General features: G+C 42.4%; 1 protein-coding gene across 1 annotated transcript; it reads left to right on the forward strand.

Moving 5' to 3' along the window:
* Positions 1–85,125: 85,125 nt before the first annotated feature.
* HMCN1 (hemicentin 1) lies at positions 85,126–409,520 on the forward strand. The gene is made up of 107 exons (XM_039483793.1): positions 85,126–85,800; positions 138,596–138,666; positions 149,390–149,548; positions 150,320–150,442; positions 174,584–174,755; positions 178,362–178,468; positions 192,935–193,055; positions 193,631–193,894; positions 202,370–202,514; positions 207,148–207,269; positions 210,823–211,098; positions 226,864–227,005; positions 227,435–227,562; positions 234,571–234,684; positions 235,734–235,892; positions 236,816–237,010; positions 237,866–237,964; positions 240,326–240,453; positions 246,799–246,943; positions 248,452–248,564; positions 250,925–251,084; positions 251,681–251,855; positions 255,224–255,351; positions 258,214–258,486; positions 259,793–259,888; positions 260,368–260,562; positions 262,824–262,954; positions 264,104–264,251; positions 265,147–265,273; positions 266,263–266,417; positions 270,939–271,217; positions 274,396–274,677; positions 275,910–276,018; positions 276,667–276,836; positions 277,087–277,241; positions 278,151–278,274; positions 279,690–279,791; positions 282,495–282,671; positions 286,194–286,345; positions 287,670–287,793; positions 291,487–291,662; positions 292,007–292,103; positions 295,121–295,243; positions 296,338–296,499; positions 303,094–303,375; positions 305,206–305,373; positions 308,554–308,667; positions 313,614–313,700; positions 315,089–315,280; positions 316,141–316,314; positions 320,629–320,742; positions 321,806–321,951; positions 323,196–323,346; positions 328,126–328,329; positions 329,816–329,929; positions 330,713–330,900; positions 331,275–331,371; positions 335,982–336,143; positions 338,122–338,235; positions 338,366–338,568; positions 338,842–338,923; positions 339,026–339,157; positions 339,480–339,629; positions 340,584–340,743; positions 342,000–342,124; positions 343,248–343,431; positions 343,624–343,721; positions 344,227–344,505; positions 345,168–345,364; positions 346,510–346,591; positions 349,051–349,187; positions 353,356–353,497; positions 354,571–354,715; positions 355,209–355,336; positions 355,899–356,055; positions 357,523–357,644; positions 357,846–358,010; positions 358,195–358,302; positions 364,619–364,756; positions 364,886–365,020; positions 366,038–366,307; positions 366,702–366,892; positions 368,331–368,544; positions 370,493–370,627; positions 370,836–371,026; positions 372,353–372,434; positions 373,125–373,394; positions 374,375–374,545; positions 374,705–374,875; positions 376,031–376,201; positions 377,182–377,352; positions 378,086–378,256; positions 380,284–380,454; positions 381,648–381,797; positions 382,031–382,168; positions 382,492–382,613; positions 384,279–384,516; positions 386,255–386,317; positions 387,080–387,199; positions 387,374–387,508; positions 388,028–388,141; positions 388,519–388,644; positions 389,588–389,716; positions 396,949–397,299; positions 402,352–402,471; positions 407,011–407,137; positions 408,142–409,520. Exons 1-107 carry the CDS (start codon positions 85,512–85,514, stop codon positions 408,506–408,508), a joined length of 16,947 nt encoding a protein of 5,648 aa, XP_039339727.1. The 5' UTR covers positions 85,126–85,511; the 3' UTR covers positions 408,509–409,520.
* Positions 409,521–447,478: the final 37,958 nt, after the last annotated feature.

The following is a 447,478-nucleotide window of genomic DNA, read 5'->3' on the forward strand; positions in this document are numbered from 1 at the left end:
AGTACAAAAAAAATTACATGCACAACCTTTTGTGTTTTGGCTTCGGGCACTCTAGCAGTGTCTGGTCCAGTGCACATTATGTGGTTGTTGTTTTTTCCCCTTTGATACATAAATAACTTTTGGTTAATGGTGGTGGTGGAGAGGGTGGGAGCCTGAAATGACATTGGTATTGTCTAAACACAGTGAGAAAACAATCCAGAGGTTGTGCTGCATTAAGAAGGATCTGTTTGAATTATCAAGTGCTTTAGACTAGTGGCTCTCAACCTTTCCAGACTGCCGTTTCAGGAGTCTGATTTGTCTTGTGTATCCCAAATTTCACCTCCCTTATAAACTACTTGCTTAGAAAATCAGACATAAAAATACAAAAGTGTCACAGCACACTATTACTGAAACATTGCTGAGTTTCTCATATTTACCATATAATTATAAAATAAATCAATTGGAATATAAATATTGTACTTACATTTCAGTGCGTATATAGTGTATACAGCAGTATAAACAAGTCATTGTATGAAATTTTAGTTTGTACTTAGTTTTCTAGAGAAACTATTTTTATGTAGCCCGTTGTAAAACTAGGCAAAAATCTAGATGAGTTGATGTGCCTCCTGGAAGACTTGGGTCTGTAGACCCGTGGCTGAGAAACAATGCTTTAGACATGAGGGAAGGTCCTTGATTCTCTGTCTCTTGTTGCTCTGAAACTACAGGAAAAGGATATAGAATATGTTGAAAACTTACTGGGGAATCCTGAACACGGTGTACAAGTCTCTAGGACTCTTTTTAAGCACGTCTTGGAGTCACGGGTTCAGGTCCATGCAGGGTCCAAGCCCTTTAACCTTCCAAGGTAAAATGAGTTCAGTACAATTTACTGTATGGGGATAATCTTGATACAACACTGAGATAAAAAAAAAAGGCCCTGCCTCTTCTCCATGGATACTAAAGATTCTGTGATACTTTTTTAAAGGAGTAGGGGTTTGCTCAGTATCCCTTGCCAAATGGGAACTCTCTATCAACTACTATGAAACATACTGTGGACAGTTTGACTTTTTCCACACCATGTGGCAGCATTTTGTGGTGCTATACTAATGTGTGAACTGCTTTAGAATGGAAGGTGCTATATAGCTATAAAATAATATCATTGAGATGGTGTTAGTTTTGATTCACACTTTCTCTGATCTGTTAGATTTGATATTGTCTCATGTTAATGTTTTGAAACTCACTTTTTTGGTGGTGGTGGTAGGGTTATATGGACACTTTAAATTATAGAATGGAAGAGACGCTAAAGCCTTTAGAACCCTGTCCTTCTTCATCCAGTCAGTGGCAGTTTGCCACTTGCTCAAATGGGAGCAGGCTCAGGCCTGTATTTTAAATACCAGACTCTCAGTACATATTCTCTTGCAGCTTATGAAACCCAGAGCAATCTAAAAACTAATGGTATTTACTTGGGCTGTCGATTAATTGCAGTTAACTCGTGTGATTAACTAAAAAAATTGATCATGATTAAAAAAATTAATCGCAGTTTTAATCGCACTGTTAAACAGTAAAATGCCAATTGAAATTCATTAAATATTTTTGGATTTTTTCTACATTTTAAAATGTATTCAATTACAACACAGAATACAAAGTGTACAGTGCTCACTTTAGACAGTACAATATTTGCACTGTAAAAATGATAAACAAAAGAAATAGTATTTTTCAGTTCCCCTCACACAAGTACTGTGGTGTGATCTCTTTATCGTGAAAGTACAATTTACAAATGTCGATTATTTTTTTTGTTCCATAACTGAACTCAAAAACAAAACAATGTAAAACTTTAGAGCCTACAAGTCCACTCAGTCCTACTTCTTGTTCATATATTTCATGTTCTAGCCATCTCGGATGATAATCCAGCACACGTTCGCTTTAAGAACACTTTCAATGCAGATTTGACAAAATGCAAAGAAGGTACCAATGGGAGATTGTTGAAGTTCGCTAAAGCGCTTGAGCCAAGGTTTAAGAGTTTGAAGTGCCATCCAAAATCTGAGAGGGATGAGATGTGGAGCATGCTTTCAAAAGTCTTAAAAGAGCAGCACTCTGATGCAGAAACTACAGAACCCAAACCATCAAAAAAGAAAATCAACTTTCTGCAGGTGACATCTGACTCAGATGATGAAAATTAACATGTGTCAGTCTGCACTGCTTTGGATCATTATCAAGCAGAACCTGTCATCAGCATAGATGCATGTCCTCTGGAATGGTGGTTGAAGCATGAAGGGACACGTGAATCTTTAGTGCATATGGCATGTAAATATCTTTCGACGCCAGCTACAACGGTGCCATGTGAGTGCCTGTTCTCATGTTCAGGTGACATTATAAACAAGAAGAGGGCAGCATTATCTCCTGCAAATATAAACAAACTTGTTTGAGCGATTGGCTGAATAAGAAGAAGGACTGAGTGGACTTGTAGACTCTAAAGTTTTACTTTGTTTTGAATGCAGTTTTTTTTGTACATAATTCTGCATTTGTACGTTCAACTTTCATGATAAAGAGATTGTACCACAGTACTTGTACTAGGTGAATTGACAAATAAGATTTCTTTTATATTTTTACAGTGCAAATACTTGTAATAAAAAATATAAAGTGAGCACTGTACACTTTGTATTCTGTGCTGTAACTGAAATCAATATATTTGAAAATGTAGAAAAAAATCCACAAATATTGAAATAAATGGTATTCTTTTGTTGTTTAACCGTGCGATTGTGTGATTAATCACGATTAATTTTTTTAATCGCTTGACAGCCCTAGTATTTACTGCTTCCTAACTGCTGAGATATGTGATCATTTACTTTACTTCCAGTTGCTCCAGAAAAGTTGGATATTTAGTACCTGATTCTTTGATCTCTCTTGCAATATCTAAACAGCTTTGAGCGGAAAAACAAAATCCCACCTCTGGGAAGAAGGAAAAGCTCAGACTATTTGTGCATGGCTGTGGCTTCAGCTTCTTTGTTTTCTCCTGTGATGCATTAGCCTGTTTTTTAAAGTTGCAGAAAAGAGACCTTGCAGTACGAGGGAAAATGTGTATTAAATGTACTGGAGGGAGGGAGGGGGGGATTGTTTTTGAGGAGGTGGGTACTCAGTTCTTTCTGAAAATTAGGCCTCTTTAAGGTGTCCCAGATCGGGCACCCAAAACGTTAAATTTATGGATGGTTTTAATAAAACATTTTCTTTGAGTACTAGCTTGTTGTTAAAGCCAGTTAGAATACAGGGATCTTCTCATAACAAAGAAGAGATGGCCTCAAACAAAGTCAGTATGGCCAATCCCAAGCATTCAAAAATGAGTCAGGCCCTTAAAAAGGACTGGTTACAAATCATGACTCTTAAATTAATTTTTTAGGATCTTTGTTTTTGATTTCCAGTGTTTGAGCACTTAGGGTTCACATTCTCAAGCTTTCCTTCTGCATCTGTGAGGGAAATTTTTTTTCCAAATGAAAGCAGAGATTGTCATGTAATCATATCACTCCTGGAGCTGAGCCTTTAAGGCGGGGGTGGGCAAACTTTTTTGCTCGAGGGCCACATCTGGGTATGGAAATTGTATGGCGGGCCATGAATGTTCACAAAATTAGAGGTTAGGGTACGGGAGGGGTGAGGGCTCCGGCTGGGGGTGCAGGCTCTGGGGTGGGGCTCGGACCGAGGGATTTGGAGGGCAGGAGAGGGATCAGGGCTGGGGCAGGGGGGTTGGGGCACAGGAGGAGGTCCAGGGTGCAGGCTCTGGGGGGCGCTTACCTCAAGCAGCTCCCAGAACCAGCAGCATGTCCCCCCTCTGGCTCCTATGCAGAGGCACAGCCAGGCAGTGCACACTGCCCCGTCCCTTGCTCCTGCTCCGGCAGGTGCTCCAGGGCCGGATTAAAACATCTGGAGGGCCGGATGTGGCCTCCAGGCTGTAGTTTGCCCACCCCTGATTTAAGGAAAACACTAAATATTGTAAGGTTTGTGATGGCCCCAAGAGATGGCAACACTACAATGTATTGATGCAACTGTAAGCTGTGGGACTAAACTGGCAAGTACTTTGAGTGTTAGAGGGAGTAGGGACACAAGGAGACCCTTCCCCCTGTGACACACCAGTGCAGGAGGCAGCCGTAAGTTGGCTGAAAGCACAAGAGAGTAGGGGTGGCAAAGATTTGTGGCCAACACTCACTGCTCTAGAGAGGACATGTCAGGGTGGTGTAAGGCATGGTCGTGCCCCTGCACATTTGGCAGGGCTGCAATGGAAGAAGCACAGGTCACAGCTTTGTAAAGATACAGAAGGAGCTGCTACTCATCCTGCTCCCTCTAGCAACCCAGAGGCATTTTTAGCTTTCCCTCCACCCATGCATGTGGTATATGTACTTCCATAGCATAAGTGATTCACTGGCTCATAGACCATAACAAGGCACAAAATATGATGGAGCATTACGGGACTGTAGTACTCTTCAAAACAGGCTGCCCAGAGGATTCAGGAGGCCTGGGGCAACCTTCCATAAAAAAAGTTGCAATACTATATTCTTGCGAGGGTTCCTGCAGGGTCTGGGGCATATTGCCCCACTTGCCCACCCCCTTCCCCCCGGGGCAGCGCTGCTTCAAAATGGGTTTTCATGCTCTGAATAAAAGATTGAGACACACAAATTCCTCCAGGACTCATTATCATCACATGACTTATACACTCCCAAAAAACAGCAAACACACTCAAATCTTGAAACTATATCACAATCTCTTACCATTTATAGTGGTGAGTAAACTGCACCCAGAGGAGTATATACTTGTACTGTCTTCAGTACAATGGCACTGATGAAAATTCAGTCAGAATGAAAGCTGTATCTTTTCAAGTTCTGTTACAGCCAACCCATTATTTCTCTGGGAGGAGAGCTTGTAAGAAAACAAAGGTATTTGTTTTGAGACATACGGGGAGCTCAAGTCCACATCCAATTTTAATTGCCGAATTATCAACATCCTAAAAACGTATGCCAGAACAGAAATACTGATGTTATGATGCAACTAAGGGTAGGTCTACACTTACTGCGCGGGTCGACGCAGAGAGTTCGACTTCTCGGAGTTCGAACTATCGCGTCTAATCTAGACGCGATAGTTCGAACTCCCCGCGTGCTCCGGTTGACTCCGGAACTCCACCACTGCAAATGGCGGTGGCGGAGCCGACCTTGGAGCCGCGTACTTCGATCCCGGTGAGTAGTTCGAACTAGGGTACTTCGAATTCAGCTATGCTATTCACGTAGCTGAATTTGCATACCCTAGTTCGACCCCCCTTCTTAGTGTAGACCAGGCCATAGAGTTAAAACCACTTGCACTTCTGTAGTGGCTTTTCATCCAAGGATTTCAAAAGTGCTTTACAAACTTCAGTGAAACCCCATGACAGCCCTGTGATCTAGGTCAGTGTTTTACCTGTTTGCATCTGGGAAAAGGGGGTCCTATTTAAAATTGGAGAATAGTGAATAATATTTTTATTATAAAAAATACTTCTCATGGGCTCTCATAAGAAGAACAGCCATTCCCCAAACATTTATGCCACATCCAATCAGTTAGCCTGAATATTCCCAAACAGTGAATAAAAAGGTGGAGGGGGTGGAGTATGTATTTAGTTGAAATGAACAGCAGTTAGGAGTGTGACGAAATATTCATAAATGCTGGGTTTGCAGCATTTGACCTGCATAATTCCTGCTTAACTAATAATCTTTTTATTACATTTTTAATGTATGACTGAAGCCAAAACAATAGATTCACAGAGCCCTAACTGAGTGGCTCCTTTCAGCCACCACCCAGAACAAAAATGACATGGAGTAGGACTCAGAGTGGTAGCCATGTTAGTCTAACCTGCTATGGCAGGAGAGGAGTGAGATGGTGGAAGAGAACACTTTAGCACTGACAGCAGGGCTAGAAAACACATTATTCACTCCTCACAAACCCTGCACCCTAGTAAAGGGGACAGCAGGTGCCTCCACTATGTGCGTGCTTCCAGTGCTCCTCGAGGTACCACGTTGTGCCAGCATGATATACAATACTACTTGGGCTGTTCCTCCGCATGCTGCATACCATGTCAGTGACTTCAAGCCATAATCTAATCTGTAAGCATTGCAAATCTTCATTCTGTATATTGTGTCTAGGAGTTCATATAGCAGAGTTGGCTCAGTCTCTTGTATTTATAATATTTGTTTAATAGTATTAAGTCTGTCTTTCAGGGGAAAGAAGAAACAATCAATATATTAAATGCTGCTTATTAATCAGAAAATGATGTAAATTCTAGAACAAAAGGATTTTCACTGTTTTCATACTTTTCATTCGTTATCAAGGGAGTCCTCTGCTGAAAAACACACTAATCTTCAACGGAAGTTCATGGCTCCCTAAGCTTAAAGCAAGCAGACATTGCAGGATTGAATTCATGTGAACTGTTACCAAAGAGTGGGCTGTGTTAGAGATGAGGTGGGGGAGGAACTGGAGAGGTGAGGGAGAAGAAGGTAGGGAAATAGCAAACGTTACAATCTCCACTTCTGCATTAAATGAGTCATAGCTGACAGGAGCGAAGGCATGACACTTCTGGGGCCTGATTTTCTTTCTCTTTTTCTTTTCCCCCAATGATGCTGAGGAGCCACAAATTCAGTTGAAGGCAATGGGATATGAAAAGCAGGCTCTTATTAACTGGGCACAAGCACTTAACTCTCTTTAAATCTGCTCTGGATTCTGGAAACATCTAGTTTCCACTGAGCGTATTCAGAGACTTAACAGTGGTATTCAAATAACCACTTCTGTACTAACTTTACATCATTGTATGTACATTATCATGGCCATAGTAGTGATAGATTGAGAGAGAAGGGCTGAATATAGATGAAAGAAGGAGAGTTCTTTGGGCATATGAGGGATGAACTGGTGGTTAAATCAGAACTAATGTGAGAGAGGGGCACAATAGATGAGGGCAAGTGTTTAAAGACGAGAGTGAATAAGTAGGATAGTGGAAGGGGTATGTGAAGAAGGGGGAAGTGTGACTATTTGGGAATGGGGTAGAGGCATAACTTCTTAATTTAAACCTATATTTTATTAACTGCTCTTTTCCCATTTCTCTTACTGTCTGAGATGAACTGAAATGCCCCTCCTTTTCTCTGTTCAAAACTACAGACTATTAGACAGAAGAGAGAGGCTCTGTCACAGTAGATAAGTCCTGCTTTCAGATACTGTAGTCCCTGAAAACTGATCCCTTAAACACAGTCAGCACCTTAAGTAATAATAGCCACGTCACTTCACTCCATCCTAACCAAATGGGGACAGGTAATGTCTGGAGAAAAGGGGAATCAGTCTGCTTGCCAGTTATGGATTGGTGTAAAGAATCAGAATTTAAATACTAATAGCCATGCTGAATAGTGGTCTCTGAACTCAGGTTCCTTTCCTGCTCTTTACTATGGGTACATGGAAATCAGTGGTGCCTATTGTCCACAAACAGCCTATGTAAAAGGTATGTATATTTCAAGGTCAGCTTACTAATGTACACAAAGAACTACTGACTGCTTTCATTCTGAAGGACTTCCATTTTAAATGAAAGGAGACAGCATAACAAGAGAGCAAAAGTAAGTGTCCGTGAGAGACTGCAGTGTGCATCTCCTCTGTAACATGCTGCATCAACTCTGCATTATAAAATGCTGCAAGTGAAAGTCTTAAAAAAAATTAAAGGTGCAGTGTACAGAAAACAAAGTGCACCACATAGGATGAAAGATGGTCCTGCAAGTAACCTATTGTCCTGCTAAGGCAATGGAGATGATTTGGGTTGGTTCAGCTTAACCTTTGAAACTCACGTTAGATTGGGCTAAGAGCAAGGACTCTTCACTGGCAGGGAGGGACCCCATTTAGGCTGCTCTTTCCCTGAAAGTGTCACTCAGAGACCCTCTGTCATTGTTCTCAGAACTGCTAAGTTTGTCTGAGTTATTTTTATTCATGATCATTTAGCTTTCCCTCATTCTATTTAGTTTTCTCAAGAGGTGCTTGGGGGCATCAGTAGAGGAGGCAGATGTGAAATAAAATGGTGTAAAAGCTCTGTGGTTGTAGTGGTGCTGCAGGTTGGGAGGCAGAGGCAGATAAACATGGGTATACAGCAGGAAAATATATTTGCTTTTCGTTAACTAAGCTGTGCAATATATTGGAGAAGGAGAAAGTTTGTCTCCCACCTCAAGTGATGTACTCAGAACCTTATATGATCAGATTTCATACTTCCTGATGTGCTAGAAACACATTTTTACTTTTATTCTACTTCATTGATATGAAAGTAGTAAATCACCATAATCTTTCCTCTTAGTTCAAGTGACCAAGTTTGTGTCCATCTTCGTTTTAGCACACAGTAGAGAAGGTTGAAAAATAAAGCTCATTAAGGGGAGTGGGGGGAAGAGAAGCTGCTGGGTCTTTGAGACAAGCCGTCACAGTGCTTCCTGCATGTCCTGAAGTGATCCAGACACGCACACATTGTAAAGCGTGCTTCACTACAGACTAAAGGTCAAACTTTTAGCTGAGCTGAATTTGCATATTTGCAGTGTTTACTTTTTTAATTTCATTAACTACAGCTAGTCTCCTAATCTAGTGCTTAACGTGTCTTAAAGGCAGATTTTATTAGCGATAAGCAAATGTTGCACCTTAGTGCATTAAACCTGTTTTTTACTGATATATACAAACAAGTATTTTCAGAAATGGCTGCTATTTGTGGGTGTCATGGGATAAGAGGGAAGGTCCTTTCATGGATTGACAACTGGTTAAAAGACAGGGAACAAAGGGTAGGAATTAATGGTAAATTCTCAGAATGGAGAGGGGTAACTAGTGATGTTCCCCAAGGGTCAGTCCTCGGACCAATCCTATTCAATTTATTCATAAATGATCTGGAGAAAGGGGTAAACAGTGAGGTGGCAAAGTTTGCAGGTGATACTAAACTGCTCAGGATAGTTAAGACCAAAGCAGACTGCGAATAACTTCAAAAAGATCTCACAAAACTAAGTGACTGGGCAACAAAATGGCAAATGAAATGTAATGTGGATAAATGTAAAGTAATGCACATTGGAAAAAATAACCCCAACTATACATACGATATGATGGGGGCTAATTTAGCTACAATGAGTCAGGAAAAAGATCTTGGAGTCATCGTGGATAGTTCTCTGAAGATGTCCACGCAGTGTGCAGAGGCGGTCAAAAAAGCAAACGGGATGTTAGGAATCATTAAAAAGGGGATAGAGAATAAGACTGAGAATATATTATTGCCCTTACATAAATCAATGGTACGACCACATCTCGAATACTGCGTACAGATGTGGTCTCGTAATCTCAAAAAAAGATATTCTAGCACTAGAAAAGGTTCAGAAAAGGGCAACTAAAATGATTAGGGGTTTGGAGAGGGTCCCATGTAAGGAAAGATTAAAGAGGCTAGGACTCTTCAGCTTGGAAAAGAGGAGACTAAGGGAGGATATGATAGAAGTATATAAAATCATGAGTGATGTGGAGAAAGTGGATAAGGAAAAGTTATTTACTTATTCCCATAATACAAGAACTAGGGGTCATCAAATGAAATTAATAGGCAGCAGGTTTAAAACAAATAAAAGGAAGTTCTTCTTCACGCAGCACACAGTCAACTTGTCGAACTCCTTATCTGAAGAGGTTGTGAAGGCTAGGACTATAACAGCGTTTAAAAGAGAACTGGATACATTCATGGTGGTTAAGTTCATAAATGGCTATTAGCCAGGATGGGTAAGGAATGGTGTCCCTAGCCTCTGTTTGTCAGAGGATGGAGATGGACGGCCGGAGATGCTCATTGCCTGTTAGGTTCACTCCCTCTGGGGCACCTGGCATTGGCCACTGTCGGTAGACAGGATACTGGGCTAGATGGACCTTTGGTTTGACCCGGTACGGCAGTTCTTATGTTCTTATGGTGTAGTTTTTCATCTGTAGTCAATTGTAGGTGAAGATATTAGTAGCAAGACATCTAGTTACCTGATTAATAGGGCAAACAAGTAGCTCAATGTGTGTCTACCAGCAAATACAAACAGAGTTACTGTGTGTGCAAAATTGTCCTTGCTAAAAAGGAGACCAAGTTGAGACCTGAATCATTATAGAAGGTGCAGAGCTTATGAGATGCTGATACCCTCAACTGCTTTGTACTTTTCAGGATCAGGGACATAGCTTGCAAACAGCAAGCAAACAAACAGATAAGCAATGAAAGCTCTGAAATGACTCAAGAGATTGTTAAAATACAGCAGAATATTTATCTGTTGTCTCTGGCAGAACACTACATCAACATTCTCCTATCAGCAAAAGCTATGTATGTGTCTTGATAAAAATAGTTGAAGAAAGATAGAAGAAACATTTACCAAACATGGGCAGTCAGTGGAGCTGGAAACTCATTTTCAACTTAACTGCTCCTCCCTACCATAAAGAGATAAAAGATGATGTCAGCAATTAAGAATTATTTTTAAACTTGCCTTCTGTGTTGTTTGGAATCTCGGCTAGAAGAGTTAAGTTTTAATCAGTTGTGTTTTGAAATGGAAATATATCTACACTTCATTCACTTATGTTAATATTTTCAGATTTGTATCCCTATTGGGAAACTTGGACAGGTTCTAGTATTATATTTCGATACTAAAGAGGCAGTACTGGACTTTTGACAGGGATACGAGACACAGGTTCTAAGATTTTTCAGCTCTAACTTGTGTGCCTTTAGTTCATGTCTTTAATCTGCTGCAATATATGTTCTCTGACATTTAATCTTTGAAAAAAAGAATGAGGCATACTTGTGGCACCTTAGAGACTAACAAATTTATTTGAGCTTAAGCTTTCATGGGCTAAAACCCACTTCATTGGATGCATGCAGTGGAAAATACAGTAGGAAGATATGTATGCGCGCACGCGCACACACACACACAAACATGAAAAAATGGGTGTTGCCGTACTAACTATAACGAGAGTAATCAATTAAGGTTGGCTATTATTATCAGGAGAAAAAAAAGCTTTTGTAGTGGTATGCAGGATGGCCCATTTCCAACAGTTGACAAGAAGGTGTGAGTAACAGTAGGGGAAAAATTAGCATGGGGAAATAGTTTTTACTTTGTGTAATGACCCATGAGATACAGAGTTCAAGGATCATGTATGGAATATGTAAGAGACCCCTTAACTAAACAGAATTATTGAAAAATTAATCCTTGCATCATCGATATGTGTGTGGTTTTCTTGTTTTTTGCATTATTGCCTGAACGGGTATCTGTGGGGGTAGATTTTCAAGGGGTTTCTACGAGGCAAGCAGTATAAGGGTGTATTTCTAAATCATCAGTTTCTTTTTTGAAAACAAGGTAAGTGTGATGGGGTCTATTAGATGTTCCCTTTCCCTGCTGGAGGTGGTGGGACCCTGATGCCGTCCTGCTTACAGAAAACATGCTCAGACCAGGGCAACAATAACACGTAGTCCTCTAGAGGCCTAGGAAAGACCAGGAGGAAATACTGACCAATTGGGAGTCAGCAAGACAGTGAAGAAGACTTGCCTGCTTTCTCTGAGTGATGTGTTGGGTGAGGCTGGGACAGAACTGCAGCAGAACACCTCAGTACTAGCCCAGAACCTCAGGGCCTGCTCAGGGCTTTTGCTTAAAGGACTAAGCAGTGACTACACTACCACTTACTTTGGTATAACTTATGTTGCTCAGAGGTATGAATAAGCCACCCCACTAAGTGACTTAAGTTACACAGACCTAAGAGCCGGTGTGGACAGTGCTATGTTGGCAGTCCGGTTTGTGTACAAAGAATATACAAAGTCCTGATTCCCTGCACCCAGGAGGAATCAAACTGGACACAATTTTTCTGCACATACTTCCAAGCTCCTTTCAGCCAGCGCTCAGTCAGTCCCAAAAGTTCATCTCTAGGCTTTTTCTGTGGGCCGTGCTCTCAGTGCTCGTTCAGGTTGTGTCCTTGGCTTTCTGCTCATTTTCTGAATTGGTTTCTATGGTGTGTTCTCACTGCTTCTCTACCTCCTACAGACCTCTACTAAACAGTACCCAGCAAACCCTTCCACTGATGTGTCTTGCATGTGCCTTTGTTTTGGGTGAGGCTGCTATTGTTTCATCTCATTGTGCAATGGTTTTGCAGAGCTGTATTCAATGAATGGTGGGGATTGCGCCCATTGGTTTCAATGAAATTTAACCCATAACAATAACCCACCCCATAACAATAGCAATCAAATTTCAGTCTTCAAACTGGTGGCCTTTTGGGGTCATGCGATGGCTAAATTCATTAATAAGGGGATTTCACTTTCCTCTGGAGAATTAGTGTATTCAATGACAATGGAGTACAGAACCAGGCCAGATAAACCAAATCATCTGGTATGGCAACTCCTGTGTGTTGGTGTAAGCAGGCTCCAGGGGATTGAGTTGACAAAACAATTTTTTCTTCCCTTATCTTGATAGATCAGCAAATTAGAGAAATGGATGTGGTGCTAAAACAAATGAAATTAAATGGGGGATGGGGCAGTTCTGAAACATGTCCTCCTATATTCCTCTTAATTCAAAAGGTGTCATTAGTTCTGTTAGTACATATTGCTGCAACTGGCTTATCATTGTAAGCCATTTAATCAGTTGTCTTTTTTCCAAAGCAAGCCATTTCTCTTGAATAATGACCTTAACTTGTCTATTACATCCACTAATGCTTTTTTCAGCACTGATGTTAGCAGTACGGTTTAATCAGATCTTGCTCAGCTGCCTCAGTTACATTAAAGACTGTATGGAAATTATTATTGTGATGTTCTCTTCATTTACACCAGATGGATTTTATGGATGAGAATGAAGAGGACATTTTCTCATCTAAATGTGGCTGTGTAGCAGGCCGGTGTGGCTTCCCTCCTCCCCAGGAAGGGTTGAGCCGCGCTGGACACCGGAAGGGGCGGGGCTACAGAGCAGTGAGCCCGCCCCTCAGAGGGTCAGGCGGCGACCCGGAAGCATAAAAGCCGGCCATCAGAGCTCAGTTGGAGCCCAGCCACCGTCGGGAGCAGACCTGCCAGAGAGGGCTCGGGACTGGGAAGCCGCTGGAGCCCAGGGCAGTTGCCCTGACTGGCCGGAGCTTCCCCTCGCCTGCTACTGGAAGGACCCGCCGGAGTTTCCCCATGCCAGCTATGAGGAGGAGCCACTGGAGACTCCCCCTCTCCCTTGCTGTTACCCCGAGGATCCCCCGAAGCAAACCTGGCTGGACTTCCCAGAGGAGCTGCCGGATCTACCCCCCAGCCCGGGCTGCAAGGAGCCCATGCTGTTGGACTTCCCGGGAGCGGACGCCACGGACCAGGTAGGCCCAGAGGGGGAAATTGGAAGTGGCCCGGGGGCAGCCGACCCCAGCCAGGCTGCAGATCAACCAGTGCCTATGTCAGTGTGTTGCGGTCAGGATCCTCACTGACCGTCAGCGGTAGTAACCGCTGCTAGGGCCCCGGGCCGGGATGCAGTGGAGTGGGTGGGCCTGTGTCCCCTCCCCCCGCCACCCCCACTCGCGGGTGGCAGTCTGCCCCCTCACCCCAGTGCTCAGTCCCTGCACCAGAGGGCCTGAGCCCTGACTGTTGTTGCCCCACCCTAATCTAGGGCCTGGGCCTCTATACTAACTGTTTGTTGCTCAGCCCCTGCACCAGAGGGCCTGGGCCTTCCTGAACTGTTTGTATTGTTGCCCAGCCCCCTGCACCAAAGGGCCTGGGCTCCCTAAACTGTTTGTGTTGTGGCTCAGCCTTATAGCCGAAGGACTGAGCCCTAACTAACTTTGTGCCTTGTTACCCAGCCTTGAAGACACAAGGCAGGACACGCCAAAAGAGCAGCAGGCCGGTGTGGCTCCCCTCCTCCCCAGGAAGGGTTGAGCCCCGGCCACCCAACTTTACAAGCTGTTATCCTTTGACCAGAATCTTCCAGTGTGCATTGAAAAAGGACATACAAATCTTTTTGCAATGTATAAAGTGCTATATTGTAGATGGTATGGCTAAGCAAACATTACAGTTAGAAGAACAGTCACAGGAGTAAAAAAAACAGGAGTACTTGTGGCACCTTAAAGACTAACAAATTTATTTTAGCATGAGCTTTCGTGAGCTGCAGCTCACTTCTTCGGATGCATAGAATGGAACACACAGACAGGGGATATTTATACATACAGAGAACATGAAAAGGTGGAAGTATGCATAACAACAGGCAGAGTCTAATCAATTGAGATGAGCTATTGTTAGCAGGAGGAAAAAATTTTGTTGAAGTGATAATTAAGATGGCCCATAGAAGGTGTGAGGAGAACTTAACATAGGGAAATAGATTCAATTGGTGTAATGACCCAACCATTCCCAGTCTTTGTTTAGGCCACAGTTAATAGTATCTAGTTTGCATATTAATTCAAGTTCAGCAGTTTCTCTTTGGAGTCTGTTTTTGAAGTTTTTTTGTTGCAAAATTGCCACCTTCAAGTCTGTCACTGAGTGGTTAGAGAGGTTGAAGTGTTCTCCCACTGGTTTTTGAATGTTATGATTCCTGATGTCAGATTTGTGTCCATTTATTCTTTTGCGTAGAGACTGTCCGGTTTGGCCAATGTACATGGCAGAGGGGCATTGCTGGCACATGATGGCATATATCACGTTGGTAGATGTGCAGGTGTACGAGCCCCTGATGGCGTGTCTGATGTGATTAGGTCCTATGATGGTGTCACTTGAATGGATATGTGGACAGAGCTGGCATCGGGCTTTGTTGCAAGGATAGGTTCCTGGGTTAGTGTTTATGTTGTATGGTGTGCGGTTGCTGGTGAGTATTTGCTTCAGGTTGGGAGGCTGTCTATAAGCGAGGACTGGCCTGTCTCCCAAGATCTGTGAGAGTGAGGGATCATCTTTAAGGATAGGTTGTAAATCTTTGATGATGCGCTGGAGAGGTTTTAGTTGGGGGCTGTAGGTGATGGCTAGTGGTGTTCTGTTATTTTCTTTTTTAGGCCTGTCCTGTAGTAGGTGGCTTCTGGGTACTCTTCTGGCTCTGTTAATCTGTTTTTTAACTTCAGCAGGTGGGTATTGTAGGTTTAAGAATGCTTGATAGAGATCTTGTAGGTGTTTATCTCTGTCTGAGGGATTGGAGCAAATACGGTTGTATCTTAGAGCTTGGATGTAGACAATGGATCGTGTGGTGTGTCTGGGATGGAAGCTGGAGGCATGTAAGTAAGTATAGCGATCAGTGGGTTGCTGGTATAGGGTGGTATTTATGTGACCATCGTTTATTAGCACAGTAGTGTCTAGGAAATGGACCGCTTGTGTGGATTGGTCTAGGCTGAGGTTGATGGTGGGATGGAAATTGTTAAAATCTCGGTGGAATTCCTCGAGGGCTTCTTTTCCATGAGTCCAGATGATGAAGATGTCATCAATGTAGCGCAAGTAGAGTAGGGGCGTTAGGGAACGAGAGTTAAGGAAGCGTTGTTCTAAGTCAGCCATAAAGATGTTGGCATACTGAGGGGCCATGCGGGTACCCATAGCAGTGCCACTGACTTGAAGATATATATTGTCCCCAAATGTGAAATAGTTGTGGGTGAGGACAAAATCACAAAGTTCAGCCACCAGGTTAGCCGTGATATTATCGGGGATACTGTTCCTGATGGCTTGTAGTCCATCTTTGTGTGGAATGTTAGTGTAGAGGGCTTCCACATCCATAGTGGCCAGAATGGTGTTTTCTGGAAGATCACTGATGGATTGTAGTTTCCTCAGGAAGTCAGTGGTGTCTCGAAGATAGCTGGGAGTGCTGGTAGCATAGGGCCTGAGGAGAGAGTCACAGGAGTGTGACGCATACTTAACATTATTAGTTGGACTAACAGAGAATTTTGTGTTTGGTGTTGAGTTACTGGTGCTGAGCTGGAAGCCTGGATTATTTCTTTTTTAAATATATCCTTATTTCTGTTGGTGTCTCTCATATGTTCTCTTATTCTTGTCTTTCATTCTCATTCTGTTTTTCTCATCTCAGTGCTTAAGTAAACTTATTTTCCCTGTGGATTCTTGGTGGAACTTCACCAGTCTCATCAACTGTTACCTTATTCCATGGAGACAACTTGATTTTTCTAGAGGTGTCGGGGTGCTACTTCTCATGAGTACTACATTCATTAAATTAAAAAATATATATATTGCCCACTTCAAGTCCCTTTAAAACAGTGATCACTAACCCGTCGATCGCGATCAACTGGTTGATCCTGGAGACTCTCCCAGTCAGTTGCTATCTCCGGCTGCAGAGGCACAGTGGGGCTGCCCGCTGCGGTGCCTCATGCCACTCCTGGAAGCGGCCAGCATGCCTCTGCGGCCCCGTGGCGCGTGCGTGTGTGTGTGTCTCCGCGTGCTGCCCCTCTCTGCAGGCACCGCCCCCACAGCTCCCATTGGCTGGGAATGGAGAGCTGTGGCCAATGGGAGCTGCAGGGGCAGTGCCTGCAGAGAGGGGCAGCACATGGACCCATGTGCCTTCCCCCAGGGGCTGCAGAGGCACTTTGGCCCCTTCCGGGAGTGGCATGGTCATGTGGTGCACTGCTGACTGGCAGGGTGTGGGGGTGGCCCGGCTTGTGATGGGGAGGAGGTGCCGATGTGCCTGAGTGAGGCCGGGTTAGGTAGGGAGCCTGTCTTAGCCCCACTGTGCTGCTGACTGGGAGCTGCCCAAGGTAAGTGCCCCCTGGTGGGAGCCCAAACCCCAGCCCTGAGCCCCCCATAGCCAGCACCCCAAACCCCCTCCTGCACCCCAAACCCCTGCTCCAGCCCTGACCCCTCTCCCAGAGCCTGCACCCCAAACCCCTGCTCCAGCCATGACCCCCCTCCCATAGCCAGCACCCCAACCCCCCTCCTGCACCCCAAACCCCTGCTCCAGCCCTGACCCCCCTCCCAGAGCATCCTGTACCCCCTCCTGCACCCCAACACTCTTCCCCAGCCCAGAGACCCCTCCTGCACCCATACTTCCTCCCCGATCCTCACCCTCTCCTGCACCCCAACTCCCTGCCCCAGGCTCAGCCCGGAGTCCCCTTCCACACTGTGAACCCCTCGGCCCCAGCCCAGAGTCCGCACCTCCTCCCAAATCCATTCTCCCCCCATATGATGGGTCCTGTGTCCACTCCCATTCTTTCTTACTACTCCTCCCATTCTTATTTATTTTCTTTTTGCCTCTGGAGAAGCCACTCAGGATGTCAGCATTTTAAAATTGAATTGGGAGGATGGGCAGAGGTGAGATGGGAGGTGGTACTGTGCTGGAAGGTGTAAATGGCTGCCATCAGCTGGTTCTTTGAGCTATAGAAAGTTACAGAGAGGGCTGAGGCAGCTTCATGTGTCCCCAGATATACCCTCTTCTTTTTTCAATTTTCACCATAATCAATAGGGTTCTGTCTATTGCTGCTATTTGAATTGATCAGATGTGGTGTACCAAAGTTATTGTGTGACAGACGGACAAACTCCATCACATCACATTACATTGAGGGTAATATCTCACTTTTCTTGTCCAATTTATAGAATTGTTTAACTGCAAGGGAGCTTGAGAGATCTTCTAGTTCAGTTCCATACACTCAAGGCAGGGCTAAGTATTATCTAGACCATCCCTGACAGGTGTTTGTCTAACCTGCTCTTTCTCAAATGACAGAGATTCCACAATCTCCCTAGGCAATTTTATTCCAGTGCGTAACTACCCTGACATTTAGGATTTTTTTCCTAATGTCCAACCTAAACCACCTTTGCTCCAATTTAAGCCCAAAACAACCCCCTTGAATCCACAATGGAGGGGAAGGTGGCAAAATTTCCCCTCCTCCTCCTCTGGGCACACTCCAAGGGTGTTGACCCATGGGTCCCAGAGGCGGTTTCATCATGAGACACCATGGTGGACATAGAAAATACGTACCAGAAATATTGTGAGTTTTATCATCCGGATTCAAAGACTAAGGATCGGGCGGCGGCATGGTTGTTGTGGCAAACTTGTTGTGCTTGGCAAACTGCTAAAGCTGATTATAATTCTGAAACTATGCAAGTGAAGCAGGAGTTGGAGCGTGTAAGGGCAGAAAGGGATATGTGGAAGGCACAAGCGCAAGCGGCAGGGGCAAGTTGTCAGCAGCTAGCAATCTCTGCACTCAAGGCGACGGAGAGAGTTGAACAGGCTGAAGAAGAGAGGGAACAATCTAAGGAATTGGAGGTCCAGGTGGAATGTTTGCGGGGATTGGTATTAGAGCAGGGCACCCATCCGGGCAGGAGAGCAGCAGGACCCCCAGGATCAGGGACAAAGGCGCCGCTCTGAAATGACCACGGAGACTGGGATGGGGACACATGGTATGGCCGGGAGCTTGGCCAGCCCTGGTGGCAGCTGTGCAATGGTTAACTTTCCAGCATGGCCTCCCAGCCCAGGGAGGGAGCCTTGACCCCTGAAGCGAGAACTTCTCTGGCTCAGGGTTAGGGGCAGCCAAGGCGAGCACATTCTCGGAATGGGCATATCAGTTTCTGATGGTGAGAGAGGATCAGGGGTTAAACCCAGAGGAGGTTAGGAAGCTGTTGAGGACAGCATCCACTGTACCGGGGTGCGATATGGAAATTGCACTGTGGATGCAGACGGTGGCAGTCCCTGTTTACGCTGGTTCGCAATTTGGCTCAAGGAGAGGCACTGCAGGAGGTGAGCCGCCAGTATACAGCAGGCTCCCTCGCTCCAGAGGAGGCCCCTGACGTCTTTGTGGAGAGAATGGTATTAGCAGGATTGTTAACTGGGTGGTATCCGGCCCATGCCCAGAGGGGAGTGATTCCCAGGACCCTGTCCGAGATTGAGGCTTATTGCAGCAATGTTGCCCAAAGATGTTCAGATGGCTGTGGGAGTGTGGAGGCAGGGAGAGCCCCTAGACATATCACACCTTAAGGAAGCGGCATGCCAGGCCACCAGAGTGGTTGGGCAGCCCGGAGCTGGGGCTCCTGCTCCTGCCGCTGCAGCTGCAGCCCCAGCGCCTCGACACAGGTGACCCCGATTGGACACCAGTCAGCTCCACACACATTTGTGGATGGCCTTAAAGGACCATGGGGACTGGAAACCCATGGAGTCCCTAGCACTCCACTGTATTCAGCTGGGGTTGAAGCTCCCGGAGCCAGGGGGCGATATTGGGGCCAAGAAAGCAACTTCATATTAGGAGGACCCCGACTCCCCGAGTCCACTGGGAGAGGAAAGTACCCAGGGATGGACCTGGGTGGGACCTCTCCAGGTGGATTTGGGAGGAAGGTTGTGGATGCACCTTTGGATGGGGGGGCCACATGAGCGCCCTGAGACATCTGAATTGGATTTTGTGGTGCTGGTGGACACCAGTGTGGCTGTCTCACTGCTTCCCTGCCCCATGCCGGGAGTGCCAATCCAGGGAACCACGGAGCTCCAGGGGTTTGATGGCACCTCAGTGCAGGGGCAAGTGTTGGGGCAACTGGTCACCCAGCTGTGGAATCTTACCTGGAGATGGCCCTGGATTTATAGCCCCACAACTACAGAACCAATTTTGGGCATAGATTGCTTGCGGGAGGGAGGAATAGTTGATTGTGCTAACAAAGGTTTATGGAGGACCCCAAAGAAAGACTGGACCCCCGAAGTAACGGAGGGAGATACCGGATTGCTGATGCATAGTATGTTGGGAGTGGTGGCAGTGACCAGGGACAGCAAGGAGGAAGGGGGGAAGCGTTTTCTCCAGGCATGGGCAGCCCACAAGTTGGACTGCAATAAATGGACTGGGGAACCAGTGAAAATAGAAGGACCAGTGGTCCCCTCACAGAAACAATATCCTATCCCCACTGCGGCATGCTGGGCTGTAGTGGAGATAGTCAAAGAGCTGGAAGGGCAGGGAGTAGTGAAAAGAATGACTTCCCTCTTTAACTCCCCCATATGGCCTGTGAGGAGAGCTGATGGTGTCTCATGGAGACTGTCGACTATCGGAGAGTCAATGTGATGACCCCCCAGTGGGCTCCAATAGTTGTGGACATGACCCAGGTGTTGCAAGACATACCAAGGGAAGCTAAAAGATTTTCTGTATTGGATTTGTCTAACTGTTTCTTTGCTATCCCACTTGAGGAAGGATCGCAGGACCGATTCGCATTTCACATGGACGGGGTACAGTATTGCTTTACCCATGTCCCCCAGGGATTTCATAGCACCCCCACTATTGCACATGAGGTGGTGACCCAAATGTTAGAGCATCTCTCTCCAGGGGATAAGGGGTGGGTGTTATCCTGATAATGGGAATGGACAATGCGGGTGTCCGAGAGAGGACTGAATGAGTACTGGAGTTGATTCAACAGTACGATATGAAGGCGTCCCTGGAAAAGGCAAATTAATACAACCACAGGTGGAATATCTGGGGGTTACCCTATCGGAAATGGGAAGTGGGTCCATCGGGGACAACTCAAGCATGTAGGGGGAACTACTCCGACCCTATGTTCCTCTCTATGATAGCCTACGGTTTACAATGTTTGTCTTTTTTTTTTTTTTTTTTTTTTGCAGCTTCTGTTTTTCAAAGCACCATAAAGAGCTGGTACCAGCTAAAGAACAATTGAAACATACCATGGTGCATCGTCGCGACAAACTTCTATGTTGTCTTATGTGTTTCGTGTTTTATGTTTTGTGCCTCGTGTCTCATGTTTATCTTGTAGTACTTGTCTTGTTGCTAGCATTATTGTGTATGGTGTTTGGGAAAAGGGAAGATACTGCATTAGGCAGGGAACAGCAATAAACCATACTCACAGCCCTTTTTAACTCTAACCGGACCTCTCCCTCTCCCTACCCCTCCGTCTCCTGCCAAATTGTCAATCACACACCTATCCCTGTGGTGACCACCTCTGTCCAAAGCCTGTGATACTTGATACATCAAGCTTATAACTACCTCTTTACCGAATGTTTACCTCCCCACCAAATGCTTTGATTTTCATCTAAACGTAGTGCATGAGGATGGCCGTTTGGCACTCAGTTACATTTTCCAGTCAATATTTTGATATGTATTTTTGTTACTGTGGATATGCTACAAATTGCTCCGGCAATTAGGGTGACCAGATGCCCTGATTTTGTAGGAACAGTCCTGATATTTGCGGCTTTTTTTTATATGGGCTTTTATTACCCCCCATCCTCTGTCCTGATTTTTCACACTTACTATCTGGTCACCCTACCAGCAATCGAAGCACTGGCATGGATGAGCAGAGGTACGCCATCCCCTTTTGGATGGTCACCACAATTTGGGGTGGGAAATATTGTGTAAAGCCTCCACTCAATCCAATAGAATGCGATTGTAAGATTTATAACTTTTCAGTCATTGCTAGTATGATCATTAAGTTCTGTAACCTTTTGCAAACTTTGTAACTTTTAGTCATTGTTAGCATAGCCTTTTACAATATTGTAACTCTTGCAAGCTTTGTAACCTTTTCAGTTACCACTTCTATAACCTCCAAGCTTTGCAATATTCTATCACGCAATCAGGGAGAGTGTGAACAAGGGAGTGTGTGTGGGAGATAAGTGTGTGTGAACATGTGGGACTGGGCGGAGAGGAACTGCAAGGAGAAAAGAGCTAGGAGCCAGGTGTATCTGATGTAATCTGCCCTGAGAAGGCAATCAAGGGGTGCTGTAAAGAAAAGAAGAACCTGGTATGTATGAAAGGAATGAGGTCTGGGAATGCTTCTCGGTGATGGACACAGAAGGAAAATTCAGTGTACGTGACAGGAGCCGCCCAGTTCCAATAAAAAGAAGAGCTTGTGAGCAAGCTTTCTTTTCTTCTGGATCTGCTCGCTGGCCTGGATCCGTGACCGCAGGCGGACACACCAGATCTACTATGCTTTGGCTTCTCGGCTTCCTATGCTGTCTCCGGTAACTCTCGGGCTGCATGAGTGTGTGGGTGCATGAGGGTATGAATGCACTGAATGTGTGCGTACATGACTAAGCTTCATCCCTTTTCTGTTTGATACAATAGCGGCATTTAATAAAACTAATATAAGTGTAACCCTGGGTTGGTTTCTAGGGAAACTGAGGTAACAGTGTTCCCTCTAATTTTTTACGTTTATGTGCAGAATGAATTTTGTTATGTGCACCAATATGGATGTGATGTGTGACACATCACCTTCATATTGGTGCACATACCAAAATCAATGTGGTGGGGGTGGGACCGAGGGGTTCGGAGTGTGGGAGGGGACTCAGGGCTGAGGCAGAGAGTTGGGGTGCAGGTGGGGGGATGAGGGCTCTGGCTGGGAGTGCAGAGATGAAGGGTTCGGGGTACGGAAGGGGGCTCAGGGCTGGGGCAGAGGGTTGGGATTATCCTCTGATCCTACCTCATTTTCACTGGCATTCACTATGTTAGATGTCCAATCGCTACTAACCTTTTTTTGGTGAAAACTGAAACAAAAAGGTCATTTAGCACTTCTGCCATTTCCACATTTCCTGTTATTCTTTTTCTCCCCTCATTGAGTAACAGGCCTACACAGTCCTTGCTCTTCCTCTTGCTTTTAATGTATCTGTAGCAGGGCTGGCTTTAGGACGTGTGGGGCCCGATTTGAAAGAGCCGCCGATGAAATGCTGCTGAAGACAGCGGCAGCGATTGAGCTGCTGCCGAAGATAGCGGCGGCAATTCGGTGGCAGCTCAATCGGTTCCTGCTGTTTCCGGCAGCACTTCGGTGGGAGGTGCGGGGCCCCTCTACCAGGTGCTGTGGGCCCTCTTAGGTGCGGGGCCCGATTCCCAGGAATTGGGGGAATCGCCCTGAAGCCGGCCCTGATCTGTAGAATGTTTTCTGGTTACCCTTTATGTCTCTAGCTAGTTTAATCTCATTTTGTGCCTTGACCTTTCTAATTTTGTCACTACATACTTATGTTATTTGTTTATATTCATCCTTTGTCATTTTACCTAGTTTCCCCTTTTTGTAGAACTCTTTTTTGAGTTTCAGATCATTGAGGATCTCCTGGTTAAGAAGATAAGAACGGCTGTACTGGGTCAGACCAAAGGTCCATCCAGCCCTGTATCCTGTCTACTGACAGTGGCCAATGCCAGGTGCCCCAGAGGGAGTGAACCTAACAGGAAATGATCAAGTGATCTCTCTCCTGCCATCCATCTTCACCGTCTGACAAACAGAGGCTAAGGACACCATTCCTTACCCGTCCTGGCTAATAGCCATTAATGGACTTATCTTCCATGAATTTATCTAGTTCTCTTTAAAACCCGGTTATAGTCCTAGCCTTCACAACCTCCTCAGGCAAGGAGTTCCACAGGTTGACTGTGCGCTGTGTGAAGAAGAACTTCCTTTTATTTGTTTTAAACCTGCTGCCCATTAATTTCGTTTGGTGGCCCCTAGTTCTTATATTATGGGAACAAATAAATAACTTTTCCTTATTCACTTCCTCCACACCACTCATGATTTTATATACTTCTATCATATCCCCACTTAGTCTCCTCTTTTCCAAGCTGAAAAGTCCTAGCCTCTTTAATCTCTCCTCATATGGGACCCTTCCAAACCCCATATCATTTTAGTTGCCCTTCTCTGAACCTTTTCTAATGCTGGTATTTTTTTTTAGATGAGACCACATCTGTACACAGTATTCAAGATGTGGATGTACCATGGATTTATATAAGGGCAATAAGATATTCTCCATCTTATTCTCTATCCTTTTTTTAATGATTCCTAATATCCCGTTTGCTTTTTTGACTGCCGCTGCACACTGCATGGACATCTTCAGAGAACTATCCACAATGACTCCAAGATATTTTTCCTGACTCGTTGTAGCTAAATTAGCCCCCATCATATTGTATGTATAGTTGGGGTTATTTTTTCCAATGTGCATTACTTTACATTTATCCACATTAAATTTCATTTGCCATTTTGTTGCCCGATCACTTAGTTTTGTGAGTTCTTCAGTCTGCTTTGGTCTTAACTATCCTGAGCAGTTTAGTATCACCTGCAAACTTTGCCACCTCACTGTTTACCCCTTTCTCCAGATCATTTATGAATAAATTGAATAGGATTGGTCCGAGGACTGACCCTTGGGGAACACCACTAGTTACCCCTCTCCATTCTGAAAATTTACCATTTATTACTATCCTTTGTTCCCTGTCTTTTAACCAGTTCTCAATCCATGAAAGGACCTTCCCTCTTATCCCATGACATCTCTTGCCATACTTCCTATTTTTCCTACGCAGTGGGATAGTTTGCTCTTGTGTCCTTAATAATGTGTCTTTGAAAAACTACCAGCTGTCTTGAACTGTTTTTCCCCTTAGACTTCCTTCCTATGGGATCTTATCTACCAACTCTGAGTTTGCTAAAGTCTGCCTTCTTGAAATCCATTATCTTTATTGTGCTGTTTTTCCCTCCTACCATTCCTTAGAATCATGAGCTCCATCATTTCATGATCACTTTCACCCAAGCTGCCTTCCACTTTCAAATTCTCAACCAGTTCCTCCCTATTTGTTAAAATCAAATCTAGAACAGCCTCTCCCCTAGTAGCTGTCTCCACCTTCTGAAATAAAAATGGTCAACAAAACATTCCAGGAAGTTGTTATATAATCTGTACCCTGCTGTGTTGTTTTCCCAGTAGATGTGTGGGTAGGTGGTGATGGGAGACTTCAAGTGCTTTGGATGATTTTGTTAGTTTAAAAAAAACCCTCATCCACCTCTTCTTTCTGGTTAGCTGGTCTGTAGTAGACCCTTACCATGACATCACCCTTGCTTTTTACAACTTTTATCCTTACCCAGAGACTTTCAACAAATCTGTCTCCTATTGCTATCTCAACCTCCTCCCTTTTCCCCCCTGCCTGTCCTTCCTGAGGAAGCTGTACCCTTCTATATGGTTTTGTTTCTCTACTATAATGTTTTGTGAGACATAATGAGTAATGGGGCTATATGGGAGGGAAGCTGGAGAGAGCTTCATTTTTCCTGGTTGAGGTCTGAGACCTTTTAAAGTTGATTTCCAGAATCTTTAGGTTTGCCCAACTCCTTGCAAAATGCAACAGCTGAGAATTTCGCAGAACTTGAGTTGCAGCCACCTCCTTCCAACCGTAGCTTATGCTGGGTACTAGCCCAGAAGCCAGATGACATGGCTCAGCTGCACCAAAGAAGCAGGGCCTTGATCTTTTGTTTGCCCAGGTTCCTGATGATTTTTCTTGAGTAAGGAAGGGCAATGGTATTGTCAAGTTTCCTTCCCCACTCTGAACTTTAGGGTACAGATGTGGGGACCTGCATGAGAACCCCTAAGCTTAATTACCAGCTTAGATCTGGTTGCTGCCACCACCCAAATTGTTAGAGTCATTTGGGAAACTCTGTCTACCTCCCCCGCCAGAATATCTCCCTCCCAAGTACTATAACCCTTCCCGGGGTAGCCGTGAGAGAGACTTCCACCAATTCCCTGGTGAACACCGATCCAAGCCCTTGGCTCTTAAAACAAGGAGAAATTAACCATTCCCCCTCCTTTCCCCCCGACCAGTTCCTGGTGAGTCCAGATCCAGCCACCTTGGATCTTAAAACAAGGAAAAATCAATCAGGTTCTTAAAAAGAAGGTTTTTAATTAAAGAAAGAAAGGTAAAAATCATCTCTGTAAAATCAGGATGGAAAATAACATTACAGGGTAATCAGATTCATAGCGCCCAGAGGAACCCCCTCTAGCCTTAGGTTCAAAGTTACAGCAAACAAAGGTAAACCCTTTTAGCAAAAGGAACATTTACAAGTTGGAAAAACAAAGATAAAACTAACACGCCTTGCCTGGCTGTTACTTACAAGTTTGAAATATGAGAAACTGGTTCAGAAAGATTTGGAGAGCCTGGATTGATGTCTGGTCCCTCTTAGTCCCAAGAGCGAACAACCCCCAAAACAAAAAGCACACAAACAAAGCCTCCCCCCCCACCAAGATTTGAAAGTATCTTGTCCCTTTATTGGTCCTTTGGGTCAGGTATCAGCCAGGTTACCTGAGCTTCTTAACCCTTTATAGGTAAAAGGATTTTGGTGTCTCTGGCCAGGAGGGATTTTATAGTATTGTACACAGGAGGGCTGTTACCTTTCCCTTTATAGTTATGAGGGGTATACTTGTCCTTTGCTATTTGCTTTGCCTTATGTGTGATTGGAAAATAAATTTTGTATGTTTTGGTAATTCACTACTGTTTTTATTGGCTTATAAAATTTCTTCATTACAGTTTTCAAGAGCAACGAAGCAAAATAATCACAGAAGACTGCAAAGCCAGAAAAGCTCACCTGCTTTATCCATTCTGACTCGGGGGCCCTGCAGTGCAGTGGGAGTTGCATGTATCCTGAAGTGGGGGAATCAAGGCATTGTTGCAGGATTCCTGATTACTTACTATCCCATTCCTGCTATTGCTTTACCTGACCTGATCTCCAATATACAATCACGGTGCTTCAGCTATTTCCTTTGGAAATTTAACTGCTAAATTTGTCCACTGCTAAGACATTTTTCCTAATATCTATTCTAAACCTTTTCTTCCTTAGCTTCAAGTCATTGCATTTTCAGAGACTGTGAATAATAATTTTGTTCCTTCATTGATAGTGTTATCTTGATGGTATTTATAACTGATCATATTCCTCCTGAGTCACTCTCTGGTTCTTGTTGCATCTGTTGTGTCATAACACCATATGTACTTGATCAAATTGATGAATTTCTGTCTGGCTTCATGCAGGCATAGCACTATTATCGATCTCTGAAAGGATGGCCATAATCTTACTGCAGGTGAGTTCAAGGGTATGTTCTATGAGGTGATGAGCAAACCTCAAAGTTTCAGGAGTTCAGTACAGTTTGGATAATCATCAAAAAGTCTGGATGTTTACCAGAACCATGTTTAATCTTTCCAAACCTCTTGGGTCTGCAAAATTACACTGGAAATCTTGTGGAAGAGGCTTTAATGTAAGATTTCTGATGGGGCCAGAAATACTGCAAGAGCCTCTGAGGGTATTTCTGTCCCTTGCTTGTATTACTACTGCAAGTTTATCAAATCACCCATAGCTGGAGAGCACTTAAACATGTCCTTAACTTCAAAACAAATAGCTTTAAAAGCAAAACAGCTAAGACTAGAAAATGGCTTAGGGGGGATAAAGAGCTTTTACAAAAGTACTAGAAAGAGCAAAGAGGAAAATGAACCAGAGAGAGAGAAAGAGAGAGAGAGAGAGAGGTATGTATGCCCTGTCATCATGCCAACTGGTCACCAGTTGAATGATTCAAAACACTTGGCAGGGAGATAAACTTTTACTTCAAAAAGATAAATTACATGCAATGAGAAACTATTTTGATTTTCCAGTTTATAATGGAAATTGTGTAATAGTTAATATTTAAGCTTTATCAACTAGGGGAATACAGCTCATGTGAATATAGAAACTGATATACAAGGTCACCCTGATTAAATAAAATGTAATAATGTCTAAAATGCAATAAAAATAAACAAACAATATAAATAAGTATGTGTGTGTGGGTTTTTTTAGTTTTTGGTTTTATATAGGCTTCTATGTTAAGCTGACTTTTACTTTCAATAAGTTGGTCTCTGGAGTCAAATCTCTGGCCTTGAAGACCTTGTGGAGACTCTAAATATTTTTCTTCTGGAAAGAACACTAAATAGCATGTTTAGGTTTTAAAATCACCATCCTATCATGGAGAAATTACACAATAAAAACACCTCAAACAATAGTGAGTTTATATAGGACCTACACTGTTGTGTTGAACTACTACAGAGTCAGCAGAGGGAGCACAGGATTATCTCAGAGTTGTGTAAAATCACTTCTGCAAGATGTGCATGAATCCAAAATGCAGCCATGCTGGCTGGTACTCTGTGTAGGAAAGACATGGAGATGGATGGAAAAAATACTTACGTTAGCCAAATTGAAAAGGACAGATTTAAGGAAGGAAACTTCCTCTTCGTGCTTTTAATCAAAGAAGAAAAACCAGTTAACTTTTTTGGGAAAAAGTACTTGACAATCTGTCTTTTGAACTAAAATAATACACATAAACCAATCTTCAGTCTCCTATTCTGTTTGGCAAATCTCTCTCTCTCTCTGGCCGAAAAGTTAACAAATTGACTTTTCTCTGTGACTTCCACACGCGGGACAGCCTCTGGCTGTGTTTTTATTGTCCTAACAGCTTCTGGCAGACTACAAGTCTCTCATATTCACTACAAAGTAAACAGGAATTCAGTCCAAGGGTAACTGACTTGGATCTGGTGGAAGAATGCAGGTTATTCATAAAGACTGGTAGACTCCTTTCTGTATTAATATAGTCTGTGTTTATTGTGGATTTTATGAACAAGAAAAGTTGTGACACTCATTGAGCCTCTAGAAATTACTTCTTTGAAGCATGTGGGGAATCAACATTTCCCCTCGCCCCCAGCACTAGTTATGTTACCATTTATCCTGTGTGTATTCAGCTGTTTTCCACCTTCTGATGCAAAAGGCAGAGCAGACAGAAGTTTACTCAGATGCTGCTGGGAAGAGTCCTATTATTTTGACAACATAAAAGGTTCTGCAGATATACACAGCAATATATGATTGTTCTGATGAATATCTCTGTTGGTTAAGGCTGAAGGGTCAACAGCTTTAGAAATTAAATCTGCAGGCCAGACAAAGTGTAGGCAGCAATAATATGAGTTACTCTATATCTGCCCTATTAATATTTCAGTCCTGACACAGAAAGGAAAAGAATATTCTTGGATCATAGGGGGTCGGGGCAATAGTCCTCTTGAAAAAAAAAACAAAAAAACAAAACACGCAAACCCAAAAGAACAAAACAACACATGAGGCAACCTGGTGCTTGTGAAAGTTAGGCTTTAATAGCACAGACCAGAGTCAAATATAGTGTGGATCAGTTCTGTGCCATTCCACTTATGACCTGTTAACACTATTAGGTATTCTGATTTTGGGCCTATCCTGAGTAAGAGTTTCCAACCAGGCTGAATCGCTTTCAGATTTTCTGATGTGGACAAACGGGGACTAGAGAGAGATGTCCTTCAAACTTGCTTCCACTTGCAACCTAAGTGAAACATTTGAACTGCTCTTCAAATGAGAGAGGCTAGCTTGCTAAGGCTTGATCCAACTCCCATTTGATGTCACTGGGAGGCTTTTTGTTGAATTCAGTGGGCTTTGGATTGAGACCTAAGGATGTTCCTTCACTGCAGAGTTAACTCAGTTGATGGGCACTCGGGTCTGACTGGCTGCACTACAAAGCCACCCTTGAATTACTGTGTTCTCTGGTGCTGCAGCATGTGGACAGGTTTTCTTTAATTTGGGAGGGCTACAGTTAAATAAAATAATAGCTGCTGAAAATCACTTCCATGAGTAGTTTTGTACCATGACTAAATTTGTCCACTTTTAAGAAAGTGTGATAAATGGGCTTCTGTTCCACTTTTATTAATGCAATCCCTACATTTTTGGGGGGCTAACTGCCTGTCCCACCAAGCCTCCAATTGTTGGTGCCCACGTGCTGTACTCTCTGTTTGTTGCTGGAACTCCTGAAGGCATGGCACATGGTTCTTTGTATTGCAATAAGATGAGTTGCTGTGTGATTCTTTCCCAGTGAATTATTGGAGAACTTGTCTGCCCTTCAATTGTGAGGAGGTATAGGAGAACCATAAACACATGAGTGGTTTTGCCTGCATTTTCACTGCAAAATAGGTGAGTTACCAGCCTGAGTGAAAGCAGTACCTGGACTTGAGCCTATAGTCACAGGTGGGCCAGCTAGTCCAGGTAGAAAGCAACACTAAACTTGGAGCAGAGCTTTTTGTGTGTGCGAGGGAGTTGACAGGCATCAGGTTTGTCCATCAGCTTCTTGCAAGTCCACTTGGTGGTGATCAGCACATACTATCCACCTTCTCAAGGCTACTTGGTCTTTGCACATCCACTGACCAATAGATTCTGGAAAGGTCTAATAACCTTCCCAACTTTTCAGAAGCCTATTCCCCAGTGGGCCCTAAACCTTGTTCTCTCATACTCACAAGATCCCGCTTTGAGCCTTTAGTTACTTGCTCCTTTCCATAAAAATCACTTTTCTTATAGCCATCATTTCCATGAGAAGGGTTGGTGAACTTGGAGTGATGATGGCAGATCCTCCGTATCCTATTGCCATGAAGATAGGGGAAATAACCTAGGGGAAATAACCTAGTTGGCACCTGACCAGAAGGGCTAATGAGGAAAGAAGATACTTTCAAATCTGGGGGGGAGGGGAGGGGAGAAAGGATTTGTTTGTTGTTTGTTCGTTCCCCGGACAGAGGGAGAAGCCAAGCAGGCACAATATCTCCTGAAAATATACCTGGAATAATCCATCTCAAACCACAGAAATTGTAAGTAGGGCAAGGAAATGCATTAGGTTATCTTTTTTTGGGCTTGTGAATTTTCCTATGCTACAAAGGTAGTTTTATTCCTCTTTTTGTAACGGTGAAGCTGAGGCCAGAGGGGAATCCTCTGGGTTTAAATATTTTTATTACCCTGTAAAGTTGCCTTCCATTCTGATTTTGCAGGTGTGATTCTTTTATTTTTTTTCTTTATAAATAAAGTTATTTTTTAAGAACCTGAATGATTTCAGTGTCCTAAAGACAAAGGGTCTGGTCTGTGCTCACATTGCTAAGGCAATTGTTTGGTAGTTTATTCTCAAGTCTCCCAGAAAAGGGCTGAAGGGGCTTGGGGGGATATTTTGGGGGGATAGGGATTCCAAGTGACCCTTTCCTGAATTTGTGTGTAAAACACTTGATGGTGACATCAATACTGTCCAAGGACAAGGAAAGAAATTTGTGCCTTGGGCAAGTTTTAACCTAAGCTGGCAGAATATAAACTTAGGGGGTCTTTCATGCAGGTCTACACATCCGCCCCCCTGCAGAGTTCAGAGTGGGCAGGGGGGAACCCTGACAGCTATATTCCAGGGAGCGGCAACCTTTGGCACACGGCCTATCAGGGAAATCTGCTGTTGGGCCGGGACAGTTTGTTTACCTGCAGCATCCACAGGTTCGGCTGATTGCAGCTCCCAATGGCCGCAGTTCACTGTTCCAGGCCAATGGGGGCTGCGGGAAGTGGCATGGGCCGAGGGATGTGTGGTCCCTCTCTGGATTCCCTTTCCATACTCCTTCCCCTTTGTGGTAGAGAAGGAACTGGAGAGGTGGTTGGTCCATCCACCCCACCCTTTATCTTCTCAGTTGGAGGCATGAGGTAAGACAGGGCGCACGTGTGGACAAACGGATCCTGCTTTCAAACTCTCTGGTTCCGGGCCCATGATGTGCATGCATGACCCACTGTAGAATACAGATAGGGACCACACATCTCAAAGAATTTCTAGTTACAGGTAAGTAACCTCCCCATATTTCCTCAAACACACTCAGCACTTCCAAATATGCTCTCCTGATTGTAATTTGTTCTCTTTAATTATTACAATAAACATCCATTACATGGTCAGATGCTTTTACACAGTTGAAAAATTCACAAATGACTTCTAGTGTAAGTATTAGCCTAATTTTCTGTTCCCTAAGCATTAAATGGGAGCAGAAAAACTACTGAGACCCAAGTTCAGGTTTCTGAATTTCATACGAAACAGTTAATGACACACATAAAACAGCATGTTCATGCATCCACTTGTCTGCTTTAGGTGTTACTTATGTCATCAACTCTTTCATGTGAAACCAGAACCCTGGACTAAAATTTTGGCAGGCGTGAACCTTTACAGCAAAAAGGCTTTTGACGGGAGGGATATGTAATGCCCTAATAAAAGATGAAGTAATGTTTAGTTCTTAACTTGGAACGAATTAACTATAGTTATAAAACTTCATACTTTCTCCTTCTCAGCTTATGCTACAGAATAACAAGGCAAAATTTCTTTCCCAGTGAGCAAATGGCTGCGCCACATTATTTGTTAATAACAACCAAAATTCCCCAGGGAAATTTTACCGTTCTGTAGTTCCATGGCTAGCTGGCCAAATATCCTTCCATTGATTTACACAGAGCGAACACTTTACTCTTCCCACTCAACTGGATTAGACAACTAAAGAAGACACAACAAAATATTGGTTAATCTGTTTTTTACTATTGACTTAACATTGTAATGAAAATCTATTGTGGCGGTGCCATAGCATCACCATAGTTAGTTAAGAATTACACTTAAGCAGGGATTAAGGCAAAGATTTAAAAAACTAACTAGTTCTGGGGCCAAAATTGAGACACCTAAAAAGAGACCTTATTTTCAGCAAGTGCTGAATATCCATCCTTGGGAAAAACAGCCCCCCTTTAAGAGGTGTCAGGTTAGGCACCCTAAAACTGAGGCACCCAAATTGCTAGTGACTTTTAGAAAACGTAGGCCTATCTTTTATTCAAACTTGCTCAATATATATGAATAGTGTATTACAACTGCCTCAAATTTACAGCACCTGCCCTTTGAGTACAGAATGAATTTTCTGAGCATTCGCAATTAAATCAGTTAATTAATTTTATTCATCATTATTTTTTAAATAGCCCCTTTTAAGAAATGTTTTTGATAAGTGCCTTTTGTTTAATCCTCTAGTAAATCAATTACTTTTTTTTTCTTCTTTTAAGATTTGGGTCCTTCTGGGTTGTAAACACTGTCTGTGTGTTTAGTGTTTAGTGTTCAGTGACAGAACAGGTTGCTGGAGGTGCTTGGACAAATGGTGAAGAATGAAGATATGGGGGCGGGTAGTCAGAGTGCAGAAAGGGAAGAAAAAGACATACTCCAAACATCTCAAGTATCTTGCTTGTATGTTGTTTGTCTTGTTTATTTAGACTATAAGCACTTTGGGAGAGGAACAGTGTCTTCCTATAAGTCTGCACAATGCATAGCAACTTGTGGTTGCTTCTGTACTATGAATAATAACAAAGCAAAGTCTTGCATTGTGCAGTCTGAGACTTACCAGTTCAATGAATGCTTGAGTGAGTTTGGTGGTAGAGACTGCAGATTGGTTTCTTGGTTCTTGGTGAAGATAGAACAGATGATGGTGGGGTGGGATGTTTCTGGCTTTGTATATAAAATTGCTTTTATGATTACATTATATTAATTTCTAAATAAATACATCTGTAATGTATACATTTCTATTTAACTAATGAATCTTAATGTTCATTTTAGATGAACTTTCTATTCTCTCAAGGATTCTATCTCTAACTACAGGCAAAGTAGGGCTACTACTTGGGTTTTAAGCTCTTTAGAGCAGTGACTGGCTTTTTGGGGGAGTGGGATGGGGATGATGGTGTATATAGTATTTCTGATCTCTGATTGGGCCCTTTAGGTGCTATTTTCATGCAAATACTCTAAATAGTAACAATATCTAACCCAGACCTTTCTTGTTGCAGAGAAGTTTATTTGAATGACTTGGAAGTCCTTGTTTGTTCCAAAACACCAGGGTTGAAGTGCTTTGTGAAAGTCTCCCAGTTAAGATGTAGTTTTTATCTGGTACATTTGTGTGTGGTCTCCCTTAAAGTTATGTAATGTATATGATGCTTTGGTTAGACCAGAGGAATGGGTCTTATTCCTGACTCTGCTAATGACTTGTTTTTTGATCTCAGATGAGTCACTTATCCTCTCTGACTCAGTGTGCACATCTGTAAAATGGACATAATACTTACTAGGTCACAGGGCTGCTGTGATAACTATTATATAGCACTTAAATCTCATTGGCTGAAAGGCACTATAGAAATGCCAAGTATTTTAGGACAAATAACCAGTATTCCTTTATCTGTAAAAGGCTATGGTCCAAATCCTCAGCTGGTATAATAGGCCTAGCTCCATAGAATTCAGTTGGAGCTAGGCTGATTTACATAAGCTGAGGATTTTGGGGACATTTGAATTGGCCAATTTTAAATCCAAAGTTCCTGAGATATCAGGAGTGTTTTGGTTCTGGAATTTTGGTTTGGGTCTATCCCTGTTTCTAAAAAAATAGATGCTGCCATACCCCCCCCCCCCCAAACCCAGCAGGTGTAGTTTTTAAACATGGTAGGCCAGATTTACTCTGGTGTAAGTCCACGAACTAGTAACCCCAAGTATGGTTTTGACCTAATATCTTATTGGGGCAGTGGTGATGGTGGGAAGACATGAGCACTTTATTCTTATAAAGTATAAGAGGAAGGATAACCTGGTTTGCACTGCTTAAAATCTATGCTTTTAGAGCCCAAGGGGTCTCAAATGCAAATAATAAATATTCTATTCCAAATATAAATAAGAATGAAAAGGTCTTTAAAATGGTGAGACATTCTGTTGTTCTGGTTCGTGGCCCAGCAGAACAAATGACTGTTTTTTCTGCAAATATTCATTATTATTTACTGGCTATTTTCTTAAGAAAATCATGAGCAGACTGCACATTCTTGATGAGTTATAAGTAAGTTATCATTTTATTTTGTTTGGTGTCTCGCATATATCCTCAAATACTTGAAATAGTAGGAGAGAAATTAATGAGATCTAGGGAAGGAAGAGAACTTAAATTACCGTATTTCCCCGAATCTCCTGGATATCATCAGGCAAATCTATTATGTAACTTTGTTTTAAGGAAAACAATATTTTGTGTTTTTATTTTAAAAAAAAGTTAAGTCAAAAACATTTAAATAACCCAAACACACTTGTTTAATTTCTCAAGGGTTCTTTTACTCACAAATTAGACACAATAAAAGATAGCCATGTTGATTGTTTTTTCAATAGCTCTCACACACTTGCTTCATTTTACTACATGTTTCCCAGGGTATGAAACATGAGAGCCATTCCCAGAGAGGGTTCAGTTCCTGTTTGGCCATCATTTTATTAATATTTATGTACACAGATACAATGACATGCAAAACAATAGATCATCACACAAGTCTTTAACACATAGAGACATACATGCTGCTAGAGCATTGACTCTGCATTGCAGGAATGATTCCTAACCTTTCTTTGCAGTTAGCTAGGAAGAAATGATAAAGGCTACCTATCTTCATGCTTCAGGTTGATCAGCAGGTGGAATCAGAAAGAATTGGCTAGGTTAATTATGTGAGGAATATGTGTGGTAGTGGAGGGTTCTTGCTTTCACAGGATCTAGCATTAGTGATTGTGAGAGAGAGAATTCCTGGTTAGATGGATAATAGACCTGTTCTAGTTTTCTGGGTGAATATATTCCTTCTCCTTAACACCTCTCTATATTAAAAACAGTGTTCTCTGCACAGTGGGCACTGTTATTCATTTTCTAGTTAACAGTCAAACCAGAGGAAGGCTCTGTTGTAATGGTGCTGGACCAAATTCATCTCTGGTTTCAGCCCACTGAAGTCAATGTAGGTCTACCAGGGATGAATTCGGCCCAACTTGCATTAAAGAAAGAATTTGGAGCTGGTTTTCGATAGGATGATACGCTCAGCTTTGATGCAGAAGTTAACCCTGTCTTTGGTCCCTGCAGAAGCATTAAACCTCCAGGTAATGATGTGGTTAGGCTTTGTGTAGTAAAGCTCCTTTGCTGCCTTCTGCCCTTCTCTATCTCTTGGCCTCTGTAAATGGCGCACCATGTTGCATTCTGAGCTCAGGCTCCTCATTACTTTTACAGAAAAGTTTTGGGGCCCAGCTGAGTCTCTGGTAAACCCTGGTGCCTCTACTAAATTGCCACATGCTCTGGTATTTGTTGCACACCAAAGGAAGGGAAAATTCAAAGCAGAGTTGGAGATGCCTTACACAGGCTCAATTTCAAGTCATACATAGAAGAGTGAGTGTGTGTGTGTGTGTGCATGCACACTCGCATGCATGTGTGCCAAAAAGGGTGATGGTTTTGGGATTTGGGGTGGAGGGTAGGCCTGCCAATAAGACTCCAGCTGTTGGAAGAGAGCTCTCTACTTCCTGTTGTAGAGGAAGGATCCGAGATTCACCCTAAAGATTCTTCCTGTTGTCAGGGTAGTGGGGAGGAGCACCCTACAGCCTCCCCCTTCAATAAATTCTTGCCAGCAAGTAGGCTACCATATTATTTAGCATCCTATAATGTTGTATACTAGCATCCTCATTTCCCACAGACACCACCAAGAGTTGAGGGTACCTTGCTGGGTCTGCCTCTGAGTGCATTAGAGTTAGCATGACAGGGCTAATCTATTGTGTCAAAAGGTAATTATAAACTTACACTAATGTGTAATGCTTTATTAACACTCCATGGTGATGTGTATTAAGGGTTCTCTTTTTACAAGGCTGTTCACTATATGACTAGATCTAGTAAAAAGCAATAGTCCTTAACCACACACACACACACACACACACACACACTCTCACACACAAAACTGACCAAGAAAATGTTTCCATCAAAATAGAAATTTACAGATAGGCAAAGAAAGAAAAGTACTGCTTGAGAACTTGTTTGATGTAAGCATATTTTGTATATTTTGACATGTAATGTTGACAATTTGCGTTTTAACATTTGTAAAGCTTTATTTTTTTAAATCTCACCATATACTGTCATTATATACCGTAATTATCTGACTCCTGTCCCCATAATTTTTCACAACTGTGAAATTTGAACTGATAAAAGAGAACAAAATGCTTAAAACCCATAATTTCCCACAACTATGATTATTTAAAATTGATAAAAATCAAAATATTGCTTAAAATAAACATTGATATTTATTTAATTTTAAAAAAAATTGGATTCTGCCAAGCCTGTTTAAAATACAAAAAGTTTGACTTTAAAGGACAACTCTTTTGGGAGGAATCACTTTGTTCTTGACTGTAAGATCTACTTCCTCTAAGATGTTATGAATTATTAAACATGGTAATAAACAGTTGAGGCACTATGCATAACGGAGGATGTGCTTGTTCTCGGAAAGGGGTTAATATCCAATTGTTGGACTCCTAAAACATCAATGCGTGTTTTAAAGATTTCACTGCATCTCCACACATCACTATCTAATTCATTTTTAAAGCTCTGATTGATTATTTATAAATAACTGCTTTTGGAGACAGTACAGTCTACCATTTCAAACATATGGTGATATCTTAGTCACTGACAGTGTTGGATTGGGCTCAGTTATGGGAGCTATACAGCTAAAACTTGGGTTCATCTCTAATATTGACATTACAGTGAAATGTTATAGGGTGGGGTTAGTTGTTTTATCCTTCAATATGAATGCACTGTCAATACCTGTTACTGTAATGTGCTTTGGAATCTTGAGTTTGAAAAGTGTTATAGAAAATTAGGTTTGGATGGACTCTGAAGAAGCTGCATAGTCAATTGGATCAATGTAGGCATGTGTGAAGAAGTACTTCAGGGAAATGGATTGTTTAGGAGATTGCTAGCAGGATATAGTCTTTCATCTCTTGGTCAACAATTCAAATCAAGTTCAGGTCAGTGGTGCCTGAAAGCTATAATCTTATATCAAGTTTGTGATGGTGATCAAGTTCAAGCTGAGCAGTGTCAGCTTTACAGAACCCAACCCTAGAACAGACACCCTAATTGGCAATCTCAGAAGAGAGTCCAAATGTTGAATAGTTATGGAGGCTGAACTTCCCGCCCTTTGTCCCCAGAAGTGGTTCCTCCACATCAGGGTTGATGTGCGCTGGTGGCATAGTATGGGGAAAGTTTGCACTACAGCTGTATCTGCTTTGTGTATAACCAAAGGACATCATTATCCAGGACAGCCAATCAAGCACTTTTCATGTGAGCGCCAAATTAATTCAAGAAAATGGATGATAAAAATATGTCCTTGAATTTTTCTGAACCAATCTTCATATTAACCTTAGCTAAAATATGTAAATATCCTCTCACCTGAGGCAAAGAAATTCTAATTACAGAACAAATTTAAAGTGGAAGAAGAGGCACTAACAGAAAGCAGGGAGATATAGGCTCCCTGTCAAGTCCCTGGCATTTGTCCTCAGTATCTCTTGGCTTGTGTTTAAATCACCTGATGCAAACAGGCAGAAATAAAAAGACATTAGGCAATCAGAAAATTATGCACACCAGAAATATGACCTTTCTGTCTGCTGAGCTCATGATCTAGGACACACTTGAGAAACCTATCTGCATTTGGAATGAAAGGAGTCTAGTGTATTTTTTCGTACAGTTCCACTCCTTGCCCTTCCTAAATAATCTTAATGTGTATGGAATATGTAAATTCTGAGTGTCCCGGCTGCTTTAATTAGCTGCTATTTATGGGTTCAGTATTTTCACCTCCCTATAATGTCATCAGGCGTCTAATCCGCAGTTTGAGAGAGAATTGTTTATTATTGTACAGTACTTTCAGACTTACATATTTTTCAGTGTGCAGTGCTCTAATATCATAAGTTTTAAGGCTAAATTGGGGCTTTATTAGCTACTTTTGCATATGCAGACTGTGAAGGGGCACCACCAGGGCAGGATTTCCAATTAGGCATAGTAGGCATGTGCCTAGGGGCGCCGATGTTCTAGGGGTGCTGTTTGTGTGTGGGGGGAAGAAAGGGTGTGCTGAAGATGCTGTGCCTAGGGTCTTGTCTACATTACCTGCTGGATCAACAGGCAGCAATCGATCCAGCAGGGGTCGATGATCGTCTCTAGTCTAGTCGCGATAAATCAACCGCTGAGCACTCTCCCGTTGACTCCGGTACTCCACCAAGGTGAGAGGCGCAGGCGGAATTGACGGGAGAGTGTCAGCCGTTGACTTACTGCAGTGAAGACACTGTGGTAAGTATATCTAAGTACGTTGACTTCAGCTACGTTATTCATGTAGCTGAAGTTCATAGAATCATAGAACTTAAGATCAGAAGGGACCATTATGATCATCTAGTCTGACCTCCTGCAAAATGCAGGCCACAAAAGCTGACCCACCCACTCTTGAAATAATTCTCTCCTTTGACTCAGCTGTTGAAGTCCCCAAATCCTGGTTTAAAGACTTCAAGTAGCAGGTAATCCTCCAGCAAGCGACCCCTGCCCCATGCTGCGGAGGAAGGCGAAAAACCTCCAGGGCCACTGCCAATCTACCCTGGAGGAAAATTCCTTCCCGACCCCAAATATGGCGATCAGCTGAACCCCGAGCATGCGGGCAAGACTCTCCAGCCAGACACTCAGGAAAAAGACTTTCAATATCCCAACATTGACTCTTGGTACTAATTACCAGTGGCAGCACGTTATTGACCTATTGAGTAAATAGTGTTATCCTATCAAACCATTCCTCCATAAACTTATCAAGCTTAATCTTAAAGCCAGAGAGGACCTTCGCCCCCACTGTTTCCCTCGGTGGCTGTTCCAGAATTTCACTCCCCTGATGGTTAGAAACCTTCGACTAATTTCAAGCCTAAACTTCCCGACTCCCAATTTATATCCATTTGTTCTCGTGTCCACATTAGTACTGAGCTGAAATAATTCCTCTCCCTCCCTGGTTATTTATCCCTCTGATATATTTAAAGAGAGCAATCATATCTCCTCTCAACCTTCTTTTGGTTAAGGAAAACAAACCGAGCTCCTCAAGTCTCTTTTCATACGACAGGCTTTCCATTCCTCGGATCATTCTAGTGGCCCTTTTTTGTACCCGTTCCAGTTTGAATTCATCCTTCTTAAACATAGGAGACCAAAACTGCACACAGTACTCCAAATGAGGTCTCACCAACGCCTTGTATAATGGGACTAGCACCTCCTTATCTCTACTAGAAATACCTCGCCTAATGCATCCCAAGACTGCATTAGCTTTTTTAACGGCCACATCACATTGCCGACTCATAGTCATCCTGCGATCAACCAGGACTCCGAGGTCCTTCTCCTCTTCCGTTACTTCCAACTGGTGCGTTCCCAGCTTATAACTAAAATTCCTGTTAGTCATCCCTAAATGCATAACCTTACACTTCTCACTATTGAATTTCATCCTGTTACTAATACTCCAGTTTACAAGGTCATCCAAATCTCCCTGGAGGATATCCCGATCCTTCTCCGAATTGGCAATACCTTCCAACTTCGTGTCATCTGCAAACTTTATCAGCCCACTCCTACTTTTGGTTCCGAGGTCAGTGATAAATAGATTGAATAAGATCGGACCCAAGTTGTGTAACTTAGATCGATTTCCGCCCCCCCCCCCCCAGTGTAGACCAGGCCTAGGAGCGCATAAGGTATAAATCCAGCCCTGGGCACCATACTGATGACAGTGGCCAGAGGCAGGCAGAATGCATCTGGAGTAGTGCATACAGTAGCAACCAGTGCTGCAGCCTTTAAAACGATGCAGCATTGCACTCATGGTTGCAGCAGCCATCTAGTGCAGAATGGGGTAGCTTTATAGTTTCCTCACATGTTGGGCTTGGAGATTGCTGGCAAACCTCTGCACAGGTAAACATGAAATGAGAATAGACTCTCTGCCTCCTTTCCGTAGCCCTCTGGCATAACTGTGTAAGAGCAGCCAGAACCTTTCCCATGTTGTTGTGGTGGAAGACATTATGGCCAAGTGAGAAGACACTGGAATGGGAGTCAGGAATACTAGGTTCTGTTCCTGACTCTGCTACTTACCTGCCATGGGACCTCAGCAAGTCACTGTGATTTCTGTGACTTATTTTCCCTATCTATAAAATGGGCTTTGAGAGCTATAGAAGAACAACATTATATAATAGTTATGCATTTTATAAATAGGTTTCCAGATTCAGAGCCAGGGTTAGGGTTGACTTGTTCCATTCAAGAGAATGATAGCTTGAAACTCATTGCTGAATTGCTTAATTGACACTTGCCTGAAAATGTGTAGTGATACCATACACAGTGACTTTGAGGCAACTTCTTTTGTATGGAAATAGCAACATTGACAAGTTAGTCGAAAGGTTTGAACATCGTGTTTGATGGTCTGGAGGTCTCCTCATTTGTGCTGCAGTGAATCCTCGATTCTCCATTTGTGCATCATGTCTGAACCTCTTCCATGTAAGCTAATACAGCTGGCCATCCACTGTATTCAATGGAGTAAGAAAACAGATTTTTCAATGGTGGGAATGTCTATGAGCTGTTTATCAGAGCCTGCCTGTTGTATCCGCCAAGTGTCTTCCGGGTTGAAGTTTGATTACAGGAGAACTTTTCTAGCCACCCAAAATGCTCAACGGGGCTTAAGACAAGTGTGAGGTGGGTGAACCATGGAGTGGGAGCTTTTGGTTAGCAAGAGCTTTATTGTACTTGCACAACATAGCCTTCTCTCGCTGGATGGTTGGAGAAGGGACATTTGCGAGGACTGGAAGCCCAGGCAGTGGAGTAGACTCCAGGGTGCCAGTTACAAGTCTCATAGCTGCATTTAGCTGGATATCAATGAGGTCCATGTGCAAGCTTCTTCCCCAGACAGGTGCACAGCTGTAGAATAAACTAAAGCCAGCATCACCATTTGTAGTGTTCAAGCATCACAATCCCACCTAGAATCTGCTCGCTTTTGGATGATATTGATGCGACTCTTCATTTTATAGCTCACCTGCTTCAGATGTTGATAGGTAAGGCTGCGATTAAAAGTGACTCCTAGGTAGCATGTTAGGATTGTGGATGATTGCTGCAGAAGTTCACCTTCAGCATTCTCTTAGCTTCGGAATTGCTGAGATGGAAGCTGACAATACTGTTTTTGATGGCTTGGTTTTGAGCCATCAATACTGAAAATGCCTTTTCATCCACTTCAGATCAGCATTAAAGGTGTCTTGTCAGTGCTGGCTCCAGGCACCAGCAGAGGAAGCATGTGCCTGGGGCGGAACATGCTAAGGGGCAGCATTCTGTCTATTTTTTACTTCAGCTGTTCGGCGGCAGTCTGAACGGCCTTTTTTTTTTTTTTTGCTTGGGGCGGCAAAAATGGTAGAGCTGGCCCTGTGTCTTGTGCTCCTTTGAGTGTTGTAGCCTGTGTCATTTAGTGCCAGGTTGTTGGCATAAATCAGGGGTAGGCAACCTATGGCGAGTTGATTTTCAGTGGCACTCACACTGCCCTGGTCTGGGGGTCTCTGCATTTTAATTTAATTTTAAATGAAGCTTCTTAAACATTTTAAAAATCTTATTTACTTTACATACAACAATAGTTTAGTTCAGGGGTCGGCAACCTTTCGGAAGTGGTGTGCTGATTTTTCATTTATTCACTCTAATTTAAGGTTTTGCGTGCCAGTAATACATTTTAACGTTTTTAGACGGTCTCTTTCTATAAGTCTATAATATATAACTGAACTATTGTTGTATGTAAAGTAAATAAGGTTTTAAAAATGTTTAAGAAGCTTCATTTAAAATTAAATTAAAATGCAGAGCCCCCTGGATTGGTGGTCAGGACCTGGGCAGTGTGGGTGCCACTGAAAATCAGCTCTTGTGCCGCCTTCGGTACCTGTGCCATAGGTTGCCTACCCCTGGTTTAGTTATATATTATAGACTTATAGAAAGAGACCTTTTAAAAATGTTAACATTTATTACTGGCATGAGAAACCTTAAATTAGAGTGAATAAATGAAGACTTGGCACACCACTTCTGAAAGGTTGCCGACCCCTGGCATAAATGAACTTGTGGCATGCCATTTCAGGCATATCTCTTATATATGTTTAAAAAGCTAGCACTGATCTCGGTGGAAGGCTATTGTGCAGACCCTGCTTTTTGCTAATCTGACTTCTGAAATGGACATGGAATGTTCTGTCTGAAAGCATTGACCTAATGAGTCAAATGTCTGGTCACATTGAAGCAGGTTGGATAGCTTCAGCAGTTGGTCCTTGTGCCAGATGGTGTCATAGGCTAAGCTGATAAAAGCTGCAGCCGTTAGCTTCTGCTGGAAATTTGCCTCAATATGTATAGTTTGTGCAAGCACTTTATCACAGCAGTTTCACTCTTCCCTGAAACCTGCCTGTTCCAGGGGAGTTGCAGTCTCCAGGATAGGGGTCAGCTTTGGCAGGATTGTCCGCTCCAGTAATTTGTATATTGTACAGACAGGGCCGGCTCCAGACCCCAGCGCACCAAGCACGCGCTTGGGGCGGCGTGCCGTGGGAGGGTGGCAGGCGGCTTCAGTGGACCTCCCGCAGGCGTGTCTGCGGAGGGTCCGCTGGTCCTGCGGCTTCAGTGGAGCATCCGCAGGCATGCCTGCAGGATGTCCACCGGAGCCGTGGGACCAGCGGACCCTCCACAGGCACATCTGCAGGAGGTCCACCGGAGCCGCGGGACCGGCAACCGCCAGAGCGCCCCCCGCGGCGTGCCGCCCTACTTGGGGCGGCGCAATTCCTAGAGCCGCCCCTGTGTACAGAACGGGGAGAGAGAGGGCAGTAGGTTTTGGGGTCACAGGGCTCTTTCCAGGTTTTAAAATGGCAATGATCGTTGATCATTTCCAAGTGGTTGGGAGTTTGCTGGTGGCAATGACTTCCATGAATCATGTTGCCATCCTCTCGGCCCAAGATATTTAAGGAAGTCTGGAAGAATGTCATCAATGCCAGCTGCTTTTCCTGCTTTGGTAGTGGGGAGGGCAGCGTCAATCTTGGCTCTTGTGAAGGACTGACAGAGCCTTGACAAAGGGGCACTTCATACTCAGGATTTCTTAAGAGCTGTTCTCACCTCTCTTTTCTTTGGGGCGACTTAAAGCCTTTGAAAACATTCATTATTCAACGTCACACCCCGCTTCTGAGGTAGGAAAATATCATTCCTGTCCCTGTTGTAGAGATAGGAAAACTGGAGCACAAAGACTTAAAGTGAGTTGCCTAAGGATCAGTGAGTCTGTGGTAAAGCTGAGACTAGAGCTCTGAATTCTACTCCTTGCTCTAACTATTAAACAACACTGTTTCCAGTGCACATTTTTCACTTATCATAAAACTAGTGAACACTTCTGATACTGAAATGGATTTTCACAAGGATCTTCTTTAGGTGTTTTCCCTTACCCTGGTTGGAAAGAGCCATATTGAATCTTATGATTGTTCTATTTTGTAGATTCAAAGATTCCAAGGCCAGAAGGGATAACTGTGATTGTCTAGTCTGCCCTTCTATACAAAATTGGCCATACAACTTCCCTGAAATAATTCCTGTTTGAACTACAGCATATCTTTTAGATAAATGCAAACAAATTAATCAGCTAAACTACTGAACTTACAGAAATACATGATGTGTGGTGGCTAACTGGAGTGGAATACCAAGCAATCAACTGTGGCTAATTAGTGTTTGCGTTGGTAACTTGGAGTTGTTTTCTTGGCTTTAGAGGTTTGTTGCACTCTTTGAAAGAGCAGCAACGTATCCATTCCTAATCAACGTGTACCATGAAAAGAACTGCTATGTTGTGTAGTAAGCTTTTGTAATAAGATGAGCTGTGTGGAATGCAGAAGCTTTATGGATTTAGCAGATACTGTGGGTATTAAAGTGGTTTTACTGACAAAGCAGAAGATAAAAGATAGATCTGAATGGAATTATTAACGTTTGAACAATGGGGTTGTATACCACTGGATTTAGCATGAAGCAGATGGGTATGAGTCACTTTTTTCAGATCTACTTATTTTTGTGTTACATAAGAAGATCTTTTGGTACTCTACTGAAAGGTAATATAACAAACTAGTTATTCATACATAATATGTAATCCCAGTGATGCTTGTAGATATGTCAGCCAATGCTAGTTTTGGGGTTATTTAATTCATATAGTAAAAATCTTTCAAGGCAGCAACTTTGAATATTTTTTTTTCACAGAAACTTCTTTGGGAATAAAAAATTGTCCTTCTCCCTGTAAATGTGAGTATTACTCAACATATCCAGCCCTGCACTGCATACTCTCTGCTTAGTGAGGCAAAACTCGCACTTAGGTATAGAATTGGGCCCAAGTGTTTTCTTTCCTTTCAAAAGTGGAAAGTGCCTTGAATTTGCTGATTAGTGGTAAATCAGAACCTAGGAAGTGGGAAGATATGTGGAGAACAAACAGTAAAAGCTTTTTGCTTTTACTTGTCATTTTGGGGTCAAATCTTGCAGTCTTCACGCAAGTGAAATTCCCAGTCTTCAAAGTGTGGTGCGCTGGCATTGTGTATGAGTGAACTAGGATGTATTTTTCTGAGACTAGCATATACAGTAGATGGGACCTAAGCCATGGGAGTACTCCTTTAGCACAAGTAGAAGAGGTCTGTGGTTTTGGAGTTGGAGGCTCCTACTGTTAGGCTTCTACTCCAACTTTGTGTGTAAGATTCATGTCGTGCTTCTTGTTTTGAGGCGCCAGCGGCAAGCGGCCGCGAGGGGGGCGCCATTTGCGCCGGTCGGTGCCGGCCCATGCCGGGCGGCAGGTCCACGCCACGCCCCCCGGAGCGGACCCTGCGGACCTGCCCCGCGCCGGGTCCGCGCTCCGGCGCTCCTGAGCTCCCGCAGGCGCGGGTCCGGGCCCGGGGCTCCGGTCCGTGGCCGCAGGGACTCCACCGAGACAAATGCCGCCTCGCCGGATGCCGGGCCCGCGGAAGAGGGGGGACCCCGCCGCGACTGGGGCGGCGCAGCGCTCCGCGCTGCTTGGGGCAGCGTGATTTGTAGAGCCGCCCCTGTTTGCAACACATTGATTTGTTTAGAAAGGAACTTTAATGAAGTTACACCAGGGACAAATTTAGCCCATGGAATTCATCTGAATTGTTTGTCTGATCAGGCAGAAGTAAAATTTTTCCTTTTTGTTCTCTTTTTTAAGACACAAGCTTTGCATGCTTCCCACAAGGAAAGAAATGTTGATGGCAATATATTCTGCTCAAAGATTATCCCATTTAGTAACTATGGTTTGACTGCTGCATGGGATAGGGCTGATGAGAAACTTCAATGCAGATTTCATATAGGCAGTTATGGATGCATTATTTTTATTTTGTTGTACAGCACACATTTTAATGAACATTCTGGTAAACTGACCATCTACAGTGCCACTTTCTACGTGTCTCTGTCTCATTATCTTTTTTTTCCCCAGAGGAAAAGCCCCTATCCTCTTACCCCCACCCCTGGACTCCTCTGGAATCACTAACAAGCTGCAAGTTCCCCTGGCTGTGGTACGACCCCCAACATGTGTGGGCAGGGAGGAACTACCTCCCAAGTGGGCACATGTGTATCAGTCTCTGGAGAGATGGGTGAGCTGGAATGCTCCCCCCTCACCTCCTGAGCAGGTAGAGGCCTACTACCCCTTTGCTCATCATCCCTTTCTCCTCCATGATCTTCCAGCCTGGCTGCAGTGGCAGGAGCTGGAGCAGGAGACTCAGCTAGCGAGATCATAGTCAGGTCTTTGGGCCCCCTCAGTTAACCTTGTCATGCCCCTGCACCCCAGAGTTTGGAAAGCAGTGCAATAGATGGCCTGTTGATCTGTTGGCTACTTCTGTTTTTTTGTATTCTTGTGTGATGCCACAGTTTGCAGTGATCACTGAACTCAGAATAGCAGTGCCTGTTGCTCCCAAGTTTTTTGTCAAAGGTAAAACATTCTCATTGCAGTCTTTAATTTCATAATGTTTATACAGAATCTGATATGGTAAATGGCTGTGATATGTATTTTCTACAGGCATCGTGATTTGCATATTTCATAATCCTGAAAAAACACCATCTGCCTCATATCCATCTTTTACAGACTCGTAAAAGTTTTGTAAGTAGAGAAATATAGAGTTGATTTGGAATTAGTGTGCATGCCTTCCTTGCTTTTAAAAGAACACAACATAAATCCAATACAGCCTCTGGCAAGAGCTGAGTAATTGCCTTTTGCAATTATTCTTATCATTTTCAGTATGTGCCTTTCAATAACACCTCACAAGTGACTTTCCCCATTAGTCAGGCGTGTCATTATATTTATGTAAAAGCAGCAAAGAGTCCTGTGGCACCTTATAGACTAACAGACACATGAGCTTTTGTGGGTGAATACCCACTTCGTCGGATGCATGTAGTGGAAATTTCCAGGGGCAGGTATATATATGCAAGCAAGAAGCAGGCTAGAGATAACGAGGTTAGTTCAATCAGGGAGGATGAGGCCCTCTTCTAGCAGTTGAGGTGTGAACACCAAGGGAGGAGAAACTGCTTTTGTAGTGGGCAAGCCATTCACAGTCTTTGTTTAATCCTGAGCTGAGGGTGTCAAATTTGCAGATGAACTGGAGCTCAGCAGTTTCTCTTTGAAGTCTGGTCCTGAAGTTTTTTTGCTGCAGGATGGCCACCTTTAAATCTGCTATTGTGTGTCCAGGGTGGTTGAAGTGTTCTCCTACAGGTTTTTGTATATCGCCATTCCTAATATCTGATTTGTGTCCATTTATCCTTCTCCGTAGGGACTGTCTGGTTTGGCCGATGTACATAGCAGAGGGGCATTGCTGGCATATGATGGCATATATTACATTGGTGGATGTGCAGGTGAATGAACCGGTGATGGTGTGGCTGATCTGGTTAGGTCCTGTGACGGTGTCACTGGTGTAGATATGTGGGCAGAGTTGGCATCGAGGTTTGTTGCATGGATTGGTTCCTGAGTTAGAGTTACTATGGTGCAGTGTGCAGTTACTGGTGAGAATATGCTTCAGGTTGGCAGGTTGTCTGTGGGTGAGGACTGGCCTGCCACCCAAGGCCTGTGAAAGTGAGGGATCATTGTCCAGGATGGGTTGTAGATCCCTGATGATGCGTTGGAGAGGTTTTAGCTGGGGACTGTATGTGATGGCCAGTGGAGTTCTGTTGGTTTCTTTCTTGGGTTTGTCCTGTAGTAGGAGGCTTCTGGGTACACGTCTGGCTCTATTGATCTGTTTCCTTATTTCCTCATGCGGGTATTGTAGTTTTGAGAATGCTTGGTGAAGATTTTGTAGGTGTTGGTCTCTGTCTGAGGGGTTGGAGCAGATGCGGTTGTACCTAAGTGCTTGGCTGTAGAAAATTGATTGTGTGGTGTGCCCGGGATGGAAGCTGGAGGCATGAAGGTAGGCATGCAAGATTGTGAATTTCAATTCTGGATTTTTTAAGTGAATTTAATCCTGGTGAAAGGTACAGGATTGACAACACAGGAGATAGTTGTCTGCTTATCCTACAGTACAATAAGCAGAAGTGCATATTTCCCCACTCTACCTTGCCCTACTGTGCTTCAAACTAGATTGGGAGGAATCATTTCTAGGGAGGAGAGTTAGTTCAATAAAAATGTAGTATTACCAACTCCAAGTGCTCAAAAATCATGAGTCGGGGCCCTCCAAAATCACAGGATTTGTTTTAAAATTATTTTTAAAAATAATACACTTTGAGTGTCTTTAGCCTTCTGTTTTTTGAGCCAGTTGGGTGCACTCATTTTCAAGCTTTTCTCATAACCCTGAAAGGGTAGGAACTTTTTATTTTTTTAAATGAAAGTGTTGATTCTTACATGAACAGCTGGTTCCAAGAACTGGGACTTGAAGAAAAACACCAAATATCATGAGACTTGTGACTAAAATAGTGTAAGATGGCACCACTATAAATGCTTGGTCTGAGACTGCCAGGGGTGTGAATTAATGCCAGATAGTGGTAGTTTCTGACCATGAGGAACTATATTCCACTGTTCAAAGAGTGCTCTGTAAAAGAGAGATGTTCTCTATAAAGGTGAATATTTTAAGTAGAATAAATAAAAATTCTTGTTGTACAAATAGTTCCTTCTATGAAGCTCTGTACATACAACTACTAATAGCCACAGAGACCACTGAACATTGGATGAGATTAACTTTTAGTCACTACCATCCTGGGTATGATCAAACACAGATATCTAGCCCTTTACTAATCCTCTGAAGCTGTTCAGTTCCATTTCCTTAAAATTCTTAAGCCTAACGTTTGGTCTCAGATATATTAATTACTAATGCCTGCTTATTTTACAGGCTTCTTTGATCCTACAGTATATTAACTCTTGTTAAAAAATATAATACAACTGGCACAATAATCCTATCTGCTTATATATAGGGACAAAAAAGTCTAAAAAGATTTCTACAAAAAGTTGTCAATTCTACTTTTCATGTGTTGATCTTACATTCTAAGCAAAGAAAATGTCAAGTCAAATATGTAGGCAAAAAGGATCAACACAATTAATTCAGAGTGCAGATCAACTCCTGGTTCTTAAACTAGATTCTAGAAAGACACTCTGAAGCAAATGCTAACTATTAACAAATCTTGAAAAACTGGAGCGACTCCAGAGGATTGGAAGACTGCCAATATAATTCCAGTATTTAAAAAAGGTAAAAAGGATGACCAGCTATAACCTAGTTAGCCTGATGTCGATTCTGAGCAAAACAACAGAATTTGGGATTATATTAATAAAGAATTAGAGGTTAAAGATATATTTAATGCCAGTTATTATCTTTTTATTGAAAACAGGCCTTGTCAAACAAATCTGATTTTTTTTCCCTCCCACAATTACAGGTCTGGTTGTTAAAGGTAACTGTGCTGATATGATATGTACTTGAATTTCTACAAGGGATTTGACTTAGTACCATGTGAAACTTGATTTAAAAACTTGCATTATATGGAACTAACAGGGCATGCATTAGATGGATTATAAATATAATTGACAGATCTCAAAATGTAGTTGTGAAAGGGGAGACCATCAATGAGCAAGATTATTTCTAGTGGGATCCATAAGGCTTGGTTCTTGGTCCAACGCTATTCAATATTTTTATAAATGGTCTATCTAGATGATGATATAAAATCTTTGCTGGCACAGCTTGCAGATGACACAAAGATTAGCTGGGTAGTAAATAATGAAGAGAACAGGTTACTGTTACGGAGTGACCTGAATTGCTTTGTTATATGGCCAGACTCCAACAAAATGTATTTTAGTAAAGCCAAATAGCTGGGTTCACAGAATTCAGGCAATATCTACAGGATGGGTGACTCTTGAACACCAGTGACTCAGCAAAGGACTTAGGGTCATCAAAGATAATTGCTTGAACAAGAGTTTTCGGTGCAGTGCTGTGGCAAAAAGGGCTAATGCAATCTTTGGATGTATACAAGGAGGAATATTAAAAAGAAATAGGAAAGTGATCTTGCCTCTGTATGCACCATTGGTAAAACCACTATTAGAATACGGTGTCCAGTTCTTGTGTCCATACTTCAGGAAGTATGTAGAAATACTGAAGAGAGTTCAAATGTTGGCCACTAAGTTATCCAGGTGCTGGAAACAAGCCTCATGGGCTGTGGCTTGAAGAGCTCAACCTTGTTCAGCTTATCAAAGAGAAGGTTGAGAAACAACTTTACCACTGTGTATACAGAGGCCTCTCCAGGCAAACTAGGCAGCTGCCTAGTGTGGTAGAATGCTGAAGTTTGCCAGATGTCCGTTTTTTGGACCAGAAGGCCCAGTTGCAAAGGGAACATGGTGGCTCCTGTCAGCACTGCTGACCGGGCCATTAAAAGTCCAGTTGGCGGTGTTGTGGATCTAAGCCAGACTAGTCCCTACCTGTCCTGGCACTGCACTGTGCCTGGAAGCTGGCAGCTGGTTGGGCTAGGAGGCTCTGTGCACTGCTCTCACTCACAGACACCGTCCCCCCAGCTCTCATTGGCCACGGTTCCAAGCCAATGGGACTGTGGAGCCAGTGCTCGGGACAGGGACGGTGCGCAGAGCTTTCTGCCCCACCCCCACCTCAGAGATGGACCAGCTACCCCCTTCCGGGGCACAGCACAGAGTTGGGACAGGCAAGGAGCCTGCCTCAGCACCGCTGTGCTGCTAACGGGGAGCCACCCAAGATAAGCCTGCACCCCAACCCCAAGTCTCAACCTCTGTCCAGCCCTGAGCCCCCCCAGACCCAGAACCCCCTCCGGCACCCCAAACCCCTCAGCCCTGGGCCCACCCCAGAGCCTGCACCCCCAGCCAGAGCCCTCACCCTCCCGCCCCAGCCCAGAGCTCTCTCCCACACCCTGAACCCCTCATCCCTGGCACCAGCACGGAGCCTGTACCCCCTCCTGCACTCTGACCCCCTGCCTCAACCCGCAGCCCCCTCCTGCATGCCAAATCCCTCATCCCCTAGCCCCACCCCAGAGCCAACACCTCCAGCTGGAGCCCTCACCCCTCCGCACCCCAACTCCTTGCCTCAGCCTGGAACCCCCTCCCACAGCCTGAACCCCTCATTTCTGGCTGCACCCTCAGTTAGAGCCCTCCTTCCCTCCCGCACTGCAGGCCCCTGCCCCAGAGCAGTGCAAGTGAGTGAGGGTGGGGGAGAGTGAGCCACTGAGGGAGGGGGAATGTAGTGAGCAGAGGCAGGGAAGGGGCAGAGCTAGGGGGTTTGGTTTTGTGTGATTAGAAAGTTGGCAATGCTATTCTGAAGGCAGGAGATTACAGAACCTCCCCTGGTTCCTTCCATGGGTAGCAGTGGGGGGCGAAGCTGGTGGGGCTGCCAGCCGGGATTCTGAGAAGCAGGAAGCAGCCCCTTGCTGGGCTTCCTGTGAAGTGCTCCCGGCCCCTCCCCAGGGGCTCTGAGAAGCAGCAAATGGTCTCTAGATAGGCTGTTAGGAGTGTGCCTCAGCACGGGTAAGATTGCAACTGTGATTCAGGTACTGAGCGTTGCTGCGGTTTTGGCCACAAGCAGAGCAATTTGCATGCTCCGTGTGGGCCCCAAGCCCACACCTGCTGCTCAGCAACTGGCCTTTGTGGGCTCTGTTGCCTAGACCTCACTGTGGTTATTCCTTGCTACGGAGCCTGACAGCAAGAAGCTAAACTGGAAAGGTGAGGGGGTTGTTGGGGGTCAGGCGGGGTTGCAGGCTGAAATGGGAGGAGGGTGCCTAAGTCCCATTGTGGTTGAGCTGAGTGGTTCCAGGGAAAGATTGCAGGGGGTCCCTGGTCCCAGGGAAATGGAGAATGAGGAGGCCTGGTGAGGGTTGTGAGGGCAGATAGGGAGTGGGTCCCGGGTTCCAGGGGGTGGAGGAGGCTGCAGAAGGATTGCAGGGGTGGATGGGGATTGAGTCCCTCCCACAAATTTATAAGAGGGGGTGGCATACTGAAGTTTTGCTATGGGAGCAGTTTGGCTTGAGCAGCCTCTGGGGGTATAAATAATTACATATTATTAAGACATTAGTATGATCAAGGGCTTTTCGGTCTTGCTGACAAATGCATAGCAAGATCCAATGGCTGGAAATTGAAGTAAGACAAATTCAATTTTGAAATAAGATGCCATTTCGTAGTGGTGAGGGGCAGTACACTTTAGAACAGTTTATCCGGGGATTAGTGGACTCCCCTTTGCTTGGAGTCTTTAAAGTGAGATTAGATATTTGTAAAAGATATGCATCAATCCAGCTTCTGGGAGAAGTTCTGTGGCTTGTGGAGGGTTGCTTCTGGCCTTGAAGCCCATAGCTGTGAATCTACAAATTCCAATCCATTCCCTTTTGTGACGAAGTGGGAATGTTCTTGATGTGTTCTTTGAATGCTGAGTGGGGAGTATTGACCTGGGAAGGTTGCAGGGGAGTTTTGCTGGGACTGTCTGCATTGGGGAAGGGAGGATACCTGAGCATGTAACATGAGAACCCCGGGGGGGGGGGGGGTTGGAGGCCAGGTGATATCTCTGCCCAGGACAGGGGACAAAGGGTGGGGGAGGAGCCGGGGGGAGGCTGAGTGAGACAGCTGGAGGGAGTTTCAGTTTGGAGCTGGCTGGGAAATGGAGAGGGGTGCCCCGATGGGGCTTGGGCTTCCTAACGGGGCTGTGGCCTCCCTGGGGCCCCCAGATGGACCTAACTAAAGGGGATCCTGTGGTCTGTACCGGCAAGACCAGTTTTGGACTGTGTTCCTGTCATGTAAATAAACCTTCTGTTTTACTGTCTGGCTGAGAGTCATGGTGAATTGCAGGAAGCCAGGGGTGCAGGGCCTTGTCTCCCCCACACTCCGTGACACCTTTGTTCATGTGTGTGCTGCCTTGTGACTAGGTACAGCATTGCCAGGTTTTTTTACTCTGTGTTCCTGCTGACTTGGTGGTCTTGTGATTGCCTTTTACCTTTAGTGTCACCCCTTTCAGGCTAAACCAGGGTTTTCACCCAATAATCCCAGGATCTCAGACCAGGTTGATGACCCTAGTCCAGGCCTAATACTCTTTCTGGTCCCTTGTGTCTGGGGTCTTCCTGATGAGGTTGTAGGGGAACCCATTCCTTCGACTCTACCCAGAGACCCTTGTAGCAAATGGTTAAGGTCTGTCTGGTCAGACCTCTTAATTTTGCTGCTTCTCTGGGATGTTACCTATATTATCCACCTTCTCTTCAGGGGGGGCTCGTATTCTCAGTGGGGTTCTACCCCAGGGTAAAGCTCCTACTTCCAGTTTTTAAGGCAACAAAGGAAAGGAAGCTAACAAAAATAAAGAGCAGCATCAGCTGCTCACAAGCAATTGAAAATAGCTTGTCTCTTTGCTGTGCTCCTTTCTGGGTACTGCGGGTAAGAATTCTATCCCTCTCCCCAGGCTGGGCCACTGTGAACTGAGCTTCTCTATTTTTAAGGCATCTTCTCCAAGACTGGTGTGCCTTGCAGGTATGGTGGGATGGGCTATCTGTTCCCAAAGCAATATTTTAGCCCTTTCTTGACTGGTCTTGAGTTTGTACGTCCTGTCACAGTGGGCTGTGGAGAGAACAGAAACCTCTGTGTTGCCCTCAGCGTCGTCCTAACTCTTGCAGCTCTGCATTAAGACAAGGATGATAATTAAATCTCATGCTTCAGGCCTTCAGCTGGTCACCTGCAGCAGCCAGGAAGGAATTGTGTCCCTGTTGCAAAATTGGCCGGATATATTCTGGGATTGATTTTTTTTTTTCATCTTTCTTGGAAGCATCAGGATGGCCACAGCTGGAGACAAGGCACTGGTTGAGGTGGACCGGTGCTGTAAGCTGGTGCAGAGAATCCTCTTTCTCAGGTGCTTGATTGGTGTGTTTTGCTCCAGTGGTTAGATTCAGACTGATTGTAGGAGCTGAATTCTATAATGTACTATGAGAATTAATAATGTACTATGCGAATTAATGTATGATTTAATTTCATCCTGTCAGCCACCCTTTTTGAATAGCAGAAAGGAATGACAGACCAGAACAATCCTTCTGACTGATTATGGTCACCTTTTGTTTTAGGATGTGTTATAATGTCTACTATGGTTTTCTATATGTATTACAAATTAGGCACTCTAGTTAAATATACATTTCTTTGTTTTAAGGTTTAGTAAGTAAAAGACAGGATTCTCTATTGTGTCTGTTAAGTAGATTAAAGAAACATTGAAGGCAGGGTTTAATTTGCAATGCCTTTTTGCTCGATATAAAATACTACTGTTTGTATTCTCAATCTGTTTGTGTGAATGAGGATGTATGCATCAGGAAAAGATAAGGTGTAAAGGCCATTGTTATAGCCAGAGTCAAGGAAGAAAAAGTAAAAAGACTTAAAGGACATCAAACGCACATCCATAATGAAGGGCAGACCATGAGGTAAAGGCTGGCACCCCTGAGGACAATTGATTAAATCAAAACAAAGGACAGGATAACCCTCTCGGAGGTGTATTGGAATGTTTACACCAATTAAGAAGTAACCAATCACAAACTGACACAGCAAAATCCATTGACTTCAACAAAAGAAAAAATCTATAAGAACTAGGGTGCTTGGCCATGGAACTTGGGTTCATCTTGCCGCACTCCAAGACCATCGGATCGCGACCGACAAGAGCCCAGCTCCACACTCGTGCTCAGTCTAACTGGCCATTAGATTGACTCGAGGTACAACAGACTGGTAACTATAAACATCACTGGCAGGCCTGTGTGTGTGTGTGTGTGTGAGTGACTGAAAAGCATATGCTAACTGTTGTATTCTCAATAAATGCTGTGTATTTACCTTCCTCTATAAAGATCCCGTGTGCTTTGTATGAGCATAACATGATCACCAGACTTGGGGTTGGGAAGGATTTTCCCCCCTTGTCAGGTTGGCAGGGACCCTTTTTTGTCATCCTCTACAGCATGAGGCATGGATCACCATATAGAATCATCGAGTCATCTCTCACCTAATCAATTCCCTGCAATTGCAGGGGCCTTGGGAATTGGTTGGCAACTCATTCTTTTCTGTTCCCTGCCTGTGGCACCCAGCTCAGGCTCCTGAGGTATGAAATGCTGTAATATAATCAAAGTTAGTGGGCTCAATATTGGGGTGAAATTTAATGGCCTGTGATATACAGGAGGTCAAGCTAGAAGATGATTGAATGTCCTGTCTGGCCTTAAACTCCTTTAAACTTCTTTAAACAATGCTTATGGATGAACCAGAATTTGAAGGACTCCATCTTTGGCCATCCTACACCCTACCACCTCCTAATCAGGTCTTTTGTCAAGCAGTTTGGGTAAATCCAAGAACTGATCAGTCTTAAAGTTGATTCCTCTGGATCAAGATTTAGACATATTAACAGAGCAATGCTGGGAATTTTGCATTTCTGCTGGTGGTGTATGTATTTTGTGGTTAAATAGAGGCTGCCAATCCACCAGCTTCCATAAACAGTAAGTTCATACCATTATTCTGGTGTACATGTATACATGACTTGGCTTGTTCTGTTCCCCTTTGAGAAGAAAGGAACTGGATTGATTTAACAGAGCAGTTAACATTCAAAACAAAACCTCTTGTGTAAACTTTGCTTTCATATTTTGCAGTTCCGGTGTCATACTTTTAAGTTTCCTCTATAGTGGATAATCAAGATTTTGTGTAACATTGCCATTACGCTTACTGACTTTGTAAAACATGGAAAACGAATCTCACAGAGATATTACGATCTTCATTCCCTTCATCAATCTCTCTTCCAGCCTAAAGTATCTTGATGCTTAATTGATTATAAAATACCCACATCATAGTAACCAGAGGAGGAAGCAAAGAAGGGGTGGGGAAAGAGATATGACATTTTGCTGAGATGTGGGACCAGACTCTCCTGGTATAGAGTTCTGTATGATCTCTTAATTCAGAAACAAGAATGGCATTAATAACCATATTTTCGATGAAGGACTTTACAAATGTTAACTCACTACTTCTTGAAAGACTCCATGAGGTAGCTAAATACAGTATCCCTCCATTTTAAAAATGGAGAAACTGAGGTATGGAGGTGTAAATCACTTGCTCTAGTCCCCAGAAGCAGTTAGTCTCAGAGCTAGAATTAGGAATCAGGAGTTTCTGGCCTTTAGTCCTGCATTCAGACCACATTGTGGAAAAGAGCAGAAACAAATTTCCCATTCTGCAGGTGGTTTTCAATCCCTTTCTAAAGCAGAGGGAGTAGCAGTGAGAGCTTATAACATGCTTTGAAAACATATCTGGATATATCAAGTTATTCTTTAAAAACAAAAGTCAGCATGAGCAAGCCTCAGATTAAGCATCTTTATCAGAAGGAAGCATATACGCCTGATCCAAGCAATACAAATATACTGCAGAGCAGAAATAAAATCAAATGGGCATTGTAGCATGTTTTTTACCAGTATGATGATGATCTGTAGTGGTCAGATTTCAAAGGACATTCTGTACATGTAGTTGGCAGGAAAGTGCACAATTAGTATACCAGACATGATTGTAATTTGGAAAAACAGCACCTGATACAGATTTGCACTGTGTTCACCTCTAAAGCTAGCATTATAACAAAAGTTATTTGTAGGTATGCATGTTATCTAAATGCTAACAATACTAACATTTGATAAACAGGTTTGCATGTTGATAGCATCCATTTTTTTTCTTTTTTTTTAAAACTAATATGTGATGTAGATCTCCACCTTGTGGTTGGAAGTGTTAAGGGTGCTTAAATTCTAAGGAGTGTACACTTTTTGTCCCCTAAGCTTACATCTCTAGCTAGTTATTAGTATAGAGATTATTTCTTTATGATTCATATTTTTCAGCTAGAAGTGTGTATTATTTTGACATATGTTCTCGCTAAGAATTTTTTCCAAATCTACAGAACCATATAGCAATATGAAAAATACCATAAAGTGCCATCTTTCCTTAAAGAGTAAATCTTAGGGACTTTTCATCAGTTCATCAGTTGCACGTTGACACTCACAGGACTTGCTTAAAAGACAAAAATACATTTTTACTACTATTTATCTTGTTATCCTGCAGAGCCAATGCAGCTAAAAGGAAATTCCAGCTTGTGTATCATTAGCAAAATTGTATACTGAATTATAGTTACAGGCCCAATCTAGTTACACATCTGCAAATCACCTTAAGGCAATGGGAACTGAGGGCATAATTTGGCCTACAGAAACTTCATTGCTGGGATGATGTGCAATAAGGAAAGATCTCAGCTTGATTTTCAGATTCCAAGTGGAGTTTTCAGGACTGGCTACTGGAAATACCATCTTGTTGAAAACAGACTTGGAAACCATTGAAAAATAAAAACATGGAACTCATAATGCCATTGGAATAGATTTTTTTTTCAGGGCAGAGATACAGTTCCAGAGAACTGCTGAAAATTTCATTTAAAAGTGAGGGCTTGTTCACACACACAGAGTTACCAAAATAATTCAATCTGAGTTCACATCACTTGTTTTGGGGCAGGGCTGTGTGTATGGATGCTGTAATTGAGTCATCGCCCACCCCACCCCCACCCCCCACCGACTTGCACTGAAATAACAAAGGGTGGAAATTTAAAACCGATTTAGTTGTTTTGGTAACAGTTTGCGTGCAGACAAGCCCTATGAGACAGCTGGGGAAAGTGGATCGTTCAGAGCAATGGAAAGAGTACTCCTGGGGGGATTCTGTGCCAGAATTCATGTGCCAGTCTGCTGGAAAGATGCTGCAGTTACTCATTTTCCACACCGGGGGATGCTGTGGTGCCAGAAGAGAGAGCAGCTGCTCCTGAGTGTGAGCAGGCTAGGCTACAGATAGGGAAGAGAAACAAGCTGACTTCTTCACAGAGCCCTGTCCAAAGGGCAAGGGTAGGAGGCACAGGATATGGGGGGACAGACAGCATGGGGCACATGAGGCTGCTGGGGTGTGTGTTACAGTTTGGGATTCAGAAGGGCTAGTGGGATGACAGACTGGGGCAGGGGCTGAATGGGAGTTGGGGTGCAGCCAGGGCCACATGAGGACAGAGGAGGGGTGGTTGAGTGAGGGGTGCAGGGACTCATGGGGGTGGCTGAGTGGGGTTGCAGGGCCACATGGGGGGATGAGGGTGCAGGGGCACATGAGATGGGAGGAGGAGGGGTGGTTGAGTGGGGATGCAAGGACATATGGAGAGGGAAGGTGGAGGAATACAAGGGAGAGGGGCAGATGTGCCTGACTGAATGAGAGAGGCTAGGGATCAGCCAGGGTCTGCATGGTGGAGGCTCCCTAACTATCCCCCCCATGCCCTCCCCCAAACAACCTGTTCTATACTTCTCCCATCCACACCCAACAATCCTTCAAGTTCACACCCAGGTACCTCCCAGCAATTACTTCCCTCTCCCTCAGTCCTCTGTTACCCCTGACTCTCCCAAGCCTTTGCACTGTTTCTAAGGTGTGCAGGAAATAAATTTCTGTATTGTCTGTATAAATCAGAGTCTGTACCAAATGACTGGAGGATACCTAATGTGATGCCAATTTTTAAAAAGGGCTCCAGAGGTGACCCTGGCAACTACAGGCCAGTAAGCCTCACTTCAGTACTGGGCAAATTGGTTGAAACTATCGTAAAGAACAAAATTGTCAAACACATAGATGAACATAATTTGTTGGGAAATAGTCAACATGGTTTTTGTAAAGGGAACTCATGCCTCACCAATCTACTAGAATTCTTTGAGGGGGGTCAACAAGCATGCGGACAAAGGAGATCCAGTGGATTTAGTGTATTTAGATTTTCAGAAAGTCTTTGACAAGGTCCCTCACCAAAGGCTCTTAAGCAAAATAAGCAGTCATGGGCTAAGAGGGAAGGTTCTCTTATGGATTGGTTACTGGTTAGACGATAGGAAAGAAAGGGTAGGAATAAATGGTCAGTTTTCAGAATGGAGAGAGGTAAATAGTGGTGTCCCCCAGGAATCTGTACTGGGCCTAGTCCTATTTAACATATTCATAAATGATGTGGAAAAAGGGGTAAAACAGTGAGATAGCAAAATGTACAGATGATACAAAACTACTCAAGATAGTTAAGTCCCAGGCAGACTGTGAAGAGCTACAAAAGGATCTCACAAAACAGGTGACTGGGCAACAAAATGTCAGATGAAATTCAATGTTGACAAATGCAAAGTAATGCACATTGGAAAACATAATCCTAACTATACATATACAATGATGGGGTCTAAATTAGCTGTTACCACTCAAGAAAGAGATCTTGGGGTCATTGTGGATAGTTCTCTGAAATCATTCACTCAATGTGCAGCGGCAGTCAAAAAAGTGAACAGAATGTTGGGATAGATAATAAGACAGAAAATATCATATTGCCTCTATATAAATCCATGGTATGCCCTAGGGTGACCAGATGTCCCAATTTTATAGGGACAGTCCCAATTTTTGGGTCCTTTTCTTATATAGGCTCCTATTATTCCCCCCCCCCCCATTCTGATTTTTCACATTTGCTGTCTGGTCACCATAGGTACGCCCACACCTTGAATACTGCGTGCAGATGTGATTGCCCCATCTCAAAAAAGGTTTATTGGAATTGGAAAAGGTTCAGAAAAGGGCAACAAAAATGATTTGGGGTATAGAATGGCTTCCATATGAGAGGAGGTTAACAAGACTGGGACTTTTCAGCTTGGAAAAGAGATGACTAGAGGGTTATGATAGAAGTCTATAAAATCATGAGTGGTATAGAGAAAGTAAATAAGGAAGTGTTATTTACTCCTTCTCATAATACAAGAACAAGGGGTCGCCAAATGAAATTAATAGGCAGCAGGTTTAAAACAAACACAATAAAGTATTTTTTCACGCAACATACTGTCAACCTCTGGAACTCCTTGCCAGAGGGTGTTGTGGGGTTCAAAAGGGAGCTAGATAGATTCATGGAAGATAGGCTATTGGGCCTATTGGCTATTGGGCAGGAATGGTGTCCCTAGCCTCTGTTTACCAGAAGCTGGGATTGGGTGACAGGGCATGGATCACTTGATGATCACCTGTTCTGTTTATTCCTTTTGGGGCACCTACCATTGGCCACTGTCAGAAGACAGGATACTGGGCTTGATGGACCTTTGGTCTGACCCAGTATGGCCGTTCTTATGTTCTTCTTGTAGTTTAAATGAATTATTACTCAGAGTTCTGCATTAATATGCCTAGTAAGGAATCTCTTTGTTAAAAAACATTTCCTGAATCTTTTTTCTTGCCTGTATTGTTACAGACATACTTACTGGCTAGTATTTTGAAATAAATTATTACATGATTGAAACTGGCATGATTATATTGTGTTATTTTGACAAATAAAATAGGCAGAATTTTGCAGAATTTTAAAATATTGCGCACAGAATTTTTCATTTTTTTGGTGCAGAACCTCCCCAGGAGTAAAAGAGGATACTGTATCCATGTGACCTCTGATGTTGGTGACCAAAGGCTATTATCGTATCCTTGATGTTCAGTAGTCAAGAATGAGCTGGTGATAGTTGTCCTCCTAATGGCAGGACAGATCCTTGGGCAAGCCAGATTTGTGACACTCCTTCTTCCCAAATAAGTAAATGAAGATGCTTATTCACTTATAAGTCCAACCCTTTTTTGGCTCCCTAGTTGGTCACCTCAATCACTCACCATTAATGCTCACCCTGGTTTTTGTTGTTTTGTTTTTTTAACAACTGTCACAACTGCCTTTCAGTATAGTACAAAAGACCATCTTCTATTAGTCAACTTAAGATGTTATCCCAAAGTATCTGCTCCACCCCTACTAGAAAACCAACCCTCTTGAAGAACCAGTTTTTGTCAGTCACCTGAGTAGTTAGTTACAGTGATGATTTTTATTTATTTATTTATTGGTAATTGGTACCCTACCTGGCAATTTCAGCAGAGATGCCAAGGACTGATTCTTCACAAAGACTGAAGTAACTTTCACCACTAGGAGTAGCTATTTGAGGGTTAATTTATATTGGGTAAAGCATAATGTACTATATTAGCACTGCCTATTGTTGTACCTGTTCTGTGAATAAAGAGAAGACATCACTTAGCAATTAAAATGACAACTTGGCACCTTTCATGAGCACTGTATTATCAGATTACCATACATCAGCCTGCTGAGGTGCTTTTATACCTTCCTCTGAAGCATCTGGTGTGGGCCTTGGACCACTGTCAGAGACAGGATATTGGACTAGATGGACCTCAAGCCTGATCCAGTTTGGTAATTCCTAAGTTCTTATATTTGCTGTTAAGATGCAATGAAATGCCACTACTCCAGAGCTCAGTTTAGCTTTTTGCTGCAAAGGAAGTAGATGCCACTAGGATATATCATTTAGCTTGACATGTAGGTTCAAGAGACAGCTATGTATCGTGCATCTGTGTAGCAGGCTCACTTCTCTTTTGTGCTTCTAACGGAGATTGAAGTGAGGAGAAAGAGGATGCCATTTGTGTTACTGTGTGTTATTAATTTGGAGTGTAATTGCTTAAGACTTTCAGAGGATTTGTCAAGACAATTGTCTCTTTCTCTCTTTCTCCCTTTCGGAACAATTTCCTTGTAGTTCTGTACCTGGACCTGTAGACAGTTAAGGATCTAATTAGCACAGGGAGGTATTTCAGACCACTGACCTGGGAAAAGAAGGAAAAAATAGTTTTTATTGAAGTAAAGGGTGGATAAGTAGACTGCTATGAGAAACACCAAATGTGAGAAGAGACCACTTGGATAAAAGCTAAGACAGACTTTTATGGGGATGTCTCCAGAGAACTGGGACTGAAAACTGATACAGAAATAAAATATTTTGGCTAGATATGGTTGAACTATATTATAAATAATACCTGTTAAAAAGATAGTAACACCTTTTGCTTGGGGTGGGGGTTAGTGAATTGTTCACAGCTATGATTACCTTAGAATGTTTTATTTGTGTGTGAGTATTTGCTGAATGCACAACTGCACATACTTTACATGCCTGCTACTTTTGCTGAAATTGATGCTAGCTAGTTGTAGAATTCTAGCTTTCTACTATCTAAATCTTTACATCCTTTGGAAGCCTCCCGTTACAGTCTTGGGCTTTGGAAAGCCTCCAGGTGTTTGACTCACACAGTGACCTAAAATTATATATGTAGCCTAATTGCATATAAAACAATAAACACGAGCTACACCAACACTTTAACTCAGAAAGTTAACTAGATAAAAAACAAATAGGTTTTTCTTGTTAGAACCATAAACTCCTCTGCCAAATTGGTTCTGTAAGAATGTAACTTAATTATAGTTTTACTATAATTATTACTTACATTAAATAAAGGTAAAACTGAGTCACTTTTTAAATAGCTTAACCCCAAATCCTTCTCTGGCAAAATCCTCTGTTCTTCAATATTTTTCTTCTACAGAAATCCCTGTGAGAATGTAAAAGATTTCTCTTAAAATTTGTCCAACCTAAATGTCCATGGACACTTTTTAAAATAAATAAATAAATAAATAAATAATTTTCAGACCTGCCCTGTACTGATGTAATTTACATTCCACTCACTAATCTCTGATTCCAATCCACCGAAGCCAACTCAATGCAGAAAAAAGAAAAGATTCCTCTCTGAGAGGAATAGAGCTCCCATTACCCCATTTACTGACTTTTTGGGTGCCCCTTGGGATTAAGCAAATTGAATCTGTTTTGGACTAATGAGCTCCAGAATATTACTTCATGGAACTATTATATATTTTATATAGACTATGTAATCATGTCCTTACACCAGTATACGCTCTTGGAATAAAAGGCAGAACTGTAACTAACTCTGCTGCATAAGCTATGTCTGGTGAAGCATCTTCTGCTTGTTAATGAAACCGTATCCCCATTTTTTAGACACATTTAATCCTGACTGTATGACACTAAAACTCTGTGGCTAACAGTCTGGAACTCTGAATTGCTTATTTATCATTTTAATAAGGTAAATACCTGATTTGATGTGGGGTAGTTTCACCTTTGTCATAGAACCCAAGAACAAATTAAGAAAATAACATGAGTGTTTAAAAGAATAATCTGATAAATGAGCACGCTAACGGTGAAATTTGTGACTTACTCTAGAACTCCATGCATACAAACTCCCCTTCTGTCTATATAGTTACAAAACATAATAAATGAAACAAATATAAAAACACTGCATCATCAGGACAATGCTCAGTGTCTGATCTTACCCTGCAGGCAGGACACCTTCCCTGGCAATTCCTGAAAGATGATTAACCCTCTGGTGTCACATATACCAAAGAGAAGATTGGGTATAAAGCGGTTGAACAAATAATGTTTCTTGAAATCTTCTGCTTAAATTAATTATTTACATATTTTAAAACATTGTGTGGCAAGAAATAATTAGCCCACCATCTAAGGAGTTGCCTTTTAATTAAAGAACAGCAGAGTAGCCTTTTGACAGTGTCATCAAGGACACACCGCATTGTGAACAGAGTTACTAGGGCACTTCATTGTTAAGTACAACAGTAATATTGCAATGGTAAAATAAGACTTAAAAAATGGAATGGTGTATTTCAATAGTTAGGGGAGATAATTCTACATTACATTTTGGAAGTCTCACTGCATATTGACATACTGGTATTTTAGCAATGCATGTTTTCTGGGAAACACCGCTTTTAACTCCTTGCTACTCAAGCTCCTTGGTTTATTCAGTCTACTGTAAGTAATAGAAAAGCTTCATCAGACATAAATAAGATGAGCCCAGCCTCCCTCTTTGTTATCACCGGCTGAACGGCTGCACAGAATTAGAAAGCGGCCACGAAGAACTAAGGAGGACTTTCTGCGTGAGGTTATGATGCACTCCGTGGCCGAAAAACAGGAATTGAAGGAGTGGCAGGACAGGAAGAAGAGGGACCAAAAGGAGAATGCGGTGCGTCAGAATGAAGCCACAGAGCAGCTCTTAAAAGTTATAGAGTGGCAAGTGGACACGCTCCAGGCGGTACTAGCTCTTCAAACTGAGCAGCTCTGTGCCCTCCCTCCCCTGCAGCTGTTGTCGCAAAACTGTTTCCCGTGCGCCCCCCAGACACCGCCAACACATTCTTATCAACCTCCTGGCTCCAGTCTCTACCCGCAGCATTCCACTCCTCCCTCCTCCGAGTCCAGCACTATGGACTTCCACTACCCACAGCACTCAACACCCATCCCTCTGCGGTTTAGCCCTTCTGAAGTACAGTACCCACTGCACTGTACTCCTAAGGAGAAGGTTGGATATGATCCCTGGACATACACAAATCTTTAACCATCCCGGGACCACACCTCCTCCTGGGACCTTCCTGTGATGTTGCACTCCTTATGTTTATGGAAATATGCTTATGAGTGTGAATATAATGTAACTGGAATATGCTTTATGCAAAAGGTCTCTTGTAAGGTATCGTTACAAAGCTTATAATCTACTGAGTGTGTTAATACTATTTGTATGTATCATTCTTGTATCTAAAGCTAGAAATATGAAGTATTACTCTGAAGTCCTATTGTAACTATGCAAAGTGTGACCCACTAATAATGGCTTGGAATCTTGATGGATCCCATTAACCAGGACAGTTGGTTGTAAATGGCTCTGTTTACTTGCAAACCTCACTTTGGATGGAAGCTGGCGGCATGAAGGTAGGCATAGCAGTCGATAGGTTTTCGGTATAGGGTGGTGTTAATGTGACCACCACTTATTTGCACCATGGTGTCTAGGAAGTGGACCTCCCGTGTAGATAGGTCCAGGCTGAGGTTGATGGAGGGGTGGAAGCTGTTGAAATCATGGTGGAATTTTTCCAGAGTCTCCTTCCCATGGGTCCAGATGATGAAGATGTCATCAATGTAGCGTAGGTAGAGGAGGGGCGTGAATGGACGGGAGCTGAGGAAGCGTTGTTCCAGGTCGGCCATAAAAATATTGGCATATTGTGGGGCCATGCGGGTGCCCATAGCGGTGCCACTGATCTGGAGATATATATTGTCATTAAATTTGAAATAGTTGTGTGTGAGGATAAAGGCACAGAGCTCAGCAACCAGTTGTGCTGTGGCATCATCTGGGATACTGTTCCTGACAGCTTGTATTCCATCAGTGTGTGGGATGTTTGTGTAGAGAGCCTCTACATCCATGGTGGCTAGGATGGTGTTTTCTGGAAGGTCACCAATGCATTGTAGTTTCCTCAGGAAATCAGTGGTGTCACAGAGATAGCTGGGAGTGCTGGTAACATAGGGTCTGAGTAGAGAGTCCACATATCCAGACAGTCCTTCAGTGAGAGTTCCAATGCCAGAGATGATGGGGCATCCAGGATTTCCGTGTTTGTGGATCTTGGGTAGTAGATAGAATAACCCTGGTCGGGGTTCTAAGGGTATGTTGATTTGTTCCGATGTTAGTGTAGGGAGTGTCCTGAGTAGATGGTGCAGTTTCTTAGTGTATTCCTCAGTGGGATCTGAGGGAAGTAGCTTGTAAAATTTGGTATTGGAGAGTTGTCTGGTGGCCTCCTTTTGGTAGTCAGACCTGTTCATGATGACAACAGCACCTCCTTTATCAGCCTCTTTGATAATAATGTCAGGATGGTTTCTGAGGCTGTGGATGGCATTGCGTTCTGCACGACTTAGGTTGTGAGGCAAGCGATGTTGTTTTTGCACAATTTCTGCCTGTGCACGTCGGCGGAAGCATTCAATGTATAGGTCCAGACTGTCATTTCGACCCTCAGGAGGAGTCCATGTGGAGTTGTTCTTCTTGTGCTGTTGGGGGGAGGGTAACTGTGTATCAGTGCGCTGTTCAGTGTTGTCCTGGAAGTATTCTTTGAGTCGGAGACGGCGAAAGTAGGCTTCCAGATCGCCGCAGAACTGTATCATGTTGGTGGGGGTGGCAGGGCAGAAAGAGAGTCCCCGAGATAGGACAGACTGTTCTTCTGGGCTGAGCGTGTGGCTGGATAGATTGACGATATTGCTAGGTGGGTTAGGGGTATCACGGTTGTGGCCCCATGTGGCAGGTAGGAGTTTAGACAGCTTACACAAGGACTCTTTAACCCCCACCCCACCCCTTTTCCTTAATTAAAAGTCTTCTTTTTAAGTACCTGATTGATTTTTTTCCTTGTTTTAAGATCCAAGGGGTTTGGATCGGTGTTCACCAGAAAACTGGTGGAGAAGTCTCTCAAGGTTACCCAGGGAAGGGTTACAGTACTTGGGAGGGAGAGATTTGGTGGGGGGAGAGACAGAGTTTCCCAAATGACTCATAAACAGCTGTTTTAAACGATTTGGGTGGTGTCAGCAACCAGCTCTAAGCTGGTAATTAAGCTTAGGGGTTCTCATGCAGGTCCCCACACCTGTACCCTAAAATTCAGAGCGGGGGTGAAACCTATGACAAGTTTTCAGACACTGCCTGTTTTTGGTCAGACCAGAAATAGAATCATAGAATCATAGAACTTAAAATCAGAAGGGACCATTATGATCATCTAGTCTGACCTCCCGCAAGATGCAGGCCACAAAAGCTGACCCACCCACTCCTGAAATAATTCTCTCCCTTGACTCAGCTGTTGAAGTCCCCAAATCCTGATTTAAAGACTTCAAGTAGCAGATAATCCTCCAGCAAGCGACCCCTGCCCCATGCTGCAGAGGAAGGCGAAAAACCTCCAGGGCCACTGCCAATCTACCCTGGAGGAAAATTCCTTCCCGACCCCAAATATGGCGATCAGCTGAACCCCGAGCATTCAGGCAAGACTCTCCAGCCAGACACTCAGGAAAAAGACTTTCAATATCCCAACATTGACCCTCGGTACTAATTACCAGTGGTCGCACGTTATTGACCTATTGACTAAATCACGTTATCCTATCAAACCATTCCCTCCATAAACTTATCAAGCTTAATCTTAAAGCCAGGGAGGTCCTTCGCCCCCACTGTTTCCCTCGGTAGGCTGTTCCAGAATTTCACTCCCCTGATGGTTAGAAACCTTCGTCTAATTTCAAGCCTAAACTTCCCGACTGCCAATTTATATCCATTTGTTCTCGTGTCCACATTAGTACTGAGCTGAAATAATTCCTCTCCCTCCCTGGTATTTATCCCTCTGATATATTTAAAGAGAGCAATCATATCTCCTCTCAACCTTCTTTTGGTTAAAGAAAACAAACCGAGCTCCTCAAGTCTCCTTTCATACGACAGGCTTTCCATTCCTCGGATCATTCTAGTGGCCCTTCTTTGTACCCGTTCCAGTTTGAATTCATCCTTCTTAAACATGGGAGACCAAAACTGCACACAGTACTCCAAATGAGGTCTCACCAATGCCTTATATAACGGGACTAGCACCTCCTTATCTCTACTAGAAATACCTCGCCTAATGCATCCCAAGACCGCATTAGCTTTCTTAACGGCCACATCACATTGCCGACTCATAGTCATCCTGCAATCAACCAGGACTCCGAGGTCCTTCTCCTCTTCCGTTACTTCCAACTGGTGCGTCCCCAGCTTATAACTAAAATTCCTGTTAGTCATCCCTAAATGCATAACCTTACATTTCTCACTATTGAATTTCATCCTATTACTAATACTCCAGTTTACAAGGTCATCTAAATCTCCCTGGAGGATATCCCGATCCTTCTCCGAATTGGCAATACCTCCCAACTTTGTGTCATCCGCAAACTTTATCAGCCCACTCCTACTTTTGGTTCCAAAGTCAGTGATAAATAGATTGAATAAGATCGGACCCAAAACCGAACCTTGAGGAACTCCACTGGTAACCTCCCTCCAACCCGACAGATCACCTTTCAATATGACCCGCTGCAGTCTCCCCTTTAACCAGTTCCTTATCCATCTCTGAATTTTCATTTCGATCCCCATCTTTTCCAATTTAACTAGTAATTCTTCATGCGGTACCATATCAAACGCCTTACTGAAATCAAGATATATTAGATCCACCGCATTTCCCTTGTCTAAAAAATCTGTTACTTTCTCAAAGGAGGAGATCAGGTTGGTTTGGCACGATCTACCTTTCGTAAAACCATGTTGTAATTTGTCCCAATTGCCATTGACCTCAAGGTCTGTAACTACTCTCTCCTTTAATATTTTTTCCATGACTTTGCATACTACAGATGTTAAACTAACATGCCTGTAGTTACCGGGGTCACTCATAGGAACAGCCCTTCTTATGAGTTCCAGCACTTCTGAGTTGAGTTCTGAAAGAACCAGGAAGTGGACAGGCATGCAGAAAGGAAAAGAAATGGAGACAAGAGTTAATTAAAAGTTTTGAATGTCCAGAAAGACTTACTGAGCCAAGATAATTTCTGGATCCAAACATCCCCAAATTTCAGGGGGTTGTGATCTAGTCGTGTGTGTTTGGGCCTATTGCTAGCTAAAAGCTGTAACGGCTTCCCATTATTCAAGCAAAAGTTTAGGTTAGTTCCAGTTCACCAAGCGCTCAAGTAACCCTATTTGAGTTAGAGAGCAGATATGGTATCTTGCTTTTCTTCTACAAAAGCTCTTCTCCCTCTCTTATCCTCTTTCACAGTCTCTCTGGAATGTTATTGGATGCTTACTTATGATGCTGGAGTAGCAAAATGAAATAAAGCAGGACAACTTCTCTATCTAGTAGTAACACAATTGTGAGATTTTACAACTTCACATATATTTTGGCACTGAATATAGTATATTAGAAAGATGCCATCCTTTCTTTTCTATAATCCTTTTCTTCATCTCTGTTAGTGAAGGGTGCACCTCAAAAGGCTTGGTAATTTTGATTCATGTAAGCAGTGCATGCAAGTGTTGAGTCTCATCCATGGTATAGGGCAGTATGTCTGCTGGTTTACTGGTTAGAGCACAGAAACTGCTCGTCTCAGCTCTGCTTCAAACTTGCTATGTATGGGTAGCCTTGCACAAATCACTCCACCTCTGTGCCTCATTTCCCCATATGTTAAATAGGAATAATACTATTCTTATTCACCTTTGTGAATGCCGCTATATAGCTGTAAAATATTATCGGAACCTACTGGGGTTGCAAATCTTAAGAAAACCAGTTTCATAGCAATATTTCTAGTACAGTCTGCTTCTGGAAGAGCTAGAAATTGTTTGAGGACGGATTTCCTCATAGTATTTTGACACTTTCTGTTCAGATTCCAGTCCAAAACAGGAAACACAGATGTAAATGAATATGAAAAGATGCGGAAGCATATAAAAATATGTAGTCTGTTTTTCAGAGGTACTGAGTAGCTGCAGATTCTATTCACTTTTGATGTAAGGCACAAAAGAGGTGGTATGGAGAATCTAATGAAGAAATAGGAGAAGGTGTGAAGGAGAATAAAAAGAGCAAAGAAGTGTGCATTTATAAGGGAAAATATACCATATTATGTTCCCTTTATAGTGTGCCTAATTTGTGGAGGGGTTTCTGTCTTGCCTCATTGACTACACATCTTCCACCCTCTGCAAAAAACAAGGCAGGGGTCCTACAGACAACAGCCTCCTTCACTACACAAGCCTGAGTCATCCCCAGAGCAGATCCATCCTGTGAATTTTAAGAGGCAGAGGAAAAAATAGTATGTAGCTCCCATTGGCTGCAGCTGGCAGAGTCGGCACACGGGGTGGGGGCAGCATGCGGAGACCCCTCCAGGGGCCACAGGAAGCTGAGCAGGTGGGCAGGGAAGCCGCCTTAGCCCCGTTGCGCTGCTGGTGGTGGCAGTGGGGGGCTCGGGCCCTTTTAAAGCATCTGGGAGCGGTAGGTGGGGCCAGGAGATGCTCCAGGAGAGGCACCCGGGGGCAGCAGGCAGGGCTGGGGGAGAGACCCGGCCCCGAACTTTGGTGGAGCTGGGCCCATGTGCTCATATTGGTGGAGCATGGGCATCATGGGCCCATACAACTCGCTTACCCTGGAAAAGTGCAGGGGGAAGTGTTGCAAACTGTCTTGGACGCTCCATTGTGAGTAAAGGCTTGCGTCTTTTAACTCATCCATCTATCCCTGGAAAATAGAAGGTATCGCAGATGCCTCCCACTATCCAGAAAAGGAGCACAGATTGTACACATTAAACTTAAAAAAGCATGGAACACATTCCTGGTTTTAAGAGTGTCTCCATTATGTTATTAAAGAGCACGAGTGTGTAGAATGGAATCTGTGTTGGTAATGAAACTGCTCTCCAGGTTCCTAGTCTTTTTGGAAAATTACACTTGGGTAACTATTAGTGAGGTGCTAAATAACAGTCTAGCAGAATTTTAAAGGCCACCATAGGGCTTAATTGTAAAAACTGAACTGTCAGAGTCTTAAAAAAAATTTAGTGCTATAAACTACTTAGTTTATGTAAAAGGCAGGGAAACACACTTTGAGTGTCTGATGTTATTTAGCGCTGTACCATGAAGAGGTTTAAAACAGGATATTTAATAATGTGCAAAGTAGTTAAACCAGCCAACTCCACAGAGAAGTGTACAGGAAGGCTGCAGTATTGTAGCTGAGATCAGAACTAAGGGATGAATCCTGCAGTCCTTGTGTGAATGTGGTGGGGAACTCCCCTTAATTTCAGCATAGCGTACGGGATTTGGCCCTCCACGGGTAGGTGCAAGGGGGATACGATTATGGGTGTATGTGTGTGAGGTGGGGGGGGGCAGGGGCTTGCAAAGGAAATTCACTTTGGACTGGCCTAGATGGAGGTGGACTCTTGCCCATTTATAAATGGAAGTGGGCACTTTTTGACACCATACAATATTTGGGCATTCAGTAGTGCTGAGGAGTCTAAAAGGACCTCAAGATTAAGGATTAATATAATTAGCTGAAGACAGGTACATTCAGTAGAAGGGATGTTATAGAAGACACAAGTTCTTTGAAATGCTTTCCCCTTCCTACTGGCATCACTTCAGCTGCTTTTTGTCCCGGTGCTGAGTTTAGCTAGGTATTGAATGACCTAGGAAAGGGTGTTGCTTACTTTTAACATAAAGGATTGTAGAACTGGGTTGCTGGTACTGCAGCAAAGTTCCTTCAAATCTATGAGATGTTTCTTCGATGTAGCTGGTTTGCTTCAAAATTTAAGAGGTCTACAGGTAGCTCTTTTGGACTTGAAATACTCGAGTTTGCCTTGTGATTTTACAGAATTTGACATGGATTCTGTGGATTTTGTCAGAGGTTCCAATGGCCATAGATTATTCACCAGACCTTCCAAAAATACACAGACACTAGAGTTTATTAAGGACAAATTAATAAAACAAATGTGGCATTTCTGGCTCAAGGCATTTTAAAAATGTGATGTTTTAAGTAAATATTAAAGACTCCTCTAAAAGGGAAAAAATGATTTTTCCCCCAAGCTTTCATATCACCAAATCAGTTTGCCTGATTAAACTTGCTTTCTCCAAAAATTATCCTCCAGCAGGAGACCACAGTGTAAAATAGCTACAGAAAATATGTATTTTCGGAAAGGATGAGTGTACATCAAAATTGATTATAATGTAAAGTTAGTTTCAACCTTAGCTATGGCATCATATGGAGTCGGCTCTGTATTGTGTACTATACTAATCTTAAACAAAGGTTCAGAAAAATCCTCTTCTGTAATCATTTTCCAAAGATATCTTATTCTAATCTGCCAGTAGGTGGAAGTAGTATTCTTTGCTAAACTCTCTAGCTAGCACTTCTTTTTTGACCATTGATTTTTTTTTTTCAATGGGATCTGAATTCCTAGCTTTCTTAGTTCCCTTTGAAAATCCCGGCCTATATTAATAGTAATCTCATAACAATCTGGCATTAAAAGTTTTAAAATTTCAAATTAGTTAGAATAATGCTCTAAAAGTTTTGCAAAAATTCCAGTATTTTGGAAGCAAGACACATTCTTACATCCAATGGGAAACTACTCAGTTTGCAAAAGCAGCAAAAATGTTATAAGTAAATAGGTAACATCTTGTTACATCAAAATATATGTAAAAACAAACATAAACTGCCATAGGGATATAGAATCACTCTTTCCATCATACTGTACTTGGGAGGGCATGTCTAGGAGAAACTGGATGGATATGTCCTTTATAGACTGATGAGCACTTTTTCAAGTGTAGAGCATGCATACTATAGTATGTCAAGTGGCTCTGATATGCCAGTCTCGGATGTTCATATACTTGCAGTGAAGTTATTTTATAATATTTGTAGAAACTGTGTCCTTCAGTTTTGGTAAAATCTTGATATGTATACAAAGCTGGAGAGATTGAGAGGGCCCTTTCTCAGAATAGCCAGTAGCCTGGTGATTAGGGCTCTCACCTGGGAGGGAGTAAAACCTTGGAGACAGAGGTCCAAATTCTCACTGTGGAGCAGGGGCTTGAACCCAAGGCTTGCCCCTTCCCAAGTGAGTGCCCTAAGTACTGGACTAATGGCTATAAGGGGGGCACCGCTACCACTACCACCTCCTCTGTTTTATGAATGGAGTCTAAATCCCCTTTGTAAATTTAGCCATTTCTTTCCAAATTTCCTTTATTCTAAAAATGCCTAACATTGAGGCAAAATGTTTAGTTTCGGGTTAAACAAAACATTTAATTCAACTGAAAATGGATATTTTTTGATTAGGCAAAAATTCCGAAAAAGTTGATTTTAGGGTTACCTGAAACAATTTTTTTTTCCAGAACTGCTAGTAAACTAAAAAAAGTAACTTGCACTGGTCACGTGTACCACATCTCCCTTAAATCTAATGGGATTCATGACCCATTTATTCAAGTGGGTGCATAAAGTTGTCTAATGTACTTTTGTAAGTGTCCATCTTGCACACACCGCAGCCAGCGTGTGTGAGTACAAGTGAGATTTGTATGAATGTGTGGCTAGGTAGACATGCAACTTTGAGTTGCCTGCATATAAAAAAATAGCAAATACTCCTGTGTGTAGGAATTAAAAACCCTGGATTTGGACATGTAATCTTTGTGGAAATTTGGGTTTGAATATGAACTTCATAGAATGGTTTCATCTGTGCTTTCAAGATATGAGACTACTTTCTTCTTTTCAGAAAGAATGACACGAGATTGGATCATTTAAAATATTCAGTTCTTGAAGCAGATATTTACATTCAGTGCTGAGATTTCCAGACCAGGCAAGTGTTTTGGATTGTAGGTTTAAAAGAAAATTATTTTTTAGTTGGGAATTCTTTTTACACTGCAGAACACCAACAAAGCCTCTTACAAATAATAGCTCAAAACAATATTTTGTTTATTAGTAATTAGGCTCTTAAGAAGCTTTTAAAAATGAATAGAAATTGATAGAGATTTGGGAAGGAAGGAACCTTTTACTGAGATGTATTTACATTTAAAAAAATAAAGCCTGGGATATGGTTACATCTGAAACAAACGATAAAGCAAAACTAACACCACTTTGAACTTCAATAGTCCCTGATGACCAGTGGACTCAAATCATGTAAAAAACTTATATGAATGTCCCTAACATTCTTGAGAGAGACAGAAACATTATCCCATTTTACAGCTGGAGAAGCTGAGACAACAGTGGAGGGATGGAGGATGGTTTTAAGGCACCGGACTGCAACTTAGGAGAACTGGATTCATTTCCTGCAGCTGCTCCAAACTTCCCATGTGACTTTCAGTAAATCAGTTAATCTCTCTGTGCCTCAGTTCTCTATATGTAAAATGGGAATAATGCTACCCTATCTCTCAGGAACTTTGTAAGGATAACTTAATAATTGTAAAGTGCTCAGATACTACAATGATTGGGGCCCCAGTAACCACCTAGGAAAAGAGGTAGTGACCATCAGTTGCCCAAGGTTAAACAAACTTATAATAATATTTGTTACCCTGTGTGTCCAACCACTTTTTTAATCTTCTCCACCCATTATGTCTTGTCTTGTCTGTAAGCTCTTTGGGGCAGGAACTGGCAGGTATATGTTTGTACAGGGTGAAGCACACTGGGTCCCAATTTGGCTGTGGCCTTCAAGCACCACTGTAACACAAACATAAATAGTAGTATCAGCAAGTCTGCAACACAACCAGAAATAGAACTTGGGCTCTTGACATCCACTTCCATGTTTTGACCACTTCACAATCCTGGTTTCGTAAAATAAATGGTATTTTAGAATTGAAAGAGAAGTTATTTCACTTAGAAAATATGAGCATACATACTCAGTCAAAACCCCATGCACTGTGGAAAATTTAAAAAATGTGCACTGATTCTTGTGGCTTGTGCAAATCAATTGTTAAACTCCTCATGTCCCCAGTACCTCATGCTGCCTACAGCTAGCTTTTTTATTCTCTTATTACATGTGGTGATGTTTTTCCAGGTTTTGGCTGTGAATCAAAATGACATTTATATATAAGAAAACTTCTGTGGGGTAGAGAAGGAAGGAGATTGAAAATGGTAAAAGATTAAATCTTCATGTGATTTTTTTGGGGATCACTGGAGTGTGAAACATTTGCCATAAAATATTCAGATTTTTGCAACATTAAAGGCTGTGCAATGCCTTTCCATAAACATTTACAATATGTCTATGACAGCTAAGTTCTGCACATCTTCCGTCATATGCTATAATGCACTGATTGCCAAAGCCATGGAAAAATGTGACTCCCTAATAATGGTGGTTGGACTCACAATGCAGAGGTGAGGCTAGAAGTACCAAAGTTTCAGGGTGTAGGAAGATGTGATACAAAGTATGAATGGGTTCAAAACAGAACTCGGGAACCAAACATCCCAAAACTTAGAAGTTGAGAGCTGGAGGATATAAGCTGTGTAGTTACCCTGTATGTAAACCCTAGATCCGAATATACCTGAACTTTTGGACAATTCAGATCAGAACCTCACTATTTGATCACAGTGTTGCCAGTTCTCTCAATAGGTGTTGTTTTACTTAAAGCCCCAGGTACTAGACAAAAGTGATTCTGTGAGAATCTTGGTTTATTTTTATTTTTTAGTGAAAGTTTCTAGCCATTATCATTGTGGAGAAAAGTTTGTAACTGTGACCCAATTGTACTCTGAAAAATTAACCATCAGGAGGCAAATCAAAAGAACTCCACACTTACTATGTTGTATAAACTTGAGGTTTTTGAATGTTTGGGGTTCTTGATGCTGATACAGACTCTAGCAAATGTGAGCGTTTACAGCTGGTGAAACCTAGGGAAACATCCAGACTATCCTCTTTCATCTCATTCTGAATGGGATCTCACTCTGGAGGGTTGTTGTTGTTGTTGTTTTAAGGAGAGTTTTAGCTATAATGGGCAATGTTTTGGCCAGAGAGAAAGGAAGGAACAGGAAAGCAGCGATTTGTTCTAAAACCACAACAAGTTAAAGCTGGGCCCCCTCCACAGCTCTAGAAGTGGAAGTTGCTGGCTGGAAATGGTCCAGGTTTAATTGCAACACTTCTAGGTTTTGTACCCTCAATTCACATGGTGATATCTATATATAATAAAATCCCCTACAAAATGGAAAGGCCCTCTCTTTTTGGTCTCTGTGTGAATCTGAGTCCTAGTATTTGTCCACTTAACCAAAGAACAATTCCTCAACCCTTTCCCCTTTTTAACCTCTGTTTGCGCTTCATAACATAGCAACGCGCTTCAGCCTGCAACGTGCAGGATGGCCGATTAAATGATCATGATGGTCCCTTCTGACCTTAAAGTATGTCAGCAGTAATTGCAACAAGGGCAAAAACCTGTTGTAGCATTCCTGTTCATGGGTGACATTTTAACCCTATCCATGCCAAATACTGTGTATGCATCACCCATAACATTTCCAATTATTTTTGTTTTAGCTTGTGAGAAACTGGAAATCAAGACCCAAAACATCACTTCATGTTGAATTTATAGAGTAGTGATTTGATCTTATTACAAGTGCATGATTATCTAGGCTTATATCAATAACTAGTGTGTGTATACATAAAATATATAAAAACATAAGTGACAGCTTAATACTTACATAAGAAAGTTTTGTACACATTTTATGAAGTGGAGAATTCTGTATGTAATCTCTCCTAACTAACAGTGTGTCTATATACAGGATATAATCTTGCAGAGAGACTCAGTAGCTAGATACCCCAAACTAAAAACAGTGATTCCATCTTTCTTTAAAACAAAGAATCAAGTTCAAAGAAAGAAAGAAGATGGGATTTGGAGGAGGTGTGGGAAGAAGAGTTTTATGTTTATAATATGTGGGGAAATTTGTCAAATGCCTGTGGCCAAATGGTCTAAAGCATCTGGTGTACGTGCAGAGATTTCTGACCAAAGAGGCAGCATCATGAGAAAAGGTTCTGGTAGATGTAGCCTGCTGAGTGTGTTCCATGGGATCTGAGAGAGGAAGAATCTTGTGTATTTTTATAATGGCAGATTGTTGTGTAATTAAGAGTAATGAGAGCTTTAAATACAATTGTTTTGATATTTAGCTTCAAAGGAAACCAGAAAACATTTGCAGTGGTTTCTGAAGTTTGGACACTTATTCACTGTGAACTGGACTTCAACCAGAAACTCATTTCCCATAGGCAGGCATTAGAAGGTAACAATTTTCAGTCACCGAAAGACCTGAGCAGAATTCAAACTTGTTGCCTAAATGTGAAAGCCTTTATATCGCTTTTCTAATACCTGATCCCGCCTATCTTCCGTAATAGTACATTTTGTTTCTTGGACATTTTGTTGGTATTATATTTGAGACCCGTTAGGGGAGAGCAGAAATCAATGGGTCTAATACTCTACTGTATTGCACCTGGTGTAATCATTTACAGCTGTGCAAAGCACATATAAAATGCTGCCAACCTATAATAGTGCCATTCAGGGCCGGCTCCAGGGTTTTTGCCACCCCAAGTGGTGGGGAAAAAAAAGCTGTGATCACGATCGGTGGGGCAATTCGGTGGCGTTTCCTTCCTTCTGCCGAATTGCCGCTGAAGAGCCGACCGTGCCGCCCCTCTTCATTGGCTGCTCCAGGCACCTGCTTGCTGTGCTGGTGCCTGGAGCCGGCCCTGGTGCCATTATATACTCACTGTACATAGATGTGAATGACTGTGCTAGGTGCAAGGCAGTAGATAATCAGGTCCAATTTTTTATTTTCTCTTCCTAACCTGAGACCTAGGATAACCAGACAAATTCCATACACAAAGCATACATTAAAAGAACATTAAGGTTACATGATTAAGTGCTTAAAAGTCAGGAAATGAAGAAATTAGTGATGATATTATAATGCAAACACACATAAAAAGGAAGAATTGAGACTGCATGGACAATCGCAAATCTGGCCGTTGTTAACTTCTCAGTGCTTGATTTTGCAAACTAAGTAAAGTTCTTTATATGTAGTCTTTTTGTGTGTAATTACCTGGGTGTATCTTTAAAAAAACAACAGTAAAACCAAATTCTGTTACAGGCAACGGTGACAATTCTCTTACAATGCAGCATGAGAAGGGTTTGAGCCTTTCAGCTTTGGACTATAGATTACTACTCAGGTACAAGGCTAACTACATTTAGTAGAGAGCGGGAGATGGCTTTTATCCCAGGGATGAGGAATGTGGGAAGGTGCTAGAATAGATGAAGTGGGCACAATCCAGAGCCTTTCTCCTTCCTCAACCCCCTCATCCATGAGCTGTGGAGCTTCTGCCTTGTGTACCGTACAGTGTTGCAGTGTGGGATGGGCCACTGGAATGATGTGCTAGGTCCAAGGGATTAGTCAGAGGGAACCTGGCTTGGCTCTCTTCCCTTCCCCGTCCTGTTGCAACTGGTCTGGCAGCTTCAAGTTGTCCCCACTGTGGCTGCTGCTTTAGCAGTGGCCTGGATCTGTCCTTAGAATGTTCATGTTCAGTTATTATTTTGGCGTGCTGCCAACACTTTCCTATAGAATGCAAGTTTCAGATGAAAAATGGTGATTTTTTTTCAATGGATTGTACCTGAGCAAAACGTGAATGGAATTTCATGGGACAATGATAAAAGCACTTCTCTAGCCGGAGGACTTTCCTCCTGCAAATTTCAAAGACCTTCTGCAAACAGGGAAGGTGTTTGAGATTCTAAAAGAAAGCAAAACAAATAAGAATCTTATATAAGGGAAACTGTTAGGCAATCTAAATATATCATCTCTTCTTCTAATGAAACTGTAGTTTATTTTATTTTTCCCTGTACCGTGCCTTTAAATTTTTAAGAACTTTGTCCATGTGAAAGACATTTTGTTTTAAGAGTTGCTGCAGTATGTTACAGGGGAGATAAACTACTTTCTCATTAAGACATTGCTTCTGTTCTTTCTCCCCCCTCCCTTAATTTAAAAGTAACAACAATGAGAGCATATGGCTGCTCTTTGCGTGAGGAAAAACATTAACAGGAACTTATCTTTATAAAGAACTGACCCAAAATCCTAGATCCAATACTTCCAGTCTCTGAAGTGTTCAAAAATTGTATTCCAATTTTGTGGCTTGGGTGCATCTTTATTCAGAAGATATGTGAGCATTTTGACTAACCTGGTTTGAGTTTTCTGCCAGTGAAGTTCCACACAAGGCAAGTTCTCCATGGTGTTTGGTTTTATTGTGAACATTTTGCACAGCTCTGGTTATGTACTTTCTTCTTATGACGTCAGTGTTGAAGGGGAAGAAGAATGTAAACATCTGTTTTTTATAAACCAATTCTAGGCATATAACTTGATTGGAGTAAGCAAATGTTTCTACATGATTAATTTTCCAGTCATAGAATGATGGTTTTGAGCACTGTAGTTTATTACTGATTAAAGTTTGTAAAATAATGGGGAAATGAATAATATGAATTTAGAAAATAAAATACTTTTCATAACTGTATCAAATATAACTAAACTGCACCCTGCTTACCTCAGCCACACGACTTATCCCATGGAAAGCAAAGGGCCTAGTTCTCCTCTCACTCTGGGTTTAAACTGATGTATTGCTATTAACTTCAGTAATTGCTGTTAACTCCTCCTCTACACACCTGTATGGGATAAAAAGGATGGTTTGCGGCTAAGGGATTCAAGTAATCTAAGTTCTTGGGACAATGGGAGTTAGACACCTAAATGCTTTTGAAAATCCCACTAGGCACCTATCTGCATCTTCAGATGCTTAAATACCTTTACAAATCTGGCCTTGAATCGCTCTGTGCCTCAGTTTCCCACATCTGTAAAGTAGGGATAAAAATACTTTCTTTCTCCCACCTTTTCTCTATATTGTCAGCTATTCCAACCAAAACTTCATCTTACTATGTGTTTATACAGTGCCTAGAGCAATGGTTCCAATCAAAGTTGAGGCCTCTAGTTGCTACCGTAATACCACTTCTATAAGAATATTTTAAGGCAGTGTTTGCTGGAGTGAGGGACTAACTGAGAGAAGAACCAAACCCAGTGAAAGTAATAGTGTGAGTAAGATATTTGGTTTTGGCCCTTCCCCAGTGTGTGTACAGATATTGCATTATATTACACTTGCTTGCCCCACTAAGTATAACTGCATATTGCATAAACATAAATATTATTCTGGGGAGCTGAGTTTAAGTAATTGACCCCTCTCAGATATCCCACACCATGAAGACTCTTGCTTACTTTAGATACACATTTATTCCTGTCAATTAGCTGAAACTGAGGTATGAGAAATTTGCCCAGTACGTGTTAGGGAGGCTTCTCTCAGTGCTTAGGTTTCATTTGCAAGTCACTCTTACATCTCTCCCCCTACCCATCATCCCATCCTGTCCTGTTCCTCGGTGTGCAGGCTGGCTTATGTCAAGCTAACTTTGTAGTGTAGACCAGGCCTTATTTTCCCTCCCATCTTTCTCTTTTCAATCTGTTCATTCTCCCTTTCATTGTCTCTGCCCCACCTCCAGCTATTTATCCTGTTTCAGTCTTGTTCTTCCTCTCTGCCCCACTAGTCTCTATCACTTTCTCTTTTTCCCTGTCCCCATTCACCAAGTAACCCCTCTTCTGTGGTTCCCTTTTCCTCACTGACGCCTTTCCTCATGTGCCACCACCCACTAGGATTGCCAACTTACTAACTGCTGAAAACTGGACAGCGTGCCCTGCTCCTTCCCACGAGGCCCTGCCCTGCCTCTTCCTCCAGGCCCCCCTTGCTCCTCTCTCCCCCTCCCTCTGTCGCTCGCTGCCTCCCTGTCCCAGGACTCACCTGCCAACTGCAGAGCTGGGCTGGGAGGAGCTGACGCGGAGCCTGCCTGCCCAGTTGGGGCATGGCAAGGTGGAGGGATGAGGGTCAGTCCCTGGAGCAAGGGGCTGGGGCAGGGTGTGACAGAGTAAGGAGTGGGGCGGATTGACCGGGGAGTGTTGTGGGGGAGTTTTGTTGGGACTATCTGCATTGGTGATGGGATACCAGGGTGTGACTTCTCTTGAGGGGCGATACCTGAGCATGTAACCTGAACCCAGGAGGGAAGGTTGGGGCCAGGTGACACCTTTTGCTCGGGAAACTGGACAAAGGCTGGAGGAGGAGCCGGAGGGAGGCTGGGTGAGACGGCTGGAAGGGGTTTCAGTTTTTGGAGCTGGCTGGGGAAACGGAGGGAACCCCAGGACTGGGATCTAAGCTCCCTGCCCCCCAGAAGGACTTGACTGAGGGGTCCTGGTTGTACCTACAAGCTCTGTTTGGGACTGTGTTCCTGTTGTCCAAAAACCTTCCATTTTACTGGCTGGCTGAGAGTCATGGTGAATTGCAGGAAGTGGGGGTGCAGGGACCTGACTCCCCCACACTTTGTGACAGCAGGGAAACCGGGGCAGAGGGGGGTAGACAGGATTCCTCCTCCTCCATGTACCTACCTCTGTGCTGGAGAGGCTGGAGCCAGTCGGGAACCAGCCAGCCACTTCTCTCTGTGAGCAGCTGAGCAGAGAGCAGCTCCCCTAGGCTCCAGCCGCAGCTGCTGCTCTTCCTGCCATGTGGTGGCAGCGGCTGGTTACTGTGGGTAACCGGACTTTCTGGTTGAAAGCTAGGCAACCCTATCACCCACTTTTACTGCTGCCTTTCTCCCAGGACACCACAGTCCATATTGTTGTTATTCCCCATTCTGCATTGCTAACTATGTCCCCAAGGAGAGTGAGTGTGTGTGCGTGCACACACACACTCTCCCCCCATTTCTAAGGAATTTTCTCCTGAATGCTGCCTCCTTTCACACTCAGTTTGCTCACGGTGCTGAACTGCCACTTCTAGGGCTCCTTGGATTGCTTCTGTGAGGTAGGACTCCAGGCATCTGCTTTAAGAGATTAGAATCTTGGCATGTTTGAAGGTTCCCTGGGGAGGAAAATGTGAAGTCCAGCTACTGGGGGTGTTGAGTTGCCAGGCCCCCAGAAGCATTTGGAGGCTACAGTGCCAGTGGAACAGACCAGGAGTAGGAACTAGCCAGCTAGATAATGACCACTGATATTCAACAAGAAATAGAGGGGAAGAAGGGGGCAAAAAATTGGGGCCACGGCATGTTCCACCCTTCCCACCAGTGTTTCATCCGTTGGAGGGAGGAGGGACAGACTGAAGCGAGTGATAGAGAATACCTGCTGCCACTTTAGTGTTGATTGTCACCCTCCTTCCACTTTGGTGGTGGTAGGGTGATATAGGCTGCTCTTTTCGGTCTGTTAGCCGCTTATCTATCCAGATGTTTTTATGGCCCTCCAGCCTTTTAATATCTGAGTGTCTCCAAATATTAAAGAAATAACACCTCACTCCAAGTGTTTTCCCCAGGAATTGAAATTAGGGTGTGTGTGTTTGGGGTCAGGGCCGATGAGGGGTGAGACCGTGAGGGTGAAGGTGGGCTGTATGGCATCATAGTAAAAACTGAAAAATGTTTCATGACCATTTTATTAGATTTAACTCATGTTTTAAAACCATCCCACAAATTAAAGTTGGCTACTCAAGCCTTGTATGAAGCACTACATCTACATCCTTCTGGTTTCTTGTCATAATAATTATTATTATTGGAGATATACCAATCTCTCTAGAGGAGGAAAGGAAAGAAAGTCATCATCAAGTCCCCCCCCCCTTCACTAGCAGGACCAATTTTTGCCCCCCATCCCTGCCTCCCCTCTCAAGTTGAAACTCATAACCCTGGGTTTAGCAGGCCAATGCTCAAACCACTGAGCTATCCCTCCCCCCTCATAATTTTGTACAACTCTGTTAATGAACTTAGTAAATGCATTGCGTTCATCTTTGGTGGCTTCTCGTGTGTCTGGTACTTCCATTCCTTCAATTGATATGCTCATCAGTTCATTCACACGATCAGGCAGAAGGCAACTTCTTTTAGAACACACAATTCTATTCAATGAGGCAAAGGAATGCTCAACTGTAGCTGTTGTGACTTGGAGTAGCAAGAGATGAATTCCTACTTGTTTCCTGGGATGAAAGATAGCACAAAGAACGGGTCGAGCCACTAGTGATGATAAAAAAGAAGTTGAAGTCCAATCTTCATTCATTTGTTGTATGATATTCCACTCTGTGTTCAAATTCTCTATTCTATCCTGAGCACATGGCAGCCCCATTGCTGGTAGTGCCTCACTCCACTCAACTGTCAGTGTTTTATAGGACAGGGATCTATAAAAGCTACATAGAAGTTGAGTAGAATCTAGAAGTCCGTGTTGTAGATTTTTAAGAATCAAGTCTGTGTACTTTTTCAGTTGTCTTAACAAACACTTCTTGTCCTCTTCACTTAAGGATTCAATACAAATACCTTCATTAGTCAACTTCTGGACTGAAGTCTTTGCTTCTTCCAGTACTTTTTCAATGGATAGCTCTCTGATTGATACAAATGTAGCTTCTATTGCTGGACAAAGATCTACTACTGTTGTAGTAGATGCCTGGATGGCATTGTTTAATGACCCAAGTGGTTTCAACAGTAGACTTACAAGAGAAAGAACGGCAGTCGTCTTCTCTGAACGTAGTAGCAAAAGTAATCCACCAGCCTCACTACTTAGATCCATCCCATCTTGGTAGATACTTTCCAAAGCCAGTAATAATGGCTGGAGTAATTTTAAGACAACAGCCAAGGATCGCTCATGAGAAAACCAGAGGGTTTTCCCAGGTTGGACCAGTGTATCGTCTATATTTTCCAAAATATTCAGTCTTTCTGGACTCTTGCTGACAAAAGAATATAATGAAGACATTAAATTTATAGCTTTTTAAATGCCTTTTGAAGAGTCTGCAACTCATACTAGTGCTAGTTGGAGTAGATGGCCTCTGCAGTGTGTATAGGAGAGATTAGGGTTACACTTTTCTCTGAGCAAAGCTTGTACTCCCCCATATCTTCCAGAGAAGTTTGCAGCTCCATCAAATGCATAAGCAGCCATCTGTCTGGGGTCCAACTGACAAGCATTTAACTCTTCTAAGATGTGGGTTGTCACAGATGCAGCCGATGTGTCTTCTATAACTTGAACATCTAGAAATGCAACTACTGGCCTATCACTGACATCAAGATAACGTACACAATTTTTTGGAATGTGGTGAGAGAGTTCTTCACTTTTTCGAATGTTGAGTCTTTCACTGTTGCACCACATGCTTCTAGCCAGTCAGTTGAGTTTCTTGCAAAAAGATAGCATTTGCTGGTCTTGTTCGGAACCAGTGTTCAACTTCAGGATGAACAAGTGACAATGCACTTAACATTGTCCTCAAGTTTGTAGTGTGTGGTATCTCTTGCTTAAACAGAAAGTATGATGCCACAGCCATGTTTGTTCACATGAACTTTGTTGTGTCTCCAGTATTCTTAACAGCCTCATTAATACTCACCGGTGTTGTCCTTGGTCAGTGGAGACTCAGCATTCAGAGGTGCTTTCACATGGGTTCACCTCCCACATGGGGGGCAAGAAGGCACCTTGCTCATTCCTCCAGCTGCTCACTGTTCGCTCTGGCCACTGTTGTTTGTTGTGCCACTGTTCACTCCATCACTCTGTTGCCAATGGCCCTGTGCCATCACCTTCTGCTGCCACCTGCCAATGTGACCTCTGCTAGTTGGTCTCTTGAGGTTCCACCTAGTTCTCAGTGATTTCAGCTGAGCTCTCAGTGGGGGAACCTCACTGCTAGTGCAGACTGGGCCGTCTCTTCCACAGAAACACTGTCCCACAGCAGGTCTAAGCACTTAGACCTGATTATCAGTGATTTCAGCTGTAGTGGTCACTTATCAAAACAAAAGATTATCTATGGAGCCTAATCAGCTCTTTCTTTAAACAGTGGAGAGGGGCAAGTCAAATAGTACTTGTGACTCAGGCAGACCATCAGGCAAAACACCTGTCCCCACCGTCTCTCTTGATGTCCTCAATCAGCACAGGCTAAGTGCAGTTCTACTGCCCTTTACTCTTACAATAAGAATAACATCATTTCAATCCCCCCCCCCCCCCGGCATTCAAGTGATTTGTAACCCAACCCCGGCCAAAATCTATCACTTGGGCAATACAGCTCTGTTTGCTGGATACCTAGGTAGATTAGGTGTGAATGTAAATACAATCTGGTCCTGAAGCCTTTTCCCCCAGCTCATCTCTAGCTGTCAGGGAGAGCTCATTTAGACTTTGCTTACAAATCATAATTTGAAATTATTAGGTTGGCCAACATCATCGAAATGAATGTACTGACATTGTCATAAAAAACAACAGCTCTATAAAGAAGCTAGTCTATGTTCAAACTTTTTTCCAATCTATTATACTTTTTTAGATACACATTTTATCATACATTGTATATGCTTTAAAGTGTGTATTCATGTTTCAATTTCAATTCAAATTTCCAAACAATCACTAAATTGGCAACACTGCATGTAATTAGTTCATAAAACTGGGGGAGGGGTGTTGGGGAAATTCATGGGGGGTTTACACCTAGGAGGGGTGTAGGGAAATCCCTGCCTCGCTCTCCACTTGTAGGAGAGAAAGCTTGAGTAGTGTGTGGGTTGGGCTTGCTAGCTAGACCACAAAGACACTGGGAGGACGTAGGCCACTGTGATTTTTTTTTTTGCTCCAGATCACTGCAAATGTAAATGAATGGAGAAGAGCTGGAGTGTGGTGGTGGTGGGGGACAGACAGACTTGAGTAGAAGTCTGGGGAAATTCCTTGGGTTGCACTGCCCAGTGGAAATCTTTCTCTCCCCCCACCCCGTAGCCCCCTGGCAGGTTGTGAGTGGCAGTCAGCTTATTTTCCCCTTTGTGGAAGGAGGGGTTCATATCAGGATCTCCCTGCCCCTAAGATTGAGAGGGAGTACTAGGATTATCCATGTCCTCCTAGCTCAGGAATGTGCAGACCCAATCCTGGTGAGTACATTGTTCCTAATCACTAATGGAAACATTCAGCTCCCTTGACTGTCACAGAGTGGTGGGGAAACCACACATCTGGGGCGAATTTCCTGCTTATGGCTCAGTCCTGCTTTTATTGTTATCACTGAAGGTTTTGCTCCAAGTGATTCTGTGGCACTCAAGTGACCCTATAAACATTTTTAAAAGTCTCCCTAAAAAAGGGCCTCTAAGGCAAATGCAGGGGGAGAACGGGTGACCAATGGGAAGCTGAGGCTGGGCTAGGCATCCGCTCCTTGTGTCTCACAGCAGCAGTTGGGAACCTCAGGCTCTGGCCAAAGACTCCAGCAGCAGCAGCAGCAGCAGCACATTGGGAGCGCCTCTCTGCCTCCTGCCAAAGATTCCAACAGCAGCAGCAACAAACACAGTAGGGCATGGATGGGACTCTCGCCCCTCACTCCATGAAACACTACAAAAGTCCTGCAGACAAGTAGAAAGGAAAGGGAGAGAAACCAGAAACTACACACAAACAAAAGCTGCTGCATCCCTCTCCCTCCCTCTCTCAAAGGTCTGGTGGAGTGTGTGGGTGTAGGGGGAATAGCAACTCAGATCTAAGTTGTGCAGAAAAGGTTTTGTTTTGTTTGTTTTTTTAAAAGTTCAAATGTATTTCTCCACTGCAGTGGAAGCCCTCTGACACTTAGTGAGTACTAAGCACGCTGCTTAGGCACTGGGGAGAAAAATGATTTCCCGTGGAAATATCCCCACCTGGAGAGTGGGATTCTGCATAGTATTCTTGCTGGCTCTCTTTTCTTCTTGCTATGCACAAGATGCCAGTGCAGAGAAGGAGCCCAGAGCTGAAGAAATCCCAGAGGGAGCATCCACCTTGGCATTTGTGTTTGATGTGACTGGCTCTATGTATGATGACTTAGTTCAAGTTATTGAAGGAGCATCTAAAATTTTGGAAACCTCTCTGAAAAGACCTAAGAAACCACTTTACAACTTTGCTTTGGTGCCTTTCCATGATCCAGGTAAGGAAATATTTTTCCAAGTCCAATTAACTGGGAAGATCCATGTGTGTGCATGTATGTGTGTTAAGATTTTGGTGTCATCTGCTGAATTAAGTAAATGCAGTATATAATATGTAAAGGCAGAGGGTTGCAACCACATTTTAGAAAAAAAAGGGTGAGCAAGTAGCACAGAGCACAGAATTCTCCTTGGAAATGAAATAAAAAATAAAAGGCAACTTTGTGCACTTTCGAAGATCAGTGCATACATATTTTGTTTAATGTCTGTCACCCTTTTTATATGGAATTCTCAACCAGAATAATTTTCCAATAACAAGTTACATTGTGTTAACTCCCTCCCTCCTGTCATGTGCATACGCACATATGGATTGTCACCTCTGAGTGCTGAATATGCCTGTATTTCCCCATCAGATACACACAAATTGATTTTAAAACATGCACAGGCACACAGACTTTGAAAGGATCCAGTATTGCTCTCGCAAAAGCCATTTTATGTTAAAACTAGACTTTGTCCTACTAAAGAACATAAAAAGAATTTTAGACTACAGAGTTCCATTACCTACACCCACAGAATCATGTCTCCTGCCTCCTCTGATAAAATCACACATTTGTTTGTAGTCTTTGTGTACTTCTTCAACAAGCTTTCTGTGAAACAAGTAGCTATTCTACTGTGGTGCTTCTGCTGCTCATGTCTTTCCCTCATTCCACTTTTTTTCCTTTCTGCTGTATATCTTGCCTTCCTGTTTTTCAGTATCTGTTTTCTGTCCCTTTCCTATCCCTTTTCTCTGGCTTTCTCCTCTTCCCTTGTCAAACCTCTCTTAGTGACTTGAAAAGGAAATAGGAACTGGATGCCCCTAGGCTGTGATATGGAGTAGCCAGCACACAGAAGTTCAAACCAAACTTTTTTTTAACAAAATCCCAAACCAAAAAAATCAGTTTTAGAACACGAGTTTCCTGGTTCTAGTTTCCTCTGAGACACTTCAGATTGCAACATTCTAGGAATCAGTCACGGGAACTCAGGTAAGACTCCCTTCCCCCTATTTCAGATATTTAGGTGCTTTTAGAGTGACGCCATCAATGTAAAAAAGAGAACCATCCCCTCCAAGATATCTGCCTGCAAAATGTTTACCTGATATTGTCAAAAATAACAGCTAATATTTATAATGCTGAAAGATTATTGAAAAATTCATGTTTTCTTTTTTCAGTTTGTCTATTTGGTGCATTTTTATATTTACTATGTTTTCATAAGGTGGTCCATCATGATATCAGACTGCCTTCTATGAAAATTGTCAGTTTCACTATTTCTTCTGTGAAGGCAGTCAGTTTCCTTTGTCTTCCTGGTGCTGCCTGAAACACACACTTTTTAAAAATAGGATATGGTGATTGTAAAGCCACAAAAATCAGCTGAGGGCATTCTGGGTTGACTGTAGAGTCTGAAACAACTTTATGTCATTTAAAAAAAATCTGGATTTCAGGTTGACAGTTCCCTTTTGATTTTCTTGCCTTTTAATTTTAAAACTTTTACTTTTCAGTGGAAGATTGACCAAATGCATTCTAAACAGACAAAATCCCCCCCTAGTGTGATTCACTGTAGCAGCTAACCAGTTACTCTGCTTTTTAGGATGATTTGTTCTGGAAGACTTTTCTCAAACCCAGAAGCAGGATGGTAATTTTTGTCAGGCAAAGACATTTAAAAAAAAGTTAGTATAGATTTGCTCCTTCCCTTTGCTCCTCCCCAGCTTTGGGTAGGACACCCAACTTATATTTCAGTGATTCTTTCAATGCTTTGCTTGTATTGCAGGTTACTTTTAAGTCTCATTTCCATAAATCCTCTTTTCATTCCAATCCCCATTCCCCTTTGTGTTCTCTCCCTCAGTCACTCTATTCCTTTTGCCTACTCTTCCCTATGGTTTTTCCTTTTACAGTCTCTCACTCCCCTCCTTTTTTCACTGTCTCTGCACTCTCCTTGCTCTCATTTCCGTCTGGTTTTCCACCTCTGTCTTCCATCCCTCTTTGTTGCTCCCCCCAATGCACAGGAACCACAACTCCAGTGCCACTTTCTTTCCCAAAACCCAGGAAGCCCCCTCCCCTTGTTGTCTCTTTCCTTTGACCCCCCAGGAAATCCCTTTCCTTGATTACTTAAATGTTAACATTTCATTTAGTAATTAAAATGATAATTGAACCCTTATAAATTGGAAAGCATACAGCAAAACCTGTTTGCAGTATCAAATTTTATATTATTATAATCTGTTTTGCATCTTTAGATGAAAGCTCAACTTCCACATATAGCCTTGGAGGTCAAGATTTTGTACAAAGTGATCATTTGGTCCACTTTAGTGAATGTTTTAAAATGGAAAATAAATACTGTCATCTTAAATCTACAATAATTTTTGAAAACTCTATTTCTGTAATCCTCCCCCCCCACACACACACAAGCCAATAGCAATTTCTCCCATATTGGCTTCTACCTTGAATCATAGGAATGCAGCAATTGCCATATCTGATCAAACTCTGATGTGTCAAGTCCAATATCCTATCGCTGAGAGTGGCCAATACCAGGTGCTTCAGAAGATGGTTAAGAAACTCTGTGTTCCAGAATTGGTCACTAATCTTGTGGATCTAGTACAGAGTCGAATTTCTACAAATCTAGAATAAAGATCACTGGCTCTCAGACTGCATCGTGTCCCATTTCTTGGCCCATATCTAGTGCTATTCTTTTTTAAATACTGTTAGGTGAAGAGGTGGCTATGGGAGATTCTTTAAGTTATGCCTGTCTGGTCATTATTTAAGATTTGAATGATTCCACTCTGTGATTTGCCTTATGCTCATCTGCTAGATAGACAAACTGGCTAGTTCTTCTTTTTTTGTGAGGTGGTGGTGTCTATTATGTATCCTTTCCAACTGGTGTCCTGCAAGGAGTGTGGGACCACAGTATGAATGCAATAGGTAATTAGACCTTCATCTTCAAAGACTTCCACTGTCTTTACATGTCATGATCTGGATGGACTACTGGATAAGTAACTGGACCATCCCTGTCTTATAAATTTAGCTATTGTTGGAATTTTTTAATTTGCATTTATCTTATTGGAGGTTTGTTCCTGTGAAATGCAGAGCTTTAGTGTGTTTTGAAGACACTTAGTGCCTCAAAGCATCAGATCTTATAGGCCAGATTCATACCTGATGTGATGCCATTTCTTCCAGTGGAGTTATACTATTACAGCTGGGCTGAATTTGGCCTTGTGTATATTAGTTTGTTCCTGAGGTCACATTACATAGTATACACTGAGCTCTGTTGGATTCAGTCACTTTTAGTACAGCTTGTCCCATGTTGGCTAGTGAAGTGGTCCAACCAGACTCAGATAACCAGGTATTAAGTAGAGACGATCATTGTAGATGCTGAGGGAGGAAAGTGTTCACCAAAGATCTCCAACAATCTGTCCTCTTGCGTGTCTCTGCTTCATATACCCAGATTAATCCAGCTGTTGTCTGGACCAGTTTCAAAAAGTAGTATCAATTGGCTCAAAAAGAGGCCCTCTTAAGTCGATGTGGAGTGGGTACATGATAGATGAAGAAAACCACGGGAGTGCCTTTTGTTTCTCTGCACAAGGCCTTTTTCATAACAGGTTTGCACAGAACAATTTTGTACAGAATTGGTCGGCAGAATTTAGAATCAATATTGAGAAGGCTGACTTACATATTTCTACTGCATAGAGCTTCACTAGAAGCAGTTCCTACAGCACTTCTGGGATAGATGTAACATTTAGGTCACCTAAATGTATTGCTGAGGAAAGAATTGTAATGTTTTATAAAAGTGTTACTGTAGACGTTGTGAAGGCATAAACAAAAAAACTCAGATGTGATGTCATTTGAAAGACTTTGAGGATCTTCCTGTGTCCCATGCTTATTAGGAAAATCCAGTCTTGTCAGTCATAATTTTTTTTTTTTTTTTAAGAAAAAGTTATTTGGTGCATCACATCAAGTAAATGTTCATTAAAAAGAAAGATTGTGCCCTGCTTATCCATTTCTGACACACAAACTATCAAATGACTTCTGAGTTCTTTAAAAGTCCTGCCATCTCTGACACAAATGGTAATATATTTACAGTATGTTATATGTTATCTCAGTGCTGCAGTATAAATGTATGGACACAATGTGGTTTTGAGGTGGTGGAGATGAATAGAGTTTTAATAACACCTAAGCCAAACGACTGTCCCCTTGTAGAAGAGAAAAAATTAACCACTAGAGATGGGACCTATTTAGAGAGATATTGAATACCTATAGTTTGAGAGTTGGAATCTGGATTTGGATTGGTCCAGAATGGTGGTCCCAACAAAACTAAGTTCTGGATTTAGGTTCTGATTGTACCCTACCCCTCCATTGAAATTTTGGGTTGTTTTGATCAATCCCATTCCACCTCTCTTTTAACACCAGACCTGCCTTCTGATAATAACTAGCCACTGTGTTAAGTTCCATGTACTTGTGAAGCATCCAGTATATCTGAGTGGGGTTTGGCAATCAGTTTGCCAGTGCCTAAAGAAGAAAGTAGAAGTTGCATAGACTGTGCAGGTTGCTATTGACAAAGAAATCTCCAGCAAACATTTATATCCCATGGCAAAATTTTATTACAAAACTAAATTAAGGAGGGTTGGCACAGGGAAATTTTGCATCAGAACTAAAGCTCAAGATCAAAGACTACTTTTGCAGTTGTCTGTGTTTGGTTCTGACATCCCACTAGTTAACTCTCATTGAGTTCAGTGGGAGTAGGACCAGATCCAGAATGCCTGTATTTAATGACTGTGGCCAGCCAGCTCACTCTTTTATGCCATTAAGGAATTTTGGAATGGAAAATGAGCCTAATGGGACAGATTAATTCTTGGTGCTACTTTGTTAAAGCAAGTGGAGTCACACCAGAATGGAATTTGGTCCCATGTAGTTCTGGCTGTATTTTAAACAAATATTTTTAGTGAATGTCTGTTTTAAAGAATAAACAATCATAATTTTATCTTAATTTACAAGGAAAAATGAAGGTAAGATAATTACTTTACCATGAAATATAAATTTCAGCTAGTGCACTAGATATATAACTGAGAGAACATGAACAATATGTCGTACACATCTTGTATTTTTAAAGGTAGCCCAGTTATAAATATGGCACCTTAATGTGACACCCAGATTCCAGATCTTCTTATAAAAGGAGCACATTTTAAAATTAGGCTCCAAATGTTTAGGAAGGTTCCCACTCCCAACCCAACTCCTCAGAAATGGAATACAATGTTCTGTTTGTAAATTCTGGTATGTTTAACTTGAATGTTTTGGACCACATGAGAACCAATAATTGTTGTTGTTTATGCAATTTTATTGAAAAACTTTTTATATGTATTTGTTTTAGACACGGGTCTTATTTTCTCCTGAGAATTTGATAGAAGTTGTGTTTCTGTAATAATGTCACATACTGGGGATTGTGTGAACATTCTAGTGAATTTGATCATCCTTGCTAATTAATATCTTGCACTTCTGCAGGATCATCAATCTGAGGCTCTCAGAGCACTTCACAAACATAAATGAATTAGGTTTTATGTCATGCCTATAGGTGGTAGGAAAGTATTATCTCCAATTTACAGATGGGGAAAGAGGTTTAGCAAAGCTAAATGACTTTTTTAGAGTCACATAATGGGTCTATCATCTGTGGCAGAGCTGCGGATAGAACCCACATCTCAAATAGTCCCACTTCTGTGCTTTGCCCATTAATCCTGAAAAGGAGCATGGTCACAATCCCATGTTTAACTTTACAGTGTCATTACTTTGACATACCTTTGGCTGGCATTGCCATTACAATGTATTGGTTGCTGTGCTATACAATAGTTTGGAGCATGTTCAGAAGGCCATAGGAGGGTTCTTTTTGGATACATGATTATATGTCTTGGGGACAACACAAGGCATAAAACAGACCTTTTGGTCAGGGCCAGCTCTAGGATTTTCGCTGCCTCAAGCAAAACAAAATTTGGCCGCCCCTCCTTTTTTTTGTGCCCCCCTTCCCCCTTCCAAACTCCACCGCTTCCCCAAATCCCCAGCCCCGCCGCCTCCTCCAGGTGTGCCACATTTCCCCTCCCCATTGCTTCCTGGGCCCCCCCCCGCACCCTCCCGCCCTAGCTCACCTCCGCTCCGCCTGCTCCCCTGGGTGCGCCGCTGCTCCGCTTCTCCCCCCATCCCTCTCAGGCGAGGGAGGGCAGAGAAGCGGAGCAGCGGCGCGTTCAGGGGAGCAGGCGGAGCGGAGGTGAGCTAGGGTGGGGGGGGCGCAGGAAGTAACGGGGGGTAGAGGAACCACTCCCTGCTCCACCTCACCTCCGCTCCACCACCGCTGCCTCCCCCGAGCACCCGCCACTCGGCTTCTCCTCCCTCCCAGACTTGCTGCGCGAAACAGCTGTTTCGTGTGCAGCAAGCCTGGGAGGGAGAAGGGAGAAGTGGAGTGGCAGCGGCACACTCAGGGGAGCAGGGGGAGGCAGAGCAGAGGCGAGCTGCGTTGGCAGGGGCACTTTTTCCCCATGCCCCGGAGTCGGCACCTATGATGGCCGGCGCCAGAATGCCGCCCCTAGAAATGTGCCGCCCCAAGCACCTGCTTGTTTTGCTGGTGTCTGGAGCCGGCCCTGCTTTTAGTGGCACTGAATTAAAAGGTTTCATAGTTTTGAAATGAAAAAGTGCTGCAGTGTATCCTAATCAATTGTAATGGGAGATGTGAAGCTGTGTGTAGGAATGGTAAAGTATGAACCTTTCTTTGTGTCAACTACAGCGCTGAAAAATCCACTTGCATATAATGAATGGTATATTGTCCCCAGTGAGTAACAGTAAGCCATCTATCTCTGCACAATTTGAACTTTGATTTAGAAGCATTCCCTTATGATTGCAAATATGAACCAATGTATTCCTGTCTACAAATAGACAATAGCATTGCCTCTGCTGTTGCTTATAAGTTTCCCAAGCAACAGCAAAATAAAATTAATAAGAGACTTGTCAGTATTACTGTGGTATTCAGAATTTCTCTGACAGCTTATCTCCAGTGTGTTGCCTTGAATTTTCCCATTTTGGGCCATCACTCATCACTTGTATCAGCTTTTGTCCAGGAGGTATAGTCCTCTGGCTAATGGGTATCTAGTAAAGTTTTCAGGCTATTTATGAACTCATTTAAATTGGCTGCATGAAGCCACTTTTACTTTAGGAGGTTAAAGTATATTAGAGGCACCCTAGATAAGAAGGCCTTTTACCTATTCTATCCCCTGGGAGAGATGGAGGGGACTTTCTGAACATAATTCCCTTGGGTTCCCATGGGGAGGGTGCGACGTTCCCCGTGGTGTTATCCAGACTAGTGATTTGCTAGGTCATGCCCATCCTTGACTCTAGGAGCCAGCCTTACCCTGTTCTGCTGTGAGAACTCCTACTCCTGGGCTGTTCACGCACAGCATCTGGCATGTAAGCTGCTCCTTGGATTGTGCAACTGAATGATACTAGCCAATATCTCCAGTCCCAGACACAACCCTAGGAATCTCCGTCTTGCAGTGTACAGTTATGACCGCTGTACATTGCAAGCTTATATGAGTTCGTCAATTTAACAAAGAAATTGATACATGTCAGGCTTCTTATCCCAAGGGGACTCTCTGACACGCTTCAAACCAAACGCACTGCTTCAGGTAGGATAAACAAACAGATTTATTAACTACAAAGATAGATTTTAAATGATTATAAGTCAAAGCATAACAAGTCGGATTTGATCAAATGAAATAAAAGCAAAACACATTCTAAGCTGATCTTAACACTTTCAGTGCCCTTACAAACTTAGATGCTTCTCGCCACAGGCTGGCTGGTTGCCCTTCAGCCAGGCTCTCCCCTTTGATCAGCACTTCAGTCGCTTAGTGGTGAGGTCTGTAGCTGGAGGTGTAAGAGAGAGGAAGAGCATGGCAAATGTCTCTCCATTTTATCATGTCCTTTCTTCCTTCTTGGCTTTGCCTCCCTCCCTTCAGAGTCAGGTGAGCATTACCTCATCGCAGTCCCAAACTGACCAAAGGAAGAGGGATGACTCACTCGAGAGTCCAACAGATCCTTTGTTGTTGTCCAGGCCAGTGTCCTTTGTTCCTGTGAGGCTGGGCTTGGTTTGTCCCATACATGCCCTGATGAGGTGTGAACTGCCCCTCTGCCCCTGGAGAGTTTTTGCCTGGGTTTGCTTTAAGCTGTGAGGACACATTTTCTGCCTCATAACTATATACGTGAAATTACAACCTATAACATTACTATAATAACAATTACTACTATAACATTACCATAACAACAATGCTCAGTACATCATGAGCCTTCCAAAGACACCCGACATGACAAACTTTGCATTCATATTATAAGAATGAACATAGGGGTGTAGGGTGTTCCCCCGAAGTACAGAACGTCACAGAGGGAAACACTTCAAACCTCAGTCCTTATGTTTTAGTGGGGAGCAGGAAAATGGATTGATATATAACTGTATAGCATTTTAGTTAATGCACTATATCCCTGTTGCATCCCTAGAACTAGCAATTTCAGTGGGAATAGATGTATGGATGAGTTTTCAGAGTATACTGGGATTGGTCTTTTATGTGCAACAGTGTGTTGTAGCACAAGCTTTCTTTGCATCCTGATGTGTGGCAGTGGAAAGAACCATTCAGGATGCTGTAATAAAGCTGGGACAATGGCTTCGAGGCCTGCAAACAGATGCAGTGATGTGAGGGTGAGGTTCTTTTGACCTTGATGTTGTGGAGTAAAGCTACCAGAGAGCCTCAAGTTATTCTTGTACATGGAAAAAAAAAAGTGAGACATCAAGATTTCTGTGTGAGAGAGAGATTAAGCAAGACCGGTGCAACCTGCATGCACGTTCTAGGCGGACAGGTCATGTGGCACCCTCTCTCATATTTTGCTAACTCATTCTCCTGCTCTAGAGTGCTTATGTGCAAACTGGAGTTCCAGTCCATCAGCCACCGAAGACACCAGCTTGAGTTCTCACATTCTGGTACACTCCACTGCGAGTGTTCTCTGTTGCACAGGAGCTGTTTCCCTCTGCATTCAGGACATCTTTCCCCCTTACTAAGTAGGCTAAATTGTTTGATACATATTTATATAGAAAGAATAAAGTGCTTGCAGAAGAGGTCTCAGGGATAGGTTCTTGTGGGGAAAAGTTTTGATAATGCCTGATATGTGGGGAATCTGGTGTATTATCCAGAACTATATGTGTGAGCCAAGCATAAAAATTACCCCAGGCATAGCTGTCAGAGTGAGGTCTAAACTTCACTAGAGGCAGAGGAATCACCTTTTTTCCCTCTCCCCTCAATTCAAATACTGCTTTTATCAATATAAATATGAGTTGTTATATAGCTAAACTATATAATGAATAAAATATGACTGATAAATTAACAAGTGTGGTGTGATTGTTCTGACACTAGTTTTTAGCTACTCATTATAAGGGGTCAGATTCAGGCTGTACTAACTAATTCTCCTGACCAGCACTTCTCTGGTGGCCCTAGAAGTTTCTGAAGAATTAAGCTTTATGGGTGAGTTTTTTTCAGAAATTTGCAGGAGTGGCCTAAACCTCCTTCCATTGAATTCAATGGAAGTTTTATTATTGACTTCACTGGAAGCACAGTTAGGGCAAGGAGTGTCCTTGGAACGGTATTTTTAAGTTTTTGTCCATTAATGGTTAAAAGATAACTTCCCAAATGTAAAGCAGTGCAATGCTGTCTTACTGAGGCTGCTGATTAGGTTGAAACAAGAACTCAGCTCAAAAGGTGCTAAATCTGAAATCTAATTAAGTTTGCTTGAATGTCGGGATTAGGGTGACCAGACAGCAGGTGTGAAAAATTGGCATGGGGGTGGGGGGTAATAGGAACCTATAAAAGAAAAAGCCCCAAATATCGTGACTGTCCCTATAAAATCGGGACATCTGTTCACCCTAGTCGGGATTGTTAATTATTTCACTACTGATCAGTTCAGCAGAAATGTTCAGCTACCCTAGGACTCAAAGTGGAGCCCATTCACATATTTTTATTAATCATTGACTTTCACCCTTTGAGGATCAAACATGTATAAGAAAAAGATTTCTGGTATTTTTAATCCTACTATACTGTAACTGTGGACAATAACTCTGATCAGGTGAAGGGATATACTACAGGATCTACATATCCTGTCCATCTCTTCTGAAATTTCTGTGATAAACAGTAAATGTTTGGTGACCTTAATTTAATCCTTTACTGAAGCCTTTGTGATACTGGTGTATAATAGGATGGCCATCATCTTGGTCATCCCAAGAGGTTTAACCTAGGTACTCCAGATCTAAAAGCAGGAACCTCTACAGCTTGAGCAAAAGACATTATTGCCAACACCAAAAGTTCAAAAATCATGAGGCAGACCCAACATTTTGTGAGATTGTCCAAAAAAGTTAAATCATGTTTTTGGGTCTGTCTTCTGATTTTTGAACTCTCTCTGCCCACAGCCTAAAGGTTTGTGACAATTACATTGTTGCCAACTTTTGCAAATTTTTCATAAGTAAGATTTTGGCCTCTGTTCTTGCTAGAGATCCAGGTCCCATTGGCTAGGCTCTGTATGCAGTTCCTACCATGAAGAACTTTCATTTTAATGCGAAACAGCATGATGAATTTGTGACATGGAATTTAGAACCATTGTCCACCAAACTCACCTTACATAGGTGTCGTCATACTCATCTGTGCTGGATTCAAACTGGTGACCTATAAGTGAAAGGCTCGGTAGGTCATTAGCAATGCCTGAGGCATCCAAACCCCACTCATTATAATGTTACAGCTTTGAGAATGAGGTTTGCTTTCTGAAAATATGTTTATTAAATCAAGTTTCTGGAGTTTAAACAAGTAGCATCTCCTTGGGTACACAGGCAAGATCTCCCATGTATGTTCTCAGTTTCAACCACACTGTATAATTAAATGCCACATCCTGTTCTTAAAAGCTCCCATGAGCCAAAGTTCAAACACTAAATATGCAACACTAAAATATCAAATTCATTTCTAAGTAGTGTTGTGCAATATACAATCATTCAAACAGAGTCTTAACACTAACTTTTATTTTCCACCACAAGCAGGATTTGTATCTCAAGACCTTTTCCACTTCTGCTATAGGAGTAAGTGGTGTGTGGGAAGGCATTCTGTTATACTCTATGTGGGCCAACCCATAGAGAGAAACATGTAATCCACCAGCAAAGTCACGTGACAAGTGTTTGGGAGACAGCAGTGGAACACTGGGCATCCGAATTCCTGGCTCTAGGAGCAGAAGGTGGTCTAGGGCAGTGTTTCTTAACCTTTTTGATACCAGGGCTCTGCTTGCTGCCTTCCTAAACTGTATCAGGGAGCTCTCAGGAACAGCGCCAGTCCACAGACCGGTCATTGAGAAACACTAGTGTAAGGGTTGTATCCAAGTATAACAAAACCCCTGTTTGGATCATTAGTGAGGACTGAGTCAGGTTTTAAAAACATTGGCCCCTCCCACTTGAGCTGAAGAACCACAAATGTTAGTGTGGAGGCAGTAGCAGAGTCAAAAATCTCTATCTGTGGCCTAGCCTTTAAAGGACAACACAGAGCCACACTGTATTAGTGTGACTTACACATGCACATATGACACGTTCCTTCTGAAAGGCAATGTAGCAAAGTGGATGAGACTTGGGTCTGTTATATTAGAGTTCTGTTTCCAGAATAGCCTTGTTCAAGTTCTCAGTTATCTTATCTGTAAAATGGATAAATGATAGTTATGTCCTTGGGGTAATAAGGCCTTGCTTGCTTAATAGTAAGGGCTGTGAAGGGCACAGAAATATTAACAGCATTAGTGGAAGAGCTAGAATTCATAGCATCATGGTTTCCAGTGCAGTGAATTATCTCTTTTTCTCTGATTTTGTGCCCCACAAATTGCATGAAGGCAGGAACTTATTGTGTTTTTGCCTGAGCTCCTGCAGCAGGAACAAATAGTGTTGCTTGCAATAATTTCACAATCGTTGGCAAGAATGGCTAACGGCCTTAATCCCCTATTTGGGAGCTGTAGTAGACTCATATCCTCTGTGGATTGGGTACGGAGGGGGAAATCTCTCTCTCTCACACTCATGTAATAAAATCGAACCTCTAGTGATTCTTGTTAAATGCAGAACAGAAGTTAGGTGTGGAGTGTAAGCGGGGGAATGGTCCCGCTATTGTGGAGAACTTTCCTGGCTTCTGTACTACTCCGGTGAAGTGGGCTAGCAGAAGGATCTGAATCCTCACTCCCACTTCCTTTACCCAGAAGCCTCCCTGCCCTTGAGGGCTCCCCTTCCACTCTCCTGTCTGGCAGAGTCCTCGTAACCCCAACAAGGCTGGGCCCAGGATTCCTGGGGGGCTCGACCCCCAACCCTGCTGTGGTCCCCTAGGACAGAGGCTAGGGTGTCCCCACTCCAGGGTGCTCTCTCTGCACTGGGCACTTACCTGACCCACTGATCATTACATACAATTTAAAGCAAATACAAGTTATTAATCAACAATTAATTTAAAAAAGAATAAGGAAAAATGGGAAAGACATCACCCCGCTCTGTGGCAGGGAACATTACAAACAGTGTCGCTGGAATGTCAGGGCACTTCACAGCCTCTTCCTTGTAGGTCCCAGGCCTCCTCCTGTGCTGCAGGGATGCTGCGGGTTGGACACTTGCAATGGTGGTGGCCACACACCTCCAGGCTTTGGGTGGTGGGACCCTTCTTCCCAACATCAGCCCCCTGTCGGGTTAAGATCCCCCTCCCAGTCTGGCCTGCAAGGACCCTTGGCTTGGGGTGTCTTTCTGCGCTGGGCCCTTTGCCCAGGGTCCCCCCCTTGGCCGGACCCAGTTGCTCACCACACCTGGCTTCAGACTGCTCCAGCTCCAGCCCCAGCTGCACTGTTCTAGCTCCAGCTTCACTCTGCCTCAGCACGGCTGCTGCTGCTTCTCTGGCCCCATGGCTGCAGCTCTGTTCCCACCACAGGATCTGCTCTGTGGGCTGCTTCCGTGACTCTGCGCCCAGCTCTGACCTGCTTCCTGGGCTGCTTTTCTGGTCCCTCTGGCTGGCACAGCTCTGTTCCCCAGCTCAGCTTGAGCCCCTGCTCTCTCCTTAGCTCAGCCCTACTCTGTCTGACCCAGGCAATTCCAGCTCACAGGGAGGATGGGACCCACCCTGGCCTCCTGATTAGCTAGCCCACCCTGTCAATCAGGCTGACCTGGAGCATTGGTGTCTCTCTATTCTTTTAGGAAGTCCCCTTAAATGAAGCCCCAGCTGCCTTCAAGCTATGAATAAAGCTCTTTACGCTTTCCTTGCCCTGAGATTTATATACATTGTCCCTTTTACTTCTGGAATCAATAATTGTTTTATGAGAGTGCACAGCAATGAGGTGAACACACTGAGCCAGGAGGCATAAATATTACATACCATCTCTCACTTCAATCAAGGTATTAATGTTCATCATACAATCATTTTTAGTGATATATTCTAAAGGAAATGATGAAGAAAGAGGGTAGCATTTTGCAAGTACTGACCATCAACCACAGAATACTTGGCTCTTGAATTGCTAATCTCTTTCACTTACAGCAGATTTGCTGAAAGATAGTTATCAAAAATAAAACAGAAATGCCTTGTGCAGTGGGATATTAATATTAGCCCTCAGTGAAGGAAAAAAACTTGAAGTTCAGGTTAAATATCATAAAAGATCATTTGTTATACTAAAAAAACCAAGCAGTGAGAATAGTTAAAACTTAGGGTCTGATGCTCAGTTACTCTATTCTGCCCTTGGGCCAGGTATGGGGGGAAGAAAGGTGATTTAGAGCCATTTCTGCACTCCTTGTATTTTGGAATCCAGTGTAAACTGAAGCAGCCTCAGGACTGCTCCAATTTATGCTCTGCATCCCAGGACTCCCTATAAGTAGTCTTAGGAAGCAGAACAGTAGTCACAGGGCAGTTTACTCCAGCCACACCCAGACTTGCCCCCAGTCCACCCCATACATCAGGGGCTGGGAGCAGTGCTGGTATACAGCAGTTGTGTCTACTCTACCATGGCTGGGGAGGCTGTTCAGGGGACATTTTAAGGAGGACATTTCTACACACTTCCTTATGCTGTTGGAGCATTTTGAAGGGACCTGAAAATCAGTCTCTTAGGATGAAATCCTGGTCTCATTAATTAATTGGAGTTTTGCCTTTGACTTTAATGGAGTCACCATTTCTCCCTTAGTTATCATTTTCTAATTGGAAAGGTAAAACCTATTCAAAAAGGAATTACAAATGAAAATTATATGTATGACTGTATACATCAGTTTATCCCAAGGTGCTTCATAAACATTAGATATAGTAATCATGTCAGCCAGTTCTGTGATGGAATTCAGCAACTGGCTAACATTGCACTGCAACACTACACAAGTGTAGGAGAGAAAGCGAAGAATGCTATCACCAATGGGATGTAGAAGCAGACAAAATGTAATTATTCAGTTTGCTGTATGGCCAAGTTAACTCTCTTACTAAGAAGTGCCATGGAATCTTGATTCTTTAATGACTGCAAATTGTTGAGATCTCCATTTAATATCTTCTGTGAAAGATGGCATCTCTGCTAGCACAGAATCCTTTAACACCCCAAAGGAACACCATTTTGTTGGTAACTCAGAGGGAAGAGTAGCTCCCATTGAATCACTAAGGGCTTGGTTACACTGGAGAGTTGCAGCACTGGTGGTGGCTTTATAGCACTGCAACTCACTCACCGTCCACACTTGCAAGGCACATACAGCGCTGTATCTCCCTGGCTACAGCGCTGGTTGTACTCCACGTCTGCCTGGGGAATAACGACTGCAGCGCTGGAGTGCCAGTGTAAACAGTGATTAATCTTTCTATGCTGTAACTGACCTCCAGAATTTTCCCATAATGCTTTTAACTAAAGAACTCTCTTTGTTTTCTTATGAAGCCTCTCTTTGTTTTGTTGTGAACTCGGGGCTCCCGGAGCTGCTTATCTAAAAAACAAACACAGCTCCTGTTTGCTGTGAATGAGGCAGGCAGGGGGATGAATGTCCACAGCTAGTGTTTGCTTGAGGAGAGAAACAGCACGGCGGCGGGGGAAGTCCGTTGGAGCAGCTGCTTATCTGGTCTGCAGGCTATTTGCATTTAAGAGTGAATGAGGGGTCAGGGAAGTGGTCAGAATTTGCAAGGCGGGGAGCTGACAGTGTCGGCTCCAAAAATCCACTCTCTCTCTCTCCCGCACGCTCCCTGTCACAACCCACCCCCCTCTTTTGAAAAGCACGTTGCAGCCACTTGAATGCTGGGATAGCTGCCTATAATGCACCACTGCCAACACTGCTGCAAATGTGGCCACACTGCAGTGCTGGTAGCTGTCAGTGTGGCCACGCTCCAGTGCTTTCCCTACACAGCTGTACGAAGACAGCTGTAACTCCCAGTGCTGCACACCTGCAAGTGTAGCCAAGCCCTGAGTTTACTTTCTGCAGTACTTGAGCTTTTCTTCCACTGTGTCTAACTCTATTTATCTTATGAGATCTCTCAAGATCACAGCCCATGGTGGCTACAACTGGAGGTCCTCAAATATACAAGTTAATTTAGAAGTCTGATTTTTTTAGTTATCTATTTTTTTAGTGTGAGGGAGATGAGAGGGATTGGTGACGATTCCTTTAATATTTTACTGAGAGTTTTAAATAAGCATGGCTCAAAGGTAATGCAGAATGACCTTGGTATTGGGGCCAGATTCAGTCAAAATGCCATCTAGCATCTCTGCCATGGAAACTTAGGTAAAGTTGTGGCAGACCTCCAAAAAACACACACAGGCTTATACAGAAGCCCAGTGGTGAATTAGTGTATTCAATCTGGCCCTTAATTAGGTGAGGTAGTTGATTAGGAATCAGATAACCAAGAGGTCAGTGCCAAGGGGACTTGGTGGGGAAGGGGCAGAAATTTGATTTAGTAAATTGATTTTGAAAGTGGCTTGACAAATGTAATGGGGGAAACCTACAGATAGGAAAAAGAAACCAAAGACTAATTGGTATGTGTTCTCCAATCAAAGATTTGGTGTTGGCATATGTTCTGTGTTTTGGTTTTGAAGGAGACACATTCATCAAGGGAAATATTGGGAACATATGTTTGTTAGATCCCGGATGACAAAAGCTGCAACTGATAAAAGAGGCTTTCAGTGTTACTTGATCTACTTTCTATGCTTTGGTAATTGACAATTTTGTTAAGAGGATCAGGATAGACTGAGGAACTGTGCTTTCTCCTGTTAATTTGGTCTGACAGCTGCATGCACTTTATTTGCTGCTGCTGAGAAGGATGCATTTTTATGCATGAATTACAGTACTATGTATGGTTCATTCATAGCTGGTGGCAGTCTTTGGAATTTCCTGTTTAGGTTTATTATTCTGATTTATAATACTCATATTTTATCCTCTTACAAGTTTGCTCTTTGCTGTCTATTATTTGATGAGCTGTTGATTTGTCCATTACCTATTCAAGATTTGTATTCTGTAATTGGAATAAACTTTGTTTGTTCTTAGCATCATTCATGCTACTTCCGTTGATGCTGTATAGAACTTCCATTGTTTCTATTTGTTGAAAATATGTAAACCCTGGCCCCATTTGAATTTTGCCTCTGGATGAGTGTGCTCAATTCCAACTCACTCAGGCCAGACTCCCAATGACTCTGTCATTTGAAGTCACTTGTAGGGGGCTCCTTGGCCTATCAAATTCCACAGAGCCAGACCAGGGTTTTCAGGCACAGAGTGCTCCTGGCTTCCTATAGCTCTTTGTACTGAGAGGATCTGGGATTCTCTCTCAGTTATTTGTGGAAGAATTTATTTGCCCTTCAGGGGGAATTGTAGGAAGGCATTGGAAAACTATCAGCACTTGAGTGATTTAGCCTGGGTCTTCTCTGGAAAGTAGGCATGACCCAGCTGGAGTGAAAATAGAGTCTGGGCTCTAACCCACACCCCTAATCAGGTAAATTAGGTTGGATTAAAATCAACTCCAAATGTGGGTAAAAGGTTTTTGTGTATGGACAGTAGTGGGGTTTTGGACTATAACCCTTTAAGAACCTGGGTTGACGCTGCAGTTAACTATGCTATGTCCTAACATAAAGTCATAAAACTGGAAGGGACCTCGAGAGGTCAACTAGTCCAGTCCCCTGTACTCAAGGCAGGACTAAGTGTTATCTAGACCATCCCTGACAGGTGTTTGTCTAATCTGCTCTTAAAAATCCCCAATGATGGTGATTCCACAACCTCCCTAGGAAATTTATTCCAGTGCTTAACCACTGTGATAGGAAGTTTCTGCCCTTACTGCAATTTAAGCCCATTGCTTCTTGTCCTATCCTCATAGGTTAAGGAGAACACTTTTTCTCCCTCCTTAACATGAAGCTTGGTGTAGTCGTTTGCTAATCCATTCTAGGAGTTTGGCTAATCTTAAACCCAGTATTAAAATATTGATGTGTAACTGCCTGTAGTGCAGGCCATCATTAGGGTTTGAGTCTATGATCTTCAGTGCCAAAGCACATTCCCTTCCACTAGAATTGAAGGAGTAACCTAATTAGTTGGCCGTAGTAGGCTGTTATTCTTTATGGGGATAAGTCAGAAGTGGGGGGACATGACACACACTTTACAAGCTTTTTACAAATGCAAGACGGCTGCGGGACCCCAGGTCTATTATTAAGATATATGAGCCGGTTGCAATGTATCTGATATGCTCTTCCATCATGACTGCCTTTGGTAATCTCCTTCTGTTCCAAGAAGCTCAGAGTGGAATTATCTAGTTCTGCTCTAGTTACAGCTCTCCTCCTAAAATATATTTAACCACAGATTTTAATCTGCAGGGTATTAATGGTAGTATGCAGGATAATATGAAAACGACATTCTCAGACACCAAGCCAACGAGAAAAGTTGCATATATCCCACAGCAAAACAGGGCTGAAAATAATGAATTTATGTTCAGTAGTCTAATCTAATTACCTGATTTGTCTGTCTAATCTATATCCCCCATAGTGGTGGACTCATTACCCACAGGCCTCTGCCAGCCTGGGCATAATTTTACTTACATTTAGCTCAAATGCATAGGTGTTTTCAGGATTGGGGCCTTTGTACCACGTAACATGACTCTCAAAGAAAAACTTGCATCTGATGCATATGAAGTGTGAAGAGGATGTTAACAAGTGTGTGAGGAAACAATTGCAAACTAAGCTCCTGCCCTGGAATTGACACTTTTCGGGTAGCTCCAGGGACTGAGCCCTGTTGAAGTTACAGGGCTGCACATGGGTTTAGGGGGTCCACCCATGCAGAGTCCATTGTGGGACTGAGGTCTAAATGGAGGGTTAGCTGTAACTTTCCTCCTTTGTAATTGGGCACCATTTTTCAGAATGACTGTAACATTCCCTTCTCCTTTTATGTCTGCTATTGTTCTAGCTGCAGCGCTACAAAACACGAAGTCAGTTTTTTTTTAAAATTCATAGAATGTTGTAACAAGTCAGCAGTCCTTAATACACACTTCATGGCAAAGAAACAACTTGAAATAGGGCCAAATTCTGTACTCAGTTTCACCAGCGTAAGTCTGGGGTAACAACATTACAATCAGTAGAGTTATTTTTCAGGTACACTGATATGTAACTGAAAGCAGAGAATTTTGTTCCTTCTTTTCAGACTGAAAATTCCTGCTGTAGTGGAGTGAATTGAATTACTAACATCAGTTACTTAAGAGGGAGAAAATGTTTTCACAGTTAAATGAAAAAAGACACAGAAAGAAGTCCAGGTTAGCATGCTCAGGATAAGCGCTCTAATCCATGACCATAGGTTATTGCTGGATTCCTGCCATGTTGTTTAAATTAGATTCATGACCTAGAGGGGGTGTATACAGGAAGCCATTGTAATTTTCATGCCTTAGACACTAGTGTATTTTCATGAGCTGAAGTTAAGCGTCTCTGGGGATGCTGAATATCACTGAAACATTTCCTGAGTTCTCTTAAGTGCACAATGGTATGTCCGAGTCTGTTTTCCAAGGACAGAGTTTTTTGTTTAGTTAGTGAGGTCGTGATGTAGCTCATTGAACCAATGTAATCTTGGGCTTCTAATTGTTCGGAGAAAAAGGAAGGGAAAAGGAAAAAAGGCAGTTTAGGAAAAAAGTATGTTGTTTGTCTTGTGAAGAATAGCTCAAAATGAATCTTTACTGTGATTTTTGTCCCCTCTAATGATATGTATTTTTATTAACTAACCCAAAAGCAGATTGTGGCCTCACTACTGCTGTGTGGGAGCTAGTAATCTAGACTCTAATCCGGCAAAGTATTTAAGCAAGTGCTTAACTTTAAATACGCAAGTAACCCCATTGGTATCAATGATTTTAAATGCTTAAAGTTAAGCACATGCTTAAATACCTTTCTGGATCAGGATCTTACTGGCCAGAGCCACCAGACTGAGAGTTAGGAGACCTGGGTTCTATCTCTGCCGCTGCCTTTGTCTCTCTGTGCCTCTGTTTTCCTTTTCACCCTCTCGCTGTCTTGTCTTGTAAAACAACGTGCCCAGTGGGGCCCTGATCTTATTTGGAATCACGCAGCACCATTTTAATACCTGAGCTCAAGTGCTGCACCCTCTAACACTCCAGCAGGTGCTGGCCACCCCAAAAAGGGATAGAGAAAAGGCAAGGATCTGGCTGTTCTGCGGGGTTCTGGGAGGCATTGTCTATACCTAGATGCCATGCTCTAAGTAGTTCCTTGTGTGACATTTTTGCAGATGTGAATGTGTGAAGCGAGGGAGTGCTTCTTGATCCAGTCAGTCTCTTCCTCCCTCTCAGCTAATAATAAATTAATGAGAGTACTTGCATATGGGGATCTTAGGGTACTTTCACCTACTGGGAGGTACAGCCATAGGATTAGTCTCATATTACAGATGGGTGAACTGAGGCACAGGGAGCTTAGGTGACTTTCCCAGTGGTAGAGCTGGGAATGGAGCCCCAGAGTCCTCACTCATAGTCCTGTGCATTAGATACAGGCACCTTGACCCAATTTGTCACTGTCACTCCAGATGAATTACATTTGGCAGGTATGCTCCCAGAGCTCCATTTATGGTCCAGAAAAGCCATTCCATTGCCACTTAAAGGAGTCGCAGCCAAGAAGGCAGGAAACGTTGTCCTAAGGGTTTGGACCAAACCCAGTACTCAAAGGAGTTGTGAGGTCAGACTGAGAGAGGGATTCCATTCAGGAAATTGTTGTTTTCCACAGATCTGTACCTCTTGTGCTTTTAAGAATAAAAGTGTTTGTTTGTGGTTAAGAAATACCTTTGTTAAGCCTATGTTCCCTTGCTTTACTGCCATGTTTTCCCTGAAGGGTGTGACTAGGAAACTGGAGTTGCCACATCGAGGTGGACTCAAGGGGCAGGGAGGAGTGATGGGTCTAAGCAACAGGGAGTTCAGGAGGACTGTGGCACTGCTGCTGAGGGCTAGGCAGCAGGATTGCAGAGTCCTACTGCCCGTGAAGAGTGTCAGATGTGGTGTCTGCTCCTGGGAATGTGTCTCACAGATACAGATCCAGGAACAAGTGACCAGTCACTATCCAGACACAGGGGGGTTAGTAGCATGTGGGATTCAGTAGTTGGATCCAGTGCTCAGTTTGTAATGAAAGAGGTGCTGTGACACAAGCAGTTTTTTTTTTTTTACTTTCATAACTGATGCGGCCAACCCAGCGGTGCCAGGGCTATGAACTACCAAGCCTAGAGGTGTGGGGATTCAGCCTCAGCAAAGCCCAGCACAAATTAAGCACTGGTTGGATCCAGTCACAATAGACAGACTGATCATTGAAACAGGAGGGCTGGCCTAAGTTGTAATAGTGACTACAGGTGTGTTTATGAAGAAAAGTTGCTGCAGTTACATTTGATGAAGTAATAAAGCTATATAAATGTAAGCAGGGTCTGAATGAATGCTTCCCTGACAGCTAGCTGAGAGGGGGAATGACTTGGGGGTGTTTATGTAAATACAGTTTGCTCCTGCTCTGCTTACATATTCATCAGATACAGTGGTGTCAAAGTGATCAACTTTGGTTGGTGTTGGCTACAAATCACCTTAGTACTGAATGAAGGAGTAGTGAAATATGGTTATCAATGTTGTAATTATTGTAGGATTACAGGAAAGCAGGACTGTGCTTAACCTGTCCCAAATTAGGGGGCCACCCTCAGAGGTTAAGCCAGGGGCTTGAATGTCAGAGGCCTGTGAAAGTAAGGTTTTGTGAGGGAAGGTATTCCTAGCCAGGAGGCTGCACACCCTCATTAAGGGTCCTCCCTAGACTGGTTTAACCTGTTCCTCCCCACTGTTCAAAGAATAGAGATAAATAGGTTTCATTAGGAGCCTCATTTTATAATAAATGTCTAATCAGAGCTGAATCAGTTGTGATTGGACTGTGTTTCTGCCTTGCCTGCTAAGTGCTAAAAATAACTGAGAGCTGATATCACTTGAGATGGGGTAGTGCGAGAGACTAAAAGAGACTGATGTACAGAGGTCAGGGCAGGTGGCAGCAGAAGGCGACTGACAGCTGGTGAATGAGTGGTCAGTGCGGTGGAGAGGTGTGATGAGCAGCCAACAGGGTGGCTGGTGGACAGGTGTGGCAAGAGCAGTGAGCAGGTGGCCAAAAGGGCGGCGGTGGAGCGCCACGATTAGCGGCCGGTAGGCTGGTTGGTGGAGAGGCATGCTGAGAGCGGTGAGCAGGTATATGGCAGGAGTGGCCAGCAGGGTGGCTGGCAGCGAGTGAGTGCCTGAGCAGTGGAGTGAGTAAGGTACCTCTTTACCCCTACCAAGGGGGAGGTGAACTCTGCAGATGCACCTCTGAACTCTGGGTCTTCATTGACCAAGGACAGCAACTGTGAGTGGGGTGCAGAGAGGGGTTGGGCACGTGAAAGGGACTTTGGGGTTGCTGGACTTAAGAACCTGAGGGGAAAGGAACCCTGCCCAACCTACTTGGGGGGTGGGTCTTTTACTCGTGGTTTATGTTTATGAACCCTGTTTGCAGTGTTTTCCCAAATTAATGCCAAGTTACTTCCCCCCTTTTAGTAAAAGTTTCTTTTCTACACTCAGACTCTGTGCTTCTGAGTGGGGAAGTATTGCCTCTCAGAGGGCACCCAGGGGTGGTGTGTAAATTTCCCAGGTTACTGAGTGGGGGCTCCAGCTGGTTCTGTGTTGTATCAATGAAAAGGAACCCCTAGATATTGAACCCGGCCCTGGGTGCTGCTGGCTCCACTTGGCCGAAGGGTTACATAAAGAATAGAAGGAAAAATATTTAGTTTAGTTAATATCAGTAAGCTGAAAAAGAAAAAAATGTCTAAAAGTATTTAGCGGAAGACATGCTATAATATATGCTTTCTTTAAGTCTTAGAGGCAACATTTCTTGTTGAATATTGAAATGATTTATGTTCTTTGGCACTACCGCAGTAAACATAGATATAACAGTTCCTTTAACTATAACTAGATATAACTTCCTTTAGGAAGATTTAAATTAAAGGTCAAAAAGCTACAACGGGGCAGCATTCAAGTGTCTAACTTAAATTTGTAAGAGTAAGGACTATCTAAGTTAAGACTAGCTTTAGCATTTGTTTATTCTCTCCTAGATATGCAGATGTAATTTTCATTATTATTGACAGTTGTCCTTATCAGAAGGAGAATAGTCTGCTTTTGCTCTCGGTGAGACAGCTTGGGTCATTTGTATTACTGTTACATAGTTTATATGATCTCTTAAGGGTTGTGGTTTTTTTAATGGTTTGGGTGCGGTTGATTTTTTCCCTAAGCAATACAGGAGTCTTATCAAGATCATCAGTGGAAATTCATTAGTTCTTATACTCAGTCTATGAAAAACTCTGCTTGATTCTTGCAAAAAAGTGAGAAAAAAACCAGAGGAACAAAAGCCTGACTCCAATCTCCCAGCTGTAAATCAGGAGTAACTCAACTAAGTCAGTGGAGTTGCTCTGGTGTAAAATAAGTGTAAGGAAGAGGAGAAATGGGCCCCATGTCAATTACAAGCAAAGAGGAAAGGAAAATTTGCGGAGTAGGACAAAAATATAGGATTTTAAGTGCATAATGGGAAGGAGATACAGTTGTACCATATTTCTTTTCCTAATGAGAAATTAACTTTTTTCTATCTGTTTAGCCTAGCAATACTTGAAGTATTTTAACCTACATTTAGCCAAATCTAAAACAATATTACATTTTCTGATACTTTGTGCGTGTTTATTTTTTTAAAACCCCTAGAAATATGCTGTCTTTACATATGTGCATGCAATTCACTGATCTCCCCACTCATTCCTCAGGGAGGATGAAAGAAATATTGTACCTTGTTGAAAATCTTACTCCCTTGGAAAAGGTCAGAAGGGGAGAAAAATTGCAGCCTGTATGAGATATAAACAGCCATTAGCCATAGCGTGAAACTAGGTTAGCACAAATCCTGCTGACTTACTCTGAGGAGGCTGTCATTCACTTGGAAGAACGGTTGTGCGTGGACTATCAGGTTCCTGAATGCATGTATGTAAAGGTATAAGATGTGCAGTGGGACTGTGCCACATGATCCCAAATAGAGATGAAAAAAGTAACTGTTCTGACAAACTAACATATTTGTGTCTTTCTTTACATTTTCCAATTACAATTACAAATGCTTTAAGGAATCATTTATGGGACCAAAATAATACAAGATCTTGTCTCTTTGTGGGATTTCTACTCTTCAGAAACTAATGAGAAAACCAGATTTTTTGTTGTTTCAGCCCTACAGATGGATCCCTGAGGCATTTAAAACGCCCATGGGAAATGTAAATACAAATAAACACTGAGACGATATCCTCAGCCCCACTCCAACCTCTGTGTCAGCACAAAGAGGATGGGGATCAGCGCTAATAGGGCAGCTAGGGATTTCACCAGTGTGAGGGGAAACAGCAGCTGGTGTAGATCAAATTATGAGTCTAGTCCTACTTTCACAGAAGTCAGTGATGAAACTCCCATTGACTTCAGTGGGAGCAGGCCAGGCGCCAAGAGTTTTGCAGAGGTTTTCTGGTATTTGCAGTGTGTTAGGATAGCAGGGATGTGAATGCACTTCAGGCTGTCCCAAAGATATTATATAAGTCAGGGCTATGGCACTGACTCTGAACTTTCAGTGGGCATGTCCTCTGGGCTGCGAATCTGAGTTCCTCACAGAGGAGAACATCGTAATGGCCATACTGGGTCAGACCAAAGGTCCATCTAGCCCAGTATCCTGTCTACCAACAGTGGCCAATTCCAGGTGCCCCAGAAGGAATGAACACAACAGGTAATCATCAAGTGATCTATCGCCGGTTGCCCATTCCCAGCTTCTGGCAAACAGAGACTAGGGACACAAAAAAATCCTTCTAACTAGAGCTAACCAAATAATTAATTGCAGATGATAATTCTTGTGAAACTTGACAGTTTCACATTTAATAGTGCCTAGTTAATTTTTAATTGTTCAAATAATTAATTATTCAGTCGTAATTCTGACCATTGTTGAGCTTTTCATGTGATGGTTGTACATTTCTCCAGCAATCTTCTGGGTACATTCTGTTCTGATTTGGCTAGACCAACCCAGCCTCTGCTGTAAAAGGGCCAAATTATATTGGAAAAGCATAGGGATCAAGAGAAATTTGTGTTGTTTAAAGTTACTTTTTCATGTTCTAGTTGATTTTAACAGTCTGTACAATTACCAATGAAATTCTTTCTTTTACATAAATTACTCAAAGTGAGCAAATTGAAAGCAAGGCAACCATGTTATGTTTGTTTGTTTGTGTGCTTTTATTACTGATTGCATTAATCCTCCTGCTTGGCAGGAAGAGTGGTGTTGTGTTTTGGTTTTTTTAAAGTAAATATTCTGATTTCATTTTTTAAACATCTGCTTTTCAAATTATTATAGGGTTTGCTTGTGCTGCAGCCCCTCCCTCCAACTCAATGGAATTTTGTAACCCCAAATAGAATATATCAATATTTAAGATGAACAGAAATTCCCTCCCCTGGCTTCTTTAAAACTGCTGAGTGCTCACACTTACATCGTGATCTTTTGATTTTCCTTTTCCATCTTCAGGGCCATGAACTAGCGATCTGACATCTATTAATCTCCTGCTCTGAATATCCTGGGTAGGTGATGTCATATTTGCTTATGGTCAGTGCTGGAGCACGGAGCGCTGTCCAAGGGGCTAATGTAAGTCTGTGAACAGCAGTGCTAGTTTATTTTTCTCCCATCCACCTTTGTGCTGGCAGGTTAGCCAGCAATGATTAACCATGGTGCTTAGATAAATGCTATCCAGATTGGCATTACTCAGATTTGACAGATAAAGCACATTCAACAGGCTTCCACACCATGAAAGCCACTAAAATATTTCTGTGGTTGTTTCCTGCTGAATTCCATTCTTGGAGGAGAAGAGGTTATAATTTGGCAATGAATGGCAAATGTCATTTTTTCCCCTGTGAACTAGCAAGGGGGAGGGATAGCTCAGTGGTTTGAGCATTGCCCTGCTAAACCCAGGTTGTGAGCTCAATCCTTAAGGGGGGCACTTAGGGATCTGGGGTAAAAATCAGTACTTGGTCCTGCTAGCAAAGTCAGGAGGCTGGGCTCAATGACCTTTCAAGGTCCCTTCCAGTTCTAGGAGATAGGTATGTCTCCAATTATTTTTTATTATTATAAGTCTCTGTCTTCTGTTTCTCTAAAAAGTGACAGAGTCCTGTGGCACATTATAGACTAACAGATGTATTGGAGCATAAGTTTTCATGGGTGAATACCCACTTCGTCAGATGCATGTAGTGGAAATTTCCAGAGGCAGGTATAAATATACAAGCAAGAATCAGGCTAGAGATAACAAGGTTAGTTCAATCAGGGAGGATGAGGCCCTGTTCTAGCAGTTGAGGTGTGAAAACCAAGGGAGGAGAAACTGGTTCTGTAGTTGGCAAGCCATTCACAGTCTTTGTTTAATCCTGAGCTGATAGTGTCAAATTTGCAAATGAACTGAAGTTCAGCATGCATCCGACGAAGTGGGTATTCACCCACGAAAGCTCATGTTCCAAAACGTCTGTTAGTCTATAAGGTGCCACAAGACTCTTTGCTGCTTTTACAGATCCAGACTAACACGGCTACCCCTCTGATACTTGAAGTTCAGCAGTTTCTCTTTCTCTGTAACTCTTCATCGATGCCCAATTATGAGTCAAATCCAAACATTTGACTGAGATGAAATATTAGAACACACTCATGTATGCTCAGTAAACCAGAATGAAAAACATGTTTTCAGTCAGTTGCAATTTGAATATGGACAACTTCTTGGTCCCAAGTCCTGCTGCCATGGAAGTCCATGGGAGCAGGCGCATTGCCTAGAAAATGTCCTCACAGATGGTTTTGGGTTTTGCAATATTTGAAAAATGTGGCATCAAAAGAAGACCATGTATTACTTCTTAGTAAAGGATAAGGAAAAAAATCCTTAACAGTCATATGGAGACCTGGGTGACAGCATTACTAGCACTTTTTTTCTATTGATTATTTTGTTTCCTGTGTGTTCGTTAATGGGCCTGTGGCATAGCCAGGCTGAGTGCTGAGCTGTTGCACAGGGAGATGACTGGGTGAAATCCTAGGCCATGGAGCTGCTCGGTGGAGGCTACTTCAGCCCAATGACTGGACTAGGCTCCATAGTCCAGGGTTGTCAACTCTTGCAATATTTTAATGAATGCTGCAATTTTATTGCATTCAAAATTGGCCTCTCACAAAAAGTTCCCAGCAGCTCAGGATTTGTGCCTGAGCTTTAACTGATGCAGCTGGGAGATGGAGCTGAAGGCCTTAAGCTGCAAGTCCAGCTGCCACAAGCAGAGCTTGCAGGGGCATTTGCCTTTTTCTGTAGCACAAGCATCTGTTTGCTTTCCTACTTGTGCTCGCTGTGCAGTGTCGTGGGGCCAGCAGGGCTGGGGCATTCTCTTCCTCTATCCAGCAGTAAGTGTGTGTGTGTGTGTATGGGGTGGGGGGGTTAGAAAAGGGATGCCAGGAGCATGCGCCACTCACCCCTCAGCTCCAAACTGCAGGGAGTTCTCCCCAGCGCTGCTGAACTCTCCCAGAGCTAAGCAGGAGCAGTATTGAGGTTGGGGAAGGAGAGGTATTTGGGCAGGGACAGTATCCAGGAGATAAGCAGAGGGAGAGGGTTGAGGAGCGGGCAGGGGCCAGGAGTGGTATCCTGGGAGGAAGAAGACTTGACCAGCGTAGTATCCAGTGAGAGGGAAAGGAGATGAGCTGGGAACTGTGTCTAGAAGTGGGAGATGGGCAGGGGGCAGTGCCCAGCAGGAGTAGAAAACAAGAGAGGGACCAGCAGAAAGTAGGGCATAGAGGAGGGAGTTGAGATCAGTGCCTGAGAAAGGAATGGTGTTTGGGAGGTGGCAAATCAGTGAACCAGAAGTGACAGAGAGGGAGGTCGTCCCGATCTGTGTCGGTATTTTTTGTGCATTTTGGGATGAGTTTCCTGAAACATTCACAAGCACAAGGGACCAGTGCCCCCTGTAGCCAATGATTTTAGTTTATTATTCATTTATTGTGTGATATTATGATTAATCAATATGTTATAGTACATATATTCATTGTATGTTAATTAGAGTTAATTTGTAGGATTATAAAAGTATAAGATTGCTCAGTATTTAGAGGAACCAAGTATAAGACATGAGTAAGACAAGCTGAAATGCAAGAACCTGTAGGTTGAAGCCTGCAAGACTTTAGCTTAGATATTTTAGGCCTTGGAGACAAGAAATGATGACATAAGTGACAGGAAAATAACCCCATACCTTAAGATTATGGGAAAAGAGGAACCAAGTGATAAAATTGCACAAAATTACCCAGAAGATTAATATGAGATCACAAAAATACTGTAAAGGCACATCTGTCTCTGACATGTGTCTTAATCACAGAATACAGGTTGTGCGTCAGTGCTAATGAGAACAAAGGGAACTTACACAGCCTATAGAAAATTGGGGTCCCTTAAGTTTCCAGGAGACACAGACCAATAAGAGAAAAAGAGGGTTGACACTTGCATGGATATGTATCGAATGTAGGTATAGACAAAATCACATCATAAAAAGGGTATGCCCAGAATGGGAAAATTGAGCTCCCTATGGGAGACTCCAGCAGGAACCATCCCTCTACTGATGAGAGACCCATCAGACCCTAACACTGTTATTAAGGATCTGAGTATAACTATATTTGTAACTTGTGCATAGGTCTGTATAGAATTTCTATATGCTTGGGTAATCATAACTTTAATAAAACTTGTAAAACAGTCTAGGCCTTGTACTTGTGTGGTCACTACCTTGGTCTTTGTGTTCCTAGAGACTCCAACTCTAAAACAAGTAGCAGAGGTGATTTTCACTCTGTAAGCTTGAAACTGTAGCCCCCAGATCCAAACCCACAGTGGTGTAATACCACATTGCAAAATTCACTTTAAATAAAATAAAAGTCTATACCCAGAGGAGTTTAAAAATACAAAAAAGGGGCAAAATGCAGTCTGAGTTGAAATGAAATAAATTAAAGATGTCATGGGTTTTTTGGTCTGTGTCATGAATAATCCCTTGTTTAACCTCCACCATCCCATGCAGGAAGAGGGCAAAGGACAGGAGGACCCCTGTGGCAACTGAACAACCAACCAGCCACCATCACTCCCTGTCCCACCATCAGACCCTAGAATCCTGCCTGGTTTAGCACAACTCATGGCTGCCTTCATTCTGGCTTTCCTGAAAACATGTGGAGAAACCACTTTGGAGGGCCTCCATTACAGGAGTCATGGTGTGTGTGTAGACATGATCGGAGTTCAAGAAGCTTGTTTTGCATATTTTATGCATGTATGCATACATATGTGGCGGCCCCTAGAATCATATCTCTAACACTCAGCTCCCTCCACAATTTATTCCTACTGAGTGGGGAAAGATTGTACAAGAGGCAGCACTCTGTTCAGTCAGAATGAATGCATGTTAATACACATTTTGCAGCATGTATATATGCATGTAAATATAATATGCCATTAATTGGGTCAGATTAAAGCAGGGTCCTTGGAATATGGGTCTAGCAATCAGAGGCAACCTGGATTCAACAGGCGGTGATATGCCATGCAGTTAGGTGGTTCTAAGCAGCTAAGGTGGGTTGGTTGCCTCACTTGGTTGGAAAATCACTTGGTTGGGCCTGGGAGGAATAGTCGCCCAAGTAATGAGAGGAGTTGGCCTATAAGAACAGTGGGAGAATGTGTGGGGGTGGTATAAGTGGATTCATTTGAAGTTTGTTGAGAGGACACCAAAATGTTGGTAGATCTGGATTCAACGATGCTGGAACCGGACGGGTCAGGGGGCCACGCCTCCCACTTTTTAACATGGGCCCCTCTCCCTCTCCAAACCGCAAGCTCAGACAGGCATGGAGCGGTGCTGGCAGAGCTGCACTTCCCAGCGGGGGAGCAGATCACAGCTATCAGCTTCCTTGCCATGAAACGCAGCCCTCGCTGGCACCACTCCATGCCTGCCCAAGGCTTTCAGTTTACGAGGACAACACTGTCCCCCAAACTATGCCCATGTTAAGAAGTGGGAGGGTCTGGCTCCTGTGGTTCTGGCGCCAGTGGCCCCCCACTTCTACAAAGGTTCTGGTGCCCTTGGCTGCATTCCATTCAGCCGTAATCAACCTGGTTTACAATATCCCTGTGGTTGTAGAAAGGATACAACTTCAGCAAGGCATCATATATTCACCTTGAATTTCTTCCCTCCTTATTTGATTTCAGTGCTTCTGTGGAGATATAGTGAAAGGAAGAGAGTGACGGGCAGTGACTTACACCATTCCCAGAGACTATATGTGTGTCCCCTGTTCCCAGATTTGGTTCTCTCATAGTCTCTGCACATGGCAGTTTAAAATGTATCAGTAACATTGTTTTTAGTGTTTGTCTGCATTCTGTTTAATGTACTTATTCTTATGATGATAGAGCACTAGAAGCAGATTGATAATTATGGAGTAGGCTGGGGATCTAGTTTTGTACTATGACACTCAGTGAATCAATGAGCCTGTGACCTCGTCTGTTTCCATAGTGGTGATTAAACTAATACTGTTTACAGGCCAGCAGCCAAGTAAATGGCAGTGCCTTCAGAATCGGAGTCTACTGCCTGCACCACAGCCATAGAGAGCTGGAACCATTCCTTCCTGCGCATCACACTCACGCAACAGGATTTATTGAATTGAATATTTATATAGATCCATTGAATGCCTTAGGGCCAAACTCTTACTTCAACAATTTAATCTGAAGGCAGTGACCAATGTAATCAGAGCGAGGGAATGTAGTTTATAGGAGCATATCTTTTTCCTTCCTCTGTGGCTGTTGAAAGATCTCTTGTAGCAGAAATTCTGGGGGTCTATTATGCAAGATTATGGGGATGGATGTTCTTTAGGAACTTCTCTTATGTTGTAATAGTTAAAGATGGAGGGCTTGAACCTCTTCCACTGAAATCATTAAGAGTTTTGTCACTGCTTTCTTTGAAGTCAGAAGCAAACTGGACATTAGAAAAAATCCTCAACACATAGTAAGCTTTAGTAAACCAAATACAACTTGTGTGTAGAGTTTGTCACAATTTGTCTAGAAACTGTTCTCAGATTACTTTATTTTTGTCATGCTTGGAAAAATCTATTCTTAAAGGATGTTATTGGATAAATCATAATGCATTGTTAGGTATTAAAATATGCCTTTGCTATATGGACATTTTCAAAGCCAGAGCTTGTTTCCATAATAATAATTTGTAAGAAGTTTTGAAAAAGCACGGATATGTATACATGAGCAAATACATACATTTGTTAACATTAAACTGACAAATGCCATGTTTCAAAATAGTAAAACTTTCTGATTTAGTTTGTTTTCCTTAAAAATGACTTCACAGTTTTCACTGTTAGCAAAGTGTTGGAAAGCTACATTTTTGCCAACATCTGTGTTTGCTTATAAGCAAAAATTCCTCAAATTTCCTTGCAAATTAACTTTCTCATGAAATGTTATTTTGTTCAGGTTGCCAGGTGACTTTCATTATAAGTCTCTGTTTTCATTTTCTGGTAATTTTCCAAAATAAATCTCTTTTTGTATTCCTTTGAGCCAATGATGAATTGATCTGGAAACTTTTAGGAGAATATGTTCAACCATTTTTGTGTTATGCAAATGTAGGGAAACTCCTGTCTTCCATCTGCAAGATTTTCTACTTCAGAAACAAATGGGAGATTGTTGGGGCAGATGAATAATTACAAAATGGCTAACCTTTGAGGACCAGGAGCCCCATCCAGTCCACTAAAGTCAGTGGAAAGACTTCCATTGACTTAGTTTGGATCAGGCCTTAGTTAGTCAGGTCTCAGATATTTGAAGCCCAGCTTCCCATTTTGTGTTTGTGTTTGATTGATTGATTGATTAATTGAGCATACAAATGAGACTTATAGATGTATAACTACCTTATTCCACTACAGGTCAGGTAGCTAGACATATATTTCCTCATGTAATTACAGGTGCAGGTTGTGAATGCCAAAAAGGATTTTAAAAATCCATTTAGAGAAGTTCACATTTCAAAGATAGCTAGACCTCTGTGAGGTCTGTGAGCTAGACCTCTGTGAGGTCTACTGGTTGAGCTTGGAGAAAAATTAATAATTAGAAGCAATTAATAAATATATGCACAATAATATTTTTAAACTAAATTAAATTACCCAGTTGCTTCTATCACTGTAGATTTGTGCATTGGGCAACTGTACAGTAATATAGCTAGGTTTTGGTGGTAACTGTAAAATGGTTGTTAATTATCAGAGGGGTAGCCGTGTTAGTCTGGATTTGTAAAAATCAACAAAGAGTCCTGTGGCACCTTCTAGACTAACAGATGTATTGGAGCATAAGCTTTTGTGGGTGAATACCCACTTCGTCAGACGTGCGAAGTGGGTATTCACCCACGAAAGCTTATGCTCCAATACATCTGTTAGTCTAGAAGGTGCCACAGGACTCTTTGTTGATGATTGTTAATGTATTTTACAACCCCATCACATGAGATTTTTTTCTTTTTCCTTTTAAATACCAGTGCATTAAATGCAAAACCTTAATGCAACACTAAGGGCCTGATTCTCCTCTCACTGGTATAAATCAGGAGTAATTCCACTGATGTTAATGGAGTTACAGTGGTGTGAAAATAGTGTAATTGAGAAGAAAATGAAACCCTTTCGTTGCATATTTAAACATGCATGAAGAGGCCAATCCTATTTCAATTGACTTCAATGGGAATGGGATTTAAATGGATGAATAGATAGGCAGATAAGTCAAACAGACTCAGTTTTAGATGTGAACAGGAGAGCAAGTGTTCAATTTTTTTCTGGGTGTTGATTGTTTTATTATTTCAACTTCTAAACTATTTCAGTAATATCTGTTGGATTGTCCCGTTATTTCAACTTCTCTTTATGGAGAGACTAAATAATGATGAGGGAAAAAAGTTGCTACAAAGAAATTCTTTTATCAAAATAGTCTAAAGTAAACACAAATGAATGTCCATGTAGACATTTTATTTTTATGCCTTTCTTACTAACAAATGCCATCTCTTAGCACTGACTTTGTTGATGAGGATGAATAAAGTTCTAGGGCCATTTTCAGAATAGCTGTTCCTTTGTATGTTCAGCCACTCAACCCTAGGATACTGCAGACTAATCACTTGCAGAAAATTGGAAACAGATTTATTTGAACAGACACAGAGCACTTACTTTTGACCTAAAGCATCTCCTCCTCATTAGGGTTATTCAACACTCCCCATCCCCCTTTTAATGAATGCTCACCATTCAGAGCATTCTGTTCTTCAGGACTTTTTACCCTTTGAGTATATTACAGAGGGAAAAGCAGTTTATTTAATGTCACTTACTAGTGGAGCTGCCTGTCTGATGAACAGGTATGTTAAATATAAGTAAACTAAATTTTAGAAATGAATGTTCACCAGTTGAATTTATTTTGGGTGAAATAAAATTCTAGCAAATCTACCACCAGATGTCTTTGTCTGTGACATGTATGGAGATCATTGTTACTTTGTAAAACTGAAATAGAATTTTAGACCCTAATGCAAATTGTGAGGAAATTACCTTTCCTTCTCTTTTTATTAGTTGAGGAGTCTGAGGCCTGGTCTACACTACGCGTTTAAACCAAATTTAGCAGCGTTAAACCGATTTAACCCTGCACCCGTCCACACAACGAAGCCCTTTATATCGATATAAAGGGCTCTTTAAACTGATTTCTGTACTCCTCCCCAATGAGGGGAGTAGCACTGAGATCGGTATTGCCATGTCGGATTAGGGTTAGTGTGGCCACAATTCGACGGTATTGGCCTCCGGGCGGTATCCCACAGTGCACTATTGTGATCTCTCTGGAAAGCAAGCTGAACTTGGATGCACTGGCCAGGTAGACAGGAAAAGCCCCGCGAACTTTTGAATTTCATTTCCTGTTTGCCCAGCGTGGAGCTCTGATCAGCACGGGTGGCGATGCAGTCTCAAATCCAAAAAGAGCTCCAGCATGGACCGTACGGGAGATACTGGATCTGATCGCTGTATGGGGAGACAAATCTGTTCTATCTGAGCTCCGTTACAGAAGATGAAATGACAAAGCATTTGAAAAAATCTCCAGGCTATGATAGACAGAGTCCACAGCAGGGACTCAACACAGTGCTGCGTGACAAGCGTAACGGAAAGCCAAAGAATCAAATGGATGCTCATGGACGGAGGTAGGGGGTACTGAGGACTCCAGCTATCCCACAGTCCCCGCAGTCTCCGAAAAGCATTTGCATTCTTGGCTGAGCTCCCAATGCCTGAAGGGTCAAAAACATTTTCCGGGGTGTTACAGGGTGTATGTATTCAATTTACACCCTTCCCCCCTCCCCGAAAGAAAAGGGAAAAAAAATCATTTCTCGCCTTTTTTCAATGTCACCCTATGTCTACTGCATGCTGCTGGTAGACGGGGTGCTGCAGCGCTGAACACCAGCATCCCCTTCCCAGTGGCAGACGGTGCAAAATGACTGGTATCCATCGTCATCATCAGCCTGTGAGTGCTCCTGGCTGGCCTCGGTGAGGTCGGCTGGGGGCGCCTGGGTAAAAATGGGAATGACTCCCGGTCATTCCCGGCAGACGGTACAGAAGGCTTGGTAACCGTCCTCATCATAGCAGCTGGAGGCTGAGCTCCATCAGCCCCCCCACCCCCTTTCATGGCTAAAGAAGATTCTGTACTCCCTGGACTATCATAGCAGCTGGAGGCTGCGCTCCTCTCCCCCCCACCCTTTAATGTCCTGCCTGGACTATCATAGCAGCTGGAGGCTGTCTCCCCCTCATTTTATCTCACTAAAAGCTCAGTGTTTCTTATTCCTGCATTCTTTATTACTTCATCACACAAATGGGGGGACATTGCCATGGTAGCGCAGGAGGGTTGGGGGAGGAGGGAAGCAACAGGTGTTGCTGTTGCAGGGGCTTTCATGGAGGAAGGATTGAGTGACGACATTTACCCAGAATCACCCGCAACACTGTTTTTGCCCCATCATGCATTGGGATCTCAACCCAGAATTCCAATGGGCGGGGGAGACTGCGGGAACTAGGGGATAGCTATGGGATAGCTACCCACAGTGCAACGCTCTGGAAATCGACGTTAGCCTCGGTACATGGACGCACACCGCCGAATTAATGTGCTTAGTGTGGTCGCGTGCACTCGACTTTATACAATCTGTTTTAAAAAACCGGTTTCTGTAAAATCGGAATAATCCCGTAGTGTAGACATACCCTGACTGCCCATATAGAGCTTAATCCAGTGAGATGGTAAGTGCTACTGAGAGGCCAACTCCCACCCTAGTCACTTGACATCTTGCAGGATCAGGCCTATATTTAGAAAACCAAAATTGGATGTGGATTTATTCTTCAAACTTGTCTTTATTTTTAGAGCATAAAGGGCCAGATTGTGACTTGGAAGCCACAGCCCAGGTCATCATATCCTATGAGCTCTTTTGGCTGATTTGGAGAGAATGACTCCTGCAACTTGGAGGCACTTCAAGCTGCAACAGTAGTTCCGCCATTCTTTGGAAGGGTGTAGCTTGCAGGATAGGCTTGTAAATAAAATGTTAAGGATTGTCTACAGCAGGGATCGGCAACCTTTGGCCCACAGCCAGCCAGGGTGAGCCCCCTGGTGGGCAGACTGGCTTGTTTACCTGCCACGTCGGCAGGTTCGGCTGATCGCAGCTCCCACTGGCTGCAGTTCGCTGCTCCAGACCAATGGGGCTGCGGGAAGTGGCATGGGCTGAGGGATGTGCTGTCTATGGCTTCCCGCAGCCCCCATTGGCCTGGAGCGGCGAACCGTGGCCAGTGGGAGCCACGATCGGCTGAACCTGCAGATGCGGCAGGTAAACAAACCGGCCCGGCCTGCCAGGTACTTAGGTTGCCGATCCCTGGTCTGCAGGGTGGGGTAATGCACCCTATGGGAGTGTGATTTTCTAATGCATAGTAGCATACTGCACATTATTCGGCCTGTGTAGACCCTGCTGGTGCTCACTAAATGTTCCATATTGCACATTGACATTGTGTTGTCAAAATCACATCCCTGTTGGGACACATTTCTGCTTTGTGTAGACAAGCACTCCGTGTTAACTTTTATCCATTACTCTGCTCTGAACTAGTTATACTGACCAGTTCTGGGATGATTTGGGGATGAGAGAGCAAAAATTTTTCAAGGGATAGTTTTTCAAATAAAGTGGTCTTGGGGGTTTATGTGCATTTGAGTGGATTTTAGGTTATCTTTATTTTTGTTTTCTCACCCTTATATGGGGAATGGGAGGAAGAAACAATAAACAAACTAAAATTAATTTGAACTGCATATGATCTCCCAGTGAATGACAACTATGCTATCCTGTCACCTTTCAACTCACTCCCCCCCCCCCCAACCAAAAACACCTATGCATGGTACACTGAACCGTTGTTAATTTAGTTTTTACAATACAAAGTAGGTAAAAGAGGCTAAAAGAATCACAAACTGTTAATATGATAGCCTGGGTCTAGAGTGATTGTGTCCCTGAAAGCCAGAAATGTCTCTGATTCTATCCTTATCAATTTAAATACAAAATAAGTGTGGCTTTCTGGTTTCTGTAACCCCTGTAGAGTATTCACACCATCTGAAGGGGAAACATCAGGCAGCTCTGCTGGTGTAACTGATGGCAGGCAGGGCAGTGCATGTGTGCCCAAGGATCTTACCCTACTGTGCCTGTCACATATTGGTATCCTGTCCTCAGAGCTTGCGTTTACTGCAAAGTGAACTCGAGTTCTAACATGAGTAGTGTTAGGGCAATACTCTTGTCCACACACAAAACCCTTAACTCAAGTGCAGTGGTACTTTTAACTTCAGTTGACTGGGTATAGGTTAAAACTCAGATGAACACAACTCACAAGCTGCTAACACAACCACTGTATAGTGTGGATGCAGGCTGGTGCCATTGAAATGCCACTCGTCCTATGATGCCTTCCCACAGTTTTCCACATGTGCCCAGAAAGGATAGATGAGTTTGTCCACAATTCACTGGGAAAGAATTAATAGACAGCTCAGTTGACTATATTGTTAAGAATCATGGGATGTGGGTGCCCCACTGAAATCTTAGTGCCACACACCAGTAAGTACGGTGCCAATGTGGACACAGCAACTCAGGTGTTATTTTACAGTGTGCCCACTCTCACTAGAGCTAGGCTAACTCCAATGGAGTAACTTGAGTGTAGATTGCTTAATTCTGCAATGAAGACCTACCCTGAGAAGCTACAAGCATGACTGTTGTGTGGTGTATATGTGGCACTCACAAATGTTAGTCACCTGTCAGTTGTTCTTAAGTAACAGAATCCTGCTTGCAGGAACATTGAGCTGTTGTTGGGAGTGCTGTTCCGTTTATATCTTGTGTAGATGAGTTGCTAAGTATGTTTAATACTCACTATCCTTCAGGAAAGTTTTGTTGCTGGAGTTTTAGACTGAGCCACCCATGTTTTCAATTTTTATTGTGTGCCTTGGGCACATTTAAAAGGAAAGGAAAGGGAATCTGTCCTGGATGTTACAGTATATGACATTAATTTGTTAATATATTATGAACTGTTTTAAGTTTTGAATTTAAAAATAGTTTTCAATCTTTCTTGAATTAACATTAAAAGAATAAAATATTCAGACGGTCTGTCCCAAAATAGCACTGCACAGTTTGTAGCTATATATATTTCCTCCTCCAGCACCATTATAAGTGTTGAAAAAGCATTGCCAATATATACATAGCAAAAGAGGAGACAGAAATAGTTTCATACAACATAGCCCTGGACTGAGCTATAGTTCATCATGGATAAAGAATTGTAAAAATTTGTTCCTGGGTTGCAAAAAGATTGCCATTAACAGGGAAAAAAACAAAACCAAAAAATAATCCGATGACCCTTTTAGATATTCAGTATGTGTTAGGAATGTAGATCAGTTTCAGTAAATAGTTGTCATTGCATGCCACTCAGTACAGTAAGGAAGCAGTGGTGTGGTTCTTATCAGTTGTTTATCTTTTAGTTTAGATTGAAAGAAGCAAATTAGTTGGGCAAAGCGTGCATATAATAAACAAAAGTATTTTTACTTTGCTAGTATTTTATCTGGAAATGATAAATAGTGTGTGAACTTCTGTACTCTTGAAAAGTGGTAGGTTGACAACCTTGAAAACTAAAATTCTTTATGCCCAGAAGAGGTGCAGTACAGGGAGCAGCTAATCAGAATTTTCCCACAATGCCTCACAAGTGTGGCTCAACTCTGACCTAGAGGGACCACCTAGAAATGAGAGATTCATACACTCTTCATGCCTCCTTCAGTCCTCTCTTGTGGGACTTATCAACTGAGTTGCCAACCATGGCAGTCGTTTTTGTAATTTAGGCAACTATCCATTCAGAATTGGCTGGAAACCATCAAAGTAATTTCAGAAATGATGCTGTTGGACCCCTTACCGAGACCAGACCTATAGGGCAGTTCAGAAGGCTCACCTGAATAGGTTGGAAGGTGGGTCACTCACTGATTTCAGGATCCTGGAAATTCATTTGTTTCCCCACAAAAGAAAGACTTGGCTCACATCAATCCTTTTAAACATTTGTAACATTTAATGCCCATTGGCACTGCCTTGGTTTTTAACCACATGGAGTCAGGGTTCTTGGCCTCCAGCTTTCCATGTTTGTTTGCCAATAATGATAAGTTTTCTGTCTACCAGCGAGGATGTGCTTCTAAGTGGTATATTTTTCTTGGAACTAGAGTTAAACCTTAAAGCTTATTTAATTTAAACCATATTTCATTAGTTTAAATCCCAGCTAATAACTCTCTGACTCCATTCTGGGTACTGTATAATGTCCTCCAAATTAGAGGCACCAAGAGCAATAAAGCGCTACTTATTAGAGTTGTCCAACTGAGAGAATCGGGATTTACAATGTGATCATAACTATATTTTGAACGCCCTCACATAGAGGCTGAGAATATCTGTCAAGTCTGAGTGATATCACTGTACTTTTTTAAAAAGGGAAGAGTATATAATATATTAAATTCATGTAGGCTACTCTCCATTGTGGATTAATGAGCACATACTTTGTTACTATTCCTTATTGCAGTTAGTTAATATACATTGGAAAAATCTGTGCTTTGCTCCCACCAGCTAAATTCAGCACTAGTTACACTGGACACAGGATCCTTATCAATTTTTGTCCCTCAAGAATTTTGCAGATCTCCATGTTATGTTTTGTTTTACAAGAATTTTGAACAACTTTTATTTTTTAAAGCTGAAACCCTCAGGTAAAGTTCTACACGTGCACAAGAGAAACATCAAGGAGTCATTACAAGGCTGGGATTTTCAAAGGCACTTAAAGGGAGATAAGCAGCCAGCTCCCACTGAATCTCGATTAACAGTGGGCACCTAACTCCAGTAGTCTCCTGTTCAAAATCCCAGCCTGAAAGATTTTGTGCTGTCCTGTGGTGTTACATGATAGCATTAGTATCTCTGTCATTTTGTTATCTTTCAGTGTTACATGGGAGGCTGTTTACTTTACTAATGCATAACTTTGGGGATGTCTTTCTAAGACCTTCCTGTGTATTCTCTTATTCACTTACTAGTAAAAATGAATGCACTGCTTTTGAAGGGTGCCAGATTAACACACACAGGCTGATGTCCTTTTTCTGCAGAGTCCAGGGAGTGTGGAAAGCAGAAGTGCAACTGATCTGTTCACTGCCTTGTCAATGGGCCTCAGATTTGTTCTGGGGGGCTGCCTCTATGCATGAGAAGGCAGTTCAGTCTATGGGTTTATTCATACCTTGGCCTCTCTGCTGAAACTGGAATGAAGGTGCAGTGAGGTTGGTGACTGGGATATGATACTATCCAGTAAGGACTGGACCGAGGCCACCAACTCATGTGGCTTAGGTCACCACATAGTCAGTCTTTGAACGTTGTTACCATCTGATATCTGGTTTTGATTTGAATATCAACCTGGAGGTGAAAAGTTCTGAATCCAGTCACACTCCTTTAACAAATCTCTCATTATTACCCTTCTTAAGTAAAGTGAATTTTTTAATTTAAAATTATTGGTTTTTAGCCTCAATTAAGGCTGAACATAGTAAAAAGTCACTGCAATTGAAAAAACACATCTTTCTCCTGCCCTCCCTCCCCCAGTGAAATGATCTTGTAAATGTTGCTCATTGCAGTTCTGGGGCTTTTCTGAAATTAATATAATTAAACCCAGGCCAAAGGCTCAGAGCCAAGAGCATCTGAGTCATGAGAGGATATTATGTAGGAAGAAATTTTAATACTTTATGAAAACTTTCAACTACTGAGCCACTCATCAGCAAAGGCTCAGTCCAATGCCCACTGAGGTCATTGGGTTTTGGATCAGAGCCCAAGGGAGGAATTGTTGATTGTAAGGAGCATTCACCAAGCTACAGTTGAAATTACTAATTGACTGCTTATGTATGTAAAGATTCCAGTGGAGCATTTATCACATGGGGTTTTGTTGGGTAGATAAACTGTTGACCCATTCCTGTAAAGTGCCTATTGCCAACTTTGAAGTGGAGGGCACCCACAACTTTCATTGACTTCAGTGGGAGTTAAGGAGGTTCATCATGCAGAATCAGGCCTTATGTTACAAATTGTTCTTCCCAGATGGTGATGTAAGGGAGTACTAATACTTACATTCTCTGGGGCTACTGGTGGAGAGATTTTGGGCTGTAGGTATTTTCCTCCTCTTCCTCACATATGTAGTTATCAATTTCTGTTGACAAAGAGAAAATATCGCAATAAAATGTCACCCATTTGCAGCTTACTGCACAGTAGTTGGGTGAAGTCCCAGAACATAGGGCCCAATTCTATCCTGGGTATTTAAGGTTACTCCTTACATGCCCCTTCCCCAAGAATAAGCCACTCGTCTGGAAGTATGAAAGGAGAAATGTGTACTGGTTCTTCAAATCTGTAGCTAGTAGCCACACATAAGGGACATGGGGAGGTTAGAGTCAGAAGCTCTACAGTGAATCATAGAGAGAAGTTTGAGGGAAAATACTATTTTTGTTGTTTTAATATAGTTGTGTGTTCAATATTAGCAGAAAGCAACTCTTCCTGTGATTCTTCATCATTTTCATGACGCTCCATGTGCAATATTGCATTGTTCACAACTTACCCCATATTCAGACTAGTGATGTAAAATAGTAAATGGTTAACTGGTTAACTAGTAAGCATTAGTATTACTGGTTAACCCAGCTTAACCATTAACCCCCAGCTCCCGGCCGGCCTGAGCAGCCCCACTGGCCAGCCGACTTTGTCCCCGCTGGCCGACCCCAGCCACAGGCCCAGGCCACACCAGCCAGCTGACCCCAGCCCTGCTGGCCAGCCGGAGCAGCATTCCTGGGCGACGTTGGCCAGCCAGTCAACCCGAGCCACAGCCCTGCCGCTCGGAGCAGCAGCCCCAGGGCGTGCCAGCTGACCCCAGAAACAGCCCTAGCCACATGCCTGCTGGCCAGAGCAGCCCCACCCCTCTCCCTTTACTCGGTTAAGTGGTTAAATGATATAATTTTAATCAGTTAACTGGGTAAACAATATTTACATCCCTAATTCAGATTTATGCTACTCCTAGCTTTTACAATTTAGATAACAGGAAAAATGAGTGTCTTGGAGTGGGAGAGGGAGGAGTCGCAATTCAAGTGGAGACAGGGGCTGTAGGCCTCAGGTCTGGGGCTGTTGACTGGTGAAGCATTCCCCATAAACAGGGTGAATGGGTAACTTCTTCTTGTCTGGAGACCACTCCCACAGCCTATTGGTATATGTGGCAGATTTCCAGGTATGGGATAGGAAGCAGTACTGGAGCTCATTACTATCTATAGGATTTTTCCAGCATAATGTACCTATGCCAACATTTTTACATGTGGTTACCTAACTGCCGTTTGAGCCTTTGAAAATCTTCCCCTAAACAAGTATCCCGATTTTTCCTGAGCCAAGTGCTCCAGACTCCTCTGGGGAAGCGGGGTTGCTCAACTTGTATGAAAACCAAGACACTTGTTACTTGACTAAATATAGATTTATGTAGCTAATTGTAGGCACTCACATTTGCACATTTTGGCCTTACTATAGAGAGTTCTGATGAACAGCTTTCACATTAATTGAAAGGACAAAGGTAGGGTACACTGTACAGTGAAAATAAGAAAAATCAGTTGCTTACTAAAGGCAGCTTTCTAATTAAAGTGTGGAGCAGAATTATACTTTGAGGGGTGATCTCTTAAGAGTGGTGGTTATCTAATAAGGCTGTACAGTTTTCATGGTGTATGCATTATTTTATTTTGCTTTGCAGTGTATATATTTTTCATTTTCAAAAAATGCATATTTTCTAAATAACTGGATATACTCAATGATGTCTTGTCTTAAACATTTCTTTCAAAGGTAGCGTTTCAGTATCTGACTTCAATTTAATGTACAACAGCAACATACTGTATAATATGCACTGATAAGAAATGGAATCAGTTAGTGTTACTCATTTTAATATTAAGACCATCTAAACTAAAGGAAAGTGCTATGTTGTATGGGGGAAAAATTGGTTTATTTCCTTCATGAGTCACATATTAGCTAGAAAAGAAGTGGCCAAATGTGCTTGTAGCTGGACAGTTTTAAAGGAACATAGGGCCAAAGTCTGCTCTCTTACACTAATGTAACTCTGGTAAAACCCTGCTGCTACTTCAAATTTATACCACTAAATGGGAGAATTTGGGCTAGTAGGTATTGTACTGCAAGGACATGATGAAAACAGGAAGTTAGTAAAGACCATCTGCCTTTCATAATTAAGTTTCTCATGGTTGGTTTAATGCCTTAAATCCCAATCCTGAACCAGCTCAGGCCTCATTTAGACAAATCTATTGAATAATGACCATAGAATAAGGCCTTTATTCATAATAAGGTGAAGCCTGGGCATAGTAGTCAGTTTTCCCTGATGCTGCCTTTGCTAACCTAGAGGAATGAACACTCAGGGTAAGATAAGAATATAGTTCACTGACCAATCAGTACTTAGTTGGTCTGCTTTAATTACCATGTATCAGAGGGGTAGCCGTGTTAGTCTGGATCTGACAAATGTGTCTGACCAAGTGGATATTCACCCACAAAAGCTTATGCTCCAATACTTCTGTTAGTCTATAAGGTGCCACAGGACTCTTTGTCGCTTTTTAATTACCATGTGCTGTAGAACTGGACAAAGACCACTTATTTCACATAGGCCACCAAACATCCATCGTATGGTAACAAACAACTTTCAGCCACTACTGAACTGATGGCAGAGAGGGAAAAGACTCCATATGTGATATGTCTTTAGTAGTTTTCTGGACCATCTAGCCCTCCATACCAAATCTCCACTGTATAGATGTTTTGTATTGTATGCGGATTAACTGGTGTTTGCCAAAACTACAAACACCATAGCAGCGTTTATGAGTTATCTGTAATCAGGATGATTTTAGGATTTCCCTGAGTGATCACTCTCCAACTCTCATGTAAACATGCAGCCAGATGACAGTGTGGAAAATCCTTTAAATACACCATAGTGAACAACTTATCAGTTTACTTATTGAGAACTTTTCCTGTTTATTTATTGAGGAATGTTTTTTTCAAACTTGTCTTGGGGAGGCAAATATCAACATTCTTAATCGCTTTCAAATTCATTGGCAGACAATTCTATGTAGTGGTGTTTGAGCCTGTCCCTAAGCAACTGACCAAACACCATATTGGTTGTATTAAGCTGAGTTTTGTGCCTTTATAGTTTTAGAAAGTCCAGTCTCTGTTCAATAACATGCAACTATTCCTTTTTAAAAAAATCCTTTCATATGTAATCAATTCTGTGTGTGTGAGAGAGAGAGGCCTAAAATCCCCAAGATTAGTTTGGAAGACTTGACATTTATAGTGTAGTTTCAAAACAAAGAAATAAAATTACAGCCTAATCAATGTGAACTATCAGCATGTAGTCATATCAATTGTCATGGTTGTTGGAAAATCAGGCCTTGTCTATCTTATACAGTTGTGCTGACAAAAGTTGGCTTTCATCGACAAAATAGTGGAGGTGTACACACTACAATGCTCCTTCTGCCAATTTAACTTTCCTGCTACTCCACAAAAATAAAACCACCTTGATGAGAGGCATAGAGCTTTTTGTGGCAAAATTAGATGGACGCAGTGTCAGTGTAGATGCCATGCTTAGTTATGTGGCCACAAATAACCTCCAGGAGGTGTCCCACAATGCCCATCCTGACCGCTCTGGTTAGCAGTTCAAACTCCGCTGCCCTGCACCCAGGTACAAAGGCATCTGCCCCCCCCTCCAAAAGGCTTGGGAATTTTTGAAATTCCACTTCCTGTTTGCTCAGCGTTGACAGCTCACATTGCATCTTTCCAGCTGACCAGGGCGGCTCCATGCACTAAATGATCTCCTATGTGCAAAACACCAGAGCTGTTGAATCTGCTGGCTCTGTGGGGAGAGGAGACTGTGCAGTAGGGTGACCAGATAGAAAGTGTGAAAAATCAGGACAGGGGATTGGGGGTAATAGCACCTATATAAGAAAATGCCCTGAATATCGGGACTGTCACTATAAAATCAAGATATCTGGTCACCCTACTGTGCAGTCCCAGCTACGCTCCAGCTGTAGGAACTTTGATACTTATGGGAAGATTTCTCGTGGCATGCTGGGTAAGTCCTATGAACAGGACACGCATCAGTACCGTACAAAGATCAAGGAGCTGAGGCAAGGGAGTCAAACCGTCACTCTGGTGCTGCGCTGCAGATCTGGAGCTGGACATCATCCTTAGCGGTGACCCCCACTGCCACAAGCCCCATGGATACTTCACAGAGGCTGGAGACAGCGGCCAGTGGACTCAACCCTGAGGACAAAGTGGTGGACGAGGAAGTGGAGTTGGAGGATGAGATGGGATAGGCGACCGGGTCGTCCAATACCGTGGCAAGCCAGGACCTCTGCTTCACCCCTGAAGTTTCAGTCCCAGCACTCCATCTCTGGCACACATGATGCACTGGTGAGTGCTCATTTTGAGTTGATACTGCTTGATTACATGAGGTAGAGCTGTCCTTTGCTTTGTTATAAGCTAGAAGTGGGTTACCCTCAGGAGTGAGATATCTGCTTCAATGACCCCCACTTGTGGAAAATGGAGGCAGAATTTACAATATTGTCCCTAGTGATCCCCTTAAAAAAACACCTAGAACCTTTGCCCCATCTTGAACGCGCCCACCCCCCAGGCCGAACTAACAATGTTTAGGGCATTCACTGAGCTGTGTGCTTTCCAAGGGACAGTGAGAAGAGATGTACTTTGCTATTATGATTCAGTGCTGTGAGTGCACTAATAATTATGCCTCTGTTTATTGTTTATTGTGCTTCTGCAGATGTGCCCTTAAGGAGACCCCCGACATGCCAGCGGAGCGCCTCCTCCAGATAAAGAGGTGACCAAGGAAGAGCGAGGAGGACATGTTTTGGGAGATTTCCAATCCTCTGACATCACGGATCAAGAACACAGAGCAGGGAGAGAGATAATTAATGAATAATTAAAAATAGATAGGCAGGAGAGGAAGCAGGGCCAGGAACAAATTTTCGAGGGCCAGGAGCGGATGATAAAAATAATAGAGGACCACACGGAGATGCTGAAGTCCCTAATCGTGCTGCAAGCAGAACACATGCATGCTTTCTCCCCGCAACCCATACAGAACTGCTTACCATGCCCTCCTCAAATCCCACCCACACATTCTCTGGATAACAAAATGGCAGATGAAATTTAATGTTGATAAATCCAAAGTAACGCACATTCAAAAGCATAATCCCAGCTATACATATAAAATGATGGGGGTCTAAATTAGCTGTTACCATTCAAGAAAGAGATCTTGGAGTCATTGTGGATAGTTCTCTGAAAACATCCACTCAATGTGCAGCGGCAGTCAAAAAGTGAACAAAATGTTGGAATAATTAAGAAAGGGATAGATAATAGGACAGAAAATATCATGTTGCCTCTATATCAGGGATTGGCAACCTTTGGCATGTGGCCTGTCATGGAAATCTGCTGGCGGGTCGGGACGCTTTGTTTACCTGCCGTGTCCACAGGTTTGGCCGATCACAGCTCCCACTGGCCACGGTTTGCTGTTCCAGGCCAATGGGGGCTGCGGGAAGCAGTGCGTGCCAAAGGTTGCCGATCCCTGCTCTATATAAATCCATGGTATGCCCACATCTTGAATACTGTGTGCAGATGTGGTCACCCCATCTCAAAGATGATATATTGGGCTTGGAAAAGGTTCAGAAAAAGGCAACAAAAATTATTAGGGGCATGGAATGGCTTCCGTATGAGGAGAGATTAATAAAACTGGGACTTTTCAGCTTGGAAAAGAGACAGCTAAGGGGAGATATGCTTGAGGTCTATAAAATCACGACTGGTGTAGAGAAAGTAGATAAGGAAGTGTTGTTTACTACTTTTCATAACACAAGTGCTAGGGGTCACCAAATGAAATTAATAGGTTGCAGGTTTAAAACAAATAAAAGGAAGTATTTCTTCACACAACACATAGTCAGCCTGTGGAACTCTTTGCCAGAGGATGTTGTGAAGGCCAAGACCATAACAGGGTTCAAAAAAGAACTAGATAAATTCTTGGAACATAGGTCCATCAATGGCTATTAGCCAGGATGGGCAGGGATGGTGTCCCTAACCTCTGTTTGCTAGAAGCTGGGAATGAGTGACAGGGGATGGATCACTTGATGATTACCTGTTCTGTTCATTCCCTCTGGGGCACCTGGCACTGACCACTGTCGGAAGACAGGATACTGGGCTAGATGGACCTTTGGTCTGACCCAGTAGGGCCGTTCTTATGTTCTTGCATCTTCCTGGCCCATTGCAGGACCCATTCACTTTACCCCTTCGGACAGATTCCCCAGTGATAGCTAGACTTACACACAGCTATGAGAGCCTCCCTCAGGAGAGTGCTTCTCTCACTGTTTTGTCCCTTTTAAGAAGGCATTTTCTGTTTGTTGCTTATTCCTGTTTAATAAAAAACAACAACTGTGAAACAAAATTAATCTTTATTTGTCTCCTACTCACAGCAGTTGCTGCTGTGGCAATTGGCACATTTGCAGACTACAAATTACAGTCAGGAAGCAATCATCAAAATGGTTATTCCAGATGGCATGTAAACAAAACACGGCAGAATGCATTACTTAAAGACACATTACTGGTGCTCATTGTCAAAATGGTGCTTCAAAGCCTCCCTGATTCAAATAGCCCCCTGTTGTGCCCCTCTAATAATCCTGGTATCTGACTGCTCAAAATCAGCTGCTGGGCGATATGCATCCATGCTCAACTCCTAGGGAAACTTTTCCCCTTTGCGTAATATTTGTGAAGCTGTCTACAGCAGGCCACTATGACCATGGGAATATTTTCCTCATTGAGGTCTAACTTGCCATAAAGGCAATGCCAGTGAGCCTTTAATTTGCCAAACACACATTCCCAGGATCACTGTGGACATTTCAGCATCCTGTATTAGTGTCTTCTGGTCTGGAAAGAAAGTCCCTGCTTTCAGCTTTCTGTACATGCCAGCGTTCATGAAGATGCATGTGGCATGCATCTTCTCTGACCACCCTGCATTAATATCAGTGAAATGACCCCGGTGATTCACAAGTACCTGCAATGCAATGGAGAAGTACCCCTTTCTTATTGATGTACTCTGTCAGAAGATGGTCTGGGGCCAAAATTGGGATATGAATGCCATGCATTGCCCTGTTGCAGTTAGAGAATCCCATTGCCGCAAAGCCATCCACTATTTCATGCACATTTTCAAGAATCACAGTCCTTTATAGCAGGATGCAATTAATGACCCTGCATACTTGCATCAATGCAACCCCCATGGTGGACTTCCTGACTCCAAACCGATTTGTGACTGACTGGTAGCAGTCTGGAGTTGCTAGCTTCCACACAGCAATTGCCACACATTTCTCCACCAAAAGGGCAGCTCTCATTTTGGTGTGCTTGCACCATGGGGCTGGGGTGAGCTCCACACACAGTTCCAGGGAGGTGGCTTTGGGCCTCCGAAAGTTCTGCAGCCACTGCTCATCATCCCAGACGTGCGTAATGATGCTATCCCACCACTCAGTGCTTGTTTCCCAAGCCCAAAAGTGATGGTCCACTGTGTGCAGCTGCTCTGTGAATGCCAAAAGTAATCTGGAATTTTCTTTCCATGGCACACAGCAGGGCTTGCATCATGGATTCCTGTTCAGATTCAAAGCTTATGTAATACTGCATTGTCAGCTGCATTGTGTTCAGAACACTGATTGCAACACTAGAGAGCAGTGCAGGATCCATGGTTTCAGGAAGAGATGGGGAGTGCACAGTATACGGGGGCTGTTGAAAAATGGTGTGAAATGTTTTCGGAAGCCCATGGAATGATGGGACAGAAAATACTGCAACGTGGGACGTTGAGCCTGCACCCATGATGCACTGCAATCCACTCCACTTCCCTACAACTCCTAGCTGCAGAAGGTGGTGAGTTGAATAGTGGGATAGCTACCCACAGTGCACTGCTCTCTCTATTGATGCAAGAGCGCCAACTATGGATGCACTCCACCAACACAAGGAACGTTGTGTGAATATGCACAAGTGATGTAATTATAGCGGTTTATGATCATTGGTGTAACTTGCGTCGACTTAACTTTGTAGTGTAGACATAGCCTCAGTTGTGGAGTACGGGAGGGTGGTGGTGGGAGAAAAGCATCAGAGTAAAGAAGAATGGAGGAAACCTCCATAATGAACGCAATCCCAACTGTGTCAATGTAAGTGCCTAAAGTTAGTCCCTTGAATCTATATTTAAGCACCTGAATGTATGCATTCACATTAGAAATTTTTCAGGTAGCTGTCCTTCACCTCAGAAGCAACTTAACACCCAGAAAATGAAATCAAATATGGCTTTTCCTATGATCTAATGATCTTTTTGCAGGTTCCATGACATTTTAACATATAGTGTGCTATGAATTAAACCTAAAGTGGCAGCTTATCAGGTGAAGGCATGCAACGTGTATGGAAATTGTGTGCGTGTGTTTACTGTGATTTCATGCACTACTGTGGCAGTTGAGCATGCAGATAAACTGGTAATTAGATGTATTAGTTGGTCAATTATGTGTGTGCAATTACTACAACTCTATAGAAATTAGGCACATAAATACAACATTTATGTATATACATTTCTGAAAATCAGGCACTAAAAGGTATTTTGATTATTAATTTATTATTTGTATTCTCATAGTGCCTAGGAGTCCCAGTCATGGACCAGAACCCCACAGTGTTAGGTGCTGTATACACTCAGGACAAAAAGTCCCCCAAAAGCTTACAGTCTAAGTGTAAGACAAGCAGATGGGTAGAGAAAGATGGGGGAGTATAAGGAAACACTGTGACAAGATTGTCTAAATAGAAAAGATACTGAGTGAGGAAGGAATAGAACACACAAGCTGAGTGAAAGGTTTGATGGGGGAAAATGTCATGTTCTGCTTTTTGGGGGGATGGAGGTGGTGGATTTACTTGAGGGGGATCAGTTGAATGGAAAGAAAAAGGGGGTAAGGGGAACAGGGCAGGGGTGGGGAGGGTTGGAGCAAACAATCAATCAGTGCAGGGCAGTGAAAGTCCGAGAACATTATATAGTTGTACATGACCAGAGATCCCTGCTTTGGCTACTTCTGTCTCTGTGTGCTGCAGTGTCTGGCTGGGTGCTCTCTGCAGTGTTTCCCCAAGTGCACATGGTGATATCTTGCATAATTTAATTCCATAAAATATTTTGTATAGTGTTTATGAAAGCTGATATACAAGGTAAAGTTGTATTGTGTTGTATGGTAACTGTTACGAAGAATGTCCCTTAAATTCCATCAAGCACTGTGCCAGGGTACTAAGGCTATGTCAACACTGTGCTTTTAGGGACACAGCTGTGCTGCTACAGCTGTGCTGCTAAAAGGCGCACAGTGTAGCCGCTTTGTGTTGGCAGCATAGAGCTCTCTCGCCAACAAACAACCCCCCTCCCCACAACGAGCGGCAGTAGCTTTGTCGGCAGGAGATCTCTCCCACTGACAAAGCGTTGTTCACACCAGCGCTTTTCGTTGATAAAATTTTTGTCGTTCAGGGTGTGTGTGTGTGGTTTTTTTCACGCCCCTGAATGACAAAAGTTTCACTGATGAAAATCCAGTGTAGACAAAGCCTGAGAGTCATGCCTAGTGCCTCTGAAATGGAGAGAATACCTCTTCATCATTATCAGTGTTCACTAGATCTAGCACTTGTTTTTTTCTTTTACTCTCTGGTTTAGCAATAACAGCAATTTCATTGACTCTGACACAGGCAGTGTACATGTGCTGAACTTCTAAGAGTGATTAAAATTAATTGCTACTGTATATTGACAACTTCACCATCTTGAGGTAAAATCCAAATTAATTATTCTGTGAAAAAGCTTGTATCCCATTCTTTTTCTCTCTCAAGCTTGTTATGGAATTTCAACCTCCAATTGCCAGTATGCAATAATGGGGAATGACCTGATGGAGGAAAATTATGAATGTAGCCACCCTGTCAGTGTTTGTATATCCAGCAGGGATGAGACACAAGGCACTGGAGTGTAACTGCTCCACTTAACTGAAGAAAAATCAACAATAAAATCAAGATGAAAACCAATTGTACAGATATTTGTCTTTTTTTGGTGTTCACTTTCAAAGACAGGGTTCCACTCCCTGTTTAAAACTGGGCAAGATCTTCACTTGGTTTAAATTGGCTATGCTGATTTAAATCAGCTGAGGATCTGGCTCCATGTCTCCAGTAGTGGGTTTCTAGATCTCTCTTTGATAAGCAGAGAAAATATTTTCAAAAGCACTTACTGCTCTGGGATTTAAAAGTCTAGTTCCTAGAGTGGATGAAGAAATAAATGAGCTGGTGGTTTTATGTATGTGTGTGTGTGTGTGTGTATATATAATACACACACATTGCTATTAAGAACAATGGTTGTCAGTGAATAGACCTCAGCCTAAGCAGTTTGGAGACAAGTTCTTGCAGGCATATGCTTTTAAAGAAGTCCGAAAGGAAGAAGAAGAAATGAGTTGCTGAATGAATGTGAGGCAGGATTAGGATGGGAAAGGGGAAACGGGGAAACAAGATTATTCAAAGAGCACCGTGTTTTTAAAATGGACAGGTTTTTTTATGAAATTGTAACATGTTAAATAGTTTAACAAACAGCATTTATGGATAAATGGTTCAAATCAAAGCCATAATAAAAGTCTTAAGGCATCTATAAATTCATAACACAAGGAAATATTTTCTGTGATCTCTCTGGTGACCTTTGTAAATCAAGTGAAAACTACACAGCGCCAGGCATTCATAAACACAGCCCCAAAATAAACCCTTGCGTGTGATCGTGCTAGATTGCAGCCACGGTTGCTGCTGAAAGTGCTATCAAGTGAAGCTTTGTCTGGATGGTTTGAAAGGAAAAAATATCAAGATTACATGGATATTAAATACTCACTTAAGGCTTGTCCACACATGAAAGATAATCTGGAATAAGGTAGGGGGTTTGGATTTAAAGTGGATTCCTGATTAACTTCATGCGTGGATGCTTTTATTCCTGATTAAGAGCATCCATTTATGGAGTTAATTGGGAATAGTTAATCAGAAATAGCTATTTTATATCCCCATTTAGAAAAGCTCTAATTCAGGGGTTGGCAACCTTTCAGAAGTGGTGTGCCAAGTCTTCATTTATTCACTCTAATTTAAGGTTTCATGTGCCAGTAATACATTCTAATGTTTTTTAAAGGTCTCTTTCTATAAGTCTATAATATATAACTAAACTATTGTTGTATGTAAAGTAAATAAGATTTTTAAAATGTTTAAGAAGCTTCATTTAAAATTAAATTAAAATGCAGAGGCCCCCCCCGGACCGGTGGCCAGCCCCCTGGGCAGTGTGAGTGCCACTGAAAAGCAGCTTGTGTGCCGCCTTTGGCACGTGCCATAGGTTGCCTACCCCTGCTCTAATTTATAGTGAGCATAGGAAATAAATGTGGACACTTGGGAAAACGTTTTGTTATAAACACACTGGATGATGATTTGGAAGACATCAGGAGGGAATGGATGGCTTGGGGGGGTGTTAATGTGATATTTAAACTTCCACTTCTATGTTGCCACTATGAATTAGAGCCCTGTGATTACTGAAAGTTATTTCCTAGTGGTTTGATGGCCAATTGAGTTGAATTTGATGATCTCAGGTTGGTTGTCAGTGGACACATGCCTACGCCACAAAACCCAGAACTGGAATTGATTTCTAGTTTGTGCTTTTGCTGGCAGTCTTGATCTGAGAGACCAGGGAGTGAACAGGCATGGAGGCTGAACTATGTTCTCCCTTCTAGAGGGGAGATGCCCTTCAGGCCTGGCCTGGGTCTTGAGGCACATTTGTGTAACATTGGTGGGAGAAGCTTGCCAATCTGTTCTATGGCTAAAGGACTTCAGTTTCTCACGCTCAGACATACAACTACATCTGGAACAAACTCATATTAATTTCTGGTGCAACCACTATTCTTTTTCCCTTCTCAGTCACCAGCAGTAATACAAATATGGGGCAAAAGAAAACAGCAGCGCATGCATATGAGAGAGACAGACACATACAAACACATACATGTGTTTAAGACACATGGAACTAAGGATAATATTTGTACAAAATTATCAGAGTTGTTTTTAATTATTCAAGACTGGTAGACTTAAAATCAGACCCCTCTTCTCTGTAAATCAGCAGCCCTCTGTTGCATATAACCCCTCAACTCTCCTTTGACATGGTCATTTAAATGGCTATCCTTTTCCAAGTGCTAATATGGAAAGGGTTTCATGTCAAAAGTTAGTAATTGAAAGCTGCAGTATTTTGCTTTACATGGAGCTGGCTGGCTGCAGAAAGGGGAGCATGCTTCACTGTCAAAAGATGTGGTGGTGTAGTCGGTGCATATGTTCCCCTTGCATGCTGGGGTTGGGAGAGATGATGCCCAATACAGGCCAGTGCCTTGAAATAGTATTCTGCTCTTTTATCATTAAATACAATGTTATTGCTTTTCTTTATTTTTTTAAAAAAACACCATTTTAAAAATACCAGATTGTATGACTCTGAAATTATTGACTCTCAGGGGAATTGTAATTTAATAGCCTTTGGGATTTTACTGCAATCTCATTACACACTTTGCATTTTTTTCTTTTAATCCCAGAAATCGGCCCAGTGACAATTACCACAGATTCCAAGAAATTTCAATATGAACTCCGGGAACTTTATGTTCAGGTGAGTAACTTACCTGTTCTGTACATGGTACTTGCTATGGTCCTTATTTCCTTAGCCTTCTTTCTCACTTGTTTCTACTAGAGGCCCTAGTCAGGCCCTATTATGCTAGCTGCCCTGAATGCATAGTTGACACCCATGTGATTTGTTCTACAACAGGGTGACTAAATTTACTGATTTTGTTCAACAATACAAAATACTAGAACAAGTTGGAGAATTCTGAGAATTATTTTGTAATTTTTTTTTTTTTTACTGATTCTGTCAGCTGGGTGAAAAACTGCAAATAATTTGTTGAAATTTTTCAATTTTCTTTGCGTGGGAAAAATTTGTCTGCAATTTTGAAACATTTCAACCTACAATATATCTAATTTAGTTAATATACATATAAGAAAGGTTGTGTGACATCCACCAGGATTCCACCTGACACAGACTGATTAAAGGTAAATTTTCCATCAGATTGACTCAGCCCTTGAAGCACTCTCTGTCATCATGCAGATCTCCTGGTGCTCCAGTAGCGGTTCTCATCAGTCAGATGGCTCAGAGTGGGAATTGCCTTAGGGCCTGATTTGGATCTCACACTGATGTAAATCATCAAGAGTAACTCCTTTGCAGTCGGTGGAATTGCATTGGTTTAAAGGTGCCGTAAATGAGATCAGAACTGAGCCCCCTGTGTGAAGGATTTGGGTGGAGCTGCAGTTAGGGTAGGGGTGGCCAACCTGTGGGTCTGGAGCTGCATGCGGTCTTCATAGGTTAATATGGGGCTCCTTGCATAGGCACTGACTCTGGGTCTGGAGCTACAGGTGCCAACTTTCCAATGTGCTGGGGAGTGCTCAGTGCTCAACTCTGCTGTGCCCCAGGCCCTGCCCCCACTCAGGGGTGCCCAGAGGTGAGGGGGCAAGTGGGGCAATTTGCCCCGGGCCCTGCAGGGCCCCCCCCGAGAATTTTTTGGGGCCCCCGGAGCCGGGTCCTTCACTCACTCCAGGGCCCCTGGAAAACTCTTGCGGAGCCCGGGCCCCCGGAGCTTCTTCCACTCCGGGTCTTCAGCAGCAATTCGGTGGCAGGGGGGTCCTTCCGCCCCGGGACCCGCCACCAACGTGCCCCGAAGACCCATGGCAGGGGGTCCTTCCGCCCCGGGACCTGCCACCGAAGTGCCGGATCTTCGGTGGCAATTCGGCGGTTGGGGGCCCAGGCCCCCTGAATCCTCTGGGTGGCCCTGCCCCCACTCCACCCCTGCCCCCGAGCCTGCCATGCCCTCACTCTTCCTCCCTCCCCACCAGAGCCTCCTGTGCACTGCATAACAGCTGATTGTGGTGGGCGGGAGGTGTGGGGAGGGAGCGGGAGGCACTGTTTGGTGGGGCGGCTGGCGGGTGGGAGGCACTGCAGGTTGGAGTTGGGGGGAACTGATGCGGGACTACTGACATAATTAGTGTGGCTCTTTGGCAGTGTAAATTGGTCAATTCTGGCTCCTTCTCAGGCTCAGGTTGGCCGTCCCTGAATTAGGGCATGTCTTCACTGGCAACGTTAAAGCGCTGCCGTGGCTTGTATAGTTGCGGCACCAGCGCTGGGAGATAGCTCTCCCAGTGCTATAAAACAACCACCTACACGAGGGGAATAGCTACCAGTGCTGTCTACACTGGCACTTTACAGCGCTGAAACTTGCTGCGCTCAGGTGGGTGTTTTTTCACACCCCTGAGCGAGAAAGTTGCTGGGCTGTAACGTGCCAGTGTAGACAAGCTCTTAGTCAAAGAAGACCTGGTCTATTTCCTCTTTAAAACAATGGAAAAACTCCCATGCCAGATTGGGGCAGTGTTTGCTAGATTCAATCCTTCCCTCCTTAGAGTACTGCCTGAGTGACAGCTTGTCTACATTTACAGTGCTGTGGCAGCACAGCTGCGTGGTTATAGCGCTTAGTGAAGATGCTACCTACACCGATGGGAGAGCTTCTTCCGGCAGCCTAGGTACTCCACCTCCCTGAGAAGTGGTAGGACTTCTGCCATCAACACAGTGCTGCTACATTGGAGGTTAGGTCAGTATAACTACACTGCTCTGGGGTGTGGATTTTCCACACTTGAGCGATGTTGTTATACTGACATAAGTTCCTAGTGTAGACCAAACCTTAGTAATGCGGGATCAGGGTAGGTCTACGCTGCAAAATTAAGTCATTGGCGTACAGCCACCACAGTAATTGAATTGGTTTTATATGTCCACACGACACTCCTTGTGTTGAAGCACTTAGACCGATTTAACTGCCAGTGTGGAGCATTATGGGACAATTTCTGAAAGGCAGCAACCGTCGATAAGCAACACAGTGTTGACACTGCGTCCACCTAACAACATTGACTTGAGCGCTATGCCTCTCATGGAGGTGGAGTTGTTATTAGGTCAGTGAGTGGGAAAATTACGTTGGAGGGAGCTACATGTTAGTGTGAATGCTCACAGAGTTAGACTGACGTAAGCTGAATTACGTTCACCTAATTCTGTAGCGGAGACCAGGTCTAGATCTTCTGTGGCTTAAGAGCAGATCTGGCTTAGAAAACTGGCATTAGGAAGAATCCTTTTAATAAAAAGCTACTTGTAAATGGGTTGTGCTCGTTTGTGTAACACAATGAGTACAACTTAAAATGTAGCAGAAAATTCTAAACTAGAAATTCAGAGAAAACAATAATATATATTGAATAATAAAACCGAACAACCCTGTTTTGACATTTGTCTTAAATTAGCTAGTTTTAAAATGGCTGCCACCCTCAGTTTGTTTTTCATAACTGGCAGAGAGAAAAATAACTTGAAAAAATGCTGTTTTATAGTTGAAAAGAAGCCAAAAGCTAATGTTTGCAAATAATTTGCTGAGCAGATGAAGCTTGTAATTAATGTTTAGCACAAAGTCTTAGTTCCAAACAACTTGTTTAAAAATTACTATGAAGTTCTATTTAAGTTATGATTTTTTTAAATTCTAGTCAATGACATATTGTTTTAATAACTTCATATTCAAACTATGGGCATTTAAATAAGTTAATATCAGTATACAAAATGCATCCATTTGAATGAACGATAACATTTGAAAGACCAGAAAGTTAAATTTTAAAAAGTAATTGGAACTATGTAATATTTTGATTAAAACTCCTGGGTTTCTCCCAGAACAGTGAAGCATTTTCCAACCACTTGCCATTTGTGTGTTTCCAAATAAAGCATTTAAGAGATGCAGGAAAATGAATTGAAAGAAAGCACTGGAGAAAACAAAAACAGTTTGAGAAGCAGATCATCTTTACATTGCAACAAGAGAGATTAATGCAGAAGGAAAGGACATGGAACAATTATTCGTATTAATCAAAAAGGACAGAACTCATGCCAAATATTAAATATTTTAAGGAAGAGCTTTGTGACCATCAGAACAATTAGACAGTGTAATGAGCTGCCACGGGAGATTATGAAATTTGTCTTCATTGGAGAGCATCAAGTCTAAACTTGACATCCATCTAATAGGGGTCATTTGTGAATAACAAAATCAATCTGTCCACAAAACAAAAGCACAGACTACACAAGTCACTAGAGGGGGCACTTCCAATACAAGCCTAATCCTTCAGCCCTTACTGTTGTTATTTAGTCCCACTGATTTCCGTGGGCCTTATCTTGAGAGAAAGGGTGAAATGACTATTATCTATATATTACCATAATCTTTTTTATTTTTAATGCAATGCACCCATTAACTTAAATGTGAATTTTGTGCGCTGAACGATGGCAGGATATGAAAAAAACCCACTTGACTCTCTTCTTCCCTAATTATACAGTGACCCTATTCTTTCTTCATGTACGCAGCATGTTTCTCAAATCTACATGAAGTTTAAACGGGGGAACTGTATTTTGTGACATTCTCATTGAAGTTCTGCTAAATCAGTGATCTGTTCAAAAGAATATTCCAAAAGATGAAATTCTCCAGATAGATTCCTTTCCAGTTGTATGGAAGGGAACGTGCATCCTAAAAGGATGAGCTGAGTAGGGTGAGCAGATGTCCCAATTTTATAGGGACAGTCCCGATTTTTGGGTCTTTTTCTTATATAGGCTCCTATTACCTCCCACTCCCTGTCCCAATTTTTCACACTTGCTGTCTGGTCACCCTAGAGCTGAGTATGTAAAAAAGGGTATACTTTGCTTAAATCAACAAACCTTGGGGGAAAACCCCTGACTTTGCATATTTTGAAAAGGAAATTTCCCAGCTTCTCTTACATACTTTCTGAAAAGGTGGGTTCTTGCTACTATAGCAGTTGGAGCCAAAACTAGGGATGAAATCCTGGTCCCACTGAAGTCAATGACAAAACTTTCAGTGATTTCAGTAGGGCCAGGATTTCATCCCTGAACACAAATCACACATCTCCCAGCACAACCCCCTCAGACACAAATCAATACAACCATTACAAAAAAACACAACCAGCATACACGATAACCCCAAGCACAAATAGCCCTTCAAAGTAGCACACACCCCTCATTCACCACCAACACAAATCTACACAAGTTTCTGAGCACAACACAACCCACATACAAATCAATGCCATCACTCATATAACACAGTCACCACACACAATAACCTCAAACATCACTCTGAAGCCTACAATATCTGTTGAGTCAGTGTGAAGCAATGGAAATAGCTAAAAAGCATGAGCTCTTTTTGTTTAGACTATCACCAGGTTCAATCATCACTGGGATTCATAGAAGATTAGGGTTGGAAGAGACCCCCTACTCAAAGGAGGAACAACCCCAACTCAAAGCAGGACCAACCCCATGTTTGTTACTATCCAGTTTTTAAGATCTCAAACAATTTTGGCTTTTTTACACAGGATTTTCTGAATTATAGCAATGTGACAGCACAGGCTTTCAGCTGCTAATAGTTATAGAAGGAACCCCTGATTGTGCTTAATTTAATAGAGCCCAACAGAAAAATTATCACTGTTTTAACTAGAAGAGTCTTTTCTAATGATGTTTCCAGTCAGATTTTGCACACTAAGGGCCAAATTCAGCCATAGTATAAGTGGGTGCCACTCTATTTGAAGTCAGTTGAGTTAAACCAAGGCTAAATTTAGGCCTCAGAAATGTGGCTAGTTCAGATAAATTCAGATATGTAATTGGATCTCCTGGGTGCTTATCAAACTAGACTGAACCTAACACTAATTTTCCAGGGAAGTTCAGGACGTAACTATAGGCATTTTTAATTGCAATTTAGAAAAAAAAATTCTAAAGGAATTTTTCATTAGGAAACGTTTGGTATGTAAAGCTGCTCTCCTCCATAATTTTTTTTTTTGTAATGTGATCTACCTTTTGAGAAGGCAGCCCTTTGTGTTTTCTGTTTCCTGCTGTACTGGGAACACTGTGTACAGTGATTAACAAAGTAGTTTTACTATTTATATGGAAAATAAACATTAGCATAATAGAACACTTCGCTGGTGTGTAACAATACTCTGATTGATTTTAAGTGTGACTAGTGAGAGGTTTTCCTTAATGGAAGAGGACTGTAGGAAGTAACCATTGTCTAGCCTTTGTGTCCACATGTAACACACAAAGCAGAGCAGTCATTTGTTGAAGAGGACACTTAACAACAACAGTTAAAATTAATTGGGATATACTGAGCTATCCTCTAGGATACAAAAGCATTGCCAGGATGAATTTCTGACACATTAAAATCAAAAAGAGTTTTTTTTCACAGTGTTTTGGATGTCTGCTTTACTGCTTGCTTTTCCAATAAAAGTCAGAAGGGCATTTTCGAGGGCTTTATAATTAGAATTACATTTAAAGAACAGATACACTCTTTACATTAGAAGATGATAAAGTATTCCTACTTTGGGAGCATATATGTAAACAGTTCTTTGAGATTACAACCTCTATAGTTACTAAGGCTATGTCTACACTACGGACCTTACAGCGGCACAGCTGTACTGCTATAATGTCTACTGCGTAGCCACTCTCTGCTGGCAAGAGAGAGCTCTCCTGCTGGCATAATTAAAGCACCCCCAATGAGCGGCAATAGCTATGTTGGCAGGAAAGCCTCTCCTGCCGACATAGCACGGTCCACACATGCACTTTTGCTGCTGAAACTTATGTCAGTCAGGGGTGTGTTTTTTTCAAACCCCTGACAAACCAAAGTTTTACTGACAAAAGTAGTAGTGTAGACAAAACCTAACAGATTAACATTCCATTGCTTACCATTCAAAGATCCAACCTTGCTGAGAGCTGGAAGATTATTAGAAGCATCATATTTTTGTCTGTCTATCTATATATATGACATAAAAATGGTCATGCTGGGTCAGATTAAAGGTCCATCTAGCCCAGTATCCTGTCTTCCAACAGTGGCCAATGCCAGGTGCCCCAGAGGGAATGAACAGAACAGATAATCATCAAGTGATCCATTCCCTGTCGCTCATTACCAGCCTCTGGCAAACAGAGGCTATGGACACCATCACTGCCCATCCTGGCTAATAGCCATTGATGGACCTATCCTCCATGAATTTCTCAAGTTCTTTTTTGAACCCTGTTATAGTCTTGGCCTTCACAACATGCTCTGACAAAGAGTTCCACAGATTGACTATGTGTTGTGTGAAGAAATACTTCCTTTTGTTTGTTTTAAACCTGCTGCCTATTAATTTCATTTGGTGACCCCTAGTTCTTGTGTTATGAGAAGGAATAAATAGCACTTCCTTATTTACTTTTGTGATGTTTCACTCCATATGTTTTATGTGTGAATATGTATATAAGTGTAAATATAATGTAACTGGAATATGCTTTATGCAAAAGGTCTCTTGTAAGGTATCATTACAAAGCTTATAATCTACTGAGTGTGTTCATCCTATTTGTATGAATATATCATTCTTGTATCTGAAGCTAGAAATATGAAGTATTACTCTGAAGTCCTATTATAACTATGCAAAGTGTGGGCCATTAATGGTGCCTTGGAATCTTGATGGCTTCCATTAACTAGGAAAATTGGTTGTAAATGGCTCTATTTACTTGCAAACCTTCCTGGGTATGTGCAGTCCAGCCCTGAAAGAATGGAGAATGAGGTCTTATAGTGATATGTGATCATGTCACCTGATACTAGAATCCATCTTAAACCTGGTGCTTTTCCATTTAGAAGGAAGGGTGGGAACCCACAGAGACAAAACTATAAAAGGGGGTGGAAAATAAAAGGGAGTGCCAAAACTATAAGAGGGGTGGAAAAGAACAAAGGGGGATGCAGTCATAAGAAATCCCCTACTTACCACCTAAGCTGGAACTAACAAGAACTGTACCGGGGAAATGATTGGGCCTAGACTAAGAAGGAGTCTAGTCTTTGAAAGAAGCTTATTGGAACATCTCTGAGGCCGAGATTTACCTGTATTCAGTTTCTTAATGTATTAGGCTTAGATTTGCGTGTTTTTGCTTTATTTTACTTGGTGACTTACTTTGTTCTGTCTGTTATTACTTGGAACCACCTAAATCCTACTTTTTATTCTTAATAAAATCACTTTTGTTTATTATTGAACCCAGAGTAAGTGATTAATACCTGGGGGAGCAAACAGCTGTGCATATCTCTCTATGAGTGTTACAGAGGGCAGACAATTTATGAGTTTTCCCTGTATAAGCTTTATACAGAGTAAAACAGATTTATTTGGGATTTGGATCCCATTGGGAGCTGGGTGTCTGGGTGCTGGAGATAGGTAACCTGCTGAGTGGTTTTCAGTTAAAGCCTGCAGCTTTGGGGACATGTTTCAGACCTGTGTCTGTGTTGCAGCAGGCTGGCGTGACTGGCTCAACAAGACAGGGTTCTGGAGTTCCAAGCTGACAGGGAAGATGGGCTCAGAGGTAATTTCAGCACATCAGATGACAGTACCAAGGAGATCTCATCACAACTTTCTCCACACCAGTCATGATTGTATAGCCCTCAATCATATTGCCCCTTAGTTGTCTCTTTTCCAAGCTGAAAAGTCCCAGTTTTATTAATCTCCTTCATTGTGATATTGGACTGCCTCCAAAGTATAGAAAAAACAATAACATTATATTTTTCTTTTTTCTCAACCTGAAGAGGTAGTTTAATTACAGAGATATGTTTGTGTGTGTGTGTGTGTGTGTGAGGAATTTACTATGGGAAAGCTAAGTAGAAGAAATAAGGGTTGGTCTACACTGAAAAAAATTTACATCTGCATAGCTACATCTCCCTGGGGTGTGAAAAATCCCACCCCCAGTCACATAGTTAGGGAGACCTAACCTCCAGACAGTACTTGGTCAATGGAAGAATTTTTCCATTGACCTAGCTACCACCTCTTGTGGAAATGGAGTAACTATGCTGACAGGAGAACCCCCTCCCGCTGTAACGTTTCAAGTGCAAACAAGCCCTAAATTTTGCATTTACTTCCAAAAGTGGTGAGGTTTCTTGTCATTCTCATCTCCTGCAGGGATGTGATGCATAGTTCAGATGCTTTGAAAGTTCTGTCTTCTACAGGCAAACATTATATTTTTGCAAGAAATATGAACTTTTGTTTAAGTGTTATTTTTCCATAAATTTTAAATTAAGCGGAGAAACTGACTCTTAGATAATGTTAAACTTAGCAATACTTAATATTTTGATTAAACACCCCCACCCAAAAAAACCTCAACAAGTTCCAACTAGTATAAACTCTGAAGCTTAGGAACACAGGTTACTGTGAACACATCCCCTGTAACCTCTGGCCTAAGCTCCATACACTGGTTCTCCCCCAGCAGGATGGATTTGATAAATCATGATTTAAATCACTAGTCAGAAAGACTCGATTTAATCATAGTTTTCTACATAAAACTGCATTATTGTTGGTTGTTATAACCTTAATACATATTCTTCACAACTCAGAGCTAGATGTAGGTTTCATTTTTAGAAGGTACACAATATACATTTTTAAAAAGTGATCTTATTTTGAAAACTTATCAGATTCATTTTCTGATATAGCTGTAAAACTAATGACTATTTGGTTATTTCATTTACCAAAGGTAATTGAAGCAGATATTTATGAAGTCATTGGGAGGTGAACTATCGCCAATTTAACAGGTTAATCATTAATATTGGGAAGATTTTCTTGCCATGCTGTATTAGGAGGAGAACATCACCAGAAAGACATTTAAATTGTTTTATTTAACTAAAACAACAATGTTATGTATTCTGGATTTTTTTCTTCAACAGCAAACATATAATATTTTAACAAAAAAACATATGTCCCTCACTTCTCATATTTATCTCCAGACTTCTTCTCCTTGTCCAAATCTATTCCGCCCCCCCAAAATGTTCTATTCATTGAACTTTTTGAAGCTTTGCACTTTTAGAGAGAGGTAAGGGATTGACTCTGTGTACACAAATTTGCAGAGGGACAATAGAGTTGAGGTCTGTTATTTCTCACCTCTGTATATTATTTATTTATTTATTTAAAAACATTTTTGCTGTTAGCAAGCATGTTACCTGTGGAGACACAAATCCACGTCTGAGAACTGCAAAATTAAACATCTCTGATGGTATCTTCTAGACTTACCACTGAGTCCCATTGGGTAGATAGAAAGATTAACCTAAATAATCTATTAGGGACCCATAAGATTGGGTCCCTAATCCATGAACTATTGGAACTCATTTACAAAGCTTTTCTTAAACATTACATGACTATATTGTCTCATACTATAGAATTAGAATTTATAATCCCTAATCTATGATGAGATATCTTTGAGTGATAATGTATCTTAATTAAAACTTTCTTTAGATAGGTTTTTTCCTCAAAAAGCATTTTATCAAAAAAATCCAATTTAAATTAAATAATCTGATTTTATATATATATTTTAAAAATCATTGATTTTTATCCACTCTGCCCCCCAGTGCACAGTCCAGTTCAAGATCTCACTGTTCTGATATTCAAAGTCCTCCATAGGATTGTCCTGGCTACCTGAGAGATCACTTCTCCCTTTATGTCCATGACCTCCCGGTAGGGCTATGTACCACTGGAACAATTACATTGTCACCAGTGAGGGAGGCTTGTAACTGCAAGAGACAGAGATTTCATGGGAGCTGGATCTAAACTACAGATCTCACTCTCACAAGAGATAAGAATGATTGTGAAACTAATCACTTTCAGAGCTGAACACAGAACTCATTTCTTTAACTTAGTTCTTTCTTGGGTGCGTGTGTGTGTGTGAATGTGCATGTGCGCATACACATAAAAACCAACTATAAACTAATTGAGCTATTTCCCCTACTCTCAGTTATCTAGGTGTAAATCTAACCAATGTAGCTAAACCAGATTTTTACCTGGGTAACTGAGAACAGAACATGGCCCATTGTGTACAATGGCAGGTAGATTCTGGGTATGGTGTGGGTCGGAAGGAATAGATCAGTCAGTGTGTTATGCATTCCTCATTGTTACTAGCACCCCGGCTCAGACACGCTCTTACAGAGGTGGACATGTACTTATCCTATTTCATGTAGTTTGATTGTTAGTATCTTTATTGCATTTTCTTTAGAACTTGACTATCAATGGGAAGTTTTAAAACTTGGCTTGCTCTTTTTTTTTTTAATAAAATAAGTATTTTTCAGAAACCACGCAATGCTGTGAATTTAAAAAAAGAGTAAAATGCTGGAAGCTGGAAAAGAAATCTGCCTTGATCTTTCTGAAAAAGAAACCAATTATTATAGCTAACATCCATTTTCCTTTCTTGTGATTGTTTTTTCTTTCTTTCTTTCTCTAATTGTGAATAGGGTGGTGGTGACTGTCCAGAGATGAGCATTGGTGCAATTAAAATTGCTCTAGAAATTTCTCTTCCTGGTTCTTTCATCTATGTATTTACTGATGCACGATCCAAAGATTATAGGCTGACACATGAAGTACTGCAGCTCATTCAGCAGAAGCAGTCACAGGTAAGGAGAAGATTCATATACTACCATTCCTGTTTATTTACCCATTTACTACCAATGCAGTAGCAGCATTGTCCAGAAAAACTCCTTTCCAAGATATTTTTGATATCTCTCTGTAAAAGAGGTCATGCTGTTGCCAGTCTAGCATCTAGTGTTTATTTTGTTGTAAGTTAAATTGGTCTGATTAATAAAAGTTAAAATTAAAGGGACATTAATTAAGGTTATTAGTTAAATACTATAAGGTATTCCACTGCCAATATTTGTCTTCTTGGCCCCCTTGGCAGTTGCATTGGTGTCTGTGGATTTGTCTGAGAGTTATAATACTGATTACTCTAGGAATAAAAAGTGCAGATATAAGATTTATTATTTCATCCCCTCTTGACATGATTTCTGTATGTCTGTTTTCTTCAATCAATGAGTCACTTTCCATCACTCAATCCTGATGGGCTTTGCCTTCCAAATGGAACTCCAATTGAAAAGAATCACGTTGAAATAATTTAGAGTATTATGTATGGAGTAGGTACAGAATCCAACTCTGCTCCAAATCCCTTGCCTGCCTTTTTTGGGGTGTACGTCTCATTTGTACAGAACTCAGAGTAGATTAATCAAAAGTAAAATGGCTGTCCATTGCACAGAGCAGTGAGAACCTTTAAATTTTTCTGGCATACTTTGCTGTTAAGTTTGAGAGTAAGATTTTTCCCATTGAGGTTTGCCATAGGTGCTGACTGACTATATTTTCATTTCCTTTGTGTGTTTTTCTTTTTTAAACCCCAGGTTGTATTTGTGCTGACTGGAGACTGTGATGATAGGTCACATATTGGTTACAAGGTCTACGAAGAAATTGCCTCAACAAGTTCTGGTCAAGTTTTCCATTTGGACAAAAAGCAAGTTAATGAGGTAATTTGCAGTTAATTTTTATGGCTATCTACTATATACAGAGCGATGTAAGGTATGGGCTTCCATTTAATGGCTCCATATATCTAATGGTCCCAATTCTGGTTCTGTTCCAACTCCTTTGTGCTGCTGTTGAGGTACAAAGCAGACAGAGAGCTGGTTTAGCCAGCTTCTTGTGAATTTTACATAGGGTGAATTCTGGTTGTTGTAGGCCTGGTGTATTGACTCTATGCCTCTTAAGGGCCTGATTCTGCCAATTTTAATTATGTTGTTAGGACAGGATGGACTTCTGTGCTTGTGAAGAGCTCCACTGACTTCAGACTGTCTTTCTGGAGCAGCTTTCTGGACTAGAGCCTTTGTGCAGTATCTTGCTCATGAGTAATCCGATTGATTTACTACTAAATGAGATGATGGAGCAGATTCTGTTCTAAATAAATGGTTTTTATTATTGCTAATTAGAAGTGATGGTAACCATAGACTAAAATGTATATTTTCTATAGAACATCCAGTGACTTTCAGGTTCTATATTATTACAAACAGAACTGACATTTCCCAAATGCATGAGAATTAATTTGATGAAGACAACGTCACATGTTAGTTATTTGGGTAATTGGAATCATCTGTCAATGTTGTAAACATGACTTTGACTTCCTGGTGTACACAACATTCCGTCACTGGGTTTTGATTTTTGTTATTATTATAAATAAGTAAAATCTAAACAAAAAAAGTTTGTTTACTTCACTTTGTCACAATTTTGTCTGATTCCATAAATGTTGCTGGTGCATTGCAATTTGCTGCACTTGGTTTATCTGGTAGAAATGAGGTTGTATCCCTGTTAAGTTGTTGGCAGAGGGTTAAAAGCAGAGCCAGAGCTAGGCATAAGCAGACTAAGCAATTGCTTAGGCTCCGAGCAGCTCCAGGGTGCCCCCCATTCATTTTTATTATAAGAACTTGCCTGTTTTAGTATGGGGAAGCCCCAAAATAGTCCGGCTTAAGGCCCCCAATGGGCTAGCACTGGCTCTGGTTAAAAGTAACTACTTCTTAAGGAATAAATCATGTGTGATGTTTGTGTGTGTGTGTGTGAGAGAGAGTGAGTGTCTGTTAGGACTGTGCACAACTTCTGACTTTAACTTTTCAATTATTTGTGTGTGAAACTTGGAAGTGATCATGCTGCCATCTTTCTTTTTTCAGTAAATTTCCACATAAAGCACAACCAAAACCACACACATAAACAACTAAATCCCAAACTATACAAACAGTCCTACAAAGCAAAATATGTCATTTTTTTTCCATCCAGCATAGTGAAATATTTAATACCAAAGCCACTGGTCTCATAGAACTAGCCCAGAACAGAAACTTTTAAAACAAACTTAGTGGAAAAGTTTAACAGGAAACTTCCCTTTTCAGAACTTGAATTTCAGGATACTGATTTTTCTTTTTGTGGGTTGGAAGTGGGGGAGCTCAGCTTTGGCCAGTTCTGTACATAGAGAACAGTGATATAATAAAACATATTATTTTTTCTCTCTGCTCTCCTAGTATACCTGTTTTGGTGTTACAAAGCATCAGACCAGTATTCAGAAAGAGTTAACATATAATATTATATTGGCAGTTTGCCTCCATTTGTCTATTTCTCACATAGTGGGGCCTCCATCTTTCCAGGCCCAGTAATACCAGTCACCTACATGGGGAGTCAAAGGAAGGATCCTGTGACATACCAAGGTATGGGATCTAGATTAATCTAGGGTACAATCTAGACTAATGAGCAGCTGTCACCCTTTCCCTGCAAGCTTGAGTGCCTTATAATACCTTGCTGAAGGAGTTCCCATCTGAGCTGCTCACAAACAGCTTTCTCAGCATGCAAGCCTCACCCTGAGTGGCTGGGTGCAACTGCAGTCTGCCAGCCACATTTGGGTTACACTTTGGCTCTCGCCAGCCTTGTTTATATTTTAGGATGACCTCATCACATCCCCAGTCTTAGATTTTCCTCCAGAAATGTATGTCCTGTACTGCCCAGGCCTCTGCTGGACAATACAAGCTATATTAAATCTATTATTTAGAAATAATATGCACATAACTTGCCACTCCAAATGGAGTTTCCCAAACAATTCAATTTAAACACACTGGATTAGATAAAACAGTAAAATAAGTTAATTACAAAGAGAGATTTTAAGTGAACATAATTTAGGAGGCATAAAAGTCAGAAATGGTTACAAGAAAAGTAAAGATAAAATGCAACGTGTGCCTAACCTAACAACCTATATTAAATTCAAAGCAAAGTTTTCTCACCACATACTTTCAGCAGTCTTACTGACCAAATGTCTTAAGTCAGGACCCCTATCCCAGTCCAAAGATTGCTTACTTTGTCTCTTCAGATGCAGTGAATTGATTGGCAGAGAGGTGGGGTATGCCTTGGGGTGGTTGTCCCTCCTTTTTATCATTTCAGTCCCCCTCTTGAAAAATATTTCCATCAGGGGACAAAAAGTCTGTCCGGAAGGAAGTTCCTGGCTGCTTTTTTCTCACCTGTTTGAACTTCCTTTGTCTCCTCTTCCTGCTTGGTGGCTCTCTGTTTACTGATTAAATGCAAATTAAGAAGAACACATGTTCCTTTGTTCGGGACAGACCTGTTTGCCAACCTCTGCTTGTGTAGCATGTGTTAATAACATCATACAGTGAAATCTTATAACTTCACATATAATGTTACCACATCTATTTTATTCAGACAATATTGACCAGCAAATTATGAGTTTTCAAATAATACCTTACAAGACATGCCTTGTACAAAAATTATTACAATAGTCTGTAGGGTCTGAACACAGGGATACATTCTGTTACAGACCTTTATCCCAATTCAGGATAATCCACCTTTAAACTACAAATATGAAAATTTACAGTGGAGATTCAATAGTAACTCACTCCTCCTCACCCCCCAGCACTTTTTTATAGTAAACTACTGAATAAGGTTCAGATTATTCACGCTCTGCAACCTAGCACTGTCTGGTTGGTTTAACTACATCTCTCAGGGGTGTGGATTTTTCACACCCTGAGAGAGATAGTTACGCCGGTGTAACTTTTGAGTGTAGATCTTGTGCAGAGAAATAGCAGGATCAGAGGAGTGCTAAGGTGAGTTTTTTACAACACATTTGTCAAAGCGCTGCCACATGTGCATGTATACCAAAAAAAACCTCCCAGCACTCCATTCAGATCAGTTGGACCCCAGGTTCTGGCCCAGAATTTCTACTTCCTCAAGGGACCCAAATATGCTGATGAGTCCAGCAGAAGTCCAGATGCTAATAAACAGAATACACAGTGGCAACACATATCCACAAGTGACGGCATATTCTTCAGGTGGGCTTTAACAGAAATAAATGCTACTATCCCTTTCATCAGTGTAGGCCCGTAATCTATAAAGAATGAAATATATAAATTTTAAGACATAATCGCTGTTTTGGATCTATTCACTGCTAATGCTGAATTATGAATTTGGAAAGGGCTTCAAATAGCTGAATTTGAATATCCTGCAAAGCCAGTATTTCGTTTTGTTGAAACTATTTCTGTTGCTTTGTCCAAAAAAGCCCTAAACAAAAAAACTATTTATAATGTACATAGTTTTTAAATCCACATCCTCATCCTTGCTCTTTGTATGTTAAGTGGAAAATGAAGCAACGTTAACTAACTAAACAGAAAAGAAAAACTTGTTACCAGTAAACACAACATAACAAAGAGAACAATACTTGGGTAGTCACCCAATATTTGCATGGTCTCAAGAAGAATAAAAGACTATGCTGTATTTTTGCACTCCTGGAAAAAAGGGCAACCGTCTCTTAATTGAAATCTCTCCCAAAAGCCCACGTGTTCTAGAAAGCCTTCCATAGTAAGTAATGTTATGCTTCTACTGCAACACTGGAAGATATAGCCTTCCTCTTGTGTCTGAATGGCTTTGCCTGTTTATTTAGGGCTTGATCTTGCTCCCACTGAAGTCAGTGATAAAATTTCCTTTGACTTAAATCACAGTAAAATTTGGATCTATTAGTATCTTAGGGCTTTTCTAAACTTACTGCGCTTTTACCCTAATCATACATACAATGATTTCAAGAGAAGGATCAAATAAGAAGGGGGAAGAAGATAAATAAGAAGGGGGATCTTTGCTTGCACCTAATTAAATTGAATCTCTTTGTTCGCTTGCCATTCATTATCAGGGAAGCACTAGGAGGACTGTACAGGGTCAGTTTAGTTTAAGAAGTCATCACTTATTCCTGTTCATTGCATCACCTCAAACCAGTGGTGAGCTTGAGCTGGTTCGCACTGGTTCACAGGAACTGGTTGTTAAATTTAGGAGGCCTTTTAGAACCGGTTGTTCCAGGACAACCGGTTCTATAAGGGCTTTATTTAACAAAAGCTCTGGCCAAAGCTCACTTCCCCCTCCTCTCCTGAATGCTCCATCCCCTTCTCCTCCCCCTCCCCTGCTTCCCGCGAATCAGATGTTCGCGGGAAGCCTGAACAAGCAGCAGGCAGGCAGATAAGCTGGGGCCCGGAGGGAGAGTTCCTGTGGCTCCCTCTGGCCCGGTTCCTGGTCCCGGCCGAGCAGCCCCAGCCCGGTCCTGTCCCGGCCCCCGCCGAGCGCCCCCAGCTTTGGCCCCGCAGCTCCGGCCCGGCCCTCGCAGAGCCAGCCCGACCGGTCCCGGCTCCTGCAGCGCCGGTGCTGGGCCAGGCCCGGCGGTTGCGGCTCCACCCCAGCTTGGGCCCCACAGCGCTGGCTCCAGCCCGGCCAGTCCCGGGCACCGGTGCTGGTCCCAGCCCACGGCTCTGGCCCGGCCCAGCTCGGCCCCACGGCGCTGGTGCTGGTCCCAGCCCAGCAGCTCCAGGCAGTGTGGTAAGGGGGCAGGGAGTTGGAAGAGGGCAGGGGAGCTTGAGGGGTCGTGGGTGGGTGGATAGGGGTGGGGCAGTCAGAGGGCAGGGAACAGGGGGATTGAATGGGGGCAAGGGTCCTGGGGGGGCAGTCAGGAAGGAGCAGGGGTTGGATGGGGTGGCGGGGGGCAGTCATGGGCAGGGATTCCAGGGGCGGTCAGGGGACAGGGAGAATGGGTGGTTGGATGGGGCAGGGGTCCCGGGGGGCAATCAGGAATGAGAGGAGGGGTTGGATGGGGCGGCAGGGGTAGTCAGGGGTCAGGGAAGGGGGATGGATGGGGCAGGGGTCCCGGGAGGGGGGGCAGCCACGACCCCCTCGTGGGTGAGGAGGAGGGAACCTGTTGTTAATATTTTGGCAGCTCATCACTGCCTCAAACTAGTAGTTCCACTCAACTGAGTCAAAGACTTCCTCTGTGTCAAGTGACAAAATTATGTTGGGGTCAGACTTCAGTCCAGTAAAGTGTTAAGAACAGTCTCATTGAAGAGCTTTGTTATTTACTGAGCGATGTGCGGGACATTTAGGACTCTACCAGTATCAAAGGAGTGTCATATTTTGACAAAACAAACCTAGTCTCTGTGTATTTAATTAGGAAGGAGATCCTCCAACTTTAAAGCCAGAACACTAGATAGTATTTTGATCTCAAAGTTAACTTTCCCTTTAATTGCAATATTGTATTCATCATCCTTTCCATGGGTAACTCTGAACTCAGAACATTACAGATTTGCAGTAGCGCAACAATAAGTGTATTTTTTTACTTATTTTCTTAAATTCTGGTCTAAGGGCTGCATTAGAAGGAAGCAAAAAGATTTCATTGACAACTTCCTCAAAAGATCAGTTTTGTTACTGGTGGTCTAATTTAAGTAAATTAATATTATCCGGAGACTTTTTATAAATACTTATTTTTGAACTAGTTGTTTCCCTAGTTGAACTAGTTATTTCCCAGCAATGTTTCTAATATTGGGCTTTTCTTTTATAAAATCCATTCTAAAATGAACACCCTTTGGTAAGCAATTTACTCACTTTTTCTTGATAAGATTATTTTATCTATTTTAACTGATTTGTCATTTTGTCAGATACAAAATTATTTATGTCCTGATCCTGCAAACTATTCCCTGCAGGGGAAACCCCACTAACCTCAGTGGGCCTCTATGTGGTTGAAGGGGACTTGCCTTCATGGAGCTCACTGCAGGACTGGGGGCCTTAATTTTCTTTTGTCACAATTTTATTTAAAAAAAACTCCTCTAATGTTCACTTTCATCCGACGAAGTGGGTATTCACCCACGAAAGCTCATGCTCCAATGTCTGTTAGTCTATAAGGTGCCACAGGACTCCTTGCTGCTTCTAATGTTCGAGTTATGGTGGACTTTTTTTTTTTCTAGAAAGGAAACTCTTTCATTAATTAATCTGTTATTGTGTCAGAGTTTGTGTGTAATGTAGCTGGAGAAACCACATAGCTTCATTGCCACTGTGAGGACATACCCTTTAGAGATACTGTAAGATTCCCTTACATCAGGAGGTATGTCTTTTCTCACACACTCTTTCCGAGAACTGACTGACATGACACTGTGACCAGAGGCAAAGGTCCTATGAGAGGACCTGAAATACTTTAAACACTTTGAAATCTGCCAGGTGGAAACCTTGTAAGCCACACCTGCATAGAAGCTACTGATGGTTCGAAGATAGGTTTCCTCTGCAATGCTTTTGTTCTGAATAGATAATACTTTGCTTTATGAAGGCTGGCTGGTCACTAGTTGCCCCTGAGAGAACAGGATGGTAGATGCTGAACTAAAGTCAGACATTGCGAGGTGATCACAGTAAATTGCAGAAATTGGCAGTTTAAATCTTGTTCCAAAGGGAGAATATCATGGGACTTTGCCCCAAGAAGGGTGACTGCTGGCGGCCTGAGTCCTAAGTGGGTGGCCTTAAGGAGGCCGTGAAGACCCCCATAAAGGGGTCAAAGGTGCATTTACCTTGAAAATATGACAATAGTTATTAATAGCTTATTTGTTCTTTTTAAAAAAATGTGTAGAATATCCTTCCTTGAACCAGGGCTACATTCTCTTACTAAAAGTGGAGATTTTATATTTTTTATATTAGTTTTGTTGCATTTAGTTTCTTACATATTTGTGATGATAGCAATTTTGGGCTTTAAATAAAACTCACCTCACCTCCACTGTCATGGATCTTGCATTTATAGCACGCTTTTCAACCAAATGGCTCAGAAAGTACTTTGCAGGCTTTACTATTAGATTAGAAAAGCATGCTGTAAATGCAAGATCATCAGCACCATCAAGTCTGTGGGGACTACATGACTTTACAAATGTAAATACATATGAATTACAGGCAGGGCTGCAACAGGCAACAGTTACTCTGGCATTTCCTAACACAGGGGATGGGCAAACCTTTTGGCCCAAGGGCCACATCTGGGTATGGAAATTGTATGGAGGGCCATGAATACTCACGAAATTGGGGGTTGGGATGCGGGGTGTGTGTTTGTGAGGGATCTGGGGTGGGGCCAGAAATGAGGAGTTCATGGTCTGGGAAGGGGCTCTGGACTGGGGCAGGGAGTTGGGATGCGGGAGGGTGTGAGGGCTCCAGCTGGGGATGCGGGCTCTGGGGTGGGGCTGGGCAGAGGTGAAAGTAAGCTGGTATGGTCCGGTACGGCATACCGGCAAGAGCCAGTACACCGTGCCGGACCGCATCGGCTTCTGCGGTGGGGATTTAAAGGGCTTGGGTCGGGGAGACCCAAGCCCTTTAAATCCCGGCCTGCAGCTCCGGCGGTCAGGCTGGGGCTGGCATTTAAACCTGCTGCAGCAGCGGGAAGCTCTGAGGAGTGCTTTAAATGCCAGCCCCAGCCCGCTGCGGTGGCCGGGCAGGGTGGCGGGGAACTCGGAGGAGCCCTTTAAATCCCGGCCCCGGCTCCAGCCCCAGCGGCTGGGCTGGGGCTGACATTTAAAGGGATCCTCCAAGCTCCCTGCTGTGGCAGGAAGCCTGGAGGAGCCCTTTAAATCCCGCCCGCAGCTTTGGTGGGCGGGTTGGGGCCAGCATTTAAAGGGCCCGGAGCTCCACAGTAGCTGGAGCCTCGGGCCCTTTAGTTCACACCGGGGGCTACCAGCCACCTCTGCAACTGGGAGCCCCCTGGGTGATTTAAAGGCCCTGGGACTCCAAGCCACAGCTGGTGCCCCAGGGCCTCTAAATATTGAGGCCCCGCCTCTTCCGATTGAGGCCCCGCCTCTTCCAGTTGAAGCCACCACCCCTAGGACTCCGGCATACTGGTAAGTCCTGTGAGTTACTTTCACCTCTGGGGCTGGGGATGTGGGTTTGGGGGTGCAGGAGGGTGCTCTGGGCTGGGACCGAGGGGCTTGGAGGGCAGGAGGAGGATCAGGGTTAGGCCAGGGGATTGGGGTGCAGGAGGGAGCCAGGGGTGCAGGCTCCAGGTGGTCCTTACCTCATGCAGCTCCCGGAAACAGTGGCATGTCCCACCCCTCCCCCCTTGCTCCTATATGGAGGCATGGCCAGGCAGCTCTGCACGCTGCCCCAACTGCAGGTGCTGCCCCTGCAGCTCCCATTGGCTGTGGTTCATGGCCAATGGGAGCTGAAGATCCGGCGCTTGCGGTGGGAGCAGCATATGGAGCCCCCTGGCTGCCCCTACACATAGGAGCTGGAGGGGGGACATACCACTACTTCCAGGAGCTGCGCGGAGCCACAGCACACGTGGACCAGGGCAAGCCCCAGACCCCACTCTGGGAGTTCGAGGGCCAGATTAAAATGTCTGAAGGGCCGAATGTGGCCCCCATGCCATAGTTTGCCCACCCCTGTCCTAACATCTGAATGCTTGATTTTTCAACCTTAATGATATTTCAATGCCGGTTTTTGGTGTATAATATATGAATATGTATATATAATGTTTATGGCATAATTTTCACAGTGCTCATTCTCTACACTATTTCAGATATTGATCTCCCTCATATAATGTATGTGTGTGTGTGCATGTGTGTGCGTGTGCGCACACTAGAAGACAATCAGGATTTTAGCTTTCTGTTCAGGAAGCATGGGGGAACTAGCTAATTAAGCAATTAAATAGTTAACTTTAAATTCTTGCCTTGAGTGTTTGAAAATCTTTTTTATGACCCAGAATAAACACATGGGAATAGTCCATGCTCTATATATTTTCCAGGTTTCTGTATGCATTCCAAGGGATGACCTGACGACAGGAGGAGAAGGGGGTGAAATCTCTGGAGAAATGTTGTAAATTATTTCTGCTTTTTCCTCCATAGTATTAATCAGGCCACAATTTGGCAAAATTACACATTTTTGGATTTTTTGTAAGGATCCCAAAGGGGAAAAAAAACTACTTCAAAGTCGATTTTACAGGAGAGTTGAAAACCACTTAGGAATAAAGGAGGGAAAATGGGGTCTCCCAGAATTGCTGATTACACTTTGGGGAAAATTATAATCAAACTGGTAAGTTACTTCCAGAGGTAGGACAGCTGGGTTATTTGATTTGGCTTTGATATTCAGATGTGAGCTGGTAAAACTCACAGATGTATTTGTTTAAAAATTGAAGTCCAGTTCTGCTCTGAATATGAATCCATGTTTATTGACTCGTGATGAGTTACATATCTAATATGCTCGGGTTACAAGCAAAGGTGTGTGTTTGTTTTTTTAACTAACTGTCAGCTCTGCACCCTCAACCCCAGATCTGAGAATACAAGCAGATTTTTTTCTCCTGCTTGTACCTCATCATGAGTAATAATGGTTTTGCTGGCCAAGTTCTGCCATCAGTGACACAAGTGCAGCTCTACTGCTATTGCTTTCAACCAGCTTGCACAAGGTTCACTAACTGGAGTTTAGTAAACAATTCTGGTCTATATTTAGGTACTTATGTGGCCCCCATAACAATTGAATCTGAGCACCTTATAGTTCAGGGGTGGGCAAACTACGACCCAGGGGCCACATCCGACCCTTCAGATGTTTTAATCCGGCCCTTGAGCTCCCGCCGGGGAGTGGGGTCTGGGGCTTGCCCCGTTCCATGTATGCTGTGGCTTCCCGCGGCTCCTAGAAGCAGTGGTATATCCCCCCTCCAGCTCCTATGTGTAGGGGCAGCTAGGGGGCTCCATATGCTGCCCCCGCCCAAGCACCAGCTCTGCAGCTCCCATTGGCCATGAACCACAGCCAATAGGAGCTGCAGGGGTGGCGCCTATGATGGGGCAGTGTGCAGAGCTGTCTGGCTGTACCTCTGCATAGCAGCTGGAGGGGGACATGCCACTGTTTCTGGGAGCTGCGTGAGGTAAGCACCACCCAGAGCCTGCGCCCCTGGCCCCCTCCTGCACCCCAACCCCCTGCCCTAATTCTGATCCGCCTCCTGCCCTCTGAGCCCCTCGGTCCCAGCCCAGAGCAGCCTCCTGCACCCCCAAACCCTCATCCCCAGCCCCACCCCAGAGCCCGCATCCCCTGCTGGAGCCCTCATGCCCCCGTGCACCGCAACCCCCTGCCCCAGTCCAGAGCCCCGTCCCAGACCCTGAACTCCTCATTTCCGGCCCCACCCCAGAGCCATCACCCCCTCCCACACTCCAATTTTGTGAGCATTCGTGGCCCGTCATACAATTTCCATACCCAGATGTGGCCCTTGGGCCAAAAAGTTTGCCCACTCCTGTCATAGTTATTAATGTATTGATTCTGACAACTCCCCCCCTGCAAGGTAGGGACGTATCGTTATCCTCATTTTATGGATGGGGAACTGAGACTCAGTGACTTAACCAAGGTCACACACACAGCCTGTGTGTAGCAGGGACTTGAACCCAGGTCCCCTGAGTCCTAGGCCAGTACGTTCTGCTTCCCATTCCTGTTGTTGATGCATGAGCTAGAATAAAATCCAGCTTTATTGCTTAGCTCTGTTGGCCTCTGCAGTGCTGACAGGCGTCCAAAGCATTTAAAATAACCCCCAGAATTGAAAGGACCGTTTTTAATATTAATTTCTGTACTGGTGGTAAACAGTAATTCAGCTGACAGAGAAGGGAGTGAGGCTACATCCCCCTGACCTCTCAGTTCTATTGGCCCCCACTTAAAAAGAGTAATTGTGTGCCAGCTGTTACAACAGACTGTCCAAGATATCAATTTCTCCTTACACTTAAAAAAGGAAATAGCAGCAGTACAGGGCCGGCTCCAGGCACCAGCTTATCAAGCAGGTGCTTGGGGAGGCAACTTGGGAGTGGGGCGGCACTTTCAGGGATTCGGTGGCAATTCGGTGGAGGGTCCCTCACTCCCGCTCGGAGCGAAGAACCTCCCGCTGAATTGCCGCAGATAGCAATCGTGGCTTTTTTTTTTTTTTTTTTTTGCTGCTTGGGGCGGCAAAACCCTGGAGCCGGCCCTGCAGCAGTATTTGAGATACTGTGGGGTAACTCTTGGTAATTGTTGGCTTCGTATTAGTGGTGCCATTTTTGTTCTGTGTTTATACATCGCTTAGCACAATGGAGTCCTGGTCCATACAAATGATTATTAATAATAATTAATAAATCAGGCATTCCAAAGGTAGCTTTAACATGTAGCTTTAATTCTGAGTATAAATGCCTGCCCTACTCCTTGGATCACAGCCACATGCACAAAGTAAAAATCTGAGGGATTCACTTGTGACATGGACCATTTGATCACACAAAGGAATAGGGAAGAGTAAGGAAACACTCCCCTCCCTCAAGACCACCTCTTATTTTCCTGTGTTTGCCTACCTGGACCTTGGGTCTGGGCATACACACACTTCTTTCCAGGTGGACAGGGAGTGTCCAGAGTCTTGGCTCTGTCCCCCAACACTGGTTTAAGCCAGCAGCAAATTGCTACTCAACTCCCACCACCATCCAAGAGGGAGGGAACTGTGCCTCTGAGGGTGTCCAAGAGTCACAGTGCCTCCAAAGGCTATTCCTGAGGTGTTGCAGCGTATCTACAACCTGAAGTGCCTAAATCCACCACCTAGCCCTGAGCGATTACACAAAGTAAACTCTTCACGAAGTAAAAATATAAGAAACAGGCCGTAACTATCATCTACATCCTGTAATTATAATATCGGTAGAGACACTGGAGGGCTTAAAAAAATCACTTCCCAAATGGTAATATTAAATTTTACCATATAACTGTATATTTAAAAATAAAAGCAGATTTCACTAAACATTTAGAAGCTCAGTACCAGTCCTATTTTCAGGGTGTTAAGTAAAGTCTTGTGTTCCATAGGAGAAGATTTTTTTGGGAAGTGTCATGTTGATACTTCATCAGTCAGTTGGGTTCTGCGTTAGCAGCAGTTCCACTACTCTATGTAGTCAGTGGCTGTTCTTTTCAGCTCCGGGGGAGCGGGAGGGCAGGTTAGAGAGGAGTTCTTTAGAGAGGAGACTGGAAAATTCCACTTAATATCTTTCTCAGGTACAGTAATGGGGAAAATGTGTCTTTTTGGAGACTAGTTTGTTTGGAGTAATAATAACCAGGGGCGGCTCTAGGAATCCCACCACCCCAAGCAGGGCGGCGCGCCACGGGGCGCGCTCTGGCGGTTGCCGGTCCTGCGGCTCCGGGGGACCTCTTGCAGACGTGCCTGCGGAGGTTCCGCTGGTCCCGCGGCTCCGGTGGAGCATCTGCTGGCATGCCTGCGGGAGGTCCACCTGAGCCGCAGGACCGGCGAACCCTCCGCAGTCATGCCTGCGGGAGGTCCACTGAAGGTCCGCCGGAGCCGGCTGCCGCCCTGCCGGCAAAATGCCGCCCCAAGCGCACGCGCTTGGCATGCTGGGGTCAGGAGCCGGCCCTGATAATAACTCATCCTTGGTTCTTGCTTCTGAATTTCTGGAGAGTTTTGGACAAATGTTACTTGTGAATAGTTAATACTCCTGATCATAAACATACTTTAGTACTTTTAGGGCTACATCCTGCATGGTGCTGAGCATCCTCAACTCCCAGTGATATTAGTTAGAGTTGAGGATGCCCAACACTTCACAGGACTGGGCCCTATGGTGCTTCATATTTTCAAAATTCTTTACAAGCATGTTAGTTAGTATGGTGATGTGTGCAGTATTAAAACAGCTGGATAATTAGAACTACTGAAACTGCACAACATGTCTGGAGTGTAGGTAAATACTATCATCCTCATTTTACAGATGTGCAAATTGAGACAACGGAGAACATAATCTGTGACTTAAAGTCACACAGCAAATCAGGGATTATAACTTGGAAGTTCTGGATCCTAGCCCTGCATGCAATCCCTAGACACATTGTCAAATTGTAACAAAGAAGTCTTCAGGGATCTACAAAGCCACAGCATGTATTGCAAGTTAAGATGATGTTTCCATTAAGGATGAAAGATGGATGGATCAATAAAGATAAAATAAGAACTAACATGCAGATCCGTCCTAGAATTAAGCTGAAACTTTGTAAATATTCAAATACTTTTTTTCGCCAGTAACTGTTTTTCATTGTCTCTGCACTGTCTAGCTGCAGCAGGGGCTCGAAAATTTGAAAATTTGCCCTGCACTATTGTGAACTCTAATTCAGAAGCCCCCCATGCTAACTATGATGATTTAAATTGTTATAAAAGTTATCAGCCTATGATTGATTTTTTTAAGTTTAAATTTTAAAGTCATTTTAAAACCAAATATAGATTTTGTATGAAGCAAGCATGCAAATATTTTTAGTGTTTCAGTTGCTTTTGATCAACTCTTCTAAAATTGTGTTTAGCTACTTTAAAGTCCACCATTATCTGAGAGCTTAATCCCTAGGTGGAACTGGTACCTTTAAGATAAGCATTTTTTTTTTATTTGTAAGGAGGTGGATCAAGGTAGGAAAGAGAGTGAGAAAATGTCATCTTACTTCTGTTTGAAGGAGGGAAACACCTCTACCCTGAAATTCATAAAATAAGCAAATTGATTCCAGTTGTCTCCTCCCATTATGCCACTATTATGTCTTTTATAACACATTAGTCATTGTATATTTGACATGTTACATTTCATACATACAATATTTTGGGTCTCATTGTAAAATATGTATTGGTATTAATCTTCTCCAGATTTACTTCCATGCCAGATGGAATCATAATGGAATATACAACACTAACAGCCCTCCAACCATAACATTTCCAAAACTCCTAAGTGGCATTGTTTTCTTGCATTTCTTTCAAATGAATACACATCACTCCCTGTCTGTACACTGTGGTCTGGACCACACAGTGGTGTTGAATCCCATGTTCCTTTTAATTAATATACCAAGAGCCAAGTTACACCCTTGGGTGCATATACATAATTCCCAATAAACTCAGTGAGACCTCTCTGTATGCCCTTTAAGTTAGAATTTGGTCTGAAGAGTCAATACTGAAGTAATGAGCTGCTGAGGCATGTTTACTAGATGTGATTAGGCATAGCCCACCATCTGTTGGGGAAGCAGTTGGAAAAGAGGGGGCATGGTCTAGAGTAGACTCTAATGCAGGGGTGGACAAACTTTTTGGCCTGAGGGCCACATTGGGGTGCAAAACTGTATGGAAGGCTGGGTAGGGAAGGCTGTGCCCCCCAAACAGCTTGGCCTCTGCCCCCATCCAACCCCTCCCACTTTCCACCCCCTGACTGCCCCCCTAAGAACCCCCCTGCTCCTTGTCCCCTGACTGCCCCCTCCCATCCCTAACTGCCCCCCCGGGACCCCATCCCCTATCCAACCCCCCTGTTCCCTGTCCCCTGACTACCCCCCAGGACCCCCTGCCCCATATCCAACCCCCCGGCCCTGGCCCCCTTACCATGCCGCTCAGAGCAGCATGTCTGGAGTTGCGCCTCCCGGCTGGAGCCACACACACTGCCATGCTGCCCTGCCTGAACGCGGAGCCCAGCCGCCCAGAGCACTGCCTGCGCAGTGGTGTGGCTGTGGGGGGTTGGGGGGGACGAGAGAAGGGGGACAGCAGGGGAGGAGCCAGGGGCTAGCTGCCAGGCCAGGAGCTCAGGGGCCGGGCAGGACAGTCTCACAGGCCGGATGTGGCCCGCGGGCCATAGTTTGCCCACCTCTGCTCTAATGGTTGAAGCACATCACTGAACATTGGGAGCTATGGATTGTACACACAACTTTTCAGACTCTGGCTTGCTGACCAAATCAGTCAACGCATCTGCAAAATGGGGTAATAATGCTTGAGTAATAATATTTCATTAATATTTGTACAGAAAAAAGGTGCTCTCTCTAGAACATTAACCCTTTCTGTGATGCCCTCATTGTCATTTGTTTTATGGTACCTACATTTTCTTTTCCTTTGCTGAATCTGTTTTCTTTCCATAGCTTGTTTTTCTTTCCATGCAAGATTGCTCTATATTTTTTAATTTATTTTTCTCATTTTTTAATCCATCTTTAGTTTATCATCTCATTTCAAAACTTGATCCCCATTCCCTCCCATGGACTGTATTCTGAACAGCTGCACTAGCCAGAGAACTGATTTGTCTTCAGAAACTAATGACGTGCTATAGTAATTAAAATGAGAATTTTAGTTGTCTGGCAACTGCTTTATTTCCACATGTAGAGAGTGCTCCTCTTGACTTTACTAAGAGGCTCCAAACTATGGTGTAAACAGGAAAGAAGGAGATGCTCCTCTTTTTTTTTTCCTATTTTGGTCTGTTGCTGCTTGTTTATGTCTTCGTAATGAGTTGAAATTCCTCAGCTCAAGCCATATGTGATGGGTGATTCTCCAGAGGCTCAGTTGGTCAGGTTAAGCATCCAAGAATTCAGATGTTTGTCCGAAGCTAGAGAAACCCCTGAACCTCAGTCTCTTGAATTTCTTGTCCCTGATCTGCTTTCCTTTCTTGTTTTTCCATCCTTTTCACTTCACCAGTGACACAGGCAGACATCCCTGTGGCTGCCTCCTTTTATAGACTCGTGTCTTTATGCTTTCTTCCATGTTGATCCCTTGTGTTTGAAATACCCTCCCTAAAACTTCACTCCCAACTGCCTCCCTTGATTTCAGCTGCCTTACCAATGGGAAGTGAAAGAAGGGAAAGGTACAAAACCTGAATTAACTATTAAGATAAGTAACTGTTTTGGGCCTAATCCATCTTTCATTGGGTGTCTTCCATTGAATTGAATGGGATCCAGACCAGGCCATTATTGAGTAACCTCATTATTATTACCCTTGTTCTTTTCTTGCTTCCTCAGCCTTTGGGTTTTTTGTTGTTTTAATTTGTAATCCTAACATTTTTTACATGCTGAATTTAAATCATACACTTTTCAGGTATGGGCTCACAGGAGGAATCCTGGCCTCGATGAAGGCAATGGAAGTTGTGCTGTTGATTTCAAAGGGTCCAGGGTTTTACCTAGTTTCTTTACTAAGTTTTGTGAACTGCGTGCCATATATTTTGGCACTCGAAAACCAGCAGTAATGATCTGGCTATGGAACTGGATCAAAATTTCTTCAAAATTCAGGGATGTTCAGACCCTTCAGTAATCCAGATTTCTTTGGCCTAGAGATCAGGCTGGCAATCGCACACAAATTACCTGGTAATGCCTGATTTAGGCCTGGCTGGAAATACTATCAGAGTAGCTTTTCTCACACTACTGTCACATTGAGAGAAAGGATAGTCCAGCGATTAGGGCAGTAGCCTCCGAATCAGGAGACCTGGGTTCAGTTCCTTGCTCTGGTTCAGAGTTCCTCTGTGATTTTGGGCAAAACACATGGTCTCTCTGTGCCATAGTTCCCCATCTGTAAAATGGGGGTAAAACATGAAAGATGGTGTGTTAATGGGGGCCACACGAATACTTACGATAGATATTTCTGCTTTTGGATAAAATAAACAGGAAATACAGAGACATATGAAAACTTTAACTTTTTTCAAAGCTCAAAAAAATCAAGTAGGGTTTTGACTGAGGTTCAAACTGAGGGTTCTTTTATTGGAACCGCTTTACCCATCTATTGTAATAACTATTCCTAAATTACTGCGCTGAAGGTGCTTATTCATCAGGTTTTCTGATGGTGTTGCTGACTCATCCACTAGTTATATGTAGTGCATCTGAGACCCATTGAGTAGAATTTAGGGGCCCTTTGTGGATAAAATAAATTATATTTGCTGCAGTGCCCTAGGGTTGGCTTTCTTTTCATGTTCAGCTTTATAAAAAGGTAAACGCAAATGGAATCCATTTATCACAGGCAGGACTTGAGGGAAATTGATCCCATGTCTTTAAACAAAAACATATGAAATATGCACTTACATTTCAGCATTCAGTATGAATTAACTTAAATTCGATTGCATATTTATGTAAGAATTAATAACATACCACGTGGACTGTTCTTGATTTTCTCTGTCATCCCGTATTTCTCATTAAGAACCCCCTGCCTCTTTTTGTTCTTGGCATTATCTCATTGTCTGTCACATTAAACATTTTCTTGAACAAGAAGAAAACAAAATCAGATTTTGACAGGATTTTATTTTTAAAATATGGTTTTCAATCAAAGCTGTAGACTCATGAGCTCATTCGCTTCCTTTCTACCAACTTGCTATCCCTATGCTAATCCTTGAATAGTGATTTTGACTGATAGAACTTGGATGACCAACAGAAACATTGGAGATGTTATCCTTCTAGGTATGATATCACTGGTCTAAAAAGGTGCCAGGTTATTAGCATTGGAAGTTGGATCAGGCCCAAACAGATAAAACATAAGTACTAAATATTCGTTTATGCAGGTATTTTCAAATTAGAAGTTTCAGAGTAGCAGCCATGTTAGTCTGTATCCGCAAAAAGAACAGGAGTACTTGTGGCACCTTAGAGATTAACAAATTTATTTGCTCAAATAAATTTGTTAGTCTCTAAGATGTCACAAGTACTTCTGTTCTTTTTTCAAATTAGAGCTAGTCTGCCATACTGCAGATAAACAATGGGGAATTTTCAAAATGTGTTTTATGCTGTGTGCTGTGCAAAAGTCACAATGCAAATAGTGCTATACAACTTCACATTAGGCATGTATTTTAGTTTATCAATTATAGTCCATCACTTGGATGTTTTATGGCACCCATAATTAAGTCAATGGGAGTTCTGCTTGACTAAGGACTGTATAAGTAATTCAGGATCAAGCTCTGGTAACTACATTAGTCCAGATCCTATGCTGAGCTGTGCTTAGTCCAGGACAGTGATTAATTTATAATGAAAGATGGGCCAGGACTCAAGTAATTTTTTTACTTTCATACCTGACACACCAAGCCCAGATATTCTGGGGCTATGAAGTGCCTAGAGGTGCTGGGCTCAGCTCTGGCAAGCTCCGGCACAAATTAAGCACTGCTCCAGGACAAGGGAGGTGAAACAAAGGTGGTTTTCCCTCAGTCCAGGGATCAGCAGGCCCCCTGATGTAAGTTAAAGCAGTCACAGTTGTCAATGGTTCCTGGGACCTTTTTAACAGTCAGGGATTTCTGGAGGGTGAGGGATACCTGGCCATGTCTGCATTTCTGCTGCCTTGCCCTCTACTTCAGGCAGGTGTGTTGTGGTCTACGAGCTGTTACAAATGTGTCTTTGCCACGTGGAATCCTTAGATGGCTGGTTAAACTGGGTTTATAGCTGCTTTGTGCTGCTGATCTGCACAGAGCAGCTGGAATAGTTCAAAAGAACCAATCTGTTTTGTTTACTTAAAGTCCCCCATGCATTTTCAACTAGATGCAATTTTCTTCTTCCATTTTTGTCTTGAAATATATTGTGTTGCTGTGCACCATTCAATGGGTATCACATTCCACCCAGTGATATGTAGCAATGCCTTGTTAAAACTCTGCTTCCAAATGAAAAGGAGGGATGGAATGATTTCCCGGGCTCTGATAGAGTTCAGCACTCCCATGAAAACTCTTAAATCATCCCTGCCAAAGAGGACATCCAGGGGTCTCATAACAGTATTTTGAAGAGCAATTTTTTTGGCCTTTGAAATACAAACTGTTGCACTGATTTATAAGAATGTTCAAAAATTTCCCACTGGATGATACTCCCACTTGCTCCCTGAAATTACTCAAACTGGAACACGGTTCAGTACTGCAATAATATTCAGTGAGCCAAATTCAGCTCTGTTGCAAAGGTGCATAAACTCCTCTGAAGATAAAGCTCAGTAGAATTGCATCCCTTATACCAGTGTTAGATTTGGCAAAGTATATCTGAAGGAACAAAGTATAAACACATCCAGCAAAGCGTGTCTTAATAAAAATTTGTTAGCAAGGTTTCTAGGTCTCTTTGCTCAGTGGCTTCCTTTATTATGGTTATGAGAAAGTATGTGTGTTCAAATGGGGAAATAAATTTATAGCTTCCACAGCCTCTCATCATATGCTTTGCAAACTGCTATACAAGATTCAGCCTGGGTTAATGGGAACACTAATATGGGAAACCCTTTTCATAAATACTGGCCCCAATCCTGCAAACACACATGCTTAACTTTATATACATGAGCAGTCCCACTGAAGTAATCTAAGGGTACATCTACCCTATGACACTGAGTGTCAGAGCCCAGGTCAATTAACTCAGGCTCATGGGGCTCCAGGGCTAAACATGGCAGTGTGGACATTTGGGCTCAGGTCTCTAATTGCAGTGTAGATGTACCTTAAGTGAACTCCATCATTTGGCATCAGTGGAGGTTAAAGTCAGTGTGATGATTCACATGCCTAAAGTTGTGCATGTGTGTAATTGCTTGCAGGATCAGGACCATTGTCAGTGCATCTCTTATTCCAACTTCAGGGATGGCTACATTTCTGTTGTTGCTGTTTTTGTCTAGAATTTGTCAAGCACTTTGGGATCCTTGGAGACATTGTAATAATGTGAGATATCAATTAATAATTTTAATATTGTAATTGTAACAAATTTAGGCCATTGGATTATATTATGGAGAGATGGATTACAGTCCTTAAAATAGCTTCAGAATGGTCTAATTAGATTAATATATTTGCATAATCTGTATTTTCTAATCTGTATTTGTATAATATGTTATCTCCTGTGTAAACGAGGTCTAACTTGTCAAACTTTTCCATGTAGGTAAGCCCCCAGAATTAGTGGGAACCTTCTTACTGTAAGGCATTTGATACAGTTCCACATGGGGAATTATTAGCTAAATTGGAAAAGATGGGGATCAATATGAAAATGTGAAAGGTTGATAAGGAACTGGTTAAAAGGGAGACTACAACGGGTCGTACTGAAAGGTAAACTGTTAGGCTGGAGGGAGGTTACTAGTGGAGTTCCTCAGGGATCGGTTTTGGGACCAATCTTATTTAATCTTTTTATTACTGACCTTGGCACAAAAAGTGGGAATGTGCTAATAAAGTTTGTGGATGACACAAAGCTGGGAGGTATTGTCAATACAGAGAAGGACCAGGATATCATATAGGAAGATCTGGATGACCTTGTAAACTGGAGTAATAGTAATAGGATGAAATTTAATAGTGAAAAGTGCAAAGTCATGCATTTAGGGATTAATAACAAGAATTTTTGTTATACAATGGGGATGTGTCAGTTGGAAGTCACAGAGGAGTATTGGTTGATCACAGGATGACTATGAGCCGCCAATGTGATATGGCTGTGAAAAAAGCGAATGCGGTTTTGGGATGCATCAGGCGAGGTATTTCCAGTAGATATAAGGCGATGTTAGTACCATTATACAAGGCACAGGTGAGACCTCATCTGGAATACTGTGTGCAGTTCTGGGTCTCCCATGTTTAAGAAGGATGAATTCAAATTGGAACAGGTACAGAGAAGGGCTACTAGGATGATATGAGGAATGGAAAACTTGTCTTATGAAAGGAGACTCAAAGAGCTTGGCTTGTTTAGCCTAACCAAAAGAAGGCTGAGGGGAGATATGATTGCTCTCTATAAATATATCAGAGGGATAAATACCAGGGAGGGAGAGGAATTATTTAAGCTTAGTACTAATGTGGACACAAGAACAAATGGATATAAACTGGCCATCAGGAAGTTTAGACTTGAAATTAGACAAATGTTTCTAACCCTCAGAGGAGTGAAGTTGTGGAACAGCCTTCCAAGGGGAGCAGTGGGGGCAAAAGACATATCTGGCTTCAAGACTAAGCTTGATAAGTTTATGGATTGATGGTATGATGGGATAGCCTAATTTTGGCAATTGATCTTTGACTATTAGTGGTAAACATGCCCAATGTGATGGGATGTTAGATGGGGTGGGATCTGAGTTACTACAGAGAATTCTTTCCTGGGTGTCTGGCTGGTGAGTCTTGCCCACATGCTCAGGGTTTAGCTGATCACCATATTTGGGGTTGGGAAGGAATTTTCCTCCAGGGCAGATTGGCAGAGGCCCTGGAGGTTTTTCGCCTTCCTCTGCAGCGTGGGGCACGGGTCACTTGCTGGATGATTCTCTGCACCTTGAAGACTTTAATCCACGATTTGAGGACTTCAGTAGCTCAGACATAGGTTAGGGGTTTGATACAAGAGTGGGTGGGTGAGATTCTGTGGCCTGCCTTGTGCAGGAGGTCAGACTAGATGATCATAATGGTCCCTTCTGACCTTAAAGTCTATGAATCTATGATTCTTCACCCTCACAGCCACTACAAATAAAAAGAACACAAACATAATCCTTTCTCTTAAAATAATGTAAATAGATTGGGTTGAAATTTCTCGTTTGAAGACATTTTGGGGAAAAACTGGCATTCTCTAAATTGATATTTTGGCAGAAAACATTTGTTTAAAAAATTCTGTTTTTTCATGGAAAAAAAGAAAAGAAAAATGATTTCCCCTCCCCACTTTTCCACCTTCCTCTCCCTTTTCTCCTTCCTTTCCCCCTTTTTGCTGTTGAAAATGTTTGAGATTTGGTTTTGATTCTTAGTGGGTGGAAAATGGAACAGTTTTGCAGAAAATTTGGGGATTTTTTTTTCATTAATAAGTTATGTCAATGGAAAGCTTATAATCTAATGGTTCTTTTTTGATGCCATATGACTCCCTGTGTTTCTCATATTCTTCACTAACCATGTCTTCCACCTTAGGGCTTCTCTACATGTACAGTGCTGCAGTGGTGCAGCTGCACCATTGTAGTGCTTCAGTGAATTTAGATAGGACCATATCCACAGGCACTAACTTTCCATTGTGCCGAGGGGGGGGGGGGGGGAAGTGCTCAACCCCCTGACCCGTCCCAGGCCCTGCCCCCACTCCACCCCTTCCCTCAAGGCCCAGCCCTTGCCTCACCTCTTCCCACACCTGCTCCACCCCCTCCCCTGTGTGCACTGTGTCCTCACTCTTCCCCCTTCCCCACCCAGTCGCCTGCATGCTGCAAAATAGCTGATTGTGGCCGGTGGGAGGCACGGGGAGGGAAGGGGAGGCGCTGATCAGTGGGGCTTGGCAGGGCCCCCGGTGGGCAGGAGGTGCTGGGGGAGGTGGAGGTGCTGATAGGGGGGCTGCCGGTGGGTGCTCAGCATCCACCATTTTTTCCCCGTGGGTGATCCAGCCCTGGAGCACTTACAGAGTCGGTGCTTATGGCCATATCACCTTCCCTTCACTGTTTCCCCTGTAACAGATGATTTAAAGAGGTGTCATGGGGATGCTCTTTGTTTTGTTTAAGCATGATAAGAGCTATGCAAACACACTGAAACCTGAAATCCCATGAAACATGTGAAGCTTTCTCCTGTAGTAAAAACTTGAAACGCAGCCCAGGTTTACTGAAAGGTTTAAACCTTGCATGATTTTGACTTGATTTTTAGTGGTTTTGACCGGCTTTAGCCTTGAACTATAGGGCTTGATTGATTCTGAAACTCAGGGAATGTGAACCAGTACCAAAAACAATTTGCATAAAGTGCTGTCAAGCAAATGTGCCAAATTGTTCACAGCTCTGTTAGTAAGATCATTGGCAGCTGCAGCGGAAATACAGAGCCTTGAACTCTGGTAATTTATTTTACTTTCTCATGTTGATTTGACGCTGTTCACAAATGCAAAATATTAAGGGTCATGATTCTCCTAAGGACAAATTCAGCCCTGATGTAAATGTCTATGTAGTGTCATAGGAATTGTCTCATTGGATCTGACCAGCAGTCCAGCTAGTCCAGTATCCCAGCTATGATGGTGGCTTGTCCCAGATGCTTCAAAAGAAGGTTCAAGAAACTCCATAAATGTTATGGCATAACATGTATAAGGAAAGTTTTCTCCTAGCCCAGAGAGTTCATGATTAGCATATGCCCTGAAGCATGAGAGTTTATGTACCATTATAACTGTGGTGGTTCTCAATATCTGTATCCAGGTCTAATCCTTTAAAAATCTTGTTAGTCTTGGTCTCCGTGATATCTCGTGGCAGCAATTTCATAGATTAATTACATGTGGTATTATTTAAAAAATAAGTTTCTTTTTTTAGTTTTACGCTTACTTACCTTAATCCTGTGAACCAAGGGTTCTCAACATTTTTTTTTTCTGAGGTCCTCGGCAACATGCTATAAAAACTCCATGTCCCACCTGTGCCACAACTGTTTTTCTCTATGTAAAAGCCAGGGCCAGCATTGTGGATAACAAGCAGGGCAATTGCCTGGGCCCCAAGCCATAGGTGGCCCCATGAAGCTAAGTTGCCCAGGCTTCAGCTTCAGCCCTGGGTGGTGGGACTCAGGGCCCCAGCTTCAGCCCCATGCATTGGGGCTTTAGGTTTCTGTTCTGGGCCCCAGCAACTCTAATTCCAGCCCTGCTTGGCTACCCCACTGAAACCTGCTCACGTTCCCCCAGGGGGCCCCTGGTCTCTGGTTGAGAACCACTGCTGTGAACAGTCTCATTGGCTTCAGCAAGGATAATCATATGAGTGACAAGAATTTTACCCTTGATGTTTTTCTACCATATCCATTTTATTTAGTATATGATTTACATGGCAAATGTTTTTCTGTCTGTTTTCATATTACACAATGAAAACAAAGGCATACCTTAGCGTAGAGGTTTGCTTGTGTGTTTGTTTGTTGTCCTACAGATATCCCCAAATCAGATATTGCAACTCTTGACTTTATTTCTGGGCTGCTGTAGTTACCTGATATGGATCCAAATCCTACTTATCTTATCAGGAGGATAGCTTCACTGAAATTGGTGGGAGTGCTTGATCAGGCAAGCAGGACTTTTAGCATTGGCAAGTCTTTTATCATGCAACTTTCTCAGTGATTTGATAACCACGGTTCTAACATGGGTCTAGGTGACAGGGTCATTGCTCAGAGCAGTCAAAACATTGATCAAAGTAGTACCTACAACTTGCAATAAACAGTGCTATGGAAGATTTACATGCTGTCTTGTGACATGAATATTTTTTTTTCTTGTAGGTGTTGAAGTGGGTAGAAGAAGCGGTGCAGGCCTCCAAAGTGCATCTCCTATCCACAGACCATTTAACCTTGGCAGTGAATACTTGGCAAATTCCTTTTGATCCCAGTCTGAAAGAGGTCACAGTGTCACTGAGTGGTCCTTCTCCACTAATTGAAATTCATGATCCATTAGGTGAGATATCTATATATTCTTTTATATTTAGTGGGGGGGAAAATAAACAAGACGATCCAGCTTTGCACTCTCTAACAGGAAAGGCCAGGTCCTTTTCCTACTGAAGTCAGTAGACCAAGTTCTGCTTCCGTACACTTATGTGGCTCTGGAATAACTCAGCTGAGTTCAGAGAAAAAAGAAAGCTTATGTTCAAATAAATTTGTTAGTCTCTAAGGTGCCACAAGTACTCCTGTTCTTTTTGCGGATACAGACTAACATGGCTGCTACTCTGAAACCTGAGTTCAGAGAGTTACTCTGAATTTGTACTGATGCAACTATGAGCCCAGTGGTAAAACTGTGATTGACTTCAGTGGGAGCAGGACTGGGTCTAAACTTCTTTGTATTATTTTGAAACCTAGCTGATCAGTCTATAAGAAAAGTTGGAGGAGTATATAGCCAGAAGGTTACTCAGCAGTTTAATCACATAATTCCCAGAAATGTCAATGGCTAAAATACTTCCTGACTTTTCTTAATTAACTTGCTTGCATGCAGAGTGCCACATTGCTAGCTTCGAAGACTGGAATAGCTTGTGTTTATTCACAAAATAGGTACTGTTTCCCCTGCTTTATTGCTTATGCTCAAGTATGCTTTCCATGGCAAGAAAGAAATTCTTACAGTTCTAAAAAAAATCTTACACCTTATGCCAGATTTGTACTGGCATAAATCTGAAGTAATCCACTGATTTCAGTGAAGTTACTCTGAATTTATACAGCAGTAATTGGGATTGTTGTCTGGCTCAATATTTGCTTCACAGGAGAAGCACCCACCTCCCTTTGACACTTTAAGATATTGTTTTGGAAGTTGACTGGAAAAAGCCTATTTGAGAGTAACCAACTCTTAAATATGCTTTTCTCAGTGAAAATAAAGTTTGTAAAACTTTGAAAACAGATACTGGGACTTTCCTCCTACTTGCTCCAAGAATGTATTCTGGAGTGGTGAGTCCTAGAATCATGAAAAAGGCCTATTTTATTCATCTGGGGAGAGACCTGGAAGATCCAGAGTGAGATTTTCAAAAGGGCTTAAGGGAGGTGGGTGCTTAAATCTGTTAAACTCTCATTAAAAATCCCCAGTTAGTGCAGGATTGTATTCTACAGCAGTTTTTAGTGCTATATCCAATCTAGTATTACAGATGAATTACTCTGAAGGGTTTTCTTTAGTGTGGCCATGAGGTATGGATCTGCCCAATTCTAAAAGTGATAGCGCTGTAAATAGTCACTGCTAGCATGAAGGCATTTGGTCTTTTAATGCCATTATAAAGTCTTTTAATTATCTTATTCAACAGCTCTGCCCTCTGATGACACCACAACATACAACTTTTCTTTCTTGACCCTTGATGATTTTCTACCATATCCATTTTATTTAGTATCTGATTTACATGGCAAATGTTTTTCTGTCTGTTTTCATATCGTTTTTGGCTATATCATGTCATATGTGTACAGTGCGGCTGAACTGGAGCTCAGCATTTGAACATACCTGAATATGGTAGTTACTAGTTATGAACTAGTTCTGAACCAAACCAAAACCAAGAATCAAAGACACCTGAACCATGAGAACATTCCAATTCAAACTCTGCATCATGTGCCCATAGTTATTTAGTGGTGAAAAAAAGAATGCAGGTTACTGATTTGGAATACTATTTATAAATAAAGGTATTTTTAATAGATGTATTACTCCTTTATAAGTTAGAGTCCTTTGAAGCCTGTGTAATGCTCCAGAAATTAAAATTCAAGATTGTGCATTCTGGGCTCTGAGTGACTTTCAGCTGGAGATTTATTTTGAGCTCTTTAAAGTGTCTATGAAATGTTCCTTCTCACAGCATGGGTTCTCGGCAAGGCACCCCGGTCAAGTCTTCCATCTGAGGCATTCCTCCTTTGTTTACAGGAAAGGGGACTTTGCTTAGAGTGTGTCTCTGAAGAGCACGATTAACACAGTTGTGTGGAGTTCTGCCTTAAATACTAGCTCTGCCAGATGTGCTTTGTTTACTTTGTACACTTTAAAAATGCATATCACCCTTTGTTGTTTAAAGTGGCTTTCAAATCATGGGTAATCTGGGAAAATGTGTTTAAGGGTTGCATGACAGTGCTTTCAGTTTATCATGTCCGGGGGCTTCATCCTGTAAACATGGACTGCCAGAGTTGGGTTTACTGCCCTGAGTAGTCCCTTTCACTTCAGTGTGACTATTTGCTGCATTAAGCACTAAATCCAGTACTCTCTGATTGCAGGATCAGGGCCTGAATCAGAAAACAATTCCATCCCTTTGTTCTTTGTAACGTCCCAGATCCTTGGCTGTGCTGCACAGCCGCTTGTGACACACCACCAGCACAACCCAGCCCCAACGTCCTCGTGTACAGCCCCAGGAAGATCACCCCACTTTGATGGGATGCACCATCTATGGCACAGAGGTCTCTATTCTTCGTCCTCCCTCCACTGCTGACATTGGGGGGAGACTGGGGAGAAAAGGACATGGCCAGCATGTCCCTCTACCCTTTTAATTGTCAGCCGTATCAGTAACTGGTAGGCTGCTCTAATTTACACCAGGGACCAATCTGGCATGCTCACAACTCAGAATCAAAGGAACGCTGACCTGCATTGTGTGCTTCTCCGCCTTCTCTGAGGATCTGGACCAATATAGCCAATCGGCCCTTCTTGTTCATGTTCTAAGGGCCAGATTCTCACCTGGTTTAAATCAGCATAGCTCCAAATTAGTGGAGATATGCCAATATACAACAGCCAACAATGTGGCCCATATATCCAGTACCCAAAGTTGAGCCCTTTTCCTGCACTTGAGCCTCATCTGCTGTTTTGAAGCTCTTCCTCATATTGTTCAGCCATGGATGGCACTTAATGATTAGCAGAGTAGGTAATTGAGCGTCTCTTTAGAGAACCGATTCTAGCCTATAAACTTATCTGAGTACCAAGACATTATGAAAACTGGTACTCCCTTACTGAGGCAGAATGTACCTGATAGCCAGGCTAAATTCACAATGAAAATTTAAGGAGTTTGAACAAGAGTGGGAAACTTCCTTAAAGTTAATACACTGGTGCAGCACCAACAGTGCTAGCAACAATGGAATTGCTAGTCGGGACTGGCTAACAGTGTTTCTACCACCATGCCATCCACCCTCCTAAGGGCAGGCCTAACTCTGGAGGACAGAAGGATGAGCATGCTGGCAGCTGGTCAGTACTATCAGTGCCATCACTAATGGAAGAATTCTCTAAAATTCTGAATGAAAACTGGCCATAGACAGCATCTGCCACCAAACCTCTACCTCTCATTTGGCATCAGTTTGTTCTGGGAAGAAGAGAAAGTTATTTGCCTGATAATTTGATTCTTATATCAGTAAGTCATTACTCACCACACAGAGATGTAAAGTTATTAAATGAATGGAAAAGTTAGAATGACTCTTTGAGCATTTTTAGAATCCTGACAAAGAATTTCCAGTAACAGCTTGAAGTTGGAGATTACTGTAAATATCACAAAATGAGCGAGCTAATAAGTCATATAATACCCATATGTGTGACATGGCTAAGAGAAATATATTCACTCCGTGTTTACTTGTGTTTTAGGTAAGCAGATGGGGAAAGGATCTGGCTTGAATGAGTTGCTAAATATCCATAACTCTGCAAAGGTGGTGAATGTAAAAGATCCAGAACCTGGAATGTGGACGATTAAGGTATTAGCTTATTGTCTCTGTGTATGAGTTGCAGTCACTAATTTTGATGGCAGTAGAATTAAAACTTTGCCCAGAGAGTTATTTTAGGTCAATGCCTGCCTGCTTGTCCTTTTCCTGTACACAGGAGCAAAACACAGTGATCACGATGTGTTTTTGCTGAGCTGTCAGAGAGCATGTGCAGGGGGAGACTGCTGCTTTATGTCTCTCTGTGCACAGTGGGACATGTGATAGAAAGGGAGTACAATGTGCAGACCACAGATTTGGTTTGTAGGCCTATGAACTGTGCAGACGATCTTTTATTTGATGCATTACTCTATGAATGAACATTGAACAGAGAGCGTAGGGCCCAATCCTTCAAACCTTCCAGAAGACAAGTAAATTTACACATGTGAGTATTGTCATTGCATATGCATTCATAGGATTGGGCCTTAAAAGGTTTAGGCCTGGTGTACACTAGAAAATTAGGTCAGCATAACTACCTTGATCAGGGGTGTGAAAAATCCATGCACCCCATAGCAGCATAGTTAAGATGACCAAAGTCCTGGTGTAGACAGTGCTAGGCAACCTAGCTACTGCCTCTCAGAGATGTGGATCATCTACACTGATGGGAGAATCCCTCCTGTCAGCAAAGGTAGTGTCTATACTAAAGCGTTACAGTGGCACTGCACCACTGTAGCATTGTAAGCATAGACAAGCCCTTAGAAAAGCCCTAGATAGATGTAATACCAACTTGTTTAGCAGCAATAACAGAACCGGAAATTGGTATTAAGTGAATGAAGGGCCACCTAGAGAACACCTGTTCTTTTTTGAGTGGTGTCCCTATAGGTGCTCCACTCTAGGTGTGCTTGGGCTCCCTGTGCCTTTGATTGGAGATTTTTCATAGCAGTGTCCATTCAGCCTGCACATGCATGTTAATCTCATGTTCCATGTTGTTATATAGCATGTCATGGGCAAACCGCTCTCAGTTCCTTCTCACCTGCCTTGGCCTGAGGCAGAGCTTTAGCAGTTGTCCTTTTTGAGTTTTACCTGAACTGTGACCCCTGAGCTCGTTTAGTAGTTAGTTTATTATAGTAGTTCTTAGTAGTAGTTTCAGCTGTTGTAGTTTAAAAAAAAAAACTTAACCTCTTCCCCAAAATTATTTATTGATATCGCTTTTATATAGTTCTCCTGGTTTCACACACTGTCTCTTATGTCAGGAGGCAATCCCGATGAGTGACAGACACTCTCAGTGTATCTGTTGCCTCAGGGAATTTCATATTTCCCAAAAGTACAACTTTCTGTCTGGCATTAAAATCTAGAGCCAGAAAAAACAGGGAGATCAAACTTAAATTCCTCATGATGGAGAGCTCATTAAGTGTGGCCTCTGATGCTGGCCAGGAGACACTCCCCCCACACCCCATATGCCTGTCTCAGAGTAAGTCTGCTGCCTTCACTGTCTCCGAACCGCATTCCTCAGGGGCATCTAAGAAGAACATCCAAGATTTCTCTCATAAGACTCCCAAAGATTGTCTATCGAATTCTCCAGATAGGGAATTTTCCTCAAAGGTGTCAAGGTCTCCAATGATTTCAGCCACTTTGGTGTCCACTGCTGTCTGGTACCCACAAGGCTTCTGGCCCTCAGGTACCGAGGGCACAGTTAAGTATAAAGACTAAAAAATCCCAGGCTCCAAGATGTCCTCCTCTTCTCGCTCGGTATTGAAGAAGCCTGCTCTAGCTTCGTCTGGACTCGCCTTGGAGCATTTGGGATTCACAGTTTCATCAACTCCCGCACCAACTATCGCTTCGGTGCAGGCCATGGACACAGTACCGACAACATTCTTGGTACTGCAGGTCTGAAATGCCTGACTCACCATTGCTCAGCTCTCATATATTCTTGGTACCGAAGACTTCCAGATCTTCAGATTTTTGCCCAGTACTGACAGTTACATGTCATGTTTCTTTTGGTGGTCCACTATTTCAGAGTGAGTTGGAAGAGGAGGATTCTGTTGAAGATCTTATCTCTGTCTCTCAAATATCTGTCCAAGGTTCTCCACATCATCCCTATAGAGGCTATTTTCCAGAGGTCTCTGAGGAAATTGATCTTATTCCTGAGAGACATTCACAGCCACTATCTCACTGGAATGAGCACTCATGGATGCCTCCACCCATGCCATATATACCACCTCCTTGACCACACTGGGACCTGTGGGTGGCCTATCACTAGCAATTCTCTAGTTCAGGGGTCGGCAACCTTTCAGCAGTGGTGTGCCGAGTCTTCATGTATACACTCTAATTTAAGGCCTCGCGTGCCGGTAATACATTAACATTTTTTAGAAGGTCTCTCTATATGTCTATAATATAGGGGGGAGGGATAGCTCAGTGGTTTGAGCATTGGCCTGCTAAACCCAGGGTTGTGAGTTCAATCTTTGAGGGGGCCACTTAGAGATCTGGGGCAAAAATCAGTATTTAGTCTTGGTAGTGAAGGCTGGGGGCTGGACTCAATGACCTTTCAAGGTCCCTTCCAGTTTTAGGAGATTGGTATATCTCCAATTATAACATATAACAAAACTACTGTTATATGTAAAGTAAACAAGGTTTTCAAAATGTTTCAGAAGTTTATTTAAAATTAAATTAAAATGCAGATCTTATTAGTTTAGTGTGATCCTTGCCCTTGCTGAGTTTTCCAATGTCTGGTAGCACCTATTTAGATACTTTAAGCTGCACACAGGCTTCTGAGTTATAAGTTGATAACCAGCTGGCAAGAGGTCAGCGGCTGGAACCCCAGATCAGCATCTGAGGTGAGTGGAGCTGGCAGCTGGTAGGGCTGAGCAGGGCCGGAAGCCTGGACCCTGTCTGGCAGGGGGCCTGCGCTGGAAGCAAGGTGAGTGGGGCTGCAGCAGGGACCCCAGCTGGTAAGGGGCCAGCAGCTGGAACCCCAGAGCGGCAGCGGGCTGAGTGGGTCAGCCCGCCCAGATCTAGGGCTTCAGGGGTGGGCTGAGCATCTCCGCCAGCCCCCCTCTGGAGTTTAAGCCGCTGGCTCCTGTCAGTTGGGCTCACAGCCCACTGCCAGCCTGGGGTTCCTTCCCCCAGGCCGGCAGTGGGTGCTGAGTGGGACCGGCGGTGGGAGCCTGGCAGTGGAAACCCCAGAGATTATCTGTTCAGAGGAAGTAAAAAGAGTGCCATTACAGAGCAGAAAACAATCTACACACTGCACTTAAAAATGGACAAGATTTGCCTGCTGTTGTGACCTCAAACACATTCCACCAACAGCCTGATAGTTATCAGATATATTTGACTACATTCTATAACTAAGAAACTCAGGGGTGTCTCTGAGTTCCATTACAGTTCACCTGTCAGCCATCACAGCTTTCCATTCATGGATCAGCATTCACATCGCATTCCCTGTCAATACACAGCCCAAGCTGGGGAAGCTAACGATCCAACCAGCAGACCAAACTGGGTGATGAATTTTGGTCATGTGCCACCTGAGGCACGTAGCATATATGCTAAGAAGAAGATTCTCCAATAAAAGGTTATTCCGTATTCCCCAACCCAATGACGATGAGGTTCCTCAGACAGGACTTGGAAATCTCTTTCCACCAGTCAAATGTCCCTCTCTGGATTGGGATATCAATCTGGTTCTTAAACATCTTACAAGATCTCCGTTTGAACCGATAACTCCCTGCTCACTTCTCCATTTGTCGATGAAGACAGCATTTCTGATAGCTATTGTGAGAGCTCAACAAGTTGGAGAAATAGAGGTTCTTATGGCTTACTCTTGTTTCACAAGATTTTTTCAAAGACAAGGTCACATTATGATCACACCCCAAGTTTTTACAAAAGATATCTTCCAAGTTCCATATTAACCAACCCATTCACCTCCCAATCTTCCACCCTACACCTCACCTAGACAAAGAGGAAGCATTGTTACATACACTTCGTATCAGAAGAGCTATGACCTTCTATCTTGACCTGACTAAACTTTTCAGAAAGACCAAATTATTTGTTTCAATTGCAGACAGATCTCTCAATAGACTTCCCAAGTGGATATCTGACTGCATTAGCTGTTGCTACCAATCTTGTAATCTCCAAGCACCCTCAGACATACAAACTCACTCTACGAGATTTATTTCCATTTCTACAGCTTTTCTCAAAAATGTTCCCATCAGTGAACTATGTAGAGCTGCGATGTGGACCTCTATACGTATCTTTGCTGAGCACTATGCAATAACTCACAGCTCAGATTTTGATGCTGTGTTGAGCTCAGCTATACTTCCTTTAATACTGGACTCTACTCCAAAGCCCGCTCCTCCTTAAAGAGAGCTGCTTTGAAGTCACCTAGAGGGGACCACCTATAGGGACGCTACTCAAAGAAGAAGAAATGGTTACTCACCATTGTGCAGTAACTGTTGTTCTTTGAGATACATGTCCCAATGGGTGCTCCACTACCTGCCCTCCTTCCTCTCTACTGCAGAGTTCTCTGCTATGGAGTTTTGTGGTAGAGAATGAACTGAGGCTGGTTTGCCTGGTTTGAATGGCAGCTGAAATTCAATATTGATAAATGCTAAGTAATGCACATTAGAAAATATAATTCCAACTATACATACAAAATGATGGGGTCTAAATTAGCTGTTACCATTCAAAGATTACTGTTACCAGTAAAGATCTTGGAATCATTGTGGATAGTTCTCTGAAAACATCTGCTTTAAACATCTGTTCAGTGTGTGCAGCAGCAGTCAAAAAAGCTAACATGTTAGGAACTATTAGGAAAGGAATAGACGATGAGACAGAAAATATCATAATGCCATTATATGAATCCATGGTGCACGCACACCTTGAATACTTTGTGCGGTTCTAGTCGCCTCATCTCAAAAAAGTTATGCTAGACTTGGAAAAGTTACAGAGAGAAGGGCAGCAAAACAGAACAGCTTCCATATGAGAAGAGATTAAAAACACTGGGACTGTTCAACTTAGAAAAGAGATGACTAAGGGGTGATATGAAAGGGCAGATGAAATTTAATGTTGATAAATGCAAAGTAATGTACATTGGAAAACATAATCCTAACTATACATATGCAATGATTGGGTCTAAATTAGCTGTTACCACTCAAGAAGGAGATCTTGGGGTCATTGTGGATAGTTCTCTGAAATCATCCACTCAGTGTGCAGCGGCAGTCAAAAAAGCGAACAGAATGTGGGACTCATCAAGAAAGGGATGGATAATAAGACAGAAAATATCATATTGCCTCTATATAAATCCATGGTACACCCACACCTTGAATACTGCGTGCAGATATGGTCGTCCCATCTCAAAAAAGATATATTGGAATTGGAAAAGGTTCAGAAAATGGCAACAAAAATGATTTGGGGTATAGAACGTCTTCTGTATGAGAGGAGGTTAACAAGACTGGGACTTTTCAGCTTGGAAAAGAGGCGACTAAGGAGGGATATGATATAGGACTATAAAATCATGAGTGGTAGAGAGAAAGTAAATAAGGAAGTGTTATTTACGCCTCATAATACAAGAACAAGAGGCCACCAAATGAAATTAATAGGTAGCAGGTTTAAAACAAACACAAGAAAGTATTTTTTCATGCAACGCACTGTCAACCTCTGGAACTTCTTGCCAGAGGGTGTTGTGAAGGCCAATACTATAACGGGGTTCCAAAGGAAGCTAGATCGATTCATGGAAGATAGATCCATCAATGGCTATTATCCATGTTGGGCAGGAATGGTGCTCCTAACCTCTGTTTGCCAGAAGCTGGGATTGGGTGACAGGGCATGGATCACTTGATGATAACCTGTCTGTTCATTCCCTTTGGGGCACTTGCCATTGGCCACTGTCAGAGGACAGCATACTGGGCTTGATGGACCTTTGTTCTGACCCAGTATGGCTGTTCTTATGTTATGTTCTTATAGGATAGAGGTCTATAAAATCATGAATGGTATAGGGAAAGTGAATAAGGAAGTGTTATTACCCCTTCACATAATACAAGAACCAGGGGTCACTCAATGAAATTAATAGGCATTAGGTTTAAAACAAACATAAAGAAGTATTTCTTTACAATGCACACAGTTAACCTGTGGAACTCATTGCCAGGAGATGTTGTGAAGGCCAAAAGCATAACTGGGTCCAAAAAAGAATTAGATAAATTCATGGAGGATAGGTTCATCAATGGTTAATTAAATCAGTGCAAGTCCTGTGCGTAGACAAGTCCTAAGTGTGGCCTTGAATCAGAGGCTAGAGTAAATTGAATTGCATTGTACCAAGTCTAGTTGTCTCCACTCTAGACTTGTCAGAGTGCCAGTTAAGTGGATATATATATATATATGTTTAAACAAGGAGATTCCTTCTTTGTGCTCCTGCCACAGCCCGGATGAAGAGCACACACTAACACGGCTGCTACTCTGAAACCTGTCACAATGCTCCTTGTTGATGCTAACGGCAGCACTCGGCTTTGTTTCAATGAGAAGATGGTATGAGGACAAGTCCATGGCTCCTTTTTCCATTCTGCATCAGTCAGCAGAACTGGCCTTCTGCTGAAGGGTGCACTCAATACACTTTCACCAAGGTGGTGGGGCTGCCAGGGCAGTTAGGCTGACCAGATAGCAAGTGTGAAGAATCGGGACAGGAGGTGGGAGGTAATAGGTGCCTATGTGAGAAAAAGACCCCAAAATCGGGACTGTCCCTATAAAATCGAAACATATGGTCACCCTAAGTGCAGTATGTATTCTCTGGGCACCAAGGAGAAATGCTGGCAGAGAACCAAAATTTCTCTAGGGGGTCCTGCTGCTCTCCTCCCCGCAACCTGAGACAGGTCTTAAAAGCCACAGTCTATCCCATAATAAAATAAATATATCAATATACCTGGTGCATCACTTTGGTTAACAAAAGCCTTCCAACAAAGACCAAAGATGAAGTCAGTGCTTCAAACTATATTTTAAAGGTACTGTTTCTGCAGGTTGGCTTGGAAATAACTTGTAATCTTTATTTACTAGCTCCATAATAGAAGCTTTGGTAGGTGATCACATCTAATTACTCCTTAAGGTCTTGCTGGCAACAAGTTACAGGCCATTAACACAATTACAGGCCTGTTAAGATAAAAAGCCTTGTCACAAGGCATAGGAGGAGGCAGTCCCATTCAGAAGAGTCAGCAATGAGATATCCTTAAGCACTGTTTTGTTTTCCTACAAGGCAGGAATTGTGAATCAAAAAGGCCTTGCAGTTTTTCTGTTGGAGGATGTTGCAGAAGCTTCCCTGCTGATTTAGGTTAAATGGCTGTTCACACAAGGCCAAAGAAGAAAAAGAAGAAAAAAGGAGTCAATAGAAAAGCTTGTAATTATTGTGAACAAGAGAGTTCTTAAATGGCCATTATAATTACCCATTTACAGCCTCCAAGCCAAATCCGGCTGTTTAGATGGAGTGTAATGATAAAGCAGGCCAGAATAAATTCCATTTAATGAACACATCCTTTGAAATCTACTTTTAATGCAAAAATGATGTCTCTATAGTAACTTGTAAATAACTATATGTAAATAGAATCTTACTATTAGCACACACCCCTCCCCCATCTCCTAGCTATGATAGTTTGAAGTTCTTCAGCTTGCATGGAACAAATTATATAAAAATAAAAAAACTGTCTGATACCACATTTCTTAATTTAATAAAAAATACCTCTTTATTCATCACCTACATACATTTTGAATTATTTTTTTGTTTTGTTTGTAATAATGTTCCTGGAATGTTCCAAGTCTTGCAAATGTTTGTGCGATTAATACGTTTGCACAAAATTTCACATAGCAAATGCTTATGCAGCTGTCTTTACATCTTTTTGATTTCCTTCCTTCTATTTATAAAACATTCAGCCATCCAATCAAGGAGCAAAAACGATAATATGTGACTTTAGTGACCCATCATGCAACACAAATAGGCAAAAAACATAGTTTGAAAACAATCCAACAGCTTTAAATTTGTTCTTAGATGTTTGCACAACACCTAGCACAATGGGGCGTAGATCCTGATTAAGGCCTCCAGGCTGTAGTATAATAAGAGGTTATTACTAAAAATGGTTTTAAAATACTGTTATTTTTAGTAATAAACAATGTCACTAATACTCAAGTCTCTGGATAATTTACTAACAGAAATATTTGTCAGCTGTATTATTTGTTATGAATAGTTCACCCAGTTCTGATCCTTGGCCTGTTTTGCTTGCATTAAGATTTTACAGCATCTGAAGAAGTCAGGGAAAGCTTTGCAAAATTTTTAATTGTGCTATAAATGTCTTATACAGATGTCGTATAAAACTATGAAAAGAAAACTTTGTTACCGCATTTATCCAATGAACATTTAGCAGGCAATTAATGCTTGATAACAGAAGTTATTTGGTATTGCGTTTAATATTACATTGTATCCTTTAATATTATTAACAGCTGGTTTATATTAAAAAGACTTTACATAGTGATTTTCTGAGGTGAAAGGCTAACTAATAGAAATAAATAGTGGTTGTTCCAGTAAGACAGACACCAATTTGTCATAATGCCTAGATGGCTGATTGTCCAGGCAGCCAGTAATGAAAAACAACTGCTTCATCTAAAAATAATCATGAGCAGATTTTTCACTAGATCTAAGAAATTATACATTTATGACTACATAAAATAATTCCTCTCAATCTGTACTCCCAATGGAATGAGGAGATTTAATAGAGAATTTATTTTGTAGGTAAAAATGTACATTTCAGGCTGCCATTCTCTATGCATGAAGTTTAGAGAAGACTCTACAGATTAAAGTTTAATCATAGCATAATGAACCCTTTATCAATCTTTCCCTCCTTTGCAATCTTTTTGTACTCTATGTGAAATAGTTCATAGATTTTTCATTATTAAAATAGTTAAAGGTAGTTCCATAAACAACAAGGCACAGTGGGTGCGCAGAGTGGGTGAATGCAAAGAGCCCTGGCCTCTTGTGTTCTTTGGAAATCACTACCTTTCCTTCCAGGTATACAGGGCTGCTAGATACCCCAAATAGGGCAGAACAGGATGGGGGCAGGTTTGGGTCCTTTGACATGAGCCAGTCTTTCTCTGAATGGATTAAGGGCCCCATGGTGCAACTCTTTGTAAGTTGTTGGAACTTCCGCTTTGAGTTGTGCTCTGCTAGGGTTTCAGAATGGTTTTGGTTGACTCAGTCAGAATGCCTGTGTGGGGAAAAAACCCTGGGTGGAGCCCCTCTGCATAGCAGTCTTCCAACACAGACTTTGGCTGTAAAAGCCAGAAATTAGCTTTTAATATATAATATCAGATGATGTACACTCCTTATTTATATAATTCTTGGATATTCAATACCCATGATTCATAGATTCATAGATTCTAGGGCTGGAAGGGACCTTGAGAGGTCATTGAGTGCAGTCCCCTGCCCTCATGGCAGGACCAAATACTGTCTAGACCATCCCTGATAGACATTTATCTAACCTACTCTTAAATATCTCCAGAGATGGAGATTCCACAACCTCCCTAGGCAATTTATTCCAGTGTTTAACCACCTTGACAGTTAGGAACTTTTTCCTAATGTCCAGCTTAAACCTCCATTGCTGCAGTATAAGCCCATTGCTTCTTGTTCTATCCTTAGAGGCTAAGATGAACAAGTTTTCTCCCTCCTCCTTATGACACTCTTTTAGATACCTGAAAACTGCTATCATGTCCCCTCTCAATCTTCTCTTTTCCAAACTAAACAAACCCAATTCTTTCAGCCTTCCTTCATAGGTCATGTTCTCTAGACCTTTAATCGTTCTTGTTGCTCTTCTCTGTACCTTCTCCAATTTCTCCACATCTTTCTTGAAATGCAGTGCCCGGAACTGGACACAATATTCCAGTTGAGGCCTAACCAGTGCAGAGTAGAGGGGAAGAATGACTTCTTCTGTCTTGCTCACAACACACCTGTTAATGCATCCCAGAATTATGTTTGCTTTTTTTGCAACAGCATTACACTGTTGACTCATATTTAGCTTGTGGTCCACTATAACCCCTAGATCCCTTTCTGTCGTACTCCTTCCTAGACAGTCTCTTCCCATTCTGTATGTGTGAAACTGATTGTTCCTTCCTAAGTGGAGCACTTTGCATTTGTCTTTATTAAACTTCATCCTGTTTACCTCAGACCATTTCTCCAATTTGTCCAGATCATTTTGAATTATGACCCTATCCTCCAAAGCAGTTGCAATCCCTCCCAGTTTGGTATCATCTGCAAACTTAATAAGTGTACTTTCTATGCCAATATCTAAGTTGTTGATGAAGATATTGAACAGAGCTGGTCCCAAAACAGATCCTGCGGAACCCCACTTGCTATACCTTTCCAGCAGGATTGGGAACTATTAATAACTACTCTCTGAGTACGGTTATCCAGCCAGTTATGCACCCACCTTATAATAGCCCCATCTAAGTTGTATTTGCCTAGTTTATTGATAAGAATATCATGTGAGACCGTATCAAATGCCTTACTAAAGTTTAGGTATACCACATCCACCACTTCTCCCTTATCCACAAGACTCATTATCCTATCAAAGAAAGCTATCAGATTGGTTTGACATGATTTGTTCTTTACAAATCCATGCTGGCTATTCCTTATCACCTTACCACCTTCCAAGTGTTTGCAGATGATTTCCTTAATTACTTGCTCCATTATCTTCCCTGGCACAGAAGTTAAACTAACTGGTCTTCCTGGGTTGTTTTTATTTCCCTTTTTATAGATGGGCACTATATCTGCCCTTTTCCAGTCTTCTGGAATCTCTCTTGTCTCCCATGATTTTCCAAAGATAATAGCTAGAGGCTCAGATACCTCCTCTAATAGCTCCTTGAGTATTCTAGGATGCATTTCATCAGGCCCTGGTGACTTGCAGGCATCTAACTTTTCTAAGTGATTTTTAACTTGTTCTTTTTTTATTTTATCTTCCAAACTTACCCCCTTCCCTTTAGCATTCACTATGTTAGGCATTCCTTCAGACTTCTCCGTGAAGACCAAAACAAAGAAGTCATTGAGCATCTCTGCCATTTCCAAGTTTCCTGTTACTGTTTCTCCCTCCTCACTGAGCAGTGGGCCTACCCTGTCCTTGGTCTTCCTCTTGCTTCTAATGTATTGATAAAAAGTTTTCTTGTTTCCCTTTATTCCTGTAGCTAGTTTGAGCTCATTTTGTGCCTTTGCCCTTCTAATCTTGCCCCTGCATTCCTGTGCTGTTTGCCTATATTCATCCTTTGTAATTTGTCCTAGTTTCCATTTTTTATGAGACTCCTTTTTATTTTTTAGAATATGCAAGATCTTGTGGTTAAGCCAAGCTGGTCTTTTGCTACATTTTCTATCTTTCCTACCCAGCGGAATAGCTTGCTTTTGGGCCTTTAATAGTGTCCCTTTGAAATACTGCCAACTCTCCTCATTTGTTTTTTCCCCTCAGTCTTGATTCTCATGGGACCTTACCTATCAGCTCTCTGAGCTTACCAAAGTCCGCCTTCCTGAAATCCATAGTCTCTATTTTGTTGTACTCCCTTCTACTCTTCCTTAGAATTGTGAACTCTATGATTTCATGATCACTTTCACCCAAGCTGCCTTCCACTTTCAAATTCTCAACAAGTTCCTCCCTATTTGTTAAAATCAAATCTAGAACAGCTTCCCCCCCAGTAGCTTTTTCAACCTTCTGAAATAAAAAGTTGTCTGCAATGCAGTCCAAGAACTCAGGGACGGCTCCAGGCACCAGCACGCCAAGCGCGTGCCTGGGGCAGCAAGCCATGGGGGGCGCTCTGCCGGTTGCCGTGAGGGTGGCAGGCAGGTTGCCTTCGGCGGCATGCCTGTGGAGGGTCCGCTGGTCCCGTGGCTTTGGCGGACCTCCCGCAGGCTGCTGCCGAATCCACGGGACCGGGGACCTCCCGCAGGCAAGCTGCCGAAGGCAGCCTGCCTGCCATGCTTGGGGTGGCAAAATACCTAGAGCCACCCCTGCAAGAACTTATTGGATAGCCTGTGCCCCGCTGTGTTATTTTCCAAACATATTTCTAGATAGTTGAAGTCCCCCATCACCACTAAATCTTGGGCTTCGGATGATTGTTAGTTGTTTAAAAAAAGCCTCATCCACCTCTTCCACCTGGTTAGGTGGCCCGTAGTAGACTCCTAGCATGACATCACCCTTGTTTTTTACGCCTTTTAGCCTAACCCAGAGACTCTCAACACTTCCATCTCCTATGTCCATCTCCACCTCAGTACAAGTGTGTACATTTTTAATATATAAGGCAACACCTCCTCCCCTTTTCCCCTGTCTATCCTTCCTGAGCAGGCTGTACCCATCCATACCAACATTCCAATCGTGTATTATCCCACCAAGTTTTGGTGATGCCAACAATGTCATAGTTGTATTTATTTATTAGCACTTCCAGTTCTTCCTGCTTATTACCCATGCTTCTCGCATTTGTATATAGGCATCTAAGATACTGATTTGATCTTGCCTCCCAGTTTTGCCCTGACCCTCCTTTCTCTCTGCCATTATAGCCCACGCTCCCTCCTATTTCCGACCCATCTCTCAGGTCTCCATGTTCTCCACTTACCTGTGGGCTTTGCTCACCTGTCCTTGTCAAACCTAGTTTAAAGGCCTCCTCACAAGGTTAGCCAGTCTGTGTCCAAATAGGGTCTTTCCCCTCCTTGAAAGGTGAATGCCATCTATGCCTAGCAGTCCTTCTTGGAATAGCATTCCGTGGTCAAGGAAGCCAAAGCCCTCCTGGCGACACCATCTTCGCAGCCAGGCATTCACCTCCATGATGCACCTGTCTCTGCCTGGGCCCCTACCTTTGACAGGAAGAAGAGAATACCACCTGCGCTCCAAACTCCTTCACTCGTACTCCCAGAGCCCTGTAGTCACTCTTGATCTGCTCAGTGTCACACCTCACAGTATCATTTGTGTCCACATGTATGAATAGCATGAGGTAGTAGTCAGAGGGCTGGATAATCCTCGACAATGCCTCCGTAACATCTTGGATACGGGCCCCTGGCAGGCAGCATACCTCCCGAGATGAAATGTCAGGACAACAGATAGGCACCTCAGCAGAGAGTCTCCGACCACCACTACCCTATGTTTCCTATTTGCAGTGGTGGCAGCCAGGGCCAGCTTCAGGAACCAGCGCAGCAAGCAGGTTCTTGGGACAGCCAAGGGGAAGGGGCGGCATGTCTGGCCCTTCAGTGGCAATTCAGCAGCGGGTCCCTTGGTCCCTCTCGGAGAGAAGGACCTGCCGCCAAAGTGCCGCCAAAGAAGAAAGCGGCGCGGTGGAGCTGCCGCCGAAGAGCCGCCAATCGCGATTGCGGCTTTTTTTTTCCCTGCTGCTTGGGGTGGCAGAAAACCTGCAGCCAGCCCTGGTGACAGCAGACCTCCCAGCCTTAGGGGCATGAGGCTTCTCCTCCTCTGCTGTAGGGGGTGATTCCTTCTGTCCTGTATCAAGAAGAGCATAACGGTTACCTATTACCACGGTGGGAGGGTTTGGAGCAGGGGTGGAGCACTGCCTGCTGCCAGAAGTAACAAGCTGCCAGTGTCCACCCTCAGCCATCTCCTCCTCCACCAGTGGTGTGTCAGCAGTCCTGTGTACTGGGACAGCTACCTCAGCTGTCTCCACATGGACACTGTTCAGGAATTGTTCGTGGATTTGGATGCTCCTCAACCTAGCCATCTCCTCCTGTAGCTCTCCCACCTGCTGCCTGAGAGATTCCACCAGCAGGCACCTTTCACATTGGATGGTCCCCCCAGCCTGGATATCAGTAAGTCGGAATTGCAAGTTACAGTCCCTGCAAAACCACACCAGCATCTGGGTAGAAGCATCCATGCTCAGGTGCTCTGTCTGGCTACAGGTGCAGGTGGAGGAGACAGAAGCAGTGCTGGCACAGGTGTTGTGGGTCTTCCTAGCCATCTTAGGCCTCCCTCTGTCAAACTCCCTCTTAAACTCCCCTGTCTGCAGCCCCCTGTCCGCTTCATTGCTAAAGCTTGAGTGACGTTTGTTTAAAAAGAGCACTTATTGTCTAATGGAAATACAAGGGTAAATATGTTTTCTTGATACAGGAAGTAAACTCATGAATTATGGGACATTATTTACACTAATCTTTTGCTATCTTCTGTTGGTTTTTTTTTGCTTTACAAAATTACCCGTGTACTTTATAACTGTCTAATCTTGAATGCTTTGCTCATACACATCCCCCCATTGCAGTCATGCAACCACGTCGAGCAATATTTGGCTTCATATGGATGCCCATCATAGTATGTCCTAGAGGCACATCACTTTCATTGTCTCTCTTTTCACAAGCACTAAATTCAGAAGGGTCCGTTATCTAGAACAAAAGCTTTTAAATGGTTCATTTTGTTTATAACATCTGACATTTTCTTACTCCATTTTTAGTGATACTTAAAGTCTAGTGAGCTCAATGGATGCTAGTTTGAAGTGCAAATTGCTCCAACAGTGTTTCAATTCAATATTTTTCAGACATCCAGCAGTGGAAGGCACTCTGTTCGTATAACAGGTCTCAGTACTATTGATTTTCGAGCTGGTTTTTCTAGAAAGCCAACACTAGACTTCAAAAAAGCATCCAGCAGACCAGTGCAAGGTCAGTTTGTGTTCCATTTCTACTGTATTTAATTGTTTGGGGAGGCAGCATGCTCAGACCGTAGGGAAGAAATATATATTTTATGTTGTTCTCTATAATTAGCCCTCTGCTGAAACTCAGACCATCGACAGGTTCCGAAGGGAGCCATGCCCTGTCCTTAATTCCATTCATGATGCCATTACCTGTTGTACCCCATGATACTATGCTACATTTGTGTATTAGAGTTTTTATGTCCCATAAATCCCAATGTTTTTATTTATGGTATGGCTCAGAGTTACAACTTCCCTTCTTTTACTTTTAGAGACCGTAAAATGTTTCAATTTGGACCCTTGGGGGGTGCGGGGGGGGGTGTTAATGAGGCTTTATAAGTACCTGTTGGAAATTAGTAATTGAATCCTAAATAGAGCACGTTATCAATGTGCTAACACACTGTTTTGTGTTTCTTAACAGCTCGTAGAGAGTGCTTTAAACTGAATTGTGTGCATTTACTGCGGGGCTGGAGAGACACATCTACAGAGTTTAACCTTTTCTTATATTTTGTTAACACTTACAACAATATATTTCTGTTTTCATAGGAATACCTACCTATGTGCTATTGAATACAACAGGGATCTCTCTTCCAGCTAGAGTGGACCGTCTAGAACTTCTGAGTATCACAGGGGAGCTTCTTAAGACAATGCCTGTGAAATATTATCCTGATCGAAAACCCTATGGAATATGGAATATTACTGACTTCATCCCACCAAATGAAGCCTTTTTTGTTAAAATAATGGGGTATGACAAGGATGATTATCTCTTCCAGAGAGTGTCAAGTGTTTCGTTTTCTAGTATTGTTCCTGGTAAGATTTATTTTATTTTATTCTATTTTACTTCACTTCAGTGAACATTTATTATGCCTGAATTAATGGAATGGATTACTTATGTTTTTTTCCTACTTGCCCATTTAATGAGGAAAACTTCTCTTACCCCATTGCCTACAAAACTTGCAACTTGATACAATGCACTCTGAGCATCTTGGAGGCATCTACTAAGGAGAATTTAATTTTGTGTAAAATAATCTAACAAGTGTTGAAACTACAGCTTGCCTTGTCTACACTGAAATTTTAACATGAATTTTCCCAGAGGTCATGGAGAGAAGGTCATGGAGAGAAAACATCTGGATAATAAAGGAAGATACTGTATGTACAGTAGTGTGGGGAAAAAATTGTGTTCTACTTTCACATGTAAGAGCTTGCCAAACTATTCAAGAACTGCCAATTTTTAAAGAAACATTTTTCTACACTTAATATTTAAGTGACTTTCACTTCATTTCTATTTTCTAGGTAACATTTTCTCATTATAGAAATAGGTGTGAGAGGGAATTAAGAGATAAACCCACCACTACTAGTAGTTGTTGCTATAGAGCCAGAATTAGCATGGAAAGGATATTCAGGGCCTGATCTTGAAAAAGTGCTGCAAACCATCTGATAGATGTTTGGACCCCTCAGATCCCATTCAGACCAATGGAAGCCAAGGACCCTCAGTAGCTGCTCAGCATGCTTAAGGATCAGGCCTTTATTGGGCTTGTTTTCTCTAGAGTTTTTAACCTAGAGTTAATGGTTAGGTAGTTAACACATTTGCAAAGGCTAGGAAAAACTCTAATGTAGTCATACCCGGAAGTGTGCTAGGAATAAATGTGTGTTCTTAACATGAAGACAAGGCAAGTTTGAGTTTTAATTGGTGTTAGCTGACTGGGGTTAACCCTAGGGAGGAGCTTATGGTTTCATCTTGACCAGCTAAGGCTGTAACTACACTGTAAAAAGGTGTGTGTGTGTGTGTGTGTGTGTGTGTGTGTTTTATGTCGAGTTAGCTATCTACTACACCTTTGATTAGCTACATCAAAGTAAAAACTACAGTGCTTTGTCTTCACTAGGATTTTACACTGAGATTGCTAACTCGATGTAAAAACTCACCTTTTTTACTATGAAGATATAGCCTAACAAGTGTTAAAACTACAACTTGCCATGTCTACACTGAAATTTGAACATGAAGTAAACAGGAATTAAGAACACACTCTTTTCCAGAGTGAAGACAAGGACATGGAGAGAAAAAAATGCATAATAACGGAAGATACTGTACATTCAGTAGTGTGAAAAATAATTGTAGTGGTACTTTCACTTATTTCCAAAGTATTCAAGAACTGCCATTTTCCAGACAGACATTTTCCCACACTTCCTGGGTATTTTACTTAATTTCTTTTCTATTTTTTGGGTAAAAATTTGTCGCATTTTATTTTGTCGCTCTTGAGATTCTGTGCTGAATTGCTGCTCCCTGGGTCCTAGGTTTGACTAGGATTTAAAGGTTCAATGTTAGATCTTGTTACCTAGATAAACTATCTTGATCTAAGTAATGTCTTCTAAAGCTCTAGTCAATGCAAAGCAAATATTACTTTAGCATACGCTAATCCGATAGAGTTTAACTTGGTTCCCATTGAAATCTGTGGGAGTATTACCACTTCAGTAGAAGCAGAGACTGACCACTTCTGAAAAGACGGTTACTCACCATAGTAACTGTTGTTCTTCGAGATGTGTTGCTCCTATCCATTCCAGTTAGGTGTGCACGCTGTGCGTGCACGGCTCTCCGGAACATTTTTACCCTAGCAACTCCGGCGGGCCGGCTGGGTGCCCCCTGGAGTGGCGCCGCTATGGCGCCTGTTATATACCCCAGCCGGCCCGTCCGCTCCTCAGTTCCTTCTTGCCGGCTACTCCGACAGTGGGGAAGGAGGGCGGGTCTGGAATGGATAGGAGCAACACATCTCGAAGAACAACAGTTACTACGGTGAGTAACCGTCTTTTCTTCTTCGAGTGATTGCTCCTATGCATTCCAGTTAGGTGATTCCCAAGCCTTACCTAGGCGGTGGGGTCGGAGTGAGACGTGGCAGAGTGTAAGACTGCGGAGCCGAAGGCTGCATCGTCTCTTGATTGCTGCACCAACGCGTAATGGGAGGCGAAGGTGTGGACAGAAGACCAGGTGGCCGCTCTACAGATGTCCTGGATGGGAACATGGGCCAGGAAGGCGGCCGACGAGGCGTGCACTCTCGTTGAGTGAGCAGTGAGGCGGCACGGTGGCACGCGAGCAAGCTTGTAGCATGTCCGAATACATGCCATTACCCAGGAGGAAATCCGCTGGGAGGAGACCGGCTCACCCTTCATGCGGTCGGCGACTGCCACAAACAGCTGGGTCGAATGCCGGAAGGGCTTCGTCCGCTTGATGTAAAAGGCAAGGGCCCTGCGGACGTCCAGGGTGTGAAGCTGTTGCTCCCGAGGGGAGGCATGCGGCTTCGGGAAGAAGACCGGGAGGAAGATCTCCTGGTTGAGGTGGAAGGCCGACACCACCTTGGGGAGGAAGGCCGGGTGTGGTCGAAGCTGCACCTTGTCTGCGTGGAAGACGGTGTATGGCGGACCAACCGTTAGAGCACGGAGCTCAGAGACTCGTCTCGCTGATGTAATTGCGACGAGGAAGGCTGTCTTCCAGGAGAGGTAGAGCAGAGAGCACGTGGCTAGTGGCTCGAAGGGCGGTCCCATAAGCTTGGCCAGAACGAGGTTCAAATCCCAGGTCGGGGCAGGACGCCGCACCGGCGGGTACAACCGGTCCAGGCCTTTAAGGAAGCGGGAAACCATCTGGTTAGAGACCGACCTCCCATAGATGGATGAAAGGCGGACACTGCTGCCAGGTGTACTCTCAAGGAGGAGACCGCAAGACCTTGCTCCTTAAGATACCAGAGGTAGTCGAGGATGGTATGGACCGGGACTACGAATGGATTGAGTCCTCGTTGATCACACCAGAGTGCGAATTGCTTCCATTTCGCAAGGTAAGTGGAGCGAGTGGAAGGCTTTCTGCTCTCCAGCAGGACTTGCTGTACTGCCGCCGAACAGTCCCTCTCTGCGTGGGTCAACCACTCAGGTACCAAGCTGTAAGATGGAGGGACTGCAGGTTCGGATGGCGGAGTCTGCCGAAGTCCTGGGTGATGAGGTCTGGCCATAACGGAAGGGGGATGGAATCCCGAGCGGAGAGCTCGAGCAGCAGGGTGTACCAGTGCTGCCTCGGCCAGGCCGGAGCTACGAGTATGATGCGGGCTCTGTCCCTCCGAAGATTCAGTAGCACTCGGTGCACTAGCGGGAACGGAGGGAAGGCGTAGAGGAGACGATCCGTCCAGGGGTAAAGGAAGGCGTCCGACAGGGAGCCTGGCGAGCGACCTTGGAACGAGCAAAACAGGTGGCACTTCCTGTTCTCCCTGGAGGCGAATAGGTCTATCTGGGGAAACCCCCACCTCCGGAAGATTGTGTGGACGACATCTGGACGGAGGGACCACTCGTGTGAGAGGAACGACCTGCTGAGATGGTCGGCCAGCGTGTTCTGCACTCCCGGAAGAAAGGATGCTTCCAGGTGAATTGAGTGGGTCACGCAGAAGTCCCATAGGAGCATCGCTTCCTTGCAGAGCGGGGAGGAGCGGGCTCCGCCTTGTTTGTTCACATAAAACATCGTTGTGGTGTTGTCCGTGAACACCGCTACGCATTGGCCTCGCAGACGGGTGTGGAAGGCGTGGCACGCCAAGCGAATTGCCCGCAGCTCCCTGACGTTGATGTGGAGGGAGAGCTCCTGGGGCGACCAGAGGCCCTGGGTGTGTAGGTCGCCCAGGTGTGCCCCCCATCCCAACGCCGAGGCATCTGTCGTCAGTGTCACGGACGGACGAGGAGGGCGGAACGGGACTCCTGCACATACGACCTCTGGGTTCAGCCACCAACTGAGCGAAGCGAGGGTAGGCTTCGTGACCGTGACTACTCTGTCCATCGAGTCGCGGTGTGGGCGGTACACCGACGCCAGCCAAGATTGAAATGGGCGAAGGTGCAGTCTCGCGTAGGCGGTGACGAACGTGCATGATGCCATGTGGCCCAGGAGGTGTAGGCAGGACCGAACCGTCGTAGTGGGAAAAGCGTGCAGGTCTCCGATGATGGAGACCATCGTCTGGTGCCGGGCGCGAGGGAGACAGGCCCTGGCCACCGTGGAGTCGAGGACCGCTCCAATAAACTCCACTCTCTGAGATGGAGTCAGTGAGGACTTCTCCACATTGACGAGAAGACCCAGTGCCCGAAATAGGGAGAGTATCTCGGCAACTTGGTCTGTTACCAATTGGCGGGATGGCCCGCGAACCAGCCAGTCGTCGAGATAAGGGTAGACGTGAACTCGACGACGGCGGAGGTCTGCAGCAACCACTGCCATGCATTTGGTGAAGACCCTCGGAGCGGTGGATAGGCCGAAGGGTAGCACCGCAAACTGGTAGTGCGCACCGTTGACCACAAAACGCAGGTAGCGTCGATGGGGAGGGTAAATAGCAATATGGAAGTATGCGTCCTTCATGTCGAGGGCGGCAAACCAGTCTCCCGGATCCAGGGAGGGAATGATGGTCCCCAAGGTCACCATGCGAAATTTGAGCTTGATCATGTATTTGTTGAGCTCCCGGAGGTCCAGTATGGGTCTGAGGCCTCCTTTCGCCTTGGGGATGAGAAAATAACGGGAATAGAATCCCCTGCCCCGCCTGTCTTGCAGCACCTCCTCTATGGCACCCAACCTCAACAGAGTCTCGACCTCTTGCAAGAGGCATTGCTCATGAGAGGGGTCCCTGAAGAGGGACGGGGAAGGTGGGTGGGAAGGAGGGGGCAAAATAAACTGAAGGTGGTAACCATACTGGATAGTACGGAGTACCCAGCTGTCCGATGTTATTTGGGACCACGCCGGGAGGAAGTGGGAAAGGCGGTTGCAAAATAAAGGGGTTGGATCCTGGGAATAGACTGATGAGCCGTCCTCGGGCGTCCCATCAAAATTGCTGTTTGGGCCCTTGCGGGGCCTTGGACGACGCCTGGGCCTGATTGCGCCTGCTGCCTGAAGGTCTACGGCGGTTGAGGCCGTTGCGCCGACTATTATAAGGCCTTGACCTGGCCTGGGTAAAAGGCCGGAAGGGCTGCTGTTGGCGGAAGGAGCACCTCTGGGTAGCTGGTGTGTGCATACCCAGAGTGCGGAAAGCTACACGACCGTCCTTCAGGGTCTGTATCCTCGAGTCTGTTTTCTCTGAGAACAGGCCATGAGTCTCAAAGGGCAGGTCCTGGAGGGTATACTGCACCTCCGGCGGCAAGGTGGAGGACTGTAGCCAGGAGATGCGCCGCATAGTTACTCCAGAGGCCAGGGTTCTGGCCCCTGAGTCCGCCGAATCCAGGGCTGTCCTGCCCTCTTCGACCAGAGCCGAAAACTCTCGTCGGGAAGCCGTCGGGATCAGTTCCGTGTATTTCGTGAGGGACACGAAAATGTCGAAGGCGTACCGGGCTAAGAGGGCCAGCTGGTTTGCAATGCGCAGCTGGAGACCCCCCGCCGAATACACCTTGCGGCCCAACAAGTCCATGCGCCTGGCATCCTTCGACTTCGGCGCTGGGGCTGGCTGTCCATGCCGCTCACGGTCGTTAACGGACTGGACGACCAGTGAGTCCGGAGCGGGGTGAGTGTACAGATACTCGTATCCCGTGGGGGGGACCGAGTATTTACGTTCCACGCCCCTTGCAGTAGGGGGGACGGACGCCGGCGACTGCCAGATGGTCGTGGCATTTTTCTGAATTGTTTTAATAAAAGGCAGGGCCACCCGCGTCGGGGCCTCCGCGCCGATGACGTTGGTCACCGGGTCTTCATCTTCCAGGACCTCCGCCACCGGAAGGTCAATGGCCTTTGCCACCCTGCGGACAAGGTCCTGGTGGGCCCGCAGGTCGATCGGGGGAGGGTCCACCGTAGCGGCGCCCGCCACTGCCTCATCCGGAGAGGAGGATGAAGACAGAGTCTGTACCACCACCTCTGCCGGAGGCTGCTCAGGGGCTTGGGAGGTTGACAGAAGCCCTGCGGGATCCGACGACGGTAGGGTCTCCCCCAGTGGTGTTGGGGGAGGGCGGCTCACCGTGGCTTCCGGTACCCTGCGTTCAGCACCCACTGGGCGCTGGGACAAGGGGAGCCCTTGGGACTCATATCCGGCCCAGGGGACCCAGAAACCCCACTGCTGGTGTCCAAGATGTTGGCTTTGGGTGGGAGCCCGGAGATCTGTCTCGCTGTCCGCCTGGGAGACGACCGATGGCTGACGCGAAGGCCACGGGGGTGCAGAGGCGCTGATGGAGTGCGCCGCTGAAGGAGGCAGCTTATCCCCGGACAGTGCTGAGGAGCGGTGCCGGCCGTCATGGTGCCAGGATGGTGATCTGGACCGTCGGCCACTTCGGTACTGGGAGCCAGAGCGTGACCTTGATCGTCGATGGCGAGAGCGGCTTCGGGAGTCGTGATGTCGAGATCGGTACCGGGAACTGGATCTCCGACGGTACTGTCGGTCCGGTGACCGGGACCGTGAGCGGTGCCGGGAGTGCGACCGGTACTGCGAGACTGAGCGGTACCGGGACTGCGACCGGTGCCGGGACGGGGTGCGGTACCGAGACTGGGATCGGTGCCGGGATCGGGACCGACGTGACGGCGACCGTTGCCTGGACCGGAACTGGGTCCGAGGCTTGGAGCGTCGCCCCTCTCTTCCGTCAGGGGTCTGGGGCCGCATCATTGCAGGCTTGCCCAACGATCGAACAGCCCGCACCAGCGGTGCCGGGGGCCGGAGGCTCGGTGCCTCTACGAGCTGAATAAGCTCTCTCGCCGTCACAAATGTTTCAGGGGTGGACGGGAGATGCAGCTCTACCGCGGCCGGCGCCGGGGAGCAGGGAGGTACCGGACTCGACGGCTCTTGAGGTGCCGGAGTCAACGGAACCGTGCACGGCTTGTGCACTACCACAGCCGGTGCCGGAGGTGCCGGAGGTGGCTGGGTAAGCTGTCCCGAAGCTGCAGGTTTAGGAGCCGGGTGCGCCGTCTTCCGCTTCCTCTGGGGGGAGAGGGAACGGTGCCGGGACTTCGGTGCCGTCTGCGTGCCTTTAGGAGCCTCGGTACCGGGACGGCTCGGTGCCGCTGGTGCGCTGCGCGCCGAGGATGGTTTCGGCGGTGCCGGGGACGGAGCGGGGGGCTGAATGCCGCCTCCGTAAGGAGCTGTTTAAGTCGCGAGTCTCGCTCCTTTCTTGTGCGCGGCTTGAATGCCGTGCAAATCGGGCACTTATCGGTCCTGTGTGATTACCCGAGGCAGCGCAGGCAGGAATCGTGCGGGTCGCCGATGGGCATAGGCCGCTGACAAGCCACACAGGGCTTAAAGCCCGGTGCCTTGGGCATGCGCCCGCACCGGTTGTGGAAGAAGAGGGGCTAACCCCTCTAATTCCCTACTATCACAACTATAACAACTATAACAACTAACTTATTCAACTAATCTAACTATTAAACTGAGTGAAACAACTATATACACTAAAGATACGGAGAAACGCTAGGGCTGTGGAGGTGAGATAGCACTCCACTGTTCCAACTGGCCGTCACGGGCGGTAAGAAGGAACTGAGGAGCGGACGGGCCGGCTGGGGTATATAACAGGCGCCATAGCGGCGCCACTCCAGGGGGCGCCCAGCCGGCCCGCCGGAGTTGCTAGGGTAAAAATGTTCCGGAGAGCCGTGCACGCACGGCGCGCACACCTAACTGGAATGCATAGGAGCAATCACTCGAAGAAGAAGATTCCAATTTAACTCCACCAGCTTAACACATACTAAAGTACAGCTTGCCTTGTCTTGATCAGAGTTTTAGAAGTTTGGTTAGGCTGTCCTAGCTAACATGATCTAATATAACACCTTTAAATCTTAGCTTCACTTGGCCTTGTCTAGGCTAAGTGCATTTCTATACTAGAAACGCCACTGCAGCACAGCTGCAGTGCTAAAGTACAGACCTTAACTACAGCGACAGAAGGGGTTCGTCCATCACTGTAGTAAATTCACCTCTCCAAGATGGAAGAATTCTTCTATTGACTTAGCGGTATCTACACCAGGGCTAGGTTGGCTTGAGTATGTTGCACAGGACATGACATTTTTCACTGCCCTGAGCAATGTACTTAAGCTAGTCTAACTTTCTAGTATAGACCAGCCCTTAGTGTCTTGATAAATCTGGACATTAAAGAAAAGATTATTAGCATGTGTATTAATCACAATGAATAGAGTTGCATCCGACGAAGTGGGCATTCACCCACGAAAGCTCATGCTGCAAAACGTCTGTTAGTCTATAACGTGCCACAGGATTCTTTGCTGCTTTTACAGAACCAGACTAACACGGCTACCTCTCTGATAATGAATAGAGTGTAGGTGAGTAGCTGCTAATAACTTGTTTATGAATATTTTGCTTTCTGTAGATGCTCCAAAAGTTATAATGCCCAAGAAAACTCCAGGATACTACCTGCAGCCAGGGTATATATCTTGCCAGGTGGAAAGTCTTATACCTTTTACTCAGCGTTTCAGCAGAAATGGAATAAAATTGGGAATGGATCAGTTCTTCAGGTAAGCAGCCATTCCCTAACATAATTTTGGGCATTTAAAAAAATCAAAATTAAACTTCAGAGCAGATTTTGTAGCTTTATTCTTGGTGATTGTATTGTACTTTGTTCATAATGGTGAATGCCCATTTAAGGTGGGATTTTCCAAAGCACTCAGCACTGGCCTAACTGTGCTCCCACTGAAGTCAGACCTATGAAAGACCTATATATGACAAATCTTACATTGTAACCATGTTAATGATTTTTTTTGATCAGTTGTGAGAATTTAAGCAAATAACAAAGAATAACAAGCAAATAACTGCATGAGGAAATTAAGATTGTATATTGTTGTGGGTTTGGGATGTGTGAGGGGATGGGGGGGGGTAACGCATTTTCTGTTTGTAGGCGGAGAGATCACATGGTTCCAGCAGAAATCTATGTGCTTTGCTTTATTATGCTCCAAGGGCAATATCATTCTCTTCTTTGGGAAAGCTTCCACGGAATATATCATGAGGGTCTCTGGACTCCATCTACACTACCATCATGCAGACTGCAGATACCAAGGGAATAATAGTCTCTTTTTCTATAGAACAATCCAGGAACAATGAAATAGTAATCAATCAAAGAAAAAAACAATACCCTCAAGTCTAAGAAAATATTTCATGGAAAACAGTTAACTACCATCCCCTCTTTTAAAACACCAAACCTTTCAGAAGAAGAATGAAGACCACATTCTATAGCAACTATACTTGATAACAGAGCAAATAAATTCTGAAATCCTCCTGTAAATTCTTGGCAGAGTAAAATTCTGCAGCCTCATTTTTTATGAGGTGCTATTTACATTTAGACATTCTAGACACATACTTCTCCTGCTCTGTAATTCTTTTCATACTTTAATGATCAAATATAATATTTTACTTCTTATTTTTTTCATAATAGGTACCAAGCTGTATTTTTAGTGATCATGTTACTTATCTGTAGAATGGAGCTGAATATTACATTGACTTAACAAAATATTCTTCAAGACAAATGCTACTGAGCAAGATGCACAACACTGGTGCCGTACTTGGTGAAACTGGGGGGGTCACTGTCACTTGGGGGAATCACTGTTAGTACCTTCTTTAATATCCCTACATAATGACAGGTTTATGCACTTGCTCAAAGTTCCCTAGACCTCAGAACTGGGAGAGCCATTTCCTAAGAACTTTATGCAGTGGTCCTATACTAAATCAGGACAGCTCCTACTAGCGCAGTCTAGAGGCATGCTTGCAATGCCACTGAAATTTGCTCTGGCCACCCCTTTGTACAGATAGCGGGGCAGCCGGGACAAATTTCAGTGAGTGGTGTTGCAACCGGGTACACAGGGTCACAATACCACTAAAATTTGGTGGAGGTGCATCCACACCAAGTGGTGCTGCGACCTGGTGCACTGGGAATCTGTTCCTGTATGGTGGAGTGCAGGGGAGTCTACCAAGAACTGAGATCCTGGCAACACTGCTCATGCACTGTGTGGGTAAGAGAGGGGATACTCCTTCACTGAGGGAGACCTGAGGTCCCTGCAGGGGGAAGGGGGAGGATGAGTAGGGGCTTCCCCACGAAATATCTGAATTGATGCCACTGATGCACAATTTAATTAGTTATTTTGGCTGCTATTTGGTGTGATTTACTAGTACTGAAGTTCCGTACTGAACTGGTCCATCTTAAGTTATTTATGAATGGTTTAACTGTATAATTGGGCTGTATTACTGCACTTCATCTGATGAGTTTTATTTTTTACTTTGCTGATGACCAAACTACATCAGTTTATTAAATGGCTGTTTATATGCTTGGTTCATATATTTGTATATTTTATTGATCATGAGAGTTGTGTATTCTGGCTGTAGTATCACATTAGGATTAATATGAGTTAAAAGCATTTACAGTGGATATGCTTAAAAATAGTTCATTCTGGTTTTCTAGATATATCAGTGGCTCTAGAGTTATGCCCCATTTTAAGTGTCAGGAATATTGCTGGAATCAGAAATAACTCTAAAATGGCAACAAATTTTTCAATGTGCCCACTATATAGTGTTGTGGTCCAGTCAAAAGATCTTGCTATGACCCTATTGGCAAGTCACTTACTCCTTGGTGTATCAGTTTCCCATTTGTAAAAGTAGCACTAATAAGGCTTACTCATCTTTGTGAAATACATGGAGATATATGGTTTTCTACATAGGAAGTATGAAGTATCGTTACCGTAACTATTATTTTAGCTGAAGGAGAATTAGAGTGGTGAGGGACTCAGAGAAAATGTGCGTTCAAAAGTCTGATGTTTTGTCCAAGTGACTCTTGGTTTGAAAAGATGCAGGGAAAGACTTTCAAAGGCACAAATGGCAATTAGGCACCTCATTTCAGTTGAAAGTCATTGGGGGTTTGGTGCCTAACTGCCATTTGTGCCTTTTGAAAATCTCTCCTGTGTTGTATAGGACAGAAAAGTTAAATGAGATCACCAAGGAATATGAAAACTGAAAATGAAATATGCAGTTTTGGCAGCAAGGAATGCAGCCCTGAGCTCGTTTATTAAAAGCTATGCACTGTAAAGCCACCAATGTTTGTGGTTCAGTTAGCTAAGTCTGTATCCTAATCAGCCAAACACACACAATACATTCCTGAATGGATGCAAGAGCCTATTAGCCCACATTCTTTCACAAGGACCCACTACTACCTGAATACAGTAGGGTTGCTGCCTAGCTCAACTAGGATATTGGTACCACCCAAAGTTATGTAGCCAGATACATGGCCAAGGACTGCCTTGATGTCTATTAGCATCTGGAGACAGGTACAGCAGGTAGAAGGAACAGTGCAGTGTGCTTCCCCTGTGCCCCTGAGGCATTCTGTCCATGTTCACTCTGTACAGGCAGATTGCAGGGAGTTGGCCAGATTTTATTGCAAGCATATATTATGCTTTTTTGCCAGTTTAAGTTTTTTAAATAAACAGGCATTGTGATAGGGTAACTTAAGATGTGTAAGATAAAGTTGGAAACAGAAAAGGAACAAGATTGTTAAAAATGCAGTTATGTATATATTCCTAGAAGAGCAATTCTACTTTATATTTGGGAGAAGCATGCAGATCTCTCAAGTAAATGTTCTTACCACCTCCCTGCTGCTAGCAGTAACTAGCATTTCCATTGCTGGCAGTGCACTGGTGAATGCCTTGGAACAACAGCTCTGATATGTGAGTTTGTAATGAGCATGGGGTCAGAGGGAATAAGCAGAAAGTCCAAGATCGCTCTGCAGTTGTTATCTGTGACCTAACCTTTTGTGCAAACACATTCTACTGCCTCACAATGCTGAAGCACTTAACTTTTTACTATAATACCAAATTAAATGTGGCCTTATTTTGTATCTAATCTTTTCTTCCTACTGTATCCCAAAACATTTTATGGAGTTAATCCAAGACTTTGGGCAGATAAGAGAGAGGGCAGGCAGTGGGAACACTAATACACAGCTTTCCCATATTGTGGAAAGTGTTTTGCCAAAGGCATCATGTTCAGTCTTGTCTTCATTAGATATATTTACTTACTGTAGCAACAGATCACAGTCAGCTATGAGATACAGAATTAGAAGGCTATTGTAATACTTGCACTATATCATGCCGTACAAAATGTAGCTGCTGAATCTTAAGAAGACATCACAATTTCTTTAAGAAGCACACACAGTAACACTATATAGTTTAAATTTTTACTTCCTTTTTTCCCCTTTAGCATTATAAATGACAAAGGTATTATAAACCAGCAGCTTTACTCTATGGGCAAAAGCCAGGTGTTTCAAGAGCGCATATTTGATTATTTTACCCACATCTGATTGCAACTTCTACCAAACCCAACTCTTACAGACTTTACTTACTATTTTCTGTATCTTTCTGTATTTACACTTACTGCTCCATTTGCTTCAGTGTATGTGGCTGGTAAGCTGAAATGGAGAATGCTGAATTACTATATTTCTTCTTGGTCCTACTTTGGGGTCAAAGAGCCTTCTGCACACAGACTCACCATGCTATTCTCCTCATTCAAGGGATAGGGACAGATAGGGAAGGGCAGAGATTGCTCTGTGTGTGTCTTGTGGGCATAAGGTACTCCAAACCAAAGCATGGGGTGCAGAAAGTGTGAGTGAGACTCATCCCTCACTGCACTGGTCCTTGGAGCTGACCCACACATTTAGAAGGAACAAGTCTGCATCATTGTAAGGGATGGTGCATTCTGTGCATACTTTGCTGATAAATAATCAATATAACAGTATTTCATACTTTCTTCCATTTAAAAAAATCCAAGGCTGATCCAAGAGTAGAAATAGCTGAGTGAAACAGCAGTTTTGTATTTTACTTGTCATATTTTTTTTGGATGTCTCCATGGATGTATTGTGTAAGGAATCCATGCCTCTTAATACTCATAAAAGTCTAATCACTTCCCCCCACCTTCTTATTTAAATCAGACCCTAAAAACTGCATGCAATATAATGCATAAACAAAAGGGATTTTAAAAGGGTCTGCTTTTTCCTCTGTATGTGAAATTTTCATTAGCTTTACTGAGAGTCACATGCCAATCAATAGGAAACTAGACCCTTTCATACCGTTCTCTTCATCCCTTTCAAGCAGTTACAGAGGCTTTATAATTTTACAGAGAATCGTCAAGCGTGAACTGGGAAATTGCCAAGGTCTCCTTGTCTGATGAAGGATATTATGAATGCATTGCTATGAGCAGTGTGGGCACTGGACGTGCTCAGACATTTCTGGATGTGTCAGGTAAATATTGTTTACTATTTCTGTATTAGACTCCTAAACTGTAAAGTGCTGGCATACGGTCATTTTTACTTAACAGAAAATAGCAACATTGGGTGGCATAGATTATGGCAATCCAATACCAATAAAATGTTTTATGTTAATGTATGTTTTTTTGTTGCAATATATCACATTTCAAAACCTTAGTGGAAGCATTTAGGCCCCAGTTTAAAGCATTTAAGCACATAAATAAATCCATTCATATTAAGTAAAGTGCCATTGAATTCTTTCTAACACTCTTCCATGAAGTTAGTGGGATTTAAGCACATGTTTAAGTGCTTCCCTGATTAGATGTGATCGGCTAAATTTCTTTTGGAGGCAATTGCAGCCTGAGAGAATCCACCCATATTTTTTTTGTCTCAAACCTTAGTGATTACACTTTTAACTCCCTGATTGTAGGCACAAATCAGACAGCTGTGAAATTACAAAGATTTGCATCGAAAATTAAGTCTACTTTAGTTTTAAAGTAAGTTCCTGATGATTTATTGGAAATCTGGAATTTTTTTATTATTATTAATTATTATTATTATAATTATTATTTTAATTCCTGAAAGGATTATCAAGAAATAATGTGATGAAATTAAGTAAAGGAAAAATTAGGTTGAATCTAGAGACACGCCTTAATAGTGAAATTCATTATATTGTGGAACATTGTCCCAAAGAAGTGGCTGAAGGCTCATTACTTGGGTCATTTAAAACTGGGCCAGACAAAAGCACTAGAAAATATACTGTAGGAAACAATTCCTGTTATGTATCATTCATATGGGTATTCTTGCGGAAGAAAGATGCTATGTAAATGTGAATTATTATATTTGTTTTGAACTGTGCAGTTGGGGTGATGTAAGGAGACACTTTGAAATCCTTACACAAAAATATTTGAAACAAAATTATTTGAATTTTCTTACTCCGAGCAAAGTAAACTTACTCTTTTCAAGTATTTTCAGTTTATCAAGTTGACAGACCGTATATCAGATTGTTCATTTTTGTCAACTGCTGTAGGAATGATCTCAACATTCTTCAACTTCAGAAAAACAAACATTTGCATTTGTTTTTTCCTGCTAGTATTAAATCTTAAATTGTCAAATAGCTTGTTAGTTTGTGCAGATATCTTATATAAAGGGCCAACAAAGGCATGTGTACTGAATGTGAGGAATTTGGTTCTGGGTTTGAACAAAACATTGGTACGTACTATGTATGTGTACATGAGGTCAACAGGAGGTATTGTGTCCTAGCAGATACAACACTGGGTCCCGTTCCTGTCTTTGCCTCTGGGTTGCTGGGCAAGTCCCTTCCCCTCTTTGTGTCTGTTTTCCCATCTGTAAAACGGGATAAAGTATTGACCTACTTGGTAATGTGCTTGGATATCTACAGATGAAAAGCATTAGATAAAAGCTATATATACATGTCAAAAGGTGGAGTAACTTACCAAAGATAGGACTGTGTGTGCATACACACATGTGAGTGTGTGTGTGTGTGTGTGTGTATATATATATATATATATATATATATATATATATATATATATATATATATATACATATATAGACAAGGTGCAGGAGCAAAACTCAGTCCTTAGTAAGCAACTCTGGCTTTCTTTCCCTCTCCCCTGGCATGGGTGATCTGTGCTGAGGTGGTGGCTATAAGGAAGACTGCTGCTGGGGAGCCCACATGGACCATACTTGTGGGAAAGCAAGGCTCCAGACCCAGGTGCCCAGGGCTTTTGAAGAAATTCACCACTGTGCAGAGATCCAGCCCAAGGCCTGTGCACCTACTATGAGATCTTAAATGAGCTGAATGGGTGGCCCTCAGCACTAGGGTGACCAGGTGTCTGGTTTTCGACTGGAACACCTGGCTGAAAAGGAACCATGGTGGTGCTGGTCAGTACTGCTGACCAGACCATTAAAAGTCCGGTTGGTGGTGCTGCCCGGCTAAGACAGGCTAGTCCTCTTCTGGGGGGCGGGGCGCCTGCGGGTGAGAGCAGCATGCAGAGCCGTCTCCGCACCTCTGCCTAGGAGCCGGACCTGCTGCTGTCTGCTTCCGGGGCGCAGCACAGTCTGCGATGCCAGGACAGGCAGGAAGCCTGTCTTTGCACCTATGCTGCTCTGCTGACTGCGAACTGCCGGAGGTAAGCAAACCCGGAGCCCCCTCCTGCACCCAAATCCCTCATCCCTGGTCCCATCCTAGACCCCCCTGCTGCACCCCAACCCCCTGCCTCAACCCTAGCCCAGAGCCCCCTGCCACACCCGGCCCTACTCATCTCTGGCCCCACCCCAGAGCCAGCACTCCCAGCCCAGAGCCCTCACCCCCTCCAACATCCCAAACCCCTGCCTCAAACTGCAACCCTCTCCTGCACTCCAAATCCCTCGGCCCCACCCCCCCAGGCCTGGAGCCCCCTCCCGTTCCCCAAACCCCTCCTCCCCAGCCCCACCCCTCAGCCCAGACCCCCAGCCGGAGGACTCACCCCGCACCCCAACCCCCTTCCCTGGCCCAGTGAAAATGAGTGAGGGTGGGGGAGAGCGAGCCACCGAAGGAGGGGGAAAGTAGGGAGTGGGGGACTTGGGGGAGGGGCAGGGCTAGGGTGTTGGGTTTTGTGCGATTAGAAAGTTGGCAACCCTACTCAGCACAGGGATGAATTTTTCTCTGTTAACAGAGAACTCCTGTTTGGTTATCTTTCCTTTGCTTATGGTAATCTGTTGATTTCAGTCATATCTTGGTAAATTACTCCACCTTTTGACATTTGTGTCACACTCAGACTATTATCCTCTGCAGATCTGTATTTCTGTGTTTAAGAACAAACACCACTGGGTTTAAACAAAAGACGCGTGGGGCAAGCCCCTATAAAGCTATATGAGTTTAAATTTCCTTTCCTGTTTGCATTTCTTGTCTCTTTTACTCAGGGATGGCTCAACAAGGATCATTTGACCTAATATGAAACCACTGTGTGTTTAAAATTCAATCCAGTTCAAAGTTACTGAGTTTGCATTCTGCTGAAGGGGAAGTCAGTGGTAAAAAGGAGCAGAGAGGGAACTCAGAAAGAAAACAACAAAATATAGGAGGAATTGCAGCATAGACTGGGTGCTGATGTGAACAAAAAGAGATTAAAATTCATAAAACTCAAGTTGAGACTAACATCTGAAGAACACAATGATAATTTCAGAGCTGTTTAGTGGCACTGGAAAAAGCCCACATATACAGTATTGTTGTCTTCAGGGTAGTTCTTCAGTAATCTCTTTTTCACACAGCAGCATGTACAAATCTAGGACCTGATCCAGATCTCACTGAAAGGCTCCCTTTTGGTTCAGTGGGCCTTGGATCAGACCCCGGTGTGCTGGCTTCAGTGCTGTGAAATGAAACTAAGCATTAAATAACCCAATGGTATGCCTTTTTACGTCTACTACTGCTGTGTTATGGTTACTTACAAAGTACCTACAAGTGAGCCTAATAGTTTCACCATGCCACCGGACTCCTTGTTGTTTTAATAGTCTCTGAATCCTTTCTCTTTATTCTTTCCACATAGAGCCCCCACCTGTGGTTCAGGTTCCTAATAATGTCACCGTCACCCCTGGGGAGAGAGCCATATTGACCTGCCTAACCTTAAGCACAGTGCGTTACAATCTCACCTGGCAGAGAAATGGCAATGACTTGAGGCTTGTGGAGCCCTCCCGAATAAGGATGATGAGCAATTTGTCTTTAGAAGTAAAATCTGTAAAGCTCACAGATGCTGGCGAGTACAGTTGCACTGCCTCCAATGAAGGTGGATTGAGTGTGGCTTCTGTCTTCCTCACAGTACAAGGTAACAAAGAAGATGCATGTTAATCTTCTTTTGAAGTATATTTCTTTTCTTTTTCCTCCTCCGCACATTTTTTTTCTTCTCCTTGATAACAACTTTGCCCTTTGAGCAATTTGGTAAAAGCCTGTGGAAACTGAGAGCAGAGCTTAAAACCCCACCCCCAAAACAAAAACCATGTAGAAAGCATATAATTTTCTATTAAATTTCAGAGGTTTTCCATAAGAGCAATTGTTCAAGGCCATTGAGGGGAGAAAGAGAAGCATTCTTACAGTTCTCACCCCATCCCTTCATAGGATTTTGATTTTCTTCCTAAAGTCTATAAACCAGTTGGGAGGCTTAACACAATTACTAAATGACTTCTGGCAGGTTATTACAGTAAAGCTAAAGAGGGTTGCTGCTGTCTCAGCAAAATATATGAGGCTGATTATATCAAATAGATCGTAATTACATTTTGGCTGGTTCTGGTATTGCTAACTGTTTAAAACATCTGATAACCTCTCAGATGGTTTAGAGAGGGTCAGTTCAGAGACTGACAGTTGTTTTCTTTTGAGTTTGATGAAAGATGCTTGGAATATCACTAGCAGGTAGTAAAACTAAACTGCAGCTGAATGTGGCTATCTGCAGTTTGCAGTGTTGTAGCCATGTTGGTCCCAGGATATTAGAGAGAACAAAGTGGGTGGGTGAGGTGATATCTTGTTTTGGACCAACTTCTGTTGGTGAAAGAGTCAAGCTTTTGAGCTACCTGGAGAAGAGTTCTGTGTAGCTCAAAAGCTTGACTCTTTCACCAACAGAAGCTGGTCCAATTAAAAATATTGCCTTACCCACCTTGTACCTCTGATTTCTGCAGTGGCATCCTCCTACTTTCTTCTGGATTGCATAATCCACTTCCACACTCTGAAATATATTGTGTATGGAAGCTGAAATGGACTCATGTGGTGTCATGTTCTATGATCAACTACATTTTGGAAATATTTTGGACCAAATGAAGTTGCAGTATGAAGTAAATGTATGGAGTTGCAGTGCTGATCAATGTCAATAAATTGCATCAAGTACAGCACTCACTACTGGCTAATCTCTGGAATAACACTCAGAGGGAATCTATTGGGAAGTAACCTTGTGCTTGCACATCTCTCTGGCCTGAATATTGGGCAGCAGAAGAATGAAGCTGGCTATCAATGAAGGGATGAAAAAATGAATCTCATCATTAATAACATTGTAAAGAAGGAAATTTGTGGCCACGTCAACAGAGTGGGCTGAATCCATGCTTGGTGAAGTCTTGTGGAGTTATATCCAGGATAAATTTAGCTCCTTAATTCATAGTAAAGCACACTGTTATAGAGCTACATCTAACATGAAGAAATTTACTACATTTTGGATCATGAAAGAATTAATTTCACTTTTATCTTACGTTCTTTGCTGTAGAGAGGTGTCATTAACTCTAAAAATAAGAGTGGACAGAAGCTGTTCATGTAGTTTATTATTTTAAACCTTTGTTTTGAAAGTTATAAGTTAAAATAGTAAGGATAGTAATGAAGAAATGCCAATTCTGATTTTTGCAAAAAGGGGCTATACAATCCTGTAAGTTAAATCTTAAACTGGAAGTAGTCCCACTTTTTTTGATGGGGCACATCCCATATTAATGGGAGCTTCTTGTATTAATGTACTAAATGCCCAACTCTTACTCACGTTGAGTAATAGCTTACTCCACAAGCAGTCCTATTGAAAATCTTGGGGCTACTTGTGGAGTGATATACAAAACAATGTGAACCAAGGTGTCAGAATTGAGCCTTGAAGGGCTAAATTCTAGTCCTACTGAAGTCAATCCTGCCATTTTCACTCACTGAATGGTAATTTTGCCTTAGTAGGTGTCTAAGGACTTGCCTAGGATTTGTTGCAGTTGTTGATTTGGCCCAAAGGCTGTTTTAAGGTAACTGCAGGGATCAGTGGGTGAATACCCACTTCTTGCATCCGAAGAAGTGGGTATTCACCCACGAAAGCTCATGCTGCAAAACGTCTGTCAGTCTATAAGGTGCCACAGGATTCTTTGCTGCTTCTACAGAACCAGACTAACACGGCTACCCCTCTGACACTTGCAGAGATCAGGATTCCCCCTCCCCTCCAACAGTCTGTTTTTTTGTTTTGTTTTGTTTCCTTCCTCTGAAGCATCAGAGCTGGCCCATCTGGAGATGGAACACTGGACAGGGCCGAGCTGGTGCTCTAAGATGGTCATGAGAATTCTGTCTCTCATATTCTTGGCTGGCTGGTTCTTGCTTACATGCTCAGGGTCTAACCTATTGCCATATGTGGTATTAGAAAGGAATTTTCCCCCAGGTCAAATTGTCAGGGACTTGGGGGTTTTTCACCTTCCTCTACAACATGGAGCACACATTGAGTGCTAGGATCATCTTGGTGTGTATCATTAATCAGTTCCCAGCACTGCAGGGGCCTTGGCCTTTGGTGCATCCCAGTCCCTCCGATTATATGCCTGTAGCACACAATATCTTAATCTCCTGCGGGTTTTGACATTTTATCTAATTTCAATTGTTGTGTTTGGTGTGCGGGTACCTAGGTGCTGTTGATGGTCTGTAATATACAGGAGGTCTCACTAGATGATCTGATGATCCCTTCTGGCCTTAAGCGCTATGATTCTATGAGCTATCCACGATGAAAATGACTACATGGTGTGGGGGTCTACACAGTACTAACAGAACTTCCCAAAGTTCTGTCTCATACCAGACTGGGGTCTAGTGTTGAAACTGGCGTAGATTGTCTTCTCTTCGGTTGCTTCAGAGCACTGACCAGGATCCTGGGGAGTGTCTTCTGAGCATGTGAACAGTGTAATGGTAAGGACTGTCCAGGAGCATGAAATGTTAATCAGTATATCTTTCTAGGATTATTTTTTCCACAAGGAGGAGAGAGAAATTCTATTATCATGTGATCTTTGCCTTATTTCCCAGTCTTGTAAACAAAATATTAACATGATACATGCATGTATATTAGAGTAGATCCATATTTGAACACGTTGTCCTGATAGTTGTATAATATTACCAATGTTTCTCATATCTGGGATTATCAAATCTTTCTGGCTTGGAAGCATAAATGAGTTATTTTTGTAACCAATGTCCTTTTTGCTGAAAACGTTCATTTTTGGTGATCTTTGACTGTTGAATTTCATGTGTACCATTAAAATTCAAATCCCAAAAACATTACATATTGCCAAAATGTAATTTTATTGGCAAAATCTTGGTTTTTAAGATTTCCAGCTCTGAGTATTCCAGCAATGAAATAGAATTTGGACTTTGCTCTTTGGCTCTGCAACACAGTTGTATTGTGTGGGAAAACCTTTGTGGTTTGTGTTGTGTGTTGGTTAAGGATTAATAGAGAAGTTTAGCTTTCAGCAGTTTCAGCATTTCATGCATGGCTGTAGCAACAGATTAATAAGAAATGAGGTATGTTGTGCTTTCATCTCACAAAAATAGGGACCTGTTGAAGGTGAAGAAGCATTGGCTGCTGGTGGTTTGGCCTATTGATAAACAGCATATAGGTCAGTTTTTTGTGTTGATGAGCTTATTTACATGAGTTGTCACATACTAGACAGAATTAAAGCTATAAACTTTTTGTATTATATACTGAGCATCGCATGATAAATAATTAATTTGGTGTCCTTATAGTGTAGTGCCCCCTTTCCACGCAGTTACATTCTTTAATGCCAATCGGCTTAAAGGTTTTGATGGACAGGTCTGGGTTCTTCTGGATCCCACCACCCACTCAGCGGGGTGTATCGTCTGTATTTTTTCCTATGAATTTATTTGGCGGTACTTCCACCCCCCTTGCTCCTTCCTGGCAGGGTCACCAGGGCAGCTTGGGAGGAGAATTCTAACCACAGGGTAATCCACACTTACATGCCAGATAGTTGGAGATTTCCAAGAAATAACACAAACACAAAAATTATATTAAACAGGAAACAAGTATAACATCACAGGGTAAAACACTATTCTTAGAGTCACTGGTGCCCATGCTGATAATACCCAGGACTTTCCCCACTCACGTGACCTGATGTAGCGAATGTAAGATTAGTGTCCCGTTGGTACGCGTACTTTGTTGGGGCCCTTGATGACCTATGACCACAATATCTTCTCTGCAGTGGTTTAGCAGTGTGGCTGACTGGGTTCAGTATAGCCCAAAGGACTCACAAATGGGAGAAGGTGGTAAATCCTTCCACAGGTTTAATAGGCAGCAGGTTATAAAATCCCCAAACCCTTACTCCCTGGCTTGAGGACACAGTTCAGGGATTAGGGGGTCCCCAAAACCATTTCCCTGACTAACTAAAAGATGGTGCACTCACAAACTCCATGAATGATCCTCAGGTTCAGAGATGACTCTGGACTCCTCAGTCACTGCAGCGGGCTGATCTCTGCTGGCAGGGATCCTCTTCAGGCAGGAGTCAGGCTGCTTCGGTCTCGGGATTTCCCCTCACCACAAAGGGGTGCCCGGCTCAAGGTGCAGATTACACAACTATACTAAAATCCAAACTGTAGTCTCCTAGCCCAACGTCCAGACACACTCAAAGCAGGCAGCAGCCCTGGACTAGCAGCCAGAGCAGAGCTGACCATGTGGTGACTGGTCTCACATAGGGAGCTGGAGGGCTAACTGGTTGGGGAAGTTTCCCAGCAAAACTCTACAAACTGGGAGTCATCAGTGGAGAGGGAAAAGCCCAGCTGAGGGATCTTGCTTTCAGGTTACTAGAGGCCAGTTCTCAGGGGGAACCCTGCATGCAGGCCTGGGACTCACCAGCTCCCCACACAGCCAGTCCTGCCCCTGCCCTGGCTGGCTCCAGACTGACTCAAAAATGGCTTCTCCCTTTTCCTGAGCTCCCTGGGAGGGGCATCTCACTCCCTATTGGTTGCTGGTCAGACTTGAGTCTGCCTAGGCTCCCCCTCCCTACCAGGGACAGTGTGCCTCTCCCTGAGCTGCCAGCAGACAGAGCCCCAGGAATCTAGGTAATCTCCTTGGGGGTTACAATAGTCTGACAAATTTATTGTCTATTTATTTTGCTAAGCATTTTTGTAAAGGTTCAAATAGGATTTTTCTTGTCACAACTGAAAGGTTTGCATCAGCCTGTTACAAGTGGTACTGTGATAGAAAGATCTCAGTGGTACCCAATACAGAAATTCAGTGAACATACCGTGGACACTGTACTACAAAAACTGCATGTTTGACATTAGGTGTCAACTATGAAAACTTCCCCCACCTACCTCCTGCCAAGATAGCATTTGAAACAATTTCAGTCCTGATGGTGTAGACAGAGTCAACTGTGTTGAATACCTGTTGTAAGAAAGCATTCTCAACCTCTTGTCCTAACAGGTCAACCACATTCCTATGCCAGGGAACAGGTTTGGATAAATCACTGTGATTTACACCAATGCAACTCAGAATCAAGATTAGAATCTGGCCCTGGGCGTACTGTACATCAGTGGTGCCCAACCTTATCACACAGGAGGGCCACATAAACAGAACCACAACTTTGTGTGGACAAACAGATTCTACATATTTTAATAAGATTTAAAGTCATCTGTATTAATTTATATTGTAAATTAAGCTTGTTTCCTATGTATTTAGATAGGTTGTTTCTAGGTATACTATTGTCTATTTACACACTTATGTAAACTAAAATGATGTAAACATGATGACAAAACACTAATGGATAGGCCCTGAGTATGGTCTGTTGAAGCAGGCCACAGGCCTTATGAAATGCTCCAGTGGGCCATAGGTTGGGCTCCCATGCTGTACATGGTTTGGGCTTCTCCACAACAAGGACAAAACCATGTTTAGCCCTGGTTGAGAATCCTAGAGGGCAGCAAGCAGTGTTGAACACAGCCAGATATCTAATCACAGTCGTTGGGCCTGAATCTCTCCTCACCTACAGTAGTGTAATGAAGTAATTCCAGGAAAGTGAATGTACAGTGCTATAAGAGGAAAATCAAACTTTTTTTTTTTTTGGAGAAACTTTTGCCCAAAATATCTTTTGTGTACTCTCTGCTGGACAACCCAGCATTAATATTCCCCTGTGCTGGTGAGAGAAGAGGTTAAGCATTCTGAATGCAGTTTGGCAGCAGTTGTGGGAGAAAAAGAAAGATAATGGGGAAATAAAGACATTATAGAATGAAAAGTTTGTATACATACCATTCATTCTCTTGGCATGACATCCCGAACTCCAAAAATATAGTGCAGATTTCCATATAAAATGAAAGGAATAGTCCATAATACAATGCTGAGATCCTCCCAGCACAAAAGAAAAAAAAATCTAATGAAACTGGAATATTGCAACCTTGTTTGTTGATACTTTAAATGGGGGGAAATGCAAGATTATTCAGCCTTAAAAAATTAAAATATTAAGCAGTCTTGATAGCAAAGTGGTTCTTTCTAAACTGTTCTTGAGAGCTATCTAAGATGATTAAAAACACAGCTTGGAAAATGTTAACTAAAGTTATTAGCTAAAGTCTCTTATCGCTATGGTACTTCCACTCTTTTCAAAACAGGAAATAAAACAGTTAAACTCCCAGCAATGTTCTTTGATACAAAAGTCAATGTTCTTTGAATAAAAAATAATTAAATCAGTAGGTAGCCATATGTCTGGATGGCACAGCTGCTGCTAATTACCATTTACAGCAGTCTCAATGATAGTCATTACACTGGTTTTTGAAGTTAGCCTCTTACACAGGAAATACATGTGTTTGGAGGAGGGGGTCAGAGATTGCTTGAGCAGCCTATCCAGAGACCTGAAGAAGAGCTCTGTATGCATTGAAAGTGTGTCTCTTTCATCAACAGAAGTAGGTCCAATAAAATATATTACCTCACCTACTTGTCTCTGGGAAGTTAGTGAGTATTACAAATTTAATAATCTCTCTCTCTCTCAGGGTTTCCCATTCAATGACTCCTGCTAGATCATACAGAGAAATAGTCTTTTTCCTACCTGCAGTGAAAGGGAATTAGGGGAAAAATCTAAGTGAAGTCTGTGTTTGCATTGTTAAGCTTCTCTGTGGGTTGTATTTGCTTAGTTTTGGGAAGGCTCTTCAGATAATATTCCCTGGATGAGATCATCTGCAGAGCATTACAATTTAAGAGCTAAGCAAACAAAGCTTTCTCATCAAATACTTCCCATACTTCCAACACGTGATTGTTTGTCACTTATGAACCTCAAAAAGAGGTTATTACTATTTGTTATTTTTATAGTATTCAAAGTGTGCTGGACACTTTACAGACAGTAAGAAGATAAGAGCCAGTGCTCCAAAGAGATTATGCGTTGAAGGAAACAAAGTACAGATAAAGAATGGGGAATTAAATGCAACAAAAAGCCAAGTGACTGAATGATTAGATGTATCTCGTCTTGTTCTATGATGTGGGGTTGGATTTCCTGTTCTGTATTGTCAGTTTGTTAGCATTTCCTTGGGGGACGGGGAAGAACTAGAGTCTATAGGCTTTTTGAAAGATGAGTGTTTTAAGAGGAGGAACTTGGAGTAATTCTCCTGGGAGGATTCTGTGCCAAAAATTTCAAAATTCTGCATATTTTATTTGTCAGAATAATGCAATATAATCACACCAGTTTCAATTGTTTTGGTAATTTATTTAACCTACAATACAGAAAAAAGTAACAATAACTATTCAGCATTTCCTAAACACATGAAAGTTAAGTTACAAACACTTGGTAGCTAATACCCTGCATTCCAGTTATAATCCTGGATTTTCATTTAAATCACATTACAGAACACCATAAGCAACAACAACAACAACAACAAAAGTAGAATGTCATTTTATTTGCTCATACTTTTACACATGAAAGTCATACAGTTTTGTTAATCATTGTCCTGGACCTGGCTGGGTACTTTGGGAAGTGCTTGGTTCTGATTATCCTGACATTTTATTGACTTCTTGGTAAATGTTTTATTTGCCCTCAAAGTCTTTTTTTTTTTTTAAATGGGTAAGTAAAATAAATCCTGAGCTGTAATCTAACCCCGTTGTGCCACTTTGGCACAGGAAAAAAGTGAAAAAGCACATAGATCTTCCTAGCTGACGATTCCCTTATTATCATTTATAATAAGGCTCCTTTACATCACTCTGGTAATGTAGGGGCCTTAAAACTCTTACGGGTTTTATGCTCCTGGGGGAATTGACTGAAAATGGGAACAGATAACTAACAATAGGAACAATAGGCATGCTGCTACACTTCTGCCTCAGAGAATGAGATCAATTAACCATCAACAGTAACTTTAACAATGTTACTACACAGGCAGGCTGCTACATTTGTGCATTAGAGAATGAGATCAGTTAACTAGCAGGCAGGCTGCTACACTGCCTCCCGGACATAGCCTGCCTCGTGCGTAATAAAAAGCCTTACCCTTCTACACCAGCGAGCTGCACTAGCAAGAGAGAGGGACAGAGTCTCTCTCTTTCTTTCTCGTTTGTTGGCACGCATGTATGCCCAGCCCTCCTCCCCGCACAGTGATTAACCACACAGGCATGCATGACCAGCCCCCGTTCCCACTCTTCCTCTCCCCCCCTCCCGTTTCTGAGGCTGCTCCAGGCATGTTAGAACAGATGCGCTGCTGGGGAAGAGATGCGTGTACCCCGGACGATTTAAAAAAAGAAATTCGGATGAGGGGCACGGAAATATGCAGGCCATATGAATTCTGTGCCCCCTGCACTACTCACAACTTCACACAATGCACAGTCAACCTGTGGAACTCATTGCCGTGGGATGTTGTGAAGGCCAAAAGTAAAGTTGGGTTAAAAAAATTAGATAAGTTCATAGAGGATAGAATAGTGGGACATGGCCAGGAAGACATTTCCAAAGTGAGATGTCTGGTAAATGCAGAAGATTTTAGAAGTACATATAAAAGTAAAATAACGGAGGACTGATCGTATTTGTAATCCATGGACAAGGATAGGCCAGCTACTCTCCTCTCAGATGCCATTATGTATTACCATACAGTGATCCAAGAATGAGACAGACTTTGGTCTTTTCTTGCTGTGACATTAGGGTTAGAGCATGCTCTGGTGCCTCATGTTGTTTTGTGTAGCAACCCATAGCTAATTCAGGAATCTGGTTAGGCTTTGGAGGAACCACTTCTCCTCAACCAGGATGATGGTTATTACAATGTGGGCGTTTGTATGCAGAAAGACATAGGAAAGAGGAGGATAGAAGAAGTAATCCTCAGGGTTCTGAGAGGGCCTTAGAGGAATGATGGTGAATATGGCTCACTTTTATATTAATGTTCCCATAATGCCCCTTCTTGCAAAAAAATACATTAAATTTTCAACAATTAATATGCGGTGCATCTTCCATGCATCAGAGAAGGAGAACTATTCCCTAAGATTGTACTTTTCTTTTAATTAAGTGCATGCAATTGTGGCCAATCCATTCAATGTGGCTACTTGATAATGAAGTCTTCTACATGTATCTAATAAATATTATTTATTAATTTTGATACATACGTTAACAAGTCTATTCTTCAGACCTGTCATTGCAACAGTAGCTGAACTGTGTTTGTGTGCCTTTTTTTACACAGCTGATTTCATCTAGTTCACAATCCAAAAATGTAAAATAATACAATGAATATTTAATATGAAACCATAGAAAATCCAATGCATATTGGTAAATACGATCTAAGCTAATACAAGTCAGATGAGAAGAAAAGATTCCTTTTGAAAATATATTGACTGTGTATGTACATATGTATAAAGATAATCTTTCCTAGAAATGGATCCAACCTAGATTCTGTGCCAGAATTGACTTCAAAGTAGAAATACCAGTCTGTGGTGGGAATGCACAGTATCATCCTAACTCCATCCTCCCTTTTATCTCAGCAACATATATGTTAATATCTGTTGCAAGCAGGTTTTGATCTTATTGTAGTTTTTTGGGATGTGCATTCATGACACTAACATACCGCAGATGTTCAAAAAATTGAAGATCAAAATTGCGTGCCTCCATCCTGGCACTTACAAATGTAGAATTAAAGATCTTTTAACAAATGGATGGCCATACAGAACTTCACAGGCATCCCTCTATTGCATGCTTTGACCACATAGCACTTCATGGTTGTAAGTGGAGATGATTCTTCTGATCCAAAAGTATAGCACCCTACTACTTAAATTAAGACATATGATACATACTTGCTCACATCTGAAAATAGACTATTAAACTAAAGCCCATTAAAGTTAATTGGGACTCTTTCCCAGTGGGAATTGAATCAGGCCTATAGAGAGTGGCCAGTACACAGTGACTCTAATCCTGGTATCTGATCCAAGCAGGCAGATACCGATGTCTCTGTGAAATCCTCTTGAAGATAATGGGGCTCTCTGCTTGGTTGCAGGAAGGCCAGATTGCAAGGACTGAGATTTGCCTAGTTAGTGTGGTCAGTATGTTGTAGAAGTGAATTTTGCAAAAACCACACCTTATCGGCAAAATTTGCAAAATGTTTATGCAAGTCACTAAAACTATTGCCTTTTTGTGTGATAGCTTTTGATTTGGACACAATTAATTTGTTTTACTTATTTATCTTTGTTTATACATTCCTAGTCGTGCGAACAATTTAAATCACACGCCTTTCCAAAGAATTGTTGTTTGAGACGGTAAAGAGACAACAAAGAATTACTGAATCTCTAAGGTGCTTCAAGACAGTCCTCCTTCATGTTCTATTAAAGAGTCATATGATTATATACAAATGCTGTTTCAATTACTACTATCCAAATGGTTTTTTCCAAAAGTACAGTGAAAGAGCATGATAAAAAGTTGCTTAGAGGAATGAAAAATATTTTTGTGAAATAATTTGTTAATACTGTACATTATGCTATATATTTCCTGTTCTGTTAATAGAAGTATACAATATTTTTCCATGTTAAAAAATAAAAATCACTCTGGGTTTTTAAATGTTAATTTTAACTTTTTTTAAATCGTTTTAATGAGCATTAGTGCCAGCAAAAAATGCGGGACTGACAACAGTGGAGCCTGAAATCCTCAGGTGAAATTCAACTTCTGCAGAGGCCCAGTGTAAGATCTGTATACCACTGAAGCTTTATTTAGAGATTTTAGTGATATTTAGAGCTGTGTGTCCTGTCACATGGAGGTCTGCCCCCACCTCTGCCCCCACCGGCATCATCTTGTATGCAAAGTCTCCTCCTCTCGTTTTCACTGGACAAAAGCCACTTCTGATGCTAAGACCCTACTGGACAGGATGAGTGCTCTGCAAAACTAGGGTTGTTGGCTTTAAGACAGACAATGGCCTCCCTAGGTTGGTCTCAGATTGCGCCTTCCAGTAACCTGATTCTGATGCCTGACTTCTGCTCCAACCACTAGGTCAGATAGCCTACATCCTAGTCATGACAGTGTTGTTATATCCATTCTATAGATAGTTAAACTGAAGAACTGAGAGGTTTAAACTGAAGAACTGGGAGGTTAAGGCCAAAACATTAATAAACGAGACCATAAATTCAAGAGCAAAAATTCATAGGAATTTGCTTAACTACATTGGTGTCCACATTTACTGAAACTGTGCATGTAAATCAGTTGCTGTCCTAACTAGTTCCTTGCTCTGTATATGCAAATGTGGTGGTTGCCTTTGGCAATGTAACTCTGCATACATTTTTGCTTATGGACCTTAGAGCTGTTGAGTGTCACACAATGAATCATTGAGAGAGCTGGACACGGTCATGAAGTCCTGAATACAATCCCCCTATTCTGACCACTAGACAACACACTTAACCAGAAGCCTGCATTAAAATTATGTGCTGATGTTCCCACTAACTAAACTTCAAAAATACTTTTAGAAACCCTTGGGAGAATTTATTGTGGCATCTCTGATGTTTGCAAACAATAAAGCTTCTGGTATCCGTGGTGATGTAGCGAGACTTAGTTGGCTAATGTTTACAATCCAAGTTGGTTAAGGAGTCTCATCAGCCCATTCCAGGTACAGACTCACTCTGTGTTAACTCAAATGTGAGTCTGGCCTGACTAATAATGCATATGTCCTGGCCAATCTATGTTGCCCCAAATGTGTAACTTTCTTGATAGACCTTTCTATGTAAAAGTCATACCGTTACTAAGGAGACTTTGTAACCATGGGCAAATCATTTACTTTTTTTTTTACCTCTGTTTCTTCATTTGTAAGATAGAGACAGTAATACCATCCTCTTTAAAGTATATTGAAATCTATGCAAGAAAAGTGTTATATAAGTGGTGCCTTATTATATGTTAAAAATATTGATGAAAATGGCCAATGATGTTATGCAAAAATGTATCAAAGAGGGTTTCATTGCAGTGTTTAATTTTATAAACCTATATGATCAGTTGGTACTTTGGCTGGGTATAACCCCAAGTGATTACTCTATAAGCTGTACTCCGATTCAGAAGATAGAAACTGTCATGTATTTATTTTGCAATAACATAGGGCTTGTCTTTACTACTGCACTAAATCGGCACTGCTCCAGCATGTCTGGTGAAGACCCATTACATCGACAGCAGAGCACTCTCCTGTCAAGATAATTACTCCACCTCAATGAGAGGTGGAAGCTATGTTGGCTAGAGAACTTCTCCCACCAACATAGTGTGGTGTAGACACCGCTTTAAGTCAATGTAAGTTACGTCGCTCAGGGTGGTGGCTTTTTCACACCCCTGAGGTACGTAACTTCCGTCGACTTAAGCAGTCGTGTAGACAAGCCCATAGTAAACACATTGGCAATATATAACAGTTGCCATGTAGTTAACTGATTGAATGACCACATACACCTCTACCTCGATATAACGCTGTCCTTGGGAGCCAAAAAATCGTAGTGTGTTATAGGTGAAACCATGTTATACTGAACTTGCTTTGATCCACTGGAGTGCGCAGCCCCGCCTCCCCGGAGCACTGCTTTACCGCGTTATATCCAAATTCGTGTTATATCAGATGGGGTTATATCGAGGTAGCGGTGTACTATGAATAAAGAGGGGTTGCATGTTATTTCTGCCCTATAACAATGTGTAGTGAACTACTTCTCTTTTCTAGAAAAAAGAAGTATAGACTGGTCCTGATAAGTGTTAAGGAAAGATAGGATGCAGGTCATCAAATGGGATGCAGATATAAATCCCTCAAGGAAGAAGAATGTGAAATTTACAGGAAAAAACATCATCCTGTAAATCAGGGGTAGGCAACCTATGGCACGCATGCCGAAGGCGGCACGCAAGCTGATTTTCAGTGGCACTCACACTGCCTGGGTCCTGGCCACCGGTCCGGGGGGCTCTGCATTTTAATTTAATTTTAAATAAAGCTTCTTAAACATTTTACTTTACTTTTACTTATTTACTTTACATACAACAATAGTTTAGTTATATATTGTAGACTTATAGAAAGAGACCTTCTAAAAACGTTAAAATGTATTACTGGCACACAAAACCTTAAATTAGAGCGAATAAATGAAGACTCGGCACACTACTTCTGAAAGGTTGCTGACCCCTGCTGTAAATTGACTCTTTTCACATCATCTTAAACTAATTGTGGAGGGATCTCCAGTGACTAAACTAGGAAGAGTTACACTGCTAATCATACAGTCCTCGTAACCTTATTTCCACTATGTTTAGTTGCTTATCCCACACACAAATGCATAGTTCGTATTAGCATTGTGCTAATATTTTACATATTTTTTCCCTCTCAACCAATAAAATAAAATAATATGCAATACACTGTGGGTCTTATATGGCAGCCTTTACTCTCTAAGGTGAAGGAAGGGGAGAGTATACATACTGATGTATCACTGTGTGCTACCTGTAAATTACGTCTCTTCTTGACAAATTCTTATACGTGTTAAAAAAAAAAATTAAGTTGTGGCAAATATTGGGACTGTGAGAATGCTGCTGTCAGTCGCCCATGCTGATTAGATAGCCTGTGACCATCTCAGCATGAACTTGGAGTCCCAGATTAGTTTTTTCAAATCGTTTTGCCGTTGCTGTTTGTTGCACTGTTACTTTAATGTCAGCAATAATGTATGTATATTTTCCAGCACAAGTGCAGATTTTACCCCACCCTCTCCCAAGGGATGATGTCATCACACCTGTGTACTACACATTTATTTACTGTGTGACCCTTAGCAGTCTGTAGCTTGGCTTTAATTGCAGAGTGACTCTCTTAGCAGTATGCATCCTGGTCTTTGTAACTTGACTCTTGAAGTCCACTTTCACCTTAATACCTAAACTGCCTGACCCTGACTGTTCAGTGTAATTGGTTGTTGCCAGCAAGGAGAATAGAAGGACATGTATTAAACCTCAGATGGTACACGATTGGCACTGATTGGAAAGACGCAGTTAAGGCAATTGTAACACAGGCTGCAGCAATGGAGGCAAATGCTGCTAATCCAATAGTGGGAGGTGGTGGTGAAACAAATGCAACATTACTGTAGAAGGCATTAGCGAGAATCATCAGCATTTACTCCTGAAAGATTCTTCTCCTTCTGATACTCCATCATCTGCCGCTGATTCTCCTCTAAAAGTGCATGAAGGCATGTGAGGCTGTGTTGTAAAAGGAGCAGATTCATCACTTGCCAAAATGAACTGTATTGATAGTCTGCTGACTTCAGTGGGGAAATCAGTCTAGGGCATTGCTGAGCAGCTTCATTGACTCTGATCAGTCTCTTCCCCTAGAGAACCCATGATAACACTATGGGTATCATCAACACCATAGATGCAGTCTGGCTCCACTATGACTGCTGATGATTTAATTTAAAAATATTATATTTCAAGTCTGTATTTAATTTTGTCACCCAGGATTAAATGTATCCCTGTAGAGAGGGCTGCCAGAAAGCCTATGAGCTGCCTAAATGCTACTTACACCCTGCTGGTCCTTTGCTCCCCTATCCCTAAATAGTCAAGGGGTGTTATCCAGAACTCAATGGTCTTTTAGTCTTCAAGGATTTTTAATAGTTTTTTCTTAAGTCTCCCTTCTTGTGGATTCCCACTCCGTGAGTTTCATGCTGACATCTGGGTTGGAACAAACACACAAAACACACAGCTGAAGTGACTAAGTTTTGCCTGGTTTGGAGTTGAAGCCATTGAAACTACAGAGTTTCTCATAGTTTCCACCCAAAGTAATAAATTGGCACATCTTGCTCATAACTCAGCCCAGGTTTGTGAGCCTTGGTGAATCTTTTTGGTAAATCTGGCTCAGTTTTTGGGTTTGTGACAACACTCAAAAGCATGTAAAACGGGCACCTGCTGCATTTGAGATTTGGACAGTCACATTTTAAAACAAATTGAAATAAATGAATATGTGGGTTTATTTTCTGTTTGTAACCTAAATACCATCTTTAATACTACTTTTTCATCTAGCCATGCATGTCTCCTGCCAAAGCTTGGGGTTGGGCAATTGGGAGGGGAGGCGTCTACAAGAAGACCTCTCTAGTTTAAGAAGTATGTAATATGAAACATTTTGTGAACCAGCCTAGATAAAAGGGATTCTATAAATATATAATCTCTATTTATACTTTTGAGCAGCATCTGATGCTTTGTTACTCTTTTCATGCAGATCTGAGAATCATCAATAGTATTAAAAGGAGGCAATGGGGGAAAAAATTCTGGTCAGTCCTTTCTTAGTGGTGTTTTCCATCATAAGAATGTGTCTGAAGCGTGTATAGAGTAATTTATTATCAAGGTTTTCTGTAAATGGCTGTAAACTTGAACATCATAAAAGTCAAGCTGATGTTTCAATATTATTATTATTATTATTATTTTATTTTTAACAGAACCACCCAAAGTTGTCATATCACCTAAGAATCAGTCTTTTACAGAAGGCTCCGAGGTGTCTATAATGTGTTCTGCAACAGGTTATCCAAAGCCAAAGATAGTCTGGACACACAATGACATGTTTATCATGGGATCAAACAGGTATGGTAATGGGCTTGCAACCTTTCCTTCTTTTCTATTTGAGGAGGATTAGCATTCAGGAATTAGCATTTAGGAATTATGAAATGTTCTGAATGAAAATTTCCTACCAACCTCAAAGGCCTGTGAGACTTGTAAATAGTGCTTGGGGGGAGGAGGGAAAGGAAGTTGGGTAAACTCCAAAATCTGGCCCTTTAATCTCAGTTTTCTCATCTGTAAAATGGCGATATTATGATTACCCCATTTCACAAGGATATTGCAAGACTTAATTTGATGATGCTTCCAAAGCACTTTGAGATGCTCTGATGGAAGTTACTATTTATATAAAACACTTGCATATATGAAAACCATCTGGACATGGTGTTGCTACTACATGAGATTGTTTTCTCAATGACTACTGAATTTTGTCAATACTCTTTTTTTTCTCCCCAGATATAGGTTGACCCCAGAAGGCACCTTGATAATCAAAAAGGCCGTTTCAAAAGACGCAGGACTTTATGGTTGCTTGGCCAGTAACTCAGCTGGGACAGAGAGACAGACTTCTACCCTCACATACATTGGCAAGTATAGAAAGAAACAATGAAGTGTAATTAAAAAACAAACAGATGATCTGAGGGGAAAAGTTGAATAATATTGATAGAGCTGTTCAGAACGTTTCTAATGAAATAAAATTTAAAATAAAAATTAAAAAATCCTGAAAATGTTAACAAATTTTCCCTCTGTTTTCTAACAAGCTGTAAATATTGATAATGTTAAAGGTGGTCGTAGTGGTTGTTACTGTTTATTCACTTAAGGCTCTCATGTTTCTGTTTATCTTAGTTTTAATTTTAAGAAATAATGTGTTAAAAAATTACATCTGCAGTGAGCAGTGCTACCTGCCAGTGAACATAGGAGGCAAATGGACCTCAACTGACTTCTCTCCTTTTCCTTATCTCTCCCACTGGATAACTTTAATCTATTCTTCTCCCATCACCCTTCATATTAGACCAGCCCTCTGGTGCATGTATTACTCCTGAGGGAATTCTGCGCCACTGCGCATGTGCAGAATTTATGTCCCCTGCATATTTCTTTGCTTCCCTGCAGAAAAATGACTTCTTCTTCGAGTGATTGGTGTGCACGCATTGTGTGCGCGTAGGCTGGAAACTTTTTCCCTTAGCAGCTCCCGTCAGGATGGCAGGGGAGCCCTCTAGAGTGGCCTTATGATGGTGTATAGTACCCTGCCGGCCCAAACTGTCTTCAGTTCCTTCTTACCATCTGTGACGGCGTTGGAACATTTTCTCTTTCTTTTGAGTGATCCTTAGCTTTTCAGTCTTCTAGTTAGAGTTGTTCTTAGATAGTTATCAGATATTTACATACAGTTGTATTCAGGTGTCTAGAAGCTAGTTCCAGCACCAACCTTGTGCTGCGGGGCATGCTGCAAGCCCAGTGTTTCAAAGTTTGCGCCACGTGCCACCAGTCTATGCCTAATAGCGACCCTCATGGCTCCTGTCTCCGGTGTCTGGGAGAGGCGCATCAGGCTGAGCGCTGCAAAATTTGCAAGGCCTTCAAACCGCACACTAAGAAAGAAAGAGACTTTTGTTGTAAGCAGTTGCTCATGGAGGCTGCGCTATAACCACTGGCCCCAGACCGCCCGGTACCAGGCCCGGGTTCCTCAGGGCGAAGTGCCCCGGCATCGGTGTGCGATCTGGCACCGCCCAGGCACCGTAAATCGCCAGCACCGAAGCAGGCTGCCCAATCTCGGCACCAATCGACCTCTCTGGAACTGATCAAGCGTCATAAGAAGGGGGAAAGAGGGCGCTCTCCCCAAAGAGCTACCAAGATGCTTAGAGAGGCTTCTGGCATGCAAAGAGAGGTTGCGGGCCCGAGCCAAGAACTGGCACCATTGACTCCAGTGCCACAGGCCCTGTTGAGTCCAGTACCCAGCGAATTCAGTGCTGATGAGTGTCCCGTTTGAGCTCAGTGCAACGCCACTCCCCTGCACTCGCAACCCAACGTGAGCTTTCAGCACTGGAGGCGGACATACCCGTGACACCTGCATCAGCATGTAGACACCGTTCCAGGATGCCATCGGTCGCCTGGCACTGGAGCATGGCGCCAGCAACCTCCCCGGCGTTGTGGTGAGAGGCACCAGTTCTAGTCCCAAGACTCCCTGTACTGTTCGTGGTCCTGATCATCCAGGCACTGGTCCCCAGCCTGTACCTCATGGCACCCTACAGCTGCTCAAGGATCAGCACCTCATTGGTCCTCTCTGTCAGTATCCTCCGGCTCTGAAGCCGACTCTGGTCTCTCCAGCTACAGCAGGCACTGGACAATGGCCAGCAGAGACTCACACTCAGCTTGGCAGCCACAGTGGCCACCTCCGGGACAGTGGCCCTTCTGAACCCCATGGGCCTACCATCAACAACATTGCACCATCTCCAGAGCCTCTAGGTCCGGACACTCTATGCGACACCATTCCAGGTCACTATATAGGCATGTCTCAATGGTGAGAGGGGCCATGCTGTCTAGGCCACCCTCGAATCCCCAAGAGCAGTGCCTGTGGTGTTACCAAGTCAGACGATGCCTCAGGAGATGGCAGCCCCATCAGGCCCCAACGTGGCCTAGGCCTATGGGGACTTGCAGGAGGGTCAGCACGAGGGCAACCAAAAGCAGCTCATGTCCTCTTCTTCCCCAGACGAAGCGGTGGCGGGTACATCAGTCTCAGGACCACCACCGATTGACATAAGGCTCACCAAGAGCATCTCCACAGGATTGTCCTCAACATCGGCCTCCAGGCAGAGGAAACAGTCCAGCAGGAGGATCCAATGGTGGACATCCTGGCTCCTGAAGGTCCCTCCAGAGTTGCGCTTCCTCTGATAAAGACCCATACAAAGTAATTATAATACTATATGGCAAACCCGAGCCTCCATCATGCCAACAGCCAGGAGTGGGGAAAGAAAATACTTTGCCCCATCCAGGCTACGAGTTCCTATTCTGCCACCCAACTCCCTGCTCTCTGGTCATTTCAGCAGTTAATGAAAAGGAACGCCAGGGTCAGCAAGCTTCAGCCCAGTTCTCCTCCTTCCCTCCCTCCCACCCACCTTCTCCGTCCTTCGTCAGGGACCCCTCTCACGAGCAACTCCTTATGCAGGAAGTCTGTTCACTCTTCAAGATAGAGGCGGTGGAGGAGGTTCCACAGAAGTTAAGGGGAAGGAGGTTTTACTCCTGTTACTTTCTAATCCCCAAGACAAAAGGGGATCTTTGACCCATTTTAGACCTTCGCGGACTCAACAAATTTATGGTCAAACTCTGGTTCTGCATGGTCTCCCTAAGCACTATCATCCCATCACTGGATCTGCGAGATTGGTATGCTGACCTCGACATGAAGGACGCTTATTTCCGCATCGCCATCCATCCGGCACACCGATGCTTCCTCCGATTTGTAATAAACCAAAAACACTACCAGTTCACGATACTCCCATTCGGTCTGTCCACAGCCCCCCGTGTGTTCACGAAGAGCATGGTGGTGGTGGAGGCCTTCCTGTGAAAAAGGTAAGTTTGACTGTACCCCGAACCTTGACGACTGGTTACTGACAGGTCGATCCAAGGATGAGGTCCAGTCCCAAGTGACAATTGTCAGGGACACCTTTCACAGGCTGGGGCTCCTCCTCAACATACCCAAGTCCTCACTTCAATACCTCACCACGATAGTCAGGTGTTGCCTGCAGCTAATCGGACATATGGCAGCCTGCACGTATGTGGTCAGGCATGTCCGACTGAGACTCAGGCCCATACAAGCGTGGCTCGCACTGTGTTACCGCCCATCCCGAGACCCCCTGGACCTTGTGGTAATGATTCCAGGACAGATCCAAGAATCCCTGCGTTGGTGGCTGGCCCAACCAGTAGTCTGTGCAGGGGTCCCCTTCTCCAAACCCCAACCTTCTCTGATGCTAGTAACAGATGCATCAGATATGGGCTGGGGCACACACTTAGGGGATCTGAGGACACAAGGTCTGTGGTCGAGGGATGACATACCTCTCCATATCAACCTGAAGGAGCTCAGGGCGGTTCGTCTGGCCTGCCAAACTTTTCATGCCACTTTGCAAGGTCACAGCATGACCATCCTGACAGACAACATTACTGCCATGTTCTGCATAAACAAACAGGACGGACCCCGCTCCTCAACCCTCTGCCACAAGGCTCTTCTCCTCTGGGACTTCAGTATAGCCCGGTCCATTCAGCTGGAAGCATCCTACCCCCACCCCGGGTACGGAACAAACTGGCTGATCACATCAGCAGGTCCTATACGTTCACGAGTGGTTGATCAGATCAGACATCATACAGTCGATTTTCCAGTGGTGGGGCTATCCCCAAGTAGACCTCTTCGCCACCAAGAGCAACACACAGTGCCCTCGGTTCTGCTAATTTCAAAACCACAGTCCAGGTTCAATTTCTGATGCATTTCTAATACTGTGGGGTGAGGGGCTAATGTATGCCTGCCTTCCAATCCCGCTGGTCCACTGGGTTCTACTCAAAATTCGCAGGGTCAGGGCGACAGTAATCATTATTGCCCTGACTTGGCCGTGGCAGCATTGGTACACGACCTTCCTAGAGCTGTCTGTAGACGCCCCGATAGCCCTGCCCCTCTACCTGGATCTGATCACACAGGACCACAGGCACCTTCTCCACCTGAACCTACAGTCTCTGCACCTCATGGCTTGGAAACTCTGTGGCTAAATCCCATGGAGAGCGAGTGCTCTCAGTCAGTGAGACAGATTCTCCTCGGTAGTAGGAAACCTCCACCAGGGCAACCTAATTGGCAAAGTGGAAAAGGTTTTCCTGCTGGTGTGACCCCAAGCATCTCCAACCGCTCCAGGTTCCTATCCCAATTATTTTGGACTACCTCCTACACCTCAAGCAACAAGGCCTGTCTCTTTTGTCCATCAGAGTGCACCTGGCACCTGGCGGCTATCTCAGCATTCCATCCAGGGAAATCTGGGTGCTTGGTGTTCTCAAATCCCATGGTGGAGTGCTTCCTTAAAGGACTGGAGAGGGTGTTCCCATATTCTCGTCCACCAGTCCCAACCTGGAACCTGAACCTCATCCTTTACAAACTCATGAGCTTCTCCAAACTTCGAGCCCCTACCCACTTGTTCCCTCCTCTACCTTTCATGGAAGGTAGCGTTCCTGGTGGCCATTACATCGGCAAGGAGGGTGTCTGAGCTGAGAGCTCTCACCCTTGGACCCCTTTACATAGTGTTTCATAAGGACAAGGTACAGTTTAGACTGCACCCTAAATTCCTCCCCAAGGTGGTCTCCCAATTTCACATGGGCCAGGACATTTGCCTGCCGGTGTTCTTTCCAAAGCTCCACATGAGCCCGCAGCACCGCAGCTTACACATGCTGGATGTTCGAAGAGCCTTAGCGTTCTACATAGAGCTCATGAGACCTTTTCGCAAATCAACCCAATTGTTCGTGGCCATAGCCGATAGAATGCATGGCCTTTCTGCGCAACGCATATTGTCCTGGATCACAGACTGCATTTGAATGTGCTATGAGCTGGCCAAGGTCCCAGCCCCACCAATTACGGCCCATTCGACCAGCCTTTCTGGTGCAGTTCCCCATCCAGGAAATCTGTAAGGCAGCTACCTGGTCTTCAGTCCACATGTTAACAGCCCACTATGCTGTCAACCAACAGGCCAGAGATAATGCAGTGGTTGGCAGGGCTGTCCTCCAATCAATCATTCCGTGACTCCTACCCACTTCTGATTGTAAGCTTGGAAGTCACCTAATTGGAACAGACGTGAACAATCACTCAAAGAAGAAAAGACAGTTACTTACCTCTTGCAACCGTTATTCTTCGAGATGTGTTGTTCACGTCCATTACAATACCCAATCCCCTATCCCTCTGTCTGAGACAACGGCAAGAAGGAACAGAAGGGGGGTCAGGCCAGCAGGGTACTATATGCACCACCGTAAGGGCGCCACACTAGGGGGGGTCCTCTGCTGTCCCGATGGGAGCTGCTAAGGGAAAAAGTTTCTGATGTCCGTGCATGCAATGTGTGCACACCTAATTGTAATGGATGTGAACAACACATCTCGAAGAACAACAGTTACAAGAGGTAAGTAACCATCTTTTTCTGATGGGGAAGCAAAGGGAAGCTACATGAGTGGCCATGCGATTCCCCCTAGCAGTATGTTTCAGCTGCCCAGGGCAGCCGGCAGAGAGGTAAATCACTATGGGGCAGAGGGGAAGGCCTAGCTGATGGCTCCTACCGTGTATCAGGCTCAGCTGCTAGTCTCGGCTGGGCTGGGAAGGAGGGGACTTTCTTTTCCCCTGCACGGCATCTGGGGCTGGGTTAGACCCACCCCAGATTTCTCCCTCAGCTGCAAACTATCTTCCCCCAGGTATGCTGCACCCATCGCTCCTCAGCTGTAGAGGGAGGGATCATTGTACGGGGAGCTGCTCCCCCATCTGCCCAACCCTTGCATTCAGACCCTCCTGCAGAGCCTCTCCCGTGACCCAGAACCCTCCCAATGAGCCCCACTCCCCCTTTACCTGGACCACCCCAATGAGCCACCCACACCTGGATCCCCATCCCCCTGAGCCCCACTCCCCCATCATGTGGACCCCCCCACATCCAGACCCCCTCCGCCAGCTTTATCCCCTCCCACACCCAGATTCCCCCCCTCCCCCACTGAGCCCCAACCACTTTCACCTGGATCCCCCTGCAGCATCCCATTACCGTTGGACCCAGAACCACCCAACAAGCCCCTGTGCAGCCAGATCCCTCTACACCTGGATCCCCCACTGAGCCACCCCCACCCAGATTGTCTTACACAGAACTCTTTCAACCCACACCTGGATCACCCCACACTAAGCCCCTCTACACTTGGACCCTGGCTGGCTGAGCCCCTGCCTGCATCTGGCACAGAGGGGCAAGGCCCTGGGGTGTTTCTGGGGCAGGCCCGATCCTTGCGCTGTGTCAGGGTTGGGTGCAGCCTCACCGCTGAGTCCGTGTCCCAAGGGGAGCTGCAAAGTGATCTCCCACCTCTGTGCAGCCAGTGGCCTGTGCTCCTCAGTGCTGTGCTGGAGCTTCCACATTTATTTGACGAATAAAATTTGCAGAATTTTTAATTTTTTAGTGCAGGATTTTTATTTATTTATTTATTGGCCCAGAATACACTCAGGAGTAATAATATATGTCTGTAGTGCACCGAGCCCAGTGGGTCTCTGAGCATTACAGTATTGCACCTATTTAATATTGGGAAGTAGACACCGAGAGAGTGTCTCTGAATCTTCCCAGATCCTCTGAATATTCAAATCCTCTCACTTCTTATTTCTCACTTCTTATTCCACTCATCTTTCAGTTATCCCGCCACTCCAGTTTCTTTATTCTCCCCATCACCCTCAATATTTTGCAGCTCACCTAAGATTGTCAAGCTTGATCAGCTTTAGTTAAAATATTCTGTCTAATGTCCATGTAACAAGAGTAAACTGGAGACCATCCTAACTTAAGTAACAAATATTTAAAGTAAACATTCTTTGTTTACTTGAAAAAAAATCTAATATTTTTCTTTTTTTCCAGAGGGCCCAAAGTTGACTGTAGTTCAAAGTGAAATTCTGGTTGCCCTTGGAGACACGACTGTAATGGAATGTAAAACCACTGGGGTCCCATCTCCTCAAGTTAAATGGTTTAAAGGTGCATTTCTTCCATCCATCTGGATCTATTTTGCTTGGTTTGGTTTATTTACTGAACAATGATATCTTACTCAATTACTTTGGTTTGTGACTTAATAGTGCTAAAAGCTGGTTTACTATCGAAGTGGTGACTAAACCATGAGGTTCTAATTTTGGAGATACAGCACTAGACCTCTGAGGTCTGCTATATTACACTCTGTTTTACTGTTTTAACTCCATGGACTTTGTGAAATTACACTAATGTAAAACGAGTGTAACAGAGTGGTGAGTCGAATCTTGTGTCTTCTAAATAATGGCCTTCCTACTTTGTAGAATGTTTAGATATATGTGACTAAAATTTCAAATGTATTTTTCTATGCTTGGTAATTGAATGGCTCCTCCAACCCCCTCAAAAAGCCCAAGGAGCTCTTTACTTCTCCTGCCATCAAGATTTTAGAGACCCCCACTTTTGGAGTAGAAGGACACTCAGAGAGTCATCATAGAGCTACATGATGTTCTCCCTCACCCTCAGAAACTGAATCTGAACTCCCAGAAAAAAAGGTTTATTGTTCCATGCACAAAGGTGTAAACTATTGAAGTAGGCTGAATACTAGAAAAGACTTCAACCTGTGTTTTCTGGAATCCCAATAGCCCTGGTACATAAGAATTGCCCTAAAAGATCAGGCAGATGCATCCTCTGGTCTATGATAGTGGTTTGTACCAGATGCTTCAGCAGCAGGTGCAAAGAACTCATAGTGAACTATTCTGGGATAACCTGCCCATAAGGAAAGTCTCTTCCTTACTCCCATCACTTAGAGGTTGGCTTATTCACTGAAGAAAGAGGCTTTATAGCTCTTCTTAAAAAAGTGATTTTATCCAGTCTAATGTAATGGTGGATGTTCTCATTCTCTGTTGAATGGAAGCCAATGTATTTATCTGGGAGTGCATAATTAAATACAATTGAACAATGATGTAATCTCAAATTGGGAATGAAAAGGATATTTCTTTCATTGGAAACGGTTTTGGAAATACTCCGTGTTATTTCATGTTATCTTTTTTATGTGGACCTAGGTGACCTAGAGTTGAGGGCGTCGATGTTTCTTATTATTGATTCTAATCGGGGTCTTTTGAAGATCCAGGAAACACAGGATCTGGATGCTGGTGATTATACTTGTGTGGCCAGCAATGATGCAGGAAGAGCATCTGGCAAGATAACTTTAGATGTTGGTTGTAAGTATCCTGTATTTAAGTGCATTAACTGCCCATGATTTAAATGTTTCCATTTCCTGACATTGGAAAGACTTACAATTAGAGACCTAGGCTTCACATTAACTTAACCTGTGCTTATTAGTGAAAGATTGCACAGATCAGTTAACCTTTCACTCTGTCAATAACACCAAACTCCATTCCTCTTACATCTCCTTTCAAAAATGTCGCTGTGCCTTCTTCCATGCAGCTCTGTATACTTGGAATAATTTCCAGTGTAGTTCATCAAGCCAGCTCCCTTGCCTCATTCAAATCCTTCCTACAACTTTTCCTCCTCCTCACTTCTTTTTGCAAAGCTCATGAAAAGTGAAGGGAGGGGAGAAACATTCCCCCCCCTTTTTTTTAAAGCAGTGCAAGCATGAAGATGTGCACATACCACACTGACCTGAATAACCACACAACATTATTGTCACTCTTGTCCTTCCTCTCCTCTTTCCCCAACCCTTTTTGGTCAGACAGTGACACTGACTTGTTGCATCATGTTGAATATTGGCCCTAGTTCTGTAAATTACTCTGTGGAGGCAGATCTTTGTGTCTATATGGAGTCCTGCTTTTGTCAGAGAGGCTCTTTGCTAGTGTAGAGATCCTCTCATGCAGTGTAACTTACACAGCCAAGGTCTTAGTCTGTAAGATCATTTGCACAGAATTGGGTATATTCTTATTTCAGTGAGGTGCCTAGAATATTGTTGAGTACCCCCAAAAATAAATAAATGATGATGCAAGACTGCAGTTGCAAGGTTTTGCTAAATTTAGAACCTGCTGTTTGGATATTACATGCTGTATGATGGGACATATCATTGAAATTGTAGTTTAACCTAAACTGCAAAGGGAATATTAATGCCATGTTACTTCTCTGTTTTATGTTCTGTGTACTCCATCTCTCCCAGCTCTCCCAGTTTTCACACAGGAACCTAGTGATGAATCTGTGGATATTGGATCAAACGTGACATTGCCTTGCTATGTTCAGGGTTACCCAGAACCAAAGGTTAAATGGAGACGGTTGGATGGCGTGCCTCTTTTCTCCAGACCCTTTGCAGTTAGTTCCATCAGTCAGCTCAGAACGGGTGCCCTGTCTATTAACAGTAGGTAGACAAAAATCTATAAAGACAAGATCATAAAATATATACTGTAAAAATATATTTATCAAAGTTACTGTAATACTTTAGTATTTATTTTGCCTTTAACAATGTCAGTTTTTAGTACAGACTATATCCATTTAACATCAAAATTCCACTGGCATTCTGGCAGTAGGGCTGAATGCACTTCAGTTACCATTTGAATCTCTTTGTATTTGAGTGAGAATAATGTCAGTGCCGTAGAAGTACAGTGTTTGGGGTAAGATTAAAATTTGGGTCCTGGCCAATTGTTGACACTAAAGATTCCATGGAATCTTTGCAAGAGAAGAGGATGTTAACTCCATTGTTTGTGCCAAGTCCTAGTTTGGGTAGCTATTGTACATTCTTCCTGTCTAATTTCTTCTTGCAGCTTCAGTTGGCTATTGTATTCTTCACCTTTTGTTCTAAACAGTTGTGCGGTATTGTTCTGTGTTGTTAAACAGCTGCCTTGTTCCCTCCCAGACAGCTATATTCTTAGATGGGTGAAATGATTCCAGTAGGTACTGTTGGTAAATTGCATTAAAATCCTTTGGGATGAAAAGCAGTATATATAAAAGGTTGCAATGCAAATATATTTCACTTTTAATATAATTGTACTTGACCATTCCTTTTCACTGGCCACAATGGAGAGAAGCAATGTCCACATAAGAGAACTTGAAGAAGAATAATGCATTATGTGTATATAATATAATGCGGCCAGTGACAAGGAATGGCCAAGTAAAATTATATTAAAAGTGAAATATTTTTGCATTGCAACCTTTTAGTGCAAAACAGTTTAAGATAATGCAATCTTGTCCTTTTTTAAATTTAATTTGTTTTTAGATTTGTGGGTCAGCGATGAGGGAACTTACATCTGTGAAGCTGAAAACCAATTTGGAAAGATCCAGTCACAGCCGGCCACAATAACAGTAACAGGACTGGGTAAGGCGGGTTAACATCTCAATCTAACCTAGCAAAATGATTGACTGATAGAGGTTCTATAGCTGTAATATATCTGACCACTCTTTCTTTGGATATGAGCCCAAACCAAATACTTTCAATTTAAACACCCCCAAATTCTGATGGTATTTGAAATCTGATCCTGGAATTGAATCTGAACTTAGCAAATGCTCCCTCTTTTTACATCGGTCTGAACAAAAATCCTGAACGTGAATACTTCTGAACTTTGGGGTGTGGGAAATCCAGACTTGAATTAGGTGCCTTGAACCCATGTCTAATTTTCATCTATTACCAATAATTTTATTTTTATATAGGAAGTAATTAATAAAAAAGTTAATTTCTTCTGTGTCCAAAATAAAAGAATCATTTTTTTTAATTAGAAGAACTAACTGTATATTATCAATAGAATTTTCTTTAAAATTAGAAATAGTGAGCCTAATTCTGTGCTGATTTACATCCAGTGCAGACCCTTGAGGTCATTGGGGCTGCACAGGGGGTAAGCCAGTGCTGAATCTGGACCTTAGTGAGAACTATTCCTGTCCAAGAGTCTAATTTATTTTCATACAAATTAGTTTAGAAGTTTTGGGCCTGTTCCTTGTTGGGTTCCTTCTCCCCAAACTCCCCTTAGCATAAATAAGAGCAGGATTAGGCCCTTGGTTATGCCCCGATAGCCTGAAGCTTCTATACTGAGTTCAACACCTTAAGGGACCCTAGGTAGGATTATCAAAAGTGATTGAACTGGCCCACCACTTTTCCCATTGAAGGCAATGGTAAAACTGCCATTAACTTTAATGCGAGCAGAGCTTTTGAAAATCCCACACAAAACTTGTGACCTGGTCTACAAATCTTAATGCATAGTTTTATGCACATACTCATTTGACAGAATTTGTACAAGAAAATAGGATATGTACTTGCAAATCAGATGTGTGTGTATATATACATACTTATACTAACTGAAATAGGAATGGAACATGGAACAGTGTAAACCAAAATCATTGAGTTTTGCACATTAGAACATTTTTTTTAATCTTTTGACTTGCTGCAAGACTTGAATTAGTTCCAACTTTACTTAATTAAATGGATCTTCAAAAAGGTACTTTATCCTTAGTTTTGTTTTATCCTCCTCCTCTTAGAAAAGTTTGTTAAAGGCAGAAAAATCTTCATCATGAAAACATTTTGTGATGGGGAGTGGGAGAGGTTTCCTGCCATAATTTATCTTAAAAACTGAAGGTAGCATGGAGAGTGCTCAAGGCAACTTCTTGATAAAATTGGAGTATAAGAAATCTCTGTGATTTAAGAAGACAGTGAATGTATAGTTTGTACAAGAGTTATCTTTAAGTAACTGGTTTTATTGTAGAGAGTGGGAAATGAAAATAATTAGACATAATGCTGTGAAATGTGTGCATTTGTAGGAGGAAGTGAATGGGGGTCCATTTATGGATTCAGTAAAGTGTTTTTTATCTTGGACCACATGTCAGGAATCTTTACATTCATAGCAATCAGCATTTTATAAACAGTCAGTTTTTGACCTATCTAAACGTTCTGTTTAATCTCCGCTATTTCAAGGTCACTTTAAAAAGCAAACAAACAAGTGAAGCTGTTTATGAACTGGTAAGCAATATGTTAGATGTTTATTGGCATCCAGAACTTTCTGCTGGGCTGTTGACCTTTCCCATGGGACCTAATAGCTTGTGCTCAGAAGGGAAGTCACCTCTTGGTCATGGCTCTTGTGAACCTACCTATTTCTATTCCTAGAAATTCTGCTACCAACAAGAAATAAAAAAAAAAATTGACTTTACATCAATAGAATTTGAGTGTACAGGAAATGCAGGGTCAAGCCCAAAGGGAATACTGTTTTTATAGTTTTGAATGGACAATCTCTGACCTATGTTGACTTGCTGTTTGCTCCAACCCCTGCACTCATTGTCTCTTCACTTCACACCTGCCTCTCATGCTTTCCTCCTCTTCTCTCTTGACCTGTGTCCCCATTGTCCTCATACCTTCATTGTCCCCCATCCCTTCCCTTGTCTTTACATTTAGCTAGTTGTCTCTTGGCTGACTCCCATGTCCCCCCCTACCCCCCTACAAAATATATCTTGGCACTAACATGACATTTGCCAGCCATCACGTTGTTCACTCTGCCTTTCCTCTACCCTTTGTCTGTCCTGTATATTTAAATTATAAAGTCTTCTGTGTTTTTACCATAGCTAGCGCAATGGGGCTCCATTCTTGGTTGGTCCTTGGGCACTGTTGTAAATCATAATGATAGTAAGGAGTATTTCATTTTCTGCAAGCACATAGAAATGCGTAAATATCTTTCTTTTTTTTTTTTTTTAATTCAAGTTGCGCCTCTAATTGGAATGAGCCCAGCAGTAGCCAATGTAATTGAAGGACAGCAGCTTACTTTGCCTTGTATACTGCTGGCTGGAAACCCAATTCCAGGGCGGAGATGGATTAAAAATGATATGGTGGTAAGACACTCTTTTTTTATTTTTATGTATAGTCTTGCAGTTTCATATTCCCTGAGGGAGAAAAATATGCATTTAACATTTTAAGACATGATATAAACTAAGCACCGTGTAATATAGCTACTGTTCTTAAGCAATTATTTTTTTTGTATACTTTTTTGGGGAGAAGAAAGGTTGTAAATAAAAGATTGCAGCAAATTATTGGTATTTCATCACTGAAGGAAGTGATCACACGGGAGTTCCATGTAAGAAATATATCTGTCAACGGTAAGGTTTGCTAGCCTGAGATTCCAGCTGATGGAAATTACAGAAATTACAATCCATAAAGTGGCAATCCTGGTGGAGATCATGTGAGAAACAGGCCTCTGGGTTCATTCCCTGATTCCAGGTCAAGCTTTCCAGCTGGGATAGTTCCTTCTGCCCTTTTGGGTACTCTCCCCAGAGGACGTGGCTGGGACTGCATTTTGCCCACATGGATTTCTCCCTCAGCCGTCACTTCTTCCACAGCATCCTGTCTTGGGCTCTTGTAGTTCCTGGGGGCAGGGCAAGAAGAGCCCCTGGGGGGGCACTTTCACCTTGGCCAGCCTTCACCTCTAGTTGTCTCAGACTCCTGGCCCATTTGGTTTCCTCTTGGCATCCCTGGTAGGCTGTCAGCAGCCATGTAGTTTTCCATTAAGCTGACCACTTCAGCCAAGGTCTCCAGTTGGTGCTTCAGGACCCATCCTCATCCTCTGATGGGGAGTTTTGGGTGAATTTCCCCACCAGAATGAGTTCAGCAACCTGCTCCCCCATCCAGGTTTCCAGTTTTAGCCAGCACCAGCAGTGCACCCTCAATCTCTAGGTCACCATGTGGGGCTGGATTCCAGTGGATACTTCTCTTCCTGAAAGCAATGATGGTGCATCTCCTCTGAGGTATCAAAGTAATGAAGGATGGTTGCCTTGACTCTGGGGTAATCCTGCACGGTTGTTGGGTCGAGCCCCCAGTTGGCAGCCAGGGCGGATCTGGTCAGATGAGGGGCCAACAAGATGCCAGGGTGCATGGCAATGCTACTACTACCTGAACAAAGGTGGTAGGGACCATATCCAGGTTGTCACCATTTTTGTAAGCTTCACTGGCATTGGTGTGGCCAGCGAGGTGGGGTCCCTGTTGATGAATCCCATAAGGACAAGAAAAAGGACAGTATTTGTTGCACTAGGCATTACTGCTGCTTCTGTGGTTGTACTGCTAGGTCTCTAATTGTTGCTGCTGTTGCACATCATAGAATCATAGAATCTCAGGGTTGGAAGGGACCTCAGGAGGTCATCTAGTCCAACCCCCTGCTCAAAGCAGGACCAAACCCAACTAAATCATCCCAGCCAGGGCTTTGTCAAGCCTGACCTTAAAAACCTCTAAGGAAGGAGATTCCACCACCTCCCTAGGTAACCCATTCCAGTTCTTCACCACCCTACTAGTGAAAAAGTTTTTCCTAATGTCCAACCTAAACCTCCCCCTCTGCAACTTGAGACCATTACTCCTTGTTCTGTCATCTTCTACCACTGAGAACAGTCTAGATCCATCCTCTTTGGAACCCCCTTTCAGGTAGTTGAAAGCAGCTATCAAATTCCCCCTCATTCTTCTCTTCTGCAGACTAAACAATCCCAGTTCCCTCAGCCTCTCCTCATAAGTCATGTGCTCCATTCCCCTAATCATTTTTGTTGCCCTCCGCTGGACTCTCTCCAATTTATCCACATCCTTCTTGTAGTGTGGGGCCCAAAACTGGACACAGTACTCCAAATGAGGCCTCACCAGTGCTGAGTAGAGGGGAATGATCACATCCCTCGATCTGCTGGAAATGCCCCTACTTATACAACCCAAAATGCCATTAGCCTTCTTGGCAACAAGGGCACACTGTTGACTCATATTCAGCTTTTCATCCACCGTAACCCCTAGGTCCTTTTCTGCAGAACTGCTGCCCAGCCATTCGGTCCCTAGTCTGTAACAGTGCATGGGATTCTTCCGTCCTAAGTGCAGGACTCTGCACTTGTCCTTGTTGAACCTCATCATATTTCTTTTGGCCCAATCCTCTAATTTTTCTAGGTCCCTCTGTATCCTATCCCTACCCTCCAGCATATCTACCACTCCTCCCAGTTTAGTGTCATCTGCAAACTTGCTAAGGGTGCAGTCCACACCATCCTCCAGATCGTTAATGAAGATATTGAACAAAACTGGCCCCAGCACCGACCCTTGGGGCACTCCACTTGATACCGGCTGCCAACTAGACATGGAACCATTGATCACTACCCGTTGAGCCCGACCATCTAGCCAGTTTTCTATCCACCTTACTGTCCATTCATCCAGCCCATACTTCTTTAACTTGCTGGCAAGAATACTGTGGGAGACTGTATCAAAAGCTTTGCTAAAGTCCAGAAATAGCACATCCACTGCTTTCCCCTCATCCACAGAGCCAGTTATCTCATCATCGAAGGCAATTAGTTTAGTCAGGCATGATTTGCCCTTGGTGAATCCATGCTGACTGTTCCTGATCACTTTCCCCTCCTTTAAGTGGTTCAGGATTGATTCCTTGAGGACCTGTTCCATGATTTTTCCAGGGACTGAGGTGAGACTGACTGGCCTGTAGTTCCCTGGATGTTCCTTCTTCCGTTTTTTAAAGATGGGCACTACATTAGCTTTTTTCCAGTCGTCCGGGACCTCCCCCGATCGCCATGATTTTTCAAAGATAATGGCCAATGGCTCTGCAATCTCAACGGCCAACTCCTTTAGCACCCTCGGATGCAGCGCATCCGGCCCCATGGACTTGTGCTCGTCCAGCTTTCCTAAATAGTCCCGAACTACTTCTTTCTCCACAGAGAGCTGGTCGCCTCCTCCCCATACCGTGCTGCAGAGTGCAGCTGTCTGGGAGCTGACCTTGCCTGTGAAGACAGGCAAAAAAAGCATTGAGTACACTAGCTTTCTCCACATCCTCCGTCACTAGGTTCCCTCCCTCATTCAGCAAGGGGCCCGCACTTTCCTTGACTTTCTTCCTGTTGCTAACATACCTAAAGAAACTCTTCTTGTTACTCCTAACATCTCCGGCTAGCTGCAACTCCAAGTTTGATTTGGCCTTCCTAATTTCACACCTGCATGCCTGAGCAATACTTTTATACTCCTCCCTGGTTATTTGTCCAATCTTCCACTTCTTGTAAGCTGTTTTTTTGTGTTTAAGACGAGCAAGGATTTCACTGTTAAGCCAAGCAGGTCGCCTGCCATATTTACTTTTCTTCCTACACATCGGGATGGTTTGTTCCTGCAACCTCAATAAGGTTTCTTTAAAATACAGCCAGCTTTCCTCGACTCCTTTCCCCGTCATGTTATTCTCCCAGGGGACCTTGCCCATCAGTTCCCTGAGGGAGTCAAAGTCTGCTTTTCTGAAGTCCAGGGTCTCTGATCTACTGCTTTCCTTTTTTCCTTGTGTCAGGATCCTGAACTCGACCATCTCATGGTCACTGCCTCCCAGGTTCCCATCCACTATTGCTTCCTCTACTATTTCTTCCCTGTTTGTGAGCAGCAGGTCAAGAAGAGCTTTTCCCCTAGTTGGTTCCTCCAGTACTTGCACCAGGAAATTGTCCCCTACACTTTCCAGAAACTTCCTGGATTGTCTGTGCACCGCTGTATTGCTCTCCCAGCAGATATCGGGGTGATTAAAGTCACCCATGAGAACCAGGGCCTGTGATCTAGCAACTTCTGTTAGTTGCTGGAAGAAAGCCTCGTCCACCTCATCCCCCTGGTCTGGTGGTCTGTAGCAGACTCCCACCACGACATCACCCTTGTTGTTCATACTTCTAAATTTAATCCAGAGACTCTCAGATTTTTCTGCAGTTTCATACCAGAGCTCTGAGCAGTCATACTGCTCTCTTATATACAACGCAACTCCCCCACCTTTTCTGCCCTGCCTGTCCTTCCTGAACAGTTTATATCCATCCATGACAGTACTCCAATCATGTGAGTTATCCCACCAAGTCTCTGTTATTCCAATTACATCATAATTCCCTGACTGTGCCAGGACTTCTAGTTCTCCCTGCTTGTTCCCCAGGCTTCTTGCATTTGTGTATAGGCACTTACGATAACTCGCTGATTGTCCCGCTTTCTCGGTCTGAGACAGGAGTCCTCCCCTCTTGCAGTCTCCTGCTTGTGCTTCCTCCCAGTATCCCACTTCCCCACTTACCTCGGGGCTTTGGTCTCCTTCCCCCGGTGAACCTAGTTTAAAGCCCTCCTCACTAGGTTAGCCAGCCTGCTTGCAAAGATGCTCTTCCCTCTCTTCGTGAGGTGGAGCCCGTCTCTGCCTAGCAATCCTTCTTCTTGGAAGACCATCCCATTGTCAAAGAATCCAAACCCTTCTCTCCGACACCATCTGCGTAGCCATTCGTTGATTTCCATGATTCGACGGTCTCTACCCTGGCCTTTTCCTGCCACAGGGAGGATAGACGAGAACACCACTTGCGCCTCAAACTCCTTTATCCTTCTTCCCAGAGCCACGTAGTCTGCAGTGATACGCTCAAGGTCATTCTTGGCAGTATCATTGCTGCCCACGTGGAGAAGCAGGAAGGGGTAGCGATCCGAGGGCTTGATGAGTCTCGGCAGTCTCTCCGTCACATCAGGAATCCTAGCCCCAGGCAAGCAGCACACCTCTCGGTTTTCCCGGTCAGGGCGGCAGATAGATGACTCAGTCCCCCTGAGGAGAGAGTCCCTGACCACCACCACCCTCCTCCTCCTCCTGGGAGTGGTGGTCGTGGAACCCCCATCCCTAGGACGGCGCATCTCATGCCTTCCAATCAGTGGAGTCTCCTTCTGCTCTGTTCCCTCAGATGTATCATCCACTCCACTCTCTGCACTAGTACCTGTGGAGAGAACACGAAAACGGTTGCTCACCTGTATCTGTGTTTCTGGTACATGGACATTTCTGGTACTCTTTCCTCTTCTGGATGTCACATGCCGCCAGTTATCCTCACTGGCCTTCTGTCCCCGCTGTGTAGCCTGCTCTGAATCTTCAGAACATTGTGCCCACTGAAGCTGATCCTGACGTCTATCCAGGAAATCCTAATTTTCTTTTATGGAACGCAGGGTTGATATCTGTTTCTACAGACCTTGAATCTTCTCCTCCAATATGGAGATCAGCTTGCACTTTGTACAGACAAAGTCGCTTCTATCCTGTGGAAGGAAGACAAACATGGCGCATCCTGTGCAGGTCACAACGGCAGATCACTCAGCATCCATGGTCTCTTCCTTCTAAGAGCTCTCTCCAGGCGAACTCCCAGGCAAACTCCTTCTGTTTGCCAGCTGTGGTTGCTGTTGGAAGGCCAGCTGCTGCTGTTACTTTTGCTTCTGGTTTTCTGTAGCCAACTTTGATAATCTATCCAGATCCATATTTTTTTAAACAAAGTCCCTTCTTCTTATACCAAGCCAATCAGCATACCCATATTCTCATCCAGTTGTCATGAAACTGTCATGGTAGCACGTCCCCTTCAGGCTGCATGGGGAGTACATGCACATGAGTCCAATTACTCCATCTTACCCCAGTGGGTGCTATGGGACATCTTTTTAGCAGGCTGGTACTCACCTTCCAGCCAGAGCCTCTCAATTGTCTCATCTACTCTCTGTGTCCACCTAACAGCCTCTAGTTAGCAAAAGGAATTAAGCAAAAGAAAGGCAAAGAAAAAACTTCCTCCAGGATATGGGATATGAACAGCTCCCTCCAGGATATGGGCCTCTCTTTCTTCAGAGGGGTCCTGGGAGAATCAGTGTCCTCCTCAGTGTTCAGTGGGCTCCAGTGCCAGCCTCAGTTCTTCTCCACTTCAACTCAGGGGTCCTGCACCCTCTTTCTGCAAGTGCAGCGGCTCTGTAGGCTGTATGTCCTCTCTCCAGGGCTGCTGATGCTTAACAGTCTGTTCCCTTCTCATGGTTGCGCCCATCCAGGTCGAGTTCCCTCTTTTTACCTCTCCAGTCCTGGCACAATTTGCAAATGTGAAAGGCCACTCCAGCCCAAACCAGCTCCTGGACCCCTTCCATGCTAGCGAGCCTGGTCACAAGCACTCCTTAGCATTAACTGGGAAGCATGTTATGTATGTGTACTATGTCATAGAGTAAATACTCTTTTTCTGACTCCAGCACTAAAAGGTGCCTTATCTGATGTTACTGAAATCCTATTCAAAATATATTTCATGTGACAAGTGGAGGAATGTTCTTTTGTATTAACATGACTTTGAGAAAAAGGCCCGAGTTATTACACCAAAGCCACTAGTATCTGAGATACTTAGGGCTATAATACAATTGTGTGTTTTCCATAGTTAAAACATACTTTCCTCTTTCTCTAGTTGGTCCCAAATCCCTATGTTAATGTTCGCAGTGATGGGAGTCTGCACCTTGAAAGAGTTCGGCTACAGGATGGAGGGGAATATACTTGCATGGCAAGTAATGTAGCTGGGACAAACAACAAAACTACCACCGTCAGTGTATTTGGTAAGGGAAATGGTCTCAGGGCTTCCATTTGTTTTCAAAATAAGGTTGCACTTTTTGGAAGTAGTAGCTTGTGGAGAGAACTTTTTTTTAATTTAAAATTACAATAATACCTCGAATTTACTGGGCGCAATGGAATTACAATGTGGAGTAATGCAATGGAGAATCAGGACCCTGCATATAATGCAGTTAAATGATCAAGCCTGCCCTGTTAGAAAAAGAGGACAAAAAAGACTTTTGACATCCATAAAAATCTTCCTATTTAATTGTCTACAAGTGATGGGTTTTGCAGACTCCCTTACTTTATTAACAAAACAGACACACAAGTGGGAGTTTATTGGAGTACTATGCCAAGTGCTGTCTAAGAGGTTACATAACTATTGAAAGGGAGCACAACTCATGAGAGTACAGTGCTTAAAAATAAATCATTTGGCAAAGATGCATTTTTAATACCATGAAAAATGGAAGTTTCTCACTCATGGTGAAATGAATGTTTGCTCTGGAGTGACCCATAGTGTCGTGGTCTGAAATTCTTACATGTTAAATTAATCAAGGGAGACATATTTTAAATTTCACTGAGAATGCTGGAACATCCTTTTCAGTACAAAACTGAGTGCTGTACATGTTGTTATTTGCCAATGCTTTGCAACTGTTTTGAGTTTGACAAACTCTCTCTTGTGAGCAGCTTTTTGGGAAGATTTTTCAGATCTTGGGAACATGAGGTAGGGTGAAAAAGTTGGTATGTGTTGTTAAAGAGTCTAGAATATAAGGGCAGGATAGTGTAGGAATATGAAGCCTTTTGTCTCTGTCACTAAATAGGAATCAGGCCAGTTTGATAGTGAACTGGTCTTTATTATCTCTTATCTGTTTGGGGTCTGTGGGAACTGATTTGGAGTTCCCAAGCAAGTTTCTGCAAAAGCCAGTACATTCCCTACAAAAACCTTTACTAGCATTTTTAACAACTAAAGATTGAATGAGCGTGGAGAGTGACTTACCTCTTGGCCTTGGGCCTGGAGTGGTCTGTCCTAGAGAAGTTCCCCGTTGATGGCAGTGGGTTCATCAGCAGATAAGCTGCATCCATTTTCACAGCAAGTGCAGACGAAAACAAATCATGCCCTGCACCATTTCAGAAAACCTTGCTTAAAACCTTTTTGGAGGATGTCCTAACCATGGCTTTCTGAAATGATGCTGAACATAGTCTGTCATGGTTTTACACATGTTCTGAAATTGTGTGCACCCAAACTAGTATTTAACTTGCTGATGACACTCATTGTCAGCAACAGGTAATTTTTGTATAGACCACATCTTAGGGGCGGTAGCGCCAAGTCTGTGTTGAGTCATTGAGGGCAGAATGAAATTTCCCAACTCAGTATTCTAATAGGTATTTTCAAGGCCCACTTTATGTAGATTGAGTCTTCTTTGCTGAATAGCAGTTGATTGGGTACAGAATACAGTGTGATAATTATACCATGGTTTAAAATATGTATCTGTGTGTATGTATATATTTTTAGTTCTACCTATCATTCAGCATGGACAGCAGATATTCAGTACAATTGAAGGAATCCCAGTAACATTACCGTGCAAAGCAAGTGGAGTTCCTAAGCCATCCATCGTTTGGTCCAAGGTAACTTCTAAACTTTGAGCTGTTTAAGTTAAAAGACGAACTGAACACATGATTTAGCTATAACAGGAGCTATGTACAATGAAGGCAGCCAAAAATCTCTATCCTAAGGGATCTAGAAAACACTCTTTATTCATATCTGCTTCTGTTTTTCCATGCAGTACTCTCTGGCTGCGACACATTAAGCTTCCACACTTTGAAAAGCTAGAACGACTTTATTGGTTATCTCTGGATCCTTTTTTTTTTAAGTCTTGGAAAAGGTTAATATAATTATTGTGGTTTGAAAAATTAGGGATGGGCAAACTGCCATAGATTGAGAGTTCAGATTCATTTTGGAGGCTTATTTAAAGTGAATTTCTGCTCTGAAAAGTGAGTATGTAATAATGGCTTCTTCAGGGGACATTATGTAACTGATTGGAACTGAGTAAACAATTCTGTTCGTTGTACTCAAGAAGGAATAGAGTCCAGTTCAGTCTCTCTCAGCTATGTTGGCTTTACAAGGCTAATAGGAGTAAAAAACAATAAAAGCTTATTTTTGTCATTAAAGTTATTAAATATAATTCTTGATGCACATAGGGAGCAGACCTTTTGAGTAAGAAGGTGCCTTTTTAATCTTATTTCAGATTAGAATGACAATTTAAGACATGATAGAAGTCTCCAAATCTCTTGAGTCTCCAGAATTAGGATGCAAAGCTCACAAGGTTTTCTGTTATGATTCCCCGCACTTGCACTCATATTGCTTGCTGGAAAGAGAAGCAAAGGGTGGCCCCAGAAACAGTGTAGAATGTTATTCAGACGTTTCAGAACTTCTGGTCATTCCTAATATGGGTGACGTTTGGGTCAGAGTTCTTATGGTAACCAAGCTATTTTGTTTTCATCTCTGTAATAATCATTGGGCCTGCCTTCTACCCTCAGTTACTATTCTGTTGACTTCAGTAGGATTGCCTGGAGGTTGTATTGCTGTTATTAAGGGCAGAATTTGGCCTAGTGAATTATATTAAATATGTGGATATTACATATTCCTCAACATAAAGTTTAAAGCAGCAGTGTTGAATTGAAGTCTATTGTCCCAAATCAAGTACTCAGATCCTTACTTATATACAGTGAGCCAAATTCTCTTCTCAATTATGCTGGTGTTATCCAGTCGACTTTAATGACACAGGTGACGCTAAAAATTTGGCTGAAAATCTGTATAAAAGAAACATATATCTGTATAAATCAGTATTTGTAGATAGTTAATATAAATATGTGTAAGGCATATAAGAATATGTACCACTGTTCATAAATTTGTAGGTTACATAAAGTTATTGTGCATTACAAGTAGCTTCCTGAGTGCTTGCTTAGCCTTGTGTCAGAAGTCCAGCTCTTAAGGGAGCCTTACACCTGGAACATATTTTGGGGAATGAGTTTAATTATTCAACCGTTTGAGATGCAGTTTGAGGTATACCTATCAATGACAGTTTTCAGAATGGTGGTGGTGGTGGGGGGGAAGCAGCAGTGGATTGGACTAGATCGGGGTGGGCAATCTACGGCCCGTGGGCCAAATCCGGCCCATCAGGGCTTTCAATCTTGCCTGCGGAATTGCCAGCCCCATGGCGCAGCGAGACTAAGGCAGGCTTCTTGTCTGCCCTGGCCCCGCGCCGCTCCCAGAAGCGGCCAGCACCATGTCCCTGCAGCCCCTGGGGGAGGGATGGATGGGCAGAAGCCTACGTGCGCTGCCCTCACCTGCATGCACTGCCCCCTGCAACTCCCATTGGCCAGGAATGGGGAACGGAGGTCAATGGAAGCTTCGGGGATGGTACCCACAGGCGAGGGCAGCGCATGGCAGAGCTGCCTGCCCTACTCCAACTCCCAGGAGCCACTGCCAGACATGCTGTCCACTTCCGGGAGCGGCGCAGGGCCAGGGCAGACAGAGAGCCTGCCTTAGCCCTGCTGCACACTGCTGCCACCCCAGAGCCTCTTGAGGTAAGTGGCGCTGCACCCCACACCCTAACCCCCTGCCCTGAGCCCCCTTTTGCACTTCTCACTCCTCCTGCATCCCAACCCCTTGTCTTGAGCCCCTTCCTGCACACCGCACCCCCTCCCAATCCCAACCCCCTGCCCCAGCCCTACATTCATGGCCCTGCATACAATTTTCCAGATGTGGCCCTCGGGCCAAAAAGTTTGTCCACCCCTGGACTAGATGAACTGTTCTGAGATACTTTTAGCCCTAACAAGTTTGATACTTCTAATAATTTAAATGTTTCTGTTAGGCTTCATTTTATCTCTGGAAGCGTTGATTTCTATTTGATCAAGCACTTGTACATTGCTATTTTGTCTGAGAAAATTCATAGGGTTTTTATTATTATTTTTATTTTGCACAGAAAGGAGAGCTGATTTCTCCCAGGAATATGAAATTTTCTGCTGGGTCTGATGGAAGTTTGTATGTAGTTTCACCAGGAGGAGAGGAGACTGGGGAGTTTATGTGCACAGCAACAAATGCAGCTGGTTATGCAACACGGAAAGTCCAACTAACTGTTTATGGTAAGTATAAGTTAAAATCAAACGTATTTAGCCTCCAGCAAGCCGTTTTCAACTTCAAAATGCACTCAGTTGGAAAATCTGAAGTGAAACTCAGGTTTACCAAACTTCCCATTAACCAATATCTAATTGTGGTCCCCAGGGTTCCATGGTAGTGAGATTAAAGGGATTATGCTCCAAGAAGTACGGTTCCTTTAAAGCAGTCTGGTTTGTACAGTTGTCTGGCATTCACTTCTTTGAGCTCTTTGACTGGGGACCTCTGGCCTTATTCTGATTTCATTTATACTGGGGTAAACTGGCAGAAAACTCTACAAAAGTTAATGGAATTACACCTTGTGGGAGAGAAGAGAGAAGCCCCTAGAGTGCTCCTTTTGGTGCTTTCTGACCATCTCCCACTATCATCTGAAACCCTGTTTACCTGAAGGTTTGGACTATGCTCCAAGATAGTCGGATAAATAAGTTTGGATTTTTGTATGCTGAATATGATGTAGGATAGTCTAATCTGAAAGAGTTTAATTTACACCACATTATTTTATCTTATACATGTGAAAATAGACAACATATTTATTTCACTTTATTAACATGTTTTTTTATTTTAGTGAAACCCAGAGTGTCCAGGCCTGGAGACCAGCAAGGAGGTACATATGACAAACCCATAGAGATTTCAGTGACTGCAGGGGAAGATGTCACACTTCCATGTGAGGTGAAGAGTTTGCCACCCCCCATAATTACCTGGGCCAAAGAAATGCAGCTTATCTCTCCATTCTCTCCAAGGTAACAAAATGTGATAGAACCTAACAAAATGCAATTTCTTCTAAAGGTTTCTTCTCAGGTTTTTGGAAGTTTTTATTTTTTTTAACTGCCTGTTCCATTCTGATGAGTGAGTAAGGTATTGGAAAATCTGTACTTCTGTGTCAGCTGGTTTTGAAATTCTCATTCCCAAACTCTGCACATTATTCACCTTTTTGAACTGATTTTTTTAGGCTTTCCTGCTGTTGGCATTTTACAATTTTTCCCCAGGCTCTCAGATTCTGCTCTTGGTTCCTTCAGTGTAAAACCAGAATTAGTTTATTGTGGTCACTGGACTAACTCTGCATTTACACTGTGAGGGGGCAGGGCGGGGTGGGGGCAGAGGGGAAGAGAGAAGTTAGAGCAAAATCCATCTCTTAAATTCTACAGGCCTGTTAAAATCCCACCATGGTCTTTGTTGGCCTCCATATTCTGTACAATACTGTGTTGTTTTGTCTAACATATTTCTTACAACATGCATCACAAAACACTTCATAGATGTAAATAAACCAATTTGAAAGAGAGCTTTTAATCCTCGTGGCTGTCTTGTAAAGCTCTGAACATTACTAAAGCCATATATCAGTCATGGTACATACCATACTCCAATATGCATTTATAAGAAAAAACAAGCATTAGAAGTCAGCACAATGTTTCACTCCTCAGAAGGCCAAGTCCAAATAGCCTTCTGTACACAGACACCTCATTATTATCATTTAATATTTATTTTATGGTGGCACCCAGAACTGATCATCTGTGCTTGATCTAAAATCTTTAAAAGTTCCATTTTCTTTTACAGTTATATGTTTAATTGCTGAGTTATGGGGAGAATTGTCTGTGTTATATGAAATATGAATTCCTAATAGAATATGAATGACCATTAATGTTTAAAACTGGTTGCAGGCGTCTACTTATTGCTGTTGTATCTTGGATTCAGAAACTCTCCAGCTGCTTTAAAAAATGTGAAAACATATATTAGTTTAGGGCTTATGAAAAGTGTTGAACTGACTTCCCTGGAGACTGAAGTTCTTTGTCTGCCCATCAGTTACAGCATGGGTAGCAGTGGTACAAGCTTTCCTCATTATGCCCTGTTAAGGTACCTCAGTCCTTATGTGCAGAGACCATCTTTAGGGGTGAGATGGTTTATTCCCCAAGTTAATTCTGGGCCAGATTGTGCCCCCACTCTTGTGGTGTTGTACAAGATTGGGGAGGGCCGAAGGAGGCATTTTCTCCCAGTGTAAGCTAAGGGGTAGGCACAGTTTCAGTTCCCCTGAGTAGAGGGCCTGCTAACACCATCAGGGCCCCAACCCACCTGAAAAGGAGCATGGACCTGTCCCCATCACACCAGCAAGCAGAGCTGGCCAGACATAGGGGAGAGCATGCTGTGCCCTTTTAGAACCTCCCAGAGACTGCCACGCAGTGGGATGAAGTCTCAGCCCCCAATACGGGCCAGGGCCTTAGGGTGCGTATACACTGTAGGATTCTTTCAGTGGCATGTAGTATCCATACGCACACAGCCCCCCTAGTACGGATATAAATAGTAACATAGATGGTGAGGCATGGAATAACCCAGTAAAGACATGGCTGAAAGGTGTGAGTATGTACCTGGGGTACATATCCTACATGTTCTTTTCTGGCCCAAAGCATGCCTCCTGTCTATGCTGCTGTTTTTAGCAGTGTAGTGTCCTGCTACTAGAGTCTTTTCCTTCACAGGAAAAGGCTCCAGCAGCGGGGAAAGGGTCTGGCAGCTCCCCTCTGCTGGAGACCACCTCCTCCACAGGCAAATGTTTGAACAGCAGAGAAGCTCCCTGCTGCTGGTTCCCTTCTCCACAGCAAGGAAGGGCTGTTAGCTCCCCCCTGCTGGACCTCTTCCTTGCCACAGGGAAAGGTTCTGGCAGTGGAGAAAGGCTGTGGCAAGGCGGTGGGTCAGCCTTTCCCTGCAGCCTCCCCTCTGCCACAGCATGTCCTGTTGCTGCAGTGAAAGGCTCTGGCAGCAGGGAGCAGCTGAAGCCTTTCACCGCTGTCTCCCCTCTGTCAGAGCCTTTCACTGATACATGTAGCTACACACTGCAGTGTCAACAGGGTGTGCTTTTCACTGTGGCATGTAGTTGCACCTACGCTGCACACTGTAGACATGGCCTTAGTGACAAAGTCTGGCCCTCAGATTTTGCCCTTTCTCCTGAGACTGCAACAGTTAGCAATTCCAGTTGTGCTGGTGGTTTTTGTAATGAGTGCTCTTGTGTATGGGGAGCGAATTTATTTGTAAATTTTTGTATAGTTGTTGTAGCACCTCACACATATTCATTTTTGTTCATGTCACCCCTTTGAAGTAAGGAAGTATTACTATCCTCATTCTACTTTGAGGCACAGAGAAATTAAGTTACTTGCTCATGTCACTGAACCAGATGTGCAAAATGGAACCCAGCCTTCCTGAGTCTCAGATTAGTGCTTTAATCACAAGACCATCCTTATTCCCTAGATGAAGTGGACTTCACCAAATGGGCTAAATGTGAGCAATCGGTTAATAGCAACTTTCTGTTGCTGCTGATTTGGGTTGACCTTGAGCCTGTGACTTAGGTGAAAGGGTTCCATATCTTATTACCAGTCCCATGAATCACACATTCCTCAAAAAGTTTGTTTCCAGTAGAAAAAGGACAGGATTTAAGAAGTCCTGTGAGTACCTGGAACACCTACAGTTTGTCCTGTGGATCCTGCCATGTTTCAGATGATTTGCTTTGTATTCTGAATTTATTGATTCAGTAATGAGTTAGGAAAAATGTAGGAATGATAAATCACAATTATAGTTACATAAAAACCTGCTCAACGGCACTAAATGTCATGCTAAACAGGATTATTTTAGTTCATGGCAGAGCCGTCCCTACCCATACGCAAAGTACGCAGCTGCGTAGAGCACCAGGAAATTTTGGGCAACAAATTTCCTGGTACCCTGCGCAGCTGCATGCTGCTCCAGCCCCTGCCCCACCCCCATGGCCCCGCCCCTGCTCCGCCCCTGCCCCGCCTCCACTCCACCCCTTCCCCAAAGCCCCCATCCCTGCTCTGCCCCCGCTCCACTTCTTCCCACCCCTGCTCCACCCCAGCCTCGCCCCCACAGTGGGGTCTGCACTCACCGGCAGCAGGAAGTGCAGCGACCCGGCCCCAGCTGTGACGCCAGTGAGTGATGGGGGGCAGTTCCCCCCTACCCCCAAGCCAGCCCCGCACCCCCTCCATGGAGGTCTGGGGCCCCAGAATAGCTAGGGATGGCCCTGGTTCATGGTATTTATTAGTAATGTCTAAGTAAAGCTCCTCCTTCTCTCAATAAATATTTATACAATTATACATGTTTCCTATTTTTCCAGACACACCTTCCTTTCCTCAGGGTCAATGAAGATCACTGAGACGCGAGTTTCAGACAGCGGAATGTATATCTGCGTGGCCACAAATATTGCTGGGAATGTGACTCAGTCAGTAAAGCTAAATGTACATGGTGAGTTATTTAACTACAAGGGTAATCCCTTCTGGAGGTTCCACTAAGGAAGCAACTGGAATTTTAGTGCCTAAACTTTTTCATAGTGTGAACCACCTCTCATAGGCATCTCCCTGTCTCATTTAATATCACATGGACCACACCCTCCTCCCATTTGCTGTCACATAACGTACTTTCTTCTCTTCTCTTAATGTGATTTCGAAAGTGGAAATCTGGAGGAAATATAGCACCATATGAGCAGTCTGCCCTCTTTGAACCACTAGAGCTTTATGGGCTGAGAACTGCCGTTCTAATGCAAAGTAGCCAGAATGTCAACAAATATTTACAATACTTTCATTAATATTTCCCAATCCAGGGGGCACACAGAATCTACTTGCCTGCCTTTTCTCATGGTGGTATAGTATAGTGGAAAAACTAATGATATTTCAGTTGGGCTTCAAAAAAATTGCACAGATTCCATTGCAAGGTTGAGATACTGGTAAGTATTATAATGGCACTCCTCTGGGCCACCGGTGAGGGACCGTCTGCTGCTTCAGACTCTCCCTGGGGAGCCCAAAGTGGCGGACCGTCACTGGTGGCCCGAACTGCGGACGGACCTGCCGTGACCCGGGGAGAGGTGCCCTGACCCCAGCCCGGACCTGCCATGGATGGGGAAGAGGTGTCTATTCCATAGCTCCAGCCCCGGAGCTGCTGCGGCGGGGAGAGGCGCCTCTCTCCACCAGACCAGGTGCTGCTGTGGGGGGAGAGAGCTGGGCGGAGTCCTCTCTCCCCACTCTAGCCCCGGGGCAGCCTTCACCTCAAACCCCTCATCCCCAGCTTGCATCCCCAACCGGAGCCCTCACCCCCCACACCTTAGCCCCCTGCTGCAGCTCCCTCCTGCACCCCAAACCCCTCACCTCTGGCCCCACCCCAGAGCCCTCATTCCCTCCTGCACCCCAACCCTCTGCCTCAGCCCTGAGCCCCTCATCTTCAGCCCCACCCCAGAGCCCACACCCCCAGCCGGAGTCCTCATGCCCCTGCACTCCAACCCTCTGCCCCAGCCCTGAGCCACCTCCCACACTCCGAACCCCTTGGCCCCACCCTGCCACATGAATTTTGTTATGTGCACCAAAATGGAGGTGATGTGTCACACACCGCCTCCATATTGGTGCACATAACAAAATTCATTCCACACATGTGTAGGAAAAATTAGAGGGAACATTGGTGAGTTGTGCCTCTGCTTTAGAGAGCAGCCTGCTTTGTCTTTCTCTGGTTTGGGGTTCATGTGTGCTACTGTTCTGAATTCAAAGAAATAAAGTAGTAATATGTTGCTACCTTCCAGCATGAGTATATACATTTATTATCTAAGTTCTCTCTTTTTATCTAACTTCTCTGCCATGAATGTAATGGTTAATTGTTTCAGAGATTCCTTATGTGTAGGGCTGCAGTTTGTCATGGTGGTGAAAAGGTCATGGATACCATGGCTTCTCTGTCCGCAGCTTCCATGTAGGAAGGCTCTAGGTGGGTTACTCACTGGCCAATGTGGAGAGCAGGCCCAGGGAAGAGGTGGGGTCAGAGAGTGAACCTGCCTCTCACTCATCCCCCAGCCTCAACCTACGTCATGATAGGGCCGTGACCAGGCCAAACTTGAGTGAATGGTATTTCAGCAGAGAGACAGCAGGCGCTGTGACCCAGTGTGCCAAGGCTCAGTGCCTGGAGTGGGGAGCCAGGCCCAACCCCTGCGACCCAGGAGCCATGGCTGCCCATGCCCTAGATGAGCGTGGGGCAGGCTTGCTCTCAACACCTAGCCCCAGCCCTGCTGGACACAGGAGCTGCTGCTGCCCAGAGTGGACTCACTCTCAACCCCAGGCCCAGCTCCATGGGACACAGGAGTTGCCACTTGCCTGTCCTGTAGGTGTGTGTGAGGCAGGCTCCCTCTCAATCCCCGAGCCCAGCCCCAAGGATCACAGGAGTTACCACTGCCTGTGCCCAGGATGAATGCAGGGTGGGGTCTCTCTCGAAGCCACTCTCTTCCCCAGGGCCTCTCCTCCTCTCCAGGCTGGGATTAAGGTTGTAGTACTGCAGCAGAAGGTGATGCTGAAGGTGCGTGGTGCCCCCTTCTGTGGGATGAGGAGGAGGGGGCAGTGGTGGTGCAAGAGGAGGAGGGCACTGGCCTGCTGTGATTTTGTAGAGATATAGTTTAATTTTATTTGTCGTCGGCCTTTTTTATCAAATATCCAGGAACAGTCACTAACCCCATGACTATTACTACATTTACTGTGGCTGCTCTGTGATTTTTTTATTAAAAATGTCCATGAGAAATCTTCATCCCTACTTGCGTCTTTTTATCTTTAGTGATTCCTATAAAGAAAAGCATTGGGGCAAGGCAGTTATAATATTGATTTATACCATGCTTTTATTCTTTGCGACCAGCAAAAATCTATTCCAGCCACATTTTATCTTCCTGTCTGAATTTAGCCTAGAAACATACATAGCTGGGATTAAGAGGAAGGAAGTTAGAATGTTAAAGAGCAAATGTAATTGACTTTATCTTAAAACGTTTGAATTGTTTTGTACTATGGGCAGCCAGTACCCAGGAGCTCTTTAAAATGTGCTTGGAAGAATGAGAGTACAATACTTCTTTGGAAATAATGTTTTAGGATTTCAAATGTAGTGTCTCCAAATGACTTAAGCAATGGCGTACTGTAAATCTTGTCTGCAGGAACATTCAGTTCGGATTGCTTGGTGTTACTTACGGACATTAAATTGCATTGGGCAAGGGAAAGGTATTTTCTAAAAGGATAACACTGACCATATTTCCTCCATGAATAGTCTGCCAGATCTTCTTTTTCTCATTACCATTGATTTATTTGTCTTGCCTAGTTCCTCCAAAGATACAACGTGGGCCTCGAGTTATGAAAGTACAAGTTGGTCACAGAGTTGATATACCGTGCAATGCTCAAGGGATCCCTCCCCCAACAGTCACCTGGTTCAAAGGCAGAAATACCATGCTAATAGATGGAGGACAGTATATCAGCAATCCGGATGGAACACTGAGCATCAGCAAAGTCCAGCTTTCAGACTCTGGAATCTACAAGTGTGTTGCTAGTAACATAGCTGGCAGTGATGAATTGGAGATAACGATACAAGTTCAAGGTATTTATAACATGGCCTGAGTCTTGGACTTACAGCTGTGATCAAATGTAGCTTTATTTTAATATATGAAATACCTTGTGTTGTGAGGGAAGATAAACTGTTGCACTTTCAGAGAGGTAGAGGATCTTCAGAGGATCTTTGATTCCACTGACCTGTAACTGATCCTATTTAGGAGACATATCACTATTGACACTGCTGCCTGACCCAATATAAAAATCTACATACGTTTCAAATGCAATAATATGATGTGGTTGTTTTGAGCAGGGGGAGGCACAAAGAAACATTAGATAGTTTGCAAAAATATGAAACAAAACCAAACTTTTTAATTCTTTTAATTTTGAAAGGGACTTTCTTGTTGTTGGTTGATATTACAAGAGGGATCAAAATCAGCCTGAACTATTACTAGTGGTGAGGCTTCCTCTGCTTCATAATAAACACACCTGCAAGACTGCATTAGAATCCTGGCTCTATTGCTCCAAAACCACAAACCTCTGTCACTTGAGCTAAAGGAACAGGTCTGTTAGTTCTACATGTAGGAGGACTCTTGTTCTTTTTAAAATGCAAACAGCCAACAGTGGGCAACATGTTCACACAAATATGATGTCTGAGTCTTCCCTCACTTACTTGCTTTACATGTATACAATTCCATTGACTTCAGTGGGGGGACTTCTCATTTATAGTGGTCTGAAAGCCCATACTCTGAGCATTAACACTGCTTTGGATTTGGACCATAATTCCTATTTAAAACAGTGAAACGGGATTGGGTTCAGAATGATCTACAACAAAAAAACGTTAATAACTTTCCTCAATTACGAACTATTTTCTTCAGATACACCGAGCACGTGAATTTTCAAGGAGATGCAAGACAGAAAGTCAGAATGGGTAGGATGGTGTCTTTGAGCTACAGGAAGACAAAGAAACATTAAGAGAAGAATCAAAATTTCAAAGCAGGATAATTCTTTTAATGATCTGTAGCTCAAAAACAATGTGTCCAATTTCCATCAAATTTTGCAGAAACATCCTCTGCCGTCAGAGTAAATATAGCAATTGTCAGAGCAAACCAATTTGGACTAGATTCTGAAATCCTAATTCACACAGAGTCATTGTTTACTGTTTAAGTAGTCCCAGTGAAATAAATGGGACTGCTGGAATACTACCATCTACTGAGTGAGTGTAAGGATATGAGAATCAGGCCATTTGAGAATGGGAAGGAAGAAAGAGGTGCAAATTGCCTGTGTACATGGTATGTTTTGACATTTGACAGGAGGGACTAAGATTATTTACTCTGTTTCTGCTTTTCTTTTAGAACCTCCTACTGTTGATGATCTTGATCCTCCTTACAACACTCCATTTCAAGAAAGAGTTGCAAATCAACGCGTTGCATTTCCATGTCCAGCAAAAGGTGTGCAACACTGTAATCATTGTGGCTGATAACTATCTTTTTTCTCTTAGGCACTCATAGTTGCAATGCATCTTGGTGTTTTCTGGAAAGGTAGAAATGTATAGTCCTTCTTAAAACCAACCTCTCACCAGGATATTAAAAAAAACCGTTAACAGTAAGAAAAAGAGCCATTGATACTAAGTAATTTAACTAATTCGGTAGTATATTTTTGTAGGACAATGACAGTGCAAGGGTTCTTCACATTGCCCAATGGTTGAAGTGTCAGGGACTACCTCTAAGCATGAAGGAGAGTTCAGTCCCCAAGCCCTTTTAGCCAGTTGTGCCAGTTCAAACTGCAGTGTGTTTTGTGATTTACAGAAGCTGCAGCAAAGATTTTTGTTACTGTAGATTTTTCTCCCATGCACTGCTCTAAAGTAATATCAAGCCTTTCTTTTTCAAATTAAGAAGTCTCTTGAAATTTTATAAATTTCTCTCATTAGGCACACCAAAACCTGTCATCAAATGGTTACGTAATGGCAGGGAGCTGACTGGCAATGAGCCGGGCATTTCAATTTTGGAGGATGGGACACTGCTTATCATTGCTTCAGTTACACCGTACGACAATGGAGAATACATCTGCCTAGCAGAGAATGAAGCAGGAAGCACAGAAAGAAAATACAATCTGAAGGTTCATGGTAAATAACTATAGCTCTTAAGGGGTAATTTTCAAAAGGGCAGTTTCTCCTTTGTTTTTGTAAATTGCACACACAAAATGCGTGCCTGCATTTTTGTAGTTGTGGGAGCAAATCTGAGTATTTGTACCTGTAGCTACCTGACTGATTGTTAGTTCTGTTTACTTATGCTTAATGCAGAAACCAACTTCTGTTTACACAAATAACCAAATGATTATTATAGACAACCATAAATTTACATGACACTTGGAAAACTCGTAAAAGACCAGGTGTTTGCTCCCAAAGAGTTTATAGAATAAGTGCTAGATATGCCCCCCCTATTAATGCAGGCGAGGGGAGTCATTGCTCGAAGAACTTAGCATAGAATGGAGAAGCAGCTGCTCCATGACATTCTCCCCTCCCTACCCCACAAAGCTCCTACCACACCATCTGGTAGGGGATCTATTACAGCATATATCGGGAGATAGTGGACCCTCATAGAAGCTACTCTGTCTAGTGGACTTCCATCCTAATCTGGTTTATTTCCAATAGGAAATTCCCACAGGAATTAACACAGCCCCAAGCTGTGTTAACTCCCCCTCTGTGTCTTCTACTCTATTTAGCAGGGGGAGGTAGGGCACAGGCATGCACAGAGAGCCTATGGTTACATCGCTCCCTCAGTATCATTCTTTCAGTGGAGCACCATAGGCAGCTCTGTTTCCAGTGCAGTTACCATGGGATCCATTAGGATGTTGTATGCTTTCCCTATAGACCATAGGCTCTGTGGGGTTCCAGGCTGCTCCTTGATATTTGCAAGGAAGCAATGTGGAGTTCCATCCACACACTCTTGAGACATTACACCTTGGTCCAATTCTCCTTTGGGACAGCGATTCTACAAGCAGCTATGCCACCTACATCCTCATAACCTCATCCTCTCTGAGTTACCCACACTGGAATATGTGTGGACATATGGACCATCACTCCAGGAAGAAAGGGAAATGACTTACCTTATTGCAACTGGAAACGTTCAGTATGTATGGTTGCCATCTATATTCCACTACTCATCCTCCTTCCCCTCTGCTTTCATGTCTGATTATTTGGTCTGTACTGCCTCTTAAACTGTTGGCAGAGATTACGAGGAGAGTAAGGGCCACTACAGAGCAATAGACATTACTTGGAAGAATTTTCCAGTCTCAGACATGTGGAGCACATGCATACCCACAGTGGAATACAGATAGGGACTATAAATCTCAAAGAACTTTGGTTACAAAAGTAAGTAACTTTTCTTTATGCCTATACAGGACAGGATCAGGCATCATGCCTCCAGCTGCATTTGTAGAGAGAGTGATCACTAGTGGCCATTGCTACACCTCTGGAAAAGGTGTAGCATATACTTTCTCCAATGCAGCTCTGCATTCACAAGTCAGTGTGCAATGTGAGGGACCAGAATCATGGTGATTCTCCTACCCCTTGGAGACAGGCCCCTTCTGGGACACTGAGCACTTCCAGTATTGTTAATGGGACTCCGTCATTCCCGAGAGCATAGAGGAGGAACGGTTTCCTTACACCCTTTCCCACAGTGCATCTGTGCTGGGTCAACTATAATTATTATTAGCAATGTGTCAAATTAAAATAAAGGATTATACTTAAACCAGTAGGAAGAAGGAAACTAAGTGACAAGGGTTCTATTCAGGTTTGTATCCTGTCTAGCAAGTGTCAGCCTGATGAAAGTGACGAAGTAAGATCTTATTTAGAGAGCCTCTCACCTGGCTAACCTCGACATTGTCTTCTTCTTAAAATAATACTGAGACTTCTTTATAAAGAGGATCCCTTCCTCTTACAATGAAATCATTTTTTTTCCCCAAAGAAAATCTTCATCCCCAGAGAAGGGTCACACTAAATGGAACTGCAATTGGAATATTGCAATTCATTGAAATGATTTAGGACTTGCATTGTATTTAGCTGTATCTGAGTTCACAGTAAACAGCTTCCACTGTAATCTACCTTTGATAACTTGTACAGTGAGACAGCTTTTAACCTAACACAGTTTGATATGAGGTATTAACCCCCTTACTCCAACACAGATTTGATGACACAGACATTAACAGACACTTGACTATAGTATAAAGCTATTATATGTGCATTAATAAATACCAGCTATAAAGAAAAACCTGACATGGTGAAAATGTGCAGAACTTCAAGACATGTTGGTTTTGCTTTTTTACATGTTTATGGCCATGGCATTTTTTATTAAATAAATATTTGCTTAACATAATTTATTATAGTCCCTCCGGAAATTCAAGATCAAGAAAAGGTGACAAATGCATCTGTAGTGGTTAATCAGCCTGTGAATCTCTTCTGTGAAGTGTCAGGCAACCCCTTTCCCATCATCACATGGTATAAAGATGATGTCCAGGTATGCAGTGTTTGTTGATTTCATGGCAAATTAAGTGAAACGACTGTAAATGTACAAAAGCCAATTCCAGCAGATTTCACATGAGCTTTCTAAAGCCTTTTTTGTGAGTGCTTGAGAAGAGAGCTCATTTAAATAAAATAAAATGTATTTATTTACTTAGGGTATGTCTACTTAGCTTACTTAGTAGTGCTTTACTGGTATAGAAATACCATTATATTCTATTGGAAAAGCTTTGTAGCAGTGTAGTAAAACTACCGTCTACAAGTGAAACAAGCTATTCTGGTAAAAGCACAATTTTGCCAATATAACTTGCATCTGTTCCAACACAATTATGTTGGTCAGGGATCATACCTTCTGCCAGCAGAAATTTGTAGTGTTGACCTGGCCTTAGATTTAAGCAACAATAAAAACATGCATACACAAAGCACTGGGTACCTTTGTAACTAATTAAATATGTGGACACACAAATCACAATGATGACCACTGAATTGTGTACAGGTAATAAATTTCAGAGGGGTAGCCGTGTTAGTCTGGATCTGTAAAAGCATCAAAGAATCCTGTGGCACCTTATAGACTAACAGACGTTTTGCAGCATGAGCTTTCGTGAATGAATACCCACTTCTTCGGATACAAGTCATGACTTGCATCCGAAGAAGTGGGTATTCACCCACGAAAGCTCATGCTACAAAACGTCTGTTAGTCTATAAGGTGTCACAGGATTCTTTGCTGCTTTTACAGGTAATAAATTATCTCACCCATTCATTAAATCAAAGCAACAGATAAGCACCTTTCAAGCCTCCCCCCAAACCTTGTCATCTATATCTTAGATCTCAAAACACTTTACAAAGAAGGACAAGTATTTTAACCCCTGCAGCAAAGAGACTAAAAAGGAGATTTGATTATCATACAACTGCAAATTATAATATTGCAATACAGTTATCTGCCCATTATTATATAACTATCTACAGGTTATGCTTGATAATTTACATTGTTCTTTGAAGGTATTATGGTTGTGATAGAGAAGGGACATTAAGTGGATAGATTATTGTTTAATAAAAACTACTACCTTCTTTTCAAAATCCAGCTGCAGTGTTTGGCTGATGTAACTGGACTACATAATGCTGATCTCTTTGATTTTTTTTTTTTAAGGTTGTGGAAAGCAGTACTCTCCAGATTTTGCACAATGGGAAGATACTGAAGTTCCTTAAGGTTGCTGCTGCTGATGGTGGACAGTATTCATGCAAAGCAACTAACATAGCAGGGAGTTCTGAGAAGCTATTTAATGTAGATGTGCTAGGTTAGTACTGTGCTCTTTAAAGTTGGTAATCTGAAAAAATGGTATATGGTACTTAAAGTCATTACATTGCAGGGGTTTTTTTTGGTCATGTTAAATATGGGATATAGTCTGCTCCAAGGGTAGCCTGCTGCCCCCGCCAGCGAGCGCCGCGCGCGTCCTCCCTCCTCTGTCGGTCCTCGGTTCGGTCGGCTGAGCTTCTGCCTGCGGCACTGCACCATGCAGGTCCACCGGAGCCCGACCGGCGGACCTGCCGCTGCGCGAGCTGGCGGAGCGGCGAGAGCGGGGCGGGCCCGCGCCCCGGCCGCCTGCGGCAGGTCAGGTCGCCGCAGGCGGCTCGCGCGACCTGACTGACCTGCCATGCGGCGGCGAGCGCCACAGAGGCCAATGCCGCCCCCGGGACGGCTGCCCCCGCGCCCTGGCGGGCGCGGGGGGTCTAGCCGCCCCTGGATATAGTATCTCTCCACACAATAACATCTTATGTTTTTTAACTTTGTCATCTTTTTGGTACCATACACAAAATGCTGCTTTCCATCTCAGAATTCTGATATAAGATATTTTATCTTAGTGTCTTGTGCATATTTTACTAATGGAACACAGATGACAGGCTAGAAAGATTTTCTTGTGCCATATAGTCAGTTCCCCAGCACTTGTGCAGAATTGCTTTCTATGTGAAGGATCATAGGCACAATAGAAAAGTGTTATAGAACAGCAGCTGCAGCATTCACTTTCACAATTAAGGTTGAAGCTTTGCTACATATACTGATTACATGGTCATCCTGAACTCATGACCTTCATGATTTAATCTGTTCAGTTAGTGCCATTGTCAGCAAGTCTTCCAAATTTAGTCACCATGTTAGCCATGTTTAGTTCTCATTGTAACATTTCTTTTTCCAAGTTCCACCAAACATAAAAGGTGCTGACACACCAGGGGAAGTTTCAGTCACCCTCAACCAAGAGACCAGTCTGGAGTGTAGAGTCAAAGGCTCCCCTTTTCCTGTCATTCAGTGGTTCAAAGATGGCAAGTAAGTACCCCCTCTTTGTCTGTGGCAAGGACGTTATGATGGGGGAGAAAGGAGATAGATGCACACTAGTATTAAGTGGTGTTTATGACTAATCAGTTAAGACTCATACGACTGTTATATGTTGAGGTTGTGTGGTTAAGTATATCATTTTGCTGTTTCATAGCGAAATGCCAATTTGTAAGTAATGTGGGACATGCAGTATATATTTATGGTGGGTAAAACCATACAGCACACAAACCAAAACAAACACACAACCACTTCTTTGAGGTCATTCCACAGAGATTATTTTAATGTTGTTCAAAGTGCAGTCACCTCTTTGCTAAAATGGCTATTTTTTTATTTTTTTTTTGGTGGTGGTGGATAGTACCCATGAGCAAATTGTTAAACATTTTTCCAGATAGTGCCCTGTATTGCTGTGTATAAACAGAGTTGAGATTTTATAACTTTAGACTGCATGTCTCAGTTCTTCAGCTCTTCTTTCAGGAAAGCCCATTTAAGAGAGGAATTTTGGCAGTGCAAATGTTAGCTGAAAAACAAAAATGGTACTATTAATAGGCTGAAAAAAATAGCATTAACATGTCACAGTGTAGTTCTTTTCCAGCAAAACCAGCTATCCTGATGTGACGATTGCTTGCTATTCTTTGGTGTATAGACTTCAGAGCTTTTATCTGCTAAACAGAGACATTTTGTCATTACTAAGGGAGTCATTGTGGTCTAATAATTAGAGAAGGGGACTGGGAATCAGGAGATCTTAGTCTATGCCTGGCTCTGCCACTGACATACTGTGTGACCCTGGTCACAACTTAAGTATTTTGTGCCTTGGTTTCTTCTGTAAAATGGGAATAATAATAATGATCATTAATTACCATTGGATAGCAATTTTAGCTCTTTCTTTATTACTATTAGAAGGGTTTTAAAAAAATTATTTTAACATATACTTGTGGGGATAGAGAGTACAGTGCCAGGAAATGAAATAAACTTTTCTCCAGGCCCCTTTTTTTGGGAGATCCTAATATCGACCTTCTGGACAAAGGACAAGTTCTGCGCATAAAGAGTGCTCGAAGACTCGACAAAGGACGCTATCACTGCAGTGTGACCAATGCTGCTGGCAAACAAGTCAAGGATGTCAAGCTGATCGTCCATGGTAAATTAAAAAAATTCTCTGGGATTAGGCATTCTGTTTAGCTTTCTGTTTTTCAGGGAAACAATATGCAGATTAAGGCCCTGGTCCTGCAAAGAACTGTGTATATGCTTAATTCTACATTTATCTGTCCTTCCATTGACCTCCATGGGATTCCCTAGATGTATGAAGTTAAGCATGTGCATAAATCTTTGCAGGAACGGGACCTAAGCCAGTTTTGGGTATATTTTCTTGGGTTTTTTAGCTATTGAAAATATTTTGGAGCAGTTTCATAAACCTGTAGTCCCTGGGTTCTTTATAAAAATTAATATCAACTGAAATGTTATCATCTAGTTAGTTTCATTTTGTTGATTTTTTTTTGTTTCTTAATACAGCGAGGGCCTGACTTTCCTCAATTTATGCCAGTGTAGATCAGAAGTAAAAGATCACTAAAGCCAGTGGAATTACACCAGTGTAAAATTGGTCTGGGAAGAAAATCTGGCAGAGAATGGCTTAGAATATACACCATTCCAAAAGAGTTAGATCTGTAGATTTAGAGGATTAGGTCGTCAGTTGTCATAATTTGGTGTAACTCTATTGATTTCATGAAAATATGTTAATTTATGCCAGCTGAGGATCTGGCCCGGAAGAGCTAACTATATTAACATTTAATTATTGTTGATTATTGGTTCACGTATATAGCACAATTGCCTGGTGCTTTACAAACAGAGTAAGGCATCTTCCTTGCAACATAATAAGGACAAGCCAAGCAAAAACAATTTAAGCTACTCGGTGGGATATGTTTAGGTAAGGGCAGGTATGGGAGTTATTGGTGGCAAGAACAGGGTTAGAAAGATTCCTGGGAGGAATGGGTTTGAAGGAGGAACTCACATGCCTGGCAGATAAGAAGAGGGAGGAGAGCCTTCCATTTGGAATGGGCAGCATCAGTGAAGGTCCAGTCAAGCCTGCGAGCTGGGAGGAGTATAATGGGAAATGAGAGCAGAGAGATAGTTGGGAGGAAGACTCTGTTGGGCTTGAAAAAAAGTGAGTTATAGAAGGTTAAATTTGACATTGTAAAAGGTAGGAAGACAGTGATGTGCTGGCAAAAAAGTTGGGGATATCACTAGCGACCATGAGTCGGGTGGTTTCAGTGGAATGGAAAGAAAGCAAGACAGGCTGGAGGGGATTGAGGAGAGAGCTTGAGGAAAAATCTAAGTAATACGAGCAGCAAGCAGATTCATAGTCTTCAAAAACAAAGGGAGGAGATAAATTGGACAATAGTTAAAGAGCCAAGGGGCATATGCCATTAATGTCAAAGGGTATGACCCTGGGTATATAGACAGATGCTTGGAGAGGGAGAGGGGAATCTGGGCATAATTTCCTATTAGATCTTAGTTTTCTTTGCTCTTTAGTCCTCTTGGGTTTGTTTAAGCAGCAAAGAATCCTGTGGCACCTTATAGACTAACAGATGTTTTGCAGCATGAGCTTTCGTGGGTGAATACCCACTTCTTCGGATGCAAGCATGGGTTTGTTTGTTTTTGTTTGTTTTTTTTTAAAATTCAAACTCTTGATATAGCTTCAATAACTTTCATTATTAAAATTTTGGAATTGAAGAGATACATAAAGTGAAATTCATGAGAAGGATTTCCCCCTTGAGACCTGAAATACGGAAAACCAGAATTTTAACAGCAGGATGACAGCCAGGATTATAAATGCTGAGTGACTGCATTTGGTATTTAGTTATTGTCACCTTTATCTTGGTGTAGTCCAGTTCTCAAACTGGGGGTTGGAATCCCTCAGGGGGTTGGGAGGTTATTACATGGGGGGCCGCGAGCTGAGGGAGGTATTGCCAATACAGAGAAGGACTGGGATATCATACAGGAAGATCTGGATGACCTTGTAAACTGGAGTAATAGGATGAAATTTAATAGTGAAAAGTACAAGGTCATGCATTTAGGGATTAATAACAAGAATTATTGTTATAAGATGGGGACACATCAGTTGGAAGTAACAGAGGAGGAGAAGGACCTTGGTTGATCACAGGATGACTGTGAGCCGCCAATGTGATATGGACGGGAAAAAAGCTAATGCAGTCTTGGGATGCATCAGGCGAGGTATTTCCAGTAGAGATAAGGAGGTGTTAGTACCGTTATACAAGGCACTGGTGAGACCTCATCTGGAATATTTTGTGCAGTTCTGGTCTCCCATGTTTAAAAAGGATGAATTCAAACCGGAACAGGTGCAGAGAAGGGCTACTAGGATGATCCGAGGAATGGAAAACCTGTCTTATGAAAGGAGACTCAAAGAGCTTGGCTTGTTTAACCTAACCAAAAGAAGGCTGAGGGGAGATATGGTTGCTCTCTATAAATATATCAGAGGGATAAATACCAGGGAGGGAGAGGAATTATTTAAGTTCAGTACCAATGTGGACACAAGAACAAATGGATATAAACTGGCCATCAGGAAGTTTAGACTTGAAATTAGACAAATGTTTCTAACCTTCAGAGGAGTGAAGTTGTGGAACAGCCTTCCAAGGGGAGCAGTGGGGGCAAAAGACATATCTGGCTTCAAGACTAAGTTTGATAAGTTTATGGAGGGGATGGTATGATGGGATAGCCAAATTTTGGCAATTAATTGGTGTTTGTTAGCGGTAAATATGCCCAATGGCCTGTGAGGGGATGTTAGATGGAGTGGGATCTGAGTTACTACAGAGAATTCTTTCCTGGGTGTCTGGCTGGTGAGTCTTTCCCACATGCTCAGGGTTTAGCTGATCACCATATTTGGGGTTGGGAAGGAATTTTCCTCCAGGGCAGATTGGCAGAGGCCCTGGAGGTTTTTCGCCTTCCTCTGCAGCGTGGGGCACAGGTCACTTGCTGGAAGATTCTCTGCACCTTGAGGTCTTTAAACCATGATTTGAGGACTTCAATTGCTCAGATATAGGTTTGATACAGGAGTGGATGGGTGAGATTCTGTGGCCTGCATTGTTCAGGAGGTCAGACTAGATGATCATAATGGTCCCTTCTGACCTTAAAGTCTATGATAATTTTTAAGTGGGGTTTCACTCAGAGGTTTGCTATGTGAAAGGGGTCACCAGTACAAAAGTTTGAGAACTACTGATGTAGTCAGTGTCTGTTAGTGTATTCTTCTGCTCCCAGTATTTAGTATAGCTGTGGCCTAGAAGAGGCAAAGAGAAGCCTTGTTTTGTCTTTGATCGTTTCCCAAGACAGCATGTTAAAACTATTCCTACTGTTCTCAATTTCTGTATGTGAAAGTACTTGCTGAAACATTTTTATGTTTCATTTAAGTAGGTTTTAGCATATTTTATAGCTTTATTTTATATGTAAATTATTTAACTAGGATAAAGCTGTAGCATAATTTGGTAACCTTAAAACACCCAGCTCATTGGTTTAACCCCTCTTCCCCACTCTACTTTATTTTTCTGTGCTGCCATTTTAAATGAATATTCCATGGAAATCAGTGTATGTTAGGGTGTACCATGTATGTTTGGCAGCAGAGGAGGCAGAGCTGGCTCCAGGTACCAGCGCAGCAAGCAGGTGCTTGGGGCGGCCAACGGAAATGGGCAGCACGTCGGGCTCTTCGGTGGCAATTTGGCGGCAGGTCCCTCAGTCCCTCTCGGAGGGAAGGACCTGCCGCTGAATTGCCACCGAAGAATGAAACAACGGTGGTAGAAGTGCAAATCGTGGCTTTTATTTTTTATTTTTTCCGTCACTTGGGGCAGCAAAAACACTGGATCCAGCCCTGAGAGGAGGTATGTGTCTGCCAGATGTATCTGGTACTTTCAAGAGCAGTAAAGCAGTTAGGTTTTGCCAATTGCAATGTGTTTTTATTGCCCTTTTCAGAGATTTGTGAACTTTTCATATTGGATAATTTTACATGAAAAGCTTGTTTGCTAGAAAAATATATGTACCGTTGACTTAGTGAGTGATAAGCGTGAATCTGGGTCAAGATTTTCAAAAATAGGAGTCTAAATCAAGGCTCCTAAGTGCCTGTTTAGGCTTATAAGTACGTGACTTTATTTTCAGAAGTGCTGAGTACTCAGCATTTCCCACTGAAGTCAATACTCAGCCCTTCTGAACAACAGGTCAGTAGTTTGAGTAGTTGCACTAGCTGACTGAGCAGTGGAGGGACTGCTCTAGACTTACCTGAGAAAGATGGGGTAAAAACAGAACCATGTTCTATGAGGGGAGTAAGTGCATCCTGGAAGGAGTATAGCAAGGGCCTTGCCCAACGGACATATTGGGGAGCTGCAGAAGACAGAATGGGCTGTGCCTTAAAAGCATGGTGTGGCCTTTTCTTATTAAATTCCATTTATCTTGCATGCACCAATTGTGCCACAGATGTTTGTGCTGAAAGTGGATAACTGCATCGGTCAATGTGTTGGGGATGCTCGAGGTCTTATCAGCCCAAAAGTTCTTTAAATCTTCCAACACTGTAATGTTTAACCCATTTATAGCTGCACAAATTTGCTGTAATGCGGACTCTAGCAATAAGGTTTTAATGCTGTTGTTTTATCTTTTTAAATAGTCCCACCTACTATTAAAGGAGGAAATATTACTACTGAGATATCCACATTGCTCAACAGCTTAATAAAGCTGGAATGTGAAACCAGGGGAATCCCAGCCCCTTCCATTACATGGTACAAAGATGGACATCCAATTATTTCAAGTCCACAAGCTCTTTATGTGGACAGGGGGCAATTCCTTCAGATTCCTCAGGCTCAAGTCTCGGATTCTGCTAAGTACACCTGCCGGGTGATCAACATTGCTGGCACTGCTGAAAAAATATATCAAGTGGATGTCTATGGTAAAGAGAGAGTTTATTTAACATGCTTGTTCACCATTTGTTCTGGCCTATAAAACATGCTTATTCAACACTCTAGCTACACTCTCACAGAGATAGGTTGTGTAGTGCTTCCTGAAGGACTGAAGTATCCTGTCACTCAGAGTTGGTTGCTGAAGCTAAGGTTTGGCACACATTGGCAAGGCAGCATGGGAAAGCTTGCACTGTCACAGCCTGCGCTATAGCTAATATCATCTATGCAGCTCTGAAGAAGGCTTCTGTCTTCAGAGCTGTCAGTTGGTACCTTTTATATGTAGGAAACATTAAAATTACTTCCCTCCCCACAAATCCCTTCTTTCTCTCCCCACCCCATTCCCCTCTCCTGTCATCTTAAGTTTCCTGAACGTCCCATCTGGGGTGGCTCATGACCATGAATGCTGACCTCCGGACAGACTGTCAAGAAGCAGGGCAAAACCCCCAAACTGTTTGTATTCTCTATAATTAAATTTCACCAATCCAGTAACAAGTGTGAACTCCTAAAACACTATTCTAGTCTTACCAATGAGTCACTGACAGTCGCCTTGGGCATTCTAGTCTATCTTGCCACCCAGGCAAACTGGACTTTCTGGTAGATGATTGTTTTACACCAAAAATCACAATAATATTCAGGTTACTCCCAGTCCCAAAGGGCCAGCCATTTACCCCCAGGTCAACTGTACTCAGATCTCAAACCGAAGGCCATGCTTGTAGCCAATCTTGAAACAAACTAACTAAAGAGTTATTAACTAGGAAAAAGAAATGAGTTATTTACAAGGTTAAAGCACACACAGATGAGGTACAGTCAGGTTTCAAAAGGTAATAGAAATTTCTATAGTAAGCAAACTCAGTATATCCTTTAGGGCTAACCCAGGCAAAATAGTTGAGGACTTCTTGCATATACTTAGACATCCTTGCCCCTCAGAGTTCAGACAGCATAGTAATAATGAATTCTCCTTACGAGACATTTTTATTCCCTTCCCTCCATATTCCAGCTTTGATGGGACAAGGGGTTGGGCATGTACCCTCTTCAGGGTTGTGGGGAAAGCAATCAACAAGTCTTTCATCCACAATGGTTTGTCTGATGTCTATAGACCTTCTTTTGTTGGGAAAGAGATTACTACAAGAGGTGCTAACTGGTATTTCACACTTGATAATGCTTCTCTCCTGACTGCATGGGATTTACAGTCTTAGGTCTTCTCTACACTGGCAAGTTTCTGCATAGGAAAGCAGCTTTCTGTGGTGCAACTCCTGAGGTGTACACACTGCCACGCCACTTAGGGCACAGAAACTGCACAGTTGCAATGCTGTAAAAAAACCCACCTCAACGAGAGGCGTACAGCTTTCTGTGCTGGGGTTTGAAACAGCAATCTTTATTCCATTAATTGAAAGCAAACAGAGCCCTGCAAAGCAACAGGCAATTTTCTTAACTTTTCACAGTGCATCATCTGCACCAATCACAATCACCTCCTAGCATTATAAGCACTGCACTCCCAAGCATAGCAACAAATATTAGTGGCTTTCAGCTTCAAATTGCTGCCTCAAGGCATCCCATATCCTTATGGCCCCACATTGTTCCCCTCTAATAGCCATGGTCTCTGGCTGTTCAAATTCAGCTTCCAGGCGTTGAGCCTCAGCGGTCCAACCGTGAGTGAAGCTTTCACCCTTCCCTTCACAAATATTATGGAGTGTACAGTATGCGGCTATAAGCATAGGCAGGGCCGGCTCCAGACCCCAGCGCGCCAAGCGCGCGCTTGGGGCGGTGTGCTGTGGGAGGGCGGCAGGCGGCTCTGGTGGACCTCCCGCAGGCACGTCTGCAGGAGGTCCACCGGAGCCGCGGGACCAGCGGTCCCTCCGCAGGCATGTCTGCAGGTGGTCCACCGGAGCCGTGGGACCGGCGACCGCCAGAGCGCTCCCCGCGGCGTGCTGCCCTGCTTGGGGCGGCACAAATCCTAGAGCCGCCCCTGAGCATAGGAATATTGTCATCGGCCAGGTCCCGTGGGCTTTTAAATGGCGAAAAGCACACTTAGCAGTCATTCTGCACTTGCTCAGCCTGTTGTTGAACCGCTCCTTGCTGCTGTCACAATTCCCCGTGTATGGCTTCCTAAGCTACGGCATTAAGGGGTAGGCAGGGTCTCCGAGGATCACAGTGGGCATTTCAACTTCCCCTACGGTGATCTTCTGGTCTGGGAAGAAAGTCCCTGCTTGCAGCTTCCTGAATAGGACAGTGTTCCAAAAAATGCGTGTGTCATGCATCTTTCTGAACAAGCCTGCGTTAATGTCCATGAAATGCCCATAGTGATCCACAAGCGCCTGGAGAACCATAGAAAAATACCCCTTCCGATTAATGTACTCGGTGGCTAGGTGGGACAGGACCCAGGATGCCCCGCAATGCCCTCCGCCTTCCCACAACTCTTAGCGGCAGAAGAGGAAGAGATGCTCTGTGGGATAGCTGCCCAGAGTGCACCGCTCCAAATACCGCTGCAAGTGCCACAAGTGTGAACATGCTGTCGTGCAGGCAGCTGACAGTGTGAATACACAACAGTGGTTTTCCTTCAGCAGTCTCTGAGTGGCAATGTAACTGCCGGCGATGTACTCTGCCACTGTAGACATACCCTTAGCAAACATTTTTATACTTACAGGGCAAACATTTAGACATTACCTTATAACACTGGATACAAATATTATAAGTAGGGTTCATACATGCAGCATCCTACAAGCATTCCATAAAGTCAAAACACATTCTTATAACTCAAATAACTGTTTTAACTATACTAACACACAGGTTTGCCAGACTGGTTGCCAGCTATGTATTTGTTAGTGTTCAGTGAGGCCTGGGGCCTTGGCATGAGCTGGAATCTGATCTGCCAGTGTCACACCTGACTTGAGACTCTTAGTCTCTATTCTTCCATCTCAGAGCCTCATCATCTCTTTTAATAAAGTGGTGAACAATCAGCTACGGCTTTTGTCTATTAAATTGTTAACTGTTCTTTATAACTACTTTATCTTAACCTCTTCTGACAAAATATTTCTCACATAAAATAATATATAATATAAAATTAGGTAGAGCCAGAGGGGGTTGGGAGGACCTGACCCATTTGCTGTTAATACATTTTCTGGCTGCAAAGTTAATCACTTGCAATATATCTTTTTTCCCCTTCTCTAGTTCCTCCGGTTATTGAGGGTGGCTCTGACACAGTCCAGAACAAGCAGGTGGTTGCTGGCAATTCACTGACATTGGAGTGTAAAGCTGCCGGCAACCCCCCTCCTCTCCTTACCTGGTTAAAAGATGGAGTACCTGTGAAAGCAAGTGATAACCTCCACATTGTGTCTGGTGGGAAGAAACTGGAGATCTTGAATGCTGTAGAGGCCGATCGTGGCCAGTACATATGTGTGGCCACCAGCATAGCAGGAGAAAAAGAAATCAAATATGATGTTGAAATCTTAGGTGCGTGAGCAGCAGAACAATTTATTTACAGAACTTGCAACTGAATTAAACCTGTGTTTATTTTTGCTGGTGTCACAAAACTGCAGTTCAGTGGGTCAAGCGTCACATTTAATTAATCCCAACCATTGCACATTTTCTCTGCCAAGTTTGATAGGCCTGTGGAGGACAGCTGCTTTCAGACTACTTCTGGGACAGTTTTCATGAGGGAGATTGTAAACATCACGTGGGAGAACATGGCGGGGAATAACTCAGTGGTTTGAGCATTAGCCTGCTAAACCCAGGGTTGTGAGTTCAATCCTTGAGGAGGCCACTTAAGGATCTGGGGTAAAAATTGGTCCTGCTAGTGAAGGCAGGGGGCTGGACTCAATGACCTTTCAAGGTCCCTTCCTAGTTCTAGGAGATTGGTATACCTCCAATTAATCTAATCAAATGTGCCTTAAGATCAGGGACAGGAGAAAAATCACAGGTGCAAAATAAATAAAATAATATCAAGGGGTTCTTCAATTTTTAGGCTGCCTGTACATTTTTGGCTACATTATGCAAATTCTAAACTTTCCTTTGAAAAATATTTCTCTCTTTCCATTGAAACCTTCAAGCCAATCTAGATCTGAACACTGCCTCGTTGGCCGATCTCTATATATGAGTCATGCAAATGCTAGTCATGAAATAGCAACTTCCAGCATAGTAAGGCTTCTTGTATTATAGGTCCTACTATTCTTTAATGTCTTGATTATGCCTTGTAGGCACAGATGTGCATTGAGACACACCACTACAGGGGAGCACTGGGGGCCATAGGCTTGCAGATGCAGTGTGCCTAGCTTACTGTCCCCTGAATGGCTTTGCTGGTCTGTGAATGAGGTGGGGACAGAAGGCCCTGCCTCTCCCACATCTTCCCACTCCCTTGGAGTGCCATGATCCCCAAAGGATCAGATGGGCCATGTAAAAGGTGGGTGGGAAGGCTCTTAGTTTCCTTTCTCCATGCATAGAGGGAGTAGGGGGAATCTGGCCCTAGATAAAGTGCCACACAAGAGCAATAAAAATGATAGGACAGAGGACACCATCTGTTTGGTGCCCTTCATTGCAAGGGTACAACTCTGTACATTGAACCCAATTTAATATCCTGTCTCAGTATGCGGTGGGTGCTAAGATATATATTTTACAATATGTAGTTGTTTTTGACACTTTTTCTGATGTTTAAATGTTTCTTCTGGTGTGTTTTTATCACTTTACAGTCCCACCACTTGTGGCAGGGGGAGAGGAACCTTCAAACTACATTGTGATCCTTCATAGCCCTCTGGAGCTGGATTGTCCGGCAACAGGAACCCCTCCACCGACTATCATGTAAGGGGGTTGGTATGTCAGTTATAAATCCCACCACTTGCTTAGATGGGCTTGGAAGTAATTGTTATGCACTGACCATACCATTTGATCATAGACTAAAATACAGTGAGTGAAATCCTGGCCTCGCTGAAGCCAATGGCAAAACTCTGACTTCAGTGGGGTCAGAATTTTGCCCACCTCTTTTTTTTTTTTAAAGTAGCCTTGTTGGTTATACCAAAGTAGATATTTTAGAGACCACTCTGGATTCAAAAGAAATGGCAGAACTCTATTAATGACCCTTCCCCTACTGATGTCTCCTTTCCCTCTCCTTTGGTAACTATAGTCCCTCTTGCATGGAATCTTTCACTTCTGTCACCTCCCCTCTTCTTTGGTGGCAGCTGTCCTTTCTGCAGCCTCCTCCAGTGCCTGCCTCCTTCCTTTACCCTTCTCTGGTGTCTGCTTCCCCATTTCCTGATAGCTCGCTTCAAGCCCTCACTTATCTCTGGGAGCCCCAAAGAAACGGAAATCTACGTAATATCTCCAGGCTTCCTTGAAAAATAGATCTAGTTGTATTGTGACTTTCTATTTCTAGTTAACAGAAACATGTCTCTGGACTGTCACCCACTTTAAAAAAAGAAGCATCTTAAGTTTTTGCTTTTTTCATGCTAGGTGGTTGAAAGATGGCCAGCCAGTTGAAGAGGGAGATGGATATAAGATCTTATTACATGGACGCAAACTTCTCATCTCCCGGGCTCAAGTGTCGGACACAGGCCGCTATAAGTGTGTGGCAACAAACAAGGCAGGAGACCATGAAAGGGAATTGGATATTACTGTGCATGGTACGTTACACAAGGGAGGAAAGGAGCGGCAGACTGACTTTATATTAAAATGATGTTGCATACCTTCATTAGCAAGAAGGTATTGCAGTTTTATACAGAACTGTAAAATTTGTAGAAATGTGGTGATAAATTGGAGACAACAGTGAGTAGAATTGTAATAATCAAAGCCATTTGCATCTGAGAGATTCTGTAGGTTGCACACTAATACTTGCAAATAGTGATTTATCTTTGTTTGTGTTGTGTCTTGCAGTTCCTCCAACAATCAAATCCACTGGCCCTTCTGAGAGAGCTGTGGTGGTATACAAACCCATGACATTGCAATGTGTAGCCAATGGTATTCCCAGTCCTTCCATTACGTGGTTAAAAGATGGCCAGCCTGTAAACACAGCCAGAGGAAATATCCGAGTAAGCACAATGCTTTTGTGGCATCCAAAATTTGAAAGATAGTTACACTAAAGTGCTAACACACACCCCTATTAGTTTTCCTCTCCTTTTTTATTTCTCACGTGATGCTACGAAGATGCTAAAGATCCACCCTGGAAGTCGATGGGAGTTTTGTCTGAGTAAGGAATTTGGGATTTGACTTGCAGCATTCTGTTGTGTGAATCCCTTTAGAAATCCATATGCTGTGTTTGCTGGAAGTCTAGTTTGTAGATACAGTATCCACACCTCTCAGCTGTAGCTAATTCTCCAGAGGCGGTCATCTTTCCAACTGGGATAGCTACTGGGTGTAGCACCACCCATTTGCTGACTGGGAAGCAGGATGATGTAAATTTCTCTCTGAGCACCACCTCTGTGTCAATTTGGCACCTAAATCTTCTACTCTCCTTGGACTGTGGGTTTCTGTGTTGGGAGATGCCCTTCACATTGGAGAGGTTTGTGTGGCTCTCCCAGAGGAGGTTTGATCTGGTGCAAATCCATGCCTCAGCTCGTAACTCCTTGGCACCTCAGTGCTCTCCAGCAATGGGGCTTGAAGCTGCTTTGATCTATGCTAGACTGGAATGGCTTCTGGCATCCTGCCAGCAGTCCTATGCAGTAGCAGCCCTCTCTGCTTGCAGCCACTGCTTCACAGTGTTTGCCTGTCCTTTGCCATCTGGGTCTCTTCACAGCTATATCCGCTAATGAGCCATCATAGCCTTGTGGTTCAGGGGCTCTCTAACCGTCAAGACTAGGCCTCCTGTGTGAATGTAAGCCCCAGTCTGAAAAGAAGAAGAGACATTGTATATAGTGTAAATTTGTATCTTGACATTCATCTCAGTGGCTATGTCTGGAGTCATAGTGCAAAACAATCCTCTGCTTTCTGTTTTGGGGCAGCTGGAGTCTTCAGGCCGCATTCTGCAAATTGCCAAGGCCCTCCTGGAAGATGCTGGTAGATACACCTGCGTGGCAACAAATGCTGCAGGAGAAGCCCAGCAGCATATTCGTCTTCATGTGCATGGTAATGATGTTTCAGCCTCTCATTAAAAAAAGCTGCCTTAAAATTGCCACTTTTTAGCTTCTAACTGTCCATTCACTTCTTCTATTTTGAGCACATTCAGGAAGGCTGTGTTAATTTCCCACACTTGCATTATCTGCAGAGATGTGTCACTCCATTTTCCTCCTTTTCTGGTCACTCTGCTTTTGTCTGAACTCATTACTGTCTCTCCAAGAAGTTCAGGGGGAAACAGGGCCTTTGCATCATCTGATACCAAATGTCACAGGAATGAGCACCTCTCTCCAATAAACTCAGTGTGTCATCCTCTTTTACACAGTACAGTTGAGTTGAGAGAAGCTTCCAAGACATTAGGAGGTAAACTCTGTGTTCCGGACCCAGAAACAAGGCACCACTATCGGCATTACTGATTGGATCCAAATCTTGTGAGAACAAGCATTCTTTGCAAGCTTCTGCAGAAACATTTTCTCTCATATGTTAGGATTCTTTATTCTTTCAAACTTCTGGAAGGGATTTTTAATTTCCAGATGAACCAATACAGAAGGGAGTAAGGAAAGTTCAGGAGTTATTTACATGTAAGTTTGATAAATGTTTGACCATGCTTTAAGTATATGAACCTCAGAGCTTAAAAACTACTGGCCAGGCCAGAGCCAACTTCCACTGGAGTCATGTGGTGTCTTTCTAGTGACTTCAATGGGAGTTGGATTGGAACCCCTCTGTGGCAAAGAGGTGGATATGGTGGTTTTTCTGTGATTTCTATTGTATCTGTTTGATTTGTGAATATGGAAGTTAACACAACAATGTTAAATTAAATGGGAGATTGCAGCACCTACCTGCATCAGGATTGGAAAGAGGAACCTTGCTCCTCCTGTATTCCTAAAGCCATATTTGATGTATCCAGCTGCTTTTGTCCTGAGACTGACTCACACTAGTTTGTCTTTTTTCTCTACTCTTCCTGTCAGAGTGCTGTGTGTCACTGCCTTGTGTGTCTGCCACCTTCTAGAACATATGTGGGCTAGGTAAAGTAAAGTGCCTTGCCTTATTAAAGCTCTCTGCATCATTCAGTTCGATGTAGCCATTTAAAAAGTAAACCGAGTATGATTAAAAAGCTTGACATGTTAAAAACTGGTCCCTTCCTACCCCACTCAAGCTGTGTGTATCTTGAGTCAAATCCACCTACTTTACTGGCAAAAGAAGCTTTTATTCCTATCAATGCTGAAGATTCTGTACAGCTAGGGAATGGTCCAACTGCAGATGGGAGCTCATCTGGGGAGAGCCTACAAAAAGGAGGTGTCGGATATTCCCCAGACATTCAGCAGTAAATAAGCACGGTATTTCATTATACAAAGTGCTTTGTGCAGAGATGTTCTGCCATTGTGTGGCTAACTGAATTAAACCATAATTTTTCTGTCCTTTTTCAGAACCGCCCAGTCTGGAGCATGCAGGGAAGATGTTAAATGAAACAGTGGTGGTGAATAACCCAATCCACCTTGAGTGCAAAGCATCTGGGAATCCTTTGCCAGGTACATGTGTTAAAATGAGTCTGCTAACAGGTTATCCATTTTTAAAGGCTTATGATAATTGAGATTCTTAATGTGAACATAAATCTCTAGAATTTAAACTAGTGAAATCAATAGTACCGTGAATATCTAATGGGAAACGCTAATAAATTTGAGTGATGTACAGTAGATGAAATTTAAAATTAAAGTAAAATTCAGTGATCCCCACTGTTTCCCATTCAAATGAACAAGAAATTGGATAAATTGTCCTCTCATAACGGCCATGTCCACAGTCAGTAACAATGTTAGCAGATGTTATTGCACACTACATGCTTTTGTGAAAAAATAGACAAAAACAAATCCACTCACTTAATCTTATCAGGTTAATACTGCATAGTGTGGGTCAAATTTACAAAGCCCAGTGTAATGAGTATGCCTGCAAAAAATGGGCCAACACTGAGGACCCCATCCAAAAACCCACTGTAATCCACTGGGTCTTTCCATACTCTTCAGTGGACTTTGCATCTGGCCCCTAGTGTGCGTGGAAAACCTTAAAGTTTGTTTCCTGATTGGCCTGCTGAGATGGTGGTAGGTTATGCACATGTTTTTGGAACTGTACCTTCAATGCTGGCCTTTGAAAATTTGGCCTTCTATATCTAGTCATAATTTAATTCACATTTATTCTTATGGTGCTAAATCCTTCCTCATTATTTTTCTTAGCCAAACACTCATTGACTCCAATGGGAATTTGCCTGAGTAAGGACCTCAATATTTGGCTCATAATTAGGACAGATGAATCCCTTCAGATACAATAATCTTTACCTAAAACTTGAGCTGAAACAAACCAGAAAGACAAGCTCAAGAAGCTGGATTTCAAACACCCCATTGTTTGAATGTTTTTAGATCTAGGATTTTGGTTTGGATTCTTTCCCACTTTGAACCTCTTTTAAGGTTTGAGAAGTGTGCATTTTTTTCCTTTCTGTAATCTGTATTTCTGAGAACTTCCTGCTTGTGTCAGGAAGTGAAAGAACTACAATAATGTGAGAGAGGTTGTTCTTGTAGTATTTGCTGCCCAGTTAAACTCAGGAAATACTGAAATTCTGCAAGAAGGTTTATTTTTATTTAGTTTATAGCCCAGTTTCTAGAAACAAGATTTGACTAAAGTTCAAATGAGCATCCAAACTGAACTTTGTACCTTTTGGATCTGATTTTCCAGTGCCTGCCATCCTTGTGTAGTCATTTACACCTGTAGAAAGTTAGATGTAAGATATCAACAGTTCCAAAGGGTAGCATTTTACGCCCACTTGGCATGCACTCATTTTTCCTCAGCACTGTTTCTTCAAACCTAATGATGATTATTTTTTAAAATGGTTAAATTCATAGAATTCTACCAGCTCTTCTACTTATGATATAGTGCCATGTGTTACAAACTGTCTAAATGATGAATTTTCAGTGCAGAGCAAAAAATTCCACTTGGATCAACTTAACCCCACCCCCCAAAAAAACCTAAAACAAATTAACAACAAAACAAAAACAATCCTCCCACCCTCCAAAAAAACCCAACCCAATGAATAATCTAGTATATCACTATTTAGATTAGGGAATAGAAGCACCAAGGAAAATCTCACTCCCTTCTTCATGGAGTAAAAGGCAGAGCATTTTGCCCAATTACTGTGCTGGGTTTTCAACTCTGTATAACATTGTGAAGGAGCATCAAAGGTCCTTGAAATACAAAAAAACGTTTAATTGCTACACTATTGTGCTAGAATGCTACTTTACCATATCTCACCATAATTCTTAATCCCAAACTCCTGTTCAGTTCCATGAGAATTCTTTGTGCTAAATGATGGGAAGGTATGGCCTTGAAAAGCAACAACAAATCTCCTTGTTTGACATGACTGAAAAAAATAGGGTGTTGCGTGCAGTCACACTACCTTGTGTTGTGATCAGCATGCAGTTCTCACAAGTTAATCAGAGTCAGGCCAATGTATTTCTTGGATGGGAGACTTTCATAGAAAATTTAGGTATTGTAAGAGTGATTCAATAGGTAAAACTTTCATCTGAGTAAGCATGGAACCAGTGTCCCAGCAAGGTGTTAGTGAGAACTGAGCTGATGGAAGGGCCATCTTGTGATAGAGATGCAAAGTAAAGGTCCTCAACAGTTATGGTCTGTTATAATCCCCAAACACTCTAATTCCACCACCCTAGTCAAATTCCTGTTAGGATTAGTGTATTCTGCCTCTGTAAGCTTCCACATGAGTTTCAGTTTAATATAGTATTTGGGATTTTCTGCATTGAAGTGTTGTCATGTTGCAGTGTATTTTTAAACAGTTGTATTTCAGTTTAGTAGTAGATGAAGTGGCCCCTATATACATGCTTAATATAACAGTTTATTAAGTGATAAATTGCTTTGGCATGGAAGTATCTATATACATATAAAATTATAGTTGTTGTTTTTGTTACTGAATGTCATAGGTCTATGCAGTACTTTACAAAAAAGTTAGTAGTTATCACTACTATTGTTATAACTTTATTATTGCTGTAGTTTAAATATTGATTTATTTTTAGTTAGCTTTTAGAAACGTTTAACCAGCATTTGAACAGAGACTGAAAGTTTTAAGATAATTTGGAAAGTATCTTTCTACTGTTGCATAGAGCTAGCTTTGTTACTACCAGTTATAAGGGTACAGTCAGTAACTTTTCCCTCTCTCTTATTTCATATTGCAGCTATCACATGGTACAAAGACAGTCATCCACTCACTAGTGCTGCAAGTGTCACGTTCTTAAACAGGGGGCAAATTGTTCAGCTTGACAGTGCCCAGATCTCTGACACTGGCATTTATAAATGTGTGGCTGTCAATACAGCAGGAACAGCTGAGCTCTTTTACAACCTGCAGGTTCATGGTAAGTGTTGCATGTCATAAAAACAGCTTGAGGAAAATCATCTATGTGCATTTTGCCTGCTCTTTTCCAGTTTTATTACACATACTTAATATGCTCCTTCCTATCACTAATCATTTTCTGAGAGGAGTTGTGGAGAATACGAAGGACACATTTCTTTCCTTTAGAGCATTGACATGGGAAAACTCAATTGAAGATGTATGGGCTTGGCTACACTTGAGAGTTACAGCGCTGGTGATGGCTCTACAGTGCTGTAACTTACTCCCTGTCCACACTGGCAAGGCACATACAGCGCTGTATCTCCCTGGCTGCAGCGCTGGCTGTACTCCACCTCGGCCTGAGGAATAACGACTATAGCGCTGCTCTTGCAGCGCTGGGGTGCCAGTGTAACAGTGATTAATCTTACTACGCTGTAACTGACCTCTGGAACCTTCCCATAATGCTTTTTAAGTAAAGATAATACTCTTTGTTTTGTTGTGATGCCTCTCTTTGTTTTGTTGTGAACTCGGGCTCCCGGAGCTGCTTATCTAAAAAACAAACACAGCTACTGTTTGCTCGAGCAGAGGCAGGCAGAGGGATCCCTTTGGAATGTTTGCTTGAGGAGAGAAGCAGCCCGGAGAGGGGGCAGGGGGGTCCGTTTTGGAGCAGCTGCTTATCTGGTCTGAAGGCTATTTGCATGTAGTGAATGAGAGAGGGGTGGGGGAAGGGGTCAAAACTTTTAAAATGATTGAAGGTTGGTGCTGTGTATCTTCAAGTCCTTAGAACTTGCAAGGCAGGGAGCTGACACGGTGTCAGCTCCAAAAATCCACTCACTCTGTCTCCCCCACGCTCCCTGTCACACTCCACCCCACCCCCCTCTTTTGAAAAGCATGTTGCAGCCACTTGAATGCTGGGATAGCTGCCCATAATGCACCACTCCCAACACCGCTGCAAATGCTGCAAATGTGGCCACACTGCAGCGCTGGTAGCTGTCAGTGTGGTCACGCTACAGCGCTTTCCCTACAAAGCTGTACGAAGACAGCTTTAACTCCCAGCGCTATACAGCTGCAAGTGTAGCCAAACCCTTTGTCAATTTTGATAGGAGAGAGCAGTTTAGCCAAATCTGTCAGAGACTTAAATGTTGCAGCTTCAGCAGTTTGAAAAGGTATGGGGTATTGTTTGTTGTAGATCATTTTGAACTCTACAACAGGTAATTATACAATAGAAAGAAAACAGAAGCTGATTCATAGTTCAGAGGTTTTAGAGGAAATTGTATTTGGTTGTATACAATTAAATGAAATTGTGAGTCTTTATAGTCACTAAAAACCTGATCAAAACCCCTCAGTCAGTTGGAGATTTTTCACTGATTTCAGTGGGCCTTGCATGCTAGTCCATAGCTCTAAGCCAAATTTTGCCTTCAGAATTTGTGCACACACAACATATTTCAGTGGGAGCCTTCCTTGCTAATCTGATGCCAGAATTTGGCACAATGGTATCAGGGTTGTATTATTCCACTGAGACGCACAAACAGTATGTAATTCCTTTTAATGTTAATTAACCAATAATGACCTTGGGCAGTGCCTTTCCTTGGTATTAATGACCATCTGAGAGAATTTGATGGCCCAAAACACAGCCAAAGGCAATTAACCCCACACAGTTATTAATTCCCAGGAAATGTTTGGTGCCAAGGTCATTATTTCTATTCGAAGCTAAAAATTAAAAAATAATTCCTAAACACATGGGCTTCTTTTTATGGATGATGGAGTTTCAGTTCAGTTTAATACCCTTTGGGTTAGCCAGCTAGATTAGAGCCACAGGATTTGTTTGCCATTCCAGATCAAAACATGTCACCCAGTACTGATTGTATCAAAGAAAGATGAAACTGTTCCTAATACACGTAGCCAGTTCAGTGTGTACCTAATGGGTCTGGGAAGAGAATCCGTTCTGACCTATCCAGTGATCAGTTTACACTGTGAAGCATGAGATCATAATACTATTCTTTTACCCTACATAAGTACGGTCATCATGTGTAAATTATTTCTCAATATTTCATTCAGTTTAAAGTGGAAGTTATGGACAATGAGGAGATAATGGACTCTAAAGGATTCATGGCAAAACACAGGAGAAGTTATATTGAGTTTAATGAACATATATTTATCTTATCTTGATTCTTATATCATGCCCATCACTGTAGTGTATGAGTATATTTCTCATCCCATTAATATCTCATTTTATTCAAATTCTGTTGTAAATACAGTATTTTGGTTACAGTAGCTACAGCATAAATTATCATTGCGTTCTCATTGTTTAGAAAACAATACTCCAATCTTAACATTGAAAGGAGTCATAGAACTATTTGTAGGTGCCAAATCTTTTGAATTCAAATAAAGTATATTCATATGATTTCATTGTCTGAAGATGTTTGTAGTTGTTTCTCACCATTATAAAACATTTGCAATTATCAAAGAACAATGGATGCTTGTTATGGCAAAGTGTATATAACTGCTTATCTTCCAGAATTTCTGGTTCTACTAGAGCTTATTTATAAGGCAGAATGAATAGTCTGCATCATGGTTTACCAGAAATTGTTCACTCATTACTATAATTGAGCAACTAGTTTGCCATGAATAATTAATCTGATTAACATACCCTCTTTTTCTATACATAGAACATCTGTGAGTAGATCATGACATTTTCTTCTTTCTATGTTAATCATGAAAGGTTCACTGCAAAAATTAAATTGTTATTACAGATACTGAATATTTAAGCTATGTTGCTTGGTTGTAATTGGTAAGATATGTCAAATGATACTGTTCTAATTTCCTGACTAGATGAGTCAGACATTTCCCACATGCACATTGAAATTCTATTTCTGCAAATACTCATGCATTTGACTTTGAATTGCACTGATACAAATATTTGTAGAATATAAAATTTCATTCACTTGAATGTTTGTGGAAAGCAAACATAAAGGAAAGGAACACTAGGATGGCCAAAGTAATTCATTTAAAAATTCAAGCAAGTGTCCCTTTAAATGCAGCCCTGCAAAATTCTACTCGGCCACTTACCTGAAGCAAGTAATTTATGATGAGTAGTTAAGATGTTTTTCATTATCATGTAAAAAATGGGCATGTAGATTTTGTAGGTGCCTGGACCTGTAAATGTTCATGTCAATTTCACAAGGTTGATTTACTATATTGCATATGCATTTGCTTCATTAGATTTAGATTACATTTTTTGCTTTAAACATTTTTGTAAACATTTGAGAGAACATTTTCAGATTTTATGTTATAATTTCTGGTTTTCATGGCTGCCCTCTGGGCTACGGGCCCAATCCTGCTCATCACACTCACACGAGTAGTACCACTGAAGTTATCTGACTACTTATGTAAGTAAAGAGAGCACGTTTTGGCACAGTGTGGACAAATGACAAACCATGTACTGCAGTTGCAGAAAGAAAAACTCTTTCCAAAAATAAGTGGCCCATTTAATTTTGTTCTGATTTATATTGCTCCATAGCTATTTCAAGTTTGTTCTGTTTTTCAGTCCCCCCATCAATTTCTGGCAGGAATGAGATGGTGGCTGTAGTCGTTAATAATCTAGTGAGGTTGGAATGTGAAGCCAGAGGTATCCCTACACCCATTCTGACTTGGCTGAAAGATGGTAGCCCTGTTTCCAGCTTTTCTGATGGACTCCAGGTAACTGATGCAAACCTTAGTACTTGTGGGTTTTTTGGTATCTTGACATGGGTACTTAAAACTACTTCATTTTAATGGAACTGGATTTTTACAGGGTTTTGCGTGAGGCATGTTGTGCCTTTCCTCTCAAGGTTACTGGTTCAAATCTAGCCTATGTTGGTAGGTATCAGAGGGGTAGCCATGTTAGTCTGGATCTGTAAAAGCAGCAAAGAATCCTGTGGCACCTTATAGACTAACAGTCGTTTTGCAGCATGAGCTTTCGTGGGTGAATACCCACTTCGTCGGATGCAACTACCTATGTTGGTAGTAACCATAAGTATGAAGATTGCTCACTGTGACCTTTATGAAATTGATTGGTGCTCTCAGTCAAGAGTTCATACCGCTAAAATTGACACTTCTCAGCGATCCCAAGGAATGAGTGAAAAAGGAAATTAAATTGTGCTGAAAATGTGGGGTGATTCACTGAGGTCAAGACTGAGCCACAATGGTCGGGCAATTTGGGGAAGTTTGCACTGAAAACCTGTCCTGTGGATAAATAGAGGCTGTCAACCTAGCACTTTTTCAGCAGTAGTAAATGCAAACAAAAATGTCCATTAAAGGAATTCAGGGAAATGTTAACCATGGATACAATGGCATGATGATAACTAGTAGGGTGACCAAACAACAAATGTGAAAAATCGGGACGGGGCTGGGGGGTAATAGGAGCCTATATAAGAAAAAGACCCCAAAATTGGGACTGTCCCTATAAAATCGGGACATCTGGTCACCCTAATAACTAGTAGCATTGTTATTAATAAAAATAATATATATAGCACCATATAGTAAAATTGCAAGTTACAAGTATGTGCTAAGGAAGGATTCCCATTGAGATAGCTAAGATAAGACACAAAATAATAGTTGGGGAAAAAGCAGTCTGGGGAGTTGGAGAAGAGAAGATAGGATGATTCCTGGAAGAAGTAGATTTTAAGGAGAGATTTGAAAGAGGGGAGAGAGGGAATGTGGTAGAAAATGGAGATTGTTCCAAGCAGAGAGGGAGGCAAAATAGGTGTGAAGCTGAGAGTGAGAGGCTAAAGCCCAGACCCTGAAAAGACTTACGAATACAAATAGCCCAGTTGGGGCCTGCATAAAGTTAAGCATGTGCTTCAGTCTTTGCAGGATCTGAATTGGGAGAAACACAGGGGAAAGGGAAAAGAGATGTAATAGGAGCATTTTTTTTCCGCTTCAAAATGAAAGATAATGGTTCTAACTCTGTTATACTGCAGTATATTACTAGAGAAACTAAGAAGTGTATAATGAACGTGTTCTTTCAACCTTTCTTTTACAGGTTCTCTCTGGGGGTCGTGTCTTGGCACTGACTAGCGCTCAGATCAGTGACACAGGAAAGTATATCTGTGTTGCAGTGAATGCTGCTGGGGAGAAACAAAGGGATATTGATCTCAGAGTTTACGGTGAGCATTCTGACAGCTTGCTTTAGTATGAACATTGAAATTGATGCCCAAACTGGTTTTTATCCATAACAAGGGTTCAACTCTTAGAGCTACTTTAAGGAAGGCTGGGCCTAATCGAATGTAAACTAGGAAAGAGACCAGATGCTGAGAAGGAATATATTCCTCTGTGTATCTACAAGACAAATATAGCAGAGGCAGGGCAGTGTGAGCTTCCTCCACACTTCCCCGCCAATGTTTCTCAGTCTTGAGCTGGTGGGACCTTCTCTAAGGGTCTCCACAACCCATTACTGGATGTACTTGTCCTCTCTGAGGTTACAGCAAAGGTGAGAGATTTCACCAGCTGTGAGAGAGGGTTCTATGCACTGTAGCGATGCATGCTTAAAAAGAGCATTGAAATAGAGGCTGGTCTGGATTAAACTCAGCTGCATGGCAGTCTTGAGTAGCTTTGAAGGCTGTCACCAAAAAGTAATATTATTGTTAATACTTAACTCCAGTAGGTAGAGTAATTAAGAAATGAGAAGGAGAGAATACTTTGGAATGTTAGTGGGGCCGAGATGGTTAGGGACTTGATACATACTTGGCCAAACTAGGAGTTCGAACAAGTTTGTTAACATATCCTGTAAAATAATTAGATTCATTTTAATCCTTTGTTCCTTCAGAAACAGATTCTCTGTTTTTTTAGTCCCTGCTTCTCAGTTTTGTGATGCAGTTTCCTTCCATAGTTCAAGTCACGTAGCTGAAAGGAGAAGTAATTGGTGAAAAATATTTGGAAATAAATTAGCTTTCTGCAGTAACAGGTCAGCTTTCAATGTTTAGTTCCACAAACTGTCGTGAAGAATCTAGGCCTTTTGTAAATTCTACAAAGAAAGTAAGATAAACAGATTTTTTTACAGTTATTATGTTTCTTATCCACAGAGACCAGACTTTCCCCCTAAATTATTTCCAAGCTGCGATATCAGCTGTTCTGTTTAGTACTTCCTGTGTTAAGAAAAGCAAGGCTATATTACGGGTTTTTTTTCTCATGATATTTTGAGAGCTGTATTGCTGGTGTATTGAGTACTACCTTGGGGCAGTTTTAATCTCATATGCACTAATTAAGAAAACATCTTTGTTTTGAAGAAGGTTTGTGGCATTTCTCCTAAAGTGGAAGAGGTAATACCTTTTATTGGACCAACTTACGCTGATGAAAGAGACGTGCTTTCGAGCTACACAGTGCTCTTCTTTGGGTCATTTTAGATATTTATCACAGACAATCCTAGTGTTTCCTTTTTCTCTCCCCCATATTTTGGGAATGTTAAGGTTGCACAGTTAAAAATAAAAGGAAATTGCAGCACCCTTTTATGTCACATTGCAGATGTGTGGTACAGAGCAGAAATAAAAACCCCATTAGACATGTGCAATGTAGCCAAGCAAATGTTGTTGTTAGGACCTCAACTTTTTTCAGTTCTTGATTTATTATTTTTTTGACTGCAGCTTAATGTTGTATTAATAAAGTTTTTATATTTAATTTGCCTCCTTTTAAAAATATAGCAGGAAAGGAAAGAAGGGTTGAAACAGCACACTATGTTGCTTTTTATGGACTGAAGAATATCCATGCAGTTAAGCTGTCTTAACTTTTTATGTCATTTCAAGATTTTATCAAGAATTTTACTTTCTGATGCACAGCTGACACTTTCAAAGCTGCCTACGGCTTTTGGAAGCCCAGTTCTGTCTGATCCCTCTCAAGTAGGTCTGAAAATCTCAGCCTACTATGGATAAGCACACACGTATGAAAGAACCCATACGGGTACTGTGCATCTGTGCAAGGGCAAATATTCAGACTTAACCAGGTGTGCACTCACAGTAGCCAGTTTTCAATCATTAAAAATATATGGAGATATACCTATCTCATAGAACTGGAAGGGACCCTGAAAGGTCATCGAGTCCAGTCCCCTGCCTTCACTAGCAGGACCAAGTACTGATTTTTGCCCCAGATCCCTAAGTGGCCCCCTTAAGGATTGAACTCACAACCCAGGATTTAGCAGGCCAATGCGGGCCTTCTCCAAATCCTTACTCACAAGAATCAGAGGTGTAGCCGTGTTAGTCTGGATCTGTAAAAGCAGCAAAGAGTCCTGTGGCACCTTATAGACTAACAGACGTATTGGAGCATGAGCTTTCACCCACGAAAGCTCATGCTCCAATACGTCTGTTAGTCTATAAGGTATCTCACATGAATAAGATCTATTCCTGTAAGTAAGGATCTGCAGGATTTGTCCCCCAATTAAAATCTAAATCTCTTTTCAGACTTGGTCCTGGATGTATTCCTCAGTGAGTATTACTTAAATGTCAAGTGCTAAGACAGTTGCTTTTTAGTAACCTGTGGTGCTGGTGGTGGGCGCGCGGGGCGGGGGTGGGAGGAACGACGACAATGACTTTTTTCCCATTTTTAAAATGAGGAAAAGTGTGCATGTTTTTTTACTCTTCTACCATTCCAAAATAGCTGATGAGCTTTCAGACTTCCCAAAAGTTTTCTCTGTGTAGAGGGGATTATTTTCCAGGAAGTTATTATACTTGTGTGAAAATGGCGGGGTAGAGGGAGGTGGGAATTGTCACAGAAGCTGTTACACGCATTTAATTATAGTGTTTGTTCTCAGCAAATGTAATAACTAGCTAGCAAATACCATACATAACAAACAGAGGATAACTGTGGAATGGTAGATTATGAACTAATGATGATTAAATTGTTAATTATCGTTCATTTGGCTGGAACAATAAACATTCATCCCACTCTGGGCAAAATTCTCCTCTCACTTCCCAAAGACCAGAATGTGTAGCAGATGATTTAAAATGAAGTTGGGCCATAGAGTTCCTCAACAACTTTCTATTGCTGATTTCCATTAATGGTTCCTTAAGGAACCTAACATGAAATAGGTTCAACATTAGTCATCACGGCACTGCAAGAAGCAGGTTAAGTCTGTCTTCTCTTTCCTCATCTCATTGCTCCTTATTCGAACCCTTTGAACCATAGTTGTTCCATGGTTCTAAATGTCTTCTGACTTTTCAGTCTGGGACTTAAAAACTTTTCTGTGGTTTTCATTTGCTAAATTATATTATTAACTATTTGCCTACTTGCCTTAGGCTTTGTCTACACTAGCACTTTTGTCGGCAAAACTTTTGTTGGTCAGAAGTGTGAAAAAAATGCACTCCAACCAACATAAGTTTCACCGACGAAAGCGCCAGTGTGGACAGTGCTATGTCGGCAGGAGAGTGCCTCCTGCTGACATAGTTACCACCTCTTGCTGTGGATGGTTTAATTATGCTGGCAGGAGAGCTCTCTCCCACTGGCATAGAGCGGCTACACAGGAGACATTATAACAGCACAGCTGCAGAGGTACAGCCGTGCTGCTGTAAGGTCCATAGTGAAGACATAGCCTTAGTTTATATCTTCATCTCCCTGCAAGCAGAATTTCACCATTTCTTTCCACTCAGAATTTCACTAACATATCTCTCGTGGTGAGAACTCTTTGTACACAATTGGGACAGTATCTCTGATACGTGATCGTAAACCAGCTGTTTCATTCCACACACAATGTGCCAAACTGGCTGATAACTGCTGTCTTATTTTTGTTAGGTGGGTGTACTAACTCCTCAGTGTGTCCTGTGAAAGTATGTGTTGGCCAGGGGGTTTATTCTTTGTTTTATGTGTTGTTTTAGTTCCACCAAACATTATGGGAGAAGAACAGAATGTGTCTGTGCTCATCAGCCAAGCAGTGGAGCTGCGCTGCCAGAGCAATGCCATTCCCCCACCCATGCTGACTTGGCTCAAAGATGGCCGACCTTTGCTGAAGAAACCAGGCCTCAGCATCTCTGAAGATGGAAGTGTATTGAAGGTAAAGCTCACTTCTGAGACTCCTGTAGCGCTTACTTCCTCGGCCACTTATCAATCATGAAGGCACTATTCTTTTTCCAGGCTACCAGCTACTTGAGAGGAGATCTTTACAGCATTAGTCCCATTGATACTAACATGAATAATGGATGAGTGCTATGGGGAGCACATGTTCCTGGGTTTTTAGGACAGTGTATCGTCCTTACTAAATTTATGTTTAAAGTTTTAGATTGACTGCTGTGAAAATAAACAACTTAATCCTAATAACATTTAATACATAATAGTCTATACACAAAATAACAACCTACTCATCAAAATGAGAGTCAAAAGGTTTAATTTTATTTTTAGATTGAAGAAGCTCAGGTTCAAGACACTGGACGTTACACTTGTGAAGCCACAAATGTTGCTGGGAAAACAGAAAAGAATTATAATGTCAATGTTTGGGGTAAGTCTATAATACTATACCAAGCCTGGGGACAAAACTCTAGTAAAGCTGTGAAGCATAATGCTGGAGCGCACTGTGTAGTTCATATGTAGTTCATTTCTGAGGTTGATCCTCTGCTGCCTATATAAATAAGCCATGCTTAGTGTTTCACCAGGAGCTTAGAAATTAACATGAGACTACCCAAATGTTACTTTCAGGCAAACCTAAAATGTATACCTACGCATTATGATACATGGAGTGAAGAGAGCAAAAGAATAGTTTTGCCCACATAAAAATATTAGGCCACATTTTCAGTACGACGTCAATTTGGCTTCTAAATTGATGAAATCAAATTTTTAGACACCCCACAATCTCAGATTTGCATGCATAAACTGTACATATCCACTATGGGTAGTTAGATATATAACTAACCAATTGGTTTACTCCAATGTCATATGGATTAAACCCACAATATTTCTGAGTTTTTGGGGTGTGCAATTTTGCAGTCTGAGAATCCAGATTACTCTCTCTCAGTTATATTTACTCTGCACAGTTTAACAGTTGTAAATAATAACAAAAGCTGTAGTAAAAAAAAAAAAAGGTCATGCTAGTAGACAGATATGAATCAGAAATCACACATGTTGCAGATATGTTGAGTGAGAAGGTGCTATTTTAGCATAGTCATTTTCTGACCGTAAATATACTTAAAAAAAAATCATTATCAGTTTATTCTGTCACCAGTCAGAAACAGTTATCTGATTGCAATTTTCTGGTATCAGTCCATCAGTGATTAGTATGACTGATTACTACTTTTTAGTATATTTATATAAAACAATGCCAAGTGAGTGAAACATGAATGGAATCCTAAACCATGGGATTTTAATGTGATAAATGACTTGGCTTAGAGACAATTGAACTGCTGATTCTGATTTATTATAAAGGTCTGAAAACTGTCCTGTTTAGGTGAAAATCACCTCAGTGCAGGGGGCCAGAACAAGGCCCAGGAACCATTTAAGTTCACATAAATCCTCAAAATAGAGTGTAAAGTGGGACTAAGAAGGGCATATATGCCTTGTGCTGGTCATTGATACTGGCTGAATTTCACCCATTATGGACAACAAAAAAATAACCTTAACAAAACTAAATAATTCCTTTATTCTGGTCATATATGTATCCAGTGCACATATTTTGAGCCTAATTTTTGGCTTCCTGTTAGCGACCTGCAAAGTTAGGTGCAATTACTTGTTCCCTCTTAAATGCAGTCATCAAAAGGGAGGCCAGGTTTTTTAAATCTGGCTCTATGTATAAAGCATGATACTCTAGGTAAATATTATATTTTCCTGAACCCTTATAAATCAGGATTTATTTGAAAAACAGATGATGTAAAATCTTAATTTAGACTGGCATTTATGTGGTGGTTGGGGGCTGTATTACAATGTGGATGATGCCTAGGATGTACCTAGTTTGTAAATAAATAGAAAACTTCTGTCTCCACACACTTTTCACGAGCAACACATCCACTCCCTGCATCTCCCACCTTACATCCAAATAGGGTGACCAGATATCCCCATTTTATAGAGACAGTCCTGATAATTGGGGCATTTTTTTATATGGGCTCCTATTACCCCCTACCCTCGTCCCAATTTTCCACACTTGCAATCTGGTCACCCTACATCCAACTCCAATTTTACAGCAGACTCACTGTTGCAAAAGATTCTTCTCTGGCATCAGCAGAGGGAGCTGGATTTGCCCCTTTTGTGCACAGAGAGCATTTTAATACCATTTTGAAAGAAGAGATAATTTTGTGTTCGTTAGCAGCATTGACTGGAAAAAGTTAATGGAAACCAAAAGTTGCCTGTAAAAGCCATCTGTGGTTAACTGTTTAGAATGAAATCCTTTGTTTACTCACTAGGAGCAGAAATGGTGCTTGCCATATTTTTGAGTGGTAAATACAGGAAATGTGTCTGTCTGATTATGTTCTGAGTACTAGTGAGATCCCCAGAGCTAACTCCAATTGCAGAAACTGTCAGAACACAGCCTGTGTACTAAAGATAATATTTGTCTCCTTGGAGACTGGCATAAGCTTAATGGTTTGAAGCAGAACAAATGAAACCAGATCTTGAAACCAGTATAATACTGTATAAAGCTTTACAGTTGCCAGTGTTGAAACTCATGCATCTGTTTCTGCTTAATAAAAAATTATGGGAATCAGAGGGCTAGAGTGTCAGACAGAAATGCTTTCCTATTTTCATCTGGTAGAAATGTGTTGGATAATCCATTCACTAGTGAGAGTCCCTTCTCCCACTTCAGCCTGAGGTCTCCACTGCTTCTCCTGGTCGATTTTCAAGGATTTACTATTGCATGTTAAGGAAAGTTGCCTCCCCAGCTCCAAGCAGGCCATTATCTCTTCTTTGGGAACTGACCCAAAATATTAAAAACTGTTGAAGATCAGAGTGAAAATGGATTGGCCCTTCTTTTCTGTGTTTCCTTTCCTGTTGCATAATAACTGAACAGGGGACACTCAATATTAGACCCAGCAAAAGGAAATCCTTCTTTGGGAAGCATGCAGACAATCAAGGACTTTGTGGCCATGGGAAGTAATCAAGATCTTGGCTGTGGTTGAATTTTAAAAGGGGCTGAGTAGCTTGCAGACTTACAGTATCAAAAGGTTCATAAGCTAAGATAATGAGTTGGGCAATCATTCAGGGTCAGATTCTGCCTGGCAGGTCTGTAAGGTAGGTAAAGGCACAGGAGCCTCCTCTTTTTGTGCAACCTGCATGAGAGCCAGTCAGAATTGCAGGGTATGTGCTCAGCAGTGGGCAGGAACTGCTCTGATTCCCCTGGAGGAGGGAGCCAGTCACCCAGAGGGAGTATGATGTACCCCACAAAGGGGTACTCCTCCAGGCAGTGGATGCAGTACCTGTGTCCGGCTCAATGCACAATGGTGTTCCATTTGCTTTTACCAGGTCTGACATTATCCCAGTGTTAGCAGGTCTCATTCTGGTTCACTGAGTGCATTTTTTGGTATTTGTTTTCAGTGCCACCAAGTATTTATGGCTCAGATGAACTCTCCCAACTGGCAGTAATTGAAGGAAGCCTTATCAGTTTGGTATGTGAATCCAGTGGTATTCCACCACCAAGCCTTACCTGGAAAAAGAACAGTGAGTTACCATTGTCAATAATTACAAAAGAAACTGTTAATTTTCTTCTTGCAATTTTCACCATTTTTCCCCTCAAACACTTTGGGAGGAATTTTCATAGGACCCTAAGGAAATTAAGGTGCTTAAGTGCCATTGAAATTCAGTGCTAATTTCAGTGGGATTTCCTTAGGCTCTGTTTACATGCCCAGCCTCAGCATGATGACAATCGTATCTAGGTACAGTTATTGCCATTTGTGATTTACTGAACTTTCCTTTACCCAGATCAATATTGAGAGGGATCTGTAAATCCTTGTGCTTCAGGGTATAAACTGATCACCAGCATATGTCCCCCTTATGATTTAATATTGCACAGTTAGGTGCATTCTGAATTTTTCCTCGCTACCCTTAAGCATTAACCAGTTGGAGACAGGATATCAGATAAGATAGAATCATTGTTCCAATATGGTAATTCCTATATTCTTAATCAGTCCCAGTGTTAAGTCTAGATGTGCCTTTCCCCCCTGTCTTATCTATTTATCTGTATATCTATGTTCTTTTTAGGGCGCTGTTCTTTGTGGTATCTGAATGCCTGAACCTAACTGAATTTGTAGGAATTGTAGGAAAAGAAATGTTTGTTATAAAACACTACTTTTACTTAATAGAATTTTCAGACAAGATTCAATTGTGGCAAATCCTTATTATGATGTGTTATCATTTAGTCGTTTTGTCATCTTATAGAAGCTAAAAAGGCAAATACAAGTAGTCTTATTACTGTATATTAAGGCCTAAATTTTCACACTCAGGTGCCTAAAATTAAATTAAAAAATTTCAACATTGAGAAAAACATTTGAAAGTGGCAACTTCATTTTCTGAGTACCCAGAGCTCACACTTCAAAAATCTCCTCCATAAACAAATGTATGATTTTCAAATGCACAAATCAGAGATAAGCATCCAAAGTTAGGCATCCAAGTTTGAAAACTTGGGTCTAAGCAACTTCTTTATTTTTATGAGTGGCAACTCTGGGCTCCGATTTTTCTAAAAAGAGCTGGTGGAATTTACTGAACAACCTCATTATCATTCTCTGTGTTTTTATCTGAAAGAATATCTCTTGCAGGTTCTCCATTGCCGGCTGACCCTACAGGAAGAGTCAGAGTGCTGTCTGGAGGCAGACAGTTGCAGATTTCAATTGCTGAAAAATCTGATGCTGCATCCTATATGTGTCTGGCTTCAAACATAGCTGGAAACACAAAGAAAGAATACAATTTGCAAGTTTATGGTAGGTCATATTCTCTATATGGTTATCGATCTGGAAAATCAATTACATTATGAAACCTTAATTAGTAAAGCTGTGTTAAGACTGTAAGGTTTTCAGAGAGTGACTTCCAGATGGAACAACAGCACAAGATCCTACTTGCTCAGCCAGAGTGAGGATTAATTTCTGGAGTCACCTGATAAACCTGCTGGCTATATACCATAAGGATATTGATTCAGATCTCAGCTGAAATAATATGTAAGGCACCCAGACAGTGAGTCCAGCCACCAGATGGGAAATTCCTGGAATTGGTTGAGTCTGTTCTGATATCTAACAGATACAGATGCAAAAGTGATTTTCACTTGAATTCATCCTGAAAATTACTTTCCGCTGTGATAACATTATATATAGGCTGTGTTTATTTAGGAGTATGTTTTGCATATGGTATAATACAGAAATGCTCTGATACACACTTATTACATATGTGTTATACAACAAATACATTATCTGTTATTGTAAATAGCAAAGGACACAATACTGAGACAGCCTAGAAAAAGGCAGCTAAGGAAAAATGATGAGAATAACTAAATACGGAAGTTTTTAGAAACCTTGCAGATATAGAATGCTTTTCAGCCTGAAAAATCCTGTAACATTTCAACAAATAGGGAGGAACTGGTTGAGAATTTGAAAGTGGAAGGCAGCTTAGGTGAAAGTAGTAATGAAATGGTAGAGTTCATGATTCTAAGGAATGGTAGGAGGGAAAGCAGCACAATAAAGATAATGGATTTCAAGAAGGCAGACTTCAGCAAACTCTGGGAGTAGGTAGGTAAGATCCCATGGGAAGTAAGTCTAAGAGGAAAAAACAGTTCAAGAAAGTTGGCAGTTTTTCAAAGAGATATTATTAAGGGCACGTGGGCAAACTATCCCTCTGCGTATCAAGTGGGGTCCTGTAGGGATCAGTTCTGCGTTCAGTTCTGTTCAATATCTTCATTAGTGATTTAGAAAATGGCATAGAAAGTACCCTTATAAAGTTTGCAGATGATACCAACCTGGCAGGGGTTAAAAGTGCTTTGGTGAATAGGATTAAAATTCAAAATGATCTGGACAAATTGGAGAAATGGTGTGAAGAAAATAGGATGAAATTCAATAAGGACAAATGTAAAGTACTCCACTGAGGAAGGAATAATCAGTTGCACACATCCAAAATGGGAAATGACTGAGTAGGAAGGAGTACAGCAGAAAGGGATCTGGGGATCATAGTGGATCGCAAACTAAATATGAGTCAACAGTGTAATACTGTTGCCAAAAAAGCAAACATCATTCTGGGATGCATTAGCAGGAGTGTTGTTAACAAGATGTGAGAAGTAATTCTTCAGTTCTGTTCCGTGCTTATTAGGCCTCAGCTGGAGTATTATGTCCAGTTCTGGGTGCCACATTTCAGGAAGGATGTGGACAAATTAGAGCGGATCCAGAGAATAACAAAAAAAATGATTAATGGTCTAGAAAACATGACTTATGAGGGGAGATTGAAGAAATTGGGTTTGTTTAGCCTGGAGAAGAGAAGACTGAGAGAGGACATGATAACAGTTTTCAAGTACATAAAAGGTTGTTAGAAGGAGGAGGGAGGTAAAATGTTCTCCTTAACCTCTGAGGATAGGACAAGAAGCAATGGGTTTAAATTGCAGCAAGAATGGTTTAGGTTGGACATTAGGAAAAGCTTCCTAACTGTTGTGGTAGTTGTGACCGTGGTCCCAGTGGGGGCCAGCTGTGGTCACTCAATTAGGGTGAACTGCAAAGAATGGGGCTGCCAAACCCCCAAAACGTGGTGGATATTCCAATACTTAGATTTACCAAGACTTCATAAAACAGTTACCTTAGTGGTTACTCAGATGTCCAAACAACACAGTTCCCTTAAAGTGATCCAGCCTCAGGCCTCCATCCAGGTACCTAAGTCAAATATGATGATTTCTGAAAATCTTATTTCATCATATAAAAGAAAAGGTTCTACTAATCTCAAAGGCTTGGACAGATTACCTCCCAGGTTATTGAATATCCAGATCTTACCCAAAAACATGCTACTGCCAATTCTTATTAACTAAACTAAAATTTATTAAAAAACAAGAGAGGGAGAGAGAGAGAATGGTTAAAAGATCAATATACATACAGACATGAGTTCAATTCATTGAGGTTTAGATTCACAGCAGAGATTGTAAAGAGTTCCTTTAGAATTTAGTTTGTAGGTTATAGTCCAATGTCCAAATATCATATTCAGGGCATACCAGCATAACTGGGACCTCAGTCTTCCAACTCAAACTTCCCCTGATGAAGTTTAAGCAGATCTGAGATGACAGAATCGGGACCCAAGGATCTTTTATACAATTTAATGTCCTCTTTGACAAGTTGGGAGTTCCTCTGGGAACAAAAGGTAATTAGGATGACTTTGAAGGAGGTCCATAACTGGAATTTAGCTATAGAATTAACATAAGGCAATTTGCTTGTTCCTCCACCATTCACAGATTATTTGCTATACATTTCAAAGAGAGATGAATACAGAGATATCCCATGTTTATAATTCATTTAAATGCTAGGATTTTTTTTGATCTCTGAATTATCAGACTATAGCATAGACAGGGACTGTTGATTACATTATCAACCCTACTCCTGCATATGTAAATACACAAAAACACAAACATTATCTTCCCATATATCTTTTGAGGGTTATTTATTTTTCAGGATGTTTAACCCTTTCTGGCCATGCATCACAGTAGTTAAGCACTGGAATAAATTGCCAAAGGAGGTTGTGGAATCTCCATCCCTGGAGATTTTTAAGAGCAGGTTAGACAAATACCTGTCAGGAATGGTTTAGATAATACTTAGTCCTTCCATGAGTGCAGGGGACTAGGCTAGATGACCTTTTGTGGTCCCTTGCAGTCCTATAATTCTATGTTTATAGAGTGGTTTGGGATCCTTACTCACAGGCAGGAATCACCACTGAAATGTAGCTCCCTTTAAATTGAAATGTACCTACAGCAGCTCAATACAACTATTTGGGACTGGAACTGAATAAGAATGAAGCAGCCACTTGAAACTGTGGGGTGAATATTAAGTCATTAAAATGCAATTAATACTTTAACTGGAATTTAGCCAAAATATTGGGATTAATACTTGTATTCTTGTGAAAAAGGCCATTGACCACAAGTGGTAAAGACATTTTTACATGCTTATGTTTTTTCACATCTTAGCTTCAGTAGCACAGTGTCTCCTGACACCAAGCATTATCTGAGTACCAACTCAGAAGACAGAGTGCAACCTACTGAATTGCCAGCACCACTTTCTGCAGCAGTGAGGTGTTTCTTGGTGATCTCCCTTTTAAGTACTTCACTCAGGTTTAGTTTAGTTCTCAGTTTTTATTTATTTAAAAGCCTGATGTTTTAAACAAATCTTAGGAGGCTTTAGGAATATCGATTTTAACCCCTTTTAAACGGCTTTCTGTACTTTCTGAACTAACATTTAAATGGCTTCCGGTTCTTTAATCATCTTAGGTTAGTTATCGGATTAGGGTTAGTGTGGCACCACTGACTATCCGCTCTCGCAGATGACACCGATGCACAGTGCACCACTCTGGACTCTGGCCCGAACTTCAGGTGAAGGACAGCCTGGTTGCCCGAACACTGGCTTTCAGAAAGCCCCGCGAACTTTGGAATGCGGCGCCGATGGAGCTCGCGCAGCAAAAAGAGTCCCGCATGGAGAAAATGCAGTCCAAATCGTGTAAAAAAGATGAGGCGCATGAATCCCGGATGACAGATCTTAGTGAGGATCTCCAGCAGAAAATAAAAAGACAGAGCTCCAGAAGAAAAGACTCAGCGCTGAAAAGCGGAACAGCACTCAGACAGAAAAATGGGGCGCCATAAAAAACAACCAGCGTGGGCGCTCATGGACTGGACTGCTGAAGGCTCATGGACTGGAGGACTGGAGCTCCCCACTTGCTCTGCAATCCAAAAAATTATGCTTCTCAAAAGTGGTCAAAGCAAGGCTTGGCAATCCCCAGGCCACCCCCACCCACACCCACCCCCACCCCCACTCCCCCTGGCTTTAGTGCCACCCCTATCTTTACTGAATGCTCTTGAGGTGAATAGTGCAGCAGTCAACTGGGCGCGAGCACAGCCTTGCTCACACCACATGGCCCCCCCAAGCATGAAAAACTCATCCTCATCAATATTGATGATCTCATATCATCATCAAGCTCCATCATCATCATCAATCTCAGATCATCGCTGATGGGAAAAAAAAGCTGATGATCCAAACTCCAAATCAACCTATTGGCTTCATTTGCACCTTGGCAATCTAATTGCTGTCATAATATTGGCACTGGTTTTCTGTAACCATCCTGGAGCCCCCACCCCCTCCCACCATCCCAAGATTAGCCTCAGCAAGGAAAAAGAGTGGGCCTGGACTGCTGGCATGTGTGCTGGACTCTGCTGCACTCTCACTCTGCATCTGCTCCTCAGCTTCTCGTCTACACTCAGCTCAGCTGTCACACTCTTCCACTAGGCAGTTTCATATTCAGTCTCATTGTGCTTATTCCTCAACACACAGCCACATACAGCATCACAAGGGGGACAAAGCAACGGGAGCACAGAAAGGGGGGTTACAACAGGGTTCAGGGGGTGGTTGGGACTGGGAGCACCTGTACAGATAACATCTTCTCTCTGCTCTCTGGTTCACACTGCTTCTGGTTCTCTGGACACTGGTTCTATTGTTAGCAGATGTCTATTCTAGCTTTATATATTTCTATTTTGATACTATTATATTTCTATCCCATTATTCTATCCGTTCTATCTATCCTTTTAAAAATCTTCCAAACAGAATCATCAGCAAAAATAGCAGAACAAGCGCGAAGCAGGGACTCAGCAACTGCAGCGTGACAAAATCGGGACTGCAAAGATGGAAAAAAGGACTGAATGGACAGCCAGGAGGAGACTCTCTAGCAATTTCCTGCAGCCCACAAGCTCTCATCATTTCTGGCTGCAAATCAAAAACAGGTCAAACACAGTGCAGGGCCCTCACCCACCCCCACCCCACCCCCCCACCCACCCCACCCACCCCCCCCCAACTCTTTTACTGACCACTCTTCTCTGACTCTGTCTTCTCACTCTTTTACTGCATGCTGCAGATACTGAGCATCACCAGCACAAGTTGCCCAGCACCCTCATGTCCTCACCTTCCATGGGCTGATGAAACAAAATCCTCTCATCAGCATCATGCTGATATCCATGAAAATGATGAAATGATGGATCAATGATCCATGATCAAGCATCTGAAAAAAGGACAAGGACCTGGCCCTAACCGCTGGCAACCGTCCTATTTTTAATGGTGGATGGATGATGGATGGATGGCAACATCATACCATCATCTCATCAGCCTCCCAGGGCTGAAGCCCCATCCCCCCTTCAGTAAAGAAAATATCAGTGATGCTGGGCTGGGATTGGGATGCTGGGGATGTCTCCTACACTGTCATGTCCTGTGCTACCTTCCTGCAGCTGCAGCAGCTGGAGCTGCATTTCTCATTTGCACTAGTCTGTCTGTGTGTCTCATTCTTACTTATTTCTTCATTATTTATTAATTCATCACACACAAGGACACAAATGACAAGGCTGAAAAGGAAGGAAAAAGAAGGGCACATACACAGGTGGGCATACAGATAGCATAGCATACAGATAACTTCTAATTTCAACAGCTCAGACACACAGCTCAGGTTCAGCACACTATCTAGCCTAGCACAGCAGCAGCACAGATTCTTTTTGATAGAAAGGAGGGGGATTGACTCAGGAGTCATTTAATTTTGCTTTGGCCTGGCTTTTGATTCCAGGGGCAGCATAAACAACAGCCAATGGTACAAAATGGTGAAGGTGCAAATATTGGCTCAACTCTCTTTGCTTGCACACCTTTTTGATTGACCAGGGGCACAGGCAACAAATGGTAAAAAACTGGTAGCCACATCATCCTATCTCAGTTTTGGATGGTGGAAGTGGGTTTATGGATGGCTGCATAGTACATCTGCTGCTCTGCTGCAAAAAAAAAAAATGCTGCTGTAGCGCTGCTGAATCGCCTCTGTCGCGGCTGTATACACATACTCACGAGCGGTGAGCGGCAAAACAAGCAACATAGTTGCCCATGGCCTGGCATCTGCCAGGGCTGCCAGGGCAAAAAAAAAATGCGTTGCTTGCCGTTGCTTTCCCGTGACGGTGAGTGATTACCCAGAACCACCACACCACAATGATTTTTGCCCCCATTTGGGATCTCTCACGGGGGGAGTTCAAGGGGGGGGGAGGGGGCGGGAACTATGGGGGGATAGCTAGGGAATAGCTACCCACAGTGCAACGCAAACCAGAAAAATCGACCGAGGCCGGACCATGCACACCACACACGATTTAATGTGTTGTGGCGGTGGCGCTTTTTTTATTTTATAAAATCTGTTTTACAAAACCGGTTTATGCAAATTCGGAATAGTCCCGTAGTGTAGACGTACCCTCATTCTTATGTGTAAGAATCAGTGCACATTCTGAACCTCAGCTTCTTATGCTAAAGTTTTACATTTTGTTTCCTTTTCTTTAATAGTTCGCCCAACTATACTGAACAGTGGGAACCACCCGTTTGAAGTTGTTGTAACCCGAGGGAATAATGTTTCACTGGAGTGCAAAGTACAGGGTAACCCACAGCCAGCAATAACCTGGATGAAAGATGGTCGTACCCTTGTCAACGGGAGGGGAATAGAAATACTGAATGATGGATATCTTCTTCAGCTGAAGAACGCCCAAGTGTCTGACACTGGCCGCTACGTGTGTGTGGCTGTAAATGTGGCAGGACTGACTGACAGGAAATATGATTTAAACATTCATGGTGAGTAGGAGAGATGAATGGAGCAGGCAATATAGACACAGATATGTTTTCAGGTTTAGCTGGGGGAAGTAAGAAAACAGTTGTCATAATGATGTAGATGTTCCATTTGTGCCTATCACATGCTCTAGGCACATTACATAGATTAAAGCACAAATGTTATTTTAAAAAACAAAACAAATACAAATCTTCTAACCCCTAAACACAGCCCTCCTAAAATCAAACCAACCCCAGTCTCCATCCCAACTTCATCCTAAAGGAAAACCTGGGAAAATAGCCAGGTCTTCTGGAGCATCCTGAAGATAATCAAATCTGGGCTCAGATCCTCTAAGATAGGAAATGAGTGAGAAACCAAGAAAACTCTGCTGCTCGTCCTCACCTGATAAAACTAGGTGGATGTTAGCTTGGATGCACTGAAGAATCACAGCTGCTAAGGTATTGCATGAGGATAGAGACAGTTTCTCAAGTAGTCAGGATGCAAACCAGTTAGGACTTTACAGGTTAAAACCAAACCTTAAACTTCATCCAGAAATCAGCTGGCAGCCTATGCAAGTTATGGAGCACAAGTGTGCATGTGCACCCAGAAAGAAGGAACAATTAATGAGCAGGCACTAGCTGCAATATCAGAATGGTTTCATTTATAGCCCCAGGTAGAGTATATTTCAGTAATCTAACTTCAGTGGCATGGATTACAATGTGAGTACCTGCATTTAAAAGAAAAGCCATGGTATGTGATTTCAAAAATCAGTGTGTCCAGTCAGATTCAGAACGGGACTTTATCTACACTCTGGCTATCCTTCCTGTTTCATCAGACACAGGTTATTTGACTACCGGGTTAGGGTAGCTACTGTATCACTGGATGAAGATGACTGATTGTCATTACTAACATGGTTTGTTTGACAAGTATTCTGCCACAGATCCCTCTGAAACACGAAGGTTTATGAACATCTTGAGATAACGGGAGCCATGCAGCCCATCTCCAATTCTAAAGTCTTCCTATAAAATGAGAAAGAGAAATGGCAACTAGAGAAGAAAGGGAGAGAAAGAGAGAAGAAAAGATAGAAATTAAGTTGAAAATGAAGAAAATATGTTTATTTCTGTAATTATTAAAAAAGAGAGGTGATAATTACACTGGGGTTCTTTCTAGTTGGAAGCCTCTGGGGTGGCAAATTTTCTTTTTTTACTTCTAACATTTCTCTTATTTTATTATTAAACTTGGATGTATCGAAGAGAAAATTGTAAACTTAATATGCTCGCGGACTCAGATCTGTTCCTAAGCCTGAATTTCCTGTATGGAAGTGTGAAATGTGGAACCATGCAAAACATCGAATTATTCCTCTTCCTAACAATGAAAAACCGAGAAGAGATTTACTATTGTTATTTAAATCCCTGAAAGGGGGGTGTTAGATCATATTTTTGTTTTTTCTATTAGAAAAAGTACAGTATTCTCGCAGTCTGACACAATTTTTCTTACATGGACATAGCAAGCAAAATGTAATATTGTGTACTAACTATGATTCTGAACCCATAAAAGGATCTAAGGGGATTGATAGAATCAGGTCCTAGATGTTTATATCTTCTACCTTTGTGACATGATGTCTCAGTAATATGAAGACTGAAAATGTTAAACTGATGGTAATTTGCTACTATGTAACTAGAATAGAAAAATGAAGTTACACTGCAACTGTGCAGTCCCATACTGGTCAGGATGGTTTTAGCTGCAGTGAATTAATTTGTTAGTTTAAAGAATGTGGTGTGTCTTACCTAGAAGTAATCTTAGTTATTTTTGTTCAGTGTTATCAGGTGTGTTTTTTCCTGTGTTTTGCTTTGTAGTCCCTCCAAGTGTGGTAGGTGACCTGGAAGTGCCTGAAAACATCAGCACTGTGGAGAAAAATCCTGTCACTCTGATTTGTGAAGCATCTGGAATTCCCCTGCCATCAATAACATGGCTCAAGAATGGAAGGCCTATGCCCTTGAATAGCTCTGTGAGAATTCTGTCAGGTACAGTTGAGAGTCTGATATACTAACAACACAAGCAGAAATAGGAACTCTTGCTGAGTGCTTGTCCATTAAATAAAGACACACATAGCTTAGAGTCAGATTGGCTGCAGCATTTATTAAATAGCCAGTTGAACCAAATCTGAACCAAGCAGAAAGTTCTTACCAAATTTCATTTAGAGCTATGCTAACTTGTGCAGATCTGAGAATCTCAGAGCTGCTGCAGTGCATGGTTTGCAGCCCAGTATCCAATGGTGTGCAAGAGCTAGCATCTACAAGTGAGATCCCACTCTGGGATTTGGCAACCTGTTGATTGGTCCAACCTGGTAAGGGCCTATGCATAGGAACATTTATCTCCAGAGCCATTTCAAATGGTAACAGCTTACCTTACGGATGCTGATAGGTGTGAGGCTCTCAGTGTGCATGTGCACCATGAAGTCAGTTCACTTAATCAAGCTTTTACCTCTGGATCATACTTTTTGTGGTTTTGTGGTTTTTTTGGCAAGGACTCACTAACTGATCATAAAACAGAATGAAAACCCAAATAATAAGAGAACTTTTCCTTGAATATATGTGGTTCTGCAGTGACTCTAAATACCAGAATCAGAGGAAAACCTGCTTGTGTGCCCTTGGATTTAAAGTTGTAAATTCCTTTTTAACCTCAAAGCCAATCAGATCTAATCCTAGAGCAAACACAGAACAAGAAATTAAGATGGTTTGATAAGACAGAGCACCTTCTGATAAAAGCCAAAAAAGACAGCCCTTGGGCAGACCATACAGCAGGTCATCAATATTGAAAGGAAGTACAGGCTTTGGAGTGCCTAACCTATAGCCAGGCTTATGGGGAAACATGTCCCTTCCCAAGGCAGAGAGCTGGGAAAAAGCTTGTTGCATCTAGAGAAGCCCCATTACACTAAGGCAGGAGAAATGTCCCAGGCAATCAATGCTTATGACTTTGGACTCTGCCACTGGCCGATCTGATTGGCCAGACATCTGAGTGATAGCTGCAGGTGCAATTGGGATCTTTGACTTCTAACTTCAGTCTGCTGGGGCCACCTAGAAAGGCCTGGCCTTTATACTTTTTTTCTGAGGGGAGGATTGACACAGGAGTCTCCTAAGTGAGAGGACTGTGATTTCCATTCCAATGAACCACATAGCTCCAAGACTACAAAGAGGGGAGAGAGCAGCCTCCTGCATAACTGACACCTGCAGTGTTACTCTGCATGTGATTGCTGTTTGGTAACTTCATATTTAAAATATATAATTGACTTAGCAGCTCTGAAGCTAACAAAGGGATATATGGACCCAATTGGAAACACTTTGAAGTTGATGAGAGTCTTTGCATAGACTTGAGTTGGCTTTGGCTCAGGCCCTTTACAACATTCAAGTATTAAGGAATGACCTGTGCAAGGTTTGGCAGCTGAGTGTGGCTGGGAGAAATTGATAAAAGTTAGGATGCTTCTCTTAAGTTGGGTCTGCAAAACTGGACTGGAAATATAATGAGAAGTGAGTTTCATGAAGTTTCTAGTTCTTCTGGTTGGGCCAGATGCATTACCCAAAGACAGCCCCTCTCTTGGGATTTCAGCCCCTCTGTTCTCAAACTTGCCCAGAACTTGGAAGAGGAGCATGAACATGGAAAAATAATGGAAAACAAACAGAACCTTGTCAGAAGTTCAAAATAGTTTAAAACTTGAATCTGGAGATATGGAGGATATTTTATTTTATCTGAAATAATTTTCCCATCTCTACACTTGAACATAAAAGGTTAGTCCTATTTCCAGTTGTATGTTCCCTTTCTTATCCACAGTATGTATGAAAAAGGGTTTGAGTGTCTGGTTATTATGTGACATAAACCTTATTTTTTGGTCTGATGTTGGCTTTCTGTTGTATGGATGATATTGCCATCAGCTCAAACAACCTCTTTTGAGATCAGTTGTTTCCATTCTGTCCATTGATTGCTTCAACCCACTCTGATGTCACTAACTCCACAGTGCTCAGTCACTGCTGAGCTCAGAGAGATGAGCCATGGAAAGTCCTCAAGTTATCCTTGAATGTTGGTGAAGGGGGAAACTAACAACAACCCCCTGCTTTGTTTTCTTGTGAACTTTACATGCTGTTGTGTAATCACTCAGGAAATCTGCAGAGAGTGGTGGTGAATTCTGTTTTTTTTTGTTTTTATGGACCTTAGAGTTGGAGTTTTCTTTGTTTTTGCTTGTGAAGATGCTGAGGGAAGAATCCCTAAATTAATATCTTAAAATTGTTCACCCTTTAACTCTGCCAAAGCAATTCAGTTCTGTAGATCAAACACATACTTTGTGTGGCAGGGGATCAAAAACTGATTGAGCGGCCCACACACTGCTTAAATTCACTCTGAATCCTCCTCTGTTTGTCTATGGTTTTTCCCATATGGTTCCTTTAAAAAACATGTTAAAAACCATCACATCACATCTTCATGAAGATAGATAATAGCTGTAGGAAATGGAAGAGCTTTTAGTAAGTTTTAGTATAAGTATGATGGGGGCAAACCCTGCCAGCAAAGCTGTGCAACTTTTGCTGTGCAAGTGTGGGGAGGACAAGATTCGACGGAAGACACACAACCCTCTGCAGATGTTTGCTCAGTACACTGCTCAGAGGGTGTTGATGGAGGAGAAGCAATCAACTTAAGAAATTACCTTTTGCCTACTAAAATTGTTGCCTACTTTTATGGATAATACCTAAAAATAATATTAGAATTAGAATATATTAGAGGACATTTAAAAAAATTCTCTTCTTAATTTATCCATTTGATAGCACCTTGTGTTTAGTACATTTGTTTTCCATGTGTAGCCAGTGAGTTGTACACCAAAGCACTTATATAGGTGATAGTCCCACTGACTCCAATGGGAATAGTCACATGATCAAAGTTAAGCACAGGCGTAAATACTTTGCTGGATTAAGGTCTGATCCTGCCCCAGTGTAATCAATGGGAGTTTTGCCAATGATTTCAAAGGAAGCAGAATTGAGCCCAGTCAGTTTCTACTGTTAGAGAGTCTTTTATATAGCATCAGGAGATAAATTATTTTTAAACGTGATTGTAAAATCACAAAAATGGTTTGGATGCATTCATTGTGGGATTTTTGGCATCCTTTATTTGTTTGGGAGGCTATTTTAATACCTGTATATTCTTCTGGCTTTTCTCTTTAGGGGGTAGGACCCTGCGTTTAATGCAAACTAAAGTGGAAGATGCTGGTCAATATACCTGTATAGCAACCAATGCTGCAGGAGAAGCAAGGAAACATTTTGGCCTTTCAGTTTTAGGTAAGTATATGATTTTAATGAAAGTAGATAAAGTATCATACTGTATGTTTCACCAGCATATATATTCAAGTTTATACATAGTTCCTCTTAGGGCTTGTCTAGATGAACAGTTAGCGCATAGCAAGCTGGATGTGTATCTACAGTGCACTAGTGTGCCATGCACTGTCCATGTAGACCCTCCTACCATGCACTAAAAGTTCCCTAGAGCACTTTCATCTACTCTGCTTTGAAAAAATTCCCTAGTGTGCTACATGCTAGTGTGCTGTAGATTTACACCCCAAGTTGCTGCGCACTAAATGTTCACTTGATAACATGATCTGAAAATAAATTTTAAACAAGTCAGACTTGCATGTAAACTGGCCATGGTTTTATTTGAAAATTAATATTATTTAGGCATGACAACGTATAATGGAATCACTGATGACTACTTATTTTCAGTTTGTAAAAATTACAGCAGTAAACCACGTGAAACTTAATACTGTGAATCCATGTCATTCAGTGCCAGAGCTCAGAGAAACACTCAGGGTACAACCTCATGGGCACTGAAAAAAATGTTTGTGCAAAACCCTTGTGAACTGAAACAGCCAAGTTTATACTACTTTCAGTATAAAGGAAATAGAATAAAGAGTGGTTACAGGATAATGGTCTGCTGTAACATAATTGTAAAGGAAAAGCCCAGGCCTACCATGAAAATAAATGGTGGAGCTGAGCTAAAAGTGGAACCAAAACTTTTATCTGCAAAATCTGTGCTCCACTGAAAACCTTCCATGGCTATGACTTTATTTCTAGAAAGTGATTAAACAATGCATGCAGTAATGGCTGAGCCAGCCAGCACAGTTAAACAGGCTCGGGTATAATGAACTTTGTAGTACAATTACCCAAAATGCTGTATTATATAATTTTGTCAGTCACAAACTTTTTTTTTTTAAAGTTACATTTTCCCCAGGAATGTACTTAAATTTGGGGTGGCACACTATTTCCAGATTAGTAGTCAGTATTATTTTTTAATCAGCAAGTAATTGTCAGGCATCCTGAAACTTGACTGACAATCACACCATTTGGCAGGATAATACTATAAGCTCTTGCTTTTCTAAAGTGCTGAGCAATGTGTGCTCTCATTGACTGTAGCTGGAGTTGTGGGTCTTCAGCCCTTCTGAAAGTCAGACCCTAAATGGTAACTATATTCTGTCCGTTCAGGTTTATTTGATCAGCTCAGGCACGTGGAAAAATGTAAGCGGGATAAGCACTAAAAAGTATTCATCATTTCACTGTTTTCATCAAATGGTTCTAACTTTAACAGAAGCATGCCAATGATGGAATTGGGAACCTCTCTACAATAGTCTTCAGTTGCCTTGAGCAGAAATGCTAAGTGAAACCTATCTTAATTGGGTTACATGGAAATTTGCAGGATGGAAGCCTCTTCTGTTTTCCTTTTTTGTATTTATTTTTGCATTCTAATAATTTATTCGTATTTCAAAGGGCTAGTTATAGGAATTAAGCCATTTGTACATGGAGTATACCCCAAGTTAAACAAGTAAATGCTGTAAACAGAAGGTACCACTGAGATACTAACAGCCCATTCTTATACTGGCAGTCAAGCTGGCATTTGTTTCCATAAATCACTTTGTAGCAGGCAAGCCAGGTTGTTCAGACACATTGGTGTGGAATTATTAGTATTATATTTGCAAAAATATTTGAGGTAACTGTCATATTTTTCTAAAAGTCTGGAATAATTTAGTGTTGATTATTTACTGAATTAATTTGGAGACAAGGTTGTGTTATGTGTGTAATTCTTTTTTTAAAATTCATTGTGAGCAGTAATAGTTGGCCCAACTTTCCTCAAACCAGTCCTGAGCTTGTCTGATTTCATCTATAATTTTTTCCATGTCTCCCATTGATTGTTTTTGTCTAGTCATATTTTAAAGTAGAACTCTCATAAAAGCCTTTTCAGCAGTGCTCATACACTCAGATTAAGAGGGTTTGGCCCTAATTTCATCACATTTGGCAAGGATGTGCCATGTATTAGCCATTTCTGCTTGTCCACTGACCTTATCACCATGGTTGAGTCTGCCAGTAACCATCACCCCACTAAGAACGTTGTGCAGAGGACAAGTTTTAGCCACTGACAATGAAGTAGTTTCTCCAGCTTTCAGCCCATAGTTTGAGTTGTAGGCTTGATTTATTTTTGTTCTCCCGCTTTCATTTTAAACTCTTACTCCTTATCAGGTGCTTAAGATCTGATCTAATTTACTATTTTCTCATCAGTTTAAAGTAAATTCTATATCTTGAAATGTTTTTTAAAAATTAACGTTCACTTGCAAATTACTGGTAACACAGCTAGATTGTGTGAAAGCAAAAAATTCACTTCCTGTCTTTCTGGTGCATCTAGCTATCTAGATGGTTCGGTCACAGAGATCCCCCTTGGGACTGTCACCTGACATGCTGAAATTATCTCGAGCCCATTTTCCCTGCCAGCTTGGGACGCCAGAACCCTGCCTTGTTGAGCCAGATACACTAGCCTGCTGCAACACCGACCCAGGATCTGAATGAGGCCCCAAAGCTGCAGGCTTTAACTGAAAACCACTCAGCAGGTTACCTATTTCCAACACCCACACACCCAGTTCCCAATGGGATTCAAACCCCAAATAAATCTGTTGTAGTCTGTATAAAGCTTATACAGGGTAAACTCAAATTGTCTGCCCTCTATAACACTGATAGAGAGATATGCACAACTGTTTGCTCCCCCAGTATAAATCAATTACTCTTTGTTCATTAATAAACAAAAGTGATTTTATTAAGTATAAAAATTAGGATTTAAGTGGTTCCAAGTAATAACAGACAGAACAAAGTAAGTTACCAAGCAAAATAAAACAAAACATGCAAGTCTAAGCCTAATACATTAAGAAACTGATTACATGTAAAATCTCACCCTCAGAGGTTTTCCAATAAGCTTCTTTCACAGACTAGACTCCTTCCTAGTCTGGGCCCAATCCTTTCCTCTGGTACAGTCCTTGTTCCAGCTCAGGTGGTAGCTAGGGGATTTCTCATGACTGCCTCCTTTGTTCTGTTCCACCCTTTTATAGCTTTGGCACAAGGCAGGAATCTTTTGTCTCTCTGGGTCCCCACCCCTCCTTCTAAATGGAAAAGTACCAGGTTTAAGATGGATTCCAGTATCATGTGACATGGTCATATGTCCTGTGAGACCCCCAGCCTCTTCCTGGGCTGGCCTACACATACACAGGAAGGTTTGCAAGTAAACAGAGCCATTTACAGCCAATTGTTCTGGTCAATGGGAGCCATCAAGCTTCCAAACCACCATTAATGGCCCACACTTTACATATTTACAATAGGACCTCAGAGTTATACTTCATATTCCTAGTTTCAGATACATTCATAGAAATAGGATGAACACACTCAGTAGATTATAAACTTTGTAATGATACCTTACAAGAGACCTTTTGTATAAAGCATATTCCAGTTACATTATATTCACACTCATAAGCATATTTCCATAAAACATTATGGAGTGCAATGTCACACCTGCACTATTTGGGTTTACATGAGGGTAGAATTTGGTCCCTAGTTCATCATCTTCTCTTCCTTCCCAGTTATGAAGCTCTCTCTCTAAATATACTTCAGAGAACCTAACCTGTCCTGTACTTCAGAGAACCTAACCAGTCCTCCTTATAGCCATGTTGTTTCCTCTTCTTCAGCCTCTATGCTTTATTACTGCTCTGAGTCCCAACTTCTTTTTCTTTTGCTCCAGTACTAAAAAATACCCTTCATTTAAAGAAGTAATTGCTTCTCCAAAACCATAGAGTTAACTGTGTTGCGCTTTTCCCAACAATAAATGAAGCATATCGTGCCAATGAGGTGGCTCACAAATGGGAGTAAGAGGTTCGCAGCTTGCCTCCTGTCATTGTTAATCATGTTGGTGCACATACTAATGAACCAGTTTTCATGTGCCTTGTCTATTTATGCACAGTACTGAAAACATAGGGGTTGTTTCCAGGAAATGAGTCTCTAAAACTGCAGATGAATGAGAGTGAGTGTGGGTAGCAGTGGTGCAAACATTATCGTCCTGATTCCGAGTTTGCTTCTTCTGGCATAAACCAGGGATTGCTCTCCTGAAATTAGTGGGGAATTACACTACTGTGAGTAAGAGGAGGATTTCTTGTTTGTATATAATTTGCACAGATGTGTGTTTTCTATATGCACACAGATGGTTAGAAATAGAACAGACTTTGGGTCAGACTGCAGGTCGACCTTTGAGCAAGTGCTCAAGTGGTAACAGAGGTCATGAGCAGATTCTCTCCTGTGTTCCCCTGCAGGGTTATTCACAAATGTAGTCCTTGTATTGAGTGTGCAAGGACTGCTCCTCACCAGCATGTCACAAAAGGACAAGCCAGCTCAAAAGGAGCAAGCAGGGGAGATTGAGGTGGGGGTGCTGGCTGATTGCAGAGTGGAACATTTTGTTACCTGTAAATCCTGCTAGGGTATCGTAACTCTTTGCTGTTGCGAATGTGGGCCTGTTCCTAGTAGGTCTGATTAAGCCATTTGTTATTTTTATATGAAAGAAACAATACGTTCAGACAGAGACAACGTCTTCGGGTAGGACTACATTGGTGCAGCTGCACTGATGCAGCTGCACTGCTGTTGTAGCACTTTAATGAAGATACTCTAAGTGAACGGGTGAGAGCTCTCCAATTGGCGTAATTAATCCACCATCCCGAGAGGCAGTAGCTGTAATTATCAGCGGGAGAAGCTCTCCCACCAACATAGCACTGTCTACACAGGGGATTGTGTCGGTATAACTACGGCACTCGGGTATGAATTTTTCACACACCTGAGTGATGTAGTTATACCAATATAGGTCTGTAGTGTGTTATATTTAAATTTGGTGTAACTCGTAGTGTGCAATATTATGCCTTTTTTCTCCCTAATAGTGCCCCCAGGAATTGTGGGTGAGAATAAACTGGAGGATGTGAAAGTGAAAGAAAAACACAGTGTTACATTAACTTGTGAAGTCATAGGTAAGGCTTTGCAATGTCACAATATGTTCCCTATTCAACAGCTAAACCCACAGCAGCTTGGTGTGTTTGTTAGTTGTCCACATCACAGTTCCCTTCCTGACCACAGTTGTTTGAGTGCATGTGTACAAAGAGCTGAAAGCCAGAATTTGGCTCTGAGTTTTATCTTGACTGTTCTTTTTTAAATGTTTTAATATCACTGTCAATAGGGTAGTTTTTTTAAATGAAGGTTATTTACTAAAAACACATTAAGAGAAATATCCTATAGAACTTAAACTATAGAAAGGTTCTTTCTATTTTTTTAAACATCCTGTAGAATTTAACAGAAAGTATATCCCTGTTATATGCAAAGTAATGCACATCATAAAACATAATCCCAACTATACATATAAAATGATGGAGTCTAAATTAGCTGTTACCATTCAAGAAAGATTTTGGAGTCACTGTGGATAGTTCTCTGAAAACATACATTCAGTGTGCAGTGGCAGTCAAAAAAGCTAACAAAATGTTGGGAACCATTAGGAAAGGGATAGATAAGACAGAAATATATTCTCTCTCTCCATATATATAATCTCCATGATATGTGCATATCTTGAATACTGTGTGCAGATGTGGTCACCCCATCTCAAAAAAGATGTACTGGAATTGGAAAAGGTACAGAAAAGGCAACAAAAATGATTAGGGGTATGGAGCAGCTTCCATATGAGGAGAGATTAAGAAGACTGGGACTTTTTAGCTTGAAAAAGAGATTAAGGTGGGATATGATAGGTCTATAATATCATGACGGGTGTGGAGAAAGTAAATAAGAAAGTGTTAATTACTCCTTCTCATAACACAAGAACCAGGGGTCACCAAATGAAATGAATAGGCAGCAGGTTTAAAACAAACAAAAGCAAGTCTTTCTTCATACAGTGCACAGTTAACCTGTGGAACTCTTTGGCAGAGGATGTTGTGAAGGCCAAGGCTAACAGGGTTCAAAAAAGAACCAAATAAGTTAATGGAGGATAAGTCCATCGATGACTATTAGCCAGGATGGGCAGGGATGGTGTCCCTACCTTCTATTGCCAGAAGATGTGAATGGGCAACAGGGGATTGGATCACTTGGTGGATTACCTGTTCTGTTTATTTTCCTCTGAAGCACCTGGCATTGGCCACTGTTGGAACTGGACTGGAATAGATGGACCATTGGTTTGACCCAGTATGGCTGTTCTTATAAAATTCTAGAGGATGGTTAAAAAATCTATAGGGCTATAGAATATGTATTCTATAGAATGTTCTTAAAAGGGAAATTAAGTGGACACACGAAAATGCTCTTTTCTATTGTTCAGTAACATTTCATTTTCTAGAGGCTACAGTAATTACCACTTACAATTAATTGTATTTTTATTAAGGGAATCCTGTACCACAGATTACATGGGTAAAAGATGGTCAGTCTCTTACCCAGGATGGAGATCACCAGATTCTGTCCAGTGGACGTTTTCTTCAAATCACCAACACTCAAGTTGCTGACACAGGGAGATATACATGTGTTGCATCCAATATAGCTGGTGACAAAAGCAAAAGTTACAGTCTCAGTGTACTTGGTAAGTGATTGTGCTGGTTATCTAAAGCAGGTATTAATCTCATTGAAGGGTAGATATTCATGCTAGAATGGCTCTAACAGTTAATTACAGCAATGTCTAATCTACCTGACTAGAGTTAAATACTTACATCTGTATACTTGCTAAAGTATTTAATATTAATAAGGCACTTATACCTTTAAGAAGAAACAAGATAGGTAGGAAAACAGGGAGTTAGAACAGGAATTAATCTACATATAGATTGAACAAAACAGTGCATTGTCTTGTGTTTTACAGAAGAAATGTGTTAAGGACACCATTAAAGGAAACATTGTTTCATAAAAACTCAGACCACCTGTTATTTTATTGTGATGGTTATCACGTTACAGACTACAACTAATACAGTAGAGTTTCTTTACATACTCTCATATCCTGCCCCACACCCCCTGCCTAGCAATAGCTTTCAGGAAGATCAGACATAGGCCAGCTGACATCTAGCCAATAATAGTCCTTGGGAGGTGGTGGGGAAGTGGCTGGTGTCCAGCCTTCTTCCCTTTCTTCCCGCCCCCCTGCCTGTTTGACAGGCTCTATGAACATGCGCTGAATTTCAACTTCAGGACAAAACAAGAAACCAGATACAACTTCATGTAGTGCTATTGGCCTTTTGCCTGGTTCTGGGTTTCACTATGAGCAGTTCACACATGCCTAGTAGTGATGCACATCCACTTATTTAAGTTAGAACCAAGTCCCTAAACAGGATATTGAATTTTCTTTATAAAGAGGTTTCAAATAACAGCAGTTCTCCATTTAGAAATTATTGTAGCCTTAAATTGCTTTTAATGGCTGTCAGTTCCATTGCTGAGGATCTTCTTATTGCTTCCTAGTGTCTCCAACTATTGCGGGTACAGACAGTCATGGCAGTGCAGAAGACGTCACTGTTATCCTGAATAGCCCCACATCCCTGGCTTGTGAGGCTTATTCATTTCCACCAGCTACAATTACCTGGCTCAAAGACGGAGCTCCACTGGAATCTAACAGAAATATCCGAATTTTGCCAGGTAATTTTTTTATTCTTAAATAAAATAAATGTTTTGGCACTTATCAGATGACACATTCATAAATCAAAGCAATTAGTTGAAATAATAGCATCACTTTGTACTTCTGTAGCATTTTTCATCCCAGGATCTCAAAGAGTTTCACAAACATTTTTATGCTTTCAGATAATATTTATCCCTTTACTCTGTAAAAGATGGTGATGAGACAAGTTAATTGCACAGTTACAATGTAATTAAAGTTAGGTGGTAACAGCATAACAACAACATGGTAATTTCATTTGAAATATTGATAATGACACACAGTAACCCACATCACCACTGTCGCTTGATAACTTTAAAATGTATTCATTACCATACTACATCGTATCCATATTAAAAAGGCAATTGAATGACTTATAGAAATTTCCAGTTTACCTCCTTAATTACCTCCCCAAATTTGCAGGAAGATCTGTTTGTGCAAATTAGGCAATTTTACCCTCTTACTACAATTTGAATATAAAATGGATATGCCCACAAACTAATTAAGCAGAATTAAGGAGGTCTGCTAAAAATATGTCCTACATTGTGCTGTTAATCTTTAGACTTGTCTGTGAAAATAATTGAAACACTTCAAAAATAGGTGGGTATAACTGGAAAGGAAGTGAAGATAGACAGCACAAACAGAAAAGCTAAATAAATAAGATACAGTAGTACCTCAGTTATGAACAACAGAGTTACGAACTGACCAGTCAACCACACACCTCATTTGGAACCAGAAGTCAGGGCCGCCCAGAGGGGGGGAAGTGGGGCAATTTGCCTCAGGCCCTGCAGGGGGCCCCCACGAGAATGTCTGAGGCTCCCTCCTGGCCCGCCTACCCCCATCCCCCAGCACCTCAGCATGCTGTGTCCAGGAGCGGCCCTGGACAGAGCTAAAGCAGCATGGCTCCAGCGGGGCCTGAGCTCTTCCCACTCAGAGCCGTGTGGTAAGGGGACAGGGCTCCGAGCTCCAGGCCGAGCGGAGGGAGCTCAGGTCCCGTGGAGCCACGCTGCTGCAGCGCTGTCCAGGGCTGCTCCTGGACATGGCGCGCTGAGGCTCCGGGAGAGGGGGAAGGCGGGGGGTAAGTGGCATGGTAAGGGGGCTGGGGGGTTGGATAAGGGGCAGGGAGTCCTGGGGACAGTCAGGGGACAGAGAGAGGCAGAGGTTCTGGGGTGGTGGTCAGGGGATGGGAATGGGGGGTTGGATCATGGGCATTCCGGGGGTCTGTCAGGATTTGGTGGGGTGGTGGTGTGTGGATAGGGGTCGGGGCAGTCAGAGGACTGGGAGCAGGGAGGGCTGGTGTGAGGGTGGGGTCCCAGGGTGGTGGTTGGGGGGCATCTCAAGGGGGTGGTGAGGGGACAAGGAGCAGGATGGGTCAGGGATTCGGAGGGGGGCAGTCAGGGGGCAGGAAGTGGGTGGGGGTCTGATGGGGGCAGGGCCAGGCTGTTTGGGGGGGCACAGCCTTCCCTACGCTAAAGCTCATTCAGCAGTTTGAGGCTTGCAGACAGCTATTTAACACAAACAGCCAAGCTGTTATCTTTTCCCTTAGGGCTACCATTCCTTTCACTTCTCAAATGCAAAATTATAGTCTACATTTAATTTCAGTGGCATAGAGAGATTCATGTCAGGGGAGGGTAGCGTCATTAAAATTAGCCACTTTAGATTAACAGTGATAGAGCCAAGAGAGCCATGGGGGAGGGATCACATGAGAAGAGCAATATCCTACACCACCTACCTCCTTCCCAACCCTACCAAGGGAAACCCCCCCACTCCCCTGCATTCCCTGAGGCTCCAGAGGGGTTAATTCAGTGGTTCTCAAACTTTTGTACTGGTGACCCCTTTCACACAGCAAACCTCTGAGTGTAACCCCTATAAATTAAAAACACTTTTTTATATATTTAACACTATTATAAATGCTGGAGGCAAAGCGGGGTTTGAGGTGGAGGTGGAGGCTGACAGCTCGCGACCCCCAGTAATAACCTCGTGACCCCCTGAGGGGTCCCGACCCCCAGTTTGAGACCCCCCCTGGGTTAATTTAATTTTAGCACCCTGTGTCCATTCACATGCATGTGCTATTTTGAGCATTTCAGTTTTCACAACATAGGCTCATCCCAGATTCTGGAACAAACTCAACTGCTGAGTTTGTGGAGTATGTACATAAGTTATACTAAAGGCAAACCCACAGTAACCGTCTCCAGTTTGTGAGGGATCCCATGGAGCCAATCTCTAGGAAACAGATAAATTCATTGAGGTTAAGTCCATTAATGGCTATTAGCCAGGATGGGTAAGGAATGGTGTCCCTAGCCTTTGTTTGTCAGAGGGTGGAGATGGATGGCAGGAAAGAGATCACTTGATCATTACCTGTTAGGTTCACTCCCTCTGGGGCACTTGGCATTGGCCACTGTCGGTAGACAGGATATTGGGCTGGATGGACCTTTGGTTTGACCTAGTATGGCCATTCCTATGTTCGAACCTAAATGAACCCAAAGTTATGGAGTCAGATATGAGTCAAGGAAGCCAGAAGAGTATCAGAAACCTGGAAAAATCTGACTGGATGGGCTCAGGTGTTTGGTCACAAGATGAGGTGGTGCAAAAGTTTTGGATTTTTTTTTAAGCAGAATTTTTTTATTGTTTCTTTAAACAATCAAACACAGCAAGCAGCAAATATTTGGCCACACTTCTGAAACCCCAAACCATGTTCAGGTTTTGGCAGACTAATTTCAGCTTTTAAATTAAAAAAACCACAACAAATTTTGAAGGAAAGCAGACATTGTCTGTGATTTTTTTCTGCTTTTTAAAACCCCCTAGTTTTCGATCCAAAAAAAGTTTTGATGGAAAATATTTGTCCAACCCTTTTAATGAGCTTTAGTGCCTTTTAGCACTAGCTGATGCTGAGAACTAGTGACACCTTGTAAAGGTGACTTGAAAAGAAGTTCTCTCAAAACTGGGTTTGTGCCAAGATGCGGAAGGTTTGTAAATGTTTATTTTTCCCAGGGCTGCCTTGGGGGGAGGAGGTGGCAAGTGGGGCAATTTGCCCTGGGCCCCACAGGGGCCCCCACGATAATATAGTATTCTATAGTATTGCAACTTTGTTTTATGGAAGGGGCCCTTGAAATTGCGTTGCCCCAGGCAGCAGCAGAGACCCCATCCCCTCACCCAAAAAAAAAGAGCAAGCAAATACAATACCGTACTGTGTTAAATGTAAAGTACTAAAAAAATAGAGAGCAGCATTTTTCTTCTGCATAGTAAAGTTTAAAAGCCGTATTAAGTCAATGTTCAGTTGTAAACTTTTAAAAGACCCATAACATTTTGTTCAGAGTTATGAACATTTCAGCGTTACACACAACCTCTATTCTCAAGGTATTCGTAACTGAGGTTCTACTGTAGCATTTTTTATAGCTCGTTAGTAGCTTGCCATCAAGAAAGTTAAAAAGTAATTGCCCTTTTGTTGGATTATCTCTTGTCTGGCCCTTTGGGGATATATGAAATAAGGAAAAGTTTTTCTGGTAAGATTGTAGGTAATAATGAAAATGAATGTTACACTTTTGTTACACTTCGCTACTGGTAATTTTGTACCTGTGGGAGGAAATGTGAGCATTACTAGTATGTGGGAATTAAATGACTTCACTGGGGGGCAGTTCCTAAGAATGCAGGCTGAAGGGAGTTTTAGCCCGTTTAAATTGGGGTTGTGCTCTGAGAATGTAGTGAGTATGAATTTGTGAGAAGGAAACTGATGCATGCTGAAGTGTACAGGCAAATTGATTGAATTGCATATCTGGAGTCTCAAATCCTGTTGATTCACTAATATTCACAATGTTTCACATAAGTGTGTTATCTTTTCTCTATTCTCCACACTGAGCATCTTTTCACCTGAAGAACAGTGCTGAAACTAAACTACAGTACAGTGCCTCAGATCCAGCCCTATATATAGAATTAGTGCATTTTTACTTGTTCACAGAAAAGAGAAGGTGAAGCACAATTATTCAGACAAAGCACAGGACCATAAATCAATTCATGTTCAGAACTGCTTTAATACTTTTCATAGGAACTATGACACATACCTAGTCAAGGAGAGAGTGAGCCTATACCCAATTCAGATACTGTACATCCATTATTACATAGTGTCACATCCTGACCTAAATTATACATGTGCAATTCCTTCTGAGTTCAATGTGAGTTGTGCATGCACATCCAAGAGAAGAATTTAGCTATTAGGGTTGAAAGTATGACTGCAGAAAACATTAATAATGAGGATCAGGAGTATGGTGCTAATGCTAGTGAATAATATAATCTTTCTGCAGGAGGGCGAACCCTGCAGATTCTAAATGCACAGGAGGACAGTGCTGGTAGATACACCTGCATAGCCACAAATGAAGCTGGGGAAACACTGAAACACTATGAAGTGAAAATCTACAGTAAGTTTGTTATAACAATGGAATATATTAATTTCTCATTCCTCCATTTTTTCTTTACAGTTTTACCCATTCTGCTGCTCACTAGGCTTTCTGAACCAGCAGATACTCACTCTATCCAGCTAACACTTGCATTAATACAAATCATGCTCACCATCTTGAAAGACATCAGGAAGATTTGTAGGACACCATTTACAAGCATTCAGTTGAGGTTACTGTAGGCTTTGCAAGCCCGGGGAAAAATGTAGAGATGGTGCACAAGAGATAACGAGGTTAGTTCGATCAGGAAGGTTGAGGCCCACTTCTAGAAGTTGAGGTGTGAACATTACTGAACTTCAGTTCATTTGCAAATTTGACACCATCAGCTCAGGATTAAACAAAGACTGTGAATGGCTAGCCAACTACAAAAGCAGTTTCTCCTCCCTTGGTTTTCACACCTCAACTGCTAGAAGAGGGCCTCATCCTCCCTGATTGAACTAACCTTGTTATCTCTAGCCTGATTCTTGCTTGCATATTTATACCTGCCTCTGGAAATTTCCACTACATGCATCCGACGAAGTGGGTATTCACTCATGAAAGCTCATGCTCCAATACATCTGTTAGTCTATAATGTGCCACAGGACTTTTTGCTGATTTTACAGATCCAGACTAACACGGCTACCCCTCTGATACTTGACAAAATGTCAGAATTTCCCATGAGAAGGATATTCTGAGTTTTGACCAGCTCTACTCATTAAGGATTCAAAAGCCTAACTTTTGGCAAGTTTTTGAAAATACTGGCTTTAATTTTTATTATTTTTGATTAAAGCATGAAAGCCAGGTACATGGTAGAGTGGGACAGTCAAGGATGTAGTCTGGTGCACTTTCACCAATAAGTTAAGCACTCCTGTTTTGTAATAACCCAGCTGTGGTGCTCAGAGAACAGGATCACAGAGGAATGTATTTTTTTACTCTAAGGTTATTATACTTGGTTTCCCTATGTCTGGTTCACTTTAAATGATGTATAACATGTTAATTCAGTCAGGGAAATCTCTTTCACTTCCTTGGGATGTTTGTTATTGTGCAGTTCCACCCGTCATTAACAAAGGAGATATCTCAGGATTGGGCCTCTCTCCTAAAGAAGTGAAGATCAAAGTAAACAACAGCCTTACTCTGGAGTGTGAAGTTCATGCGATTCCTGCTGCTGCCATCAGCTGGTATAAGGATGGACAGGTCAGTCACAAATTTAATTCCTTTTAATGGGTGGTTTTCTTACAGAAGCAGTTGAATATTTGTCATCATTTTTAATCAACATTTTTATAGCACCATAGGTGCACACATGGCTCCTGATCCTGCACCACTGAAATCAGTGCCTCCCTGCTGTCGTCTTCCTTCCCCCATTCCCAATATTATGGACAGTGGTACCACCCCACAATTTTATGGATCTCAGGGAATCTGTAATAGGCCAGATGCCTCTGCCCACTGGCACTAGAGCTCCTACTTCTTCCTCTGGTTCACTTGCAGTGCAGGTGGGACAGTGCTGCCAGACTTCATCTGCCTGAGACTGCTTGTTCCTTAGTATTGAGTGGTCATTGCACAGAAGGTAATACACCCCCAGGCTGTACTACCTCTTGCGCAGATTCCCCACAAGGCTTGTGCTGGAAAGAGGCGTAACATCTTGGTCCCACCCTCAGTCCTCCTTTTGCCATCCTGGCCTTGCCCCTACTCACTCTGGTTCTCTAGAACTTGCAGAGAACCCTCCACTGGGTTCTGGGAAGAGGTGACAATGCCCCAGAAGCAGCTGATCTTCCAAAAGGCACCCTCCACGTGCAGATTTTGGGAAAACAATGAGACCCTGAGTACAAAAGTCATTGAAAGGGAATGAATTGGGGGCACCACAACATTATCTTTATAGAGTCATTCTTCAGATTAACTGCATTTTAAAATAAAATAATCTAAGTCATCTGCTTGGAAAGAGTAGGTTTTTTTTCTTTGTTAATAACTTTTTATTACCATAAAGGGCTCCTTTCCCATTAAGTTTGTTCACTTACATTTATCACATATATTTCATTAGGTTGGAAGCTTAGTATCATGGTAATGTGACTTTTTGCTATATTCTAGGCCATAGGCACATGAATAGGCTGAGCACATCCAGGAGATGCTTAGCATCTCACAGGATCAGGCCTACTGTCTGGAGTGTGATTCCTAATGTTATTGGGAACAATAATAATAGATATGTTTTTCTGTTACTCTTGGCAAAGCCAATGCGATCAAAAAGGAAAGAGATGAGTTTAAAAGAACATGTTTTCTTATTCCCAACTTGCTTTCAAATGCTTGTCAAGTAGTCATGTCAAGGTAGGAGTAAGTAATTTGACTGGCATGTTAGAGCAAAAGAGCTGTACCATCAGATTACTTTCATGATTCTTAATTCTTCAAGTATTTATTTTATTTAATACTTTGTTTAAATTAAATCACAGCCTATTAAACCAGATGCTCATGTTACCATCCAAGCCAGTGGCCGGACTCTGCAGATAAAGGAAGCTCAGATATCAGACACTGGCCGTTACACATGTTTGGCATCCAATGTTGCTGGAGAGGATGAAATAGAATTTGATGTGAACATACAAGGTAAAGAGGGAAACAAAGGTTAAATACTAATAAAATTCTCCTATTCTGTCAATGTGAGTCATTTTCTTATAATATTTATTTTGGAGCACTGAAATTGTTTATACTCTTTTTCCCCCTACCCCCGCATTGGATCAGTCTAGACCAAGGATAATTTGACCTGCTTGCTCTAATTTTTTAGGTATTTAGTAAGATAAAATATTTTAAGTATGAGCTGTTTATTAAATTTATATTTCTTCTCTAACTTACACTGGTGTAAACCTGAAGCCAACAGAATTACACTGATGTAAGTGAAAGGAAGATCAACCATGTCATCTACAGAGTGTTTTGAAAATGTATATGCTTATTAACTTTTTAATGCATTATATTTTATTGTGGAGTGGAAGGGGGTAGTTTTCAATTGTTGGATGCCAACTAATTTTATTTAAAAAAATACTTAGTCCAGAGAAATGAGAAATGGTAGGCCAGGTCTGCTGCTTGTTTCTATCAACTCAGGGGTGTGGCTCCCACTGTTTTGAGATGCAGATTCTTTTACATACATTAAGGCAGCGGTTCTCAACTGGGGTCTGGGGCCCCGTGGGGGCTGTGAGCAAGTTTCAGGGGGTCCACTAAAATAAACCAGAGAAGGGCCGGTGCTAGACTCACCAGGGCCCAGGGCAGAAAGCCAAAGCCTGAGCCCCATCACACAGGGCTTGAAGCTGAAATCTGAGCAACTTAGCTTCACAGGGGCCCCTGGGGCATGGGGTTACTGGGCAATTGCCCTGACTGCTACCCACTAACACCAGGTTTTTAATCTACTGGATATGCAGAAAAACAGTAGCTGTGACACAGGTGAGCCATGGAATTTTTATAGCATGTTGAGGAGTGGAGGGTCTCAGAAAGAAAAAGGTTGAGAACCCCGCCTTAGGGGACACTTGATCAAGGCCAAGCAAATTAATCACAATTATTAACCATGGTTATTGTATTATTAAAGAAAAATAAATCATTAAACAAAACAACACATGACAGAGTACAAGTGATAAACTAGTTACTTCAATTACAATCTCTTCTTTATGCCTTTCTGTGGAGAGCTTTTAACCCTGTGGAGAATAGATTATACTCTTGTGAATGAACCCACCTTTGGTGGGTCACTTTTCTCTTGGTAAATTAAGACCAGAGTACAGTATATTGTTTTCAAGAATTATTGTGTATTCAGTTTAGGTATCATAGAATCGTAGAGTTAAAAGGAACTGCAAAGGTCATTTAATCTAGTCCCCTTATTAAATACTTATATAAAGTTTAGGTTAGTAATAACTAGACAGGCTTCAGTTGCCCTTAAACAAGTTAATTTGCCATACATAAATCATTGGGGAAAGTAAGTGATCTAAACTAAATCTTTACTAAATATTTAAACTAGTACTTAGAAGAAGTTATGTAAAGAGCTGTCTTAATACAGACCAATTATAAATATCAAGGATCTTAAATCCCACTATTAAATGTTTAGCCTCTGTCTCCTTTCCTGGAATATACGGTTTAACCATTTGATGATTAACAGGAGAAACTATTAGTCTTTTAAGTTCTACAACATTTCAGTATTCCAGTGAACTCATTATAAGAGTTTTAAATCTAATTCCTTGCCAGTATCTTAGTTAACTTTCTCTCACCAATCTATGTTGAAGTTTGGGCAGGTTTTCCTTGAGTTGGTTTCTTTTTCAGTCTTTTCTACTTTCCCTGTCTGTCTGGGAAGTTGGCTTGTTGAGAGAGACAGGATTAGTTATGGAGTCCTGCTCTCTTAGCAGGGGTGTGTGTGCATGTGGTGCTCACTTCAGAATTTCTTATACCCTTCTCCTTCCTATTCACGAAATTAGAGGAAAACACACCTCTTTCAGGCTTGTTTAGATTCAAGTGGGTTCTTTCATTGGCTCCATGAGTTCATAGGTAGCCCTGGGAAGCCTCTTCACCTTATGAATATCATAGAATTATAGAAGATTAGGGTTGGAAGAGACCTCAGGAGGTCATCTAGTCCAACCCCCTGCTCAAAGCAGGACCAGCACCAACTAAATCATCCCAGCCAGGGTTTTGTCAAAAACCTCTAAGGATGGAGATTCCACCACCTCTCTAGGTAACCCATTCCAGTGCTTCACCACCCTCCTAGTGAAACAGTGTTTCCTAATATCCAACCTAGACCTCCCGCACTGCAACTTGAGACCATTACTCCTTGTTCTGCCACCACTGAGAACAGCCAAGCTCCATCCTTTTTGGAACCTCCCTTCAGGTAGTTGAAGGCTGCTATCAAATCCCCCCTCACTCTTCTCTTCTGCAGACTAAACAAGCCCAGTTCCCTCAGCCTCTCGTCGTAAGTCATGTCCCCCTGCCCCCTGATCACTTTTGTTTCCCTCCTCTGGACTCTCTCCAATCTGTCCACATCCCTTCTGTAATGGGGGCCCCAAAACTGGACGCAATACTCCAGATGTGGTCTCACCAGTGCCGAATAGAGGGGAATAATCACTTCCCTCGATCTGCTGGCAATGCTCCTACAATGCAGCCCAATATGCCGTTAGTCTTCTTGGCAACAAGGGTACACTGCTGACTCATATATCCAGCTTCTCATCCACTGTAATCCCCAGGTCCTTTTCTGCAGAACTGCTGCTTAGCAAGTCAGTCTCCAGCCTGTAGTGGTGCATGGGATTCTTCCGTCCTAAGTGCAGGACTCTGCACTTGTCCTTGTTGAACCTCATCAGATTTCTTTTGCCCCAATCTCCAGTTTGTCTAGGTCACTCTGGACCGTATCCCTACCCTCCAGCATATCTACCTCTCCCCTCAGCTTGGTGTCGTCCATGAACTTGCTGAGGGTGCAATCCATCCCAGCATCCAGATCATTAAATAAGATGTTGAACAAAACCAGCCCCAGGACCGTAACATTTCTTTATGTAATATTTCTTTAATTGCCTTTGTTCTTCTTGTAGCCGGACAGCTTCAGACATCAACTCTTTCCTTTTATTCAGTCTATTCTCTTAAATATTCTTTCATTTTTATTAGAGTTTGACAGAAAAGAAATTCTGTTTTCAACAAGTCCACCAATGCTCTTGTTCTTTATATCAAGGTTTTCAGTTCTCAAAACAGTCTTTTAAATTTCAATTATTCTTAGAAAGTCTTTAGCTTAAGTTGTTGAAGATTTTTGTAACTATAATGTTTTTGTCTTCCTGAGTTCAATGAGGATTTGCTTGTGCATTGCCAGTAATTGTTTAATTCCCCATTAATGTAAATATTCTATACTTAAGTGGCTTCTCTGTAGTAGTAGTAGTCAGTTTAGCAAGGTCATTAGATTCCAGGTTGTACATAAAGCATTTTATTATTAACATAGCAATGACTTTAGGAGATATTTGGAGCTTTGCATTTAGCTAATTTATTTGCAAGCATGGCTTTCACAAAGGTATTTGTCATTTCAACATTTAAGAAATAAACTAAAGTGTAAGACATTTCCAACTACACATGTTTTTTCCTGGGGTTTCAAAAATACAAGCAAAGTTTTTCCTTTGAAAAGAAAAGGCATTGGTATTGGTATGGTTACTTTACAACCTAGATTTATGACTCTGATAACACACTCCACATTCCTTATTAGAATGAATGTTTTAAGTCATTTCTCTTCTTGAGGTTTGCTTGTCCTTGGGAGACAGCCGTGGATACCTTCTGGTATTTCTTTGATTAGATTAAATGCTTTGTAACATAACCAGCTAAACATATGTATTGTTATATTCCTAAGCAGCCTGGCTATGACATTCTTGTAGTTACATTTTCTATTCAGTAAAGGTGCAAACAAGTTTGTAACAATCTAAAACATTTATAATCATTTTATTAATGTCATTTTTGCATCAATATTAAGTTTCTCCCTACAGCACCCAGTAGCACTAATGGCCCCAATCTGCACCCCCATTGTGTTAGGCACTGTATGCATACACAAAAAAGATAGCTTCAAAAACTTTCTTAGCATAAGAGAGAGAAAACATACTTGGCACTTTTCATCTATAAATCTAAAATCTATGTACAAAGAAAGGAAAGTGTCAAATATTTCCATTTACAGAGGGGGAAGATGAGCACTGATAGTTAAGTGACTTACCCAAGGCCACACAGCTAGTGGTTGGCAGAGCTACATCTAGATATGAGGTCTCCTCATTCCCATGCCTGTGTGCTAGCCTATGCTCTGGCGGTTAGGTTGATTTCTTGTGTAATAGTTCACCAAATTTTATTTCAGAGGAAGTTTTGCCTGAGCAAAGGTTGCAGGAAAAAGAAAACCTATTAATTTGCTCACACTAGCTGTAAGAGCAGTGATGATGGGTAAAACAATAAGGCACTTCTAAAAAGTATTTTTCTTAAAAAATCAGGTGCCTTTAAGATGTCTCAGGTTGGACATCCAGAATCACTAGTCACTTATGAAAATCTTGGATAAACACAATACTTGTCCCAAACAGCTTTGAGTTAACTTGGAGTAATGTCCTCTCCTGGCTTTTTTTTTTAATCAGTTCTTCCTATTTAGTCAATCATTAACCTACAGGAAGTGCCCAGACATTAATCAGTAATGGTTAAACTGTTTGCATGACCATGTTCACACTGCTGCTGGGCCTCGGGATTTTCGTGCATGGAGTACATGGCTGATGTGATGGGATCTAATTTAGAATGCTTATTTGCCGTGTAGCTTAAAGATGCTATTTAACAACTCCAGTATTTTTTTGTTACTAGATTGTCCAAATATGGATTTCTGCTATAAAATCCTAACTCTAACCTCTTTTTTCTCTCTGAATGTAGTTCCTCCTAGGTTCCAAAAACCTCCTAGAGCATGGGAAGTTGGTAACACAGTAGATACAGGCAGAGGTGGAGAAACCAAAGATGTGATTGTCAACAATCCTCTTTCTCTGTATTGTGAGACCAATGCTGTGCCCCCTCCTGTTCTCACATGGTATAAAGATGGCTACCCTCTGAGCTCCAGTGATAAAGTACTGATATTACCAGGTGGGTATTTTAACATATCACCTGATGAGCTTAATAAATAATGATAATACTTAGCACTTATATGGCAATTGCATTTTCATCTTCAAAGTACTCAATTTACTAATAATTAATTTTGGATGTGCATCCTTCTCAATCCATTTTTTCTTGACTGGAAATTTTCACTCCCAGTGCTCAGACTTTATATATGCTTTTGATTTTTCTTCTTCTTTATTTAAAGTATAATCCCTTAACAGATCATGAATATGGACATTCAGCTATTACATGCTGATTGACAGATGTAGGTGAATATGCAACAGAGACATTGAACAACACCTACAATCCACTGTTGTTACATTTCCTTCTGCGTTTCACTGTAACAAAACAATCACATTTGGAATAGTAACATTTCTCCATCGACAGTGAAAGCCATGGAAACACTAAAATGGAACAGTCCCTGTGGAACTATTTGCAGGGAATCACCCTGCAAATAGGTGATTTGTTCACATTCTGTGGGCTTGATTGTGCCCTCTAGATACAGCGTTGAGTAAGGGGCTGTGCAGAAACACATCATCCCAGAGAAGCTCCAGAAGGGATTTTGTCTGAGTGATACAAAGTGTCCCAGAGCTCGTCAGAGCACACTTTGCTTTAGAGGATTCAGAATGCACTTCCTTGCCTAGCTAATCAGCTCCCCTGCCTCCTGCAGACAGGCCCATGGCCTCCTGCAGACAGGCCCATGGCCTCCTGCTACCCATCCCTTTGGAAAAGCTCATGCTCCAGGGAGCACTTGTAGGGAGTATTTCCTGCACTTAGCAGTGCAGTTTTATCTGGATTCTGTGCAGAGGGTGGCGGTACAGCTTATAGGTGGGAAGGCTCCTTGTGCCCTCCCCATCTCTGCTTGTCTGTTCAGAAGCCAGCCACAATCTGGGTCTGTATTATTTCCAACATTTGTTCTCTTCTCTGAGCAGGGAGGGAATTGTACCAATTTGTTAAGGGATAATATTTTAAATACAGAAGAAAATCAAAGAGTAAAACCACATATAACTGAGCCCTGAGAGTGAAAATTTCCAGTCATGCATAGTTTACCAAACAGCAAATATTCTACAGTTTGATATACTTTCTCTAATGGAGTCAATGACAAAGTTTTCTATTAGCTCACTGTGGAAAGTTTCACTTCTAGATTGATCAAGAACTCTGTTGCTGATATGTCTCCAAAGAATATAGATTCCTTCCAATGGAATTAATTCTTTGCCAACATTTTATTATGAACCTCCAACTAAAACCAAGCTGGATGTAGAGAAAGCAACTATGAAACAAAAAGCTTTAGTTAGTCCAGAACTGAAAGTGATCATTCAAGACAAACCAATGGGGAGAAAATTACATACCCAGCCCTTTGCCCCCGCAGTCATGCATGACGTCATTGACTCAGGTCTCCAGAGGAATGTGGTATGTTTGAGTGATGGAAATCACTTGATTTTAGATTTAAATTTTGAATGTGTTTTTCCTCCAGGAGGCAGAGTGTTACAGATTTCACGGGCCCAGGCAGAAGATGCTGGGAGATATACATGTGTGGCTGTAAACGAAGCTGGAGAAGATTCCATTCAATACGATGTCCATGTGCTCTGTGAGCTAATCTTGCATTATTTTCTATTTTTAAAAATTCTAAATTCACTTTTTATGGCAAAAGACCCTAAAGGAAAAGTCCTGCTGAAATTAATAGAGAATGATTACATTATATAGAATAACTCAGTAAGATCATATAAAAGGTAATAAAAATATATATCCCTGCTATAGAATTCTATATCATTGGCATTGTTCTCTGTTAATGCTATAGATTTTTAGATAATTTCTATATAATTGTATTGGAGTTACTCCTAACAGTCTGTAGGAATGTTCCATAAGTTGGGTTGGATGGCTTCAAAGTCTAAGTCTTGTATGATCCAGTCAGAGACATACTCTAGGAAATCTTTGTGCTTCTTGCCTTGGCTTTGAGTGTACTCAGTTTTTTTTCCAACTCCAAAACTGCTAGAACCAGTGATTTATTAATAGGATGAGGGGAATGCCTTGGAAATCCTCCTTTGTCATAGCTCTAAAAACTCAACTTCCCAGCAGGAAAATTAATTTCCCCCTCTTCTCCATTCTGAACCAGATCCCTGGCTGGTGTAAATAGCTGTAGCTCCATTGCAGTCCCTGGAGCTATGCTGCTTTATGCCAGCTGAGGATCTGGTGCTGTATTTTTCCTTGGGATTTTATTATTGCTCCCTATTTAACTATGAAGTTCTCTTTACCTTAACCTGCCAATTCAAGATCTATGTGTGGCTCTATCCTTCTGGCAATTTCACAAAGAAATCACTGCTTATATGGTATTATATAGCAATCTCCTTGTTCCGCTTTGCATGCTATGTAGTGCCACCATCCATTAACGGAGCTGATGTTGATCTGCCTGAAGAGGTCACTGTGCTTGTGAACAAGACCACAGTGATGGAATGTGTGGCAACTGGCAGCCCTGCTCCAAGCATAACTTGGCAAAAAGATGGCCAGCTCCTAGCGGAAGATGACCAACACAAGTCTTTATCCGGTGGAAGGATGTTACAGGTAAAAGTGGAAGGTGTTGGTAGAATAGTAAAAAAGTTAGACCTGAGTCTCAGCTCTGTTCTTTACACAGGCATTAAAATGGTGTGGAGAATCAGGCCTTTATTTTTAAACTCATTTAAGAGGATTTCATTAAATTAGTACAAAATTAAAAATAAATGTGAAAGATGCTGACTTTCCCAGTGATTGAAACACGCAGGTTGGCAGAGCAGGTACCGTTGGGTAGCAGGAGTGCATCCTTCCCTAGGCTGACCTGTTCCTGACACTGGTTATTGTTATCCTTCTAATAACACTAATACATCAGCAATACATATCTTGCAGTTTTAAGTGTAAATGACCTCGTATTAGTTCTACTGAAGCCTGTTTTCCTTTTTTAGATCCTAAATTCCCAAATAACAGATACCGGCAGGTATGTGTGTGTTGTGGAGAACATAGCCGGAAGTGCCAAAAAGTATTTTAACCTTAATGTTCACGGTAAGATTACTATTTCCTAACATGCTGATTGTTCCCTTTTGAAATAAAGGAAATTAATGCTGCGTTACTGTTCATGTGGCTCATATTTCAATTGCAAGTAAACGGTCTGCAGATTCTGTATTAGTTTAAACGCACTCATTTCAGCAAGGTACTTAAGCATGTGCCTCGCTTCCAGCATTTAGTTAGTGCTCTTAAGGTCAATGAGACTACTCATGTGCGGAATGGTAGGAGCATACCTAAGTACCTTGCTGAATGGAGGACTTAGTATTACTGATACTCTGTGGTGCCAGCTCACTGCTACCATATATATTTCTATATAGGTGAAAGTTACTCCTGTGCAGAGGACCTGCACAATGTCTCTGCAGTATTTAAATCCCACCGAAGCCCTCAAATAAAGCTTCTGGAGTGATGCACTAGGCCAGGGGTCGGCAATCTTTCAGAAGTGGTGTGCCAAGTTCACTGTAATTTAAGGATTCAGGTGCCAGTAATATATTTTAATGTTTGTAGAAGGTCTCTTTCTACGTCTATGTTATAGAAATAAACTATTGTTTTATTTAAAGTAAATAAGGTTTTTAAAATATTTAAGAAGCTTCATTTAAAATTAAATTAAAATGCAGATCTTATCAATTTAGTGTGATCCTTGCCTGTGGTTCCAGCCACCAGCCCCGCTCAGCCCGCTGCCAGTCTGGGGTCCAGCCGCTGACCCTGCTCAGCCCGCTGCCGGTCTGGGGTTCCATTCACTCAGCCGGCAGCGGGCTGAGCGGGCCTGTGGTGGGCTGAGAAGGGCCAGCGGGGGGCTGAGTGGCTCAGTCCGCTGCCAGTCTGGGGTGCCGGCAGCACTCAGCCTGCTGACGGTCTAGGGTTCCAGCTGCTGGCCCCTTGCCAGTTGGGGTCCCAGCCGCCGGCCCCGCTCAGCCTCCTGCCAGCCTGGGTAAGCAGAACCCCCGGCTGGTAGCAGGCTGAGGGGGGCCGGTGGCCGGGATCCTGGCTGGCAGAAGCTGGTGGACGGAACCCCAGACCGGCGGCAGGCTGAGTGGCGCCAGCGGCCGGGACCTCAGACTGGCGGCAGACTGAGCCGCTCAGCCCGCTGCTGGTCTCAGGTCCCAGCCACCGGCCCCGCTCAGCCCACTGCCACCTGAGTGAGTGGAACCCCAGACCAGCAGCGGGCTGAGCAGGGCCAACAGCTGGACCCCAGACTGGCAGCAGGCTGAGTGGGGCTGGTGGCTGGAACCCCAGACAAGGATCCCAGGCCCGGCTCAGCCCGCTGCCGGTCTGGGCTGAGTGGGGCCGGTGGCCGGGACCCCAGACTGGCAGCAGGCAGAGCCGATCAGCTTGCTGCTGGTCTGGGGTTCCGTCCGCCAGCTCCTGCCAGCCGGGATCCCGGCCGCCGGCCCCCCTCAACCCCCTACAAGCCTGGGGTTCTGCTCACCCAGGCTGGCAGGAGGCTGAGCGGGGCCGGCAGACAGAACCCCAGACCAGCAGCAGGCTGATCGGCTCCGCCTGCTGCCAGTCTGGGGTCCAGGCCACCGGCCCCACTCAGCCCAGACCGGCAGCGGGCTGAGCCGGGCCTGGGATCCTTGTCTGGGGTTCCAGCCACCAGCTCCACTCAGCCTGCTGCCAGTCTGGGGTCCAGCTGTTGGCCCTGCTCAGCCCGCTGCTGGTCTGGGGTTCCACTCACTCAGGTGGCAGTGGGCTGAGCGGGGCCGGTGGCTGGGACCTGAGACCAGCAGCGGGCTGAGCGGCTCAGTCTGCCGCCAGTCTGAGGTCCCGGCCGCTGGCGCCACTCAGCCTGCCGCCGGTCTGGGGTTCCGTCCACCAGCTTCTGCCAGCCAGGATCCCGGCCACCGGCCCCCCTCAGCCTGCTACCAGCCGGGGGTTCTGCTCACCCAGGCTGGTAGGAGGCTGAGCGGGGCCGGCGGCTGGGACCCCAACTGGCAAGGGGCCAGCAGCTGGAACCCTAGACCGTCAGCAGGCTGAGTGCTGCCAGCACCCCAGACTGGCAGCGGACTGAGCCACTCAGCCCGCCGCCGGCCCTGCTCAGCCTGCCGCTGGCTGAGTGAATGGAACCCCAGGCTGGCAGCGGGCTGAGTGGCTCAGCCCGCCGCCACTCTGGGGTTCTGGCCGCCGGCTCCTGCCAGCCGGGGTCTCAGCCACCAGCCTGCTCAGCCCATTGCCAGCCTGGGGTTCCCTGGGGGTCCTCAGGCCAGCAGACAGCACTGAGTGGGGCCGGCGGCCAGGACCCCAGCTGGCAATGGGGCAGCAGCCGGAACCCCAGAGCAGCGGCGGGCTGAGCCGCTCAGCCCGCCGCTGCATGCCATCAAAAATTGGCTCGCGTGCCACCTTTGTCACGTGTGCCGTAGGTTGCCGACCCTGCACTAGGCCATGAATGGGACCGCTGTAATGAAGCCAATTGCACCAATGTAAAAATCTTTATTGTCTTATGTGCAAGGCAATGTCTTTTTATTGACTGTCACATTTGAATTAGAGGGATTTTTTTTATTTGCAAGGATATAGGGTAATAACATGTTTTGTGATTCTTTTATTAAATAACATTTTTCAAGAAAATTAATTTTGAAAATTAACATTTAAATTAAATGAAAAATAATATTTAAAAATAATCAGGAATAGAAATGTCTTAGAAACTTATTTTTCTTCTCTTTAAAAAAACCCCCAAATTTCCAAGGATAAATATTTTGCTGAAATAGAGTTACAGTATTCATAATCCCATTTAAAATAACAGTAGCGTGATATTGTTGGAATAAAATAAAGTTGGAAGGATGGGATTTTCAGATTCACGAGTATAAAACAAATGTAAATGCGGTCAGGAAATTAGAACATTTTCTATTTTTAAAAACTCAAAGCTGCAAAAAGGACTTATTCAGTTAAGATTTCAGCACTAACTTTGAATTACCTCTTTATTTCTGACCCATGTCCACTCCTCCTTCTAACTTTCAGCTGTGGGCTGAAGACCTACCTTATACACTATATCATAGAAAACTTCATACTGGGTTATGACCTTGTAAACCTACCAAGTAGACACTGGAGACTGCATCCACACTTTCTGTCGTGGTATGGTTCAGAGATCTCAGCATATAACATAACCTTCTGCATATGATCCACACAGAACCCCTTATCAGTTCGATAACCCACTCTATTCAAAACATCATATAAGACATATCACCTTTATCTATGTCTTCCCTGAATACAATCACAGACCTCAGTAATCTATATGCCTTCACAAGATCAGCCCATTATTCTCCTGTAAAGGGCATGGGAATTTCAGTTGTATAGTACAAAAAAAACCTATTCTAATCTAATCCATATATGTTTCGGGAAGGATTTAAATTTCTTTCATGTGGCAATTAGTGGGTTTCTTCCACCTCAAGGCACAGTTAAGGACATGATCCAAAGGTAGCTGAAGTCAATGGCAGACTTTCCATTGGGATCACATCCCAAGACTGCTGTTGGAACTTTGTAAACCTGATCTCTGAACTTCAAGACTTTCAAATTTCTGTGGATAACGACAATGTACACACACTAGTGGTAGAATTTTATACTCATGTTGAACAAATGTATTGATCACATAGGACCCGCATATTTAAATTTTAAAACTATAAGCCAGATTCACTAGTTGATTCTGGTTGCTCTATGCCTCTTCATGCCACAAAACAGCCATAAACCTAACTTAATGACCACTGCTTTGTGTCACTGCAATGACACAACAGCTGGAGAGTAATTGGTGGATATGACCTAGAACATTTGATCACATCCTTTTGCCATGTTCTAAGATCAGGAATCCTTGTTCCTCGCAATGGCTATATCACTGAAAAGAAAGCCAGTAACACTCTCTCCTGCATTTCTTTCAGAGTTGTTGGTATCAGCGCTGCAGAAGAAACATGGAATCCTGAATTCAGATCTCAATGAGAGGAATATATTTACAAATATTTTGTTTTAAAGTGAAAATGCAGAGTAGGACCAAATTTTGAACTATTTTGTCTTTAAATTAATTTGTGAGTGGGAAGCCCCTCCACACACATAGCAGTATCTTAAACTGCACAGCTAACCAGTTATAAATCAGACCTGTCTGGACATGAAGGGAGGGAAAAAACCCTATTCTGAAGGAATCTTTTCGGGGTTTCTCAGTAATGAAAATATTGCAGAAAAATCAGGAATAAAAATACAAAATCAGCAAAAAGATGTATAGTCCTCCTGTTCACCCTGACACAATAATCTCCAATTTAGTTATTACAGAGCAAATGTCCTGAGAAATGATTTGCTTTATAATTCCTGAATCTGGAATTACTCACTCCCGCTTTCAGCACAGGCTAGGTCATCCCTGCCATGTCCCCATACAGGGAAGAAACTGTGGGTGCATTGGTAAGGCTTTAAGGAATTGTAGAAAAGGGGATGAGAGCAGGATTGGCTTTAATCACAGCATTTCCAGATACTTGCAGAAAGCTGAGGATCAGTGCATGGGATGTGAGAGATGTTTTTAACTCAGCCATTTGGCAGCACTCAGCAACTCAGCTTTTGTTTTAGTAATTAAGGGTCTTTGGGAGTATTGTTTGCTGACACTGAAGTATGTTCTATTACTGTATTTCTTTCTGCAGTTCCTCCAAGTGTTGTGGGTACTAATTTTGAGAATTTGACTGTGGTGGTGAATAATTTCGTCTCCTTGACCTGTGAGGTTACTGGCTTCCCACCTCCTGATCTCAGCTGGCTCAAGAATGGAAAACCTATCAGCTTGAATACTAATGCTCTCATTGTGCCTGGTGAGGAATCGCTGCTGTTTCTGTAAACTCTGGGGTCTCATCCTTTCCTTTTCTGTAGATAAATATGACAGCAAAATATGTAGAGCCAACTTTACTCTGGGTGTAGCTCCATTAAGTGGAGTTATACAAGTAATAAATCTGGCCTCTTATAGTTAAAATATTTTAGAATCTCTTTTGCTTTTGAATGGGGTCACTGTTAAAAAAAAAACAATCAGGCTGGAAGGATTGGAACAAACAACCGTTTGTGTTGGTGTGGATCAGACTGTTGGACAGCTCATATAGCGCAGACTATTTCAAAGGAATGATGATTGATTGAGACAGTCACTTTATCAACTAAGGATCCAATCTAAATCCCATTTGTCTAGACCGCAAAAAAACAACCACCCTATCACTGACTTAAGTAGGAATTGGCCCCTCAACTCAACCCTTAAGAACCTTGCTAATTCCCAGGGGGAATTCATTATTTCCTAAGGGTTTCTAGGACAAAGGTACTGCAGGGATCTTAGACAATAAGGGCTGTGAGCGTCTATCAGGGAGTAAGTGGAGTAGGAATTGTTACAGTTTCAGGGTAACTACACCTGTAACTACATCTGTGTTCCACCAAGGGCACCCGCTTTACGCTTCTGGCTCCCACTTGTCACCTCTCTTGGGAAGAAACCCATGTCTCCCTCCCTCCTGACTGGGGAATTTAAGGCTGCACAGCTCCTTGCCTTATGCTGTGATATCTCCAGCAAGCCAGACTGCTTAAAAGGACAGCACCTCTCTGAGGGCTATGACCAATGTATTTCCTGCAGCTATAAGTTACCAAACAACTTCTTTAAGCAAACACGCTTTTTCTTAAAGTAAAAGCATTACAGAGAAAAATATTAAAACAATAAAATACTCTGCATGCATGCTAAAAAGCTTATGTGAGGTTACCCTCAACTCCAACTTAGGGCTCCGGTGGTTACAAGTTCATCTGTCTTTGATCTGGAACCCAAAGCAAGGTTGGGCAAGTCAGCCATATCTTTATACAACTTGGACCTTTGATCTTGATCTTCTGTAACTGGTAACCAGCAGACAATGACCCTCTCCTCAGAGGTAGCTTCAAAAGTGTGTTTTTGCATAACTGGAGTTGGGGAATTTTGCATTAACTTTTCCCTAGCCAAAAGTCCATACATGTCTGGCACATTTTCAGTATAGTCTTCTCAACTCCCAGGTCTCACATCTGTCACATTTCCCCCCTGGAGAGCTTACATGCAATCCTGGCCCACAATAATACATAAGCTTAATATAGTAAGGGTTTTCAAGGATATTACAGGAAGTTGCCCTATTTGTCACAGGAATCATGTCAGGAAACCACCCTGACCTACACCCAACCCTCCACTTCTAATGCTGAAAGCTAGAGATCCTAATGCAATCCAGTTCCCTGCTATGGGTTCTGACTTGACATGCTGGAGATGGATTAGCTGGGGTGGACGTTTGTAGGTGTATGGGAAATAACTGACATGGAACTTGCTTACTGGCAGCTGGGATGCAGGCCTGTGGCCTACTGGCAGATATCTGGATGGAGTTAGTCCACAAACGGAGGAAGTCATGTGAGATCAGTAAAGGAAGGAGGGGCTTGTCAGGGAGCTAAGTGGAAAGGCCATGATTGTGTTAGGAGGGAGGAAGTAGCTGCAAAGGAAAAGAGGGTGAAGAAGAGTATTAATGGGACAAATTCTCTGGTGAAAGCTCCATTGACTTCAGTGGTTTCACACATTTACACCAGCCAAGAATTTCACCCCAAAATTGTAATTCATTAAGGAAATTTCTCTAAGGGTTAGGCAGCACTAGTCAGCAAGAGCAGTGCTGCTCTTTAGAATTTTATATTAATCTAGTGCCTAAATTGCAGTTCATAGAAAACGTTATTGCAAAATTTCATTTCAGATTAATACAATAACTACAGAATAAATCTAGGTGTCATTTTAACTCACCTTCTGTCTTTGGATCACTTTAGGTGGTCGGACTCTGCAAATTCCTCGAGCCAGACTCTCAGATGGTGGTGAATACATTTGTATAGCCAGAAACCAAGCTGGAGAAAGCAAGAAAAAGAGTTTCCTTACTGTTTATGGTTTGTTTTTCACTATCATATTAAATAATATTTATTACTATGAAATGAGGACATCTTCCATTTTTTTAGGCTGATTTTTCCCCTCCTCACAAAACAAGGAAGAAAATAATTCTTTTAACTTTTTCTCCAGTCCCTCCGAATATTAAAGACCAGAGTGGAGCATCTCTTGCAGTGGTGACTGTGAGAGTGGGAATCCCAGTGACCTTAGAGTGTGAGTCCAATGCAGTCCCACCACCTGTTATCACATGGTACAAGAATGGACGCATGATCACGGAGTCTGCAAACATAGAGATCCTAGCAGATGGACAAATGCTACAAATCAAGAGTGCTGAGGTATACTAAATTAGTCTAATGCACACTTTGTCACTATTGTTGACCAGTTATTTTTGCTCTTTATAGGTCTGACCCAATGACCATTGAAGTCAGTGGGAGTCTTTCTGTTAAATTCAATGGGCTTTGAATCAAGTTCCGATTACAAATGGCAAAGCCTTTTTTAAGTCTAACTATAGCAGAGCCCATGACCACTAGGGGATTCTAGTGTTAAAAGGTCTGTTATCATCTTCAGGAAAATTGACCCAGTACATAAAAATTCTTTTTCCATTTTAGGTGTCTGACACTGGCCAGTATGTGTGTAAAGCCATAAACGTTGCCGGGCGAGATGACAAAAATTTCCATCTTAATGTTTATGGTGAGCATATACCACATTATCTACAGTAAAATTGAACCAAAGTCAGTTTACTAAGGAATTTGGTAACTAAGGTATTTATGCAGCTGCTGTTCTATTTAATAGTTCCACCAAGTATAGAAGGCCCAGAACAAGACTGGATCAACGAAACAATCAGTAATCCTGTCACCTTTGCATGTGATGCTACTGGAATTCCTCCACCAACACTAATATGGCTAAAGAATGGGAAGCATATAGGTAATGTTTTTCCTTCCTGGTTTCACACCCCTCCCCCCCGTTTTCTTTCCTATAATAGATCATAGTGTCTAATGCACACTTTGTCACTATTGTTGACCAGTTATTTTTGCTCTTTATAGGTCTGACCCTGTGGTGTTTTCAGGGTCTATTCTTTTGTTTCTCCTCCCTCTCTCCCCATATTAGCTACCCCTTATATGAACTAGAGCGGGATGAAATCTTTTTAAATTTTTGATCTGTTGATGAATTTTTTTTCACAAAATGTGTTTGCTGTTTCTGACTAGTTCTAATACTAATCAAATCTTTCTTATCTGTGTGTTTTTAGAAAACTCTGACTCACTTGAAATACATATTTTGTCTGGAGGAAGCAAGCTGCAGATTGCCCGCTCTCAGATTTCAGATAGTGGAAACTACACTTGCATAGCTTCAAATGTAGAAGGAAAAGCGCAGAAGAGTTACATCCTTTCCATTCAAGGTACAGTATGTGTATACACTAAACAGAATCATACTGTCTGGCCACTTACACTGGCATAAAACTGCTGTTAAGTCCACTGAAGACAATTAAGATGATTTAGCTATATAAAACTGGTATAGCGGAGCGGAGAATCAGTGCCATCATTTCTATCAGGCAACCAATAGCAAAAAATAAGGATAACAAAACCTTGCTACAATGTTATTCAGAAGTTGGTATGCAAAAGAATATTCTCTACATCTAATTACACTGCAGTTTGAAAATAATAGGTTTATTTGCTATATTGCACTGTTTCCATATGGTCGTTGCTGATCACAGCAACTGGCTCCATCACACTGGACACTAATGTTACACGAATCTCAGTGTGAGTAGAACGTTGTGGAGCCCAAAAGGGTTTCAGGAGCAGTAGTATGCTATGGTTCTTTTGCTAGGTGATGTTTGATGCCAAAAGGAGGTTTTAAAGGAAAACTGTGACACATCATCTTTATGAAAAAAAAATCAGTGGAGTAATGGAATAATGGTTAGGGCTGAGTAATGTGTCACTACATCACTAGGGATGCTAAGCATTTGAACATGTGCTTAACTTTCAGTGTGTGAATAATCCTGTGGACTTCATGTGGAGCTACTCACATGTTCAGAGTTAAGTATGTGCTTAAGTGTTTGCTGCATCAGGGTATCCAATAGATTTTATTTGCATTGCTATAATAGATGCTAAAGGAAGCATTATCTATTATTATCAATCTGCTGAATATGAACAGGTTACTGTACACACTGGAAGGATTATGAAATGGTTAAAGTTGATTTTTCTAGTCACCTTTGTAAACATCCCATCAGGAGGAATATACACATTCCCTATTAATTTGATCTAATGGGAGAAACTCCATTGAAATAATGGAGTTACTCCTGGTTTACCCCCATTTAACTAACTGATTAGAATTTCACCCCCTCTCCCAAAAGTTCCTCCAAATATTGTTGGATCTGAAATGCCAAGTGAAGTCAGCGTCCTCCTTGGGGAAAGTATCCAGCTTGTCTGCAATGCCAAAGGAATTCCCAGACCTGCTATTCAGTGGCTTAAAGATGGAAACCCAGTTACCAGCAATGAATCACAAAGAATAAGGTGAGTAAAAATAAAACTCTGTGTTCTCTCAGTCTGCAACATCTGCAAGGCATAGGCAGAAGAATTATAAAACTATGAGCCTGAATAATCTAACTTTAGTAAGTGACATTGATCTTTTCTGTCCTTAATTTCTCTAATTCTAGGATATTTTGTTAATTATGTAGATTTGTTTCTCATCTGTTTTGTTTTACATAATATATCTAGCTAACCAAATAGTGTTACAGATGTTGTTTACCCTCTCTTCTGCCTACTTCAGAATAAGTAGTTATACACAAGGTAGATCTAATAAATACATGATTTGTGAGACAACGTACCAGATCCTTAGGACAAGCTGTTTGGTGCTGATACAGCCCAGGGTGGAGGGGGGCACAAATGTTGCTTGTAAGCCATCTTTATGACTTTGCAATTGTGGGGATACCAGGTCCACTCCAGAGGCACAACTTAGAGTACCCCCAACGGCCTATACAACTAAATACACAAATCTGGGAAAGTGATATCTTACTCAACGTTTTTATTTTTACTTTTACATTGTAAAATTTTACATTTTTTATTTTTATTTTATTTTGATTTAGTTGGGGTTGGTCCTGCTTTGAGCAGAGGGTTGGACTAGATGACTTCCTGAGGTCTCTTCCAACCCTAATCTTCCATGATTCTGTGTTTTAAGTATTTCAGAGATTGGCACATAATATCCCTAAGTTTCTCATTTAAATAGCTGTTCCTATCAGATGAGGTTTAAGAGGTGGGAGCTGTATTGTTGTGTATTTGGTTGTCATGGTAATAGAATCTTGTGTTGATATGGCAACTGATCAGATTATTAGAGGATAGCCCAGTCTGTTTGGCTGGCTGTTGGTTAGTTCTGTGTGTAGCAATAAATGGCTGCTCCAAGGTTTACAGCTCTCTGTGTCTCCAGTGATTTCTTCCTAAAGCTGAAGCCTCCAAGGATATAACATGTATGTAAAAATACTCTGAGAATGATGGACATATTTTGACTGCAATTGGATGGAACTGAATCTAAATGGAAGCTAAAACAGCTCAATCCTTAAACCAGAATTTCATGAAATATGTTCATAATAATAGATTTAAAAACAAATTTCTCTGGGAGCTAAAATTTTGAATAGAGTAATAGATTTATAACTGAATTTCCATAGAAAGTGTGTGGGGAAGTAATTTAATTGAAATGTACATACTAGCTGTTTATTTACTTGTTCTTATGACCTAGCAAACAAACTCATTGTATTCTACGACCTTTTTTATAGAGTGACTCCAGATGGCAGCACCTTAAACATTTTCGGAGTGCTCACATCTGATGTGGGAAAATATACTTGTGTGGCTACTAATCCTGCGGGAGAAGAAGATCGAATTTTCAACTTGAATGTTTATGGTGAGTTTTTAAATGTGACAGACTGAAGTCTGACCTATTAGCCTGACTTTGTTACCACTCACATGATAGGGCAAAGAAGTGACTGCCTAAGTAATCTTATGCATCTATATTCATGTGTAGTTTGTTGATGTAGATATCATATTGTGTTCTATATAACATACTGCAGAGGATCAAAATGATTGAAACCATTGCTGAGTAATAAATTTTGGGATAAACAGAAGTCAGTTCCTGTGGTATATTCCATAACAAAACAAACCCACCCAAGATGATTTTTTATTTTATTTTTTTATTTTTTGTGGAGAAAGACACTGTATGGGCCTAATTCAACACTTCATTACTCAAGTTTTACACATCTTAGCTCTGTTGATCTCAGTCAAATTATGCCTTCTTAAAATTAGAGTAATGTGGAAGTGAAGCAGGTTTTAAACTTTGTTTTACTCAGGATTTAAATTAATCCAAACAATAATCTGAAATAATTTTGTACCAGATCCTCTTGATTTAATGTCACAACTGAGGAAAGTAAGACTAATCATCCTCTGCCTGGCACAGTTTGCCACCATTTACACCTGTAAAAATGGGTGTCAGGGCTACCAGTTGTGTGAGTGAACAGAGTGTTCTGCTTTTGGGAGTATTTTACACTCATTTGGCACAGGAGTGAATGACTACCCCAGGAGCAGGACTGGGAAGAATCAGGCCCAACAAGACAATTTGTGTGGGTAGCACCAACAGATATGATCCTTCATAATGAATAAATACCTCTTAGTGGGAAAATATGGTACCATATACCTGTGTGATCAATTGTGGTGAAGTCTGCAAGCAATTTCTGTTAATCTAATCTAAGTAAATATTACTATGTGCACTTGATTTTTAAAGATGTAAATGTATATGTAAGTTAGCTGTGGCCCACAGTTACTAATATCAGAAGGTCTATTGGTTGCCAAGTTTGGACACTCTGTTCTTGCTGAATCCTGTGGGTATGTTTCTTGTGAGATTCTTTTTTTGGTTAGAATAGCAATACCTGTAACATCTTGCAGTTCAGGACAAGGTGAGCTAAGATTAGAACAGGAATAATTTTGAGCAGCCAATTTTAACACCTCTCTTATTCACCTGTTATGTAATTTAGTTCCACCAGCAATAGCTAATAATAAAGATGAAGCAGAGAAGCTAACTGCCCTACAGGATGCCTCCATAAACATTGAATGTACTGCTGTTGGCACCCCATCACCACAAATAAACTGGCTTAAGAATGGGCTTCCTCTCTCTATCTCATCCCAGATCAGGTTGTTGTCAGCTGGACAGATTCTCAGGTGAGTTTTCAGTTCTCTAAGGTATCTGAGCTAAATTCTGCCCTCAGTTAACCCTAATGCAACTCTGCTGAAATTGGTGTACGCCAGGGTAGAATTTGGCCCTCTGCAATCATACTCTGTCATATTCAAAGTGGAGCAAAGCATTCCATATGGTAGCCATGGGTGAGATAACTGCAGCTGTGTTCTTTACAGAATTGTAAGAGCTCAGGTGTCTGATGTTGGTGTGTACACTTGTGTAGCATCTAACAGAGCTGGAGTGGACAATAAACACTATAATCTTCAAGTTTATGGTAAGTTTCTTTGTGATATTAAGTGAAAAAAGTTGCATTTTGTAGTTAATTTTTTAAGTGTAACAGCAGAAGGGTAGAAATCTTCCCCTGATTGAAACTCTCTGGATAATTGAGAACATTAAGATTTTGCCTCTCAGAGGACGAATTCTATTTATTTTCTTACCAACACAAGCTTGAAGACTTTACTAAGTAGATATTTGGCAAATGCTTTATATGGAAACTTTAAATTTTGCTAACATTTTTGTAAGGTAAGAAGAGTTGAACCTTAAAACCCTCTTTACGTTTTTTGGCTCAGATAACATGTTGTAGACTTTTCTTCTTTGAATAAATGTGGTGCATTATTTCTACTTGAATTGTAACACACAGCCACAGCCACAGCCACACCCATACACACCCCATGAGTGTAAGAAATCTAGAAAATGTAATTGCTTAACAGGGCATTTATTTTATATTAAGAATTAGTGTGTGAGTGTATTCCATAATTATCATATCTGTTTCTCTGCAGTACCACCAAGCATGGACAATGCAGGAGAAACAGAGGAAGTGACTATAGTAAAAGGCAATCCAACTTCTATGATGTGCTTTACTGATGGCACCCCCACCCCCAATATGGTATGGCTTAAAAATGGACAACCCCTAAGCCTTGGAACCCATCTGACTATAAGTAATCAAGGAATGGTTCTTCACATTTCAACGACAGAGACTGATGACACAGGCAGATTCACCTGTATAGCATCCAATGAAGCGGGGGAAGTCAGCAAGCACTTTACCCTAAAAGTGTTGGGTAAGTGTTAATTTTACATTCAGACAAGATGAAAAATATGCCTAAAATAGAGACAATAATTTAAAAGTCTTTAGAAATTTAGAACATTTTCAGGAAGTAGTGCTCATGAGATAGTAGAATTAAAGGGATGGAATTTACCTTTGAGTGGACATGGTGAAAATTTGTATATTGGTATTTGAGATTTACAGGTAACAGCAACATGCTAAATATAAATCAGCATATTGATGTACAGAATAATTTGCTTTAACCAGGTAACTTCGGTGTAACAGAAATTAAATTCAATGGGCTAGATCATCAGCTGGTGCAAACTGGCATAGCTTGACGATGTTATACCTATTTACAGCAGCTGAAGATCTAATACAAATTCTCTTTTACTGTATAGTGTATTCCTCCCAAGGATATCAAAACATTTTACACAGACTAATTTAGTCTCACAACACCCATGTAACAGAGGAAAATATGATTATATTTCACTAATGTTGCTAACCTGAGGCAAAGAGAACTCATGTGAGTTGATCTATGTCACACAGGGAGTCGGTGACTGAGCACGAATAAAACACACCAATCTAGAATCTACTTCTCTAACCATCTGATTGCCCATCATGTTTTATAAATCTGAATTTTTGTTAGTAAAGAACATGAATTGTCTTTCCTTGCTGCAGAGCCCCCTCATATCAATGGATCTGATCAACCAGAAGAGATATCTGTGGTTGTTAACCACCTACTGGAGCTTTTTTGTATGTCTGTTGGCATCCCAGTTCCCAGAATCACATGGATGAAGGATGGGCGTCCACTCCCACAAAATGACAATGTTCATATCCTGAGAGGAGGAGAGGTCCTTCGAATAGCCAGTGCTCAGGTGACTGACACGTGTAAATTTCGTTTGGCTTTGCAAACCCTGGACTGGCTTGCAGAGCTGAGCTGATCACCAGTTTCATGGCACACTATGTCTACAGTCTGATTTCAGGCGGGTTTGTATTCTGCACAGCTCAGTTGTGCCTCCACTGCCACCACCAATGCTACCATAGCTACACTGCTATTTATCCTATCATACAAGAAAAAATTCAAATCAACTCAGACAATTTAAACGGAGACTTAAAAAAACCCTAGAAAACTAAAACCACATTTAAATTTAATCACTATGAAGACAGCTGGACTTCAACTTTGTAGTTCATCATGCAGTGTCATGGGAAGAGTTGGACAAAAACAGATCCAGACTAATTTTTTGTTGTTGCTCATATGATAAACCCCTTCCTCCCTCCATCCCCAAGACTTTACAAAGAACAATTTATGAAGCGCAGAAGATAATAAAGATGTTAGTAAATATTTGAGAAGTCAAATAATTCTCAGGGCAGAAGGATACATTTTACAAGAATACCTATGTAAAGGCCAGATTGTGAGAGGTAATTGCATGGCTGTGCAGGAGCAGAGAGAGGGGAGAGCCAAAAACTTCGTAGGCAGGCAAAGGACCGCTTCATAATAGCAGTCTGTGTGCTCCCGTGCTCTGGAGAGCATAGGCACTATTAGTGCTACCTTCTCTCAGGGAGCAAGATGCCAAGAAAGGTTTGAGGAGGAGGCAGAGTCCCATTTCCTCCCCTTCGTCCCATGCTGGCCCATTGTATGGGCTGATGCATTTAGAGAACAATCTATTCCATCCTAATGGATTGTTCATTGCAGAGAGCCGCACCAGAAGAGAATGTATCTGCTCGAGGCACATTAGCCCTGGTGCTTTTTTCCGGGATGCTGCAGCTGCCAACCACCTCTACAAACAGTTGTCGCCTGATGGCCACAATCTACCCCAAATAAAATAAACAAGCTTTCAAATATTTCTGGTTGCTTACTCTCCCAGGAATTGCTTGTCTATTTTCTTCTGTTTCCCTTGTGTTTTTTAACCGATATCTGCTAATCAAAGACAACTGCGAACATCACTACTTCTTTTGCTGTTTTAATTGAATTGGTCCCATATTCTGAAGTTTCTACTAAAGTTATCTGGGTGTCCTTTAGGTGGAAGACACAGGAAGATATACGTGTTTGGCATCTAGTCCTGCAGGAGATGACGATAAAGAATATCTAGTCAGAGTGCATGGTAAGCTTGATCTGGAAACAATTAAAGCATTCTTTAATACTGTAAGCCTAATACTGAATTATCTACTGCTTTTAAAAGCTAGAAAAAGTTATGAAGTGAATAATGCCTGACAAAGAAAAAACTCTTTGAGTACCATTTTCAGTGATCTTACCTGGTTTTGGACTGCATCTGTCATCTCCTTTCTAGAACAGAAGATCCAAGGACTATGTCCTAAGTAAGGATCTCTGTAACAAAGCAGATCTTTTTTAAGGGAAGTGGAGTTCATAGTACCCTTTAAGGTTATTTAGTTATTAGTCCTTCCCTTTTACAAATTAACTACTCTTTAAATTAAAAAAGGAAAAGGATAAACAAATGAAAGGAAACATTGAGATTATAAATTTAGTAGACAAATGTAATTGATGCACTATACTTAGACTTCTATAAGGCATTTGACTTGGTACAACATAACATTTTGATTAGGAGACTAAAATGATACAAAATCAACATAGCACATTAAATGGGTTAAGAAATGGCTAACTGATAGGTGCCAAAATGTGATTGTAAATTGGGAATCATTGAGTGGATATGCTTCTAGGATGGTACTTTAGGGATCAGTTTTTCACTCTACACTATTTAACATTTTGAACAATGACCTGGAAGAAAACAAGAAATCATCACTGATCAAGTTTGCAAAAGATACAAAGATTAGGGAATAGTAAATAATGAAGAGGACAGGTCACTGATGCAGAGCAAACTGGATTGCTTGGTTAGCTGGGTGCAAGCAAACAAGATGTGTTTCAGTACTCTGACATGTAAAGTCACACATCTAGGAACAAAAAAATGAAGGCCATATTTACAGGATGGGGGACTCTGTCTTGGGAAAAGACTTGGGGATCATGTTGGATAATCAGCTGAATATGAGCTCCCAGTGTGACACTTTGGTCAAAGGACTAACCAAGGTGAATCTTCAGTGAAGTAAAAAGGTTATATTATGTCTCTTTTTTTCCACTGGTGTGACCACTCCTGGAATATTGTGTCCAGTTCTGCTGTTCACACTTCAAGAAGTATTCTGGAAAAACTGAAGAGGTTTCAGAAAAGAGCCACAAGAATGATTAGAGGATGGGAAAATCGTTATAAAACAGGAAGACTCAAGGAGTTCAAGTTATTTAGCTTATCCAAAAGAAGGTTAAGGGGTGATTTGATCCCAGTCTATAAGTACCTATATCTGGAACAAATATTTGATAACGGGCTCTTCAGTCTTGCAAACGGAAGTATAACACAATCCAATGGCTGGATGTTGTAGCTAGATAAATTCAGACTGGAAATTAGGAGTCAATTTTTAACGGTGAGGATTATTAACCACTGGCACAATTTACCAATTTCTATCACAACGGGATGTTTTTCTGGAGGATACGTTCTAGGAATAATTTTGAGGAAGTTCTGTGGCACGTGATATACAGGAGGTCAAACTAGATGATCACAATGGTCCCTTCTGATCTTGGAATCTATAAATCTGTATACTGTGGGTCAGGAAAACAGAAGTGACAATACACCTCCTCAGAAAGAGGATATTAAATCAAGTGCAGTTACTTAATGCTTGTATATAATGTAGCTAGTCAGAACATGACACAATTATGATGGAACATTGCAAACTTAGTTATTTAAAATAAAACACAAGCAATTATAATGGAAATCAGAGTAACAAAGAAAGTTAGAGGAATTGATGTCCTTTGGCCTTTTGCAATAAGACTCAGAAGGAATAAAGAGGACAGGATATATGTATGTGACACACATTTGCAATATACGTTTCATATTATATAAAAAAATAAAAGAAATGGCAGCTGAATCAGTATGTCAGCTCCTCTAGATCAAGAATAGACCTTAGATCTTGTCAATCTAGTCGCTGAAGAATAAGACACTGCAAAATAATTTCCTCTCTGCCCTAGGGAGAAAACTCAGTGTTAAATGACTATATGGTAGCAGAAGTAAGTTCACAAAAGATGTCTCTCAGATGAGTCAGCCTTCTGCTTCTTGCAGACTTGCACAATTCCTACATGAATTCCTCCTAGAGTGAAGAAGTTTTATCAAATCAAGGTTTTGCTTATCCAGTGAATGACAGATCATATCTGAATCTGTTGATGAAGAGGGTTATGGAGCTTGAGGTATCCTGACTTCATCTGGCTAAGTGCTGGTTTCTTCACAGAGAATGGACTTTCAACTAATTTCCATCAGTTAGTGGTTTGTGACGTGCGGTTTTAGGAAGTGGGTTAAGGCTAGTCAAATTAGGGTGATACGTTTTGCAGATAAAAGCCAGATCTGATATTGGCAATGAAAGGCAAAAGCAGTTAATTGTACTGCTGCTCTGCTGGTATATCATGAAAACTTGTTTGAGAATTACACACTGGAATTCTATCCATAGAAATGTTTTAATTAAAGTTCATATTTGTCATGCTTTTCTTAGTCTCTATTTTTTTTAACAGTTCCCCCTAACATTGCTGGCACCAGTGGGTCTCAGGATCTCACTGTGCTGCAGAACAGACAAGTTATATTGGAGTGCAAGTCAGATGCAGTGCCACCTCCTACGATCACCTGGCTTAAAGATGGAGAACTTTTACAGGTACATTTGCTATGTTATTTTCACAAATTTGTCGCATCTTTGCATTCTGCACAAAGGGCATGAACTTAAATTTCTGATTCTACTCACTTGCTCCTTCAGCGCAGTTGAGTTGTGGTCCCTTGAGGTCAAGAGAAGGTTGTTGTTGAGTAGCCCTGGTCCAAATACAACTTGACGTAAACAAGTACATGAAGACAGTGACCACATGAACTGGCCATCCCTCTGTGATTTGTTCTCTTTTCCTTTAGGGGGATCCCTTGCTCCTCCTGGATCCTTTGAGCAATCCTAGAAGCCTTCGGTATACTCCTGAATGGCTTCCCAGGAAAGGTAGCTGAGAAAGACTACACTATACATTTAACTTTGGGTATATTATGAATTTTCATATTCTAGTAACATTTAGAAAGGAAAGAAATTTCTTTAAATTGAAGAGAAATAAGTAGCTTACTTTAATCTCTGCTAATCATCACAATTTTGCACCAAATGCACCTATTGACTCAGAATTTAATGCAGTGGCAGTGAGGCATCACATCCTTATTGGTTAAGTCAAAGGAGGAAGAACAGAGTAGTTCAACAGGAGACTTTTCTATTGCTCGTCATCCATTGTAGGGCCACATAGATTTTCAATCACATAGCCCTTCCCCAGTGGACTACTTGGCCTTGTCTAATGTCATGTTGGGTTTCCTGGAGACTGTGCTGAGCAAACTCAGGCTTTTGCTTTATATTGGCCCTTTAATTGTTCAGAAAGAAAAGGTAAATCCATGTGAACCATCAGTTTGTTAGTCCCTTAACTTTGGTCCCTTTCCAGACTTCATCCATGACCTCTTGGTTCACTGTGATCCATTTAGGATGAGCACAGACATTCTTTGGCTGTGTGTGTCTCAAGTGTCCATCCCCCTGTTGTCTCTCCCCCATACCCCCACCCCAATGACAGTGGATGATACTTATACATTAAGTTTGAGTTAGCTCAAAGAACTTGGGCCAGGTAGCCATGCCAGTACTGGCATGAGTGTTTTAACTGGCAAAGACATGACTGCATCAAAAAAGGTTCCAGTACAAATAGGCTGTTGCCAGTTCCAGCTTCACTTGTCCAGTTCCAATAAAAGGAAGAAATGTTTGGAAATAGAGACTGCTTATGGGATTCACAGAGTGTTCCACTGTCCTCTGTGTGTGAAGGCTTCTTTTATTCTCTTTAGAAAGAAAGAAATTCCTATCCATAAGACTCTTATCTAATGTATATTTAAAGAACAAAATAATATTGGATGCTAAATGAGTACTGGATTGTGCCTTTGAGGGATAGTCTAGAGTCAGGAAGGGCACCACTTCAACAGTAGCTCCTGCAGTCACTATATCTGAGATAAGCACAATTCCTTTGGATGCTATTCCGTCATGGTACATGGTTGACCACTTAGGTCACCTGGTATTATTTCTACTTCTTACCTGTATAACAAGCTTTTATAAACACGAGGCTGGAAAGAGATTGGAAGAAGGCAGCATGAATGCTTCTGACATGTACCTTCCTGGAAAACATATTTGCAAAAGTATTTGAGGCTTTTGTTTTCTGTCAACATTCCTATGTTTAAAAAAAAAAAGAAAAAAAAGTCACTCGTACAAGTGTTTGCAGAAAGCAAAAATTAAGACGTTTTGTGAATAGTGTTGAAAGATAATTATTTATTCACATGAATATTTGGGAATTATTTTTGAAGTATTAACCAGCCCTACTATGAGCCCTGGAACTGGGCCCTTCAAGTTAGGGTTGAGGCATATTAGTTTGGCAGGATGGTGATGCTTCCACTATCCTGCGCATATTTTGTGGGTCAATAGAGGACTTCAGTCTGCAGAGCTATTTAGAACATCTCAGCTGCACTACATTCACACTGTTCTAATAAAAGAACCGCGCAGTCCACTCAAACCTTTGTAAAAAAAAAATTGCCATATGAAGTGCAACTATGAGATTTGGGTTTCCTTTATCCCCCACTACTCTTTCCATTGTTGAGTGTAGCTATGTCAGCATATATCTCCCATATTTCTGGGGCACAGTTATCGTTTTCTTTTTTTGATCTTGGAAGTCTGACTGGAGACAGATCACTTTTGCCTAATAAGGAAAAATGAGATGTTCAAGTTGTGTACATAATTAGCCAAATGCTTTCCTGACCTCAAGGGAGGACTGTCATCCACTAAAGAAACATAGAGGGAGGTACACCCAGGAGTGGAAAGAGTAATCCTGCTTTGCCTTGGGAAAAGTGGACAGTTTCACAATGAGGAGAGGGAAGTTTTTGGAAAATACCAGTTTTTGGATGGTAGTACTTCAGCATTATTTTAATTGAAAATTATCATTGTTTTTAGTTATACCCTCTTATGAGCTTTTAAATGAAACTTCATTCCCTACCAGTTTTGTCTTCTTCCATTGGGAAAACTTCAATCTTCTCTCCTATTCTGTCTCTAATAGCCAAATCTTAAATCTTGTGCTTGTTTAATAGTATGTTTGTGCACCGTTATCATCTCTGACAGCAGAACAAAAGGTTTATCTGACATTACTATATTTCTAGGAATGGTTTGACTGTGATATTTGGGTTCACAAGGAATGTAGGATCAGGCCCTAAGAGTATTAACTAATAGATACATTAGAGAGGCTTGATTCAAAGCCCATTGAAATCCATGGGAGTCTTTCCATTGACTTAATTGGGCTTTGGATCAGGCCCTAACAGAGCAGTGGATTTTGTTTTTTAAAGATAGGACCCAGTGGAGTTTTCATTATCACGAGGATTATAATTAAAGTACAGTTTGGGGACTAAACTATAATTTCCTTGCCTTTGTTTTGTCATATATATGGTACTATATTTAAAACTACTTAGTAGCAATGACAGTGAATTAATTTCTCTCAGTTATATTATATGCTTCTAAGGTCATAGCAATTGTGCTGAAATATGTGAGAGGAGTAAATACAAATATACAAAAAAACCCGGTTATTACAAATATGAGGCATTTTAAGTAGCCTCTGCCCAAGGGCTTGGCAATGGGAGGTGGCTTATTTCACTTCTAGGGCCTCAGTGCTGCAATCTGTTCTGCATGGGTGGACCCCTTTGACTATGGGAGGCCCTATTGACTTCAGTGGGGCTCTGTACTAGCCTGGAGTCCGCCTGCAGAGAAGGAGTTGCAGAATTGGAGGCCTAAAGGTTCTGAAACCATAAGAGAAGTTAAACAACACCAAATGTAGTATTAAAAGAACCCGTCATGATTTTTAAGCCAGTTTGAGGATCATGTGGGCCCTTGGATGGTTTGAACACTTGGAATTGGCAGTATTATAGTACACCAGTACAAATCTTGTCCAGACTGGCAGTGACCAAAAGCAATTCACATCTAGTGGCTGTTTTTGCACAATTTGTTCACACCCAGTACATTGCCAAACAGACAGAGATCTGTACGACCTCTGGCATCCTTACAGGCAGTCTCAATGTAGAGGCTAATCTGTTGCATAATGGAAATGATTCCTTTAGATCAAGGCTGTGGCACATTGAAAGAGCAGTGTGGGAAAGCTTTTATTTCTTCTACCAGTGATATGCCTGGGTGTGGATAAAGAATGCACTTCAATTTCGTGCCATCAAACTGCCATCTTACATGAAAACCAAAAAAAATATTTATAATTAATTGTTTTGGTCACAAATTCTAATCCCCTTTTCTGGCAAAATTCCTGAGTAACGAATTCATGATTGAGTCTATAAATTGCCATCAATATTTTAAAACTCAACTAAATTTTCTAAGAGATGTAATAGAGCCTCATTTATGTTGCATGAAGTGTTTAGAAAGCTGTGTCAGTCTCAGGATATTAGAGCGACAAGGTGAGGCAATATCTTTTATTGGATCAACTTTTGTTGGTGCAAGAGACAAGTTGCTGAGTTTACACACAGCTTTTCTTCAGCTCTAGGAAACTGCTCTAAAGCTTGTCTCTCTCACCAACAGAAGTTGGTTCAATAAAATATATTACCCCATCCCCCTTGTCTCCCTTGTTTATCCTTGTAACTTTACCAAGACAAATGAAGTTAAGCCATCAATGAATTTGACCCATTATGTTCTTATGGCCACCCTATCAAACCTCCTATTACTTTGTAACATGAATTTTCAGTACAATGGAAAAATGTAGTAAAATTAGTTCTACTTGTTGAACTTTCCTTAGGCAACTCCTCGAGTTCGCATCCTATCCAGTGGCCGATATCTGCAGATCAATAATGCTGACCTAGGTGATACAGCAAGCTATACCTGTGTGGCAAGTAACATAGCAGGAAAAACTACCAGAGAGTTTGTGCTGACTGTAAATGGTAAAGAATATTGATTAATTCTTAACTATTATAATCTTTGCACAGTATGTCTGAAAGTTGGAAAAGGTGGAATATGTTTACTGGACTCCTCACAACCAATAAGCAGAAGTACAGTAATTTTGTTGTTATATCAATCCAAAAAATACTTTAAAGAATGTTTTAAGATAGCCCAGGAAACTTTCATTCTGCCCTCATGTGCGTTTGTGTTATAAAAGTCACATTAGGGCCCGTATCCACAAAGGTATTCCACGTAAATCAGTGGCAGTTAGGAGCCTAATGCCATTGTAGGTCTAGGGTGAGGTGCTTTGCAGAGATGAGGCATTTGGTTTCCATTGAGCAGGGTTATGTCTGAATTGCTTCTATAGCATATTTTTCTGGTTGATGCATGGAACAAAATGAATGAACAGCTCTGAAGAGAGGCTAAGCATAGGACCTTCCTGGCCATGCATAAATTTTCTATTAAGATTGTTAACAAGGCCCAGGGTGGGTTTTTCTCTTATTAAGACAGGGCCATACTGCTACAAGACACTGCAGTCTGCAAAGGCACAGATATTAATTTTGAGGTACAGCTACTGGGGGAGGGCTAAGCCCTAATTTCAATCTCTCATGCCAGAGTCAAAATCCTAGATTCAGTTCAAACGAACAGTTTGCTTGTAATAAAACATAGTCTGGGACAGATAGTCTCAGTGTCCTACTTGATTTCCTGATTTTTAAAAGGTATCAAAGAATTTTAGAAATGTGGGGCTGGAAGAGATCTCAAGAGGTCATCTTGTCCATCCCCCTGTGCTGAGACCATGCCATGTGCCAATTCTAACAATGTAAGATCATTAGTAGGTGGCACAGAAATCTATCATCTTTTTAATTTGTAAAAGATAAGAAGTTTTTCTTTAATTTTCCATTACAGCATACCAGCTTTCATGTATTGTATCAGATTTAAAGAAGCTTGTTGGTACACTCATGGGAGCACAATTCCTTTTTCATAGCAGACATTTCCATGGGTCTAATTTAAAACAGTTCAGAATACAGCTCTCTCTCTCTCTCTCTAATATCATGTGGCATTCTTTCTTATACAGTTGCTCCCACAATCAAAGATGGTCCTCAGACAGTTGTTGTGACTATAAATAAGTCTGTTGTTCTGGAGTGTGTTGCAGAAGGAGTGCCAACCCCAAGAATTACATGGAGAAAGGATGGGGCTATTTTTGCTGGAAACAATGCCAGGTAGCATCTAATAGTCAGAATAACATTCTGTAGAAACTTTTTAACAATGTATTTGTAATAGAAGACTTGGAGTGAAATCTCTTGGGATTTTATTTGCATTAGTTTTACATTCACAAACTCAGTATTAATGTTAGTATTCATTCATTCAGTGTGTATTCATTCATCATTTGGATTTTCTCAGTTTAAATGAGTGATAATAAAAATTTCCTCTTTCATAACATATACAAAGCTGATGTATTTCCATTTGAAAGTCATTGTAGGAGTCAGTTTTCATAATTACTGTGTAAGGGGGTAGCAGAAGTGCAGAAAGACAGACTCAAGGCAGAATGAGTGTAATATGTTCAAAAAGGCAAATTTTATATGGCCAAATTAAGGTGCTACACATTTTGCCTACCCTTGTGCCCCCTGTGTTCTTCTGTTTCTCTTTCCTCACAACACTTAGCCACATTTCCTGCCATGAAAAATGTAATTAATGCCTATAACTTTGTTTTAGACATTCAGTGTTAGAGGATGGGTCCCTGTACATTCACACAGCACACGTTACCGACACTGGACGATATTTGTGTATGGCAACCAATGCAGCCGGTACTGAACGCAAGCGAATTGATCTACAGGTCCAGGGTAAATATTTCTTTTTCAGATAAACACAAATGTTCTACAAAAACTGGACACATTGGATTTCTTGATTGTTGCTGAATCTTGAAATCCATATTAGTAATGGACTGGAACTGCAGAAAAGCAACTCATAGCCTGCTTTTCAAGTACTCAGGCTTTGGGCTACTTGGATCTGGGACACTGGTTCAGGCCATTATAGAGAAAGGGGTCAATGAAAGTCAGATCCAAGCACAGAATATAGATGTCCCCAAAATGCAGGATTATTCACATCTGGAATTTTGTTTAAGGCTTCTCTCTAGAGGTTGGTTTTTTTTGTAAGCCCTTAGAAATTCTGTTTGTTATGAACACTGCCTAAATATTTGTGAACAGAAAAAACAGTTGTTCTTTGTTAACTGGTGTGTGTACATCAACAGGATATACACAGAACTGAGAGACATTCCCGAGTGCATTTTTTGGCAAATTTATAAATGTCAAATGATCCGTGCTACAGAAAAGGATAGTTTCAAATAGTTCAACTTGAAAAAATATACATTCTCTTAAAATTACCTGGGCTTCATATGTTCTTTAGTTCCTCCATCTATCGCTCCTGGACCCACCAATTTTACAGTTACTGTAAATGTCCAAACCACCCTGCCCTGTGACACCACTGGAATCCCCAGGCCAGCAATAAGTTGGAAGAAGAATGGGCATCTCCTTAATGTTGATCAGAATCAGAATACATACAGGTGAGAAATGCTCTAATCTTTGTTGAGGGCTAAATTCATCTCTGGTGCAAATCTATTCAGAGATTGGTTTGGCCTATTTTAATTTAATTTAAAATTTGCTTTTAAATAAATAGACAAACTTCATTGCATGACTGTTAGTAGCAGTACTGAACTGGTTTACTGGTGAACTGGTTTAAATAAAACATTGCCTGCCACCTGATGTACACATGTTTAGTAATAAAGTTCAATTCTTTGCCTTGTATTTTAACAATGTGTATCTATTTGCATTTGACTTAATGTTTTTTACTCACCTCTGAGATCCACTGAAGAGGTCAAAATAATGTACAATATGCTCTTTTCATGGTATTTATGTTCCTGGTTGGTGGAAACACTGAGAAAACCAGAGAGAGAAAGCTCAGACATTCCATTTGTATATGGGCCCTGTAGACCCTGGAAACATTTAGATTTTGCCAGAGTGAGGCACTAACGTTTGCTAAGAGCAAACTGTTGCAGCTCAGAACAGCAATAATTAGTTCTCAGTTTGCAACTGTTTGGCCAGATGGGCCACAGTGAAGCACAAAGAATGGCCCAGGGTGAGAAAAATTCCTAAGGATCCCCTGGAACTGTATGGGGTTTGCTCCTCGGATGAAAGAGTGGTGGGTTCCTCCTTCAAACCCTGTGGATTTATTACTGTGGAACCCCAGTGTCTCATATCTCTACCCTCCACCAAAGCCAGGCTGCGAGGGATTCTCTCTGGCCAGGGCTGACCTACAAGAAAGAGATGGTGCGGGGGACACTTTGCTTTCTTTTGGCCCTGACCCCACCAAACATTGGCTTCCCATAGTGACCCAGATTCCACTCCCACAGAGAGCTCTTAATGGGATACTGGGAATGGGTTTGGGGCCCCAGAGTGGACTCCCATTCCATGCCAGAGCAGCAAGATCCCCATGTAAAGAGCTCCATCTCTGTGTGCTCTTGTTTTACTGTGTAGGTGGGAAATCTTTCCTGACCCTTATAGTGCTCAGCTTACACTCTGAAATGTGAGAATTGACTTCTTACCTAACTTCCATTAAATGTTTACAATTGCTATTTGCAAGTAATTAATGTTACCATTAATGTTACTGTAGTAACATTGTGGCTCTGTACCATTGTCTTCTATTGTGAAATCGCAGACTTGTTTGCATGTCTGTAATTATATAATCCTCTGGTGGCTTGTCTCAGAGTCTTCTATAAACCTTAAACAAGTCTATAACTAACAGATTGCCTTTTAGTTCATATTTATAGGTCTGTGCTTTTAGAACAGAAGGTCCTGTGTTCAGTCAAGTCTTTAGTCCATGCAGTATGAATACTAAATATATAAAATAGTGCAGCCATTTTTAAAATTCAGCAACAATATTAAAATTTGACCTCTTGTGGCAATGAATTCAATGGACTGACAATGTGCTGAGTGAAGAGATGTTTCAATATCTCCTAATTTCTCTATTTCAGGCTTTTGTCTTCGGGTTCCCTACTAATCATTTCTCCCACTGTGGATGACACTGCAGTCTATGAGTGCACTGTGTCAAATGATGCAGGAGAGGATCAAAGAACAATTGATTTCATTGTACAAGGTAAAGCAGACATTGTAAATGCACATGTATTATGATACCACAAATGTCTTCAGGACAATCCTTTATTTAAATGAGAACTGTAATTTTGATGCTTATTCTATTGAGCTTTTACTCTTGTTAAGAAAGAGGACATTGCTATATGCAAACCTCTATATGACATGAGAATGATTGATAATCCTAACACTGTTCTCCTTGCTTTAGTGCCCCCATCCATAGCAGATGAAGCTACAGATCTTCTGGTAACAAAACTGTCTCCAGCAGTAATTTCCTGCACTGCTTCAGGTGTTCCTGTCCCCTCAATCCACTGGACCAAAAATGGGATACGACTCCTTCCCAGAGGAGATAGCTACAGGATTCTATCTTCAGGTATTATGCAGGATTTGAGTAGATGCAGAAAATGCTAGAAGAAGGTGTATTACTATTTTCATTGTAAATATTTTGGAATAAAAATTTAGGGTTCTTAAATGGTATTATGGTTTCTCTGTTTTCTTTGAACATAAGATAGTGTAATATACTACAATACTGTATAATGAATTCTCTTTTTTTCTAGGAATGATTGAAATAACTGCTGCACAGTTAGACCATGCAGGAAGGTATACCTGTGTGGCCCGGAATGCTGCTGGCACTGCACACAGACATGTTACTCTTCATGTTCAGGGTGAGGTGGGAACTTGAATAGAAACATGTTTTATAAACAGCTTTAGTTGGTTTTGAAAAGAAAATATTAGAATAATAATACAGAATAATGGTGGGACCACATTGTGCCAGTCTTACTCATGTTCAGTAGTATCTTACTCATGTGAGTAGTTTCATAGATATACTGGCTACTCGGGGAGTAAGATACCATTCAACATAAGTAAGCGTGTGAAAATTTGGCCTTGTATAAATATATTTGTATCTGGTGGAAGCTACAAAGCGTGGGCTCTTTTAATTTAGACTGATTCAGCACTTGGAATACAATGTAGAAAGCAATCATGCATTGATGAAGGCATGCACTAAATGATCTGATAGCTTTTTCCAACTCTAATGCCTAGGATATTATGATCTGGCCACAGATATGACCTGCTTTGATTTTTTCTGTTAGGGCTTTTTCTGCTTTGTTGTTTTGCTTAATTAAAGTAGATTCATTAGGTGAACTAAATATGCAGGGCTAAATTCTTTAATCCATATGATGAGTAGTTCCATATTATGCAAGAGTAGTCCTACTGGACTCATCAAAAGGATAATAGAACCCTGCCCTCAATAGTTAAATGTTCTTAGCCTCTCACATTGTACAATTTGTCTTTGTTTTATTTTCCAGCCATAAAAATATTACAACTTCGTCAATGTACACTATGTGTATTCCACATGTAAGTATGCAAGTATACCTGGACCTGAGTCTGGAATTTTTTTTTACAAGCAGTATCCATTCACCCACCCATGCGCTCTAGCTCCTCTTGAGCGCCAAACTGAGGGCATAGAAGGTGGGGTGTGTCGACGCCTGTCCAGTTCCTTCTTAGCACTACCTGATCTGAGTCAGAATCTTGGGTGTTCTCAGCTTCTTTCTACTGCATCATTGCTCTAAAGATATTGTATATTTAGTTTTTAGCAGTTTTGTAGTTTTTATAGTGTAGCCTAACCTAGGTTTTCCCCCTTCTGTTCCCACACGGAATTCCCACCCCCAAGAAGTATGGGATTGTGCCCAGTGTCCTGGGGTGCAAAAACTGTGTTTCCTGCCCTCTCCTTTTCTGTGAGCGACAAACATCAATTCTGCCTCTATTGCCTGGGTAAGGCTCATATCTCTGCCAAGTGCAGCATCTGATGCGCCTTTCCCCCCAGAATTCATGAGGGTTGGGAACTGGGACTTAGAAAATATATGATGGAGAAGGAATGGGACCCCAATCAGTTCTGAACTGAGGACATACCCTTGTATATCAGTCTCAGCAAGCAGGCAGCACCCCTCCAAGCATGAGCTTGAGGACAGAGGCTAAGACTGCTAAGCCTAAGGAGGAAGCTTCACATGAGAGTAAGGGGCACTCTCATAGACGCAGGGATGAGTCATCTTTGTCTAAAACTGCCCTGAAGAGAGAGGATCCCTCCTTGACCATGTCAAAATTGGGAGACCCAGTACACATGGGCGCTGAGGACTTAGGCCTGAGTATATCTTCTCAGCAGGAGAAGTTGGTGCACAAGGGTATAGCTCTGACGGTTCCGACATTGGCTCTGATGGTGAAGAGTCAGGAAAAACAGCTCCTGGTGCTCCCATCCACTTCTAGAGCCAATGCAGTATAGTAATGCCTCACTTAAAGTCATCCCAGTTAACGTTGTTTCATTGTTATAGGGAACATGCTCGTTTAAAGTTGCACAATGCTCATTTATAACGTTTTTTGACGGCCGCCTGCTTTGTCCACTGCATGGAGAAAGAGCAGCCCACTGGAGCTAGCTGGTGGGGCTTGGAACCAGGATGGACCGGCAGTCCCCCTATCAGCTCCCCGATCCCCTAAGTTCCCTGTGTGGCAGCCGCCCAGCAGGCTATCAATTGCTGAGCAGTTCAGCTGTCCCTCCCCTGACTGCTGTGTGCTGCCACCAGGGCTGTCCCAAGCTATTCTGGGGCCTTACGCAGGGGGAGGAGGGGGCTGGGCTGGCTCACCGGCAGCGCAACTGGGGCCGGGTTGCTGCACTTCCCACCGCCGGGGAGTGCAGGCCCAGCCCTGCTGCAGAGCTCAGGGGAGTGGGGGTGGGGCTGGGGCGGAGCAGGGGCAGGAAGAGGCAGGGTGGAGTGGGGCGGGGGCCCTGGGGAAGAGCCAGAGCAGGGGCTGGAGCAGCACGCAACTGCGCAGGGCACCAGGAAATGTGGTGCCCCAAATGTCCTGGTGCCCTATGCAGCTGTGTACTTTGCATATGCATGAGGATGGCCCTGGCTGCTTCTAGCCTCTGCCTTGGAGCTGCTCCCAGGAGCCTCCTGCTTTCTGTGCAAGGGAAAGGGGGAAAGAGGGGTGCTAATGTCAGGGTGTCTCCCTCCCCTCTGCTCCTGGCCCCCACTCCTTTACCCCATCAGGCCATCTCCACAGAGCAGGGGGACACACAACAGGGCTCAGAACAGAGGGAGCTTGCTGGCAGCAGCTGCTGTCAGGTTCCTCTTTTGGTCAAGACCATTACCAATTCAGAGTCGTCTCCTTGGACTGGCCACAGCACCCAGGGTCTTTACAAAGATTTTTTTTTAGTGGTGGCAGTTTGGATGAGAAGAGTGGGATTTACAGTCTTCCCATACCTCGATGACTGGCTTCTGATAGGCAACTCCCAAGAAGAAGTCTGGTGGGCACCTTAGCCTTCTAGCTTCCCTTGGTATTTGAGTCAACCATGAAAAATCCACGTTGATCCCCATGAGGTACATAAACTTTATAGAGGCAACACTGGATACGACCACAGCAAGAGCGTTCCTACCTCTTGAGAGGTTTCAGGCCATGAGCACTCTCAGACAACAAGTACCTATCATACTCAGGATGTCTTTCTCTCCTTAGCCATGTGTCCTCATGCAAACATATGACACCACTCACCAGGCTTCATCTTCATTGCTTACAAGCCTGGCTTCTCTCCATGTACTCACCAGACAAAGGCAACATAGAATCATAGAATTCAAGATCAGAAGGGACCATTATGATCATCTAGTCTGACCTCCTGCAAGATGCAGGCCACATAAGCCGATCCACCCACTCCTTAAGCAAGCGACCCCTGCCCCATGCTTCGAAGGATGGAGAAAAACCTCCAGGGCCACTGCCAATCTACCCTGGAGGAAGATTCCTTCCCGACCCCAAATATGGCGGTCAGCTGAACCCCGAGCATGCGGGCAAGACTCTCCAGCCATACCCTCTGGAAAAAGGCTAACAATATCCTATCATTGACCCATTGTACTAATTACCAGTGTGGCACTTAATTGACCTATTGACTAAGCCCGTTATCCTATCATACTATCTCCTCCATAAACTTATCTAGCTTAATCTTAAAGTCATGGAGGTCCTTCTTCCACTGTTTCCTTCGGAAGGCTGTTCCAGAATTGCACTCCTCTGATGGTTAGAAACCTTCGTCTAATTTCAAGCCTAAATTTCCTGACTGACAATTTATAACCGTTTGTCCTCGTGTCCACATTAGCACTGAGCTGAAATAATTCCTCTCCTTCCCTGGTATTTATCCCTCTGATATATTTAAAGAGTGCAATCATATCTCCTCTTATCCTTCTTTTGGTTAAGGAAAACAAACCGAGCTCCTCAAGTCTCCTTTCATACGACAGGCTTTCCATTCCTCGGATCATTCTAGTGGCCCTTCTTTGTACCCGTTCCAGTTTGAATTCATCCTTCTTAAACATGGGAGACCAAAACTGCACACAGTACTCCAAATGAGGTCTTACCAACGCCTTATATAACGGGACTAGCACCTCCTTATCCCTACTAGAAATACCTCGCCTAATGCATCCCAAGACTGCATTAGCTTTTTTAACGGCCACATCACATTGCCTACTCATAGTCATCCTACGATCAACCAGGACTCCTAGGTCCTTCTCCTCCTCCGTTACTTCCAACTGGTGCGTCCCCAGCTTATAACTAAAGTTCTTGTTAGTCATCCCTAAATGCATAACCTTACACTTCTCACTATTGAATTTCATCCTGTTACTAATACTCCAGTTTACAAGGTCATCCAAATCTCCCTGGAGGATATCCCGATCCTTTTCCGAATTTGCAATACCTCCCAACTTTGTGTCATCCGCAAACTTTATCAGCCCACTCCTACTCTTGGTTCCCAGGTCAGCGATAAATAGATTGAATAAAATCGGACCCAAAACCGAACCTTGAGGAACTCCACTGGTAACCCCCCTCCAACCCGACAGTTCCCCCTTCAATATGACCCTCTGCAGTCTCCCCTTTAACCAGCTCCTTATCCACCTCTGGATTTTCATTTCGATCCCCATCTTTTCCAATTTAACCAGTAATTCCTCATGCGGTACCGTATCAAACGCCTTACTGAAATCCAGATATATTAGATCCACCGCATTTCCCTTGTCTAAAAAATCTGTTACTTTCTCAAAGAAGGAGATCAGGTTGGTTTGGCACGATCTACCTTTCGTAAATCCATGCTGTAATTTGTCCCAGTTGCCATCGGCCTCAAGGTCTGTAACCACTCTCTCCTTTAAAATTTTTTCCATGACTTTGCATACTACAAATGTTAAACTAACAGGCCTGTAGTTACCCGGGCCACTTTTTTTCCCCTTCTTGAATATAGGAACTATATTAGCTAATCTCCAGTCAAACGGTACAACCCCCGAGTTTAGAGATTTATTAAAAATCATCACTAACGGGCTTGCAATTTCACTCGCCAATTCCCTTAATATTCTAGGATGTAGATTATCCGGGCCCCCCGATTTACTTCCGTTTAGCTGTTCAAGTTTGGCTTCTACCTCAGATACCGTAATGTCTACCCCCATATCTTCATTCCCATCAGTCCCTCTATCACTATTTCTTAGCCCTACATTAGCCTCATTAAAGACCGAGGCAAAATATTCGTTCAGATATTGTGCCATTCCAAGATTATCCCTAATCTCCACTCCGTTTAAAGTTTTAAGCGGGTGTCTGTTCCATCCAAGGTGTTAGACTCTCTTGTCTGGTGGACAAAACCAGAGAAGTTTTGAGAAGGGACCCCTTTCCTCACACCAACTCCAGAGGCACCCATCGTTACCAATTCCTCCCTCTTGGGTGGGTAACCATATGATCTTCACTCATCCTGTCACAACTAGATTTCTGAAGAGGCTTCTCAGATCCTTTCCACCGTTGGTGAAGTTCACATCTTAGTGGGACTTCAATTTTGTTCTATCATATCTTACTAAACCTTCCTTTGAGCCTCTAGCGACATGCTTAATGGCTGATCTGTCCATGAAGGTGACCTTTCTAACAGCTATAACATTAACCTGAGTCAGGGAGCTTGTGGGGGGGGGAGAGGAGAGGGTGGCACATGGGGGACCTGCCATATACTACCTTCTCTAAAGAAAAGGTCTCATTATGCCCCCACCTCAGATTCATCCCTAAAGTAGTTTTCAAGTTTCATATGAGTCAGGACATCCATTCACTAGCATTTTTCCCAATCCTCATGCCTCAGAGGGAGAGAGAAGGATGCATCTGGATGTTCAAAGGGCTTTGGCTTTTTATCTACAAAGAACAAAGGACAGCTAAACTATTTGTTTCCATAGCAGAGCAATCAACGAGGTCAAGCTATAATGGCACAGAGACTTTTTAAGTGGATCTCAGGTTATATTATCCTTTCTTACCAACTAGCTTATATCCCCCCCACCACCACCACACACACCCACACACCCCGGAAGGGATGAATGCTTATTTCACAAGAGGGCAGGATGCTTCGGTTACAGCTCTGAGAAATGTACCCTTACTAGAGATATGTAAGGTAGATACTTGGAGCTCTTCTCAAACTTGCACAAGACATTTCACTTTGGTCCAATTGTCCACCATGGAAACAGCGATGGGGACAGCTGTAATAGGGTCAGATGTCACTTCTGTGTCCTTGCACACACCTCCTGTTTGACTATTGCTTATTAATCTCCTATGTGTGGAATACACATAGGGACCATCACTCAAAGAGGAAATGGAAGTTACTTACTGTAACTGGAGGTTCTTCGAGATGTGTGGTCCCTATCTGTATTCCACTGTCCATTCTCTGCTGCCGATTGTTTGGACTGTGGTAAGAATGGGAAACTGGAGAGGCATCAGCCCACACCATGCTTTATGCCCTCGGTTCGGAGCATGAGGAAAGCTATGGCACAAGTGCAGGCCAATGGACAATGCTTGTTTAAAAAACAAAACAAAACACTGGTGCACATGCAGACCCTGTGTGGAATACAGATACGGACCACGCATCTTGAAGAACCTCCAGTTACTGGTAAATAACTTCCATTTCTAATCAACTGCCTCTTTCTGTTCCATTCCAATTCATAGAGCTACCAGCTATTCAGGTGCAGCCAGGAACACTAGATGTTATCCTGAACAACCCCATTCTTTTACCATGTGAAGCAACAGGTACACCTCGTCCCATAATAACGTGGCAGAAGGAGGGCATCAATGTAAACACAACAGGTATCTTAGCTTTATGATGCTGATAATTCTGCTGTAGCATTTAAACTCATGTTCTCATTCTTTAAAGATTTTGGTCTAATTACCTTATTTATAAAAATGTTTTTTCTACCTTTCTTATGCATGTTTTAGGCAATAGTTATACAGTTCTTCCCAGTGGTAGTTTACAGATTGCAAGAACAACTGTTGAGGATGCTGGCACTTACATATGTGTGGCTCAGAATCCAGCTGGTACTGCCCTAGGGAAGATTAAGCTAAAAGTTCAAGGTAAGTCATCACCATAACTCCAGTTTTCTACACAAGAAAGCTGTGCATATTCACAGTTAGTGAGGTCCCTGTTCTGAGCAATGTATATGGACCAAATTCATTCCTAGCTGACCTGCTACGGAAGGCACTGGGATTTATTTCCATTTTCACCCACAGGAAAATTAGATCCTACTGTAAATTTTAAGATTTTTCCTTTATAATTTGGACTCATTACTTAGTAAACATTTAAGATTGTAAAATTAGTTCCTGCAAACAAATAATAGAACTAGTCAATTCCCTGCAGCGGCCAGCAAACATTTCTTCTCTACCTTCAGAGACAGCGGTACACCTCAAAAAGAAAAACAAGATTGGTTTTTATCTCACATTGAGAGCAATGGAAACCAAAAATATAGCAGGGATATGAATTGTCATTACTGTGTGACCATGCAGTGCAATAATAGGGCTTTAACAGATTCTCTGTCATGTGCTTCATGATGGGTTCACACCTCCAGGACAAACCCACTTGAGCTGCTACCAACAAAGAACACTTATGTAAGGTGTTCTGGTAATGGTCCACAATTCGCCGTTCAGTACAGCCCCTATTAACTTCATGACCTTCACCATTACAGGTATTGTTAAGAGGTATCAGTCCTGATGTCAGTTTGCCATACAATTGTGCTTGTAGTGTTTAGTACATGAAAAACGCACTGCACGATCTTTGCCTTCAGATGAGCACCAGATCTGGGGTTGTTCCTTTCCCCTGCCCAGAAGGACATAACTCTGCACCTTCCTTCCCACCAGGGCAGGGCACGCAATGTGCTACCAATAGAATGTCATCTATTTGCTTTACTTCGCACTTGGATTTGGATGCTGTTTTGCAACTGTAACTGATAGGTGAAATTATTTAGCAAGAAGAGTAAACTGTGTTTTTTAAATTATTCTGGATAGGAAATAAAGCATGTGTGTGTGTATCTGTGTATGTGTGTTTAAGTTTATACATTTCCGAACAATGTGTTTTACTTCTTCATTCTCTTTCAGTTCCTCCAGTTATCAAACCTCATTCTAAGAAATACATAGTTGCTGTGGATAAATCTGCCACTCTGCAGTGTGAAGTGGAAGGCTACCCTGTGCCTGAGATCACATGGCACAAAGAAGGACAGCAGGTTACAGAGTCCTTCAGGCAGCGAATTCTCAGCACTGGGGCTTTGCAGTTTGCATTTGTACAGCCTGGTGACACTGGACATTACACATGCATGGCTGCAAACGTGGCAGGATCAAGCAGTTCTAACATGGAACTTATTGTGCACAGTAAGTAGGACTAGAAAGGAATGACATAGGCTGGCCCATTATCGTGACAGAAGTCTCTTGCACTGATGTGTTAGAGGCCAAAGTTGTAGTGAGAGACTTCAGGATAGTTACACCAGCTAGCATAAAACTCCTGCTTTATGACATAAGCAAACCACTAACTGACTGGCTTTAGGAAGAACCAGCCCCTGTGAGTATGTCTCTACATAATTTTCTGTTATGTAGGTTCCACACCTTTCTCTGGAGCTTTGGATACTGATCACTGTTGGAGACATGATTAGATGACCCACTGGTCTGGTCTGATGTGTCATTTCTGATGTTCCTACACCAGTATCTGGCTGAATGGAAGGCTGAAAACTATAGACAGTAATTAATTTCTTTTTAAATCTCCCCATAGTTCCACCTAAAATCCGTAGTTCAGAGGTGCAGCACACAGTCATTGAGAATTCCCAGGCTGTTCTGTCATGTGTGGCTGATGGTATCCCAACGCCAACAATAAACTGGAAGAAAGACAATATACCTTTAACAGACACAGTAGGAAAATACAGGGCTATGCAGTATGGAGATCTCGTTTTGGAGAATGCTGTTGTAAGTGTTATGAATTTGAATCTCATTATATATTGTGTATTTTTTCATGTGAAAATTGAGCAGCATGAAAGGTTTTATTTGTCTGGAATGAATGAACAGAAAGATTGTGTGGAGTCTATAATTCTTATGTCAAAAGAAAGTCCCTGCAGGTCAGGGTTGAGGCACAGTATAGGCTTACTTGTAGAAAACATGGCCTGAAACTAGCCAATTGCTACCTATTCTGTGGATAAACAGAGAAACACTGATTCCAAGAGTGCTGATCATGGGAGATAAATTCACAACATTTTTAGAACATAACTGCATAGAATACACATTGTTAAAACAGTCCAGTGCTCTCTTAAATTAAGTATACTGGAGGATTTCATGGATCGTAGTTGTTTTTTTGTTTAGAAGGTCAGCACCCTCCTTTCTAGTGTTTTGCATGTTATTTTTACAGCCTAAGAAATGTACAGCATGATGAAATGTCAGCCCATTGTAAAGCCTCTAATGAGCAGAGGGTGTTGAATGCCTCCAGTGAGGTGCTGTATGCCTTCAGCTCTCCCTAGAGTCAATGGAAGGTATGGGCAAGCAGCATGTCACAAGAAGTGCCCAGTACCATTCAGATCTGGCCTTAAAATGTATTAAATAGTGGAAATATTTCTGCAAAGCTTGCAATGGAAAGCTCTTGGATTTGGCCATTTGGGCATTTTCACCAAGGAGCCTGCATGTCAGCTAACATCTGGAAATTCCAGATCAGTATATTCACAACCCCTTTCTTGCCCAATATTTTTTTCTTCTCTTCCACATCATATACTTTTGTCTTAGAAGGAGTCACACTAGTTCCAAGCATACTGTCCTTATTAAGGGAAAATGTCTGTTGATGGCAGGGGAGCTTTGCCAGCATAAGGATTGTGGGGTCCAGCTTAATGTTATGAAGTGCCACTTTTAAGGCTGGTTTTGTCCACTCTACTTGCCATTCCTGAAATTATTACTAAGCTCAACTGCTAGTCGCATTTACCTTTTCCCTCTTAGCTCTTTGGATTCTCTTCTGTGTAGTGTGAACTCTTTATTGTACCTTCAGTTGGAAGGACAGTAAGATGGACAGCTCCATTATTTATGATACCAAGCTGTTCTGTGCGTGGCTTCTAGACAGTTTTAAGTTTGGAATAGAAAATCAGCCTATTCCACTTACTTGTCCTTGCCATAGCTGTGATGTATTAGTCTCAGGTAATCTGCTGGGTTTGCTACATTGTGACATTCAATCATCAAGTTAGGCTGATGAGACTGATTCATCGTAGCTTCCAATATATTACTAGCGAGTTGCCAAAATTTAAAATTCAGTCAGATGAACATTCCAACTGAACTCAAGTTCCAAATTTTTTGGGATTCCCCCCCATCATTACAATTGATGATGTTCAAGCACCAACGCCTCCCCCTGTTTTTTTCCCTCTTCTTTCAGCCTGAAGATTCTGGTAGTTATACCTGTGTTGCCAGCAATGCTGTTGGTGAAGATATACACACTGTCAGTCTGATGGTCCATGTGCTCCCAGCTTTCACTGAACTGCCTGGAGACATAGCTTTGAATAAAGGAGAACAACTCAGATTAACTTGTAAAGCAACTGGGACTCCGATACCCAAAATAACTTGGACTTTTAACAACAATATTGTCCCTGGTGAGTGATATCAGTACTTAATTGTCAGTCTGACACAGAGTCTTTCCCCCTCCAGAAGTGGTGTTAGTGTGCAGTGATGTCAGTTTGAGATTACAGTATAAAGTTCATAAGGGGAAAAACATAGTATGGCCTGGGTAACAAACTGTCCAGACCAGTGTTTCCCAAACTTGGGATGCCGCTCGTGCAGGGAAAGCCCCTGGAAGCGGTGCGGGCCAAGGGATGTGCTGTCTGCCGCTTCCGGCAGCCCCCATTGGCCTGGAGCGGCAAACCGCGGCCACTGGGAGCCGTGATCAGCCGGACCTGCAGACGTGGCTGGTAAACAAACTGGCCTGGCCTGCCAGGAGCTTTCCCTACACAAGCGGTGTTCCAAGTTTGGGAAACACTGGTCTAGACAATGGTAATATCTGGAACTTGTTAGCGTAGAATACCAAAACTACAATTAACATTAAATTGCCTCTGTTCCTGGACTCTGGAGAAGGGCTTTAGGAACCCTGTCCATAAGAACATAAGAACAGCCGTACTGGGTCAGACCAAAGATCCATTTAGCCCAGTATCTGTCTACCGACAGTGGCCAATGCCAGGTGCCCCAGAGGGAGTGAACCTAACAAGCAATGATCAAGTGATCTCTCTCCTGCCATCCATCTCCATCCTCTGACAAACAGAGGCCAGGGACACCATTCCTTACCCATCCTGGCTAATAGCCATTTATGGACTTAGCCACCATGAATTTATCCAGTCCCCTTTTAAACGCTGTTATAGTCCTAGCCTTCACAACCTCCTCAGGTAAGGAGTTCCACAAGTTGACTGTGCGCTGCGTGAAGAACTTCCTTTTATTTGTTTTAAACCTGCTGCCTATTAATTTCATTTGATGACCCCTAGTTCTTGTATTATGGAATAAGTAAATAACTTTTCCTTATCCACTTTCTCCACATCACTCATGATTTATATACCTCTATCATATCCCCCCTTAGTCTCCTCTTTTCCAAGCTGAAGAGTCCTAGCCTCTTTAATCTTTCCTCATATGGGACCCTCTCCAAACCCCTAATCATTTTAGTTGCCTTTTTCTGAAACTTTTCTAGTGCTAGAATATCTTTTTTGAGGTGAGGAGACCACATCTGTACACAGTATTCGAGATGTGGGCATACCATGGATTTATATAAGGGCAATAATATATTCTCAGTCTTATTCTCTATCCCCCTTTTAATGATTCCTAACATCCTGCTTGCTTTTTTGACTGCCTCTGCACACTGCATGGACATTTTCAGAGAACTATCCATGATAACTCCAAGAACTTTTTCCTGACTTGTTGTAGCTAAATTAGCCCCCGTCATATTGTATGTATAGTTTTTCCAATGTGCATTACTTTACATTTATCCACATTAAATTTCATTTGCCATTTTGTTGCCCAATCACTTAGTTTTGTGAGATCTTTTTGAAGTTCTTCACAATCTGCTTTGGTCTTAACTATCTTGAGCAGTTTAGTATCCTCTGCAGACTTTGCCACCTCACTGTTTACCCCTTTCTCCAGATCATTTATGAATAAATTGAATAGGATTGGTCCTAGGACTGACCGTTGGGGAACACCACTAGTTACCCCTCTCCATTCCAAACTTCACTGGTGGTGGAATGCAAAACATGAATGGACTGAAAGGAGAAGCAGGGCAAATTCATTCACAATAGAGTGACCAGTCAAGGAACACTGTTTGACTTACTTGTTCAGCCCTCTAAAACATACACGCAGACAGGGAAAGGCATTTTAGGGCTGTAATCAAAGGTGTCTCAGAAATTAGTCCAACGCAATGTTAAGTTCTTTTATAGAAGCATGCCATTGAGCCATGCTGCTAAGCAGCCTTGTAAATCTAAACCTGTTCCTGCAAAATATTTATCACTTTTTGATATTTTCCAGAGCTACTTCAATGTTTTTAAAAGACATCTTTTCTCCCCACAGCAAAACTTGACAATGCTAATGGACACAGTGAACTAGTTATTGAAAGAGTATCTAAAGACGACTCTGGTACCTATGTATGTACAGCAGAAAACACAGTTGGCTCTATAAAGGCTATTGGATTTGTGTATGTCAAAGGTACGTGTAAATAACTGCAATATTAAGCACAATCAGTGACAATTTCACACAGCCTCATTTTTAGTTGTATCCAATAGCACTGCCATGGTTGATTGGGAAAGGGGTAACAAGTTGAACTTCAGATCTTATGAAAACAAAGAATGGCGGATTCCTATCAGTAGTTTCATTTAGAATCTCTTGCTTTCGCTTTGCTTTTTATCATTTTCAGAGCCTCCGGTCTTCCAAGGGGATTATTATTCTAGCTGGATTGAGCCCTTAGGTGGTAATGCTATATTGAACTGTGAGGTCAGAGGAGATCCACCTCCAACAATCCAATGGAGCAAAAAAGGAGTTGGCATTCAGATTAGCAACAGGATCCGACAACTCAGCAATGGTTCTCTTGCCATCTATGGCACTGTTGTGAGTCACTAGTCATTAAAATGTGTTTGTATGCTACATTTAATTATTATAAGTAAATACATTTATCCAAGAGGGTGTATATTTTAACTGAATATAAATTTGCCTTTATTAAAAAAATATTCAGTAGTTACTCTACATTTTAAAAGATGTAATTTTTTAGTGCAGTCTAAAATATTCTGCTCAAATTACTGTGACCTCACTAACAAAGCAAGGGAATGTTGTATCTATTCTGTCTATCCCCTATAAACTTGCAGAGCTGAATTTTCAATAGGACTTAACAAAGCCTCAAAATTTGGGCACACAAATCTGATAATGAAATCCTGGCTTTGTTGAAGTAAGTGGGAGTTTTGACATTGGCTATAATGGTACCAGGATTCCCCCTCCCCCCCATTTTAATTACTTGTGCCCCTAAATCCTACATTTGAAAGTTCAACCTGGTTAGCTCCCCACCTTTTAGTGTGCATGTTCAAATTGCATGTTCATGATTTGCACATTCAAGTTTAGAAGCTGCAGTTGAAAATGTGGCCCTTATAAAAGGTTTTAGAAAAAGCTTCTAGATTCACAAATGTAAATAGTTGAAGAAAAAAAACAGACATTAGCTTAATATTAATAAACGTAAAATGTTCAAATTGCTATTAAAACTTTTGGCTACTGGGTAGTAACAATAGTAGTGTATAATCCTCTTTGTATCACTACATTTATAATCTATTTTATATACTTACACATCCAGCACCATACTGTATAGGAATCTACAATATTAACAAGCAGATGGTTTTGACGGACTTGAAACCTACCATATACGTTTCAGAAAAAGACTAAGTCCTTGCAGCTTGAGGTCTTCAAACCGCAATTTGGGGACTTCGATAACTCAGACATAGGCTGGGGGTTTGTTATAGAAGTGGATGGGTGGGATTCTGTGGCCTGCATTGTGCAGGAGGTCAGACTAGATGACCATAATGGTCCCTTCTGACCTTAAAGTCTATGAGTCTATAAAAGGACATAAGCAACATTGGAAAGAATTCCATGTAGATACTACTTGGATGCAGTTCTCTTGTTTTTCTCTCTATCCTCACCTACTTGTAACAAACTCCCATCCCAGTTAACCTTTTAATTCAAGTCACTTTGGGTGTAGTTTAAAAGACTGGCAGCTTGTATGATAAACTTTTCTGGTAGTTGTTAATTAATGATTTCCCTCTACTTCTTTAAGGTCTGTTGCATGCCATACTGTACTGTAGCAAACTCACTGACAGGAAATACATTGTGAAAAGATTAACTTACTTCATGTAGGTTGATATTTTATATGATTACTTGTTTATTGTCCTTTAGAATGAAGATGCTGGTGACTATACATGTATAGCTACAAATGATGCTGGCGTGGTTGAGCGAAGTGTGACCCTAACGCTTCAGAGTAAGACTCAAATCAGATATTTAGTGTTACAAGAGTGGGGCCAGAAGATGACTTTGGATACATGTGTGCAAGTCCCTTTGTAGTTTTGGGAGGAGACAGTCAAAATTCACCAATGGGAATTGGGCACCTCACTGCTTTTTCTGATTTTGGCATATTCTTGAGGGCAGAACTGGGCTTTAAATTAATTCTTACACAAATAATGATGGAATTTTAGAATAATTTTTCTTCTGACAGAATTTTCAAACATCTCTTCTCCATTTATAACTCAGAGAAGAATCAGACCTTTTACCTCTGTTTTTGTTTCCTTGTGTATAGAATGGGAATAATATCTGCCACATTTAGGTATTGTGAGAATTAATTGAAAAGTGTTTTTGCACTACTGATGGTACTAGTTGTTTGTAGAATCAGGCCTCAATCCTGTTTGGGGCCTGTGTGTGCTACCATAATACAAATCACAATACCACTGTCATTGTTTGTGTATTCTGGGTCATGTTTAATTTCCACCATTGACCTTGTATTTCTCAAGGATCTCTGAAGATGTATAATTGTAGTTAATGCCAAAATTAATGAAATAGGATTTCATGCTTTTTCTCAGACCAAACCTCAATGCAATGAAAAAAATGTCATCTGCTCTTGTAGCCATTTATTGCAGAATGCAGTGATGCTAAAACAGTCTCTCCTCTCTCTTAGGTCCTCCAGTTATTACAGTTGAACCAGTAGAGATGGTGGTTGATGCTGGTACCACAGCAATCCTGAACTGCCAAGCAAATGGAGAACCTACTCCAACCATTGAGTGGTCCCGCCAAGGCCATCCTATCCTCAGCAATGACAGAGTGACTGTCTTGTCTAATGGCTCCTTGCGTATTGTTTCAGCACAGAAAGAGGATACCTCTGAATATGAATGTGTGGCTAGAAATCTGATGGGATCAGTCCTTGTCCGAGTGCCATTCACTGTCCAAGGTATCTTGCATCTGAAGAAGTGGGTATTCACCCACGAAAGCTCATGCTGCAGAAAGTCTGTTAGTCTATAAGGTGCCACAGGATTCTTTGTTGCTTTTACAGATCCAGACTAACACGGCTACCCCTCTGATACTGTCCAAGGTAGTACACCAAAGTGCTGTCTAGTGATTACCAAATTGTGAGATTCCAGCTTTAAAACAGAATAACTATGACCAAGATTTTATATTCCTTACATTTACACGTTAAGTCCAGTGGGACATGTCAGTGTATCTCTTCTTTACAAAATTTTGTACTTTTGTTCCACTTTCTCAACTGTCATCATCCTCAGCATGCTCCCAAGACAGGCAGCAGAGAGTGAAGGAATATGTAAAAGCATGTCTACACTGCCCCACAGTTTGGATCCGGGGGTGTGAAAAGCAGTGTGAACCAAAGTGCTGTGCTGTAACTGCCCCATGTGGACACTGTGGGTGCAAATGAAAAGATCCCTACTTCGTATTAATGTAGTCCTATTTGAAAAGTTAATGCGAACTCTTTAGTTTGCACCTGCTGCGTCTGCATGGGGAATTACACCACAGCCCTTTGGTGCACAATGCTCTTCAGACCCCTGTAGTGTGAACTGCAGAGCAGTTTAGATATGCCCAAAGACTCTATGATAGAGATGATCCTGAACAGAGATGCTGCCTACAGAGCACATTCCACAACTTGAGTTCATCTTTAATGTGGGAGAATAACTGATAACCATGCCAGAATAACTGCAGTATTTTCTCAACTAAAGCATGAAGAATTCTTCACTGATGATAATGTGATGCTATCTGGATACCTGAGGGTAGCCTCTGAACTTGTGTAGGGTTATTTTGATCTTTTTTTCTAGAAATGCAAAAATTTTGCAGATCTTTTAACACAGCTGAGAAAGTATATTCCTGAGCCTGGTTGTATAACATCCATATTATAAATGCTCAAATGTAATTTTTCCACTGCAGTGCATGGCGGATTTTCAGAATGGTTTGAATGGCGACCATGTAGTGTAACTTGCGGTCAAGGTGTTCAGAAGAGGATCCGTCAGTGTAACAACCCTCTCCCTGCAAATGGTGGGAGGCATTGTCAGGGGCGAGATACAGACATACGCAGTTGCCAGAACAAACCATGTCCAGGTAGATTTCTTTAATGAACTCATACAGTGTATGTTAAACAGATTTCCATGTGACACCACCCTTTCATTGTTTCTGCTGTCTGGAATTCTTGGACTTATCGGGGAGAGGATATTTTCTATAATATATTTGGTAAAACGGTGCTTTTTTGATGTTATGTAGTGGATGGCAACTGGTCAGAGTGGGGGTCTTGGGAAGAGTGTTCGAGAACCTGTGGACAAGGTAACAAGACCAGAACCAGAACATGTAGTAACCCAACCACTCAACATGGTGGAAGACCATGTGATGGCAATGCTGTGGAATCGATCATGTGTAACATCAGGCCTTGTCCAGGTGAGAACAGTGTGTTCATTATAAGTTGCAAATATTGATCTTTAAAACTTTTCAGTTTGGTATCTCTTCTTCTCTAAAGCCCACATACTTACCTCTTTCACTTTGAAATCATTTATGGGAGGGGGGAAAAGGAAAAAATGACATTCTATTTGATCTATTTAAAAATTGCCTGCAGTAATTGAAAGGTTTTCAATTTACTGAAATGTAGGTCTAAAATTTAGGTTTTTAAAATATGGAGGTGAGGGTGGTTAATAAAACTGACCATAAAAATATTTTCATAGGGTTTTTTATATTGATTTTAACATTCCTTGAAGTGTTGGCAACCTAAACACATCAGCTTTGTATGCTAGTGCAATAAAACTGACCACTCTAGTCCCATTGTTCAAAGTGGAAAAAAGATTACTAAGCAGCATAAAAGGTGCAGAGTAAAATACATTCTTTTGGGTTTAGTCATTTAAGGTATTATCAGTGTCACAGGTAATTATGTATTTTCTTTGACAACGTCCTTTTAATTTTTAATTAGGATTTTCTTTGCTTAGTACATTTGGACTGGATAGGACTATTCATTATTGCCATTTTTCCTACTATTCTCTCTCTCTCTCTCCCCCTGGGCTTCTCTGATACTGTGATGCTGTACTTTGATCTACTGAGACAGTTTCCTGTAGTGCCCTACAAAACCAGTTCTAACTGCTGGTCCCTGCTGTATATTAACCAGTGGGGCTGCTGTATGAGCTATATACCTAGCAAGCCCCTTTCCCAGCGAGATTGTGTGGCACTACAAGACAGTCAGATTCAGTGATTTATGAAAGGAAACCAGCAGGTCTGATCCCAAGCCTACTTCATTCACCTGGCAGAATCACTGTTGTTCCAAGTTTGTGGTCAGGTGAAGTAATGTTGTAAGGAAACAAAAAGGAAAGCATTAATATCTCTCTGGAAACTGCTGGTCAGTTAGAGCTGTTGTTCAGGGAACAGATTTTTCAATGTCTGATTCAGAATATTTAATTTATGGACAGTGTGTAATGGAGAAAATCGAGTTATAACGATTTTACTGTGAATACTTCTCAGAGACATCACTTTCTTTTGATTTGATTTTGAACTTCAAGTTAAAGCCATTCTGTAGTGTAAATGTAGTTTGTGTTTGTGCTCTCTTGACAGTGGAAGGTGCATGGGGCTCTTGGCTGCCATGGGGATCTTGCAGTGATACTTGTGGGAAAGGTACTCAGATCAGACTGAGGCTGTGCAATAGCCCTCCTCCATCATTTGATGGGTCATATTGTGAGGGGCCTGATACACAGATGCAGGTCTGCAACAAGAGACAATGCCCAGGTAAGAATCATAAGATACAAACAGAAAATAAAGGACTAGCCTATTTGTTTCCTCTCAAAACTCTACCTAGTTTGTCCTTAGAGCTAGTATAACTGCTCCATTTGTGGTGGCAAATACTGCAATCCCTGATCAAATCAGAATTTAGTTCCTTGCTCCTACTCAACATTCACTATGAAAAGCGTTAACAGTCATAACATATGTAACTAGCCCTTCCCTCCCAATCCTGCTCTTTCCTATGTTTCCATTCCTGCTGCGTGCCATTGTGTAAAAGTAGTATGTAAATCCTTGGCAGCTAAGCATGTAATTTCTGCAGATCTTCCCACCAGGTCTAACTACCCTTCATTTTTCATTAATCTTCCACATCTATATGTGGACAGGAAAGGTTCAATTTTCAAAACACTCCCTTAATATAAGTTCAATACAGGGTAACTGGGTGAAATTGAATGGTCTGTGATATCCAGGAGGTTAGACTACATGATCTAATGGTCCCTTCTGGCCTTAAATGCTATGAAGCTTGAACACACACAGTGTCATGTCCTATGCTAAATCCCTATTCTACCCTCTTAGTGGTGAAAAGGAGACTTGAAGCTGTACTAATTGAATAGCTGAGGAGTCCCTTTGGATGACTCAGCACCTCCACTGGCTGACTGCTACTGACCATCTTATTGTGTTGGTGATTTCAGTTATTACATATCCTACTTGTTTGACCTACTTATAGGCACACAAGAATTTTGGGGCATCAGTGTGGATGGACAGTCACTGCAACTGTTATGCTAACAGGTGGATTTTAATTTAAGTAAAAAAGTAATGGGCCAGATCCTGTTCTGGGTTACATTCCTTGCAGTCCTATTGTAGTTCAAGGGGTTGCACAGATTGTCATTCAGCACACTTAGTGCAGTATTTTGCTGATACAATTATGCTAGATTTTATTATTTAAAAAGTGAAAGTTTCATTGTACAATGTCATCAATTTTTAACCAGTGGATGGAAAGTGGGCTGCCTGGGCCAGCTGGAGTGCCTGTACTGTATCCTGTGGAGGAGGCACCAGGCAGAGGACAAAGGACTGCTCAGACCCAGCCCCTCAGTTTGGAGGGCACAAATGTGAAGGAAATGACATACAGATTGACTTCTGCAACAGTGACCCCTGCCCCAGTAAGTGTTTGGGATGACTGTGTGTTAGGTTGTGCCTCCCCGCACATGGATTCTCAAAGGGTGTTTATGGTAATAGGGGGAAATGGAAAAAGCCTTCTTCCTCACCTTGTGCCCTTGCACAGGGCACTGACCCAATCCTGCTTCAAGCAATGAAAAGTGGGATTTGAACACCAGAAGCTGCACTAGACTCACCAAGGGAGGAGGGAGGAGAGGAAATCCGTATCCCCAACCAGCCTCTTCATCAGTCAGCATAGTTGCACCATTGCATAGGCCAGGAGTTGGGGAGTAAGCACTGCTAAACGACATAGCAGTAGTAACTGTTGTATGAGCTCCTGCAGCAACGTCAGAAGCAGCGTGCTTCCATGAGCTGCAGGCAGTATCTTTAAGCCACAGTCTTGCTATTTTACACCCACAGTCAGTGTAATCTCCTTTTTCAGTACCTCTCTCCATTAGATATTTGACTTGCATGCTGCATGCTTTCCTAAAGTAGTAAAGCACTGAACTACAGAGCTCAAGGGACTGTTAATATACTCGGTGGAATAGCCCTGCTGTGGAAAAAATGACTTAACTGGATGCTTAAGTCTCACATTTTTTAGCTAAAAGAGCAGTAAACTTGGAATTGTGTGAAAATTTTCTCTTCAAAAAATATATTTTCTGGTTTAACTGTTCGTTGATTCCATATCTGCTGCCATTAAGCAGAGTGTATGTAAAGACTTTTATTTAAAATTTCCAGTTCATGGCAACTGGGGTCCATGGAGTGGTTGGGGAACTTGCAGCCGAACATGCAATGGAGGCCAGATGAGGAGATATCGGACCTGTGACAATCCTCGCCCTGTCAATGGTGGAAGAGCATGTGCAGGGGCTGACACACAGATACAGAGATGTAACACTGACTTGTGCCCTGGTGAGCTTCTATGGTAACAGAAGGCAATAAATAAACCTTCGCTAACATTCTTCAGAGACCAAGATGTATATACTATGCAAGCAGGAAAGAAAAAAGTTCTGTAATTATGTCCAACTTCATAGAAAGATCTAATCCAGTCTCACTGGGTTCTTATTAAAAAAAAATTAAGTGTCTGCCACACTAAAATGATTCCCCCTTTAAGGGGTTATATTTTATATAAACCAGGGAAATAACAATCAAAAGACAAATAACTTGTGAAAATGAAACCCTTCATATCTCCACCAATTCTTAATTCTCACACTAATGACATTTTACAGAGGATACCAGTGACCTTTTATAATGTATTCCAGGAGCAAAGTCAGTACATCTGATAAAACCTAAACCAAACCTAGTTGCTTTCTCCTGGATAGCTAAAACATGTCTTTTTACTAAGCAGCCTTATCTGGCCTGACGCTCCTCTTATTTCATCAGTTCTATACCCTGCTCAACCCCACTGAGTTCTATTGAATTACCAGTCAAGCCCCGTGATTTGAAACCTGTTATCAAGTCCATGAGGGTATCGTGGCTCAGATCAGTATTTACAACAGTAATCCAGAAATGGATTGCATTGAATTGTGCCATGATTAAAAGATCTAAAAATATTTGATTTTTATTGATGATTAATGTATTTTCCTTCTGTGTGGTACCCATCTGGTATTGTTTTAGTTTAATTGGTTATAATGATCTCTTTGGTCCATGTGAATGTTAGCACTTGTGAGAAATGCCAGTTCTTGGCCCCAAGGGTGGAAGACCCTCTTTTGCTCATTATTCCCCTTCAGTGACCATCAATGTGCTTCATCCCTGACCACCTCTAGGATTAAGAGGGTAGTTCAGTCTCCAAGCCCCAGTCAAATATTTGGAGTCTCTAGTGAGACTGCCAGCAAGGATGACAGTAGATTTTGAATGTGGACACCTGCTCACTAAGATCGGGTCTGAGACCACTAGTTCTTTTTACGCACGGCAACCTACTACCTAACTGAGCCAGTTTTGAATGGGACTCAGTTTGAGCTCTTCACCTCTGCTCATAAACAGTCTTCTATTGTTATAGAGCCAGATCCATGGATTCAGTGCCTAGCCCACAAATGGAGGCTGGAAGCAGTCTCTGTCTCCAGCATTCTCTTGGTCTGGGTTGAGAGTCCAGGCAGTGGATTCTCTCGCTGCGACCTGCCTGCACTGCAGCATAAGAGAACTCCCAAATCGAGCCTGTGCCCACTCTTTGCACAGAAGAGCCATGGTGTATTCCACTGGCAGGGAGACTCTGTAGCCATAGAGGAGGCAGCAAGGACCGCCCCATATTGTGCATATAATTTTCTTGGCTAGTTATGAGGGGTATATTATCAGTATCAGGGGTGGCTCTAGCCATTTCGCTGCCCCAAGCACGGTGGCATGCAGCGGGGGGCCCTCTGTCGGTTGCCGGTCCCACGGCTCCGGTGGACCTCCCACAGACGTGCCTGCGGAGGGTCCGCTGGTCCCGCGGCTCCGGTGGACCTCCTGCAGGCACGCCTGTGGATGCTCCACCGAAGCCGCGGGACCATCAGACCCTCCACAGGCACGTCTGCGGGAGGTCCACCGGAGCCGCCTGCCCCCCTCCCGGCGACCGGCAGAGCGCCCCCTGCGGCATGCCGCCGTGCTTGGGATGGCGAAATGTCTAGAGCCGCCCCTGGATGCATGGGGATTTAGTCACATATCTCCCTGCTAAATCCTCATCCATTGCCCTGGAAACATTCCCTGAAAGGTCCTCTTTCTTTTGAGTAAGGCTGATATATGGGCATGAACAGTTTCAAAGGTATTGCACTTTTTGGGGCAGCAACCCTGCCTACAGAACTATCATTGAAAATGGTACGCCATCCTTGTAGCTGTTTATTTTTAAAGATTTCAGCTTTATCAATGTGGAATTTATATTTGAAGTGTAATTCACTGTTCTGTATGTAATCTGAAACATCTGCTACAAAAAGCCACTTGTTTCAACATTCCATCCTTATTTATAGTGGATGGAAACTGGGGAACATGGCAAGCTTGGATCAGATGCTCTGCTTCTTGTGGAGGAGGCGAGCAGACCCGAACACGACTGTGCACTAATCCAGCCCCCTCAAATGGTGGACGTCCTTGCCCAGGAGACTCTTCACAGCTTTCCAGGTGTAACATCCAAGCATGTCCAGGTATGTTATTGCAGAGACTGAACACTAAAGCAAATGAACCAAAAAAACCGCCTAGTTTATTATTTATAATCTTTCAGTAATGAGTAAGCCTGTCCATTCAGCATATCCTTTCTCCAGACATGTCACAGCATTTACATAGAATCTGGTAACCATTCACTGGCAAACTGTAGTCAGCTGAATGCTGTTATATGCTGAAGCATATGACAGTTTTCAAGAAGAATTTCCAGAGGCACTTTTGATCAATTAAACTAAAAAACCACAGTGTTTAAAAGGTTTCATGATTGAATTGTTGAAAAAAAAATACCATGCAACTTAGGTAGCCAGTCATATAACATTAAAAGTGAATAAATAATAGTCACACTGAACAAGGTATAAAACTGAAAATTGTTCACCTGAGCTATCAAGAAATAAATATACTTGCACAAATGCAGGCTAGTTTCCAAATGGTTCATAAACAGCAAATGGAGCTATGTTTGCAATGGTTAACTCAATCAGCTCTTATCTCTAGTTTAAAAAATAGTGCACAATAGTGAAACGATTTAGAACAACTGTTCTAGATGTATGATATTGTGAGAGTAAATCTGAAAGTGATATGGGAAAATCACTTATGCATCCTCAAAAGAGTGCTATACTAGTGAAAAGTTCTATTTAATAATATTATTACATTTTTAAAAAAATTAGAAAACACGTCTCTCTTTACCAATACGTTCTGTTTTGTCAGTTTTTGTTTTCTAAAACAGAGTGGTAACACACAGAAGTCTTGCTTGACATCTGGTATGACTAATACACTCCAGTGTCCTGGCCAAATAATTACATTCTGCCTGCCTGAATTCCCCAGTAGTTTCAGTTGTTTAGTTGTACTTTCTTACCTGCTGTAACCTGTTGTGTAGCACCAGTTTGCACTGTTCAACAATTGTTGCTTTTTCCCCAGAAGTGGCTGCATTTCAGTGGTCCATAAAATAATCCCCATGTCATAATTTATACATCAGCTTACATTTATAAACAGTCCTGGTATCCTTATGGATATGAGGTGCTATGATTATTAATATTATATGAATAAACATTCCATAAAATGTAAGTCCACATGCACATAGAGAACTTTGTGTTCTCTCAGAGCACTCAGTGCTAGTCTTGAATATTTTTCTTTCAAAATAGAGTTTTCACATGGGGTGTTTTTCCACTTCCCCCAACAGGTGGGCCTCCACGTGCCAGAGGAAGTGTTATTGGAAATATTAACGATGTTGAATTTGGAATTGCTTTCCTGAATTCCACAGTAACAGATAGCCCTGACTCTGACACTAGAATAATACAAGCAAGGATCACAAATGTCCCTCGGAGTCTTGGTAAGTCAGTTTGCTTCCTTGAGTTATAAGTAAACAAAGGAATCTTCCTTAGGCTTGTCAATTTTCAGTTTCCTTTTGTTAAGGCAGCATCCAAGATTTTAAGGAATTGGCTTCAATTTTTCATGGGCAGGAGGGAGGTGGAGGTCTTTTAATATATTTACATTCTCTTTACATCAAGAGAAAGGAGGAGCACACAAAGGGCATTTTTAAAGAAGTATGTTATTTCTCTTTAGGTACAGCAATGAGGAAGCTAGTTTCCATTCTAAATCCTGTTTATTGGGCAGCTGCAAAGGAAATTGGAGAAGCAGTGAATGGATTTACTCTCACCAATGCAATCTTCAAGAGAGAGACTCAAGTGGAGTTTGCAACTGGTTAGTTAACAATGGGACACCATCTCTATTTGTATGTGACAAGCATAATACAAGGTTGAATTGCTTAATAAATATCATTTACCATAGTTATGTTTGTTCCCAGCAGCATGTTCTGGAGAACTAGCTGAACATGAGGCTTTATAGCCTCACTTTTCCAAGTTTGAATCTGAGGATTAATATAGGGCAAAGTAGTGGTTATACACAAGAATGACATGTTAGCATAAACGAACATGGTTCAACATGGACCTAATTCAAATACTGTGCAGTTAACATAAATCATAAATCATGCTAGGTTACAAATCAATGTGTGTTAAAATTCACAGGAGAGATTTTGCGAATGACTCATATTGCCCGTGGTATGGATTCAGATGGAGCATTACTGCTAGATGTGGTAGTGAGTGGCCATGTTCTGCAGCTACAGTCCTCAGCTGATGTTAGCGTGAAGGTAAAATTGGTAGCAAAAATGACACCTCTGCACTCTTGCTTCAGTTTTGTATTTTTCTTATCTGACATATTTTAATACAGCCATCAACAGCACCATAAGCTGTGTTACAGTATTCTGACTTATTTTTATGATTGGCTTGGACATGTGAAGGTAAGTTTTTGATCATGATCAGATCACCCCCTCCTCCAAGATGAGGTGAGGCTTTACTGCTGTCAGGTAGATGGCCAGTTTTATCTTGCGCAAAAGACTGATCGGCCAAGCTAGCTTCCTAGACTTTCTAAGGGTGATGCTAGTCCTCCATTTCGCACAACCCTGGCAAAGTTTTTGTAGAGTATTATTCACAACTTGTTAGCCACGACACTGACAGGCTGGCATCTATGCATTCCCTACCTTCACAATGTCCTCAAAGGTTTCTGTCACAGGTCATCTGCAAGGATGGAGGCTAGAGCTGTGGCTGCAGAAAACATGTTGTGTTGGGTTGCATAAAATCTGGATGATTTAATTTTTCCTATAATGTGGCTGTGGCAGAGGTAAGGAGGACCTTTTTCTGTGCCACAGCATTAACGTCTTGTCCCATGGAGTTGTCCATAATGGTGAGCAGTCTAATTACTCTGACTTGCCTCACTTTTCTTACAGTATCAGCTTTTTCTAAACATGAGGACTTTCCCATACTTTTTTCCCCAAAATGATCAGATACAGACTGGTTTGTCTGGCAGTCTTCAGAGCAAGAGGTTATAATCTACTGCCTTGTCTGTTAGTTTCATCTTGTTGAAAGAGGTCTGCTACTACTCATTGGCTCCACTATTCATGCTAGTGACAGGGCATTCCACACCTCTGGAACCTCTTCACTCCATCATCCCACTAAAGTCACTATTTAACACTTCAGGTCTTAACTGCTTGATCAAGCCATGGTAGATTTTGCTTGGATTAACAATAGGGATTGAGGGTTTAATTATGTATCATGGATTTCGTAACTGGTATTTATCCTGAAAGAATTTTTTTTTTAAATTATAAATGTAACATCTGCATGTGCTTGTTGATGGATAACCAATCCCAATATATAAATACTGGGTATAGTAAATAAGGATGTTTAGAATTTTTTTGACATTTTGGAACAATCAATGTGCAGCACCCCCAAATATTTATAAAAGTTTCCTTACTGTGGTGTAATACTTCTGCAGTAAATTGTTTAGTTAGCTTATCATTTCCAGTAAACTTCCTAGATTATTAAATAATAAATATTGTGTGGTTGCTAGTAGCACTTCAGACCATAAGAGATCTTGTTATCAAACCAATCAGGACCTCTTATGGTTGTCAGGGTGTGTGGGGGGGGCAGGGAGTTGGAAATATGGTCATACAGCCACCATCATTAAAGTCAGGATCCACCAATTGCTACTAGACTGTGGCATCTCAGTTACTACAGTTATTTCCCTCACTAATAATAGGGACATGTAGTGGGAACCATTAAAATTCAACAGTTATAGTAACTGAAGCTAAATAGCCATGTGCCATTTGAAGTACAATTTGTCTAGCTTTTTAAAAAGCTCCTTTCTCTAGATACATCTCATGCTATTTAAAAACAAAAAACCTCTTTTGCAGTATACTAGCTGAGCCAGAGAATCCAGTTGCTGGTACCTAGATCTTGATTTGTGATGTGTATTTCAGGATTACACGGAAGACTATATTCAGACTGGCCCTGGACGACTGTATGCCTACTCTACACGGCTCTTCACCATAGATGGAGTTAGTGTACCATATACATGGAACCACACCATTACCTACGATCACACTCGAGGAAAAATGCCATTCCTGCTGGAAACACTCCGGGCTTCCTCTATTGCAACAGAGTACAACCCACTGGAAGAAACACTAGCTTTTAGAATCCATGCTTCCATTGCAAAAGGTATTGTTTGACTCTTTATTAATGGAAAATGTATCCAATTTAGAGTAAGGCTTACTTCAAAATAAAAAGATAATATGAATGAAGAATACTGGGAGAATAGAATATCCTCAACAGTAGAGTATGATCTTGGAAGAGGAGGCTATTGAGACATTGAAATGTTCAGATTATTTTAGTACAGATATACACATGTTGATGGCACATGTTGATGCTGATGGCACTTTCAATTTGTTATATAGCTATGTATTTATTTTATACCTCTGGTGTCCACCCCTGCACTCCCCCCCCAATCCACTTTTTCTGGGACTACTTATACCTCTGAACAGCTTCAAACTGCCTTTTTAAAAAACTGAAAGAGAAAAGTTTGGTTAAGAGCCTCTAAATCATTCCTAAAATTGTTCTTCTGTAAAATATTAGAATGTACAGAAAACATAAATGATATGGTGCGGTATATATAGGCTTTATTGGCTCTGGTTTGGGATTACCTGCATTTTTAAGAGCTGATGTGACAATAGATGGCTAGAAACAAGCCTAGTAAAGCTGGAGAATAGTGACTCATCTGTAGTCCTGGTGGATCTCAGTACAGGCTTTAACCTGTACTTCTCCAGTGCTGACTGTAGCCCACTCTGTGCTTCAGGCCAAGAGCAGGAAGAGTAGGAGAGGAAACTTTTTCTAGACGGTTGTTATTTTTTAATGGCAGTTATTTAAAAGCTTCTAAGAGGTTCAGAGTATTAGAAATCCTGGTGGAGAGGGATTAATATAGGTAGAGTGCAGGCAATGTAGTAAAAGATGTACGATAAGTGCTGGTGATAGTAATACGAGAAACCACACAAAACCTATATAATACAAGAGTGAACGAGAGAGAGAAAGTGGCCCATTGCCTTGCACCTTGTATAATCATTTACATCAGTGCAAAGTGAGTGTAAAATACTTCCATCCTGAACAGGTAGCATGGTACACCCACTTCGCACTGGTGCAAATGACTATACAAAGTGGAGGGCAATGATGAATGAGGCCCAGAAAGAGACTCTGTGAAATAATGGGCTATTGCTATATTATCCTGAAGGCTCACCTGAAAGACTAAAAACCCGCAATGTTTAAAAAAAAAAAAAAGGGAAACAAAAACTAATTTTAGCAGCAGTGCTGCAAATAAAAAAGGGTTAAATTCATTCAATATAAGTGGCCAGCATAAGGCCCTGTGTACCTTGTAAATTCCACTTTAGGCCTATTAAAAAAGTAGGACTTTTAGATGTGGTTTTATCTTTTAAAAGGACTTTGTAAAAACGTCATTGCTGGGGAGAAAGGTTGGGAGGGGGGAATTTATTTAAACTGTCTCACTATTTTTAGATCAGTTATTTCCTTTGCCAAAGTAAAAGATTTTTTTTCCCTAACTACCAGCCCCCAACTTACCCTGAGATTTGAAAGTCAGTTTGGGGCTTTCTGTTTCATGTACTACTGCTTGTAATAGAACAACTGCAGACCAAGTTAATATGCCTCCAGATGAACCTGTGCAATCCTGTTGTCTTCAAATCATGCCTTCACTGAACAACTCATTATGGGAAATCAGTGAAATACAGTGGAGTCCCACAACACCAAGTGTATATTTAGTTTTAAAGTGTAGACTGTGCCACTGATTGAAATTACTTGGTTAACCAATCATTAGACTGCAATATTTTAATCTTCTCAAAGCCATGAGATGGTCATATTTTTTTCATTATGGTTGGCTTCCTTTGCCCCATAGGAGACCATAGCAATCAGTGTCCTGCTGGGTTTGGTCTGAACTCTACCGGGCCCTACTGTTCAGGTAAGGAAATGAAAACGAACACAAAAATATAATCAAATACACTGCACACAGGTTGCTTTTGTACAGTGTTATTGAATGCGGTACATACAGAGTATGAATCACTTTTAAAATTGAACTGCTCAGTCCTATAGATCTAACTCAAGCAGAACTCCAAATGACAACAATATCAGACCCTATCTTTGTAAGTGAAACTGTGTCTTAAAAATAGAGCCTTAACTTGAACAACAGATATCTACTACATACACATACTTTTCACTCCTTCAGATTCCAACTCTAAAGAAATACAAAGAGACCTTTAAGAAACATTTGACTTGAACTGAAACTTTTTAAGGCTGTTGTTTTCTGCTGCACAGATTAATTCAAACCATGTCAATTGTCTTGACTGGCTTCCTAAAATACAGTGGGCCTGATTCTCTGCTGCAGTTTACTCCAGTGTAGTTTACTGAATTTAATTGACTTTCACTAAAGTCAAACAGGTGCAACACAAGGGAGAACCAGGCCTTATGTGATTTGAGAGTAATATAGAGATGCTTTACTTTCAGGGGTATCCTACAAGGGATTATATGACAGGTAAAACCCTACACTGAGCATGGGGTCGGCTTGCTGTCCCTGGCCATTTACGGAGAGCATAAAGAAGGAGAAAACACTTTGTACCCTCTGTGAACCCATAGAAAGTCCTGGAAGAGTCTTGTCTTGTTCTATCACTGAGACACACATGAAATCCCATAGGTTCTTGTAAAATTGTTCACTTCTATTTTTTAGATGAAGATGAATGTGCAGTGCGAAATCCTTGTTCTCATGCATGTCATAATGCTATAGGAACCTATTACTGCTCCTGCCCCAGGGGCCTCACTATATCAGCAGATGGAAGAACGTGTCAGGGTAAGCCAGACTTCAAATGACATGCACAGACTGGACACAAGACTTTTTGCCACTAACATAAGAACATAAAATTTACTGATGGCATTCATACGTTATACCAGAATGGTTTATTTCCTAAGGTGCAAAATATTTTCATTTACTGAACACATTTTTATTGTTTGCACTTTATTGTAGATATTGATGAATGTGCATTAGGTGGACACACCTGCCATGCTGCTCAGGAATGTGAGAATATCATTGGCTCCTACCGTTGTGTGGTTAGGTGTGGAATTGGCTTTAGAAGAACATCTGATGGATTGAGCTGTCAAGGTGTGCAGTACTCTGACCTTAATTCTAATGAACTGACACTACTTTTATTTAAGCCATGTTTGTAAGTAACTTTCCCAAGAATGTCTTGGCTCTCTGGGAATAAGCTTCCTACTGATTCCTGATATCCACTTATGCAGAGGTGTTCTTGGATCATTCTGGTAAGTGACACTTTATCAGTGACATTTTACTGTTTACATCTTCTGAAAGGAAAAATCCTACCCACAACAAAATAACATTCTTGTTGCTGAGTCCTGTATGTGTTTTCCTTTGTTATGTAGTGCGGGAAGCATACTTTCCTGTATCTATATCAGAAATTTTCACTCCTATGTCACTGTGAAGTTCTTTCTCATGTAACAATCACTTGGCTGACTACTTATGGAGGGCAATATGTGAAAAGGAGAAGGTGAAGAACTTAGATCAAAGCAGAGCCTACAACGTGAAATATACCAAAGCACAATTTGTTGCAAATTATTACAAGATCCACAGCTATAACATTTAAGGCTTTGCATTATTCAACAGATGTTAATGAATGCCAAGAGTTCAACTCCTGTCATCAGCGCTGCTTCAATACCATAGGAAGTTTCCACTGTGGCTGTGACCCAGGATATCAGCTAAAAGGCAGAAAATGCATGGGTATGAAATGAACTATAGAGTCAGGGGAATGGATTTCAATGTAATATGTTAACATGATTCAAATGAAATTCCCTGTAGAAGATTTATGGTATATGCAACAACAAAGAATCCCCTGCTTTGTTGGATCCCTTTCCAAATCACGGAAGCGAGCTTTAACATTTTTTGAGTGGGCTTGCAAAACCCAAGTAGACTCAGTGGAAATGGATAAATGAGTGCAAGAGAAACTGTCAAATGTGCTTGATACACACATACAGACTGTATATACACATTTTTCAAAGGTACTTACCTAGTATAATTAAATTGGGGTTGCCTTGGCCTTTGGGAATAGAGCATAAGAAAATCAGTTAACAATTTAAATTCTTTTTTTTTTAATTAAGATGTAAATGAATGCAGGCAGAATGTATGCAGACCAGATCAGCACTGCAAGAACACACGTGGTGGTTATAAGTGCATTGACCTGTGTCCAAATGGAATGACCAAAGCAGAAAATGGAACATGCATTGGTGGGTACATTGGTTTATTTATCATATAATGATTCTGAAACAAAAGGCATGGCTAATATTTTCCAAATATTGGTTCCTCAAAATACTCTCTAGCCATCTAAAGAAATGGCCTACATTTCAAAGGTGCTGTGCACCCAGCAGCACTGACTTCCCTTGGTTCAAGGGCATGCATACACTGTGATTTCTTGGTGAGAATTCATGTTAATTAGTGAGGGACATGTTACAAGTGGCAAGACTTTCTATCACCCACAGGCTTTCATTGACCCCCTGTGGACAAATGGTAGAAGGATGTGTTTGTTGCTCTAGTCTCTTTTTTTGAGAAAAAACAGTGGTTGGGCCCCTGAATTTCCTTTTCTCTCCCGTCCCCCTTCACTCTCAGTCCTAGAAAACTCATGTGAGTGTTGGAGGCTGGGATACTGTGCCCCTTTTGGATTTATATACGAACATCCTGCAGAATGTACCTGTTCTTCCTGAATATATTTTTAAGGTTTTTATATCGAGATTACAAGTCCCTGTTGCTTATCAGGGTGCCTTTAACCATAAGCAATGCAAGGGGCCTTGTCAAATCTCCAGCTAACACCAGGGGGAGGCAGATTTCCACCTCAGTGTTTTGGATTTGGTAAGATTAGAAACCTGGTAATAATCATCTGGAAATTTATAAAAAGATTGAATTATATAGATGCAACTCAGCTGAAAGATTGCTTACGTCCGTCTCCATTCCCAGTATAATCCAGACCCACCACCATCTGTCATACAGCTGGTGCAGACTGATATCCAATCTTATTGTCATAAATGAGAAATGTATTATGTCCACCATGATCAGCTATTTTGTGAATACAGGACCAGCTCTCTCCTTGGTGTAACTCTGTTCTCTATATTTAGAAAGAGAAAACCAGGGCTTCAGAAAAACATGACTACTACTAATTACCTCTGTTCCCTTTAGATATTGACGAATGCAAAGATGGTACCCATCACTGCAGGTACAACCAGATTTGTGAGAATACACGAGGGAGCTACCATTGCATATGTCCAAGAGGGTATCGATCCCAGGGAGTTGGAAGACCCTGTCTGGGTATGTTGAGAGGAAACCAGCCTACATTAATACCATTCCATGTTCTCAATTACTGCTTTTGGCTCCTCTTTGTATTGTAATAAACCTAGGGACATTATCCCTTTTGAAGGCTGTAGGCTATACAGTCTGTTGTGGGTACTCAAAATCCCCTAAATTAAAATTCAATGTCTTTCATTAAAAAACTGCAAACAATTACTAATGACAGTTACTCTATTAAAGCATTTGATTGTACCAGTGTACAGTGCTTTCGGTCTTGGAACAGTGGTGGAGGGTGTATCTCATGTGTGCTGCAATATCCAGGCATTCTAGGGTGACTGTAGGAAATCACGGCAGATGTAACTCCAAATGTTTGCTTTAGTTAGGGTCAGTACACTTAGCGGGCGGGTGAGTCGGTTTCGAGAGGAGTTTCCGGAGAACTGGGATCGCGTCTGATATAGACGCGAGTCGGGAAACTCCCGGTACTCCACCACTCCTCCTCCAGCTGGCAGCAGGAGAGAGAGCAGAGAGCCGCGGGAGTTCGGTTCCGCGCGGCTGGATCGATCGGGCGGTTCTCGAACTAGTAGTTATTCAGCAGCCTATTTTCACGTGGCTGAAGAATTTGCGCCTCTAGTTTCCCCCCCATTCTTAGTGTAGACCAGGCCTTAGTTTCTTTAACAATAAAGATGGGTATGTACGTGCAGGCTGCACACTTGGGATCAGATTGGGTGATTTAGGCCTAGGTAGAGTATGGCTTGGAGTTGGCCCATCCTAGGGGAATTCCAGCAGGGATTGTGTGCTCGGAGGCATGGTCCATCCTAGAACTCACTCTGTGAGCAAGAGTGTGCACATTTAACAGTCCCTTAGGATGATGCAGTGTGTTACAGCTGTGCACCCCTCTAGGTCTCATGGTCAGCATGGAGGGAGGGAGATATTGCCCTGCAGCTTTCCTGCCTCTCACTCTCTCCCTAAAGGGAGAGGGAAGTCTGTTGGACTACAGACACTGATTATGTCTGGCTGTTGTGTATGGGGCACTATTTGTGGTAAAGGCTTCTTCCATAAATGGGCTCACCTTTCCCCCATGTACGCACAGGGCCAGGGGCAGTCTAGCCTCAAGTAAAAGAATTCTCACCATAACATTTTAATATCTTTAGCAGAGATATTTTAATACAGTTTATTGGGCATCATTATAATGTCAGTTCAAGTGTATGAAACATTTCCACTGATACCAGTTCCTGGACTTCTGCAGACCTTAGAATGGTAATAGGATCAAGTTGATTCATGTTTTATATGGGATATTTAAAAATATGATAGCTTGTCTAACTTATCAGTGAAACTATTGTGAAAATGTTGGTGTATCGCTCATGGAACTCTAACGGGAGTTTCAGTTGCTACTATATGTCAAGTGTTGTCCATAGTAAGATAGATGAAATGATAGAAAGCTTGATAATTAAATGCTCAGTAACTGCTTTGAAAACTTAAGTTGTTTGAAACAGAAAAGCCTAGATTATTTTTAATACCAAAAGAAAGGAGTGCATTTTAGGGACTAATTGGAAAATTTAGTTTTACAAATTTAAAAGCTGATGTATTTTAGGGTTTTTTTTAATGTTCTGATCTACACCTGATATTCATGTTGCATAATCAAAGGGATACTGTCTGGAATGCTTTGGTTTGCCATATGGTCAGTGCTCACCTGCAGTCTAAGCATGGCTTTGGTGTAATGCAGAACTGTGACTTGTTGCTTTTAATTTTCTACTTTGTCGTATATGCTGCTCCTGTAAAAATGGCTGCAATTCTTACTGGGTTTTTCATTTTCATCATTTACATATCTTCATATATGTCTCATCTGTAACTCATTGCAAAGGATAGAGCTTATTTTACAGGCCAAAAACTGTTTTGCACAGGTAAGAAACCTAAGTTGTAAAAACTGCTGTATGTAAAGTAATTAACTGCACGGAGTTTCAAGATTTCTTTACCCATATGATTTGTTTTTATTATATTTTGCCTCTTAATCACACATTAGAGGGTGCTGTCATGGTCTTGATCCTCACAGGTATAAATCAATTAAGCTCCAATGAACTCAGTGGAGCTATGCAGATTTATACCGCTGAGGCTCTGATCTCATTTTAAAAAATCCTTAGCTGTGTTGCCTATAACACCTGAAAATAATGAAACTGGAAGAATGTTTTAAATCAAATATCTTCTCTGACATTTATATTGTCTATTTTTTCTGCTTTTCATTCTGTTGGGGACAATGACATTAACTAGTTAGTTTTAATTATTTATAGTTAGCATCCTTCCTCACTGGTTCTCCTGCACTAGACACTAGAGCAATACTGCAGTCTTTAGATTTCCAACACTGCAAACTAAGATTTAAATCCCAATCTCAAACCAGAACATTTTGTAAGAATTTCAGAGAAAACCAACACTTTTTTTATCCTATGAGATTTTGTAAACACTTTGTGTACACCCTACCTTCTTGCCTTACATTTCTGGACAATGTCCCTTTTAAAAGACTAGCATCACTGCTTTCTGTCTGAGGGTTAAGAGCTGTATATCTCCAAAAGGGACCAAAATGACACCTTTTAGCAATATTTCCGGTTATTTTGAAGATTGATACGTGATTTTATGTAAATTAAAATTACATGTACTTTGAAAAAATTATTATAACTTGTTTGATAAACTTCTTCTATGTTCCTCCATTATTTAAAGAGGTTTTTTTAAATTTAATAGAGTTTTGTTATGGCTATGGATCTTAATCTCAGTCAGTTCTATTCATTCTGAGGGTTTAGAGATGAATGTGTTAACAGATGTCTTAAGAAATATAGTATTAGCCAAAAAAAAAAAAAAAAAAACCCAACCAGAAACAAGTCTTTAAAACAAAAGTCATTCTCCCATTACATTCTTTTCCTTTTTAGCATTTTGCTCCTTTATTGTCTCTTTGGCACACCACCCATAACAACACTAATGAACAAAGAGCATTTGCTGAGGATTTCCTCATAAAAGATGTGATATCATCCAGCAGTCACTGTCTTGTTTTACTCTTAATTGCCAAGTTACTTTAAACACACATTCTGAGATTACTTTAGCAATGGCACCTAGAAAACTTGTGACCGAATTTATGCTTTGTGGCCAGGAGTGAAAGTAACTTAAAGGACTTACCAGTACACTGGAGTCCTGAGCGGGGCGTGGCCTCAAAAGGAAGGGGAGGAGCCTTTCAAGATTCAAAGGCCCTGGGGCTCCAGCTGTGGCTGGGAGCCCCAGGACCTTTAAATCACCCCGGAGCTCCCAGCTGCAGAAGCAGCTGGGAGCCCCGGGGCTCAGGGGTGAATTAAAGGGCCCAGGGCTCTGGCTGCCGCAGAGACCTGGGCCCTTTAAATCACCACGGAAGCCCTGCTGCTGCTACCCTGGGACAGCAGGGCTTGGGATAGGGTTGTAGTAGTGGCAGCAGGGCTCCAGCAGTGATTTAAAGGGCCCGGGGCTCTGGCCACTGCAGGGAGCCCCAGGCCCTTTAAATCCCCACTGGGAGCCCGGCTTCCAGGGCTCCAGCAGCCAGGCTCAGGCAGGGATTTAAAGTGCCCAGTGCTCCTGCCACTGTGGGGAGCCCCGGGCCCTTTAAATCGCCTCCGGAGCCCTGCTGCTGCTGGGGTAGCAGCGGCAGGGCTCCGGCGGTGATTTAAAGGGCCCGGTGCGCCGGCCGCTGCGGAGAGCCCCGGGCCCTTTAAATCCCCGCCAGAGCCCGGCTTCTGGGGCTTCATCAGCAGGGCTTGGGAGGCGCTTTAAAGGGCATGGGGCTCCCCGCAGGGGCTGGAGCTCCAGGACCTTTACAGCCCGAGCCCAGCTGCTGGAGCTCCAGTGGTGATTTAAAGGGCCTGGGGCTCCCCGCAGCAGCTGGAGCCTGGGCCCTTTAAATCACCACTGGAAAAGCCGGTCCAGTCCGGCACGGCGTACTGGCCCGTACCGGCTTACTTTCACCTCTGTTTGTGGCCCCAGTCAGTGTTGTTAAGACTCCAAACCCCGATCCTTCAAGTATGTTAGTTTCTATTATATCAAATGAATCACCAGTACATTCCCTCCCCCATTTTAAGCCATTCTTCCTAACATTTATATTGATTGAAAGTCATCCAAAAAGGTGAAAAGTTCCTGATATGTTCCTAATTTAAATACTATTGAAAAACCAGAACACTTCCACTAGAATTATAGACGTGTAGGACTGGAAAGGACCTCAATAAGTCATCCAGTCCAGTCCCTTGCGCTTAAGGGATCTCTGCCTACCACAGATATTACTTAATTGAAAATTTTAGTTGTTGGGTGTGTAGGTGTCAGAATCACAACTCATATGTCCACATCGGGGAGGGATAGCTCAGTGGTTTGAGCATTGAGGGTTCTGAGTTCAGTCCTTGAGGGAGCCATTTAGGGATCTAGGCCAAAAATCTGTCTGGGGATTGGTCCTGCTTTGAGCAGGGTGTTGGACTAGATGACCTCCTGAGGTCCTTTCCAACCCTGATGGTCTATGATTAAAGAATGTGGATGTTTCTTCTGTTCTCAGGGTGGGGGAACAAACTTTGGGCCTGATCCTGCAACTCATCACCCTGCTGCATCAGGACCTTTATAGTACTGCTTGTGCTTCTGTAAAACTATTAACCCTAAAAGAAAATGGTAACATTTTGACTAGGATTGGATCTTATTAAAAACTAACCAGAACCTTTGCTGATCCTGAACCCAAACTGAATTTTTGTCAAGCTTAGAAATCGAACAAATATTTGATAATGAGCTCTTCAGTCAAGCTGATATAAGTGTAACATAATCCACTGGTTGAAAGTTGAAGCTAGACAAGTTCACTGGAAATAAGGAGAAAAATTGTAACAGTGAGAGTAATTAACCATTGGAATAATTTACCCAAGGTTTGTAGCAGATTCTTCATCACGGCCAATTTCTAAATCAAGATTGGATGTTTTAGTAAAAGATGTGCTGTAGGAATTATTTTGGGAAAGTTCTATGGCTTGTGTTTATACAGGAGGTCTGACCAGATATGGGGTGGGCAAACTATGACCTACGGGCCAGATACGGCCTGCCAGCCATTTTAATCTGGTCCTCAAGCTCCCGCTGGGGAGCAAGGTTTAGGGCTTGCCCCGCTCTGGCACTCCAGCCAGGGAGCAGGGTCGGGGGCTGCTCCGCATGACTCCTGGAAGCAGCGGCATGGCCTACCTCTGGTTCCTACATTTAGGGGCAGCCAGGGGACTCTGCTCTATACACTGTGCCTACCCCAAGCACCGCCCACCATCAGCTGGGAACTGCGACCAATGGGAGCTGCAGGGGCGGCACCTGCAAATGGGGTAGCGTGCAGCAAAGCCGCCTGGCCATGCCTCCACGTAAGAGCCAGAGGGGAGACATGCTGCTGCTTCTGGGAGCTGCTTGAGGTAAGCGCCATCTGGAGCCTCCACCCCTGAGCCACCCCTCCACGCCCCAGCCCTGATTTCGCTCCGAGCCCCTCGGTCCCAGCCCAAAGCACCCTCCTACACTCCCACCTTCTGCCCCAGCCCTGATCTCCCTCCTGCCCTCCGAACCCCTTGGTCCCAGCCTGGAGGACTCTCCTGCACCCCAAACCCCTCATCCCCAGCCGGAACCCTACCCTTTCCCCCGCCCCCGCAGCCCAACCCCTTGCCCCAGCCCGGAGCCCCCTCCCGCACCCTGAATTGCTCATTTCTGGCCCCACCCCAGACCCACACCCCCAGCCGGAGCCCTCACCCCCGCACACACACCCTATCCCCAATTTCATGAGCATTCATGGCCCACCATATAATTTCTATACCCAGATGTGCCCCTCAGGCCAAAAGTTTGCCCATCTCTGGACTAGATGATCAGAGTGGTCCCTTCTGGCCTTGGAATCTATGTACAGAAAAAGTACTAAATGCAAAAAAGTTAATTCCTCCTGATTCCATCCAGAAGTGGAAGTGCCCAAACAATGCCCAGAGAGTCTGTTGTGAGATTCTTGCTCTGCTCTGCAGACCTGAATTCTTTGTATAATTCAGAGAAAATTCACAAACTAAAAGTGTGGATTCTTACTCAAATGGAACTAAACCTCTGGACTTTTTGAAGGGTCAATGATCATTATCACTCACCCTAGCATGGAAATTCAGTATTACAGCCCAGAAATCTCAATAACATATCTCCTTCTACCTCAGTATCACAGCATGTAGAATGGACCTCATCTTCCCCTGTTACTAGAAATAGTGCTGCTACCAAGGATTCACAACATATATTAGTGCCTCTTGGATTTTTCCACACACCTTTTGGGGGTAGAATCCTTACAGCTCCTTTCTCCTTTATTTACTCCCAAGGCACTAGAAGAACAGAGTAGTCTTGCATGGAAAGGAGAGCTGGACACAATTTCCCCCATAGCCTATCAATGCTGCTCGTGGAGCATCCAGAAAGAGTCTAAGAAATAAATCTGAAATTACCAACAGTATGGGATTTTTAGTATGGGAAAAATCAACATTCAGTAAAGTCTGGGGTTTTAAATTTGACTTTCAGATAACTTCAGTCACTATAGCAGTGATACTCAGACCTCAGTGGTTCAGGGGGCAAATTAGTGATCAACATTACCCAAAAGAGCCACAGTCGTGTGAATTCATTGTTTAAACATGGTAGTACTCTAGTAAATTAAACAGTATGATGGGAGATATTTAGTTTATATATAATTCTCACAGCAAATAAGTTAGTGCAAGTTGATAACTTAGTTGGTTAATAACATAGTAAAAGCATCCTGATTGTGTGATTTAATTATTACCCAGTGTTTTAATATGTGCTGCAAAGAGCTGCAGCAGACACATTAAAGAGCCACTTGTGGCTCACAAGCTGCAGTCTGAGTATCACTGCCCTATAGGAATCACTTAGCCCTTGCAAGCATGGAGTGAAAGGAATAAACACAGATCCCCCCATTTCACAGCTACCTCATCCCTCAGACGTATTGTGTGCTAAGCCTTAAAGGGATTTAATCCACACAGGATAAAAATTGAGTGCTACAGTCTCATATCCTAACTGGTTTCATGGGAAGAGTAAGATAAATTACTGTACATGGCAAAATAATGTACCCACTTTTTTTGGCATTGGGCTCTGAATATTTTACTGACTTCAGGATCTCATTTATGTCCTCAGTTTGCTCCAAAGACTGATGTATTTTTTTCTGTATGTGTGTGTGTGTTTTTTCTCCCTTTTTATATGGTTTGTTGCTCTGGATCATGTCACATGAGCAGACATTAATGAATGTGAACAAGTGCCTAAACCGTGTGCATTTCAATGTGCCAACACCCCCGGCAGCTTCAAGTGTATCTGTCCACCTGGACAACATTTATTAGGTGATGGGAAATCTTGCGCTGGATTGGAGTGGTTGCCAAATTATGGCACCTATTACAATAACTATAACCATGCTCAATTCTCCCCTGTGAGAGACAACTATCAACCTCAACAGTATTACAGGCACGCCTCAGATCTCTACAGCTCCTACTCAGAGTATAGAAACAGCAGAATACCTCTCTCCAGGACTAGAAGGAATATTAGAGAAACCTGCCCTGGAGGCTATGAGGCACGAAATGACAAATGTGTAGGTAAATGTCAGCCATATCTATCCAATTCGTTTGTCTTCACATATTGACCTTTCTTGTCGCTCGCTTCGAAGCATGATGGTGTAGGGTGCCATACATTTTTTACTGCCATGATGTATTTTCAATGAGTTATGCATGTTTTTTCAAACAAGTGCTAGTAACATTTTTGTGGAACCTCTCCCCACCCAACCCCCTCATATTTTGTTTTTCAGCTGCTGTATATTCTCAAATGAATAATCTTTTACTATATTTTCTTTCTGTGGGTATTAGCCTTCCTTTGACTTTTTTTCCCTTTGAAAACTAACAGTCACTATGCATCCAGTTCTGAAAATCTTACTCACATCAGACTCCCTTTGACTTCAGTGAGAATTTGGCCTGAGTAGATTCTGAATAATGATTTCTGGACTGGACACTATGGAAACAATAGCTTCATTAGTATGGGCAGAGGGTAGTCACATCTGTAAGTGCAGCATAACATACACTTTAGAATGGTTTGAAATGGATACCACAGTTTGTGAAACATAGAAGTGACAGCACTCTCTGAAACCCACTGAACATATCAGACAAACAAGATGCTCTGCAAAAGGTCAGAAAGGCCGAATTGCCCTTTCTCTGTATGTGGGAGTAAGGAGACATGGGTTTTCTTTGTGATTGGCCCACTCTGTGACTGTAGGCATGTCACCCATGGCCTGATTTTCAGATGTGCTGAGCAACTACAGATTCCACTGAGGTCAATGGGAACTGCAGGTGATTTGCACCTCAGAAAAGGGCTGGTGTTTTCAGCATTACTGGTGTTTATTATTACAATTATTATAATTCTGCTCCCATGGAAATCAAAGCCCCCTTAGCACATGTTGTTGACTGATTTATTTTAGGGCAAGAGGATCGATCTCTTCATGTTTAGCAGTTAAGAGTTTCAGACATCTTTCCTAAGGCAATCTTTATTGGCAGTGGACGAGCACTACCCAAACCCTCTAATGTCTGCTGGTCATTTTCACTGCAGCCTAGACAATAGGCAAGAAAGAAGGCTGGGGACTGGAATATACATCAGGGCCTCTCTTCTGCATGTTTTGTTCCTGTATCAGACAAGCAAATAATAAATAAGGGCAGAACTGCATTGGGGAACAAGGGGACTGGGATGACCTTTAGGCAGACACTCATTTTAATTTTCAAAAAGAGAGTGAGCAGCATGACAACTAGCAAAGGACATGAAGAGTGATTTAATCTTTATCAAATATGCTGCTTTAAAGCCAGACACTTTCACCCTTACTCCTCGAGTGCTCTTATTGACTTCAGTGGGCTATTCAGTCATATTGCATAAGGTACTATTCATGGTGAGGAAGTCTGGCCCTTACTATAACTTTTCTGAATGCATTTAATAGAGAAGTCCATGCTGCTTTAGATAATCTGCACATACTGCCATAGACGCTAATGATGCACATCATAGGCACAACATGCTCACAAGATAGCTACTAATCTCATGTACCATATTCTAGTTGCAGAAGACTTAATAATTAATGCTAACAAACATATGTTGCAGTCATGTGGACCTTAACCAAACTTGTACTGACTTCTGACAGTTTTCTAGTTAGCACCGTTTATTGTGGACACAACTATTTTAGTCAAAGATTTGGAATATGCATTCTAAATCTAAAGATTTAAACTGATCTTTTGGGCCCTGATCCAGCTCCCATTGAAGTCAGCAGGAGATGGGAGATAGGGTCCATTGTAAAGGATCCAGTTATTCAGGTAATATACTTACAGTCATTTCAGTAGAACTGAAATTTAGATTTTTAAACTAATTTCTTCCACAGTCTAAGCTGGAAATGATATAGTACACGAGACTCCTTTCCCAAGAGAGGGAGAAAAGTTAAGATTTGGTTAAGATACACACCCTGGGAATTACAATTACAAATCTCTTTCACCATTTTGTGTTGAATTTTATGTAAAGAACGATGTGTGTGACAGAGGTGGGGGAGTGGGAATGTGAATAGATATTCCTCCCAAGTGTAAACCACACAAGGCCTGAGCTAGTGTAAGTTTAACTTGAGTAAGGACTTGCTACCTGAATAAGTGGAGGTTTTCAAGCAGTTTAAGGAATTAGAATTAAGGAAGGTCTGTGTCTAAATCCCCCAGCCCCATTGGAAAATCTTAACCTGTTGCATTATTTTGGAGCTATAAAAAGTCTACAATGAGCATAGACTAATTTTCTGCCACAAGTACTCCTGTTCTTTTTGTGGATACAGACTAACACGGCTGCTACTCTGATACCTAATTTTCTGACGGTCTTTCCAGATATTGAGCATAAGTCCCACCTTGGCAAGGGAGGCAGAAACTTGTGAGGGAGGCTGTTGCACATCAGGAGGGATTCACCCTTTGGAAAGCTTTAAATTTGTACAGCAGCTCCCATAAGTGGAAGCTTCCACTGGCACTGTGCTGAATCAGTGCATTTCCTGGGTACCCTGACTCAGTCCTCTCCTCAGCCAGCTCCCCCTACTGTCTGGGGAGGGTTTGACTGGCTGTGGGACCTACAGCAGACCACGTGTTGTAGGCAATTTGCTCCACGGTATTCCCCTCTTTCTTCTCCCCAGACACTACTTTCCAGCACTAAAAGCCAGCAGCCTGGCCTCTCCCTGTGGAATGTATAATACTCATGTTGAGAAAGCTTATATCAGAGGTGAGGGTGTGACAACCATGTGCCCCAAAGCTGCAGACTTAACTGAAAACAAGGTGCTTTTGTCTCTAGCACCCAGACCCAATGGGATCCAAACCTCAAATAAATACATTTTACTCTGTATAAAGCTTATACAGGGTAAACTCATAAATTGTCCACTCTCTATAACGCTGATAGAGAGAGATGCACAGCTGTTTGCTCTCCCAGGTATTAATCACTCACTCTGGGTTCAATAATAAGCAAAAGTGATTTTATTAATTATAACAAGTAGGATTTAAGTGGTTCCAAGTAATAACAGACAGAACAAAGTAAGTTACAGGGTGGATAAAAATCAATAATTTTTTTAAAAAAATCTAAAAAAAAAATCGGATTTTTTTTTTATTTAAATCGGATTTTTTTTTATAAAATGCTTTTTGAGGAAAAACCCTATCTAAAGATAGTTTTAATTAAAATACATTATAGCTCAAAGATATCTCATCCTGGAATAGGGATTATAAATTCTAATTCTATAGTATGAGACAATATATTCATGTAATGTTTAAGAAAAGTTTTGTAAATGAGTTCCAATAGTTCACGGATTAGGGACCCAATCTTATGGGGGTCCAAGGGCTTCTGAAGAGATTATAGAAGCCAATATTTTAAGTTTCTGATGTTGACCTGGCACACACAGTCGATTTAATTTTTTTTAAATTGCATTTCACTTATTTAGTTTAAAACAGTTTTAACAAAAACAAACCTGATTTTAAAAAACTTGAATGTTTAACTAAATTAAAAAATTCATATGCTTGTTTTGTTAAAATATTATATGTTTGCTGTTGAAGAAAAAAATCCAGAATACATAACATTGTTGTTTTAGTTAAATAAAACAATTTAAATGTCTGTCTGGTGGCGTTCTCCTCCTAATACAGCATGGCAATAAAATCCTCCAATGTTGATTAACCTGTTGAATTGGAGATAGTTCACCTCCCAGTAACTTCATAAATATCTGCTTCAATTACCTTGAGTAAATGAAATAACCAAACAATCATTCATTTTCTGATATAGCTGTAAAACTAATCTGAAAAGTTTTCAAAATAAATCACTTCAAAAATGTATAGTGTGTACTTTCTAAAAATGAAACCTACATCTATCTCTGAGTTGTGAAGAATATGTATTAAGGTTATAACAACCAACAAAAATGCACTTTTGTGTAGAAATCCATTATTAAATCGAGTCTTTCTGACTAGTGATTTAAATCATGATTTAAATCAAATCCACCCTGGTAAGTTACCAAGCAAAATAAAACAAAAACACGCAAGTCTAAGCCTAATACATTAAGAAACTGATTACAGATAAAATCTCACCCTCAGAGCTGTTCCAATAAGCTTCTTTCACAGACTAGACTCCTTTCTAGTCTGGTCCAATCCTTTCCCCTGGTACAGTCTTTGTTCCAGCTCAGGTGGTAGCTAGTGGATTTCTCATGACTGCAGCCCCTTTGTTCTGTTCCACCCCCTTACATAGCTTTGGTACAAGGTGGGAATCTTTTGTCTCTCTGGGTCCCCACACCTCCTCCTAAATGGAAAAGCACCAGGTTTAAGATGGATTCCAGTACCAGGTGACATGGTCACATGTCCTGGGAGACCCCAAGCCTTCATTCTTTCTGGCTTGACTCACAGGAAGGCTTGCAAGTAAACAGAGCCAACTAGGACAACAATTGTCCTAGTTGATGGGAGCCATCAAGATTCCAAACCTCCCAAAGTGTGGGACTTTGCATAATTACAATAGACCTCAGGGGTATAGATCATATTTCTAGTTTCAGATACAAGAATGATACATTTATACAAATTGGATGACCACACTCAGTAGATTATAAGCTTTGTAATGATACCTTACAAGAGACCTTTTGCATGAAGCATATTCCAGTTACATTATATTCACACTCATTAGCATATTTTCATAAAATCATATGGAATACAATGTCACAGAGGGATCCTCTGTGAGCTAATATATATATATATATATATATATATATATATATATATATATAATTATGATTATTAATCACTTAGGAATTGAGGCCAGACATGCAAAATGTCAGGCCAAAAGTAAAAATTGAGAAAAAAATTATGAGCAACTGAATACATGTATTTTGAATGGAAAAGATTTCTCAGACTCGCTAGATGGCCATTCCATGACACTACGAGATCCTGAAACTTCCCAAGCAGCTCAGAATGTGCACTGCATACAGATGTAGATTAATCACTCAAAGGTTTTTGTATTAGTATACTGTTTGGGGAAGTTTCTGCACAGAGAGATCAGACTAGTCTGATCTGGTTAGCAAAAAGACAGAGCTCAGTCTGCTTGAGTATTTGAACATTTATATTTTCATGCTTTTTTTGCAGATATTGATGAATGTGAAAACAGAGATGCCTGTCAGCATGAGTGTAGAAACACCTTAGGAAGTTATCAGTGTGTCTGTCCAATGGGTTATCATCTTATGCCCAATGGCAAAACATGCCAAGGTAAGTAAATATATCTCCAGATCTGTGTGTGGGGGGAGAATACATAGATGGAGTATTTCTTTAGTTTGTTTCCTATCAACAAACATGTGCCATTCTATTGCAACTGCAGATAGATATAGATTCAAGCCCCAAAACTCAGGTCTAACTTTCAAACATCCCAAAATGCAGGGGCCCTTAGTCTTGGGGATTTGGTTCAGTCCATTATAAAGCCATTTGTGAAATTCAGATATGGCTTCACATTTCAATATATCCCAGATTGGGGTTGTTTGGACCTGGGAGTTTGGCTCCATTTCTACTTGTGACCTTCAATGTGTCAACTAGTTGTATACCAGGCAATAACCCCTGAATTGAACAATTTTTAAATATGAGAGAAGAGACAAAGAAAGCAACTTAAAGAGTAGTGCTTTAGAGCACAGCATGGGGATGGGGGGATGGACACTCCTTTGGGCTTCTTTAGATTGGGTAAACCACCTCAGATAAAGTAAGACTTTGCTGAAAACTAGAAACAAACCTTTTCTAAACTATTCTATGTTTACTGTGAGGGTGGCAAAGCTAGATCACAGACCAAGATGCTATGATGAAAACACAGGACTTGTCTCCTTCTCACTGCAGAGCCTCCACTCGCCTCATCATCTGTTTGATTTGTACTTTTTGCCTATCTGGGCACAATTTTAAAATAAAAAATGGTGCTCAGCAAGGAAACAATACAGGCCATTTCAAGGTTGATTTAAATCAAAGCTACTTAAATCACTGATTTTAATTATGATTTAAATCAACAAGTAGAAAACCTTCATTTAAATCATCAGTTTTAATCGTGTTTTGCTTTTGGACCGTTTGTTATTTTCCTAAAGCAAGGCTGATTCTCATTGGTTGGTGATCATTAAAACATATTGATTTGCAACTAAATATAGCCTTTGCACTAAATGTGGTACTTTTTTGCTAACCAGGAGGATATCTATACACATTTATTTAAGCAATTTTCTAGCTTAATTTATTCAGATTCTTAATTTTTATAACATTAGAAAATGTTGACTGATGCATTTCTTACTTACTATCTCTGTTTGGATGGAAATTCAGAGTCAATTAAAAAGCTCAAAATATTTTTTTTATTAACTAGGACTACCTGAAATGTGCTGGATGCTTAAAAATAGTTTATCAAAACGTGGTTTTCCATGAAATACTTCCTTTATTTAATAAATCAGTTAGTTCAATTCACAGATAAAACTGATTGTTTATGGCCACCATGTCCTCCCAGATTTTAGAACTAGTAGATATCATCCTTTCATACCTAATTTTTTACTCATAGATTGGAAGAAGAAAACAAGCTTTCCTGCTTTTTCAGCTCCCAGTTTCTTAACTTTGAATGAACTATTTGAATAAACTGAAATCAATAAAATGTTCCCTGTGCACAAGATGCTACTGCAGTCAAAAGCTGGTTTAGCACTTCAAGGTGCTTAACCAGTGACTTCCCATCAGTTCAGCTGTGTAATTTTCTTTAAATTTTGGCAGCAAACATGTACTGCTTAATATTATAATTTCTACTTTAATAGATTATAATAAGTTTAGACTGTACATAGAGTGTCATAATTTTAAATAGGTTTAAAAAATCAATTTTTTATCATCAACCCCGAGTCATATACTAAGCAACATGAGCCACTCTGGCTCCTGTCATAATTGTTCTGATGGGAGCAGAGCTAGAAATGCTTCAAGCAAGGTTGTAAATGGCTGAAGAACAGCCTGCCTTGATGGAGAGCTTAAGCAAGCCTATTTTACAAGATTTGCAGCTCACTCTTCAGATTCAAGAGGTTCAGACAAGCACATGATCTTTTTTGGATACTTATCCAAGCTGATTCAGATGTCCCTCCATCACTAGAAAATATATAGGCATCACATATATCTGTGGACACTGACCAGCACATCTGGATGTTAAACACCAAAATATTTGGCATTAAAATTTTACCTCACTAAATTCTTCATCCCAATAAGAAGCCATTAAATGCTGTTCTTATGCTAAAGAACACTCTATATTTTCAATTATGAACCATTAATTTTTTTATTGCTATTGGTTATTTGAAAATATTGTTCAAATTCTGGAATTAAGCTCTGGAGAGAAGAAAACAGGAATCAGAAAAATTAAAACCAGGTGGAATAAAAAAAAACCCTTTCCCCTTTAAATTGGTTTTATGTTATACTGATTTAATACAGCTGTAGTAGAAGACCATTATTTCTTCATAAGGAAATCCTTACTCATATATCTTCCAATGGGAGTTTGTCATCTTTAAAGAGGCTAAAATATTTTAATTGGTTTGTTACAAAACAGCTGCTGTTCCCTAAAAGGGATGACATAAGAATTTCACACTTTCAAGTCTAAAACTGAACTCAAAACATGCAAAAAGGGTTTTGTTTTGTTTGGGTTTTTTTGTTATATGATGTATAAAGAAGACCTGAAAGAGGTTTCTTTCTAGTTGTTTTTACCTTAGAAATATCAGGAGTTTCCAGGAAGCCGCAGATTAACTCTCATAATTTAACTGAAGGGCTTGAGATGTTGAATCAATTGGAACTAAAAGGCATTTAAAAATCCAAACCAAACAATAGGGTTTCAAACGGCCTGACAAAAATCTCCATCCACTTTCACTCTTGTGATGCCCATTTCACTGATCTTCCAGTCAGCAGCGTGTTTCAGGGGAAGACAAGATTTGAATTTCTATTGTAAATAACAAAGAGGAAAAAAGAAAACCCTGTTTTTCTTTTCCTTTTGGATAAACCCTTTCAGGCTTCTTTTAGAAGGGAAAAAGGGCAGAAGCCTAATTCTAGTTTAATCTTTGGAGGTCACATATAAGTGCTCTCGACACCCAACCCAACTACAGCATTTGTCATTTTGATCCTCTTCTGCACTTACACTAAGGACAGTGTTGGGCAATGTTGTAAGGAGGTCTTAGCATATACAGAAATCAAGCATTTCATTTCTACACAGGGCCAGCAAAAGAGACAGAACTCTGGATCTGATCTATCCAAAACTGAGATTAGGAGTGGTTGTAGTTTGGAGCCTGAATTTGGATTCAGATCCTAGTAGTGCAGTTGACCCTTATTGTCTCAAATCCAAACTCCTCTGAAATTTGGGGTATTCAAAATGGAGATCTAACTTTGATGGTACTTCTGGTTACAGATGGGTTTAGCTAAAATACTGAGAGAGAGAGAGACTGTTTTTATGGTACTCCTTGCCCACCTGGAGCCAGCACATATTTGAAACATTCTGATAAAACATTTTCCTGCACAAGGCTTCCAAAAAAGTGTTTTGAACTTCTTAAGGCTCGGATAAGTAGTCAAACTGTGGAGTGTAGTATCTGTTTCAGGGCCGGCTCCAGACCCCAGTGCGCCAAGCGCGGGCTTGGGGTGGCGTCCTGCGGGAGGGTGGCAGGCGGCTCCGGCGGACCTCCCGCAGGCACACCTGCGGAAGGTCCGCTGGTCCCGCGGCGCCGGTGGAGCATCCGCAGGCATGCCTGCGGGAGGTCCACCGGAGCCGCGGGACCAGTGGACCCTCCGCAAGCACGTCTGCGAGAGGTCCACCAGCGCCGCAGGACCGGCGACCAGTAGAGTGCCCCCCGCAGCATGCCGCCCTGCTTGGGGCGGCGGAAATCCTAGAGCCGCCCCTGATCTGTTTGATTAAAAACCCAAGAGACTTTTACAGTTTGAGGTTTTTGCATTTCATATAAAGTTCACAAAATCAGTCCAGTTTCCTAAAAACCTATAAAAATGTTGTGGGTTTTCCACTTAAAAAAAAAACAACAAAAAAAAACAGAGCCATTTTCAAAACAATTTTACTAAGTCAAAACAAGATGCAAACCTTTGCAGTTTCCCTGCATGGAATTTCACCACAGATATTGTGTAGTCTCTAGTTAATGTGCTTCATGGGTATAGCACAGATTGATGGTGTGTGACAATATTAAACCAAGTGGTGATGCTTGGAAAACTGACTATGTAAACTATTGCACCTTCTTACTCTGTCAGTTAGCCCATGTGGTCCTTCCAATATGTCCCTAACCCTGACCACAATGTTTCACTGTTAGAAGTAGAACAGATTTCAAAACCAAACTAATCCTTAGCATGTCCTCAGCATCAGCTAAAAATGGTGCCCTCACACCTGATAATCCACCAAAGTCGCTGACAAGATTTTGTTTCAAGGACAATGACAATGTAGCTGCAGTTTAGATGGCAAGCTCTTTAGGGCAGGGACTCTCTCTCTCCTCTTTGTGTTTCCAGAGCAACTAGCACAATGGGGCCCTAGGCACTTGGCAATACAAACAACAACCATCAATGTGTATTACTGGGGTTACTAGTTCCACTAAATCAAATACTGAGGCAGCGTTCTAAGAATAGGAACATGAAACGGGGAAGTGGGGAAGGCTACTTTGCATGCAGACATATGGTACATACTGTAGTCTGGCAATATTTTAAGACAGTGATGTGCTTAGTTTTTCCTGTACCTGTGAAATTCACCTCAATACAAATAAATGATTATCTGAACCTTTTTACAATCAGATGTTGATGAGTGCCTTGAACAGAACATTCACTGTGGACCAAATCGCATGTGCTTTAACATGAGAGGAAGCTACCAGTGTATAGATACACCTTGTCCACCAAACTATCAACGAGATCCTCTTTCTGGGTATGCTTTATTTGTTTGTTTTGTTTGTTTTTTCAGTTTCTTTCTTCTCCCCAAACATTGGCCCTGATCCTGCAGTGTAATCTGCTAGCACAGAATCCCACTGACATCAGTACAATTCTGCATTGGTGCAGAGATCCACATTAGTGGATTACAGTTACAGTCTCTGTACAAAGATTAGTCACTGGTGACAGTGATATATATGCACTGTTGCTTCATGTTATTGATAAATAATAGGATTAGACTGCAGTGGGTTTACACAAAAGTTGTGACTTCTGGCTGCCATCATGGATCCAATATTACTAATGTTCAATTCAGTGGAAGCAAGGTCAGACTGTTTGTGTACCAACAGAATCTGACACACAAATTTTCAAACCCTGCCATGACAGATTTTGTTCAGATTCTTCCTGATGATTCAGTTTCCATCAGCAAACAGTGATGGAGCCTTTTTGCTCGTTGACATTTTCTGGCTCTAGTTTATTTTTGGACAGTGCTTAGATGCTTCCATTTATATTTTTAGAGCACTTAAAAATAGTTACTAATGCTTGAGAACAAACATCCCCACTCAATATCTTTTTTTTTTTTTTTTTTTAATTTTGGAGGCAAAATTCTGTAACAGGTCATACACACCAAATGGAGAATGAAGCCTAAATATGTTATAGGCTGTCCCAAACAAGGTGCTTTTTGCATTGTTTACGAGCTTGGTCACTAAAATGATGAGCTGTTGACTATAGCAACCAAAAACAAGAAGTAATTTAGGATTTCTTTTTAAAGCTATCAGTATTTTTAGTACTTCTCTGTGGCTTCCAGGGTATTCTATTATCAGTGAAACTTGGTTGTGGTTTCAAAGGAACAAGATCAGGTTGTCTATGCTGAAGTAACTGTGTGTCACACGTGTGCACCGGAATTTGGCCTTTGCTGCATAATGCCCTAATTCTGTACTAAATTATAGTGACCTGCATAATACCTTCTGCCTAGCTACTTCAAAGTATTGTTTTTATTCCTAGCTTCTGTCTCAAGAACTGCCCACCTAATGATTTGGAATGTGCCCTTAGCCCGTATGCCTTGGAATACAAACTCGTTTCCCTGCCATTTGGAATAGCTGCCAATCAGGATTTAATTCGACTGGTTGTCTACACTCAAGATCGAGTGATGCATCCCAGAACAACTTTCCTAATGGTAGATGAGGACCCAACAATCCCATTTGCTCTCAGAGATGAAAATTTAAAAGGCGTAGTGTTCACAACCAGGCCACTGCAAGTGCCAGAGACATACCGGATGAGAGTCAGAGCTTTGTCCTACAGCACTGATGGAAACATTGAATATCAGACAACATTCATTGTTTATATAGCGGTGTCTGCCTATCCATATTAAAAAGCACACTTCAACCAGTAATTGAAGTATTTTAACCATATCCATAAGTGCCAGTGGGTATTACCACTTCCAGACTCACAGTACTGCCTCCTCTTAAAAACAGTTGCAAACTTTGCAATGTGAAAGTGGTGCTATGCTCTTTTCTTATGCTTTCCCTGAAGATGCCAATATTTCCATTATTCCAATTAAAAAAAAAATCCATGGTTCTAAGGAGCCTTTACCACTTGCTTTATTTATTACACTGGAGCAGTAACTTTCCACAGATGGTTCTGAAAATTCACCAGAACAAATCAGAAGTTCAAGGTGGAATTTTAGTGGTCAAAGTAGTAGACAAAAATCAGTCTAATCCTAAGAAGCTAAACAAAGGACCAGATATATTTCTGCATTTTTAAGGATTGCTAAATGTTTTACAAATTTATCTGCTGAAAAATGATATTTTTCTTACCAAATACTCGATAGAAATAGGTTTGTATGTACGTTGTTTCATTTGGTCAAGGAAAAATACCACTCGACACTCAAATGCTAAAATGGATGCCATACTGGTGCTTATTTTCACTTGGAAATTTTTGAATAGGAACCTGTGACATTCATGTGATTTCAGCCAGGCCATTACTGTTCTGAAGAAAAAATTACACAGCTACTTTCACCTTAGACAGCAGATATTTTAGTATACAAATCTTACTCTGACATTTTGGTATAACCCATTAATTTAGCTCCAAATCTTCCACATTCCACTACTGCTGGTTGGTTGTTTTCAAAAATGGAACTTTTTCCCCAAAAAATCTAGCAAGTTTGGTTCAGCAAAATATTAGGTGTCAATACACTGTATAAAGATGGTAACAAACTCTGGAAGTAATAGTGTCAAGATGTATTCTATTTTTATGAAATGTATATATGTGGTTTTCCCCCATGTGTATTTTCTATGCAATATCTTGAGTTTTTTATAACAACATTTTTACCAAAGGATAATGTTACATCAGAAATAATCAAATAAAGATTCACTTTTTCTTAACCTGTGAGATTACTGCAGAATTTTTCATAGAACAACTTACTTGCTATGAATTAGTCACACATCTCTAGTGTAACCCAGAAGCTGAAAGAAGAATTGACAATCTTTTGAATTTGTACAATTTGAAGGCATCCACATTGGGAGAGCCCTCAGCTCAGGAATTCTTTCCATGTCCCCCATTCATCAATGAAGCCCAAGGCTGGGACTCTTCAGGGACTTTTAGTTCATACAGGGTTGATTGAGCAGGGGAGTGGATTTTTGCTACTGTTGCGCAGAAGGGAAATTATTTTGTTACTAACTTGGGTTTAATTGTAAATATGCCTAGAGGTTGCTAATAAACAATATTTTTCTATAGTTCACATACACGTAAAATCAGTGAAAGGTGCTAGATGGATAACACTAGTGCCTCAAATTTCTATCAGGTTTCAGAGTGGCAGCCGTGTTAGTCTGTATCAGTAAAAACAACGAGGAATCCTTGTGGCACCTTAGAGACTAACAAATTTATTTAGGCATAAGCTTTCATGGGATATAACCCACTTCATCAGAGGCATAGAGTGGAAAACACAGTAAGCAGGTATAAATATACAGCACAAGGACTTCTCAAATTGATATGTCATTTTATGTACAGAACAGAGCTGGTATGGCCAACAGCAATGCAAGCTTACCCCAAACCTCCCCACCACTGCACCTCAATACCACCACAAGGTTCAGTGGTTGACCCCATGTTGCAGAAGTACCTAAAGTTCCCACCCAGACCTGGGCCCCTTTGTGCTAGGTGCTGTGCATGTACATAGCCTGCCCCCAAACATATCTTTAGACAAGACTCACAAAAGGGTGGGAGAAATGGGGAACTGAGGCACAGAGTGAGTGAGTAACTTGCCCAAAAATCATACATGGAATCTATGGCAGGGCTGGGAACTGAAGACAGTTCTGAGTGTTTTAAACCACAAGAGCATTGTTCCTGCTGACACTAATCAGGGCACTGTCCCAGCTAGGATTTCTTGTGATGGTGGCTTAGTGATGTAAACAACTGTCCACTAGGCATTGGAGTAAGAACAGCTCATTTCGCATAGGTAGAGCCGTCCCGTGCTTTGGGGGGCGGGCCTGCACTTCAGGGCGGCCTGGCGCCATCGGCATCGGGACCGTGCCCCACACTCTCCGGCCTGGGTGTTTGTTTATTTTTCTTGCCTGCAGACCCCCCCCGACACCGACACACACACACACACACGCTCAGTATTGGTCTCTGGGGCAGCAAGCGACCAGCCCCAGCCCACTCCGCTCTGCCGGCTCCTGGCATTGCCTGCCACCACAGAGTCCTAGCATCCCCCAACCACTAGTGCCAGGGCAGGCTGACCCTGCCCTTCTGCCTCAGACGGATCCTTCCCTTTTCTGGCAGGACCCTCCACCAGCACAGGGGGTCCCCTAGCACAGATGAGTGCCAGACAGTAGTCGCCATCATCCCTCGCCCAGCACTGGTGTCCTGCCAGTGCCCCTCACTTCCCCCTTCCACTGCCCTTTCTCCCCTCTCCCAGCACTGGGTGGGGTCCTTCAATGCCACCTCCAGGCCAGTGCCAGCCCTTATCACTCCCCTGCCTCAGAGTCCTCCTTGCCTTTCAGCTCTCCAGCCTTGGGGTCCACTTCCCTGCAGTACAGGGCTGCCCAGAGGGGGACAAGTGGGGCAATTTACCCCGAGCCCCGCAGGGGCCCCCATGAGAGTTTTTTGGGGCCCCTGGAGCAGGGTCCTTCACTCGCTCCGGGGTGCCTGGAAAACTCTCACGGGGCGTGGGCCCCTGGAGCTTCTTCCACTCCGGGTCTGCAGCGGGGGGGGGCTCCTTCCACTCCAGGACCCACTGCTGAAGTGCCCCGAAGACCCGCGGTGGGGGGTCCTTCCGCCCTGGGACCCACCGCCGAAGTGCGGAGTCTTCGGCGGCAATTCGGCAGCGGGGCCCCCCCGCCACCGAAGACCCCAGGCCCCCTGAATCCTCTGGGCGGCCCTGCTGCAGTACCAGGCCCTGGGGGGGGGGCACAACTCTGCTCTCTCCACCAGCCCCCAGGACTGGGGTCCTCCATCCATCTGCTTTTCCACCTCCCTTTCCCCTCCCAGCTCCCAGAGAAAACAGATTTTAGGGCCCCCCCTCCATGCTGGAGGGTCCTGGGGTTCCTCAGCACCAGGGCACATATTGACCCTCCAAGAGCCACCCAGTTCCTGAGACATGGGCTCTCAGTATTGCGCGTGTGCAATTACATTTAAAGAACAAAAAATCCACTGAGGGTAGCGAAACCATATGCACCTGGGAAGTGAGTTTGCTGCAAGGACGTCCAGGAAGGTGGAGTTCAGAATGTAAGTGGTGCAACACTGATCATGAACAGTGAGTGTGTTTTTTTAATTATATGAACTTCATTATAATTCTAAAAAAGAACAATATAATATAACATAATTAGACAGCTGGGTGCTATCAATATTTAAGCTGTGGCCAGCAGCTGCCCTTGAAGTTCACTGTAATCTGATTTCACCTGTATAAAAATGTTAAGGGTGGGCTCCTACACAGGTTGATCTGCCCCGGGCTCCGTGCCCTCCCTCCTTCCCCCCCGAGGGACAGCCCTGCACATAGGTAACCCTAAAAGCCTTCAGATAATAATGTTCAGCCATCAGTGAGGAAGGGGTAAAAGATTACAATCATGATTAAAATATTTACAATCAGTAAAAGCATCCAATTAGGCTTAAGGCCTTATACTGCTAGTCTCCATTGTATTAGTAATCCCATTATTTTTCAACATATTGAAATCCCTTTCTAGTCCAGAATTTTGCAGTGTATTTTAATTTCCATAAAGATAAGTGGGAAAATATTAGCAAGTAGGGTTGATTGTTTTTAATTTGTCATGCAACCAAATAGTGCAGTGAGGGCCACCAATGTTAAAAATTTGCTAAAGCTGAGATGATAGAAGAAAAAAATAATGGATAATGAAGCAGAGATTGTCACAAAAAAGCAAGGGAGTGAGGGAAGACAACAAGAGTCTGTAGGTCTCTGTTAATTTCCTTCTCAAGGGGCTGTGATTAGACAGAGTGAAGCTGGAGGAAAAATCCACATTTCATGTAAAGCTGCAGCAAATAAATCTAGGCCCTCTCCGTGCTGATAAGTTTGTTGAATTCCTCCATTTCTGCTTTCCTTCCTGTTGAAAGCGTCTAGGCAAGATAATTCCTTTAAGGGTCAGGAACTCTCCAGTGGCAACTCAATTAAAATCCCCCAGACATAGCCACCAGCAAGTTTGCTCTTTTCAGGTGGTCAACTGAAGATCAAAAAGGGAGGAGACCGGCAAGCCAACAAGCTACTTCCCCATATGGAAGCAGTTATGCTAAGCTGATGTCACAGATTGGAAGCCGCTGGGGAATGGAAGGATTAGGGTTATTGTGCTCTTTACCATTTTCACTCTTTTACTGGCTGACAGGAAATTATAAATAAAAAGGAAACACTGTGTAATGCGCCCTCTTTCTCTGCCTGCACATCTTGCACAACGTAACAAGGTGCTGAGCTGTTTCACTTTAGAGAAAAGAATCACAACTACTTTGGACCTAGTCTGAGAGCGAATGGAGCCAGCGCAAAGGCACCAACATAAACTGTCCCATATTAATTGCATGCTGAAAAGTGTGCTGCTGCTTATTAAAGGATTTATAGTTAACTTTAACAAAGTTGAGAGTCAGATGACTGAGTGCACTTGCACACAACACGTACGTGTTTGTTTCAGAGTGACCCTTAGCCAAAAATAAACGTTATATGACAAAAGTGTTCTACTGAGCGCTACTAAACATTTCCCCTTTTTAAAAAGTTTTGTTGCTCACTATCTTTGGGCCTAATTCTGCAACCAGTTTATGCATAGAACTCTCTGACTAACCTACATAGCATCTACAGCATCGGGCCCTTAAGTCCATGTTTTAAAATCTTCATTTTTATATTTTTTGGCCACTTCCATTAAGGTATTACTCAGAAGCCCCACTTAAGATGAGAGGCCCATTGTGTACAAACACACAAGTAAATATGGTCCCTACACAAAATAATAGTCTAAGAAAAGGTTAAAATATTTACATTTTCTGTAGGAATTGCCTTCAATTAAAAAAAAAGGAACTGAATGGCAGCCCATTCTACATGCATAGTTAGATGAGATACAGAGAAAATCCAGGTGCTGCAGGAAATAATGTTGGTTGTTCTGGAGGTGACACTTTTCCTTGAGTCAGTACTAAAACGAGACTCCAGTATGATACTGGAAAATCTAAATGTCGCATTATGTAGCTGTAAGACCAGTGGATATCTGTATAATTTTAATCCCCTACATTCTCTGAGAAATGGAACCAAATGGCCAAGTAATACGTTTGGGGCCATTCCTATGCCAGCAGGAAGAATCTTGCCCAATCTCTTTGCTTGACTGACCCATTAATAGAGGTACACTGGCTTCCCCACCCTTTCAGTGATGATGGAATATCTTTTAAATATGAATGTGTTATAGAAAGATGCAAATTAATTATTTTTCAGAGAAATGATAGATTCTTATAGCATTTCTGGGGGAAAAGCAGCCAATATATTTTTCTCATCGCAGAATTATATAGTGATGGAAATATTTGAAGGGTGTGAATCCCAAAAGCAAGAGCGATTGCTTAAGTTGATCCAAGGATTTTTTTACAGGGTGTAATGAGAGGAAATTTGGCAGAGAAACAGGAATATGTTTTTAATGCATCTATTAAAGTATGGAATGTCTCCCAAGAGAAGTGGTGAAAGTCCCTTCACTTGAGTTATTTGAAACTGGAATGAGAAAAGCACTGGATGTCTTGTTGTAGGAACAGTTACACAGCAACCAGAAATAGACTAGATCAGAAATATTAAGGCGTCTGATCCGGCCCACTTCACATCTTTATTTGGAACACGTGGCATAGTCAGTTTCTGCAAAACTTACGTTTTCATTTAACAAAAAACAACTGCTAAGTTTCTAGCCTTCAGGTTTGGAAAGAGAACTTTTAGCAAGTGAAGTGAGTGTAAAGGCTGCAGTGATTTTTGCCTTAGTCTGCAGCCAGCCAGAAGCAATAACAGAGCCATGAACTCTCCTGCCCTAGTTAAAATCCTGGGTGTGCCATGTGTAAGTCCCAGTGATAATATTTCAGTACCAACAGTAACTATTTCATTGCTGATCATTTTAAGCAGATGGAATGAGGAAGTGGTGGGAGCAGAGCCCCCTGGGGGAAATGAGAATTGGTCAGGGAAGGAAAAGAAGAAAGAAAAACTGGGGAGACAAGAAAGGAGCATGAGGAAGAAAGAGCCATGGTCCTAAAGGGGAGGGTCTCTTTTGTTGAATATGACAATAAGGTACTAAACAAATCAACTGACAGGTTCATTGGTATATAAAGGCCCTATTCTACCACTGATGCCAATCTGCCATTGACATCAGTGGGAGAGCCACTGTAGACTGAGAAGTGTAGTTAATCCTAAATTTATTCCCTGACCCAGCAACTATCAGTAAGTGCCACACCCCTGGACTAGATGATATAAACAAGTATTTTTTTCCTGTGGTTCTACTGCATTTAAAATAATTTTTCTACAGCTAAATATTTTCAAATCATTCTCCATATAGATCAGTGTTTTGCTTATACCAGATTGAATATGTTTATATTTAAAAAAAGAAAACAAACAACTTTATATGTGCCAGCTGTCAGTCACTCACACGTGGGGTAACTAACTGCTGGAGTAGCTGAATAGAGCAGAATGCGTGCAACTGGAGAACGTATTACTGCTGCCTCTGTGCCACTGGGCACATACAGTATTCCCAGCATTCCTAAAATATTTACTCTGTGGTAACAGTTGCAAAGGTCTGAAGGAGATTAGTGATTATTAAAAACACATCAGATGCAGATTAAAATACTCAGACACAGCATAGTCTAAATATTTCCTGGAAAAACTGTAGCAAAATGTGAATGGTATGCCACACCATCAAGAGCTGCGCCTATTTATTTTGGTAGTTTGAGTATGACATCCTGTGGCTTTTCGAGTTAACTGCATGCATCTGCTCTCATGAAGCTCAGTTCCACTTCAAGATTATCCATCATCGCATGAACTTATATTTGATATCAGCTACCTGCTCAGTACGATTCAGCTCTGTACATCTTTGATAAGGAATGCCCAGCTGTTACTGTTATTAGGTGAAATATATGGTTTCTTGGTTTGACCTTTATGTAACTAAAATAGACCTCATGATAGACTTCAGTTTATTTGGGTTGAGCTATTGTGCCTTCTTTGTGGTATTGGCTACCTTCTCTCTCAAAGCATCGGCTGGCTTTTAAACTATAATTCCATCACAGTATTCTTTATTCCAGGATCATTTTACTGTTCTGCAAAGATAGCTGTGTTCTTTCTCATCTATGCCTGGTTTATGCTAAAAGAATAATATGGTGAAGCTGAGCCTTTGTTAGGACATTACACTGTCCATTTTACTTAACACATTCCCTCTCCCACAAAACACCCTTGCCTACTATACGCTAGAAGAAATTGAATTCCAAAATGTGGCATTTTGGCTGCAGCAGTGTGTTAGATTCCTCTTTAATATGCAACTTTATTAGCAATCAATCAGTGCTTTGCAGTGTTACTGAATTCCTGTGTGCATGTGCTCTATTGCCCCCTCTTGGATGGAATTTAGAATAGTGCTTCAGCGGACTGCCCTATCCACTGTGTGTTGTAACCAGGTGAGATCTCCCATGCTAAGTAGGGTGGCTGGGTCAGTACTTTCATAGTGCTCTAGAAGGAACACGTGGAGCTGCCGGAAGCCATGTTGGTGATTCGGTAAGTAGCCCTCCGCCCTGAGCATCGTTACTGATCTGAAGCCTCAGGCATAATGTTAGGGAACCTAGAGGAAGGACGTAATGTGGAAGTCCTGACCACCATTGGTGATTACAGAGTCAGTGGCACATTTGGAAAGAGCAGGGATTTTAAACCTGATGCCTAAGTAAACTCTAACTCAGGCAATTACATTCTCAGTGGGGTATGCTAACCTTCACGTCCTTCCCTAATATGCTGTTCTCTATCAAACACTTGCAGTCGCATTTCAGATGTGGCTGCATTTTAGTGGTGGGTGAAGGGATCCCTACATATTATTTGTTCTGCCCTTTTGGATCTAATCACACTTCTAGGCCTGGATCAGCCCACCAGTGGGAAAAAGCCCTGGAAAGGGGCTCAGGAAGGATGAAATCTCTGATGATCCCTGCCTCGAGGCAGTCTCCACATAACAGATAATAAAGGCTCCGGCTGTAACAGAGTAATAATATTTACTGAAGATGTAGGACCCAATTAACCAGCTTGTTAAATTTAATGGAGTTATGCCAATTCAAGCCAACTGAAGATTTGACCTGATAGACTTCTAAACCCTTTGGGACAGGAACTTTATCTCACTCTGTGTTTGTGCAGTGCCTAGCCCTGAGGTGCTAAAGAATAAATAATCAGTGCACATTAGAGAGGATGGATAGCCACAGTCAGAAGGATCAGGGCCTGACCTATAAAGAACCCCTGTCAATTGAGATTCAGACATACAATGCTGCAATAAGTAATGGCAGAATGCAAGTAATAACTGAGCAGAATGAGACGAAAGTGATGACCACTGTTAAAGCAGTGTTGTAGATGTGCCAGGACTATTAGTTCAAATGGGAGGTCTAGTATCTCTTCAGCTCAAATGCATTTCTAGTACTGGAAGATGAATTTCAAAGCTGCCTCAAATAAAACTATTAAAATGATGAAACTCAAAATATGTGATTATCTCATGTGGCTGGAATCTGAGTGTCCACCCTCCAATTACATACAGCTCAGGACATGCAGCACTGGGACAAGTTATGTGGCAATACCACCCATTCCCTGATGGGCGTAGTCATTCAGGCAGAGGCTCCAAAGAAGGTCACTTGCCATACTGCCTCTTAAACCAATAAAGATATTGCGGCTGTTATAGTCAAACCTCAGTGGAATAGATATGGCTACTCTAAACCTCTCAGTCTTCTCATCTCCCTCTCTGGCTCTTCTTACCACTGTCATCTGTTCTTCAGACATGACTTTGAACTAGTTTGTATGTGTTCAGTGCAAAAGCAAACGCTAATGCTGTACTGAGGTTGAGAAACCAAGCACTTGAGTTGTGAGGCACCTTGGTATCACCCGCCCTTAGCAGTAGCATGTCTTGTCCGTGCCTACTGTGGACGAGCTCCCTGAATCCACCGGCCTCTGGCAATAAACGCACTGCCTTCCAGGCTGCTGCAGGCTTTGCCTTCTCTGTACAGGTTACCTATAAGCGCACACAACCTTCAAGTCCTCCGCACGTCCAGTCCCTGTTCCACTGAAGACACACTGACCTCTCAGATTCGCTACGCCCAAAGGAATAGTACACCCCAGCTTGCACGATTCACCTCAGGATCCCCATTCTATGTAACACTTTGGCATATTTATAGTGAACACAAGAATATGTCTATTATCAAAGAACAGAGAGTCAAAGGATCAAAAATATGAATATTGGAGCAAATGATCACATATAAAACACAACAACATGCTTTCTAGAGCCTAATCTTAACTCACATGAATTCTCTTGTCGCCTACAGTATAGTTTATCCCAAGTCCTTTTCCCAGTGTTTTCAACCAGGTTGGCTGAGAGCCCCCTTTCATAAGCTCAAGCCCACTGGCAGTTTGTCTTCACAGCTGAAGGATGCCTCGCTGCACCCCCAAATATACCAGAACAGGCTTGCAACTGTGAGACAAGAAGCTGTCTCCTGCTGTTAAAGTCCTGTATCCCTTAAAACAACAGGAATCAGTATATATCTTAGTAAACAAACAGGATTCCATACAAATATTCCTGACACCATCACCAATTTCTCCCCCTAATAAAAACAACTGGCAAGATTCTGAATATTGGCTAATCGTTCGGGTGAAAGGTGCTAACAACATTTAGATTTTTTTTCATGAAAGCTTTTCTGAAATCAAATGCCTTAATCTGCTCAGGATTTGCTTTTTTTCCCCTTTTCTCTATCATTATATGGTTAGAGGTAGCAATATCTAGAGTGAGAGAGGACCTAGATATGGGCATAACCCTGCAGAGTGTTTACTAAAACAGCACTAAAAATCTCATGGCTGAAGTTGTTTTGAAAGGTTTTGGGGTGTTTTAATGAGGTTGTGGGTCTCAATAGCACAGTAGTTCTTTTGTGCACACCCAGGAAGGTGAAATGATGGCATCTTTTGGATAAACAGTAGCATCACTGTACACAAAAATAAGCCATCAATGATTATCAGAGTGTCACAAAATGGAAGCCAGCAGCAATCCTGTAGAAAATATCCAAATGCCTTCAAAATCGAACACTTTGTTTAGCCAAAATATATGTCATCGTCATAAACGACTCTCACCATTGCCCACATATGCTAGGAACAATAAGAAATGGAATCCTTGATGTCAAATAGACTTGCCTCTGCGACCCTAGATGCTCCTCTAGTCACACTCTACACACTGCTGAAATGATATTTTTCAAATGATACTTCACAAGGCATATTTTGTACAACTACCACTCTCCACCGACCAGACTGGGAGCCTCTGCCTTGCAACAGGGTTGATGGGTAGGAGCTTCTGCCCAGCAGGGAGGGGACTCTTGGGGATTCAGCCCTGTGGGTTGCACCTGCTGGGGCTTGGGGCTTCAGCAGGAGTGGGGCTGAAGCCCCAAGCTCTGTCGGTTGCTTCCTGTGGGGCTGAAGCCCCAAGCACCGGCCTTTGGCAGGTGCACCACAGTTCTCACACTTCTGAAAATTGTTGTATGCAGCTTGGAGGCCAGTAAGTTTGACCACCCTGTTGCAGACTGTAATCAAATCACCCCTTAACCTTCTCTTTGACAGAATGCCTAGACTGAGCTCCTTGAGTCTCTTGCTAGAAGGCATGTTTTCTAAATCCTTTAGTCATCCCTGTGACTCTTCTCTGAACTCTTTCCAATTTATCCTTGAATTGTGAACACCAGAACTGGACACAGTGTTGCAGGGGTGCCAAATACAGAGCTAAAATAACCTCTTTATTTTTACTCGCGATTCTCCAGTTTATGCTTCTAAGGATCACATTAACCCTTTTGGCTACAGAGTGAGTTGCACTGGGAGCTCTTTTTCAGAGCCACTGCCCTACGTACAGTGATGTTAAATGACACTCCCAAAGTCAAAGAGTAAGTCAATGTCAGGCCTGGTCTACATTACGCGTTTATACCGAATTTAGCAGTGTTAAACTGATTTAACCCTGCACCCGTCCACACAACGAAGCCCTTTATATCGATATAAAGGGCTCTTAAAACTGATTTCTGTACTCCTCGACGAGGGGAGTAGCGCTGAAAGCGTTATTGCCATGTCGGATTAGGGTTAGTGTGGCCACAATTCGACGGTATTGGCCTCCGGGCGGTATCCCACAGTGCACCATTGTGACCGCTCTGGAAAGCCATCTGAACTCAGATGCACTGGCCAGGTAGACAGGAAAAGCCCCGCAAACTTTTGAATTTCATTTCCTGTTTGGCCAGCGTGGAGAGCTCACTAGCACAGGTGACCACGCAGAGCTCATCAGCGCAGGTAACAATGCAGTCTCCTGAGAATCAAAAAAGAGCTCCAGCATGGACTTCACGAGAGGTACTGGATCTGATCGCTGTATGGGGAGAGGATTCCGTGCTAACAGAAATCTGTTCCAAGAGACGAAATGAAAAAACATTTGAAAACATTTCCAAGGCCATGATGCAGCGAGGCCACACCAGGGACTCAGTACAGTGCTGTGTGAAAGTTAAGGCGCTCAGACAAGCCTACCAGAAAACCAAAGAAGCAAACGGAAGGTCTGGGGCAGAGCCAAAAACATGACACTTCTACGCTGAGCTGCATGCAATTCTAGGGGGGTCCGCCACCACTACCCCACCCCTGTCTGTGGATTCCGAGGTGGGGGTGGTAATCTCAGCCATGGCTGAGGATTCTGCGGACGGGGAAGATGAGGAGGAGGAAAAAGAGGACGAGCTTGCAGAGAGCACACAGCACTCCGTTCTCCCCAACAGCCAGGAGTTTTTTCTCACCCTGATGGAATTACCCTCCCAGCCCTCCCAAGCCACTATCCCAGACAATGAAGCCATGGAAGGGACCTCTGGTGAGTGTACCTTGTAAATATAAGACACGGTTTAAAAGCAAGCGTTTTTTAATGATTAATTTGCCCTGAGGACTTGGGATGCATTCGCGGCCAGTAAAGTTACTGGAAAAGTCTGTTAACATGTCTGGGGATGGAGCAGAAATCCTTCAGGGACATCTCCTTGAAGCTCTCCTGGAGGTACTCCAAAAGCCTTTGCAGAAGGTTTCTGGGCAGGGCAGCCTTATTCCGTCCTCCATGGTAGGACACTTGACCACGCCATGCATGTAGCAAGTAATCTGCTATCATTGCATGACAAAGTCTAGCTGCGTATGGTCCCGGTGTTTGCTGGCATTCAAGCAACATCCGTTCTTTATCTCGCTGTATTATCCTCAGGAGAGAGATATCGGTCATGGTAACCTGGTTGAAATTCAGGAATTTAATTAAGGGGACAGAGATGGTTGGGCTGTTTGCCTGTGGCTTAAAAGAAATCCTTCCCTGCATTTAGCCAAGCACAGGGAGGAGGGGGAGGGTGACTGGCACTGAGCTTTTTTGCGTTTGGCTAGCTGGGATCTTCCCTGCTACCAGCCACGCGGTGCGGGGGAGGGTGGCTAGCAGCGATCTTCCATGATACCAGCCACGCGGTGGGGGGAGGGGTAAAGCGATCATCCCAGAGAATTGGATGGGGGCGGTTCTGGTGCTGCACGTTAACAGGAAAGAAGCAGCACTCAACGGGCTTTGCTTGCTATTTGGGAAAGGAGGGCGCTGGATATATGAAGGCTGCAGAAGCCAAAAGACAATGCCTTACCATGGCCGCATGCAAGCCGAATTCTGCTGCCCAGACCTGCGTCTGTGATCTCTAACACCAAAGCCGCAGGCGCTCAATATTAAGATGCAAAATGCGACCTTGTAGTGAGATCGCATGTGCTATGTAAGGTGAATAGTGTTGTTCACCGTGAAAGAGTATAACCATTGTTCTGTAAAATGTATCTTTTTAAATACTTCTCTCCCTTTTTTCCATCCCTCCTGCAGCTGCAAATTTTTCAAGTCTCCCTCCTCCATCCCGAAGGCTATCTCAGATAAGGCGGTGGGAAAAAAAAGACACAAGACGAAATGTTCTCGGAAATCATGGAAGTGACCCGCAATGAAAGAACTCATCTGAATGAGTGGAAGGACGTGGTATCAAAGTACAGGAAAGATGCCAGTGAACGTGAGGAGAGGAGAGACGCTTGAGATGAGAGGTGGCGGCAGGAAGATCAGAGTAGGCATGATGCAACGCTGAGGCTGCTGCGTGATCAAACGGACATGCTCCGGCATCTGGTGGAGCTTCAGGAACGGCAGCAGGATCACAGAGTGCCACTGCAGCCCCTGTATAACCGCCCTCCCACCTCACCATGTTCCTTAGCCTCCTCACCCACCAGACGACTAAGAACGCGTGGAGGGAGGCTCCGTGCACCTGCCCATTCCACCCCAGTGGACAGCCCAACCAAAAGGCTGTCATTATTTTGAAATTTTTTTAGTGGCCTTTTCCTTCCCTCCTATCCTCCTCCCAAACCGCACCCGGGCTACCTTGTCAGTTCTCGCCCTCTTTTTATAATTAATTAATCAAGAATACATGATTTTTAAACGAGAGTGACTTTATTTCCATAGGAAGCAAGCGGTAATCGAAGGGGGAGGGTGGGTGTCTTACAGGGAATGAGTCAATCAAGGGGGGGTGGTTTCATCAAGGAGAAACAAACACAACAGTCACACCGTACCCTGGCCCGTGATGAAACTGGTTTTCAAAGCTTCTCTGATGTGCACTGCTTCCTGGTGTGCTCTTCTAATCGCCCTGGTGTCTGGCTGCGCGTAATCAGCGGCCAGGTGATTTGCCTCAGCCTCCCACCCCACCATAAAGGTCTCCCCCTTACTCTCACAGAGATTGTGGAGCACACAGCAAGCAACAATAACAAAGGGGACATTGGTTTGGCTGAGGTCTGTGCGAATCAGTAACGTGCGCCAGCATGCCTTTAAACGGCCAAATGCACATTCTACCACCATTCTGCACTTGCTCAGCCTGTAGTTGAACAACTCCTGACTACTGTCCAGCCTGCCTGTGTATGGCTTCATGAGCCATGGCATCAAGGGGTAGGCTGGATCCCCCAGGATAACTACAAGCATTTCAACATCCCCAACTGTTATTTTCTGGTCTGGGAAGTAATTCCCTTGCTGCAGCCATTTAAACAGAGTAGTGTTCCTGAAGACGCGAGCGTCATGAACCCTTCCCGGCCATCCTACGTGGATGTTGGTGAAACGTCCCTTGTGATCCACCAGTGCTTGCAGCACCATGGAAAAGTACCCCTTGCGGTTTACGTACTGGGTGCCCTGGTGCTCCGGTGCCAAGATAGGGATATGGGTTCCATCTATCACCCCACCACAGTTAGGGAATCCCATTGCAGCAAAGCCATCCACTATGACCTGCACATTTCCCAGAGTCACAACCTTTCGTAGCAGCAGTTCAGTGATTGCTTTGGCTACTTGCATCACAGCAGCCCTCACAGTAGATTTGCCCACTCCAAATTGATTCCCGACTGACCGGTAGCTGTCTGGCATTGCAAGCTTCCAGAGGGCTATCGCCACTCGCTTCTCAACTGTGAGGGCTGCTCTCATCTTGGTATTCTGGCGTTTCAGGGCAGGGGCAAGCAAGTCACAAAGTTCCATGAAAGTGCCCTTCCGCATGCGAAAGTTTTGCAGCCACTGGGAATCGTCCCACACCTGCAACACTATGTGGTCCCACCAGTCTGTGCTTGTTTCCCGGGCCCAAAATCGGCGTTCAATGACTAGACCCTGCCCCATTACCAGCATAATCTCCAAAGCACCTGGGCCCGCGGTTTGAGAGAATTCTGTGTCCATGTCCTCATCGCTCTCATCGCCGCGCTGCCGTAGCTGCCTCCTCCTCGACTGGTTTTGCAGGTCCTGGTTCAGCACTGACTGCACGAGAATGTGCAAAGTGTTTACAACGTCCATGACTGCTGTCTTGAGCTCAGCAGGGTCCATGCTTGCCGTGCTATGGCATCTGCACAGTTCACCCAGGGAAAAAGGTGCAAAATGGTTGTCTGCTACTTGCACGGAGGGAGGGGTGAGGCTGTACCCAGAACCACCCGCAACAATGTTTTTTGCCCCATCAGGCACTGGGATCTCAACCCAGAATTCCAGTGGGTGGGGGGGGACTGCGGGAACTATGGGATAGCTACCCACAATGCAACGCTCTGGAAATTGACACTAGCCTCGGTACATGGACGCACACCACTGAATTAATGTGCTTAGTGTGGCCGCGTGCACTTGACTTTATACAATCTGTTTTAAAAAAACGGTTTCTGTAAAATCGGAATAATCCGACATAGTGTAGACATACCCTCAGACATACGAATAGAGCTCATGCACTCCCAACACACTGCTCTAACACTTAGGAATTATGCCCAGTAAAAAAATACATCTCTGGAGCCAGAACAAGATGAAATAGCTGCAACAAGTGGTCTAGCTAACGGGCCAGGACTGTTGGTAGACCCCCATTCCCACCATAGCTAAACAGTTTTGGACACAGGAAAAGTGTACCTGTGAAACAATGTGTGACAATTCTTGCCAAAATACTTTGTAGATACTGGGAAACTAACTTAGAAAAATACACTTAATGTTTTACTCAGCCAGGAAGTTCAATTGACAGTGAAATTAATACATAGGGTAGTTAAGAAAGAAAAATGTTTAACTATTCATTTTTTAAAAAGTGGTCATCTATATCACATAGTATTGATTCTGCTCCCTAATTGAGTAGCTAAATTGTTTTGAAAAAAAAAACTGAAAACACATTGCAAATAGTGTTTTAGCCAAATCATTAATGCCAAAGTTTCATAAACTTTCGAGATTTGAAAACATTCTCCTAGATTAACCATCAGTTGCATAAATAGTCATGAAAAACAAGAGTGAACTATTCCCAGTACTATACCCTCATACCGGTAAGTATTTAATATTACTTTCACCCCTGCATGAAGCAGAACTTCCATCCTCTGCACAGCTCCACTTATCAGTTCCCCATTAGAGAGAGAGAGAGAGAGAGAGACACATACACACACACACACACACACACACACCTTTTTTTTAAACCGCTCTTCTGTTAGCACTTTGATTGTCTTCCTGGTGAAAGAAGCATCATTTCCAACCTTTCAGTAATAAACACACATACTTTGACACTCCATATTTCTATTTCTGCCAACAAGGTTATCGCTTAATGCCAATTGCAGTAGTTGGTGGCATTTTGACAAGGGTACCTGGCAACTGGGAACTGAAGTGAGAAGAACAAAGAGCAATCAGTTTCCCTCTGTCCAAACTAAATCTTAGCCTGTCTCTTGGACATCAACTTGTGGATGTTTAACCATGAGCTCAAGCTCAGTATAGCTAAAACAGAGCTCTTAATCATCTCCCCCAAGCCACCCCACGACCTTCATCAGTCACTGCCAGGGGCGGCTCCAGGCACCAGCACGCCAAGCACGTGCCTGGGGCAGCAAGCCACTGAGGGCGCTCTGCCGGTCGCTGCGAGGGCGGCAGGCAGGCTGCCTGCCGTGCTTGGGGCGGCAAAATTCCTAGAGCTGCCCCTGGTCACTGCTGACACCACCTCCCTCCTGCCTATCACTGTGGCTTGTAACCTGTGTACCATCTCCAACTCTGACCTGTCTCTGGGTCCTCACATCCAGGCTATGTTTAAATCTTGTAGATTCTTTCTGTATACAGCTAAGATATGGCCTTTCCTATCCATCCACACAGATGAAACTCCTATCCAGGCTCTTAGCGATCATCTTTTTAGTTGTGTGTTTGTACAGCGCCTAGCACAATGGGGTCCTGGTCCTTGACTAGGGCTCCTAGATGCTTCAATAGTACAAAGAACAATGAGCTAGTGACTGGAAGCTGTTGCTAAGGATTTTAACAATTCATATGCAGTGCAACTCCACTGGCCTCAGAGAATTACTCTCTGGATTAGTTCGGCTCTAGAATTTTTACACTGCAGAAAAAGTTTGCTATCTGGGTTCATCTTACACTCTGACAGCAAAACTGATCTCTTCTGGTTCTTCCATAAGTACCTCCAAATTATTTAGCCAAAAAAGATCCATTAAAAATAATGAGTAATGGCTAATTTATTAAATGTTTCGGACAGGATAATTCCAAAAATTATTACAGTAGCTTTTAATACTAACATAAATTGCATAGCCCATTATTACACTGTAAAAGTTACACACACACATCTATTTGCAAATGGTGAACATAGTATATTAACATTTGAAAGCTGAGGGTTTATGATACATTTTGAAATACTAGGTCTATGAACTTCTGTCACTCAACCTCGTCCATATAGTAACATACAGCACTTCACAGAAGTGTATACAGGGCTGGCTCAAGTGCAGTTATGGCACAGCACCTTCGTGTTTTGTGCTACCCACTAAATTTGTTTCAGGCTATAAAGTCTTACACTTTCTTTTGTGTATAGGAATACAGCATTACGCTTTTTAAAACGTTTGTCCCCCTCTAGCAGCACTTTATTCTATCCTTACAGTAAGGATTCAGCTCTTTCAGTGCCTTCATAGAATCATAGGACTGGAAGGACCTCGAGAGTTCATCTAGTACAGTCCCCTCCACTCAAGGCAGGACTAAGTATTATCTAGACCAGGGGTGGGCAAACTACAGCCCACAGGCTGGAGCCAGCATGCGGGATTGCCAGTCCTGTGGTGCCATGGGGCTAAGGCATGCTTCCTGCCTGTCCTGGCCCTGCGCCGCTGCCGGAAGCAGCCAGCACCACGTCTCTGTGGCCCCTGAGGGAGTGGAGGGGGGAGCATAGGGCTCCGAGAGCTGCCCTCGCCTGCAGGCACCGCCCCCCGCAGCTCCCATTGGCTGGGAACGGGGAAGCGGCGCCAGGCCAGAGCCTGCATCTTGAACCCCTCCTGCACCCTGCATCCAACCCCCTGCCGTGAGCCCCCTGCTGCACCCTGCACCCCTCTTGCACCCCAACCCCCTGCCCTGAGCCCCCTGCCACACCCTGAACCCCTCCTGCACTCCAACCCCCTCCCTTGAGACCCGTCCCACACTCTGCACCCCTCCTGTACTTCAACCCCTTGTTCTGAGCCTCTTGCCACACCCTGAACCCCTCCTGCACCCCAACCCCCCTCCCTTGAGACCCGTCCCACACTCTGCACCCCTCCTGTACTTCAACCCCTTGCTCTGAGCCTCTTGCCACACCCTGAACCCCTCCTGCACCCCAACCCCCCCTCCCTTGAGACCCGTCCCACACTCTGCACCCCTCCTGTACTTCAACCCCTTGCTCTGAGCCACTTGCCACACCCTGCACCCCTCCTGCACCCCAACCCCCAGCCTTGAGACCCCTCCCACACTCTGCACCCCTCCTGTACTTCAACCCCTTGCTCTGAGCCTCTTGCCACACCCTGCACCCCTCCTGCACCCCAACCCCCTGCCCTGAGCCCCCTCATACTCCCTGCACCCCTCCTGTGCCTCAACCCCTTGCCCTGAGCCCCTTCCTGTACACCGCACCCCCTCCCACACTCCACACTCCCTCCCACATCCAACCCCCTGCCCCAGCCCTACATTCATGACCCTGCATGCAATTTCCCCACCCAGATGTGGCCCTTGGGCCAAAAAGTTTGCCCATCCCTGATCTAGACCATCCCTGACAGGTGTTTGTCCAACCTGCTCTTAAAAATCTCCAATGATGGAGATTCCACAACCTCCCTAGGCAATTTCTTCCAGTGATTAACCACCCTGACAGTTAGGAAGTTTTTCCTAATGTCCAACCCTAAACCTCCCATGCTGCAATTTAAGGCTATTGCTTCTTATCCTATCCTCAGAGGTTAAGAAGAAATTTTTTTCTCCCTCCTCCTTGTAACAACCTTTTTTGTACTTGCAAGTGCAGTTTACATAAGTAATCTCCATTTGTGCATGCAACTGAGAATGTGTAAACAGTGCTTGCACAAATAGACCATACTGTCAAAATCTGTCACTATTTTGTGTGCATATCAGGGGGAAAAACAGATCCCTTGCTGGCCCATATTTTGAGAGATGAAAAAAAATGAAATAAAGTCAGGCCCAATTTTAAATAAAGCCCAGTCCCTCCCTAATTCTGAATAGCTTCCATTCATTATCATTTATTATAGACTCTGTATGATTACTGTAAGAAATCACTGTTTTGTCCTCTGTATTGTTTAGGTAGAGGTGAAGATTGTGCTACTCAAACAGGAATGGCTTCTTCAAAACCTTGTTGCTAAAAAGCAGGAGCATGGGGAAATAAGTGCTCTCAGACATGAGGAAACATTGGTTGAAATATATAGACAAAAGCGATGTGTAATTCTCCACAACTATCCACTACGAGAGCACTGTTGATGCTTCCTGGCAGGACACACCTAGAAATAAACCCTTTTGTGTTGTTGAGTGTGACAAACATATAGGAGTGTTGGGCAGAACAGAGCAAATGATTAAAAACAAATGATACCACAGGGAAAATTCTACCTTGGTATAAGAAACTTGGGCTGCAAATGGCCCAGTCAGCCAGCCACAATATTTTCATCATATACTAGCAAATAACAGCTGCTCCTATTTTGGATTTCCAGATATCCATTCTCTCCAGCCTCATGTTTGAATATGTAGACCTGTGATATGAAGAAAGCTGCAGATAGTGGCTAGCTCAGTTCATAGGAACGCCAATTCATAGAAACACTTCCCTTCCAGAGTTAGCAACATTCCAAACAAGATGAACTATGGGTGTGAACTAGGTAAGGCATAAAAGGACACCAGATACAGTATTATAGTGCACAATAGATTTATAGAGCCACACCTATCCAATATGAACTATAACTAACTCTCTCTTAGCACTATAGATAGATATATTTGGTGTTGTATGATTGATAGATATAAAGAGAGAGAGTCAAAAGAGATATCTGTGTATGTACTATAGAACATCACCATGGTATCTGAATGCCTATAAATGACATCACCTTTCCATAGCATACCAGGGGCAACTGCAGAAACTAGCTCACACCTTATTTGCTATAAAAAGGGGATTTGCCCATTTTTATCTGTGTGAAGATTCATTCATTTAGATTCCTTAGAGAGACCTGTTCAGGTTTAGGAAATAAAATGAGGTTACCGGCCAAATTCATCATCATTGTATCTGCATTTACCAAATATAAATTTGGCTCTAAATGTTTGGGGTTAGATTCTGCTATATATATGCCACAGCCCAGAGTATTGGGGGAGCTGGACTGTAGCACTAAAGATGTTGTACTTAAGGGGACACTCTTTCCTGGGGCTGCTCCTTGCACACATGGCAGATGTGCACTCTGCTCCATCAATGAGAATGTCAGTGGGAATTGTGGAAATCAACAGAAAGACTTCATCAACTTCACTGATCTTTGGATCAGACTCTTGGACTGCACTGGGGTAGGGACCATAATTTTATTTGTACCATAAAGCATCTGGCACTATTTAAATGTTGCAAAATAAGTCACCACAATCACCATCATCTGAATTCAGAGAGTAATAGGAAATTATTTCTTCTATTACCAGATCTGCTCAGGGGGCATTAAACCATGTTGTCCAGCTTGGTTTTGCATCATCTGTCCAAACAAACAATAAAAATATACTACTTCGCTAGTGCTGTTGGTAAAAACAGTGTTGATATGACATTTGGTCAGTCAAGTGTCCACTCTAATTCCCAGTAGACACGTTTGGGAACTAAGTAAAAAGTATTTGGGTAAGCACCTCACCCACCATTTTCTCTGGTTTGATAGAAGGTTTAGTCCAACAGAAATTAATTTTACCATGAAAGATACAAAATAGTATTTGTAAATCAGAACATATGAGGAAATCCAAAAATGTGCCCATATTTATGTTGCCTGTAGCTCTGCCAGAAAGACTTGTGGACAGGTTAATGGAAAATGGAGTGATTTTTTTTAGTACTCCTTGATATTGCTTCAGACACAGAGAGTTATAACGTAAAAAGCTTTAAAGTAATCATGTTATATATTCCTGAAATCATCACTACATGTACAATTACAGAAAATGTATACATGTGCCATAATACCTAAGGCTGAACTACTTTTTTGGGTTCAAGCCAAAAAGTTATGGGTGAGTAGAACACGACATTCACAGCAGAAAAAGAGACAAAGTGGAATTTTACAGACCTGTTCTCCCTCCAGATAGTATCTATATTATATATGGTACTGTTGTGCTTCAGATGTGAGATCTGATCTTGTTGGAAAGGTAGTCACCGGCTTCAATGTGAACAGGATCTGGCAGGCAGTGCATTTCGGAGGTATGACACTATTCTTGTTTCCTTTTATTTGACAGAGTTACTGGTGCTAGTGGGAATAGTCAAAGTTTTCCAGGATTTAGTCATATTGGTTCAAAACTGGTAAAATATACATCAGCTGGGAAAGCTGGATTTAAGCTGCTATTTCAGAAACGGATAACAGTATATATGTGCTAGGGCATCTTTGGCATTTAGAAGATTCATCAAGTGAGTGTAAGGTTAGCTTTAGTTCCAAGCCTGAAATACAAATTTGACTTCCTTTGTGTTCATCACTTTTTGATTAATAAATACATAGACTATTTTTTCTAGCATTTATATACCTGTATGTACTGATCACAACAATATTTTTATATATTTACACACACACATGCACACACACACACACACGTTTCTATAGAGCATATGTTACAGGCTTACCTGTATTTTAAGAAATATTGGATGTGTCCACATTGGGTACATTTTTCTTACTGTGTTATGTCCTCAAAAAACAAAATGCTACTACAATTGTGTGGTCTGCACAGAAAAATAATGGTTGTGTAGTTTTCTTAAGGTATCTCAAAGAAAGAACATTATTTTCAACTATATGAGAATTTCCCCTCACACAAAATGACAAAATTCATTCAGGAGGCTGCAACTCCCTCAGTAGTGAAGGGATTAAAGTATAATACTCAATGCAATCAATGTTTCAATTCCAAGGTCAGGAAGTTGGGAAATGAATATGTTGTTGTCTCCCCCATGCAGATTATGTAATGGCAAAACTGTTTTGACTGACCAAACAGGACTCTTCAGCAGATGTGCATGATACACGATTTAGTAAACGGAAAGTAATTATGGTCTGATCCATTCATAGTGAGGTAATGTCTCCGAAATAACTGTTGGCCCTACATTCTGATGGTAAAATTCTTGCTAAAATTATAAAGATTTGAAGGGACAAATTCATATTACTTTGTTGCCTTTCAATAAAGCTGAAATGACTAACCTTTCCTTAGTTTTCTTCTAATCTGGGACCTTCATAGATTTCATTTCTGAAAATGTATTGATCTAAATATAGTAAGGGGAGTTAAATGTCACAATGCTGTGACGTCTCCTGGCCAAATGATAGATGTAGCTGAGTAACAGCAGACAGAAAGAAGCTTTGAAGAATTCTCGGGTGTTGCCATTGAGTATTGCTCAGTCATGCTCACCAACCCACCCAGCAATACTGGAACAGAATGTTATTCATACCCTAACATCAACCTTAGAATTTTGCCAAGCATCTGACTGTAGCCTTTGCTAGGTACAGATGAGTCATCACATTGAATGCTGGTAAATGAGTCGAAGACAAGAGAGTCTCTTTTAGCACCTGAAACCATTTCCATCTATTTCCTCAATTCACAACTCCTATTTGTGCTCACTGTCGCTCTACAATCTTGGTGTCATGTTCTTGACCCTAAATTCCCTGTTTTCTCCAACACATCCTGTGTCTGTAAATCAACTGATCACCATCACAACACTGGCAAAAATATACTGGTGCCTTGACTCTATCTCTGGAAAAATATTCGTCTGTGCATTCACCATTGCCTCCCCAAGTCTCAATATCCCAGCCTCTGGTGCATGGAGAATGTGGCTCCCCAAAGTCTCATTTGAATTGTGAAAAAGTTTTTATGCAGAAAGAATCTGCGTAACTTCTAAGATCAGTCTGTCCTATGCAGTCACACACCATGAAAAATGCCATCTTGTTCTGCTCATATCCATTCGGAACACTGCTATGAAGATCATTTTCCTAGCCTGGGATGTTGCCCATGTGACCTCCTCTTGGCATCCTTCCACCCTCTCCCTCTTCTCTATCACATTAAACACAAGCTACTTGTTTCCATTTTCAAGGCCCTTCATGACCCATCCCCATCCTACCTATCATCTCTCGTTCAGTATTGAAAGGTCAACATTTATCTCATGATGTCAGCCTCCATACTCCACTTATTACATTTCCAAACAAGCACCTTTGTGCTCTTTCCTGTGCTGCCCTTCATGCTTGAGCGTATGTAAACATCCCAGTAAACATCCGCAAAGCCACTTCATCATTCTCCTTCAAATCCTTCCTTAAAATTCTCCTTTTTCCCATCATGCTTACAAAAAGCTTGACAATAGTTAGGGTATGTTTACACTACAAACCTAAGTCAACCTATATCACTGCAGTGGTGCACGTTTACACTGCCTTCCTTGGGTTGGTGGTCCACGTCCTCACCAGGAGCACTTCCACTGATCTAACAGAGGCACTGTGGGGAGCTGAGAGCCTGGTCTCTCAGTTCCTCTGGCAGCTCCCTGTCAGGAGCTTGGCTGCTGCAGGCCCTGGGCTCCTGGCAGGCTACCTACCCCTCACTCCGCATTCCCCACAGGGAGCAGGGGAACACATACACACACACACACACACACACACACACACACACACACACACACACACACACACACACACACACACACACACACACACACACACACGTTTCCTGCCAGGAGCAGGGGGAAACTGGCCAGGGCTTCTCAATCCCCCTCTCCTCCCTGCCTGCTCCCTGAGCCATGAAACTGACAAGGCTACCTGGCTCCCAGCAGAGAGTGGGCGGGGGGAGGGGCGGGACACCCCTCAGGCTTCTCGCCTTGGCTCCCAGCTGGGAGCAGGGTCCAGCTGCCCAGCTCTCTAGGGGAACAGGACTTTCATGTCATTTTCACAGCAGGCGACATGAAATTGACCAGACTGTCAACATAAGGGTCCCAGTATCTGTCTAGACACTGGGTTGCCTTAACTACACCGACATAAGCCTTACACCTCTCTTGGAGGTGGAGTAATGATGTCGGTGTAGTAAGGCACCTACATAAGTGTAAGGAAGGCCCTAGTGTAGACATTGACGTAATTAGGTCGACATAAACTGTCTTGTGTAGACTAGCCCTTAGGCTGCTGATGTACTGAGAATACTGGCTATCATGCTAACGAATATGGTTTTATTGTTTCCTAGTATGCCCCGGCTGGTCAATCCTTATCCATCCATTGTCTCTCATCTTATACTTAGATTGTAAACTCTTTGGGGTAGGGACTGTCCTTTTTTCTGTGTTTATACAGCACTCAGCATAACTGGGCCCTGAATAGCACCTAGCATAGCTGGGGCTCATAAGCACTATAGTAATACAAAGAAATAATAAAACATTCGGGATAAAGCTTTAACACTGTCTCAACTGGCCTACTTTGTGGATTGGGTCTAGAAATCAAACTATCCACAAATCTTTAGTTGAGATTTAAAAAAAAAGACAACAAAAAATGCAAAGTACCACACTTAAGAAGGAAAAATCAACTGCACAAATACAAAATGGGGAATAACCAGCTAGGAAAGAGAACTGCAGAAAAGGATGTGGAGGGTTATAGTCGCTTGGAAATTAAATGAAAGTCAACAATGTGAAGCTGTTGCCCAAAAGACAAATATTCTGAATGTACTAACAGGAGTGCCATACATCAGGCATGGGAGGTGACTGTTCTGCTCTACTCTGTACTGGTGAGGCCTCAGCTGGAGTAATCTGGCCAGTTTTGGGCTCCACACTTTAAGAAAGATATGAACAAACTGGAGATAATCCAGAGGAGAGCAACAAAAATAAGAGGTTTGGAAAATGTGACATATGAGGGTGAAAGAATTGGGCATGTTTAGTCTAGAGAAAAGAAGGCTGAGGGGGCACATGCTAAGCATTCAAATATGTAAAAGGTTGTTAGAAAGAGGTCCAATTGTTCTCCATGAACACCAAGGGCAGGACAAGAAATGCCCAGTTTAGTAAGCAGCAAAGGAGATTTAGGTTAGATATTAGGGAAAACTTTCAAACTATAAAGGATAGTTAAGTACTGGAACAGATTACTTAGGAAAGTTGTGGAATCCCCTTCACTGGAGAGTTTAAGAACAGATTATATAAATACCTGTTGTGGTTGGTCTAGCTATACTTAATCCTCTGTAAAAAGAACAGGAGTACTTGTGGCACCTTAGAGACTAACAAATTTATTTCAGCATAAGCTTTCGTGGGCTACAGCTCACTTCTTTGGATGCACAGAATGGAACACACAGACAGGAGATATTTATACATACAGAGAACATGAAAAGGTGGAAGTATGCATACCAACTGGAAGAGACCAATCAATTGAGATGAGCTATTGTCAGAACTCATCTCAATTGATTGGACTCTTCCAGTTGGTATGGTGTACTTCCACCTTTTCATGTTCTCTATATGTATAAATATCTCCTGTCTGTGTGTTCCATTCTGTGCATCCAAAGAAGTGAGCTGTAGCCCACAAAAGCTTATGCTGAAATAAATTTGTTAGTCTCTAAGGTGCCACAAGTACTCCTGTTCTTTTTGCGGATACAGACTAACACGGCTGCTACTCTTAATCCTCTGTGTGTGTATGCTCGTGCGGATGTTGGCGGGGAGGAGCAGGAATGGATTAGATGCCCTCTAGAGGTCCTTCATTTCTATGATTTGTCAATAGACTTTGGTGTCCTTTTTGAGAAGTTTAGTTTTTGAGAGAGAGCTGAGATCTTCATTCTTCATACCTTGATAAAGACCCTTTAACCACTCACTCTCCTGTTTAGTAAGGGACATTTGATAACTAGACTGAGAGAGCATTTTCCAGTTATATAAATATAATTTTAGCTTATGTATAGTATATTCAGACTCTAAGACTTGCTTTTTGGCCACAAAGGCTTGAAATATTATCCTTTTTGGTATGGGAAAGTTTGAGCTATTTAGATTATCTGAGATTATATATCTGAATCTATCATGTTTCCATTACTGCAGTATCTGGGTACAATTATAATACCACTTTAGTGTGTTTACACTATATTCATACCCACGATTTGCACTTGGACTATCATTTCATATAGCAATTTTGATGCCTGTCAAAGTCAGAGATTTAACCTTTCCTTAATAGAGGTAAATATACTCATGTAGGCATATACTCTGTGTCACAAACTTTTGCCTGAAGATGATTGTGGAATAGTACATTCACAGCTTTATTTATAATTTATTTCCCCCAGTATTTGACATGGTTTGTCCTGGTTTTCTAGGTTTCCAAAATATGTTGCTTCATCAGGGCCACTTGGTCTCTTTGTAGCTTTAGTATAGAGGTTATATTTCACTAGACTGTACTCAGTTTCTTTCTTAAGAATTCCTTAATCATTCTGGCGTGCATCCACTGTACTTTCTCCATCTTTATGTATTTTAGTTTCTTTTTCTTAGGTCACTAATATTAATGGAGGATGAACATCCAAATATTTGGAAGTTCAGTTCAGTATGAAGTATAGATACCCAGATACTTAAGCTCATTCAAAATACTTTGGTAAAGAAATCAGGCTAGAAGTCTGATAGGAACAAGCTGCTTCCTGAGAATTCTGATGCTTACTGGTTGAACCCCTAAGTGAACCACTAAATATGTTTGGGGTTTTTTGGGGGGCGGGGGCGGAGGGAGCATTTGATACTTTTGCTCTCAGCCAAAACCATAAGCATACAGAGCTTGATGTAAATGAGGAAAAAGATTGTCAAAACACTTTTAACCCACACCAAAAAAAGATTCAAGTTCATATTGAATTTGGGGATAAGGGTCAGGTCAGGTTATAATGATCTGAATCATTACACGTATCCTTCAATGTATACAGGACATTAAGCAATCAAAAGGTCACTAATGATCATCATGCCAGCTAATGTTCATCATGGCAGCCAAAAAAGGAAGAAAGAAAAATTATCAGAAAAATATAGCAATTTCCATGGTTAATTTGAAAAGGACATTGAGATACCAGATCAGCATGGCCTCCGTATATAATTTTGGTTATTAAAATTATACTTTTGCAGTCTGTGATTTAGTCCTTAAAGACTCTCCCAAAAGCAATAGATCAAAACTGACCACGCTAAGGGACTTAAGCAAGATGGGCATCTGCCATTTACAAGCAGTTTTAAAATGGGTTCTGTGTCAAAAATTATAATCTAAGTACTTGTCCCTCAGGTATATCATTTAATCCATAACCAGGGATGTGCCAAGTCCTCTCAGGAGAGTTCTAGTTCTCTTTGCTAAAACTCTGTCTATAAGTCTTTTTATCGACAGCTCTAATATTTTCCTCTAAAAATCAAACATATGGAACTCTGACAGTCCATTTCTTCTGGTTTGTTTGAAATACAATGTATGTCTAAAGCGTGGTATGTATTTTTAAATGTTATTCACTAATGATTACTTTACTCACTGTAAACTGTGACTCATTCTGAAAATATAAAATATTGCTTATGAAAAGAAATCCTATCAACTCCTCCCTTTCAGACACATCTCTCTGATATACTAAAATTAGATTATAAACTCTGCAAAGTGGGGACTTGTCTTTTTTATTTATGCTGTAATGCATTTGTCAGATTTTGAGTACTGTACAAATATTTTTATGACAAATGTATAAATATACACACACAGAGAATCATATCAGCTGACTACCTAGAGAATACCTTCATGGCTAGGTCAGACATGTTCATTGGCGCTGTACTAGGGAACGTCAACAGGTTTTCTGTAACTGATTCCTGAGACTATAAGAACCAATAGTCAACTGAGTACAGTATCCTGTCTCTACCCGTGATGCTAATGATTCAGATTAAGGTGTGAAACCTCAAATAACCAAACCATTCTATTCTATGACACAGGAAAGGGAGGAGATTTCTTCCTGATCCCAGCTGGAGATTAGTTATGTCCTGAAATATGGGGTTTGATAACTTTTATCCTTATTTTAGCTAGTGTAATTGCAGATGCAATTTCCTACCTGACCCTTGAGAACGTCTGCTGGTACCAATATGGCAGAAAGCTGTGGAACATGGCAACATATTGAATAAGAACAATTGCCTCTCCGTTAAAATAGAGGGGGAAATAAAAAAATTGGATGTATGAAGCCTATGTCTACCAGTATATACTAAGCTGTGATGCAAACTCCTCTACTCCTTCACATTGTTCAGCCTCATGTTACACTCAATTTTCTTCTGAAGTCTGCTCATCTATTTGTCTCATATCACAGTTACAACGTTAATATTATGAAATTTGTATTTCACTTTATTAAATGTCCAATCTTTACGTATATTGTTTAAGCAAAGGAGATGTCAAGAACATACCTTGGATACAGAAAAGAAGAAAACAATCCATCTCTAGTTATTTCCCTTTATTTTATTACTAGTTACATGAAGAGAAAACACTCCTAAAACCCAATTTGTGTTCTGTTAGTTATTCATTGCAATAATTAGGCACACTCAGTTCAAAATTTACTGCCTCCACCTAACACAGATCTGGGTGCAGACGTGGAGGTCTGGAGGCAGGGGGGCTGGGTGCAGGGGGGCTCCAGATGCAGGGATTGAGTTTCATTGGGGTGGGTTTTGGGTATGGTGGTCTAGGGGGTTTCTGGGTGTACCAGGTGAGGCTTGGTGGGGGTGTCTGGGTATGGGAGAGCCAGATGAATGGGGGTGCATGGATGGGGGAGCTGCTCCCCATAGAGTGACTCCTCCCCTAGAGTGATAGGGGCAGGAAGCAGGGAAGGATGCTGAGCCTCCTGAAGCTGGAGGAGATTTCTGGGGGTGGTTCTGACACAGCCCCAGCCACTCCCTGCAGAAGAGGAAATCCCATACTCCCCTGCTTCCAGCCCAGATGGGATTAGCAGCTGATCCCAGCTCAGGGTAGAAGCCACTGGCTGGGGTGTCCCCAGTCCTGTAGTGATTTATCTCTCCGCCGGCTACGCTGAGTGCCTGAAACAATGTACCTGTGCAGCTAGGGAGTGGTGCGTAACTGCTCGTGCAGCTTCCCTTTGCTTCCCTGTCAGAAAGTCATTTTTCTGCAGGGAAGCAAAGAAATCTGTGGGGGACATGAATTATGCATATATGCAGTGGTGCAGAATTCTCCCAGGAGTACCTCATGTTATATTTTACCTCAGAACCTCTTCCCCTCCTTTACTTGTGCCTCATGGTTCCTCTCTTCTTCTGCTGTTACACAGCAAAATTATTTTGGGTGTATTATATATATATACACACATACATACACACACAAAAATATTCATTACAATTCTGTAGCTATATTAACCAAAAATGACTTAAATAATATGGGTATATGATTTATTCTGTAAAATGATTTTGTGGCAGTATAGCTACCTGTGAGCAAGAGATTCAAATAGAATGGATTCAGATTTATATGGGTCCTGTTGGGCCTGATTGGGGAGAAATAATTGGAGAACTTAGTTCACCTGTGGGCTCTTTGGATTCAGCTTGTAAACAGGAAAGCCATACATATGGGATCTTATAGAGATTTAGGAGAGCCCCACTCCAGCCCTGAAAGGTTTTCTCTAAAGGGGCTTTTCCTCATAAAATGCGTCAAGAGTTATGGTCTAGTTTGTATATTTAGATCACTATTTGGGGCAAAATAAGGCACTTCAGCACAGTATGGTCAGAGCCTTGGGCAGCCTCAATTATTCCATGCTACAACTTTGTGATATAAAGTTGCCCTAGCATATTGTTAGTGCCTGTAAAATAAAGAACATTACCATTTATGCACAGGTGAATGGTCTTAGGGTCAGCTTCCAAAGGAAACCTAATTTCATATACCTGACAGACATACCAAACTGAAAGCTACCAGCCAATTGATTCACCATTATTCCTATTCCTGCTGTCCAGCATGCTTAATATTGTCCAAAGGTGCATTCGGTAGGAAGGGCCAAAAATAATAGTACCTCTGCTGCCGGTGTGGCTAGCTCTATTAGATTTGTTTTTCACACAAATATCAGATTGTTACTTTATCTACTAGATCTGTGGCAATGGAGCAATGTTCTCTGACTAAACTGCTCTCTTTACTTATTGACCTTAGAAACTTTTTCTCCAATTTTTCTGAGAGAAGCATTATAAAGGTTTTGTTCTAACAGTGTTTATAGAAATTGGAAATGCAGCAAGTCTTTTGTCTGCTTAATTGATATAAAACTGATTAGTTCTCAGAAAGAAAGGGTATGACCAGCTGACTTCTGTATTATTACAGCTCAGATATTTATTACAGGATAATTAATTACAATAATGCTGATACTTCATAAACTGCTACCAAAGCCAATGCTGCTATTGGTCCAAGTTCAAAGAGGGATTATATATGAGAGTTCTTAAATATTAATTCCACCTTCTATACATTTGTGTAGAACAAATAAAATGCAGGTAGCTCTGGGAAAGACGAGAGCAACAAGTAACTGCTACACAAGAAGGAGAGAGAAAGCTAACAGCTTCCAGAGCAGACTAGTTCTCTTCATTGAATAACCAAAACTCCCAGTCTCAGAAAAACTTATTGTGAAACTACACTCTTCCTCCCTTAGGATCTGTCTCTTGCTCCCCAATCTTCCCAAAGCTAAATCTAGAGCTGCATATGCCTCTCCAACAGGAGCGAAGATCTCTCCTCAGCTCATTAAGGTTTAAATAAATAATAATAATTGGAGATATACCAATCTCCTAGAACTGGAAGGGACCTTGAAAGGTCATTGAGTCCAGTCCCCTGCTTTCACTAACAGGACCAATTTTTGCTCCAGGTTCTTAAGTGGCCCCTTCAAGGATTGAGCTCATAACCTGGGGTTTAGTAGGCCAATGCTCAAACCACTGAGCTATCCCTCCTCCCCAAGCCCCCTTTGTAATCTTCCAAAACACACTGGTCTCCCTCCGCTGACACTCAATTCTCCCTCTGATCATACTTAGATTTATTTTGTTATTAAACCCTCTCTACTGCTCTTCAATGCTAAAATTTAAAAGACCTAAACTCATAACTATTATTTAAAGACCAATACCATTCTAACTACATTTTCATCTACTAATCATTTTTAATGCTTATTTTCCTTCTTACTCAGTTCAGATGTCCCTATATAAACTCAGCTGGGGCAGTAGTACCCTTCCCAGAAACTAATCAAGTCCTCACATCAATTTGGCTACTTGACTCCAAGTTTAACACATTTGTTAGACTAAAAAATATACAAACCCGTTTTTAAAAGGAAACTTTTCAGGAGTGGCTGTATTTGTGGAATGGTAACAGGGTACCACATATTAAGCATCATTTCAAACACAGCCCAGATGGGTGATTACCACATTTTAAGAAAAATCATGTTTGTCTGTTCACTAGTCAAGATTTGTATCTGATCTGCAAAAGCGATCTGTGGATATCCACAGATGCAGATATCTGCGGATGTAAAGGGAATATCAACAGATTTGCAAGGCTCTACTTTTAGTACAGCTCCTGGTGGGCATGCAATCATATCCTAAAACCACCACAAATCAAACTAACTGGCCAGATTCAGGGAGAAGCCAAGGCTGAACAGGCATTCAGATTAATCTGTTCAGGTCAGAGTTATGTTACGCTGGCAGAGGATCAATGTTGGGAAGACATTAACGTAAATAAAGGATTTCACTCTCCAAAATTGTTCAGATGGCATCTTTTAACAGCACAGCATTCACTCACATTCTTTTCAAACATACTCTTCTCATATGCAATAACAACTTGAAAAGGGATTTCAGGTGAATCCTCGTTTAAAAAAAAGGTGTGGGGGAGAATTGACAGAAATCAGCTATGGCACAAGTGCTATTTACTTTAATTATCTGAACTTTTGTTGTTGTTGCTTGTTCAGCAGCAATCAAACCCTATAGGCACCTAAAAATTGCTCATCGCCTAAAGTTTTACAGAAAAAGTTCCCTAAGACATCTCTATTTCTGCCTCTAGCGTGTGCATTGCATCCCCTTGCCAGGTTTCCAGATGACTAAGCCCCACAGTGATGCACAAACTGGGAAAAGATAGGCATTCCTTTGCTTACCTTGCCTGTGGGGCCCAATCCCAAAAGCATGCTCAGACCTCGCCTACTGGATTGGGCCCCTATAGGCGAGCTTCCACAGAACAGACGGGGAGCAGGGAGGCCCAGTGATTCTTCCATTATTTATCCACAATGCAACAGCTTCAACACTGGGCCAGAGAGAGCAAGCAAGAAAAGGAATGACTATGTAGTCTGGTGGTTAAAGCATTTACATGGGAGACCCAGAATCCAGTTCCCTGCTCGAATGGTTTTTTAAATTTTTTTAACCACAGTGGAACAGCTTCAGCAGGAGAGACTGAGGGAGCCCCACATCAGAGTAACTTACAGTCCCTTGTCTTAGGCAGTCACCTGAGAGGTGGTAGATCCCTGTTTCACTCCCTTCTCCCTCTCAGGTAGAGGGAGGATTTGAACTGAGGAGCTCTCATATTCCAGTGAGTCCACTGGGCTAAAAGACACAACATCGGTCCTTCTCCCCACCCCTTGGTTTCTTGCAAAGATGACTCAAGTGCCTCATGCCAAGAGAGAGCTTGCAGCTGGAAATCCCAAGCAGAGGGAGGCATCTTCCTGCCTGGACATAGGCATCTATCTCTGTGATAGCGGTGGGGGTTAAAACACAGCCCTCTGACCAGCATCTTCCATTGGCTAGTTCGGCAGCTTCCTGTCTAGTATTCTGGCTTTTGTCAATCACATTCTAAGGTGCCTCTCTCTTCCCATTCATTGTATTGGAAACCTAAGGACCTAACTCAGGCTCTGTGGTTCACAGTATCGCTACTGTGATTTTTGAGGTGCCATAATGCTGAGCATTGCAATGCCCAAATCCCATTGTGGATCTTGGCCTGAGTGAATGGGCTAAGGTCATATAGAACTTGAAGAGAACAGGGAATTGAGCCCAGATCTTCAGAGGTCCTAGTCCAGTACCTAACCTCAAGACCATCCTTACTCTCCATTTTAATAAACTGTTGCAACTAATGTGATACTATGAACCAGTGTTTAAATAGTTTATGTGGAGAAAAGGACTGTGCAAAAGAATTACTGGAGCATCCCTAGTACCGGCTCTAAGGCCAGTCATACTGCTCTCTTTCTCTAAAAACGCCTTGGACTTTTCAGCATGAGTTAAACAAAGCTAACAATTTTGTTAAGGAAATCCAAAAGGTCTTCAGTGTACAGCACTGTCTTATGTGACAAGAATGAAAGATGTCATCAAAATCATTGCTGTCTTTATCCAGACTGAGCTACCTCTGTAATTAAACTTTACATATGCCCCTATATTAGGGCTGTCAAAGGACTACAACAGTGCCATGTGAATACCTGTTCTCACTTTCATGTGACACTGCAAATAAGTAGCAGGCAGCATTATCTCCCGTAAATGTAAAATAACTTGTTTGTCTTAGCAATTGGCTGAATAAGAAGTAGGACTGAGTGGATTTGTAGGTACATTGTTTCGTTTTTGCGTGCAGTTATGTAAAAAAATAATCATACATTTGTAAATTGCACTTTAATGATAAAGAGATTGCACTACAGTACTTGTATGAGGTGATTTGAAAAATACTATTTCTTTTATCTTTTTTACAGTGCAAATATTTGTAATCCAAAATAATCACATAAAGTGAGCACTGTACACTTTGTAGTCTGTGTTGTAATTGAAATAAATATATCTGAATGGAGAAAAACATCCAAAATATAAATAAATAAATAAATTTAAATTGCTATTCTATTATTGTTTAAAACTACAATTATTTTTTTTAATTGAGTTAATTTGTTTTGACTTAATTACTTGAGTTAACTGAAATTGACAGCCCTACCCTATATGTTTACCTGATCACATTCTCTCTCATTACTGATGTTTAACAGGCGCTGCCTGGTGCTGATTAAGGAACACGTGAGCAGATTGGTTGATTTGGGCCCCACTAGGAATGGGCTCTTAAATTTAATTCAAGGATTTCAAAGCACTTTACAAATTTTAATTAAATAAGCCTTGCAACAGTCCTGGGAGGTAGTCATGCATTATTAACCTCGTTTTATGGATGGGGAAACTGAAGTACAGAGGTTAAGGCCCAGACACTCAAAGGCATTTAGGTGCCTAGGCATCTAAATGCCTTTGAATATCTGAGTTTAAGTGTCTTGTCCAAAGTCACACAATCTGTGGCAGACCCAATAATAGGCCACCAAGCTCCTCACTCCCATGCACTAAGCACTAGATAATGCTTCTTCCTAATCTTTCCCTTTGCAATCATTACAGATGTAGAGAGTAACATTGTAAACAAACAAACCAAAAAGTTGGTTATGTCCCAATAGCAGAACACTAATCCCTGAAAAGAGTTTCTGGCTGCACTTCTCCACCATCTCTTCCTTCATACACTCCCCACTCATGGCCTCACTAAAGGTATGTCTACACTGCAACTGAGAAGTGTGATTGCAACATGTGTAGACATATCCAAGCTAGTTTTGACTAGCTAGCGCACTAAAAACAGAAATGTAGCACTGGTGGCACAAGCATGAGCTATCTGCCCAAGTATGAGCCATATGCCCAAGTATGAGCCATCTGAAAGCCTACGTACATACTTGGGCACTAGCCCATCCCACCACTCGTGTCACTGCAGCAACACCTCTATTTTTAGTGCACTAACTCGAACAGAGCTAGCGAGGGTATGTGTACCCAAGATGGAAATTACACCTCCAACTGCAGTGTAGATATACCTGTGGTCTCCCCAAGGAGCGGTGTGGCTCTACACTGCTCCCTCTGCCTGCCTGTGGGCAAATCTCAATCTTGAGCACCAAAATGTGCATCCATATCAGAAACAGTCATTTTCCAGATTGCACTAAATGACTGAGGGCAATATGGGTATTCCAGTTAGGCCTAGGTCTTTTTATTTCTATATTATTAATCTAATTGTATAAGCACTTTATGAATATTCTTTCTGTGAGGATTATTCAGGAATCATTAGTTCATTTTAAGTTACTGCAAGTCAATTTTTTCAATTCACCAACCTTTTGAATTTTTGATTTCCTGAAAAAATTCAAAATTATTTTGCAAAAAGTTTTCCATCATTTTTCAACCAGCTCTGATCTTACAGTGCTCAGTTACTGTGTACAACACAATTCCTTATTCTGTAATAATAATAATACAATACTAACAGTTTGTCTTTTTATAGCACTGTTCACCTGAGGGTCTCAAAGCACTTCACAAATATTACTGAAACCTCACAACAACCCAAAAAGATAAGTAAAAGATATGTTCAGGAGCGATCACACCACCTATCAATTAGAGGCTGTATGTAGATTAGAGTCCTGATCCAGCAATGCAATAAATAAGCATCTGCTTAACTTTAAGCACAAGTAGTGTAATTTATGCCCCTGTTTAAATGCAAGTTTTGCTGAAGGCCACGTCGGGTAGGAAATAAAGGGGAAGAGGGATTGCTCAGTGGTTTGAGCATTAGCCTGTTACACCTAGGGTTGTGAATTCAATCCTTGAGGGGGCCACTTTTATTTTTCAGGAGAGAGGGATAGCTCAGTGGTTTGAGCATTGAGCTGCTAAATCCAGGGCTGTGAATTCAATCCTTAAGGGGGCCATTTAGGGAAGTGGGATTAAAAATCTGTCTGGGGATTGGTCCTGCTTTAAGCAGGGGGGTTTGGACTAGATGACCTCCTGAGGTCCCTTCCAACCCTGATATTCTATGAAGAACATTATTAAACCACCTCACAGTTTGACAGAAATCAGCACTACTGGCAATCTCTGCTCAAGATTGGATTAGCTGAAAGTTTTGTAGCTCTGAAGGGTAGGGAAACTTGCAGAGTATTGGCTCAGATTCTAAGCCTGGCTCACACTAGTTCTAAAGAAACTTCGTGAGCATTCAAGTTGACTCAAATGTAAATAAAATAAAATAAAACACATTCAAACTGAACATAATTGCAGGTGAATCAGCGTGAACATCCAGGCTGGGAGAGCCTTTCCTCACACTGGTGTTTTGCAACAGCTTCTTTCATCAGAAAATCCAACATCTGCATTCTCAAATGATATATAATGCAATAAAATATTTTATCAAATTTAATACATCTATAAGATACAATAAGTCCAATAGCCAAAACATAATTACCCATCTTCATTTTTAATATATGCCTCTGGCCTTATTTCTTAGAATGATTTAATACAATTCTAGCAGTACTAAAGGAGGGCAGGCATTCATTCTGTTATATGGTTTTTGTTTTTCTTTAATATCTGATGCTTTTTTCTTATGAGACTTTGCTGATGCCATTATGAATTGGCTGTCGTAGGCTCTTAGAAACTACAGATGGAAGAGTCTCAATTAGGTCACTTTTTCCACCCCATGGATGTCAGTGCAAGACTGTTCTCTACAATTTATTCTCAAGTGCTTTGTCCAGTCTAGTTTTAAATGATTCAAGCAATGGGGCTCTTGCTATTTTCCAGGCGAGACTATTTAATCACAATAGGGCTAGTTGCATCCCTTGGGACCACCCTAACCAATTTCCTCTCCTTTCCTGGCTTAAAATATTTATAGATAGTTCTCCTATTCCTCCCCACCACACACTTTCATTGTCAAGTAAAATTCTCACTGAGTCAACTGGTGAAAAAAAATGAACTGAAATGTTATCTCTAGATAATAAATATAATATAATGGTACTACCTCCAGTGTGAGATTGTGAATAAATCCTGTAACTTTTCGGCACCTCGGTTTCCCTTTCTGCAAATAATGTTTACCTTGCAAGCACATTGGGAGGATTGTTTGTCAAGTGCATTGAGATCCTTAGATAAAAATGTTATATGCATCAAATGTATCATGTATATTACTCATGACACACTGGATAATTAGTTCATCCTAGTATATTTACAGCAATATATGAAATGTCTGAAATCATATCCTTTGTAGGGTAAGTGCAATACCTATCTCTATTCACAATATATTGTTCAAAGTGCTTTTTTTCAAATAGGAGGGTTTCCATTTTTTTATGCTGGTCCTACTCAGGCCTGGCCCTAAGTGTTTTTCCATGTTGGAAAATATTTTTGGTACCCTTCATCCCTCATAGCCAAGTGGGTGGGGGAAAAACACACACACACACACACCCCTCCCTCCCTAGTTGAGTGAGATGTGGCACCCTTCTTTCTCCCTTCCGCCCCTGAACACTGATTTGGCAACCTTGGAAGTTGGCACCCTGGGCAATTGCTCTGATTGACCATGCCTAAGGCTGGCCCTGGCCTTATTCTAATGTCCTCAGAATATTGGAAAAGAGCACTTTTATAAAATGAAAGAAATAACATAAAACTTAGTTAATTAAATGATACAAGTGTGCTTAATAGGTTATGGAATGTAGATGACTATAAATGTACACAGGGAGCTTTGAGGCTTTTGCCCATGTCATTAAACTATATTAATCTCAAAGCAGTTCTATTATTACCAAATAATTAATCTGGTACAAGCCATATTGGCCCTAAGTGAGATAAGCACCAAGAATGTGCTTAAATCTCTCCCTAATTCAGGAGAAAACCTAAGCAACTACTTTCCTGAACAGGGAATCTTTGCCTAAATGGGGCCAATTAAAAGTTTGAAGGAACCCATCTATAGCGTAATTTAGTTAAAAAAAGCAGGGTATGTACATAATGCTCCAATGTTCTGAATCTGTTCAATAGGGAATAGATAAGGATCTTGATTATCAGAGTAATTTGAGTGTCTACATTAATGCTTAAAATTAATCACATGATCTGCATTGGGTAAATTAAAGATTGGACCAAATCCTTCAATTTTTAGCCAGTTCTTACTCGGGAAAAAAATTCCCATTCAATTCAATGGGAAGTACCAAGTGTGGGCTGCAAGATTTGGTCCATTTTTTGGTACCATATGAATTAAGTATTAATAGTATTACAATTGTTCCTTAGAAGTATTTGAGAAGAAATACTGGTATTAATAGCACATAATAGTGCATCATTTTAAACTACTGTTTGATTTGATAGGAAAGAAAATATATTCAAAGTTTGCCTGCAAAGGTTTGCTACTGCTGTGCAATACGTCTAATCCCTACCAGATAATTTACTGTCAAAAGATAATTTGTTCATTTCACTAAAAAATTAAAATTGTGTTTTGACTAATAAGTCTACATTTAATTCATTAATATATTTTTGTAGTCATTTTTCTTAATCAGAGTGTTTTCCAGATGTTGCTTAAGTCTAGCCATCTGGAACCTTTTCCAAATAATGTGGAAACTTTGCTGTCATAGGTTGTCACTGTTGGTTTTGTCTAACACATTGGGTAATTAGTTCATCCCAGTATATTTACAGCAATATATAAGATGTCTGAAATATCCCTGAAAGCAGACATAACCTTTATAAGGTAAGTGCAATAACTATCTCTATTCACAATATTTTGTTCAAAGTGCTCTTTTCCAAAAAGGTGATATTCTTTCCTGAAGGACCTAGAATGGAGATAACCATTTGTATTTTGCTTTTGCAAAATGAACCACTTTTATCCCGCATCCTCACCGAACATCTTTATATTTCTAAACCAGTGGTTTTCAACCTGGGGTCTCTAGACTATGTGTAAGATTTCCAAAGGGGTCCACACCATCATTTGCATATTTTAAAGGGTGCACAAATGAAAAAAGTTTAAAACCACTGTTCTAAAAAATAATGAGATGTCTGGGTAACAGTTTGTTGG

Source organism: Mauremys reevesii, linkage group 8, assembly GCF_016161935.1.
Source record: "Mauremys reevesii isolate NIE-2019 linkage group 8, ASM1616193v1, whole genome shotgun sequence".
Taxonomy (NCBI): Eukaryota; Metazoa; Chordata; order Testudines; family Geoemydidae; genus Mauremys; species Mauremys reevesii.

Bases quoted from the DNA above. Each gene is read 5' to 3' on its own strand.
- HMCN1 (XM_039483793.1), top strand. From the start codon at position 85,512: ATGATTTCCCGTGGAAATATCCCCACCTGGAGAGTGGGATTCTGCATA. The intron at 313,701-315,088 runs GTAAGGCTTTGC...ATTTTTATTAAG, and splicing joins ATTAACTTGTGAAGTCATAG to GGAATCCTGTACCACAGATT. The intron at 386,318-387,079 runs GTAAGGAAATGA...TCTATTTTTTAG, and splicing joins TACCGGGCCCTACTGTTCAG to ATGAAGATGAATGTGCAGTG.